Below are 576,716 nucleotides of genomic sequence, written 5' to 3'. Positions count from 1 at the left end.
GAAAACTTTTTTTGGGTGAACTATTCGTGAAAGTGGAGAATTACAGGATTTTTCTCACTAACATAAAATTGCAGGCTTCGGCAAGATGTCATTATAGCTGATCCTGGCAATAAAAACTGGTTAAAGTAAATGAGATGGTTGCTTTGGAAGGAAAAGCCTAGGTTTGAGGGCTGTTTGTTTGTTTGTTTTGTATAATTTTTCATAGGGATGAAGCAGCAAAAGAATAAAAATATTTATTAAGGTTGTGAAAGTAACGGGCAAAGAATCCAGTGAAACCAGCCTCCCTTCAGCTCTCAAATTATTCAGTTTTGTATAGAACAAGATTCTATTAAGGGACTAGGTATACTTTTAACATAACAGACCTCTTTCCCTTTTATATCTCCCATAGCATCTCTACCAGCACCTGGGCACCAAGTAAGTCCTCAACAAATGTTGCCAAATAGGTAAACGGAATCATCATATTTGCTGTCTGTGCCCCAACTAAAACTAAAGATCAAAGTATATGCAATGCTTACTATGCAATGGAAGGTTCTGGATCAACCACTAAAGAGAAACCTTTATCCAGAGCAGTGGACTCTGATTGAGATGGCGGCCCCACCCACAGTGACTCCTTGTTCTCTGGGATCATTGGGAAGACACCAGGGTGGATATCCTGTGACCATTTTATCCTCTTGGACCCTGCTGCCATCTCTTTACCAGCCACACTTGGCTGCGTAGATCCTTGTCTGAAAATGGGCCATTCAGATTCTCTTTCCTGATTTTTGAGATGTGGAATAGAAAGTCAGAGAAATTGACAGCTCCATAGAGAAAAGGCCCATAAAAGCCTATTGCTGAAGTTCTTGGAGCTGCCCTTATTTCTTTCAACTGTCCTTCTGATCCTGTGGGATATTTTATATCTCCCAGTAAGTCCCACCACCACCTTCCTATTCCTTTATTTTTTTAAAACTTGTTCTACCTAGAGTGGGTTTATGTTGCTTACAATTGACAGAACCTTAACAAATACAGCCAGTTTGGGCCTTTAAGGGAGGGTTAAGCTCTCTTCTATACCATCATTGTCCAAGAGAACTTCTGTGATGATGGATGTGTCATATCTAGGTGCTGTCCAATAAGGCAGTCACGAGTCACATGTGGGATTGAGCACTTGACATGTGGCTACTGCAACAGAGAAACTGAATTTTTAACTTTATTTAATTTTAATTAAGTTTAAATAACCACAGGTGACTAGTGGCTAAGTATTGGATGGGGCAGTATGATGAAGATGATCAGAATTCTTTTTCTGTGCTAAAGGATAGAACAAGAGCAATGAACTCAAATTGAAGAAATGAGCCTATCCGTTGGCTGTGAGCAAAACCTGAGAAAAAGACGATCAAGGAAGGTTCCTGGAACTCCCTGGCATGCTCAGAAGTGGCCATCAGAATAGAATGGTGTATTATTTTGCTAGGCTGCCGTAACAAAGTACCCCCCCAGTACAGACTGGGGGGGCTTAAACAACAGAAATTTGTTTTCTCACAGTTCTGGAGGTTAGAAGCCCAAGATCAAGGCGTCGGCAAGGTTGGTTCCTTGGGAGACCTCTTTTTTTGGCTTGTAGGTCACTGTCCTTTCCCTGTGTCTTCACATGGTCTTCCCTCTGTGTGTGTCTGTGTCCTAAACTCCTCTTCTTATAAGGGCACCAGTCACACTGGATTAGGATCCACCCACATGGCTTCATTTTATCTTAATTATCTCTTTAAAGGCCTTGTCTTCAAATACAGTCACTTTCTGAGGTACTGGGGATTAGGACTTCAACACATGAATTTTGGGGGGACAAATTCAGCCAATAACTAATGGTCTAGGTGTGGATATGCCTAAGAGAAAAAGGAATGATGAGAATTCCAACTGCCAGTAGGGACAGGGACTTGCCATCCCTTGAGCCTGGAGACCTGTTCAGCATTTCCAATCCAAGTTTGGCTGCATTTTCTGCATTTTAATTGCAGCAACAGATGAGCTATGGATATAGGCAATGCTCCCCTCTAGGTTACCATTTCCAGGGAGTTTAATGAGTATGACTTATTCCATGTTACTAAGAGATCTGTATGCCGACTTTGACTCAGTCGATTCTTCCTTTGAAATTATCTCTAATTTTGAATTTTTCTTCCTCCAATTGCTGTCTAAAGCAGGTCTTTAGGACCACATGCTGGGCCCCTCACAATAGCTTCCTGCGTGATCTCCTGGCCTCCAGCCTCTCGCAGTTCTCATTCATTCTACATTCTGAGTTTAGATTCTTCTTCCCAAGAGACTGTGTTCATTGTTCCTCCCATCTCCTGGAATCTTCAAAAGACTGTCAGCCTAGTTGTCTCAAGATAAATCCTCACTTCCTAACTTCATGCTAAGGGCACTTTTATCACCTCGCTATACCCTGCATATGACTTTAATTTCTATTGCTACCTAAAAAAACCTCCCCTGAGTCCCCCTAGATCTATTTCCTCACTTACTGCTGACGTATCTCATACACATTTCCAGCCCGAGTCCTTGTTTATGTTACCTCATCTGGAATATCTTCAAAGGCCCCAGCTCTTAAGGGACTTACTATTCATTAAAAGAAAACTTCTCCCTGACCGTTCTGTCTAAATAGTGTTTCATCCATCGAAATCCAATAACCCTGCTTTGTTTTTCTTTATGGTTCTTTATGGGCTGAATTGTCTCCTTTTTGGAGATGGGGTCTTTAGAGATGTGATTAAGTTGAAATGAGGGCATTAGGGTAGGCCCTAATCCAATGTGACTGGTGTCCTGTATTAAGAGGAGATTAAGACACAGACACACACAGAGGGAAGACCAAGTGAAGACAGAGAGAGAAGACGGCCACCTACAGGCCAAGGAGAGAGGCCTGGAACAGATCCTTTCCTCGTGGCACTCAGAAGAAACCAACTCTGCTGACACCTTGAGCTCAGACTTCCAGCTTCCAGAACTGTAAGAAAACTAATTTCTGTTTTTGAAGCCCCTCAGTCTGTGGACTTTATAATGGTAGCCCTAACAGACCAATACATGTGTATATATCACTACCTAACTTTTAAAATTTTTTTGTCTATTTCCTCCAACTAGAACATCAAGTTCATAAGGGCAGAAACTTAACTTTGTTCACTGCTGTATCTCCATATCTGGAGCAGTGCTTGGCATATGGTAGGTGTTCAATAAATAGAGTTTGAAATGCCATTCTATATGCCTGGCTCCAGCCATCTCTGCCTAATTTTGGGGTTTAGCAAAGGAAGCCCATCTGACTATAGATAAAAACTGCATCCCAACCCCAGCTGTATCAGTAACAAAGGTAGCACTTTGGTCTCCATTTGCTTTATATTATTTCTCAATTAATTTAGAACTGGGGCAAGCAGGAGGAGTGCTGGTTATGACCCTCACTCCCTAATAACCTGCAGTATCTTGCAAATGGCAGAGGCTCAATGAATATTTTATCCAGAAATGTCCTATTTATGTTTCCTGACAATTTCCATATATGTATATTTTGATTCCCAGCTTCTAAAGGGCAGGGATGGTCTTCAGTGCCTTCAAGTCTGCCCTCTTGTAGCAGTGGCTCAATAAATCTATGAACCAGTGACCCAAATCCACACTCTGTGGAGCCCTGGGGAGTATTAGTACCGTTCTCAATGACCCCCCTTCTCCGAGAGTTTTCTCACTTCCCTACCCCCGTCTCTCCTCCACAGTGTACAGAGCATGGAGGTGGAAATAGGCGAGTTTGTACCCTGAGTCTCTCTCCTCTTCCCCTGGGCCACAGATACTGGACCAGAGATGGACACTCTGCCACTTGGGTTACTTCTCCCAGACACTTGGATGGAGACTGAGACTCATGACGGCCTCTTCTGGCTGCCAGACTTCTTTTTTGTATACTTAGGCAATGGAAGGAGGGCAGTCGAGGCCCACCTTGTGGCACAGGGAAGGAAAGGCAGGTCACAGAGACAGCGAAGGAGTATGCGGTCAGGCAGAGAGGAGCAGCAACGGGGGCCCCAAGGGCTTTCCAGGAGCTTCCAGAAGCCAACTTCCCCTTCTGCCCATCATTTCCATTTCCACCCAACACTCCTGTGTCCCTGTCATCAATTCCCCTTCCTTTGCTTAAACTAGTTTGTGTTTCTGTTGTTTGCAAAACAAAACGCAAACATAAAACAAAACAAACAAAAAACAAAACCATTAACTCACTCACTCCTGTGATAGTTTTTTTGAGAAACAGGGGTCATTCCCTTCAGAAAACAAGGCATAAAAAGCCCTGTCCCCCTCCCCGATCTCTCCAATCACCCATTAAAGCCATTTGCTCTGAGGGAACTGGGGAGCTGTTGCTCTGCATCAGCTAACATACAGCGTTGGACCGCGTTTCTTCACAATTCTTTCCAAATAGAAGAAAGTACACCTGTGCTCCAAAATCTACCAGGAACACTCAGTGTTTTTAAATCTCTTTTTCTAAATTGCCTCATAAATCCTCGCTGTTCTCAGGATCACCCTTCTCAACCATCCCAGCTGAGATGAACTCAGGTGGCTATCCCAACAGTTCCAAGATGTTCAATCTGAAATGCTAAACAAAGATCTTTATGGGAAGAAGGCGTTCATTTTTTTTTTCTCCTGTTTACAGCTACATTGTTCAAGAGAAAAAGGCGGGGGAGAAAGCCTTGTGTATGAAATGCAATTCAGATTGGACTGAAAGGACAAAATTGTTGGACTCATCTTCAAGGACTCCCACCCATCTTCATTTGTTTCTTATTGATAACCAGTTAGGAGGCTGCTGCAATAGATCAGGTCAGATGGCAGCTTAACCAGAGGTCTCAGAGGAAATGGTGAGCAGTGGTCGGTGAGAGCCCAGTGAGAACAAGAACCCGGAGGCAGAAAAAGAAGAAATAGATCATAGGCACAGAAATGAAACGTACCAAGCAAGGATTAATTGTGTGAAGAAAATAAAAGCAGGGGGATGGGACACTGCTCTGTGGACTACCTTAGGACAGGTAGTCAAGGAGGACTTCTCCGAGGAAGTGATATATAAGCTGAGACTTGGAAAATCTGGAGGGATAAAGAGTCCAGGCTGAGGAAGTAACTAGCAAAGGACCCTCCATTGTGAGCAAGACTGACGTGCTAGAGAACCAGAAGGAAGGTCAGTGTGGCTGGAACGGAGTCAGGAAAGGGAGAGAAGAGGTCAGGGAGTGGGAAGGGGACAGCTCCTCAAGGTCTCTGATAATATGCAGCCATTCAAGGGGTCTTTTTTTTTTTTTAACGTTTATATAGGATTTGTCCTTTTTAAAAAAAATCAAAGTTTATTTTCTAGAGCAGTTTTAGGGGTACAGAAAAACAGAGCGGGAAGTACAGAGTTCCTATATACCCCTCCGCCCTCCACACACAGCTGCCCCTGTTATGAACCTCTCTGCATTAGTGTGGTGCATTTGTTACAACTGAGGAACCAGTATTGATACATTATTATTAACTAAAGTCCATAGTTTACATTCGGGTTCACTCTTTCATTAAAGGGGCCTTAGCGCAGGCAGGGGGATGGAACTGATATGGTCTCGTCTACAATTTTGGAAGACTCAGGTTCACAAGGCTGTTGTTACTCGTTGAATTGTTTCTCCTCCCAAAATTCATATGTTGAAATCCTAACCCCCAGTACCTCAGAACGCGACTGCATTTGGAGACAGGGTTTTAAAGAGGTGAGTCGGGTAAAATGAGGTCATTGGGGTGTGCTCTAATGCAGTATAGCTAGTGTCCTTATAAGAAGAGGAGATTAAGACACAGACAGACACAGAGGGAAGACCATGTGAAGACACAGGAAGAAGACGGCCACCTACAGGCCAACGAGAGAGGCCTCAGAAGAAACAATCCCGCTGACACCTTGATCTTGGACTTCCAGCCTCCAGAACTGTGAGACAATAAATTTCTGTTGCTTGAGCCCCCCAGTCTATGGTACTTGGTTATGGCAGCCCCAGCAAACCCATACAGCTGTGAAGACCTGCCATAAGAAAACCTACCTGATTTCAGGCAACCAAGTATTTTCCAACAATTAAAATCAGAGGACCCTCTTTTTTCTATTGACTACCGACCCTCTACAGGCTAGCATTTTGTAGGTCACATGTTGGGACACCCTGAACTAGAATATAAGCTCCATGAGGGAAGGGACTTAGTTTTCATCATTGCTGTATCCCCAGCATCTGAAATTGTGTCTGGAATTCAGTCAATATTTGTTGAATAATGAACTAAGCACGTGACTTTATGCCTTTCCACGTACATCCATCTCCTGTCTATGTTCTACTCCAGGTTTCCTTTACAAATCTTGGTACCACCTGTCCTCAGGTGAAAGGTGAGAATTACCTCATAGCTTTCCTTTATTTTCCATGAACATGTCACAGGGAATGGGGGTCAACACCATCCAAAACCAGCCCTATATTGATGCCCATAGCTTCCACAAGATTGAAAAATGCCACGTGCTCCCTGGTGTTTCCTTTTCATCTAAACCTTATAATTTTTCTATTTACATATTTTCTACAATGCTAAAAAAAAAACTAAATAAAAGGAACAGCCATAAGCAAACAGATACCAATTTTTTCTCATCATTCTGACCAGGGAAGTCTCCAGAGGTACCTGGTTCTCTGGCCGGTGTGTACCAGGTAACTGTACTCTCTGGAGAACTGCTGAATCATCTGTAGAGTGCTGGTGTGGCAGGAAGACTCTATTCCTAGAAATCAAGTCTACACAGTACCACATGAAAACGAAAAGTGGTCATCTTTATTCCATATGGGTGTAAGAGTAATTTATGAGATATCTAAGAATAACGATAATACCTGTTCTAGGGATTACCTGAGGCTATTTATAGTAGTCTATCACAGTAGTATCTATGGTCGTATGTGTGGCACTAGGATTATTCTGAAAGAAGGAACAGAGGCTCACTTCAGCAACTGAAGCAAAAGAGTGTGTGTCAGAAACACGCACATGGCGCCGGGCCGGTGGCTTAGCAGTTAAGTCCGTGCACTCTGCTACTGGTGGCCCGGGTTCGGATCCTGGGCGTGCACCAACGCACCACTTTTCCGGCCATGCTGAGGCCGCGTCCCACATACAGCAACTAGAAGGATGTGCAACTATGACATACAACTATCTACTGGGGCTTTGGGGAAAAAAAAAAAGAGGAGGATTGGCAATAGATGTTAGCTCAGAGCCGGTCTTCCTCAGCAAAAAGAGGAGGATTAGCATGGATGTTAGCTCAGGGCTGATCTCCCTTACAAAAAAAAAGAAAGAAAGAAAAAAGAAACACGCACATGGGCTAGAGCAGAAATCATCAAAAAGTAAGATGTCTCCAGGGGCCGGCCCGTGGCTTAGCGGTTAAGTGCGTGCACTCTGCTGCTGGCGGCCCGGGTTCAGATCCCGGGCGTGCACCAACGCACCGGTTTTCCGGCCATGCTGAGGCCGCGTCCCACATACAGCAACTAGAAGGATGTGCAGCTATGACATACAACTATCTACTGGGGCTTTGGGGAGAAAAGGAAAAAAAAAAAAAAAGGAGGAGGATTGGCAATAGATGTTAGCCCAGGGCCAGTCTTCCTCAGCAAAAAGAGGAGGATTGGCATGGATGTTAGCTCAGGGCTGATCTTCCTCACAAAAGAAGAAAGAAAAAAAGAAAGATGTCTCCAAAGACTGGCTTGATTTTTCTAGTGTCCACCTTCTCTCTTAAGTATCCCTTCTTGCTTTCCTAATTCTGTGTGAGGCCTAGATTCTCCTCTAGGTCCTAATTGCTCATTCCTTGACCTGTTCTCAGATTCTGGAGGGAACTAGTTTTCTTTGCTTAGTTAGTGTAGCGACTTTGGGCAGAGTCCTTAGGACGAGGTTATCTCAGGTCATTGGACAGACTTATGCCCAGGCTGCCCAGGACCACCTCATAAGCTCTACAGGTTGTGAATAGTGACTCTGGGGTTGCCCATGGGCCATGTGCACACCACTGGTCCAGTCAGAGACCATTCTTTCAGAAGGAGTAATTGGAGTGTCCGTGACCATGGTAGGCATGCCCGAGCTGCCTTCTTTTGCATCCCATTCACTTGAATCTCAATTGCCACTTAAGTTCTTCCTTGAGACTCATGGTCTGAAATGGTACACAGGGGTTGACACAAGCTTAAGATATCAAGGATGATCTCTTTATTGGTTATTCTCATATCCATTAACTTTGTTTAATTTACTTTGCCAATTATATTTCATTTGTACATACGATAGTATATGCAAATCCCAATCTTGTTTAAAAACTTGAAATATATCTTAACTTGAATGCAACATCTTGATAGTAATTTCTAAATATATATCTTAACTTGTAAACAAAAGCCTGATAGCAAATATAAAATGTGACAGTAAGTACGTGGTTAAAACATTGTCAAGTAGCTGGGACTGACACGGTGACGTAGTGGTTAAATGCGCGCACTGTGCTTCAGCAACCCGGGGTTCGCAGGTTTGGATTCCGGGCGTGGACCTATGCGCCGCTGATCAAGCCATGCTGTGGCAGGCATCCCACATATAAAATAGAGGAAGATAGGCATGGATGTTAGCCCAGGGCCAATCTTCCTCAGCAAAAACAGGAGGATGGGCAACAGATGTTAGCTCAGGGCTGATCTTCTTCACCAAAAAAAAAAAAAATTGACAGGTTAAACGATGTTTTAAGAAGCTGACAACGAAAACTGACATCTCTATTTCCCTTGCCACCTGAGTGAGAGCACGGCGTTGGCTCACACGATTTGAGGAAAATTGAAAGTTTCCAGCAACAGGAAGCATAACTCTCTGCCCCTCCACAGCCCTTTTGACTGAAGGACACACTGTCATTACAGCTCAGACAAATGCCCTCGTCCCAGTCCCTTGCCTTCATCTGAAGGTAGCAAGGAGAAAAGAGTCTGTCTCCTGAAAAACAAATTCTGCAAGTTCCAAAGATCATCTCAAAGAACCTAATTTATTTTCCAGCAACCTCTCATAAACGCAAGGGCCACTGGATCTCAGCAAAAAAGATAGTTCTTGTACAAACCAAAGAATTGGGATAAAAAAAATTATAAAAGCATTTAGTCATTAAAAAAACATATCAATAGTACTTTTTAGATGTATAAACATTTCATAAAAAATCTTCTTAGTTATTGGAAAGAAAAGAGGTGCCAAACCTGAGAAATGGCAGCTTCCACTGAATGTGTGAACGGGGAGAGAAACTGGTTTGTTTCTCACTGTCTTTGTGAATCCTGTTTTCACTGGAAAAAGGCTGTCCTGTTTCTCTTTTCACTATACACTTAGCAACTCTGCAGCCAGATTTCTTTCAGAGGAGCGAGGGAGATTGGTGAGAAGCAAAGTATGAGTTTTCCAGCATTTGGTTGGCACCATGCTTGTTAAATTGGTTTATATCACTTCCTATTCCCCAAGAACCCCAAATAAACTCTTTAAAAAGAAAGAAAGATATAGACAGAAATCAAATGTCTTTTTTTCCCAAAAGGATAATAACAACAAGTAGTTGCTTTACATTTTAACACAATCTGCCATAGTTGAACTTTAATCTTAGACGTCCATTTTGTTTTGTTTTGTTTTGTTTTGTATTTGCTTTCTGTTTATTTGTTTTTGCTGAGGAAGATTAGCCCTGAGCTAACATCTATGCCAATATTCCTCTATTTTGTATGTGGGACACTGCCACAGTATAGCTGCCAACAAGTGGTGTAGGTCTGCACCCGGGATCTGAACCTGGGTCGCCAAAGTGGAGCACCCCAAACTTAACCACTAAGCCATGGGGCTGGCCCTTAGATACCCATTTTTAATTTTTTTCAAAAACACCTGATATAAACTAGGAGTCATGTTTCTGCCTCTTCCTTTCTTTCTTGCTCAGCCTGGATCCCTTTGGCAAGCATCCTTCTATTTCCCTTGGCTTGGGCAACAACATATGCCAACTACGGTGTTTCCTCCATATTTCCTGCTTGTCAAAAGTGATGCTGGTAGACTGCATCTTCAAGCATCAGTGTTGTGTTAAGGGAAAGGGCTGCTGATGGCAAAAAGTAGGCTCCCTCTGCCGGTTGTGGGCTCCCTCTGCAGAAACAAACGTCTGAATATCCATTTAGAGGCTGGATTCTTTCATCCTCCTGCCCAGCCACGAATGCCTTTCTCACAATGGAGGTGAAGAGGGTCAATGAACCAGAGACCATGGAGACCCCACGGAAAACGCTAGAGTGGATCCTTCTGAGGAGGCTCTCTGAGATTTTCCATGCAAAACCTGGGGTTCTGGACTGAGTTAAATTATAAGGTTTATCGCTCTGAAAGGGACAGATGGCAGACCCACCCTGAAATAGCTTTTCTGGAAGAGTAACACATGGTAAATTGCATTAATTGTAATAATTGCTTTTTATGCCTTGATAAAAACTGGCAAAGCCCTTCAAAGATCTTCTAATCATGGCAAATTAGCACAGCTCCCCTTAGCAGTGACAGAGCTAGGGAGCTATGGCTTTGGCTTCTGCTCAGAAGCTGCAGGATTGAAAAGCATAAGAGCCACTGGCTCAGGAAAGAGATGGGTCGTTGAGGCCCAAGATATACACAAGCCAGAGAAGTATCTAGTCCCATTCGAGGCCAGGTTGCAGGTATTTCTCGTAGGTACATATTTGGTTAATTTAATAGTCATGGACAGAAGGATTTAGAGAAGCTCCTTCCTTAGCATATACTGCAGGTGAAGGTTATGTCGATGTCACAACTTCCTTCCTTTTAAACTCGATGGAACAAGGGAGGGTGGTGGATGGCAAACTTTCCTGCAACGTCTATATTTTTCTTCTGTAATTTAACTGACCACATAACTCAAGGAGAATTTCTATTATTGAACAAAAGCTTTCCAGTTTTTCCTTTTCGCTTTCTTCTACGAAGACTTTTATGTCTCTGCTTTATTGCTCCTCCTTTAAGTATGTTGAGTCAAACTTCTGCTTTGTGCATGGAATTAGTCTACAACTTTGGGGATTTTCCATTATTTTAATCTTCCAGGAATATTTCTCTTTCTCTCTTCCCTCACTCCTTCAACAAATGCAAGAAACCTTTACGGAGAATGCACTAATTTCGGGCATTCTAACAGTGTGGGGCATTTTAATGGCGTGTGGGATTCAAAGGTTATTTATAGCTAACATTTTTTGTTTCAGATGCCATTCGAAGTGCTTTTGCAATATCTCATTTAATCCTCACAGCAACCCTGTGAGGTTATTATCATACCTGTTTTGCCAGTGAGAAATCTGAGGCCCAGACAGATGAAGTAATTTTCTCAAGGTCACACAGCTCATAAGTGGCAGAGCTAAAACTTGAAACCAGGCAGTCCACTTCCAGAGCCCCTGTTCTTCATGGTCTCAAGGACTAAGACTATGAGGATGTGGCTGGGCAAACTGGTAAATAAGCAAACAATTTCAGCCCAAGATGTCAAGGGCCCTATTACACATAAGCAAATGTTTTAGAGCAAGGATCAGCAAACTTTTCCTGTCAAGGGCCAGATGATGAATATTTAGGCTTTGTGGGCTATAGGGTCCCTGTTGCAACTACTCAACTCTACCACAGTAGCAAGAAAGCAGCAATAGACGATACAAAAACAAGTGAAGTGGCTGCGTTCCAATAAAACTTTTTTTAATAAAAACAGGTGACAGGTTGGATTTGACCCACAGGACTGTAGTTTGCCAACCTCTGTGCTCTGTGTTAGGGAATTATAAGGAATTGAGCACCAACCTTGCCTACAGGTAAGACAGAGATGTTTGGGGGCCGGCCAGATGGCGCAAGCGGTTAAGTGTGTGCACTCCACTGTGGTGGCCCGGGGTTAGCCGGTTCGGATCCCGGGCGTGCACCAACGCACCGCTTGGCAGGCCATGCTGTGGCGGCATCCCATATAAAGTAGAGGAAGATGGGCACAGATGTTAGCCCAGGGCCAGTCTTCCTCAGCGAAAAAAAAAAGAGGAGGATTCGCAGATGTTAGCACAGGGCTGATCTTTCTCACAAAAAAAAAAACCAAAAGACAGAGATGTTTGAATGAAGCCTTGGCTATCAGGCAACAAAGGAGAAAGGTTTTCCAAGTAGAAAGAAACATGTTTGAGAATTGGGGACATCTGATAGAAAATGGATATTTGGGAAAGATGTGAAATTGTGAGTGATGAGAGATGTATAAGACAATGGCAGAAAACAAGTTTGGAAAGGAGGATTTGTGCCTATGTGAACAAATAGTTTATCGTGAAATAACTGCTTTCTAAGTGTGGTTGTTTTATATTTTTTGTGGGCTTTTGGTTTTCCCGTGTGAACAACTTGTTCCTCTTCCTTGATACAACTTTGATATTTTCCTCTTAATGTGTCGCATGGAAAATGTCTTCATACGCAATTTTATCAGCAAAACAGGAAGAAGAAAAATCATAGAGGGTCTACCACCTACACATAGATAAACATGGTCAGACAAACATGATATTCCAGAGATGCTGGACTGAAACATTCTAGGAGATACGCAGATAGAAGATGAGGACCAATTTTTATCTTTTGTAAAACCCTGTGGGTGTAATTTTGCCATTAGTCAAGATGGATGTTTCTATGTTGCGACATGAGAAATCTGTGGGAACATCAAGGGCATAACAAGAATGCTGCAGGGAAACGAAGTTGATTCCATTCTTTTTCTTGGGCTGTAAGTCAACCAAAGTTGCTTATGACAGCTTGCTGATGAAACATGATTTATAATGTTCATAGACACTTGTCCAAGTTATTAAGTTTATTAGAATTATGGCATAGGTCTGAAAGCCGTTGAGTACAGTGTTGGATTGGAGTCTCTAAAATCAAATGATCTTCCCAGGGGTCTATCCGGGACAGCTTCTCACAACAGTTGAGTCTCTCTATGATAGAAAAAAGTGGGGGCTGGAAGATAGATCAGTTTCCCTCAAAACTTGGGTATGTCCTCTCTACACAATCAAGAGAGTGCCTTGATTTTAAGATTCCCCATCTGGAAAAAATAAATTAAAGTTTCAACTGAAGCACTGAGTTAATTAGATGATATTTCTAAGTCAGGTGCCAGGCTAAGAGGCAAGTTTTCTCAAAAGAGAAAACCAAAGAGGATTACATGATTCATAAGCCCCTACCCACATCCAGGGGAAAAAAGGGTATAAAAGAGAGCTATTAGGGTGCTTTGAGCCCCACTTCACCACAGTCATTCAAGGGAGCAAGGTGGAGAGACTGCCCTGCACTTCAAGCCTAGTGGGGCTTCATCTGGACTCCCACAGTTAGAATGACATGGTGGGGCTCCTACTTCTAAAGAGCAGAAGGCAGGCTGGCTAGGTGAAGGAAAGATGGTTGAGTTGGGGACCACCCTGCCTGCAAGAGTTTGAGCAAAGGATCCACCAGTGTCTCTTGTAGAGTGGAAATGGGTCATGTGGGAGAGAGTAGACAAGCAATATTCTTAATCCACTCTAAGATGGCTGCATAGCAGGTGAAGGGTCTTCAGTGGAAAGAGGCTGGAGGTGAATCCAGATTCACAGAGGTTGAGGAAAGAGCACTTAGAGACCAATGGGAAGAGAGACTCATTCTCCCTCATAAGGGAACTGTAGGTGGAACAGCCCTGAGGATGTCTCCAAAGAATCCAGAGAAGCATCCACAAGGGAGAGAAAGTGTTCAACATCTGCCAGCCTCAGAAAGCAGGAAGCCAACTTGGATAGTCCCAGTCAAATAAGAACTTTCCTGCCCACCTTCCACCCTCTCTTTGTGGCCCCTCCCTTCCTTCTGCTGCAATGGTGGGGGTGTGAGAACTTAGCAACATGGCGGCAGAGGAGGAGGGCAAGGTAAGGAAACAGAGCAGAAACTAACCACATCATCTTCCCCAATGGCAACTTCCAGACTCCACTAGGCCCGAGTTGGGAGAAGGAGGAGAAGCATCAACTTTGACCAACTTTAAAGTATTGACTCTTGCAACTGGACATTCTCATCGCTAAATTGAATCGGTCTGCTATGACCTAAGAATGATCAGAGAAGTCACAAGGTCTGCTAACATTTTTTCATCCAAGGTAACCAATGAAGGAGCCTCACAAGGAAATTTAAGCAAAGGGGAAATAAAGTTGCTTTCATTTTGCATTTGTGCTGGTCCTGGGCCTGGTTGCCCCCAGATCCATTTTTTTTTTTGTCCCTCTCCACTCTGGTCAGTATCTCAGGGCTGTGGTAGCAGAATTCTAAGATGGCCCACATATCTTCACTCTGCACAATCTCCTTCCCTAGAATGCGGGCAGGATTTGTGAAAATAATGGAATACTCAGCCCCTTGATTAGGCCGTGTTGTAACTCTGCCTTAGCAGACTGGAGAGGGAGGATCTCCTGTTGGCATGGAAGAAGGAAGCTGCCATCTCGTGAGAGGGCCAGGTGGCTAGGACCTGAGTGTGACCTATTGGGCCTATCTAGACTCCACACCCAGCAAGAAAACTCAGTCCTACTCAGGGAGATTAATTCTGTGACCAACCTGAATGAGCGTGGAAGAGGACCAGAGCTTCATATAAGACCACAGCCCTGGTCAACACCTTGATTTCAACACATGAGACCCTGAGTAGCAGACCCACCTAATCCAAGCCTGGACTCCCACCCAGGCAAAATATGAAATAATCAATATCTGTTGTTTTAAGCCTCTAAAATTGTGGTACCCTGTTATACAGGTATAGAAAATTAATACAAGAGAGTTGATTCTGGGAGGCTGCTTTCCCAGGCTCCCATGTCAGCTGGGCTCCAGCTGGGTTTGGTCAGTGAGAAGTGCTGCAGAGAGATGGAGGTGCTGGGGGGAAGAAACCAGGGTATTTTCCCTGCCTCTCTGCTGTGGATGGCCTCTGGGATGGTCACTATGTTTCCTTGGTGGTTCCAGCTGCCACCAGGGTCAGGTAAGAACTGTCTTCCCCGACCCACCCCATACCCTTCCTTCTTTTCCCTTTTAATGGTTCGACATATCGGAAACTGTGATCGGCCAGATAGAAAAGAGAAGTAGAAAAAACAAGGGGCAAGAGGCATAGAGAAAAAGCTCATCACACTTTTCCCTGACTGCAGGTGCCAGTAATCCCACCTCTTCTCACCCTCCCTCTTGCTCCCTGATGTTGCCAATTTCTGGCTCATCTCACTGCCCCCCGTTTAGCTTCTCATCCGTTCCACACTTGGGTAACCCACTATCTGCATTATAGTCCTTATTTTTAAAAACTCAAATGGTTTCTGATTCCTGGTTAGACCCTAACTGATAGGGCACCCCATGGGTCATGCATGTGTGTGTGTGTCTGTCTGTCTATCTCCCTCCCTCCCTATCTATTCATCTATGTATTTAAGTATGTATATGTACATATGTATGTGTATGTACACATGAATTTTTTTTAAGTAAAAGAATGAGCTAAAGCAGGTTCAATGGTCTACTAACACTTGCAGAATGTTTTCAGGTTGATAACAAACTTCTAAAAGAATACATTGCTTGCATTTAGGAAAATAAGATGCTGAAGATTTCCATAGACCGATCTTTGATTTGATTGGGAATCCCAAGTTTATTGTCTTGCCATCTAACCTATGACCTCACAAATCTTTGGGTGTCCTTAGTCTTCTGGACTAGAAGCTGAGCCAGTTCCAGGGACTCTGGGGAAAAATTCTACTTCCTCCTCCTCCCACACCATCCTCTCATGCCTTCCACATGCACTTGCATCGCTGGCCTAAATCCACAAAGCCCAGAATTAGCAAGCACTAGAAGCAGGGATACCCAGGGTATCCTGGTCATACGAGAACATGTTTCATCGACAGTAAAATAAGACATTTCAGAAACCTACTCATTTGGTCATGCTGGCATATTTTGCTGTAAAATGGAGACACTTCCTCAAAGGGGTGAATTCCTAGACCATTATAAAACTTCAACTTTCTTGCCCTTTTTATGGCATGCCATTTATGGATTAAATTTACAAAGAAAAAAAAAAACGCGTTAAGAGGAAGGAACACTCAGACACAAATGCTCAACAATCCAACAAAAGTGCAGCTGCTGCACCATCCCTTTATTTAACATTTGTGTATGTATTAAACAGCCCATCAGTGACCTGGACTGTGGATGAGGGCTCCATATGGGCTCTCAGTTTCTCACGGAGGTAAACTGTTTTATGAATGCTGACTCAATCACGAGACCTAGCCAGATGCCTCACTCATCAATAGCCCAACGGTAGCATTAAGCAGACAGAGAAGGAGAGAATGATTCAGTGTGATCTAACTCATAATGGAGGATCAGTATAGCCACCTCCTGATATGAAAGTTTTATTTTCTACTGGCTGGTCTACCCCGTGTTGCTAGGGAGAATCATTAATACGGCGTGGAAATCAGCTTCTGCCATTACCCACCTTGGGCCATGATAGACATGCCCACATGAGAAGAAGATTGGTTACAAATCAACAGGCAACGCAGAGCACTTACCTTTCTGACCTTTGATTTTGAACTCACAATGATGCCGTGCACAGAAAACCCAACAACAATGGATTCAAACGTGAGCCAATTGTTTCTACAGAATGCTTTTGTTGACTTTTGACGAATTCTTGTATCTGTAGGCAAGCTCTGGCTGCAAATGACAAAGGAGCATAGTTCTGACATGACTGTTGGTTGATATTTTCGTTTACGTTAATGAGTAAGAGGAAAGTGGAACAAGAAGGAAGATGCATGTTGGAATTTCACTCATTCATCAATGACATGAGTGACTTCCTTGCTGAATCAGGTAATAATTTTTGAATTCTAGAATACTGCCTCCATTTTTTGTGCTATTCACAATGAAGTAGCTACAACTACAACAAACTTTTAAGTTTAATCCACATGGTTAACATTTTCTCCATCACCTAATCTTAAGTCTAGAAAATCAACAAAACAATAAATCAAGCGCAGATCTATAGTGCTTGCCAATTTCCGTGGTGCAAATTTTAGTATGCAACCCTCAAATGTTAATTACTGAGCCGGAAGCTTGATGAGGGCAAGTCAGACTCTACCTGCTATGCTTAATGCTGCATCCCCAGGATTTTGTACATCTCATGGCACATGGAAGATGCTCAAAAGATGCTCATTGAAAGAATGAATAAGTCCTCTCTATCTTCTCTATGCAGAAATAAAGAGAAAATAGAAGCTCCTCACCTTTTGGGAGTTATTTTATTAAAATTTCCTGTTTTAGAGTTTCTTGTTGCTTTTGGTTCCCAAATTATGACTGAGATCTGGCCACCCCAAAGAGGCCTAAGGGCGCCTTGCAACACTTTCCCTTTCCTTGGTCAAGAACAGAGATGGTTGAAGGCAAGAAGCGAATCAGAAAATCCAAACGACATTTCTGCTAATTAGTTCAGTACAACTTCCTGGTTGAACAAGGACTTGCGTAATGAGGAAGAGATAAAAATCCATTCTAAACTTGCCTTCTTCCTCCTCCTATTTGTCCTTCTTCCTTCTCATATTTGTATCAGTGATAGTTTTTCTTTCCCCCTTACCATCTTCATTCTGGTCCTAAGTGAACACTGCCTGCTTTGAGTCTTTTCTTAAATATCACTTTGCTAGTAAGGCTTTCCTTGGCCACCGTGTTTAAACAGTCCTTATCTCACATCACCATAATCTCTACCCCTTTCTTTATTTTTCTCTAAAACACTCTACATACTATATATTTTTATATATAAATTATCTATAAAAATGTATATATTTTTTCTCTAAAATATTCTATATACTATATATATGTTTACTTGTTCGTTTTCTGTCCCCCCCCCCAGTCCTCTTGCTAGAATGTAAGTTCCATGAGGGTAGGGATTTTTTTGTGTGTGTCTATTTCACTTACTGCTATATGTCCAGCTCCTCAAACAATAAATGTTTCTTAAGGAAATGAACAAATGTATTCATCACCTCTTTTGAGCCATAAACTGTGCTAGAGGATATGTCACCACTATCATAAGACAGATGTGATTCTTACCCTTAAAATTTATACTCTCTGGGAAGACCATTAAACAAAAATCACACAACTAATTAATTAATTATAATTTTATGTAATTTTAAGGAAAAGTACAGGGATATTAACCTAATCTTAAAGTTATGGAAAACTTTAAAGATACAGATTTTTAGGCTGAGAGCTAAGGGAAGGTAGGCAGACACAACCAATAATCAGGAAGAACGGCCACAGAAAGGATGATCAAGCACACAAGAACTTAGGGAGCACAGAGCCACAAGTCCGTCTTGAACAAAGCTGTTTGCTAACAAGATCCAGCCAGTCAAGAATAAATAAAAATGAAACCTTTAGGAATGAACAAACTATGGTGGAACAACTAGCCATAAGCGTTGAATCTATTGAGACAAAGGATTAAGAATAAATATAGTGGGAATTATGATTATGGGCCACAGTGGAAATGTTATAAACCTTGACAACATAAAAATACTAACATAATCACAAAAATAGGAAGAGGAAGGGGAAATCGTAGAAGGAAGTGTGTTAATTTCCTCATCTTTTGTAGCAAGGAGTTAGCAGATTCTGTTAAAATCAAAATATGTAGTTAAAAAAATTATCATATCATTGCTTGTTTTCTTGAGTTTTGAGTTGTCTTTCTATATCCTGGACGCAAGTCCTTTATCAGATATGTGCTCTGCAAATATCTTCTCCTAGTCTGCGGCTTGTCTTTTCATTCTCTTAACAATGTCTTTTGAATAGCAGTTTTACATTTTTGATGAAGTCCAATTTATCACTGTAATAGCCCCAACTTGGAAACAACCCAAATGCCCATCTACAGGTAGTGATAATCAAATCGTAGTATAGACATACAATGGAATACTATGCAGCAATCAAAAGGAATAAACCACTGATGTACACAGTGATGCACACAGATGAACCTCAAAATAATTATGCTGAGTGAAAGAAGCCAGACAAAAAAATAGTACATACTGTATGATTCCATTTATACAAAACTCTAGAAAATTCAAACTAATCTATGTGATAGAAAGCCCCTCCCTTTGACTGGGGAGGGGAGGCAGGGAGAGGGAAAAGGAAGGGATTTGCAAAGGGGCATGAAGAAAGTCTTGGGGGTGAGGGGTATGTCCACTATCTTGAGGGTCGTTATGGTTTCAGGGGTGTGTACACACGCAAAACTTACCAAATTGTACGTTTTAAGTATGTGCCACTTATTGTAAGTCAATTACACCTCAATAAAGCTGTTATAAAACAGAATGATTCTACTAATATTTTGTGTTTTTATTAACTTTAGAGAGGTTTTCTAGGAAATAATATTACTTACGGTGAAGAAACCTGTATCTAAAGTTTAATCCTTTCAGTTTCCCTTAGGTTTTAAATTTTTTTATAAATTCATAAATGTAAAACTTTTAACTTAAAGTACTATGTATAATATCCCATTTCGATCAAGTTTTAAGACTCTATCATGCCACTCATGTAGAAATATACACCAAGTACATTTTATTTGTATATATGTGTATGTGTATATGTATTATATTATATATAATATATATATGCATGTGTATATATAAACCGTTTGAAATAATGTTACATGTGAATGATAGTTATTTTTTAGTGGTGGGTTAATATTTTAAAAATTATATTTTGAACTTCTCTGTATTGTTTGAGTTTTTTTCAAGCATGTATTTTTTTTGTAAACAAACATAGTTATTATGTTATGAAGAAGAAGGAAGGTGAGGGGAGCGGTAGGAGGAGGCGCCGCTGGCAGGAGGAAGGGCATTGACGCAATGGGAGGATGTGCGAGAACAGCCTGGAGGAGGTGGAGCTTGGCATGGAAACACACAGACAGACAGACACAGTGCAACACGAGGGAGTGGCCAGAGATGAGGTGAGGACAGAAAGGGATCCTAATTCTGTAGGACCTTGCAGGCTGCTTCAAGGATTGAGGACTTTATCCAAATTTGAAGCAGGGAAATATGATGAGGTTTGTATAATAAAACAATCAATCCTTTAAAAATCTACCGAAGTGGCTGCTGTCTTACAGAGGCAAATAATTTTCCTCTTAAGAGGAAAATAATCATTGCTAGTAAACTTAATTTAAAAGGAAACAAAGGGCCAGCCTGGCAGTGTAGTGGTTAAGTTCGAGGCACTCCGTGTCAGTGGCCTGGGGTTCACGGTTTGGGGTCAAGCCATGCTGTGGCAGCGACCCACGTACAAATTAGAGGGAGATGAGCACAAATGTTAGCTGAGGGCCAATATTCCTCAAGCAAAAAGAGAAGGATGGGCAACAGATGTTAGCTCAGGGCCAATCTTCCTCACCAAAAAAAAAAGAGAGAGAGAAAAAAAAATAGAACATAGGGTTTTCACCTGAAATGAGGTGCATTTTTTCAGTCCTACTGGACTCATCTATGCAGTCAGTATGTTTGCCCTAGCTGGCATCTGTGGCACTGAAGTGGATTCTGGTTTTTGCATTTGGTTCTACCACCATCAGGAGATTACATAGGCATTATCAAATATGTGTTTTCCTGCACAACATGAAAATCAGGCTTTGATTAGTTATAAAAGATAAGTAAGCAGAGAGAGATGCAGAGGGAGGAGGGAGAGAAGGGGGAGGATAAGGAGGGAGGGATGGGGAGAAGGGAGAAGGAGGGAGGTAGGGGGAGAGGGGAGGAGGATGAGGAAGGGGGAAAGGGAGAAAGAAAGATAGAAAGAATTGGAAAACTAAGCATAGCTGAGTGAAGCACATAATGGAGCTCAAGGCAGAAAAAGAGACAGAGAAAAAGGAAAAAAAGAAAAAGAAAGAAGGAAGCGAGGGAGGGTGGAGAAAAGAAACAACATAAAACGAAAAGCATCAATGGCAGCAGACGGGAGCTGATCCCTTCCAGCCCCGGCCTTGCTGTAATTATTTAGTTCAACGGGTTTGGGCACCAGGCGATGGACCCCAAAGGGCTTGGATCAGGCCCATTGCTGTGACCAATTAGTTTCCCTGCGTTCCCTGCTCTGCCTCAGCCACTTTTCATCACCTCGGGTCATGTACTTCAGTTTGTCACACCCCAGATTATTTTTCTATAAAATGGGAGCAGTGATATTTTTATCTACCTCGTGGGACTGCTTTTAAAAACCTGTATAATTTCCTTGAAGGAAGCCAGAATGTCAATATTTAAAATAGAATTCTCACTTCAGAGCTAATGTTTTTGGTTTTCCCAGGTTGTCAATAAACAAAGATTCACTAAGGGTCTATGTTTGTGTTCAAAAAGCTCTAGCCAAAGTTCAAAGCTGTGGAGCAGACAAGAGTAGGTATGAAAAAGAGCCCCTTTTCATCAAAATTCACAACTTCTGGTCTTCAAATGACAATGTTAAGAAAATGAAAAGGCAAGCCACAGACTGGAGAAAATATCTGCTATATCTATCTATCTATCTATCTATCTGATGATGCTTAACATCATTAGTCATTACCCACAATTAGATATCACTATACACCCATCAGAACAACCAAAATTAAAAAGACTTGACACCACCAAGTGTTGGCAAATATACGGGACAACTGGTGGCGGAGATATAAAATTGTTCAACCCCTTTTGAAAACAGTTGGACAGATTCTTATAAAGTTAAATATACACTTACCACATGTCCTACCACACTACTACTACATATTTACCGAAGAGAAATAAAAACATAGGCTCACACAAAGACTTCTTCATGAATGTATAAAGCAGCTTCATTTATGATAACCAAAAAGTGAAAACAGACTAAATGTCCATCATTAAGTGAATGGAGAATGGACACACACATGGGCTATCTTCATATAATGGAATACTAAGAAGCCAAAAAAAAGAAGGAATGAACGACTGATACTTGCAACAATATAGCGGGAATTTCAAAAGCATTACACTGAGTGAAAAAAAGTCAGACACAAAATACTACAGTCTGTAAGATTCGATTTATATAAAACCTAGGAAAGACAAATCCAATCTATATTGACAAAATAGTTTAGCAGTTGCCTAGGGCTGAGGAGGAGGGGAAGTTGACTGGGAAGAGACAAGAGAATTTTGGGGTGAAGAAAATGTCCTATATGTTGATTGTGGTGGTGGTTACATGGGTGTATAAATTTACCAAAACTTATTGAAATGTATTCTTAAAATGGGTGTATTTTATTGTATAAAGGATACCTCAAAAAATTGATTTAACTTTCTAAAAAAAAAAAAGAATCCTTACATCAAAGGGTGTGCAGTCTAAGAGGCATTATATCCTTAGGGAATTTTATTCCAAATTATATCAGTTTGAGGAGGGGGAGAACTTTCTAGTAGGTGATCTTAAAGCCTGTTCTAATATTAACATACTTTCTATATTAATGTTACCATCAATCATAGCTCAATCTATAAAGCGACAAAGATGCTAAGTAAATCAAATAGCATACCAACTCCCTCTACTGACATCTTGACTATCCTTTATAATGTCATTTGCCTTCAAACAAATCAAATTTTGTCCTAAGAGGTACTATTCATAATATTTGTACCATCAGTTTTTCGTTTACTGTGCATATTGGCTAATAGCAAGGCTTTTTAAGCTTAAGAGACTTAAGTGACACTTGAAAAATATCTGAGATGAAAAATATAGGAGATGAATAATTTCCTTAATCAGTATAATCTCCAAGAAATTGATTACCACAGTTTATAACTGGTTCATGGGAATATTTTTAAAGTCTTGGACGACTGTCAAAATAAATGTGTTACAAATGATCATTTATATTATAAAAAGAGAATTAATAATTTTAAAAAAGCTACTTTTTCATATCCCTTCCACTCAAATTATTTCCAATTACTGTCACTCAATTCCTTTGTGGAATTTCTTGCCATTACCTTTTCGTGAAAAGTTTGGGCTCTGGTGTATCCACAGGGAGCAAAAATCGTCACTCTACTGCAGGGAGCGCTGCTCACAGCAAAATAACAGACCTCAGTTACCCAAGAATGATGATATTTCCTTGCTGTCTTAATCCTTGCGGAATGTTCCTTGTCTGGTTCATGCTAAAGGTGCTGATTATAACCCTGTCAACCAATGTGTGGCAAAAAAGGTCCCTTTTGGTCCCAAGATACAACAGACTGCAGTGTTAGGGGATGCAGAGATCTCACGCCCACCTTTTGTTTTAAATGTAGCTATTAGGGAAACTGAATGATAAGAATGAATTGAAAGTCTGCTGGAGTTAACCAACACCAAGACCCTGCTTGACGTGGAAAATAAGATTTTTGGTTTAGCATCTACCTCTGGCATCTCTTTTGGGATCATATTGAGCAATAGGTTTCATTCTTGCTTGAACCACATCCATCACTCCCTTAAAATGAACCAACAAGTGCCTATTGTTTGCCAGGCACTGAGGAAAGAGTTTTAATTTAATCCTCCGAACTTCTCTACAAAGTAGTCTTGACTACTATTTTTTCCATTTTGCAGAAAAGAAAACTGAGACTCAGAGTGGTTATATAATTTCCCCAAGGACACACAGCAAATAATTAGAAGAGGTAGGAGTCGAATGTAATCTGTCTGACTCCAAAGTCACCAAGGCATGCTACTTTTCTTATTGGGAAACTTGGTGGCTACTTATTCAGGCATGAAGGACAGTCAGACCATGTGCAACAGGAGAGAGATTCTGCACAGAGAATATGCAATAGACTCATACTAAATCTAAAAGTCCATTTGGGATATAATTTTGACCTTGCAATCTACTGCAAGGATATTAAGATAAGAATAGTTGTTATATATGTTAATCCTCTACTAGAACTGTACTAATTTTCAACAAGTTTGATCCAAATAAATTCATTTTTTAAGAGCTAATTAGCAAATATTTTGGAGGGCAGCTTGGCAGTATCTAACCAAGTTTAGATTGTACATTTTTTTGACTCAGTATATCCACTTCTAGGATCCATTTTACAGCAAAACTTGTACACATATCGAAATACATATATGTACAAAAACATTCTTTGCAAAGGTGATCATTCTTTGCAAAGGAGCAAAAATTGAAACAATCCAAGGAGGCGTCATTGGGCATTGGTTAAAAAAGTTTTGCTACATTTATTCAATGGCATTACCTTGTAGGTTTAAAAGAAAGAGGTAGGTTTACATGACTAGGAAGTTATCCAAAATATATTAGGTGGAAGCATATGTTGCATAACAATATGTATACTATTTTTGTAAAAATAAAAAGATATACATTTGTATATGAATAGAAAAATCTAAAAGGATACATGCTAACTGTTAACAGTAGTTATCTCTGTGGGAAAAGATTGATGAGATGAGGGAGAGGAATCTTTTGTCATCTTAGGTACTCCTACATGTTTGTGATGAGAATGTGTGTGTGTTTTTAAATAAAAGCAAAGTATTTGAATTTATATTGCTCTTTACTTTTTATAATATATTCATATATATACATTAAAAAACTGAATACATCTGGATAGTGGGGCTCAGATTTATTTTTAATTTTGTGTATACATATTTTTATACTTGAAAATTTTCCTTAATGAGTATGCATTAATTTAATAATCATCATAAATTATGTGAGTCCCTGGAGAAACATCCCCCTGTCTGGAATTTGGCTCTATCAGCCATCCCAAATAGGTTAGACTGAAGGAGTGGGATTTTCCTTTATCTCATTAGGCAAAACAACACATTCTCAACCTAAAACATTTGGCTTGACCAAACAAAACGGAGTGTGGGTTTTCTGAGCATACATAGGCATCTTCTTATGTCTCAGATGGCTTGGGAATATTTGTTTGGGAACATTCTCATCCAATCAATCAACACAGACTTCTTAGACATTCATTTTGCTTGGTAGGTAAGGTGCTAGGGTGAAATACAAGAATGAGACAGGGTATTCACCTTCAGGGAGAAGGCCAGGATCTATCTGAACACAGAAATACACATACAAGGAACAGGAGACAATATCCTACACAACTGCTGAAGGTTTAAGGTGTGTGATACAGACTGACAAGCATTATAGGCATTAAGGAGCGTCAGAGGAGATGTAAGGAGTGGACAGAGCTCATGGCATTGCAGCCCACTTGCCTCATTTGACACATGAGCTCCTTAGGGAGCTAAACTGAAGTTACTCAGTGGAGCTCTGATTGAGTCCTGTCTCTTGTACTCGTTCTGCTAGGCTAGGTTTGCTTAATCTCGGCACTGTTGACATTTTGGGCCAGATAATTCTTTATTGTGAGAGGCTATCCCGTGCACTGCAGAATGTTTAGCAGGATCCCTGGCCTTTACCCTCTACATGCTACTAACACTCCCTTACCCAGTTGTAACAATCACAAACGTCATTGCCAAATGTCCCCGGGAGGACAAAAATCATTGTCAGTTGAGAACACCGTACTAGACCAGGCTGATTTTGGATCGATTAAGAGGAAAGTGGGAGCAATTAAGATAGGGGATGAGAAGGTAAAATACACTATCCATTTTGGGGAGATGGGCAGGAAATCAGCCAGTCTGATGGAACCAATGCATATTAGTGAACAGCGGAAAATATGGTTACATAGGCAAAGTAGGATAAGGCTCTGGAAATACAGATGTACTTACGTATGAAAGGAAATACGAGGCCACTGTAAGTTTGAATAGGAAAATATCATGATGACATAGCATTTAAGGGAGACTGGCTCATCTGCATTATAAAGATAGATTTTCTCGGGGACAGACTGAATTCAGGGAAATAACAGTACCCTTGGCAGCTAAGGGAGTAAAATAGGGTGGTGCAAATGGGAACAGAAAGGAGTGGCAATTAGATATATTTTATAGGGAACATGGACAGGACTCGGCTTGATATGGAAGGTGAAGGAGAGCAATGGATCAAAAGTGACAAAGTTTTTGATCCTATGTGACCACAAGGAGGGGGGTAAAAGTGACAGGAGTGGGAACGTCAAAAAGGAAGCCAATTTTCATTCATCGGTGATCATGAGTTTCTCCATAAACATGTTGAATTTGAGGTCACAATGACACATCCAAATGGAAAAGACGAGACAATTGGAGATGAAGACCAGAGTATTACGATAATTATTCTACATTTACCAGTCCCAAATGTGGAGACATGACCTCAAAATGGTGAGATCAATTTTGTGGATGGTTTGTGGGTTTGTGAATCTTTTTTTTGCAAACACAACTTATACAAAGCACAAAGAACTTAAACTCACAAACTTAAAAAACACCACCACCACCACTGATGTGGCCCAGACCACAGGTACAAAACATTTTCAATCCTATTAATTTCTCATTTAGCCATTCCCTCGTGAAGAGCATATAGCATACAGGCTGAGAAGAGAAGATTATTTCTCTGAGGAATTCATTTTATGTTTTCAGATATCATCATCATCCAGAGGGATTTATTTATTGCCAAATTAAACTCGAGCTATATCAGGTACTGCACAAAGATAACAGCACAGATGTGGTCCCTGGCTTCTAGACTCTTACTTATACAAATAGGTAAGGTATTTACAGATAGAATAAAAAATTCCAAACAACACAGAAATAGGAAGTATGCATATTGTGTACAAGTTGAAAGCATTGGGGAGGAGAGTAGTATTGGGGAGAGAATTGCATAATCATACAGAAGGACACCAAAAGCAATGCAACATGAAAATGAGGCAGTCAGGGGACCCCGCCACCCCACTGAATCACAGAATCACTCCATGATCTTCAGCAAATCAATTCAATTTATGGAGTTTTTATCTCTCCATCTGTTAAATGCCACTGATATTATCTGTTTGAGGACACATTCATCTATTTGCTTATTCAACAAACACTGACTGAATTTTACCTCCATATGCTGGTCCCTTGTGAGTGGATCTAGAAATGTAAAAATGAAAGTGACATAACCCTTACCTTCAGAGGGAGGAAGTTGGTAAAATAACATAATAGGAGGGAAATGTATCAATAAGCATGCTCTTGACTACAAGCAACAAAAGATACAACAAAACATGCCTTAAATAATAAAGATATTATCTCACATCAAAAATGGTCTCAAGGTAGAAGGTTCTAGGGTTGGTTCATTCAGTGGCCCTGTGTCATCAGGAAGGACCCAAGTATTTCCTGTCTTTCTACTCTGACATCCTCAGCATGTTGGCTTCAGTCTTTAGGCTTGTCCCTCTTCATGGACAGAGATGGCTGCCACAGCTCCAGGCATCACGTTCCGAGCAATTTAGATCAAAACTCTGAGACCTAAGAGAAGTAATGTGATTATAAAGGTGCTGGCACATAGACATTACTCAATGGATGTTAGCTTTTCTTCTTTTCGATATTATGTCATACTATTTTGCTCCAGAGAAACTGCTTGTGTTAGTTTGCCAGGGTTGCCATAACAAAGTATCACAAATTGGGTGGCTTACACAACAGAAATTTATTGTCTCAGTTCTGGAGGCCAGAAGCTTGAAACCAAGGTGTCAGCAGGATTGGTTCCCTGTGAAAGAAGGATCTGTTCTAGCCTCTCTCCTTGGCTTGTGGATGTCTACCTTTTCCTGGAGTTTCTTAACATTATTGTCTCTCTTTGTGTGTGTTTCTCTTCGTTGGCATTTTTTTTTATAAGGACACCAGTCATACTGGATTAGGGGCTCATCCTATTCCAGTATGACCTCATCTTAACTCATTACATTTGCAATGACTCTATTTCCAAATAAGTTCACATTCAGAGGTAGTGGAGGTTAGGACTTCAACATATGAATTTGTGGGGGACACAATTCAACCCATTACACTGCTTATCAATGTGCTTTAGCTCAGGCGTCTTTATTTACTTTTCCTTTTAAAAAAGAAGAAATATTTCCTCTTTAAGAGAGAGGAAATAAGAACTTGGCCAAGTGTTCCATGTACTAGATCTCTCTTCTAGTTAGCAAATTCCCTTTCTCTGACTACGGGTGGATTTATGATCCACTTGGAGGAGAAAGCCATTGAGGGAAATTTTGCATATACTGAGCTCTTTTCACAAAGAACTATGTTGTCTTCCCCTGGTTTTATTTCCTTTACTCTTTTCCCCTCCAACTTCATCTCACTTATTTTCTTGTTCTTTTTAAGAAAAGAAAAAACAAATCCTATTGTGTTCATTTGCATTTCTTCCCAACCCGGGGGAGAAAACCAATGGCCTCAAGTCTACGAATGTGCTCCTGTTTGTTGCCATCCTTTTCTTCTGTTAGAGACTGTGCCTGGAATTCGGCCATGGTTTATGTCTATCACAGAGTAAAACAAAGCATAATACTTTTTACCAACTCACACATTCTCCCGGGTGCAGGAAGAGTTTGTAAGCTATTAAAAGTTGTGTGAGAGCTCTCAGCTGCTTGAGGGAAACACCAAGACCATCTGCCCGGCCTGTCCTTCCTTTACCTAGGGCCATAGTTGCTCTGTCCTTGGCCTAGAGGAAAGCTGGATGGAAGAGAGCCCTGGGTTTCATTTCTGGAAAGGGACTGAAGCTGAGAGGGGACCTAATAGGGACTCTCCCTCCTGCTTCCCAGCAGGATGCAGACTTCTTCATTATGCCAAGCTGAGAATCAGTCTGGTCTCAGCTCCCTCACTTAGCCCAGCCTCTGTCTACCTCCCTCTTCTTTTTCCACCAGACCTACTAGTGTTTAGGAATCGGAGCTTTTTAATTTTGCAAATCTGAACCATCCAATCTGGAGCTGCTTCCACTCGTGCAACCTGGCACATTCTCCGCACCCACCCGGTGGGATGGAGAACTCGGCATTTGCCCTGCCATTCAAGTAAAACAATCAGGTTTATTCATTGTGATTACTCACAGATGCCTTATTCATTTATACGTACAATTTTTAATTTCAAACTAAGCTTTCTGAAAACCAAATTAAATACTTTTCCTTTCTTTTTTAATGCTTACCATTAATATTTTTTAAAGAGAAATGAAGAAAGTTTTAGCATATCCAACAGTGTGTTCCATGAGTTTCCTGGTGGGAGGTGATAAAGGCATTTTTTTTTAACGGACTAAAAATGGTTAGCCACAACACCATGAACATATCTCAGAATGTTTTAAAGTGAAAAAACTCTGTGACATGGAAATAGCAATTTAGAGGGGGGTCCAGGGGTTGTCGGCAGCTTTGAATGGCTGATTTTAGTCTTCTCTGGGCCTCCCTCATGATTTCCAAACCAATTTCCATCTACTTCAAAAAAGCAAGCCTCCTGAGGTACAGAGGAGAAAAAGTATGGGATCATTTGTTATTTTGGACACTGATGATTCCAACTGAGGGAGAACATTAAAATGTTTCAAGAAACACAGCCTTTGAAATACAGCAATAGATTCACATCTATCATAGACTCTTCCGTAATATAAACCCCCTCAATGGAGGGCAGAACCCTTTTATGACTCTGCATGCGTCAGATCCCACCCCCTAGGCACCTTTTTAAGTAGTGGAATTTAGCTAGAGCCTTTACTGATGCTTATCAACTACTTGCGCCACACACAGATCTAAGCATAAAATTATGGTAGACAACATCATTCTAAAAACGTCTACCATTTGAAACTTTTCTATCAAAAAGAGGGTGGAAGTACTCTGCTTTGCTATATATCCCTGGAGGCAGATTAACACCACACTTGTAAAGTGCTTTGTGTCTCTTAACAGGAAGATTTCCATTGATATGGCTGGAAACCAAAAATAATTTAACCTAATTTGCATGTCCAAAATGGAAGTGTGATGAAGGAGACTTAATTATTATTTACTGTCACTTCAAATAATATGGAATACAATGTGAATCCCATCATTCCAGTTGTTAATGACCCGAATAATTTTGTTGATATGCAGATTTTTCATGACCATCTTTCTGCTACCCTCCTCTTTCTCCTCAATTTTATTCTAGTAGTTTGAGGAGTTGGATGCCCACGAACCAGCCTACTCAAGGGCTTTCACTCAAACATCTTTCTAGATGCTTATTTATTCTGGTCACTCCTTATTTTTCATTTACTCAAGCTCCCACTTACTTAGCGAGAGCTGCTTAGGGCTTGTAACCTTTTCTTGGAAGAGGTGGAGGGTGCCAAGGGCTGGAAGAGAGAGCAGGAGAGACAAAACTACAGTAAGATGCTTCTGTGCATTTCAACCAGATTTAATGTTTAAGCCATCCTAGAACAATGATAAAAGAGCAATGAACTGAGATATACAAACCTATCATTTAGCACCACCGTATTATGTTGGGATTCTTTAAGTTTAAGTGAAACAACACACAAAGACCCAGGTACATATTAGGGGCCAGGAGAAACGAGAGAGAGTCTCCTTTCTTGGTCTTCTATCTCTTTGTTACTTTGTTACTTTGGGAGGGAAATCCAGTTCCGACACGAACAGATTGGCCTAGAGAGACCTGCTGACAGTATATGTCTCTGTTAAGTCGGGTTAGATGGCTTTTTACTCAAATATAGTGCTCTGCTTCAGGCAATCTTCAAAATGTGTACGAAACCACCAGTTCCATTTCACTAGCCCTTGATTGTCCTTGATCTTTCTCCAGGTTTTTCCAACAAACAATGCTCATCTTTGGAAGCGTTTACGCTCAATTTCCTCAGATAGCTAATGAAGGGGGTTTGTTTTTGCTTTTTGGGGTTGTGTTTTCCCCCACCTCAAATAAATCTCTGAGATTATCCAAATAAACATCCTGTTATATCACATTCCAGATATGAGGGCTTTGCCATGTGGCCATCGAGCCAGCTGTGATTTGATCTGAGGGGTTTGGCTCCACATGTACAGGTGGGGCTGAGGGGTTTGCACCACAGCAAAATAACTGGTACGCCATGTTCTTAGGCTCTGATGCTTTGCCTTTGGTGACTCCAAGCCCTCCCAGACATCAGATCTCCTACATCACACAACTCCTCAGAGAACAGACAGAAGAGACAGGTGTTGTCATTCTCACCTTTCGGATGAGGGAAGCGAGGTGCACTTACGTATGGTGATTATGCACGCTCCGAGGACAGACCACATTAGCATACCTTTCCTTGGTTTGTTTCTGTTCTTCCCCTTTAGTATTTTATCAAATGATCCCTGAATTATGTCTGGATAGCCTGATTCTTGTCCTGACTTGGCCGCTAAGTAGCTGTCAGTTTTGAATTTCTGGGATCACTTGATTCTGGGCTTCAGTTTTCTCTTCTGCCAAATGCAGGGGCATGAGATTTGGATGAGATGGTCTCCAAAAACCTTATCTGAATGAATCCTCCCAGGTTCTTTGACATCCTGTTTTTATACTATGATCTTTTTTTAAGAGGAGGGGTAATGTGAATAAGATGGCAATATTTTACTTCCCAAAGCTTTGATTAAACAAAATTGGCTGAGTAGGGAACTTATATCTACCCTTGTCTTCACATATAACGGCATAAGTTGCTAACTATATGCAAGGAAGCATTTCTTGGGAAAATGTGAAAAATGTAAATGTGGTAAGAACTCTTATTGTGCATATATATGATCTCTACTTTATAAAGTTGGTGATCTCTGTTCTCTTACAGTCAGAAATCACAGAGAAAAAGAATCAATGAGCTGCTAGGAGGGCTGTGTTACTGCCCTTGAAGAGTAAAACAGCAAAATAAAAGTTTTAACAGAAATATTAATTGATTCAGTGGGATGATTTGGTGCCTGGTCTTATTCTGGTGTTGTTATATAGCCCTGCATTTATAACAGTTTGCTAAATGATGGTGCAATGGGGAACTTAATTTGTGTTAACTGCTCTTCATGGTAAAATGAAATTGATTATCTTTTTAAAAAGTTAGTGGCCAAAACAAATAACCAGATTAAATACTGCTTCTCAGTTTTTGGTTTCCTACAAAAACTTTTTCAGAATGGACACACCATTGCTGTGAAATAGAATGGCCGCCATTTTGCTATCTGAGGCCAGTAAAATAAACATTGGTATTGTTAACCTTGGTATCCAGGCAGCAAAGTAGCCTGACAGAGCTCATCACCCAGGTGTTACTATGCCAAGGCAGTCTGATACATCTATTCTCTGCTTCTTCAAAGTGGTCTTCTAAATATCTATATCAGATCATACGAATTCTCTGCTTCAAATCCTTCAATGGATTCCCTTTGGGCTCCTGATGACATCCAAACTCCATAAGACGGCTGAGGAAGCCCTGTGTTCATCTACTGCTGTGTTTCTAGTGCTGGAACAGTACCAGCCACGTAGTAGGTACTCCATGAACACTTGTTCAATGAATGAAAATCCTGTGTGATCTGGTGCCTGCTCACCTCTCCTCCCTCTTCAGTCTTCTCCAGCTACTCCGGCCTTTTTCCAGTTCGAGAAACGTACCGAGCTCCTCTTCTGCTCAAGGTTGCAGCTTGACCTCTTTTTCCCTCTTCTTGTCTGGTTAACTTCTACCTTCTTTCAGAGAAAACATCATTCCCTCAGGTTTTCAGCGACACCCCAACCTTATTTGGTCCCTTGTATTATTCTTTCTTTTGTACCAAATTCTTCTCTTTCAGAGGATTATCAAATTTGTGATTTTATAATTATCTGTGTGAATATTAGTTTATAGATGGTTTCTCTCGTTAGGCTAGACTATTAAATTCCATGGGGGCGGGGATGGTGTCTGCTCTGTTTAAAACTATATACTCCACAGTTAGCACACTGTCTGTACATAATGCATGCTCAATAAATATTTAAAAATTATTTTAGAGCAACCATTGGCATGCTAAAGTTAAAATTTTATTTATTTATTCTAAATATTTGATACATGTAGATAATTTTAAAAAAAGAGTAGACAGTGAAAAGTAAATCCCCAGTTTCTATCCCGAGAGGCAACCTCTGCTGTTACCTATATATGCTTCCAGAGGTAATCTGTGAGAATAAGCACATATTCCACATATATCCAATAAATGTTCTTTGATGAATGAATGAAAGAATCACTTCTATTATCACAAACCTATTGTGAAAGATTCTTAGGGAGCAACTGGATGTGAGCTTTTCATTCTGTTCATAAAACTGTACCTAGGCAAAAAAGAAAAAAATAAGATAATTTAGCCAGCTCGGAAAAAAGTCTGTTTATGTTGAGTCTTTTTTGTCTTTGTTTATAGCTCTGGATCAGAAAATAAGCGTGAATACAGAATGTCACCCCATACCTATAAAAAAATGAGATTTCTTTAATGAGGTAACCAAAAGTTATTCTTTCCTCAAAAGAGATCATTCTATTTTTAGCCTTTTCTGCAGGAAGAGAAGCTACTTGATGACATAGGAATCATCCAGGTTCTTAATTGGGGAACTGGATGCACAGCCAGGAACAGGGTAAGGCATCTCTCTTAGCACTTCAGGGGCTCACAGTCCAGGCCGATACGCTGGATCCTAGGATGGTGGCCAGACACAGTCGAGGTCCTCCAACAATGGAACGAAAACCGCAGACAGCCGTAGTCTGGCTCTGGCTTCTCCGTTCTGATCAGAGGGGCAATCGCTGCTGGCCATGCATTATGTTCTGTGGTCCTCGCTCGCCTCTTCCAGGAAGGCAGCCCAGTTCTGCTCTGAGCTGGTTCTAGATGCCTGCGTTCATTTCCTAGGGCTGCTGTAACAAGGTACCACCAACTTGGTGGCTTAAACTAACAGCAACGTATTCTCGCAGAGTTCTGGAGGTGAGAAGTCCAAGATCAAGGTGTCAGCAGGGCCATGTTCCCTCTGAAGCCTCTAGGGAAGGATCCTTCCTTGCTTTTTCCAGCTTTTGATGTTGCCAGCAATCCTTGGTATCCCTTGGCTTGTAGCTGCATGGCTCCAATCCTGTCTCCATGGTCACTTGGTCGTCTTCTCTGTGTGCATCCCTCTGTTCTCATATGGTGTTCTTACAAGGACACCAGTCATTGGATTTAGGGCACAGCTAATCCAGTATGACTTCATTTTAACTTATTATGTCTGCAAAGACTGTATTTCCAAACAAGGTTATATCCTGAAGTTCGATGGACATGAAACTTTGCAGGGACACTATTCAACCTAGCCTAATACCCAAGGCAGATGACTTGTGACCAAGAAAAGCCAAAGGCTAAGCTCATCTGAACACCTCCATTAATGTGGATGGCTCCCTCCCATAGCAACTTCTTCCCGGCCCATGGGAACCCCGGTATCTTCAAGTGTGTCCTCCACGCTCCTGCAATTTAAGCCACCACTCTCTCACACTCTTTGTTCAGGATCAGGTGTGATTTTTATTGCCTTTCACCCAAGTCCCTTCCATCACTGATCCCAACAAAATAGCAACAACAAAGCTGCATACTGGAGCTGCTAAATGGTTAGACAATCCGGGAGCTCAGACCCCGTCTCCAGGGCCTTCCCTAATGGAAATATCGGTCTCGCAGCCGCGTTGTGTGATTTAAGAAGTGGCTCTTTGTTAAAATCGTGGTTGCATAGTGACAAATACAGCGCCCACACAAGCAGCGAGACTGTCCGCCTGGTGTGGCAGGGCTATTTTGGGTGGCACTCCGGGGGAGTTGTGAATGGATTGGGCTGCTGTCCCTACTTTCAGCTGTTAGCCGTGGAAGCTGCTTTCCTCCTGGGGCAGAGATGAGCCAGTTTTGCTGACAACACCTGTACATGGAGAATGCCAATTTCAGAGCACGCTGGGCAGTAGAAGCACCAAGAAGATGGTGCCTCCAGAGACAGATACAGTTGGTCCTGTGAATGTGGAAACTGAGAGGCTTTCTGGAGTGGGAGAGCAGAATTCTTGACCTCAGGGAGCTGTCTGTACTGTCAGCTGCATAACCAATGTTATGGTTCTTAAGTAGTTGGTGATGAGCAAATTTCCTAACTAAACGCCTTTTCTGATAACCCTACCTTCTCACCTGACCCTGTTTACTTAGTTTACTCCCATTTCCTCGTCCTGAAAACTTATTGAGGATACCAGGGTGAATAACATGGGATCTCCCCTTGGTCTTTGAGCCCCTAAAAACAAAGTCACAAGGGGTCTGATAATGCCAGGCCAAAATTGCTTGAAATTGAAACCCAGACACATTGCCACCTATTTCAGGAGCGCTCCTCTTTGGGTGGGTCATGTGAGAGAATCCCCTTGGGAGTGAAATCTTTCCTTGATGGGACAGTGTGTAAAGCGTGAAATGCATTTCTGGATGAGACAGGAAAAGGCAGAGCTATTCTCAGGAGTCAGGCTTATCTGCTTTGGTCAATACATCACTGGGCCATCAGAGAGATGCTGTCACCTTACCAAGCATGGGGGACAGAGGCAGTGGAAACCAAAGGTCCAGCCTGTAAGCAAATGGGACAATGCTTCACTAACCTGGCTGTCATCATGCACTGACTTACCGTGTTAATAAAACGAACATTTCAGGAGATCAAAAGCAGAAACTCCAATTTAAGAGACGATGGGAAGGGAAACTGCTGCCTTTTGGAGAGACTAAGGAAGTCTTACTTGACAGCAGAGTGGCAATGCGGGGTTGAGGCAAGAATATTTGCTTTAGAATCAAAAGAACCTTCTTTTACATCCTTACTCTGCCACTATCTTTGGTCCCTTACGAATGTTTCTTAACCTCTCTGAGTCAAATTTCCTATAAAATGAGGATGACCACTGAGTGAGAATGAAAGAAAACATAAATAAAGTGCCTGAGGGGCTGGCCCTGTGGCTTAGCGGTTAAGTGCGCGCACTCCGCTACTGGCGGCCCGGGTTCAGATCCCGGGCGCGCACCGACGCACCGCTCCTCCGGCCATGCTGAGGCCGCGTCCCACATACAGCAACTAGAAGGATGTGCAACTATGACATGCAACTATCTACTGGGGCTTTGGGGAGAAAAAGGGGGAAAAAAAAGGAGGCAGATTGGCAATAGATGTTAGCTCAGGGCTGGTCTTCCTCAGCAAAAAGAGGATTGGCATGGACGTTAGCTCAGGGCTGATCTTCCTCACACACACAAAAAATGCCTGAGACATGCAAGTTCCTCAATCAATAAGTGCTATGAGTAATATAAAACATATTCAGGAAAAAAATTAAGCAATGGCAAATTACCAAATTCTGTTATGTATGAAATAAGCATGAGGTAAGAGGTAATGTCACAAAATATTTATATGCAGTATTAATAGAAACATGACATTTTTAAAGAGCACAGGGGTCTCCTATTATTATTGATGGAAAGATCAATGACATACACATGCACACATATATATTTATATCTATACACACATATATACACTATATATACACACACATATATACACTATATTTGAAGGTCAATGACACACATATATACACTATATATACATATACATAGTATACTATATAGCACGATCTTTTGATCATATTCTAGGTGGATAAATATACACATATTAATGCCTAATTTGAGGTCACAAAGTGTCCAGAACAGAACAGACACCAGTAGTACTTTGGCTGCTGGTCCTGCTGTGTTTAAACATCACTTTCCAGAGAAGTGGATGTTGGTGAAAATCCACAGGTTCTTTGAAATTGACTCACACTGACCAGAGCACTTTGGAGTTTGCTTTTGGACCCTTCCTGTGGACTCACAACAGGTAAATTGGGGTGCAGCACCCCTCAAGTTCAAGCTGCAACAGAAGAGATTAATGGTTATTTGAGGAAGGTTTTAAATAATCAAGTATGAAACAATTGGATCCTTACACAAGAACCCGAAAATTCAGGTAAAAGTTTGTTTGAACTTTTACAGGGTTGAATAAAGTCTCACCTATAATATTCAGAGACTATTTTTCCCTTATGGACATTTGGCCTTGATAAAGTGGACTCAAAGTACAAAACAGAAAACTCGAAAGGAATGTCTAAGATTTTCCCCTTCCTTCTTCCTTAATGATAGCTTTATATTATTCAAATGACAATAGTATTGAATTTAATTAAATAAACATTTATTGAGCTCCTAGTGTATATCAGGCACCATTCTGGAGATACAACAGTTAATGGAATAATCAGCAGATTTTTTCTATAAAGGGCCAGATAGTAAACATTTTTGGCTTTGTGGACCATACGGTCTCTGTCACAACTAGCCAGCTCTGCTGTGGTTTCACAAAAGCAGCCAGAGACAAGAGGTAAATGAATGAGAATGGCTGTGTTCCAGTAAGACTTTATTTACAAAAATAGGCATGGGCTGGATTTGGCTCGTGGGCCATAGTTTGCTAATTCTTTTCTTCATGGAACCTACATTGTAGGGATGATAGAGCCTATATTCTAGGGATGATGGAGCCTACATTCTGGGGGTGGAAGACAAGTAATAAAAAAAATAAACTACAATTTAACACAGGGTGGGCAGGGTAGACCTTACTGAGAAAGTGACTTTTTAACAAAGATTTGAAGCTGGTGAGGGAGATATATTTGGGAGAACAACATTCTAGGAAAAAGGATCAAAAGCACAAAAGGTCTGAAGTGGGAAAAATCTGGAGGCCAGGGTGGCTGGAGTAGAGCAAGTGAGAAAAGTAGGAGACGGAAGGCCGATCATGTATGACCTTGCAGACCACAGTCACTGTGGCTTTTACTCTGAGTGAAAGGAGACAAGGAGACACCAGTGGGAGATTCTGAGCAGAAGTGTGTTGTGATGTCTGTGTTAAAAGGATCACTATTGAACAGAGAGGGTAAGAGGACAAGAGTGAAAGTAGGCAGCCCAAGCGGAGGATGGTGCAGTAATCCAGGTGAGGAGTGAGGGTGGCTGGACCAGGATGGAAGAAGGTGAGAAGACTGCAGTTTGGTTATATTTTGAAGGTAGAGCCCAGAGGACTTCCGAACAGGGTGCACGTGCGATATTATTATGAAGCTCTGTTAGAAACTTAACTGTCAGAAACTTAACTTTGCAATTCAGTGCAACAAGTATTGAGTGTAAGTAAAACAAGAAACATAGTATGTGACTGTAAGTAAGTAAAACATAGAAAGTTAGGGTCAATTTCTGTTCTATATTTCCAGCAATTAACATCGAAACAGTGACCAAGAGAGCCCAGTTCCCTCCGGATTCATAAGATTTTCATTCTATATCTATTCCAATTTATCAAAGTGAGGATTCACCTATGCTGAGTGGTTTCCAAGCAGCTTCGATTCCACAGAGGGAATCTGATGTGACTCCAGGTCAGTTGCTTGATCCCATAGGGAACGTTTCCCAACATGGGTTCCACGGATTAAAACTGCATTGTAATGTTTAGCGAAAAAAGCGGTTCTGTGGTCAAATTGCCCAGCATACCATAGCTCCTTCTCAGAGATAAAAAATGCCCAGTAAGATGGCAAAGTCTCTGCAACAAAAAAACCCAAAAATCTCTTTAACAACCAACTTCTCTCCCCAACCCCAATCTCTTCCAGTTGCTTCCACTTTCTCTATTTGCTCCTATCTTAATGGAAAAAAAAATCAATAGACTCATAATAAACTGAACATTTAACTTTCAGTAGAGAAAGAGAAACACTTCTCTTCTAGACCTAAGAACCATTATACAATTTATTCCTAAATAATCCTGCCCTGCCTATCTCACAGGGTAGTTGCAAGGACCGAATGCAATTATGTACATGAAAGTATTTTGCACACCATCTCTAAGGTATCCAGCACATGGGAAAGGCCAGTGTTTTATATAAAGAGGTGAAGAATGAGGAAAGATGTTTCAAACAAGGAATACAAAAATATCCATGGGCTCCCACACAGGCTCAGAGCACTGGAGCAGAGGCTACTTTGAGAAACTACAGGGCATCGCCAGCAACAACCAATCTCATCGTTGTCCTGAAAAGGTCAGGTTATCTTTGTTAGAAGGCTACCTTTTGGAGAGAGTGACATCACCAAGATGGCGACATATGTTGTTGCTGACTTTGCTCCCCACTCACAAGAAGAACTAACAACTATTCATGGACAAGACACCACTGAGAAAATCCTAGAACACGGCGGTGAGGCTTAAGTACCCCCTGCACCACAGAGACTGCATTAGAAGGGTACAAGGAGCAGCTACACATTGACCAAGTTGCCCCTCCTCCAGACCAGCACACCACCACACAGAGAGATCTCCCCTGAGCCTACAGTTCCTCCAGTGGGAAAAAGAGAGCCTAGGGTAGACATCCAGCTCCCCCCGTAGGTTGCTTCTTGGGAGTCTCCACTCTGGGGGATTCTCATGGGGAATACAGGGGAATCTGCAGGGCTTGACCACTGGGAATCTGATTGTGCTGGAGAAGCGGGGAGAGGCTTGCAACAACCAGTGCTTGAATTTTGGCAGAATGAGTTCCTACCTGTAGAGCCCAAGTAGTAGTCACAACCAGTGACTTTGCTCATCTGCAGAGCTAAAACTGAGGTGCAGTCTGACCAGGGAGCTCAGTGGGGGACAGGTCTGCCTGATTAGGATCTTCAAACAAAGAGCCTTGTTGGCCCTGGAGCCTGGTCTGCCCTGGGCCCAGGCAGGGGAGCTGAGTCATAGCCTGGCCAAATGCTGAGTGTAGCTCCTGACCCCTCCCAACCAGAAAGCCTTGTCAGAACAACTGGAAGCTACTTGGCCCAGCAACACTCAAGTGGAGAGTTGGGCAGGCAGAGCTAATCATCCACAGAGCAGAGCCAGTGGCACCATTCAGCTAGGGAACTTGGGGTGAGGTCACTAGAGTCAAGACCACAAAAAAAGAGCCTTTCTAGGCTTGGAGCTGGCTCTCCCATTCTACCCAGCCAGGAGAGCTAATCATAGCCCCACTGAATGCTGAGTGTAGCTCTGGGCCCCACCTGACCAGAAAGCCTTGTTGGGAAACCTGGGAGGCAACTGGGAGCTGACTTTGCTGCTTCACCCAAAAAGGGGAGCTAATTCAGAGCCCCACCCACTGCTGAGTGTAGCTCCCAGCTCGCGTGACCAAAACACCTGGAAAGCTGTGTAGTCCAGCAACACTGGCATGTAGGGTCCAGCAGGCAGAGCTGATCTACAGAGCAAAGCCAGTGGCACCATTCAGCCAGGGAACTTGGGGTACAGGCTGCCAGAGTCAAAACCAAAAAGAGCCTTGCCAAGCTTGGAGCTGGTTCCCCCCTCTACCTGGGCAGGGAAACTAATTCATAGCCCCATCCATTGCTGAATACAGCCTTCAGCCTGGCCGACCAGGGAACCCACGCAGAGTACACAGGAATTGCACAGCCCATCCCAAAAGCCCTGTTCAGTGTCAGTGTCACTTGAACAGAGAGCACAGACCATGGCCTGCCCCATCTACACAGCAAAACTGGTGGTCTCCTCTGGCAAGGGAATTCAGTGCACTGTCTTGCAGGATTTGGGTACCTAATCAACAGGTCTTGGGGCTCATTCTGCTTCTCCACCAGGGCAGGGAAATTAATTCATAGCCCCACCTACCTCTGAGTATAGTACCCAGTACCAACTATCTAGAACACCTGACCAGAGAGCCCAGGCAACCACAGAACCCATTCTACAGCTTCACTTGGGCAGGGAACCAAGCCAGTAGTCCTAACCAACTGTTCTCAGCCAGTGGCAACCATCCGCCCCCACCTCAAAGCTCAAGCAGTGGCCTTGCCCAAAAATTGATCCTGAAAGCAAGCCCTCCTGGCCCAAGGACATTACCACTGGACACATGCAGAGACCTAAACTGAGATGATGGGTAAAGAACTATCTCTGCCAAAGCAAACCTACAAAGTCTGGAAGAAGAGACCACTTACTCAAACACACAGATACCAACACAAGGAATCAAGGATCATAAAAAATCAGGTAAATATGACGCTACCAAAGGAAACTAATAAAACTCCAATGACCCTAAAGAAATGGAGATCTATGAACTGTCAGACAAAGAATTCAGAATAGTTGTCTTAAAGAACTTAAGAGAACTACAAAAACACACGTACAGGTAACTAAATTAGGAAAACGATACATGAACAAAATGAGTAGTTCAACAAAGAAATAGAAACTATAAAAAAACAACAGACATGCTAGAGATGAAAAGTACAATGACTGAAGTAAAGAATTTAATAGAGAGCTCCATAAGCAGAAGTGGCCATGCAGAAGAAAGAATCAATGATTTAGAACACAGGACGTTCGAAATTATCCAGTCAGAGGGGCAAAAGGAAAACAGAACAAAAAAGGGTGAAGAAAGCCTATGGGATTTACATGACACAATCAAAAGAAACAATATCCACATTACGGGAATTCCAGAGAGACACGAGAAAAAGAAAGGGACAGAAAGTATATTTAAAGCAATAATGGCTGAAAACTTCCTAAACCTGGGGAGAGAAATAGACATCAAGATCCATGAAGCCAAAAGGATTCCAGATAGGCTGAACTCGAATAGCACCACACTAGGACACATTATAAATTGTCAAGTCAAAGATAAAGAATTTTGACAGCAGCAAGAAAAAAGAGACAAGATATATACACGGGAACCCCCAGGAAACTAGTGGCCGATGTCTCAATAGAAACTTTTCAGGCCAGGATAGAATGGGATGATATACTCAAAATATTGAAAGAAAAATACTGTCAACCAAGAATTCTATAGACAGGAAAGCTGCCCTTTAGAAATGAAGGAAAGAGAAAAACTTTGCCCAACAAACAACAGCTGAGAAGTTCATCACCACTAGACTTGCCTTACAAGAAATGCTAAAGGGAGTTCTTTGAATGAAAGTAACAGGATGCTAATTAATATCATAAAAACGTAAGAAAGTAATGTAAAACTCATCGGTAATGGTAAATATATAGTGAAAATTATATTCTGTAATATGATAATGGTGGTGCGTAATTCACTTACAACTGTTGTTTAAAAATTAAAAAACACATAGCAAAAATAATCATAACTATAATAATCTGTTATTGGATACACAATACAAAAAATGTAAACCGTAGAATCAATAACCTAAAATGTGAGGGAGAGGAGAAGTACAAGTGTAAAGTTTAGGAATGCTATCGAAGTTAAATTGTTATTAGTTTAAAATAGGGTGTTATAATTTTAAATATTTTATGTAAGCCTCACAGTAATCATAAAGGAAAAACCTGTAGTAATTATACAAAAGAACATGATAAAGAAGTCAAAACATACTGATACCAAAAGACATCAAAACACAAAAAATAGCAGGATAAGAAGCAAAAAAACAATGGATCTAGAAAACAGCCAGAAAACAATTTACAAAATGGCAATAGTAAGTCCTTACCTATCACTAATTACTTTAAATGTATATGGATTAAATTCTGCAACCAGAAGACATAGGATGGCTGAATGAACTCCTGAAAACAACAATCAATGATATGCTGCCTACAAGAGACTCACTTTAGCCTTAAAGACAGACATAGACTGAGAGTGAAGGAATGGAAAAGATATTTCAAGCAAACGGTAATAACAACAACATGCAGGGGTAGCTATACTTATATTAGATAAAATGGAGTTTAAACTAAAAGTGGTAAACAGAGACAAAGAAAGTCACTAAATAATGAAAAAGGGGTCAATCAATCAAGAAGATATAACAATTGTAAATATTTATGCACCCAATGTCAGAGCTCCTAAATATATAAAGCAAAACCTAACAGAGATTAAAGGAGAAATAAACAAAAATACAATAATAGTTGGGGGCTTTAATACCCCACTCTCAACAATGGATAGATCATCCAGACGGAGAATCAATAAGGAAACAGCAAATTTGAACAACACTATCGACCAAATGGACCTCACAGACATCTACAGAACATTCTATCTGACAACAGTAGAATACATGGTCTTCTCAAGCACACATGGAACATTTTCTAGGATAGATCACAGTAGGCCACAAAACAAGTCTTAGCAAATTCAAGAAGATGGAAATCATACCAAGTATCTTCTCTGACTATAATGGTATGAAACTAGAAATTAATAAGAGAAAAACTGGAAAACTCATGAATATATGGAAATTAAACACTCTCCTGAACAATCAATGGATCAAAAAAGAAATGAAACTAAAAAGTATCTTGAGACAAACAAAAATGGTAACATAACATACCAAAACTTAGGAGACGCAGCAAAAGCAGTTCTAAGAGGGACGTTCACAGTGATAAAAACCTACCTCAAGAAACAAGAGGAGCTGGCCCAGTGGCGCAGTGGTTAAGTTCACGTGCTCCGCTTAGGTGGCCCAGGTTCACGTGTTCGGTTCCCAGGTGATGACCTACACCACTCATCAAGACATGCTGTGGCAGTGACCCACATACAAAATAGAGGAAGACTGGCACAGATGTTAGCTCAGGGCCAATCTTCCTCACCAAAAAAAAAAGAAGAAGAAGAAGAAACAAGACAGATTTCAAATAAGCAACTTGACTCTTACACCTCAAGGAACTGGAAAATGAACAAAGCAGAAGAAAGAAAGTAATAAAAATCAAAGCAGAAATAAATAGAGAACAGGAAAACAACAGAAAAGAATAACAAAACTAAGAGTTGGTTCATTGAAAAGATAAACAAAATTGACAAACCTTCAGCTAGACTAACCAATGGAAAAAGAGAACCCAACTCGACCAAATTATAAATGAAAGAGGAGATATTACAACTGATACCACAGATATACAAAGGATCCTAAGTTGCTACTAGGAACAAGTATATACCAGCAAACTAGACAACCTAGAAAAAATGAAAACATTCTTAGAAACATACCTCCTACCAAGACTGAATCAGGAAGAAATAGACACTCTGAACACACCAATTAGGAGTAAGGAGATTGACGCAGTAATCAAAAATCTCCAAATAAAGAAAAACCCAGGACCAGATGGCTTCACTGGTGAATTTTACCAAACATCTAACCAAGAATTAAGGCCAATCCTTCTCAAACTCTTCCAAAAATTTGAAGAGAAGGAAACACTCCCAAACTCATTTTACAAGGCCAGTATTACCCTGATACCAAAGCCAGAAAAGGACACTACAAGACAAGAAAACTACAGGCCAATATTCTTGATGAATACAGATGCAAATATTCTCAATAAGGCTTGCCTTGCTAGTATAGTGGTCAAGATTTGGCGCTTTCACCGCCACAAGCCAGGTTCATTTCCCATTTGGGGAACCATGCCACCTGTCTGATGATTGTCATACTGTGGTGGCTTCATGTTGCTGTGCTGCTGAAAGCCATGCCACCAGTCTTTTAAATATCAGCAGGGTCACCCGTGGTGAACATGTTTCAGTGGAGCTTCCAGACTAAGACAGACTAGGAAGAAGGACCTGGCCACCCACTTCTGAAAAACTTTGCCACGAACACCCTGTGAATTGTCTGATACAGTGCCAGAAGGTGAGAGGATGGTGCAAAAAGACTGGGCAAGGTTCCACCCTGCTGCACACAGGGTCAGTGATGAGCCAGAGTCAACTCAACAGCACTAACAACAATAAATTCTCAATAATTCAAAGAGAATTCAGCAGCACATTAAAAAGATCATTCACCATGATTAAGTGGGATTTATCCCTGGGATGCAAGGATGGTTCAACATACACAAATCAATAAATGGGATATTTAATAGAATGAAAGAAAAAAATTATATGATCATCTCAATAGACACAGAAAAAGCATTTGACAAAATTCAACACCCATTCGTGGTAAAAAACTCTTAACAAATTAGGTATGGAAGGAACGAATAAAGGCCATATATGACAAGCGCATAGCTAATATCATACTCAATGGTGAAAGGTTGAAAGCTTTTTCTCTAAGACCAGGATCAAGAAAAGGGTGCCCACTCTCACCACTCCCACTCAACGTAGTCCTCGAAGACCTAGCTTGAGGAGTCAGAAATAAAGAAACAAAAGGCATCAGAATTCGAAAAGAAAAAGTAAAATTGGCTCTATTTGCAGATGACATCATTTTATATACAGAAAATCCTAAAGACTCCACCAAAAAAAGGTTACATCTAATCAATGAATTTAGTAAAGTTACAGGATACAAAATTAACACACAAAGATCAGTAGCATTTCTACACACTAACAACCAATTATCTGAAAAAGAAAGAATATGATCCCATTTACAATAGCATTGAAAACAATAAAATACTTAGGAATATATTTAACCAAGTTGCTGAAGATCTCCACACTGAAAACTCTAAGGCATGGATGAAAGAAACTGAAGATAAACAAAAGGTGTCCTGTGCTCATGGTTTGGAAGAATTGATATTGCTAGAACGTCCATACTACTCAAAGCCATCTACAGATTCAATGCAATCCCTATCAGGATTCCAATGGTGTTTTTTACAGAAGTAGAAAAAAACAATCCTAAAATTTATACAGAACCACAGAAGACCCCGAACTGCCAAAGCAATCCTGAGAAAGAACAAAGCAGGAGGCATCACACTTCTGATTTCAATCTATATTACAAAGCTAAAACAATCAAAACAGTATGGTACTGGTATAAAAACAGACATTAACGAATGGAACAGAATCAAGAGCCCCCAAACAAATCCATGCACATATAGTTAACCAATGTTTGACAAGGGAACCAAGAATATTCAAAAGAGAAAATATAATCTCTTCAATAAATGGTGTTGGGAAAACTGAATACTCACACAATGAAATATTATTCAGCCATAAAAAAGGAAATCCTGCCATTTGTGACAACATGGAGGGACCCTGAGGCATTATGCTAAGTGACATAAGTCAGAGAAAGACAAATACTGTATCATCTCACTTATATGTGGAATCTAAAAAAAAGAAGAAAAAAACAAAATTAAAACAAAACAAAAAACCAAAGTCATAGAAAAAGAGATCAGATTTGTGGTTACCAGAGGCAATGGGTGGGGATGAGGGAATTGGATGGCAGTGGTCAAAAGGTACAAACTTCCAATTATAAGATAAATTAGTACTAGGGATGTAATGTACAACATGATTACTATAGTTAACACGGCTGTATGGTATATTTGAAAGTTGTTAAGAGAGTAGACCCTAGGAATTCTCAACACAAGGAAAAAATTTTTTTTTCTTTTTTCTTGTGTATCTGTATGAGATGACGGATGTTAACTAAACTCATCGTGGTAATCATTTCACGATATATGTAAGTCATTATACTGTACACCTTAAACTTATACAGTGCTGTATGTCATAATTGACAATCTCAAGAAAACTAGGGGAAAAAAGCTACCTTTTCAACTGTGGATATTTTGTTAATTCAGATATCAAGTAACAGAGTGCATGAAAAGGTTTGAAAATCCACTTTAGTGACAAAAGAAAAAAAAAAAAGACCACCACCCTGAGATTTTATATTACAATTTGAATTTAAATATGTGATATTTTCTGGGTTGCATAAAATACCAATTTCATTTTGAAAAAATATGCATTTAATATTTTCTGATTACAAAAGTATACAGGCTTATTATAGAAAATTTCAAGTACAGAATAAGTATAAAAAGGAAAATTAAGAAAAAAACCTTAACCTACCATACGGAGATAATTTATCAGCCACAGTTCATTTCATTTTACCGTGCATACACATTATAAACACAATTTCCTTTTTACACAACTGGGTTCATCCTTATATACCATTCTTAAATTTTGCTTTTTTACTTAACTGGATGATATGGTTAGCTTCCTTTGCCCTTAGGTATTGTTCAACTATTTTTAGTGTCTTCATAAAAGTTTATCATGTGGATACCACAATTAACCATTCTTCCATTGGTAGGCATTTGGCTTTTTCCCATGTTTCCATTGTGTATACAATGCTATAACGGCCCTTTCTAAACACTGTTCTTTTTGTGCATCTCTGCTAATTTCCTCAGGATAAATTCCTAGAAATAAAAATCCTGGGTGAGAGTATACAACTTTAAGGTTTTGCTACAGATTGTCAAACTACCACCACCTTTCTGGAGAGAAATTTATATTCCCAATAGTAGTATATAAGAAGGTGTAGCTCACGTTACTCCTTTACCACTTAATACTGCCTTAAAAAAATATCTGCACATTTCCCATTGTTACACATATCTTATTTTTGCTTTGTATTTTTTTGATGACTAGTGAGTCTCGACTTCTTTTTTTCATGTTTCTTGGAGATCTTCCTCCTTGTGAATTTGTGTATTGCTTACATTTCTATCTAGACTGTTCATCTTTTTAAAAAATTATTCCTAAGTGTATATTGTTATATTTTTACTAATGCTTTGTTGCTAGTTTTAGATGAAGTCTTTCCAATCAACAGCAGTAGAGGCATCGATCTTCCTCCCGCAATTTCATACGCTCAAAAATGAATTTAAAAACTCAGGCTGAGGCAAAGATTGCACCTAGAAAACTCACATCAACCATATACCCCCAAACAGGTGATGGCATCTGGAATCCTTCTTCCCACAGCGAATTCTATCAGGAAGTCATCCAGAAACTAGAAGTGTAGACCTTGATTGGCGCCCTCTTATTTAAATGCTAAGTCCAATTACTAAGTAACTCAGGATTTTTGGTTTTGATTCTGGCTTTTTACATGTTCCAGTCGTCCGGGTCCTGGGGGTTCAACTGTAAAACTGAAAGGAGATGACGCAGAGTAACCACGATCCATCTGAGAGTAGGTGACATCTTCACACATCTTTTGTTTCAAGACATTCTGGTGTTGGCAGCCCTCTTGTTAGTACAAAACTGCTTGGATTTATTTTCATTTACATACTTATTACTGCTGATTAGAACAAAGCTGCCTATCACAGATGTTAAACAACTGGGTGTTTAATGACTCTGCAACTGCAGTTTCTACACTGGGTGTGGTAAAGAGTGTGCACATTAACACGACTTCTTTGGCATCATCAAAGTCACTTAGAAGAACGCTTTGATGTGAGCAGATTTTCTGCAGTGACAAGAAACATACTTGAGTTTTTTTCTCTCTCCGTTTCACAGCTCTTGTCTACCAGCCACTGGCAGAAGTCACCATTTCTTCAGCTAAGAAATGCTGCATTCCAAAATCCTTTGGCAGAATCCCCTAGAGATTTGTTTTTCTGCTCCTACCTAATTTAGAAACAGTCTTCAAAGAAAAAAAAAAAAAACCTGACAAATCGATGTCAGAAGAAACTAACTCTGATTTAATTTTGCATTTTTTTCATGGAAAGTTTCAGAGTTTCTTATCTACAACCAATAAAATTGGGCAAGATAATTTTGGGGAAAAAAGTAAACAAAAATGTGTATACCCCAAGATCAGATTGTTCTTTATTCAAGAGGCAACGTGTGATACAAATGCAAGATTTTATTAAAATCATTTGTAAGTTAGCATATCTTGGTGGTGAAGGAAAACTTTTAATAAAGCAAAATAATGAGTTATGTGAATAAACAGAATGAACAGTGTTAACTGTGACATTTAAATGATTACATGATTTTAATTATTCTTTTGATAACAAGCAACTTTGTGAACATCTATTCAAGGAACTGAAACCTGTGCCTACTATGAAATTTGCAGTTGAATTACAGCTTTGTTTCCAGCCTTTGATAATTTTAAGGAAATGAATGGAAATCGTTTTAAGAACTTATAAAAATCTAGCACCTACCAAAAGGATTTAAAAGGTAAGGTAGAAAGCACGAGAAAGAGAAAGTGAAAAGGAGAAAACACACACACACACACACACACACACATTGTATTTATTTGTGGGACAGAGCAGAAGAGAACGGAAGTCACAATGAGAAAAGCGACCAGAAGCCCAGCTCATGCCAACCCCTTATTTGTTCTTGGCTGTCAGTGGTTTCCGGCTGATCTTTTTCGATTTGTCATTATTTTTCTTCGGCGGTTCTGGGTTTGCCTGCATGTGTCTGCCGTAGAGGCTGAAAAGAGAGAGGGAGGGAAACAGTGAGATCCACCTTACTAACACAAGATAAGCTTCTACTGGTAGAGCTTTAAACAACAGATTAATCTCCAGGAATATTCAGTAAGCCAAAAAAAAAAAACTAAATGATCACTTCTGTTTTCTCTGGATCATACATTGCATTTAAGAATTTAAAATTCTTTTATACAAACACACACACAGAGCACATCATGAAGTCCAATTCTGGACAAGTCTCTTGGCATTTTACACTAACTCAGCAGAGTGTGAAACACTGAAGGAAGAGAGATCCAGGACTGTGAGAACCAATAATGCTCAGCCCAGTGTTCCAGACTGAACCTCAAAAGGCTCGGAGTGTTTAAGTCGACAGTGACACAAATTGGGTCGAAGTGAAGAGATCGAGTGTCCATTTAGTGAAAAGTGAGCGTCATGTCTGGCCCAAAAGCCCACGGGCTGGATAATGTGACAGAGAGCAATGGCGTCCGAGCCTGCTCTGGCTGCTCACGCATGATTGATGGTGCTGGGATGGCGACCACACATCAATGCCACGTTAATAAGTACTGCTGATTAAATGTTGACAAAGTGCCCTACAATTACGGCAGACGGCACTCATCGCAGAGCGAAGCTAGCTCTGTGGCTGAGAGGATTGAACCGAACAGCAGATAGTAATTAATCGATAATTTATGAGTAATTCTGATTAAACTAAATTAAAAGCCATCCTAAAATAAATACAGCTCAACCATAACTCCCTTTTATTGATATAACTGTGTCCCTGAGAAAGCCTTGTGGGGGGGTCTCAGTTCCTCCAGAGGAAAGGCATTGCCTGACTCTGCTTGTTACAATTGCCTTGTGCCAACTGAACGAGGGTTGACACAAAGACTGACCTCCCTACGCGAGGCGTCCCTTCTTCTAAGGTCCACTCAAGGAATCGACACCCTCTCCTGAGGCTCGCATTTTGCCAGGCAAACTGGTGGCCATGCACAGTGTGGCACTACTTGGCATATACTGATGCTCTCGATGACACCAACACCATGGGTGATGGCCAAGGGATGGAGCTGGCATAGAGAGTTGTCCCACTGATTGAGTGGTTAGGGAAAGTTGGATACTAGGGTTTTGATAGGTTATACTGTATTCTATCTTCACCAGAAGAGTCCAAGCATCTCCTTAGAACAGGTTCCACCGACAGTGTCATGACCATAGGTCTCTGCTCCCAAGGAGTTTAGAATGCAGATCTGGAGCTGGCAGCAGACAGACCTACAAGCTGGAGAATGTATGTCCAGCCAGGTTCTGGGGATGTTTTCCAGGTCAAGGAGAAGGCCATCTCTTGTGTCAAGGAGGTACCATATGTCCTAGATAGATAATGTTAGAGCCTGCAAGTTAGCTTTCAACTTCTGTAGAAGTTTGCTTAAAAGGCTTTTTGCTAATCTAACGGAGAGGGAGGCCCAGTCCTGCCCAGCCTGGCAGTGGGCCACCCTGTGTGCCCACAGGAGAAACACTTCCTTCCCCAAGAGAACTTGCTACCCAGGAAAACAGATCTTTAAACCTACACAGGTCCCCGTCCCCCACACTTTGAAAAGGGCCACTGATCCCCTGAAGTCTATGTCATGGACACCGGGGGGGGGGCCTGGGTCCCAGGTAAAGAAGCATTAGTTCAGGCAGAGAAGAAAGTTGAGCCACCCCAGCTTTACTGCTGTTGCTGCCCCAACCCCTAGTGGTGTCCTTGTCCCAGTTCCTGGAAGCTGTGATTGTCACCTTACATGGCAAAAGGGACTCTGCAGAGGTGATTAAGTTAAGGCTCTTGAGATAGGGAGATCATCCTGCATTATCTGGGGAGAGGGGCCCAAGGTGTGCACCCGCTTCCCTCACCATTCCTCCAGCATCTCTCCCAGATGCATCAAATAGGTAGAAGAAACCCTGAGCCCAAGGAGACTCATCCTTTATATTCTTTACCTTTATCAACACACTGAAACATACCTATCCTCTACTAGTCCCTGCCCTTCCCCTCCTCCTAGGATGTTGATTTCCTCAAGCTCAGAGCTTAGCGCTGCAGTGTGACATGTCCTGGAGGCCTCTGGTCTCCAAGCTCCTCTCACCTGGCACAAAGCGCAGGTCTGAGTGTGCTCTGTGCATGCACGCGGTCTCAGTACCTTCAGTTACACAGCCTTCTTACAATAGCCTCAGGATCTTCCTCCATTTTCCAAACCCTTATCCCCATAAGGGAAAAAATACACGTGTTCTTACTCAATGACAACATCAAACTTTAAGGGTTACAAAAATCTGCAGAAATACAACTCCACGGTTCACGCACCTGGAAACCTGGCGATACTTAAGTGTCAGGAAAGTGGTATCAACAAAAATAAGAGGTGAGGGGAGGGAGAGGAGAAGATTTGGAAGGGCCTGCCACGTGCCATGACCTGAATGAGTAAGAGCCGAAGTGGGCATGGAAGGCTTCCAGAAGGAGTGGCTGTTTTGCTGGGCCCCGACAGTGGTAATCTGGCAATGTCATTTCAGAAAGGGCTGCAAAAGCTGCTCAGGACTCAGCAAGGCTCCTCTCCTTTTCAGGAAGGAACTGGAATGTTCCAGTATTTAATGCCTGCCTTTTTTGTTTGTTTGTTTGTGAGGAAGATCTGCCAATCCTCCTCTTTTTGCTGAGGAAGACTGGCCCTGGGCTAACGTCCATGCCCACCTTCCTCCACTTTATATGGGACGCCGCCACAGCGTGGCGCACCTGACAAGCGGTGCGTCGGTGCGCGCCCGGGATCCGAACCAGCGAACCCTGGGCAGCCGCAGCAGAGCGCGTGCAGTTAACCGCTTGCGCCACCTGGCCGGCCCCAACGCCTGCCTTTTAATATTCTGACCTCAGTGTGTGTCTGGACCTCTTGGGGCTACACTATAAAGGGCCACATGGGAGACAGCAGTCCCGGGCAAATGATTAGCAACCCTAACCCCCACTGTGTCTCAGTTTCTTCATCTATAAAATAACGATGTCGTTTTCCTCGCCTGGTGGCCATGGTGCTTAAATAAGCCCTGCACCATGGCAAGCCTACTGGAAGTGGCCAGTGAATGCTTGTTGAAAAAGAGGATTGATGTGGGGTTATAGTCAGAGTGACTAAATAAAGATAATTCTATGATCACTTTACTTCTTTAGGGCTTTTTCCTCTGAAAAATAACATGGAATTTTCTATCCACGCCAAATCCCCAAGCATCTCTGGGAGAAAGGTTTTAATCCTCTTTGAAGAACCCAACTAAGGCAGAGCTAAAAGCATCGCCCCACTTCCTGGGTGAGTCACCACAGAGCTGGGATGACTCTGCCCTAGTCTGCGTGATCCCTTCACTCCTCCAGCGGAGTGGGCAGACGGGAGTCAGCACTTGACTGAGTGGCTGTTCTCACGTGGAGACGTCGCTGTGGCAGAGCAGTAACGACAAGCATCTTAGGGTCCGAAATTGGGCTCCTTTCCTGGCTCTACCAGTGACAGCCATGGGGGTTCCATCTGGTAAGTGTGGTAAGCAGAATAATGGCCCCCCAAGATGTCCACATCCTAATCCCTAAAACTTGTGAATATATTACATCGCAAAAGGGACTCTGCAGGGGTGATTAAGTTAAGGATCTTGAGCTGGGAAGATTACCCTGGATTATCCCAGGCCCAGGGTAATCACAAGGGTCCTTAGAAGAGGGAGGCCAGAGGGTCAGAGTCAGAGAGAGATCTGAACATACTACATTGCTGGCTTTCAAGATGAAGGAGGGGGCTACCAGCCAAGGAATGCAGGCGGCCTCTAGAAGCTAGAAAGGCAAGGAAGTACATTCTCCCCTAGAGCCTCCAAGAGGACGCAACCCTGCGGACACCTTGATTTCAGACTTCTGACCACCAAAACAAAAGATAACACATTTGTTTTATTTTCAGCCACCAAGTTCATGGTAATTTGTTACAGCAACAACAGGGAACTAATACACTAAGTAAACCTCTCTGGGCCAGACAGGGCAGCCTATCAGTGAGAATTCTGCTCCATTTCAGCAGGAAAAAATGGCAAATTTCTGAGGTAGCAGCTCACTGAAAAGAAGGACAAGTTAAAAATTAAGTTTCAGAAAGGGCACAAAGTGTGCCCAAAGGAAAGATGCGTGCTGTTTCGACCAGAAGAATGGGAACAGGCAGGCAAACTGTCCCCTCTCCACTACAGTCAGATTGGATGGTCCCTGCCCCCTTCATTCTCTGAAGCTAACATCCATGGTGCATGTTTTGAATATACCTAGAATTTAATTTACAAAAGTGACTGAGTGATGACATGGAGAGGTCAATGCCACTGAAAGAAGTTTTATTTATATTTATATGCAGTTCCCAAAAGGAGGAGGCAGGCCATGGCACAAAGGGCCATGTGGGGAAGCACCAGGGTTCGTCAGGAAGCAGAAGGAGTGAAGGAGGGAGGACGGCCCAGAGCCTTTACTGTGGTTTCATGGGAAGAATGGGTGAGGCAGGGTAGGCAAGTTTGAGCAAGTTTAGGATTGGATAGTTCGAATAATTTCCATGGGCTCTGGACTATAGGGGTGGTCTCCAGCTGTCTGGCACCTGGGCCTGGGATGACTTAGGGCAGGGGAAATATTGGTTTGTGAGTTAGATAAAGGAGGTGGTTGTAGGTACAGGCTTTGTATTGGTTGTTTTCCATATCAAAGGCATGCTAGCAGAGAAGCTGTTTGCTGTCTCTAGGAGTTAAGCTAGGCCAGGGAAGGACAGTCTCTCCACAGCCAGCAAGACCCCGAAGATGTCAAAGCATCATAAAATATAGGAAGCAAAAAACATGATTAATTAATACAGCCCACAGCCTTCAGCAAGGATTTTTGTCCTCCTGACTGCCCCATATCCTCCTCTCAGGATGTACTTTTTCCCTTAGGGCCTTGGTGAGTACAGCTTCCCTTGCTCAGCCTGTTCCTTCCACCTCCTCCACCTGGGTGAACCCCAACCAACCCTCAGACCCTGACAAGCACACCTCCCAAACCAGCATGTCCCCTCAGTGCTCGGCTCAGGTCCACCTGTCCTGCCCCAGAGAAGCCCACGACACCCTGCCCTGGGGATACCGGGGTACAGTCCCAGGGCTTCAGTCACCTCTGCACCCTAGCACCCTGCTTCATCCTGAATAACATGTCACTTTGGGAAAGCGACTAACTTGCCAGAGTCTGATGTCCTCATTGGCAAAATGAGGATGAAAATTCCCAGCTACCTTGCAGGGCTTGGGGGAAGATTAAACCAGACATGGAAAAAGTCTTGTCCGTGCAGGCACACAGCACGCGTTCAGAATGGCAGCTGCCGCCTTTAACCTCTCGCGAAGGTCCAAGACTCAGGCTAAGCTGGCCAGTTGCTTCCACTTCTCAGACGCTGCCTCCACGCACAGAGCACAGCCAGGAATCCTGCTTTGCCGTCATGTGCCTTTGGAGCAGATCCCTTCTCAGGGAGGCTGTTGGTGGGTACTGAAATCTGGCCAGGCCAGCTTGAGTGTTGACAAAGGGAGCCTGGCTCAAGGTCACCAAGGGGGCAGTAGCTGCCAGTGGGCAAAATGCTCAACCCAGAAAATGGAGGGACCCTATGGCACAGAATCTTAGAAAATCTTCTCTCCCCGGAAATCTGAGGTTTATAGAGGGTAACTGGGAGATGATTAACGAGGGGAAAAATCAAAAAAGATCAATCTAAAGTGACAGGAAAGGACCAACTAATGCTCAAGACTCTGATGAGCAGTCTTCTGTCACTGGAGAGAGTCTCAAAGGCAGGATGCCCGTGGATGCTCTCCGCTGCGGGAGATGAGCAAGCAGCAGTGCTCGGCTCACAAGGGCTCTCCATCCTCGTCTGCGTGGGAGTGGGCCCTGCCCTGAGCAGCCCCCTGAAGAATCCCTGAGGACTATCTCTGGGGGAAACATTCTGAAATGATTCCGCAGACTGCCGGGGTCACCAGACTGATCACTTCAGAGGCATCTTGTTAAAGCAGCAGGCGCACAGGCCACTTTAAGCTCCATGCCACTGAACACCAGAGCTCACTGACATCTAAGATTACACAGCAAAAACTCCAGTCCGCCAGAATCAGACTAAACCTTGCGATAAACGTTATATTCAGCAGGATGATATCCATGCTTTTCTATTACTGATATGTAAATTTTATCTAATATGGGCATCTTCATTTTGAGGGAAAAAAATCTATATGAGTCTTATCGTTTCTGTTGGATCCAAGGATCTCTTGTAGACCCTCAACCCCTTCATGGCTGCAGCAATGAAGTCACGGTGGACACCCACTTTCTTCTTGAATATTTCCCCACTTGGCTGCAGTGCATTATCCTGGTTCTTATCCTCTCTCCCAAGACTTCTTCTGCCCTTGTGTTTCTGCTTCTCTCTCTTTGTCTTCTCTTCCCTAGAAAGATCATCGAATTTTGTAGCTTCAACAACTATCTCTGAGCAGCAGCCCTCCAAGGCACTGCCATCTTCAACCCCTGCTCTGCCTTATTCCCACTGGAACGCTTAGTTATTAAACCCAACCAAAGCACATAATAGTTTCCCACCCCAACTTCCACAGGTCTGTCCTCTACATCCCCAGACCTTCAGGATCAGAACGTTCAAGTCATTTTGACTTTGCCTCTTTTTTCGGTCATCATATGAACAAGTTTGATTGAAGCTTCCTCTACCTTAGAAATTCTTAGCCTGGGACCAGCGAAGCATCTGAAATTCCAAGCAAAGCTGTATGTGTATCTTTCAGCAGAAAGGGAACACAGCTTTCACCAGCTTCCCAAAACATTCATAACTCAATGGATCAGTTAGCCGATTTATGCTTATTCTTATTTCCATCATCCTATGATTTTATCCATTCTGTTTTTCTTCTACCCTAATACAGACCCATATCACATGGCCATTTGATTATTATAACGGGTTCCTTCTTGGTCTCCTTGGTGTTGATCCCTTCCCTCCTCCAATGCGTCCTACACACAACTGACAAAATAATCCCCCCTTAGTTAATACATAGAAAACAGCATCCACTGCCCACTGGATCAAATACCCTGCCTGGTACGTGGCATAGAGCAGCCACAGAATATGCCACATAATGTCTAACTTACCCAATTTCACCTCTCTCTCTCTCCTAACTGACACGAGTACAGTCATGCTGGTCTAGAGGAGGCCGTGTGGAGTACAGGAAAGATCGATCAAGTGTGAGTTCTTCCACCTGTTAGCTGAGTAAACTTATTGAGTCCTATATCCTTCCAGAACCTGTTACCTTACCCGGAAAATGGGAATATCTGCGCACTGTCTACCTCACAGGTGCTTTAGCAATCAGACTGGCTTAGGCTCACTGAAGTGCTTTGAAAAATAAAAAAGGGCTAAATTAGTGGGAGGCCTGGGAATCGCCTTCCCTGCCAGCCAACATTCTTTTGGGTGTCTCTGATTTTTGCCGATCTGTGTTACCACTGCCTGGAATGCCAGCCTGGGTCCTGTCTGCAATTCAGATCTCATCCATATTTTTAGGTCTTTCACCGTTTCCTCCTCCAACCCCACCCCAATTTCTGCCTTCACAAAATACTCTCAGATTTATCAGGATTTCACCATTGAGTCTTTGATGATACATAAAGTGATTCCTGCTCTTGGCTCATTATTTCGAAGCATCAGTAGAATGCCTTGATATCATACAATCTGCCTTCACGTCACAACAATCCAATGAGGCAGGGGCTTTTATTATTATTTTTCAAATGAGGAAACTGAGGCTTAGGAAGTTTAGACTTGGATCAAACCCAGGAATTACTCCAAAGTTCAAACTCTTAATGCACTAAGTTATCTCGTCTCCCATCCTTTTGGATTTCTCAGTTTTGTCTTCTTAATAAGTCTACCATTTTCTTGAGGGCAGGGACTGCAGACTTCACTTCTTTTGTGCAAGAATGTTGGAAGCACATTGTGTGCTATGTAAATATTGTGTTTCAGAATGCCAGGTACATGAGAGGTACAATATGCTGTTCTTAAGTCATTTGCTCATGTCATATGCATCCCTCCTGTTGTTTTGGGTGTTTCCATGGAAAGTCCTTATACAGACCAAGAAAAGAACCAATTTTAAAATCTAAGTATATGGCCAGTGACAATAATGGAGAGAAATAATTTTGTTTATAATCTGTAATTTTATGGTAGGATGCTAAATTTAAAATCTCCCCAAATAAATCTGTGGACAAAGTGTGAAGCCTGGATTATTAATAAGCATTTGCAATATCTTTATTTATCCCATCTAGCAGCTATGAGGGGCTGGTGACAGAACCTTAACACATAAATTGCTGAGTCTTAAAGGAAAAAAAATTAACAGTTACCATATTCCCATGAGAAGTCTCATTAATTCAAAAGGCAATGATTTTTTGAGATCAAACTTCCAAGAGATGGTTCCGTGCAACTCACTAATGGCCATACATGTCTTCCACATTCTTCTCCATTATAACCCTCACTGTTCTCCGTCCCCAACACACAACGTAAAAAGAAAGTATAAACATACACGTACAAATGGCATCCATATAGCCAAAAGGAATTTGTACCTGGCTTAGGACAGATATTAGGCTATACAAAAACAAAAAAATATAAAGCAGGTTTAAAAATACCCCATATATTCTAGACTCACTATCTGCCCTACTGGAGGGGAGAAATGAGGATGCTGGCAGAGCAAAACTAACAATCTCATGCACAAAAGATGCTCATTAAACTTCATCATCCTGTCTACTCTAATGATGCTCTCACTTAATAAAAATTCCCCGAGCAGTTGCAAGGATATTAGGCAAGGTCTTCGGTTATGTATCAGAGGCCTGAGCTGTCACCAGCAAGCATGCAGTTCAGGGGGTGTGCTCCCTGGGGAAGGAGCAAATACAGCTTTCACGGAATACATGCAGAGAAAAATCGATAACTGCAACTTGCTTCCCTGCTTAAGCATTTAAGAAAATAGGTAATCCTTTTAAATTAAACTGCAAAGTGCTAAATGTTGCAATTTCCAGAATAAACTAAAAGCCAAAGGGAAACAAGTCTAAGGGTATTTGTAAGTTTTCTAAACAAGCTACTTCCTTAATACACTTCATTCCTGGAGCACTGGAGAATATTTTTTATGAAAAGAATTATTTTGTGATCTAATCCTTGGCATTCATAGAGATTAAAAAAGAGATGCCCCTACCATATATGTTTGTATGTGTTTGTAATAAACACATAGATATACAAGCTATTCATAAATATGATGAAGGAAGGAATTACTTTTATATGTGCATTTATCCCCTTCAAAAATTAATCCTAAAAAAATATTACTATTAAAATTCACTAACTTGAATCTGGCTCTTAAAAGCGAAACAGTAATTATCTAAAAGATCTCTTAACGTGGACATATGTTAACACTGTATAAGCACAAATTATTGTTTTTGTCCATATCATATAATCCACTTTAAATTTCACATCCTGCCAGACTTGGCTGGAGAGATTATGACAGTTGGGGTTAGAGTGAGGCATTACCCAAAAACCTGAATTTAAAGGCAATAAGAATGTTCTCTCAGTGTTAAATGATAACATCAACACAAAGTGGATTAAAGCAGAAACATGAAAAGTCCCCCCAAATTACACAGCACAACTCTTAGTCAGCAAGACTAGACCAGATCCAGACCAGGGGTATTAACAAAGGTGGAGAGAGAATCTGTCCATCAGGAGAGTGCTGGTGTTGGTCATGGGGAAATGCTGGCAGTGGGCATCTAAGCATCCTCCAGAGAGGCAGCGAGGACCTGGGCTGGGAGTTCTATGCACGCCCGGACAGGGCTCTGTCTCTTAGAGGAAGCAGAGAAAACAAACATGGCACCACCCCTGTGTGGTCCAGCCTCCTGCCACTACCCTCCACGTTCCCAATCCCCAGCCCATGCGGTAAACAAGTCAGGCCCCTACCCACTTCTGAGGTTTGTACTTGCCATCCACTCTGCCTGGAATGTTCTTCCCCAGGTTTCCCTGAGATAGGCACTATTACCATCCCCATTTTACAGTGAGGATATGGATGCACAGAGAGCTTAAATACCTTTGATGTGAATGGCTATGCTGACCCAGTTTTAGTGTCAAAACAAGACTCAGTCTCAACCCCTTCCCTTTACCCTGGGCACAGTAACTGGTTCACACATGAGCCTGTGGCCGATTTGAGCCAACTAGAGAAAGACCTAGGACCTTAGCACAAACCGTTGGGAAGAAAAGTCCTTTCTTTCCTGTTTTACTTGAATAGGAGCTACCAGCCATGTTGACATCCTGTAAAGAGAGCCTGCCTGGGAGAGAAACCAGCCCAGACAAAGCAGAACTGAAAGGTGGAGAGAGATGGGGTCCAATGACAGTGAGCCCTGACATTACGTCATGCCTGAAGTCTATCGTATTGTTGGATTATTTTTAGTATAAAATAACCAAATAATCCCCACTCCTCTTAGGCTTTGTGTTTCCTGCAATCAAAGGAATGCTGAGTGCTGACTGACACATCAGTCTGGTCTACTTCCAATGTGAATTCCTAAGAGAGATCTTTTTGCCCACGTTATCTATCTTTGACTACATTCATTTCCATCACACCAACAGTCACAACATTATTTTGTCTATTTGATTACTTGTTATTTCCTGCCTCCCTTAATAGAACGTTAACTTCAAGAGAGCAGGAACCTTGTCTGTCTTATTAAGTATCTTCTGTGACTGGTATGCCATGGGCATGCCATGAACGTTTGCTGACTGACTGAAGGAAAGCATACATTGTTGCATTTACTAGGATGTAATAGAAATATCCAACTACGAGAATGTCTTCCCAACTGGATGAGGGACAGTCTTAATCATTTTGTTCCTCCAGTGCTGGCCACACACTAGTCACCCAATAAATATTCACTGGTGAATTGAAAGAATATCTTAGCCAAGGAACATTTCCCAAAGTCCTCAATTCCATGTGCTCCGAGTAATTATACATCAGCTTCCCATTTAGAGCTGTCTACCCAAAGAATACGTGCTATGCAGGCCAAGGCAAGAGTTCTACTCTTTGGGGGCAGTTATCCTCTGTTATGGAATTCTGGGTCCTCTATCAGTTTCTTCTGTGTTCTCTTCAGTTTCTGCAGGACTTCTGAGGCTGAAAGGCTAAGGGTGAGACTGGGCAGTAAATGCTCCAGGGTGCCATTCTGAGGCCATTGGGAGCCCATTCCTTCATCTTCATGTGGAGATCCTCTTTCACAGTGCTGTAACCAGGGGTTCCCATTAAATTCCTTTAAGGTACAACAGGCTTTTACTGCACATTAATCACATTTGATACTGGTAAAGCTGAAGATAGTAATTGTTTATAAAAGAGAATTAAGTTAAAATGAAAATTATAAAAACAGTGGGTTTTTTTTTTTAATCCTTTCCTTTAGACAAACAACTTAAAAATCAGAATGAATATTTATTATCATGGAAGGATAAGAGTCTTTCTGGCCACATGTGGTTCCTTCACGAACAGCTCAGCATTGTTCATGACCTCTGAAGTTATCAAGCTAATGATCACAATAGCAAAACTCACGTAACACTTATTACACATTAGCATTTACACATGAAGTTTCTATGGCATTTTCTATACAGTCACTCATTTAAGCCTTACACAATACCACACGAACAAAACCATGCACATTTGTCCTGTGGCTCTAGATATAAATGATATTACAAATACAGAGCTAGTGTCACAGAACTAGGAATACTTGTGTCTAAACACAGAGGCCTTTGCTTTTCCTTTGTTTTGCTTTTACTATAAGGACAAATAGTAAAAGCACATATAGAGGTATTACTATTATTATTTCTCCTCCTCTTTGGGGCTAACAATTTGGACTCTCTGTTCCTGAGACTATTCCTCCCTCTCTGTTTCTCTGAGCCCAGGTGACTTGATGATTTGACCATCGCAGGTGACTCACGGCCAGGTCAACAGAAAGCTAGACATCTCTTTTGATTTAAGCATAAGCCGGTAAGTTCCAGAGTGCAGGGCAAGCAACACTGAATTGGGACTTGGAAGCCTTTGGAATAAATCCACTAACCAGGTGATTTGTTTCCCTAGACAGAAAGTGGGGTGTTTGGACTTAAACAGCAGTGGTAACGATCTAGCACGCACGCCCTCATACAGCGATAGGGCACTTAGACCGCACCCAGAACCCACTTGGAGCACTCCAGGCAACAGCTTCAAGCTGCTCAGACTTGGCCATTTTAGTGAACTTACGCACATTATATATGAAACCTTGTATAGTGCTTTCCTTTTATCAACTCATTTAACCCTTAAGCAAAATCATGTTAAATGAAACCTAAGGTGCCCCCTGTGCTCTGGTCACATTACGTCACGATGCCTGAGATTTTAGCCAGCATTGTATCATCTGCCCCTCTTCCCTGTCCATGGATTTTCCATAAGGTGAGTCATGTTCCACTTACACACAGAGCAAAGAGAGAGAGAAAAAAAAATAATAACCTTAGGAATCAAAACCAGAAAGCATCCATCTACCTAGGGGTGGACTTACTCCCACAGTGTTTTAGCCACGAGGCTCTCACCAGGTGGACTTTAGGAAGAAGCCGATGCAGGCAGCTAAACTCTATTCATTCTCTTAGGCCATTTCCCTGGCAAAGCCGAATTCCCTCACCTAAGCCAGGCTCTCTCTAAAGTGGCAAACTCCATCCCTGGAACGTGGCATGGCAAGCTGATTTGTGTTTTTCCTCCATTCCTGACCCCAATCTTAGAAGTATTGACCAATGGTAAGGAGAGGCTAGCAGAAGTGGGGGAGATCAGCTTTGGGTGTGCAAAGAAACAGTGGTATTGGGAACAAGCCAACAACTGTCAAAAGAATCACAGAGAAGACATCCATGATGAGTCTATGGATTCCACCTTTCTTTTAGTTTCATGTTCATGTTTCTGAGTTTTGTGGCAAAAACATACTCCAAAAAGGAATGGAGGATTAAAAAATACTCTTAGCCCTGATATATTCAGCACATTTAGTATATGTCATCCACTTCCTCCTAGTTTTTTTCAATCAGATTTTTAAGACTCTCAGAGAAATTTATGGTCTTCAAGTGCAAGAATGTCAAGAACCAAGATGTTTGTGGTTTATGCTTGATGTTAAAAACGATCTAGTACAGGATTCCACGCATCGGCAATATGTCTAGGTGGGCACCCTAGGAATACGTCAAGAGGAGGACTGGACTCTCCCTCGGGGCTCAGTCTTTAGTGTTTTGCTGCCCCAAGAGGCCTTGTAGACTCACAAAACTGTGGCTGTGGAAGAGGAGAGAAGAGCTAAAGCTTGTCACAACAGACCTTTTCATCCAAGAATCTCAAGTGTTTTATCCAGGAATCCCACCCACAAAACACTCCTGGAAGGTGTCAGAGCATCCTAAACACAGATGGTGAACGTGAAGTGAAAGGAGAAACATGCGGTAGAGATGCCAGAAGACCAGGCCTCTGTGGATCACCACCTGGGGCTGCTCTGTGGTTGTGACACATTGAATGGTTGTGACCATGATGCGGCCCACGTGATGACACTTGGGTGAAAAATCACAAAGGCTATGAGTGCCCGACAGTTATTCAAATATTAACAAACCACGTTCTGTAACAATTGACTTAAACTGACCTAAGTTCTCATGAAAAAATATTCTCCCCTAAATAGCTATTAATCAAGAATGCTGATCAACTTATTTTCCGCGGAATTGTAAAATAAGCCCCTTTTAGTCAGTAGTACCTACTATATTGAATACCTACAATGAGTTCCTTTTTTCCCCTCATAAATATTTCAGAAAGTTATTTTTAAAATCTCATTTTAAACCATATTGGTACTTCCAATTTGTAGAGACATATTCTATACTCTCACATACGTATAGAATAGCTCTGTCAGAAATATGAGATCCACAAATGTAACCTTAAATTTTCTAGTAGCCACATTAAAAAAGTAAAAAGAAACAGACAAAATCAATTTTAATATCTTATTTAACCCAATATATCCAAAATATAATCATTTTAATATGTAATCAATATACAAATGGGTGATCTATTTTATCATTAATTTAATGATAAATGACTTAGTATATTTATCATATACATTTAAAATTTTTTGTACTATGTGTCTCTGGAATCCGGTGAATATTTCACTCTTATAGCACATCCCGATCAGATGAGCTATAATCAAGAGCTCAATAGCCCCATGTGGTTGGCGGTTACCACATCGCACAGCACAGATAGAGACCACGTGAATATGGTGCAATGAGCCATCTTCTTGGACTTAGATGAAAAGCATTTTGAAAGTTGATGGACCACTGCCATTTGGTTACTTTCACTGCTTTAGAAAAAGGAAGAATATACACACACACATACACACAAACACACACATGCACACGCACATTCTCTCTCCATATTTTTTTTTCTAAGTAACCCCATTTATCTAGAGGTTCTCCCAATATCTTTAGTCATTTGTAGTAGTTCTGAGAATGAGCCTGGAAAGGTCCTCTGGCCAATACAAATAACTCCTAAGTCCATGAAGACTGCTTGGGTGGAGGGAAGTATAGTTAGTCCCTCTCTTCCCCTAAAGCAAGAAAACATCAAACAACTGTAAGAGCCACAGGCCCTTGGCCCGCACTGGCCGGAGCGCACCATCCGTGGGGCCTACACTAGACGGGGCTCAGGCAACAGGAGCTACAGGCCATGGAATTCACGAGTTCTGCCATTTCCCAGGCAAGTCGGACTTCCTCCCCGAGCTGTGCTCTTCTGGAGTGGCAAACACTAAATCTAGCCTCTGGCACCTCCTGATGCTCCCCCTCCCTGCCCGTCTCTGATCTCTGGGCCAGGGGGCCCAGGGGTGGGCTGCAGGGACATGACAGAAGCCCACTGCAGGTGGCCCCGAGGTGGGACATCACAATCAGGCTTTTATAAAGGAGAGAATAAGGTGCCTAGAAGAGAGAGAGGACAAATATGAAATCTGCTGCCTGCATCAGGGACAAAGTATTTTTAAATTTCCCATTCCTTGTTGAGGTACTTTTTCCATAAAACTCAGAAATACAAAACCGAAAACTAAAGGAAGAGTGAGATCCATAGACTCGTCCACTACTGAGCTCCCACACACGTCCTCATTGTTCGCCTGACAATGTTGACTTGTTCCCACATACCACTGCTTCTTTCCCTGTAATGACACAGCCCCTCACCCGCGAGCCTCTTTGGGTTCCCTGCTCTGCTTGTATCGACCATGTCACTGAGGGCTGTCACATCACCCTTGCCTCTGGGGATATCGATGGTGAGCCTCTCTTGTAGGGGACACTTCACAGAGTGGACTTTGAAACTGCCCACAGTGAGAAAGGCTGGTCCGACTCATGAATAAGGGCTGAACATAAGGGTCCTGGACACACTTAGCGGCTGTGCAGCCTGGCCTACTCTGAGCCTCAGTTTTCTTATCTTAATACAGGAATTACACCTGGATGCACCGTTTACGATTGTGAGGGCTGAATGAGGAAATCACGTAAAGAGCCTATCACTGTGTCTGGCCACACGTGAGACATGAGACATTTCTTCATCATAACCACTGTAAGAGAGGTTAAGTCACTTTTGTAGGATCTTATATCAAATGGAAAAGAAAGGGCCAAGCCCTGGTGTATCTGATTTCAAAATCCAGACTGCTTTTCCTATGTGTGTGTGTATGTGTGTATGTGTGTGTGTGTGTGTGTGTGTGTGAGTGAGAGTGAGAGAGAGAGAGAGGGAAGGAGGGGGAGGGAGGGGTAGGGGAGCGGGGAGGGAGGGGGAGGGAGGGAGGGAGAGCACACACACCTGTGTGGAAGTAAAAATGTCTGGCAGATTGCTAGAGAGACCTGGTTTTGAAGTTTATCTCTAATAACTGGCAGCTGGGTAACCCTGGAGAAGTTACCAATCTCTCTGAGCATACTTTCTTATCTGGAAAATGGGACCGATCATAACAGTATACACGTCACAGGGTTGTTGGGAGGACGAAATAACAAAAAGTGCTTAGCAGGTACCAAACGGATGCCCAGTAAACCCAGGCTATTATGCACTGTGCTCAGAACTGGGTTGTCCATTCTAAACTTGGTTGAAACCAGAGTTGCAAAATGCCTTATGGTTGTGTGCCCAACATTTTCTACAAAACACAGTTTCTTCCCGAAGAGATACATGTTTTTAAATGTTGTAACATGTATGCTTGAGGAAAATATCAAATGGCAGAGAATGTAAGGAGGGAGTCTTGGATATAAAACTACCAACAAGTTTAGTCACTTTCTGAGCCTGGTCTTTGTTGAATACGACATAAAACCATGCTAGTCTATGCCAAAGATATCATGGAGGGTCTTCCTGGAAGAAGGTTCGCTCTCTTTTGCTCTGTCCAGGGTTCTGAACGGGCAGCTCACAATTGAAATTTCACTAATTGAAAAAATGAATAAGGGTACTGAGTACATCTTCAGTCCTCCTCTTGCTTCAGCTCCTCCGTTCACAGGCTAAGCTGTTCTCAGGTCTATTCAGATGGGAACCACATTACGTAAGAGTCAATAATCTTTATGGTAACTCTGCAGGGAAAGTGTCATTTGTTGTAATGAACACTGATCAGAAGTTAAGCCCCTAGCTACTCTCTCTGTTATTTTTCATTATACTGTTCCTTGCTCTGTTATATTTCAGGAGTACTGAGGGAATTCATCCAACTATGTTCACTAGTCAGCTCTCCGTTACTCAGATGAGATTCCTTTAAGATGCAACGGAACAATTTGCAAACACACTGATTCTTAAGGAAATGCATCAGATGCTGGTTATATGTTCTCTGCTGAGGCCAGCGGGTGCCCCTTCTTCCCCCTGGTTGTTTGTCCCCTTAATCTGCTATTTTTCTCTCTATTTATCTTCCATTCAATTCACAGTATGGTTCTCCAGGCCCAAATCCGAGAAAGTACTAACAATGTGTTTCTGGATGTTTTTTCCTTCAGTAATGATGTTTCATTCAATTCGACACCCAGAATAATGTTTCCAAAATCATCATCCCCTCTCATATAGCTCTCACTTGCAAACACCACTGTGCTTACATGATAGTCATTCCCCCCTCTGGCTGCTTTAAAGGGCACTAATTCCAAAAGGCACACCAGCGAGGGAAAGCTGGAATGTTGCCATTTTTTAAAACCCAATATGAAAAATTCATTTTGCATGTTGTATACTAAGCTTGAGAGTAGAATTTCCATATGCCTTCTGTGCTTTGTGCTCTTGCAATTGCTTGTAAGTAGGTTGTGGGTCCTCAGAGAGACCACGTCACTGCCACGCCTCAGAGGTCACCAGCGCAAAGGCTTATGAACTTTCGGCCACGAACAATTGTAGGCTTTCCCACTCTTACTGGGTATGCAGCTTCAGCCCATCTGATACTGGGCGTCGCTACTGTTCATCAGGCCATTAGCCTCCATCCTGTTTGCCACGGTGCCAGAGAATAATTTAAAATATTAAGGATAAGAAAATAGCACCTGCAGGCACCAAAGATCTGGGCTCACCACTCTGGGTATCTTTTTAGACCAGACTTGGCTGAGAATACTCCCTTTTCAGGGAAATCTAGCTCAATGAACTGAAATGTATTCAGACAGGCGTGCTGCAGTAATGCCGTATTCTCTGTTACTGTACTTTCCTCCTGATACACATCAGAGAAAAGCTGAGAAGAAACTTTTATTAAAATGTCTACAGCTTTTTAAAAATAACATTAAAAACTTTCTTCCAGACATGACACAGTGCTTCTGGTGAGTGCAGAAGACTATCTACTGACGGATGTGAAGATCACACATACCATAAACACATGTGAAACGATTCCACACCAGGTCATATTCTTCGGGAATTTTGTAGTTGTGGGAAACGTGGGCACAGAATCAAGGCCAGAAGAAAAGAGTTCAGAACACAGGGAAGGAGAGTGGTTCCTTTAATGCTGAGATGAGCTGTGCGCACCTAACATTACGAACAAGGAGGACAAAACTGGCAAACCAAGTTCCCCTGTACTTAAGGGAAATAATCATGCTGGGTAGGTAATCAACCAAAATCACCATTTCAAATTAAGCGTAACACATGAAAACAGTAAAAAAGCAAAAAGCATCAGAAAATTTTAGCAGATATTAAATCGAGAAACAGCTAGCATTTGACGAGAACAATTACACACACCAGAAGCTAAAAAGAAGCTCTTTCAGAATGGAACCATAGATTTATCCCCCTATCAAGAGGAATCACTCAGGAATGTAACATCATACAGAACCGCAGAGGTTAATTTAAACCGCACTTTAATAAGAAATTAAAGTGAACGGATAGACATAGATTGAAGGATGTTTAAATAAAAATATCATTTGAGGGGGCTGGCCCAATGGTGTAGTGGTTAAGTTTGCACACTCTGCTTTAGAGGACCAGGGTTCGCAGGTTCGGATCCCGGATGCAGACCTATGCACTGCTCATCAGGCCATGCTGTGGCGGCGTCCCACATACAAAATAGAGGAAGATGGGCACAGATGTTAGCTTAGGGCCAATCTTCCTCACCAAAAAAAATCATTTGAGATAGCACTTATGTAGTTTAAAAATGTTCTATACATTCTGCCAGCAAACAAGTATCTACTTTTCTTTTGTAACAAAGTACGCCACGTTTCCACTTCACAGTCTTGTCAATTTGGTTATAGTTATGAGTCTTCACTAGTGGAAAGGCTGATGGTGACTTAGTTCACTATCAATTACCCCTTTGTGATGGCGACATGAGTACAGTCATGAATAATGACATTTCAGTCAACGACGGACCGCATATACGACAGTGGTCCCATAAGATTAGGACACCATATAGCCGAGCTGTGTAGTAGCTATAGCATCTAGGTTCGTGTAAGTACACTCTGTGATGCTTGCGCAACAACAAAATCGCCTAATGACACATTTCTCAGAACGTGTCCGTGTCGTTAAGTGATGCATGACTGTAACTCTGTCACTAAGAGTGAACCAATCTAGGCACACAGCAAGTTCCTTGACCTTTTTTTTCGGTTGGTAAGGCTCAATCTCATCCCAGAGGCATTTGTATTAAAAAACAACAACAACAAAGAGAAGGAGCAGACCTACTGCCTGTTTCCATCACTACATATTATTTTGGCGGGGTACCCCAAGGACGTATCCTGTACGTTTCTTTCTTTCAACCAGAGGTGGCAGGCCAGCCCTCTGCCCCAGGGTACAGCAAATCGACTCTGAAAGACTGCTGACCCCAGAGACACTGACACATGAACACTTGTACGTGTGCAGAACATGGACATTTCTTAGCTAGAATTATAGAGAAAAAGGAACTTGGGCACTAATGCAAACTCTATCTTTCTTCATTTGTAAATTATAAATTCCATTTTTTCAAAGAAATAGAAATATATTGCAACCCATTTAGAAATTCAGAAGAGGGTTAAAAAGAAAACTGCCAGAAGTCTCCAACTAAAACATAATTTCTATTAGTATTTTGGTAAATTTCTTTCACGTTTACATTCAAAGTATTTTTTTAAACAGTTATTAATCATAGTTTACAATTTTATAACTAGGTTTATAATTTTGAACAAAAGTTATAGCATCAGTATTTGCCACATAATCATAAACACAATTATTGACAGGCTAGTTATGAATTCATACTGCGTTTCATAATTAATGTAAATATTTCTTTGCTTGGGGACAGACTGCTTCCGACATTCTTCTTTAACAGAAAAGCCATTTTAGCAGTGTGGCTTGGGGCAAGTCATTTAACCTAAGCTTCAGTTTTTCTCAATGAAAAAAACAAGGGTAAATGATATTAACCAGCATCATTAGACTTTTGTGGAAGCTAAAAGAGATAATACATTTAAATTAATACCTTGCAAAAATGTAGTCCTGTTGATATAAATAAGGGATAACACATGAAATCATTTTCCATTGGGTTTTCTGAAAATGAAGCATATCTGTATATAAGCTAGAAACATAGGAGGAGGGGAGGGAAGATCCTGTCTTTCATTTACGAAGGAGAGGCCTTTGGGAACTGACATCCAGGGCGGAGACTTAACTAGCCTCTACAGTGAAGGGACTAGGTGTGCCCCAGCAGGTCTTAGGAGGGGCCAGGGCCACTTTCATTTTTGGGATAGGAGAGTGATAGGGATAGTCACAAAAACGCCACAACATCATCTCAAAAAGTACAGCATCTTTTAAATATGCATACTTAACAAAGTAACAATTTAAGACAACAAGGATAACAAAAGCAACACAACGACTCATGTATAACACAGTGGTTCCCAACCAGTCACCATTTTCCCCTCCACCAGGGGCCATTGGGCAATGTCTAGAAACATCTTCAACTGTCACACCTGGGGGTGTGCTACTGGCATCTAATAGTTAGAGGCCAAGGATGCTGCTAAACATTCTACAGTGCAAAAGACGGTATCCAACAACGAGTTACCCAGCCCAAAAGGTCAATGGTGTTGAGGCTGAAAAATCCTGTTGTCAACAAAACTTACCAGTAAAATTAAACCTGAAGCCCTTACTGAATGTTAAAGCCAGGGAGAAATAGGTCTGTTTCCCTTATCCTGTCTCAGCCCCCGCTAACACAACATCTCCGCCAAGCCATGTTTCCCGGAGGTGTTCCCTGAGATGACTGTACATGTACACAGATGTAAGCTTTCAATTTTAATTACTATGCATATATTTTTATTAACTGCAAGTGATGTCAATCTATCATCTAGAATGCTGCTATACAGTTTCTTTTAAATCAATTCACATCCTTAAATTTATTTTTAAGGGAAAATATTAAACCTTATAATAACATAAGTGCTATTGGATATAGCAAAATCATTCTCCTAAGTTTCCGTACTTATTTTTTATAAAGATACCATTCACACGTAGCCATTTAAATTCAATAAAAGGCTGATGATGCCACGAGGTTAGTAAAACTCTCCAAGTTACGAAATGAAAAGAAAAGCACAGATCTGCTATTTCCAAGGTTTCCTTTTCTCTGAAGGGAACTGTGCTTGGGGTAATAGGGATTTCAGGACCATGGCATTAGGACAGCATTCCGAAGATGGCAACTGATACAGGACTTTATCTTAAGCAACAGGTAGGATTCCGAAACACTCAGTGAAAAACTTTCTTAGTTGGGAAGAAGATTGCTCTGGATGTCTGGATTTATTAAAAAAAGGTTATTTTTACAAACTAGGGCTAGAGAAGGTTGACACACACACAAAAGTGCAACCTGAACGGAACCCAGCACTCAATTAGAATAGATGTGAAAAGAAAGAGTTCATTGGCAGAGTTTGAGGAGAGAAAAGCTCATCAAACTCAGCTCCCTCAGATGAGTCTAAATCTGAGGATGTCGACCCAGAATGTGGATGACTTGTGAACGACCACGTCTCAGGCTCGAGGTTAAGGATTCTTGACTTAGAGCTCTCCTTGGATCATCTGGAAGAAATACAAACTAGCCAAGAAAGTCTGTAAAGGAGCATGGAGAATTGTAGCTTTCTGGACCCAAGGCCCCTGCATGAGAAGACCCACGGCACTCCGCCAGGCGATTTAACACAACTGTCCATCTATAGACATGACTCAGCGATCTCAGTTTCCAGGTATGAAATTAAGAGAGAACTGCAAATTGAACTACAATTTGAGCTTGGAAAAAAACCTATGAAAATTAACATTCTATGTAAGGCAAAGTTGAAAGAAAGTACATTACAACTGAATCTTCATATAATCCTTCTTCAATTGCTAGTGATTCAAGGAACTAGAATTCAGTGGATATTAATACATCAATGTCAAAGGAGACTTAGAAAGTCGGAACATGGACGAGGATTTTGAGGTGCTTCATGTTAAGCCCCTCATTCCAGGTATAATTTTATTAAGGAGCTGAGTGATCATGTCAGGAATACATAGTGGACGGAGTTTCTGCTTCAACCACTCCCCCCATCTCTAGCTCAGGGTACTAAGTCTCTGCAGAAGGCCATGTTTCAGCTTTTTTTTTTTTTTACATTTTAAGTAGGTACAGGTTATTTTGAGTCAATTTTCTTATCATTACACATGTTATTATTTTCTATGTTCTTGAGGTTATTAGCAGCTACTGTATCACTATGCCAGAAACAGAATATAATGGTGTACCACTGGCCACTATTCCCAACTCCATGTTCAATGACATCCTGCTGGCAGTTTTACCTTGGCCACGGTAGGAGTGTTTACACCAGGGAAACTGGAAAACACTACAAATCATGGGTTGATACATGGTATTGCTGAATATCTAGACTTAAGAAAGTGATGGAGAACATGTTAACAATGCAGATTAAACTTGCAAGTACATGCTGTATGTGGCCACTGCATGGTGTACAGCACAAAAAACATTTAGGAAATATTCCCCTATACAATAATGTGTTTGTGTAGGCACGAGCAGCACTAACAGAATCACTGATGCAACAGCTGGTGAAGAGATTCGGCACTGAAGAGCTGAAGTGGACGTACTGGCACGATGCCCCTTACTTCAGGGTGGCCTCCTCTCTTTCCTTCCACCTCTGTGGGCTGCCCATGGCTCCTCACTCATTGGAAATCTTGTCCTTCCACTTTAGAGCACAGCTGTAGTCATCTCAACTATTTCTGCCCATGATCATTGTTCCTTCCTCTGAACTCCAACTTTCCAGTCTGCTGGGTGGTCCTCAACCTTCTTCTGTCCACCCCACCATACCCGGGGATATAATACCCCCCATCACCTACACTGGCAGGCTCCTGCGACCCTGGCAGAGGGAGGGCCCCTGTGTAGTTTGGAAAAGCTCCCTCCCACCGCACTGCTCTACTCCCCCTTATGCCACTGATACCATCCAGAGGATGTTTCTACTTCACTGTCCTGAAATACTGGCTCTCTCTGTTGATACACACTCCTCAGTTAGATGGAGATCCTCAAGGCAAAGACAGCATCTTATAAATCTCTGTCCGCATAGCCTGGTGCTGTACACACAAAGTATACTTAATAGATAATTGCTCATGGGCTGATTGATTACAAGAGGCTCCAACTTACTCCCTTCACAAGTTTCTAAGACGAAATATACCACAAAACTGAAGGATACAGCTGGCTTCCTAATTAATATTAGTCACTTGGCAGTTCTTAATTAAGAACTCTAAAATCAAGACCCACCTTTCTACCATGCCAAGCGGGTACCACCTTCATTAGTATTTGAGAGATGCAACCACAACTTCATCTTTATGCTCTTTTCTCTGCCCTGCCAGATGGGAACATTAGTTGCATAGTATTTATTAATATAATAAACAAAGACAAGTGCACGAGCTTGGGGAAATTCAGGCAGTATCAGTCACTTGTACTCCTTTAGTACAAGCTTTACATGTAAGTTGAAGGAACGGTCCTGCTTCTGAGAGGAAGAAGATAAGGCTCAATGCAGAAAGCAGGTTCTCTCCCCCTGTCACCACCTACGAAGAACTTCTGCCCCCAGGGGGCCAGTGTGTCCCCACCAGGCCTGCCCCCGCCTACTCTCATGACGCCCTGATATGCAATAATCAAGGCTTCCCTGTCCAGGCCTCATGCCCTCTTGGTATGGGTGGGGTGTGGAATTTTTAAACTGGAAAAGATCTCAAATGAGAAAAGTCACTGTCCCCCTCAAGATGGTCACACAGCCATTGGGGGTAGCAAGGCAGTGTTCCGTGAGAGCAGAGTCCCCAGTGTGTTCTGATTGGGAAGCACGTGGTCCTTTTCTTGCTCTGCATGTGAGCACCAATGATGAAGTGGTGAGTGTTCCCTTCTTCAAGGCCCTGGAATGGGGATCACCGCATGACCCACATCCATGGGCCACTTTCACTCTCAAGAGTGGCTAACTAATTATTGTGTCACCTTACTCATCAGGTAACAAGAAAGTAAGAGGAAATCAAGAAGAGGTGGGTGAATGGTATCGACAGGTTAGACACAATCCCGCCTCCTGAGGGCCCATTCCAGCTCTAAGGAGTGGGAGCAGGAGCTTGCCTTCGAAGTCAAAATGAATGTGAAACCCAGTTCTGCTCCTCAGAGGCGGGGTGACCCTGGGGCAGGGGCTCAGACTCAAGCTTCCTGATTTGCAAAAAGGGAATAAAAACTACACTGGAGAGTTGTTGTGAACATTAGATAATGTGTGCAAAGCACCTGGACACAGTAGATGGCAAGCAATGGTCTTTCAATAAACACTTTTCCTCCTAACATCACAATTCTAAGAAATGACCCACAAAGCCCACAGGTGCTCTCATCTGGTGATGCTGGCCTGTCTTGATGCACCGGGGAAGATGGAGCAGTGGGTTAAACACAAGGATTCTGGAGTCAGGAGGAACAGTCCGCTACTTCCTGGCTATGTGCCTTTGGGAAAATTACTGATGCTTTAGTTGCCACATGCGGAAAATAGGGATGAAAACCACAGTACCCTTGCCTCTGGGGGTAGCAATGCTCTCCTGCAGAATTTCTGGAAATCTGTGGGGGGGTGTGTGGTTGTCCTAATGATTTAGGGCGCTCCATCAGCATTTACTGGGTGAAGGTTTGGGACGCTGTGTCTTTGGATAAACAGGCCAGGCCTGCAACGTTAAGAGTGGTCTTCCCGGGTACAGGACTTCTCAGTGTCCACTGGACATGCGTGTAGACGGAAACCCTAGAACTTAAATCTGTTTTATGTATGAACACAAAGTATTTTCTGTCTAGTATCAATGCAATTTTTGTGCAAATAGAGGTGGGACTGTATTTTGTTTTGTTTCTGAAGCTTTACTAAGAATTGGTCCCCATTTCGGAAAATCACATCACTGACACCGAGACTACTTATGACATTTCAGTAGCTCGTACATCTCACCTCTATCAGTCTGCAGGGAGCGCTGTCAAATTCCCACAGAGGATGTCTATGCACAGATGCAAACATCTCACTACTGCTTCCCATCCTCTAGTGTAGCCAGGAGCAAGCATTTATATATTGAATGGATTCAATAATAAACTGTATTCCTCTTACTTCTCCTTTATGTTATAGTTGGGGAATTACAATGACTTTTTTAAAAAAATCACATGTGGAGAAGGTTATGTTATCTACGAAATCTATTTCAGGATTGTAGTGGCATGACAAAAATACTGGTTACATAAAGGATCTGAGAGGTTTGAGAAACAGTGCCCTTTCTCACAGGGTTGCTGAAAAGATTAAATGAGGTAACTGAAATCAGAGTACTGAGCACAGAGCCTGGCACGTAGTAGCTGCTCAAGAAACACTAGTTACTATTAATACCATTAATATTACCAGTAACCACCTTTTCCACCTCACATTGCCTGACTAACCATGAGTATAAAATGAAATTCACTTTCTGGTTTTCCAGATACTCCATCCAAAGGTGAGATCGGTGACGGTGAAGGGCATTCTTCTCTGCATCAGAGGGAGACTAATAACGTATGGCACGACGCCCAGAAGGGAGAGAGATTTCTCCCAATAGCTCTGACACTCACAGAGGGCACTTCATTAGCTTGTCTATTACAAACCACTTAAGACACATATTTATTGACAGTAATCTGCCAATTGATTAAACATCTCAATATATGAAGCTGACTCTACATTAATTAGCAGTTTGGAGAACATGAACCCAGAAGTTAGGATGGATAGTTCTGGAAATCCTTGCAACACTTCCATTTGCTTTAACCTTCTGTAAAATATCAACACACTATAAAATCAAGGAGTAATAATCTTCCTCCATATCAGAACACGTTATGTATACACACGTACTAACACACTTACATGCACACATTTCACAGTAGATTCGATTTACCTTATAATCAATTTATGTTTTGCACATAATACCTAATTTTTTTCAATATAAACCTTAAAGACTTCACTGAACACATAATTTAACTTGCTCTAAATGAGCTAAGCTTCAATTTTCACTTACGAGTTAGAATCAACTGATTGCAAGAAATTTTCTATTTTTTACTCTATACTGTATAAAATTTTGTGCATTTTAGAAACAGCCATGAGACAAGGACAAAAGGCATTTGTTGCTGCACACTGTGTATTTGTTCTTAACGACAAATATGAGTAATCATTTTATACAACATGTATGATTTTTTCACTTTGGAGCTGTTTTATAAAAAATGTGAACCTTTAGAGGAAAAAACAAAGGGGCAGGGCATCCTGCAGTTAGCTACAAAGGAGAGCCCTGAGAAGTTTTTGCCTTCTCTCTTTTGATTAATTCTTATTTTTTATTACTTTGACTTTATTGTTTGACTTCCAAACAATCTAAAATGATTTTTTTTTCCCAAAGAAAAACAACCATTTCTTCCTCAACTACATAAAAAGTAAGGTCCACGGAAAAAGATTTTTATTTTACATTTTCTGTGTTCAGGTCACGTTCTTTCCTCCTGAGTGTCACGTTCTTCAGTACCTTATATATATTCCTCAAATGCTTCACCCTTGGCCACAACACTATTAATATTGCTATCAGGAAACGATATTCAAGTGTGTTCCTCTGCCCGGAGTTCACTTGCGGACCTGGAGACGTGCAGAGCTCCCCAAACTTCAGTGTGCGTAGGAATCACCGGGGAACCTGTGCACGGCATATTCTGCTTCAGGGTGTCTGGGGTGGGGCCCGAGATCCTGCACGGCTGACCAGTTACCAGGTGATGTGAACGCTGCTGGTCAGGAGACTATACTGGAATATCAGGGGCTAGAGGATTATGTCACATTTTAATGAGTGAAGGTTTATAACTAGAGCCACTGGCAGGAAAATGATCTGGCAGCACTGCCTCCTCTGCGCAGTGACACAAAATATTCAATAACAAGACATAAAAAGGGCTACCTGAGTACACGTCTTCAAAGTGATAGCATTAATAGTTTCAATCTTATTCTACCCACTATGCACCCAGTGATGACTGGACTGATCCTTTGTGCCAAGTGTTGTGGCCAGAGAGCTGATTAGAACATTGGTCAAGTGGTTCTTCATACAGAAGATCTGGATTCAAATCCCATCTTAACATTCATGCTGTGTGAACTTATAGAGTTACTTCATCTGAGTCTCCATCTCCTCATCTGTACAATGGGGACATATAATGTACACACATGATAAGGGTACCAAATAATAACAGAACCTCCCTTCGAAGGTTGTGGTAAGGATTAAATGAGATCACGTCTGTTAGGCTGGACATGTTGTAATTACTCAATAGATGACAGTTGTTATTACCGAAACCCCAGCTCTGACCTCAGGCAACTCAGATGATGGTATTTTTGAAATTCATCTTGTTCTAAATGGAAAAAAACATTTTTTTGTTGGGTTTTCTTCCCCATTTTGGTAACAAAGTCATTGGATTAAACTTTAAAATCACTGGTTTTTACCCATTAAAATAAAAAAGCATATATTTTTAAAAATTTAGGATGATCTAAACTCACTTTGTTTAAACGTCTTGTTTTACAGATGAGAAATTGGGGCTTGGCTGGGGCAAGTGAGTTGGCCAAGGTGACAGAAGTGGTCAGTGCCACAGAGGGGCTCAGAACCTACTGGAGGCGCCAGTCCAGGCTCTTTTCAGATTGACAGCATCACTCTGCCCAAAGTCACTCAGAAGGTCTCAAACAGAGTTGATGGAATCCAGAGACATCCACCTATTAAACTGCTGATGTATGTGGTATTCTAATATTTGAAAATTAGGAAGTGTGAAATTATGATTCTTGTCTCCATTCAAAAGACACGTGCCCAGCTGGTAACACAGCTCCTGGGCTGTAGTATTTATCTGGCTCCTCTGTGGAATGCCAGAGATTTGCCATAAAGCACAGTTGGGAACTGAACCCCTGGGGTGGGGGGCCCATGTTTTCTTTCCCAAGATGGGTATAGTTCCTGGCATTCTTTAACTCTCAGCAAGTTTTTGTGAACCAGTTAGTGAGCGAAGGAGTGTGTGAATAAACGAACGTGGAAACTCATGAATACATCCAGGCATTCATGCTGTTGGCTTGGTCACCACCCTCCCCAGCCCTCCCAACAGCCACAATGCCAACCTCCACCTGTGCCAGGTGGATCTCTGCCCCGGCACAGCCTCCCTTGAGCAAACTAGGATAGACTGGAGGTTCTGAGTCTCTTTAAACACAGAAGGCTTTCCTCTCCAGCTCATGAGAGGGAGAATTGAGGTCACTGAATTGCTGCACGGCAAGAATTAAAATTATCAAGAAAAAGTTGGAAAAGGCAAAGAGAAATCAGATTTAATAAATACAACTCCCTTAAACTTCCCTTTCATCTTATCTTGCATTTGTACCTTGGAAGCAAGAAAAAAACATCAGGAAATTCAACCCAAAGTGTAATTGGAGAAAAATTTCAAGGACTTTAAAATAGCCCCTGATAACAGAACTGTGTCCTCAACCACACCTTGTTCTGCCATGGAACAATGCGATTTATTTTTATGCACCCGTCTTTGTGTGTTAATTTTCCCCGAGAAATGACGCTGTGCTAAAAGTAGTTCATGAACAGCGACTCGTCGTACTGCTGCATTTCCAAGTAAAAACCTAAAGGGAAGTTTATGTTTCTGCTAGACAGTCTGTCTGATGATTATCTGAGATGCAACATTAATCAAACCTTATTTTATATTATTTTATATTAGCCACCTAATTTAATAAGAAATTATGAATCCCTTAACTTTCCTTGAGAAAAAAGCCTAATTATAAAATCCATGGAATCTCAAAAAAAAGTAGGTGCCTTTTTTTTTTTTTTACTTATTCTTTAAAGATTATTCTAGAATGTATGCTGGAACATTGCCTGTGTCATATCATAAGCCCTGCTAAAGAAAGCCAGCTTATTCACATACCTGTATGAAATAGCAGGAAGTTTCCTGTTCTTATTTTCTCTACTTTTCTGCTTTCCCCACTAATACTTGATCCCCTTCCTACTTTCTGACAATCTCCCAGTGGATTATTATCCTTTCCAATGATCAAGGGTCTGATGGCCTCCTTCTTGTTTGCCCCCAATGAGGGCCAGTGACAGTATCCATGTTCTTGCGTCACATGGCCTCCATGAAGTAGCCACCTGCCTTCACGTCTACACCTCATTAATGTAACTGTTGATGGGAAAGATTTAAATGATACCCAAAGCCAGTATTAGCACCGGTTGACTTCCAAACCATCCCTTTGTGACCTGGGCAGCTTTGTTCCCAACATGACCCCACACTAGAGGTGCTCTTCATGATTCTTTCTCCAGTGGTCATGATCCACTTAATTGAAAATAATTCCTCCCAGGTGGAACCTGCTAGAAAGATTTCACAAACCTGGGACACAGCGTGACGTCAAATTGGATAACCAAACTTAGACATTCTGAGAACACCTCCCCAAATGTCACTTCGAGTTTAATCAATGCCAGTTTTCTGCCTTGCACAGAAATACCAAACTCAAACCTCTCTTCACCAGAAAGTAAAAATTAATTAACCACTTCTTCAATCCCTTTCTTCACAACCATGGGTTGAGTAGTTTTAACTCAGACCACAGTTAACTCAATCCAAGTTTCCTGGCCTAATCTGCATTGCTTTCAGTTGTTACCAGAAAAATATTCCTTTCATATTTTATGGTTTTTCATTTTTCCCACCAACAACAAACATCAACAGATTTGGGTTCAAGGGCCCCAAAGGTTCCAACCATAATTAGCATCCAACTGTGTGCCAGCAAACCATTTCTGATAATTAATTCGGCCATCACAGAGAAAACTGTCATGTTCCATGGGAGAGGATCAGAAGACAAGCTTTTGCATGAGAGCTGCAATCCCATCGTCAGCAGGGGACGGTTCAGAGCATGTCTCCAGGGGGCAGCCTTCAGAGCACTGAGATGATTTAAGCCACAAACAAGCCCAGAGTGCACCGGCGCTGGGTCCCGCTAGCACGGCAGGGAGCACAGTCACTCTTTAGAGATTGCCCTTGCCCAGTGGCGTCCACCATCAGGACCACTGCCATGTGTTTCCATGAGCCTCATAATAAGAGGAAACAGGGGGGTGATTTTTTTTTTACCATGAATAAATAGCACTACCAGAGGAGGATTTCTAGAACACCTTCAAACTCCAATGGGTCCACCATCACTTAACAACCGTTCACTAATTTTAGGTTTGCCATTTTCATTTAAAGTGAAAATAGGCATTCAATAATTAGGCTTACAAGCCAGAAAAGAAAAAGAGAAACTCACCTGGTGGGGCAATGCAGAATCCCATAGCCCTTTGTCTGTACTGCTGGTGTACTACCACTGTGTTATTTCACTGAGTTACATTCATGGTGGGCCTGGGACTCCTCCTTGACCCTACTTTTGTACCCCTGGAGACTGTGTGCTTCCTGTTTCTCTTCTAATACCACACACCTAGTACAGATAGTCCAGCACAGAGTGGGCACGCTGGAAAGGTTTATTCCATCCATTTTCAAGCTTAGATTGGTCTGAGCCAAAAGAATGGGGGAGAAGGGAGCCCGGACTGACACCCATGGAAATGTGACAGGGTGTGTGCTTCTAGAAGCCGTCCAGAGAGGCACTGGAGCTAATCTAATTAGCTGTTGCCTTGACTGACAAGCTCTTCTGCGTCCTCTCTCAGCATGGGTCCTACCCCAAAAAGAGTGGGTGGGAAATTATTCAATGCTTATGTCTGTCACACTACTATTACATATCAAAACTTGCATCGATATTACTCTTGCCTTCTCAAGATGATCTAAGAAAGAAAAAAAAACTCAGGATTTTCTTTCAAAAATTTTTCCTTTTGTCTCCCCTACTACACAACAAAACCAAAGAAACAAAACCCCTACCAACAGTAAACAACAAACCAGATTTAGAATTCTAGGTAAACTATGGAAAACCAATTGCTTTCTGAAACTGTATGAATCAACTACTGAAAAAGCAAAGCCCTTTAAAACACTTTGATACCGACTGTTCACTCTTCTCTTCTAAGTGGAGGGAACATATACCTCCTTGGTTTATTAGTAGTAAGTTGGACATATCTTAAAAAACCTGGAAGGCCTTTTAAAAGTAAGTACCTATTTAGGATTCGAAGGTATCTACCACGGATTAAAGCAGGCGAACAGCACCATCACCAGCATCATATTACAACCAGGCCCAACAAATGATGCTCAATGAATTCTTTCCACAGCAAACTGCTCGGTTCTACTAACTCTTCTGTAAGAACCCTGAAGACAAATATAAATGCAGAAGCTCTTCTGCTTTTGAAATTAAAACTCTTGAATCTTCCTAGATACAAATAAAGCCATGTGCCAGAGCAATAAATTGTCATCTGTGCTGGCCACCATCGGATGGTACTACTGGTTGGTTGGAACTACTGGTTCCTGTAGACCAGAGTTTCTCAATCCCAGTGCAAAGGCATTGTGGGCCAGAGAATTCTTTATTGTGGGGACTGTCCTGTGCACTGTAGGAGGTTTACCAGCCTCTATCACTGGCCTCTACCCATTAGACACCAATAGTAGCCCCCCACACCAGACATGGCCGCCAAAATGTCCTTTGGGGAACAAAATTCTACTGGTTGAGAATCTCTGCTTTAGAATTACAAATAAATGGACTTTTGAACAGCCATGAAGAATACTAGATGAATGTGAGAAAGGATTCATCTTCCCAGCTCAATGTAAAGATAAATCAGGGCCACATAGGATATGATGGTCCCTGACTGAGGAGGCAAAGGCTTATCATCTATGCTTCTTCAGACCACCAAGAAAGAACAGAAATAAAATGCCTATGGTGCCCACAATCCATCCCCAGCTGGGGGGAGAAAGAAAACCAAACAGAGCTGCCACCCCATGCTAGCTGGGGGTATGCTTTTGTTTCTAGATTCTTTCTTCATTTCATGGAAGAAAGGTTACACAGCACTGGCTTGGTGAGGCTGCACCCTGAGGGAATGTTCTGGAAAGCACGCGTGTCCTAGTGAATGTGCTGAGGTAGTGCGTTCCACGTCACTCTAGGTATTCAAGCAGAGGCCAGATGACAATTAGGCCAGGGATGCTGCGGAAGGAACTCTACGTGCCTCAAGAGTCTGGTCTAACTGACCTCTAATGTTCAAACCCAATATTCCATGTGCCTACGAATGCCTTTCAATGCTCAGACTCTTCAGGGTCCCTTTTGAGAAAGCTGTGACACCCAATATTCCATGCGCCTATGAATGCCTTTCAATGCTCAGACTCTTCAGGGTCCCTTTTGAGAAAGCTGTGACACCCAATATTCCATGCGCCTATGAATGCCTTTCAATGCTCAGACTCTTCAGAGTCCCTTTTGAGAAAGCTGTGACACCCAATATTCCATGTGCCTATGAATGCCTTTCAATGCTCAGACTCTTCAGGGTCCCTTTTGAGAAAGCTGTGACACCCAATATTCCATGCGCCTATGAATGCCTTTCAATGCTCCGACTCTTCAGGGTCCCTTTTGAGAAAGCTGTGACACCCAATATTCCATGCGCCTATGAATGCCTTTCAATGCTCAGACTCTTCAGGGTCCCTTTTGAGAAAGCTGTGACAAGCAGAGGGCACTCGCCCTGCCCTGTTAGGGTCAGGATCTCACAACCCCAGAACTCTAAGGGGTGAAGGACACCAATCGGACATCTACCTTCGCCACCGCCCACAGTTTAGTCAAGGCTCCCCACCTGGTTCAGAGCTATCTCCAAATGGTTCTCCTCTCCCCGGTCCTAATCATCATTAACTGAAAGACAAATTACAGCAGAAAGTGATCTCTCACTGATGTTCAATCTGTCTTTTCTACCATCCTCTACTTATCAGACAGCTTCAACCAAGGGAATCATGACTCCTCAGTCTTTGCCGAAGTGCAACCTTTACCATGCAGTGCTAAAGTACAAAAACAGGCAGCCAGGAAGACGCAGGTGGAGATTTGCACCAACGTCCATTTACGTTTACAGACAAGGTCTAGTGCAAGATGGCTATCGCTGCTGTCGCGGGAAGGAAACTGAGAAATTTTCTCTGCTCTTCGCTGGAGAGAGCCCAGGTAAACAGAACACTTGCCCAGTAGTTCTGCAAAAGTAACAGAGGCCAGTGTTTTGTTATTTTAGTTTCAAAGCAAGCCACAGCCATCCAACAGTGGATGTGTAAACATTTTTTCTTAAACCATCCAATTGCATCTCTCAATGTTTGTTCTAACTAGAACAGAATGGGAGCTATTCATAGGTATACAACTTTTTATCTTAAATTTTGAGTGGAATCCTGTATCACCTTACAACGATTTCTTTTAAAGAATATGTGATTTTCACACACAAATATGTGCATCATATAAGCCTAATCATTTTGCCTCTGCACCATATGTTCTGGATTTTCTTCCTGTGTCCAGTATATTAAATGCCGCTCAACTCCCACAGATTAAAAATGTGGCTTTCTGTCTGTTTATTATGATGTCATTGAATTTCACCAAAATTCATAGAATGTGGGATCTGGAAGGTACGTTATAGATTACCTAGTTTATTTCCTCCATGTGGCTTTTGGGGAAATTGAGTCCATAGTAGTTCAGTGACTTTCTTGATTCACTAATGACTAAATTGAGACTCTGAATTTCAACTCCCTTGCACGTTCCATTTACTATAGCTTATTCTCTACCCAAAAGGGTGAAACATTTGCCTGATTACTTTTGCAGAACCACTTTAGAAAACTGGCAGCTTCTTACAAAGTTAAATATATATCTATTCTATGACCCAGTGATTCTGCTTCTAGGAATTGACCCAAGGGGAATGAAAATATATGCCCGTAAAAAGACTTGTACAAGAACGTTCACAGAAGCTGTACTAATAGCAGCCCCAAATTGGAAACAACATTAATGTCCAATAATAGGTAAATGGATAAACAAATTGTGGTATACTTCTACAATGGAATAGTGGTTACTTTTGCAGATATCCTGGGCAAGTTCTCCCGATACACTAAGAAGAAAAAGGATAATCCAAGTCTCTCGAATTATCACCAGAAGCCCTTTCTATTCCTGGCCATCCTATCTCATTTCTTCATTCCACTCTCTTTCTCCTAGCCAACTATTATATACTCTCTTCTTTCTCTCAAACTTCTAATCCTTGATACTTCCTCATCCATCCTCCCTCTGAGCTGATAACCTTGCTCCCTATTTCAATAAGGAAATGGAAACACTCTACAGAAGTTCCATCCATTCCCAAGACCAGTTTATCAACCTATCCGTGTTTGCTCCATACACTCTGCCTTCTCTCCTGTCACTCTGGACGAATTGCCTGGACCCCTAGCCAAGGCCGACTCTCCACTTGCATTCTAGATCCCAATCCCTTTTACCCAAGTGATGACACTCCTCCAGCAACTGCCCCTCCTACATCATCTATTTCCCCCACTCTGCTAGCCATTCATATTAACCTAAAACACTTTGTATTACTGCCCATCTTGAAAACATCATCCCTTACTTAACCCAGCATCCTCTTCCAGGGACTGCCCATCTCCTCGCCTCCACTTGGAGCAAACTCTCAAAAGATTCATCTGTGTTGAACCCATTCCAGCTAAGCTTCCAACCTCATTTCGTCACCAAAACAAGCTCTGAGCTTGGATGAGACCTCTACAATGTTAACTCCACGGCCAACCTCAATCTTGTCTTACTCCAATTATCAACGGCAATCGGCAAAGCCTTTCAGCTTTTGAGACCTCCTCGAGGCCATTCATTCATGTGGTTTCTGGGACACTGCGTTCTCTTGGTTCCCTTCGTGACTGGCATCTCCTTCTCAGTTCGCTGTGCTGGATTTTCCTCCTCTCACTGACTCCTGGGGTGCTTCGGCTCAGTCTCTGACTTCTCTTCTCTTTACACACACTTCCTCGATGATCTTCTCCAAACTCCTGACTATCAGTCATTCTGGACACCACTGACACTCATGTTTCTATCTCCAGCCTAGATCCCAATCCTGCCTCCAAACCAGTAGGGCCACCTGCCAACTGAACACCTCTCCCCTTGGCTGTCTGAGAGGCAGCTCCCCCTTAACTGTTCCCAAACTCCCACTCTCTCAAATCCACTCCACTCCCACGACGGACTCCCCATTTTAATAATGCCAACGTCATTCTTCTAGTTACTCTGCTATAATGTAAAATCATCTTTGACTCCTTTCTTTCTTTCCTATCCCACATCCAATTCATCAGCAAATTCGTCAGCCTCCTCCCCTCCAAATAAATAACCAGTGTTGTACTACTTCATCATTTCCACTGCTTGTCATTTCCATCTGGGCCAAGCCACCATCATCTCCTGCTTGGTTATTGCAATTGCCTCTGAATTGTTTTCTCTGCTCCACTTTTCACTTCCTGGTAGCAGCGATCCTTCTGAAAAAGTGACCAGCTCTTCACACTCTTCTGCTCAGAACATACCAGTGGCTTCCTGTCTCATTGAAAACAAAACCAAACTCTTGTCCCTGTCACCCTTTTTCTTCTTTTTGGTGCGGAAGATTGGCCACGAGCTAACATCTGTTGCCTATGTTCCTCTTTTTTTGCTTGAGGAAGACTGGCCCTGAGCTAACACCTGTGCCCATCTTCCCCTATTTTGTATGTGGGGCGCTGCCACAGCATGGCTTAACGAGCCGTGTGTGGGTCCATGCCTGGGATCCAAACCCATGAAACCTGGGCTGCTGAAGCAGAGAATGCAAACTTAACCACTCTGCCACTGGGCCAGCCCCCTCTGTCACCTCTTTGACCTCTCAATGGCCTCGCTGCTGTGCCACAAGTCTGATTCTCCCCAGTGGGTGCCCCTGCCAACCCCACTTTCTGGAGCAGTCTTTCCCTAAGTTTCTGCACATCCTTCAGGTCCCTAAGGCCTCCTTGACTCTCCCCACCCGCTCCCTCTTATCAGCATCTAACATAACACCCACCCATTGTTCACTGATCGCCTCCCCCGCTAGAACACCAACTTCACAAGGACAGGGATCGTGTTTTATTCCCTGTTGGCTCCAGGGCCAGTAATAGGTACTATAAATACTGGTTGAGAGAATAAATGAATACAAAAGAATACTAGGCTTTGTATTGAGTGGAATCTGTTCCTTCTACTTCTTGCAAGAGAAGCATTATAAACAAATTCCATTAACACCTCAGCTCACTGAGGCCTCCGCTGAAAGCTCTCTGTTCTCCCAATGACCCTAAGAGAATCAGTGGCATCAAAGCAAACCATGAAGAAATTCAATCTTGCCTCCATACGAAATCAAAATAGTATCTATGATATGCAAAGTTACGTATTGATTCAATCAACATTTATGAATATGTGCCTATGAACGTGAAGTAAAGAGGAAAAGGCAGGCAGCTAGAGCCAGAGGAGGTTTCTTATAGGGCTCACTGTCTCCCTGTCTGTGTGGCGGAAATTTGTTGTCAAGTCCATCCTCCGCCTCCCCCTACCTTCTCAAAAGCTTAGACCAATCTAGAAAAGTTAGTGCAGAAAACAGAGGGAACATACAGATAACCACAGGGCTGCAGTAATATAAAGAAAAGCCACTCTAGGCATTATTAATAAATGACAGTGAACACTTAGAAGGCAGCATAAACACAACTAGCAAAACCACTGAAAATGAACACTGCAATCAACCACAGACTAATGATAATTTTCTGCAATTAGCAATATGGACCCTCCAACAAAGAGGAGATTTTCCCAGCATTGAGGAAAGTGACAGGAAGAACAGACACAAAGAGCAGTATCCACATCACCAAAACCTGAACAATTAACGAATCTGGCACATTGTTTCTCTGACACTCTATTTCCAGACAGATCAAAGCAGAAAAATAACCATAATCTGTTACAGCTTTATGGTACTTTATAGCCTGAAAACCACATGAACATACATTACTTCTTTGACAAAATTTGTGCTGTGGACAGAATGGTGGAACTATATACTTTTTACGTGTTTTATATATTTTTATTTATATTTATATACTTTATAGAATAAGAAACTGAGAGTAAGATACTCTTCCAAAAACCGTTCAATGGTCAAGAAAGTTTGGGAATGCTGCCCCCTGTATGCCCTCCCCCGACACCAAAGATGAACGCCTGCAAATCAAAAAAGTTCCCCCAAGGTTTCTCAAGCTTATTTGAACATAATACCTTTTTGGCTTAGAACCTATTAATATCTTTGCATCTTACGCAGAGCATCCTACCCCAAAGATTCTCCAATATCACTTCACGGTTTCGAAAGACCTTCCAGAACTGAAGCCCCCAGGGATTTATGATTTAAAATGAAATCTTTATGAAAATGACAAGTATAAACTAGCCCCACACCTGTCTGCTGTAAAGCAGTCAATCAGGAGTCTGCGTTTCCTTGCTCCCATGTGGGGTCAGAGGCCCAAGGTGTTCTCACAGTGGCTCTTGAAGAGGTTAGTTTTAGATGAGATGAAGACTGTGCTTTCCTTGAGATGGCAACGGACGCCCAGAGGCGAGGATGCACGGAGGCTTTGCAAAACCTTAGTTAAAGCATGACACACATGCCATTAAAATAACAGCTTCTGACACGCACAGAAGCCTGGCGGGACTGGGGGGAGGGGCAGTGGTAGAGAAGAAATTCTACAAGAGAGCACGAATTCAAACCCCCTATAGTTTTCCCAACTGAAAGAATGGATGTGGACCTCACTGGATAATTTATACTTATTAAATACGTGTGAAATTATTGTGATTCATCTTGCTTCCAGTTTCTTAAACGACTTTGTGAAACTCAGGCTTGGAATCTACAGGAATAACATAATGCAGTGTCAAATGATCTCATTATTAACAGTACCCTTTTTATGCCAAATGATCTCGGACAGTTATTTGGCAGTGATCCTGAAGGACTCTGTTCCTTTTGATGAGTGGTAATATATGGGGCAAATTATTTATTCGATGTTATGCAAATGAAACTTCTGAACTTGTTATGTATAAATTATTAAGTTACAAAACACCACTGCTAATAAAACTGTGGCTACAATAAGTGTGATTAAAATCACACGTGACGGAGACCTATTAGTCAAAAATGTGTCAATTCATAGAGCTATATGCAGCTTATCCAGTTACTGTAATTAAAATATGCTTCATCACTAATTGCCCTATAAACCCTCAAATTTCCCTGAAACCGTTTGCAAATGATGGCAAAACAGCAGCTCTTGCTATCATACATCTTCTAGTACTGGTAACTAACAAAACCCCGTAATAAAAAACTTTCTATCTGTTCTAATGCAATCCTATGGATCAGTAATAGATTTATAGCTGGCAAATATTTTGGTAAAATTAATGTGTGTTTAAAGGTAGAAAAAAATCCATGCACAGAAACTGAGGGGAATAACAATGTTTCACATATTTCTGCCAACATATTAACTAATACAGCAAAAAAGATCCTTGATATGTCATTTGCTGACTGATGAGAGCACAGCTCTGAGACTCAAGCACGGAATTTTATTGCTGAAGACATTTTCATCTGCAGCCAAATCACCAGGGAAACACTTTGTCAAACAACTTCATTCTGCATGGAGACTTTGTGACAATATTGGCATCCTAAGAATTTGTTCGGGTTTTTCCTATTGCATCTACCTGTCTGCGCCCGGAAATATTTACAGCAACATTGCAATTCATGCAGACATTCGGTTTAGCACCTAGAAACAACCCAGCCAGCTCATGTTTTATCTCGCCAGCGGGTTTAAAATGAGTGCTCAGAAGTTGTATGCTTTTAATATAAATGAGACAATATATTTTAGAAAGGTTTCATACCAAACCCCCATTTCAGATTAACAGGAACTGATCTAGCACTGGACCTCTGCAAAGTTATGGACCGAAGTTTCTTTATAAGCACCCAATCTTTCTGCCGGAGTTGAACCAGAAAGTTAGGAAAATTAAGAAAGGAGGAAAGAGGGAGATAGAGGGGGAGAAAGGAGGGGGAGAGAGAGACACAAAGGCGGGGGGAGAAAGGGGGAAGGGAAGAGAGGAAGGGGAGGGAGGGAGGGAAAGGGAAGGACGGGGGAAGAGGGGGAAAAGGGGGGAACAGGGCACAAGGCTTGCTGGCTTCTAGTTATTTTGAACTGAACTTTTAATTTTAGACTCCATATTTATTTTGCCTGCGGTGAGAACACAAGCCCTCAAAACAATCTTTGACACTTCAACCTCCTCCTACCCAATCATCACATAAGTCCTGCCAAATTCTCAACCCTAAATAACTTTCTCAACCTCTTCCTCGCCCCCTGGTCCAAGCTACCCTGTCTCTTATCTAGGCCCTTGAGATGGCCCAGCAAGGAGTCTCTCCACTTCTACTGGCCCCTTCACTCAGTTATATACCCTAGTCTAAAGTGATCTTTTCAAAAGCAAATCTGGTCACACCCCCACCCTTCACACTTGCCATTTCCCTTTGCTCTGGGATAAAAATTCTCAACTTGGGCCACCAGGTACATGAGGTGATCCCCACCAGGCATTCTGACTTCATCTGGGACCACTCTCCTTGCTTCAAGCATAGTCAGTTCCTTACATGGGCCTTGCCTTCTGCGGCCACAGGGCCTTTGCATGTGTGGTTTTCTCTGCCAGGAACATCCTTCTAGGCTCACCCCTGGACTCCTTCGCCTGGTTCACTCCTGTCACTATTCAGAGCTTTGTTTGGTTGTCAAGTCCCCTAGTTCAAGCTCTTATAGTATGGTGTATGTTTCCTTTTCCACGTTTACTACAGGTTATACTATACATCTATTTATGAGACTATTTTATTCGAGTGTGTCTCCCCTACTGCACTGTACAGTTCCCATGGGCAGGGGACATATCAGTCTTCACCTATGAATCTCGTGAATTTAAAACTGGTGCTAAGTCAATGCAGTTGAAGATTCGAATGGAGCTCAACAAGGGGTCCTCTCACTGAATTAATACTGGGCAAGAAGATGTCCAATATCCTTCCCACCATCACCACCACTAAAATCAGGGCTCTGTAGAGCCACACAGGGAACCATCCAACAGGACAACCTCCCACCAACTAGCTGTTTATGTTATCAGGTTCTTTTCCTCAGAGAGAAGAATTAAAGAAGGTTATTTATACATAGACACAGACACAAACACACACACACACACACTCCCATATATGGTACTGGTTCTTGTAAATACATCTTAGGACACTCAGAGAGCGAGGACATGGTCCTTGTTAACAGACCTGGCTCTCGAGGCGGGGATCAGAAACCCGCCCCACATGGCCGAGGAGCAGGGGTCCACGGCCTGGCACAGGGCTTCCTGTACGCTGGCTGCTGTAAGATTAAAAAGGGTCCTAGGTGATTCCCTTCAGCTCTAACAGTCTAAGATACAGCTCACTGTTGTAAACTTGGCATTATATGTTTACAAAAACATAACCTGCTCTTGATTTTTCATGTATATGGAAACAGGGATGGAACCGATCACCGCTGGCAGTCTGATTTTAGTCTAACTCTGACCTCCTCTGTCACCTAAGATATGACCTGGTGATAGAGAATACTGATACTCAGTTTCTCTTTAATTAAGTTACAAGTTACTAAAAAGCAATCAGATGTGCAAAGGCAGGCAGGTAGGGGAGGAGGGAAAGAAGGCACGGACGTGGTCATAGATGATCTGGAAAACCAAACCCTGAATGATCCAGAAGAGCTGTAGAACAATAAAGAGCTCTCTGTGTGGATCCACAGAGGGCGTCTTAATGGTGGAAACTGCACCAATGCCAGCCTTTGACTTGGGACTCCGGGTAGCAATCGAAATCTACCACCAGCTACAGAATCTGGGTCTCTAACTTTATCCAGCAGTGATTTTTCACAGACTGTCTGCTGCGTGCTGAGGAAGAGCCACTTTCTTTTGTCTTAAATTTTCTGGCCATTAATTATATCTAGGATGGCATGTTTTCATATGGTAAGTAAACAAGAAACATCATTCGTGGCTTTGGAGGAATATCACTATTGTGTACAATTAGACCATTATTCTTGAAACCCAATCTATAACATTCTTTTCTATTCATACAGATAGATATTCTTAAAAAGACCCCCAAATAAAAGTACTAATCTTAACCCTATTTCCAAGACTAGCCACTATATAGAACAAAATCCTTGTGAATTCTCTATTTTGAATTTATATATGATTCTTTGCTCATCTTGAGATTTCAAACATTTATGTTCTCCCTTACTTTTTAAAAGTCAGGTTTACTAGGATATAATTCATGCACAGTAAAATCTCAGGCTGATTCTTTAAATAACAAGCCAGAACAAAAATTTATCAATGCTCTAAAATTAAAATGGTAATTCTAAGAGACGAAAAGGTAGAAAGTCCTTTTTGATCAGTGCATATGTTTATTATTTAATTTACTCACAAGACAAAAAAAGGGATCAGTATTTTCATAACGAAGGGATTTATAAAACAGGATGGCTATTCAGCGACACTACCACGAAGGGTAGCTAAGTATCTGTACAGAACTGCTTCATTTAAGAATCAGCGTGCAGGGGCTGGCCCCATGGCATAGTGATTAAGTCTGGTGCGCTCCACTTTGGCAGCCTGGGTTCATGAGTTTGGATCCCGGGCGTGGACCTACACCACTAGTCAGCCACGCTGAGGAGGTGACTGACATACAAAATAGGGGAAGACTGGCACAGATGTTAGCTCAGGGTGAATCTTCCTCACCAAAAAAAAAAAAAAGAATCACAGTGCAGCATGAGAAGTCAGTCCAATAACACCCGGCCACATGGATCACACAGATTTGTCTGGACGACGTCGAACATATAACGATGGTTTACAGAAAAGGATAACAGACGTGATCTGTTACTGAGAAGAGAAATACCATGATGGCCACCCTTTACTTCAGAGGGGATTTTTAGTGGACACTTTTAGATATAAAAATTATTTTCAGTATGTGAATAATGCCCATATATTAAAGAATTCATTAAATTACTTAGCTCTGCACTTTATGAACCAAAGTTCCATTTATGATAATGAATGAACTGCTTAAAGTACATTATTGTATGAATTATATATTATATAAAAAATTAGTCTAGGAACAATTCAATGGTGAATTCGTTACCTTACTCTGTCTCCTTCCAAGACTTAAAGTGACAAACAACTTCTGTATCATAATTCACTCCCACTCAAATAACATAAAGTGATCAATATGTACAGTGATCCATCGATCCTGGTGCCACCTGTATTAACTATGTCACTTTGGGAAAGTTACCCAACTTCTCTGTGCCTCAGTTTCCAAATCTACAAAATGGAGTTAATAAGAACACCTGCCTGGTAAGGTTGTTTTTAAGCTAGATTAGAAAATACAAGAACAGTCCCCCCACCCCACCCCACTCCAATAAATGCCCACATGCCCAGCCCTCAATGAATATAAGCTATGGTGATCATCACCAACAACTGATCCACTACACTCCCAGATGGAGATGACCTACAAATTATATAGGAAGTTCATGTTTCCAAAGAGAGTTATCACCACCATAAAAATGTTTCTTGATAGTTTAAGGGATCTGAATTTAAACACTCTCCTTTCCCACTAAATAGATTTAACCACAAAGACCGCAATCGTAGGTTACATGATTGGTGTGGTACACGGATGTCCCATGTGCCAGGCACTCTACCCCATGCTCTCCATGTGCTGTCTTCTTTATTCCTCACAGCAGCCCTAGGATGTGTGTACTATCACTGATTTTACCCGTTACAAAAGAGGAAACCGAGATGTAAGAGAAGTGCAAGGACTTGCTCAAAGTCACAGAGCTGAAAGTTGGTGATGCTAGGATCTCAACCAGACTATGGGTCTCCAAGGCCTGTGGCATTAACCGCCACACAGAGAGCAAAGTTCTGATTTGTGCACACTAAATCGGTCTGAAAAAAGAAGAAAAGGAAAAGGAATATTTATGGTGACATGTAGAGTAATACTCATAGCAGAAGGGACTAGGAATAAAAGTTTTCTCGGTGCTACTAATAAAAGTGATTTTTTAAGCAAAAACATGTATTATGATATGTTAAATTACATTTAAGAAAACACTAGTACTAATAACTGAGCTATAATTATTTTATGGCATTTCTGCAATAGCCTACTTTTTCCTAAAAGCAAAGCAGAAAACCCTTTGTTCCTGATCTAATTTTATCTATAGGAAAATAAAATCAAAGAAATTGTGTGACAATATTTAATAGCTCTGATTTCTCAACAACTTCTTCTTAAGGGGGGAAAAAAAAGCAGTGATGTTGGAAAGATTCCAGAAGTTTCAAGACACATTTATTTTTCCTCAAGCCATCTCATGTCACAACCAATGGGCAAAATCATTTTATAGGGCTTTCTAAAATATCGTGTCAGAGTTGCAATTTTAGTAAACATAAATAAGGATTTGAGCAAGTCAAGGATGCTGCAAGTCACTTTTCCTGTGTATCTTTTAAGGACGATCTGGGAGAGTCTTGAAGAGACAGAAGTGTTCTAGGTGAAATTTAGTACAAAAAGTGGGTTTTTTTTTCACGCTTCCCAGAAACTGATCTTTTTTCTCCAAAAACCATCATAAAAGCTATCAGAAAGAGAAATAATAATAAAAAAAACTCTGAAAATCAAACCATTTAATCATAAGCAAACAGTAATACATTTTTCAAAACAAAAAAATTTCTTTCACATACGCAAAGGACCTAGGGAGGTCATTTCATATTTCATAAATTGAAGATTACAAGTCACGTTTTTTTCTAAAAGGAATTTTTTTTTTCAGCTATCAACCTGGCAATAAAACGGATTCTCACATGCATTCAGAAGCAGAAACAACCACAAAAGCAGTTTCTGGACCAAATGGACCCAGCTCTTCTTTAGCTGCTTTGTGATCTCTTGCCCGGTCTTACCTGATACGAGAAAGCACTTTCCCCAATCAAGAAGGTTAGAGTAAAGAAGGAAAACACCAGGTTGGAAGTGCTACGTTAAACTGTAGCCTAAAATATCTGAACTGTCAAGAATCAAGACCCACAAGAGCCACTGATCACTCTTAATATAGTCAGGAGCCATGTCTCCTCATCCTTGTATCCCCCTTCTTGGTTCAATGCCAGAGACATAACTGTTCACAGATAAACCAATACTGCCTCTGTGACTCTTCTTCCTGATCAATCCCCTTCTCTCCAGCAGAACTGAACCCTTAGGTACCCAATGTTCTCTGCCCACAATTCCATCATAGCTCCCCAAAGACTTTATTTCATGTATTTGTTAACATGTTTTTTCCTTCCTCCTACCGTGTATGTCACTGAGGCAGGGCCCAAAGCTCTTTCCAGCTTCAGGGGTTAGGACAGCCATGGCACATGTTTGCAGATCCTTCTGAGTACTAGTTTCATCAGGTACTACGGGAGTGAGCATCAGTTTGTAAGATACTGTAACTAACAAAATTAAAATATGTCAACAAGCACATGAAAAGATGCTCAACTTCATAGCTATTAGGGAAATGCAAATTAAAACCACAATGAGATATCATTTCACACCCACTAGGATGGTTATAATAAAAAAGACAGAAAACAACATGTGTTGGCAGGGATGTGCAGACATTGGAACCTTCATACACTGCTGGTGGGAATGAAAAAAGGTGCAGGCGCTTTGAAGAACGGTCTGGCAGTTCCACAAATGGTTAAAAGCAGAGAGAGATACTGTGAGACCCAGCAATTCTCCTCCTAAGTATAAAACCAAGAGAAATGAAAATATATATGTCCACATAAAAACTTGTACACAAATGTTCACAGCAACATTACTTATAGCCAAAAAAGTGGAAATAACCTAAATACCTAGCAACTGATGAATGGATAAATAAAATGTGGTACAACCACACAATGGGATGTTATTTGGCCATAAAAAGGAATGAACTACTAATACATGGTATACAACATGGATGAAATCTTGAAAACATTATGCTGAAGTCAAAGAAGCCAGTCACAAAGGACCACATATTGTATGATTCCATTTATATAAAATGTCCAGAATAGGGAAATACAGAGATAGAAAGTGGTTGCCAGGGGCTGGGGAAAGAGTTGGGGATGAAGCTAAGGGGTGTGGGTTTTCTTTTGGAGGTAATGAAAAAATATTCTCTAATTGACTGCGGTGATAGATGCGAACTCTATAAATATACTAAAAGTCACTGCATTGTACACTCTGAATGGATGAATTGTATGCTTTGTGAATTATATCTCAACAAAGCTATTATAAAAACCAACAATACATGAGCTCTTTGGCACATGTGCAGAAACTAGCAGCTAAACTACATGCTTACTTCAGAATGAAGTCTCTCTGAATCACTTTTTTCTTTAGTCTCTCAAGAACTGATCATCTGGGGGAAACTAAGGCAGATCAAAGACAGTTACAACTATCAAAATCAGCTAATCTGATTTCTCAGATGCTCACTAATTTGCTGACTCTCTGGATATACTGCTTATTGCTTTTCTGCCCCATATTGCCTGTGAAGATACGCCAAAGCTTGTTATGAGCCTCTGAATTGGCGACACTTACAGGAGTAGAAGCTGAAATCTCCAGTCAGTCAAGTTTATAACTTGTTTGAGGAAGCAGGAAGGAGACAATAGGGAGGGAGGAAGGTATATGGATGACTAAAGCAAAGTGAAATGCATTTTTTCTGAAATTAAATAGGAAATTCAATGATTCGCTCTCATACTTAAAAGCAACAGCTTACAGAGAATTAAATGTACCTGGAATATATACAGAAGATTTAGAACAAGAGTTTCTGTAATTCACACTTTGCATTGAAAAGCAAGATACTGTTTTTCAATTACTAGCTTTGCTTAATCTAACTATTAAAAACAGGAGACAGTGGGGTGAAAAATGTTAAATTTGCCCATGTCACAAAGTAGAAAAGCATTAGTTATGGCAGATGAATTTTAGATTTCAGTTATTTACAAAGACAGACTTTTCTGTAGTATATTCATTTTCTTCTTTCCAATAGATGCCCTATAAAATGAGATTCTGTTTTGAGACTTTTAAATAGTTAAGGGAAATCCATTTAAATGTTTCTTTAAAAAAATACCATGAGAACCTTATGAACTTGCTTAATCAGAGATTTAAACAATCTCATCTTTATTTTTAATTTATTTTTTGAACCATCAATGCAGCTTTAACTTAAAAAGGTTCTCACTGAAATTTATTCATAAGACAAATACTCTAACAAAACGCAGATTAGAAGTGGCCCTTGTGAATCACCAATATGCAGCATGTGTGAACACTGAGAATTAAATTACTCTCCTTCTCTGAGATAGGCATCTTATTTCTTCAGTATTCAAACAACTGGGATAACTTATTTATCCAAATCAATTAACAAAATTAAAAAGAAAAAGCACATTCAAAGCAGAGAATCTTATCAGTATTTAAAAAGAAATATTGTACCTGAAAGAATCCAAGACACAGCTTTGTAAACCCTAAGAGATACTGAAAATCAGAGCTACTAAAAAAAGACAAAACAAAAATGAAAATTTTAACTTCCCTGTATGGGAGAGGCACAAAAAGAGAGAAAACTAAATCAAAAGCTTTGTTACCACTATCTTGCAAATCAGGATGGGGAAAACGCCAAAGAATAGAACAATCATCTCCTGTCTTCTCTATTAAGTTCTTTACAGGCAAGTGATTTTTCTAGGGCAGTAGAGAGAACACAACTGAATTCTTCACTGGACTCAGTAAGAAAATCCTCTGCAGAAAAAAATACAACCATCTTCACAAATTATAAATGTTTGACGAACATCCCGGTTTTACTGGAAATCACTCCTTAATCTTGTTTGAAGTGAAATTTTATAAGAGACAAGGATATTTATCGGAAAAAACAAACTCTATGCACACACGGTGATAAAGCAAATCCCCACCTTGCCACTATCAAAAACTTTTATGGTATTTAAGCCTATTTCAGGACTTTTGTTTAAAAAACAAAACAAAACACATCTTGCCATTTAAACTCGTTTCAAACTCCACTCCCTCCAAAGGATGAATTAGGACCGGGCAATTCTCATCACGGAGAAATGCACTTGTAGAGTGCTTTGTAAAATTACACATATGCAATTATCTCATTAATTTTGACAATAATTAATTCGCTCTTTCCCTCAGCTCAATCCATAATAATGGAATAAGGCTAATACAAAACTAAATTAAAACATGCAGGCATCTCCATTCTGTAAAAGCAGAGACCATCTCTTTGGCTTCATTGTGGTTATTTTTTAAATTCCCTCTATTTGCAGGCACGCTACAGGGTTGACAGGGGCATAAGCAGGTTCATATAGCCTCATTAATCACCTTTCTGTTACAATAGAGGTTGAAATGAAGACTGTACAGTAGCACAGCTAAGCATCATTTTAACAACAATTTGCTTCCTACTCAAAATACTATTGACCTATGGTCAATGTTTACCAAACATGGCACACAGTAGGTGCTTCACAGATGTTCACTTTTATTGAGAAAGATAATGATAAAGGTATCTTTTGAGAAGAGACTCTTACAAGTAGACAGATACAGAAAAGAAGGGGCAAGAACTGAGTTTAACCTAACACACTGAAAATCAGCAACAGCAAGGGGTCCTGAAAAACTTTTTATGTTTTTATCTAAAAAGAGAAAGCAGTGAATTTTTCATAATATATATTTCATTCATGTTTTTAATATTTATAACTGACACACAATTTATGAACAAAAACGTGGACGAAGGAATTTATTTAGATTTGATTTACTTGCATCATCTTTATTAGATAAATTTTTTATTGTCACGTATCCAAGATGATCTTCTGCACATGAATTTTTACTACGAAATAGTTTAAAAATTTAAATGCTATATGCGTCAAAGTTTTTACTACTGAGCTATCATGTTTCTTTTTATGTTTTTATAAAACTTATTTTTCAAGCTTATGTCAAACACAGCAAATATGACTGAATCAACGATCCTAAATAATCTATTTTTTTCTTTCTAGGTTAAAAGTTGTTCTGTTCTTTCTAGGTTAAAAGGTGTTCTGTGTTTAATGATGAAACTTCCTCATTCATTTATTTTGCCAACTTTTCATCTAAACTTTATTCAAGGAAAAGCCAGTTCAAATTTACATTATTTGAAGGAAAAATGCTAAATGCTCATCCTTCAAGATTATATTTTTTACCTTCCGTTAACATAAGCAGATAAATTCTCAGTGTCACTGCTGCTGAGTCTCCCTGCTATTTTTATTTTCTACTGACAGAATATTCAAAGGTGACAAATGCTGCAGAATAGACATAGTTATTAAAAGCTTCAATTTACAGCAAATAGTGACAGTTTGCTTTTGCTGCTCATAAAGCAAAATCGAAGAGGTGTAAATACACAGGGAAGGTGGAATAAACACACTTTAGATACTTTTCAAAACAGTTCCAATAAGCAATGCTCATTTGAAATATTACTCCAAAGGTATCAGATTAGGTATTGATTCAAAGAATGAAAACAGAATGATGGCTGGCAACTTTCAATAGTACTATGAAAACTTGACTTATGGATATCTTTTATATCTAAGGAAGGCTTTTTTAAAAAAGCACAAATAATTGACTTAGAAGATGAAGAGTTTTGAACTAACCAAGAATCATCTATTTGCAAGAAGAAAAAAAAAATGAAGCAAATAAACAAAATCTATTTCCAATGCACAAGAATGGCTGGTCTGGGGCCAAACCCAGTGGCCTAGTGGTTCGGTTCAGCGTGCTCTGCTTTGGCAGCCCGGGTTTGGTTCTCGGACGTGGACCTACACCACTCGTCTGTCAGTGGCCATGCTGTGGTGGCAGCTCACATGAAAAAAAAAGAGGAAGATTGGCAACAGATGTTAGCTCAGGGTGAATCTTCCTCAGCAAAAAAAAAAAAGAATGGTTGGTTTGCCGTTGAGTTGAATTTCCTACAACTGACAATAACCCAGACTTTTACTACATTTCACTCAATTTTTTCAGGGGAAAAAAGCATTTATGTACACAAAAACTATATAAATTCTGAGTGATGGCAGGGGTCAGATAATTTAAGACAAATTTCAGAGACAACACTAAAACGTTTCTGATATAGAACTCTTCATAACCCTTAAATGACCTCTCTGGAGGCTGATTCACAGTGGTGCTAAACCATAAAATATATTGCCAGTAGCAGTTAGAAATGGGAAGAGAGACATTAGGAAAAAAAGACAGGAAAATTTGTATAGAAAAAGCAAGCAAACTTTCTCCCATTCGAAAACCATGTCATCAGAAAAAGGAGCTAATTCAGAAAGTCTGTTCTGAGGCTACAGAAAGAGCCCTGACAACATGAAGAGGTGATTCACCTGCCCCAAGGCAAGAAAATCAAGTAAGAGTCTGGAGTAATGAACCATACCCAAACACAGACAATCTTTTGCCAAACTTTCCAAAGTGATGGGAATGTTCTATATCTTACTGGAGTGCTGGTTACATGGATATATTCATTTGTCAAAACTCAAGGTACTATATACACTTATGGCCTGTGCATTATATGTATGTAAATTATAAATTACACTTCAATCAAAAAAAGAAAACTTATAAATGTATGAGCAACATATGCTTATTTTAATGTATTAGACGGAAAATTAAGTCTTCTGTTAATAATTTTTTTGTGTGTGTGAGGAAGACTAGCCCTGAGCTAACATCTGATGCCAATCCTCCTCTTTTTTTTGCTGAGGAAGACTGGCCCTGGGCTAACATCCATGCCCATCTTCCTCTACCTTATATGGTACGCCGCCACAGCACGGCTTAACAAGCAATGCGTCGGTGCGCACCCGGGATCCGAATCGGTGAACCCTGGGCCGCCGCAGCAGAGCGCGTGCCCTTAACCGCTTGCGCCACCAGGCCGGCCCCATTCTGTTAATAATTTTTAAAAAATCGTTCTTAAGTAACAGGAAAACATAAAAGGGAGAGCTAAGGAAATCTAGAGGAAAAAATAGGAGTGGAACAGAGAGATAAATCATTAAACTTTGAGTCACCACTGAAAAAAAGTATCTTTCCAAAGGCTCAAATAGTACTCGTGGAAGCAAGAGAAAAAAAGAGAAGGAATAATGCCTGATATTCGTATAACTCTGACATATATTATCTACATTTTAAACAAGCTTTTGTGTTATAGTAGGCTATTAACAATATCCCCATTTTAAAGTTGATGCAATATACAGAGTAGCTCAGTGATGTGCCTAAGGATACACAGGAAAGGATATACAATTAGGAAAGAGCCAGGATACAAATAGATCTGTAAGACTCCCACACACAATTTCATCTCACAAAACAATACTGTGTGTGCACGTTGTGTGTGTGGTGTGTAAAACATAAAAATAAAACCACTGTTAGCTTTATATAGTAATGATGAGGCTTCCTGCCTCGCCTCTACAAAGGATGGGCGAGTATGAAAATGTGTTAAAACCTAAGCACATGAACTAAAACAATCAAGAATTTTTTTTTCTTAAATATTCATTCATTCATTGGTTTAAAAATCTGCAAAGTTACACTTGGGTAGGCAAATAGGTATCAGCTAAATACTTACAGTCTAAAGGGCTCTTTGACTAGAAATGTTGAGAATAATTGTATTATTTTAGTAAAACTTTTATTACGATTTGATTTGTTAGTTCTACTTGGTTTCAGAAGAGAAGGAAGAAGGTAATGCCAGACAAGATTGCATCTTCTCTGGATTGTGCTTTTTGAAAATCTTATAAAAAGTAGCATAGAGTGGTACTCTTAAAGGGATTTCATACAAGTTCACCGAAGCCCGAATGTGACCCAGAGCTAATGGATGCTGGTCCTGGAAGCCGTGTTCTCACTTAGACCCCTCGGATTCCTAAACACACAAATAAGATTCTGCATTAATAATGCCCTTCTTTCCATACGCCCTGCAGTAACTCCAACTGCCTAGCCTAAGAGGGTCAGCGTGACCTCGAAGCACAAATGATGTGCTGTATTTGGCTCACTGTGCCTCTCTCAACTTAAAACATACACACGCACACACACACACACACACTCTCTCCAAAATGAAGGAAATCTGTTAGTGTGGATTTCAAAGTCACAATCCTCGATACAACTCGTGGGCACGTTTTCCTTCCTAAATAGAAAAATCTATTTGGTGTTTTTCAATAAAATGTGCAAAATGCAACCTAATGCTTAGTCAATGGATATTTGAGGATATAATATAGGTGTGAACCATCTGTTTCAATTCAAGTGTGACAATCCTTAAAATTTTCTCTCAAATGAAATTTTATCTTCTTCCACAATGAGAAACGGGAGACCAGAAATGGGATGATGAAGGCAAAACCACTGCTAATATACAACAATCACCAAAATAATACAAGACAGAAAAGTGTGGTGCTTAACAGCATGGGCTTGGGCTTCAGACAGACTCTGGTTGAAAGCTGGGCTCTGTCACCCAGTAGCTGCATTACTGAGGGCAAAGAACTTAATCCGCTGACGCTTCAGTATGCTGATCTATAAAGCAGAGCTTTATATTCTGTCAACTTCATAGATTATTCTGAGGAATCAATAAGAAAACCTGCATGAAGAGCTTAGCAGAGTATGTGGCATACATGTTCAACAGCTATATAATTATATATAATTTTGTGTATATGTACACATAATAATGCATATGTAATTAACAACTCAATTATTTTGAATACTGCTGTGATAAAAATACAAGAAGTATGAGGTTCCTTTTTTCCTTCAGACTTTTTTAATTATGAAATTTTATTAGAATATTTGCATGTTGGTGAAAATGATAAATAATTAAGTTACAGGTAACAGAGAAAAATTAGAAAGTAATAAAAAGTGTAAAGAAACAACAAAACTATACACAATCCCACCACCTCAGAAAACTATTATATTCAAGGTATATCCTTTAAAACTTTTTTTTTTTTTTTGAGGACGATTGGCCCTGAGCTAACATCTACTGCCCATCTTCTTCTTTTTTGTTTTTATTCCCCAAAGCCCTACTATATAGTTGAATATCCTAGTTGTAGGTCCTTGTTCTTCTATGTGGGACGCTGCCTCAGCATGGCTTGACAAGAGGTGAGTAGGTCCGCGCCCAGGATCCGAACCAGTGAACCACGGGCCACTGAAGCGGAACAGCGAACTTAAACCTCTATGCCACCAGGCCGGCCCTTAAAGCTTATTTTTAATACAAATTTGCATACAGGTATATGGTCTGCTTTTTAAATTGGTAATATGTTATAAAAATTCTCCCAAGTCATTAGTCTTACGCAACACAACTTTAAATGGTTGCATAACATTCAATCATATTGTTGCATCATTGTTTATTTACTCATCATATATTGAGGGACTTTGTTATTTCCAACTGTTGCTATTATAAATGAGGTTAAATTTTTGTTTGCTTGTTTATTTGTTAAGAGTACTTCATGTACAAAATAAAGTGAACACCAGCTAAAGAATTCCATTTCTCTTAAGGTTTTAGCCGGTGGTTGTAGGGTGGGGTTGTTAGGAAGTCAATGTGTTTAAACAAGTGATTTCTTGGTAACTTCAGAATTCCTTTCCATCACACAGCCTTGACCAACCAAGTGTACACAGCATATGCCAAATCGCATACTTGAATTAACAGAGGTAAAACTGGAATGACTTACCTAATAGAATTGGCTTTCAGTGTACTTTCATAGACACATTATGTAATACAAAAAGAAAAGTGGGTTTAACAACAGGCAGAAATTTTACCCAGCATTTTAAAGAAAATTTTTTGGAAATATGTTGTTTAGTAAAAAAAAATTTCCTTATTTCTTGTACTATTTAATCAACAAAATTAGCAATCAACAGAAACAAAATGAGAGACATTTTAGTAGCTGTCAATATTTTTCAGTACCATACAAATAGAAGAACCAAACAGATAAATAATGTTTCAAGGAAGAACACCCTTCACTTTAAATCCCGGAAATATGCAAACACAATATAGCTTCATATGCTCAGAAAACTGGTTCTTTATTCCTCAGAGATTTTTCTGTCAATCTAACAAGCTAAAACAAAATATGAATGACAAGTGCACATATTTAGCTGATGGAGAACACAGGGTCCACCAGGAACCACATTAATCTCTCATAGAGGTTATGTGACTTCCAGGCAGAAATATTGATTCAGACCCAGCCTACCGCCACAAAGTTTGACAAGTATTCAAATCTGAACTGGAAAATTTCTCCCCAAGATGGTAACTTCTAGTACTTCCATTAGCTTATCTGGCTAATCAGGTAACCAACCTGATTATCTTGTTTAATTCAAGCATTAAGAACTTTTAATAAACAGTCTGTTGGGTAATAAGAGTATGTACACATATACCTCACTAGATAATGGAAGTTATCCAAAAACTAAGAATCGAAAGAACTAGGCAATATCATCCATGAAGTTATTCTAGGTTAGATTTTTAGCTTTGTGGGTTTTTTTTTTTAATTTTTTAATATTAATACCATTTAATACCATAAATCTTTATCATACTTAACAAAAAGAACAATTCTAGGTTAGATTTTCTTCTTCTAGATCAGACTTTGGTGTTTGTTTGCATAAACTGAATTCCCTTTATTTCCCCTCTTCCACAACCTTCTTGAGCTGCTCCGGAGGCCATCCCTACAGACAGCTCTTGTACTCGTGGTCATCAAGGTTCATAATCTTTCCCTATTGGTCCACGAAACGGCACAACTTAATCCGCTACTGGATTCTTCTAGTGGATAATTAGGTTTTGTGGCATGATTTCTCTTCATCTCAAACACAAGGATTTTTAGTGGTTTATGCCTTTTCATCACTGTATATCTTATGTTTTAATTTTTTCATTTTGTATGCCAATGTGTCAAGTTCAATTACAACAGAAATAAAAGCCCAATATATGGTCCTATATATGATCCTAGAGCAAATAACCCTGAACTATTGCTGGAGGCAAAAATGATAAAACTGAGGCTGATCTATTGGGCACATCATGAGAAGGCAGGATTCTTTGGAAAAGACAATAATGCTGGGAAAAGTAGAAGGCAGCAGGAAAAGAGGAAGACCAAATATGAGATGGATTGACTCTATGAAGGAAGCCATAAGCATGAGTCTACAGGAGCTGAGTGGGGCTGTTGAGGACAGGACATTGTGGACATCACTCATTCATAGGTTCGCCAGCAATGGGAGCCAACTTGATGGTATTCTGATATTTCTAAATATCTAAAATCTACATTTATATAGATATTTTATATTTTCTTAGAAATTAGAAATATTTCTATATTTTTAAAATATTGATATTTTAGAAGACTATTCCTTGAAGTTCTCTTTTGAATTATCCAACCTTGGGGGTTAAGATGAAAAAAAATGATGGGTGTCATCTGGTATGTTGTGGATCTTTCACTGCAGATATTTCTTTCCCCTTGAAAATATAAAACACTTCTGTCCTAATGTTCAAGGTTTGACCAGAGAGTATTTTGGCTTCAAAGATAACTCGGCGCTTATTAAGAAAAGCAGAGTAACATTTTTGTTAAACTACTTTTCTCCTTATGTTTGATACAACGCAGGACAAGTTAGACTCTACTTGCCTGCCTGGGTCTCTGAGGGACGAGATTATGAGAATACAAGAATTCCTGTGGCCCCACGTCCTTGCCCACAAATAGTATGGTTCTAAATTTTAATTTTGCCAACCAGGTAGATACAAAATGGTATCACTGTGGTTTTAATTTGCACTTCTCTGATTACTAATGTGGTTGATCGTTTTTCATGTTTATTAACCATTCATGTTTTCTTTCAAATGTTGATTCACACCTTTTACCTATTTTTACTTTATTCATATAATTTATCTGTTTTAGATACAAATCTAGGGGCCGGCCCTGTGGCTTGGTGGTTAAGTGCGCGCGCTGCGATGCTGGTGGCCCGGGTTCGGATCCCGGGTGCGCATCGAGGCACCACTTCTCCGTTCATCCTGAGGCCGAGTCCCGCATACAGCAACTAGAAGGATGTGCAGCTACGACATACAACTATCCACTGGGGCTTTGGGGGGAAAAATAAAATAAATAAAATCTTTAGATACAAATCTATTGTCAGTGATACGCGTTGCAGACTACTTCTATTTGTGGCTGGTAATTTCAACTTGTTCACGGTACCTTTCTGATAAAGCGAAAATTTACTTTAATGTAGTTGAACTTATCGATTTTTTCCTTTACAATTTGTTTTTTGTGTTAAGAAATCCTTTCCCACTTTTTTTTCCCCATTCTGTATTGCTTTTATTTTATGAAAAAGCTAATTTCAAATCTACATTAAACAGCTGAATACAAAGTCTTAATGAAGGAGGCCTGGGGATCTCATTTGCAAAAACATACGACCATCGTCCTTTGATTTTAAAATTGCAGGAGGGACCCCTCAAATGGCTTTGTGTTTGCATGTTTCCATGCCACAGTATAGGAATAGACTCTTGTATCCACCACAAGATGTTCTTCAGGTACCAGAGCATCAAGTCTCTTCAGCAAGTCATTCTTTGGTAAAGAAATTACTCCTACGAATTCTCCAGCCCCTGGCTTTCGCTTAGGTCTTACACTTTCAGCCTCATCTCCATTAATAGTTTCTGTCACGATGTGTGTGATAGTTTGACAAACCTAGATCCACACATAACAGCTGGAGAATGTTCAGTAATCACTTTTATAGCCAGTTTCTTCCTCAAGCTCTCAAAGAGCTTGGGGTCATAAAGATATTCTTTTCTTTTTTTTTTGGTTCATTGCAAGTTCTATAGTTTTCCTTTCCTTTTAAAATGTTCTGTTTGTGATTCACGGATTCAAATATTTAATCTACCTGGAACTGATGTTCTGTATGTCACAATCTGGTTTCATTTTTCTTTCTCCACATGTATAATCTTGTAACTGTATCATTTATTGAATAGTTTATCCTCTTCCCATTGATCTGCAACACTCATCCTGTCATAAATCAGGTTTTCACATATGCATGGGATTATGTATGGGCTTTCTATCCCGTTCCATTGGTCTCTTTGTTCATACCTACACTAATACCCTAATATTACATTGTCTTAATTACTACAGCCTTATAACAGACCGCGGTCTCTATAAGGCAAGACATTCCCATGTCTCCTACTCTGGTTCTTCCTCTGGAAGGTCTTGGTTGTTTCTGACCCTGCGCTCTCCCAAACAACTGTAGGAGTAGCTTGTCAATTTCAACTCTCTTTTCTCTCTGGCTGCTTTTAATGTCTCCTCTTTTGTCTTTGGTATCCTACAGTTCTACCATATGTCTAAATATGATTTATTTATGCTGCTTGGTAGACAATGTGTTCCTTCTATAGAGGATCCCAATCTTTCAACATTTCTGGAAAATTCTGTCCTTATACCTTAAACGAATTGCTTCTCCACCACTGAGAAATAATTCTCCACAGGACTCTCATGCTTCTGCACATTTTGTGAGCAGAGGCACTGACAGCTTTAGTTCTAGGATAATTTTTCAAGGATGTTTGTACAGCAAACAACCTTAGAAGACAGAGACAGAGTCTCCCGGTGGAGCAGAGGACAGATTTGTTTACTGCCCTGGAGAGTAAAGATGATGTCTCCTGCCAGGGCAAAGAGCAGATCTGCTTACAGTCCATTTTAAAAGACTGGGGTGGGCCGGCCCTGTGGCTTGGTGGTTAAGTGCGCGCGCTGCGATGCTGGTGGCCCAGGTTCGGATCCCGGGTGTGCATCGAGGCACCACTTCTCCGTCCGTCCTGAGGCCGAGTCCCACATACAGCAACTAGAAGGATGTGCAGCTATGACATACAACTATCTACTGGGGCTTTGGGGGGAAAAAAATAAAAATAAATAAAATCTTTAAAAGACTGGGGTTTCCTAAGCTGAAGTGTCTTTGGGTGTGACTCAGACTTACTGTATGCCCAGTGTCCACTCGGACAACTACGCATCACCCCCACGGGATCTGGGGAGCAGGAGGAACTGGCTTGAACATAAAGCTCATGCTGCTCATTGTGCTGTAACAAAGTCCTTTGTCTCTGACCCAGGAGTGTCGTGTCTTAAAACAGCATCCACGAAATTATAGCAAGCTAATTTATTAAAACAAAAATAAAATTGTTTATAAAATTTATTTATAAAGTTTTATTATGATAAAATTTCAGACCCTTCACAGTTCTTGACATCCCCCTTTTTCAATATTTTAACACTCTGGATTTCAAAATAGACAAATGTTACATTCTGTCTATGTTTAAATGTTACATTCTTTTCATTCTGTCACCCCTATGTCTTACTCTCTCTCTACTATTTTTCACCTCCTTTGTCTCTCTGTTTTATGTTGGGTAATTTTTTCATGATCCTCTAGGCCATTAATTCTCTCTTCAGCTGTGCACAATCCTCCATGTAACTTATCTACTGTTGAGTTGAGAGGATTATATTTTTTATTTCTTGCAATTCTATCACTTCTTTTTCAAATCTTTCTGACCATTTTTTGTCATTCAATTTACTTAAACTAAAAAAAAACAAAGATCACTCATTTCTCGCAACCTCCTACCCCCTGTGTTTGGCAACCACCAATCTGTTCTCTGTATCTGTTGAGCTTGGATTTATTTTTACTATATACATTTATAGATTTCACACATAAGTGAGATCATACAGTATCTTTCTTTCTCTGTCTGACTTCCACTTAGCATAATGCCCTTGAGGCCCATCCGTGTTGTCACAAATGGCAAGATTTCATTTTTTATGGCTGAATAATATTCCATTGTACATATATATACCACAATTTCTTTATCCACTCATCTATCAATGGACACTTAGGTTGTTTCCATGTCTCGGCTACTGTAAATAATGCTGCAATGAACACGGAGGTAGTACATGTATCTTTTTGAGTTAGTCTTTTCATTTTCTTTGGATAAATACTCAGAAGTGGATTTGCTGGATCATACGGTAGTTCTATTTTTAATTTGTCGGGGAACCTCTGTACTGTTTTCCATAGTGGCTGCACCAATTTACATTGCCACCAATAGTGCACAAGTGTTCCCTTTTCTCTGCATCTTAGCCGACACTTGATATTTGTCTTTTTGATAATAGTCATTCTAACAGGTATGAGGTGGTATCTGATCGTGGGTTTGATTTGCATTTTCCTGATGATTACTGATGTAGAGCATCTTTTTATGTACCTCTTGGTCATTTGAATGTCTTCTTTGGAAAAACGTCTATTCAGATCTTCTGCCCAATTTTTAATCAAATTGTTTGGTATTTTGCTGTTGCACTGTATGAGTTCTTTATATATTTTGGATATTAGCCCCTTATCAGATATATGATTTGCAAATATCACGTATCTGCAAATAGTGACAGTTTTACTTCTTCCTCCCTAATTTGGATGCCTTTATTTCTTTTTTCTTGTGTAATTGCTCTGGTTAGGACTTCCACTATTATGTTGAATAAAACTGGCAAGAGTGGGCATCCTTGTCTTGGTCTTTATTATGTTGAGATATGTTCCCTCAATACCCGCTCTGTTGCGAGTTTTTATCACAAATGCATGTTGAATTTTGTCAAATGCTTTTTCTGCATCTATTGAGATGATATGATTTTTACCCTTCTTTTTGTCAATGTGGTGTATCACATTGACCGATTTGTGGATGTCGAACCATCCTTGCATCCCTGGGATAAATCCTACTTGATCATGATTTATGATCCTTTTAATGTATCATTGAATTCAGTTTGCTGATATTTTATTGAGGATTTTTGCACCTACATTCATCAGGGATATTGGCCTGCAATTTTTTTTCTTGTCGCATCCTTGCCTGGTTTTCTTAACAGGGTAACTGATCATGTTTGATGGCCTCTTATTCCTTGCTCAATTTTTTGATATATTTCACATGCATTTGTTTTATATTCAGTATTCAGCATCCCAGTGTCATAAAGCATAGGGGATCTAAATCTGTTTATTGTTTCTGTTGACTCGTGTGAATTTTGGTTTATGTCATTCCCTGTTTGGTAATTGCTTTGTTGAGTGTTTGATATTTTTTATGGTAACTCCATATAAGATGAATCTGTAAAAATTCTGAGGGTACTGGTTATTAATGCTTTCCTCCAGAGAGGATTTATGCTTATCTCTACCAGCTGCCAGAGGGATCCACCAATCTGGAATCATTTTATTTAAGTTTTTTAGGTTAAGGTTTCCACGACCCTGCAAGAATTATAAGTCTATACCCCAGATTCATCCAAAAATAAGCTTACAGTAGCAAATCCTCAGCGGAGATGATGATTATGATAATTACTGTTTTTCCTCCCCTTCGAGCAGAAACAAAAACAGATTTCCTCATCTGTTCCCTTTTTTGGTAGGCTAATTTTTTCCAGCTCTGACTCTGACTGAGTGTGTAGCCTCTGTGAATGTTTTAGCTTTGTGAGAGTTTTCATGTTTGGCCCTCCAACTTTACCCAGACACCACGTCTGGCCATCTTTTTCACCCATGGCATTTGAGCTGTGAATTCCTTATGTAGGCATTGCTAACGGGGCAGTCCTGGTCTCTTTACCACACTCCTCCTGTTTCAAATTCCTATGCAGACTTTTTGCCCCTTGGGGATTGCCCTTACTCTCCTATAAGTTCAACAGTACATCTAAAAAGTATGTTCTCTGATTTATTCTGGATCTAGTCTTTCATGATGGGAAGGATTTCAGAATGTCTGGTTCCCATAAACTATCATTTCTATATTTTCTTTTTTGTCCACACACCCAAAAAATGGGCATCTTTTCCTTTTTTTGCAAGTGCCTTTTAGAGATGGTTAAAATTAGCTGACCATATGAGTAGCAAGAGAGCCTCTGAAATAACGCTTTTCTGTAAACTACAAAATTTAGACCAAAAGCATTCACCCATAAAGCAACACCCATACAGTTAATCTGGATGGTTATATGTTAATCGTATAATCTAATACATTTATCAGACTGAGATTCCCACGTTCAATAAGTTTATGACAAAGCATTTTCACTGACCTCTTCACCCCATATGCCCATAGTGTCTATAGGTAGCATTTCCCTTTGAGAAACAGTGAACTTTTTGGATGAATTTCTGATGTAACAAAAGACTAGAAAATCCTCATGAACCAATATTTATTTGTTTAAGAGACATCATAAACTATTTCATACTTGAAAGAGAAGTTAACCTTATATTTTTGTTAAATATATACCAGAGCTTCTTACTGATTCCACAAAGACTTCTCTACATTCACTTTCCTAATAAAATTACACTGCCACTTTTTGACTGTCCTTTATGTATACATTCTAACCTATCTTAACTCTTAACAGACTCTTGGGTGTCTTAATTTTGGCAAATTTTAGTTACAGCTTTAGAAGTATATTTTTGGTGACTTAAAGTACATTTTTTAAAAATCTCAGAATATAGGAAAGAAGAGTCAATAACTGAAAATGCTATCTTCCTCACACACAAAAAAATCAAAAATAAAAAAATGAAAATGCTGTTGAAAGTCTGTGTGCATGTAAATTAAAGAAGCTTCCAGACCTCAACTAGTTAGACATTCTCTGTTAGTTCATAGGCTAATTCATAAAGACTTATTTTAATTAAAGAAAAAGCTGGAAACAATTTTTTCCTGCCATTTTAAAATTAAAAGACAAAATAATCAAAGAAATCCAGCAAAAGATGACTAACTATTCTGTGAAGTTAAAGATAAGATTAAATTCGACTATAATCCATGACTGAGTGAGAAGTCAGCAGTGGTAATAAGAATAATTTTGGGGGCATCTCTCAGGAATCCTTCAAAAAACCCCTCTAAGTTTAAAGGATGAGAGCATATTTGCTCAGTATAAAAACTGAAAGGAACCAGAAATAGTGATGTAAGGAAAAGCCCATTCATGTTCCTTGGACTGTTGCTTTTTACTTCATGTGGCCTGTACACCTTTAAATATCTCCCAGCCACATCTGTATGTGCCAGGGCCAGCCTGGCAGACATGCTCACTATCATTCTGAAAAATTTATCCAGGATGCTCCATTCAAAGTCATCCTGTTCTTAACAGGCACACTATGTGTTCACGTACACCAGGAGGAAGGATTGTTTGTAATCCTCTAGCTTCTGCCCCTTTTCATGCCCTCAAAGAGAAGAGTCTTTATCCTGGAGAGATGAAGGGGTTGAAAATAAAGATGGATTACTATTTAAGGTTACAATTTGCTTATTTGGGTATCCACTTTCTTCAATGGAAAGAGCTGCATCAAGACTCTTTGAACATTTCCTCCTAATGCTCTTAGGTAATGGGTTAAAAATATTCTCCAATTAAGCCTCAACACTGCCCTGTGGAACAAGCCCAGGACCATTAGCTCTCCCATTATGCAGTACAGGAGGCTGGGGGGCTGGGAGGCTACGCTGACAACCAAAAAAGTCACGAATATCGCCATTCGTCGAGTGTAACAGCTACGTGTGTCATTAGTTATGCAAAGATCACCCACTGGTCTTTCTTAGTTTCACACACATGGTCTCCATGAAAACACAGAAGGACTCCCCTCGCCATACACACAAATCGGTATGATGACAATCTTTTCACTTTAACCACAAATACAAAACTGCAGCTGAGCCTGAAGGGAAGCTCCTAAGCCCATGCTGTTAACGAGGTGAAACCACTTCTTTTCATTTTCCCCTTTGGTGAAAGGCTGGCACCAGACCTGGGGTGGTTAGCACCTCTAAGAAAGAGAGTGCCCAGGCAACAGTGGGGTCATTTTGGGAGGTGACGAGTAACGGGGCACTTTCAAAGAATAGGAGTTTAATTATGATACGCTCCGGGAATCACAAAAAGGACTGGGGTTAAATATGTCTCCATGAACACTGTTTATGGTACAAACACTGACCTTTCCTTTATTGAGAATTTTATAGAACCTACTAAAATATATGGCTCAGAAGCATCTAATCCATCTCCTTAACACATGACTCTGTTTTATAAGGAAGAAAGGCTTCATTTTAATTTTAGAAGTTTATGAGATCTCCAGGGAAATTCTAGACAACTCCACGGCCATTCCCTTTTCTGTACCCGCCCCAGAGCTATAGCTATCGTCCCATTGAGGCGTTCAGATAGAGCTGCTCACACTCATGGAGGATGGTGCTAGCTCTGGGACAGTCAATCATTTTCTGCATGACTCCTGGGTGTATGGAAAGATATTTCTAGAGGATTAATAGTCACTAGGACACCAAACTAAGAGGAGCAAAGAAGTGTTATATACTAGGGTAAAATGTCTAATACTTCTTAGTTCCTAAAACAACGACCACATCTAGGAGGGGTTCAATGAATGCTTCCTGTCGATAAGCCAGTGCTTTAAAACAGACGGAGCACTAAACCTTGAGCCAGGAGACCTGGGTGAGAGTCTGCTCTCCTGGGGGGTAATCCTAGGGAGGCTGCTTAACCTTTTGGAGCTGCACGTCCCACCCATGCAAAGAGAGGGGGCATTAAACTAGATTATCTGAGGCGTCTTTGAACTCTAGTATATTGCTATTAATATTCTAGTTAAAAAAGTTGTATTTATTCTTCATTCCTAGCATCATCTTCGAAGTTTTTACCAGTTTAGAGACATGTTACTGGAGATAAAATCTCTTTACCGTATATTCTTGCTGAAACCCTCGCCCCTAATTTCTGTGGCATTCCATGATTTGCCATTATTTTTATGAACACTTATAGCACCTGATATTTATAAAGTGCTTACTATGTACCTGATCCAGTTCTAAGTACTTTATATGCATTATCTCATAGAATTTTCCCTACCAACCCTGTAAGGCAGTCATTCTTACGATTCAATTTTACACAGATAACTAATGCTCAAAAAGTTAAATAAAATCAATACTAAGTGGTGGACTTAGGATATGAACCGAAGGCAGTCTGACTCCAGAACTCACCATCCCAACCACACTGTTACATTGACTGACCACAGCCACACGTTAAACACTCAACAAATAATACCTAAAGCAAACACAGTTCTCCATAAAATCCACACGAAGATCATAAACTTCTACTATCCTTCCACTATGCCGAAGAATTCACATCTTGTCCAAGTTTTTAGGTAACAGGAATATTTTGATAGCTAAATATTAACAATTTATAATAACCTTTTGTACTGAATAGAGATTTTTGTCTAAAATTTATTCCATAAAAAACTGTAATTTTTCTATAAGCTGGATGATTTCTCCTCAACCTAGGTAAAAGATCACATTAGGCAAAATGGAAAAGATAAAATATTTATTTAGGAGATGCTGATACTGAAAATATTCCATGGATCACTCTAAAATTTAGACAAATTTCTATTACAGTGTCATGAAAATATAGACAAGATAATATATTGGATCAAGGAACAAGAACTCAACAGTTCATCTAGGCAGCCACACAGTTATGAATAATTTTAATAAATATGCAAAGTTGGTATTCTGCCACATAAAATAGTCAATTGTGAACCTGAAATATATTTTTAGACTATAATGTGTCTGTCCTTGGAATTAAATAATTAATTGTCACTTTCATGAATACCACTATTTTTGATTCTAGGATATCTGCATTTTGTCTTGTGCTTTTTTTAAGATTAATTTTGATCTCTTTGCCATTTTATCTGTGACTATTTTATAGATTAATTTTATAACTCAATTTTTATTCTACAGCTAGGTTCTGCATACTAGAGTACATTGCTGATCACTTGGCAAATGCATCTCTATACCCTAGAGATAACACTGCTGAACTAACTTCATGGATATGATCTGAAATAATAAATCCTATCCACATCACACAAAATATACACAGGAAGATGTGGAATATGTGTAGAAACAAATGCATCCAAAAGACCAAAGAAAGGCTAAGAAGCAAGTACCCATTTGCTGTAATAGAATGAGGACAGAACAACTACACCCTCAAAGAATATGTTGATTTGACTTACTTTAGCCTTTCCTAATTGTCCATGCTCGGGAGACTGGTTCAGAAAGTTATCTAACTACCTCCAGATTTGTCTTGGTCTCAAGGATGAAACTGACAACTTACCAAGGATCAAACTTATACTTTAGCTGCCTGTCTAGTTAAGAAATCAGCTCTGCAAAGCAATATATTTTCTAAGACTCACTTTTCTAACTACGTTCATTATAGGTACAAAAAGGAGTAGAGAATAAAAGTTAAGAGCACTGAACACTTGGGTTCAGATTCTGTCTTGTGGTCTTAAGCTAAGTTACCTCTAAGCCTGTTTATTATAGCCCCACAGTTACTGTGTATTTACCAAGTGATGTGAACTAGTGAGCACTGTGTGTGCATTTTCTTACTTAGTTCTCCTAACAGTGCAGTTGTACTCTAGTACCATATGCAATTGTACTGCGTACGATGCAATTAGAATAACACTACAAAATGTACTATTATTAACTCCATTTTACATATGAAAAATATATGTAGTGAGCCTGGTAGATAGACATTAGGCACTCAGGAGCTAAGCAAAAATGATGAATCAACAGATACACGATCTGAGCCCTCCTGAAGGTTACAATCCAGTAGGACAAAACGTATTACCTAATCACACAAATAAATACAACAGTAAGAGCAGTAAGTCCTAAGAGAGTTACAAGCTGTCCTAATAGTAGATAACTGATAGAAAAGTGTGGTACGTGGAGCTCAGATCTTGCAGTGAGGCTGCCTGGGTTTGAATTCTGGTTCCACTACTTAGTAATTGTAACCCTAGGCAAGTTATTTAACCCCCTTGTATCTCAGTTTCTCCTACTGTAAAATGGGGATAAACAGTACCTACCCTCATAGAGTTGTCATGATGATTAAATTATGTGTTTACTAAACAGCTGTGGCTGTTTTCTGCTATTATAATTATTTGACTTTGACAAAGGGTGGAGGCAGTGGTCAGGGCAGATTCCTCAGAGAAAGGGACATATGATCTAAAATCTGCACAACAGTGGGAATTAACCAGGCAATGGCAGAGGACGGGCGCTGGGTACAAGTGTTTTTAGGCAGAGGTAGAAGCATTTGAAACGTTCTATGAGTGCAATATGATATGAACTAGCTAGGTTATCTGAGATAGATCACAACCATTTTGGGATTCGATTTCGTCATGTGAAAAATAAGGATGGAAATCAGATTATCCCTATGGTTTCATGATCTTTATAATTCCATAAAATTTGAACACAATAAAACAAAACATTTGAAATGGACTTTAATTGGACATGTTTTACTCCTTTGCCTGGTTCTAAATGCAGCCAATAGACCCTTAGACGTAAATTTTAAGAACATTCCCATTTTATCTCCTTTCTACTCCCCTTGCTCTGATCTCCCTCATTATGAACTTTCCTACATCTGTAAATAAAAAGAATCACACTGCAGCGACCTGTTTTTCTATCTTTGAAGGTAGCTGACATTTCTCCAACTGTAATGTCAATTTTCTGTTTCAGGAGAATTATCCATCGACATGATTCCAGGCAGCCATGTCCTATCAAAGGGTCTGCTGTATACAAACATGGCTGGAAACATGTTTAAACTTACCAAACTCATATAAGATTATATACATTTATGGCCATAAGATACGTCAATTCACTGAGAAGCAGTGGGCTTTTCCTTCAACACTGCTGTGCAGTGCTTTGTGCAGGAGGTCAAGCCTCACTATTTCAACTCACCTTCTATTAGCGTATTTGAAAATTCTAATGTTTAAGACGAATATTTGTACAATGTTCAGAACTGTGTGTTGCTGGTGCTATCAGAGTTTATTTTCAATAACCAAATGTCAGACTAGGGTTAGCCATAATCCTGTAGCCCTTAATACATTACAGAAGAGATTCAGAGCATGTAAATAGTGTACTCACGAAAATGTGGCCACCCAGACTGCGGAGCTGTGATTCAAATCAAAGCATACCTCACTCTAAAAAAGCCCACACATGTTCTCTTGTAGTGTCTTCCTGAAGTTAACATTTTCTTTCATTTTTTTTTTCCAAAGCACTACACTGCTTTTTAACCATTTTTCATTAACTTTCATTTTGGAATTTCCACCAGCTGCTGATCTTTCGGTCTTTCCCCATCCTAGGGAAAGCCAATGTCGTCTTCTAAGCTCATCAAAGAGAAGACTCTCTCTGCCTAACAGTGACACTATATTCACAAAAGCAGCCACTTCTTCATCTTCTCTTCTGCTTTCTTGTTTATACACCAGCAGTTAGAGCAAGGCAAAAGTGCTGGTATTTAACAGAACCCAGTCCGCAATAGCTCATAGCCTGATTGAGAGAGGTCCCTAAAAAGTACAGCCTGATCACAAATGGTTTCCAGGGCAAAATTTTATACGATAAAACTAACATCTAGATAAAGCAGGTTCTATTCAGGCCCGTGTAATACAAATCAATTCAATAAATTGTTTTCTAAAGCTGACCAGGTTGAGTTTGCTTCCCATTCCTTATGCCAGAGACCAACTAAGGAGAAACACTTTGATATATTTTAAGTTATTGAGGCGAGCACAGGGGCTCTGGTTTGGTACCTAAAAGCAGAAGAAATAGAACTCATCCCATGTTCCCCATGCTTGCTACATAATTGTACATGCTAAGGACTCCTTTTCATTCCATGATTAGATCCAAAATATAGGCCCTCAATCTCTGACAAATTCCTCAAATCAGCTCGCAACATAAACACAGAGACATGAATTGATAAGCTGAAAACCTACCTCTTCAGAGCAAATAACCCAGCAGTTAGAATAGTCTGTTGCTGCAGTGTCTTGGGCTACCCTCCAATGAGGGGTTGGCAGGCTGCTGACTAGTAAAAACAGGGGCCCTGGAAGGACTTAGCCAAAAGGAAGATGAACTCTACCTGCAGCCTAAATTGGTTTCCTGAATTCTACGCCCATAAAACCTCTCCCTTATTACATATCTCTCCACTTAGGAGTATCCAAAAACCTCACATTCGGTGTATATAAGACCAAATCCATCTTTCATGCCCCCTGCCTTGCCTCCTCCCCTTTCTTCTAGTGTGCCCTGGATCAGCACTGGTCAGCACCATGGATAGCTCTGCAGGGAACTTTTTTGGCTCCAAATTGGACTGAAAAGAAAGAATATTTTATAGCTGGGGGGGTTGGTGGGGATTGGGGTGGAGAGCATGGGATCTGAGCTATTTTTATTTTCTTTTTAAGGTCAAGTAATGTGATAACGAGTTTATAGGCACTGTCCTTATAATTCTATGATACGGGCAGTATTAATATTTTTATTATATTTAAAATATTTTTAACTTCATTTGGGAAAAGTTTACCCATACACAAAAGTCAAGAGAACAATGTAAGTCCCCATGTACCCATCATCAGCTTCAAAAATGATCCATTCAGGGCATGTCTTGTTTCATTCATTTTCACTTCTACCCACCCCCGCCACTGCCACCAGATTATTCTGAAGCAAATCCCAAAAATTATATTAGTTCATCCATAAACATTTACGTATATAACCATAAACCATTATCACACATAAAAAATTAATAATTCCTTAACATCAAATATCCAGTATTCAAATTTCCTGATTATCTCCAAACAATTTTTTTTAAATTTTTTGTTTATTGCAGTAACATTGGTTTATAACATTGTAAAAATTTCAGGTGTACATCATTGTACTTCTATTTCTGCATAGATTACCTCATGTTCACCACCAAAATACTAATTACAACCCATCACCACACACATGTGCCGAATTATCCCTTTCACCCTCCTCCCTCCCCCCTTCCCCTCTGGTAACCACCAATCCACTCTCTGTCCCTATGTGTTTGTTTATTGTTGTTATTATCTACTACTTAATGAAGGAAATCATAAGGTATTTGACCTTCTCCCTCTGACTTATTTCACTTTGCATTATACCCTCAATGTCCATCCATGTTGTCACAAATGGCTGGATTTCATCGTTTCTTATGGCTGAGTAGTATTCCATTGTGTATATATACCACCGCTTCTTTATCCATTCGTCCCTTGATGGGCACTTAGGTTGCTTCCAAGTCTTGGCTATTGTGAATAACGCTGCAATGAACACAGGGGTGCATGTACCTTTGCAAATTGGTGTTTTCAAGTTCTTTGGATAAATACCCAACAGTGGAATAGCTGGATCATATGGTAGTTCTATCCTTGATTTTTTGAGGAATCTCCATACTGTTTTCCATAGTGGCTGCACCAGTTTGCACTCCTACCAGCAGTGTATGAGAGTTCCCTTCTCTCCACATCCTCTCCAACACATATTGTTTCCTGTCTTGTTAATTATAGCCATTCGGACGGGCGTGAGGTGATATCTCATTGTAGTTTTGATTTGCATTTCCCTGATAGTTAGTGATTTTGAACAGCTTTTCATGTGTCTGTTGGCCATCTGTATATCTTCTTTGGAGAAATGTCTGTTCAGGTCTTTTGCCCATTTTTTAATTGGGTTGGTAGTTTTTTGGTTGTTGAGATGCATCAGTTCTTTATATATTTTGGAGATTAAGCCCTTATCAGATGTATGGTTTGCAAATATCTTCTCCCAATTGTTAGGTTGTCTTTTCGTTTTGTTGATGGTTTCCTTTGCTGTGCAGAAGCTTTTTAGTTTGATGTAGTCCCATTTGTTTATTTTTTCTATTGTTTCTCTTGCCCAGTCAGACACGGTGTTTGAAAAGATGTTGCTAAGACCGATGTCGAAGAGCGAACTGCCTATGTTTTCTTCTAGAAGTTTCATAGTTTCAGGTCTTACATTCAAGTCTTTAATCCATTTGGAGTTAATTTTTGTGTATGGTGTAAGGTAAGGGTCTACTTTCATTTTTTTGCATGTGGCTATCCAGTTTTCCCAACACCATTTGTTGAAGAGACTTTCTTTTCCCCATTGTATGTTCTTGGCTCCTTTGTCAAAGATTAGCTGTCCATAGATGTGTGGGTTTACTTCTGGGCTTTCAATTCTATTCCATTGATCTGTGTGTCTGTTTTTGTGCCAGTACCATGCTGTTTTGGTTACTATAGCTTTGTAGTATATTTTGAAATCAGGGAGTGTGATACCTCCAGCTTTGTTCTTTTTTCTCAGGATTCCTTTAGCTATTCGGGGTCTTTTGTTGTTCCATATAAATTTTAGGATTCTTTGTTCTATTTCTGTGAAAAATGTTGTTGGAACTTTGATAGGGATTGCATTGAATCTATAGATGGCTTTAGGAAGTATGGACATCTTAACTATGTTAATTCTTCCAATCCAAGAGCACGGAATATCTTTCCATTTCTTTGTGTCTTCTTCAATTTCTTTCAGAAATGTTTTATAGTTTTCGGTGTACAGATCTTTCACCTCTTTGGTTAAGTTTATTCCTAGGTATTTTATTCTTTTTGTTGCAATTGTAAATGGGGTTGTATTCTTAATTTCTCTTTCTGCTACTTCATTGTTAGTGTATAGAAATGCAACTGATTTTTGTATGTTGATTTTGTACCCTGCAACATTACCATATTCGTTTATTACTTCTAAAAGTTTTCTGGTGGATTCTTTAGGGTTTTCTATATATAAAATCATGTCATCTGCAAATAGTGACAGTTTCACTTCTTCCTTTCCAATTTGGATCCCTTTTATTTCTTTCTCTTGCCTGATTGCTCTGGCTAGGACTTCCAATACTATGTTATTTTTTTATACGCTGTTTGCTTGAATGAGCTTTTCAAAAGCCATGTTGGAAGTGGCTTTCTTTTATTTGTTTCTTTTTTTTTTTGGTTAGGAAGATTAGCCCTGAGCTAACATCTGTTGTCAATCCTCCTCTTTTTGCTAAGGAAGATTGGCCCTGGGCTAACATCTGTGCCCATTTTCCTCTACTTTACATGTGGGATGCCACCACAGCATGGCTTGACAAGCGATGCATAGATCCGTGCCAGGGATCCGAACCTGTGAACCCTGGGCTGCTGAAGCAGAGCATGTGAACTTAACCACTACGCTACCAGGTCAGCCCCAGAAGTGTTTTAATACATTGTAGTTATCATTCTTAAGGATATCCAAACTATCTATTTTTGGCCAATAGGAGCCTCTTCAAGTTGGCACCTTGGGTTCCTTTGACAAGTCTTTGATAGCTTCTTTGCTTTCTGGATTGACAAGATATTTCAGGCTCCTGATGGAGACTTGGAATTAGGCATTCTTCTAAAGATCCCAGAGTTCTTTTAGTGGAAAATGATATTTAAATAAAATGATCCAGGAACTAGGGGAGCTAGGTGTGCTCACTGCTACTGTGTTCATCATTTTTTTCTAGGCCTCTTTGGTGGACAGAACAACAAAAAAAATTTTAAAGGAAAAAGGTATATCATGAGTGCTTCCTATCTTTCCAATTAAAATTTAAGACTGTAGGATTTAATTAATTTTTCTCATTTTTCTATTTATATCTCCTTTCTCTTTTGCTGAAAATTTTAGTCTCTAATGATATTATTATTTTCTTTATTCTATAATACGCAATCATCTCAAAAGCAATAAAAATGTTATTACTAATAATATACCTGAAAACAGTTATTTTTTGCAGTGCTTTTTGTCATTGGGGTTTAATCCAACAAAATGCACAACCAAATCACTGTATTTTCAAGTCATTTAAAACATTTTTTAAACTGTGAAAATATAACTATTACCAAAAAGTGCATAAAACATGTATGTTCATTGAACTAACAGGATTTTAAAAATGAAGGATCATATAACCATCACCTAGGACAAGAAGAATGAGGTGGAGCCCCTCTCCCTGAAATCTCTTCCCTTTCCTCTAGAGTTAATCTGTATCCTGACTTTTGAATGACATAAAAGAGGCAAAAAAAATCACAATAGACGAAAACTCTAATGTATGAGATAAAGAAAAGAACAGCAAATTTTAAGACAAACAGAAATGATCTAAAACGAAACTCAGGAGGAAAAAATAGGATTAAACAAATTAACAGAACACAACTGAGCTGTGGAACAACCACAAGAGGCTAGAACGTATAAATGGAGTCCCAAAAAGAGAGGCGGGGAGAGACGGTGGTGGTTAGAAAAACATTTGGAGAAAAGTAGGCTGAAAAGTTTCAGATTTGATGAAAACTATGAACCCACAGACCCAAGCAGTTTAGCAAACCCCAAGCACCAAAAAAAAAAAAGAAAAGAAAAAAGAAGAGGAAAACCACACTAAGGCACACTAAAATCAAATTACTGAAAATCTGAAATAAAGAGAAAATCTTAAAAGCAGCCAAGGTGGGGAAAGGGTTACATAAAAAGGAACAAAGATAAAGACACAGCAGATTTCTTGTCAGAAACAATACACATGTGTAGACAGTGGAACAAAATCTTTAAAGTATTGAAAAATAAAAAACTGTCTATCCATGATTCTATATCCAGTGAAAATATCTTTCAAAAATTAAGGTGAAATAAAGATTTTTGTAGACACATGAAATCTAAAAGAATGCATACATGGCAGAGCCACATGACAAGAAAAGTTAAAGGAAGTTGTACTAGACAGAAACAGATTTAAACAAAGAAATGAAGAGCATTAAAAATGGTAAATACATAACTAAATAGATCAGATGCTTTATTTTTATTTATATATCTGTAAAAGATATATCACTGTTAAAACAAAAAGAATAATATAAAAATGTAACATGGAGTCTATAACATTACTAAAAGTAAAATATATGAAAGTACATTATTTTAAGATGTCTACACTATATGTGAAGCGCTATAACATCATTGTGAAATGTCAAAGATGTAAACTATAAACACTAAATAAAGCATACAGTAAAATTAAGAATGAAAGATCATGGCTCATAAATCAACAAAGGAGATAAAATGATATCCTAAAAAATATATACCCCAAAAGACACAAAAGCTTCAAGAGGGAAAAGAACAGATGGAACAATAGGGGAAAAAAAATTGTAAAGGGATATATTCAAACCTACCCATATGACTAATCGCATTAAATGTAAATGATCAAAATACCCCAATTAAAAGACAGAGATTGTCAGATGAGATAAAAAAGCAAGATCAAACTATATGCTGCCTATAACAGATCCACTTTAATATAAAGATACAAATAGGTTAAAAGCCAAAGAATGGAAAATTATATACCATGCTAACATTAATCAAAACAAAGATGAGGTAGCTATATGAATATTTGACTAAGTAGATTTCTGGCCAAAGAATATTACTAGGGTTAAAGAATTTCACTTCATAATGAAAAAAGGGTCAATTCATCAAGAGGACATACACAAGTTTAAACATTTATGAATCTAACTACAGAGCTTCAAAATATATGAAGCAAAACCTGACAAAATTGAAAAAAGAAATAGCAAATCCATAATTATAGTCTAAGATTTCAATCCCGCTCTTTCTCAATAACTGATACAAGAATTAGAAAAATCAGTAAGGGTACAGAAGACTCATAAAAACACATTCAACAAACCTGACCCAAATGATGCAAAAATAATTGGATATCCACACATCCAAACAATTAGACCTCCATTAGAAGTCCACGTGGAACTTTGATCCATACCTCACACCATATACAAAGATTAACTCAAAATGCAACATAGACCTAAATGCAAAACCTAAAATTATAAAGCTTCTGGACTAAAACAAAGGAGAAAATCTTGTGAACTTGGATTAGAGAAAGAACACTTAGATATGACACCAAAAGCACAATCCATAAAAGAATAAATTGATAAAATGAACTTCAACAACATTAAAAATTTTATTCTTCAAAAGACACTGCTAGGAGAATAAAGAGAGAAACCACAGAAAGAGAGAAAAGTTTTGCAAAGCATACATCTGATAAAGGATTTATATGTAGAACATATAAAGAATCTCGAAACAATAGGAAAATAAACTATTAAAAAAATGGATAGATTTGAACAAAAATTTCACTAAATAAGATACAAGGATGGAAAAAGTTCAACATCATTATTCATCAGATAAATGCAACTTAAAACCCTAATGAGAAAGTACTAGAACAAATAAAATTGAAAAGCTGACCATACCAGGTATGGACAAGGATGTGGAGGAACAGGACATCTCAGGCACTGCTGGTTGGTATATAAAATGATACCACCACTTGGAAAACAGTTTGGCAGTTACTTGAGAAGGTAAATCTATACCTACTACATGATCTACCCATTCCACTCCTAAGTATTTACAGTGACAGTGCATATGAATCAAAGACAACACGCAAAAGCTCATAGAAACTTTATGTGTAACAGCCCCTAACAGGAAACAACTCAAGTGTCCAGCAACAGTCAACCTGATAAATGAACTGTGGTATATCCACTCAATGGACTACTACTGAACAAGAAAAAGAAATGAACTACTGATACACGCAACAATAACTCTTAAAGTAATTATGCTGAATGAAAGTAGCCTGATTTTTTTAAAAAAAGAGTACATGCTATATGTCTATATTTATATAACACTCTACAAAATGCAAACTAACATATAGTTAGAAAGTAGGTCAGTGGTTGCCTGGGATGGGGGAATGAAGGGATGGGTAGAAGGGAGGGATACAGGCACAAGAACGGGTTCGCTATCTTGATTCTGGTGACTATTTTACAAGTATATATATGTCAAAATGTAACAAACTGTATGCCTTAGATATATACTTTACTGTGCATAATTGCTCTTCAATAAAGGTCTTAAACTTTTTAAAAAATCTAATCGACCCAATGTCATAAAACTAGCACAAAAGGTAAGAGTGGGATTTAAACTCTGGCATCCTGCTTCCAGAGCCAGTGCTCACCCCCACTGGTCTATACTGCAGAGGGGAATTCTGTGTGCCTCCTGAAGCTAGCTTCTTCTCCATGGGACATTTCACAATTTATTTACAGTTCCTTTGAGGGTATTCAGAAGCCCTCTGGCCCCACAGAAATGCTTCTCCAGAGTCCCCAAGTTCCGCTGGCAGAAGTGTGCACCTCCAGGACCTGACAGGGCTTTGAGCCCAGAAGCCAGGTGACACTGGCTGCGGTTCTGACAGCTGCTGTGCAGCCTCTGGTTCTCTTTTGTAAAGGAGGCAACTCTAGTTACTTTCAAAAGCAGGAATTTTGGCATCATGTAAACAGAGCAGCTACATTTCTTTCTTCCTTTCTCCCCCCACCACTTTTCTTTTTTTGTAGTGCACAAAATTAAAACTAATCCACACTTTCCACCATCTTAGGAAAAATACTTAAAATGCCATCTTTTTCTCCTCAACATTTAGTTAACAACGAAAATGCGACTAGGAGAATTTTGTTTGAAATATACAAAATTAATGCCAACTGTGAGAAAATTTAGTATCAAGTTTGGAAGTGGGGTATTGACAGTGGGATCCTTCTGTGTATAGACAAGCCACATATTTTTTTAAGTACACCATCACTCCTCACCTTTGTTGGGCATCTCTTGAGTTCAACAGGTCACACTGCACTTCAGTGACACAGGTGAGGGAGATAAGTAACGACACACAACCTACAGCAGGTTAGGGCCCCTTCTCAATGCAGCGATCAGGAGACCTCTGGCTCTCCAAGAACGAGTGACCACCGAGGGATTCCTTACGCCCTTTCACATCTAGGTTCTGAGCTTCAGAAACTGTGTTCAAAATGGTTTTTCTGACTTATCAACAAAACACATTTTGAGGGCCGGGAGGAAAAGCTGCCTCTCCTCCTCTCTCCTCTCCTCTGCTGTTTATTTCCAAGCAATTACTATAGTTCAAAGCCTGCCAAGTCACCTTTTATAGACTCTCACACTATCATGATGAAGGACAAAAGCCACACCTGCATCCTGAGGTGCTCAGCAGCCAATACCAGGTCCGACACACGAGGTATCTGTTAGAGGATGGAGCCTGGCTGATTCAAAAATGAAAACGGGCTAACGGGCTGAGTCCAGGTCAAATACCCTCTTACAGTTCTGTTATTTTTTCCCACATCACCCTCTAAAATTTCATGTGCAGAGTTTCTTTCAAAGCCTAGCTAAAAAGAGCTACTAGATTTGATGGGAAATAGCTGGCTAGGGAAGGCTGCAGCCTTGGAAACATCATAGAAACATTTATGGTGATGGAAGCAGCTCTAATAATATCATGAAATCTTAGCAACTCACACACGAGAAGAAAAAGGGAAACACTAAAAATGTGTAATGGATGTGTGATGGAAGGTTTTTAAAAATTTTCCTCTAGCAGAAATGTCTCAACTGTGGGCTACAATGTATAGTTGAAAGAATAACAAGTCTCATTCATCAAGTATTTTGAGAGCTGAGCAGTGCCAGGCACTCTCTGAGGCTCCTGGGACACAGCAGTGCATACAACAAAGTCTCCACTCTTGGAGGGACCTGCATTCTAGCAGGGCCGATCAGTGCAAGAGGGATGATAAAGTTAGGAGCAGGGGTGGGCGGTGGGCTGTGGGGTCCATTGTAGATAGAGCGATATGGAAAGAGTTTTGCTGAGATGACATCTGAGCAGAAAATCGAATGAGATGGAGGAACAAGCCAAGGCCCTTTAGAACTTGAGTATCAGAGTAAAGCTGTTTATGTTAAAAGACAAATATGAGGGCCCAGCCCCATGGCATACTGGTTCAAGTTCAGCACTCTCTGCTTCAGCAGCCCAGGTTCACAGGTTCGGATCCTGGGCGTGGACCTACACCACTCATCAGCCATGCTGTGGTGGTGACCCACATACAAAAATAGAGGAAGATTGGCATTGATGTTAGCTCAGGGCTAATCTTCCTCAAGCAAAAAAAAGAGGAAGACTGGCAATAGATGTTAGCTCAGGGCCAATCTTCCTCAGCAAAAAAAAAAAAAAAAAAAGCCAAATATGAGTGCAAGAAAATGAAGAGGTAATAGACAAAACCTCAAAAGGTTGTACTGGTACATTTTCCCTGTTTCACTGTTATTGTCTCTTAACTGAATGAAATTCTATCTAGACACCAGGTGATCCACATCTTTATATTACTGAGTGGCCCACACTTTTGGTTTCTTTAGTATAAAACCTGGAAGGAAGTTACTATTTCTTTTTCTTTTCAGGTATTCTGGGGATAGTGACAAGATTCTCTGAACTTACATGTTTAGCAACTGATTCCAGAACACTTGAGGCTGGAGACAAGAAGAGAAGAAAACGAAGACATGCAAATGTGGGATTACTAGTCATGTAAACACATGAATGATTTAGTAGGTATAGCAAAGGGGGGACTGGATTAATAAATTCCAACGTAAAGCCAAAACAAACTTAAAGATGCAGGTAAATGGGAACCATCGACATGAATGCATGCTCCTTTGAATACAGGTAATTTTTCTGCTTTGTCACTTAAGTGGATGGCAGATCTCATGTCACTCTACTCTACCCTCGATGCTTATTTGGAAAACACGCACTCTTGGACCTCAGATTTTGGATTCTAATGCTATTTTCCACTTAAAGGAACCAGGACTCCTTAGACAAGAGTCAGTTCTTTGTTGGGATAAACGAATAAAAACCTGGGTCTGGAGCTAATAAGAAAACAAAGACATGAAGAAGAGATGAGCTGAGAGAGTCCAGGAGGCCATAATGATGCCCAAAAAGATAAATAATACAGTATGGTAGAGAAAGGCCACACCCTCAAATATGCATTAACTCACTAAAGTCCAGCTATAAAACAATATAAACACATAGCCCACAGCGGATGAATACACGCCCATTGAACCAGAGGGGTAGCCGGCAGGAAAACGGATTTGTATTTGTCAGACCAGAACCACTCACATAAGAGGATGTTAAACCAGAATCAGGGTAAATGCAGGAAGATAGGCTTTCAGGGACTGAAAAGCTACTGCAGGGATATGTTTAGGGACCCCGAATGCTATCTGTGTCTCTTACTCTAGGGTGAGGATGTGGCCTTGCAGAAGGCTGTGTCTGATTCAAGGACCAGAAAAGTCGAATGATTATGAACGTACCCTAAAGAGGCATACATTAACTTCTCTTTGATAATGTCTGCATAAACTCAGCATTTCCTCCTTTTCTTCCCAGATAATATTACCCCAGAGCAACAAGGAGAATACGAGATAGTGTTCTTTTATCAGAGAGAGTTTAATTTCTGGCTCTACCACTCGGGTTAACCACTGGTCATTCTACTTAACCTGCGATTGTCCATTTTCTCATCTGAAAGCTGGGTGAACACCTACATCTCACGGAGTCATGAGACTACGGGAGATGAAGCCCATGTGGAGCCCAACAGGGCCTGGACCACAGCAGGAAGTCGATGAATGTCAATTCTCTCTCCTTAGTGTAACTGAGACAACCTCTGTCACACACTAATCCACCTAGATGTGAGTCCAAGAAGAGAAGAAAAATGGGGGAAGGTGGGGATATTGGGAGTAGCTGACTTTATCGTGCAAGTTCTGAATTTCTCCAGTAAAAGATGCTCAAGATTCTTCGTGTTTCAACCACAGTAAAAACAAAGCCACCTTGTTTAATGCATTCACACGGTGGTCTTGAAGGAGCATTTTCCCTATATGCCATTGTTTCTTTTTCTAACCATGTTACAGCATAAAATTAATAGTATTTTTACTCCATCAGCTTGAGGTGGTATTTTTCTTGTTGCCCTGTCTTGTCAATTAAACTTATAAAAATCAAGCAGAAGCTGGCTTCAGAAAACTTAAAAACATACAGTTCCAATATTTTAAGTATTTCAAAACAAAAACTTTTATTGACAAAATTCAAATTCCTTAGGAATTCTCTAGAATGTAGTACCAAAATAAATTTGCTAGTTGCAAGACACATCTATTAAAAGATCACCACTCACGCAGTTTCTATTGAGAATGCCACAAGAGCAGATTAAAAATGCTAATCTCACCATAAACAGTCTGAAACACACACGTCATCTTAGCTTACAGCCAAAAAAGTGAAACGAGAGAGAAGAATTAAAACAAAAAAAAATCCACGTCTCATATATGGGAACCTGGAGCCCAATCACATCCTCCACTATGCAATCAATTCTTCCAAGATCCATTCTTTCTTATTTCAAACCCTCATGACGTTTCAAATATAGAAAAGCTTATTTTTCCACTACGCAAAATCTTAGATGAGAAAATGCCCCTATATAGAGAAGCTCAATGCAGAAGTACGTTTTCTTGTTTTTTTCCTTATTCGTTTTTGTTAGGTGTTTGTGAATGGCCACCTTTTCCCATTTCACATCGAATTCTGAAGGAAAAACAGATTGCTCTAGATTCTTCCAAGGATACAGGAAAGCCTGATGTTATCTGAGAGGTGTTATAAACTACGTAAAATTTCACAATGCTTAATCCAAGAACAAGAATGATTGAGGCGTTAAGTGAAAAACCCCTTCTTAAGCTCTCATTCAGATAGTCCCTTTCCAAGATTCAGGACACAGTTTAAGAGGTGACATCACTTGGAGGATTTTGGGTGTACCTGGTTAAAGAGAGACTGGTAAAAAAGGATTCCACTCAATCTAGGCAAACGGATAGAAAGAGGCCATCACAGCAGATGAAACCCATCCTATAGCTACATTCTTTGTGGTTTCTTCCTTTTTAACTTCATGGGCCCTACAGGTAATAATCCAGTAAATAGAGAATACATATACAAAATTTATTAGGTCCAAAGGGTAAAAAGTGAAGAGAATATGCCCTCCCCCCCGCCTCTAGTCATCCAGTTTCCCTCCCTAAAGATAACCACACATCCTAGTTTACTGTCTCCCTCAGAAATATTCCAAACCTTTACAAACACAATCACACACTCCGTACACCCCATGAAACACTCTCTTGAGGACAAGGAGAAGGCACACAAAACGACCACAGAGCCTGCAGATTCATACAGAGGAAGGTCTCACTTTCAAACATCATTCATTTATTTGTGAAGTTAAGGAACCGTTTCATTTCTAATATGAGAGTAGAGGGGTAAAAAGAAGAGATCTATATAAATAATGAAAGACTATTGTGAAGACATAATCTGATCTTCACTTAATATTATATATTCAGAATGCGTTTTAATGTTTCGAGTATTGTTTATCATGTACCAGCAAAAACAAAGAACTATAACTTGGTCCATTCTGGATGCCAGAATGGTTCTTCCCTTCAGAAATCAGGGCAACCTGTCAGAAGCTCCTCTACATGAGACAGGTCATTTATGTAAGACACTGAGGGCAGGCCACATGCAAGCCCAGTCACAAAGGAATCATGAGTCTTGCTTTCAAGAAGATTTTAGTCTCTCAAAAGACAGAAAACATAGAAAACATACCATAACTGCACCACCCCATACAAGTAGTATTTACAGAAATAAATACTGAGTTATAAACTAATAAACAGCACATATGAATTTAGCACGATGTCTGTTATATGGTAAATATTCAATAACTGACAGACATTACGATTATTATTAAAATTGCTACTAAGGGAAAGTAAAGGCTCTGACGAAAGCTGACAAAAGGGACCCAGAGTAGATGAAAACTCAGAAAAAAGGTCTCTGAGAATGCAATATTTAACTGGATACTTGAAGAATAAATGGGCATTCAATAGGTAAATATGGGAGGAAGGAACATTCCAGACAGAGAAAACAGCACTTATGGAGATCTGAGGTGGAAAGCAGGTTGTATCTTTGATGGGAAGTAACCCACTGTCTTTCTGGGTCGATTCCCAGCGGGTTTGCACCAAGGCTCTCCAGTGCCAGCTCAGCTCTTCCTGGGCACACTGCCATGGTCCTTCCGCCCTAGAGGATCGTGAGACTCCAGTACACTCAAGACAGGGCTAGAGTGATGGAAAAACTCCCCTCCAAGTAGCTCATCTCACATGATGAAAATCCAAGTCTTTTACTATACCTTCAGGATGGTGTCAAAAACAGTGCCAAGAATACAGTAGACAGAAGCCCATGGCTCCCATTTGTCAGAAGGTACACATGAATTTTGTCCACAAGAAGGATAATTTGTCTGCTGCTATTTCCCCATGCCATTTCAAAGAGTTCAAGTTTAGCAACCTTGTCCCCAAGGGAAGGACTAAGCTTGATAACTCTTAACTTTGGTTCATGACCGTAATGAAACTCTCAAGAAAATGTAGATATTGTTTCAAAATAAACGGTACAAGCTTAAAATTAGAACATGATGCTTCCTACCTTCTGTATATTTAGCTTCCTCAGTCTTACAGGGTGACCAAACACAATATTCTACTGGAAAAAAATAAAGAGAAAAGGTTGTACCAAAGAAGAGAACTATCACCCTGCTGAGTCTTTGCATGAAATTATGAGTAAGTTCTCTGATGCTGGCTGTAAACATAACACACAACCGACAAAAAGCACAGTGTTAAACGATCCTTTACATGCCACTTTCTCTACCCTATTAAGATGCTCGTTGTTTCTTTGATTTATCTGATAATAAATTTTTGATGACTGGTAAGTCTCATAAAATTGCTCTGGTGCTGACTACACTGATTAATAAGTCTGAAGAATCGAAAGTGTCAGGAATTCATGTGTACGAATAAGTTACTGCCAAACATATATTAGGTATTCCATAAAATATAGAATAAAAAGGTTGATCTGGTAATTTTATCTTGTAACCATTTTCCTGTAACAATTTATATCTGGGGTCATCATCGTCTTCTGTTGCCTTTAAAAAAAAAAAAAATCAATAAAGTAAATTCAGATGGGGGGTAAATTCAAGAATTAAAGTAAACTTAAAAAATAATGAATTGATATGGACACTAAAACATGCTTCCCAGAAAAATAAAGAAATCAGAATTAGGAATCATTGCTGGGGGGACTCGCAGGGATGATCTAGCTTGACCCTCTGGCTTTGAAGATGGGGAAGCTGTGAGTGGGTGAGATAAGGTCATCTGCCACTGACAGACTTAGACTAGAAGCCACCTCTAATTCCAGTCCTCTAAGAACAGACTTTGTTTCCTGTTCTTTTCCCTCACCGTGTCACAGCAAAGTACGTCACCGTGTCTTCATGCCACGGTGCATCATATGAAAATACGCACTCCATCTCTGATGTCTCTCTCCACGCTGGGGAAGCAAATCAGCTTTAATAACATGAGAAGAGAATTCTGTGACCCATTATTATTAGTCTTAATCTTGCCCATTAAGACTCAAGAAATTTCCTGAGACAAGGCAGGAAAAATGGAAAGTTATCAGGGCTCCAGATGTGGTTACTGGAACTCCAAGATGAGACAAGAAATCCCTGACTCCATACCTTATAGGGCAAATTCCAGTAGCTGCCACTCAAGACCACAAAGTCCCAGGGAGAAGATTCCATGCCTACTAGTGGGGGTCCCATCGAACAAACAGCCAGGAGGCACAGAAGTCCTCCACACTGCATCCTCCCTCCCTAAGATTTTGGTGAAAGAAATAACATGGGGTCTGTGGTTGGTACTCTCTTTGTCCCTCCCTTCTTGAATTCTCTAGCCAGATATGACCAAGCAGGAGATTTTGTCAGGTGCCTTTCATTGCCAAGGGATCTTCACTTCAAATTCTAACCAGCTTCTGTTTTAACACAGTCTATTCTTAAAGATTAGAAATACAAACACTGACCCCTGTGCCAGGAACAAGAGCCCATCCTCTGTGTCCCTAAAATGAAACAGTGGTAAATCTCCATGTCCTGGTGGAACATACAACTCTGAAAGCCAAGCATGGAAGAGAGGCATGGGGGCGGGGAGTGGATCAAGCCTTACGGAGTCATTTAAACACATTCATCAATAAACGGAATTTGCCTACCCATGAAGTTGTGGGGGCTACAGAAGAAGAGAGCAAAGAGAAGGTGGTGGAACAAACTGATAAGAAACTGAATGCTATTTCTGGGCATTTGAGTAACAACAGCATTATGGGTTGAATTGCGTCCTTCTCGCAAAAATTCATGTTGAAGTCCTAAGCCCTTGTACCTCAGAATGTGACCTTATTCAGAGACAGAGTCTTTACAGGGGTAATCAAGTTAAAAAGAGGTCATCAGCGTGGGCCCTAATCCAGTATGACTGGTGTCCTTATAAAAGGGGTAAATTTGGACACAGAGACAGACACACACAAAGAGAAGACGATGTGAAAACACAGGGAGAAGACGGCCATCTGCAAGTCAAGGAGAGAGGCCTGGAACAGATCCCTCCCTCACAGCCCTCAGAAACAACCAACCCTGCTGACACCTTGGCCCAGACTTCCAGCCTCTAGAACTGTGAGGCAATAAATTTCTGCTGGGGGAGCTTAACAAGCCAAAATTCAAATATCAGCAGGAAAAAAAAAAAAAGCCACAGTGCTTATTCAGGAGACTTGCCACGTAAAATAACTAAAACCTCAACAATAATTTATTTACTCTCTAAACAAACACTATCTAATTGGGTAGAGAATTAAAAGTCTGTACATTTGAAATGTGATGGAAGTGCATATGTTCCAAGTGAGACTATTTAAAAATTAACTATTAGAGTGGAAAATGAGATTTTCTTGACCACAAACCTTTTATACCATGAGTCTTAAAAAAAATATGAAATAATGTACAAACACAGTAGAATAAAATATGGGAAGTTATTTCCTTAAGGCTTGATGAATAAATTGGGGCATCAACAAACTCCTGTGAACACAATTCACTTTGAAGCTTTTTATCTGATAAAGTTGATTACAACTCCTTTCATAATATTATGCATTCTAAACCAAAATATCTGACAATACTCTTAACTGCCCAAAATTACCAAAAAAAAACCAAAAAACTCTCCAACAATGCCCAACCAGAATAAGAGACCGGAGCTCAATAAAAAACCAGCATGTAATAAAACAAGATATTACTGTGTAGAGAATAGAAATCAGACAGTTTTGTCTGATTATAAAAGTGCCACTTAATTTATCTCTCAAATAAACACAGCGAATGCAGGCAATAACTCATCTCGGCTGGATAGAAAGCATCAAGCATTGAACTTTAAGAGCACTGGGAGTTAATAAGGGTTACCAATATGTAGGGCTGACCAATTTCATTTCATTGAGTAGGTCAATATTCAATAGTTCAATATGATTATAACAAGGGAATGTCATCTAAAAATGGAACTCAAAATAGCTCTTCCTGAGGAGGAAGGAACCTGACACATTTTCTTTTTGGAGCATAGACTGAGTCTAGCCTGTGTTTATTTTCTTTCTGTCAAGTGAGACAAATTATCTATATTCTGTTTACCTTAAATTGATACTGTAATGTATCACGCTGTACATTACAGCCGTACAAGACAGGCTGAACGTAAGCTTGACAGTCGACATACAAGTGAGGAGGAGATAAGGGGTGGGAGAGGAGAGACACGATTGTTCTGCTCTTTAAAATCATATGTAAAAGCCTTTCGTAGTTGAGGTTCAGAGTAAACATCACTTGTCTCCCTTTGGTGTAGCAGCTGTGTTTTCTCCCCATTCACCCCTCTAAATTTATTCACAACTCTTTAATGATGTGTGTGCTAGTCATTGAGTAAAATGCGGAAAGATTGACAGAGCTCCTGCTCTTTGGTCCAGCCGGATCCCACCAGGTCCCTGCAGAGCTGGCAGGCCAGCACAGCGTGCCGGAGGCGTGACCACATTAGAGGGCCAGACAATGAATGAGGATATGGAGAGAACCTTTGCCAAGACTGCATCTGTATCTAAGGCACGTCAGAGTGAAAAACATTCCAGAATATGCATAGGATGGGGTTTCCTAGATGCCTTCAGGAATACCAGTGAGCCTCTTGAAGCTGGTGTTTAAACCCTTACAAGGTTCACCTTTGACCTTCACAGGTTTAGTGGGGTGGAGGGTCCCTTCTGTAACTCTCCCAGAATCCAGGTGCACTGGAAAGGTCAAATGGGAAGCACCTTCCATTGAAACAACTGAACTGTTTTGCATGAGCTATGAAATTATAGAAAAGTAAAGCCTTATAAAAGCTTGTAAAAACGATGTATCAAAGAAATTGTGAAAATGCACAAAGAAAAAGAAAACATATTAACTACCTGTGAAGTATATCTGAATAATAGTCCTAAACAAGTTCAAAAGCAGAAAAGCCAAAATCCTTTTAAATGTAAAATACATTAAGCAATCTACCAGAAAACTTGGAAGAGGGGCCAGCCTTGTGGCCTAGTAGTTAATTAAGTTCAGTGCGCTCCACTTCGGCAGCCTGGGTTCAGTTCGCGGGCATGGACCTACACCACTCATTGGCAGCTATGCTATGGCGGCGACCCACGTACAAAATAGAGGAAGACTGGCAACAGATATTAGCTCAGAGCAAATATTCCTCAGCAAATAAACAAACAAAGAAACAAACAAAAAAACTTGGCAGAGAGAAAACCGTTATGTACTCTTCCTCAAATAGTATGTTTTCCTCCTGTTACCTTAAGAGGGGAGGTATTAATTTACCAGAGCAATTAATAGCTCATGGCCACTATGGGAAACAGTTGAGCGACTAAGTCAAAGATCAACAGTTGATATGATGCCCTGACTTAACATTCATTCAGTGGAATAAACATTCTTTAACTGTTCACACTTGCAACATACTACTCGGACAAAAAGGAATACTATGTAATTTTACCACACAAAGTAAACACGAGATAAGAGATGTAACATCATACTACCCAAAATATAACATATTTTATGGGTTTCCCCTTTCTCTTTGATATTTCTTAGCAATATTCGTTAAATGCAACATATTTGCATGCAAATAGGTCCAGAGATGTCAAAAGTTTGAATCATATTTTGTATTATGGAGGAAATGTGATAACACATTTATTAACTTAACAGGAACCCAAATATACATATGTACCATCTATAAAGGAAATATAAATTATCAGGAACCCAATACATTGTCAACTTTTTAAAATAAAAACAAGCTTTATGTTAAAAGCTTTAGGAAAAAAATAGTTCTTCATTTTCATGTCTACTATAAATATTGTTTTTCTCTGGCTTAATTTGAGCTATTTTCAGATACAGTAATGAAAAAGAAAAGTCTACATTGTTCTGCATATCAACTGTCACTATGTAAAATTCACTAACCGCTGGAAAGTAACCCTCTCCTCCATCCTTCTGCAATATTTATAAAACCATCTCCTAGTTCTGTGCACCCATTTATACTTCATCAGAAAATAATAACATTTACACAGTTTTGTTAGAGATGATTTCCTTTTGCAAAGAGCTGTCTTAATATGAATGGGATCACCTACTAAATTTGAAATGCTTTAGCCTTTTGGGAGACCAGATATATCTGTTATTTAAGGATCTTCTAGGCCACTGACTCAGCAGCCACTTGAGGATATAGTAGTTGTTTAATAAATCCCATTTATGTCCATTACAGCCTTAACAGGTTTTCACACAGTACAGGAAGAAAAAAAACATTCCTTAGTTCTAATTCTACGAGTAAAACAACTAGAGAAACAATAACCAGCAGGTAAAGTATTCTTCCTTATAAATCAAACAGGACAATTTATTTTGCTAGGTTTCTAGTAAAGAGAAATTGCCAGCATTTTCCTCATCATTGTCCACCATTCACCAAGCATTGCTTTGTTAAAATGTTTCCATTAACTAACACGAATAACAGTATGGCCATCTTCATTTAAGATTAAAAAACAAAATAAAAAGCAAGTGAGTGTGGCACCTCTCCCTAGAGAGAAAAGATAGTCACAAGACAGGAAGAATGATGGAGAAGCCTTCTCCAAGTTATGCCACTCTGGAAATGAGGCTTTAGGACTGCCATGCTTTGCAAATTGCAGCCTTCATGAGGATGCCTGTTTTCCAAATGCCTCTTTCAGCCACATATTTTCAGCCTAACATTTGTCAAACCTCTTCTTTTGTTAAGAGTTAACTTGTCAGCTTCTAAAATGGCTTGCGGTTTCTATCCACCTTCCTTGATGGAAATGTGAAAAGTGTGAGTTACTCCCTTTCACAAAGAATCTTGTCAAGAATCTTGACTCCAATCTGACTTCTCCTCCTGGGGAAAAAAATCTACCTTCTAGAAAGTTAACAAGCGGTGACTCTTCTATCATAATTCTGCTCCACGGAAATAAAACAAGTCAAACATGGAGAAAACCACCACCAGATACTGAGGTAAAAGGGGATTGTGTAACTCAACAACAGCCCGAAAATGCTAATATGCTTTTAGGATTTGATCCTCAACCAGACTGAGCAAATCCTTTTACTTTGACAGAGGAAGATTAACTGATAATGAACGGGCAATGTAGTAACACCAGCCAACACGTTCCCTTTGCTGAAAGAATGATAAATAAACAAAGAGCAATCTCTACTTGGGAAATGATGATGAAGACATGATGAATGCCCAAAATGTACTCAAAAGAACAAAGTTCTGCAGAACTATACCTCAACACTCTCCCAGCCACACCTACCCACATCTCCTCCTGCTTAACTGCACAAGTTTCTATTGCCATCAAGTTAAATCAGGGCAAAGTATTTTAATTCTTCCTAAACAGTGACTTCACTGTTTTGTTTCAAATGTCCATGTCTCCTCCTGGAGTCCATTAGAGCCTGGAAATCAGATAATCCATCTTCTCTGCCTGTCACTGCTCTAGACTCGGAAGGCCTCTGAGGATGTGCTTAGAACATGAAGGTCGCTGTGAAAGTCGACCACAGACGTGAATGGAAATGAAACTGGAATGCCAGTAAGTTCTGTACTGCTCTCATTGAGGTAACGGGTCAATTGGTTAGAAAAAAGAAAAAAAAAAAAGGAAGGAGAGCCACTGGTATTCTAAGTGCCAAAACAAAATTAAAATATGCTTTCATGGCAGTCTAAAGATCTATACATAAACAAAGGATTTTTTATTGCGGGGCTGTATGTGGCTTATATAAAAACAGACAAAGAAGCAAAGATTAGAAACTACAGGTTTTAGAATACAGGATCTAAGACTAAGGTACTGAATGTAAAATTTCCTTTCTTTAAACAACACAAGTGTAATGAATAAATTGCCTCCTTGAACGTCATCACGTGTACAGATTTTACAAAGTAGCCAAGTACCTACTAATTAGAATAATATATTTTTTCAGATACTAAAACTCCTCTAACTATGAAGTGGCTGCTTAAAAAAATTAAAGAAGTTGGATTCTAGTTACATGAGGATATATTGATATATATCTATTCATATAAAAGAGGACTTCAAATTTTAAAAATCAGTAAAACATACAGTGGCGTTTTTGTACAAGTACTTTTTAAAAAAAGACTAACAGAGCCAGCCCTGATGGCCTAGTGGTTAAAGATTGGCACGCTCTGCTTCGACAGCCCAGGTTCCCTTCCTAGTCGCGGAACCACACCACCCACCTGTCAGTTGCCATGCTGTGGCGCTGGCTCACACAGAAGAACTACAGGGACTTACAACTAGGATATACAACCATGCTTGTGGCTTTGGGGAGAAGAAAAAAAAAAAAAAGACTAAGAGTTTGACTTAGTGTCTTATTTAGTTAATAGCCCATGTTTTGGGCTGGTATGTTTGATAAAGGAGTGAAATAACTCCTATGGGAAAATGCGAGAAGGACAGAAAAGCTGAAATACAGAAGTGGTCGCCATTCTTCTTCCCAAGGAAGAGAGAAGAGAAGAACTCAAGGGGAATTAACCAAGTGCCACTGCCCTCCAGGAGCTCATGGCAAGTGTATTCTCCCAGTAGATGCTCATGGAGACACCTCTAACAGCAGTGATCATGGTACTGATTGGTCCCCTTTCTAGGGGGAAATGGTTCTCCTATGCTTACTCAAGTTTTTTAATGGTGGTCTAACTGTATAAAAGATAATATAATTCTCCATGAGGAAATCAAGCACAGAAAAAATGAGCTGGTAGGCAAATTGCTTAGATGACTCCAATCCTCAAATATAGGATGCTAACAATAGAGATAAGAATATATACATCAACTATGTTACTGATTAAAATGTTGTCATATATGCCCTTTCAGATAACCGACCCATTAACTCATTCAAAGCAACGCACCTCTCATTCATCCAGAATCCTAACCATGTTCAAATAAATAGAGGTAGTTTGCAATAGCGTATAATGGTAATTCATTGCCTAATGATGACTCTGAGGTAATACAAAATGCATAAATTCACAACTTAATCTTTTAAAATGAAATTAAAATTAGATGCACTTTCTTATGCAATGTATTCTAATTTTCTGTAAATTACAAACTCATGTATGGTAAAATAAAAAATGGTTAACCAGAATTATAAACAGCGTATTTCCCCCAATTCTGGATTAATTGGAGCTTGTCTGTGTATTTTTATGTATGTTAAAATATAGACAATGATTCTAAAAAGATACCCTACAAACCAAGCTCTATGTAGCCTCCCATTTACTAACAAAAAAATTAGACCTTTATCTAAAACCGATGATAGCAATGATTAACAATTTAAGAGGAACAAAATGAACAATAATCTGCTAATTTGCAATTATATTTTCACACATTTTCATAAGTAACTAATTTCCAAGGCTGAGCTATATTTTTATTTTTTAAAAACTACATATTTATAATAATAGCACATAACTATGGGTCTTATGAAACAATAACATACATCCAATATTTGTCTCATTCTACTCTTAACGTAAGTCTTTAAGATATATTGTAAATGTCATGATATTATCTTAGAAGAAATCTAAACCATGCTTTAAGCTGCCTTCATATATGAGAATATGCTCTCATTTCAGTCATTTTAACCTATTTAGTTTTAAGGCAACTGTTCTTCACAGCTCATCTTCTCTGTGATGCTGTCACATGGAAATATGAGCATGCTAAGCCCTAGATGTGTAACCAGAAGCATGGCGTCCGGGGAGGAGGGCTATAGAGCCACAGCTGGCCCTTCAAAGACAGGGATCCTGTCCCTTCAGTCAGTACTGACCCACTTCCCCAGCAGAGATTCCGTGAGGGCTGTCTTGAGTTGGGGGCATTTTCTGATACCAAAAAAAAGAGACTCCTAACCAAATGTGATCTCTAACAATCCTCCAGCTCTCCTCTAACAGTTGGATGTTAAATTCTCAAAAGTTGGTAAAGGATACAAAAACAGATTAAACCTGACTCTGGATGTTTTCAAGTCTTTTGAATTTGCTTAAAACTAGAGGTAACTAGATTTCAGCATTAGGGGTCATTGAAGCATTGAGATGAATGATCATTTCAATGTCAGGGGGTGAGATGAAGGGAAAATAATGACAGAAGATGTAACAACAAGAGAGCAGGTGGGGATGGTGGAATTCCTTCCAACCCCGACACAGTGAGGAAGAAAGACGTGGGAATAGTTACGTTTTAGGGCTGGCTCTCTTCAGCCACCCCTGTCCCATGGCGAAGACTTGAGAGACTCTGATGCTGTGACTTTAAGCTAGCTGATTCCTCCTCCTCGGTTTCTGCCTTTCTTTTTTCTCTCAGAGAGATTAACATCTCACAAGAGCAAAAGCTTCTAAAGAATAGAATGATGCTTTCCTCGTATTCTCTATTGATTTTATAAATAAACCGCTTCACAATTTTGTTCATAACATTTGTTATTCTTCGCCTTCAAAGGAGAAAAAAGTATGTTTTGATCTTAACGTGTCTGGCGAATTTCCTTAGTGCCATGAATATTCAACTAATAAAATACCTTAAAAATTTTCGAAACAAAATTGCTACAAATTCCCTTTGAAATTGTCACTTAAAAATAATCTATAAATAACAGAGACAATTACTACAGGTGGTTATTAATAAAACATCTGAAAATGCTATGAGCTAACTGCCACCAATACAACAATGTCACACGATAGTTTTTAAAATGGCGTAATTACAAATACTATAAAACCACAGTCTATTACTTTAAAAAATCATAGTCTACTTACTATTTGTATGTCTCAGAACGGATATATTCAAACACATGGGACACGCCAAGCTGGAATTGGTCAGCAATTGGGGTAACCCAGGGATTGTTCTCTGCTTTGAAAACCTGCTTCTGACCAGTTAAATCCAAGTTTCCTAAAAAGATGGAGGAAAAAAAAGGTGACGGTCATTTCATCCAACACAGATCAGGAAAGAAGTCCTACCAGTAACCACAGCACAATTCTAAGTACCTTTTGGGTCATTTGATTTGATTGTTTTGAATTTCTTATCCCAAGTCATTACTGGTACAGAAGCAATGTTGGTGATAGTCCCCTAGTCCAAGCAATTAAGAACGGAAGAAGGAAGGAAGGAGAGAGAGAGAAGTAGTGGAGGGAAGAAGGTAGGAAGAAATTAACTTGGAAGGAATTCTTACAAATGTAACATATGCTTTATTTTTCTAGGTATTTGGTACAGACACTAAAATGACCCCATCCAAGATTGAGAGAAGTGATAATACGAAAACCTTCTGAAACTCTATCAATGTACATCACCGCTTGTCCAATCTGATCTACACCCAATCAGATCAACACCACTTTTTTCACCAGCCAAAGTAGAATATGAGTAAAGGAAGATAAGAATATTGACCAAGTAAAATTATTATTGCATTACTCAGGTACCATAAGCACATCTCAGAATGAGCACTAAATGAACCTCATTAACATGGTAGTGATGGAAACTCACATTTGTAGAGTCCTTATCACTTTACAAATTACCTTTTTAAAGCATTTCCTCATTTGATTCTCCGGCAATCCCTAAAATCAGGTATTAACATCACTTTATAGGTGAAGAAATGGAAACTGCGGGAAATTAACTAATACGTCCAAGATGAGAAAACGTCAGAGTGGGGATCTGAACCTGAGGCTTCTGACTCCAAATCTCGTATTTTTTCTATGTCTGATGAAACCTTCAAGGTTACATGTCAATCTAGGTCAACCAAGGATGAGTTAATGAAGGTAGCAGAAAAAAGCCAGCAAGTGCGCTGCATCTGTTGATGATTGGTCAACTCTATTTTTTTTTTCCTTTTTGGTATATTCAAATATGGAAAAGGCAGTGTGTAAAAGAATTCCCTATAACATGCTCACCTATGAAAGACACGGGGCAGAGAAGTTTAGCAGCAGAGATGTATGTGGTTTTACTTGGCAGCAGACTTACTAAAGGCCTTTCTCCAGAAGTCCTACGGAGGAAGTCCATTTTCAGACTCCTAGTCTACAATCCAAGGCTATTTGAACACAGATATCCAGGAATTATTCTTCCCAATATACAACCAAAGTAACACGTTTGTCCTGTTCTCAGGCTCTACTGCCAATTTTGTTGTAACTGGTAACTCAAGATAATGAAAACACATTCTGGGATGCAAGTATACCATGAGGCACATAATTTCCTAGCTGATCTGAGCTTTAGAAATGAAAAGATAAATAAAAATTTTTTCTAGGAAGATGATGTAATATTTCTTCTTAAAACAAAAGAAGTGATCCTTTGAATCTGTCTTCTTCTTTTTATATGAACTTATAGCTATTCAGAGAAATGGTGAAAGGACCAATATAACAGTGTTTACAATTTCATAAAATGCTTGCAAAGAAAACAGATATTACTAAATATTAAGAGTGGGTAATTCATCATGATCTTTCCAAAGCTACTTAGAATCTGTTGGTGTTGAGTCGAAAAATAAGCAGATACATTTCTCTCCAAGATTATCAATATTGTCAGTTTCTTCATCTTAATGGTTAAACATCATTAGGCAGATATTAAATCATTTGGGAAATTAATGGGCTTTATCCTCTAAACCATGAGTCAGAAAACTGCCTAGGGCAAATGAAAATCCAAGAATTGCACATATTCTGCTTAGCTGGGTATCTTACTGGGTGTGACCTTGTTGGCAATGGATTGCCATTTACCTTTTTTTGGTTTTATCTTTACTGGGAGAGGGGGTTTTTAGCTTCCCAGGAATGAAATCGATTGCTTGTTTAAATTTCTCTATAATTCTTATTTCCTCTTAGGATCTCATTGGCTATACTCTATGTCCTGTCTTCCATATTATTCTCTCATTACTTCTTTTTCTCCAATTTCCACTCTTCCTAAAAATGAATATCATAGAAATTTCTGGAAAAAGTCTTCCATTGAAAAACAAGTCTGTATTTCTGGATTGTCATGTTTTAAATGCACAGTGTATACGTTGCCCACTGTTCTTAGGAAGCACACTCACTGGGAGAAGGGCCTACATACCGGGCAATAGTACCATGGTGTAGCAATTCACCAGTAAGTTGGGGGTGGAGGCACTAGAGGTGAACACATCTCTCTTAAAACATCCACCTAATAAGCCCCCTATGCTTACATAAAACTATCTTCCTGCTTCTAAGCTCTGCCCATTGACATCAGCATAGAATCCACTATGAAAAAAAAAACAACTGAGACCTTTGGAAAAATATATGTATTCCAAAGTGGATAAGAAAAAAAAAAAGCCACGAAAAGCATAAATTGCACAAGGAAGTGAATGTATTCCTGAGCAAAGGGGATCTCTCTATTAGTGGCTACTCTGCCCTAAATATCTTTCCTCCTAGTCCCCCCAAATTGGTTATCCTAATGAGAAATACAGTCTGAATTTCTAATAGGTAGGATTTTATCTGTTGAACAACCATCCTGGACTCCCCATCATTCATACATTACCATGATTAACTCAAATGGATTGCTTTCCCCCTTGATATCTGGTTTAGATGGGAATCATGGGAATATGATTTATTTATTTCTTTATTTTTCCTTTGTAGAGGATGAGTGGGAAGAGCTATATTTGGAGCACAGAGCATTTCTCAGCATGCTGTTATTTTCAGGGCCCTGGGTCAATGTGAGAGCAACATGGACCTGGGAGAGGACCTAGGAAGGATCCCACAGAGAAGCCCCAGCTATTCCAAATTTTCCCAGGGATGACGTCCATGAGACAGTGAGAGAAAGAAGATTCTCTTTTTTCCAGGCTGCATCATAAGCTCCCTTCCACCCATGTCCAAGGCTTGCTCCAATAATCCACAAGTACAGGTATGTTACGAGCAAAGCAGGCTTTAATGGATTATCCTTGAACTTAACATACAGGTGCACATTGCTCTGGGAAAGAAGAGCCTGCACTCTACTACCAACAACCTACGAACCCACTCTGGAAGGTAAACAGCCTCTTGTTAACTTACTAACAGCCTCTTATTAACCCTGCAGTCCTTTTAGTGGTAATCCTCTGAAAGTAATGTACTCAAGTTCTATGCTCCCTGATTGCCACACGTGGAAGACAGACCTAGGGGAAGAACACCAAGAAAGGTCAGCCATGTTCTCTGGGCCCTTTTGTCTGCAGACTTGAACCCCCTGGAGATCTGTCAATCCTTAGCAATGTCTCTATCTAAGTGCTGTCAGTGGAGAGAGAAGAGGCATAGGGGATTGCTAATGACATCTGCTAACTGGAGCAGGCAGGAAACGCAGGATGAGAGCTAGACACACTCCCTTCGGGGAAAAGGAGTCTCATGCTGATGTCTGAAAGTAGGGATACACGGAGAGGACCATGGGCTATTCATGAGCGTCTTCATTTACATCACTTCAAAGTCCCCTGCACATTCTAGCTGGAGTGGGGGCGGGGAGGGGCTGGGTTACCTCCCCCACCCCCATTTGTTTATTGTAGCATCTAACAAAGCTACTGAGTCAAACTCACAGGTGCTTCGTAGAGCTACCAGAACTGGGGAGCCTAAGAGAAAAAAAACAATTCAGGCTCACTGCGGGAAAAAAAACAAAACAAAACAATAGCTTTATGGTTGATGTTGGGCTTTCTTTTTAACAAAGAACCATGAAAACCATGTTTAACGTCCACAGCAAACCTTAAAGCAGGTAGATGACAGAGATGGAAACTGCACGAGCCACACCGAGCACTGACTCTTCAAAGTTATAACCGGGCTTGGCGTAACAGGGCGTGCTTATTTTGTTTTTCAACGTAATGTCACCGGTGGATAACATAATACCCGCTTCTGTGCAGTTGTAATCCTCCCAGCCGGCTATTTGTCTCGGGCTTTCTTACCTCACTCTGTGCCAGCCCGGGCTGCAGCAATTTCAGAAGAGGGTTAATACAATTAGAGTAAAGCTGGGTCATTATACGGTGTGAAAAGATGACACCCGTCTCATATTGGCCTAGCAACAAGTTACCCTTGCCTCAGCAAGGCTCATCTGTCAGCTGTCTGAGGTGGGTTCCCTTTTAAGTAATCACATGCAGGAAGCATCTCAGCCCACTGTCAGTCAGGCAGCAATCGCCGTAACCGCCGCACGCTTCAGCGCCTCTAGTTAGGAGCCCTCACCCATCTCCTTTATTAGAAGCCTGAGCGGCGCTCCGGTGGTGTTCTAACAAGGATCAGGCAGCAGGATTAAGCACTGTGACAAAGAGGATCTAATAAGCTAGAAAGTGGTGCATCTACAGACACGCTGGCTGGCTCCCAGACAGAGATTCACTGTGCTCACTCTTCAGTGGGAAGGCCCAGGCCACAGGGGAAGCCAGCCCGCGCCGTGATTAGCAGTGACCCTCTGACCGACGCCGCTATGAAGATCATATATCACTCAGAGGCTTATTCTGCAATTGCAAATTGGATTTTCCATTTTATTACCTGCAAAAGGACCACATATGCTTCTTCCCAAAGCCTCTAGTAGAGTGAGCGTTGCCGTGCAACTATAATTTTGTAAACACTAAATCATGCAAAACCATCATTCTCCTTGCTAGTTATGGATGTGATTGAATGCAATCGGCAATTGCGGCCCCATTAACAAGCATGCTCGTTTTCACTCATGGAAATCTGTTGTTTTCATAATCACACTGTTAAGAATTCTTCCCGAGTACTCAAAATCCTGAAACATGTGGCCCGGTAACACTATTTACCACATATTAAGCAAGCGAGGGGATCTGGGCAAATTTCTCACGTCATCAAAGCAGCGTTCCCTCCCTTCCTAATTCCAAAATACCACAGGGTGCTTTTTAAATTAATGCACTCTAAAAGCCAGACTGTCTCACTCATAAAAATCTAAGACCATGGACTAACAAGGTAAAATGAGCAAACCATGGCTGATTGGGCAGTCTATCATTAGTTCACTAGATTTGCCCAAACCCAGGTAATTGATTCACTCTTGAAGGAGCCTAGTTGGGACACCATGACACTTGAAAGATCACTTCTGCTCTGCAGTGAATCCGCACGCAGAAGCGAACCACAAATGACTTCAAAACAAAAGTGATGTTTAGGGCTGCTCCATATATGGAGATTCTACACATAAAACTTTATAATTCTCATTGCCACGTACTAGACTACTAATTATAGAAGTGCATGTTAATAGATAATAGCTAAAGATGGACGGGTCCTACTTTGTCATCACTTTACTGAGTGGAAAGTGATCAGAAGGCTTATAAAATGACGCTTATATGGTAATAGTAAATGTCTGCAGTGATGAAACACTGGAAACAACCAGAAGGTTCATCAACAGGTGGTAAGCAGAATAACATATGCTATGGCCACACAATGAAATGTTATTCAGTTATTAAAATGAATAAGCTAGATTTATTTGCATCTATTGACCTAGAAAGTGGTCAACACTATAATAAAAAAAATTTAAGGGTATACTAAGTTTGTTATGATTTAATTTTTGAAAAAAGTACAGAAGAAATAAACCCCATATACATGTATAAGGAAATGTTCGTGTGAAAAAGAAAAAGAAGAGAAGGATACATATTACGTTGTTAACGCTGGTTTCCTCAAAGAGTTGGTTTCCTCAAGTTGGTTTCCCAACTAAGGTGGGCCAGGGATTTGAACCAGCAGAACAAAAGGTAAACTATTAATTTTCTCTTTCGAGAATTCCACGTTATTACATGTATGGTTTATTTTTATAACTAAAAACGAATCAAGTGCATTAAAAGGAAATCGTCAAAAACAAATCCAAAAGACATGAGATGCACTAATTAGTACAAAGAAGTGCATCTTGTTTGAAACGGCATCATCCAACCGCAGTGAACACCTTTCTTCATAGATGATGGTCTATGACGCCCTCACTGGAGTGAGAATCTAGGTCTGATGCTGTCTTTCTTTCTGTGCATCATCAATGCAATCAAAGCAAGCTGGGATGCCTCATGACGGCTCTCAAATTTATTCTGTAGGGAATTCGAGACCACATTGTCATTCTGGCAATTGTCTGCTTAGCCTTTCTGGTAACACATTTTCATTTTTTGTTCAGTTAATACATACAATGCATTGTTCCTTTATGATACACACTTAATAAACGGTTACTCTTCTGATCTGGTCAGGGGAAGAGTATAATTTAAATAAAAAAGATTTAAAAAAAACACCCTGCCAAATGGGTCCAACAAAAGCGGCATCTGATTTATGCGTATGCCCGTATGAATATGCCCAGACGCCCTTTTACCAATGAAGACAAATAGCATTTTACATGGTTTCCCTCTGGTGCTCTTCTTGGCCCTTTGATATGTGTGTCTCAGGGTCAGATGGAATAGAAGGGTCTCCCAGTCACCTATAAATATGACTACCCAGCAACAGAGCAGTGGGCACTCCCAACGCACACTACTACCATCGCTTTATCTTGCAAGTCCCCCTCTACAGATGTTAAATAAATAATTCATGTTTTAAACCTGGTATTCATGTCATATTTCCCAATCATTCTTCTCAATGTGAGAGGTAATCTTTTTTTTGCTTGCCAGATTTCCCTTTTATTGTTTATGTATACTATCAAGCACAGACAAGAGCCCAGTGGATGTGACCAGAAGACCTGGCTCCTAATCCCAAGTACCATTCATCAACTTGGTGACCAAGAGACTCGGGGTAAATTCTTACGCTTTGCTGAGCTTCAGTTTCTGTCTGCCAAGTGGGGATAACAGTACCAATTGATAGGATTGTGGACAGGAGCCAAAAAGTACATAAAATGACTCTATAAACTGGAAAATACTATACAAATATAAAATATTCTTTTCATTATTCATTATTATAAGTGAAATCTGCAAAGGAGAGAGAATGTATATTTGAAAACAATTTGCCTAAAACAGGGGTTCGCTGAAGGAATTTATAACCTCTTGAAACTGAAAACACAGTAAGTTTTCATTTGCATGGTGGCGCTCTTCTGGGGAAAGGGCCCCTGTTCATAAGCTTCTCAAAGGTCTGTGATCAAAAGTAGGATTAAGATGAAATTTAGGAACACTGATTTCACTTCCTAGAAGATTGAATGATTTCTAAACAGCAGAAGTCTGAGTTAGATCCCAGTGGGCACTCCCTCACCCTGATCCTCACTCAAGTCCCCCAGTCCACGGGGGCTGAGTTCAGGACACCCTCCTGACCACCTGGGAAGCCAGAAATGTCAGCACCAAGGGAGCGCCAGTTACCCTGGAGACCCCAGGGAGAAGCCACTGATTAATGCAACACAAACTAAAATAAATGTATGCTCAAAGAATAAGTTTCAGTATCACAACTGTTCACAGGATCGATTAAGTTATCACAAACCAGGCTTCATCATAGCTGTTTAAGTTAAACATATAAAGGATTGATGCCTTAATGATGACAGATTTTTTCAGCTAGTTGAGCATTTAGTTAACAGTCTATTTCAGATCCCTTCAACCATTCCCTCACTAGCAAGATTTAATATTTAATTGACTTGTGATGCTATAGACAGAAACAATGTGTTTTTCTCTTCCTGGGAGGCCCTCTTGTCCTTAGTGACTCCCTAAAGCCCGAGGTACCTGGGCTCACCATCACATCCAAGCTGCCCAGTTATTTTTGTTCCACAGCACATCTTTAGAAGAGTCACAGTCCCCTTTCAACAACACTTGCAGAGTCCTTGGGAGGCGAGGGGCAGGCAGGATGGAAGAAAAACTTTAGAAATTAACAAGCTTAACGACCAAGAGACAAGATCCAAGACAGTGTCTACCATTTACGTTTGTGAATACAAAGCTGTCAGCCAATACAAAGACCAGAAAATGTCATTATATGCTGTTCACTTACAGTTCATAAACATCCTCCTATCAAACCAGCTCATATTCAAAAGGACTGTAATTCCCAAGTGGGCCAGGGTTCGAGGACTGGACACTTGCCTACACTGCTGGTCAGAGTACAAATTGGCACCTCTTTTCTGAAAGGCAATTCGGCAATATATATTAAGAGCTATAAAAATGTTCCTACTGTTTGACCTAGTAATTCCACCCTGGTAATAAATTCATGCTAAGGAAATAATCATAGATATTCACAATGATTTATGAATACAAATTTTCAATGCAGTGTTGCTTATGTTCCTCTTGAACATCTGGAAACAACTCAAAAGTCTAAGGAGTTGGTTAATAAATTATGAGACACTGATACGATGGCATAATATGCAGCCATATGATTAAAAATGTTTTCAAATAAAATTTAATGACATGGGGTAACAGTCAGGACATAATGTTGAGTTGAAGAGTAAGCTATAAAACTTATATAGTATGATCATATGTTTTTTAAAAAAACATGCGTATATACATACACACATACGAAGACTAGAAGAAACTATACACCTAAGTGTATACACCCATGAATAGAGAAAAGACTAGAAGGAAATATACTGAGAATCTTAACAGTGATTATTTCTGGAGGGTAGGATCATGAAAGTTACCCTTTTCTGTGTTTCTCAGATTTTCTAAAGCAGTGGTTCTCAAACTTGGCTGCGCATGAAAATTTCCTGGAGGCCTTGTTAAAACCTCCAGAGTTTTTTATTTGAAGGACTTGGGTGAGGCCCAAGAATTTGCATTTCTAATAAGTTCTTAGGGGATGATGATGTTTCTCACCCAGGGACCACACTTAGAAACTCACTGCTTATTTGTAATAATAATCTTGGTAATCATTCTACAATGTATATCAAATCATCATGTTGTATGCTTTAAATATATACAATTATATTTGTTAATTATTCCTTACTAAAGTTAAAAAATATTTGAACAACCAAAGCTATTAAAATTTTAAATAAAGCAAAAGAAGATTAAATCTACTTAGAGTACTGAAAAAGAAATCTGAATTTTTAGATACTATTACCAGTTCCACTAAAGGTGTCAAAAGAAAACCCCAACTCACAAACCAACGAATGCTTACCATTATCATCATCATAATGATGACAGCTATTATTGGTTGAACACACACTATGTACCAGATGTTTTTTTAGGAGCTTTGCATACATTATTCCAAGTGGTCACAACCATCTTGCATGGAAAGTATTACCTCATTTTAAAAATAAGCATTTTAGGGAAATCACTACATGACTACGGAAATTTAAACTACCCAGGGAAAGTTTTTGTTTTTTTTTTTTTTTTTAGTGAGGAAGGTTGGCCATGAGCTAACAGTCGTTGCCAATCTTCTTCTTTTTGCTGAGGAAGATTGGCCCTGAGCTAACATCTGTGCCCATCTTCCTCCATTTAGTATGTGGGATGCCTCCACAGCATCGCCTGATGAGCGACGCATAGGTCTGTGCCCAGGATCTGAACCCGCGAACCCCAGGCCGCCGAAGCGCAGCGTGTGAACTTAACCACTACACCAGCAGGCTGGCCCCCTACCCCGGGAAATTTTGATGAGAGGAAAAGGCGGAATAGGTTTGAGTCTGGGTAGGACCATCACAGACAAGCCACTGGGGACAGGTTAGGAGCGGTGGGTGCCAGGGTCGGGGTGTGGATGTTGGAGTGGTCTCCAACATCCTTTTAACATCTGTTTAAAAACAGATATATTAATCTGTTTATAAAAATGGACATTCCTACACTATTGCAGAGAAATAGCCATGACTCATGTTTCACAATGTCCATGGCTCATTATAAGCACTTCTGAGAGATCTCACATGTTTCTGATAGTTTTAGGGAAAGTTAGGGGTGGAAGGCAATGGGATTGTGCCCCTGACTCCCATCTCCCACCACTCTCCTGCCACATTATGACATCAGCACCAAATGAAGACACTGCTTAGACGTGGCCAGCAGATCTGAGACTCTTCCCTTTTCACCCAACATCTGTAACTGTACTTTGAGAGTCCATGAGTACAAACATACGACCCGGAACATTACTTAGATGGAATCTGCTCAAGATCTGGATGCAGTAAACTCGAGAACCCATTAAGGAAAGTCTGGAGGGTGTGAGAGGTTTGTGAGGATGGAGTCATAAACATAACCCGATTTTCATCGACTTTTAATTTTCAAATGATCTAAAAAGCGGAAATGACTTCTCAGATAACTTCATAGGAGAAAAAAGGTCAAACAAATATAGGCTGATTCAATCAGTGTGAAGATGATCGCATAATCTTAATAATAATTATCTTAATAACCTTCCCAAATGGCAACAACTTATCTTTCTAATGTCTAACCTCAAAAACAGTTGCTAAAAAAGTATAGCAATTTTCCAGCCAATAGGACTAACGGTGAAGTTTAAATGTCGTCGTAATATATTACTAGGCACTTGCTCATATGGAAGTACGAAATGAAATTAACTTTATTTTTTTATTTATATATAAATACCCTTGAATCCAATTTTATTAAAGGTTAAGTAAGGGATCATCCTACTACACAGAACCTAAACTTAAGTTATATGTAAAAATGGCTTGTTTCGGCTTTGCTCCTCGCTCGAGAGCTTATATTTTTATTACTTCGGTGCCATGTGCTATACTCTCTGCAGAGGCTGTAGATGGTAAGAGTGCAGATATTATGTCATATAAAATATGTACTGAGATAATTAAGAACTGTGAGTGACACAAATGCTAAGTCTACATGGAAAACTGCAATAATTGTAACTTAATTTCCAGTGAATTCAAAATTATTCACACTAAAAAATATGCCAAATGTTTTTTAGGTTATGTACTAACAATCCATTTTAATGCATTTTGATGAAAGCTACTTTCACTTATTTTCAAGTTTAGCAATAATAGTTCAGAAGCAAGATGCAATGAGAAGAAAACCACAACTATCTGAAAGGAATATTTCCGTGTGTGTAAATACACACAGACACGTACACACCCACATACACAGTCACCCTACTTGAGGACTTAAGAAATATGATAAAAGAAAAACTACAGACCACTGCAGAAAAATCATGTAGTGGAAGAAAAAAATTGATAAGTTTCTATTTTTTTAGATAACTATATACTTTTTATCAGTACAAATGATATAAGGCAAATAAACATCTCAAACTAATATAAACAAGAGTGTCTTATTGTCTGGTGCTAATTCAGAGTCAAGCATAAGCCAAAGATATAAACTAGTATGTTTAAAAAATTTAACAGTGAGGCTTAAGAAAAATGAAAGCAAAATAACTATATATATAACTCAAGGAAAAAAAAAAAGTTCTACTACACTTCCCAAGGATCTACTCAGACAATTAACCAGTCCTAACATATGAAAAAGCACTAACTATAAATAACAGAGAGAAAGGGAGATTTACCACAATCGGGGATTCGGGTGAGGATGATTACATCAGGAAATTTCTTTCCAGTATTTTTGGAAAGCCAACTGTCTTGGGTTAAAAATATGAAATACCGTCACAGTTAACAAACAATAAAAAAGGAAATTACTATGATACTCTACTCAGGGGAAAAAATAATCAACAAATTGCAAAATCATTTTCAATGTGTGAAGGTGTTTCAGAGGCTCAATTTATTCACTAAAAAATAAAGCTCAAATTCGCCAAGCCCTGGCTTGGCTCCAGGCACTGGCATACTTCTAAACAACATTACTGGTTGCTACTGGTTTACACAGTCTTGTCAACCCCCAAATTCCAGCTTTCTATTGTCAATTCCCAAATTTCTGACTATCCTGGTATTCCTTATCATTATCATCATGAAAACTGGTTTCAGAAAAAAGAGAAATAGAATTAATGTATTTTCAATGGCAAGAACTATTTTAACAAAAAAATAACCTTAAGTAGTAAATAAATTATTTATATGTGACATTTTATACATTATTCACATTTATCATTTTATTTAATCTTTACGATCTGAAGACCTAAAAAGATGTTCGCCAGCGAAAAATTTCTTTTTGGTACTAATTTGACTTCAGCAAATATGAACAAATGGTGTCCTGTGGCTTAATCAAGAGCCAGGTCCCCTTAGTCGATGATGTAAATTTAAAACAGTAAATGGTGAAGTCCAGGATAAACGAACTAGGCCCAAACAGCGGTCAGAATCATGCTTCAATTTTCAAACTGTGGTTTAAAAACAATGGCATGCAAAAATCATTCACAAGAGTCCAGACTCACTTTCCATCAGACAGTGTGTGACTTACTTGCGATGACTCAGATGTACCGTAGCCTTTCTTGCTTCTAGAAGCACCTACCCAAATGCCCTCTCCCCTGCCATTCCTGACAAACCGTAATTTCATTCAGTGTCACCTCTCCCGAGAAGTCTGCCTGGACTTCCCCACAAAGTTGATCTCTGTGATTTTTTCTATCACAGCACCTGTTTGTTTCACAGTATTTATTACATTTTATAACTATTTTGTTGGCTTTTTTTTTCTTGGTCTGTTTCTCCAACTCCACTGTAAACTCCACAGACACAGAGGCCATGATGGTCTTGCTCTGCATGGTGCCTGGCACCAGTGCAAACGGCCCTTCTCAGAGTCTCCTCCTAGCTCCTCTTATAGCACTGACTGCTGTGGCCATCCTCCCATTACATAATCAAACTGGAATTATAATCAAATTGTTTCCATTCCAGTGTCCCTCATTAAAGAGGATGGGAATTTTGTCTTACTCATTTTTCTTTCCCTGGTGTTTTGCACACGATAGGGATGCACTTTTCAAATGGGATAAGATTTGATCCCTCTAAGGGTGTCTCTCACAGGATCTAAAGGGAAAGGTTTTTAAAAACAACCATACACTTGTTTATCTACACCTCACCCAGCCCCCACCACAGATTCTGCTATGTCCCCCTTGCCGCCCATTGGACAGTAATGACACCTCAGAGATGTGAGTGAGCTGGGCATGGAACAGACTGGCTGTGAAGGGCAGAGAAAAGAGATGGAAAGCACTCAAAGGTGTGTCAAATTGGCAGAATGTTAGCACTTGTTTACGATATATGCGATTCAACTTCAGGCAAACATAAAAAGAAAACAAAAATGTTTGGCTTATGTGATAATCTAATAATTCAAAAATGAGGAAAATGCTTTTGTGCATTTAAATACCAGAGACTACCTTCGATGTTATATGTATATGATCTCAGGCCTCAACGGAACCTGCAAACTGTGGAGATGCCTCCCAGTTAAGGAAAATGAGGTTCAGGGAGGATTCCGTGATTTATAGAAGGCCACAGACCAGTAAACTGGAGGGCTGGGATTCAAATCAAGGTCTGCTCCTTCCTACATGACAAGGGCAACTGTCAGAAAGGACCGGTTTGTCTGTTTGCTCGTTCTCTTTGCTTCTCGTGAGTCTTGCCTATTTTTCCTCCTTCCTCTCTAAAGAAAAAATGACAGTGACAGTACCTTGATGTGCATTAGGCTCAGGGCAACTAGCTGATTATGCCTAAAACAGCACATAACCATGGTTATGACATAAAACGTATAGCTTATCATATGAAATATCTTGGGTAGCAAATAAACATATATATTATATATATATTCCAGAAATGTATCTACAAATATAAACACCAAATAAAAATCAAATATCAAATAGAACTGCAAAGAAAGACTAAATCACTACAGATAGTGGCCAAATTACATAGATGCTCTTTGACTATTTCACAAGACAAAACAACACGTATTATTACCACCAAGAATGTTTAGGGAATGAAAAAGTTTTATTAATTTTACATGGTTAACTTAGGTGGAGCAGAAAATTCGCGGTACTTTCATTCTTGCTAAACATTTTCTCATATGCTGGAGTTTCTCAAATTCATAAGTCTACTATATAGAAAATGAATTGATCCAAGGACTGTGTGTCTCACTTTCACATGTGTCTCACTTTCGCATGTGCCCATGCACGTGAACATACACACACAACTCCAGATATCACATTGGTTTTTAGAAGCTATTTTATATGCCACTGTATTAGTTTGCTAGGGCTACCATAATAAAATACCACAGACTGAGTGGCTTATACAACAGAAATTTATTTTTTCATATTTCTAGAAGCTGGAAGACTAAGATCAAAGTGTCAGCAGATCTGGTTCTTCCTGAGGCCTCTCCCCTTGGCTTGCAGATGGCCACCTTCCCACTGTGTCCTCCGTGGTCTTTCCCCTGTGGGAACACAACCCTGGTGTCTGTCTGTCCCAATTTCCTCTTCTCGTAAGGACACCAGGCAGACTGGAGTAGGGCCCACCCTAAGGGCCTCGTCTTAACTTAATTGCCTCTTTAAAGGTCTTAGCTCCAAATATTGTGACATTCTAAGGTGCTGGGGCTTCGGGTTTCAACATATGGATTTTAGGGGGGACCCAATTCAGCCCATAAGAGCCACTATCTTCATTTTCTAAATAGTCAAGTACCTGGAGAAGCCGAAAGTCTGCTCTAGATATCTGCTTCTGATTAATCAAGGTAGTTTATCCATTCACAAACATTAGTTTAGTAATTTGTGTGATAAGGATAAAGAAGAGACTGTCCCTAAGGAGCTTATGGTCCAGTGGTTCAAATGGATACACACAAGACAGATAATCCGAAGACAAGAGCACTTGATCCAGAGCAGAGAGGGTGGCAGAGGTTAGGAATGACTCTCCAGGGGTGATACTTAACCAGTCTCTAGGAGTCTCTAGGAAGAGGGGAAACTCACCAGAGTCAAAAAGCAAAAACCAGCATGAGAACAGGGAAGAATGGGAGCTGAGTCTAGAGGGGTGGGCAGGGGCTGGATCATCAGGAGCCTTATCGACCATGCTAAGGAGCTTGGGCTTTCTCTGCACATGCTCTGAAACACTGACAGGTTTAACGCAGGAAAGCCATGAGCCCAGAGCTCCATTTTTTTGTGTTTTGTTTTTTGGTGAGGAAGATTGGCCCTGAGCTAACATCTGTGCCCATCTTCCTCTATTTTGTATGTGGGACACCACCACAGCATGGCTTGATGAGTGGTGTGTAGGTCCGCGCTCAGCATCCGAGGCCGCAAACCCCGGGCCACCGAAGAGAAGCATATGAATTTAACCACTACACCACTGCGCCCGCCCTGGGACCCCCGTTTTTTGATAGAGCACTTTAGTCATTCTGTACAGAAGAGCAGTCTTTGCCAAAGACACAGTGGAATGCGGCAGTGAGTTCTGAGCTGTTTCCCAAGCAATTTGTCACTCATGATAGTTGAACGATTTATAAAATGTTCTTTATAAATTAGGCTAGATCCAAGACTAACTCTTTAATATCAATATGCTCATATACTTGGGTGAGAAATGGGTGGAAAACAGCTAGCATACCAACAATTGCAATGCGAAAACAACGCTCTGGTAATCCTTATCCATTTCCATTCAAATCCCAGATGCAACATTTACTAACACTAAGACCTTGGACAAGTCACCTATCCTCTGTGAGTCTCAGCTGCCTTGTCTGCAAGATGAGGATTTTAACTGTTTACCTCACGGGGTTCCTAAGGGATTAACAGTTATTTAACGTAAAGATTTTAGAACAGTGCCTGACACACAGCACATACAACAGAAATGTATACTATTACTGCCACAGCAATTGCTATCACTACTTGAGTATTATCACAAAAAAGACAAAAGATGAGCACTTCTGATCTAGAAAACTGATTTGAAAAAGCATAGGAACTGATACCCAAGCTTTCAGTTGGCAAATGAATGAATGGTGGTGTCACCAACTTCAACACAGAATTCAGGAAGAGGAAAAGAGCACAACTCCAGGTTAAACGTGGCACACCTGGGGAGCATCAACGTGGAAAGAGCCACTAGTAGGTACTAGGTAGTAAGGTATCTAGTCTGGAATATCAGCCAGAGAATTAGCTAGGTTGAGAATATGGAACTAGGACTCATGAATAAAAATACTCACAAAGTTAAGCATCTTCAAGATACAGGTCCATATAACACTTACAGAAGAATCAAACAGCCAATATTCTGGATAATATAGGTTAGAGGAAATCAAGCATTCCAAAGGGCACACTATCTGTATATAACTCAAACTACTACATTTTATATATAATATGATTTATTATATGAAGTGACATAATTTGAGCTGGGGGAGTACAGTGCATGGCAGTCTGACTTCAATTATTCTTACTGGCATTTTCAACTATGGGTACCATTTTGGTGGATCAGAAAGGGAAGGATACAATCAGATATAAAGGTTAAATTTCTCTTTAATTCTATAATATCCAGGTTTTTTTCATCCTTTGGATAAAATATTTCCTCAAACATGTCGCTGTCACTTTAAATCGTTGTCAACTGTGTATATTCTTTAAAGAAATACTGCTCCTTTGTCAAAGTTACGGCTCTGTCTTCAGGGGGCTGCCATGTTGGCACCAAATTACGCACAAGAGAACAAAAAGCACCTCACTCCAGTCCAATGAAGCACAGAAGCAGGAACTCTGATGGCAGTTTTCAGATGCTTTTTGATGATGAATGATACTATTAAGCTCCTACGCGAAGGCAGCATACAATAATTCTCCATTCCCTGATATTAAAATCCTATAAAGGAACAGACAGCTAGCCTCATACCATAATTTACCCCCTCTGGTTAAAGCACTCTTCTGAGATCGCCCACTTCAAAGAAGAATGGGAAGTTTCAGATAGGGTGGCAGGTGTCAGGGCTACAGCAGGACAGAAGAGAGGTGGGTCTGCAGAAAGATGGACCCGGAAGGGTGGAGGCACAATGCCGGGTGAGTAAGAAAGAAGAAGGCTGACGGAGGTGACACCAAAAGAAATCAAAGTCGACCCACGCTTCTCCCATAGTGGTGAATCTGCACGACCAGCCTCAGTAAAAGTACGTACTCCCAAGATAACTTATGAGACATCCAGTTAAACAGGACGGAATAAAAGCATTTTTCTATATTCTCCTTCCTTAAAAATCTGTTGGGAGAAGGAAGAGAATGATTTCTTAAATGAAACAAGTAAAAAGTCACCACCTCACATCACAAACTATGACAAACAGAGGCTGAATTCAGGGAAATTTAGACCGAAAAGAGGGAGAACATTGATAGCTGACATACAGCATCTCAGAATTCAAAAACGATACAGATTTTTGTAACAGTCCTAGAAGCAGCATCCAATGAGCCTTTGGTTGAAGTGCTAACATCTAAGGGTGAGGGTTTGCTAGAAGAGAAGACAGAGCAATGAGTACCCCCAGAGAAACCCTGGTCCACAGCAAACAACAGAAGAGGAGCTGAGGATGAGCCACTAAGAGCACCGGCCCTGTGTGAGAAGGAAGTGACCGGAACGAGGGACAGGATGCAGTGGTGACACTGACGTGAGCCTGAGAGCCTCTTATTCCTCTGCTAGCCCCAAATGGGGAAGGTCTGAACAGTGAGAGGGACGTTGCTTCAGAAAATACATAGCTCAAAGGAGAACTGGGGCTGAGGCATAGATAATTCACATCACGGGAACAATGAAAATGATAAAATACAGCTATACACAACAATATAGATAAATCTCAAACATAACGTTGAGTGAAAGCAACCAGAATACATACTCAATGGTTCCATTTATAAAAATTCAAAAACAGAAAAACTAAATAATAGCATTAGAAGTCAAGAGAGTGGTTCCTTTCGGGTAGAAAGGAAGGCCTAATGATTGACTGGAAGGAGGCCCGAGGGGGACGCTGAGACTCTGGTGGTGTTCTATTCTTGAGCTGTGTAGTTGCTGCTTGAGTTTTTGCAGGTTGATCATTCATCGAGCTAGAAGCGTATGATATATGAACTTTTTGGTACGTGTGTTATGCTTTAATAAATAGAGGGGAGAGAGAGAGAGGGCAGAGAGATGGGAAAGGGCAGACAGGGGATGGAGAGAGATAATCAGTGAATAATACTATAGCCATCTTTGTAGAAAAAGCAAGTCTCCCAGTAAATGGAAAAAATCAGGTTGGTCCCTGATGTCTCTCCAGCAACCTTCAATGTCAAAAGACAATGTCCACAAAGTTCTAGGAAAAAGCTGATTTGAGATTTTTATACCCAGACAAATTATCTATCAAATAAGAAAGGATACACATTCTCACGTATGCAAAAACTCAGGACACAAAATAACCTCTTTGAAAAAAAGCAACTTGACAATTAAATCCAGCCAATTAAACAAATCAAAAAGCTATCAACCTATCTTGAAAAATATAGTTTAAAAATGTACTTACATATATTTATGTATAAAAGTTGTGTGTATGTATATATATGTGTGTGTATATATAGATTCACATACACACATATATAAATATAAAACACCTAAATATTGTCCATAATTTTTATTTTCACTTTTAGAGTGATCTTTTAGGAATTAATATCTTCATATTATTGGGCTCAAGTAGTAAACCTTCAGTAATTTCTGCCTTTGACTTCCTTTTCTTAAATTCAAAAAGAAATTAGCATTTTAAAAATATTATGTTTTTCTATTTATCAATATAGTTACCTTTCTACCTCTTAACCCACCCTTCTGTGCGTAGCTGAGACATATATTGAATGATGGTCACCAAAACATAATAATTGCTATTTCAAGTTGGTGAGATTTTAAGTGAATCTTTTAAGCTTTCTGAATAACTTATGTTCATTATTTTAAAGAACTAAAACATTTCATAATAGCAATATTATTTTTTGCCAGATTGAGTTAGTTAGAACAAAAAAATGGTGTCCCTTCCTTTTGCCTACCACCAAAAAAAAAAAAGACTCAAAATTAAATGTACCTAAAAAATGGACCTCATGCTCTATGATCTACATGTACCCACTGGATGAAGCGAGCCACTAGGTTCAAGAAAGATCAAGCGCCTTAATGACAAAATAGGATCCCCCACAAGAAAAGGAACTGTATATGATTTGACTATTTTACCAACAAGATGACATATTCCGATTAAACTTGTTTTCCTGTTATCAAAACCAACACTCTGAACTCCAGAACATTTTTTCTAACAACTTACCTGAGTTAATGAGGGAAGAGTTACAAGTAAATAATTAATGCACATCCCTCCCAACCCAGGCTGCCAGCTGGCAGTTTCCGCCGAGACGCCCACCAGCAAAAGAGCAGATCGCTACACTCTCACCTGCAGGGACAGCCACCGGCGACTTCAGAGTCGACTCACCTGGGTGCAAAGAGCGACAGTGTTCCACTTGGACACATCTTTAGTAATAATTACATAGAGGAGATAACCGGGATGGTGACAAATGGACGCAAATTCCCCCAAAGCACCCAATTCAACTTTTATATTCAACTTAAAAACAAACTCTCACTTTTCTGACATAAATATGTGTTTCTGGCAAATTCACAAACACAATGAGGGCCAATTAAAGTTCACACTGAAGCTAGCGAGAATTTTAGTATTCATTTTCCTTAGACACGGCAGAAGGCTGCTCAATTGTGGATTACAGCCACACACATCTCAGTATTACTGATCATGCAGGGTAACAATGGAGCTGGAATTTCAAAGTTCACAGCTCTCAAAATACACACAATGTTTAACTCAGGCCACTGTTTTTTGGCACAAGTTTCAGGAGATTCTTAAGGAGAACTTTTTGCATTTTTCACTGTGCGAGTCATACTGTGGACTGGGCCCTGAAATTTCCAGTGGTGAAATGAGTAAACATTAACAGTAAAGTGATAAAATGAGAAAAATTTTAAAACAGTATTCAAGACACCACTAGCCAAGCAGCGTCGTGCTAATGACTTCTACTTTTAGATGACAAGTCGTGCTATTTAAACAACCAAATTTCACTGCAGACATCCTTCAGAAATAGGTACCAAGGCAACCATGCTGATGCCAGGCTGTGGGGAGCTGTGGGGGACTGGAGGAGGCTCAGTATATGCACTCCATATACTGATAATGATCCAAAACTCCACCACAAACTTAAAAAAATTATCTGAAGAAAAACTAAAAACTGGACCTAATTCAACATCCATCTGGCATCTCTGAAAAAGAAATAACTTAGGGCTCCCTGTCTTTAAAAAGTTTGATATTTCAAAACTGCAAGGAAGGAAGATTCCAGTCCTCTGAATGAGATTATTCTAAAGAGATCTTGTGGTTGACATTTTGGTGTTATTTCTGGACACGTCACTTTTGGCTGATTACTCAGGTACGAAATATTAAGCTAGTATTCCCTGTAACTTACTTCTGTTACAGCAGCTAAAACTATGACATTGCTGCTGTCAAAATACATCATCAAAGACTCCTATTTCAAAATAGTTTTTGTCAAAAACTATTAATCATAATATCAATATATAGAATGAGGGAGGCAAGCAGTATAAACTTCATATCTCCCCGATATGAATAATGAAAATCAAGTCATACATACACCTACACACTTTATCAAGCCCAGACCTAAATTCCAATGGAATCAGGATCCTGAAGTCAAGAGGTACCATGAAACCAGCCAGCTTACACGATTCTGAGGCTGAGAGTGGGCCCACCAAGAGGTGGGGGAAAGAAATGATATTCACGAATGTGACTGCATTCTGAAGCTCATGTGTACATTACTATATGCGATAGGCTGACTAAGAGCCTCCCAAATATAGTCATGTCCCAATTCCCGGAATGTGTGAGTGTCAGCTTATATGGCAAAAAGGACTCTGAGGATGTGATTAAGTTAAGGATCCTGAGACGGGAAGATGATCTGGGTGGGCCTGATGTCATCGCAGTGGTCCCTCTATGAGGGATGGGGAGGAATCAGTGCGAGAGAAGGCATTGTGATGAGGGAAGCAGAGACTGACGTGATGCACTTTCAGATGGAGGACCACAGACCAAGGATGGCAGGCAATCGCTAGAAGCTGAAAAAAGTAAGGAACTGGATTCTCCCCCACATCCGCCTGAAGGAACCAACTTCACAGACACCTTCATTTTAACTCAGTGAAACTGATTTCAGACAAGTGACCTCCAGAACAGTAAGAGAATAAATTGATATTGTTTTAAGCCACTAAGTTTGTAGCAATCTACTACAGCACCAATAGGAAACTAACACACTCTGCAAAAATATTCTGGGTAACTACATTAGCTCTGTCAGCTGTTCACAATGTCCTCTTCCTCAGCTTAGGAAACTTTTCAAGGCCTCCATACACTATTCATAAAATGTCTATGAAAGCTGTTGCCTCTTGTTACACAAAGTGAGCATAACATAACACATTTTTATCTTGGCACAGAAAATCTGCAAATTAAATGTTTTGATGCTTACAGAAGCTATAAAACATTATTAGCAATATCACAAAACAAATATATACTATTTCCATATCAGAGCCATAAAATAGGCATTGTTCTGTTAAACTTCTATTAACTTCCGTGTCGTTCTCCTTCTATTGGTTTTCTTCTGTGTATAGTAGAAAGTTTCAGAGAGAGAAAAATTAATAGATAAGCTCCTGGCTACGGAAGCTGGGGAAGGGTGTGGTGGGGGAGATGAAGCTAGAAAGCTAGAGGAAAACGACTCTCTTCCCTGCTCATTATAGCCACAAAGGAATGAAAGATAAGGAGACAGCTGATGTCATCAAAACATAAAGACGCTATGACTCTCAGAGGCTGTAATTCAGGACTTCAGGATAGTTAGGCATTTCTTTTTATTTTTTTAAAGGCATTTATCTCATTGTTTAGGTCAAAGACTGCCTGCAAAAATGGCTGCAACAATCCCCTCCCCGCTCCCATCCTTAGTTCCTTTGCACACTGACTCTGGGCTCAGTCAGGTGACTTCCTTTGGCCAATGGGACAGTAGCAAATGTGAACCAAGCACAGACTTGGAAAGCGCCTCCTGCACCTGGGCACTGCGGAGCCCTTGGTCAACAGCCTGCCAGCCCCTAGACATGTGAGTGAGACCATCCAGGATCACCAGCCATCAGCCAACCCCCAGCTGACCCCAGAGCCATGAGGAGCCGAGTAAGCACCAGCTGAGACAGTTCTGACCAACACAAGTGTGAGCAAATAAAACGGCTTTGTTTCAATACACTAGGTTGTGGGGTAGTTTGTTATGCAGTAAAAGCTAACTTGATATAGTTTATGAAGCTAATACAAACACATTGTAGAAATTTTGAAAATTTTTTTTAAAAAGTAGAAAAATAAAAATCACCTAGAATCCCAACATACAAAGACACTAATTACTAGCTTTCTTTTTATATTCTCTATAATTAGAATCACACTATAAATTCAACCTAATAATGGACTGTTATAAGTATTTCCCATGTCATTTTATATTCCATAATATACTAGAGTTTATTTAACCATTCTTAGATCATCAGACTTGAAGGTAGCTTCAAAATTTTCACTCTTATAAACACTGCTGCAAAAAACATATGTGTATAAACTTGTCTGAGTTCGTGATTACTTCTTGAGGACCGAGTCCCAGAAAAGAACATACTGCCACAAAAGGTGGGAAGCTTTTATAGTGCCTGATATATATGGTTAAAATACAGTCTACGACATCACACTAATCTGCAATCCACCAGCAATGTACGAAAATGTTCATTTCCCAAACCCTCACCATTGCTTTATATGATTACTTTCTAAAGTCTTGGTTAACTGATACACTAAAAAAGGGCAACTGGTTTTTTTGTTTGTTTGTTTTGTTTTGTTTTGTGAGGAAGATCAGCCCTGAGCTAACATCCATGCTAATCCTCCTCTTTTTGCTGAGGAAGACCGGCTCTGAGCTAACATCTATTGCCAATCCTCCTCCTTTTTTTCCCCAAAGCACCAGTAGATAGCTGTATGTCATAGTTACACATCCTTCTAGTTGCTGTATGTGGGATGCGGCCTCAGCATGGCCGGAGAAGCGGTGCGTCGGTGCGCGCCCGGGATCCGAACCCCGGGCCGCCAGTAGCAGAGCGCGCGCACTTCACCGCTAAGCCACGGGGCCGGCCCGAGCAACTGGTTTTAACTCGCATTTCTTTGAATGCTGGTGAGGTTGACCAGTTTTCATATGCTTGGCCATCCATCGTCTCTTGTGAACATCTGTTCTTGCTAATTTTTCCCTACTGACGTATGTGAAGGAGCTCTGCCATTTATCTCCAACACCTCCAAGAATGGTTAAGATAAGCTGATACTGTGGGGTGGGGCCAGGACAGAGTTTTTTAAACCCAGTTCCAACGCTCATATATACAAGTTTTTTCCCCCAGGGAGAGTCCATAGCTTTCATCAGCTTCCTTCAGTAGTCCATGATCTCATAAACTCTGAGAACCAACTGGGCTAAATGGGGAAGAACAGCATGAGCAGGTTTCACTATGGGGATGCTCAAAATTGTCCAACCAGCAACAGAACACCTAGCCAAATGAAAGGCAGAACTTTCGATGAGTGCTGAAGGAAGACAGACTAGGAGATGATTAAATTTGTATTTAAGTCATGGAATTTAACATTAACACTGCTTTCCTTTTTTCTTTTATTGTTGCTTCTTCTGCTAAGGGCCAGCTGACGTCTCATCTCTGCTTGCTGTGGACCGTTTGTCCCATTACTACTGAAGCACTAACCTCCAAAAGTGATGAAATTTGGAAGTGGGGCCTTTGGGAGGTAACTAGTTCATAAAGGTGGAGCCTTCATGAATGAGATTAGTGCCCTTATCAGAAGAGACATAGGAGAGACAATTCTCTCTCTGCCATGTGAGCACACAGCAAGGTCTCCTCCTGCAAACCAGGAAGAGGGCCCTCACCAGGAACCAATCAGCTGGCACCCTGATCTTGGACTTCCTGCCTCCAGAACTGTGAGAAATAAATTTCCATTGTTTAAGCCTCCGGGTCTACGATATTTTTGTTATGGCAGCCCAAGCTGACGCCTTTTTAAACTATCTGAAGCCATGCTGATCTTTGCCCAGACTGCAACCCTATTGCAATTACATTTGTTGTTCTAATAGTTCCTTAACTGTTCTTTAGGTTTCATTAGGCTATTAGCTCTGTGGGAGAGAGACCTGTATCATACCTTTTGCGTCTTTCACAAGGCCTGAAAAGATATGAGAGAATAAACATTTAATACACGTTTAATAGATTCTAGAAAACATAAGTAATGGTTAAAAGCATGGATTCTGACAGATAAGGGATTTTTCTACCTGCATGACTTTGGCACGTCACCCTAAGGTTCAGTTCCCTCATGTGTAAAATGGATAAAACAGTCACTCCACCTCATGGGAATATCTTATTTAGAATTAAATATCTTATTTAGGAGATGCAAGCACTCATAAATCGTAGCTATTAGTATCATTATCATCATCATCACTGACACATTTTCAACTTTATTCATTTATGAAAACTGATCAGTTTAAGACAACAAAATGCAGTTATAAAAATCTTATTAACACAGATAATTCAGTGCTATTCAAAGTGGCGTTTGCTACAGTTAAGGCAGTTATCCTGAGGTTATGATTTGATAGTGCAAAATCTAGCAATCTGAAAAATGAGGAAGTTGTGATAAATTGAGATTCAAACATAAAGAACTGTTATGATGGATTCAAACACAGACCAGAAGATTTTGTTAAAGAAGTAGGTGAACAGCTAAGTAAAAAAAGTTGACCTGAGTCAGCAAAAGTTCTGTAATATCAATTAAAAGCATGAATGAATGGAACAAGCTTGATCTTTTGGTCACTGTCCCAGGAACACAGTAAGCTGAGAAATAACATCCTCCAAGAGGTTGTAAAGTGGGGCAATTCACTTTTCTGCATTCTTTTACAGCAAATTACAGCTAGCAAAGTCTTTTGGATAGCAATTGCTTGGGTCAACTGATACAACCAAACAATGAACCTTTAACACCAACCATTGATCTTGCTAATTGCATCTGCCACTATATTTGCTTCTTTTGTTTCCAGGCAGCCCTCTTTCCTAACCCTATTCCAATTGTTAAACGGTCAGAACACACAAAGTGACAGATTTAGTGCTTCACTGGCAATTTATACAACTGACTGCAACGCTGTTGTTGTAGTGAATCATGATTTATTTGTCTCACATTGCAGCACATAACCTTTTAAATGCAAGGGGAAAAAAGCCAACACCTCTTTAAAGTTTATATACGACCATCTACCACTGTATCCTATGAACTAGATTTGAAAGAGAACCGATCAAATGAGTGATGGATGTCTTTTCTCTTTCTGCAGCTATAACTTCATGCACAGTCCATTCATGTATCCTGGGCTCAGTCATTGTTCTTTGTCTGCATGTGATTCAGAGGAAAATCTGGGAGGTATACATAAATGACGTCCATAACCGTCAGCTAATAGAACCTAGAACAAAGGGTTAAAACTAGGAATATTTGGGGTGTAGAAATTTGAAGAGTCCATAGACAGATTTGGGAGCATCTTAAAATTCTCCAAATTATATGTAAAATTTCATATGTGAAAATACATATTTTGAGGAGAGCAGCTCTACAGGTTTCACTGGTTTCTCAAAGGGGTCAGTGATTCTTGAAAAGATCAAAAATGATGGCTTAAGGGAACTTGACCTACTGTTGCAAAATAAAAGGGACTGGAGGCATAAACAGGCATGTGAACAATGAACCAATCTCAAAGGACATCAAGTTTTACACCAAGGTTTATAAATAAATAGATGAGAGAAACAATTGGTGCTATGGGCTGAATTGTCTTCCCTTCAAAAATCCATGTTGAAGTCCTAACTCCCAGTACCTCAGAATGAGACTGTATTGGAAATCGGGTCTTTACAGAGGTGATTTAGTTAAAATAAGGTTATTAGGGTGGGCCCTCATCCAATATGACTAGGGTCCTTATAGAAAGAGGAAACTTGTGTGCACAAAAGTAGGACAACCATGAAGACACAGAGAGAAGGCAGCCATCTACAAACCAAGGAGAGAGGTCTGGAACAGATCCTTCCCTTAACGGCCCTCAGAAGGAACCAACTCTACTGATAGCACAATCTGGAACTTCTAGGCTCCACAACTATGAGAAAATTAATTTCCACTGTTTAAGCCACCCACTCTGTGGTACTTTACGGCAGCCCTTACAAACTTATATAGTTGGTCTTAGCTATAACAGTGGATTAAGAGACAATTCAAAAAGTAATAAAGACTGAGAGATTATTCTGGGGGTTAAAAATGTGGTAATATCAAGAATGAAAGTGGAAATGGTCTTAATGAACAATTTGGAAGTAATAGGGAAGATGATACGCATGACAATGCTTCCATGTCTGTTACGGCACCCAGCCAGTGAGTGCAAGGTTGAGGGGATAAACTGAGTAAAAATAACTTCCTGAGGCTACGTAAATGAGCAAGAAAGAGGCAGAAAAATTACACCCGCCTACACCATATTACACCTGCCCACACCAAAGATTACCAAAAATTAATCTGGACTTCTGCTTCGAGCCATGATGAAGTAACTGGACAAAATGGATAACTGCTTTCAGATACTGGGCAAGGCAGCCCCAGACTATGATCCCTGAGAGAAAGGAAATGAGAAGAACCCCATGATTACCCTAATTTTCTCCTGGAAGCACTTCCAGATAGTCACGCAGGAAGTGGGAGATCAAACCAGGGTGGTTTTGTAGAGAGATCAGAGTTTGAGACTACCGATGTAGTGGGAATCTGTGGGGCAGGGTAGTAGAAAGAAAGGAACTATAAAGGAAAAGAGCCTAAGAAATCAGCAGAGGGTTCCCTTGAGTCTTTGGCTGAATAATAACTGCAGTGTCCAGGGCAAGACTCCTCAAGGCTAGGAAAGAAAAATAAAACAAAAACGAACAGGGAAAGAACCACAGAGGAGATGTAAGCCAAACAATTACTGGAGTTTGCACAGGGCTAGGAAACATTCACTTTCTGATCAGTCAGAGAGTAGAGACCTCACTGAACACCCTGCTCATTAGATAGAGATCCCAGAAGTCTTAGGACCAGGGCTGATCTAGCCCAGGCATAAAAGCTAGTCCAGACCAACCCTGGTCAAGGTTAAAAACAAGCCTTGAAAGAATCAAGCTGGTGACAAACAAATTAATTGCTTCCCAACAGCCTACAAAGAGAGATGATAACACCCATACATTCAAAAATATACTATTCAGAATGTCTACTATATAGTAAAAAAAACAATAGTAGACATGTAGAGAAATAGAAAAAAGGAATCTATCAACAACAGAAAAATCAGCCAACAGAAACAGATTCAGAAATTGCATTAGCAGACAAAAATGTTAAACAGCTATTTAAAATGTGTGCAAAAATTTAAAGGAAAACATGAACATAATAAGGGAATAAACAGGAACTATTAATAGAGCAATGGAATTATAAAGAGAACTATATGGATATACTTGAACTGAAAAATACATGATTGGAGATGAAAATTTCACTCAAGAGGCTTATCAGATTAGACACTGCAGAAAAAAAATCAGTTAACTTGAAGACAAAGCAAAAGAAACTATCCAACTGAAGCACAAAGCAGGAGGTAAAGGTTGAAAAGAAACAAAACAAGATAAAACAAAAAGTCCTGTGCAGATGACTTGTGGAAGACACCGAGCAATCTAACATAAGTGTAATCTGACTTCCAGGAGAGGAGGGAGATGAGGGCTAGCTAGCAAAATAAGTAAATAACTAAATATAGAAATAATGGCTGAAAACATCAAATTTGATGAATATTATAAACCCATATATCAAAGAAGTTCCATAAAACCCTCAAGGAGAAGAAACAAAGGAAACCACAGAAAGGCACATATGAAACTGCTGAAAACCAATGACGAAGAGAAAATTTTAAAAGCAGTCATAGAAAAATAGACACATTACATACAAAGAACAGTAGTAAGAATGACACCAGAACAACGCAAACCAGAAGACAATAGAACACTACTTTTGAAGTGTTGAAAGGAAAGAAACCACAACTGTTAACCTAAAATTTGAAATCTAGGAAAAAAAAAAATCCTTCAAAATGAAGACAAAATAAAGATATTTCAGATGAAGAAAAGCTGACAGAATTTGTGGCCACAAAGAACTATACTACCAGAAATTTAAAAGGAAATTCTTCAGGATGAAGGTAAATGATACCAGATGGAAGCTCGTATCTACTTCAAGGAATGAAGAGCACCAGAAAAGGGAAATATGTCAGTAAACATTAAATATTTTTTTCTCCTTTATTAATTTAAAAGATAGCCAATTTAAGAAAAAACTATAACAATATTACTGGAAATTACATCATATCAACCAATTTGACCTGACATTTACAGAACACTGTACATAATCTCAGAGGTACATAATCTTTCCCAGTGCACATGGAAAATTCATCAACATAGACAGCGCACATGGAGAATTCAACAGCCTGGGCCAGAAAACAAGTCAATTAATTTCAAAAAGCTGAGAATCATATAGATTATGATTTATGATAATGTAATTAAATTAGAAATCAATAACAAAACGATTATAAAATATTCAGATATTTGAAAACAAAACATTTCTAAACAACCCACATGCCAAAGAAGAAATTACAAGGGAAACAGGAAAATATTTTGAACTGAATGATAGTGAAAACAAAAAATTGTGGGATGTAGCTAAAACAATGATTAGAAAGAAATTTATTTCGCTAAATGCTATATTAGAAAAGAAGAAAGACTGAAAATCAATGATCTGCACTTTCCCCTAAAGAAGCTAGAAAAAGCCAAGCAAATTGAACTCAAAATCAGGAGAAGAAAAAGAAATCAATGAAATACAAAACAAAGAATAAAGGAACTCAATGAAACAACACTGGTTTTTCAAAAAGAATAATAAAAATTGATAAAATCTAGCTAGACCAATCAAAGTGGAAAAAAGAGGAGAAACATAAATTACTAGTTATCACAAATAAAAATGGGGACATCATTATAGATGCTACAGACCAACTTCGAAGAAATATACAAAATCTCTGAGATATGCAAATTACCAACTAACACTAAAAAATAGAAAATCTGAGGGCCGGCCCGGTGGTGCAAGTGGTTAAGTGCGTGCTCCGCTGTGGTGGCCCAGGGTTCGCGGGTTCGGATCCCGGGCGTGCACTGACACACCGCTTGGCAAGCCACGCTGTGGCGGTGTCCCATATAAAGTAGAGGAAGATGGGCACGGATGTTAGCCCAGGGCCAGTCTTCCTCAGCAAAACAAGAGGAGGATTGGCAGATGTTAGCACAGGGCTGATCTCCTCACACACACAAAAAATAATAAAAAACATAAATAAATTTAAAAAAATAGAAAAGCTGAAGAGACTTATATCCATGAAAAAACTGAATCCACAACTTAAAACTCTTCCACAAAGGAAACTCAAGACCCAGATGGCTTCACTAATGAATTCTTTCAAAAGATAATAAGTATCAATTTTACACATTTTATGAGACCAGGATATGCCTGATACAAAAACCATACAAAGATGCTGTAAGACAAGAAAAAAACTACAGACCAATATCCTTCATGAACTGAACAAAGTGGAAAAATTTTAAACAAAATATTAGCAAATCAAATCCAGAAATATATAAAAAGGAAAAAAACAAAACCACATGACCATCTCAATAGATGCAGAAAAAGCATTTAACAAAATCCTACACTCTTTCATGATAAAATCACTCTCCAAACAAGGAATAGAAGGGTACTTCCTCAACTTGGCAAAGGTCATCTACAAATAACTCACAGAAAACAAACTTAATGGGGAAAGACGGGATGCTTTCCCCCTAAGATCAGGAATGAGATAAGGATGTCTGCTCTTGCCACTCGTATTCAACATCTGGGGTCTTATAGCTCAACAGCGTACATTAGAGATTCCAATCACAGAAGTGATATAATCCAATTTGTGATTTTATAAAACCACCTTGACCGTGTGAAGACTGGACTGGAACGATCCAGGCAGGAAGCAAGGAAAACAGTTGAGGAGGTTCTTACAGCAGCCAGGCGAGAGAGGAGGGCGGCGTCCTCTCCTGTCTCAAGGATGGAGGCTCAAGTTTAACACTGGAGCTGACATTCTAGCAGGTATGAGTCGTAATTTCCATTTTGCCATTTTCATCTCTCTGTTTAGCTGTTTCTTTCAAAGATTCCCCACATGAGGGAAGAGATTATGTCTATTTCCTTTACCACTATTCCCCAAACCCAACAGATTACAGGAAAACACGACACACAGGGCCAGAGGTCAGAATCTGACATGATAAGGTAGATAGGGGCTGTCCAAGAGAAGGGCCGTTCTTTTTAAAACAGCAAATGTAAAAGGCAACAGAGAGAGCACTGACGCCTATGAACATCAGCAAACGTGTGTTGAGAATGAGCAGGGGCTTGTCCACTAATATTAGAAGGCAGGCTACTGCCTAAAACTTTATGGAAGCACAAATGGCACCAACAGATGCTTTCGTGCAGTAGGTAGTCAACTTAAGGAATTAATACTCAGTTGAAAACATAAACAACTCTGGAAAGATCTAAATAAACATAGATATGAAAGGTTGATCCATGATGAGTTATGATAAGGCATGTTTTTGGGTCTATCACTAAATTTCTGGTGTGGACAACATGAAGGACATCATCCTTCACCCCGTCCCAGCCCCAGCCCCCCAAAGAACCCCATACTCACACATGCAGCACCATTCGGGTCTGATTCAGTAGAACATGGTTTGTTTTTTTATATAAGAATAATATGTGTAAGGGGTTCTTTGAGGGGGTGCTACATAAACGTAAGATATTATATATGTATTCAGGTAATAGGAACTATATTTACAGATATGCCTCTGCAATAAAAAAAAAATTAAATCCGGAATCTCACTACTGCTGGTATTTCTCCCAGGGCAAGAATACATTTAGTGTCCTATTAAATCAAAGGATGGTCCACTGCAAACAGCAGCATGCTTTCCCAGCCGGCGTTAACACAGATTGATGCACATGTTCAATCACAGTGAACCCGACATTGGGCTTCCTGAAATTTATAATACAGAATGGAAACATTTTATGTGTTGCAACTTCCTACCCCCTTTAAAGCAATAACTCACCAGGCAGAAATATAATTCACTTAGCATTTTTAAAATCCACACTTAAAGCATTTTCCGGGGCTCAAGATTCACTGAAATGGAATATATAAAATGGAACTTGTTAAAAAATATCATGTAGGAGACCTGACGGGAGTCGTTTTTGATTATCAACTAAGACCAGGGGAATCAAAGAATAGGATACATTATTTTTTGTCAAGTATGGCAAAAGGAATATTAACACAGAAATAAAATGTAAGAGCATGTGATATAATTCACGTTAAAATTCAAAGTTTGGTAAAGATTTTCTATCCCTCGCATTTTCTTTATTTTTCAAGAACAGAATAAGGCATATGTTTAGAATCACTGCAATATGTCATCTAATGATAAATGATGCCTTTTTATTGGCTCAGTGTTGATACATTTATGGATATACTATTGGGAAGAATACTTATTTTTGAAGTCAAAAGATATGAACTAAAAATTTGACTCTGTCAATAACAAGCCACGTCAATAATGTAGCTTTGGGTGAGTCACCATCTCCCTACGTACCTTGGTTTTGCCATCTTTAAACAGTGGCCAAAGAGCTCTCCCTGCCTACATTATAGAACTGAGATAAAGCCTATGAAATTATTTTGTGTAAAAACTGAGGTATTTATGTAATTCTATCTAGCTTAAACGTAACTTCAAAAATGTTCACGATCAATTGATAAATTCAATTTTGCACAAGCGGCACAGTTTATAATTCCATGCAGAAAGTACCTGCCACTTACTGCTCTATTAAGCTAACATATCATGGCATTTGGCAACCATTTCACAGACTAACAATTGTGTCTTCTGGGGTATGTATCTTCATTGGTATCTAATCCACAGAGCCTTTTTTTCATAAAAAATGCTATTTCTTATATTGACTAACATATTTTACTTTGTCCTAGAAAAGGCATAAAACAGAAGCAGCGAACGGTCCTACCCTTGGTTAACCTGGTGTAGTCAGCACAGATTGTGGCCTGAGTTCTACGTGCCAGCTCCTAGTCTAACTGGCCGTGTGATCTCAGCAGGTTACTCAACCTCTCAGAGGCTTATGTTCCCCACCCACAAAATGGGGACAAAGCTCCATCGTCCCACGGCTATCCTAAGATTTAAATGAGAAGATATGTATAAAATGCCTAATGGGACAGTTTATGCGGTCAAGAAATATTAGCCCTCTCCTCTTGCATCCTTTTGGCTTCTTTGGATCAACACAGAAAAACTAAAATAATAAAAACAAAATAGTAACATATTTAACCCATAAAGGATGTTAAACACAACAAGCAGGGGCTCCAGAACCTCCTGCCTCTCTTCTCCTCCTTCTCCCTGGCTCCTCTCAGGACACCTGCACCCACTTCTCCCGGCTGATCAAGACTCCTCAATCACACCCAGGCCTTGATGGCAACTTTCTCTGAGGGCTTCCAGCAGGAGCGTCTCAGAGCCAGAATCAGTTCCTTTGTCTAAAGGGTAGAGACAGAGATAAGAGTATGACTGAAAATAATGATAAGAGGAGTGACAGCAGGAACAGTTGTTATGGAGCCAAAATGCACCGAATGCTTCCTGTGCCTGGTCACTGGACTCCCGCACGCGGCCCGTGTTTCCCACATCGGGGGACTCGGTCCAGAAGCAAAATCAGGGTTTGCAAACTCAAGTATATACAGGGGCCAGTGAAAGGAATGTAGTAAGAGGAAGAAAAGAAACAATAATGCAAGTGAGGGAACTGGACCAATAGCACTTCCAAAAAGTCTCAAATTCTGGGCATTTTCTACAAGTGAGTTTGAAACGAGACTATCTTTCTTGTATAATTTTAATTTTGTACACCACTATCCAGACCACATCGCCGGCAGCATTCCAAACTAAATTTTATAAATCTTACAACTGCCCAGTGAGTAACAGGATAATTACATTGTGCTATATTTTTGTATATTAAAAATTCATTTTAAAAGGAAAACAAAATATACAAAACATCGTATAATTCTGTTACGTAATTTCTTCATTTTTGTTTTATCAGGAATCTAAGTAGCTCAGGTGAGGATCCTGGTGATCTAGAAATTGTACCCCAGTTGGAAAAAGGCCAACTGCGACTTAGTTACAGCCAGTGATTAACACGTGGGTAAGTGATTCACTCAAGGTCACTCATCCTGTGATGCTTGGAGATGGGACTGCGCCCCAGGCAAGCTGACACCACATACCACTCTCTCAGCTATGCTGTCCCATGTCTCCACTTCATTCACAAGTCTAAGATGGGCAAATCAACAAAACCAAGGAGAAGACAAGTAGAAAAGATGGCAAATTCAGTAGTACCACTTCTCAGCCTAGACAGATCATGACCCATCTCCACCTTTCACAAGTAAAGGATTTTGGCAGAGAAAACCAATTCTGATAACAATAGACAGTGGCCTGGGGTTAGGGCAGGTAGAATTCTCTCCATTCTCCAGAATGGAGAATCTAGACTAAAAAAAATTTTTTTAACTTCTTCTTATGCCCTTGGTGTCTGATTATTCTGGAGATGGTTAACAATTGCCATTACACCTTTTCTTAAGAAAAGAGTTAAAAGACTGCACAGGATAGCTAAACTAGTTTGCCCAACTCCAGAAGAGTCAGATTTCACACTCTGGATCTTTAGTGGTTCTAATTTATAACAAAATAAGAAAGATTTAGAAAGATGGACTTATATATTGTGCTGTACACATGAAACAAATTACTAATATGTAGAAAAGTGACAAAAGGATTACAGTGTATGCACACATCAGTAATATTAAAAAATGTGAACAATTAGTTTAGAACAGTGATTATCATGAGTTCTGCGAGGAGAAAAAATCATCAGTGAAATGAGCACTGTCACAAAAGGTAACAAGACTGACAAATTAAACAATTGGAAAACAAAGTTGCCTCTTGCAGAGAGGCAGTTTAATGTCAACATGGGATGAAAAAGTGAGCCTAATTTGGGACAAGTTCATAGTCATACAAAGGATGTCAAAAAGTAAACAAGTGAATGAATGAAGGAATAAATTAAGGAAGGAATGAATGAATGAAGCAACCAATGGTCCAAGAAAAAAGCTAACCACAGAGCTTTCTAGGTAGAAGAACCAGGTGACCTGCTCTCAGCCTCAATTATAAAACTCACAAAAGGGCACAGACATGGAAAAATCATTAGTGAAATTAAAAGTGTATTATTAAAATTACGATGTGATTGAAAGTGAAACCCTTCTTGCCAGCGTCTCGTCCATCCTGTTTGCCATGAGAGCCCCTCCATCTGACCCTCACTCTCTCCTCCCCCTTTTCTTCTCGTGCATATCTCTGACACCTCCCATGCTTCTTCTCAGCTTTCACACAGGAGAGTAATTCACAGTCTTTCTTTTAGCCACTTGATAAACTGAGCAATCACAGCAGGTAACAGAGACTTTAGCTTTTGGACCTTCTTGGTCATTCTTGCTCACCAGGTGCTCAGCGACTAACTGCTTCTCCCCTGTCAAAAGGTGGGACGTGGGGCAACCACTATGCTTAGACTGTTTTGGAAGAGCCCAATTCTCAGAAAACCAGTCTCTAAACAGTCAGAGTTTAATAGTATAACAGTCCACAGGGGTGTGTGTACATGTATACACACACCTGTGTACCTGTGTTCATTTACCTAATATTTACTGAGCAGTTGTACTTACTCCTGGCACGGGGCTAAATTCTTTAAATGGATTACTTTAATTCTCACAACAACACTCTGAGGTGGGGGCTATCATTACCCTCATTCCACATGAGGCACAGAAGGTAAAATAACATCCACAGTCAGAGAGCAAGGAATTGGGATAGTGAGACTGGAACCCAAGCCTAGCGATGAAGAGACAAACCTTTACAATCTACTGCACACATTACAACATGTTTTAAACCTCTGGATAAGATCATTGGGAATCAATTGACAGAGTGACAATAACACACGAGATGATAAACAAGACACTTACAATCTGGGACTTGATTGACCAAAGTGAGAATGCTGCATTGCCTTCTTGCCTGCCTCAGTAGAAAAAGGATTTTCTGTAGCTGCTCAACGCCCATAAAGAAAAGGATTAAGAGGTATAATGAAGGATTTTAGGCTGGTATATCCACTCTTTCTGAATTCCGTTCATTCTGGAGAATACAATTGGACAGAAATTCTCAATTCATGACATCACTTACTCTCTGAATGGGATTAATATTTGTTTCCACCCTTCACAAGCATGCTAGAAAGAATACATAATGAAAATTGCTATTGATTACTGGCACATACAGTAGGACACGAGACCAGCTAGCTCCCTCCCATAGGCTGCTCAAATTGGTGTAGATAAGACTCTGACATCTAAAACACTTTGCTTTGTTGCATGCCTAGCTGACCAACGCAATTTCCTTCTCCAAAGGCAATTATCTGGCCGACAAATGTAGGAGAAGAGGTCCCACGACTGTCTCGAAGCCAAGAAACCAGAAATAATTCCATCAAGGGCAACTAACTGAACCCTGGAAAACTTAGGAAAGAGACCATACAAAAACACACATCTCACATCTCCAGCTCACAAGACTACAGCTGTCTCACGTGTGAACGAGAAAATGCAAAAGTGGAAGAGAAGACGGCTCACAGAGCCACCAGCTCTGAAATCACCATGAGGGTGTTTACTCTGAGGCTTTATCTGTGCCGAGGATTGGTCAGGATATCTGCCTTTCCTTCCTCCCCTACCAGTGCAGACCCTTTCTCCACTCCGCTGATTAATTCTCCCACTAATTAAAAGTGGGTGAAACGTCAGTTAGTCACGTTGCTGCTTTCTGAAGTAGAACTGGCTGGCTGAAGACACTGGTCCAAAAGAGACTTTTGGATTCAGGTAGACTCAGGAGTACATTTCAATTGTGTCTATTTCACTCCTTCGCTGGCAGAGTTAGCAGCTGCCAGGAAAAAACGGTAGCCTCAATCCGCCTCGTAAGGGAACCCCTTTTTCCTATGAAGCAAAAGCACACCCATTGCCTAGCACTGGGGAGCTGTCGTGGGGCCAACCAGGGGCGCCACAGTCCCTGAGCTGGCCACAGATGCTTGCCTGGGAGGCAGCCCGACCCATAAAGGTCCTGGATCCTTATGGTTTCAGTCTTTAGGAACCAGTGCTTCGTGCCTTTACCTTCTACCCTCTACAGTCACATCCAAGGGATCTCATCCAATCTGTGGCTTAAATTACATTTGAGCTGATAATGCCCAAAGTTATACACACAGCCCAGACCTTTCTTCTGAACTCCAGATTCTAATAGCCAGTTGCCTTCTTGAATAGACATCCAAAAGCCATCTGAAACTGAGGACACCCCAACTCAGCTCATGACTAGCTCCTCTCCTCCCACATCTCCCTAACCTACCCTTCCCACTATCTTCCCCATCCTTCTAGTTCCCCAGCTCCAAAACCTTGCAGTCAATCTTCACTCTCTGCCCCCTCATCTAAATCATCACCAGTTCCCATTAGTTCTGCCTTTGAAACAGACCCAGAATCTGACCATTAATATGATCTGGATGAACGCAGAAGGGCTGCATTCCTTCTAGAGGCTTCAGGAGAAATTCTACTCCCTTGCCTTTTTCAGCTGCTGGAGGCTGCCCATGTTCCTTGGCTCCTGGCCCCTTCCACACAGGACTCCAACCTATTGCTTCTGTCATCACATCTTCTACTACTGTCTCTCCTTTTCCTGCCTTCCTCCTCTAAGGCCTCTTATGATTACATTGGGCTCACTCTGGTAGTTCAGGATAATCTCCCCATCTCAAGATTCTAAATCACATCCGAAGAGTCCTTTTACCAGGCAAGGTAACATCTTCCTACGTTCCGGTGATAAGGATGTGGGTATCTCAAGGGGACCATTATTCAGCCTACTACACCATCTCACTCAGAGTAAAAGCTAATGTCCTTACGATGCCCCACAAGGTCCCATGTGACCTAGTCCCACTTCCTATCTCAGCTCATCTCTTCCGACTCTCCCCCTCGCTCACTCTGTTCCAGCTACACCCGTCTTGCTGTTCCTCAACACACAAGCCCATCTCTGCACTTGCTGTTCCCTCTGCCAGGAAAGCTCCCTCCCTTCTTTACGTATCTGCTTACATGACACCAGCTTAAGAGTGAGGCTTTCTCTGATCACTCTGTATAATAGAGCAGTAACATCCCCCCATGTGGATACTCTCCATGCTTAATTTTTTCCCAGAGCACTTAGCATCATCTTATATGCTTGCTATTTACCTATCCATCTGTCCATCTATCCATCCATCCACCCACCCTCCCACCCATCCTCCCCCTCTAGAATGTCATAAGGGGTGTTTTGTCTCTTGGTTTATCCCCAGGAAATAAAACATGAAGCAGGGACCCAATAAACAGTTGCTGAATAAGTGAATTTTACTTTATTTCCTGGACACAAGACCTGGTGTAAAATAAGAACTTAATAAATGTCTGAATGAATGAATAAATGAATGGGTGAATAACAGACCCAACTCATATCTCATTTCCTATAGGTATATGGACTAACATCAAATCAAGTGCTTTCCTGTTTAGGAACCAGACATAATGGTTGAAGTAACTTATTCAGGGATGCACAACAAAAGGAAAGTAAGACAATTACATATTAAAACTCCCACCAAGGCCCTGACTTTATTTTGTGTCATCCTTGCACGTTCTCAGATCTGACAAGTCAGAACTCATCTGGAGTCTCTTGCTTGGTTCAAATACTCTTACCAACAAGGTTTCAGGTTAACTCCGGATTTATTTTTAAAGGAAATTTCACAGAAATCTCAAAAGCATTTTACCTTGCGTATTCAGATTATGTAAAAAAATGAAAACATGGGGGAGAGATCGTTATCCGCACTTGAAAGTAATCCGCACCGGAAGCAGATCTGCAGCCAGCGGATGCAGTAGGGACAGGCGTAACAAGCTTCAAGTCCACCAGTCCCCGGCAGTGCTCATCGACCAGCCAGGCAGCTCCAATGATCCCCTTAAGTATCGAGTACACAGACAAACAAAAGACATTCCTCCTGTGGCTGGATGTTTATCAGGGGGAAAGAACCACAGGGACAATACAACTGGCCTGGAATGGAAAAGCAGAACAGCAATTGCTTTCAAAGAGGCCATCTCATCTGATTTTTGCACAGTGTTATTCCAGCCCTGATGCTCCCACACCAGCACAGCCAGCCACGCAACTGGCCACATTGTATCCTCTTCCCCTGCCACCATTGTGGGGAGAGGAAGGATGGGTAGGTGTTGTGTTTTGTTCAAACATGGAAACCACTTTCTAGGAATCCTTTTAGTGGCACACAGATGGGAAGGAATACACTACGGTGGTTAGGAATATATTGGGCCTGGAAGACAGGCTGTCAGGGTTCAAATCTCGCCTCCATGGCTCACTGTGTCCCTACGGACAGGTCACCAACCCTCTCCTAGCCTCAGTTTTCTCTCCTTTAAAAAGTCGGCTTACTAGTCTTATGACAATTACAGAAGACAAAGCAGAAAAAGCACTTTAGCGTAGTGCCGTGGCACATGAGGCCTTAACACACACTGGCTGTTATCATAATAGCTATTTATTACGTTACTAAGTATTATTCTTGACTTTAAAAAAAAAAATCACTGTTCAAAAATAAATAATACATCTGTCTTCATCTTGAGTTTAGATTTGTAACAGCAACTCCTGGGGGTTTTTCATTTATTTCCAGCTAAGTGTTTGCCTGCAATTAGGGAAAATTCCCACCAGACAGATGTTGAAATTAAGCTTTTCTAGGTGTGGCTCACAAAAATAAAGCATTCCTTCTCAATTCTACTCGAATAAAAAAATATATAATTTGTTATTGGAGAGCTTAACAGGAATGTCAGACAAATACGACTACACGCAGTATTTAAATAGCATAAGCAATATGAGTAAGATTTCAAAACATTTACGTATGTATGGGTTTAACTAAGCATTTTTCTAACAAATTATCATGTGATAGAAATCACTGATTAATCTAATGCCCTGCAGTGCCTGATTGCTCGAAAAATGAAATGAAATAACACAGCAACAAAATACACATTTTTTCTCATTTCTCCTAATCACACTAACCAAGTATGCACGCCAGAAGCACTGAGGGAGCTTGACCAACTACACTAGAATTAGTCTCACGCATGGAGATTTTGATCCAGCAGATTGGGAGGGAGCAGGTATTTGTATTCTGCAAAAGACCCAGGTACTAGTCATGCTAACACCAATGGTTCACGATCACTATACACATCTTTCCTTTGACAACAAGTTTGCCTTAAAATTTTTTGCAGGGGCCAGCCCGGTGGCGTAGTGGTTAAATTCACGTGCTCTGCTTGGGTGGCCCGGGGTGCGCGGGTTTGGATCCCAGGCGCGGACCTACATCACTCATCAAGCCATGCTGTGGTGGTGACCCACATACAAAATAGAGGAAGATGGGCACAGACATCAGCTCTGGGGGAATCTTCCTCAGCAAAAAGAGGAAGATTGGCAACAAGATGTTAGCTCAGGGCCAATCTTCCTCACCAAAAATACTAAAATAACTTTTGCAAAGATCTTTTCTTGACCCTGTAGCCTGCCTCTAAGGTGAGACTTGGTTACTTGTAACTCAGTGAAGAGAATGCAGAGACTTGCCCCAGCCCTTAAAATCAACACAAATTCCTCTAGATTTTTTACACCAACAAAGGAGCTAAAGGAGATGGGAAAAGTGGGGGTGAAACTTTACATCTGTTCCATAAAATCAGGTGCATGCTTTTCCTTTAGACCAGCGCTGCCCAACAGAACTTCTTGTGCTGATGGAAATGTTCTCTATCTGCGTTCTCTCACAGGGCAGCCATGAGCCACATGTGGCTAGTGAGGACTTGGAATGTGGCTCATGGCTTCCATACCAGACAGCACAGCTCTGGACAAAAGTCAAACTCTGCCTGCTCATAGCCTTCCCAGCACCTTGCTAACACCTCCTTTCATTAACCCACTCAGCATATGTTCCTTGAGCGCCTCCTTCACGCCTACCACATGGTAGGCACTGGAGAGAGAGCAGGGACAAATGTAAACCCCTGCTCTCATGGACCTTACATCCTAATTGATAATAACTGGCCTCTTGAAAACCACCAGACACATTTGAGGTACTTTCTCAAAGAACTTCGGGTTAAATGTGTGTTTTAAAATTATGGTATTTTGGAGCAGAAACGCAAATAGTCAGAGTTTGGGAAACAATGCAGTTCAATGTATTGAAGAAATGAGAGGATTCTGAGAGTCTGCACGAGAAAAGAAAAGTGAACTCATGGAGCTCTTCCAGAAGGGCAGCATAACCTCGGTCACAGAATAACTAGTTTGGATGTTATTTCTGAGGGAGGTCATTAGCCCACCCTGGGCCAGCTGAATGACCAGGCAAAGTGGTAATATTCAGCCACTATGAGAGTAGGACTGAGAAATTCCCAGCTAGAACATATTTAACAGTTCCCACTGGAGATGGAATCAGGAGACAACCAACTTCACGGCTAGAAAAGGTATTTTTAAGCAGCTATAATGAATACTTTATTTGGTAAAAGTTTTCAAGGGATTAAAATAAAAAATTGAGAGATTAAAAAAAATAAGTGTGATGGTTTGATCAAAAAAAAAAACAAAAACCGGGGGCCTGCCCCGTGGCGTAGTGGTTAAGTTTGGTGTGTTCCGCTCCAGCAGCCTGGGTTCGTGAGTTCGGATCCCAGGCATGGACATACACTACTCATCAGTCACGCTGTGTCGGCAACCCACGTATAGAGTAGAGGAAGACTGGTACAGATGTTAGCTCAGGGCTAATCTTTCACAGCAAAAAAGAAAAAAGAAAAAAAATCACCAGCTAGTAAAGGAGGGGCCTTAAATAAGACCATTACCACTAACCTCAGGCTCTTTTCACTACACCAGGGGGACAGCTGAGCTGGGTCATCTTTCATCAGCAGTTTCTGAGACACTGGGCGCTGTAGCTGCTGAACACAGCACCAGGACAGGTCTAACCCATAACAGTGACCTCTGGCCAATGACAAATGTTACTTGAAATGATCAGAATTGGGTGCCTCAGTGGAGGGGACATGCCAAGAAGAGAAGAGACGGTTGTTCAGCATTGCTGCATTTGGATCATCGTTATCAATTAAACCCAGAACTCAGATCATTCATCACCAACCTTACCTAGCTCTGGGGGCAGAACGGTCAGGCGGTTCCCCTGAATGTGGAGCTCCTTAAGCTGAGTAAGCTCCCCGATTTCCTTAGGCAGCGAGATCAGGTCGTTATCTCTAAGGCTGAGCTAAATATAAGAAAACAAGGAGTTGTCAAAACCATTTTCACACCAAGAGGCGCTCAACAGAATCTCTTGTCCTCTTTCATGCCCTCTTCTTACAAGGCTCAATCCTTCCAATTTATTTACAAGTGTCTGTGGATGGACAAGAAGCCATTTCAGGAGTAGTGGTTTATTCCTGCAAAACAAACCACACTCCTGCTCAAATTGACTTGATTCTACTCCTACAAGGGCTGCAGAAGTGAATTGATTTTCTCAGAATTTAGATAAATTACTTACTATCTGCAACTTTGTGAGCTTCCCAGTATCTGGCGGCAGGATTTCAAAATCGTTGTCACTTAGATAGAGTGCACGCAGGGTGGCTGCAAATTAAACAGCAATATATAAACAGGGTGGCACGGAACTCAACCATTGGAGGTCTGATCAATACAAGCGAGTCAGCTTTGATTAATAACCCTGGCTCGGTGAAAAGCCGGTGACATACCTAGGGCTCCCGATAATAAGAAGCGGGTCAAACTTAGATGTACTGGCTTATTGTGGGGCTGGTGTATTCAGGAAAACATCTATATCCAAGAGGACTGACACAATGAACAAGTGTGGGCACCAGCAGTCTCTGGCACGGAGTTGCCAGGTGCTTTCGGAAAAGATAGCTACTTTTCTTCTATTACTTCGGGTTCACATTTATTGCTTGATTTGCATCCAAAGTAAAACAAAGAAAACCACTGTGTCATTTTATATCAATACTTGCTGTAAAAGGGCTCTTTCGTGTAAATGCGACCAGTTTAAAGATAAATAAATAACTAAAAGACTTTCCGGTGATGGAGGCCACAATCGTAGTTCATTGTTTCCATAATCAGACTAATTATTATTACTTGTTTCCATAGCCTTAATGACAAAAATAAATGAAAACAGAGGGGCTAAAATGACGACATGGAGCTTAAAAAATAAACAAAACCCGAACTTAGGCAGAATATCAGTCATCAGAAATTTGTTAACAATATTGCACAACGATACCATGATCCCAAGCTACCGAAGGCTAACACCCTAAAGCATCTTTTTACCTGCATTCAAAACGCAGGAGTATAATCAGATGCATGTTTTGTTTGCTTACAGATATTTAACTGCATTCCAATGTTTGAAAACTCGACAGAAGTGTACATTAACATACATAACAAAAACAATTGCTTCCACGGCCCAAGAAAATATTTTAGAGTTGGTTTCACATGCTTGAGAAACTTTGAGAGAGAGAGTATACATATGGTAAAAAATGAAATGTTAGAGATTAGCTCAGAAAATTCAGAATTTCTTGATGCCATGTATGTTACTATTTGGAAAAGCAGAACTCTCATGGAAGGAAAGCAACTCTTTCCTAAATATTTCCTGAGTTCTAGGAAAATTCAGTTTTCCTTAATCGTTACAAGCATCTGCAGCAAGAAATTCACTTGCATATAAAAGGATAAAGTGTGTTCATCTGTGCCTAACAATTTCTTAATGTTTTTTTGTATATTAGACAAGAGAGACTATTATCAATAAGAGCACTTTTTAAAAGGCTTAAAACAAGAATCCTGGCTGGAAATACTTAAAATTCTGTGAGAGGTTTATTAAAGGCTATTTTTATAAACAATTGCTTGGAATATCCTTGGGTAAACAGCCTACAAAGAGTTAAAAACACAGCCAGCCCTGATGGCCTAGTAGTTAAAGTTTGGTGCTCTCCGCTTCGACAACCCGGGTTCGGTTCCCAGGCACAGAACCACACCATTCATGCGTCAGTTGCCATGCTGTGGTGGCAGCTCACACAGAAGAACTAAAAGGACCTACAACTAGAGTATACAACTAGGTACTAGGGCTTTGGGGAGGGAAAAAAAAAAAAGAGAGAGGAAGACTGGCAACAGATGTTAGCTCAGGGAGAATCTTTCCCAGCAAAAAAAAAAAAAAGTTAAATGCAACATGAGAGGACACATTTTTGTTGTTTATTTTTTTTGCACATTCTTTAAAAAGGAAGTCAAGTTCCTTAGCTAAATATGAGACTTGATCTCATTTAGGTACATAATCTCTACCAGAAAGGTAATATGACATTACCAAGTCCACTTCAGCACAACGGTGTCAGATAACTATACATCACATATACATACTGCTGAGCTATGAAGGAATATTCAAAAGGAATCTGTAAAGAAAAAAATATATATTCCAATAATTTCTCTTGGAGTTTGGGCCCTGGCAAATAAATTTTACTTTTAGAACGCCAAGTACCGTTTTAAGGAGATTTATAGAATTAAAAGTTTCTTACTCAGGTAGAAGAAGTTTCCAGGAAGAGAATTTTCATTCAAGTTGTTGTAAGTCAAATCAAGGACCTCCAGAGCTGGGAGGGAGCCAAATCCTCGAGGCAAAGTGTTTAGTCTGTTCATGCTGCGGTTGGGGAAAAAAAAATCCAAGACGTCACACACAGAACGTATGTTTAGACAGAATATTCAGATCACCTCTATGTCACAGGCCTAAGAGCCATGTGTGAGAGGCTGAAACCTTAACAGAGGCCATAATTCTATAATCACTTTATGTTATTTTAACCAACCTAGTAATTTTGGTCAGAGAATCTATATGTTCACGAAACGTTTGAAAATGTCTTAGTTGTCATTTTCTCCAATGGTGTTGCTCAATTATTGTTTTCCGTAGAAACTTAAATCATCACAAAATACCTGTCCTTCTAGAGAAAAATTTCCTTCTGAATGTAGAAATAATAAGAGCTCAAAAGATACATATTAAGCCTTATAGTTTTCAGACTTTTGCTTTATTTTGTTTCACTTATTCCTCCCAAGAGGAGAAAAACAATCACTTTTTCGTGCAACTACTAACATTCAAAATTATCTCTAAATAGAATGGTGGTTGCCAGGGGCTGAGGGAGGGGGAATGGGGAGTTGTTGTTTAATGGGTATAGAGTTTCAATTCTGTGTGATGAGAAACTTCTGGACATCTGGCTGCACAACAATGTGAATATACTTAACACGACTGAATCATACACTTAAAATGGTTAAGATGGTAAATTTTATGTTATGTGTATTTTACCACAATTGAAAATAAAAAACATATCTATCTCAAATGAAATCTAAGGGAAATTTTTTTCCATTACTATCTTTTATTATTTTCTTCAAGACCCTTATTTTTCGTAATGCAGTTCCCTTTGAGCATACTTAAAAGCCGGCTTAGACATAATTTTTTAAAAAATCTAATATAGGCTGACAGATATTGAAAGGTGGGAGGGACTGCGACACTAAAAATAATTCTAGAATCAATCCTTCTCATATTAGATACAGTCCTGTCCACACCCACCAACCAGGCCTCAGAAGAAATAGCTGCTAGCAGAGGGAGAAGCCAGAAGAGTGATTTCCACCTCTCGAAGGGGATGAAGTCCTGGGTTCACTCTACACTCAGCAAAACAACTTCCATGACAATTTATTGTAATGACAACAACCGGTGTTTTCTGCGAATTCACAATCTTTGAAGCACACTTATATCAAGTATTTCACCTGGATCACCAAACCCATCATCTAATACAGGCAGGACAGCGCTTATAATTCTCTCTCTAATGCTGAGATGAAAAAACAGGCCAAGAGAAGTTAAGTACCAAGGACTTCTGACTCATCTGATGAGGGTGACAGGCGTCTGAGAGCACCTAGCACGCATGGCGGCCAAGGCAGCCCTAATCCCTGGACTCCAGTGCAAGGAATCTGAGTAGACCGAATGAAAACCAGATAGAAAGGCACAGAAGTATAAAGTAGGTGCTTCTTTCTTTAAATATTGCTCTAAGATACTCATTTTTGAAAATCAACAATAACCTTTTCCTCTCCAAACACAGTAGTGCACTTCTGACATGTCAGGCGCAGGAAATGCATGGTTAGACTTTCTTAGGGGGAAGAGGCATCTCACCAAAGGGAAAGCTCCCATCTAATCTCCATCCGAGAGCAAGGCCGAGCCTGTCCACCTCCTGGTGGCAAGAATCTACTAAACTGCAGGTTCTCTTTCTCCCTGAGCAATAAACCAATGCCCCCAACCAATACCCCCAACAGCAGAGCCCCCACGCAGCTGAAGCAGTAAGTGACGGCAGTGGGCCCACTAACCCGGCGGGCAGAGAGGAAGCCCTAAATTAAATGCTTCTGAAGGTCCAGAAGGAGTGCTGACAATAGTCCCAGCTACAAACAATGCAAGGAGCTGCAGGGACTACCGGCTGTTTTTCTGGACACCAGCGCTTGCACAGCAACCAGAAAGCACATCTCTCTACAGAAGGACAGGCGACAGGTGCTGGCTTCCCCTACGATGGGTGCTAACATCCATCAACATCTACACATGTGAAACGTGTTTCCAGGGCCCTCTCGCAGAGCACTGGCACTCAAGGTTTCCATGAGAGGTTATAGGAGGGGCAGTGAAGAACAAGCCAGGCTGGAAGTCCAGCTAGCTGGGTGACCTTGGGGAAGTTAGTCAGCTTCTCTGAGACCCAATGTCTTCAACTGTAAAATGAGGATAGCAATACCTTCCTGGCAGGATCACCAGGAGCATGAGAGAGAAAATACATGAGGCACCTAGCAGAATTTGTGGCTATAAATGGGTTCTCAAGAAATGTTAGCTCTAACTCCAATTATTTTTCAGGACGTTGGATAGAAATTTTGACTCAGCCTCAAAAAGACAAACTCACATTAGGAGAAGACCACTGTGGAGAGTCTGAACCATCAAGGATGGTTTTCCAGTTTGCACCACACCAGCTTACTCTCCAATCACTCCAGGTATTTAAAGATAAAGTTGCTCATGGCTCAACCATGCCAAACGGTATATATTCTTCTCTGAACATTTTTCAAATGTGATTGGAAATGGGAAAATACCTGCATATGATGGAGAAATTTATAAAACCAGATAGTCGAAGGGTGTTCAGTATCTTTTTTCTCTCTCTTTTTCTAAAGCTAGGAAGGCCCCCACTAATGCTTCCCTTTTGGAATATTTTGATCTCTGGAGGTCCTCTTGGGCTCCTCTTGCTTCAACAAAACCTCCTTGGCCAAAGGCAAAAACGTCTCTCACCTCCATAGTGACATGCTCACACACTTAGCAAAAAAAAAAAAGCCAAAAACCCACCCAAAAAATCCCAAATCCACCAACACTCAACACTGTGCTTGGTGAAAACTTCTAAGTGCTCACGAGATGAACTCTAGCATCCCATTAGGTCAGTTATTCCAGAAGAGTTGGTCATGGTTTATTGTCCCACACAGAAATACTTACCAACACGTAGGCCTGAATATGACTTTACATTTTTGCAAAGTAAACCCTCTAAAATGAACCACGTTTAAAGAATTAATAACATAACTAAACTATCCTTTATTTATTCAGATGGCCTATAAGTTTTTTCAGGCCTTGGCAATCATCAGAATAAACAGCAAATACTATACAAAATTTCAAAAGCAACTTCTAGTGGGATATGCTGTTTGGATCACGCATACACGTGGCTAACTGCTCTGCTGCCGGGTCTCCTGTGTGTATGTTTGATTCTGGCTGCTTGTTCTAAGGAGTCCTCCCTCCGTGACTTGCCTTCAACAGGGCTGTGCGGGTTTAATTTTTTATGCCATCTGAGGACAGAAGTATCCTTTATTGAAACCCACGTCAATTCCTTTCCCAGAGGAGTAAGAATTTTGTTCCAACTTTGACCACTCTTATCTATGTAGCTATGTAATTAAAGACAGAAAACTTTACACAATCAATTAAGCACTGAGAACCAAAGATGGAAACAGCTCCAAAGGTGACAAAGAGGTAACTAAGACGCATTTGATGGAAAGGAAAGTTTAAAACTCTGTCCTAAGCCGCCTCGAACCCAGCCAAACAAACTTGAGCTGATTATCTTTTCCTGAAGCTGAGTCCACATCTACATTCCGATTTCAGCTGCCCACGACAGACATCCAGGGATCGTCCCATCCCATCCGTTACTGTCTTCTCAGTTTTACCTCCTATCAAGTTTTCACATAAAACCCTCCTGTGCCTCCACTGTCACTGCCCTAGTTCATCAGGAATGCTAATCTAGCATCTCATGGGTCTCCTGACCTCCTGGTCCTACCTCCTTCCAACCTCTCCTCCACATGATCTTTCATATGAAAATCTGACCTTATCTCACACTGCTACTCCGCTGTGCAAACTCCTCTATGGTCACTAGGATAAATCGGAGCTCCTTTATGTGACATACAAGGCCCTTCACTAGCACGTTGACTCCCTGTCTTTACCGACATTTATTAGTTTATAGTCTGCGTCCCCAAGTGTGATATATGCTCCACAAGGGCAGGATGGCCGGTACCGAGGACAGGGCCAGGAACATAGCTGGGAGCTCAAGAAATACTCATTAAATGAATAGCGTCATTCATGCTTCTCATCTTCTACCTCACCTTTCTACCTTACCGCTCTCTGCCTCACACTTTACACTCAGCAACACCACACAACTCGCAATTCCTGGAACACGCAGTGCTCTGAGCTTTTAAATATGTCATTCTCACAATCTGATTTGTCTTCCGTCTGCTTGTGAGCCTGAGAAACTCGTTCTCATGCATCAAGTCTCAGCTCAAATTTCAGCTGCCCACGACGGACATCCAGGGATCGTCCCATCTCATCCGTTACTGTCTTCTCAGTTCCCCCCAGAGGAATCCCTCTGAGAATCTCACCTGTGGACTAACGTGCTCCTTGTCCCCCTCTCCCACTGCCCTTTGACAACCTCCAACACGTCAGTGACCCAACTGTATACTGTCACTGCTCACACACAGCCGGCTCTGCCCCTACACTGAAGGCCAGGGAATGTGACTTTCACCTTTGATCCCTAACACGAGCAAGGTTCCTGATGCAGAATAGGCACTTACAGGGTCATAAAATAAATGAATTAATAAATAAAACGAATATGATGATAATAACAGCTAACACGCACTGCTTACTATGTGCCAGGTACCGTTCCTAGCACCTTAAATACAAATAATAATGCATTTAATACACGATGAAGAAATTAACAGTAATAATATATCTAGTTTTATCTATCTAGTATATAGATCTAGTTTTAGCTTCTTTCTTACATGCACATTAAACTTGAGGACTTAATAATTTTCAAAACAAAGATATAAATGGAGCATCTTTTCTTTGCTGCTTTGCCAGATGGGTATACAGTCTCCATTATTTGCAGGAGAAAAAGCCATCTGATCTAAAGTGATATTTCCCCTTCTTTAGACTCTACTTCTCCTCAGATGTTAGGAAAAAGAATGCTGATAGATCTTACAAAGATTGTCTCTCAACCAGAGTGAACATCAAAATAAGAGTGACTAACCAAACTCCCTGTACAAAGAAGGAACTAAAAATCATTCCATGAATGAGACTTTTTTTTCCATGATGGCTTCCTATTAAGTTGATAAATATCTGGCCAGCTTCTATTGCCACTCCATGTAACTCACTAGCCTAACTAGAGCATCTCATGGCTATAATTTAATGCATATACTACTTCACGAAGAGGATGAAGCATGAGCAGGCCGTTTCATCTAATAGCTACAACAAGGAAGCTGGAATTCAGAGGCCCAAGTTCTGGTGGCATCTGTGGTGTCTGATGGAGAGGGCATGGATCCATGACAATGGAGGTTTTCTGTCCAGCTCGGTCACCAGCCTCAGGGGCAATCAGAGCAAGTCACTTAACCTCCCAGAAGGAGCTTGGCTTCCATTCCACGAAATGAAAGCAATAATGCCCGCCCTCCCTCATCATTGTTGAAAGGGTCAAATACCAGCATGAAGACTTTGAAAACTGTAAAGCAATATATGGTATTATTATTATTCACTGCTACCTGGTTCTCCAACCTCAGCTGAATCAAAACTCCTCTCTTCACCTTTGTATCAAGAAAGACACAGGATTGTAACGTCTCGACTAAATTAAAAAATTGCAAGAATCAATGAAGAAGTGTTAGGAAATGTACCCTCCCCTCCGTAGAAGGAAGGTGCTTTGTAAACTATTTCTACTTAATACAGAGAGAAGAATCAACCATATTACAACTGGTCTGAGCTGTTAATGCTATGCCAGGAAGTCCCTTCCCGGTCAACATAACTGAAATAAAATTTTATTGGAAACAAAATACAGTAAAAAAAAACCTCCCTTATTGCGCCAACAATTAGCTTCTCGATTAGCTCTCAAATAGATATGTGCTAATGTAGGCCACGGAAAGGATGTATTAAAACAATAAAACTTTTTTAAAAACCTAAAACATGAAAAGAAATTAGAAACCAGCTCCTCCTAGGCAATAATACAAATAGCACCCCCACTCTCGCCCACAGCCCCTACTCCCCTTCCACTTTCTTCTTCTTTTCCCTTCTCTTCCTCCCCAGATACTCACCCGAGGTTCAGGTGTTTGAGTTTTTGAAGGCTGCTGATCTGTGTGGGCAGTTCCTCGATCTGGTTATTAAAAAAGTTAAGCACTTCCAAATTCTTCAGTTCTGCTATGTTTGGCGGCACGGCTACGGAAACAAAAATGCTGAGTGTGAATGCAGGGACCTCGCTCCTCGCGAGGAATGCCAGCAGCACATATTGTTTTTCCTTCACATGCAAGAGAGCTGAGACTCCAACACGACCATCTAATTCACATATACATCTTACTTATGTTTTGTAGGGTTCTCTTAGGTAGTAACTCACCACCAAGTAGAAATGGAAATGTTTCTTCAAAGGGCAGAAGAGAATTTCTGTGCCATCAACAGCCTATAAGTGAATATTACAAAGCATATACATTTTTATAATTGTCCTATAATGTCTAGTAGGTGCAATTGTTTTTCTTCCTTTTGGTTTCCTCCTAGCTCCACCAGAAGAAAGCAAATTCCATATTCCTTCCTGAGTCATGATACATTCACCAAGCTGTTTCAATAATCTGATATCTGAAGAGCTGTTCTCTTCACACTGCACTAAATCACAAGAATTTAAGTTTAACTTTAAATGATGAAATATTCAACCTACCTAGCTTCTGATTTTGGCCTCTGGCCTTTGCACCTTGATCAACACACACACACACACACACACACACAGACACATACAAACACACACACACTTTACATCAGATTAGCAAGAGATCAATGCACCGTTATTATATAAAAATATGAAAAAACAACTCAGTAGCATGATAGGAATACTGGTATGTGGATCAAAATTGAAAATAAACCACTGGAGGCCTGAAAGGTTCCTCCTTCCCTGGAGTATATACTTGCAAATACCAACTTAAAAGCCAAAGGCAACTTTACCTCGAAGTACTAACTCTCAATTGGTAGCAGAAAGACTTTCAATAGATTGCACTTCATCTATCCCAATCGTTGATTCAGTCCTTCTACAAAGATTTGCTATCGGCCATGAGCTCGTCCACAGTTCATGTATACTCTAAGACCAAGACTATCCAGGCAACCGAAACCACTGACATGTGCCTTGAGTAGAGCCTAGGAAAGTGTCATGTCTTATGTTAGGACATTTACCTCCCATCCCCCAGCTCCCTCCAGGGGGTGCTCCAGAAGACTGGGAACACCTGGGGGCAGCTTTGCTTAGAACCACTACAAAGGTGGGTGTAAAATTCCAAACAGACATCTAAAATATTTAAGGAGATAGCCATTCCAAGAAGTCCAGTGTGTAACTCGCAGGGGGACATAAGTAAAGAGGATGGCACACTGTTCATCAGAGTTTTGAGTTGCTGTTCTCAGCTTTACAAAACGTCTAAGGTAGCAATGACCTGAAGAAGCGAGAAGAAGGCTTGGCAAAAGGGAAGGGAAACGCTCTCATTGGAGGAAGGGATTGTGAAGAATACGAATCAGTCTGAACTAAGGTGCTTGGGAAGACGCAGTGGTCCAGAAGGAAAATGAGCAAGGTGTGGAGTAGTTACTAAAGTGGCTGGTTGTGGGGATGGAGAAAAAAGGACAGATTTTAAAGGGATAATTGAGGCAGCTGCAAATTACCTAGAGAAACCGGACTCTTGGATACCAACGTGAATGCATATGAGCCTTACCTGTACAATTTGGCTGCAAAAGCACATTTTTAGGTGCGTAGTCAATAACATACTTTTGTGCAAATGAACAGTATTCACTTTGTGCAAATGATCGTGAAGACCTTCATCAGGCTATGCCTGTTGGATTGTTGGGTGTCAGCTTACCTGTCCCGTCCCTGGACCATGAAGTGTGTGGAGCGCAGCCCTACAGATGACTACAACCCTGCTCGGAGACCTCACCCCTTGCCCCATTCACCCTCCAGCTACCATTAAGCTTCTCCCACTGCATTCATCTGATAAGTTTGAGGAGCAATAAAGAAAGTTAGTGCAAGCTGGAGAAAACGATGATCTCAATTTAGCCACAAACCAAGAATAATGCAGCCAGAATTACTGCTGCCTTCCCAAAGTTACTTTGCCAATGCAATTAAATGCTGGTCTGAAGGTATCGCCCTTTTGACAGGATGAGAGATTATTTCACTCTCCTTGCTAAATCAGTCCAATTTAAAACTGCAAATTATGCTAAATGTGATTTAGGGCTTCGTTTTGTGGACAGAAACAATAACCCCACATTCAATTTACTAAGCTCTCGCAGCCTTTTCGTATGCGTGCGAATTTTTTTAAGACTCCACTCAAGCTGGAGGGGGAGAAAATTACACAGCTAATATTCTCCCTAAACTATAGAATTTTTCCCCCTGGCCACAGTAAAAATCAAAAGAAATTCACATTCAGACCTGTCTGGATGGGATAACATATATTCAGCCTTCCAAGCAATATTTAGAGCATACTTATTATGTGCACAGTGCCATACTTTCAGCACCTGGCATTTCAATACTTCTGGGATAAAGTAAGAGAGGCATGCTATTTAAAGAAAGTAACTTACAAAAGAAGGTGTATCAGAGTCGAGAAATGGAAACAGCTTTAGTGCTTGGAAAATAAACTAATCCCAACAAAACTGTCCAGAAAAAAAATCACCAGTTAATGATATAGGTTGTGCAATATCTAAAGCATATATATACAAAGCATGAACAAATTTAGCTAACATGAAAAGGTAGCAGCAATATATCACCAGTCACAATATTCTCATGGAATTTTTCAAGACACGTGTGTGACATGTTAACAAGAAGTATTTTATAATATAACTAAACAGTGAGCATTATATTTCTTATTATGCCTTTGAAACGTTCCTTTTCATCAGTCTGTCCAGATTCTGACTGTGACCCCAGCTGTACACACGTGGTCTCCAGACAACAAGGAGCTGAGCACACAAAGAAACAGCAGAGCAGTGAGATGCGTGAACACAGGAGTCCTGGTCTGGTCTTCTCGGGCTGGCTCCGGCGTCCTCTGACTCAGCCCTAACTCGCTGTGTGTCCTTATTCAACTCACAACCTCTCTGGGCCTCAAGTGTAGAACGGGAAGGCTGGATTACAACCATTTCTAAATTCTCTTCCACCTGGCTTTAACATTCTATGATTCTAAGAAGGGCTGGATTACAAAAATCAATGACATGAATTTAAATAATGCAACAAATGGGGCCCTCAATTAGGGAGCTCGGTCATGTAGAACTTTGCTTGTGACAGAGAACTGAGCATCATCTTCCGTCAATGACGGCTGCTTTAATTTTGAGATTTCAGTTGCTAGATTTGCGAGCAAGGTCCCTAACCACTCTCCGGTGTTCCCTGGCTCCTAAATGCCACATTCTGCTCTAGTTACGAGATCGGATGACTGCTGGGGCTGCTCTTGGCTCAGAGCTTCGACTGTGTTTTGGAAAAGGTGAAAAAATGTGGTCATGCCAGGAACTGTGTTCAGAGACTGGTCTCAAAGCATATCTTCCGGCATTTATAACAATTCAAACTAACAAGCCCAGCAAGACTCTCTTTTCCTCTAAGTTCTCCTAAATCTAAGAATCTGAATGTTATTCTAGAGTTTCGTCTATCTGAGAACTGTGTGCCGGCCCCACTCAGCAATCAGCCCCTGCATAGTCTCTGGACAGTTTCACAACAAGAAGCCCAAAGCCCATGGGAGGCTCAGAAGTGGGGGCCAGGAAGGGGACTCGCCTAATCTCCTGCATTAACGTCTCCTTATAAAGATCTCTCAGGCAGGAAGCCTCAGAAAAACTGGACATAGTGGACAGACCAGAGCCCCAACTCTAAGACACAGCTGCCCCAGCTCTATTCCTGAGTAACAGCTGACTCCTTCTAAAGGGACATGTATCTGTCCTCATCAGTTACATTTACAACAGGCATAGCTACGAGGCACCGCACAGCTGAAGCATAGTCACAAAATCAACATTACACTCAAGAATATGCTTCCCTCGGGGCTGGCCCAGTGGCGTAGTGGTTAAGTTCGTGCACTCTGCTTTGGCGGCCCGGGTTTGCAGGTTCAGATCCTGCGCGCAGACCTACGCACCACCGCTCATCAAGCCATGCTGTGGCGGCATCCCACTTACAAAACAGAGAAAGATGGGCACAGATGTTAGCTCAGGGACAATCTTCCTCAACCAAAAAGAGGAGGACTGGCAACAGATGTTAGCTGAGGCTAATCTTCCTCACCAAAAAAAAAAAAGAAGAAGAACATGCTTCCCTCACTAGCTAGCAACAGCTCACCACCTCCCCCCAAGGGAAAAGCCTAAATCAACTATTGTTAGAGCAACTGGAGGTCCACTCCAGGAGCATTTTGTTCTGGGATAAAAAGTTAATAATTCTACAACCAAGAAGTTATTTTTAAAGCATTTTAGGAGTTTATCTACACAATAATAAATAGCAGGGCATGCTCTGGGGCTGGGCTATCCAATATGCGGTCACTAGTTACATGTAACTATCTACAGTTAAATCTAGACTGGGAATAGATAATAGTATGGAGCCATTCCTCAAAAAATTAAAAGTAGAACTACTACACGATCCAGCAATCCCACTTCTGGGTATTTATCTAACGGAAATGAAATCATTATTTCCAAGAGATATCTGTACCCCCATGTTCACTGCAGCATTACTTACAATAGCCAAGATATGGAAACAACCTAGGTGTCCATTGACAGATGAATGAATAAAGAAAATGTGACACGTGTGTGTGTGTGTGTGTATTCACACACACATACATACAATGGAACATTATTCAGTTATAAAAAAGAAGGAAACCCTGCCATTTGTGACAACATGGATGGACCTTGAGGGCATTATGCTAAGTGACACAAGTCAGAAAGGGAAAGACAAATAGTGGATAATCTCACTTATATGTGGAATCTAAAAAAAAAAACCAAACTCATAGAAAGATATCAGATTTGTGGTTACCAGAGGTGGAGGGTGGGGGAGTGGGGGAACTGGATGAAGGTATTAAAAAGGAAAAGATAAATTTAAATCTAGACTAGTTGAAATTAAGTAAAATTAATAATTCAGTCACTTAGTCACACTAGCCACATTTCAAGGGCTTGATAGCCACATGTGGCTAGTGGCTGCCCTACTGGACAGCATGGATAGAGAACATTCTCACCACTGTGGAAAGTTCTGGGTAGGCTGCTCTAGAGCAAAGGGTCTGAAACCTTCAAGTACGTCAGAATTACTGGAGGGCCTGTTAAAACACAAATCGAGGGGGAGGGAGTGCCTCAGAGTTTCTGATTCAGTAGGTTTGCGATGGGGCCTGGGAATCTGCCCCAGGTTCCAAGGGGACACTGATGCCGCTGGTCTGGGGAATCATATTTTGGTTCAGAAAATTTTTAATTCATTGGTGACATTAAAATCATTACTCCAATACATATGTCCCTTACCCCACACAATAATGCTGAGTAAGATGATAATAATCAATCTTATCCAGATCAAGACTCCTCTGTCACCTCAGTGAGCCACTAAGCCTGGGGGGTTGATAAAAAGTGAAAAAAAAAAAAAAAAAAAAGACACTCTGGATGGTAATTCACTCAACCCTGCGGCTACAATCAAATCATTTCCCATCAACTTCTGCTTCCCTACACAGATCTTTTCGGTGAAATCAGTATGAAGTAGCACGGACAACATTCAAGAGGAAAAAATACTGAACTCCCCAGTTCATCAAATTAAGTCACTTGGCAGCAACTTCTTCACGCCCAAGTGTGGCCACGTGAAGAGATGTCACTTGCTATACGTCTGGCCTTGGAAACACTGGGGCCTAACTGGAGGGTGCTGGGTGGCAGCGACAGTACAGACCAGCTGGGCGGCAGCCGATTGGGGGCTTTTTGAGCAAAAGCCTTTTGCGGCCCCTGAGGCAAAGAAACGCAACTGTGAATAGTGACAGGCTCTGGGAGCAGCAGGCACCACGCGAAACATAAGGACAGGGGCTCTCCTGCATGCTGCCCACGGAAGGGCCGGTGGGTCACACGCTGGTCTTCAGAGCCATATGGTTAGCCCCGACAGCCGGGTCCCTTTCAGCTACAAAAGGGTAGTCAGAGACCCTGCACCACGTTCCCACCCACGGCTGCCGGGAAGCCAGCAGCTGCTCAGAACACATGTAGGTTTTCATCATGAGCTCGGGCATGAAATCCGGAGGTGAACTCTACCCACCACCTCCACCAAACTTCCGAGCAGTTAGAACCAGGCTCTGCCCAACCCCTTTCGCAGAAGCACCCAGACCATTTTTAGCTCTGGAGAGTCCTGCAAAGGAGAGGCACCAGGCTAGGGCAGGAAAGCCAGGGGACCCTGCCTGCACGCCTCTTGGAAAACCGAATTCACGGTTCAGCCATTGCCTCCTTTATGGGAAACCTGGGATTTCCACCCCAAGTGCAAGAAGAGGGAGACTCAGAGTGGGAACCAGCTGCCCACAGCGAGGACACATATTGGTACATGGCCCGGGGTGGGCACGTCCCTGCCATGCAACAGGTGAAACGCTACTGTCTCGTGCCCATTTGCAGTGACTCCAAAGTGCCAATGACTCTCGGACCAAACAACGCCCAAAGATACCATACGGGATAAGGTAAAGCAAAATAAATCAAATAGCACTGCTTCCCAAAACCTGACACATTTATATAAAAACAGGAGATTTCTGTGTGTCGCCATAACAAATGAAAATGCCCAGTCAGATTTTTACATGCTTCTGCTGCTTTAAAAAACGTCTTTAAGAGAGAAGGATAAAAGGATAGTAGAAGATATTAAAATGAGCCCAGTTATTTAGATTCCTAAGTTATACTACTACAACATAGCTATTAGAAAAACTGCAAACAACATGAGACTAGGTGAGATTATTCATTATACACAGTGTGGAGGGTGGGGTGACCATTTAGGAAGAAATAGTGAAAGCAAACATTTTTTTTCCCCAATATTTGAACACTGTGATACTGGATAACAACCCTCCCCCTTTGCCCTGAATGAGACAAGGTGGGAAGAAGCCAAATTAACAGAAACTACAGTCATGCACCACATAACGACGTTTTGGTCAACGATGGACCTCACACATGACAGTGGTCCCATAAGATTAGTACCATATAGCCAAGCTGTGTAGTAGGCTATACCATCTAGTTTGTACAAGCACACTCTACGATGTTCACACAACAAAATCGCTTAATGATGCATTCCTCAGAACACGTCCCCGTCATTAAGTGATGCACGACTGTATCCGAAATATGACTTGGAGCATTCTTGGCCAGAATAAAAGGACAGCTCTTTTAATCCTTAGCTACAATGGCTGCAAAATGTTAGTCTATTCACACCACAGAGGCGATGTCTAGACTAATTATAGAGATGCCAATTCTTTCAGCAAATTAGGAATCCTAGTCTTGAATGCTATTTTACTGATTATGTGTACAGAAGAATCTCTTCACCCTTGCATACAAATAATTATGTTCTTCAGAATTTTATATGCAAAAAAAGGTCATTTGTACCTATAGTGATTAAGGACTTTTGTTTTCTGGCCAAAAACACAAGGTGGATAATGAACTAATTATATCTTAGCATAAGTATTTGAAGTTCAAAAGTAGACTAATGATAACTAGCTTTACAGATTTTATGGGATTTCCCCCAAAGCAGCTATTAAAACAGTGAATTACACTAGTTATGGGTTATTTAAAAACATAAAGCTTATGAAACAGTAAAGCAAATTCTCATTTAAAAGGATCTACATGTTCCTCAAGGCAAAAATAAAACAGCAAAATATCTAAAAACTCACGCAATAAAGGCCAACATCCCCCCAATATTATTAGCTTTATAAATGACAATACTTTCAGTTAGTCAACAGTATTTACTGAACACCCACACCTAGAAGTGTATACTTATTGTATTCTGTCATGGGCCTCCTTAAGATTCTGCAGCTTAAGTATTTTACTAACCAAAAATATCCCTGACTCAATTTACTGCAAAAAAAAAAAAAAAAAAAAAAAGGTCCTACTCTTTCAGCAGCAACGAAAATAATCAATTATACAAAAATTAAAGGAAAAAAGTTACAAGCAAGCAGTAAGGTAGATTTTATAGTATCAAGTCAAATAGGCAAAAATATATGTCCCTGGGCTATAAAAAGTGTGCATGCACAGCCACACAAATCTAAAAAGCTGACGAGCATGGATTTCTTCTCCTCTGAGGATGTAAAACTTAACGTCTGAATCTTGCATTAACTTCCCAGAGAGAACCAAGGAAGGGTCTACGCAATCTTCTGGAAGACTCTCAAACCCTGACCTCTTTCAGGAACACACTTTCTAAACTACACCCCAGCGCTGAGGGGCTACACCACTAGCCAGCCAATACCTCAATAAATAGCTTTAACTTGGGTGCTTGGTCAGAGAAGCAGGACTAATAGGAAAAGCAATGGCATTCGATGGCCTGGAGAAGCAGTGGCATATGGTGAAGGGCCAAGAGAAGGACAGAGGCTCCTTGAGGAAAAATGCCTAAGAAGTTCTGAAACCCGCAAAGGGCACTAAGGAAAAGGAGAAACTTGAAAAACCTTCAATCAATCAATGGAGAATGCAAGCTCAGAGACATAAAAAGAGTTCTCTAGGCTCTTAAATAAACAAATAAATAACATTATAATATATCTTATACGCACACACTCTTGATCCTCCATTATTAACACTAAGAGGGAGACAGTAGACAAGTCACATTCTCACACACACACAAAACATGCTTGCCAAGAGTTCACGCCTTCTTTTACAATGAAGAATGACCTCAGCAGGAGGCCACACTGGGTTGCTTCTCTTCATTCTTCGCCTCGTGTTTCCATTACGCGAGGGAGGGAGGAAGGAAGGAAGAGTGGGAGAGATGCCCAGTCTAGAAAAATCCACAAAAGCCACACAGTAGCTTTGATACTCCGCCCTCAACAATAACAACGGTGCTGTTTAACCTTAGGAATTCTCCCTGCTTTCCCACGTGAACAAGTCAAGACCCAGAGCCATGGAAATGCTTCAACCACAGAGCTCTTACCTACCTGAGTGGGACATCGGAACTGCGCACATGCATCGCTGGCAGAGGCAGCAGAGGAATGGGAGCACAGAGGCCCAGGAGCCATAACAAACCCTACCACCTCCAGCTCTAGTTACCTGACCACTTTCAGCCTGTTGCTTCCACCAGGGACAAAGCACAGCGTCAATTAACCCTAATTCTTTTCTCCCCTTCCCTCCACCCCGAAGTCATGGTATATGTGGGGTGTGGTCCTTCAGACTCTAAGAAGCTGGGGGGGGGGGGGCGCCTGATACTTTATTTTCCACGCAGCGCTGCTTCAGTTGACAGGAAAGGAGGGCTTCATGGAGAGAGGTGAGAATTCATCTCAACTTTCTAAAGGATGAGCAAGATTTGGAGAGAGGGGCAGGCACTTCAGAGAAGAATCAGGTGATCAGAACAGAGAATATACAGGCAGGAGAAAAAAGCTAAAGGAACAACAAAAATTTAGACGAGAGGGTTCAGAATGAAAATAGCTAACAAGGAAGACGATGAGTTTGTTAATTAGTGGTCAATTGTATCAGAGTGGTGTTTTGTCCTATTAAACTGATTGACAAAGAGAAAGAAAAATTGAAATGGAAAGGCATCCTCAAGGTTTTATTGGAGTTGAAAAAAATATATATATGCATTCCACTCAAGATCACAAATTCTTATTTAACAAAATTTAAATTTAAGCAGATAAATTGAGTAAAGCTTATGAATATTTTTAAAAAGCTATCAAGAAGGAGTTGCACATTGCATTAAAAATAATCTTTTTAAAGTTTTGTACAAATTTCCAGGAAACATGTCCTTTAAGTAACAGCATCAGCATCTACACTGCAAATATTCTTTTTTTTTTTTTTCGTGAGGAAGATCAGCCCTGAGCTAACATCCATGCTAATCCTCCTCTTTTTGCTGAGGAAGACCGGCTCTGAGCTAACATCTATTGCCAATCCTCCTCCTTTTTTTCCCCAAAGCCCCAGTAGATAGTTGTATGTCATAGTTGCACACCCTTCTAGTTGCTGCATGTGGGACGCGGCCTCAGCATGGCCGGAGAAGTGGTGAGTCGGTGCGCGCCCGGGATCTGAACCCGGGCTGCCAGTAGCGGAGCGCACGCACTTAACCGCTAAGCCACGGGGCCGGCCCTACACTGCAAATATTCTAATGTTATCTTTCCACTACGGTAGGATTTCTAAATCTGAGATACATGCACCTTGAAAGGATTCATGGATGGTTTTAACAGGATCCACAGACCTGTCGAAATTCTAACCATTATGTGCATTTTTCTAGGGATCATGGACACAGCCTTCACCCTATTCTTAAAAAAAGTCAGTGACTTATGAAATGTTAAGAACTGCTCTAAAAGAATGTATATACCCAAGTATTGCACCTCTTAGAATATCCTCCCCTACCCTCCTCTACACTGCACACATACACACACACACGTTATCCAGGAGAGACAGTCAACAGGTGATTTATACATACAATGTTGCTGTTAAATCAATTCTGTTTGAGAATTTTATGGTAAATAGTAAAAGAAACCCTTTCCAAGATCAGCTTCCCTAAAAGGGCTAGTTTTGATTTGGAAAATGACAGGTTCAACCTGCCATCACATTATTTTCTCCACAGGCTGCCACCATGCTGTAATTCTCATAATTGAAACTGTTCCATTTACAAATATAATGTGAAGAATCGATACACTACACTTAAACTAGTTTTCTCTTGGTACAGAGCAGGACTCCAAGAAAAGGGATTTTAGAATAGGTACATTTTGGTGGATGGGGCTGGCAAGAAAGAGATCAAAGGACCACTGTCTCTGAGCCGAGGGCATACCATTGAGAACCAAGAATCTCCAACTTCACCCATCGGTCTTACACTGTGCTGGTTTTAGACTGTGGACCAGTCGATTATTACACATGATCATCTTGCATACTTACTTACTAAAACCAAAAATAACAACAAACTCCCAACTGCAGGCAAATTTTTTATGGTAACCTAACCACTGGTACCATCCAATAGATAGTGTTTAATTAATAGCTGTCAGACTCAAAAATACTATGTATATATTTTTTCAAATCCAATCTTTCAAATGATGGCACGGTAACAAAATGATAAATGTGCACTAATTAAAAAAATAAGCTATTGATCAAAGCCTCTGTATTATAAATACATTTATACTCTGTTAAAATGCAAACAGCAAGTTGTTTTGATATCGTCACAAGATAAATTCGTGACACAGAGACAATTTATTTTACATATCCCCCCTCATAGTTTAATTTCATACAAGCCATGCCTAGAACTTTTGCATAAGGTATGACAAATAAACTATGAACGGGGAAATAACTAGACACTTTGGAACAGGAAGGTGCTGGAAGACTGGTGAAGGTCATTCTTAAGAGTTGGGACAGTTAATTTTTCTCATTCATCTCAACAATCTATCATGTCTGTAGAAAAAGGTTTCAAATTATTATGCTTTTTAGAAACTGCTTAATTTTCTTCATTATAATTGGATCTTCATATTTTGAGAATGTAATATTTTCATGCGGAGCATGCTGCTTAATTCATTTATAATAACACTTATGGTAGATACGCTATCAATATACACATCTGCATAAAACTTTAAAACATTATATTAACTTCAATGTATTGTAGAACATTATCGTTGATAATGAAATGATTGAAATCACTAAAAAAAATATCCTAGCATTTGTTCACTATAATTTCAAATTCATACACAAGCTATAACTAATAGGAAATAGTCTGTTAAAAAAAAACGCACACACACATTTTGCCATAAAACTTAGGCTTACTGCCTGCCTAGCTGTTTCCGATACATTAAATGACAAGATATGGTCACATTAAGACCTGAAATTGCAGGCCAAATGGCTAATACCTCAAGATAAGGTTTTACATGACAGTTAAAAGTTCAAAGTATAAAACTAAACAACCACATTATAGAGACCCACACTTAGGAAAGGCTGACACACAGCTGGCTGCTCAATGTTTGCACAGAGCAAAAAGATATCCTCTGTATTTCTTGCACCTCTGTATTTCTTGTACTTAACCCTCCACATGCATGGGTCACAAAATGAAAAATACCATTGTCATATTTTTTTTTTTTTTTTTTTTTTTAAAGATTTTATTTTTATTTATTTTTTCCCCCCAACGCCCCAGTAGATAGTTGTGTGTCATAGCTGCACATCCTTCTAGTTGCTGTATGTGGGACGCGGCCTCAGCATGGCCGGAGAAGCAGGGCGTCGGTGAGCGCCCGGGATCCGAACCCGGGTCGCCAGCAGTGGAGCGCGCTCACTTAACCACTAAGCCACGGGGCCGGCCCACCATTGTCATATTTAAGGGGCTAACAATATCTGTATATGGACTAGACTGTAAGAATAAAATTATTTTTAAAATTAAGAAAAGCTTCACATTAAAAAATTAATGCTCAGAGATTATTTTATCACTGATACAGAATGTAATTCATTTCGTAATGCATAGCATTCTTCCCTACACAATGGCATTTAGTAGTAGAATCAGATAAATATGTACAAAATGCACATTTTCCTGAATTTTACATGGTTATTTTTTACTTAAAATCTGGTTACGTACACACATATTTTAAACTTTCTTTCACAGGGAAAACAAAAATCTCACATATCCTCAATACAAAATACTACAGAAGGCAGTAAAATTCTTCCAATTTAAAGATAATAGAAGAAATTAAAAGTTTCTAACTTGAGCAAGTAGCCATAAGAAACACTAAAAAATTATATGTGAAACTGAATGTATAATTTTAGGAGCAAAACAGAAAAATAACATACCTCCTTATAGAAGGATCTACCTTAATTTTGGTAGACATCACTATGCAAATGGGAATAGCAACATGCCCTGTTGGACAGAGCCGAATAGCTTGCAAAACATTCATCTGATAACACAAATTTGGTTTTTAATCTTTAGGCGCAAGATCCGGGAAAAAATACATATCTCAACAGTGACCCCTAGTGGACAAGTCTTAAAATGGCTGTCTCAAAAAGAAATTCCTCTTTAAGAACTAAAACAAGTAGACAGACATGTACAAAACTAATGCTCCCAAACACCATAACAACCAAGGACCACATTAAGGAGACAACTGAAGAATACTCAGCTAACACCATCTTACAAGAGAGGGTAATCACAGAGGCAGGGGATGGAGGAGGAGGGCAGAGACACAGGAAGACAGCCTTTGGAATAATTGCTCCGTTTCCATCTTTGGAAACACTGAGAGCAAGCAAGACCTCGGGTGGATCATCTCAGTTGGCTCAGACTTAGCACAACTCATCACCCACCAATCCATTAACCAACTGGTATCAAGTGAGTGCCCACTTCATATTCAACATGCTTTTGGCACTTTTGTGGGTTGGGATACAAACTAGCATAACACAGGGTTCCTGACCTCGAGAAACTTATACAGTCATGCACTGCTTAATGACATTTCAGTCAATGACGGACCCCGTATACAATGGTGGTCCCATTAGATTAGGACCATAAACAGCCCAAGTGTGCAGTAGGCTATATACCATTTAAGTTTGTGTAAATATACACTCTGATGTTCGCACAATGATGAAATCGCGTAACGACACGTTCCTCAAACAGCGTGGCATGTCTGTAATATAACTAATTACATGAAGAAATTAGTAAATAATTTGGGACATTTAATATATAAAACTAACTTTAAGCAAAAGAGTACGAGACTCAGAAGCCGTGACACCTAGAACAGTAAACAGAGGCTTGATGAGAATCGGAACTCAGCTGAGCCCAGGAGGGCTGCGAGGTGGAGGAAGTATCCATGGTCGGTCATGATACCACCTTTTCCTACCTGCCTGAGGAGTGTCATCCCGGCACATCATTCCTTAACTGTCAAAGGCCCCGATGACTATAAAGATGATAGGGACATCAGTTTCCAGAACATCAGGTAATGTTTCTTTAGAGCACCCACAGTCCAGCACGTTTGAAACAAGCCCATAATGAGTAAGAAAGAGAAGTTTGTGATGGCCACACCTAGTCAGTCCTCTACCAGTTAATCCTGAAGAGACCGTCCAGTTTCTCCATTGACCTCTCTCGGGCCTTCCCCGCCATCTGCTGCTTCCTCCCCTCCACCATTACTGCCTTTTATAGGTAATTCCTGGGAAGCCACTACGTGCTCAGGAACAGGCATTAAAAAAGAATAAGAAATGGTCCCAGCTTTCCAGAAAGCTAAAGATCTATTTGGAGAGAGAGAAGAAACATGAAGCAATAGGACAAGGAAGTGCTTCAACGGTGTTAAGAGTCCATGTACAAGAGGAAGAAAGGGGAAGAAAGATTTCCAGCTGGCCAGGGCAGTCAGGGGAGCCTCGAGGAGAGGACGGGGGATGAGGGCGAGGAGGCCACTGCAGAGCAGAAGGGAGGAGACAAGGTAGCACAGGTGCTGAGGCAGGGCTAGGCATGGAGATAGAAGGCTGATCAGTCTTCCTGAAGCAGCACGTGAGGAGGAGAGGCTGTAGGATGGGGGCCAGATTAGGGCAGGTTCTGAAGGTCAGTCAAACTGAGCGCCTTCCACCAGATGTGTGGTATCTCAGAAAAGGGGTGTTTCCAAAAAGAGAGTCTGGTAGTAGAACCTCATCTTTACTCTGAAACCATTCCCACTGGGCCAGAAAGGACCTCTGTTGGGTTCCCAGATAGTGCCTGTGCGGTCACACAGAAAGGTGGAAGGAAAAGATTCACCTGCTCCTCTGCCTCTCGTCTCCTTAAATACGTCATGGTCACACATACACAGGAAAGTTGTTGCAGGCACGGTGATTCCCCACAGACTCCACCAAAACCCATCAGCACTGCCCCAATCCCTCAGGTTTAAATTTAAATAGTGTCATTGTAGTAATGAGGTAGCCAGCCCTGGTGGTCTAGCGGTTAAGATTCGGGCTCTCACCACCGTGGCCTGGGTTCCTTTCCAGGGCAGGGAACCACACCACCCGTCTGTCGGGTGTCATACTGTGGCGGCTGCACGTTGCTGGGATGCTGAAAGCTATGCCAGTGGTATGCGAAGTATCAGCAGGGTCACCCACGGTGGACAGGTCTCAGCAGAGCTTCCAGACTAAGACAGAGTAGAAAGAAGGAACTGGCCACCCACCACTTCCAAAAAAATTGGCCATGAAAACTCTGTGAATAGCAGCAGAGCACTGTCTGGTATCAGGCCAGAAGGGGAGAGGCTGGGGCAGAAAGACTGGGCAGGGTTCGGCTCTGCTGCAGACAGGGGCACTGGGAGTCCGAATCCACTCGATGGCGTCCCCAACAACAACAATGAACCCCCAACAGCGAGTACCTTGACAATTTTGAAATATCTTTTAAGAACTCTATTATAGAAAACTTGAAGAATTTCTGCTCACAAAATCTTGGGGAATTTAATTTAAGGATCACTTTCAGCTTCCTCATGGCCTCATTCGCACGGTGTTCAGTGGACCTGTCGATGTCAAAACCACCAGCAAGGAAAGGAAGTCACCTCAGGGCCACACTGTCTCGATGGCCCCACAGACACTGATTCGAGTGCATGGAGCCAGATGGTGTCCCCAAATCAAGGTCCCAGTTTGAGTTAAGCCAGTCATTCCTTCCTTTAGTACACAAGTGGAAATGTCAGAGGGCAGTGTAATTGGCATACTAAGAGAAAAACACAAATACTCTGCAAGATGGAAGCAGTGCTGAGGGGTTTATCTTTTGAGTCCCAGTGGTTTTAATGTAGCTTTGTCAGCCAGTCCCTATTAAAAACCACGGCAAGTGAAAGACACTGATTACAATAAAAAGTGACAGGAGGGTGTACTCAGCCAGTTACATTTAATGCATATTTATATTTCCATCAAATGGACATATTTACTATAAATACTTGAAAAACCATAGCAAAGTCATTCATTTAAATGCCAGAAAAATAGTAAAAGATGCTAATTTGACCTTAGTGGAACAGATCGGGTGTCACCGACACCACTCACAATGGCTTGAAACAGAATTTACCAAGACGATTAATTAGAGTTTACTGGATTAGGTCAAGACTGTCTCAAACGGAAAGAAGAAAAACAGGGAAGGAAGAAATATGAAGTTTGGATCCATTCACAGTCAATTCAGTAGCAGACACAATTTAACTCCCTATTTATGCCTCTCTAAGTTGATCTCATATTATATGCCCGGAGAAAGAAAGTGATCCATCGATTCCTGAGATTTCTATCTTTGTGGACATGTAAAAAGGAATAAACTACAGCTATCTGAAAGATTTTTTAAAGAACAGAGCAATTAACGATATAAAAGGAATAAAACATGGTTTGCTTTTTTGTACAAATGTAAACTGTTTTCACTCTAATAATGATGTAGAATAAACAATGGTAAGCTTGGCGATTAAGAAGTATTTTTATGAACCATGTGATGGAGAGCTTCACGAATTTCTGCTCACAAAATCTTGGGGAATTTAGGGATCACATAGTTCACCCTTCAGAACAATCTGCAAATCCCCTCTGAACTGGGATCAGGGTCCAATGGACAGCAGGACCATTTGCTACAAAAGCCATGAAGTGGTAGCATATTACCTGTTATAAAAATGATCACACGTGAGCGGCAGCCCCCGCTTTCAGCTTCTGTGGCCACTGCGCCTCAAACACAAGCGTGCCACTCTGCCTTTGCCTTACAAACAGGCGCTCTTTGCTAAAAATGAACTAATTTGCCTGTCTCCTGCACACGAGGGGCCCTGACTGCCACTCTTAATTCTCAATAATCAACAGCTCGGTGACATGGCTTCGAGCTGTATATAATGCACATACACACATAAATTCACGACACAAATCCCTCAACATGACATTCTGCTCAATGTCATTGGACCCGGAAAGCTCCCTAACAAATTCTTGCCACATGATTAGAAAATCATTCAAGTCTGCAGGAAATATGGCGAGCACAAGGAAGTGACAGTCAATTAGGAACAAGAAAGGAGAGTGGGTCCTCGTCATTAAAATCTTTAAAGCCACAGCCCCAAGAATAAAATGGCCCAGAATCATCCACATGAGATATTCTTACAAAAACAGACATTAATTCTACTATATGGTAACCATACCATGGTACTACCAATGCCCCAGAGAATTTTTCTTGGAAACCAGACTCAAAAATTTGAAAAGTACAGATGCAAATGTATATAATTTATACAACTTTGTCGGTTTTTTCCCCCTATAAATCAGGGAAGGAAAGTATAAAACAGTTAAATATCCCAAAGGAGGAAGAAGATGAAAGCCAAGAACTCTTATTCCTATATATATATATATATATATACATATTTTTTTTTTTTTTTTTTTGCTGAGGAAGATGCACCCTGAGCTAACAACTGTGCCCATCTTCCTCTATGTTGTGTGTGGACCACTGCCACAGCATGGCCACTGACGAGTGATGTAGGTCTGTACCTGGGAACCGAACCTGGGCCGCCAAAGCTGAGCGCGCCGAACTTAACCACTAGGCCACCAGGGCTGGCCCTCTAATATTTTTTGATAAGTTTTTTTTCATGAAATACTACCAAATAGCCCAGCAGTTCAGGTCACCGCAGCCTCTAGCATCCCTGAATGGGACCATTTCCAGAGAAACAGTGTCATCTTCTCTCTTCAGTTTACACACGATAGGAAAACGATCCTCAAAATAGAGCAAAGTACAAAATACGGAAGACAGTATGCTCCTGTATCTTAGCGTCACAAAAATAAATTTTAGGTTTCCCGAAATAATCATTTGTCATTAGTGTCTTTAAAGGAAACAAGAAAATCAGCAGTATCACCATATTACCTAAAAGGCAGCAACTGTAACAAATGATGAAGTGAACTCACTTGTTAGCTTGTTGTGGCTGAGGACCAGCTGTGTGATGTGGGACAAGGAGACTGTAAAAGAAAAAAAAAAAAAAATCACACAGTCAGTAAATGCACCCAAATTATACCTACACTCCCACAAGGTGACGTGCTAAATTATTCTCGCAGGTTGAAGTGTTACCGCTCACAAAAATAGAAGCAAGGCTTCATATAACACTGTCTGTTAAATGTTAAACCAAATTAAGAAAAGTCACGCAATTAGCGGTGCATTAGCACAGCAAGTTAGAGCTAATGAGATTAATGTCACAGATCAAACATTACAAGGGCCAGTTAGCTGTGCGGGGAGACCTGGTCTGCTGGCCTAGCCTCAGTGACCCATGTCAATATCGAGTGCTGGTCAGAAGAACCGGCCAGGAGTGTGGAGAGGCACACGCCCTCACCTGTGCTAAAACCCATCACATCAAGACGGAAAGACCATGTGACAGAAGTCTGGCAGCACCTGACTGCATCTATGTCCACTGTCAACCCAGAAACTCTTCTGCACACTATCAGATGATCAGAATTAAAAAACCCCAAATTTTCTCTAAAACTATCTTGGTTGACGTTTCACAGCACCTGCAGATTGCTCACCAGTTTCAAACATTATCACAGAGGTTTACTCTGCTGAACAAGATCAGATTTGCTTAAAAGATGGTTTTTCTAACTATAAAGAAGGAAAACAGACACAGATCCACACACACACAAAAATGCCCGAGAAAACAGTAACCTGCCTTCCATTTTGGGTTCTAAAACTTCACCGTATGATCAGCATGACATATATACATAAATAATATGCTTTATATATATAATTTATGTTAGTTAAGAAACATATTTAGACATTTTTCCAGTATTCTTTCTATAAGATTATATAAATATAGTAGAGCTTTTTCCTAAGGGGATAGGATGGCAAAAATTCTTCTCAAGAAAAATTGACGTCTCAATGTTGGAGCCCAGCATGCTTAAAAGAAAATGAGTGTGGATCACTCTTGACCAAAACTTGAGTGTTTTTGTTTTTTTAACCATCAGAAAGTTATAGAAAAGCTAAAAATTCAGTACAAAGACCTGTTTTCCCGCCCTGAACCATCTGAGATGACGCTGCTGGCCCGATGCCCCATAAACTTTGGGTATTCCTACAAATAAAGACATTCTCCTACATAACCACAGTGCAGCGCTCACAGTCAAACACGTAACACGACACCTCATTACCATCTGAACCTCAGCCCTCATCCAAGTTTCGCCAAATGTTCCGATCATTTCTTTCACAAAAAAAGGTGCAGCTCAGAATCCACGCTGCATGTAGCTCTTTAAGTCATCTTTAGTCTGAGTTTCTCTTTCCTTGACTTTCATGACCTTGGCAACTGTGAAGCTTGCAGACCAAATTATCTTGTATTATATTCTCCAGGTGGATTGTTATTTGTTTATTCTTGATGAGATTTAGATTAAGCATCTTGGGCAGGAATATCAAAGAAATACTATTTCTTCTCACTGCATCCTATCGGGCAGCACCCGATTTCAATTTGTCCCATCACTGATGATCTTCCCTGATCACTTCTGTCTGCCAGGCTTCTCCACTATAAATTTATTCTTTTCCTCTCTGTAACTAGTATTTTGTGAGGGGGTAGTGGGGATGAAGAGGGAGGGCACTTTGAAACTATATAAATGTCCTGTCCCTTACCACACTTCCAACTTATTTGTGTGTTTCGTGGTCCCAACCAGGGCAATTCTGACCCTCATGGGACATCCGGCAACATCGGGAGACATTTTTGGTTATAACAACTGTGGCCACTAGAAAATCTAAACTTGCACATGTGGCTTGCATTATACTTCTGTTGGACAGCACTGGTCTAAAGCAGTGGCATCTAGCAGGCGAGACCAGAGACGCTGAGAATTCTACAATGCTCAAGGCAGCTGACCCACAACATCCAGTCCAAAACATCAGTCGAGTTGCTGCTGAGAAATCACGATGTATTTATTTATACTTGCGTGGCCTTGTGGATTCCTATTTTAGTGAATGGGTAATAAATGATCATTATTATTTATGTTGATGTTCACTCTGCCCCTGATTTGGCCAGTGGGAGCCCATCCAAGCTGGCTGCTAAGTCCCTTTGACATGTCCCCATGGTTCTTGGAGCAATTCCTCACTTTCTGGCACAAGATTCGAGCTCATCCTGTACTTCTTCCGCCACAGCCTGGCATCAGCCATTTCTCCAATGAGCTCTGATTCTCTTTTGTGGACAATGGTATTTATAAGCCAAAATCTGGGCACCAGATATGCTCATGGCTATTTGCGGGGTCAATATTCTCAGCCCGTCTCAGTGGACAGAGCTAGAGAATAAACACACACACACACCCTTATTGATTTCACTATTTACATCAGTGAAAACCATCCAATCCCAATACATTACACAGTTCATGCTAATCCTTTCACTTCCACACCTGTAACTCCCTTGTCTAACAGCGAGAACTCCGGCTTCTTTTACCTTTAACCTACTTATGTAATCAATACTTCTATATATAACTGCATCAAGTACAGCTCTCTTACAGCTAGACTGGGGCAGCACTATGCATATCTGCAGGGACACTCAGAGGTCTGGTACTGATTCTTGATCAAGATCAGAACGAGCTGGGCCGGCCCTGCGGCTTGGCGGTTAAGTGCGTGTGCTCCACTGCTGGTGGCCCGGGTTCGGATCCCGGGCACACACCGACGCACCGCTTCTCTGGCCATGCTGGGGCCGCGTCCCACATGCAGCGACTGGAGGGATGTGCAGCTATGACATACGGCTATCTACTGGGGCTTTGGGGGGAAAAAATAAAAATAAATAAAGATCAGGACGAGCAGCCTAGCTAGAGACGTGTAACGTTCCGCTGAACGCTGAGAACACGCTGGAGCGCCCAGGGCCAGCCTGTTTACATGGTTAGGGCTGTGCAGATTGACGGCTCACATCTGACTATAGGGTGCATGACCAGTTGGGCATAAGACACGCTGCTGGGCATTTTTGCCCAGGCTCTCCTGAACCCCACATTCCTCGCACGTGTCTTAATGGCTCGTAGCTGGAAATGAAGTATGTCATGAGCAACTGAGAAACAACCCTGGGGTGTCACCAGTGAGCCCCTCAGGCCCCTGATGCTCACCTGTGCTTTCTCACTCCTGCTAAACCATATCTTGGGCCTATTAAATCCTAATGTGAGGAGGCTCTGGGGAATCTTCTGAGTCCTTTCAACTGTGGTGAACCACACAGGAACCAACCTCCCCTACATGCCTTCACCCGACCTGGACACCTTCCCAATCTGCTCAGAGTCGCCCTCCTCACCTGTCCCCTCCACAGCGATGCCCTCCTCACCCTTTCCAGTCTTGAATCTCCTAAGCCAGGCTCCTCTACCCTGCTCTGCTGCCCTCCTCACCCCGCTCATGTTCCCACACCCAACTCGAGGCCACCATGCCCCCCAAACCCTAAGCACCTCTCTCTTTCTGTCCTACTTACTGGCTTTGGACTGAACCATTAGGGAAGGGGGAAGAGAAAGGCAAAGTGGAAGGAGAAGAGCATTTTTGTGGTTTTTAGAACAATCACAATGGTATCTTCTCACAGGACGTTTAAGATTTTAGTCACTGCAGAACATCTCACACACCTTTATTTGTAAGAGTTAAGACGCCTTGTCCACCAAATAAAGCATTCCTCTATCTCTCAGGTATACAGTCTGATATGAAAAAAATAACTCAAAGAGCTGCCCTCGTACCAAAGCAGATGAAACAGATTCATAGATGTATGAGTTAAGACTACGGTCAGCTTCTTGTGAGAGCAAACCACAAATAACAAGGGTTACACAAAACAGGAGACTCTCTCTCACTTACACACATGCAGTCCAGAGGTTCCTGGTATCTTGTTGCCCAGCCATCCCCTCTGCGTGGATCCCACCTCACGGTCCAAGATGGCTGCCTGAGCTTAGCCATCATGTCAGCATTCCCTTCAGGAAGATGGAAAGGAAAAAGAAGTCTTCCTCTTTTAGGATACTTCCAAGAAGTTGCACACGGCACTTGCATTTGCAAGCAATTAATCAAAATTTTGTAACACAGAGACGTCTAGCTGCAAAGGAGGCAGGGACCTCCCTTCCAGGTGACCGTGTGCCAGCTAAAAATTAGGAGTTTTATTATCAAGAAAAATGAGGTAGACTGAAACTGGCAGACAACTAGCAGCCTCTCACACCAGCAGACCACCCCACTGGAGTGTCACAGAAATCAATTCTGATTACACAAGAAAACTGATAATCCTCCCATCTCCTCCTCCCTTAATTTCTCCTAAAACATCACAACTAACTAATTAGAAAGAAAAAAATTTTGCTCTTCTCCCAGTTAATGTTCACAATGAAAGATTTAATTAGGGAAAGCTGGTTCTTTTCAACCATTTCATTGTGCCCTTTCGACAAGCATTTAGCAGGAGAGAAAGTGAAAAAATTTGCAAGTCCTTTTTTTTTCTTTTTTTAATAGTGAAGAGAAATTCAGCATTGCTTCACCCGATCACACCACTAGAACGTATTTTTCTTTCTCACTATTGTTACAGGACTGCAGGGTAACGTAGTAAGAGGAGAAAAATTAAAGTAAAAAAGAAAAAGTTAAAAGGTCTTTGAGGAAATATTTAGGGGAATAAAGGACTCGGGGCTGGATCTGCACGGAGGGCAATTAGGTTGGACAGAATCAAAATCACAGAATCACTCAAAGCCTGGTGCAGGCAAAGAATGAGTAGCAACAGCTATACTTATACAACCCACCACTCCCTTCCACTTGGCGAAGGTGAGTTCATTCTGAGTCTAGTATGGAAACCACGCTGCTAAAAAAAGAGGGGAGAAAAGGTCTACCAAAATAGAATGGATTATTTAATAATACAAAAGCCACCCTAGTCAAACACATTGGGAAAATGGAAGCAGGCTGTACCTTCTGACCTGCCCTGCACTCTTAATCACACACGGGGAGACCCTCCACTGTGTCAATACCGTGCTCTGATGGTCCCGCCCGCCAGAACTGTCAACAATGAGCAGTGCCAGAACAGTGAGAGCAAGCTTCTATTAAAATTCCTACAGCAATATTAAACTATGCTTTGCCCAGGCATCTTCAAAGTACAGTATATTCCAAAAGTCAGCTAAACAACTAAGAACTGTGTTGATGCACACAGTCAAATGTCACAGGGCCTTGGCTATCATTCAGCATTTAGAAATGGTGTTTGGGTGAACACTGTATCAGGCCAACATGAATAGTGGGGAAGCAAAATCATAGGGAGGGAGGTGTTTGTGGGGAAAAGTGGGTGGGGTGAGGTTGCTGGCAGTGTACCTATGATTTATGATGGTTCATTCTCTAGCCAAGAAGGGAGTCGGTAGGGAAACACTCAAAAAGGAACTGGTTGGTTCAATAAATTCACAAGAAAGACAATCAAGGACTCATCCGGGCATTCATTGACTGGATATTCACTGAGCATGCTCAGAGTGCCGACAGTCTCTACCTTGGAGACTCTCTTAGAAGTAATGTCGACTGTACATCCTGGTTAGCCCTTGGATTATGCCTAGTTTGGATGACAAACTACACAGTTACTCAATTTAGAGAGCAAAAAACATGCACCAAAATCCTAAAATGTAAGATATAAAAGGATCATGGACACCAGGCAAGTCTATTGGAAAGGATAATGGCAGTTCAGAAGGAGACACTACTTATTGTGGGATGACACATCCAAAACCACTTTAGGGCACAGGACACCATGCACTGAAGCTGGACTTGGAGGACATACGGAAGCTGGAGGGAATGGAAGCAATTCCAGACTTATCTGAGCAAACAGATGGAAAATAGGGAGGCTACAGGACCGGAGGGGGCAGCTAGTGTTTTAATGGAATAAATCCAGAAAAATCAAAGGACTAACTAAAACACTCTTAGATAAAGAATCGTCATTTCTAGATAACACAGGGAAGCAGATATCGTTATTTAAAATAGGTTCAGGTTTTTTTTCTTCTTCAGCATAAAGTAGGCAGCATGAGAGAAAAATCAGCATGATGAAATTCTCAGCACCATGACATTATAGACTTGTTTTCAAAATAACCCAACATATCACAATGATGGGCACACTGGAAATTGTCTCTCGAGTTTTCAATTTGGCAAATTAGAAAGCAAATTATTCCTTTGGTAGCACTTCCGAGAAGGTAAAAAGCTTTAGCTTCACAGTATGACATTTATATCCTGAGAAGAAAACACGGCCGGGATGAGACGAGGGGACTCATGGGACTTGAAAGTTTCTGCCATTTCGTCACAGGTCAGAATGGGCCATCTTTGGGTTCCAAATGAAAGGTTCTGTAACACTGGTCACAAAAACTGGATTGCAACCACCCATTTATTTTACAGACTGTGTTCCAAATGGAAGCAATCAGAAAAATGTTGCTTGCTTAGAAGGCAAGTGGTTTACCCCTTTTTGACAGTTCTTGTGTTATCAAATCTCACCATGGTGGAAGAACCACCATACCTCCCAGGATATTCGAAGAGGGCCACCTTGTTTGACAACTCTAGAGGTCACCATTCAAATTCTGGGCCACTCTACAGATTACATTGACAACAGTACCCTCTGTTAATTCATTCCAACTGAAGTTGCAGACCAAAAAGAAGAATTAATTTGAACTTAAAATACAGGACGGTCTAAATGGCTTTTCCATTTTGGCTCCCCAGGAGGCTAGAAACAGCAACAGCCCTAAATAACCCTGATTCAGAAACTCCACAGGGATGTGGGGGCCGGCCAGATATCAGCTCCAGGAAGCCAGGCTGACCCACTTGGGTTTGCGTCTCCAGGATGCGTGATTAAAATGCCCGCCCATGTCGCACGACTGGAGTTATTTCACCTTTGGTGGTAGGCTACAGATTCAGATCCTCTTAAATATGCAGCTTCGGACAATACATTAAAGTGAAGACAGACAATAAAATGTTTGATACCAAGATATAATACAAATATCATATTCATCGACACACCCAGAATCATAAAAAGATTTCTTTCAAATTTCGTTCATAATTTAAAACTTCGAAAAAAATCACCATGGTATGAAACTTTCCTTTATTTCACAACTAATTATCATGGAGAGTTGGAAACTCAGTAGCAAGTTTTCAAAATTATTTGACTGAATTCTATTATTTGCAGATAAAGGGGCTATCAACCATAATTAACTGCTCATTCATCCAACAGAAAGCAAATTATCATATGTGCCCACTGAAAAAAATGTGATGCCCCTTTCTATACATAAATAACAGCAGAAAATTCACGTGTTGAGAACCCCCCATGAACTGCTCACTGACTGGGCGTTTCGCATCCACCAGGACATTAAGTCGAAAGATCCTAGACCCAAGGGACTGTGTTATTAAAAATGTGGAGCCCAGGGGCTGGCCCGGTGGCATAGTGGTTAAGTTCATGCACTCCACTTTGGCAGCCTGTGGTTTGCGGGTTCGGATCCAGGCGCGGACCTACGCCCTGCTCATTAAGCCATGCCGTTGCAGCGTCCCATATACAAAATAGAGGAAAACTAGCACAGATGTTAGCTCAGGGACAATCTTCCTCAAGCAAAAAGCAGAAGAGTGGCAACAGATGTTAGATTAAGGCCAATCTTCCTCACCAAAAAAAAAAATGTGAAGCCCACATCATTCCTGTCCAAACACATCACTTTACAGTCTCTCCCTCTGGAAAAAAGACAAAGAAAAATTCTATTTCTGGGGGCTGACCCGGTGGTGCAAGCGGTTAAGTGCGCGCACTCCGCTGCAGCGGCCTGGGGTTCACCAGTTTGGATCCCGGGCGCACACCAACACCCCACTTATTAAGCCATGCTGTGGCAGCGTCCCATATAAAGTAGAGGAAGATGGGCATGCATGTTAGCCCAGGGCCAGTCTTCCTCAGCAAAAAAGAGGAGGATGGGCATTAGATGTTACCTAAGGGCTGGTCTTCCCCACAAAAAAAAAAAAAAAAAATTATATTTCTGAAGATGTCTGGAAAAATTAAAGAGAAAAATATAGTAAGCCACCTACAGTATACAGTCATTAACTGCTCCTGATTTCTAAGTAGGATGGAATTAACAAATGCTCAGTGAATTACGACTGTTTTGCAAGGTACTGTACTTGCTGGGGTGACAGGGGTAGAATGAGTAAGACAGTTACTGCCCTCAAGGAGCTTACTCTGTAATAATAAGGGGATGCAATTCATAAGGAAATGGTGGCCCAGAGAGGTAAAGTGATTTTTCTAAGGTTCCACAGACGACCAGCATGAGAATCGAGTCCAACCCAGGTGTCCAGATTCCAGATCTTGAGCTGCTTCTTTCCAAACTGGGAAAATAATATTCACACCTGGACCGAGTGCTCTTTTCAAGAGGCTGGAAATTCCTATCATAACAAAAAGCGTATAAACCTGAATGGAAAAATTCCTTTGTATCTTGAATAAAATATGACAGCGACATAAAGTGACTCAAAGCAAAGAATATGCAGCTTCAAGCAGTGTGAGACCCAGACTGTAATCCCACGAGATCCTGATAAAAATCACTGGATTTTTCTGGAACACAAATTCCTCATCTTGAAAATGAAAGGCTGAATTAAATTATTTGATTCTATAAAACAAAAGAGAAAAGATAAAAAGGACCTAGTATTTATGGAATGCCTACTGCATCAATATGCTAGGCTGGGCACTGTATAGCCACTCCCCAGAATCAAAAATGTTAAAATAATTAAGGTAATAACAATAGCTGACGCCTACCAAATGCTTAAAATGTGGCTGGCACAGATCTAAGAACTGTATTACCTCATCTATTCCTCACAATAACCGCATAGGGTACCACCATTATTAACCACCTCCCTCCCAGTTTTAGATGAGAAAAAGGAAGCACAGAGAGGTTAAGTAACTGCTCATGGCTGCAGAGCTAGTAAGCAGAGAGAACCCTTTCAAAGCTGTTTCCAAACAAGAAGCTGACTAATTCTGACCCTATTTTTTTTACTGGCCCCCAAAATATAGCAAATATCCACAAATTGTCAGTTATATGTCATTTTAAGATGTCCAAAAGATAAAAAGAAGTCTTAGTTCATAGGTTCATTTTTTTCCCCAAAATGAAGACACAGGTAGTACCAAATGTGCATGCTTTCCATTTCAGACAATACAGTGTATTCTCAATTCCTGGATTCCAGCAGACAAACAAGAGAGCCAGGTGGGGCACAGGTACTCTCTTGTCTTCCCAGGGTCTGATGGTCGACATTTCTGATTCCTCATTTCTCCTCTCGAGCAGAGGTTCTCTGCCTCCACCTCGACCTTGCTCCACACTTCCTACCCTCAACCCAAGAGCCCCCGTTCCCCCGTAAAGGCAAGCCCCCCTTACAAGCAGGCAGAGTCAGAATCATAGACCTGCTGCCTATACCGAATCAGGCAGTTCTCGGGGCTCAGGGTCACAAGTCCTTCAAGAGTCGCTAAATATTTGAAGACACGTGCCACCTGCTCTCACCTGCACAGAAGACAAGATTTGGTCTCGTGAGCAGCTCATCGTTGCTCTCCCCTGGGCTTCCAGCTTCTCTCCCCATGTCATCCCTTATCCTGACCTGCACCTGCCGCCTCCTCCAGTCTCCCGACCGACACTCGTCGTCAGCTGCCCTGAGCTCAAACCTGGGTGTGTTTTTTCTGACCGGCTACAGGTCTCCCTAGATCCCTCCCAGGCCTGACGTCTCCTCCATCATGCCCCAGCCTTTTCCATCCACATCTCTACTCTCAACACACACAGATCCAGCAAACAGATGTGCCCCGGACAGCGTCCACAGACCCTCGCCTCCACTCCTCACCCCAAAGGCCATTAGACTCTTCACCTCCAAACCTCCTGCCCCACCAGAGCCCCCACCATGAGATCTTCAAAACAGCCTGTGTCTCAGCTTCACAAATGCAAAATGTCCTCATTACTGGTCATAACGATCATTTTTTGGGGTACCTACTCTGCACCAGCTACGACACAGACATCATCCTTTATTTGAGGAGCAGCGTATTTTTCCCATTTTACCAATGAAGAAATTGACACACACAGATGCCAAGTGATCTTTCTAAGGACACGTTATTAATAAATAGCAAAGTTGGGATAATAAAAACCATGACGCCAAAGTCCGTGCTTTGAGCCACAACATAATCCTCTCTCCTTAGGTCAACCCTAGAGGTATCCAAAACCCCTAAATAAGAAGCATTATGACAATGTCTCTCTCCTTCTATGGAAGGTCTAAGACTCTAAGTGAAAAAGAAAAGATGGCAGACAGGGAGAGGACAGAAGATTCCACCACACGTCCCCTGGTCCACTGGAAGAGGGTGGAGTGGGTGTCGGGCCCCTGGCTAACATGACCTCGTCCAGCCGCCCTCTAGAGACAAGGAACAGATTGTCCCCAGAGTGACTGTGGCCTTGCCGACACCTTGATTTTGGACCTCTGGCCTCCAGAACTGAGAGAGAATAAATTCCTATTGTCTGAAGCCACCCAGGTTGTGGTAATTTGTTGCAACAGGCACAGAAAACGAATACACCTGGACTGAAAGAAAAAGTAAAAAATCTTTTCAGCATCTAGGAAAAAAGACTAAATGTTTACAGAGAAAATAAAATTAGATTATCTTCAGACTTTTGGACAGCAATGCTTTATGCAGAAGAAAACAGAATAACACAGGTACAATACTCCAGGAAATAAATTGTGAGTCTTTATATCCAGTAAGGCTGACTTGCGAGGAAAAGGGCACAGACCTTTATCTATCATCAGAGCGCAAGGACTCCGGTAATATTATCCTCTTGACCTTCCCTGAGGAATCTACCAAAGTACAAGCTTCAGACAATCAAAATAATGAGAGAGATACTGACCCAAGGACTGGTGATGAACATAAAGTATACAGGTACCTGTATGGTGGGTTCTCCCCAAGGGAACCTGAGTGAAAGAGACGTGTGTCACCTCCAGACCGAGACCCTCAGGGCAGTGGGTTAGCGCCTCCACTCTCGGCTCCCTTAACAAGCTAAGATCTCCAAGTGCTGGCCATCCAGCTCTGAGCAAGCAGATGAGGACGATGCCCGAGGTGGTACAGAGAAAGGAATGGAAAGGAATCAAGCTCCCTGAATGCTACAAGGAACAGAGATGCCCACCGATCTAGAACACTCATCTTGGACTGTGCTGGGAAAGGGAAACAACTTTTTTATTCTTTAAGCCACCATTTTGACGGATCTCTTGCTCATGTAGCTTCACCACTGACTTGAATCATCACCATTTCATTGCTAACAGTGAAAATTTTAGAAAACCTCACAACAGCCACATCTGTGTCACAGAACAAGACGTCGGAGGTGGACAAGCCGTGAGACTCCATACCTCAGGCTCCCAACACACAGGCCAGAAGACACGGGAGCCTGTAGTAGAACAGGAAGCCTAGTGATCGACTCCTGCGTCTGTCAGATTAAAAACCAAGTCTGAATGCTGGGAAGACGGGCGAAGCATGGCAGCACATCTTAGAAATCTTGACCCCACAAAAAACAGAGTAACCAGAGAGCGATCAAAAATCCAAGGACACAATTTACAACACAACTAGGGGACAAAGTGTCCCCACAAACTCCCAAATATGAGTGGGTGGAGACAACCAACCAATACCCACAGGCCCGACATGACATCAGTATCTGTGAGGTGAAAGCACAGAGAAACAAAATGGCGCCTCACCAGCCTCAGAACAGAGAACCCCACAAGAGCCAATCAAGCCACTAGAAACCCCCAGTATCTCAGAATGTGATGGTCTTTGCGGACAGGACCTTTAAAAGGTGAAGGTAAAATAAAGTGGCCCTAATCCAAGCCGACTGTGTCCTTATGACAGAGGAAAGTGGACACATAGAGGAAAGACCATGTGAGGACACAGCGAGGTGGCAGCATCTACAAGCCAAGGAAAGAGGCCTCAGGAGGAACCAACCCTGCTGACACTTTGATCTTGGACTTCCAGCCTCCAAAATGGTGAGAAACACGTGTGTTGTTTAAGCCCCCAGGCTGGGGTATTTTGTTTGGCAGCCTGAGCAAACTAGAAAATAAATAATGTTATACTACATTTGTCTCTTTGGCTTTACCAACACCTCAAATCTAAAATACTATTTTACATTATTAAGCATCACACACTGGTGAAATCTGCCTGAAGGGGACACTGCAAATTCCATTTTGCTCCCATCTTTCGTGGGGAAACACGCTGACTGATCAGCATCCCTTCATTCAGAAGCCCTTGAGTCTCCAGTAGAGGCTTCAGGCCTGCAAGGCAGTTATGAAACACGCTAATATTAAAGATGCCTTGGGTCAGACAGAACATAACAGAGGTGAGGTTTCTTTGACTGTGAGCTTCATAGATAAAGTACCATGAAAGAGAATATCTCTTCACCCAAGAAGGAGGCGGGAGGAAGGCAGGAGGAAACAACCGCCAAGCAGCAGTGGCCCATGGGGTATGCCAGGATGCGTGGTCTCCTGAGGAACCCCTGAGCAAACACAGAGGCTCAACACTGACCCCTGCTGCCCAAGCCCTTGATCTACATGGTCTGTTCCTTAGTCACATTTTTATGCCGTCTTTTGCTTTAAAAAACAAAAAATAAACCAACCTCACAAACTTCCTATACAAAGAAGTAACAGGCCTTTATGTGAGCTAAAGAAATCATCTCCAGTTTTTTGCTTTGGAAGAGTGGATCTCATATATCTAGATCAGATTTCCTTTCAGGTTTATGTGAATTTATGAGAGGAGGATACTGGGTCTGGTTTTCAATTATTATCCATATCACTTCTAGCACTGATTATCGCAAATAAGAGCTGGCTACAACGGCAAAGCAGTGGGGGTTATGGTTTCTAATGGTGAAAATCTACTTCAGATCCATTAGTTTTCTTAACACATCAAATATTAATTTATCACTGGATAATTGAGAGATTCAATATGGTGGAAACTCCCAGAAAGATTCTGCTTAGATAGTGCCCATGATGAAAAAAACACATTCGGGGCAGGCCCTGTGGCATAGCGGTTAAGTGCACACACTCCGCTGCTGGCGGCCCGGGTTCGGATCCCAGGCGCGCACCGACGCACTGCTTGTCAGGCCATGCTGTGGTGGCGTCCCACATAAAGTGGAGGAAGATGGGCACAGATGTTAGTTCAGGGCCAGTCTTCCTCGGCAAAAAGAGGCGGATTGGCATGGATGTTAGCTCAGGGCTGATCTTCCTCACAAAAAAAAGAAAAAAACACATTCAATAAATAGCTATTGAATGACATACGGTATTTTAATTATCAGTTGAAAAACTGCCAAGTTTTTAATTCCTGTCATTCTCGACACAAGCACGTCACAACTAAAATTCTGTGAAATGCCCTGCTGTCCCCCAGCCACTGCCCACACTGTTGATGGCTCTGAACTCACCATTTGAGGCCACTGTCTTTCCTCCTGACCCTGTCACACTGGGCATGCCCAGCCAACTTTGCCTGGGAATTCTGAGTGGGGTGACGAATGAGGCACTCACTCCTGTGCAGAGACAGCAGGCAAAGGCTACTGGGGAAGTGCCATCACCAAGAATTCCAACAACTAAAGAGACATTGTTTTGCATGTTTCACACAATCAGACACAAAAAAGATTTTAAAATACTAATAATAGTGAATACTAAGACTATGTGCTATGCTAGAGACTGAATGTTTGTGTCCCCCCAAAATTCATATGTTGAAATCTAATCTCCATTGTGATGGTATGACGAAGTGGGGCCTTTGGGGGGGGTGACTAGATCATGAGGGTAGAGCCCTCATGAATGGGATTAGTGCCCTTATTAAAGAGACCCCACAGAGCTCCGGCACTCCGTGTAAGGACACAGCAAAAAGATGGCTGTCTACGAACCAGGAAGCATGTCCTCACCAGACACCGAATCTGCCAGCACCTTGATCTTGCACTACCAGCTTCTAGAACCGTGAGAAATAAATGTCTGTTGTTTATAAGCCACCCAGTTAATGGTATTCTGTTACAGCAGCCCAAACAGACTAAGACATGCCAGATGGTGTACTAGATACTTTACAATTCACAGCAATTCTATGAGGTAACTACCCATATTATCTCCATCTTATAGACAAGAGACCTGAGGCACAGAGAGGTTAAGTGACTTGCCCAAGGTTATGCAGCTAGTAACAAAAACGCTGCTTACAAGAAAGAGGCCATGGCTGACTGGAGCCCATATGTCAAATGACTAAAAAACAGTAGAAGGTCATTATTAGGTAAGTTACTCCAAAGGGGTCATAAGTTTTCTTTATTTTTATTTTCTATCTGGATGAAACATTTTCAGTTTTTACCCTGTCTTAAATCAAAAATTGAACACTCAACAGTTCTATCACGTTCCTGATGGCTGCAGACTTCTCTCCCTCTGGAAAGCTGGGGAGGAGTCTGTGGAAGGGGGACAGCGGATGTTCCCTCTCCCGGCCACACCTTCTACCCCGGCTCACCTGAATTCTTAACCAAAAGCAACAGCATCCTTCGATAACACAGGTGTGCACACTGGCCCAGAAGAGACACTTGAACCAGGCTGGATGGGATGGCCGGGTTAACACTGAGAACTGGGAGGGCTTCTCAGAGGAGGCGGCACAAGAATGGAGTCATGTGGATAGATAAGTCATTCCTTCTTTCAACAAGCATTAACGGACAAGGCGAGAGAGGAGATGAGCTGGAGAGAGAAAAGGGAAAAGGCTTCCCAGGCCAAGATACCGCATGCTTAGAATCACAAAGGTGGACATACACATGCAACTTAGAGGAGTAAAAAAATAGAAGGTCTTAATGAAGATTATTGCTAAAACGACATGGTCTTCGCAGCTGTTTTATCTTTTCCCCAAAGACATCCCACACTGATAAGAACAGGATGATCTAACAGGGTGACCACTTCCAGGCTTTAGAGGGCTTCTGAAACAGCCCTCCCAGACAACCCACAATGACGTTTGTCGATTACTTTGCCTGGTCCTTTAGAAAGATCGCTCCCTCAGAGGCAGGTTATTTGCCTTTATGATTTATTTGAAAGATATTTTAGTCTAACCAACAAGAAAACTGATCAAGGCTTCACCACCCAGAGGGCGATAAACTCAAAGAGATTAAAAAGTCACAAAAGACTTAAAGAAAAGAAATTAAAAAAAGTCTCCCAGGCTACTGATAGGACTCTCTGCTCACCTGGAAGCTGACTGCAGGACCTTCAAAAGCAACTTCATCACCCAGTGAAGACAGTGCTGCTTGGGAGAGAGCTTCTGTAGTGAAATCTCTTTAATAATAGGAACAAAATCACTACAGTATTCTTAGAAGCTTTAAGGAGAATGTGTGTGCAGATCAAATGCCGTGTAGGAAAGAAATGAATGAAAAGAAAGAAACTGAGGAGTAATTTCAAAGAAATAGCAATCTCAATCAACAACAACAAACAAACAGAGACAGAGATTGGATTAGTGGTTACCAGCGGGGAAGGGGAGAGGGAGGAGGGCGAAAGGCGTGTCAGGGTATGTATGTGGTGATGGATGGTAATTAGTCTTTGGGTGGTGAATATGATGTAGTCTACACAGAAATCGAAATATAATGATGTACACCTGAAAATCATATAATGTTATAAACCAGTGTTACCTCAATATAAATAAATAGAACTTAAAAAAAAGAACCCTAGGCAAAAATGCCAGACACTTCAGGTTCTAACAAGCCACAAAGAAAATATTAACATACAACACAAATGCCTCAGCCAGTCTAATGAACCACGCTATTCCTGGTTCAGGCCACAGACTAGGTTGGACCTGGTTATACTGGAGGCTCAGCGGGCTTTATGCGGATATTCGTATTAATAGTTAACTTTTACTGTGTGCTCATCATCAGTTCCAGGCTGGTGCTGAGTGGCTGACATGTATCAGTGCACCTGGCACGAAACTAGTCCTACAAAGATGGTACTTATGCTTCCTCTTGACGATGCGGAGCTTGAGGCTCAGAAAGGTTAAGTAGCTTCTCTCAAGTTACACAGTGGTAAGGAGAGGATGGAGACTTTGAAGCCAGTCTATTCAACTCCCAGGCCCCCTGCTCATGAGCAGTGTACTCTTCTGCCTCACTGGGTAGGATCTGACCATATCCAGAATCTGGCTGGACTGGTGGAAAACTATAGAACCTGTCTGCCGTCTGTCTCCAGCCTAGGAAGTTCTCCCCATCAGAAAGATTTTGGTACCTAAACTGAAAAAAAAAAAAAAAGTTTTTTTTTTCTTTTTGGTGCAGGAGATTGGCCATGAGCTAACATCTGTTGCCAATCTTCCTCAACAAAGAGGAAGATTGGCTCTGACCTAACATCTGTGCCCATCTTCCTCTATTTTATATATGGGACGCCGCCACAGCATGGCTTGATGAGCATTGTGTAGGTCCACGCCCAGGATCCGAACCTGCAAACCCTGGGCCACCGAAGCGGAGCACATGAACCTCACCACCATGCCACCAGGCCAGCCCCTGAAAAAATTTTTAAAAGGCAATTTATTGTCTCAGAGAAAGTAAAGTGCTGCGTTTATAAGACATGACTCTCCCAAGCAGAAAGACGGACAATTCATATGCCTAGAATAAGAACAAAACTACCATTCTTATCTTCCAAACCTAGTTCTTGCTTATCTTTTGAGAAATTAAACAGTCAGGATCATGAGGGGAAAGCTTGAGATGCAATAACCATTCTCTGTCCATGCAAATGAATTGTCCTGTGTTTAACCCTGACACTAATACATAAAATCACAGTTAAAAATCATGTTCACAGTTAAAATTTTATAAGCAACGGAATATGGGAATTCTTACATTACAGTTAATATAACCATGTCAAATAGTTTAATATACACAATATTAAAATACAGGCCGGGCCCGTGGCCTAGTGGTTAAGTTTGGCACGCTCCACTTTGGCGGCCTAGGCTTGGTTCCTGGGTGTGGACCTACACCACTCGTTGGCAGCCATGCTGAGGCAGCGACCCACATACAAAGTAGAGGAAGACTAACACATATGTTGGCTCAGAGTGAATCTTCCTCAGCAAAAAAAAAAAAAAAAAAAGTAAGCATTATGTACTGTACTGATAAATGAGCCCCAGTTGAGGAATGGGCTTCGGAAGGCACCCTGGAACCCTCCAGGCTCCAAGAGTCCAGAAGTCAGGGAGTTATGGGAGAAAGTAGCCACTCCTTGGGTCTACACACACTACAGAGGAGGCAGAATCTCCAAATTCACTTCCACGAACTCCCCAGAAGCACTGTGGTTCTTCCTTAAGCCACTTCTTTCGGAAAACTTAAGAAGGATCTTGCTTTTCAGCAAATAATATTACACCGGAAACATCTTTTTCAGGAAGCAAGTGGCTATCTTTTCTTCTTCAATAAAAGCCAAGGCTTCAAAGAGATAACGCAAGTGAACCGAAATAGCTACACCACCCTCCCACTACTTCTAAATATTACATAAATAGTCCTCTTCAAAGCTGAGGAGGACAAAGTTCCTCTGCTGAAAGCAACCTCTTTCTTCAACCCCATGAGAAAAACAGAGTTGAGAGCAGAAAGCCATGAGGCCAAGAACACAGCTGAGCCAGGCCTCCTGCCTGCCGCTCGCCATCCTCTTCCTCTACTGCAGGATGCTCTTGATGACGATCACGACCACAGCAGAGCCAGCCAGGCCAGCGCGGGACACATCCAGATTCGTAACTGCCAATTCAGAACCAGACATCCGCTCTGTTGCTGCCACTGAGAAGCAACCACCACTGAGACAGGCCAACACATCCCAAGGGCTGAGATGCTAATTAGTACAAAAGCTAAGTTTAATGGCAGGTGTCTTCCGAAGGGTTACCAAACACAAATCGTCTAAGCTTTTCATCCCTTTTCCTTCTGCTGAGATGTATCGATAGCACCAACCCCAATCTCTGTCCCAGGCACAAACCAGGGATTCACAGTAAATTTGACTCTGTGCTCTCCATGCCTCATAAGCAATCCATCATCTTTCAGGGTCTCCTGGACACCTCCCCTTCTCCTCCAGTGTCACATCCCAGTCTGGATCTCATAAACTTGCAGGCCTAATCCATCCTTCTTTCCTTCATTCATCACACATTTTTGAGCTCCTACTGTGTTCCAGGCACTATGGTAAAGGCAGCAAACGTGAATATTGCACAGCTTTAGTCACCCCAATCTCCCAAAGGGAAAGAGACGTTTAGATTAGGAATGCATTACAATCCTCTGTAACAAGAGTCATGAAGCAAAGCACATCCAACTTCACAGAGGAAGGAGTGACTGTGTCTGCTTGATACAGACAGAGAAGGCTTCACATAGGCTGTGACATCTGAGCTGACCCTTCACAGATAAAGTAAAAGCATTTCAGGTGAAGAAGAGTGGAGTGCAAAGCAATAATACTTATAAAGGCATGAAGACCCCAAAGAGTGCACCCTGGTTCAGGAAAGGCAATGGGTTCAGTACGGCTGGGACACCAAATGCATGGTAGGGACAGGAGCTAAGGTAGAGTGTGGTCAGATTCAGACAGGCCTTGCATGTCACGTCAAGGAACCTTGGGCATGACTGTTGGTACTGAAAACCAGGAGGAGTGTTTAAGGGAGAAGGTCCAAACAGAAGCCACATTCAGCCTGAAGAAGTGTTTTGTTTCACGTCTAAAGTATTTTTCAAATATTGGAATTAGTTGCCAACTTGTAAAAATCAGGAAATTTGATGTGGATTCTTGGCTTCTTAAAAAAAAAATCTGGCAACACTGGGCCAACGTCCCCAGGTGGTGACAAGTGTTTGGATCTGAGTAGCAGGTGTAGCAGCTACCCCTTCAGATGGGATACTATTATGGAGTTCGTGACCATCCTCACCTGGCCCCCGCAGGCATTTGAGTTTGCAATCCCTGGTTTAAAAGAGAGTAACACAATAATATGTGTTACAGGAAAATAACACTGAAAGCAATACAGCGACTAAACTACAGGGGCAGTAAAACTGGAGGTGAGAGGGAAAGTTAGGAAGACATCACAATAGCACAAGTAGGAGATAACAAAGCAGGAGATTACAAAAGCCTGAACTAAGTTAGGAGAATAAAGATCCAGAAAAAGGTAACGAGTCAAGAAACGTTTAACAGACTCCAGGCACAAGAATACCTATCATGTAACTTTTGTGTGGTATTTGTTCAAGGGCCAAAGACTATATTAGGCGAAAAGAAGAATGATTCAAAAATGATTTAATTAAAACATAAAGTGGGTATTAAGTAAACTGTGGGGAAAAGCCACCCAAATGCCACAAATCAGCACAGACATCTGAGGAGGTTCAGCAGGAACAGTCTGTGTGGTTCTTATCCCGGCTCTCATGTTCGTTTTCCAGTCGGAACAGAACAGATTCTGACTGCAAACTTTCTGAGCTGAGCTCTTGACAAGGGGTGTTTACAAACAGGGGTGGGTTGTAACCCATTACAACCTCTCATACCACGACTGGCAGTTACTCGGAAAACTTACAAACCCTTCCAGCTCCTCCCAGGGGAAGGTCCTGCCCGAGAACTTACACAAGCCGTTGACGTCCAGCATGTTGGAGATGCCCCGGTCGCTCATGTCCACTTCCGGCTGGTTCTTCTCCCGGCTCTCCTCCACCAACTTTTTCAGAGACTTGGACATGATCTGTACCAAATGACAACAACAAAGCACGTGAGCGACGGCCAGGAGGGTGCAGGGATAGAAAGGAGAGAGCCTGGCTGGCACTTTCTGTTGTTGCCCTGGCCCTGGAAAGTGGGCATCAGCGGGCAGAGTCCGGGCGCAGGGAGGGGGATGGGACAGGGCGGGGCAGGGGAGTGGGGAGGGTCCAGCACCACTCCGGCCGCGCGGAGAGAAGCAACCCCGAGGGCAATGGCACGCACACTCACCGCGGACGGCAGCACCTAACAGGGTGGGCGCGGGAGCGGCCGGCTACCGCAGGGCGCACTTCAGCGGCAGGAGATGCACAGTAACTGAGCAAAACGCGCACCCCAGCGAGGAACACGCCCTGGCCCGGCGCTCGGCGCAGGCGCACACCGCGCCGCTCTCCGCTCCACGCCCCGCCCGCCCCCGACCCTTCCCAAATTAGGAGAACAGTTTACTAGACGTGGCTCAGGGGCGAGGCTCCGCCCATTAAAAAGAATGCGTACCCTGCGGCCGGCCAATCACATCCGTTACTCGGCCTTGAGACTCCGCCCCACCTCGAGGTTGGTCCAGCCCCCTGGAATCCCCGGGGCTCGGGATTCCGATTGGACCGGAGTGAACACGTGCGCACTAGGTTGACGCATGCTCAGTTCCTAGGTCGAAGCGCACAGTGCTGTGGGCGGAAGCGGGGAAGTTGGGGGAGCGACTGCGGAGGGACGTTTGTAGCTGAGGTTAGGTCTTGGGGAAGTTTGGAGTCCATTTCTGTCGGTGTCCTGCTTCTGTGAGTGTGGCTCCACTTACCAGAAGTTGCTACCCTGAATCCTTTCTCCACAGTTGTGCCTCCCGCTGTCTTATGAGCTCCTCTACGACGAAAACTCGGTGGTGGTCTGTGTGTCCCCTGCGCCCAGCTCGCAATCATGGACCTCTGTGTCACAGGAAGGGGAGCATGGTCGGATAAATAAATGACCTCTTTTCCTACACTGCACTCAAAATTATACCATATTTTAGTTTGCTTTCTATTGAATGATAATGTCCTTATACGATTTTCATTGTTTTTTCACTAGAGTGTCTAACTGCTTTTCTTTTTCTTTTTGTAACCTTCTTTACCCTATCTCTAAGATCTTGCCGCTTTTCATTCCTCTCCCCAATCAGTTCTTCCTGAGGACTTGAGGAACCCACTAACTTACTGCTGTAACTGATTCTTTCTGTCCTCGCAGCTGAGTGGCTATCTGTGATTTCTTTTCACTTGGTTTCTGGGTTGAAACTGGCATTTCCTGTCTACATCTTGCTAGAGTACCTCTCAAGTAGCTTTGTCTAACAGGGTGCGTAGGAGGCACAAATTTTGAGTAGTTACATGTTTTTAAATGTCCTTATTTTGCCAATACCTTTATTCATTTGTCTAGCACAGAATTCTAGGTTCAAAATCAGTTTCTCTAAAATCCTGAAGGCACAGTTCCACTGACTTCAGCTTCCAATGTTAATGCCTAGAAATGTGTCGGTCTCCTCACAAGTCTTTGCGGGGAACTGTTGTTTTCTCTTGGGAAACATTTGTAATTTTTCTTTTTATTATTCATCATGTTCTGAAATTTCACCATAATATCTCTGGTTGGTGGTCTTTTTCCACTTAATCTGTTTAGCACTCATGGGGTCCTTTTCAGCTGAAGATTCATTTCTCTCTTCCTCCCTGGAAATTGTTTTCTGCTGTTGCTTTGCAATTTCTTTCCTGCCATTTTCTCTGATTTATCACTCTTTCTGGAAATCTTGTTAGTCAGATGGCAGCCTCCTGGGCTGATTTGCTACAGTTATCTTTTTTCTCATATTTTTTCATTTTTAAAAGTCTTTTTAGCTTAATGTCCTGGAAGATTATCTCAACTTTATCTTCCAAATCTTTTATTAAATTTTTGAAAATTATTTTGGCTATTAACAAAAAATACTAAGTCCTCTTTCTTGTTCAATAGCAGCCTGCTTTTGTCTCATGAATGCACTCTCTTCTCAAATATCTCTGAGGATAACAATTTGTAGACCTCTCTCTGTTTACTAAATTATGTTTCCTCAAGTGTCCCTTTTTATATGTGTTTATCTAGATTTTTTTCCCATTCATGCTGCTGTAATTCTTCCTCTGCTGATTCTGGGTTGTCCTTTCATATTCAAGCATGAAGTCTAAGCTGACTTTTCTAGATAGCTGGTGTGGTTTCTTTCCTCATCTGTTGTTGATCTGTATTTGTTTCCCTCCTGGGTCAGCATTAATTTTCCCTGAGCTGTTGGTTAAATTTCTTGAGAGCTGAGAGCCCAGTTTTACAGCTGCCTGTAATCACAAGGCTGCCTTTGCTGGTGGAGGGAAATTGTGAATTCTGAGCCACTTATACAATTCTGTTACTTCCTAGCTCACCCTTTCACCCTGCACCTGCCAGCCCCGTCAGATAACACCTGGAAAGTAGATTCCCAATTCTGCTGCGTTTCTCTCTCGAAATTATTTTGGGCTGCAGTTTCTTTCTGTTTCGTTTGTCAGCATGCTTCCATTCACTTCCTGTTTTCCAGAAATTTGCTTTCACTCCCTGATAATTTTCCTCTCAGACTCTTCACTTATACCCGTGCTATTCTGAAGGAAATGTGTCCCTAAATTCCCGATTTTTATAACATGGAAATAGGCCCAGCTTCCTCAGTATGTGACCTAGGCAGTTATACAAAGCTCCAGGCTTAGATGGGCCCCATGCTTGGTTTAATGCCCTGCTGTCACCAGCTTGAAACATTTAATAATTATTTTAACAAGAGGCCCTGCATTTTCCTTTTGCACTGGCCCCTGCAAATTATGTAGCCAATCCTGCAAGAAGTCAATATTTATCAGAACATAAAACCCTGCCACAGCATCACTGCCAAATGCTCTATGCTGAGATAGAATCTATGCTTCAATACTTCAAAATTAGAAGGAATGTACTACCACTGCCTCCCCTCCACAGAGTGAGCCAATCAAAGATAAGGTATGGAAGATGCCTGGTTCACCTGAGGCACGCTAGACTATGACTACTGGTAAATTCACATAAATTATTTCGTAAATCATTAATTCTAAAAATGCCGTTTTTGAGCCAGCCCTGATGCCCTAGTGGTTAAAGTTTGGCACTCTAACCGCTTCAGCAGCCTGGGTTTGGGTTCCTGGTCATGGAACCATACCACTTCATCTGTCAGTTGCCATGCTGTGGCGGTGGCTCACATAGAAGAACTAGAAGGACTTACAACTATGATATACAACCATGCACTGGGGCTTTGGGGAGGGAAAAAAGAAGAAGGAGAGAAAAGAGGAAGATTGGCAACAGATGTTAGCCCAGAGCAAATCTTTCCAAAGATCTGCACCAAAAAAAAAAAAAAGCCTTTTTTATTCCCTAAACCGTATTTATAATAAACGACTTACTAAGTGACATATAAATAAAATTATCAAATTAAAATTTGAAAAGCAAATTCTTCGTCAAATATACAAGAATTATCATATCATTTTTCTTCCAATAACTTCCCCATTAAATTGACAGCCATGGGGTGATGTGTGATCTCAACAACTAAAAAATTTTCTTTCACTAACATTATTTTTGATGCTGTATAATCTTTAAGTTTTTACTCAACTAACAGCAATTACATTAAAATTTTTTCTAGGTCATATAACAGTGTCAGTTTTTTTTAATAATTTCAATAGATCTGTGAGGATAGTTTGACTGTCATTCACACCTAATCCTTCAGGCCGGGTGGGAGGCACTCTCTGGGGTGGTTGCCAAGGTTAGAATCTCAGCTCTGTCACTCAAGTTTTATATAATTTTTTCATACCTCATTTTTCTCAACTATAAGATGGGGCTGATGGTTCTTAATATTCTATTTCAATGAGTAATACATAAGAATGATGCCTGGTGTAGAGCAAATGTTATATAGATATTAGCTCTCATTTTTCTTAATAAAATTAATGATGTTAGTATTCCTTTGGTGAGTGTGTGGCAGATTTTTAACAAATTCTTCCCATTAAATGGAGTTGAAATTTAATAGGAAATTATTTCAAGTAGAACCCATATCCCAGGCATCTCCTAGCCCCAAACTGTCATTGGCCCCCTCCATTCCCTGGGGCATTCTTCACAAGAATGCCTGAAGTGCCAGGAGATTCCACTGGGTCCAGAGAGAGCCTGTGGCGGCCTCGCCCTGAGCTATCCCAGCCAGTTCCCTGAAGACCAGATGAGGGCGACTCTGACCAGCAATGGCTCAAATTAACCCTGAAGACCAGAAGGCATGAGCACCATCTTCCTACTAAGGTCCAGTTGTTTATGGAGACAGGAAACGGGAGGGGAGAGAGATCAGATGGTGGATGGAAGCCTGGTTCCCCCCAATCTGGGTCCCAGACTATGAGGAGATAGAGATGGGTATTGCCAGAAGAATTGAATCCAGAATGGCCACCAGCTGGTGCTGAAACAGGGTCCTACAGCCCCCCTCTAGGCCAAGCATTAGCTCTTGGGTTGCTGGATCAGGAGAAGGCTGGAGGGAGGAGGTGAGGTTGGGGTTTGGCTCTTGTCCCTGCCCTGCTCCTTCTCAAATAGGGTGTCTAAAGTTCCCATTCTCGTGGGGAGTGGGATGGAGTTAGAACGTGACCTTGAGACTTTCTCAGTTCAGTGTTTGATCAGTTGTGGACAGCAGACATTTCCTTTCCTTTACATTTGTGCTCTTTTAGGTTCCTTCAGACCTATGTGGACTAACGTTTTCCATTAATTTCTAAGACTTCCCCTTACCCCCTCCTCAAATCCATTCATTTTACACTATGGCTTTTTGGATTCCACTTACGCACCTGAAAGCAGCATTTTGGTGTTTCTCAATATTTTAACAACCAGAACGCCTGTACCACTATGAACTAGTTGATTGTTAGCTCTGTTCAGAGGTCCGATTACTAACAATGGAGCTTCGTGGTGATGCAGTCTGGGAGCAGGAAAGTTATCACTTAGCCACCAGATCTGGGAAGTTGGCTTAATGTAAGTTTCACAGAAAAGGAAATTGAGGATTTTGCCTCAGGACTGGCTCAGGAAATCAGGTAAGATGGAGCTGGGAAGTAGGCTTTTTGAAATAGGGAGACATCAGTTGATGGAGTGTATGGTTGTCTTGTTTACTGGTTTATCCTCAGTGTGCTTAGTACCTGTCGCATAATAGATAAACATTTATAAATGAGTGAAGTAAATGTAAAGCAGAACCAGAGGACATGCGATGGGTCTTACTAATGAGAGATGACGTGATTTTATATATAGAAAACCCTAAAGACTCCACTAAAAAACTTAGAACTAATAAATGAATTCAGTAAAGTAGCAAGATACAAAATCAACACACAAAAATCAGTTTCATTTCTATACACTAGCAATGAACTATCTGAAAGACAAATTAAGAAAGCAATCCCATTTACAATTGCATCAAAAACAATAAAATACTTAGGAATAAACTTAACCAAGGAGGTGAAAGACCCGCACACTGAAAACTATAAGACATTGATGCAAGAGATTGAAGAAGACAAATAAATAGAAAGATATCCCATGTTCTGGGAGTGGAAGAATTAACATTGTGAAAATGTCCTTACTACCCAAAACAATCTACAGATTCAGTGCAATTCTTATCAGCATTCCAATGGCATTTTTCACAGAAATAGAAAAAACAATGCCCCAATTTGTTTGGAACCACAAAAGACCCCGCACAGCCAAAGCAATCCTAGAAAGAAGAACAAAGCTGAAGGCATCACACTTCCTGATTTCAAGCTATATTACAAAGCCATAGCAATCAAAACAGTATGGTACTGGCATAAAAACAGGCATATAGGTCAGTGGAACAGAATAGAGAGCCCAGACATAAACCCCCATATATATGGTCAACTAATTTTTGACAAGGGAGCCAAGAATACACAATGGGGGAAGGACAGTATCTTCAATAAATGGTGTTGGGAAAACTGGATATTCACAAACAAAAGAATGAAACTGGACCTCTATCTTATACCACTCACAAAAATTAGCTCAAAATAGATCAAAGACTTCAATGTAAGTCCTGAAACCATAAAGCTCCTAGAAGAAAACATAGAGACAAACATCCTTGATATTGGTCTTGGCGATGATTTCTTGGACAAGTCACCAAAAGCACAGGCAACAAAAACTAAAAGAAACAATTGGGACTACATTAAACTAAAGAGTTTCTGCACAGCAAAGGAAACCATCAATAAATTGAAAAAGCAACGTACAGAATGGGAGAAAATATTCTTTTTTCCTTGTTTAAGTATTCAATGTAAAAACTGCACAGTGATATTGACTATGCTTTCTTCAGCCTGGTGTAGACACCTCCTCGATATTCTAATGAAAAGAGATTCTCACAGTTTTGATTTGGGATCAAAACTGATTCTCTTGAACTAAAAAGCCTGACTTACGGCCTATCAAACATACATTGTACATCTGCTTAATCATTAAAGTAAAGAATACACTCTCTTAAGAGAGTGTATACTTACCCTCCTATGCCCTGTTGGTAATGCCCTATTGGTAACGCCCTATTGGTAACGCCCAGATTAGTCCCTTCCCTGACATCACGGTCACATTGACCTGCTAATTTGCAACTAAATACCTTTGAAATTTTGATGAAAATGTATCCTGGGTGTCTTTAATATATGTTCTTTGTTCTAAAAAGATAAGACTGTACTGAAAACCATGCTTCCCTGGACCGCTTTCTAAGGCCTTCCGGGGTTATAATCCTCACTTTGGCTCAAGTCAACTCACCTTATTTCTCTTATCTATAGAATGGTTATTGTTTATTTTGCGTCGACATTTTAATATGCCTCCTAGGAAAGCATGTCTCTCCAACTGAAAATGACTCTTGCAGATACCATTACTTTCATGATGCCATCTAAGATTAAATCCTCTTTTATTGTTTGACAGCTGCATATGTTAATCTTGCTTTCAGATAAAATTCTTATGTCATTTCATATGTTATTGTTAAACTTTTTCCATGTTCTGTATCTTCGTGATTCATTTTTAGATAAAAGAGCAAGATCTTCTATCTACCCCTAGCAAATTTCATCTTGAGAGTTTCAGTCCATTCTTCCAGCCTGTCAAGACCCTTTGGATTTTATGGTGTTATTCATCGCGTTCACCATTCTTTCTAATAGCATGTCGTCCATAACGTTGACATATCTCTCCATAATACAGAGTTAAAGGAAGCAGGAATTTTTAAGGTGAGAATGTCTTATTTATGTGGCTCTGTAGTGTGTGCAGAAATAATTTCTCTGGCATTTGAGTATTAGAGTAAGATGAAATCATACATTCCACAGCTTCTTTCGTTCACGTGGTCCCATGTTCTTAATAAGACTTAACTTTGCATATTTAACATAAAGTCTCTTGCTTTGTTAAAGGCAGCAGAACACTTTATAAAAGTGTTGCTCAACTATTTATAACTTCACATTTTGCATTGTTAACCTAGGAACAGACAACGGTGGTACTTGTGGAAACTGAGGCACAGAGACATTAGGTAAGCATTTAACTAGCAGAACTAAATTCAACTGCAGCTTAGCTCTGGAATTCCTATCCTGAAAGATTCGTGTACTTCATCAAAATGTAAAAATTCAGCTTGAAAATTTCTATATACTCCATAATAAAAGGCAAAATTTTAATGAGTTAAAATTAATGCAGCGTCGCTGTGTACAATTCAATAATGTTTATTACCCATAATCTGACATTCACAGTGAAAATCAGACTTCCGTCTTATCATTAACGGTTGAAAATTTACATCACATGTGCCATAATCATTTCCAACTCTTTAAGGAATTTTTGAAAGTCTTCAGCTCAAAATATTAGAAGTAAGGATGATGTGTACAGCCAAGAGGCTGCATTCTACATTCAAAGAACTATATACAAATATTGATTCCACATATACTTTGGTGAAAAACATAAAAGTTCGAATTATTCACAGTGGCATAGGGAGGGCGTCGTGTTTCAGGATGGCAGAATTTTGTCCAGCGTGATGATGTCCAGTGGCCTCTGCAGGAGAGCCAAAGTGCTGTGTAAGGACAGGGCATTCTGAATTTAGCTGTCCCAAGTTAACTGGACTGCTGATGGGCGTGCTGCGTACTCAGCATGAAATTTTATGAAGACACGATTCGAGGAGGCCACAAAGGGAGCTATGTTAGTGTCCTAAAATTGAAAAAAAAAAAAGAAGTAACGAATTATATTTTTCACAAATTTGAACATTTTTCTAGAAATGTTAGCATAGTAAAAAAGTACTAATGAAGCTTCATAGAATTTACAGTAAACCTGCATATATTTCTGGAAGTAATCTTGCTAAGAATTAATGTAGACACTTTACAAAAGAATATTGCTGGGGATGGGGGTGTCAAGAGGATATGGGGAGTGACTGCTAATGGATACAGTGCTTCTTTTTAGGGTAATAAAAATGTCCTAAAATTTATGTGGTGATGATAGCTACACAACTTTGAATCTACTAAAAACTATTGAATTGTACACTTTAAGAAGATGAATTATATGGTCTATGAATTATATCTCAATAAAACTGTCATTAAAAATGGAATTTCCAATGCAAGTTCTTACTGAAATTTTAATTTTTCTGATGGAAATACATACTTATATTTGCAACTAAAATGATCATATGAGTAAAGTATACTACTTTTCCCCCTTAACATCTATAGTTTCCTTTTGGGATTTATTTTCATATCCTTTCTGTGGAACAATGTGTGTTTTATGTATGTGTAGTCGGGGGGCAGGTAGAAGGGTCTCAGTTTTCTCTCATTTCCTAATCATTCATTTAACAAATATTTATTGAGAGACTTCCATGTTGCAGGTATTATTTTTAGCACTGGGGATATAAAAAATGAGCCAAACAGACAAAAAGCCCTGCTCTCATAAAGCTAATATTCTAATGGGAGGAGGCAAACTAGGAACCAAACAAGTCAGTAAAATTCACAGCAAGGCGAGACTGTCCTGGAGGTGGGCACATCCACACCAAGTCAAGGGGGCATTTGGGGGCCCTGCTCCTCTATTCTGCTGGGTCCACTGCCATGGTCCTACCCAAGAGTCATCACAACACAGACTTATTTCCAAGACAGTAAATTACTCAAGTGAATGCAACACAGAGGGTTTTTTTCCTTAGATATATCAAGGTATATACAACATTGTATATGCCCATGAGCATGCACTTTTTCCTTCCATTTTAATCTGCTCCCAAATTTCCACTTGTTATTCTATGTTGACAAACTACTGTGGACAGTTCACTGAAGTTTTAAACTCTGCATTGAGCCTCCGTATTTTTCCTGTTATTCGTTCGTGTTTCTAGACATTCAGATTCTATAACTGAGAGTGATACAGGATTTCCCCATGAACAATGATATTTATTTTATCATAAAAGTAAACATCTTCAAATCGTTGTTTGATTAGCAATCTAAGGAGCGACTTCCACCATCACTCTGTAAGTAAACAGACTTTATTGGACTTGAAATCCTAAAGAAATTGGTAGTATCTTTAACTTAAAAAAGAAACAATTACACTTGAAACTATGTCCATATTTATAAAAGAAAATGTAGAACTGGGAAAATATCGTAAACAGAACAGTTTAGAAAAACTGATATCTCTAGTTATAGACTTCGATTTAATGTCATATTGGCTTATATGGCAGTAAGTTCTCCTCTCAGTGCCTCGATTTTTTTTTTATCTGCGAAGTCCAGGTTATCCTTGTTTTTTCCACCTCAGGATTGTCACTGTGGGGATCAAATGGGATTGGATGTTTGAAAGTCACTGAAAACCAAAGGAAAAAAAAAAGCCATACAAATATAGACTAATGGTATTGTTAAAGTGGTCTCTTTTCCTCCCTTTTGAAATATTTACAAATATCAACTAAATGTCTAAGACCTAGTCAGCTTCTAAATCTGATGCTTGACACACTTCCTGGGGTCTCTTTTCTGTGGGGCCCTGTGAATAATAGTGATATAGTATTTACTGGTCAGGTGACCAAAACATCTCCCTAAGTAGTTTAACTCTGTATGTAAGGATATGGCTACTGGACAGTTTATCCAAGTGTTATCTATAAACCAGAAGGACTTCATTAAATTAGGCTGTATCTATGTAACACAATGATTAAATATGATACACCAGTGTTTTTATTGATATGGTAAAACGTTAGTGATACATCAGTCAGTGGAAAAACCACAGCACAAAACAGTATAAAATATGTGTGTATATGCAAACATTCCAAGAAAGGTGTTCTGAAGAATATATGGGAGAATTCCCAGGGTTTTGGAAAAATGTATCTATTTTCCAATATTTCTGAAAATAACATTTTTCAATTTTACAAATAGTGTTCTATTTTTTAAAAAACTCTTGATTTCCAACTGGTGTCATTCTCTGTCCAGTTTGATTAGAAAGCCTGAGTGAGTGAAGAGCAGAACAGTAAGAAACAGATACCTCTCATCACTCCCATTTCCCTTACTTGAAAGCTCTGTATCTACTCGCAGGTAGAATGAGAGGGCAGATGCGAGCAATACTGAGTCAATGTCAGAATTCTAACTTGATGTTTAGGGACGATCGGGCCCATCAGAACTTTACGAAAACAATCAAACTACTAGTCACCAGACCAATCTTTAATATCTCTGTGTATTTCTTCAAAGAATTCCTGCAATTTTCAGCAAGAAGTAGATGAAATGGAGCCAGGCATCCGAATTTTCTATAGTACTAATCATGCAGAAAGAAACATGAGTATTCAACCATTGAAATCACATATGGAGCTGTTAAAAAACAATGTGCCAAGGCTCCTCCCCCGAAATTCTGATTCAGTAGGTGTGAGCGGGTACCGGAAGTCTGTAATGCCAAGTACTGCTTAGGTGATTCTGATGTACCCTACAGTTTGTAACTATTACTATTAATTTAACATAATGCCCATTAGGTGGCACTAGAGCTCCCAAAATAGAAAGGAAAGGCAGAAAACTGTACCAAGTTTCTAAAAGTACATTGTGCTTTGTACTTTGCATGTGTCTGCCTTTAAAAGTGTATACTAAGTTACTTACATTATTTAAACATATAATGGTAATTTTAAATGTTTGTTTTACTCACTGCACCACAATATGGTCCAGAGGATGGAAAATTAGCATCCGGTCCATCATAGAGTATGAGATAGTTCTGGACACAGTCTCCAGAGTCATCAATGCTGATAAAGTAAAAGCTGACGGTGACAGGTCTTCTCGCAGGAGCAATGATGGCCCATTCGCAGTGAGTGTTGTTTGGGTAAGTGCCCGGATAGCCAGGGCTGGTGAGCAAGCCGCTGTCTCCGTAGAGAGTTCCACCACAGCCTGCAAGGAAACAAAATCAGGAAGTTTGATTCAATAAAGTAGAAACTATCCCATGTGCTTTAGTGCATTTGTAAGGCAATAAGATGGTTGTTATTTTGTTAAGGTGCTGAGACCCTCTGCAAGAATAGTGGAGGCAGGAACCCTTTTCCAGTTCCTTCTTTGGGCTACATCCCCCCCTCACCACTTCGACCCCCCCATTCTTCGCTCTCCTCTTCCCTCCACCATAGATTCCTTTCCTTGCACATCATGACTTAGGGACAACTTCCTCCAGGTCTGCTCTTTGAAAATAGTGGGTGGAGAACACAATGGGAAAACCAAGAACTTGATAAAGTTACTGTAGGAAAGAGTAATTAAAGTTGTTTTCGTGTACTTTTGATGGTGTAGAGCTCTCTATATGCAGTGAATCGATGATAATGACATGGGTGAAGTAAAATTAAAAGTGAAATTCCAGGGCTGACCTGAAAAAGAGTGTGTTATTGCAGGTTTTTGGCAGTGATTACTTTATTATAAAAGTGACTGTACCAGGCTTATAACTGACAGTTCCAAGACTGACATACTCAAAGCCAAAGCTCTTTAAGTATCAGTGCTAATTTGTTCCATTTGTTATTTGTATACTAAAGCTATCATTATTTGGACCAGATAGCCCTGGGGATCCAGATCTGGTCCACACAGGAAGAAACTGCATGGCATCATTAAAAAGCACGGGGCTGGGAGTCTGACCACTGGGGGTCCAGTCCTGCCTCTGCCACAATCTCGCTGTGCATTTTGGGAAACTCATTAATCCTGGTGTTTTATTTCCTCACCTGTAAAATTAGGGCATTGGAAATCATCATCTTTAAGCATCTTTAGGTGCCAAGATTTCATTATCTATATTTGTCTTGATAGAACAATTTTCTTGTCCCTCAGTATATTTAAAATGAGTCATTTTTATCGTTCTTATTTTGAAAGTTTTTAGATAGTTTGGGGATGTTTAATAACAGTATTTCTCCTCTCTTGAATTAAATATATTGACATTAAATTTCCTGCAGTTATTTGATAAACAACCAAGCAAAAATGCAGAAAGATACTTACTGCCCTGAAAAAGCAATTAATTTCCAGGACTGCCAAGAAATGACAGGGACTCAAAGAGCCTAGCTGCTTATGTTTTCACAAGTATGTGTTGGGAATTTGGCTTTTTGGTAAACTTATTTTTTTTAATTCTCGGAGAACAACGTTCGTGAACAAACCACAAGTTAAAAATATGACAAAATCAGGGCCGGCCCTGTGGCTTAGCGGTTAAGTGCGCGCGCTCCACTACTGGCAGCCTGGGTTCGGATCCCGGGCGCGCACCGACGCACCGCTTCTCCGGCCATGCTGAGGCCGCGTCCCACATACAGCAACTAGGAGGATGTGCAACTACGACATACAACTATCTACTGGGGCTTTGGGGAAAAAAAAGGAGGAGGATGGACAACAGATGTTAGCTCAGAGCCGGTCTTCCTCAGCAAAAAGAGGAGGATTAGCATGGATGTTAGCTCAGGGCTGATCTTCCTCACAAAAAAAAAAAATATATGACAAAATCAGAATTTATAAAGGAATGTTTAAATCTTTATACCTTATCTATGCTTTATATATAAATATATATTCTTTAATACAAAGTAATATATAGAAACAATAAGTAAAAGTAGAATTACAACGAATCTCTGTACTTTGTTAAAAAATCTGTTTTTATCAGAAAATAATCAAGTATACAGATGGCTAAAAATATAAAATCACTTTTAATTGTCTTTTTCTATTAGACACCTTATGTTTTTCTCACCTACGTTACTTTCCCTCACACGATGCACATGTCTTACCTGAGGGTGATGAGGTCCAAATGATTTCATATCCACGACTGGAAACTGCGCTGTCAGTCTTAAATCGTAGGTATAGTTCATTATTCTGAGAGAAGATCGGATTTGGCAACAGAGTTCCACAGTATATGCCGAGCAATGGTGAACTGCTACCACTCCCATTTCTTACCTTTAAAATGAGTCATTTATTATTATACTTAAGCATATTATACTTTCTTCTCTGATTTATCATCGCTATACATTAAGACATGAGACCATGTCTTGATGTCTTTGAATGACAACTTTTCTGGGAAAAGCTCTGTCTTCTTATGTACTTAAGAATGAAGGATTTTCTGAAAATTTACCCGGAAGTCACTTTTACTTGCAGAGGAGACAAAGGTTCAATTTGTAGATCAAAAACCACTTACATTTGGATTCAGAGACATCTGTGAATTTTAAAAAGATGAAGGGGGAATATTGCCTGCTCCATTTCCAGTCAGCTCTTTAATACTTTGTTCATTGTACCGTGTGTGTGTGTGCACACGCGCGCACGTGCGCGCGTGCTTTCCCCTTGAAAATTAGTTGGCTGTGAAAAAAAAAATCAATGTACAAAGGTGAATAAAGTTCAAAACAAAAGGAATTTCTGTATGGGAAAAGGACTCAACTCAATAAATCTATAAAATTTCTGATTGGTATATTTTAAAAACACATTCTGAAGCTGAACGGATTTCTTTTTAATTCACTGCCGGGAGTAGACACATATAAAAACAGGAAATGAGTCAGTGTGTGAGTGTGGGTAACCACACTGTGAACTCAACCACATTCCCTCCTCACTGCTTCTACTGCACATTCACAACCAGCCCTACTCCGAGGAGGACTCTTAGGGAGTATTAGAGAAATGTCATCTAGGCAGTGTGGAGTTGGAACCAGCTCAACAGGTATGAATGATTTTATTGATATATGCATTCAAAATCTTGGAAGTTCCTCCATTCCCTTTATAATTTCATAGTTTCACATTTGTTAATTGCTGGTTGTCTTAAGTCACAGAGTTTCTTCAGAGGCGCAATGGCTAGTCTTGTTGGGTGGTGTTGATCTGGAGAGATTCCTCTTAGGGCTATGTAGTAGCCCATGGGAGAGAATAATGCCTTTCAGGTGCTTTTTGGATTATTCTGCTAAGTGTTTAAACAAAGTGGCCTTGCCATGGATGGAGTAGCCAGTTAACTCCCAGCAGACAGAGAGGGCTGCCAGATTCAAGGATGCTGGAGGGCTAACCCGCCACCACTATATTCTTGACTCTGGGTCTTTTTCCTCTGGGTCCTCTTTTAGAAAGCTGATGCTCTGAGACGAGGAGTGAGATATCAATTCCATGCTAATGAGTCGTCCTCTTCATTTCTCTCTTCACAGGAGGAAGGGGACAATGAGAGCAGTAGACATCTCTGGGACTTCAGAGAACCCTAAAGGGGGAGGTGAAGTCACTGAACTCAAAGGGAGATTCCAGATGTGATCCAGAGCGTGGCCTTTACGTGGCAGTAACACAGTCAGAATCCTCAGTAAGAAATTTCCGTTTCCGCCTGAACGGAGTGCTGAGGCTTGCTGGGACGGCTGCCAAGAAACCATCACCACAACCTTCCTGCCGAAAACCAGACGCAGCTGCACTTTACGGGCCTAAGTTGCAGTTTCCTTTGCTTATTGGACAGGAAGTTTCAGATCCATTTCTATGGAAGAAGGAAGGGCAGTTGGGGAGCTAGCCTTTACTTCCCAGATGCAGAGGGAGACAGCAAATGTTAACTGCAGTCAATAATGGTCAACTCAGGCTTGAGGTGAACCGAGAGCAGCTGCACTGTGACTCTGAGCTGACTTGATTATTCTGTCCTTTCTCCGTATCCCACTCTCCCCGCGTTTCTGCTTTACGCTTCACACGAATGTCTAGACTCCATGGTGGGTGAGGTACAGAGGTCTGAGTTTACTACCCTGGTTGACACCAACAATATTGTATTTCTCTCCTTTCCTCCCTGCTACATCCACCTCCTCCCAGTTTCCTGCCATGGTGAGTATTCCCCATGAAAAAGGCATGTGCTTCCTGCCAGTACTTACTACGCTGTAGGCTGAGAATATTCATTAACAAAGGTCTTAGATTAATTCTATAGGGGAAGGCCTTCCAGGATAATAAAACTCCATATCTGGTGTTGAGGAGCAAACAAACTTTCTGGAAAGCCTACTGAAGACTCTCATGTACATGAAACAAAGCCCATTTAGAGAGCTTCAGGCAAGGTTTAGATTCAAATTCAATTCACAGAGGAATTCAGCATCTTTGTAGATACAAGTCTTATACCTCAGTTAATTTCCTAAAAATGAATACATTTCCAACAGAGTTTGCAAAGGACAGCCAGCGGAGCTTTTGGGGTTTTATGGCAAAATATAGGCACGGAGCTCCATACACCATCTGTGTCAGTTATGGGCTCATTCAAATAGTGTTGTTCACTGTTATGTGACCAAAACATAACAGTCCTTCTCACTTAAACAATGGAGGTGATGTTGAGCAGAAAGGACGAGAGGGAGCTTCTTCAAGTCAGTGCAATCGTCCACCTTCAAAATAAGCACCTTGCACTTGGACATCCCTCTGGTCCTTCTGGTGTGAACTCACACAGCACCTCCCTCAAGAAGCCTTCTCTGTCCCCAGACTGAATTAGGTGCCCCTAACCGTGCTGACTCTGTTAGTCCTTTCCACATTGCATGAGAATTGACCATTTCCTGTCTGTCTTTCCCATTGGACTATGAGCCTCCTGGAGACCCGGAATATGTCTTGTTCCCTGTTGGATTTCTGGTGCCTGGACCTAGAAGATACTTGGCAAATATTTATGGGATGAAACAATAATGAATAAATTAATGAAATGAGTAAGGGATAGATGATTAGCAATAGTAGAAAAAAAGGTGAGAAATCTTGTGATCCATCATCTTTTAAACAATTCATTTACATGATCGTCAAAAGCATGTTACCTCCAAGAAATCATGTCTGCATTCACTTGAGTACTCGATGCCAAACGAATGAAAGAAGAGGGAGATTGTGTGGTTCTGTGGGGCTGTGAGAATAATAGTGCAATCCATGTTATTGTTATAATTATCCGGCCATCCGGGACTCTTCAGATTGCCAAATGCCTTGTTATATTCTCTGTTGCAATCTTAGAGAAAAAAATATTCATAATTAATGTATGCATCCCAATATTTAGTGCTCTTGCAACTTGACAGGAATAATTTTAAAAGATCATTAAATTTGAACAAACTTTAGAAAAAAAGCTAATCCACCCTCTTCATTTACCTTTGACGTAATTGAGATCCCCAGAGGTGCAATAAATGGCACATACAGCAAATGGAGGCCAGTGTCTGGTTAACATAAAACACCCCCATTTGAAATAGGAAATATGAGCACTCTCCTTTAAAGATGAATATTCTAGCATTCTCTGCACTTTTCTGATCACACTGAGGTGCAGTTGGCTGACATTTAGACTCTTTTTCAGGCATTAAGTCTCTACCTCCAAGACAGAGTTTTGCATGAGGATTTCCCTTTAAATCTCTTGGTGAATTATTTATTCTGATAGAACTAGCAAATTGTTGTTTTTTTACCATTTTTGATAAAAATACCCAAAGTATTTTTGTTTGTTTTCATCAAAGGCAGCTTTAGTGTTAATCAAGTTTAAAATGTACGTTAAATAAAGTGTTCTCTGGAAATAAACATCTCAGTTATAGGAATCAAATACCCTTTCAAGGCTTCTTGGTTTTTACAAAATAATTTCTTAAGATAGAGTGATTTCTATATGTGGTCAAGTGGATAATTAATAAAATAACTGGTGTATTTTTAAATTAAATACATGAACTTTGAAGAATATGCTGGCATTCTAAACATTGTAATTAATATTATATTCACTTTACCTCTTCATAAACCAGCTTTAGTAATTTGCTAAATTGGGCCTGGTTTCTAGTGAAGAGTCTTACCTCACATGGGTGTGGTTTATGTTAACAAACCCTAATTCACTCACAAGAGTCAATTCTACTGGTGATTACAAAGACGGCAGTTTTTCTGAATAAAAGATAAAGTCCCAGAGCTCACCTGCAATCTGATAGGTAAAACCCACTCTCGAGCTTCTGTTAAACACTGCGGCTTTGAAAATGACAATTGCAGTTCTCATAGAAGAATAAAACGTGGGTGCCGCGGAAGCATTTCTGCCACAGAACTGAATTCCTGGATTTTCGTTACTCTGAAATGAAATGGAAGCCAAGTCACATGAGATTTAGTTTCAGAAGAGAATAGGCCAGGGGCCGGCCCCGTGGCTTAGTGGTTAAGTGGGCGCGCTCCGCTGCTGGCGGCCCAGGTTCGGATCCCGGGCGCGCACCGACGCACCACTTCTCTGGCCATGCTGAGGCCGCATCCCACATACAGCAACTAGAAGGATGTGCAACTATGACATACAACTATCTACTGGGGCTTTGGGGGAAAAATAAATAAATAAAATTGTTAAAAAAAAAAAAAAGAAGAGAATAGGCCATAGCAGAAATTAAAATGCATGTAAAAGTATGGCTTAAACGTTCAGCCATGGAAACTAATCATAGCGTTTGAAGTGCTCTGCAACAAGACTCACATTGGTCTTGGAATCCACAAAACTTGCCTACTGAAGACAAGACCCTTCCCCTCTCAATGCCGCTTCGTAGCCAAGGCCTGGGCCATTGCTCTGAGCACATCTGGGCTTCTCCATAGTCCTGAACTAACCCAACAGTGCTCCTCGCCCTCGCTACCCCTTGGCAAATCTACTTTGGCACTATTGTGAATCCCACAAGGCAGTCGGTGCCTGTAATGAGGGCCCTATTTCCCTTTGCAAAACCTGGGCAGCCCTCATCACCTCCCAAGAGACTAGGATAAACGCAGTCTAATGCCTACCAACCGTTGCATAAAAACAACTCGCACCCAAATCAGGACACTTGCTGCCTCTCCCTCACAGGAATGCCTCTAACACCTGTAGTTCTTGGGCACCCACTGAAAGGCCCACTTCCCACCCCTGCTTGCAAATTCCTGTTACTGATGTGTGCTTCTGCCCCGCACTGGCTCCTGGGGTTGGTCCTTTCCTAACCTTGCCTGCTGTATCCTCTGAACTTGACTGCATTGTTAATCACCCCCTGTATATATCCTAGCTTTTTCACTTTGTGGCCTTGAGTGAAACCTGGATCTCCAGCAGCCCCCTGGTAGAGGCCATTCTTTTCCCAGACTCCACAATCCATTGAGTAGGAATGGTGGTGGTGGGGTGGAGTGGATTCTCTAGGTTGCTCACTGCAGCGTCTATCCTTGCATCAAAGCTAGTTCTCCTGTGAGGGTCTCTACATCTGGCCAAAGATACTCTGACCCTTCTCATCCTTCTCAATTACTTTCCTTCTGGTTACTTCCCTTCATTAATTAAAGACTGTGGTGTCTTAGCTCTTAGTCATTTTCTGCACCCCAGTTCCTTTCTTAACCCTTGGAGGTTTCAGTGTTCTTACAGATGAGCCATTACACATCCTAATTTGCATTCCTTACTACCAATGTCTTTCATCTCTACTCTCTGTGGTTGCCCTCTCCAATGCCAGCTATCTAGATAGATGTTTTCATCATCTATAATGCCTCCACCACATGATTCTTTCATAATCTCCCGACTATATCTGCTCTTTCTATTCTTGGACACCTTAAGAGTTCTAGTCTCTCCCAGTTATCAATTTCTTATTTTTCTTCCCTACCTAGCCAGGCTGAAACCCTTTGTTCTTTCCTTTATGCATTCAGTCAAAGGACATTATTCATTCATGACAAATGTTGGGTCTTATTTGAGGCCAATGTAGCTGCTATGATTGAGCTGCCTTGTGCTCTCTAAGTAGCATATCTGCACCCAGATGGTAGTCGGCCCTGATGCCCATTGTCTCAGCTTCGTGAAGCAATGGGAAATTGAAAGAGCTTTCACCCAAGGACCTTGTTCCACTTGGCTCTAAGTCCTTCCAGGAAGGATGATAACCTAGCACCTTGACCCCTGTGGGAGCCTAGGATGGATCTCAGTGTCTATGCTATTCAGTAAATCTGGTGTCTACTCAGCACCCAGCACTTCTCAGACCTCTCCACGTTGAAGTCAGCAAAACTGGATTTTTATACCCCCACCAAGATACATGTGCAAACCGGGGGACCCTGGATTTATAATGAGAAGGATCATCAAAACTCAGAAAATGATAGACTAGATTCTCTATTACTGCCAGCACATGGAGGTTCAAATATGACACTCTTGGAATAAACTGGGGTAGACTGGTTGCTCCTCAAACTGCAGAGAGACAATCCATGTCCTCCCAGGTGTTCCCCCAGGTATCCATCCTCAGTTCATGACTCCTCACTTTACATACGGTCCCTGCATAATCTCATTACTCTCATTATTTCAGCTACTGACTCCTGGGATGATGACACCCAAATCTTCAGGCCTTCTGTCAATACCACAATTTCATGTCCAACTATCTTCTTAACATCTTATCCCACAGGCAATTCAGACTTATCATTTTTTTTAACCAAAATGGCTTTTTCTCTCTTACATCACCATGAATATAGTCCCACTGAACTGGTGCCAAATGGACTCAACTGATTTCCTTGTGTTCTGCATTGTCCCGTTCAATTCATCCTGTACATAGATCCCACTAACTAGAGAAGTGTTTCTCCAACTGTGGTCCATGGAGTACCAGTATCAGAACACCAGGGATGCTCATCAAAAATTCAGATTAATGGGCGCTATGTGAGAAACCCATCTCTGAGGGTGAGGCCCATAGATATGCACTTTTATCAAGACACTCAGATGTTTCTGATGCACATGAAAATTTGAGAGCTCCTGACCTCTAGGACCAAGTTCAAGTTTCTTAATGCCTAAATAGACAGTTTTGTATATGGCTGAAAAACACATTAAGCTGAGAGTAACTTTGAGAATTTATTTAATTATGCCTTCCTTACATCAAGTGTTTTGCAAATACTGGTGAAAAGGTCACTAGACATGACGGTCATTCATCCTACAATTATTACCTCCGGTGAGTCCTGGAACTCTAAGTAATTCTGGTCGCAGTCTTGCGAGAGCAGCTGTAAAGCCCACACAGTTATTGTGACCTGCTGATGTGGAGGAGCTTCAATGACCCAAGTACACGTGGAAAATGGGACATCTGGGTTTGATGAATTGGGCGATGAAACACTTTGTGGGGTCCAAGTTGCGTTATATGTTCCACCACAAGGCACTGAGATGGGAAAAAAGAACAACTTACAAGATAAATTGTACTCATGTCTCATCACACACACAATATTTAAAATTCTGCCTTTCCTACCCTTCCAGCCCAAAGGAGCTATAGTTACATCATTCTATGAAGGATTTAGGGTGTATATTCTTGACTAAGAATTGTATCAAATTTGTATCATGCATTAAACAGAGTAATTAACACAGTGTTTAGTAATTGACATTGAGTTTAGATAGTAATTAACATTGAGTTTAGTAATTAACATTGAGTTTAGTAAATAACATTGAGTTTAGTAATTAACATTGAGTTTAGATGTAAGCATGGCATTATTTTTAGTGCGTAAAGACACATGTATTTCATAATATATAAAAACATCTCAATTTACTCACTGTCCACAATGGTATAGGTAGCATTAAATCCTTCCCTTTCCAAACTTATGTCACTGACAAATTGAACGGTAAGGAAGTTACCAGAAGAGACAAAGGGAGCAGGTAGGATGGAACCACAGTATGTTCCAGCCAACTTGGCATTTTCACTATCCCCATCATACAACTGAAAAGAAAAATAGTTCATTAGTTCTCCATTATTCACAAATAAGTAGCATATTTTACACTAAAATGGACATGAGGCCACAATAGGTCATGATTCAGACTCTTACATTGATGTTCCTAGAGCTACTCTTAATTTAGGAACAGAATTGCTATTGAATCAATGACATTATAATGATTTTCAGTAAAAATCTGGTATGATGCCTAAAATTTTTTTCTCACTGCGAAAGTAATATATGATTTAAAAAATAATGTGTATTAGAGTCAGCAAACCCATCACTGGCTTCACCTCCCCTCTCACCAGGGCACTGGTCCGAGCCTGGAATCTCTTGCCTGGATTCTCACGGTCGCCTCCCCGTGGAGGCCCCTGATTCCGCTCCTCTCCCTCTTTGCCTGCTCATCATGTCAGCCAGAGGATAGAGTTAAAATGTAAGTCAGACCAGGTCACCGCTCTGCTAAGTCACCTAACTGATTCCCACCCCCTCAATTTAAAAGCCAAAGTCATTACCACTGCCTTCGAGGCCTGATGGTATCTGCTCTCCTCTCCCACCCCTGACCTTTCCCCTCTGATATCATACTGTCTCTGCTTTTGTTTTCTCTGTTCTTTGAGCAAACCAGGCCCTCTCCTGCTTCATGGCTGTTGGATTTGTTGTCCCCTTGGCCTGAACATTCTTCTCCTATATATCCATACAGTTTGTTCCCCTTCATTCCTTCAGGCCTTTACTCAAATATCATCGACTCAGTAAAGCCTTCCCTAACCAGGCTATTTAAAATGTAAACTCTCCATCACTCTCTTTCTCTTTTCCTGCTTTATTTTGTCTTCAGAGCATGCATGACCTTTACATACTAAATATATTACTTATGTTATCGTCTTCCGCTCTAAAGAGAATGCAAGTTCCACGAGAGCATAGCTTGCTGTCTCTTCTGGTCACTGCTGTGTCCCCAGTTTTTACAAGAGTGTCTGCACATAAAAGGCACTCAATAAATATCTAATAAAAGAATAAGTGCTTTGATTCATTTTCTCACTATCCGCTCCTCCCAAACCTGCTCTCCTGAAGTCTTCTTTACATCAGTACATGGCTCAAGTCTAAACTTAGTCATCCTTGATTCCTCTCTGTCTCTGCCCCGACCCCGCATCTATTCCACTCTACCCTCAAAATCTACCCCAGAGGGCTCCATCTCCATTGCGACAGCCATCGTCCTTCACCTTTATTATCGTAACGTCTTCCTAATAGATCTGTTTCCACAGAGTAGCCACAGTCTTCTCCACCCAGCTGCCCGAGCGTTTGCAAACTAAAATCAGATTATGCTTGTGCTCGACCTAAAATGCTCCAGTGGACCCCCAGTGCACCTAAAGGAAAGCCCGGACTCTTTACGGTGGGGTCTTCAAGCGCCTACCTGGGCTGGCCTGCGGCTCCCACCCCTCTGCATCCTGTAATCCCTCCGTCCCAGGACAGTTCCAGCTCAGGCCTCTGCAGCCCCTGCTCCTCCTGCGGGGAGCACCCCCTCCTCAGCTCTTGGACAGACCACGCCTCCATGTCTCAGCTCAAATGTCACCTCCTCAGAGAGCCCAACCCTATCTCATGTTGCCCTCCCCCAACGTCTTCCTTCTAGTTTCTTATTATAATCAAAATGTATCCTATTTGTTGCTTATTTACTTTTTATGGTCTCTCTCCCAACAAGAATGTAAGTCTCAAGGGTGGGAAGCCTGATTATTCACTGTGGTGTCCCCAGCACACCGAACCTTCGACAAAATCTGTTGAAATAGTGGGTGCCTAGATTTCTCTCAGACACATCACTAGAAAACAAAGTTTTTTCCAGCTGAGTAATCTTCATGGTATTTCTGAAACAAGTATGTATGTGTAGATCCAAATATTAAATTTATAACAGAACTATGATGTGTTATAAACCTCAGGATAGCCATGACCATTGACATTTTAAACTGTTAGGAATACATAAAATAGAAATGGTTGAAAATCATTTCAAAATAAACAGAAAAATAAATTTACCACTAGATGGCACTGTCTCTCCTGCTTAAATGTGATTTTAGTTCATTTAGAGCCAGAAGAGCCTCAAGAGGTGGGTTATATAATCCCCTCATTTTGTAGAAGAGTAGATTTACCAAGTTTTAGGTAATGTACTTTTTCTGGTAAACAAGTTAAAATTTTATTCTAATCATGGCTGCTTTTATCATCACATTCATATTAGCAAACATTTTTACTCTATGTACTGTGTGCCTGGTCTCTGTGCTGGGTCCTCTGTATACAAGGATGTGTATACACATCCCCCACTTAACTGCAGTTTCACTTTCCGCAGTTTGTTACCCGCGGGCAACCACGGTCTGAAAATATTAAATGGAAAATTTCAGAAATAAATAATTTGTAAGTTTTAAGTTGCACGGTGTTCTGAGCAGCATGATGAAATCTCACGCTGGCCAGCTCCGTCCCGCCCTGGACGTGGTTCATCCATTTGTTGGATCCCTAACCATCTACACTGTCTGCTCCTGACATCCAGCCATTGACGTCACTGTGGCTCGGTGATCCTTTTTTCTGATGTATCATCAGAAAGTTAATAGTAGCCTAACGCTACTCACAATGCCTACGCCATTCACCTCACTTCATCTCATCACATAGACACCGTATCACCCCACATCATCACAAGAAGAAGGATGAGTACAGTACAATAAGATATTTTGAGAGTGAGCACATTTGCATAACTTTTATTACAATTTATTGTTATTATTGTTCTATTTTATTATTAGTTATTGTTGTTCATCTCTTACTGTGACTAATTTATAAACTAAACTTTATTATAGGTAAGTATGAATAGGAAAAAACATAGCATACATAGGGTTTGGTACTATCCGTGGTTTCAGGCATCCTGTGGGGGTCTTGGAATGTATCCTCTGCAGATAAGGAGGGACTATTGTATAAGGTACTTTCCATACATTCAAGACACAATGGGACACTCACAAACTAGTGAGAGAGAAAGTCCCATAAATTAAATATACATATATACATATTTGTGTGTGTATGTGTCAATTATATATAAAATAAAGAAAAATAAGTACTACAATAAAAGAAGTTAATGTAACAGAGGAACAGATAATGGAGTCAAGAAAGACCTTACACAGACGTTTGAATTGGTATTTAAAAGTAAGTAGAGACCTTCCAGACCTACAAAAGAGGAACATGACTTGGAAGGCCACGGAAGCATAAAAGGCACGGCATTCTCAACAACTCCCAACCCTTTGATGTGCCTGGGGGTTAGAGGAGAGAATAGAAGGCGGACTGGGAAAGCACATTAGGACAAGTCTGTGAAGTTCCATACGTTTTATGTGAAGGAATCTGCATCTTCTCCTGTAGGAGTTACAAGATCTGATCTGGGTTTTGAATAGCCAACTGGTAAATGTGACGGAAGAGAATTACACAATACCTAGCCTTGAGCTGGTGTTTGCATGAGATCATTCACTGCCACAATGAGATTTCTCCTAATTGAGCTGCAATAGACAGGTGTGGCCTCTGGACAACTGGCATGGGCTCCTGGACTCCTGTGTAGCTAAAGCCAAGATCTTCTCCATCTGCTCTCCCATTCCCTGATAACTCGGAACCTCCACTACGGACTTTCACAGGGTAGCTCAAGACTGAGTTGCAGGAGGTGCAGGTACAACGCTGGAGACGGGGAATCATACACACTGGGCATAAATGGTGCCTGCAGGACTGTGCCCTTAGGACGTACACAATCGCATGCTGCAACTTGCATCCTGGGGGCATAGGTTGCCTGGTGTAACTGCTTTAGACCCGGAGCATGGATTATGTTCTAAGTCTTGTGGATGTAGACAAGCACTGAGAAGAATTTTGTGTTTTCTCAGCTTTTAAAACTCTTTGATAGTGGAGCATATTAGAATATATTTAAGATCCTGAAGGAATTGCACTAATAATTTCAGTGGAAGACAGCCTCTGACTGCCACTACTGCAAGATCCTGCACTTTATCCAGCCATTAATTTGAGCAGTAGAAGAAAGTGGGGAAGGAAATTTGGGGATTTTAATTTCTATGAACTTTTAATGCAAAAGGGCAATAGACTTTGACTTTGGACATCAATTCTATTCAAATTTAACTTAACAATTTTATTTATTTGTTTATTTTTTGTGAGGAAGATCAGCCCTGAGCTAACATCCATGCCAATCCTCCTCTTTTTGCTGAGGAAGACTGGCCCTGAGCTAACATCGTGCCCATCTTCCTCCACTTTAGGTGGGATGCCGCCACAGCATGGCCTGACAAGCCGTGCATTGGTGCGCGCCCGGGATCCGAACCCGGGCCGCTAGCAGCGGAGCACGTGCACTTAACGGCTATGCCACGGGGCCGGCCCCTTAACTTAACAATTTTAGACATTAAATTCCTTAGGACTTTATCTTTTAATATTTCCCAGGGAATTTGATAACAGGAGGATTTTTATACTCTTATTTGGAGCATATATCTACATTGCATCTTACAGGATCTTCATGAATTCTTTGATTTTATTGAGGAGTCTCTGTTAGAGTCTGCTAGACAACATGCCTGGGCATAATTTGGGATGGGAAAGAGAATAGAGAGTGATTTTTCAGGTTTGGGGTTGAACTCTGATCCATTTTAGAACCATCTGGGAAAAAAGTTATACTGGTCCCAGTGGTTTCAGGAAGAGCCACAAGAAACAATGATTAGAATCAGCTCTGTAAATGTAGGAATTTTATATTATTATTATTGTATCTCACTGTTCTTTTCCAGTGCTTGGAACAGTGTTTGGAAAGTAGTAGGTGCTCAAATGAACATTCATTGACTGACTGACTGACTGCATGAATGAATAGTAGGAACCACCTCATAAAGATACAGACCTGAAGCCTTGACAGATTGCTGATCTCCTCCCCAAGACGGACAGCCCCTCCTCCCAGTGGCTGACCACAGACTGAATGGTTAGCCCAGTGGGTTAAGATAGATGTTCTCACTGGGGACAGTACCATCCCCTAGGGAGTGTTTTGCAAAAGTGTGGTGTCTTTGGGTCATCGCAGTAATTTGAGACCATAACTGGCATTCGGTATTTAGAAGCTGCATTGCAGAATCCCATCCTGCAATTCACAGGACAGTTGTACGAAGTGAAGATTTATTCTATGTCCCACATAACTTCTGAATGTTTGTATAATAAAGCTGTTTATAATTACATGACCCCAGAACCTAAATCTATTCCATATATAAACAAAAAAATATTTTTGCAGAGTTGTAATATGCACCAAATCTCCAAGAATGCAATTACTGTGTAAGTTGAGGGAAGACTGTACTTTGTTTTGTTTAGAACTAGTTTTTTTTTAGTTTTTCCACCATTTTGGAAATTCATATTGCAGATCGTGATGCTGCTATTGGCATTTAAGTTGCAAGTACAGCCCACCTGTATTAGTTTAGATTTATACTTTTACATTCGCTATGATTCCACATAGAAGAAGAATCTGACTACTCTATCACGTGACTGAGCATAGTTGTGTCAGAGCATTTACATATTGAAATCTGCGCTATTTTATATACTTTCCTTTTATGTCTCCTTTTCATGGCATTTAGTACCTTATATTGATTTTTTGAAATTATGTATATCGGGTAGGCTATAGCATAAAACGACTTCGCTTCAGATGGTCAAGGAAGCATTACAAAATATTGGCTATAAAACAGGCATTGAACAGGGTGAGGAGATGCTGGGAAATGTTAGGAAGGAGCCATCTTCTTTCCACTATTTTCATATTTCCCGGCAGAGGAACGTGAGTTAGGGTCACAGTCCTGAGCCCTCTCCGCTGTTTCACTCGCTGCTCACCACAAGTGGAGTGACTTCACTGATGGGCAAATTGATGTCATGAACCAGGGCAGACACTATGTAGCTCACAGCTCGTCCTTACCTCCTTCTCTTTGGTAGCCAGCCTCATATAGGAAGGACGCTCTTGTGACGTTCCTCCAAAACCCAGCTCAGCCACCCCATCTAGGAAGCCTTTCCTGAACCCCAAATGAAGTCGATCATACCCTCTTCCGCTCTACTTTTCTACGTGGTTCCTATTTATCATCTTTGTCACGTCGTATAATAATTTATAGGCTTACGTGTTGGTCTCCTCCACTTTACAGCTCCTTGAGGAACCACATCTTTAACTCTCCACAACTCTAGGGCGGGGCACAATGCCCGGCACATAATCATGCCACACGACTCTTTATGGAATGGATCTGACGTTAATTTCAACCACTCCGTGAAACACACAATTCACTATGTACTGCAGTCATCTTAATAACTTTCCAAATCAACCCTTTCAAAAACAACAGTGATATAATTACAAATGAATAATGGAATTGGCATGTTTTCACTTGTATATCTACCTTCAGAATTGAATTAAATTAGCTTTTCTAAAAAGTGATTTGATTACAACAACTAAGATACAATCTAAAAGGAATCGAATGTCCTATTTATCACAGAATCTCTTTAGTAAAGATACTTCTAGGCTTCACATTCCAAGGACTATTCTTTGATCTGCCAGTTTAGTATAAGCTGGAAAAGTTGCCAACTGAGAGAAACTGCTTTCCCAAGAAGGAAAACAAGAGTAGATCTGAACAGAATTTCTTTAAAAAAAAAGACATTTTATTTTGAAGCTAGAAAATAACTCCTTGTTTTTGATATTGCTATTTCTGTCCTAAATGACTTGAGGAAATTCAGAAAATTACTTGTTGTTTTAATGACATTATCAAATCACATTCATAGAAATGGATCTTGAGAATAAATCCAGTCAACCCTCCTCTTAGCAGGATCACACCCAAAACATTGCATGTGAATTTATATTTATAATAATGTATATGTGAATCAATTATTTTTAATTTTTTAAGAAAAGGAGATTTCCACTGCCTTCATGCCCATCTGGAATTACACAAAGGGGGGAAAAAAGAAATAGGTTTGCTTACAAATTATATGTCAGGCACAGTGCTGAACACTCTAGCATACATTATCCTCAAAACAGCCTTGCAAGAGAGATATGATTATGTGTTGTTGTTTTTTCATAGAGGAAGTGATGAGGAATCAGGGAGATATGGAAATTTGTTGGGTGGCAAAATTGAGTTTGAGTCCATATTATCTGTCTCTAAAGCTTATTACCTTCCTGTAAAATCTGGGAATCTCTTGAACAGTCTTGAACATCAGCTTTACTGTTGCTCTGGCCATTTTGGTCTCATTTTAGAAAAGAGGAATTCAACTTGAACTGACATTCCTTATTATCTCTAGTCTTTTATGAACTCCCTCTGACCCGGCTTCTGTGCCAAGACTTTATTTAAATGGCTGTCATCCAATCTAATGAATTTTTTCTTCATCTTAACCTTTCTTGGCTTCCAATTTACAATTTAATAGTATTGACCACCCATCCTTGGTAAAAGAGTCTTCTCTCTTGACTTCAGTGATATTACACTATTCCTGGTTTTTACATTTTTTTCATAACTCGTCTGTTTCTTGTCCTGCCACTTTTGTCCTCGCCAACTGCCTCACTGTGGACATTTCCTGGAGTTGAGTGGGAGCGTGGCTTTCCAGCCCTATGCTGTCTCCCTCAAAGAAAGTCTCATTTCTCCTGATTTCAGAAGTGCTCTGTTGTTGTCTCCTCTCTATCAGTGCTGCTGTCTTCTTGCTGGAGCTCCCTTCCACTCCCTGCCCATGGGCAATCCCACCTGTCTACCCTGCTGTCACCCAAACTGAACCAACACCTTACAAACCACGGTCTACTCCTAATAATACAGACATTCTTCTGGTCTTCCTGGCTTGGCACTTTTCATAATGAAAATAGAAGACAGTATATCATTAAGTGCTCAAATGTGTGTTCCATGCATGAGTTTTCCTTCTCTTCTCTTAAAAGAAATAATTTCTTTAAAATTTAAGACAATTTTTGAACTTAAAAGTTTCTCTTGCATCAGGCTTATCATCTCCGCCATCTCTGCACCCTCCTTTCCTAATGGCAGCCTCTCCCTGGGGTCCTAACTCCAGACCCGCCCCTTGACAATGCACTCTGAACACTGATTCTAGGTTAGTCTTCCTTAAATACTGCTTTCATCATACCATCCATTAGAAAACCTGCAATCAGTCCTATTTCCAACTGCATAAAATCTAATTCATTAGTTTGACTTTCAAGATCCTTTGTAATCTGGATATTTCTTCACTTAGGCAATCTTATTTCTTGCTACTCTTTAGTAATATTCTGCTCTAATAAAGACAGCCTCTTCACTCTTTCAAGAACATGCACATTCCAACTTCTATGCCTTTTTTTTTTAATGTTCATCTTGCCTAGAAGCCTTTCTCTCCTGACTTGAATAAGCTTTCTCTCATGCTGTGAAGCCTTCTTGTTCACACCAGATTATCGTGAACCTTCTTCTCTTTTAAACTTACACATTGTTTCAAGTCTGTATCCAATACATTAGTTACCACTTACATATCGACTATCCTGAACTGCTTATTTTTGATTTGCGTGTGTCATCCATTAATTTTGCAATCAGATTTAAGGTCCTCATGAGCAGAAATCGTGTCATGCTTGTTTCTCCCCTAAGAGTATAGTAGTAAATATTGATTGATGCTACTTAGCCCTTTTAATCTGAATTTACATAGCCTGACAGATACAAAAATTTAATATTCAAGTCATTAAAAATTGAATATAAAAGTTTCTTGATTTACTTTTAATGGGAGTTCAGAACTAAAATATTTTTCACATCTAAAGGTAATATGAGAAGTAAATATATAAACTTTAAAATTAGATAAATTAAGGGGTGATTATTTGCATATAGACATTGTCAGTTATTTTAGAACTTGCCAAAGGTCCTTTGAGTATCTCTTTCCACACAAATCATCTTCCCATAGATCATCTCTTGACAAGGCATGGATGAACAGTGAATCTTAAGGCTAATGTTAGAAGCCACACAAAATCTTTGAGTCATCCATATTAAAGATTAATTTGATCTGAAGACAGAGCATCTGTAATATTATATATCACATCACTGAAGAATAGGTCATTTAAAAAATTAGTAGTACTCACGATTTTCAGGACTTTCTGTGTGGTATAAACTGGAGTACACTATATAAATGTCTGGGATTAGAAAACTCTGTTACGGAATATAATAGCCTTACCTTTACATAGTCATAAATGCATCTTTGCAAAGTAGTTGCTGCCTCCAGAGCAAATGTATTGAAGGTGAGCTTAATTACTTTGTTTACAGGTGCCGTTATGAACCATATGCAGTTTAAACTCTTGTCGTATCTTCCATTCTTATCAGAATCAGGAGAGGCAAAGGTATAATTTGAACCTGTCAGATAACCACCACATCCCTGCCGAGGCCCTGCGTTAAAGCAAAGACACATCACTATGTAGACCAAGGAGACTAGATCTTAAATTTTATGTGGGGTGTTTTAAAAATCATATAGTTTCTATCTTCTTTCACACTTTTATAAACATTATCAGATTGTTCACTGGGCTTCAGTGGGCTTATACACCTGCCTTAGCTTGTTCATTACTTACCAACCCTTCAAGCCCCTCCTTCTACTCACGCATAGTTGCCTAGAAAACTGGGTAATCAGATTTGGTTCTACATGCATTTTTAGAACTGTTGATGTGATTGAATGAAGCTTGTTATATCCTTGAAAAATCCAATTTTATACAAAGTTAGGTATTTTGCATACCCAAACTGGTGGAAACTGTGAACACGTTTTGCTTTTCTGTTCTGCTTTGAGGAACACTATCAGCTTATAAACTGAATTTATGAAGAATTGACCCAACACTACAAGAAAATGGGCTCCCAGCAACCTTTTTATTTAACTAGTCTGTTAGAAAGAGACTGAGAGGCATTTAACACTACAGTCTAGTTTATATCGAATCACACTCTATATTCGACTTTTTCTTTTTCAAAAAGAAAGGGAAGCTGAAGAAAAAGAACTTTATTGGAGGAAAAAAGTCTACTTTGAAATAAAAAATTGAAATTCAGAATAAAGATACAAAAGAGAGATAAAGAATATTCTCAAGATGACTAAATGGTCAAGTATTGGAACAAAATCCTCAGAACATAGGACTCAGTTTTGTCCATTCCACAGCCTTAGCTGATGCCTCAAAAATGATGTAAGAGAGCATAGAAGAAAGCAAAACTTATTGACAATTTTAAGAGAAACAGTGAGGATGGGTTAAGCTCAAAATAACCCTAGCAAGAATAAGGATTAAATAGGTGCTCAAAGTAGTGTTCATAAAGCTTGCACTCTACACAAATATAGATCATAACTAGTTCTAAAGTTAAATTTCACTGACATTGGCCTTTCATCTATTCATCTCATTCCATGTATCTGTTAACAGCGAAAGGATTGCTTTCAACATTAGGGGATGCTATAATGTTGGACTTGGAGCTTGGCAGGAAATGTAAACAATGGCAGCCCTGCTCAAATGCAAAGGATATCAGATGCACAGAGTGTTTTTCAGTATAGGTGCATTATTCAGTAGGTCAGGCTGCCCTGTCCATAGCTTCTAAGTCAGGTGAAACTAGAGATTATTTACACAGTCAGATGTTTCCTGGAGTTGAAATGCTTCCAAAGGCCTAGTCCCTGATGTAGCCACAGACGGTATCTAGGACAAAGTTATTCCGAACCCAAGGCAATGCACAGTGCTGTACTACATATTGCTAATAATTCTGCTCATATGAAACAGGCCTGCACACTAAAGAAAGAACTGGAGTTTGCACAGCTTTTATTTCAGTGGGGACTAACTGTCACTTAAGCTTATTGACATGCATAGCAGAGAAGAACAATTACTTAGGGTATTCATGAATTGATAAATTTATTTATCTATAAAATATTGTTTTAATATTCAAGGAAATATATTTAGTACTGACGTGGGAAAAGATGAACAATAGTTCAATAGCAGTAATAAGACATAGGTAAATAATGATGATACAATTTAGAAAACGATAAGTGCTATGAAAGTTGTGTTTTGCAAAAAGAGGGAGATTACTTCAGGCTATTAGGATCTAGAATGTTCAAGGAAGAAGTGACATTTGATTTGGGTCTTGAAAGACAAAGAGGACAAGATCATGTAGAAATAGGATCAGTCTTGGCAATTCCAGGCTGAAAGAACCTCATAACCAAAGTTAAGTGGACAAGAATTTATATTATATGCACGGGAAAGCATCACTCTGTTTGTGAAAACAATAGAGCACAGGAAGAAGAAGATTGAAAAGTATTAGGAAACAGGATGGGCTGTTCCATAGAAGGCCTCTAATGTCAGATTATAGAATTTGACGTTTAGACTTTCTTCTGTGGATAATGGAGATCCACTTGAAAGGTTCTTGACCAGAGGAGTGGTAGGGTCAGAACGCACTTTCTAGTTGTCTGATCTAAAAATGTATCTGGTAGTAGCATTTGCCTGTAAGGGAATGGGACTAGAGTAGATGAGACCGGGTAAAAGGACATTGCCATGGTCTGGGCTGGAGGCAGCAAGGGGCGATGAGGAGTTGGAGGTTTGTATACAGGCTTTGTTCTATTAATACCTCAGCTTCAAAAACTAAATGTTATTTTTAAAAGTTCAAGCTATATACTTTGTCACTATTTGTTTATTAACTGATACTAATAAATTAACAAGGGCAAAATGACAATTGTACTTGGGCACAGCGAGTGCCATTATACACACTTATTATACAATACTTACTACTACTGCTAATAATAATAATAATAATAATGTCATAAGTCAGAGACTCCCTCACTCCAGGGAACCCCAGAGCAAGAATCCTAAGTCGTTGGCAAGTCCTGCCATAGATTGAGTGGTAGATTGGATGATTCTTAATTCTTCAGTCCCTCTCTTTGCAGGGCACTAGAATGGACAGAATGTATTTCTCTGTCCACTTGATGTTAGTCTTGGCCATATGACTGGCTTTAGACAATGGAATATTAGCAGTCATGAAGTAGGAAGAGGCCTTAAATGGGCTTGTGTTTTTGGCTTGGCCTTTTGTGTTCCCATGATTCACCAAGAGCCCTGAGTCAATGCTGGAGAAAGAGAAAGTGGATCCATATAGAGCAGACCTGCACCCAGCCTGACCTCTAGAGCCGAGTACGGTAACCTGCAGCCTGGAGCGGAGGCAGGTGAACCAGTCTGCAGACCCATAAGTGATAAAAATAAATGCTCTAGCTGATAAGCCACTGAATTTTGGACGGTTTGTTATGTAGCAGTATTGTGGCAATAGCTGACTAATACACAAATAGCTTGTTTGAGTTATCAAACTGTAATAGAACACCTTGCTTAATTCATAAAATATACGCACAGAATAAAGAAAATGGAGAACTAACATTATCATCAGATAATCCTGGCCAAAATTATCAAATAATTGAAGTAAATATAACATTATATGAGGGCACTTATATGAGTAAATATACTACTGTATGAGTTAGTATTTGACTATAATTGAAGTAAATGTAATATTATTTTATTTAACACCTTCTGGTGTTTGTATGGTACAGAAAGTGGGGTAATTGCTCTAATTCCCCCACTTTAATATTTGAACATAGTACAAGTGCTCTGTGTTTCTGCTCCTCCAATGGCAAAATGGAAATGTAAACATATGTCTTTAGGGAAACATAAAGATGAATATTAACAAAAGGAGTGTTCTTTACCAAAAAGTGCTATTGCCACATTACTATTTCTGTATTTCAACAATAGTAGGATATATGGGAAGAATACGGGAAAACTCTGTGACTCTGAAATAGTTTCATACCTAAGAAAATAATATTTGCTTTACTATATTGATACTTTGAAATTCCTTTTTTTAACTAGTGTAAGATCTTAACCTTTACACGTTGCTTAGCATCATAAATCCGTCATCTTCCCCGTTACTGCACATTCTTCTACCAGCCAGCGAACTCCCATCCATCAACACCTGCTCCATCAGTCAGGTCGCGTCAGAAGCACTCCGTAATGACACTCCCTGCGCCCGAGAACAAATGCCACTCTAACCTTCTTCCCCAGATTGGAAACACTTCCCATAAAAGAGCCATTTCTTTAGAGAAAGAAAACGTTTGCCTCAAGAAATATGGGAAATATAAACCCATCAGCAGCAGTGAGACCTGGGTAGAGATCAACTTAATTAAAAATCAGTAACCGAATCCTACATTATGTCCCTCCAATAATTAAACCTCAGAGTGAGGCTGAAGCCAGAATAAATCTGATAAAGTCAGAGATAGCTATATTATCACAGAGGAAACATCTTGAAGGCTTCAGTGGAGTCAGATACATTTCTAAATCGTTATCTTGAGAATTGACATTTTGTGGCTGACATTTCAGCGAGGTCTTCTGGATAGGATCTCTATCCGTCTCTGGACAGTGACTCCTGGGACAGGTGGTGGAGGGCTGGCCATACTCGCAGATAAAGATCAGCCTGACTTGAGGCATTTTCCTGTCCCCAGTGAGCCAGCTGGAACTTTAGGCTCTTGTGGAAGGAAGCACAGGGAAGCAGAACGTAACTGCGTTTGAAGCCGGTGCCTTGGGGAAATGGGAGCACACCACGACAGCTTCCTTTCAACCACACAGGGACCCCCGCTAGAGCTCATAATCCTTTCTTGGAATCAATCTTACTGTGATTTTCAAAGCTGCGGTATACAACTGCCCTAAAGCAGTGAACCATTTTAAAAATTCAACTAAGTTTCAGATGAACATGTTTTGTCTTTTTCTTTAAAAGTAAATTGGATATTATTCTACTCCCTAACCTCAAACATGTACAATCTTTTAGGGATTATATTTATGCCATGCAAGAAAAAAAAAAAGTCTTTTTTTTTTTGTGTGAGGAAGATCAGCCCTGAGCTAACATCCATGCTAATCCTCCTCGTTTTGCTGAGGAAGACCGGCCCTGGGCTAACATCCATGCCCATCTTCCTCCACTTTATATGGGACGCCGCCACAGCATGGCCTGACAAGCAGTGCATCGGTGCGCGCCCGGGATCCGAACCAGGGACGCCAGCAGTGGAAGGCGCACACTTAACCGCTACGCCACGGGGCCGGCCCCAAGGAAAAAAAAAATCTTAATGGCTTTTGCAACATGAGTTGTGTGGGGTTTTTTCACTTGTCTGTTTTTAGTAACTTCACTCAATTTGACTCATTTTAAATATCCTAATTGGAGACCCAGCCTAACTTAACTTAGAATGTGCTATTTAGTCTGGTTAATATTAGGGAAGCATAAAACTAAAATACTAAAAGAAAGTTAACTTACTAAAAGAAAGGTAATTTAAGCAGCTAATCAGTAGCTATAGTGACCAGAAAAAGAGCAATTCAATGCATAAAGAACTTAGGATAAGGAAAATTTTATTTTTTTTAATTTATTTTATATTATTTAAGTATTACTGAAAACATCTTATGTATGCATCACTAGTCCCAGTGCATTTCATGAGAATCATTCTCGCTAACTTTGAAATTTTAAAAATGATTTATTAAGCAAAATGATATGTTCATATCAGTTGATGCAGGAAAAGGATTTGACAAGATCCAATACACATTCATGATAAAAACTCTCAGCAAACCAGGAATAGAAGGGAATTTTCTCAACTTGATAAAGAGCATCTATAAAAATTCTACAGCTAACATGATACTTACTGGTGAAAAACTAAATGCTTTCCTCACGAGATTAGGCACAAGGCAAGAATATTTTTTCCTTACCACTCTTATTCAGCAGAGTATTGGAAATTCTCACTACTAGTAGGCAAGAGAAAAAATATACATACTGAAAAGGAAGAAATGAAATTGACACTATTTGCAGATGTAAAGAATATGGGTGTAAGAACAATACATAAAAATCAATCATATTTCTATATACTATCAATGAACAAGTGGAAAGTGAAATTAAAAACAAAATTGCTCCAAAGAAAATGTAATACTTAGGTATACACAATGAAACACGTATAGGATCTGTGTGCTCAAAATTACAAAATGATGAAGGAAATCAAAGAAGATCCAAATAAATGAAGAGACATATGAGCCATAGAAAGACTCAACATAGTAAAGATGTCAGTTATTCCCAAACTGATGCATAGGTATAAGGCAACTCCTATCAAAACCCCAACAAGATTTTTCTGTTGACATAAAGAAAGTTTATTTTAAAATTTATATGGAAAGGCACAGGCTCTCAAATAGCTAAACAATTGTGACAAAGATTAAAATGGGAGGGATCAGTCCACCTGATATTAAGGCTGACTATAAAGCTATACTAGTCAAGACGGTGTGTTATTGGTGGAGGGACAGACACAGAAAACTGGAACAGAATAGAGAACCCAGAAATAGACCCACACAAATAGGCCCAACCAATTTTCTACAAAGGTGCAGAAGCAATTCAATGGAGGAAGGATAGTCTTTTCAACAAATGGTGCTTGAGCAACTGGACATCCATAGGCAAAAAAATTAACTTCAACCTAAACCTCAGATCTTAAACAAAAATTAGTTCAAAATGGATCCTAGACATAAATGAAAAATGTAAATCATAAAACCTTTTAAGGAATCATAGCAGAAAATCTTTGATGCCTCAGGATAGGCAAAGAGTTCTTAGCCTTGACACCAAAAGCATGATATATAAAAGGAAAAATTGATAAACTGGACTTTATCAAAATTGAAAGCTTTTGTTCTAAGAAAAGCCCTGTTAAGAGGATGTAAAGATGAGCTACGGACGGGGAGAAAATATTTGCAGACCACATACCTGAAAAAGTAGTACTATTGAGAATATACAAAGACTTCTTAAAACCCAATAGTACAAAAACAAATAATCCAATTAGAAAATAGGGAAAAGATAGGAACAGATATTTTACCAAAGAAGAGTTACACGTGACAAAAAAGCACACGAAAATTGTTCACCATTAGAAAAATGCAAATTAAAACCACAATGAGATATTAATACATGCCTATCGGAATGGCCTAAATTAAAACATATACACACAGAGTGACAGCTCACATTCCAACTTCTATGCCTTTTTTTTTTAATGTTCATCTTGCCTAGAAGCCTTTCTCTCCTGACTTGAATAAGCTTTCTCTCATGCTGTGAAGCCTTCTTGTTCACACCAGATTATCGTGAACCTTCTTCTCTTTTAAACTTACACATTGTTTCAAGCCTGTATCCAGTACATTAGTTACCACTTAAATATCGACTATCCTGAACCGCTTATTTTTGATTTGCGTGTGTCATCCATTAATTTCGCAATCAGATTTAAGCTCCTCATGAGCAGAAATCGTGTCATGCTTGTTTCAACCACACAGGGACCCCCGCTAGAGCTCATAATCCTTTCTTGGAATCAATCTTACTGTGATAGCTCAGAAAGTACTCTACAGTGACTTGCTAAGCAAAATGATAGAATCCAGAGGACAATGGAGTAGCATCTTGAAGTGCTGAATGAAAACAAACGCCCAACTAGAATTCAAACTAGAGAAAATATCCCACAAAATTTAAGGCAAAATAAAGCCTTTTATGGAAAAACAAAAACCAAGAAAGGTTTTTACCAGATTTGCAATAATTAAAAAAACACTAAAGGGAGTTCTTCAAAAGAAAGAAATTGATCCCATGGGAAGCATAGAAATTCAGGAAGAAAAAAACAACAATGTTAAATATACACAATTACTAATTGCACAAAACAATAGAAATGTTTTATGTGCTTAAAATATATGTAGAATTAAAATAACTGATATTAATAGCACAAAAGACAGGAAATGGCTAAATGGATTTACAAGGTTCGAAGGTCCTTGCACTTATCATGAAGTGGTAAAAAGACTAATTTAAAATTAGATTCTAATGGTTCAAGGATGAATACTGTAATCTCTAAGGTAATCGCTAAAAGAAGAGTAACAGAATGTATAAGTAATGATTTTAAAAAGAGAGTAATAAAAACTGATCAATTCAAAAAAGGCAAGAAAGGATAGTTAAAGAAACATAAGAACATGTGGGACAAACAGGATCCAAGATGGTCTATTAAGATTCAATAATGTTAGTAATTTTATGCAAGATAAACACATGAAATTCTCCAACTGAAAGACAAAGCAAAACAAAACCCAAATATATTCTTTGGAATAGAGAAAGGTTGAAAGTGGAGAGGTTGAAAAATATACTACGCAAACATGAGCTGAAAGAAAGCTAGGGAAGCTGTTCTAAATCAGAGCAAGTTGACATTAAGGCAAGAAGCATTTTAAAAGGATACTGAAGAATGACACAAGTCGATTCCCTAGGAAGATATAATAATTTTAAATGTATATGTGCCACATTACATTTCCTCAAAGTAAAAAAGAACGAAACGCTAGCCCAGACCTTTCTACTGAGCTTCTGATTCTCATATCTGATTACCTACTGAACATTAGCTGATATTTTAAAGGCATCCAATTCTCCATACCAAAACCAAAAATTGTTATTTTCTCCTCTAAAACCTGGTCCTCTCTTGGCAATTTTATTTTTGGATAGTGGTATCACAAGATATTGTCCAGGAACCCCTAGGGTCATCTTTTCTCCTGTTCCCTCACTACCTTGTTCAAAGACCACTGTGTCCTATTGATTCTACGTCTTAAGGATTTCTCCTTTTAACTCCCTTCTCGACTTTCCCATTGCCACTGCTCTCATCATCCCTTATTAAACTATTGCAATACTTCCCTAATTTTTCCCTGCCAGAAGTGCTGCCTCTATTTCAAAACATCATCCTCACAGGTGCCAGAATGTGCTCTCTAAATTCTAAAACGAATCTAATTAGGTCATAGTACTCTCCAGCTCAAAACAATTACACACAACACACAACACAAGGCCCTCCATGTCTAGCCCCTACTTCTCTCTCCTGTCCCAGCTTCTATTGTTCTCCACGTTATCGCCCAATCTGCAGGTCAGTCTGGAGCCTCTGAAATGGGATGCATCTGTAGCTTTATCTTTTCCATAGAATATCTGTTTTCCTAATGAATGACTTGACCTCCCAAGTTAATATATTTACAGCCAAAATTTATTGTGCTAGATGACTGCCAGGGAATGTTTTAGTTTAATCTTCACCACAGCGCTATGGGGTAGTTACTATTAGTGTGCCCATTTTACAGATGAGAAAATGAAGACATAGAGAGGATAAGTAACTGTTCAAGATCAGACTGGTTGGGATGTACAAGAACTGGGTTTGAACCTAGGGAGTCTAGCTCCACAGCTTACCCTCTTAACCATCACACTATAATTCAGAGTTCACATTCTCTCTGATGCTTTCTCTAACAATCCTGTGGTCTCTTACTCAATACCAAAGTGCCACAGATCCCTTCTTTTCTGCCTCCACTGTCCTTTGCACATACTTCTGTCAAAAAGCATTTATCATACCAAATTTACAATTATTTGCTGACTCTTCTACTTCAGTGAACTTCTCAAGAATAAGGACTTTGTTGAATTCATCTTTGTATCCTCAAAGAAAAGCTCATTGCCTGCATAGTAAGTAGCTGGTGAATATTGTTGAATAAACAATGAGGGAATGAATAGAAAGTATAAATAGTTCTTATTACATGGATCTTTGCTTTCTAGTCTAAGTTGATAAGGGGCTTTCTTGAAATTAAGGAGATTTCTTGATTTATAAAGTTGTTACTATATTATAAACACATTACATATGTGTGCATGTGTGTGTATGTATATATGTATGTATATATATAAATTTTTTTTGTAACAAAATGACTTTTTGGTCCTATGTATTAAACTGTTTTTAAAGCTAATTTAGTTGACTTTTCGTGGTATATTTGATTTTGAAGAAAAAGTTAGCAGAACGACAATAAAAATATCACCAAAAGATTTAAAACACTGCCTAAGGGGTAGTTTTTGAGTAGGAAAATGCTTCTTTAGCTAAACATGTGCAATGATAAATGACGTAAGGTCTGTTACCTAAGAAAATTTAATCTCCAAGTGTTAGATTTCAGTAGGCAGAGAAAATTTAATCACTTGTAAAATTCAGGATACATTAATGTGCAACAACACTATTTAAAAGAAGTATAATTTTATTTACTCAACATTGACAATTACAAAATTGAATGTTATCAAAAATTTGAAAATGTTCTCTTTAGAGAGAGCGGGATTAACAGCAATGTGCTATTTAGTGGTCAGAAAATAGGTTGCAGTATGACAGATGTGGAATTCATAAAACCAGACCAGTATCCAATAGCTTTTTAATAATAATTTAAACAAGCACATGGAATTGTTTTGTTGTTCTTGTGTCTATTTTAGGTTGTGCTATTGCTATTTCAACTTCTCTTACTCTGGTGGCTATACTATGTTGTGGAGACGGGCATTACTTTCCCAGCTCTGCTCAAGGCTTAAGTGACCTTGGCAAGTCACTTAGTTTCTTTGTGACTTAGTTCCCCAATTTGTAAACTAAACTATATCGTAAGAATACCAATCAGGGTTATATCATAAAAATAAATGTCCAAATTCCCTCATTTTGTTAGAATCTTGTGGTAAGGAGTTTTACTAAATTGGAGGCCATAATTTGGGGATAGAGTTTTTTTTGTTATATATTTATTACCTATATACTCCAATGCAATTATACTCCACGTAGCGATGCTAATTCTTTACCATTATGTCATGAGAGCTGATAAGAGAGATGTGACATTTGTCTTATGGGCTTTTACTGTATATATACACATTATATATAACATATTATGTTAATATATATTATATCATAATGTTTAATTATAATATACATATATTATATGTATATAATATATGCATATATATTACATATACATGTATAATACTATTTATAAATATAAATATTATTTATAATATAAATACTATAAATATATAAATATTTTACAAATCATAAATATACTATATATTTGTATAAATATGTACATATATGTTTATATTATAAATAATAAAGCATATTATAAGAAATATAACTATTTTATAATACAAAATTATAATATAAATATACATTACAAATATAATATAAATATATAATTATATCATATTATACTATTCATAAATAGTATATTTTATTAAAATATATTTTTCCTTTCCTTATGGACAGGAGGAAACAGTGACTGCTCTAGTTATGTGCAATATTTATGCAGTAATAGAATATTACCAAATACACTATTCGGGACAAGGTACAATTTGGAATGCTGCTATTAGAAACAGGCAGTGTCAAACAAGAGGATGAAAGTGGAGAAAAAGAGCTCTGTCTACCCCAGAGAGAAAGAAAAAGAAAGTCAGTCATTTCTTGTAATGACTTGCCTCTCAGAAAGCTCACCGCCAGCACCTCTCTTCTTCCCTGGATATGTTGACTGATGGCCACAGGGGCGATGTGGGCTGATTAGGAAAACAGTGAATTTGGGAGACCATCCTATCTGGTTCAAAGCTCGGCTTTACCTCTTACAAACTCTCTGACGGCAGACAAATTACTCAATCTCTTAACTTTTTACTTCCTCCTTTGTAAGGTGGGATGATCCCTGTCTCCTGGGTAGTCGTGAGGATGAGATGAGATAATCCAGGTAAAGCCCCTGGTGTAGATGCTCCTTGACAGGTGGCCATTGTCATTACGCACTGGGACTTTATGACAAGCCTCCACTTGGGAGTGAGCAGAACGTAAAGCTACCACATCAAGCTAACAGATTTTTTCATACACCAGAACAAAGAGAAGAATACAGTCCCACAGCCCTAATAATGTTTTGTTTCTAAACAACTGATTTAAAACCAAATAATTTTTTAAATGTTTATTGTTAACCAGATATGGTTTGCTTTTATGCTCCCGAGAACACTAAATCAAAGCCGGGCCAATCTGAGTAAGGATACCGATTATAATAGAGATTCTATGGTTACAAATAATTTAACCCAAAATGTCCAGTTATCTGAGACAAAATTTTGGTTGCATTTTGAAGAGGGCTGGTGTAGCTTAAAGTTATGAAGAATAATTGCTTCCCAGCTCTTGTTCACTTGGATGTTTTTCAAAGTGTTATCTTCTAATTGACCATTAACTCACTTTATCACTTAGCCTGGTCTCAACAATACCATCTGGTTTTATTTTCCAGTGACAGCCCTCCTCTTCAAGACCAGGAGCAACAATCTGGTCATTCCGCGGGGCACACACTCTGATGTTGGAATATATTTTAATAAAAACCTTTCCTTTCTTTTTGCTGATCTGGAATTTTACTCCTATCTACTTGCTTTTGTAAGATTTTAGCAAACTAAGCATTTGTTGGTTTCTTTATGATATTCCCACATTCTCAGCTCAGCAAAAATAAACCCTTTTCAACAAAACCCACAAAGAATAAACTGCAGATAACCTTGTCTTTGGCATCATCTCCCAAGGGAAGTCCAATCACCAGTGAAAGTTACAAGGCTTAACAAGGACATAAACAAGCTTAGTCTACTTTTCTGCAAATGGGTTTACAATTTCAGCTCATCTCATTTTCAGACTCCATCAGAGGGAGTAAATGACATTAAGAGAACAGACAAACAACACTGCTTTCGAGTAATACCCCCATTATTGCCAAACGGAAAGTTATCTGAGCCGTGATTTATAAAATTATTCAAGTGATAATTCAACTACCTTATTGCACGTGTACTTTTAAAAGTAATGTGGTTTGGCAGCTTATACAGGCTGCTAAGAAGCATAGAGACATAAACACATCTATATTTAGTGTCATTAAATGTTTTTAAGTTCGTTCATTTACTGTTTAGCTACAGAATTTTAGAATGCTTCTCAAAGTCCAAACTTAGCACCCAAACTGTGCAACTGAAAAATAACTAGAAGTCAAAGTCTGAATTTGACATGTTATTATATTTTTCTCTATTTCTTGTGACCATATTTTCCATCTTTGGGGGCCCAGAGTCTCATCAGCTTTCTCTGTCTCCCTTCCCTTCCTTCTCTATCCCCTCTTAGAAGTAAACCCTGTTCAACTTCCTCAACTCTTTCCCACCTCTGCCACCTGTCTTCCTTTAGCATGTTTGAGAGAGATTTCCCAGAAGCTAAGGTAGCCGGTAAAAATCCAGAGACCAGACACACATGACCCAAATGTTGAGTCTGATCCTGTATTCCGAATTCTCTAAGGATGAAAATGATCCAATTTACTACCCTAAGTAATAGATGAACTATGTAAACCATGATTGCATTTTGAGAATGAGGTGAATCTAGATATAATATAACGTATACTATATCATATGTATTATATATAATATCATGTAATTATGAAGTAGGCATAAATTATCCACTTATTTTTTAATGCATTCATACAGCCAATTTAATGGAGTAACAGTTACATGCTAGGCCTCTGCAAAGCCTTAGAATTTAATTAGAATTTAGCTTTTGATTTCAGATTTAAGTTATAAAACGTACTTGAGCATTTGCTGGTTAGATTTCAGCGCAAAGGGAGTAGGAAAGTACAAGAAATCATTGCACCATGGAGTGGTCCTGCTGATAACAATGACCCCTGCCACCCCCTCCCCTACTTTAGAGATAGGGCTACGGAGCCCTGCAGAAATCCAGGACTTCAATACTACTCACCTTTCTCTTTGACATCTAAGGTACTTTACAGGAATTATCTGCTTAATCCCCATCACATTCTTAAAAGGCAGAAAGTAGTAATATTTCAAATGGATCTTTTTTAGTGGATAAAAATTGAACTCGGAAATATTATAGGACTTTCTAAAGCATCTCACCAGGCAAGGACGTAATGAAGCAATTGGGTCTCGGCCACCTCCTTCCTGGTCTACACCTCTTCCCATTTGGGCGTGATTCCACCTTTAGGGACCATGATACACTTTGTCCTTGTTAAACATGAGCTTTGGTATTTTTGCCTTTGTGTCATAGCAAATTCTGTGAGTCTCACCTCAATGCCACCTGACTCTCTCCCATATGGCAAATACCCAGCATGAAGGAAGTGGCCCTCATTTTCAGCACATGGGCCGTGGGCAACAGGAGGCTGAGAGCTTTAGTCATGTGTCCAGGGTCTAACAGCCTTAGGTGAAGTGAACCTCTGGTCACTGACTTCTCCTTGTCCCTGATATTGCCATCTTCTCCAAGGTGACGGCCTTGTCCTTCTAAGACATGTCATCCTCAAGGGGTCACTCTTCACTCTCTCCTTGGCAACTCACTGATCCCAATGCCTACAAACCTCATGCCCAATTGGGCCAAGTTCAGTTTTTGACCCTGACACTTTGCTCAAGTGTTATAGAACACATTACTTAAGAAAACAAATGAAATGACTATGGTACTACACAGTAAATAAATGTACTTTAAATCCCCAATCTAATCCTGTATCTAGAAGTTTGGTGTCTAATGCGATGAGCATGTCAAATGGAGGCTTTGGTGGTTTAAAAACACGTTTGCAAGTCCAAAATGCTTCCTCAGTGACACAGTCATAGCTGAAGTATACCCTGGCGGTAAAGGAGGGGCAGAAACTCCACCAGCAGAAGTTAATAGAATAAAGCGTCCTTATAAGTATCTATTTTGCACTATGGAGCATGCCCATTTCAGCCAAATCCACAGGATGGATGGCTTTTTAAACTTGATGGGATCACAGACACCATCGACAATCAGATGAAAGCTATGCACTCTCTCGAGAAAAATGCTCAGATCTGCAGATGATTCCAGGGCTTCACAGATCCCCAAGGCCCAGTCTGATCACTTTGCTGGTTATCACTCATTTGGGATCAATTATTCATGTAGTGCTGGAGAGCGTGGGGAAACCGGGGAGGCAGATTTACTTTGCAGATAGAGATCAGCTCCTGGGAAGTGCCCGCATTGCTTTCCCTTACGTTATATCCCACGCAGGTGAGCCTTTGACAGCAGAAGTTCTCACTACACATTTAGTAATTAGCAACAAACTAGAGGATATTTCCCCCAAATCTGTTCTGACCCATTAGCAATACAAACATAACAAATGCACAAGAAGTTTACCTAATAATCCCATAATTATATGAACCAGCTCTTTACTGACTTCTGAAAAATTAAAGCAGACGTATATAAAATATCACCAAGTGTGTAATCTAAACAGCAAATTTGCAAAACTCTGGTGTTTTAATCAAGATAACTAAACTGTGCTGTCGCAGATTAAATGGTCTCGTCTTCACAGCGATTATTTACTCTGAAGATACTGTCTTCCAGGTTGAACCGACAGCCTTGGAAACGAAAGTCCACACAGCTGCTCTTCACAGCAAACGCAGGGTAGTTTGAAGTGGATGAGATGGTGGTGCAAGTTGCACCCTGTGGGCCAAATCTAGGCTTTTTATCCAGATCTGTAACTAAAAGATTCTATAAACCCTAGAATTCAATCTATTCTTATTGTTCCTCCGCTTCCTCTCACCACAAACAACAGAAGACAAACAAAACTAAACTAAAACATTACGCAGAATGATCAGTAAACTTACATGGGTGGTCTCGAAAGCTTTATCACAGCATACAATACAAAATTACAACACAGGTTTTCAGTAAACAATTACCATTAAACATTACTCAAAATTACTTCTAACTATTTCCAAGTGGCCGATGGTGTTTATGCAGATGAAAAAAGAGGGGAAAGTCATCATCACGAAATGCAGCAGTAGAGTGATGCTGGCAAGTACTGCAATTCTATTTCTGCTCTCTGCACTTAAGCCTTCTGTCTAACTGTGACCAGACGAAAACAAGAATCGACTGAAAGTGTCCAATGCTTGTGGATGAACAGGCCCTCTGACAGTGTAAGACTTCCTTCTGTGCTGCGTTAGTTCAGTAAAATCACAATAAGTCCAAAAATGTCTTCTATGTGGCTCAGAAACACATAGTGATTTAATGAGGCGAAGGAACACGGGCTAACTTTGGAACTCATGCAGATAACAACTGTGTGAAGTGTTTTAAGACTATTTCAACGGTCATGAGAGAATACATTAAGGCAAAGAAAAACAACCTGAAAGCAGGTAGCAAGAGCAAATGCAAATATATGCCATTCGATTCTAAATTCTGTGCTACAGGCAAGAATACATGAGTTCTTTTGCGCAAAAAATCTCCAAAGGAAAATTAATTTTTCTTTCAAAATACCCTTCTGTGTTTTGTATGCCACTTCACTCAGGCAGTTCTATTAAGGCAATACTCTGTGTCTGCCCGTGAGATTGCTTCAAGTTATTGTTGATACAGCTAAGTAGGGTGGGTGGCAAAGTGATTTTCTGACACAATTTTTGTTATGATACCTGAGGTTTATTGTGAAGCCCTCAAAACACAAATGGCTAATTGCTTCCCTCAAGAAATGCACAAAAAAACAACATGCCAAATGCAAAGATGTTTAAGGGAAGTTCTGCTTTGTATCAGAGGGATGAAGGTTATCCACAGGGGTGAAGAGAAAGGAAGAGTTTGGACTGGGAGTCAGGATTCTTTTTTTTTTAAGAGCACTTTTTTTTTTTGCTGAGAAAGATTCTCCCTGAGCTAACATCTGTTGCCAATCTCCTCCTCACTTTTTTTTCCCTCCCCAAAGCCCCAGTACCTAGTTGTATATTCTAGTTATAAATCCTTCTGGTTCCTCTATGTGATCTGCCGCCACAGCAAGGCTACTAACAGACGAGTGGTGTGGCTCTGTGCCCGGCAACTGAACCCAGGGCTGCTGAAGCAGAGCATGCCAAACTTTAACCACTAGGTCATCAGGGCTGGCACTCAGGATTCCTTTGTGTGTGTGTGTGTGAGGAAGATCAGCACTGAGCTAACATCCGATGCCAATCCTCCTCTTTTTGCTGAGGAAGATTGGCCCTGGGCTAACATCCGTGCCCATCTTCCTCCACTTTATATGGGACGCCGCCACAGCATGGCTTGACAAGCGATGCATCAGTGTGCACCCGGGATCCGAACTGGCGAACCCCGGGCCGCCACAGTGGAGTGCGCACACTTAACCGCTTGCACCACTGGGCCGGCCCCGGAAGCCTTCTTTCTTGATCTGGCCCTTGCCTGCCTTTAGGCTCAACTTCCACCACCACTCCCATGGGTGAAAAAATGAAGCTCAGGTCTCATCTGAGATGGCTATGTAGACAGACTCTACCTTTGTATACTAGAGAGGTACATTTGTTGAGTGTTCTTTTAGAAAAGAAATAAAAATATATCATATGTAATTTTTAAAACCAAAACTTTATGTGACATATTCCTCTAAACTTAAATGAAAAGCAACTTCAGTCAGGTGAAAAAAATTAAACAAAACAGAAAATTAACAGTCATGAAAAACAGATTTACATTTCTAAAATTCTTACCCAGTGTCTGCTGGAAAGATACCTTCCAACCTCTTGCTGTTTGAAATGAGTTTGTCTTGAACACCAGGAGCATACTATTGTTGCTGCTCTTAACATTTGGTGGAAGTTTGGAACCACAGAATTTGCCAAGAAGAGAATCGCTGACGTTAGAACCATCATAAATTGCCAGGTAATCTTGGGAGCAGAAGGTGGAGGGAACCACATCAAAATCACTGAACCTGTGAAATGAACCTTGTTAATACTGATGTTCTCCATTTGGATTTCCATTAAATTGTACCTTTAGCTCTTGCAAAAAAAAATATAAGACAAAGACAAAAAGCAGAACATCCAAGCTTTACTTGACAGGAAATATTAGAAACAATATACTATTTTACTGATCAGTTTAAAAGTTTAGTCAAAATTTTTTGAGTGACTACAATATGTCAAAAAGTGTGATACGCACTGGGGATGTAAAGATGAGTAAGATACAGTCCTTAACTTCCAAAGTTTACAGTCAAGGATCTATTAAGTCTATTTGAGATTAAGTTTTGGCAAGTTGAACTGATATTTATTTATCATTTCAGCAACACTTAGTTTTCCAGTCTCATTAAATATATGGTGTTTACTCTGGTCTCTTGTTATTTTGTGCCTTGGGGTTGTTTGTTACCACTTATAAGCTATCCTAACAGGTACAACCCTAACTTTTCCTTCATGGCCTAACACAATATTTTAATCTAGGTCTTACACTTTATCATTTCAAGTAACTATTCTCTGAGTTCCCAAACAAGCAAGGCTTCCTACGTGGCTTATCTTGAGGATTTTATGATGAGTTTATTAAAGTTTATGTTTTTTAATGTTTAAATTATTTGATATCCTGTCCTCATTTTTGTAGGTTCTTCTCTCTCAGTATTTTTTTGCTAGCAGCTGTAATAAACAACATACAATACAGAATAATTTGAAAATAGATATCTAACATTAAAATACTTCCTTTTAAGAGCCTTAAGAAAAAAAGGATCGGCATGACATGAATCCACAAAAAAATGATAAAGATATGAGTTTCCAAGACTACTCAAAGCTGTTTTGGTTTTTTATTTTACATCATTTTCCCAGGAGAGCACAGAACATATCTGGAAAGTCCCATTGACAGAAAACCTTATGAGGCTCATCTCAAAATGAGCACAACTTGAGAGCCTCGGTAGAAGGATTTATGTTTTACTAATGTCTACAATTTCTGCAGCACCTAGAATAGTATCTGTTTCATAGAATGTACGTTCTCAGAAAGAGTATAATAAATAATTTTCCAAACAAGCTGATGCCAACTTTGACTATGGTGAACCCTGGGGCCCAGGCAAGAAACAGAAAGAAAAAAAATAAACACACAGACACACACACACACACAGAGACACACATATATATCAAGTATAATCCCACACATGTAAGCAAATATTATGCTACAATGGTAAATTACAGGAACCACCTCTTATGCTTCTATTCTGGGCAGGTGATCCCTTCACAGGCCTCGTGCTCCTGGCTATCTGGCAGTCGTTGTTTATTCTTTTGTTCTTAGGATTTAAGGGACTTTTTGGCTCTGGGGCACCTGTTTCCTTACAAATAGTCCCAGGTAGGATACGCAGTTTTCCTCAAGGTCCAGTCTACAGACCACTTACTATCTGATACAGCAATCAAATCAGGCTTGATGAGACCTGACTCAGAGTGTGAGGACCCATTTGATATATGAGGCCCCTGAAGGTAAACTGCAGAGAGTTTATGATTTTTAGGGCAGAAAGTGATCACAGACATATTGGAGGGAGGAAGGGAGGAGTGCTCCTAGCCTATCAAGCATCTATAAAAAATTCCGTATTGCCATGAACTCTGCCAACTTTCAGAGTTTTCCAGACATGCTGCATATCACTGAAACACAAGAGCTAGAAATTTGTCATCTTAGATGAAAGCAATTTTGAACTTTATCCCCCTGGAAAACTGGAGGTAGCATTCTCTCAATCAGTCTTGTTGGGAGTAAGTAGGCTTAGGGGAGAATTTAACTGATGAGGTAAAATATCTCATATAGTACCACTTTAGAGGTATTTTGATATACAAATAAAAATGAATTTCTTAAGTAGTTAGAAAATCTACCCTTTGAGAGATAGCATAGGGAAATATTAAGAACATAGTTTTGGGAGGAAATCTGATATAGATTCAGATTATGACTCTTCATTTAATAGTGCATCATTTTGGGAAAATTATTTGACCGTTTTGAGCCTCAGTTTTCTCGTCAGTAAAATGAGATTAATAATATATACCTCATGTGACTGTTTTAAGAATTAACTAAGAGAATTATGGAAAGTGTTCATTAAAGTTCCTTGTGTATAATAAGTGCCCAGCAAATGGAAATTGTTTTCTCATGCCCTCCCCACATCCTTTGATTTCAAGATAGGCTTATAACTTTACACCCCTTTATATGATGCTCCTTTGAAACTGCTGGAAAATTCTAACAATGGCTTTAATTGGTGGAGTTCCTCTGTTTCCCCCTTAATCACTACTGGCTTGCGTGGAGGGTAGAAGGCCCATTTCCCAGGTTTATTCTACCATACAAGAACCTCACTCTCCCTTCCTCTAGATTTCCTTATATACTTCTGATGAGAACCAATGCTCTCCACCATTAAAGGAATATCTTCGCTGCAAATAGAGTTGAAGGGATTTTCTTAGGAAGGTAAATACATCTCACGTACTTGAGCTGAACCACTCTGTCATCTCTAACGGTGATGGTATACAGACAGTACATATTGTCAGGGTAGTCTGAGTATGAGTAGGCAGGGCTCCTGATGATCCCCGTGGAGACGTTGAACACACCACCACAGGCTGCAACAGAGGACAGGGGAACATGCAGAGAACAGTGATTACTCAGAGATGAGGAAAAATAACGTTGAGATATTCTTTAGTCTTGTCCCTTTTTCCCTAAGAGAGATGATAACTATTTGTCTTAAAGCAACTTAAACCTCCCTTCATGGTGTTTACAAATAATTCTGAGTTTTCCATTGAGGTAGGGGGAAGAGACACTAAGAGAGTAGAAGCAGGGAGGAATATTTTAAGGCATAGCTTGGAATGGAATAAGTCTGAGTGAAATTAATGGCCAGAGAGAAAATAACGAGAAAGAACATTTCATGTGTTGGGTGTAACTGTCTTTTCTCTATATTTAATGGACAGATTCAGAGGGATTACAGTGATAACCGGAGGTTTAGAAAAGGCATGCAGAATCCAAGGTACGTCGTGGAATATGAACCCAGGAAGGACTGCAATCTAGAAATCTTAATATAGATTCGAGTCTCCTCTATCAAAGAAACACTATTATAGGGTGAAGTACTAGAAACTGTGTTTGGAACATTCAAGTTCAGTTCCCTCTGTGGACTCAAATGCATAACTCTTGGGTCCTATGTATTTCTATTTAGTTATGAGACTGGTAAGGACTATACTTGCCTGAATTTGTATTCTTTGTCCTCAACAAGCATGAGGAGGGAGGCCCACTCTCTACCCTGACTCCAGCAATCCATAGTCCAGAGCCCTTAGTTACACCCATTAGTCAATAAAACAACAGCCAAAAAAAGACAATAAAATCCATTATAAAAAATATAAAATTATTGTTGTTTGCTTGGCCTTACATATAAGGAGGATCAGATTCTGCCACCTAATGATGGAAAATGCCCTACTCTCATGGCAGTGAGAAAGGTTTGTATTTATTTTACTTTGCAATTCTAAAATGATATTGGGGTTAGTATATTTTGATGATATTTCTATGGTTTATATACTATTTATGGACATATTCCATTTAGATCTCTTAGAAATGATAAACAAATTGTGGCTGCCATTTAAGATTATTAAGTTATTTATTTATCTGTTTGTTTGTTTGTCTATTTTGCCTCCGCTGAGCCCACATTGCAGGGAAAGCTGTTCTCTGTAAGCCCATAAATATTCACGTGCTCAGACCCCTGGGTACATCTGTACTGAATTCAGTGTTAGATTTGTGTAGCCTTATTCTATTTCATCTTGTACACAATTATGTGGTCTCTGAAAGCGTATCAGTGCCTAAATAACTCTCAAATTTGTACATTGTCAGGATTTGAAATCTTAATGTCAACAACACTCTTTAAATGAGACTCTCGTAGTATATATATTGAACTTTGCACACAGTGTTTTAGGAAAATGAGGGATTAAAGAGCAAAAGAATATCAGGCAGGGATGTAACTCTCCAAAACACCAGTTGTACTAAAAGAATAAAACACACTAATCCTTCCCTTTATTCAGCAGGACAACTAGGGGAAGGAATGTTCATTGCTCAGTTCTATTCTGTTTGTGCCAACAGGTCGTGTGCGAAGCCACACACAACCATACTCCACAAATGGGGGGTCAGGACTCAGGTAGCAGTGAACGCATCATGAATGTGAACGAATGTGAAGGCCTTTTTCATGAGTAAATAAACATTTTCAGTCTTCTCTGAGGATGGGAACAGTAATTTATTTGAAAGATGATTATTCAACTTTCTACATTTAGCAACGGGTTTGGTCAAATAAAGACAAAACAAAACAAAGATTTTGCAAGGTTTGTGTGTCCATTTCACTGAAGCTGGGATGGACGATGTGGGAAAAATGCTGTCAGCAAACTAACCAACCAAGTCCATTGCAGGAGAGGAAAAGACTATTCAAAATAGGAAAACATAGTCTTATGACTTTCAAATGAAATAGATCAAATTGTCTACAAAGAATGAAAAGATCCCGGTAGCTAGAAAGGTTTTTGCCCAGCCTGTGTGACTTGTCTTCTTGCTTTGCCTTCGATATGGAGAAATTGCAAATTATAACATAGTTGAATACATCAATCTTTGCTTTTCCTTTAAGCCTGGTGCTTTTTGCATATTCTTAAAAAAAATCCTTTCCTACCAGAAGATCATAAAGATACTCTCTTACATTTTTTTCTAAATTGATAAAATATGGCTTTTCACATTAGCAAAGTGACTTGGGGAAATGACAGAGGCACCTGGATAGTGCAGGCCAAAAAGGCACCTTTGTGTAATGTACAAACAAACCAAAGATAGCAGAAATGTTCGTTTTAACTTTAATCATCAAAATAAATCTTAATCCTCCACTTGACTGTCAAAGAGTAGTTCTAGCCATAGTTCACGAAAAAGAGCCTTCCCACTTTTTTCAAAAGAAAAATGTCTATGTAGTTTTGGACCATGTACCTAATTGATAATTTTTTCCCTTGAAGTCTCTGAATCTTCGAGTTGGTGATGTATGAATCACAATTAAAACTCCTTATGGAAACTGCTCAAGAAAAGAAAGAAAATTCCAAACTACGTCATTATGGCGACTCACGGGTTATCCTGTAGGAAAACTTGAATCCAAAGTCCGTGGTGTGCGCGTTAGAGTAGAAGTTAAGCAGCAGTGGACCAGAGACGGAGACAGGAGACAGGATCTCATCGCCACACACGGTGGCGAAAGGGGTAGAAGCCACGCTGGAACCCCTGATAACGTGCACGCCGTCACTGACACAGCTTCCCGCGGCGGCTGAGCGAGCTGGACGAAGCAGGGAACAACCAGCATTACAATCAGAAGCAACACAAACAATCGATGCTGTAAACATTCAAACAAAATGTGATGCAGATTCACGCAATTTACATAGAAACTAAAATGAGAATCCAGAGCTATTTTGGTACGTTGCTATTAACTTGGTTTCCTGATGAGATGATGTTTACCCTGGTTACAAAGCAAGCACAGTACGAGAAAACAGACAGAACTTCACAATAGATAAATCCCATTTTGAAACAATCTAGAATTTTCTTCCTTTATAAAATGGCTTCTTTCATTCAGTGATTATAAACTGGGGACAATTTTGCCTCCCGGGGACATTTGGCAATATCTAAAGACATTTTTTGCTGTCATGCTGCGGTGTGCTACTGGCACAGAGTGGGTAGAGGCCAGGGATGCTGCTAAACATGTTGCAAAGCTCAAGGCAGCCGCGCACCCCCTGCCTTCTCGTCACAACAAAAATTACCCGGCCCAAAATGTCAACATTGGTGCTACTGAGAAACCCTGCTTTAACTTGAAGCTTATATTCAAATAAAGGACTCCTATCATGGAGAGAGAATTAGAAATCCCTTAATGTTCGTTGGACAACCATTACAAATGTTCACACAAACAATATTAGCTTAAGAGTTTAGTGATATATATACTCCAACCCATTACAAAGAGAAATACAAGGTAGAATAAACAAAAAATTAAAAAGACTTTCATTACTACAACTTATCCTGTCATTTTTTTTTTGTGAGGAAGATTAGCCCTGAGCTAACATCCATGCTAATCCTCCTCTTTTTGCTGAGGAAGACCGGCTCTGAGCTAACATCTATTGCCAATCCTCCTCCTTTTTTTTCCCCAAAGTCCCATTTGATAGTTGTATGTCATAGTTGCACATCCTTCTAGTTGCTGTATGTGGGACGTGGCCTCAGCATGGCCTGAGATTGGTGCGTCGGTGCGCGCCAGGGATCCGAACCCGGGCCGCCGGTAGCGGAGCGCACGCACTTAACCGCTAAGCCAGGGGGCTGGCCCCTTATCCTGTCATTTTTACAGGTGAATTATACCGTTAGAACATTAATTGGGATCATACTGAGCACGATCTTTCATAACCTAATTTTTATTAACATAAAATAACATCACGCATTTTTATGTGATTAAGTATTCTTTTAAAACATTGAATTTAATGCACATATCAAATTCTAACATATGGATGCACCATATGTTCAACTAATCCTCTATTGCTTGAAAATTCTCTCTTTTCCACCTTTTTGTGATTAAAAACACTGTCGAAACAAACATTCTTGTAGATGAATATTTGCAGAAGTTTCTCATTATTTCATCAGAATAAATTTTTAGAAGTTGAGTTACTAGTACTAAGGTAAGATTCTTTTCTAGGTTTATCAAATGGCCCTTTGGAAAGGTGCGGCCAGTTCACAGTCCCACAGCACTTTAGGTATCTGCCATTTTCTGCAATTCTACATTTTCATCCCCCCGTAGAGAAACCTTGTACCCATTAACCACCACTCCCCATTTCCCCTCCCACCCTACTGCTCCTCCAGCCCTAGGCAACCACTAACCTCCTTTCAGTCCCTATGGATTTGTCTATTCTGGACGTTGCACATAAACAGAATCATATAATATGTGGCCTTTTGCAACTGGCTCCTTTTCCTTAACATAATGTTTTTGAGGTTCATCCATGTTGTAGCATGCATCAGTACTTCATTCCTTCCAAGGCTGGATAGTATTCCATTGTATGGATAGACCACTTTGTTTATTCATTCAGCAGTAGATGGACATTCAGTTTGTTTCTACCTTTTGCGTACTATGAATAATGCTGCTCTGAACATTCATGTGCATGGTTTTGTGTGGACATGGGTTTTCAGTTCTCTTGGGTACACAAGTAGAGTGGAATTGCTGATTCATAGGGTAACTCTACATTTAACATTCTGAGGACCTATCAGACAGTTTTTCAAAGAGGCTGCACCATTTTACCACCCCACCAGCAATGCAGGAGGGTTCTAATTTCCCACACCCTCACCAACTCTTGTCAATTTTTTTTTTTTTTGGTGAGAAAGATTAGACCTGAGCTAACATCTGTTGCCAATTCTCCTCTTTTTGCTGGGGAATATTGGTCCTGTGCTAACATCTGCGCCCATCTTCCTCCACTTTATATATGGGACACCTTCCACAGCATGGCGTGATAAGTGGTGCGTAGGTCTGCGCCTGTGTCTGAACCTGTGAACCCTGGGTCACAAAGCAGAGCATGTGAACTTAACGTCTACGCCTCTGGGCCGGTCCCTGTCTGTCTTTTTTATTTAGCCATCCTCACGGGTATGAAGCAGTAGCTCACTGTAGGGTTAATTTGCATTTCCCCATAACTAATGACGCTGAGCATATTTTTATGTGCTTATTGCCCATTTGTGTATCTGTTTTGAAGAAAGTTCTCTTCGGTTCATTTGCGATTTTAAAATTGGGTTATATGTCTTTTATTGTTGAGTTGTAAGAGTTCTTTTACATTCTGGATACTAGCATGGTCATAAGTTTTATTTCTCTTGGGTAAATACCTAGAAGTAGAATTGCTGGGTCACAAATTAGGTGTGTATTTAATTCTATAAGAAACTGCCAATCGATTCTCCCAAGTGGTTATATCAGTATACTTTCTCATCAGGAATGTATGAAACTTCCAGCTGCTCTGCGCTTGCCAACATTTGGTATTGTCGGTCTTTTTAATTTTAGCCATTCTGGTGTATGTGAAATAGTACCTCATCGTGATATTTAATTTACATTGCTCTGATGAGTAATGAGGAATACTTTTCATTTTCTCATTGACAAAAATAACAAAAAACATTTTTATTTCATATGGATGCTAAGTTGAACATATATCTAACACATATATCCTGCACACACACACACACACGCACGCACACACACACATGAACTTTACCCACTTACAAATGCCCCCTTGGAACTGACCAAAACTACATTACAATACTTGATATGAGTACATACTATGAGACAGTGGACTCTGAAATCAGACTGCCTGTTTGTTGATAGAAAACTCTTGTAAATTAAAGAAATTATAATAATATTTACTTTATAATTTCAAGTCTCCTGGCCATAGATCTTGGTTCAAGGGTAGGCATGTGACCTAAGCCAATCCAATCAGGGTAAATTTCAAGACCCTTGTTTGGAATCTGGAATAGATAATTGCCTGCTGGTAAATATAACCAACTCTCTGAGGGTAAGACAGAAGCCTGGATTTGTAGAATTTGCCAATTTCCATGGTATAAATACTCCCGCTATAGCCTATTCCAAGCTACCAACGTGAGGTCATTAAATGCAGAATTTGAAACATAGGTGCACGATTGACTCTTGCAAGATGGTACCAGCCAACGACACCATACCACCGGATAGACGCCCTCTCTCTCCCCGGATGTGCAAGAGGGGCACACGGCCCCCACGGTGAGGGCAGAGACCCCACAGCCAGGAGAAGAGCCAGCCTTAGGGTGAGGCTCACACTGGAGTAGCACAGACTGAGAACAGAAAAAGTAAAATATTTGATGACATAATTAAAATGCTAGATTCAGTAGATTTGAGACATATCCAACTTTGAGGTCTTCCAAAAGTAAAGCCAATAAATTGTCCTTTTATATTTAAATCAGGTTGAATTAGGTTTTCTGTTAATTGTGCCATAAAAATTCCTAATTGATATAGTATGGATTATCCTAATCATAATCATTGTTATTATTTTTTATAGAACCCCACCATCTTGAGCCCTGTTGATAGACTGATTGAAGGATGTCAGACCCCACAATCTAGGCCAATCAGATGTGTTCGAAGTGTAACTGAGTGAGAGGCAGCCAATAGTAGGAGCCAATGATGTTCAACTCAGAAAACAGCAGCAGTCGTCTCCTGACGCGTGAAGGAAGCCAGGCTGTAGTCAGGGAAGATGAAGTCGTCATGCAGAAGCAGCAAAGAGAGGGGAAAAGAGACAGCCTTCTGAAGGATTCTTGTTCCTGCTTCCACTTGTTCTGGAAGCCCATTACTCCCCTTACTTTTAAACCTTCCTTTGATGAGATGAGATAACCCAGTGTCCTTCCTACAAACTCTACTTTATATCTAAGCTAACTTGAAGATAATCTACCACTTTTAAATGAAAGAATCTTGATGAATGCATTTTTTTACATATCTGTACATTTAAAATTCCTCTCCATTTTTGGATGTATTATCTTAGAGAAAATTGACATTTTTATCAGAAAATATCTATGCAATTTAAAACTCATTTAAGGAATGTATTTGGCTCCTTAGCTAAGTTTCTATCCAACTTGAAGAAATTTTGAGGTATCAATCCAAGATACATTTGTTAAATTAACCTCAAAGAATTCCATCATTTTGAAAATCCTAGAATAGAATGCTTCTAATTGAGCATAAATCTACAAGTTAAAAATGTGAACAACTTAACTTCAATGACCTTACTATGTAATTAGCAGCAATATGATGTTGGAAAAATAGGACAAAAAAGAAATACATTACACTTAGATTCATGGTTTGAATACTGCCAAATTATGTACCTTAATTATAACCTCAGAATTTGTCTTCTAGACATCAAAACCTCCACTGGAATTCTAAAAATTCACAGTAGGTGAGTTTGAGAATCAAAAAACATTACACATTAGCTAAAAAAATATCTTTAGCCAGCAACAATACATAAAGTTGTAAAGGCAAAATCACAGAATGACAGGAAATATTGCTTATGCTAGATTAAAATCTCAGTTCTACATTGGTGAAATGACCTGCTATGCAGGTATCCTTTAAGTACTAAAGAGTTCATTTTTAGGTTGTTGGCCCAATAATATAGACTATCACAGTGGTGGATGTCTTAGAAAATTATGGAAAGGCTGTGAAACATAAGGTAAAGTATGTCATATGCTTGATTATGTTTCCAAAAAATTAAAGGAACTAATTCAATTATAGAAAGTTCATTCATGAAATAGCAATGGTATATCTATATCAAGACATAATCAAAACTCATTAACTGTTTATAAGAGGTCTGTATTCAATAATAAGGAAGTTGGGCAGGGGAGAGGCAGAGGAAGCTGAGAGGGGATTTTAATTTTTTTGTAGATGGCAATAGAATATAAAATAACTAAACAAACCATTCAAGACAATCTGCTCATTCTCAAAGCGTGACTCAATAAATTATGAAAGTAATGATATTTGGCAAGTTGCTTAATGGATTAAAACATTCTTGTATCCTTTCTAGCAATCATTTCCTTAAGGTAAGATGTCCTTCCAAATTTTATCCATAAGAAATAGAACATTACATAATATCATATTGGTAAAGTTATCTAAAGTCTAAGGACATATCAAGGATTAGCATAAATAAGGTAATATACAAGAAAATGAGATAAAAATGATGTCAGTAGGCATCAAGTAATTCACACATATATATCTTTTTCTCAAGCTCTACACATCACATCACTGCATTAAATCAAAGACATCAGCCTGATTCTTCAATGAGAAGACACTTGGTGACAAAGACCACCGGCATCAGAAAATGATGTTAAACACTTTTCCATAATCCTAGGGGGAACCAATTGAATACATAATCAAAATATACACAAAACTCTCAAGTAGAATATAGTTAAACGCAACTAGGATGATTACCTTCTTGGAAGAGAAAGGAAGTTAGTCAAGGTTTGGAAAAAGTTTTTCAAGTAGCAAGATGGATATCAAAGTTGAGTTTATGGCCAACAGGTAGCATTCAATGAGACATATGAGATTGTCAGGAGAGAAGGACCCTGAAATTGAATGATACTTTCTCCTTGGACTAGAGCCTGTGTCATGGGACAAGGAGCTACAGTCATTCTTAATCCTGCCTTTAGTAAATGTTTTGATGTATATTTATTACTAATCTCTGAGGTGTAAAACAATCCTTCATGATTTGTTTTTATGACTATTTTTCATCCTTCTGAAAAACTTCAAAACGTTTATTGTTTGAAATGGGTAAGGCTTATCCAATGTATTGAAATATAATTTTTATCGTATTCTTCTGGGCTTTATTACAGAGCAATGTTCAATTCTGGATTCTATCATGATTCCAAGAACTTGGAGAGAACTGAAAGGAAGCCAAGGATGAGTAATTCAGCAAATAGTATAAACTGGTGGAATTTAGATTCAGACTGCAGTTTTTCTTCAGAGTCATAGATAGAGAGGCAGAGACACCAAAGAGCGCTGGAGATAAATCCTTTTGGTTGGAATATTTTAACACTGTAGATAAGATAAAGTCTTTACAGTAAAGTTGTAGAGGTTCTAGGGAGAGACACGTGAATTAGGGGGCAGCAATGTCTAATTAGCTTTGCTCCAAGTAGCTTGGAGACTGAACTCCTCAATAGAGGAACGATTCAGCAGGAGAGAGAAGCATGTGCTAGTATAGAACTAAACTCCACAGAGTGTGAAGGCCAAAGTCTTATAATACAGACAAAACAAGCAAGGAATCTCACATAACTAAACTGTCTCCTCTAGTGCATGCCAATTTGAATAAAATATCAGTAAGAACTATTCCAAAAGAGCCATTGCCCAAAGCTTTCTAAAACAATGGATTGCGAAATGTGCCTACATTCTGATTTCTTTAGAAACAATCGAGAAAGCAAAGAGAAGAAATGGTAACTAATTGAGTAATGCTACTTTTTTTTTTTTTTTAACTTAAATTAAACGGGGGGGGGGGGGAATGTGAACTAAAACAACTGAGAAAACTCAATTATTGTGCTTCTTGGTAGAAAAAAGGGGCAAAAGGAAAAATAGTAAAACTAAACTTTCTTTCCTTCTTCCTTTTAGCTTTCTATTAGGTGTAGCTTGTAACCCAGGACTTCTAAGTTAATAAAAGAATTCAGGCAGATATTACATAGGACTTCCCATCTGGCTGCTCTGGAAATCTAGCCCTATTCTTGGGGCTTCTGAGGCCATCCCTAGAGGATGGTGAGCAAAGCATTTGTCCTTCTGGTTCTCTCCAATCTCTGTGCTAAGGTGCTATTCTACTGTCTGATTCTTATCAAGAGATACTCTGGATCTGAGAAAAACTGAGTTTAGAATTTGCCCAGATGTAGGATTTTTTAGTTAAGAATTTCTAAACCCCTCATTATCACAAAGATGCATCAATGTCATTATCCAGTTTCAATGATAGAAAAATCAAGGTACAGAAAGCCTTCACCTGCCTTAGGTTACCTCATCTGCTAAGTACTTTATCTATGAAGTAAAGATAATAATAATAATTATAATAATGGCCTATAATATTCCCAGCAATCTGGAGGCATCTACTTGGCCACACAAATAATGAAAACACAAAAATATACTTTTAGACTGTTCAGTATTTGGGAAAATAAAGTAAGTATTTATTTAATAACATCTGATTCCAAAATAAGTACAAACATTGGTAGTTTCTCTCTCACATTTTGTTAGCTTTTGTCTGTTTCTGGTGTTTCATTTTTGACCAGAAGAAACATTTTGAATTTGTCAATTCTCTATTTTATTTGACAACTTTGGAAGACACTGTTAAGAATACCGAGAGCTATTTTAGTCTTGAGATTACACTCAGAAAGAAAAAAAAATTGTCTTGTAAATGCTCAAATGGAAATTTCTTCCATGACTTTTAATTGATTTCACTGGAATTTTTATACTTTGGTAGTGATTATGCAGAAAAGATGAGAAGTTTGTAGTTCATAGAATGATAGTATTGGAAATGTAAAAATAATGAGAAAGTTTAGAGAGACTTAGGCCAACATAAAACGTCATAACATACTTTTAGAGAAACTTGCAGTAGTGGAAAGTAGGTCACAAGCTTTGTAGCCTCCCTGTGTGGAAAGCACCAGTGTGTAGCTCAATAATCAGTATACTGGCCTGAATAGTAAAACCTTTCCTAACCAGTTGTCCGTGTTTAGTAGACACAATGTATGAACCAGTGTGTGTCCCCTTAGCATTTTGTAGCCTGACATAGCCCATCTTTTTCTTGCCAGATCCACCTTTTGTTCTAATCTAGATCTAAAGAGCAGATCTAGAACCCTGATTGCTGCCTAGGTCAATGCTGGCTCTGCTGGCCTGTTGGACTCAGAAATGCTTAGTCATTTGGACAGAGTGTCTCAGAAACAATTTCTATGGCCTATAGTAGCTGCAAAGGTCAATGCTCCTACAAAAAAGCTGTGATTTTTCTTGAGAGCATTTCTAAGTTTTATCATAATATACTCCACATGAATTCTTCAGGCTCACTTTAGAAGGAGTGGAAGGTTCTTTTTACTGTCACTAATGAATCTCTAGCTTGTTGATGGTATTCAACGAACATCAGCACTGATATGATTAGTAACAAGAATCTAATTATAAAGTAATTTTGATTAATGTTGCCCTTTTTGGGAATCATCATAGTTCAATTAATCCATAGCCAGAAATCACTAACTTAGCAGTTTGAAAATGCTGAGTACTTTTAACACTGGAAATGCACAAGACATTATCATAAGGATATAACTTAATAAAAAAATCAGTCTCTTCAACTGGTTGAGGATTAGCAAATTCATTAGTAGGAACAGAAATTTAATCTGGCAAAAACAAATATCTTACTTGTCTAAGGGCATGTCTGGAGATCCTGACTGGTGGTAGCAAAAATAACAAAACAACAGCCATTCTGATGAATTATAGTTCACAAAATACGTTCCTACAGGTATTATCCGATTTTCCTAACCACTATTTTATATTTTTAAAAAATTAAAGTGATTATCAGAAAGAAAGGATACGTAATTTGCACAAAGTCATGTGATGAGCAAGGGGCCAACCTGGCATTGAGATCCATCCTAAAATACTGTGCTCTCTTCCCTACACACCCCCATCAGATATCCACAGGACACGGCCCTTTATCCTACTCATCAGCTAAACTCAGGGAGCTACTGTTTGGGGTCAGTGTAGGTTCCCTTGTAATAATCCATACATCATTGGTATTGGCAGTGCTTTCTACGGCTATAGTATATTTACCAGTGTCTCCTTCTTTAGTCTAAACAACGTTGGCATTTGACATTCTTGTGCTTACGTAATTTAATGAGAGCAAATGCACAAACAAATGCAGAATCCAAGTCCTGTTATTAAAACAACTTTCCCCCGATTATAAAATTAATAGAAAAGGTAGAAAGAAGAAAATAAATATCATCTATAGGCAAAAGGGATAATTAGGCACATGTGCGTGGTGATGGACTGTAGTTAGTATTTGGGTGGTCAACATGAGAACATGATGTAATCCATGCAAGAATAGAAGTATAAGGATGTACACCTGAAATTTATACAATGTTATAAACCAATGTTACCGCAATAAACAAAAAATTAAAAAAATATATGTCATCTATAAATCTATGGCACAGTGGTAACAACTCTTAAAGCATTGCCTAAGAGCCTTACAGATTTTATTCACACACCTAAATGTGTTATTTTACATATAAAATTGGATCATGTTATATAAACCGTGCTACTCTCCCCTAATACTTTATATATCATGAACATCTTTTCATATTACTGGGATTTTGCGTTAGCAAAAATGCTGAAAAGATTACATTTTACTTCATATTCCATTTTTACAGTGACAGACATCAATTTATACTTGGCATTTTCTAGCAAACTCACGTGCCAAAAACTACAACTTGTAGAGATGTAAGAAAAGGAGCTCATAGAAAAAGGATAAAGTGAGAGGCTTTGTATAATTTATCAACGTATCAACACTGACACGTCATTTTTATTTTTAGGAAACATAAATTTCCCAGATGCTGACTACTGTAGAACTTTTTGCTGAGTGTAACTTTTCACTGCCATGGGAGACTAACCCAAAGAGAAAGAAATTTTGATTAGGCCAATGTAGCTTAACAAATTTACAGATTAACTGTAATTTGGAAATGGAAAGTTAATTTGTAAAAAATATTAATATGACCGAGTAGCTGAAAATACCCATCTACTTGAAGGGATCTTTTCTCTGTGGTATCACAGCATCCATTAAACATCTAATTGTGTCTATTGTCACAGCCCGGCCCAAACCAGCAGCTCCAGGTTCCTATTGCTAAAACCTATTTCCTAGAACCAGGGAATGAACCCAAAGGGGCACTTGTGGTGAGGGATTTCACAATTCTCATGGGATTGATGAAGATGAAAAAGAAAAAAGAGATGAAATGGTGTCCCATGGTAATATTTTTAAAAAGTAGAGCACAGGCGCCAGCCTGGTGGCGTAGCAGTTAAGTGCTCGCACTCCGCTTCGCTGGCCCGGGGTTTGCAGGTTTGGATCCCGGGTGCACACCGACGTACCACTTGTCAAGCCATGCTGTAGTGGCGTCCCATATAAAGTAGAGGAAGGTGGGCATGGATGTTAGCCCAGGGCCAATCTTCCTCAGCAAAAAAAAAAAAAAAAGAAATAGTAGAGCACAGATATTTATGAAATTTATTAATTCATTCACTCATTCAATATTTATTGAGCACCTACTTTGCTTTAGCAAAATAGTTTCCCTTGCTTGTTAGTTTATACTGTGTGCGTGCACGTGGGTGTGTGTATGCACAGGTATGTGTGTAGAATAAATGCAAATGAATAAATTAAAGACTATTATTAACATGTAATACATTTCAGACCTATTCTCTTTAAGCAATTTATGTGATGCTTGTGTTCTTAAAGCTCTTGCATTATTTTTTCACTTCTGGATGAAACATATAGAATGGTACACGTGTTCTTAAAATATTGGATAGAATTTGAATCGACTTTACATCAAATACACCCTACAACATTTTTAATATTTTCTTCAAATGGTGATTTCAGACTATCTCTGCCTCTACTTATCATTCCTTCATTTATTAAGAATCGATTGTAATTTACGTAAGAATAAACTTGCCTTCCAAATGGAACGACACAAAAGTCAAGAGGACCACGGACAGGGGATCAGCCTCTATGATGTAGGTGCAGTTCATGTTGTTGTCATATTGCTTTGGGTAGTTTGGAGAAACGATGTAACCTGAAGGGTTAGTGAAATTACGTCCACATCCTATGGGGGAAGAAAAGCACACTATCACATTATCAGAATATTGTTCTCACATTTAGTATCTTTTTATCGGTGAGGGAAAGACTCAAATTTCCTAAATTCTCTAGAGACGTATTCCCTGAGATACTTCATACAGAAGAAACAATAACTAAGAGAATGGAGCTCTGATTTAAAAATAAATATACATGCAAAATTAGAAGATTATACATTTTTTAGAAAATGATGCAGACTTTTGGGCTAGTAGTAGAAATTTTACCACAAATCCATTGCAAATCACTCAATTTTAAGATATTGAAAGAAAGGATAACTTAGCAAAGATTTAATATGATTCATGTAGACAGAGAAATAAAAGTGATGAAAAGTGATTTGTACCTGATCAGTACACCTAATGGTGTGAAAATATCTCATTATGAGAAAACTATGTTATTTCCATTACCATTGTCATGTGGTCACAAAAACAATATCTGCTTTAAAAAAAAACAATTGAGTTTACTACTCCCAACTCCTATCAATTTCTCACATGAATCCCTGGTGTCAGAAATAGAGAGAACTATCATTTTTTACCACTAAAATGACATTTGTTTTCATGTCATTAACTAGTTAATCCACATCACTTCCTATCACATATGAAAATACTGGTATCCTTTTAAACCGATATTAAAACACATAATAGAGTTACACACACATACGCATACACAAGGAACCAACTGAAAACCCGAGATTAGGCCTGGGGTTGACTTTCATTAATTCCTTTGCACCAGCCTCATTCATTTATTCATGTTTGAAATACCCGTTCACTGCATTGCTTCCTCTATTTCCTTTCATCAAGCTTTTTCCTAAACAGCGGTTTGCAATTAGTGGCTACTCCATTTAATTCAGCCAACTGGCACTCACCAAGGCTTCTCAGGCTTAAAAACAGCTACACTGCCCACTAACCTACCTAATTTGTGAATAGTAGTCAGAGAAGGAAGGGAAAATTCTGAAGAAAGTGGCTCCCGAGATTTACTGAGCATGAGAATCATCCGGATGAGAGCTAAAATATGCAAGTCCCCACCCATGGAAACGCTGCACTCAACAAGTCTGGGGTGAGGCCCAGGAATCAGTGGGTTTTTAAAGCCCTGGGTGATTTCGATGCAGTAGGCAATGAGCTGCAAGCCAGGCACACTGGTTGTCAACTAACACCGGCCTTCTGGGGTTTTGCTGAATTACTGCCCCACTTAGGATTTTAGGGTTATTTTTAGACGTCGGCTAGTGGAACTCAGGCGTTTTACAACATTTCTCAGTTGACTACCGTTGAATTCGGTTCCATTCTCAGTGATTTTGAAGAAAGGGTGTGCTCTCAAGATCAGGTGACCCACCCATATTCTTCCCCTTGGACCCCAGTTCCAGCCAACCCTGATACAGCCCCCAACTCTTCCCCAAGCCTGCCTGCGGCAGCCATACCCTGCCAAGGACCTCTGGGTTTGGCTTTTAGGGCTACTTACGGCTTACAAAGGATGCAGAGAAGCCCTGAGCTGGAGCCTCCTGAGACTGGAACACGGCAGTGAACACATTTCCGGGTGTGATGATGGAGCCGGGAGACACGTTCCCACAGCTCGTGACTAACAGGGCTTTGCTGGCCTCCTCTGTTCCTGCCCACACCTAGCAGAGCCATAAACGGGACTTAATGCTCAAGGTTTTCCCCTTCAATATTTTAACGTGCTTAGGCTGGAAATTAACGGTACTCAGGTGTATATAGACCTAAACATCATAGTACGTAAAACACATGCAAATCTGCAATATTTTCTTTTAAGAATATTTTAAGCTACTTTTTAATAGCATATCCCATTCTTGACTCTTCCAAAGAGATTGTGTCGGTTTTCGTATCACTAGGCAGTGATTCTTAAAAAAAATCAATCACTACACAGTTTCCTCTAGCTTTCTCCTAGTTGACCCGATCTAGCTGAGCTAGCTGGGTGCGGAGAGAGACAGAACAGCAATGTGTGCTACTGTGGTGCTTACCATTCGTCCTGGCTGGATGGCAAATTGGGGGTTGCAAGTAGAAAACATGTACCAAGCAAGAAGCCCATGGAAATTAATATATTTGCGGAGCACGAAGAAAGTGGACATGAATTCCAAGTACTGTATACATGTAATTAACATAAATTGAAATAAATCATAGAAGCTGTTGGGGGAGGAAGAGTATCCTCTACCCATGGTGGGTCCTTCCTGGCTGGGCTATAAAATCAAACTGACATGAGACCGAATAGCAAGAGAAAATCAAAGTTTAATAACGTGTATACATGGGAGAAACCAGGGAAACTGAGTTTCTCAACAAATAGTGGAGGTTTTTCACCTTAAATAGCATATTCAGGTAGACTAAGGAGGATGTTGGGGGTGGGGGAGGAGACAGCTATGGGAGATGACCAGGAAGCACAGTAATCAAGAGTATGCAGATTTAAGTCCTCTCCTTCCACACTGATAACGGTTTCCAGAGATAAGGTCTTTCTCCACTCTTCCCAGTACAGAGAGGGAAATACCTTTACAAATGTAAATGTTTGGTAAACAGAACTTGGATTAGAATGGGTTTAGCAAGGACCCTGCCAGTCTAGCCATACCCAGAGTTAAATTCCTTTAGGCAGTTAGTGAGGGAGGTCAAATGTCCATCAGAGAAAATAATCAAGGTAAAGAGATATATTTTGGGGTGGCCAGTTTTGATCTCCTACAAAGACTTCCTGGGAGTGTTCAATTTTAAGGTTCATTTTGAAGAAAGGATGAGATTCAGTCACTATGTGCTATTATCTACTAAAGACTGGGTTGGCAACTCCCAGGTAGATCCGGGGTGTCATTTAATTGGTTTGGCCACTTTAAAAGAAGTAATTGATAGACTCATGTGAAAAATAGTTGCTGAGGAATAAATTGTGAGCGTCAAAATTCCAAAGCAAGCCAATCCTAACCTAGGGGAAGACATTAATCATGGAATCACAAATTTAAATGCAAAATTTCCACTATGAAAGGAGCCTTGATGGAGCTGTTGAGAGTACATAATAAGTTGCTTTACCTGATGTGGGAAGTGGTGAGGTTGCGTGAAGATGCCCTGATGGTATGGAAGAGGCATGGCTACTCAAAGAACAGAGAAGAAACTGAGTAAGGTGGGAGGTGAGGCTGCAGAGTCCATGTAGGCCCTGTGGCATGTGAAAGAACTGAGCCACTGTCCTGAAAATGGCATGGAGCCACCGGAAAGCTTAAGGCTCAATGATGCTTGGTTTTGGGAAAACATTACAAGATGGAGACCAGGAAAAAAAGAGGATGCTGGGAGATCAGCCAGGAGGATTTTGCAGTAGTTCAGGCAAGAGATCACGGTATCTAAATCTAAAATGTTGAGTCTCTCAAGGGAAATATTAATATTAGGTAATGAAAACATATTAATGGGAAAAAAGACCATTAAACATGTTTAACCAGGGGAGATCCCCGGAGTTGAGTGAGTCTCAACCGGGAGCAATGCTGCCCTCCCCAGGGGACATTTGGCATTTTTGATTGTCACATTTGCTGTAGGAGGTGGCATGTATTGAGTAGGGGCCAGGGATGCTGCTACACATCCAATAATGCACAGGACAACACCCCCACCCCCCAATTAAGAATTATCTAGCCCAAGGAGGCAAGAAGGTAATTGGGTTTGGATTAGTCTTGATGATTCAACATTTTCTTCACATCAAATTATACAAAATTACTCATTTGAACATATCACTTTCTGGAATATTCCTCAAACGAAGCAATAAAATATCAAGCCATTAAAAACATTTCTATTGGCAAATCAGTCCCTAGGAAGAGGTGTGAAATAGCACTGATTCATAGCACTGATTCAATATTTCTCAGTTCTTTAGACTATATCATTTCAATTGATTTTCAAACACTGGGTATCCAGCTGTTAGTCATCTTATTGAACTCAAATTATATTTGCCATTTATTAGATATTGGAGGTGCATGACACTGGAGATACTGAGAAGGAAAGCACAGATATTCTACCAAATACCTAAGATCAAAAAAAATTCTCAGGAAAGAAATGCACACTCCCAATTTTCCCTAATACTCCTTTAATCCTTTTTCCCCTCTTAACTATCCAGGGAAACAGTGTACAGAAGTTTGCTATCCACATTTTGTAAAATTATAAACATGCTTACTGGGAGATAAATATCTGTGCATACTATTTTTGCAAATATTATTAAAAAGGGAAAGTGATAAGAGCTAGAACTTTTAATAAAGAACCTCAAGTTCTTTAATAAAGAACTTCAAGAATGCTCAAGTGCTTATACTTTTCTGAAGTCATTAATCATGGATATGACATCGCTACCTTTTGGCCCAAGAACATAAGGGTTGTAATGACAATAATGGCAAAGAGATATTAAATATTCATTGCTGCCTTGTCAGTCAAGAACTCATTTCATGGGCTGTATGACCCAGGAATCATTGAAACTATATTAGATCTACAAAATACCATGAAATTGTCATCAGGTCAAAAATTTTCTAACTTTTCTTAAGGTTTTGTACAATTCTGCCTGGCTGCATGTGATATTTTATCATTCAAGTAATTTTTTAAAAAAATAAATGTTTATTGAGATAACTGCAGATTCATGTGCAGTTGTAAGACATAATGTAGAGAAATACCTTGTACACATTTCCCAGTTTCCCCCAACACTGATATCTTGAAAAACTATAGTATAATACTACAACCAGGATATTGACTTGATACAGTCCACCAATCTTACTCAATTTCCCAGTCTTACTTGTACTTGCACTTGTGTGTATTCAGTTATATACAAGTTATATACCAGCACATTCAAGACACTGGACAGTTCCAACACCACAAGGATCTCCAAAGTTGCCTTTTTACAACCACACACAATTGACTTCTGCACCCCCATCTTTCTAACCTCTGGCTGTCTGTCCTCCATTTCTAAAATATCGTCATTTCAAAAACATCTTATAGATGGAACAATAGAGTATGTAACCTTTTGGGATTGGCTCTTTTCAGTTGGTAAAACTCCCCGGTGATTTGTCCAAATTGTTAGTCTGTCAATAGTTTGTTTTTATTGAGGAGTTGTAACGCATGGTATGTATATACCAGAGTTTGTTTGACTATTTACCTGTGGAAGGACATTTGCACTGATTCCAGTTTCTGGCTATTACAAATAAAGCTGCTATGAACATCTGTATACAGGTTTTTGTGTAGACATAGTTTGCATTACTCTGGGATAAATGACCAAGAGTGCAATTGCTGGGTCTTATGGTAAGTGCATGTTTAGTTTGATAAGAAATTGCCAAACTATTTTTCAGAGTGGCTGTACCACTTTACATTCCCACTAGCAGTGGATAAGTGATACAGCTTCTCTACGTCCTTGCCAGGATTTTGTGTTGTCACTATTTTTAATGTTAGCCATTCTGATAGGTATATAGCAATACCTACCTATTGTGGTTTTAACTCGCATTTCCCCCAACTGGCTAGTAATGTTGAACATCTTTTCATATGTTTATTTACCATCTGTATATCCTCTTTGGTGAAATATCTGTTCATATTTTTTGCCGATATTCTAATTGGATCCTTTGTATTTTCACTGCTGGGTTTAAAAGTTCTGTATATATTCTAGATAGTAGTCTGTTGTCAGATACGTAGTTTGTAAATCTTTTCTCCCAGTCTGTAGCTTATCTTTTCATCCTCTTCACAGAGGCTTTCACAGAACAAAAGATTTTTAATTTTGATGAGATGAAATTTATTAATTTTCCCTTGGATAGATCATTCTTTTGATGTCTAGTCTAAGAACTTTTCACCTATCTCTAAGTCCCAAAGATTTTCTGCTATTTTTTCACTTAAAAGTTTATAGCTGGGCCGGCTCCGTGGCTTAGCGGTTAAGTGCGCGCGCTCTGATGCTGGCGGCCCAGGTTCGGATCCCGGGAGCGCCCCGAGGCACCACTTCTCCGTCCAACGCGAGGCCGAGTCCCACGTACAGCAACTAGAAGGATGTGAACCTATGACATACAACTATCTACTGGGGCTTTGGGGGGAAAAAACTGAATAAATAAAATCTTTAAAAAAAAAAAAAAAGTTTATAGCTGTATATTTTACATTTCAGTCTATGGTCTATTTTGAGTTAATTTTTGTATAAAGTGTGAGGTTTAAGACTGCTTGCTGTAGCTGGGTCCCTCTTTCTGGGTCTGCCCACAATTTCAGTCTCTCTTGGCAGAAACAGGAGTCTCAGGCCCAGCAGAAAACAGGGCACTTCCCCAGTCCACTTAGTTTTGGCAGGGCTCCGAATGACCCCACCTGCTAGTGGTGTTGGCTTTGCCTGATGTCAGAGGGACTCCCATTCGATCCAGAGGAGAAATGGGCCTAAGTCATTTTTCAGACCCCATTTTTACAGTTGAAGAACTTGCAAGGCTTTATTTACATCTACACATTTGAGGTTGACTCAGTCCATGGAGAGAAAGTTCATTTGTTTCATGAAAATAGCAATTAGAAAAAGTGTATATTAAATGCGCTTTATTTTACACATTTTATATACACACAGGATTTTTATGTAAACTGTAAGCATGGATCAATTAGATATAAAACATAATTTGAGACGTGATGTAAAATAATAATAACATCAACAATAAAAGCCTCTTCTATTCATTAGATGGTTTTATATTCCAAGTACTGAGCACTACTTATGTTATTATATCATATTACCTCTAATGCTTTAAACAGTCCTGCTAAAGTAGGAATTGTTCTCTTTATTTTATGGTTGAGTAATTTGAAGTCCAAATGTTTAATTAGCTCATAGGGGAACATGCAGGTGCTAAATGCAAAAGACATGAATGGAGTCCAGGCTAACGTGAACTCAAGGCTGATGTTCTTTCCACTACAAGGCATAGCCTCTTAGAGATAGAACATATAAGATGTAAAATAGCACAGATGGAATGAATTTATAATACAGTCATCATGGTCATAAGTCAACGAAAAGCGAGGTCAGTACCACATATGTGAGCAGAATTCACACCTTTAGAGAAAGAGCCTCACTGGCTGCCCCAGTGCCATCATTTTACAGGGGTCTCTCATGGTCTTTTCAGCTTGTGGCTCTTAAGACCAAGGTGAAGGCTAGCACTAGAGACATCTCCAGCCTTCTGCAATTTTTATAGCATACTTTAAATGTTGCCTGTAATGCTGCCTTATATTCATTTTGTCCCTGATGATCTATTAGAAAAAAAAAGAGAGAAAAGAAAAAACAAACAAAAAAAATTCTGGCCTTCTCTCTTTAGTTTCTACAGAAGGGAAGAACCATAAATGCTCATGAGAATTTAATAAGGCCAGAAAACAATCTCCTTAATTATTTTGCCTATGTACTAGCAAAGGAAAAGTCACAGGGCAATATATCTGTGTGGTTCAAATTTTAACTCCCAAGAGTTGAGGTTTCTCACTTTTTCATTCAAGAAATCCAAGCAACAAAATTACCCTTTTCCTACTTCGAGAGGCAATGAGTCATTTCTAGTCTAAACGTTTATACGTTCACGAAACCAGTTCGGCTCCAATTCAATAAACAAGCGCACTAACCTTCACAAAGCTGTTCTGACACCGTCCATCACCGCTGGGGATTAGGAAGTTGTTGTCAAAGCTGATCTCCAAGTGTTGACTTTCGTGAGTCACGACCGTCCAGGAACACCTGCTGTTCTCAGGAAAATTCTGAGGCCAGTGAGGGGATCTGAGTGTACCGTTATCTGAATGAAATATTCCACCACAACCTTAAAAATTGTCATGGAAAAAGTCATTAATTTGTGAGGAAAATAACAATTTTGGTAATCCAAGACTTCTAGAGAACACACATTTCTAAATGTGAGATTTCAGTTCATCTTTCCTTGAGTTAGTGAGTTACTTACAACGAGAAACATTACTGTTCTGTTACACCTATGTGAACTCAACTGAGCACACTAATCTTTGTCATAAAGAGGGGAGACTTCTTTAGTGTCTTCAAACAATAGCAATATTTTTTATTCCCCTTGAGACTATATAGTATTTGTGGCCTGGCAATCCCAAATTCTGTAATTTATTACCACTAACACTTGAGAATACAGGTCTAGACCCATTTGTAGTTTTACCCTAACAAACGGGACTAGAGAGAATGATTGTGAGGAGGGGAAAATTCTTCCACTAAGCAACTTGGTTCATTCATATTGAAACATTGATTGATGAAAATAAATTACGTGGAGTGGCAGAAAGAAAAATCTAGAATTATTTTACACTATTGAAATATGTACTTAAGACATGACAAAAGAAACAAGTACAAACTCAAAAACAAAATTAAGTTAAATTAAAGAGTATTCTCTGTATCTTTTGCTTTTAAACCCTTGGAAAACCAGTGGTTCTTCTAAAACTTCACTTTGACTTCAACAGCAATCAGTGGTTTAATGAGGAAAAGTTTGACTCATTCCATAAAGACCTTCATAATAACCCTGACTGTCCTAGAAAGAATTGCTCCATGTATGTGATATTGCAAGGCTTTAAAGAAATCCCGACTAAAGTATCTGATACAAGTTCTCATATTTTCTGGAAATTTCCATGTAGTTCATACTTTATACACACAAAAGCTACTTTTGAAATCAAATCTATGATATCTGGCCATGTACTACAGGCAGAGCATTCACTCTAAATCACAAATCTTATCTCATCACTTTGCTGCTCTGAACTCTTCAGTGGCTCCCATTGCTTAAGGGATAATATGGAAGCCAAGGCTCTTCATGATGTGGACTACTCATCTTCCTACCACACAGCATTCTGCCTCCAAGCTCACAGTATGTTAAATTACTCATGATTCCAACACATCTTTTCTAATACTTGTGATTCCCTGGTGGCGCCATGCCCTTTTGCCTATGGAGGCAGCATGGTGAAGTGTTAAGATCGAAGTTTCTGGGCTCTACTGTCTTTATTCAAATCATGACTCTACCAATTACCAGCTACATGACCGGGCAAATTATCAACCCATTTATCCTAAGTTTCCACCCATGCAAAATGAAGAAAATATGAATTGATATTGTGTCTTCCTTACAGGGCTGCTACGTGAGATGATACATGTAGAATTGAGTCTGACAGAGAGTGGGTCCAAGTGTACACTTGCTGAATTAGTTAATAAATTTTAAAAATATCTTAGTGAGAAAAGACAATGAGTGCTGAGAACGTTTCTTTTACCTAATGTTTGTGTGCTCCACGTAGCATAAAATCCACCATTTTGCACCGAGTGGTCGGAGTTAAAAATCACCACCAGCTGGTTGGAACCAGACTGGATTGTCCTGGGATTTGAACTTCCACAGTATTGTCCTATAATGGGCGATCCAGGAGAACCACCATTCCTGACAGTCACAGAGTCCCAAGCACAGGTTGCGTGGGTTTCAATATCAAAGTCAGTAAATGTAAGCTGCAGGAGAAAGAAGAAATAATGAGGCGCTCCGAGTTATAAGTGAGCTTATCTACCTAGAGTTAGATAAGGTCCTCACAAACCCTTTGATTTTGTTTTAATTTACATAATTTTGTATTTGTGTCTCTTATTTAATTCTCCCCTTCCCTCCTCCCTTTTTCCTTATTGAAATTTCTCTTGGAAATTTTGAGAGGGAATATTTCTTAGAAACTGGAGACATTAGGGGGACCTCCTCAGTCCCCTGGGCTGGGATGGCAACTCATATCAAGAACATGAACACAGCTCTCTCGGATGAAGAACTGTCTTCTATACATAGCTTCCCCTATGCTTGAAAAAGAGAGTTCATTCTTCATTAATGGTAAACTTGCAGATGCCAATGTATGTACTCTAATGAGAGAATTTTGGGGAGAAAATGACCTGATTGCAGGATCAAAGCCTATTCTAATCACTTGCTTATTAAAAATACTCTGCTCAACACAGGACACAATATTGTAGCTCTGTAGTCTTAGAAGTACTGTACCCAGTCATCAGAACTCACAGTGATGGTGTGGGCTGGTGGGGCTTCCAACAACCAGGAACAGTGGGTCAGGCTGTCATAAGAGGCTGGATAGTTGGGGCTGGTGATCACTCCACTCTCACCTGTCTGTATCCCACCACAGTCTGAAAGCAGATTTACAACCCTCTAAATAAGACAGAAGGAAGAAAACACCCCTGCAAAGCCAAAGTAAGTAGTACTTACAGCCGTCAAGTTTTATGATTAAAATATATATATAATAAATGAATAAACAGATGAAATTGGATAAAAGCGAAGTAAAACCGGGTGGAAGATTAGAAGTAAACAGAATCCCACTATACAGAATCACAGTGAAAACAGGCTCAAGTTTAATACAAAGGAGAGGGAAGATAATCTGTACCATAAATGGGGAATAATTAGATTGTGTACATAATTGATAGTAAATGCACTAGGGACAAAGTAAATAACATTGCCTTTCTGGAAAAAGCTAGGCCAATGAAAATAAATACAAGCTTGAAGAATATGATCGGTACCATAACTAAAGACTTCGCCTTTCGATAATAAGCACATATGTCTGTGGTCAGCTATCAAAGTAGACATTAGCACAGCAAGTTGAAAAACGGATATATTTCTAAAGCACAGTATGATCAGATGCTCCGCAGAAATAATACTGCTTACTGAAGCCTGACTCTTTTCTTTCAAGCTGATAAACAAAAAACAACAGGCAAGACGGTTGATTGAGTAGATAATCAATCTCACTCCTTCCCCCAGTCAACCATTTGATTATAACACAAAGAAATGTTATATAAAACTATAAGCAAAACATATTTTGAGTGATAGCCAAACTTAATGGAAAGAAAGGAGATCTCTAAAGTCTATAAACAATGAATGTATTCAAATTCCGAGGGGTAAACAGAAACTTAAAGTGTGTCGGTCTGAGAGGATATAGAACCAAGATGTGGGCCCAGAGGTTTTGATGACCAGGCAGAGAGAGAACAGATGGCCTTAGACTCCCACAGAAGCAAGTGCTGGAACTGAGACTTTTACATAAAGTTGGGAATCTAGAAGGACTGCCCTGTTAGTGAAAACAGTCTAGAAAAACTTCAACGGCCCGGAGAAGCAGCAAGGATAGTGCTGCCTGTCTTGGGCTAAATTTTCAGGCACAAACTAAATGTTACTAAATGTTACAGATGCAAATTCAACACAAAACATTAGCAAATAATATCCAGTAATACGTTCAAAACACGCATCGAGACCAAGTAGAGTTTATCCTGGAAATGAAAGGATGGTTTAACAAGAGCAAAATCTTTCAATATAATTTATCACTTTAACATATTAAAGGAGGAAAAAATAGGATCATCTCAATAGATGCAGGAGAATCATTTGATAATACCCATTATACCCCTTATACCCATGACACCCTCTCACCCATTCACAGTAAAAAAAAAAAAATTTGTACACCAAGAATTGAAGGGACTTGATTTAATCTGATAAGGAATATTTCTTGAAAACCTAAGAGCAACCAATATATTTAACAATGAAATGTCAAGGCATTCACATTAAGGTCAAAAACAAAATGCTATCATCCCTTCCATTCAACTTTATGGTTGTGGCCTTAGCTAGTGAAAAAGACAAGAAAAAGAAATACAGTTTTGGGGCCGAAAGAAGAAAAGTACTATCGTGTGCAGAAGATATGATTGTTTACATAGAAAAACCAAAGATAATCCAGACAAAATACTAAAACTAATAAGAATATAGCAAGATCTCTGGGCTAAAGGTCAATGTATAAAAATTTTAAAATTCCTAGAAATTGGCAACAACCAATTAGAAAATGTAATGTAGAACATCTCATTGATGTTAGCGACAAGACCAATAGCTACCTACAAACAAACCTAACAAAATATATGTGAAATCTTTATGGAAAAAATTATCTGTTATCTATTATTTTATTGCCAGAGTTTGAGAGTTTAATCATGTCTTACTTGTAAAGGAATACTCTGCATGGAATCCAACATGTTCTTCACGTTCATTGGTGACAAAGTGTATCCACACCTGAGGATAAGGTATAACCAACGGCATTGTAGGTTTTGAAGGTCCACAAAATCTCCATATCAGAGGCCCACCAGCATTACCTGGACAAAATAACATGCGAAGTGCCATTGTTTATATAACTTTTGAGAAATAGTCAATGAATTCGGTAGGAATGAATAATAAAAATCATTTCAACATACTCATTGACATACATTTAAATTCTGCTTTAGTAGCAGATATTTCATGAATTTCCTTTCTATCTTTGTCAACTGCAAAAGAAATATATGTGCAAAAAATATTTACCTCCAACAGGGTAAAAAAAATAAAACCCAGGCTTTTATGATGTGGGCCTCTTTCTCTATTGTAGGTGCCATTTTGTTCCAATTTGTGTTTGCATAATTATTTTAGCATAAAATTTTGTAATATTATGGAACTCAGTGAACCTCGGACAGCATAGATGTTATTATATTCCTCCTCTAAGGAATGTCAATGTAACAATAGGAGCAATTTGATGTTTAACCTATGCCTTGACTACAGGAAAAAACTAAAATGGATTCATCTTCCATGAATGCAGATTTTTAAAAATTCTTAAGAAAATTTTGGTTTACCAAGTACAGCTCAATCCATTTCTATCAAGAAAACAAAGACAAACTTGACTGCTTTGGGGATAATTCCTCAAGTAGCTTCCATGTGCTTCTCCATCTGGTATACTACAAAACTTCTTTTGACTTCTAAGACCTAAGTAGAATTTCACACCCTCTTTTGTGAATCCTGTAAGTTCAGGAAACCACCAATACATTCTGACCATTTTATGTTCTGGTCTCTGAGGAAAGGAGCCTTGAGCAGTTGATGATAGTTGAAGGGACCACATGAGCTTATTAAGAGAGCAAAGACAAATCGGAATCTCCCCTGGGTAAATCTCACATAAATTGAAACATAGGGTCTAGTTGTAAACACTGGTCCATCTCACTCACTGTTCACAGGGCATGTTCTCCTTAGCTGGGCACACACAGAATTACAGCTTTGTTTAACAACGTTCTTTTGCATCTTATGTACATAAATGATAGCCATTTGACTCCTTCAATGTTGGTGGTCTCCAGGCATTAAGAAGGGTACTGTAGATAAGTGGGAGGATGTGTTCCTTGATTGAACTCACCCACTCGGAACTCTAGGACATCAAATTGACAGTCTTGATGACTTTCTAGGTAAAAATTCTCAAAATGAATGTAGATGGACGAATTTCCCTGATTTGGATTGCTGAGGGTCCATTCACAGTTTAGGTTTCTTGAGTAATTGCTGACCCCATTATAGCCAGGAGAAGTCAAGTTTCCTCCACGGGAATTTGTAAGAGACCCGCCACACACTAAGGAAACAAAATGCAACAGAGAAAGTAGCAGTAAGATTCCCGTCATCATAGAAGATACAAATAACTAAAATAGCAAGAGCAACATTTTTATTGCTTTGACTTTTTTTTCTAGGTGAAGTCAAGGTTGTGGGTGAAGGGCTGGCACGTGCATTCAAACAATGGAAGAAGTTTCTGTGGGTTTAGAAAGAAATATGTGCAAAAATAAGCAACTTCTCTCTTTCCCGGTAGGTTAGGTGGGTGGGGGTAGGCTATGCATCAATATCTTCTAATTTAGGCCTTTTGCCCCTTTTAACAGGGAACGAATGTTCCTTGTATCAATGAAATAACTTAAAGGTTTTTTTTTTAATAGTCAGTTCCACTCTTCCTAAATTTTAAAATTCTTAGATAACAACACCAATCCAGAAAGTAGGAGGATATTTAGAATAGAAAGGCCATCTCTTGCTTAATTTTTAAATACTCTATATCAAATGCGAACACTTCATTCATTTACACTGGAAATATGTACAGGGATGGATGACAAAGAAACAATAAAATCCGTCTGTCTTCAACTAAATTAGTTACTCTCTGGGAGTAAGTCACCTTTCAAGAAGTAGATGGTGTCTTTTGACACAAAAGAATTGACTAAGGACTGCAGAATCGGCAACCGACTGTAATGGTGACATTGCACGGAGTTGAGCTGGAAGCTCTTCTAACAGCGTTTTTAAAAGTTTCTAATTCACAATGGCAGTTTTCTTTCCAAACTTAGGTTTTTTTCTTTTATAATTATAATTATTATTTTGCCTAGCATGGGTTTTCTATCTGGTTACGTATGTTTGTGTTATGTAGAGATCCTAGGTGGAACTTCGATCACTAAAGGGAAACCAGATGGCTCCGCTGCTGTTGGCACAGCTGTGGGGCGTCTGCAATGCATACGATTAAAACAGGTGCATTTATAACATCCTATATTACCTGCATCTTCAGCGGATGTGTAGGAAGCAGTGAAGCCTCCATATGGCCTGGATCCATCAGTGAAATAAATGACTTTCATAGTATTTCCTGAAGACTTGATCTGGTCGCTTCCATTCACACTACTACACAGTTTCTCTAGCTGGGGCGAATTACTTCTAATACCATTGAATACCTGTTGGAAAACAGTTTAACCTTTAGACACGCAGTCCATCTTACTGAATATTTCCTGAGAGGTTATACTCGCAGTCCAGACACACTTCTTTCTAAGGAAACCCTGTGCTAAAATGAATTATTTAACAACACAGGCTTCTAGCCCAGTGCCGTAAGCCACTATGTTACCTGGAGCACATTTTGTGGCCTCGGGGTCATTTCACTAAAATGAAAGTATTTCCATAATGCCCTCCTGCCACGTGGTGACAAACGAAACACTGCCGTACTCCTCGCAAATGGAAACCATGCCTTAAATGTAAAGGAGATCTGCCAGCAGGCTTACATCTTAGTTCACAGAAGTCACTGATGGGCAATTTTTCTTAACAATGCATCAGGGCCTTTGGTATTTGGAAGGACAGCTTAAATGTTAGTCTCTGATGATCTGAAGTATACAATAACTCAAATATTTTTAAATGCCTTGAAAAGTAATTTAAAAAAAATCAATCTCAAAATCAATATAATAGTTCTTTCCTAATTACTTATGGATTTAAAGCTTCGATTTTCTTACTAATTTGAATTTTTAAAAATGGATTAGAGTATTGTTGACTCCAAAATATCAAACATTAACTCTGGTTATGCACACAGTTATAATAATTGGCAAAGTATTATTCTACCTCTGTACAAAACCAAGGGAATGTTTTAGTATGCCTAGTTTTCACAGTTTGAGAAAGATCCAGCAGTAACTAAATAATAATTGATTGATTGAGTGATTGATATGCCTGTTTTTAAAAAGGATTTGAATGGCTCACAATCAGAAATAATGATTCAGAGTATGACACTAAGAGCTGATGGAGAAAGAGAAGGCACTCCATAACATATTTTGTTTTTTTTTTACTATAATTGATCATTAAATTGAGCTCTGGGGGGTGGCTTCTGGTTTCAAGTGTCTTCCGGCTCACAGGATCAGACATAGCATTTCCTATCATTTACTGAGCGCAGACAAAATGCCAGACTGCTAATGACCCACTTGGACCACCTTATCCAATTACCAGGACACCCTATCAGATACACAGTATTATCCCTGTTTCCCAGTAGACAGTAGAATTCAGCAAGATTGTGCAATTTGCAGAAGTTCAAAGAGCTAGTAACAATAGAATTGGGATTCACACCATCCCTCTAATTCCAAACCACAAAGTAATGTATAAGGAAACAGAAGATGACAACTATGTCAATAATACTGAAAACAGAAATGGGCAACACACTGCAGGAATTGAAAGGGATTATTAGCAACTACAGGCTAATGGAACATGTTGGAAACCATGATCAATGGCCTTTATCCTTGCCCCAATGTCTGCCCTGAGCTTAGAATTGCAATGACTCAAAATTGTGTAGTCATCAATTTATCACGTGAACTCCTGCTTTTAGAGGCAACCAGAGCACTGTTTCCACTTTCCTCCTCCACTCCTGTTTGTACTCAGAAACTACACTCCCGGAAAACCATGGGGGTAGGTAGTAAGCATATGAGATTCAGGACGAGCTCTAAAATTTGCTATAAGCAGAAATAAAATCGAGCACACGTCTCATTGTAGTGCATTGTAGTCCTGGATGGTGTAGCTTTTTCTCTTCTCCATCTGGACAGAGAGTCAGATAGACAGCTGGGTTTAAAGGAACTGTATGCTCAGGCCAGCTGGATAAGGTATTGTTCTAGATGCAGTGCACTTAAAGCTGCCCTCGCTCAACCTGTAGATCTTAGGAAGTCTTCCTCCCTCCTTCTTTTCCTCCCTCCCTCTCTCCTTGTTTTCTTTCTCTCTTTTTTGGACAAGTTCTCAAGTAAATAAAGAGTGGGCAAAGGAGAAGCCATATCCCCTTGTTTGGAGCAGAGTGAAGAGGAAACAAAACAAACATCGAACCTATAAAAATAGATTTCAAAGAAAAGGCATGTAGACATCATATTAAAGATTCAGAGAAAAAATTAATTCTGAAAGTGATTCTTTGCTGGAGTTTTAACCTCCCCAGGAGAAAAGACCTATAGGTACAACATTTGTAGTTTTTCCTAATTAAATGGTAAAGTCCCTCCTCTGTCACAAGTTGACAGCCCCAGTCATGCACACAGGGCTTCCAATCAGCCTTTTAATCCTTCAGTCTTAAATATGAACAAACAGCCAGAGGTCATCAGACATTTAGGGAAACATCTAATGTAAAAAGCAGAGGCCAATAAATGTCAATAGGAAACAAGAACTTGAAGGAAACTGACCCCAAAAGAACCAAGGTAAAACTTCAAAATTATATTTAATATATTCATATATATTAATATATTGAATATATATGACATTTTAATATATAATATATTCAAAGAATGAGGGTAAAATAAGGATAATTTCAGGTATACACATTCTCAAAAGCGTTACACCCATGCCCACTTCCTTAGCGAGATATAAGAGCATATTCTCCACCAAAAGGAGGAAATTAATCACAAAAGGAAAATGCACACATAAAGCCAGGTATCCAACCCAGGAAAGGAATGAAGGGACTTGCAAGTTTGATGGTGGAGGGAAATCCTGACATGACAGCTGGCATCAGGCTTGCAGCTGATGGACAAAGGCTCAAGGAAGGATATTGCTAAGGAAAATGCATGGCACTGACAGCAGTGCTTTATCATATAAGATGGAGACATACATCTGGAGTGGAAAGTGTGTGGAAGAATTAGTGATAGAGGCATAGAAAACCAAGGGGATGTACAAAGGACACAATTAATATTATTACTTGGAGAAATAAAAGCAAATGCTACCATAGTACACTACTTGGCTTAGTTGGGAATGACATTTACAAAATCGTAGTAATGTAAACATTGAATACCAATTTAAACAAAATCTGTGACATAAATATTTTGGGAGGAAGTTGGTGGGGGCAGTATGTGAACTTGCATAACCCCTGTGTGCATTTTTGGTGGTAGTGGAGGGTGATTTGTAAAGAGAGCTAAATTCTCGTCTTCCATAGTTGGATGTAGATAGATAATGTCTAAGTCCAAAAATAACCAAGTAGCAGAACAGGAATATTATTTTGAAATAATGACATAAATACCACAAGAAGCTAAAGGAGTTGAAAGTGGCTGCCTTTGGCATCTATAATCCAGAGATGAGGAAATGACACATAAGATGTGATTCAGAATGTGTGGGTGTTGCTGTAAACTTTATCTTATTATTTGAGTTCTGAAACTATGACTCTTCACATTATCTTTCCTGTAGGGCATGTGAATATTCTGCTGGTAAGATTCCTAATAATCATTGTATTTCAATATGATCTCAAAGGAAAAAAAACTGTTCGCATATACTTCAAAATTTTGGCAATGGGTGTGTAAAATTCCAAGTATTTTTATATTTTTTATTTTCTGAACTCTCCAAATATTGTTCAACAAGCATCCATTATATTTATAATCAGAAAAATAGATTAACATGAATATACAAATGAATTTATGACACATGATTACAACTACGTAATATCATTCATTGCAAAGAAAAGATAAGAAAATTCATCAAAATACAGTATAATGAGAGTGGTTAATTTTTTTTCTACTTCATCTTTGTCTCTATATATTCATTCAATAATAGGAAAAAATGTTCCTTTAAAACAAGCAAGCTTAGTCCAAAATTTCCTGACTTTCAAATAAAAGAAAACGCACTGGGTTCCATAATTTTCCATATCTGATAAAAGACAACATTTCAGTCCTTCAGATATTAGAACTTGAGAGCAAAATTTGAAGGTTGAATGAGATCAGTTTAGGACCATATAAAGTGGTAGTAACATACAAAGATGTTTCATAGTTTTGAAATTCACTACCCAACAGGAAACAAACAGAAAACAAAAGTGGCTTGTTTTTAAAAAGGATAATATATGATAGTATTTCTACTATTCATTCATTCAACAATTACTGTCTCTATCATGTGCCAGGCACTGAGGATTCAGCAGCAAAGGAAACTATGTGCACGTCCTAATGGAGCATACCTTCTAGTGGGGGAGCAGACAGTAAACAGACAAACAAATAAATACATGGAGTGTCAGCTGGTGAGACGTGGGAGCATCTTAGCTTTTGTTCTCATTCAAGGAACAAAAGGAAGCCAGTGAGACTGGATCCTAGCGAGCAAAAGAGGAGGGGAGTTTGAGATAAGAAGCATAGGTAGGAGAAGGAGGGGGCAGCAGATAATGTAGGGCCAGCTGGCCCGTTGTAAAGATTTGGGATTTTCCTCTGAGTGAGATGAGAGGCCATTAGAGGATTTTCAAGGAGAGTAACATGATCTGACTTACTTTTAAACCCATCACACTGGCTGCTGTGTGAACGCAGGGAGACATGGTGGGAGTAAGGAGACCACTTGGAAGTTATTAAAACAAATCTGAGTGCTGAGAGTGGTAGTAGTGGATATGATGAGAAGTAGTTGGATTCTGGATCTTTTTTAAAGAGACTGCCAATGGATGGGACTTGCTTATGGATGCAGTATAAGGTTTGAGAGGAAGGACTCCAAAACAGACATCAAGGTTTTTGACCTGAGCAACCAGAAGTTTGGAATTGTTATTTACTGAGGTAACAAAGACTGAAGAAAGGGCCAGTTGGGTGTGGAAATATACTAATATTCATCTACAATTGATATAGTATATATGCATATATATCTGTCATTTCACAGTTAACAATCTTCTTTCACACTCATGGATCTCATTTGCTTTCTTTTGCTAAGGGAAGCTAAGAATGCTGAAGGTGTGTCTCAAAGCGTTTGAGCTTGGCATCATGGAGGGCAGGCAGCCACGTCCTCCAGAGGAGTCCCCCAGTACCTCTGGCAGAGAACAGTAATTATGCAAGACCACTCTGCTTCAACTTTTGGTGGTGGCTTGCTCTGTAAATGGTCCCACGCAGCCATGTGATACCCAGAGGCTTAGCTTTTCTCTGTTCACCCAGTTTTGCCATGTGTAACGATCATTGGCTCTTAAAATTTATCCTACCCATAACCCTGATGTATGTTGTGACAACTAACAGTCTCTTAAAACAGCTTTTACAAATATTATGGCAGTTTATTGTGATTTTGTTCTATCTGAAATACTCAGAATTTGTCTGAGATACAGTTGCACGTATGGGAATATTCTTGACCTAGTTTTCTGACTATAATTTACGGGTCAATAAACTCCATAAACAATGGAATATAACATCCCTGACTGCACGAGACACTTACTGTCACACTCTCACTGCTGCAGGATGGATGAGCTTCCAGCCTCAGGTTGTTAAGAGTTAGGGTGATCTGCCTGCCTTCCTGTCCAATGATTCTCCACTCGCAGATCCGGCCATGAAGATTTGGGTTCGGGTAGTTGGGAGAAGTAAATGTTCCAGTAGGGCCCTGTAGATTCCCACCACACTCTGAAGGGGAAAGAAAAAAAAACAAGAAAACTTCCAATCAAATCAAAATGAGCCCTTCTATAAGGAATGTTCTTGAAATTAAAGTATTTTTTTTTATTATCCCACTAGACAAAATCATTGCTCTTATTTATCAAGATATATATATGAGCACTTATAGAAAACATTTCTATTCACTTCCTATCTCCAATATTTAATATTTAATATTTTTTTGCATGATAGTTCACTGGCAGCATTTTATCATCATGGCCCAAGAAATATGAGAGACCAATAAATGTGGTATCTTAAGAGGCAGGAAAATCGGAAGGCTAAAGTAATTATCCAATTTTTTCAGACAAGATCTTTATTTCACCTGAGTTTGTCAGGGAATTTGGAATGCAAATTGTAAGTAACTGTAGGACTAACAGACCAGCTTTCTTAAGATGAGTAACGCAGTGCAACTCTTATCCCCTTACATCCCTCATTTTCCTTTTGTAGCATTGATCACAGTCGTGATTTTTCATTTATTGGTGACTATTTGATCAGTGTCTGCCTCTCCACTAGACTGTAAGGCCCAAGAAGACAGTGGTCATGTTTTGTTTTGGTTTTTGTTTTGTCACACCAGTGCCTAGCATAGTGTCTATCCAGTGTAGGTGCTCAATGATATACATTTTTTAATGAATCAATGAACTTACCTTCCAGACTGGATTGAAAATGTAGTCTGAATCCTGAGGCAGTAAGAGAGCCATCTGTGACAAACCTGACCAAAGCGACATTGCTAGAAGTGTCTATGTTGTTGGGAATGGTATTTCCACAGTATCTGCCCAGTAAATTTCCTGTGAGAGTCAAATAATTACATATGTATATGACCAGGTGATTGATTTCATTTAACCTCTACTGGAGGTGTTCTGCAAGTTGAACAAGAAAATAATAAAAGACAAGACTCTGCCCACGAGGACATGGTAATTTTTGTCAAGAGAAGCAGGACAAACATGAATAAAAATCAACATATTCAAATATATGAAGAAGTATAACAAAAACTGCAACCAATTAGGGCAAGGACATCTCAGCACTCTGAAGAAGGCTAGCTTGTTTGGTTAAAGTAATGAATGGTTCCAGGCAACAGAGTGACAAGTGTCCATCTCATATTATTTCCAGGATACATTACGCTTTCCTCTCCTTACCCTACAGGATGCCCCTCAAATAATTGCCTATGGCCCTGGAAGGTCTCAGCAGGAAGACGATGCCTTCTCAGTGCAGTGCTCTCTCAATGTGGTCTCCAGGAGAAGCTATCTAATGACACCTGGGGCTTTGGACACCCATGGTTTAGGGTAGGAATCGAGGGAGGGAAAAGCTAGCACTGCCCAGAGCTGATAGAGCTGCATTTCTCTGCAAAGAATACACATAACTTTGACTTTGTTAGAAGTAAGGAAACTTCAGAGACTGAATGAGCACATGCGAAAATAAACACCCCCAAAAAACAGCAGATATATTTCACTGACCTGAGGTATGGCTTTCCCAGATCTCCACAAAGTCATTTTCACAGCCAGAGGAATTCTGAAGGTTAAAGTCTTCAAAATGGATGGTGAGATAGTGTCCTGAGGGACCCTGGAAATGCCACTGGCAGAATAAATTGTCTCTATACGGAAGGGTTGGATATCCGATGCTTTCAATGACACCACTTTGCCCTGTAACTCTTCCCCCACACTGGGCTGCAAAAAAAAGAGCAATATTCTATTAATATATATATATATTTAATTTAATCAGCACATTTAAAAACTATTGGGTCCCAAGTGAATATGAGTTGAAGTTTTAAAAATTCTGAAAATGTTTAGTTAGTGCTTCCCTGATATCTTGAAATCCACTATTGAAGTAAAGAGAAATGATACCACAACTGCAATCCAATAATGGGAAATGGAAGACAAAGACTGTTGAATGGCATATTCTGTAACATCTCATTAATTCTCTTGGGACACCATGTAAGAGCTATTAGTTGCAAGTGGGTTTCATTTCAAGAACCAACTGATAGATTGATAGGGTCTGCCTAGTGCCCTGTGTTGGTGATACTGAAGATGAGTCCAAGCTCACCTGGAAGGGGTGCTGTGATTGATTAGTGATGCCTGCCATTTGTAGTTTATCAAACTGCAGTAACTGGTATCTCAGGGCCATGAAAATTACTATTCAATTATTTCTTATCAGCTGGATGTGATACTTAGATTCAATTATATACAACTTGCCTCAGGCTATAAAATGACCTATGATGTAGCTTAAATATTGTTATGACTAGGCTTTCTGAGTTTGGGCTATATTAAATATGTTTGTTGGTGGTCAGACCCACGACATACTAAATTCTATGTAATTATGACCTTATTATAGTGAATCTTTAATATGCATATTTATTGCTCATTTTTTAAGTAGAAAAACCAAAACATTGAGGAGACATATTTGCTTTTTGTCAAGTGACTGATTTGGCACTTATTTTAGGGGAAAAACATCTCAATTATCTATTACTGATGAGTTCAAAGTCAGTGTTCTAAATATAAGTATTTGACTACTAAAGAGTTTTACTATTTAAATTAATATTATACATATTTCATGATAAGAGGAAGAAACAAGAATTTAATAGAATATGTCTTTCACAAACAAGTTAGGAAAAAATACAAAATATTCAAGTTTACTAAACAGAGTGTTTTAAAATGGAAATCAAAGTAAAAATTAAAATTGATCAATGACTTGTGGTTTTAAACATTTACATTTCTTATTTCTATCATTAAAATAATTATTGAAATTTGGCAGATAGAAAGACTTCTTTAAATATGGTGTAATGTTTTAAAGTTTTATTTATTCTATCACTACTTTCTCGTTGAATATAAAAAATATTGTTACCTATAGAATATTTGGCCTTGAATCCCACATGAGTTGGGCTGTTGTCAGTCCGGAATCTCAAATACATCACCTCTCCTGAGGACGACTGACTGCTGGGCAAAGATGTCCCACAAAACTTGGAAAGTACTGGTGCATTTGAATCAGTTCCATCTCGCAACTCAAGGTAATTGGATGTACAGCTAAAATGGAAAGAAAATTTTGCTTACTATATAAAGTCAATTGCTTTGACATATTTTGATAATGAAGACTTCACTTTCTCCAAAAACATTATGAAATCATCATTTCTGTAGCAGAAGGAAATTCAAACAATCAAGTATTTTGTTTCACATGATGATATGACACATTTCACATGACAAAGATGAACTCTCTCTTCACAGCTCTGCGACCGGGGCTAATGGAGAGTCTCAGCTGGAACTTTCTGTGTCCATAAAAGTGGGCAAGTATTTACCCAATATTTCTTGAGAAAGTCAATCAGCCAATTACTGCTCACTGAGTGGGAGAGGAGCGTTATATCAGGCACCCATAAATGGTAAACTCTTGTTCCTGAGTTTTGTACCATAAATATATTCAAGGAAATGTATACACACTTTTGTTAAATGAGAAAATGCAGATTTTTTTTTTCAGTTTGTGTAGTTATTCCCTTTGTGTTCAACATACTAGAACTTACTCTCTGGCTTGCAATCCTTTAAGAAGTCTTATTAAATAGAGATTGGGAAATTGTGCTGTACTTACTTTAGTCCTGTCTCTGACACTGGTGACCCCTGGTGTCACATAACACACATTTCCATTTGTTAAACAGATATTTTATCATTTATGACACTGAGTATGAGGCTGGGCAAATAAATACTTGTCTACCAGAGACACTATATTTTTCCTGTGGGAGGAAGAACGGATAACATAAATCTCCAATGGCCATCCTCAGTGTCTCTAGGAGGATGTGCATGGGGTCACAGGGGACAACATCTGTGTACATAATCTGCTCAGCTGACGGGAGAGTGGCTGGCAGGCAGTGTTTTCAAGCTCGAGGTGTTAAGCATTTCCCTTCTGCAGCCTTAGATTTCCTAAGTTGTATATGCTGCTGAGAAAAGAAGAAAGAAATTGTTCTGAGACATGACAACTGACTCTGAGTAGAAGAAAAATTAAATGGAGGTGACTTACTTGGGTGTTACTTCTATATTGAATTGATCTTCAAACTGCAGCCTTATGAGCTTCCCGGGAGGAGCAGCTATGAGCCAAATGCAGTCAGCGTGCTGGGGATAATTGTCGGGGTGGTTCGGAGAGGTCACATATCCAGCAGAATCTGCATCATGGATGTAGATATTGCCCCCACAGGCTGTCAGGAAACACAGTTAAATCAATCTACAGTCTAGACAAAGAGGATGCAGCCAACTGCCAGTATCATTTCTAAAAGTCTCTTTATCTGTATTTCCATTCGCAATTTCCTTTCATCTGGAATTATCCTCATTTTCTTTTTAAGCAAATAAATCTTGAATTTGCTGTCAAGGGAGCTACCAAGTGTATCACTTTCTAATTTGCCAAACCATATACTCTCATTGGAAATTTCACTCTTCCTCGAAGCCAACAAAATGACTATGGTGCACAGTGCATGCCGCAGAACATCATGGAAGCATTCATTCATACCCGCCACATAGATAAGCATGTAAATGTACTAGCACTTAGAGCTGCCCTCTGACTGTACGGTTCAATAGAATGATGCAGAGTCGTGATCTTGATATATTTAAAAGACTAAGCAGATAGATATTTGCACAACTCTATGGGCATTTGTTCATTATGTTTCTTCAGGATTTAGATGCATTTGAATGGCAAGAGAAGAATGGCATGAGAGAATTTATCAGCCAGTTTTTACAAGAAGATAAATGAGCTTTTTATATTTTCAAGAGACCAAAGTATTGTGTAAAAATACTTTTCTTTTATCAAGAAACATTTTTTGGCCATCTCAGCAAACAGACAAGGCAAGAGTAAACTGGTTACTTACAATGCCAATGAAATTAGCCTGTCCAATAACTAAGCCTCGCAGATACCAGATCTGCTGAATTCCATTGACATTTATTTCTACTGTCATTCAGCCACTTATGGTCATATCCTGAATTTTGTCATTACCCAGAACTCTTTTATCTCTGAAATCCTAAACTGCAAATTCCTTTGTCTGCCTTTAACTCCTTTCCTCCCGGTCTTTCCTTCAGATTCTCCTTGCAAATTTAATTCAAACCATTCATGGAAATTGACGCCACTGCAAATGCATGTTCTCCACTGGCAACACTGCCAAGCAATCCTCCCGTTTTTTCATATAAACTACAACAGCTATTTGAAACTTGACCATATTCTCTAAACCCTTCATTCTCCCAATTCTATTTGAGTTCTCCTTTAGAAAGAAAGTAGAAGAAATCAGTCGAGAACTCCCTCAATTTGTTATTCCTTATTTGTTACCATCCCTGATAAATTCACCTGCATCTCTACCCCCCTTTATTTTTCCGCCATACACTATCTTCCTGTATCTCTGGGTGCGGCTCCCATTCCATTCTGTCTCCTCAGGAACCTTGCTCTATTTCATCTCTCCACTTATCCTGTGCTTTTAATCTCAATCAAGCTCTGTCTGTCTGTCTGTCTGTCTCTCCTTGCCTCCCCCTTTCTCCTCTTTGCTCCTTTGATCTTTCCACGTATCACAAACTCAAGTAATTTACAGCCCCTTTCTCTGCTTCCTCACCACCCTCTCTCCTCCTTCCCCCTTCACTTATCAGCCCTATCAAAGCCTTCTTGTCCAGATTCCCAGTCGCCTCAGAGTTGCATACCCCAAGATCTTTTTAAATCTTTTTTCTACATCCATAGCATTTAACACGGTCGACCACATCTTCCTTCTTTACATCTTTGTCCCTTAGCTTCTTGGACACTAAGCTCTCCTCCTCCTTCTTTTATCACTCTCACCATTCCTACTGTGGTCCTTGGGTGTCTCTTTCCAGGCTTTCCCTGGCATTGCTGGAGATCCCTAGGAATCCCTCTGTAGGCCTTCATCTTCTCAATCTAAGTAACTCTCTGATTAATGTCATCCCTCTTCATGACTTAAACTACAACCAGTCTGATAATGATTCTCATACTTCTACGTTCAGTCGAGATCCCTCTTCTGACCTCCAGACTCCTGTTCCAACAGCCTACTGGACATCTCCAATGGATGTAATTTAGAGATTTCATACTGTACATGTCCACAACTGACCTGATTATCTTCTCACCATCTAGAGTTCCATATATAGTGAATGATAGTATCATCTCCCCTTCTTGCTGACTCCCTGCCCATCTTTACCACCTTGTTTTTCTCTTTAATACATTTTACTATGTGACATATTATGTATCTTACTTATTTATTATTTGTGTTTTAACGCTAAAATTGAGCTCCATGAGGACATGGATTTTATTTGTTTACTGCCAGATCCTCAAGACATAGCACAGTGTTTGCCATGTGGCACGTTCTTAATAAATGTTTGTGGGATGAATGAATCCACCCAGCCAGAAGCCTAGGGGTCATCCATGGCTCCTCCAATCCCTTCCCTCCACTCCCACATCCAACTGACCTCCGAATCCACTCAACTCCATATTTATAGTATCTCTCAATAGGCCCGATCTTCTACATTCTTACTGCCATTGCCTCAGTTCAGGACCTAATAATTTTCTCCTGAATTACTCTTCCCTTTGATCTCTCTACTTGAGTCTTTCCCCCTCCAATGTGCAGTGCTGCAGCCACACTGATGTCTCTGGTCTGATCATGCCATTCATGCTTTGGATTAAAATCTTTCAATGGTTCCCCATTATCTTTCAGTTAACATTTTAAATTTCAGTCCTCATGGTGGCATCCACAGCCCTTAGCATGATGATTCCTGCCTGCTTCATCACCATTGTGTTTACCTCCTTTTGACGCCATTCTCCAGCAGTAGTGAGTTCTTTCAATTCTTTAGATATGCCTTATTATCTCATAACCATTGAGATTTTATAGGTCGTCACATCTTTTCTTCACTGATTGGCAAATCTCTATTCAGCTACTTCCTCTGGGCGCCTTCTCTGATCCTTTAGGCTAGGCTAGGTGTTTCTCTCACGTGTTCACATAGCTCCTGATGCATTCCTCTGCCTAGCACTTACCACACCAGTTCTAATTGTGCCTTTGCTTGTCTGTCTCCTCCTCTGCACTGTGAAACCCTTGACAGAACATAGTAGTTTGCACGGTGTGAAGCTCTTTGTAAATGTTTGATTAATTAATTAATAAGCCAATTAATCAGATGAGAATAAAAAGCATTGAGCACAGAGACATAGAAATCTCAATCAACCATACTGAGGGGGTATCTCTGGAGAAAGGTGGTATAGAAGTAAGTGACTTGTTGTCAAAAGTTGTTCATGGTGTAACATACGTTAAAGGATGAGAAATGGGCATAGCTTAGAAGTATATATGGTGGAAAGATTGATGGTAGAAGTAGAAGGCTGACTGTAAGGGAAAATGGTTGAATTAGAAAGTTGGGAGAAACTAGAGTGATCATGTTGTTTGGGGCTGACCAGCAATAGGTTTTGAAATCAAAAGACCCTGTAAGTCTAATATTAAGGTCAGAAAGATGGAGAGAAGGTAATGGCTATACCATTCTTGCATGAATAGAGAGTCCACAAAGGAATAAAAGAGTCATAGTGTTTGCAAATAGACCCTTAGTGTATCTGAATGACCACTACATGTTGACTTCAAAACCGTAAATCAAGACTGAGTCCTCTATCCTGGGTAAAGATGGAGAAGCAGACTTCCGTGGGTGGGCTGATGTCTATTCACTAGGCACAAGGCACTGTTACTCTATAAAGCCTCAGCACCAGGGGAAATCCTGCCCATTCACGACCTAGCTGCAAAGCTCAGCATGGAGATGGGGAGGGATCAGAAACTCCCAAGCTGTAGAGTAATGGGGCTGGTGTTCACAGAGCTGTTTTCAAAGGCTCCTTTCAAATGCCAGAGCTGCGTGTACTGGGAAGTAACAGAAGTACATTCCCCTTAATCATAGAACCTACTCAAGCTATTAGATGATTTTCTGTATCAGTTGGTGGAGACTTATTTCTTCTCCTTTTCCAAAATGAAGAAATTGTGCTGACATTTTCAATTCTCATATTTCGGAGAATGTGCAATGAAACACATGGCTTTATTTAATTTAATATGTTTTTTGAAATATATTCAAGAATCTGGGACTGAGGTCATAGGATTATCCCGAAATCCATATTATCTAATTTTGGGGGCACAAGCAAAGATTTACTCTTTGCTGACATTACTCTCTTTTCTGAAGCTATGCTTATGTACTTATTTATTCAATTAAACATTATACAAAAATAAATGTCACAAAAATTAGATCATTACAGTAGAATTAAATATAATTATAATCAAATGTAACTTAGGTAATTAAGTAAAGAGTACTGCTGTAATATATAATTAAATGGGTTATAATAGAATCAGAGGATTGTGTGTTCATTTAAAACGAAGGATACAAATGATTAGAAAAAAATGTAATTATCATTCTTACAATGTTTCCATAACTGAATTTAACTTGCAATTAGACATTTTATACTGGAAAGGACTAAGGAATTTCAGGGGATCATTAAAATCATTTCAATTTGTAGTCACGGAAAATTTACTTTGTTTACTCTCTTGATATGTAACCTTGGAAAACTCTAGGCATCATTTTACCTATCTTTAGAATGGGAATAATGATACCTCCCTTGAAAGCAGTCATGATGAGGTCCTGAATGTATCAAGCACATAGTAAGTGCTTGATAATAGGCAGTTGTTCTTAGTAACATTGTTACTCTTAGTTCAGACAAGAAAACTTAATGTATTTTTTTCTCTAACCTAGTTAAACAAGGAAGACCAAGCAATCGCAGGAAAGATACAGACATCATCCTCAGTGAAAATACTTACCCAAACTCTTTGCCTCGTATCTGATCTTAAATCCTTGCCCTCCGTTACTGTTATCAGAAATAAACTGAACAAACATTTGATTATCTGAGGTGAAGAGAGTGGATGAAGGACGGCTGCCACAAAAATGACCATTTCCTCCATGGGGTCCCAAAGGTGGAGAATAGATATCTGGTCCATTTTTTAGCTAGAAAGATAAATTAAAATTGCATAAATTCTTTCACATTGAGAAAGATGGAGTGCAAAAGTCCTATTGATTTATGTCCCAGAAGAGAAAAATCATTTTGTTTTCTGAATGATGTCTGCAGAGAAAGTAAACAGAAAAGGTAGCGAGCACGACCTACCACCAAGTAATCTCCTTGGTTGCAAGAAGAATCTCCATTTGGGATCTGGAAGGGCTGTTCAAAATGGACGGCGATCGTCAGACCACTCTGGACCAGGACCCGCCAAGAGCAGTTGAGGTTGGGAGCGTAGGTCTCCGGATAACTAGGTGATGTGATAATTCCCCTGTCTGCATGCAAATATCCACCACAACCTTCCCAAGAAGAAACAAAGGCAGCTTGTTTAAATAACATTTACAACAGGATTTTCACACTTTCCTGATTTTCTTAAGGGTTTGCAAAGTGTAGGCAATAAAATGTGGTTTGAAACTAACTGGGACCAAAGTATAGGAAATGATTAGCACGATAAGCATTTATTGAGCCTACACTATTGGGTACTCATTTTGTTGCTGTTCCTAAGATGGTGATATAGAAGTAAGCAATAGAGACAAATTACTTACTTTCATGAAACTTACTTTGAAGGTGAGTAAGACATATAATAAACACATATATAATACACGAGATGGTGACAAATTCTGCAAAGAAAAATCAGTGAGGGGAGGGAATGGTGCTATACTGTCTGGGGAAGTTAAAGAATCCATGTTGTTGGGGTAACATCTGACCAGAGACGTGAAAGAAATGAGGGATCAAGCTGTATGTCTTTGTGAGAGAAGAGCATTCCAGTCTAGAAAACAGTTGGTGTAAAGGCTTGATGTGTTAGTGATACATCATGGAAGTCAGAATAGGTGAGACAGAATGAGAGATCCAAAAGGCAGCAGGGCTGGGTCATGCAGGAAACTGAAAGGACTTAATTTTGAATAAGAAGACATTGAAGGGTTCTAATCATCAGAATGCCATGATCTGACTTAAATTTTAAAAGAATCACTCCATCTGCCATACTAAGACTGCAAGAGCGGGGTAAGAAAAAACAGAAACAAGGGGTCCAATAAGGAGATGATTGCCTGAGTCCAAGGAGAGATAACAGATGCCTGGCCTAGGATGGTACCAGTAGAAATGGCAAGAAGTAGTTGGAATTTAGATGTATTGTGAAGGTAGAACCATTGTGATTTGTTGATGATTAGGACTTATGGTGTGAAAAAAGAATCAAGGATGATGCCAAACATTCTGGCTTCAATAACTAGAAGAGAGTATTTTCCATTTACCAAGATTGTAAAGAGTGTGGAACGAGCATGTTTGGAGGGTAGAAGAGGGTGGGAATCAAGAATGTGTGTGTGTGTGTGTGTGTGTGTGTGTGTCATACACACATACATGAGAGAGAGTGAGAGGTCGGGAGTTGAGGAAAGAGAGAGGACAGAGCAGGCATTAATTTGCCAATTGTTGGGGACTGAACAGCTCGTCAGCGAGTGAGTGTAGAGTTCACAGTACTAGTTAAATGGCAGAGGTGGAAATTGATCTTAGGTCTAATTCCAAAGTCCATTCTCTTAAATCACTATACAGCCTGCCTCCCTTGAGTGTAAGGAAGATCATCCATCTTTAATTGCTCCCTACTCTATAAAAAGTGTATATAACAGTGCAGGAAATATTGATTTTTAACGTCTATATTGAGAATCTACTTTAAAATTATGTTTTCCAGTTAAAAACATGAGAGTCTTTTGCTATCCCATATTCCATGGACTATTTCTTTAACTTTAATCTAGTTTGGATTTAAAGTTATTATTGGACTTCATATTTTGTCATGTTTTGAAAGTCTCAATCATACTACACATTAGCCTCTCATATATTGTGTACATTCTCTGACTCATCAAATTCATATTTCAAGAGGAACAAACTCTTCCTGCCAACCTTCAAACGAGTGATTTCAACCAAAGGATTTATGAAAATATCTTCTATATTACTTTGACTGGTTATTTCTTAAATTGAAGATAACGTGACTTATTGCTCCTTTGATGTACTATGGATATGTGCTGTCTTCTAGTTCTACTCCTCAGCTAGGCTGAAAAATTGTTTTAAGAATCTTACTCTTGTGCCTACCAGGAACACACTCCCTTTGGGGGGAATATGCCCCAACCAGAGACCTAAGGCCAGGGGGCTCTTTTGTACAACTTGGCCACTGTTTTTTAGATCAGAACTCCATACCTGACATAAGGATGGCCATCCAGAGGCTGGGCAAAGACTTGTGTGCACTGACTTATAACCTGTGTCCTGGCATGGAAAAATGAGCAGAGTATATTAGGAAGAAAGAAAGAGATGACATGAGACGAGACAAGATGAGATGAGATGAGATGAGACAAGATGAGACGAGATGAGGTGAGATAAACAAAACTATAAGAACATCTTACTCTTATGAAAGGATGCATTAAAGCCCGCTCCGGTTACACTGAAGTCGGAGGTGAACCGGATTAGCATGTACTCTCCAGTAGACCGAATGGGTCCAGGGATCTCTCTGCCACAGAGAACTGCTAGCTGCTGGGCCAAGTTATTGTCTCCTATGACCAAAGAAAGGAAACGTCAGCGTGAAAATACCACGTTTTAAGAATCTCCTCTGTCACCATTTGCAACCCATCCAACGCGGCTCACACATTTTTCTCAGAACATCTCCATTCCTAGGAGATAAGGAGATTCTCAAATACAAGGACACTCCTTGTCCTTGTAACAAAGGGTTACACCATTCTGGCTCCAGCTTGTAATGGTGTTGCCTGCCTTTTTCTTTACCCTTTTTGATAAAGACTCCTTTGACAGTTCCCACTGTCATTCTAAAAACTGGCACTAAAACTCAAAATCAGGGCACACGGGATTGCGAAGTGATCAAAGACCACTGTTGATGGGTGTGTTAAAGATGGATCCAAATTACTCTGACTGCTGAAGATCAAGTACCTAAAAGAGAAAAAAGCTTGGTTCTTCAGCCTCAGATCCAATACTAATGTAAGGTCAATTGCCAAGAGATGCGAAACTTTTATATGACACTTTCTTTAGCTCCAGGGTTTTTTTTAATTGCGCGTGGGTTTTTTGTTTTGTTTTGTTTTTTACTTTTATTTTGTCGGTTGTTGTTGTTTATTCATTTTTCTGTTAAAAGAACACACTGATGTCCATGTGTGGAGGATGAGAAAAGGTAGTTTCAGCAAGTATGCTCCTTCCTCCACACTGGGAGGAGAGCTGGGTCACCTCCCGGCCCTTTTTCCTTTTGCTGCTCTTGGATGTAAGTCTCTATCAAAGCAACCGTCCCAGTCAGAGCCGGAATGGAGCAAAGGGGATTATAACAGACTTGGACTCTTTGGCTGGAAAAATATGCTGTTTTTCCCTAAGGCAGAGAATTAACGCATTTCAAGCTTATAAAAAACAAAAATAGAATATGAGACATGAGGAAATTTGCCCTTTTACACAACCAGCAAAATAAGTCCTTTTGACATAGACCACCACCTGAAACTCACTCGTTATTAACTGCTTTAGAAAACAAGCTATTTTCTGTGATCACAAATGTAATGGCATAGTTATAAAAACAAGATGCTTGAAAAGGCATTCTTGGGAGGGTTTCTGACCTCTGGAAACTTTAATATTTTTTACAATTCAAAGGTTTATCTCTTTGCACTTATTATCTTCATTGTGCTATTTTGCTACACATTTCACCCCAAATTGTTTTTGTCGACTTATTCTCTAATTATCAGTGTTAAAAAATTTTGAAGTTTATTATACATTGTTATTTATTTCATATGTGTATATTTTATCTCTCAATGAGACTGAGTGTGTCTATTGATTTTTACCTTTTTTTTTTCAAACTCCCTTCAGACTGATGAAAGAATGCTTATCTCTAACAACTTATTGATTAACTAACTGATTAGTTGGTGGAAAACCCAATAACCACAAGATAGTTTGTTCCTCCTTCCAGTGTCTATAATAAATACTGGGGTATTTCTAGTGCCTTCTGCAACTTTAACGTATGGATTCCGGCAGGATGAACCTGATCTCTAAAGACAGAGACAAGTCAAAGACTAGTGAAGGGCTAGGTCTAGAAGTAGTTTGGTGATTCTCTCTCTGGTCCCACCTTCCCATTCTAGAGATGTGGAAACTGAGGCCCCAAGGTGACTGGTAGCTGACATATGTTGAGCAATTACTATCACTACTTTGAGTGCCTTACAAGTAATATCTGATTTTATCTTCACAATAACACTGTTAGGTGGGTATCATCAGCATCTCCACTTGGTAGATAGTAAACAGTCTTAGAGGGGATATGTGACTTGCCCAAGGGCATAGAACATAGAAGTCAACAACAGTTTGAAACCTTGGCCAATTAACTCCAGATGCCCAAACTATGCTAGTAAATGATTTCTTTAAGATCATGAAGAAAGTATACCTCATATCTAGGAATAGATAAAAGGATTACTGATTTTTGACACAATTTTTTTTTCCTTTTTTCTCTTTCTTTCTTTTTTTTAAACAACTTTTTCTAGGCCCAATGTCCCAGTTTGGGGGAATCTTTGGTATGCAAAATTTGTTGGTGCATGGTCTGGAAAAGACTGATTCAATTTTGAACCATGACAACTCTACAAAATGAATAAGCAGGTGGGAGAGTGACTCAGCTCTCCCAGAAGGCTGCAGGGCCCTCTCTGAGGTGGCTCAGGAATGTCCACAGCCACCCTAGGACCAAAGGCCAAGGACTAAGGGGCTGTGATGACTGGCCAACTGCACAAGTGGCCTACAAGTATTGTTGCTTGTTGTCAATTGGCCTTAGATATTTGTTGCAGAATGTTATATGCCTCTGCTCCTCAGAAGCAGAAAACTGGTTGGACAAAGAATGAATAATTGAAGTGGGACTTAAAATTTAATTCTAAAAATAGATTAACACTGTGGAAATGAACAAAATACCCACCAACTGACAGAGAGTAGGGACTTAACTATTTCTTGAGTGATTAAATAAGCAAATGAGGAAAGAATGAACCTGTTGGTTGAGTACTCATGCTGTTGTGAATAAAAAGGAATCTATATGGATAGGTCACACAACCAATCTAAAATATTGTCTTTGTTTTGGCATATCCCTCAATTTGCTGTGGTCTCTCAAGTAGCTCTATGTCTCAGGAAGAACACTTTATTCTATAAAGAGGCTATGATAAAACCTCTCGTAGAAATATCTCTAACAAAATTAATTGAAATTTAAGTTAAACTACTTCAAATTCTGCATCTACAAAATGCTAAAACTTTTGCTAGAGAATTTTGAATTCATTTTGTGACTCCTCACAAAAACCCCATGAGGTAAATATTTTTCTCTCTTTCACAGACAATAAAACAGACTAGGAGCCATTTAGTGACTTGTACAACATCACACAGAAGAAGAAAAGGACAGCTCTTAGGTTTCAGGTCCAAGAAAAGTTATTGGTGGAACAAAAGGCAGCTCAATAGAAAGTGATTTTTTTAAAGAACAACCATAATTTACTTCATTGATGCAGTTACCTACCAAAGCTATTTTTCAAAAGTTCCTATCAGGTTTTGAACACTCATAACATGTGTGTACAGACACACTTATTTCATTACATGAAAAGTTTTATATTTTAACATCCACAGGAATGCCTTGGTATGAGGAAAAATGATAGTTTCTCTGGGCAATGTGCTGATAGCTGACTGTTGATAGGAAAAAGGGGAAAAGTTAGGGTTTATCATCTTATCATGTTTGTATGACTAATTTGAGTCTTTACTCAGTGTCCAGCCTCTGCAAGGAAAATAACGCACCTCCACCATTTGATGTTTCTTACTGTACTTGAGGGGCTCAGGAAGACAAGAGCTTGCACACTACTAACCTCTGGGCCAAAAGCAAACACATGTTTGTTTGGTCCACAAAATGCTCTGAAGAATCTTTAATAATTTCCAAAATTTCACAATTGGGAAATTCATAGAAAATTCTGTATCTCTCATATCTCTTGGGAAATAGGACGATCCATAACACTGAGCCTGCATTCCTAGTAGCTGTCCCTTCAACCCTGTTCTCCAGTGTAACACTTCACTGGTTATGTCACCTGTTGTCTAGGTAGGCATTCGAGGTTGCTTTTATCATGTAGAGTAGTGGTTCTCAGACCTTAGAGACCATCATTATCACCCAGAGGCAGGGACTCGCCTAAGGGCAGGCAAGCGAAGCACTAGCATCATGGGCAAAATTTAAGGAGATGCCAAAAACTTTAGAAATCAAGATAAATAATATTTTAGTGCAATAGTTAAAAAATTAAAATTTAATGTAAAATGATCAAAATATCAAACTTTTAAACAAAAACAGAATCTGACACTACACTTGGCACGATCCTGTCTTTCTTTCCTCACCCTAAACTTGGCCCTGCCTGGAGGGTTTTTAAATCACAGATCTGGGACCCATCCTGAGAGTTTCTGGTTCAGTAGCTCTGGGGTGTGGCTGAAAATTCTGCATTTCTAACAAGTTCCCAGGAGACATTGATGCTGCTGCTCTGGGGACCACATTGTGAGAAACACTGATCAGAGGATATGGCCTCCCTCCTCTCCTCCAGGCCATGCAAATTGTGGAGCACAACATATGCATGTTGCATATCAGCAGGATTCATATCCCTCACTCATTGCATAGCAACATCTCACCTGTGTATAGAGGAAACGATGAAAAAATATTAGCCCTTAATTCTACCTAGTCTACCCAGAAATTCAGCAGACAAAGAAAATTGAATATGTTGCAATTATAAATACTTTTTCACACTTGGATCTTAAAGCCATAGGTATAAAATCTCAAGATTTATCTCCAATGCCTTTCAACAAGAAAGAGGCACAGCCTGGAAACTCAGACTATTATTTCCTACTTAAGCCAAAAGCAGTGTTTTCTTTTAGGAACGTAACGTTGTCACTGATGTAGTGTGTGGATTATTTTATTACAGGCAATTTCATACTTTCCTTACACTCTTCAGAAATTGTAGCCAATTCTGGTATTTGATGCCCTCATTGATCATAATACCTGTGAAATTCCGTGCAAAATGGACAGAATTTTGCATGGAGTTTCACAGAGGTAGTCAACAAGTATGATTATAATTGAATATAACTAAATTTGTGTCAGGGTTGAAACTTGGTAGATTTTTGCTTTTTGTTGTGTTTTTTTTAAAGGTTTCTCACCATCTCTTATCACAAGTTTATCATAGTTGCACGTTCTATGAGCTTCAATGTCCAGGGAAAGGATGTTGAGTTCCACAGTAGAATCTGGAGCCTGAATAAGCCACGTGCAGTCAGCTCTATCACTGTAGCTTCCGGGCCAGCCCGGGGAGAAAAGAAAGACGGGCGCTTCTCCTGTCCTCAGGAACCCACCACAAGCACCTGGAGAATGAAAAGCAACATGTGTGTAGCACTTCTGATGGAAAAGAAGCCGGCAGGTTCATTTTAGAGTGGCAGTCCTATACTGAAATGAAACAGCCAGTTAAAAAAACTTCTCAAAGAAATCCACAAATATTTTATTAAACCCACTGATTCGGACAGCTGGGATTTCCACAATTTATTTGGTGTGTCAGAAAAACACGTTGTATTCTAATTCTTTCACCGTAATTTTGCCACACAACCCATTTATTAATGAGAGCCTATTGTTTGTTGAGCATGAAGTAAGTTCACGTAGAAGATCCAGAGTTCTCAAAAGTTGATTTTGACAATTTTTGCCAATGTTGTCACTGTTTTTACGCAGGAATGGATTTTCAGAGGTCCTTACTCCACCATTCCAGAAATTTACGATTCTTATAACAGTACACGATTGAATCTTATTAGGACCACCTTATTAGTACACTTTTAGAGGACTAGATCCTAACTCCTTTATCCCATTACTACATAGGATATAGAAATAAAGAAAAAAAATAAGTAAAAGCAATTTTCAAGTCAAAGATCTTACTACTATTCAGCATCTTTAAACATTAAGATTTTCCTCTATATGAAATATTTCTTTTTCTTTCTTTTTTTTTTTTTTTGGTGAGGAAGATTAGTCCTGGGCTAACATCCGTGCCCATCTTCCTCTACTTTATATGGGATGCTGCCACAGCATGGCTTAATGAGCAGTGCACAGGTCCAAACCTGGGATCCGAACCTGTGAACCCCGGGCCGCCAAAGCGGAGCACGTGAATTTAACCACCACGCCAACGTGCCGGCCCCTGAAATGTTTCTTATCTTGAATTTATAAAAGGCAGTGGTCATACTAACTGACTGTGGGTCAACAGTGCTGTTTGTCAAATATTCCATTTCTCCTCACTTCCAAACATATGGCGAAATTGCACTTTTGTGGTGAGTGAGGCCATTTGACCAGTTTTGGCCAATGACTTATGAGTGAAATGACCTGTGTCACTTTTATACCGAGACATGCCAGGGCTTTCTTTCCTCCTGCCATGGTCACAGACAATGTCCCAGACAGTGTTGGCTCCAACAGCCCAGGTTACGGAGTGATGATAACAACAAGGCACCTAATTAGTCTAAGAGGGATATGTAGCACAAACTGGAAAAGAATCTTTTTCTTTGCAGCCACTCAGAGTTTGGAATTGTTTGTTACTGCAGCATAACTGAGCGTGTCCTGACTGATATGCTGACTAACGTTTCCTACTTGACATGTTTAATTTCCTTCAGACGACCCGAGTCCACATTAAGCTCAGTTTCCTTCACTTGCTTTTTTTTTTTTCCTGTACCACCTGCTTTCTCATTTAATAATTTAATTACTATATTGTTTTTTTTTTGGTTTGCTGAGGAAGATTAGCCCTGAGCTAATATCTGTTGCCAATCTTCCTTGTTTTTTGCTTGAGGAAGATTAGCCCTGAGCTAACATCTGTGCCCATCTTCCTCTACTTTGTATGTGGGTCGCCATCACAGCATGGCTGATGAGTGATGTAGGTCTGTGCCTGGAGTCTGAACCCGCAAACCCAGGTCGCTGAAGCCGAATGCACCGAACTTAGCCACTACACCACGGGGCCAGCCCCACTATACTGTTACTTAACTGACATACGAATGCTTTATCTTTCCCAATTACTTTTAAGTTCCTGGAGAGTAGAGATTATATCTTTGTTTGTTTTCTTAGTCACTTCAGTTTATCTATAACAAATCATCAATAAATATTTGTTGAGGAATTGAAATAAATATATGTATGCATAGGAAACGCTGATGGTACAATTCTTAATATACTAACACATTTTAAAACGTTAAGCTTTTTTTTTGTTTTAATGAAGCTTTCAGAGTATGATGTCATCATACCATCTAGATAACTATAAATTATAAAATTATAATTTTCTCTTACCCTCTTACTTTCTCCTTTCCTTGTTTGATTAAGAAAAATGAGATTTATGATATTCTATTCACTCACACACTTAAATCACGTAATTATAGAACATAAGTATGAGAAGAGAATTTGTTATTTTTTTGACTTCTAAATTATATTTGTTGATATCATGTTTTGCATGAGTAAGTGATTCCATCTCTAACTTAAGATTTGCAGATATAAAAAAAGCTTAACTCAAGTTTACTTATGAGAGCCATCCAGAATTAAATGGATAGCTCTAAATTACATTTGGCAATCTTGCCAATGGTTCTCTGCTCTTACATAAATATATTAATATTTAGAGGAAGAATTTCAAGCACTTTATAAGGGAAGTGAAAATAACATTTCAGAACAGAATACTAAGGAGCATTAAATAAAGATAAGCATGAATTATACCTTTATCAGTGGTCTCTGCTGATATTTCCCAAGAAGTTAGAAGCAAATAGACTCTAACCTTTTGGGTCTGCTTAGCTCTAGGACAAGTCTAAAGTTTGAATATTCTTATGAGATCCTATGATAATGTGTCCCACTCAGGTATTCCAAGGACTGAATATATCCTCTGAAAAAGGTCTGCTGAATTTCTTCTATGTCAACCCTCAAATCCACAAAAGCCATTCAAAATTGTTTAAACAACTTTTCAAGGAAAAAGCACAGTCTCCCCAAAAACTGCTTACTGAGGGAATTAAAGATGTCTTAAAAATAGTAAAATAAAAGTTTAAAAATTAGGCCAATTTATCTTGAAATATGAAAGTTTACAACCAGCTAAGGAGAAAGTGAAGCATTTCTAAAGGCACATTGAAAATGAAATATAGAGGGAAAAAAGTTACTTCCGTCTACTAGTTGATTGTTAACTATTGTGTGTGTGTGTGTGTGTGTGATGGTATTTGCAAATCAAATTTTCAGAGATCTCTAAAGTGGTCTCTAGAAATTGGCAGTAGACTATCTCATGGATATCAAATCCCTAATTAATATAAAAAATATAATGGGAGGGGCCTGCCTGGTGGCACAAGTGGTTAAGTGTGCGCACTCCACTGTGGCGGCCCAGGGTTCACCGATTCGGATCCCGGGAGCGCACCGATGCACCACTTGTCAATGCATGCTGTGGCGGCATCCCATATAAAGTAGAGGAAGATTGGCATGGATGTTAGCCCAGGGCCAGTCTTCTTCAGCAAAAAAAAAAAAAAAAAAGAAGAGGATTGGCAGACGTTAGCTCAGGGCCGATCTTCCTCAAAAAAAAATATATATATATATATAATGGGAAACCAGTATTTTTTAGAAAGAAATGTACAATTTTTACAGAATGTAGTATTTATGAAATTAAAAGAACACATAAACATATGGAGGAAGGATATGAGGCTAGACTTACTCTTTTTACTCATTTGTATATTTGGTCCCTATTATGGTAGGAGTCTTAGAAATATTGGCCTACCCATATCAACCCCGAAAAGAATTTCATTCATTACCAAACACACCTGTAGCGATAGTAGGTAAAGGTCCAGCAGAGACATTCATTGCAAACCACTCCAGAAGGAATCCTCTCCCTGAGACTGAAAAGTCAGAAGAAAACTGAAATGTCAAAGAATTTCTACTGGAGCTAAAAGATTGAGTCTGGGTACCACAGTAAGTTCCAACTAGGCGGGAATGAACGCCAAGCCCATCATAAATCTGCATGTAAAAAACAGAACATAGAGCATCCAATTTAGGCAATTACCTCTGTTTTTCTTCACAGAAAAGAAAACTAAAAGTATGCCTTATGTTATTAAAATTTTATCATAATTAAAAAAAATAAATGAGTGAATATTAGATATCAGTTTAAAATAGAAAGTGCCATTAAATACAAAATATGATTGGAAATAATTTAAGGTGTTTTAAAATTATTTGTATCTTTGCTGCAGAATTATATTAATAAACATGTTCTGTGTGATATAGCTCATTATATGATTTACAGTAAAATTTCGGTAGGAATTTTAGTAGGAGCGAGGATAGTTGCACAACAACAGCACTTATTGAATGAATTTGGGGTCTTAAAGTGAGGAATTAGGAAGAAAGGGGACAAAACAACAAGCAAGAGGGAAGGTTTAATGAACAAAAGTGGACAGGTATCCTAAAGGTGTTTTATCTCCACAGAAGTAAAGAAGCAGAATTAATGACAACAGAAGAATCACAGCTTGCAAGGGCTCAGAACTCACTTAAAACACTCAATAAATCTTTTACATTTGGTTGAAAATATTAAATTACATAGTCTGTGATAGTTTCTAAACACATAGCATGGAGCACATTTTTTTCCTGCACATGTGGGTGGATGCTATTCAACCACATTCCCTATCCTTCTCTCCATCTTCTTCTAAATAATTTGGAACAAATTCATTGAAATTGTTATTATAAATGTCTATACTGAAGCTACTATATAAGCTCAGATTTTCAAATTATGTAATAATTATTTCCACACATACTGAGCACCTATCAGGTACTGGGTTCTATGTGAGGCATTGTGGACTCAAGATGAATAAGACAGAATCTTGGCCTTCAAGAGTCTGACAGTAAAATAGTCAAACTCATAGAAGCAGAGAGTAGAATGATGGCTGCTGAGGGATGAGGGAAGAGGGAAATAGGGAGATGCTGGTCAAAGGGTACAAAGTTTCAGTTAGGCAAGATGAATAATTCTGGAGATCTAATGCACAGAAATGTGACTATAGTAAATAATACAGCATTGTATACTTGAAATTTGCTAAGAAGGTATATCTTAAGTATTCTCACTATACCAAAAAAAAAAAAAAAACCCAAATGATAACCATGTGAGGTGACAGATATGTTAATTAGCTTGATTGTGGTGATTATTTCACAATGTATACATATATCAAAACATCAAATTGTACATCTTAAATGTACACAATATTTATTTGTCAAAGATACCTCAATAAAGCTGGGGGAAAAATAGAATCTGATAGTGTTTCTGGAATTGATACAGTAACCAACATCTAGATGGCAATGGTCACCACAATTTTAATATTCATTTATTTTAAAATGATCCTTCAAATTTTTAACACTCTAACATAAGAATAAACAGGAAAATGGGATATAAGACAGAATAGTTAATTAAGCTATACATACATGCTTAGACAAAGCCCAATAGGTAAATTACAATAATGCTGAAAATAAACTTAGATACAGAATCGGAGATAATAAATATAATACCAGAATTACCTTTTTACAGGGGTAGAAGTGATAATCACGATTTAGAGCAGACCATCCCATATTATTTCAAATGTTTGAATAGACATTAACTTGGATTTATTTTTGCAAATAGTAATTTACCAAAATTTATAAATATCTATTGCACTTGGAAACTCACCCTTAATTTGTCATAATAGCAGTAACTTGCTGCTTCAATGTCCATCTCTAAGATGCTACCATGGATAACTTGAGACTCGTTCACATTTACTATCCATTGGTAATTGGAGTTGTGGGGGTAATTTCCAGGCCATAAGGGAGAGGCAACTTTCCCATGAGTTCCCACAATATTATCATTGCCAAATACTAGGAGGGAAAACAGAGCAGTAAATCAGACCTACTGAAAACAGCTCTTTAATCAAATGAAAGAAACAAAAGACAAGGGATGTTGAAAAGCATGGACTTTTAATTGACTGGGATTTCTTTTCTGAACACTGAAAGAAACACTGCTTCCCTTTTGGTTTCTGTGCTATGTATTAATTCCTTGGAGAAGGGTGATTTTGTGAATGGAATTCTACCTCCTTAGAAGGTTGCGTGGTGAAAAAAGAGACGATAACTTCTGATGTGACCAGGGGTTCCCAGACCCCAGGGGACATGGGGACATGGGAAGGCGTATTACCAGGCCCATTTTCTAATTTTGGTTTACCTATTTTACTTTGTTTTATAAAAGAATGGAACATGTTTTTAAAAATCCAATAAGGTAAGACAAGCTGGCATTTTGGAACCACATATAGAATAGTTCATTATGGAAAAGTTGAGTTGGAAAACAAAAATATTTAACATTTTATCCTATTAGAAGACTACCCTGTCGTTATAATATCTGAGCACTTAAGTCAATCCTAAAGTAATACTAAATGTTTTGAATTTGAAGAATATAGAGTTTATGGGATCAAACGAAACACATTTGATATAAATATGCCAAACCTGAACTATAATACATGAGAAGACTCTTTAACAAAATATAATGAAAAAAGTTTAACAGTAGCTAGAAACTAGAGATTAAAAAGAATATTAGAGCCATTGAGAATGCTCTCCCTGGCTCTTAATGAGTCATTCATATATAATTTAGTTTTTCTAATATATTTTATATATTATAAGTAATTCTACAAAGACAATAAATATAGGAGAATAGGGTAGAGTTCAAGACTGTTCTTATTTAGTGTATTCCTGAAAAATGTTATCCTTTCTAGTTTGTAGGACGCATTCTGGAGCCATCACTAAAACAGAAGCAACTTACTGTTAGTAAACGTGGCCTGGAAGCCTATGCCACTGCCTGAGCCGTCAGAGACAAATCTGATCCACAGGATATGCCCAACAATGGACGAATAATTGAGGGGGAGGACGTGTCCACAGTATCGTCCCACCAAGTGACCAGTGATGTTTCCTTCCCGGATCTCCACAAAATCTCTGCTACAGTCCTGAGAATCCTCCAACTGGAAAGTTCTGATTTGAAAAAGAAAAAAAAGTTGTGAGGGATTAAATTGATAGAATAAGCTTTGGGATTATCCTGACTCACATGCTAGGTTAACCTGTTCACTTTTTAAAACTTTCTTTAATCACAGTATCTTTTAGCGAACTCAAAACATTTCTTTCACTCAAATTTGTTGAAATGTCTACTTAGGAGATAAAAAGATAATTAATACACTGCCTTCAAGGAGTTTTCTTTACAGGGAGTAAAATTGGTTAAGAATACAGAAAAAATTACATTATAAGGCAGACTGTAATAAGTGCCATCACAGGTATAAAGTGGTATAAGAATTTTAAGGCAGAGGTATCACATTTGACCATTAGGCTCAGTAATAGCTTGATGGAAAGATTTTTTGAGATGGAAATGCTGGATTTAAGGTGCAAAAATAATGGGCAGAGAATGCATGCCAACAAAAACACATATGCATAAAAGGGTGGGACATATTCAGAAATCCTTGAAAGGTCTGGTTTGGTTAGAACATTGAGTACCTTTAAGAAAACATTAGGAGACTTAGCTGGAGCAGTACGATGGGCTAATTTTGGCAGAGCTTAAATGCCAATCAAAAGCATCTGTACTTAATTTCTGCAAAGGTAGAAAAAATATGGAATTTGTAATAATACAGGCTAGTGCTCAGAAATGTAGCCTATTCAACTTGTATTATATTCTACAATTATGATGACATGGGGGAATGAAAGACAGGAAATAATATCTTCCTCATATGATTGTCATTAGTAACATATATAAAGAGTCTGGAACACGTAGGCACTAAGTGGATGCTTTTAAAACTTGGCCTTAATGCTTACAAAACTTGGATATAACCAAGACAGTGTGGTATTGGTGCAAGGGTAGACAAATAGATGAATAGAATAGAAGAGAAAGTCCAGAGAAGGACCCACAAATATACAGCCAATACAATCCAATACACAGTACCAAGATAATTCAATGGGGAAAAGAAAGTTGTGTTAACAAGTGGTGCTGTAATAACTGGATACCCTTATAGAGGAGGAAAAAAACACCTCAACCTCTCCCTCTCTCCATACACAGCAACTAACTGAATATTTCTCATAGATGTAGACATAAAAGCTAGAATCATAAAACTCCTAGAAGAAAACAGGGAAGACTATCTTTACAACATTGGGGTAGGCAAACATTTCTTAGATAGGATGCAAATGTCATTAGCTATAAGATTTAAAAAATTAATAAATTTGACTTCATCAAAAGTAAAGATTTCTCCTGATTAAAGACATGAATAAGAAAATGAATAGGCAAGTCGTAGACTGTGGAGCCAGGGAAGGAGAGATAATCGCAAAACATTTATCTAACGAGGAATTCATATCTGGAATAGAAAAGGAATTCCTGCAGATAAACAATGAAAAAACAAATGACCAAATTAAAAGTAGACAAAAGACTTGAACAGACACTTCATATAAGAAGATGATCGAGTGGCTAATGTGAAAAGTACTCTATGTCGTTAGTCATCAGAGCAATGTAAATTAAATATCACAATAAGATACCATTTCATACCCATCAGGATGGCTAAAATAAAAAAGACTGACAAGATCAAATGTTGGCAAGCACTCAGAGCAACTGGAAGTCTCATATGTTCCTGGTGGGAATGTATACTGACGGAATCACTTTGAATAATTATTTGGCAGTTTCTTATAAAATTAAATACACATCCAATTAATGCCCCAGAAATTCCACTCCTAGATATTTACCCAAGAGAAATAAAGACACATGATTATGCTAGTATCCTGAATATAAAATAACTCTTACAACTCAAAAATAAAAAAACAAACAACAGAAAATGGCAGAGGAATTGAACAGACATTTCTCCAAAGAAGATACATTATGAATGGCCAATAAGAACATGAAAAGATGCTCAATATCATTAGTTATTAGGGAAATACAAATCAAAACTACAATAAGATAACACTTCACATCCACCAGGATGGCTATTATAAAAAAATGAAAAATAACAAGTGTTGATGGGGATGTGGAGAAATTGGAACCCTTGTGCACTTCTGATAGGAATGTAAAATGGTGCAGCCACTGTGGAAAGCAGTTTGGTGGTTTCCCAAAAAGTTAAACATAGAATTACCATATGATCCAGTAATTCTACTTCTAGATATAGACCCAAAGGAATTAAAAGCAGGGACTCAAACAAATACATGTATATCAATGTTCATAGAAGCATTATTCACAATAGCCAAAAGGTAGAAACAACTCAAATGTCCATCAATAGATGAATGGATAAACAAAATGGATAAACAAAAATGGAGAAACAAAGCTATATATACAATTTGAGATATTTAATTTGTTTGATAAACAAAGCAAAAATATATAACTATATGTTTATATATATAACCACATTTTATACACACACACTTATACAGAAGAATATTATTCAGCCTTAAAAAAGAAAGATGTTCTGATACATGCTACAACACAGATGAACCTTAAAAACATTATGCTAAGTGAAATAACCTAGCCACAAAAGGACACATATTATATGAGTCTACTTATATGAGACAACTGGAATAGGGAACAGAAAGAGACAGAAAGTAGAATAGAGGTTACCAGGGGCTGGAGACAGGGAGAATGGGGAGTTATTGTTTAAGGGGTACAGAGTTTCTGTTTAGTATTATGGAAAAGTACTGGAAATGGATAAATAGTGATAGTTGCACAAAATTGTGAATGCATGTAATGCCACTGAATTGTATACATAAAAATGGATAAAATGCTAATTTTTATGTTATATATATTTTACCACATTAAAAATAACTTGAGGAATTTTGAGTGGTAAAATTAGATGATCACAGATCTACTTGAGAAAATTATCTTGCAGTAACATATAATGGCAATATAATACAACAACATAATGGCTGCGGGCAGGAGAAAAATGTAATTTTGCTTTTTGATATATTGAATCTAATATAATGGGGTATCACCCAAGTAGAACTATCTCTTGGAGCCAATATGCAGATTTGGACTTCAGAAGAGACCCTGGGGCTGTGCTTGGAAATCCCATGTATGTGTATGATAATAGCTGAAAGCATGGCTAGATTGGGGGTTTAGAAAGGAAAAAGTGGGAAATAACTGCTAAAGAGAGAGAACAGAGATGAGAGCAGAAGCTTAGGGAACACCTATGTTTTGAGTACAATAAAAAGAAGAGGAAACAATAAACACAAGAGTAATCTGAAAAGTGGGACAAAAACAAGGTCAATGTCACATCACAAAAGCCAAGAGAAAACTAAGGAGAGAGTGCTAAAGAGTGATGAAGAGTGTCAAATGAGGCAAAGATCCAGGACTAAGAATGGGCCATAGGATTTGTTTACCAAAAATAAATTAGTAACTTTTAAAGGAATAGTTTCAGACAGTCCACTATAAAATTCTTTTTCAAACATACTAAGGAGTAAATTAGATGATTTTTGTTATTTCCACAAGCTGGTGAATTACAATAACAACAACAACAAAACAGTTAACAAGCTTTCTATAACATCCAACAATTAGAATTCACAAATTCTCTATAGTTATTCTTTTCATGTGCCTATTAATATGTATAAAAATGTATCAATATAGTTGACCACAAATCAAGTCTCACAAAGCATTAAAACTATTAAAAACCATGTTCTCTGACCACCACAAAATGAAATTAGAACATAGTAACAAAGAGATAACAAAAAGGTCCCACAATTTGGAAACATAAGACATCTCTCTATAAAAATCATGTGTTAAACAAGAAATCATAATGGAAATTAGAATATATTTAGGACTGAATGAAAGTGAAAACATTATATATTAAAACTTATGAGATGTAGTTAAAGCAATAAGTAGAGAGAAATTTATAGCCTTAAGTCTTTATAGTAGAAAAGAACAAATATTAAGAAAAATGAACTAGGTGTTTAATCCCAGACGTTAGAAAAACAAAACAGAAAAAAAATAAAGTAGAAGAAACAACAAGACAATATCTGAAATTAATGAAACAGAAATGTAGAAAATACTAGAAAAGGTTAAAAAAATCAAAAGCTATTTCTTTGACAGGACTAATAAGTTATAAACCTCTAATAAGACTGATCAACAATAAAAAAGCTTAAATAAGCAATATAGCTAATAAGAAAAGAACATAATTATAGATACATTACAAGTTTTCTAAATTATAATGAAATCTATTAACATTATGCCAACAAATTTGAACTCAGTTTTCTATGAAAATAAAATAATATAACTAGTTTAAGAAAAAATGGAAAATCTAAAAAGACCAATAAATCGATAAAAATTGGCAGTAAAAATTGCCCACAGACAAAGCAAAACAAAAGTCTGAGCCCAGATGATTTTATAGGGGAACTCGTCCAACACTTCAATTAATCAATACCCCAACCCCAAGCTTCTGAAAAATGTAACAAAGAATAGAAAAGAAGGGACAGTCTTCAATTTATTGAATGAGGTTAGTATAAATTTGAGAGCAAAATCAGTCAAAGATGGTCAAAGAAAGAAAAAGTTTAGGTCAATCTCAGTTAATCAATATAGATGAAAAATTCTACTTAAAATATTAACAAAACAAACCCATCAATTTGTAAACTATATGTTAGACTAACAATGGTTTAAGATTAGAAGGTCTATTAGAAAATTCACCACACACAGACACACAAAAAAAGATTAAAAGAGAAAAACAGAGGCAAAATATATTAAGGGAGAATCAATGACAACTGCAGAAAAGCATTTGATAAAACTCAACACCCACTCATCATAAAAAGTCTTAGAAAATTAGGAAGAGAAGAAAATGTTCTTAATCGGATGAGAAATGCCTACCAAATACCTACAACAAATATACTTACTTACTTAGAGGTAAAAATTTTAAAGCATTTCCTTTAAATCAGAAACAACACAAGGAAGCCTGCTCTCCTCACTTTTTTCCACATCATACTGAAGGGTTTTCCAGTGCAATAAGACAAGAAAACAGGAAAAAATGTAAGGATTGGAAAAGAAGAGCTATAAATCAATATTCAAGAGAGCTCATTCATTCATAAATATTTACTGAGCACTTTAATGTGTCAGGTCTTCTTCCAGGCACTGAAGATATAGTGGTAGACAAGAAAGACAAAAATTTTGTCATTTTAGAGAATAGAATGGTTGTTAGCTAAGATATTACACAAAAATTAATAGAGTTCCCTTATACCAGCAAACAAAAATTTAGAAACATAACTTAGTCAACATTCATTCAACAAATATTTGACTCGACTCTATTGCCAGACCCTGTCATGGGGATTAGGGATAGAACAATGAAGAAAATAGCTCCCTATGAGGAGCTTATATTCTAGAAAAAGAGAGAGATAATAAACAAATAAATAAATATATAGTGAGGCAGTCATAAGTTCTAGGAAGAAAAAATAAATTAATTTAGAGGGGACTATTTTAGGTAAGGTGAACAGGTTACATCTATAATTTTTAAATGGATGCCATGTTCAACAGCAACAAAAAATAAGGTGCCTAAGAATAAATATAACAAAATATCTACAAGACCTCTATGGGAAAAATATGAAATTTTAGTGAAGGACATAAAAGAAGACCAAAATAAATGGAGAGATATTCCAAGGTCAAGAATATGAAGAGTCAAGAAAGATTCTCCCAAAATTAATTATAACTTCAATGTAATTCCAGTAAAATCAATTAGTATGATTCCATTTATGTAAAATGTAAAACAGAAATCAATACAATGTAGTGTGTATGGAGATACATATATACTACACATATATATGTATGTATATATATTTATAATATACATATATGTATGTATATACAGTCATGTGTCACTTCACGATGGGGATAAATTCTGAGAAATGCTTCATTAGGCACTTTACCTCCATTGTCTTCCCTGACAATTTGATTCCTTATAATGCAAAATTTATATCTACAATCATTGTTAGCAAGGAATTGTTCTGGATCCATTTTTAAGATGGCTGCTAAGTTTGGTGCTTAAATTTAAGCTAGTTTTATTACCCATAATATTACCAACAACATGAAATACGCTGCAATTGTTTTCTTCTGCTTCTCAGAAAGCAGGAAGGGAAGAAAGGGAGATCGTTCTCTTCACCAGGTAATTTACATAAAATTGCCTCTAAAATCTTTCTACTCAAAGCGCAGTGCACCATCCAGCAGTGTCAATATCACTCAAGACCTTGTTTGAAATGAAGAATCCAGCCCCACCAGCCAACTAAACCACAATGTGAATTTTAGCAAGATCCCAGGCGATCAATATGTACTTTAAAGTTTGGTCCAATGGTCCAGAAGATTACGAAGTGCAAGCCTTTTCTGTTTTAGCATCGGACAGGTATAATCCAATGCGAAATGTCAGAAAAGACAATTCATTAGAAATGATGGTAAGACGATACCTATAAGAATCAAATTAAACTTTTTAAAAAGCTTTATTGTTCTTGGAAGTCTGTTTTAGGCCGCTACATTTTTTAAGTAAATCTACCTTCTCTCCAAACACTTTGGCTAAGATCCGCTGGTGAAAATATGGTGTGGAACAAAAATAGTACAATCACTGTTTCTCATTAGCTCATTTTGATTCTTGAACCAAGATTAATCACTTTCTAAAAGCGCACTGTAAGCATAAAATATACTTTCTGTTAATTCCTTTAAATAGTTCTTTTACAAAAAACTCCTCTTTAGGTTTTATTTTTCCCCCTCCTTTTTGTTGCAGATTCAACCATAATTTCTCCAGTTTTTCTCCCTACTCAATTTCACCGCAGTGTCCACAATCCAAACCCCATGTTTGAGAACTTGACGTATTCCATATGCTTCTCATATGCTTCTCATACACACCAGGGGAAAGTTTCCAAGTATCCATCTGCATATAATTTAGACCAGGGCAGAAATAACCCACCAGCCTTGCCAGAAAGCCCTTCTCATTACCATTTACATAAAGAGGAACATCTTGCATACTACAAAATTTATTTTAAAAATAAAACTCAAGCAAGTAACACAGAATGATCAAAATTAACTTCTTATGCATAAGAAAGGAAAAAGCTGAGTCATCAAGATTTGTCTATACAATAACTAGGATTTAGTGTCCATTAAACAGTAAAATGTTAAAAAAAAAAAAAAACAGTAAAATGGATGAAACTTGCTTTTTGTGTTTATCTCCTGTCTTCTAAAAGGAGAGCCCAGTGTTGTCCATTTGGATTTAACTCTGAACTGCCACACGAGGTACTTTAGAAATGGCAGAGTGAGAGAACATTCATTGAAATCTGGTATGCATCAGCCTTGCACTATCCATTTTAAATTTGACATCTTTCATCCCAACAATGGCCCTATATATATATGATTATCCCTATAGATGAAATGAATCTCTTTAGGTTTTAAATAAATAGCTTCTTGACATTAATTTATCAGTAACTCATCAAGAAATGGGATCCTGTCTGTCTTAAATATTCCTAGTACTTGGCCCAGTTCCTGGCAACCACTGAACGTCAGATTGGTCAACGATGTGAATGTGGCGGAGACCAAGAAGGAAAAGACTAAAAAGAAGCCCTTTTATTTGGCAATTCTGAGGCCTAGCAAGCCATGTGAAGGACTTTGGACTTTATTATAAGGACAATGATCATGTTTTATTCATCACAATATATATAGCATCTAGCATGGGCGTTAACATGTGCTGGCTATGAGCCCAGCCCACAGCAGGGGCTTAATAAATATTTGGTGAGTAATGGAATATGTATATATCAGGTACAAATTATACAGAGAGATTTCTTTCCATACAGAACTTTGAGCATTTAGTAAAGACAAAAGCAAACAAAATCTCTTTTCCATGTGGCAGTTTAAACTTACATTGCCCTTCAGGCTCTCAGAGGGTGCCTTTGTTTTAACACAATGTGACTTGTACCCTGAAGAGGCACTGTCTGATTGATGGACTGAAAGAAAGCGACTTGAGACGTTTGAAAGTGGTCCACAAGGAGGACTGTTCTCTTCCTTTTTCAACACATTCTTGATGCACAGAACGGCATGTCCAGGAGGACGAGCAAGACTTTTTTGAATAAACAGGCCAGAATCCACAAAACAATGCTCTTCTCTCAAAAGTAAGTTACTCATTGTGTTCTCTTCAAAAACTGAATTGGTGATCCCTACCATAGCCCAATAATATGTAATACAATATAATAAAGGACTTAATTTAAAATGGCAATTTAAATACCAAAGTCTTATCACTCATTATTGGTTAAGCATCCATTTCCAGTGTGGCATGTCATAGGGACCTCTCTATTGATTGATTAAAAAGTCCCATTTTACTTACCATGTGCTTTTCACTATCTACTTCTAGAAAATGCATTCTTGTTGAATTTAATCTAAGACCACTGAGAATGTGGAGGGGTCCTACTGTTAATTCCATATCCATAGTCCCTATTCAAAAAGTCTTACAGTTCAATGAGGAACATGAGAGTGATTTTACAAATTAACCACTAAGTTCCAAAAACCTTACAAAATCATTCTTCTGGTACAAATAAAAGGAAAGCTGGATTGAGATGGGGAAAAGGTATACGGGTAAAGAAGACTTAATTGAGGCAGAGATTTCTGCCAGAAGAAAGAATGTTAGTGATTCTCTGGACGAATCTAAATGGTCCTAATTCAAAAAAAGATAAAATTACTATTCTCTGCAAACGAACATTCCACAGATTGATGCACCAAGAGCTCAGGCATCTACTTCTGGTAATATTAGGCTGGACTCTAGAACTATTCTTGAGAGAATTTTAATGCAACTTATAACCCAAACTATGACTAAAACAGAGGAAATTTGGAAACAGACTTCCTAAAGTTCCCACCATATTTTCTAACAGTTGCTTGGACACATATGCTGTTAGTTGTCCATCCTATTAGTAACAGTGCTTCCTTCCTGCAGATTCATTCGCACTGAAACAATACACCATAAAAAAAGGATTTACATAAAAGACAGTTGGAGCCGGTTGCCAGGGGAACTGACAATGTTCCAGACACATTCCACATTAGAGGGATAAACCTCCGGGTAGCCAGGGCTGTTGACCGTGCCTTCAGCCATGTAGAAGGTTCCACCACAAGCTGGAAGAAAAGAGAAACAGAATGAGTGCCAGGGCAAAGATCGAATACAAGACACCATAAGATAAAGGAGAAAGAACACTAGAAGGGAACTGTCAGCAGCATCAAAGGAGAACCTATTCCCATTTCCCATTAAAAACTCCCTGTCGTGTATAAAAAGGAAAAGATTCTGAAAATAGAAAACCAAAAGCCACAGCTATGATGGATCAGAAAAAATCTCTGTAGTTTCTTTTCTAAAAGCCTTTTCTCCTGTAACTATAACTTTATGTAATAAAAGACTTGTTTTAATACTATGACCACTCTGTATTTCTGACCAGGATGGTGTTTTTAACCCCGGCCTAGAACAGAAGGCAGTATCCCAGCTTTTCCCTCTCAGGAGAACACTGAAACACACACACAAATCTTCTCGGTGTTCTATGGCTTTGAACTGCTAATAACAAGGAAGCTGGCAGTTGACAAACAGCATCCTCCTGGCTGAGACCCAGTACTGGGTGGCTCCTCTCTCCCCTCCTGCCCACACGCCACCATCCATCCTGCGTCAGTGACAACATCCAGACCCTGCCTGAGCCCAAGTGCAAGGCCAGGGAGACTGTCCACCCATAAGAGATGCCATCGTGCATTGTCAGCCAGGGGCTGCCTTAACAAACATGTCATGAAGGAGAAACAACAAGAAGCTGATAAGCAAGTCATCTAAGATCATTCCAACCAATTCTCTCCGCTTCTAGAGTCCACTTTTGGCAGTGTTAGTCACAGTAGCCAAGACATGGAAACAACGGACGAATGCATAAAGAATGTGCGGCACAGAGTTCACTACTGTTAGAATTCACAAGTATGTTAACCTACTTTGGAAGAAGGTAAGGTTAGTTACAGAGGTGATCTCAGGAAACTAGTTCCCAACTCTGTAGGTAAAAGAGTCCCAAATAACAACCAAAGATTTCTACCACACTTCTGTTAACCTAGTAGCACCATTTGCTAATGTTTCTTACCTGATGATGATGCAGTGTATGTAGCACGGAAACCGTCAAAATTCACTCTAGAATCAGAGACGAACCTCAGCGTCAGGGCATTGCTGAAGGAAGTGATGGGATGGGGCATGGAGGTACCACAATAGCGGCCTAAATAATGAAGATAACAGCGAAGAGAATGAACGGCATAGGCCATGATTTCTAGTAAACGTATCTTTACTAGAATCACAAGAGACCAAAGCAAACAGAAGAAATCACTACTAGGAGAACCATTTAAATCAGAGTCCGTGTTTAAGACAATGCCTGAGAATTAAAAATAAACTGTAGGGCCGGCCCTGTGGCTTGGTGGTTAAGTGCGCGCGCTGCGATGCTGGTGGCCCGGGTTCGGATCCCGGGTGCGCATCGAGGCACCACTTCTCCGTTCATCCTGAGGCCGAGTCCCGCATACAGCAACTAGAAGGATGTGCAGCTACGACATACAACTATCCACTGGGGCTTTGGGGGGAAAAAAAATAAAATAAATAAAATCTTTAAAAAATAAATAAATAAATAAACTGTAAATACAAGCATGGGAGAGATGATTTCTAAATATGATAAAGAACATTAGGGGGAGATAAGAACAACATAGATGACCTGGCTCCAAATGTCCTTCATGCTAAAATCTCCAGCACAGTAGGGACCTGCACAGACAAATGTGCTAATACCTAAAAGCAATATATTATGGCCGAGGAAAGTGTGGATGTTGGAGCCAGAATACCTGGATTCAACTCCTGGCCCTGCCATTTAGCTACATGACCTGAATCAAGTTCTTTGTGCCTCAGTTTCCCCCCTTGAGAAAAGGAAATATTGATAATAATGAAACCTATATCATAAGGGTCTGAGGATTAATTGAGTATTATTTATAAAGTTCTGAGAATAGTACTTAGCACAAGATAAGAGCTATATAAGTATGTGTTAAATAATGTACCCTCATCCTTGGTCAAATGCTTATAGACAAAATCACAAGCAATACGATCAGAAGTGTGCACGGAGCAGGCGTTTTCATCAATGGCTCACTACTGTCTCAGGCACTGTTCTGGGCACTGGGAATAAAGCAATGAGCAAAACGAAGCCCCTTCTCTGATGGAGCTTGTCTTCTGTGCAGGCTGAGAAGCAGGACGACAGAGCTCAAACATGAGTAAACTCATGGAGAAAGTTTAAATAATCTGCGATTATTTTGCTTAAGGACATTTCAGAAACTAGATAGCAGCAATCTTTAATTTTACTAGGATGTCTTACAAACAGAAATGCAGATTATTTATTTATTATCATTATTTTTTTTTGCTTCCACTGAGGACAAAACCCGAAGAAACATGCTCAATTTGAGTATAAGAACTGTGGTCAGACATTAGTGAGAAATTTCTCACACAATGCTACCTAATGGTGGAATGGACTACATTTCACTACTATCTAAAGTAGTTGCAACTTTTAAATATATTTTTTTTAATATATAAACTATTCATGTCCTTGAATATGAACAAGCTGAGTTTCTTGAACCTCATATTAAGTCCTGCTTTCTTACCCTATAATCATCTTTACTTGGCTTATGCTGTACTTCATATTTATGGGAAACATTCTAACCTGGAATGGCAGCACAGACATGCGTAAACATATAGATAAAACACAGCCAAGGCCACAGACATAAATGAGTGAGCGCTGCAGTACCTCGGAGGGGCGCGTCATCGTAACCGCCATCCAAAATTTCTAAAAAGTCTTTTGTACACGATGTGCTGCTTTCAAGGCCAAAGTGACTGAAGGAGAGGGTAATATGATTGACTGTAAGAAAAAGAGAAGGCTATTTAATAAAGTGCTGGCAAACAAAACATACACGGAGAGAAACTGTACCTCTGATCATTTTACCTGTGGGTTCTCCAGCACGGAAGCAAGGAATTCTGAAGATTTGCACAGGGGTTGACTGGGGCTAGAGGGAAAGTACCAACAGCTCTGCTAAAAGGTTTCCTTTGAAGAGCAACAAAATGAATGTTTTCGAAAATGCCTGTAGAATCTGCAATGATGGTCGTGGTAAATAAGAGGACCCTTGGGTAGGGCATTCCATGAACTACGGGGACTGTCTTCTTGGAACATATTGTCTTTACACGCTTTAATATCAGTCATTGCTGTGTTCCTCTCAGAAGCATTTTTCTCAATAGAATAGTTTCCTTAAATTCTGATTCTTTACCTGTACTCATAAATAAGACTCTGTTCTCCCTGGCACACATAGGCTAGCACTTTAAGGTTTTACTTTAATGCTAGAACCAGGGCTCTGGAGCTTCAGAGTCATTTATAAAGAAAGCTTTGAGTTACTTGCAGATCAGCAAATGCCTGGGTACATTTTCCCTTTGTTCTTCCGCCAGCATCCCTAAACTTCAGCATAAGATCTTTTCCTATTGTTGTCCTTGGACCAGTGAGATCTTTCATCTAAACACTTTATAAGTCGCTAGAAATTGTCTTGAGGTGCAAAACTGCTGGGCCCAAGGCAGGAGGCTTCTTTATCTAAGGTTCAGTTTCTGGCTGGCTGGCAACTTTCTCTGAATAAGGATTACATCACCAACCCCCAAACCATATGCTTGTCCAGAAAGATATCTTTCTGTTAACTCTTAACATCCTTAGGAAAAGTGTTAGAGAAGATTTAAGCCAAACTCTTCATTTTTTAGATTAGCTAATGGGGCCTCATTAGCTTAAGTGACTTGCCTATTATCCCACAGGTCGTTAATTATAGAGTGGAGTTGAGAACTTAATGCCTTTCCCACATTATGTCTGAAATCATAAATTTTTCCTGAAAACCTCAAGGAAGGGCAGGGCTCATCTGAAATGGGATTCATAAGGGCCCCAGGGCCACTCTCTTTGTAATCATTTTGCTTGAGTCCTTAGGGGTCTCCTCATTTTCTCTGTCTGTAAAATGTAGACAGTAATCCTTACCACCAGATTGCTACCAGGTCAGAAAATAAGATTCTAGGATTCTACAAAGAAAATAAGGTAAGCACTTATTAAGTGTTTCTTCCAGGCTTATACTGGGATTTTTTTAAAACATGCATTGCAGGAGAGACCAGGTTCTATAATTTAGCTTCCACTTCGATTGAAGATCAATACGCTCATGGCACTGCATTCCCAAACTGTGGGTTATTAATTTTCCAGTCTATAGTTCTTATTATTCATTTATTCATTTAGTAACTGTCTTGAACATCTATCACACTCAAGGCACACGTGTCAAAAACTATTTATTTATCAATTATTTTTGCTTACCCCCAAAATAACCTTGCTGCCTGTCCATACAGCAAGGTTATAGGGTTTTTTTTTTCTGCTAGGCCTTGAAACTTAAAAAAAATTTTTAAATTAAGAACAAACAGTAAAAATTACTTCCTATCAGATTAGGAAATGCCTGTTCTCGTGCACATCAGGCATTGGGACTTCCAAAAAAAGAAAAGGAAGGCCATCAATTGTTACCACCAAGGAGATAAGAACATTAGTCATAGATGGACTTTCCCACAGAGACCATCCATCCTGGCTTCCTTTTCTTTTTTGTTTTTGTTACTTACATGGAGGCTGAGCTTGAATTATCCAGCTGCAGTTCTGATTGTTTGGGTACTTGGCAGGGAACAATGGAGAGGATATAGTATCAAATGAGTCGGTGAGGATGTAGCCTCCACAGGCTGAGGAACACACAAACACACACAGATGTCATATACTTTTGATTTCCACTGACTGTACACAACAATTATTTGATGAATGAAAACATAACTGATTTTTCCTTATTTCTGAAAGGCGTGCCAAGGAAGTACTCTGCCAAGGAAGCTGCACGTAAACTACGAGAAAGTGGAACACACTGTACGTTTATAACAATATTCTTCAATGACAGGAAGCGGGGAGTGGCATAGAACAGCAGATTAAATGGCTGTGAATTGCCTGAATCATTCAAACAAAACTCTGGCATTGATTCACTTACATTGCCCACTCATAAATTATAGGTATAAGGATAATCTCTTTATGGACAATGACTTTTTTTAGGAAAACAAATAGTCAATTGAACAAGACTTCATAAGGACGGCTGTGTATTACCAGAGAAGTGAACAGCTCTATGGGAGCTCCTAAGAGGGATAGTCTGTTGGCAGGTGGAGAGTATAAGACACATCTCACAAAGGGGACAGTGGCTGAAGGAGGAACTGGGGGTGAGGAAGAGGAGCCCAGGGAGAAGGCAGCCTGAGCAAGGATACAGAGGGGGTAAGGGCTGCATCTACACAGACTTGGCTGAAGCATCAGGCACTTGAAGGGCGTCAGAGGTGATGCTGGAAAGAGATCAGGGCAGGTTCCAGGGCCCTTGGGTAACATCCAGAGAAGCTCAGGCTCCATTCTCTAGGCAGTGCAGAGCCAGGACAGACATTGGAACACTCAACAGCATGATCAGAGCAGGGCTTTTGTGAGTTGACTTTGGAGGAAGAAGGGGAAAAGGTGGGAGAGATTCAGGAGGCTGTTAACAATAGTCCAGATAAGACCTACTGGGGACCTTTTATTACCATGAAGCAAAACATAAGTGAATAATTACATGAAAAAAGAATATTAAGAAACTGCTCTTTCTTTGAAAGCATGGAGAGTGATTGATTTATGCAGACCTTCTTGCTCCAAAGTCTACAGTGTGTCTTGGGGAGACCTGGATCTGGAAACTATCCCTAGCCAAGGCTCTTTACAATAGAATACAATCAAATCCCCAAAACAGACTAAATGACTAAATAGACTCAACTTATTTGGAAGGATGACAAGCATCTGAATAAAAATCAGAGGCATATTGAAGACAACCTACAACCCCTTCAGCTCTGGGTTCCATCTCTGACCGTGGGATGAAGGGTTAATCTCTAAGAGTGCCAGATGAAAGGCATTGGGGGGAAGAGCTAGGAGGAAGAACAGAGACATGGTGATTTTAGAATAGAAACAATGGGAAACAGCACTGATTCTTCAGGTGGACAATGGCAGGATTCAGAAATGAGGGAATCCACTACCTCGAGGGTTAAAATCTTACTCCACAGTACAAGCAAGTCTTGTAATTGATAGCTGTATATCTCCTCCTAGGGTAAAACCTTGGATAAATGCTAGATAATTTACCTATGAATGAATAGGAGATGGATAAAATAGAATGAATGAATTTGGATAAACACTTTTTTATAGTGTCTCTAGTAGTAAAGGTATTTTTAAGTATTATTCTGAAAACTTGTTGGAGAGATACACAGATCCAAAGGAAGTTAGCATCATCTAACAGTTCAACAGTGGTAAATTTAAAGGATCAACAGTTGGAACAGTTGCAAATCATAGTTCCTTTTTTCTATTTAAGTTGTTGCATGTTAAGTAGAATGCTGGGACCAATTTCTGAGGACTGGTCTCATTTTATTGTAGCACCAAGAGGGGCACTTAAGAACAGGTGGCCTGTGCCTTGGGGAGACCCACAGGTACTTGCTTTGCCTGAAGCGAGCTCGGAAGCCCCTGCTCTGTCTGGAAGAGCCAGACTGAAATCGCACAATGAGGCTGTTTCCTGTGGAGGTGATGGGGTTAGTGAGTTGCTGTCTTCCACACACACTGGCAAGGCGGGCAGCTGTGTAGCTTAAACCATCATATGCCTACAAAGAAAGACAACAGGGAGAATAATGGTTCAGAACTTATGATTCACATCTAAAAGGCCCATGTTCCATGGGCTATCTGCACATCGGCGAGCTAGTGGAAAACAACACGTTTGCTGGATCTAGAGCTTTATTTCATGGTCTCATCACACAGTTTCATGGGCGGGCCTGAGTCTGGTCATTTCTAGGGAACTTACATGGATTTCAGTAGGAGTTTCTCTGGATAGTTTTATAAATGCCATCTTTTTCACAGCCTTCCTTCTTCCCCTGACCCCAGTGCAGTCACATCATGGGCCATACCCACAACATGTGCTGAAATGTTTGATGCAAGAATGAAAACAAGAGCAAATGGATTAGAAATAATGACGAGTAACCATTCATTTTCAGAAACCCAACATTTGCTAGAGCATCTTGCTCTTCATAGGGTCATGGTCAAGAAAAAAAAGAAATGGCAGAATTCTTTCAAATGATATAGCGATGTGAGCTTAATTTAGAAAATTATCTCATTAACTGAAAAAACATATTGGGCTCTGTGTCCCCCCAGTGCTATGCTAGGATTTAGCTGACCCTCTATTAGTGCCAATGAAATAGAGTTTATGTTATATGTACCCCACATCACCGTGTTGGTTTGTGAAATTGAAGCTTGCTCATTTTCTTGGAACTCAGTGCGTCTGGTGTGAATTTTTTTAATGCTCTTATGTATAAACCGGGAGAAATGAGCTCCTTTTCTTTGGATGATAACAATAGCAACCACTCATTAAAGTGTTTGCTTACTATATGCCAGGAACTGGATTTAGCCCTTCACATATACTATCCCATTTTCTCCTCTAAAATTCCCTCCATTGTTAAGAAAAAGACAACTGCTATACAGAGAACCTAAGTTATGTGGCCAAGTCACACAATTGCTAAAAGGGAGCAGGTCGTGTTGAACCAGAGAGCTAGATTCTAGGGTCCACACTTGAAACTCTCATTTTGTCTAATGCAAGATATCAATTAAGCAGGATAGATGAATCAATTGCCAACCACCAGAGTGGGATTCAAATATGAAGTTAAAATATGGCTGCTTCATTTAAAAATAAATTGTCATTTATGCTTCATAAGAAAGTCTTGGGAAAAATAAAAAGTTCAGGGATTTAATACAAAGGAGGTACACACAAATGACTTTAAATATCTAGTGATGATTATAATCAGTGTTCTTTTAAGCACAGAAGTATGATTGGGAAGGTATTCTCAGTTTAATTGATAAAAGCACATGAATCAAACATGAATAGGATTTTTAATTCCCAATGAGAGGGCTAAAGCTTTTACAATAATGAATTTTAAATAAGTGTGGTTCTGGAGCATTACTTCTTTTCTTTTTCTTTATTTCATTTAATGTTCAAATTTTAAACCTACATATCCAGTAAATAAAACTTTAAAACTGATTTTTATTCAACATTTAAAGATTGATTAAAAACTAAATTACATTTTCTTAACCAATTCAAAATATAGTTTCCAGTCCACTATGACTGCTTTTTTTGAACACTTTGAAACCTTAAAAAGTAGCCAAAACAATGTACAAACCATCATTACAAAACCTCTTATGACATTTATATTTTAACCTACTCTCAAATATTGCCACCACTGGTTTAATCCAAGCCGTTTTTATCTCTGTACTTGGTTCGTACTTTCCTAAGGTTATAGCTATAACATCCTAAGATTTCAGTCATGTTATATTAATATTATTTTGCTTTAAAGAATACCTTCTAGAATGCCTGGAGTTAGGGTCTGGGGAATATAACAAGTGAGTCTTGGTCATGACTACTTGCTTCTCTCAAAGTGATTTGTTCGTTTGTTTAGAACAGCATTTCTTAAATGCTGGAGTTCCATGAGGTTTATAGACTCCCCCACCAAAACAACAACAGTAACAACAACAACAACACACACATTCAGAGGATTTTTACTAGTCGATGAACTCACAAAGGCAAGACTCTTCCAGTCTTCTTCATTTCTCCCCAAATTCAGAGGTCTAGTGAGTAAGTAGATATGGTTCCTTCCCTTTCTAAGTTGTGTTTTTCTGTCTTAATGGTTGGAATTCTCTTAAGGCAAAACAAGTAAGGTAGGAAGTTAAGGTTAGAAAGTTTGGAAAGTCACATAAATGAGCCATTTCCCTGGGGGTCCTTTGAAAGGGCACATCTTCCAGGGAGTCTACATTTCCCAGCCATCCCTCTCCTCCAGAGACCCTGGAATTCCAGGACCGTGGCTGAAATTCATATGGCTGGGGCATTGCTTCACAAGGAATGGATCCAAAGTAGAAGGTTTCCAAACTTCCTTGAATCAAAATTATATCCCAATGGCACCCTAAATTTGATTAGCATGTTGTAATTTTACAAGCAACATCACAAACATCTTAACAGCACTTAATCCTCAACACCATGTGATTTTTTTTTTTAATGAAGAAAGTGAGACTTAACAAGTGTGCTAGCTATTAAAGTATCATTTCATCCAGTATAAGCTGGTGACTCTTCCAAGATCATATAGCTGGTGAGTAGCAGGCTCAGGAACTTAATTCTTCTCTCTCCAAATTCTATGTTATATCATGTTACTTCTCTTTAAAATGCTTGTGATAGTTATTAAAGTACATTACATGAACCTAATTGTCATTTTATGAAAGCACAAGACCTCAGGTTATCACCGAGACAGTTGTTTTTTTCAATAGTTTAGAATAGCAATTCTTTTATTTGAGAGTGTTCTTAACACTTGTAAAATATCAATTTAAGTTTTAATTTATAAAATTATAAGAAAAAACTGCAAGGAAGAAAATATGAGAAACCTTGTTCCCATTTATTTAAAATTCCAAAGTCATGAAAATTATCAATATGCATCTTCCCTTACTTCCATTTAGTTCCCAAGGCAGAACTAGCAAATTATATTACCATTGGCTACACATGTAACAGATTTACACAACTTTTATAGTTCTTATTTAAGTCTACTGCTAAGAGTATTCTAGGCCTGGGAATTGATTATTCGATCTGTTGCTTAAGTGGTAAAAGTCAGAGAAATATATAAAGACAAAAAAACTGTACACCTCAACTAACTCATTTCTAGATGATACTAGTAAGATAAAATTTTGAAGTTGAATCCACAAAAGAAAACGTGGCCACCATTCCTGGGAGTTTCAACTATGGGGGCTCTAGAAACAGAGGCAGATCTGGTTTATTGGTAATCTAACTTCTACAAGAAAGTTAGTCAGTCTCTTTACAAAGTATCCAGAGTTTTGTCAAATTTCAAGATTTCAACACACTTTCAAAATACCTAAACTTATGTTTATCATATAAAAATAGGCGATTTTTAAAAAGAATAGAACTTGGAACATAACAAAAAATAAATGTTTGATGCACAGATGAGTAAATGAATAACATATACAAGAGTACATGGCCTCTAAAAACAGAAGACTAAGGTTAAGGAAAACCCAGAGTTAACAAAAAGCTGTCCTCTCCCTCATGGGTTGGAATGTATAAATGCATAGCAGGCATGATAGTGGGTACAAGAAGCTATTTACAGTGGGAAAGAGGTCAATTGGGGCTGCTTTCTGGGCAGGCTTTCTACATTCTGGGCCCAAAGGGTACGGGGAGGGTCTCATCAGAGGGCACAGGCACACCATGCACACAGCTCCCAGGTGCCTTCTCACTGGCTGTCCCAGCCTTTCGCCAGCTCTGTGAGAGAACACGGAAGACAGAAGGTGGGCAGAGGACATCCAAGGCCGAGTAGTCAGAACACATGACATATTATTAAGAACCCTCCTTACCCTAAGCTCTAGCCAGAAATTAGAACTGAGTCAAACATTTATGAATTTTAATACTTGATGTTTTAATATCTCAAGGAGATTTGGGTAAATGTCAACCCTTTTTCAAAGTTAACATGTGTCAACTCCAGCATAAAGTGACATAGGGAGGAAAACCATTTGTAACAGCTAGATCTTAAGTTAGCATGAAGGAAGCCATCTTAGGGAAAGAAAGAAATATCGTAACTGTGATCCTGACTCACTAGTCTCTGAGAATGCACTCCAGCCTACACGTAGCCTAGATGATTAAGCACCTCTCTTTTGCAAAATACATAACCTGTCAGTTCTATGACTCTTGCTTACGCATATCTCCAGCTGTGAAAAGACAATAACTTTGTTCTCTCAGTTCTCGAGAAACATGATGACCTCCAGAAAGAAAAACTCTGTGTTGGTACCCATCACAGAAGTCAGAAGAAAGAGATAATGTGGTGTCTTGAAGTTCGTCACACTGGATGATCAACATCCCTAAACCCCCTCCTTCCCTGCCCATTTCCCCTATATGACTGGCTCAAGATTCTGTATGATTTTAAGATGGTTCTTTAGGACCCTAGTCCACTATCTTCTGATTATGCTAGCTAATCGTATAAACTTTCCTTTCTCAACCACTGACACATTTGCAATTGACACTGGATTACAGCGAGCAGAATGAGCCCCTTTCTCTTGGTTACACATTGAGGTGAGAGACTAGCATCCCTTTCTGTGATATTTATAGAGGCCTATGGTCAGAGTCCTCAGGACCGATAATTTGAGTAAAGGAGCCAGGCCAAGGGAACTTGTACCTTCCCATACACTTACTGATGATAGAAATATGTATTATTCAACAGTATGCATTATTTAAAAGGTGGTGGCAGAATTCCTTTTAGAGAGAAAAACAGTCTTTAGCAAAGCACCTTCATAGACTCCCGGAGAATGACTGCAATAGGATAAATGTTATTTTACATTACGGTGGACAAATTTCTCTCCTCTCTATCTTTCACCTTCCTAATCTGTAAAATGGGATTGACATGAGTACGTAGCACATATTGTTCCTCAGAATTAAATGAGTTACAAGATATAAAGTACTTAGGATAATTCCTGGCACATAGTAAGTACTTAATAGATATTAGCCTCTACGATTAAGGTGAAATAGAGAGATAGCTAAACTGCTGTCTAAAAAAGGAATAAAACTTTGGAGGGAGGGAACTAGACACCTATGGAGGCAAAAACAAAAAGAGGTCAAAGGTTAGGGGTTTGTCCAGCGATGCGGATGAGGTGGGAGCCTGAGAAGGAGACACAACCCAGGAAAATTACCCAACTGGGACTGTGAGAATGGGGAGTGGCAGCATTTCTGATCTGGCTCCCAGTGATTCATGCCCTTGTGTAATCTCTTCCTCTAGAGTGTGGGATGGACCTAATGACTTGCTTCTAATAAACAGAATATGGCCAAAGAGATGGGACATCACTTCCATGATTAGGTTAGGAAAGATGGACTCTTCCATCTTGCCAGCACTCTCTCTCTTGTTGGCACTCTCTCCTGCCCTCTATATTTCTTGCTCTGATGAAGCAATATCCTGTGTTGTGAGATACTCTGTTGAGAGCCTGCATGGCAAGGAGCTGAGGGTGGCCTCTAGCCAATAGTCTGCAAGGAACTGAATCCTGCCAACAACTATGTGAGTGAGCTAGGAAAGACGTAGGTAAGCTGCACCTGGATTCCTGACCCACAGAAGCTATCACTGCTGTTGTTTTAAGCCTTTAAGTTCTGGGATAATTTGTTATGCGGCAATAGATAACTGATACCCGGGAAGGAACGAACAATGGATTTTTAAGGACGAGGAGGTCTAATATCACATTTTAACTCAACTGTTATGCTGCCCTTTGCAGTAATCTCCTGCCAGTGCCTGGAATATTTAATCAAAGTCTACTATGCAAAAGAGTCTCAAGTGTGTGGCATTTTGGAGAAATAAAGAAAAGAGGTCTAAATTCCAACTTTCTCTTAACAAGGGGCAGAGAGAAAGGGAATAGCCATAAGAAGCAGGAGAGAGAGGATTTGAAATTTTAATAGTGGCAAGAAATGGACACCAGGGTGACCACCTCCCCTCCCTCCTCACAAGAATTCCTGAAAATATTATGGGGGATAATGGTTCTAAGACCCATCTAGAGTCTAGGACCTCTGAGTCTCCTTTTCCTCACCTGGAGTGATCAACTGTGTCAAACTCTACTGAAGACACCAACAATTATTCATGCAACTTAGTGACTTGGAGGTCACTGGAGGTCCAAGGGGTTGTTTGGGTGTAAGGATGGGGACAGGCACTAACTGAATGGGCTGAGCTGTGTGTGCAAAGGGGGGAAATGGAGACAATGTGACATCTTCACTTTCCTCTTAATTGGCTCTCCTAGGGTTGGAGTGAGGAGTCACTGAGGTCATATGTGGTGCCTGGCATGCGGTAAGCACTCAGTGAATGCCAGTACCCTTTAGGGAATTCCCAAAGGGAACTGGGAATACCCAATGGGGAATTCCATTGTTTTCTTTCCTTATTTCTTCCTTAGTTCTTTGGAAAGTAAGACCATCACAAATTGTTCAAGAATTTATAAGATTCACTAATGTACCAGGCTGAGTTGGGGGTGACTAAGTATCCAGCCCAATTCAGGAAGGGCAGTGATTTTTTTTAAAAATCTGTGTTCCTCCCCAAACACCTTCCCTACAACACCTGACCCGCTCCACAACGCAGCTTCATAAATACCCAAAAAGTGAAGCCTAAATGGATGTCAACATCCACGTTCAGCTCAAACCGCATAGTTCATCTCCTGTCAGCCTTTGCTGACAGCCTACGTGCAGGGGTGGGTCCATCTGATGTTTTTCGTCTGACCAGCTAAGGCCCAGGGGAGAACACTCTGATCTTAGATCTGGAACACCTGGAAAGCACAGGGATCTTATGGTCAGAACAGCTGGAAGCACTCTGTTCTTAGAGTCAGGACACCTAGACTTGAGTCCTGGATCCATCTGGGGTATTTATTTGTTCTTGCCAAGGCACTTCAGAAGCTTCTGATTATCAGTTTCATCATCTTAAAAATGGGGGTAGATAATTCCTCCTCCCTGCCTCATCATTGTAAAGATCAAATAAGACAATACATTGAATGTTTTGTCTAAATTATATATTATGAATATGAAGGTAAGTTTCTCCTATTTCATTATAGGAATTCTCATACATACATTTTTTAGTGGAATTTGGAAACACATAGTAAATGTAAAAGCTAGCACTTTCACTTCTAGGCATCTACCCTAGGGAAACTCTTGCACAACTGCATTCAGAAATATGTACCAGAATGTTCATTGCTATTAGGGTTACAATAGAAAATTATTGGAAGTAACGTAAATGGGCATTAACAGTAGAATGGGTATATGATTCATGGTATAGTCATGAAAGGAATATTGTGTGGTGGCAAAAAGAATGCATTAGATCTGAACGTATCACAACATTTTTGTTGTTAATGCCGTCCAGGGGATTCCGACTCCTAGCAACCCTGTGTACAGCAGAACAGAACCCTGAGCGGTCCTTTTGCGCCATCCTCCCACCTTCCAGCACTATATCAGACAATGCTCTGCTGCCATTCACAGGGTTTTCATGGCTAATTTTTTTGGAAGTGCGCGATCGAGTACTTCTTCCTAGTCTGTCTTAGCCTGGAAGCTCCACTGAAACCTGTCCACCATGAGTGACCCTGCTGGTATTTGAAATACTGGTGGCAGAGCTTTCAGCATCCCAGCAACATGCAGCCACCACAGTATGACACCCGACAGATGGGTGGTGCAGTTCCCCGACTGGAAAAGGAAGCTGGATTGTGGCGGTGAGAGCACTGAATCTCAACCATTAGATCACTGCACTACAATGTAGAAAAATGTTAAAAACAGATTGTTGACTGAAAAGAGCAAATGGAAGGATGTGTATTGTGTGGTATTATTTACATAAAGTTTTAAAACATGCAAAGTAATATTGTATACTGCATATGGATACACACATATAATTAAAAAATATAAACATAGCCGTGGGAATCAAAAACCCAAATTCTCATAAGTGGTGTCCTCTGGGACGGGGTGGGGAATGGTATCACCCATGGGACTTCACTGTCTCTTTTGCAATTCATTTCTTTTGGGGAAGAAAAAGAACTTGAAGCAAATATGGCAAAATATTAAGATTTGGCAAGTCCGGACAGTGAGATGTTTTTGTTCATTACATACTTTATATGTATTATGTGGTCCATACTTTTCCATATACTTAAAATATTTCATAATAGAGTTTTCAATAAAGAAAAGAGAATCTATATAAAAGAAATAATAGGAAATGTAGACTAGGATTCACATGTAAATATGGTCTTCATAGCATTATTATAATAAGAAAAGAAACCCAGAAGTAATCTAAGTGGTCAATAGTAAGCTAGTGGTTAACTGAATTCTAGTATGTCCATATAATTGATTATATAGCCAAAGAAACTATTTTTAAGAAGAAATGTGTTAAATGACGCTAAGTGAAGAGGGCAGGATACAAAATGATGTGTGGTGTTAACTATGTTTATGTGTGTATAAGTGTGTGTGTGTGTTTGTAAACGTTTGTGTAGGAAATAAGCCAAAATTTTAATAGTTTTCTCTATATTACAATATTGTGGATGGCATTAATTTCTTATTTCTTCTTTTCTGTATTTTAGAAATTTAATATGAGGAGCATGTAAAATTATTAAATAACATCTATACTTTAAATGTTTAAGTTCTTAGCCAGTCAGCCATGTAAATGATCACATACAGAGACCTGAAAATGCACTATTCATATAACAGTACCGCAGTGTCTAAGCCAGATGGCTATTAATGCCACTTAATCTAGCCTTTTGCTCCCTGACAGGAATGTGTCAAGTTAAATGGATATGGCTTCTGTTTTAAGGTCTCCAAGACATTTGATAGTTGGCCAATATCTACAACTGTACCCCAGACCTCTCTCCAAGCTCCAGGCTCATATATCCAACAGCATTCCAGACATCGTCGCTTGGATGGTCCCATAAACCTTGAAAGTCAATGTCTCAAACTGAAGTCATTTCTTGCCTCAGTAAATGCCAGAAGCATGTACCCAATTGCCAATCCTTTTTTAGATCTCTCCCTTATCCCCCTAATCCAACAGATCTTTATGTTCTGTCAATTCTCTCTCGGATGTATCTCTGAGACCTCTTCCTGCAGGGCTTCTTCTTGGTCTTGGTCTTGGTCTTGGTCTTGGTGTGGGACCTCCTCACATCTTGCCTGGGTCACCACAGCAGCCTGAAATTTTCCCTGCCTAAATTTATGCCCCCTTCAATTCAGTCTCCAAACAACTGCCACTGTGCAAGGTGCTCTTTCTAAAACGCAAAATCTACTCCAAAAGGAAATCTAAGGATCCCAATACTTTTTAAAATTGCACTAAATAAAGACAAGCAATCCCTGATGCTTTGCTTATGAAGTAAAGAACAAGAGCCTGATTCAGATGCACAGCACTTCAGAGGCAGCCCCTCCCCTGTGATCAAAACTCTGGCTGATTGAGTGACTTCTGGTCATCTTACTGAAATAGTCATCACTCACAGCCCAGAGCCCATGACTGAGGGGGAAAATGAACATTAGCTTCCTCAGTAATGTGTGTACTTTCATTTCTAGAAACTGGAATATATTCGCTCAGACTATTAGAGAGTAGCAGGTGGGAAAATATTTCTACGGCATCCCCTATCTTCTTGTTTTACTAAGTTTCATTTGCTCAGGGAGAAAATAAACCAACTAAATGTGTGGGTTAAAATTATTACAAACTGGAGTAAGAAGAAACTATTCTAATTCAAAAGCAAAACACACAGCATGTTTTACAATCTCCAGAGTTATGGCAGTGTGGCACCTAAGCTTTCAGAGTTGAGCTTCCTGTGCAAAGAAATGATGGATGTATATGAATATGCTTTTATTCTCATTTTCTGCACTATTCCTTTTCTCCTTCTTAACTCATTTGTGAATCTTCTGAAAGGTACCAAATACCACATTTATGAAGTGATAAAATTCACTGAGATGATATATTGAAGAATGTGTGAAAAATTTATAATATATATTTTAAGATTTTAAGAAATATTTTAAGATAAAATAAAATGAATCTGTTCATGAACTAATGATGCCAGTTAGCAATGAACTGAGGATTATGGATCCAGTTCTGTGTACCTAAGATTCACAATTTTTAAAAAGATAACAAGACCTTTGACATAGTATTAGTAGTAACAGAAGCAGTAGTGGTAGTAATAGAAAAATGAGGAGTAGCAGCTAACACTTATCTATACTAGACACTGTGATAAATGCTTTAAATACTACATTTTTAAAAGTGAATCCTTCTTACAATTCCATTTTGCAGTTGGCAAAATTGAGGATCGGAAAATATAAGTAACTTGCCCACAGTCACACACTGAGTAGTGAAGAGCCAACATGCAAATTTCATCTGTCTAACATCTGATCAATTATCATTAACCCAAGCAGAAAGATAAAATCAAGTTTTATTCACTGAGAATATAATATCAAGAGACCATGATTCTATGAAGCCAAGTGAGATGTCCATGGTCTCTTAAAAAGACAACCATGGGAGCTCTGGAAATAGAGTGGAAGTTTCCGCTCACATATCCAGACCTTAGGGGCATTTTAGAAAGTCTTATTTTGGGCCCCTGTGGATTTCGGAGTGGTTGGCACCTGTCATGCATTCCATCCCATGGAACATGCATGGGATTCCCAGCGTGGCTAATCTCGCAGACTGTGTAACAAAGGGCACAGTGTCCAAGACCAATAAATAAGCCTAAAATTTATATCCCTGATTCCTGAACTTGGTTCTATTCTTGGATTCAGATATAAATCCACTCCTAGTCCTTTTCCGGTCTAACCACAACCCAACCATCTGGTCTGGCATGGTGTCTTTCCTCACCTTGCCCCTGGCCTAATTTGGCTCTCAACCTGGTCTTTACCATTTACTTCATTTTTAACTCCTTCTCCCAAGGGAGTTGGGAGAAGGGATTGCTGCTTGGGATTGCCTTAAAACTTATCAGGGTAAAAAAATGTGGTGCGGGATAAAAGATTTAGGGTACAGAAGAGATCCTTTACATCGAGGTGCAAAGTCAATCTTGAGCATGAGAAGTACTTTCACGCGTTACATATGGTAGTATAGCCGCTAATGCAATTCCCATTTCGGATGCAAACTGCTCCAAGATAGAGGAAATATTAAGTGATAAAGAGGGGAATCCCTCAGGAAATTATCCAAGCTGTTAAAGTCATAAATGTAAGTGAGGAAGGAAATGAAAATATTACTCATGTTAGCAGCTTTTCTTGGGGGTGGGGAGGGAGGAAGCATCGGTTTCCTCAGTGAGTGATCTTTTCCAGCTCTGCTCCTCTGAAATCAAATACCAAGTTAAATTCCTAGGCACACATCTCAAGTTAGGACATTGTCACTTCTATTTCTTTGTTCTACATTATCACACTCAGTCTTCAAATTTTACGGGAGACTAGAAGCTCTGATAATTTGCAGTTGTTGCAAGCAGTGCCTCCAGGATTACTGGAAATGTTGATGAGAAAAAAAGTCCAAGAAGCTCATTTTATTTTCACAAATAAACAAGCATTTAAGGAGATTCTGAGCTGAAATGTAAACAAAACAAAAAGCCTGGGTCCACGGAGAGAGAATGGGGGCTTCAAATTATTCTTTGCTTTGGGGATGTAAAGTATTGGCACAACTTTTGGTGACTAATTTGGCACTAGAATGCAAAATAGTAGGTTATCAAAAGCAAGTCACAAATTAAACACTTTAAGGAGATCATCCTCGAGTATCAAATGGAAACTAAACTTTCTGTGGTGAGGAGTGAAGGAGAGAGGGAGAGAGGAAGGGAGAAAGAGATTGATTTCCATCATGGATTTATCTGTAAAACAATAAATATTTAAAGAAGACTTGTTTCCACTGTCTCTTTGAAGCACTGAGTTCTATTATTCTTGTGTCTATCTGCACTGTTTTAGCAATGACCAATGTTTTAAAAGGAAACATATCATGGGCAGTCTCTTAAAAAAATAAAACAAGATATGGATACGGCCTTCGGGATTTGCCCTGTTCCATCCTGTGTCTGATAGTCAATGTGAAGAACAGACACTGCAGCTTTGGGGTGGGAGTGGGGGGATCTGGTTTTCTTCAGTTCAAATCAGACACTTTGCTTTCTTTCTCCTAGATCAACACAAAAAGCTTCAGAAAGAAAACAGTCACTCATCATGTGCCCTTTTTTTTTTGTACTGGGCTCTGTTAGTCCTGGTGTATATTTTCTCCAAATGAGAGGCTGGATCTGGACTGCGGTCTGCCTGCTTTTATCTGTTTCTTACTGATTCTCACAAGGCGGACATTCCAGCGTGCTGAGCAAAGAGGATGCTGAAATCAGAGGCCAGGAGTCTCCAGGGGCTGGGGGTACCGCTAAACTGACTTCTCTTCCAGCTCTCACACTGAGTTACAACCAGTATTTCTCAGAGATCAATAGGAGCTCACAGAGCTACATGGATTTTAGGCTCAGAAGAGAGACTCGAATTAAGCAATTAAAGTGTCAGTCGGAGGTCACTTTAATACTCAGCCTTCGTGAAAGGAAATATAATGGAGCCATTTTCGTGCTGACCATACAAGAGTCATGCCCAGCCAGTGGGTCCCACTGCTGCCTTAGCAAGAAATCCTCACAAAGTGTCATTCAGGAGAGCCTGAGGTTAATTACATTAGCCACTCAACAGGGACTCAGCAGAAAGTGCAAACATATTACCAAATTAGTGGAAACCAGAGTGTAAGTTGAGCTCTCTGATTAGCTCACCATGACGCCATTGCCATCTCAATAGAAGTAAAAAAATGCAGTTTCTCTCTTCTTACATTATAGCAGCATGCAATTCTAGAAAATGTGTTTCTGCGATATTATCTGTCTCATGCAGCTCGAAATAGTGAGATTGTATATCAATAACCGTGCCAAGCAGTGAACTCAGCACAACACATTCCCAAATGTGTCGTCTGCAATTTTCCACCGAAGCACCAATCATCACAGGAGTAGAGACTACAAAAATTCATTTATTCATTTATTCAGCCATGCATCTACTAGTAATTTGTGCATCAGACAGATTGATGCCTTTGGGATACAGACTTCTGCTGTGGGTTATATGAAAGGGGATGGAGGCTGCATATTACTGTTCCATTTTTAAATTTTCATTCGTCTCTTCTACTTGCTGAATTTTGCCTTTAGTTCCATGAAGCCAAGAGTGATGGCAGGAGGTTAGCTGTGGGCTTACCCTGCCTCCAGTTGGGCCCACTGGGGAGTAAGCCTACTACAATAAGAGCTCTCTTCTGTATAGCAAGTGGTGTGCAGAGATGATCTCCTGCCCAATGCCCATGGACTTGTGCCCTAATGGTGAACAGAAGCTCAGTGCTGTGCGGGTCTGACTGCAACCTCATGCAATGAATCCACCGCTAACATGGCCCTTAGTGTCCTTTTCTTCAACTTCCACTTTGTTCTCTTCTTTCTACCCACAAACACAGCTCCTAACTGGATCCTTTCCCCTGATTTCCTTCCTTCTGGTTGGGTTCACCAGGCACTCGATTCTGTAAATGAGAAAACTAAGCTCCCCAGGCAATGAAGCGAGTGAGAGATGGTGCCATGCCTAGAAACCGGTGCCCAGCAGTGTCTGTCCCATAGTTGACACCAAAGATTGAATGGATGAATGGAACTCAGACCACCCCTACTTCAAAGCAAAGACCCTTTCCACTTCATAGTTGAAATCCTAACACTTTTTCCTTATATTGATAAATGAAGTCTGGGTTCATCTGAAAGAGAATTCAAAACGGTTCCAGGGGCGGGTCCCATGGCATAGCGGTTAAGTGCGTGCGCTCCACTGTGGCAGCCCGGGGTTCGCCGGGTTAGGATCCCAGGCGCGCACCGAGGCACCGCTTGTCAGATCATGCTGTGGCAGGATCCCATATAAAGTGGAGGAAAATGGGCACGGATGTTAGCCCAGGGCCAGTCTTCCTCAGCAAAAATGAGGAAGATTGGCATGGATGTTAGCTCAGGGCTGATCTTCCTCACCAAAAAAAAAAAAAAGGTTCCAAAGTAACCCGGATTTTATTTTCTCCTTCTATTTTTTCATTTGTCCTTTATTCTCTGATTCAGTTCCCTGCATATAGGCTGTAATTTTTATACTTTACCAAAATACTTAATCTTACTTTAGGCTTACTTGTGTTTTAGTGCTGGTCCTGCTATTAATTTCTACCTCGTCTTGATCCTGACCTGTCTGGACCTCAATTTTCTTATTTTTAAAATAAGGAGATGACAGTAAATTATCTCTAATCACTCCTCTTCAAAACTTAACATTCTATATATCTATATGTTTATGACTATTAATCACAATGACTGTTAAAATTAATATTTCCACTTCTGACAATCCAAACTGTTATAGGAATTTTAAAAAACATGATGGCTGGTCCCATCCAAGCATAATTTACCTTGGTATTGAATAGTACACTTGAGCTCTATTAAAAATCTCATGAACACAAACATTATCTTTGACAGCTGATTATTTTTCTCTTTGCTAATGACTCTGTCTAAGCAACAGGACCAAGAAATTAACTTGAATGCCTCCAGGATGAATGATTGGCTTTGTGTGGACTTAAACTGCAGAGATATTATGTAAGATATTGGACTTTGGGGTATGTTTCACATCCAGTGTCCCTCTAGCTATAAAGGATAGATGGTTGGTGCCTCAACGCTTGCCTTCACAAACCCCTGGACAACTAACTATAACTTGGAGCCAAGCTTCCTGCCTCGCTAGGACATGGACCATCTGGTTTCACACCTCTGCAGATCTCCCATCCCCATAATTGGGTACACTTGGCACCATACATGGCATATCTCTACCGCAATTTATCTCAACAGTCCTTTTTCACATTGCTTTATCTTTCTGTAAAGGTGATTTATAAATTGTACAGACAAAAATGACTTAGCTTGTATATGATTTATGCAATTTTCAATATAAACAAATTTTCTAACCAGAAAAAAATATCTGATGGTCCGCCATGTGTTCCAATTTCTCATTCTGAAAATACAAAATTTATAGAACCAATCTGTCTCTTCTTCAGGTCTCTGCTCTGATAACACAACTTCATCAGTTATTCCATTTATCTCTTGCATCCAGCTGCTCTTTTTCCACCAGTACCTTGTCCTCTTGACATGCTTAAGCTTTTCCATCATTAAAAAAACAACAACCTTCCGTTGATCTTGCCCTACCCATAGATTATGATCTTTTATCCCCCTATGACATTTACTTCCATAATTCTGGGGAAAAGCTAAGAATCTCCTGCACCTCCTAACCCATTGTGATCCGGAGTCTTCCACTACTACCCACAACAATCCTGTTCTTTACAAGGTCATCAAAGACCCAATTCAGTGGTTTTGTTTCAATTCTCATCCTAGTTGACCTCTGCTGGATTTGATACCTTTGATCATCTACTCTTTTAAAATTGGCTTCACTCTCGGTTTCTATGCTCTCACTCTCTTCTGGTTCTCCACCTACCTCTCTGAGTACATTTCTCAGTCTCCTTTTCCTCTGTTCCTCCATTTGCCCCTTAAATGGTGATGTTTCCCAAAGAGTCTACGTGGCCCTTTTCTCTTTACAAAATACTCCTATAAATGACACACCCACTTCTGTGGCTTTAACACCACCAAATATACAGAAATTATCCTCAAATGTATATATCCAGCTCAGACCCCATCCTGAGCACTGAACTCATACGTTGCACTCTATAAGGGACATAGTGTTTGTAAACTTTTGACTTTTAAACTCAAAAGTTTCCAAATCAAACTCATTGTAGTCTACCCCTTTACTCACTTACTTAATGGCATCGTCATTCACCCACTCTTCAAATGAATAGTCTTAACCCCCCCCTCTACCACCCACCTCATCCTCTACCATATAATTAGCCTCTAAATTTTGGTAACTATATGACCATAAGAGTTCTCCAATATGTCTCTTTCTCTGCACTCCCAAGACCAGTGTGCAAGGTTTTTCCGTAGCTTTTCAAACAGCCATTATGCCATCTTGCTCTTTCTCTGCCAACCCGGCCCCTACATGACTGCTTCTTGTCCTTGTAAAATACAGTTTTGAATCTATTATTCCTCTGTTTTACAGAAAACTTTCAACAACCTCATTCTATCTGTACGATAATTTCAAATTCTTCACCAGAGCATAAAAGAGTCTGTCCAATTTGGATGTCTTCTGTAGACCCTTGGTCTCCACACGCTCCCCAACACAGAGCTGCAGTCCAGGCACAACACTCTCCTTTCTTATTCCCGAATGTCCGTGCATGTTCATACCTCTGTGCACAATTTCCCGCATTCTTTCCCCAAAGCCTCCTGTCCTGCCTCACTGCCACATTTCCACTAGTGAAATTCTGCCACTTAAATGTCATCTCCAGTGCGACACTTTCACTGGCTTCTGGACCCAGATGAATCACTCCTTCTGTTTTCTCATGATTACTATTACAGTTGTTGAGTCCTAGGTACACTAAATGCTAGGTGCTGTGCTATAAGAGAGGCTCAGAAGTCAGTTCTTCTTTTCCTGAAGACCTTGAGGCCCAGGATCACAGACGGGAAGCCCTGGCTCCTAAGCCCACTGCTCCTCCTGGTATTCCATGCCACCTCCCTCTTCCGGTGGCTCTTTGAACCTGCCTCTCAGGGCACTCACCATCGGCATCATTATCATCATGGCCAGCACAAATCGAGAACTTTCTATCTGACAAGCAGGTCACTTAGAGAATCTTAAATATCCCAACAACAAATCTGACACAGGTATTCTTATTATCCCCATTTCACAGTTAAGGAAGCTGACGCTGAAAGATTCACTTTCTCCCAGGCAACACAGCTAGAAAATGGCAAAATCTGGGCTCAGTTCCAGGTCCACCCCACCACAGAGCTAGATTTCTTAACCATGGAACCATGCTGACTCACGCTGTGGGTACAGTTGACTTTTTATATCAATATCTTGCTCAGGTGCTTAGTGGCATCTCCTTCTGAATGCCCCATCAGCCCACTGGCGGGAGTACCCCACCTACTTCCTACAGAATTCTCTGATTCTGACAACTTGTTTGGACTATTACATTTTGTATTTACCTTATCTGCCAGACTGGACTCCTCCCAGCACCTGGCTTTGGGTTTATTTTCCTGTCTCCATGCCTATGACCAGATTATAATTGAGGTTTCACATCCTCCTATCTGTTGCCCCCTGCTACAGTTTGTTAAGTCCAGCCCAGCTGCATGCTGAGATATGGCAGCAGTTAATAAAAAACCCTGTCTCTATATTTATGTCTCATGTAGGTGGAAAACCCTACTCATGATCACAGGAAGGAAAAAATGTAGCCATGCTGGGCAAGCCTTTGACCTAGGCTTTGTTTTGTTCACACACCTTTGTATGTTGAATTCTATGGATTATGGACTTTACAGAAGGGAAGAAACCATACCTGGCACCATACAGACTGGGAGAGAGAGAAAATAGTGGAGACATGCCCACTGCAGACAAAACCATGAGGTAGACAATTTGTCTTTAGCCCATTCAAACTTTTCTTGAAGGCACCTCTTCTGCTTCAACCCTTTATTTCACCTTTATTCTTAAAGGCTATTTTAAGAGAGCATAGAGTTCCTGATGGGTAGTTATTTTCTTTCTTCAAACTAAAGATACTATTCCATTGTCTTTTCTGCTTCCAATTATCACTGTTGAAAAGTCGACATTAAGTCTGCCACTTCTTAAAAGGCGACCTGTTCTCCCACCCACCCACTCTCCTGGCTGATTGTAATATTTTTCCTTTATCTTTAAGTTTTTTAGATAAGTATGTCTTTCTATTTATTTCTATTTATTTGGCTGTTTGAGTTCCTTGGGATTCTTGTTTTTGTAAATTTTCTTTCAACAGTTTGGAAAAGTCTTAGTCATTAGCTCCTCAAATACTGCTTCTGCTCCATTTATCTCTCCCTTTTCCTTATCGGATTACAATTAAATGTATGCAAATGTATTTTAAATGATTACAATTAAATTTATAAGTGCCCCTATGTGTCTTAACCTCTCCTTCTGTTTATCCGTGCTTTTTCCTCAATAGATTCTTCTGACTTGTCTTCCAGTTCACTATTTCTCTCTTCATCTCTGTCTAATCTGTCTAATATGCCAAAAACACTTCCACTGAGATCTTAATGTCAGCTGTTATATTTATCTAATACAATATAAAAAAAAATTTATCTAAAATTTTTAGTTGGCTCTTTTTCATATTTGCAGTGTCATTTTTTTATAGTTTGCAGTTTCTTGCTGAGAGTTTTACCTATGACTTTTATCTCCATGAGTTTAGTAATTATAGTTGTTTACCAATCTCACATATTAGTTTGTTTCCATTGTCTGTTATTCATGTTATATTTCATAGATGTTATATTATCTCCTTACATACACGAATATCTTCAATAGTGTGCTGGCTATTGCATATGAAAAATTATTGTAGAAATGAGGTCTAGGATGATCTTACCTCCTTGAAGATTTTAAATTGCTTTGGCTAGATGTCCAATGCCTAGATACATTAGCAATATGGAGTTCCCTCTCATTATTCCATGGCTTGATATTTTGGGGGCCAGTCAGGTGACTTGAAGCTGGGATACTGTCTCTGTGAAGGCTGTTTTACTTTCATTTTACCTAGGATATGGGATGCTTTACCAGGACTTCCATTCTATTCAGGGCCTAGACTCAAACTTTGTTCCTCTTTGTCCTGAAAGGCTCTGAGAAGTGTGGCTAATCCCTTCTGGATCATCAAACACCCTACAGGCAAAAGCAGTCCCAAAGACTAGGCATATATCTTTCTCAGTTATTAACTCGGCAATTTCATACTGCCTTGTGAGTTCTTTGCTGCATTTAGGAAGATGTTTTAAAATATCATCCAAAATTGTTAAATAGTCTCTGTCAGGAGAGTTGGTCCAAGCTACCATCATGGAAAGTGAATGTCCTATACCTTAAGTTTGTATAATGTTTTTCCAACTTAGACCCTGAAGACTCGTTTAGAAGGTTAATACATAGTCATAAATCAACCGATCTTTTAAGTAGATTAATGATCTAATCTTGTAAAATAATACTTGAAATCATACCATTAGACTGGATTACTCCGAAAAATGTGAAACAACTTTTGGGTTTTCTTAAGTTAAATTTGAAAGCTAGCCAGTTGGAGGTTGTGTAACAAACTGCCAGGAAACTGAAATAAAAAGATCCATTTTCCAAGAGAATCTGGTTTATATTTGAATGAAATGTTTCTAAATACAAATGAAAGATGGAAAATCTTTTGTTAAAAAAATCAGGTAACCCAAAAAATTAAGCTAAAAGAGAAAAAGAAAGCCTCAAAATAAAACCTCACTCACTTCTACATTAAGCATAAAGCATTAGTTTCAGATGAGAATGTATTCAAGTAATTGGTAGTAACAGAAACTTTGTCATCTAATCAACTAATAGCCATATCCCTTCTCCTCCACCCTCAACTCCAAACTAATCTGTCTTATCAGACACTGATTTGTTCAGGTAGCAGATCGAGATATCCTGATCTCAAGAAGAGTAGAACCCTGTGAGAACCCCCAGAGGCTTAATAATAATTGATTTAAAGTAGTTATGATAAATCCATTCCACTATACTTTCCAAATCTCTCTTGCAGCCAATTCTGGCCAATGACATCTAAGGGAACTTCTGTGAAACTTTGCTTTCTTGATTAAAAAAAAAAACAAAATGGAAACACCTAACACTATTCCCTCTCCCTCTCTCCAGCTTTGAACTCCTGACAGGATGTTCAGAGCTGCTGCAGCCATTTTCTGACCATGAGGTAACAAACACAAAATGAAATGAAAAGGCAACACACTAAGAATGGTAGAGCAGAAACTTAATTGCTAAACAAACTCCGAGATTATCTACCTCCCTATTTGTATTTAGATAAAAAATAAATGTCCTTATATTTTACGTTGCCATAGTTTGGTTTCCTATGATTTGACACTGAAAACAGCCATAACTAATACATTCACTAAATACGTTCATAGGGCAATGTTTTGACTCAGGTTTGACTAGAGCCGATGCTTGAAATTTATGTCACTTACCATAATACAAGAGTCCTGAGGTTCAAGGTCAAAGTCAGTGAAGTTCAAAAGAACACGGTGATTTCTTTCCACCTGAATGACCCAGGAACACTCAGTGTTACTTCTAGAAGCACTGGGGTAATTTGGAGAATGAATCTCTCCACTGGGAGCCTGGAAAATCCCACCACAACCTGTAGGTGGGAAACCCAATGCAATAATGAGAGGAATCCCTGAGGCATAAAACTTGACACCATTACCTGGTAGCACAGAACAATATGCTACTTTTTTTGACTACCAGTTTTACGTAGTTTATGCTAAACATTCTGAAGAACTGAATATCCACCATTAATTCACTCATCTCGACAAACGAAGAAAGATGACTAAGAAAATACTTCAAATCCTTTAAATACTGACGCCGAAGTTATTTTAAAAATACTGAAAAATAAGTGCAAATGAAATCATATTTTCATAAAGCCATGAAGTGCCCCTTCATTGTTCTCTAATAATATAGCATACTGTAAGAATAACACATCTCCTTCCAAGAATTTTGATAATTCAGGATTGTATGCTTTTATAAATAATTTAATATCTGCCTTTTAAAATTTAATATTCTGGACCTGGTACAGTTTTTTTATTCCTATGACATTATCAAATACCTATCAATGTCTACCTCTATGACCCGTCATTTCTTGGGTTTACGATGATATAAACCAGTATATCCATGGAAAAATTTAGTATTATTTTCTAATAAATGAGAATCATTTTGGGGTTATCTGAACACTATGTATGTATAATTATATAATTCTCATTAAATTCATGCATGGTTAACTTTAGGAGAGACCTAACATACTTACTACATTACCTTAGAGTTCTAGAAGTAGGGCCTTAAGGTAGCCTGGGGTCACATCTCTGCTTTGGCATTTTCTAGTGTGTGACTTTGGACAAGTCACTAACTTCTCTAAGCTTCAATCTCCTCATTAGTGAGATGAAGACATGAAATAAACTCCCCTCATAGGGTGGTTGTGAGGATTCCATGAGATAGCCCTTGGAGAATAGTTGGAAAAGTAACTGGCACATAGTAAACATTCAATAAACTTGGCTGTTATTAGTATTGTATAGGTTAACACCTGCTAAAATATTTTGTGCATTAATTTTTTATTTAAAAAATCTGCAGCAGGTAATTTATTTAGACTGCCTAAGATCTTGGGCAGACAGGCACATGTGTTATAACACATGGCAATTCCATGGCATAACACAAATTTAACGTGTACAGTTTTGGCGTTTGCCAAGCATCCAAAGGTCCATACTATAGCATGAAGTAATTTACCACTTTGCTGATGCCCAAATTTGAGGCTGGTGAACAGGCACAAGATCCCTGGAGAATAAGTAATGTTTAACCAATCACCCTGCTTTCACCATGGACTTGCATACTTGCACGGACTAGTTTTCACATACAAGGTGACACTTCAGAAGTTAAATTCTACCACATTTTTTAGGGAAGAGTATATGCCAAAGCAGCATTCGCCATTTGAGAAGTCACAAAGTTGTCAGGATATAGCCTTCATACTTCTCTCCAATCATTTCATGAAATTTAACAACGGCTCAGCTTAAGTATTTTGAGATACCTCCTTGGTTCACTCACCTCCAGGGACTGCTTGCCATGAGACGTTGAAGCCTCTCCCATTTACGGAGCTGTCGGTCTTAAATCGAATTGCCAGCTCATTTCCAGTGCTGGAGACCTGCATGGGATTCTCCCATGATCTTTGGGCACACAACTGGGCTATTCTGGGAGAGTGGAAATCAGGGCCTCCATAGACCTACGATGAGAGATACAAAAAGGGCTTAAATCAAGAGACATATTTAAGCTATTACAGCCCTTCTCCTGACTCCTTTTTACCACCAGCTCTTGGATTTTATTATCATTGGAGGTTGAAATCTCAGCCTCCCTGGGTGGGGATGAACTGTAAACTTGACCTGGATTTTCAGAGGCACTCCCTCTGCCCTAAGAACAGACAAGCTCAACCATCCACGAAATGCCTGCTCGTTCCGTCAGCCAGAATTGTAGAACTGAACTGAAGAGATTATTCCAGAATCTTCTCTATCTCCCCTCTTCCTCTTTTTCATGTCTTCACAGGACTCCCTGCTTTCTTTGTCAGAGGACTGCAGATAACAAAGCATCAGGTCTGATTTTCTAACTCTTCTAGGCACATAGGAACAGTCTTAGCACAAAGCCATTTTGTTTGTGAAAACTAAGTTTATTGAGGGCTACTGATCTCCTCATTACATTTTTAGGATTTTCCACTTTGCAAGCTGAGTATTTTATAAGATTAGGCATTTAATATAATATTTTTGCATTTATATATGAAAATATAACCTCTATCAGTGTGTTCTGTGGTGTCCTCAGGAAGGGAATCCTATAGATTCTCTCTGAACCTACTCCCAGCATGCCTACTCACAGGAACATGACCAAGAGCATCCATCTTCCACTCAGGAATTGCCTGGACTCTGCTTCAGTATCTGGATGGTTCCCTCTAGATCCATCTCACTTGTCCTCAGGTCTCCTGGGCTCCTCCAGTTTGCAACTATCTATCTGACTGGGATCCAATACCGCTGTGACACATTCCTCCAAGCCAGTGTCCCCTTGGTCTCACATCCAGCACCTTGCAGGCAAGTCTAGCCCAGCCCAGGCAGAGCCTCCAGGACACCTCATACACAGGTTTCTCAATCACTCTTGGGACCTGCTTATCCAGTGTGTGTGCGGGTGGTGGGGAGGGGCAGTGAAGGGAAGATAAGAATCAAACAGAAGATACTGACCCCCTACCTTCAGGTCTTGCCAAACTTGAATTTGTAGAAGAAAGACCATTTGGGGTGACAGTGCTCAGGCATATTGGTATCTGGGCCCCTCCCCCTCCCATAGATGTACGGGCACATAAGTCTATACCCAGGGTCAGAACCAGAATGGGAAAGCAGCGCTCTGAGAGATTTGTGTGCCGCATCCTCCCTCCTCTACCATCCCCGTGGCTCTCCCACCTCCGTGCACTCTCCCCCCATTCCTCAGACCCCAGGCGGGCCCCTGCCCACCCTCGGGGCTGTTGACTGATAGGGGAATCACTCCAGTGTTCTCTGGGGAGAGAGTGAGAACAAGAAGCCTGCTCTTGGTGCGCAGTATGTGATTTGAATCTATAATGACTTCTTTGTCTGATGAACTCCCCCCAGCCACGCGGGAAAGGCCAAAGAGAATGAAGCCGCTGTTCCGCAGAGGGCTGAGCACAAGGACGGTAATTGCAGAGGAATGAAGCAGGCTGGCTGCTTCATGCTTATTTTCATTAGGAGGAGCTATGTTTGTGCGGCCCCCAAAGTCCCATCCAAAGCAGGACGTTAGGAGGAGCCCTGTGTGGCCCTTTACACGTACACATACGCAAATAGAAGAAACGAGATCCTTCTGGTTTAAAGCATCCTTTCTCATTTTCAAGATCCCCGACCCCCTCTCGCCCAGGGCACAGTCCTCAGAGCATGAAAGCGACAGCATGTGCTCCTAATCATCCGAGGCCAGCAAGCAGCACGTATTTGGAGAGAACATTGAGCACCAGGGTTTAGTTTTAACAAAGAAAACTTGCGCGTCGGCAAAATAGTCTTTGTTTTCCCTGCTCAGGGTCCCCTTGAGATCACAAACATAACGGGTATGAGTTGGCTGGGCCTAGAAGCCTCCAGAAGAATAAACACTGCCGCTTCTGACCTTCTTTGCTTCCCCTCTTACTGGGCTGGGCTCACAAAAGACCATCGCAGAGAGACCAGAGGGAGCTAGCTGCCCACACCAGGCAATTGTCTTGCATTATTGCACCAAGGGGTGGATTTCCTTTTCTGCTATATGCCAGTTCAGGCTCCTTTCTCAGAGACTCGAGTCAAATCAGCCAGTGTTTCCACGACCAAAACAATAAAATGGTACTTTTGGCTTCCACGAATAAAACCAATAGTTAGGGCATGACTCTTCAAAAGAGGAAAAAGATGGAAAGAATTTCAGGGTGTGGTTCATTCGACTACAGCATATGACTAAACTTTGGGGGGAAAAGAACTGGTCTGATGATCAGAGATTAAAGAAACCTGTTTTTAGCAAATGCTCAGGATATAGAACTTTTCAAAGCCTATGGTTTTAATCTGTTTTGAACATTTCTTTCTGCTCTGTTAGCTCCATTTACTGTTATAATCAAGTCAGCATTCCAGGGTTATGAGTAACGAAACGGCTGTTGCTTAATGCAACTGGCTGCTCTCAGGACACTGATTTTTGAAGGAAAAAAATATTGGCTCCTGGTTAAATTTGGTGCAATGGAGGTAAGCCTACTGGTGACAGTGCGGTCCTACTTGGCTGTGCCTAGCAGAACAGGAAAGGATAATGTGCAGGCCGAGAACAGATCAGTCAAGAAAGCAATGTTTCTGGGCCACTCGCCCAAATTTTGAAACCTGTTGCTAACATGTTATCAGCATCTATGGTATGAGGGATGGAAAAAATCGTTTATAATCATTAGCCCAAATTTATTACAGCACTTTCCATCTAACTTGAGCATTTGCAGAAATGTCAGACAGTTTTTTAACAAAAAGGAGGTTACTCATTTCAGCCTTAAGAAAAAAGACTTTCCCAAGTTATTTAAGGGGCTCAAAATATTCCCCCAAACCCTGATGTTGACGGAACACAGGAGGCCACCTTGTTCTAATAAAAACAAGCCCCAAGCAGACTGCAGCCTCTTCTTACGGCCCTTCCTGTGCAGGCACAGGACTCTGCTTGAATGCTGCTGCCTGGAGACTCTGCTTTGTCCCTCTCTCCCCGAGGCTGCTTGCGGGGAACAGCCCCAATCTCTGCTTTCTCACGTAACGGGTGTGACAAGACCCAAAGCACAATGAACCCATTTACATTTTGCCAAGTGGGCAAACAATCACATGCGCTTTGGAATATGAAAATGAAGGGTTAGGATCATTTCACATTACAGCGGAAAAGTCTGCTGCCAGCCCTTTGTAAGTGTCAGGGGGTTTTATGCAACTGAGAAATATCCTTGCTAGCAAGGGAGACCGCTGGAACATTCCACGTGTGAGTGCTGTTCTACTTCGTACTGTGAGTGTGAATTTCAGGAGCCACCTTGTTCTTTCCTCCTGAAAAGCTGTTCCTCTCTGAGATGGAGTCCTGATTCAGCAATGTACTTACAGGAAGACAAGGGTATGGGTTTTAGCTCAAGGACTCACCAGCCCTGTCTCTGGTTTCACTTACTGCAGCATTATCTTGTTTTAGGGTGACGAGCTGCTAAATGCAATTCCTGGTGACTCTGCACCCACACAGGGAGGGCGTGATTTGAGAACCCCATTTCTCTTCAAGGAAAGAACTTGTTTGGTAATGAAATAAAGTTTTTGCTTTTGTTGGTTTTTTTGTTTTTTGGGTTTTTTTTTGGTGAGGAAGATTGTCCCTGAGCTAACATCTATGCCAATCTTCCTCTATTTTGCACGTGGGATGCCGCCACAGCATGGCTGGATGAGCCCTGTGTAGGTCTGCACCTGGGATCCGAACCCGCGAACCCCGTGCTGCCAAAGCGGAGTGCACAAAATTAACTATGTCACTGGGCGGCCCAAAATAAAGCTTTTAAGCGTTAAAATCCCTATAAAGTATATACCACTCATTTCCACGTCTTGCACACTGCTCACCTCTGTCTTTTCACACTGGCTTACACGGAGTGTTGAGGAGTGGATAAATTCAGTGCTTAGCTCTTCCCCGCACCATCCTTGTGGTCATGGGAAAACCCACCAATCTTTTTGAGCCTCGGTTTCGACAACGGTAAAAAGGAGAAAGGGTAAAAATTCCCCCCTAACCTCACAGGATTTTTTAACATTCAAATGGGAAAATGGATGTAAAAATCCCTTTGACACCTCCACAAATTGCATGATTATGGTGCGTCAGTCAGAGATTTGGATGCTTTCATTCATTCCACAAACATATGTTAAACGTCAACTATTTGCCAAGTATTCTGTGGCACTAGGGGTATAACAGTAAAATAAAACAAAGCCAAAGCAGACGAATACCCAGCCCTCCTGGAGCTTAAGTTCTACTAGATGTAGAACACTTTTCATGATGTGTAATGGCAGTCCCTATAGCTGAAGTGACAGGAGCTTTGTGTGTACTTGGAAGCCATTAAATTTTGCAGACAAGTCAAAGTTCAAAAGATGCACATATACATCTCCTAAGGACTAGATTCCTGCAAAAGAAAGCTGATCATGGGGCCAGCCTGGTGGCACAGTGGTTAAGTTCACATGCTCCACTTTGGCGGCCCAGGGTTCACGAGTTCAGATCCCGGGCGTGGACCTACACACCACTTTTGAAGCCATGCTGCGGCGGTGACCCACGTACAAAAAAAAAACAATAGAGCAAGATTGGCACAGATGTTAGCTCAGGGACCATTTTCCTCAAGCAAAAAGAGGAAGATTGGCAACAGATGTAAGCTCAGGGCCAATCTTCCTCACCAAAAAAAAAATAGAAAGAATAGATTCTAAAAGGCCGTCTGAATTATCTGAGATAAACCCTTTGCAGTAGGATTGGAAAAGTTCTTATCTTCAAATGCCTCACACTTTCTAAGTGACCATTTTTTCAAAAACCTTCTGCAGCAGATGTGTTTTGTGCCCTGTACCATGTCGACCCCCCTCAGATGGCAGCTGCGGGGGGCAATTCCTCTGTTGACTGCCATGTCCCACCCCAAGCACCCACCTCTTCTCTACACTCTGCCTCCCCACTGCCTTTCCTGAGGGAGCTTTCTCATACTGAAAGGGTGGGGTGTTGACAATCCCAAGTCCCCATCAATGGGGACGGGAATTGGGGGACTGATGCCTCAGCCTCGTGTCCTGAGAGTGATGATTCTGAGGAGCACTCCTCATAGGTCCTCAGAGGGTCCCAGCGGGATTAAGCCCAAGCTGCCCACAGGAACTCCCTTCATTGGCTCTTCCTCCTCCACCTTCCCTCACCCCTGCTTCCTGGCCTCATCTCCTGGTTAACCTGCCTGCCACCAAGTCCTTCAAGGACTGCTCTTAGGGAAACCTAAACTGAGCTATTGATCCCATTTGTCTGTAAATGTAATTCACGGAGGGCTGACATTCATCAAAATGTCTAAGAAGAGAACACTGCCGGCCACTGGAAAGAATTTAGGGATTTTTGCAGAGCGATTTCCAGTGTTACCCCCAATTCTGGAATGCGCTGAGAAGCAATCTAAATTCCTACCTCCAGGACGTCGAAGTTGCAGCTTGCATGATACTCCACATCGAAGTCGTAGATGGTGAGCTGAATGCTGTTCCCCGCGGCGGTGCTAATGTACCAGATGCACTCCCTGTTGGGCGGATAGGTATTGGGGTACCCGGGGCTGCTGAAGGAGCCTGTGTCCCCGGACAACTCCCCACCACAACCTGTGAAAACAGCAGGGCTCAGTTCAAAGTGGGCATCGGCCACTGGGAAAAATTCAAAAACCCGACTCACCAAAAGACAATTGAAAATGCACAATGCCTACTTTAGGAGAAAAATCATAGTTATAATTAAGCAATTATAAAACAATGAGAAAAAATCATGGCTACAACTTATTAAATTTATTCTTTTTGAAAAACCATTGATTATATCATTTGGTGCAATAATTCTCTGTCCTTATTCTCAACACATCAAATCTTTGGTAATATGTTCAAAATGTCATTCTAATTTTTAGATTATCTTCATTGCATTTAGGTGAGAGTTTCATAGTAGGAAGTACAATGGACTATGTGAGCAGTGTTAGAGAGTGAACACCATGTCCTTTTGTCTTCAGTTTCTTTATATCTAATACATTATTTCTAAGTCCCTTTCAGACCTAAGATCTAGAATTCTAAGTGCTAAAAATCCTTATCTTTGTACAAGAGACTATAGGAAATAAAAAATACATGTTATGTCCACAAAAAAACCTGCACACCGATTTTTACAGCACCTTTATTCATAATTGCCAGAACTTGGAAGCAACCAAGATGTCCTTCAGTAGCTGAATGGATAAATAAACTGTGGTACATCCAGACAATGGAATATTATTCAACACTAACAACAAATGGGCTATCAATACATGAAGAGACATGCAGGAAATGTATATGCATATTAATAAGTGAAAGAAGCCAATCTGAAAAGGCTCCATATTGTATGATTCCAATTATATGACATTCTGGAGAAGGCAAAACTGTGGAGACAGTAAGATCAGTGGTTGCCAGGGGCTGGAGTGGAAGGAGAGATGAATAGGCAGAGCACAGAGGATGTTTAGGGCTGTGAAAATACTCTGCATGATACTAAAATGATGGCTACAGGTCATCATAAATTTGTCAAAACCCATAGAATGTACAACACCAAGAGTGAACCCAATGTAAACTATGGACTTTGGGTGATAATGATGTGTCAGTGGAGGTTTATCAATTGTAACAAATGTCCCACTCTGGCGGGGGATGTAGACAATGGGAGAGGCTGTGCGTGTGTGGGGACAAGGGTATGTGGGAACTCTACCTTCCACTCAATTTTGCTGTGAAACTTCTAAAACTCTTCTAAAAAATAAAGCCTATTAAAGACAAAAAAGATAAATGATATAGGTCCTGACCCAGGCAACTTATATCTAAAAACCAACCAAACAGGGGCCGGCCCAGTGGCATAGTGGTTAAGTTCCCACATTCCGCTTCAGCAGCCCGGGGTTCACGGGTTCAGACACCGCTCATCAAGCCCTGCTGTAGCGGCGTCCCACATACAAAATAGAGGACCTAACACCGCTCATCAAGCCCTGCTGTAGCAATGTCCCATATACAAAGTAGAGGACCTACACACCACTCATCAAGCCATGCTGTAGCAGTGTCCCATATACAAAGTAGAGGAAGACTGGTACAGATGTTAGCTCAGGGACCATCTTCCTCAAGCAAAAAGAGGAAGATGGGAGACAGATGTTAGCTCAGGGCCAATCTTCCTCACAGAAACAAACAAACAAACAAAACCCGGATATATGAAACCCAAGCCTGGAAAAAGACTGCAGTGCACGTTGTATGAATGTTTATGTATCATGCCTTAGAAAGTAGTTAAGGCAAATCATTACAACAGATAATCAAATGCTGCACAGGTGGCACACGGTGACAAACTGCCACCGCTTACTGAGTGCTTACATGTGCTTTACACGTATCTCCTATTTTAATACTCATAATAACCTCGTGAAGCAGGTACTACTATTGTCTGCATTTCTCAGATGAGCAAATCAATGTGAACAGAGGTCAAGAGGCTTGCCCAAGGTTAGCTGGCTTGTTCGTGGTGGAACCAGGGCACCAGTCCGGGCAATCCGGTAGTGCTGGCGTACTTAATTCCTATAGTCCACACACTCACATGGTGTGTAGGAATTCAGACAGAGATTTCAGAATAGAGTGGGAGAGAAAACTTCACCAAAGAAGTAGAATTTGAGGAAGGCTCAAATTTTAAAGACAAAATTAAAGATAAAGCTAGAAAAAATAGATTATCTTGTTTTCTTTTTTTTTTTTTTTTAAAGATTTTATTTATTTTATTTTTTCCCCCCAAAGCCCCAGTGGATAGTTGTGTGTCGTAGCTGCACATCCTTCTAGTTGCTGCATGTGGGACTCGGCCTCAGGATGAACGGAGAAGTGGTGCCTCGATGCGCACCCGGGATCCAAACCCGGGCCGCCAGCATCGCAGCGCGCGCACTTAACCACCAAGCCACAGGGCCAGCCCTATCTTGTTTTCTAATAGCAATTTTTGGTGATTAAAAAAAACTCTGCTCTGTTAACGTATCTGGGCCTCCTTTTCTATTGTTTCAGAATATTCTTTATCGGTTGGTAAATTCTCCCAAGTACCTTGTTATTCCCCATCAAGGCTTTTCACGTTTAAAAGCATAGTGCCTCCTCACTCCTTTATGAACATATGTGCATTTTCACATGAACGAAATTAAACTGCTGTGATTTAAAACATAAATCACACCAAAGCTGAGGTCATGTCTACTATCCACCCTATGCAAATCCATCCTGTACGGTGAGTTAGAAAAAAGTTTTTAAAAAGTTCCAAAGAAATATTCTTTATACAGAATCTCCACCTAACTGAGAATAGCTGAGGAGAATTCTAAGAAGAATCTTGATTTAGTAAAGAAACCTGATTTCAGTTCATCATGCTGCCATCTTATTGAGTTGCCAGTTTCCTGCTTCCATTGAAAACCTCTGTGTTTTCCGACTTTTAATTTGTTGCACAGGGCAGTATCTTTCCTATGGCCTATAAAGTTCCTACTTTTATTTCTGACTAAAGCTCTGCAAAAAAGCTGTTTAAAATTAAGACGTGCTGACGTTGTTTATAGACCGTGATGAATGTTAAAAAAACATAAGTGCCATGAAAGATTAGAAAATATTTTTCCTACTACAACAACACATGGAAAATGTTCCTGAAGCCAAAATCAGCACCGATTGTATATATCCTCAGCACCCCTGCATAACTCCAGGGGGCACCAGCCACAGTATATTCCATCAAATGATGTTCCCTGGAGTTATGCAACACAGTGGCTCATATAAATTATCTTAAGATGTAGCACCTTTTGCTAAATACGTTATAGGTAAGCAAAGCCATTCTGTTACTCCGATTTTTTTTTCAACCTACATTTTCAGCTCCAATGGTTCTTGGTATCAGTTGTATAAAATAAATAATCCAATGAAAAAATCTTTGGAGGAAAATAACTTTGTGCCCACATTATATAAAAGAAAACAAGGAAATGGAAGCTTGGATTTCTCATCTCTGCATTTTTTTTCTAGCTTCAGTTCATCAGACAATCTAATTCAATTGTTTTTTATCATAGTTGATTCATCCGAGAATCTGTATAACGTTTTTCCATTGTCTTTTCCAATTGTTTTAGGTTTCCTTGCAAATTCCTTTGCAAATAACAGGATACTAATACCCTTAAACTAGGCACTGTAAGCTGGAATGATAATATCAGATTCTTGGCATTCACTGATGCTTTGAAAAATTGCAGTACTTATTTTATTTACCCACTTACAGTTCTGGAGACTCACAGTGTACTTTTTCCTAAGATTTAAAACAAACATAAACAAAGTTTATAAAAAACAAAGCAATATTTTATTTTTAGGTATGTCGTGTTCTCATCAACAGCACTTATGTGTGTGTCTTCTAAAGAGAAATTCGAGTATTATTAAAAGTAATACCCTATTGGGGAAAAACACTGTGTGGTTGTGAGAAGGAGACAAAAACTGTTGGAGCCTGAAAACTCTTTGAAGCTTTCTTTTTTTCCTTCATGCTCTCACTACCTCTGAGGTTTAACATATCGAAAAGTAACAACTTTGATTTAAAAGTCCATATGAAATGCAAAAACAGAATAAATTAATTTAGTGGTATTTTATTGTAAAAACTATAAAGTACTGGAAAATAAAGTTAATTCTGATAATTATGGTAGAAATTTAACTCCACTCTTGTATTTCAAAGTTTTGGAAGAGATAAAAATAACTTTTCAATTCCTGTTCATACATTTTTTCATTCAATAAGAATTTATTAAACATATGCCATAGTACAAGCAGTACTGTAGAAGCCACGTGTATTCAACGCCTCTTGAAAAAAGTCCATTTATAGACATAAAAAGTGCCATTATCACATGCCCTCCTGCAAGTCATTAAACTCTTTTTTGCTTTTCCTTCAGTTTGCAAAGAGTAATTGCAATAAGTTTTGATTTGAAAAATACAATCAGTGAATTCTATTTTATCCTTTACATGTTAAATGGTTATAAGTTACAAATAAGAAGAAATAAATCTTCAGGTTGAGTTGCTAAAAGATATTTTATTTTTAATTTTTATTGTATTTTATTTATTTATTTATTTTTGTGAGGAAGATCAGCCCTGAGCTAACATCCATGCCAGTCCTCCTCTTTTTGCTGAGGAAGACTGGCCCTGAGCTAACATCTGTGGCCATCTTCCTCCATTTTATTTGGGATGCCACCACAGCACGGCCTGACAAGCGGTGCGTCAGTGTACACCCGGGATCCGAACTTGGGGAAGCCAGCCGCGAGCGTGTGCACTTAACAGCTACACCACAGGGCCGGCCCCCCAAAATTTGTTAGTTTCGGTAGTCCAATGTCATATCCAGTCCACAGATGAGAGATTTTGATCAGCATTGAGCCAGTTATGCCTCACTCTCTGAGTAGCATCACTTTTTCCTAGATTTTGGGACTCTTTGAGAAATGCATACTTGGTATTAGGCAAGAGAAAATATGTCAAGATACATATTTTAAAAACTGAAAAAATGAATGATGTCTGTTTTTTCTATGCTCTATTTTAGTGACAAGTAAAAACATATTCACAACAAAATTAAGAAGATTTATATTAACCAAAAAAATTAAATATGTAATAAATTTATTTGATACTTTGTTTCATAAATTCAAGCTATCATTAGGCCAACAGTGAAACACTGAAATATGAACTTGGAATTCTATGATTATGGATAAAAATGAAAAGTTATAAATTCATATCAAGAGTTGAACTTACTAAATTATAGATGAAAGCAAATAATAATTAAAATTCATAATAAATAGAGTTTTGGAAAGAATGTATAATGTGAGTCTTTTGAATTGTATTCATGCATCATTTTCCACTTACTTAGCTGTGAAAAAGGGAATCAGTTACAATATAGGAAGTGTGATTTAGAATCTTTATCAACACGTACTATCCCACTGTCAGTCAAAAGAAATACCAAGACAGTCCAAAAATCCTACTGTGTGTAATTCTAAAGGAAAGAATATGTGTTTCAAATGCTGAAACGAATCAAAAGCTAAATGATTCAATTCTGCTTCATTAACCGTCTCTTGTTCATAATAGGTAGCAAAGCTGTTCATTTTATTTGATTTACTATTTCTGCACCTTCTGTGGTAGAGACAAGTTTTGTTTTTGTTTGTTTGTTTGTTTGTTTGTTTGTTTTGCCGAGGAAGATTCACCCTGAGCTAACACCTGTGCCAATCTTCCTCTATATTGTATGTGAGCTGCTGTCACAGCACGGCTACTGACAAATGAGTGGTGTAGGTCTGCCCCCAGGAACCAAACCTGGGCTGCTGAAGCGGAGTGTGCTGAATTTAACCAGTAGGCCACTGGGGCTGGCCTGCGACAAGGTTTGTTTTTGTTTTATTTTTAATAAAGATTGTGGAATTCAAAAATAGACATGTGGTAAGCTGTTTTAGCTACGTAGTGTTATCAGTGCTACTGATATCTAATACTAAACATTTTCTACATAAACAAATATCCTAATATTAGTTTCTTATTAAATTTCAATTTATTTGGGGCCAGGAAGGGGAAAAAGTGTTCTGTTCACTGCACTATTTCCCTTTGTGTGGGCTTCAGGACATGACAATCTCTTGTTAAAATACAATTTTTCCTGAATGAGTCACAGAAGAAAATCTGTTTCTAAATCCATCCGCCCATTTTAGAGATGGAAATAACCAGGCTTCTGGAAAATCTCAGGTGTCTACATTTCATTTAGAGTAGAAATAATGGTACAGACACAACTGCAAATGTTAAAACAAATGAAACTGCTGAGAAAACACGCAGTTTAGCAGGCTATGCAATAATTTTACACGATCATGTCATTGTCAGTCATGTCTGTGACTTTGGGTGGGTGATCAGGGAGTCACAGGAAGGGGTAGGAGAGAGTCATGGAGGATAGACAAGGCTGCAGATGAAAGAAGTTATATCAACCAATAACCATCAGGAAATAACCTTGGATGTGATGTTTAGACTCCCAATATCATCTTCATCATCATGTTACCTGTCAGGTTGAATGAATAATAGAATGTAAAAGAAACAGAGAAGTTTTCTATAACTGGGCTTCAGTAATCTAAAATAGAGGACAATAATTTAGGAAAGCATTTCAGGAATCTACACAAAGAAAATGATTAAGTGATGAAAACACTAACCAAGTAGTAGACAATGGAGTAACAAATAAAGAGTTTTGAGAGATATCCCTTTAAAAGAAATAGAGAGAGTGGCTCTTTACACCCAACTGGTAAGAGAAGATTTTCATGGAGGAGACAACATGATTTCAGAGTTGCATGTTACGTTGCAAAACTTTTGGAAATATAATAACAAACAAGTAAAGCAAAGGCTGTGACATAAGACAAAATGGGTCCCCATCCTGGCTGTGTTACTCCTTGGATAACTAATTTAACCTCTCTAATCCACAATTTCTTTATCTATAACAGTCCAAGAATTAGTACTTAACCTCATAGGGTTGTTATATAGAGTAAATGAAATAACCAAAGTAAAGTTTTTAGCTAAGTGTCTTGCACATGATAATCATTCCACACGTGCTGTGTATTATAATTTCACAAGAGTTTATCCAGATATGGGATGAGATTAGAGAAACACTTGGAGCTAGAGGAGGAATTACCACAGCAGCTAAAGAGCCATCATGAATAGCTGATGAGAAGTAAGAAATCAATTGTTCATTAAGCTACAATAAAGACAGTTTATAATTGTTTGGTAGCTCACAGTTTTTCCAAGTGCTTTTAATAAGCACATTATCTTATTTGAAATTCATAACCACTCTGTGAGGTAGGCAAGAATGATCATATTGGGCCCAATTTAGAGATGAGCAATAAGGCTCAAGAAGGCTGCTGGACTTGCAGCTCACATAGTGAATGGCAGATCTGGGGCCACCCCTCCCATCCCCTCTCACCTCCAAACCCCCCTACCCCATCCCGCGTTCTGTGTTCTCTCTCTATGCCTTGTTGGGCACTTCAGCCCTAATGTGCTGGAATGGCAGCGTTAAACACTGCCCTCATTACTGTCCTGTCCATCTACTGAGAAAAAAATCACCATAGCAACCTAAAAAATAAACAAATAAAGCAAAAATCTTTTTCATTTAACTTGAGGCAAATCTGACAAAATCTAATATATTGACATCATTAGACACCAGCTGAACTGGAATAAAATAATGTCCTGAAGAGACTCATATGTTTTTCAGTTTTAATTAGTTAATCTTTATGAAACTTTTAGTCCTGGTGACTGATAATCTATTTGATTCTATTTTCCTCCCAACTCCCAGCCATCAGCTGAAAGGAAGCTCCGACCTTATCAGCAGGAAGCACCTTGATCTACTGAACTCCGAACAAGGAAGAGTTTAAAGCTGTTGCTAAACCTGCTTGTAAAGATCATTTAAATCTTTTTCATAAAAGGACTTTGCTAACACTGGTCTTTTTTTTTTTTTTTTTGGTCTAAAACAAGCAATGAGTTATAAATTCCAGAACAACAAAAAAGTTAAACACAATCTATGTATGTTCTATCTTCAAGATTGTGGGTTGTTGTTTTTAAATAAAAGAGCTTTAATAAAAACAAACCAGCAATGAAACAGCTAAATGGAATCAGAGACACAAAGTTTAAAAGGATGTTCCGTATTTCCCTACGATTGATCAAATGCAGCCACCTCTTTACACTTGACATTTTCCTGGAACTGTGTTCCATAAACCAGTGGCATGGGTAGGGCTGCCGGCATGGAAGTGACATGGCCAAAGCCCACCAAGGCTGGAGGAAAAGGAATAGAGAACCAACCCAAAGAGGACACACCCTTATCCTCTCATTTCTGAGGGAAACATCCGAGAAACCAGTGGTCAATGTTAAAAAGAAGTTGAAAAGCCAAAGGATAGTAAAAGAATCAATTTAAACACAATCAATGATGATGCTCACATATTTCATTAAAATCAATGATTTACATTTTAATAGTTTTCCTTTAATTTAAAAATAAAACCTTTCTCTTCTGCAATACCTTGAGAGCACCTCACTGGTTAGCCCAGTTTCCCTCTGATACACACAAGGGCAGCATGTGGAGGGAGTGGGGTCGCAGGCAGAAGTTACCAGTAAGGACTCTTTTTGTTGGGCAGGTATGATGTGAAAGGGTAACTAAGAGCTCAGAAGTTGGGGAAGGCCCAACCCAAGGCAAGGTTGAACTATTTCCTGGAATACACAGTCCTCACTTCTGATACATCTGCAAGATATGCAAATAATATAATTGAACAGAAATTTTCAGGTTGGGGGTGGGAAGTGGAACTGGAAAGGAATGTGAGCTCCTGAAAATGGCCAAAGTTGTCCAAAGGTGACTGTGGCATGTATAAGAACCACAAAAAGCCAGCAATTCCTGCTTTGTTTTTCCCGGTTAATTCCCCAATAGTCTAACAGTGTATGCCACTCTCCTGGAATACAGGAGAAAGGCAAATGATAGGCACCTGTCCTACTAGAGAAAAGACTAAAGTCAGATCACTATTCCTGTCTGAAGAAAGGCGAAGGGTGAAGCCCCCAGAATTCATCTAATCTTAAGGATCTGATCTGATCTTATGGATTAGCAGATTAATTTTCAGGGGGATTTTGTGGGTTAGCACTTATTCTGTGAGGGCAAATACACAAACTGAAGCAATTACAAGATGAAATCAGAGAAATCAGTCAGGTAATATAAAGACCAAGGAATGCAAAATTCTCCTGAGGAAAAAGGAAGAAAAAAGACAAGAAGAAGAACAAAGACAAAGCATGGCGACGCCAGGCGAGGAGAAAGTTGTTGAAAGCTGCAGAATCTCCTGAATTGGGATGAACAGTGTCCCCCAGAATTCATGTCCACCTGGAAGCTGTAAATGTGACTTTATTTGGAAATAGGGTCTTTGCGATGTTATCAAGTTAAGATGAGTTCATACTGGAGTAAAGTGGGACTGAAATCTAATCTAACTGGTGTCCTTATAAGAAGAGGGAAATTTGGACACAGACGCACAGAAGGAAGAAGGCCATGTAAAGATGGAGGCAGAGATCAGAGTCGTGCATCTACAAGGCAAGGAAAGCCAAGGATTGCCAGCAACCAACAGAAGCTAGAAGAGATAAGGAAGGATTCTTCCCTAGAGACTTTGCAGGCTCTGCTGACACCTTGATTTTGGACTTCTAGCCTGCAGAACTGTGAAAGAATAAATTTCTGTTGTTTTAAGCCACCTCGTTTGTGTTACAGCAGCCCTAGGGAGCTAATATATCCCCGTTCTTTTCCTGATAAACGAGTGGCCACACTTAAAGGCAGGCACAAAATGGTAGAACTATGAGTGTAGCACCTGGAGGAGCGTGGGTTTGCAAGCTCTCCCTACTCCCTCTTGTATTAATTCCTTCCTATTTATCACATTGAGATTTAGATGACGATTGGTCAAGAATAAAATTAGAAGATAGAGAACTTCTGTTGGGGCCGCTATAACAAAATTCCACAGACTGGGTGGCTTATCAACAACAGAAGTTTATTCTGACAGCTCTGGAGGCTGGTAGTCTGGGATCAGGATGCCAGGATGGTCGGATGAGAGCCCTCTTGTGGGTCGCAGACTTCTCATGGTATCCTCACACGGCAGAAGGGGGTGTGGGATCTCTCTGGGGTCTCTTTTACAGTGACATCAATCTCATTCTGAGGGCTGTGCCCTAGTGACCTACTCACATCCCAAAGGCCCCACCTCCTAACAACATCACCTTAGGAGTTAGGTTTCCACAGATAAATTTTGAGGGGATACAAATGTTCAGACTCAGCAAAGTCTATTGTTGATAAAACTAGAGACAAATGTAGGGCTAAGTGTCACATTAGGAGGGAACAAGCAAACCCAAGAACTAAGGATCGTGATTTTTAGCACTGAGGACTCAGTAAGGGTTTAGAAAGTTTCATCGTCCATAAGGACTTCATCCCAGCCCTAGACTTTGTGATAACTATTTTATCTAACTGATTTCCACAGCAATGGATATGTTTCAATGTAGAGACAAAAAAAAAAAAAGTGTAGAAGAATAAGGCCATAACATGAAGTTAATGACTTGGAAAATAGATACAAGGAACTAAAAAATCAATATTGTCCATAGTTATAAAATGCCTTTTAAATTATTATATGTCATATGAATATTCAAAATTAAGATTACCATAGCCATCTGACTCCCTGAGATGTCCTGAATCTGTATATTGAAGTGTTTCAATATTGAATTCAATTGAAGTTTAGTACACCATTAAAGAGAAATGAATCCAAGGTAGCCATATTTTAGGACTTTCCACATAATATGAATTTTTATTTCCTGTGTATGAAAGGATAAAAATCTTTCATTTTGACCCAGAGAACTATAGCCAATCTCATCATCTTTTCATTCTGATTAACTATATCATTTTCCTTCTAATCTACTCATTCCAACCAAATTAAAAAATGGTTTCCCAGTAGAAATTCTACGCTTACAATTCAGGAGAAATCAATCAATCAACAAATCTTTCTCTCCCTTAGACAGTTTTGAAATTATTGAGGGGTTTTGAACAAATATACTAAAATAGTATAAAAATATCTTCCCAGGAAATGAAAAGAGACCAAGGCAACTGGACTAATTTCCCTGACTAAGTAGTCATGCCTAAGGGTACTAATAACTACTTTATGAAATCCTCCAAACAGGCAAAGACAGAGGAAACGTGTTCACTTTATGCGATTTCCAAGGTCAACACTCATATTTCTATTTAAAAGTATTCATTCTAATCCTGCTTTCTTTCCATTTAATTATTTTGGTACACAGCGCTCTTGCAGGGGAAATCTCACCAGCCTCCCTCTCAGGGCTCCGCATCACTCGCCACCCCCAACCCCAATTCCTTCTCTCACCTTTCCCCAACCCCCAACCTCGCTCCACATTGACAAAGGGACGAATGTGGGCAGCACCACGCCAATGGTCCTGGCATCCTCTGACCCTCCAAACTCTGACAAGCCCAAGCGACAAGATTGTTTTCTGTGATGATAATACCAGGGGTGCAGATCTCTCACAGGGCAAATGCTGCAGGCACCCAGCGAGCTAGCCAGCATCCTTAACTTAGGGGAGGCAAAACTCCCTCTGGCTGGGCTCCAAAGTTAACCAAATCCTCCAGTGCTCCATTCCATCCCCCATGGTTTACCTCCAGTCAAACCAATCTATTTGGGGGCAGCTATCCTTTCTCTCTTCACTTTAATATAACTCCTCTTATAAGCTCGTTGGTGTAACTAACCCATGATAACAGATCAGATGATCTCTGTGGTCTCTCCCAGATTGGAAGCACATGATTCCATCAACCATATGTAGCAACTCCAAAAGAAGGGCACTTTATAAATGAGTAATAAAGCAGACATTGTGTTGAAGGACAGACAAATATTAGCTATTCTGAACTATTCGTTTGCTAAGTAATACACTTAGCCCCCATTATTGCTACTTGAACCTGAAGAAAGAATGAATTGTGTAATTTAGTGGGGAGCCCAAGGAACTGGAACATTCTTTACTTGGGAAAGACTGCATACATTGATATAAAAACATTTATTATCCTCAGTGGGAATTTAGTTACAAAATTACCTACTCTAAGCTCTGACCTTCTTTGCACTGCAATATGGTTCAATCTTTTTTGCATTGAAAAGTTGTGGGGGAAAATTATTTGCTTTTAGGCGGAGGGCAACTATTTAGAACAGAGGTTTTGGAGTTCCACACCACACACAGTTTTGTGTCCTGATTCCATCATTTGCTGGATTTTGAGTTTGGAGAAATTACTTCTCTAAGTCTCTTTCCTCAGTTTTCTTATCCACCATATGGGGATGATGATGTTTATTTCAGAGAATTTGGGAGGAGACATGAAATAATATTTTTAAAATACTAACCAAAGCACCAAGCACATAATAAATGTCATTTTTTTAATGACGTCAACAATGGTAATAATAAATGTCAATTAAATCAATGCACTAAGCATTTAATCACATTTTCATTCACTCTTTATATGGGAATGTAGTTTATTTTTACCATAATTAATGTCTTAAAGTAAATTTGCAATGACATTTAGGTGGTAAAATCTATATTATTTTCTGTGAGTAGAAAGAGAAAAAATCTATATTATTATCTGTGAGTAGAAAGAGAAAAAAGTTAGGGACAAGGTACATTAATGTCATTACTTATGTAGAGAACATAAAAATCTATTAAATCTTGTAGAATGTAGTTACTGTCCTACACCAGAGATTCATCCTTTGTTTTGTGAGTCAATGCCACTGAAGGCTGGCATTTGTCTCTCTGAGTGCACAGTGGCAAATACATAAAACAAGTCCTTGCATACCTAATGTCAGAGACAAATATGACAATATTTAAGTAAAGGCTCAAAAAGAGAAAACTTGGGGACGAAAATTAAGGTTCTACTGAACATCTTGTTTGCTCTGTGTTGGTTTATTCATTTCTGCCTGCTACAAAATTCGAAACTGTGAAAAAAAATGTGTGGTTTCTTTTTTTCGTGTTGTATGAAAAAGTGTGGAATCCCCTGGAAAGTGTGTGCAATATCTATCAGGGATGTTGCTGCTAGGGAACCAAAACACAAACAGAAGTTTCAAGAAAGTCCTTCCTTTCGCTCAAATCTCCCTGACTGTTACAAATTATGCAATATATGACTTGGGAGGGTCATGGTTGTTTGAGGGCCATTTTCTTCTTTTTATAACTGTTTCAAAGAACAGCAATGAAAATAGAAGCCAAACTTTTTCAAACAGTAGCGACATGGGAATTGGGATGGGAGACGCCTACAAGGCCCTCACTGGTTACAAGACTCAGGGCCAATATGAAACAAAGGTCAACTGTGTGTATGTGTATTTTCTGTTGTCGTCAAGGCGGCAAATAATGCCGGGATTTCGCTTTTCCACTCATTCTGAAACGTCTGTCTCTGTTTAACGCTGCCTCTGATTACTAGAACCTTGCTGGAAAAGTTCTGAAGTGAAAGCCAAAAGAGCTGCTTGATTTTCTTAGTAAATTATTATCCCAGCTTTACAAATTTGAGTTCATTTACAAACAGATTTTTAAAAATATGCATCATTCATTAAGAACTTCTTTGCAAAAAAGACACAAGTGAGAATTTGAAATAAACAAAATCCAGACACAGTATCACGATGCAGAAATCTGTGCTTTGATTCTACCCTAAGACCGCCTACATTTTCAGGCTCCATACTTGAAAACTGTCTAGGAGTATCGCAAGGACAAAAGTTCAAATATCAAAGAGACTGAAGTGGCCAGAGTAAGCAGAACAGGATATAGCATGAATAAATGTGAAAGAAAGCCTAGTCAGCATTTAGGGAAATAACTTTTAACTTAAGCAGAACTAATGTTTCTTAAAAGCTTCTCTTTTACTTAAATTTCTACCCAAACTGAACAGGATTTCTTTATGTCATATCACACTATATAATAAAACAATCACAGGCGTCTATATTTTTACCCATTTGTCTTTACAAGAGATTGCTCACAGACTTTCTGAATAAAGGACGCTTTCTTGATGGTAAATGAGGTTACTTCAGAGGCAGACTGGGACAGGTGTTTTACCACTTCTCTCTGTGACATTCTATCGCCGCCTAGCAGGAGGTGACACTCTGAAAGCAACTCGTCACCAGCAGAGAGAAAGGTCTCTGTCTGAGATTAGGACCAGATGGTGTGATTCACATCCAGGCCTTGTGAGCGGGCCCTGGAACCTTTGCTGACCACAATTCACAAAACACTTTCGTTTCAAACACCATACCTCCAGATTGTGAATTTTTGCATCGTGCAAGGCTCAGAACAGACGGGAAGAAATAAAATCCAGTTCTTGCATTGGCTCTTATCAGTTGGTCTCTGACAACCTGTCCTGCCTCAACATCTATCATTCCCTTTGGCCCAGTATGTCTCTACTCTTCATTCATTACTGCCCTTCTAAGGAGCCTTTTTAGATATTTTCTTCCCAAGTTCTCCCCCACGAAATTTTAATATCACAGATATACTATATATCTAAGTACTAGATATATCTGTGCTTTATACATAAGCATAAGATTTTTTTTACCCTCCCAAGAACCAATTTCTAGCCCCTTAGGGTTGACATTGAGAACACGTGCTCTAGCTGAAATCCTTGCCCTTTGCAAAACTTTGGCACTATTCCAAGCCTTCCTGCTTCTACTTATAAACATCTTCCACTCCCAGATATTTGTCAGACTGATCAATTCTTGATTATTCTTTAAAATTCAGCTCAAGCATCAAAGCTGCCTGGAGAGCCTCTCCTAGATCTCCTCCGTGCCCTACAGCATCATAGATTATGGACTTATTTCTACACTTGGTTTATTTGTCTGTCTCCCCTACTCTCTAGTAATTAACTCCTTGAAGTCAAGGATGCTCTCTCCTTCCTCTCTGTTACGGGCTGAACTGTGCCTCCCCCAAAATTCACAGATTGAAGCCCTAATCCCCAGCACCTCAGAATGTGACGGCATTTGGACACACGGCTATTACAGACGTGATTAAGTCAAAATGAGGCGCCTTAGGGTGGGCCCTACTCTAATGTGAGTGGTGTTCTTATATGAAGTGGAAATCTGGATATAGGAAGAGACACCAGGATGCATGCTCCCAGAGAAAAGGCCACGTGAGGACACAGCGAGAAGGCCACCGTCTGCAAGCCAACCAGAGAAGCCTCAGGAGAAACCAAACCTTCTGACACCTTGATCTTGGACTTCTAGCCTCCAGAACTGTGAGAAATAAATTTCTGCTGTTTAAGCCATCCAGTCTGTGGTATATTGTTATGGCTGCCTAGCAGACTAATACACTCTCTATATTCTAAACACTAAGACCAGAACCTGGTAGTGAATAAATACATGCTGGTTGGTTGGTTAAATGAATGACTGAATGAAAAAACATGTTCTCCATAAATCCCCTCCTACAGAGGCTCTGTCTCATCACTATACCATGAGGCACAATTACAGATTCTCTGTTCTTCAGAGGGTAGGCCCAGCACATCTCCTCACACAGCCCGGTTTATTCATCCTCACACCCAGCTGGGTGATTACCCAGCATTCCCGTACAAAGCAAATAGATAACGGAATTACAAAGATAAAACTTTTGTCTTCAAAGGGCAAACCTCCCAGAAACCCCAGCACATATACTCTAAGTCACAAAAGAAATAAAAATTACAAATTAGAAGGAATTCCCCGGAAAGACCAACAATAAACACAGACTTTGAAAAGACCACGTGAGGGAAGGAGACCTGGATGGAAGGTTTAAGAGAAACATTGCTGACCTCACAGAGGTTCTTTGCCGGGGCTCTAAAAATATATTTTCTAAAAGCCCTTTGACACAGCACTGCATGTCCACAGGTGGTCAAGAAAGTGCTGGTTCGTGTTCAAACCAAGCCAGCCAAGGAGGATCTAATAAGATTTTTTAAATGTTCTCCCCAAGCTGATTTCTGAAAGCCCTCAAGGCTTGAGAAATCTCGTTAATAGCTAAAAAGAGATAAAATGGAACCAGCCCCCATTCAAGAGGCTGATGTCATCTATCTCCCCAAAGAAAAGGCCACACTTTCCTTTGTGAAAATCCAGAGTGACATCACCTCCTGATCACATGTCCCTTCGCCCCCTCCCCTGCTGTTCCCAGCTGACGGTTCTCTCCCTTTGCAAATGTCACTCTTTTACTCACAAAGCTCCTTGACCTCGTTTGTGTGCTGGATTCCATTGCCTAGTGAAAGAGGGCCTCTGGGAGGGCCGACCACAAGAGGCGGGCGGTGTGCACAGCTGGCCGGGAGGCCCCCACTCACACAGCTTGCGGAAAGTTCCATATTCCCTTCAGCAACGCAGACGGAGGGCCCCGAGGCAGAATTCAGCCCCTGGACAATGCAGTCAATGCTGGATACCGTGAACCGTTTAGCCAGGCAGGGTAACTGTGGCCGTTTCTTTCTTTCCAGAGTGGGATTCTCTTTGATGGTTTGCATAAAGGCAAGGCAGTGTGGTTTCATCTCACATCTACAAAAAATGGGCCTGTAAAGAAAGCCCGATTGTAGATCCATTTTCTCAAGGCAAATAGAAGATTGTGCGGTTGACAAAGAAGCACATTTTGTAAATGGGTTTATTTATTAACTGGCAAAATGAATAAAGCGTGTGGGGATTCTTCCTCAGCAGCAATGCTCCGGAAATGATGCCACTGTAGATTCTGAACTCTCAGTGAAGAGTTTTTTGGAGTTCTTATTGCATAGTTTGGAAAAGAGTGGGAAGGTTCGGAAAGAGGGCTTGAAATGAGTTTTGATTCTAATAAAAAGAGGCTAGGAGTTTAAGGGCGCTTCCTTTTCCAGGTAAGGAAGGGCAGCTTGAGGGCCCGTGTCAGGCTGGGGGTCCCGGGCCCTGGCACTTGATCCCGACTCTGAGATGGAGATCTAAGGAGGCTGTGGAGAGACGATCTTTTTGAATGAATACATACACACGTGCATGAGCACACACAAAGACACATTCAAGAACATTTCATCACACTTTAAAATTGTGACTAATTTTTAAATGTATTTTGGATTTTGTGTTTGTTTGTTTCATATTTGTTTGTATTTGGGATTTTATTTCGTGTTTTGAACCCACAACACAGCAGGTTGCTTCAGTGCTTCCAGATCCCACTCAAAACTCATTTCTCTGAAAAATTACATGCAAGAAAGGGTGTGTCCCCTCTTTTCCGCTATCCCTGCCCAAGCCCCTCGCCGTGAGTGACTCTAACGCTCTGGCCACTGCTCAGCTCTCAGCTCCTGCAGCTCTGCTCCCTTTGGCTCTGGACTCCAGCCACCCTGGAATTTGGGTCCCTCATCCTCACCCTACTCCCTCCCACCACAAAGTCTTTCTTCTATTGGGAATCCTTTTCCTTCTCCTATTCGTCTACTTCACTCCTTGTTTTTAGGTTTTAGTCCAAAAGTCCCATCCTCATACAGGACCTCTCTGATCTCCTGTCTAGGTCACATCCCCTTTTGCGCGCTCACTGGTGCTTATTGCACTTATGATTTTCTATTCATTTGTGGCTTATTTACTTGATGGCTACTTCTCCCAATCGACTATAAGCTTTATAAGACTGGGAACTAGGCCTGTAAGGAGTAACACCCTGTCTCTAGCCCTAGCACAGTACTTGGCCCCAAACAGTTCCTTAATATCCGTGAAATGAACACATAGATGACTGAGAAACCAGATTTATGCCTTCAGTTTAGCTCCACTGGGTGAGAAGCAGAGGGACATCTTCCCTGACCCTCGTCTTTTCTGTTGGCCCATCTTCTCAGGCTATCTCAAGTTAAAGACCTAGTTAAGATGCAGAGTATAAACTCTGCATACTTGAGGCATTGCATAACTATAGTATATGACAGTTAATTTTGCACAGATCTAGACTATTAACAATCCCCTTCCAGAAGGCTCTTCCCAAGTGTAATTTATATATTGTGGGTAACACAGGGTTTTAAAAAAATTGTTCAATTCTGGTCCCAGCTGGCAAAATTTTGTACAACTCTGGTTCCAAGCTTAGCAAGTTTTCAGCAACTGGGAGAAAGTTTTGAAATAGTAAACAGGAAAAAAAGAATAGACAGAGAGTGTCTTTGACTCTCCCAAATGAAGACGGATTCCAAATAGAACTAGTAGAAAAAAAATTTTCCCAACCAAAACTCTGCTTTCAGCAGAGGATTCAGCCGTGTCTAGCGTACTGGCTGGAAAAACCCAATGATACAGTAATCCAGTGTAGCCAATAAAGACCATTAAATCATATTCTTTAGTGTGTCCTTGGGCTAGTATGGCTAGAACAGCCTGGAACGGGGAGGAAGCAGCCCACTGAGGAGAAAGATAAAACTAGCAAAATCACTGCTCTTAAAACCCTCCATCCTAGCTGCATGGCAGAATTACTCAGAGAGCTTTTTAAAATTATCAGTAGTCGAGGTCCCACTGCAGACCAATTGAATCCTATCCCTGGAGGCTGGAACCCAGGCACGGGTCCTCTTTAAAACTCCCAGGCAATTCCAATGTGTATCTAGGGCTAAGGACCACTCCCCTAGGCCTTAAGCCTCGGTCTCCTGGTTAGCATTTCTTACTTTCTACCCTCTGTGTCACGTGAGAGCTTTCTCCCCTTTGGATCTCTGAAGCAGTAAGGTTCTCTTTTACAGGGGCCTCAGCTCTTAACCTACTGACATTGAAAGATTCAAGATATTATTCTGCCCTTAGTACAATGAGTTCTTGAAGCACTGCAGAAGCTTTCTCTAGTCTCTAGGGATACTCTCTTTCCACCATTTTATTACTCCCGCCTTAACATCTGCTGTCGTCTTGCTCCTAAGTGTGGTCTAAAGAGTCGCATCATGGTCATCACCTGGGAGCTTTTATAAATGCAGATTCATAGGCCTTAACTCAGCCCCCCGCATCAGAATCTGCATTTGTAACAAGATCTCTAGTGATTCGTATGCACATGAAAGTCTGAGACACATGCTCTGAAGAATAATCCTGGCCCTTGAAAATCTGGGTCATTTCCCAAGATGTTCCTGTTTCTTCTAGGTCTCTTCACATCGTCTCTAGCTTCCTTAGAATCATGCCATTTCTGAATCACAGAATGCTAAAGAAGGATTGTGTTACAGAGATGAATCAGTGCAGTCCCTTCATTTAACAGATCAACAAATGGACATTCCAAGATTAAATCTCCCTACTTGATGAAAAGGACAGTCCAGGACCTCCACATGCTCAATTATTACAACTTATTTACTTTGGGAATTCATAATCTGTATTTCAAGCTATAAGTAGCTCTGTGGATTACCACCAAATATATTTTTTTTTTTTGTGAGGAAGATCAGCCTTGAGCTAACATCCATGCTAATCCTCCTCTTTTTGCTGAGGAAGACCGGCTCTGAGCTAACATCCATTGCCAATCCACCTCCTTTTTTTTCCCCAAAGCCCCCCAGTAGATAGTTGTATGTCACAGTTGCACATCCTTCTAGTTGCTGTATGTGGGACACGGCGTCAGCATGGCCGGAGAAGCAGTGCGTCGGTGCGCGCCCAGGATCCGAACCCCAGGCCGCCAGCAGCAGAGCACGCACACTCAACCGCTAAGCCACGGGGCCGGCCCCACCAAATATTTTTAAATACTGGAAACCCTGTACTTATATTTTAACAGAAGTACACTCAGTATCCAGTTCATAATAACAGAACATCTAACACTCTTCAGTATATAATAGGGCTGTTCAGTTATGTATCATGCTGAGATTCATACAATAAATGCACTATGACGTTAACCCTCAAGAGCCAACCACAACACACATCCATGTGCACTCGCCTTGGGCTCACCCCTGATTTTGACAGTAGGGGCACAGCTTAGATGTCTGTGTGTGATGCCTGCTATAATATTGCAACTTGGCTTCTCTTTCAAATTGATTGAAACATACCAGTGAGCCCTAAGACCTTGGTTGAGAACGGCTACTAAAATACTCACAACGATTATTTTTTTCAGGTCTGGATCACTCTAGGAGAGTGGTTCTCAAACTTTACTCAGCAGGGAGGCTAGCTAAGGCATGGATTATTGGGCCTCTTCACAGAGTTTGTGATTCTGTAGGTCTTGGATGGGGCCCGAGAATTTGCATGTCTAGCAAGTTCCTGGTGATGCTGATGTTGCTTTTTTGAGAACCACTGCTGTGTGGCCCTCTCCCTTTAGTCTTGCCCTCATGAGGTCAGTCTAGATGTCTTAGAATTCTTGTTAGAAATGAATTCTCATCTCCAGAGGAATGATTATCCCTACTTGCTTCCTCAACCACTGATCAGTAGGTGGGTTCTGACGTGCCCCTACCCTCTTTGGCAAGTACAACACATGCATGCCCCCAGCTTAGGGCATCGTTAGCTTAAGTTCTCTGCTCCCGCTCCCCTCTCAGCCCAATCCTCGCCCTTCCCCTTCTCACTCTGACTGACTCTCATTCTTTCCCTTCTATCCCTGTCACTCTTCCTCTGCTTAATGTCAGGTGAGCCTTAAATCTCATTCTATTCCACTCCTTCTGAGAGACTTCCCCCCACACCTTGCAATTTGCCTGCCACACCCGAGTACAGGTCTTCACCCCTAGAAACTTCATTCTGCTCCCTCCTTTTTATCTCTGAGGCAATTTATCTCTGCACTTTCTTCTTCTTCTTCTTCTTTTTTTTTTTTTTTGTAAGGAAGATCAGCCCTGTGCACTTAACCGCCTGCGCCACCAGCCGGCCTCTTGCTGCACCTTCTTAAGCAGTTATCCAAAGCCTGTCCACTTTGACTTCACTTCCTCTCTTAACCCTAACAGGATGATTTAACTCTCCAAGAGCCACCAGGTCTGAGCAAACTTTCTAAGGCCTAGCACCAGATTACTACCCAGGTTCCATTATTTGTTGATGGTATTGTTTCCAGTATAGAATTGGAAAGGGAACCATTCTTGGTCAAATAGCAGCTACCAAAAACGACTGAGATGGGCGCAGGGCTTACCGTGAACGAACCACTGCATCTGAAATCCTTTCTCGTGGTGGCCAACCCCATCAGTATGGAACAGCACTTGGAGCTTGGAGCCTGTGGTGCTCCCCGGAGGCGGAATATCTGCTCCACAGTAGCGCCCTATCCGCTGTGTGCCATCATAGAGCTGAAATCAAAGAGAAACTTCCCAGTGTAAAAAAACCTCACATCGCTTGTCAGATGGAAAAGGCCACGTCTGCTCACTTAGCGACAGCTGTTCCTTGGTTCCAAAGTTAAGAGTAAATCGGCTGAGGTGGGTTGAGGACAAGAGGCTTAACATACGAATTAAAAATAGATAATTATATAGAGAGTTTTAGGGATGATTCTAAGCCCAATAAGTTTGGAAATCCAAATATTAATTGTTAGGTTTTATGTCAGCCTAGCAAGTCCCCTCCAAAGTATAATCCAGGCACAGAATAAGGAAATGGTGGGAGAATGAGATACGTTCACATATTAACATAAGAGATGCTTGATGAATAGCAGCATTATAATTGCAAGATAGAAATTTTAAATAAATACCAACTATAAAAAATTAGATATTTTAGAAAGCTATGAAGAAGGAAAATACAAAAATTAAACCCACTGAAGATAACTACTAATAATATTTTGTGAATACCAGAAGTTTCTCTTGCCAACATTTTCTTCATTTATTTATATATGTACATATATATATGTGTGTGCAGGTGTATATGTGTGTGTATAAATTTGGGCTACACATTTAATTGTGTTCCTTGTTTTTCACTAAGCATGTCACTAAACAGTTTATGTAAACATTTTTAATGGTGGCATAAAATGCTACTAACATTGACCTTACAATTCTGTTGTTGTTCCTTTAGGATATGTCCAACTTTCTTGCCAATATAAATATTTGTTTGATATTGTAAATTTCCCTCAGGGAAGATTTCTATGAGGAACAAACCAAAGAGTATAATCTTTTATGGTTCTTGATATATATTATTAAATTTCTTACCAGAAAGTTTATAGCAATTTATCCTACTGCCAGCAGTTTACAGAGATGTTTCTTGCAATGGAACTTTGGCAATTATGACTGCGATTATTTTTAAAGCTGGTGCTGATAGTGAAAAGTTGGGTTTTTTTTTAAATATTTGAATTACTTTCTGTTACTTTGAAGTTGAAGTTTTCTTCGTATTTATTGGGCATTTATATTTCTTCTCTTGGAATTTTCCTGCTGAGGTCTTTGCCCATTTTCCCACTGAGGTATTTATACACTCTGTTGTGCACTCTTTATCTGCCTCATTTAATAATTCCATCAGATACATATCTACAAACTAAAACAATAAACCTCTCTGCCATATCTCTTCAGTCAGAAAAGATAACGATAATCCAAAAAGATTTGCTTCCTGATGACTCAGGCCATTGTACTTTTTCTTAGTCCCCTAATGTCCATATTAAACCCTTTGTTCCAGTTACCTTTCGGATGAGCTGCCCATGAGGATAAAATGGAAAATGTTTGATCATAGACTCATGGACTTCCTTGATCATTCTCCTGGGGAGCTCACATGTGTAAGAGTATGTGTGAGTATATGTGTTTGCAAGTGTCTGTAGGTGAACATATAATCTGAATCCAATAAACTCCAAACGGACTACATTATTTTTATTTACTGAAATGTTATGATATAAAATACTGTTGGAAACATACCAATTTGAGCATGGAAAACTTTATAAACAAATTCTACAAAGCACCTCCATGGAGCCTTCCCTAATCCCTATAGCCTGTCATCAATTAGTTTTCCTTTCAAAACTCTCAGCTTTTTTTGTGCTGCTTTGTGGAAATGGTCATATTCCCTTGCATTGTGGTTATAGGCATGTGTGTTTTACCTCCCCTACCGATTGTGAGTTTCCTTAGAGCCCAGACCAGCTCTCACACTCCCCTCACTGCCTGGTGCAGGCTTTGTCGAGAGTAGATTCCCAATACATCTTCAATGAACGAACACAATGATTTCCCCACAACTGCATTTATTTCAATGGGACTTAGTCTGCACTGTTACTTGAACCCTGCATGGTTAGATACATAGTAGGGTCTTGCAGTCCTAAGTTTCAGTGTGCTCCTTTTAGGCAGCAAAGGGTCTGGATCCTTTGTGGCCACGCTGTAGAAGGGGGGACCAGGCAGAGTCATAATAAATCTCAGAGTTCTAAATCTTGGCCTGTCTCATTGAGTTCTCAAAACTGGCTGCTCGTCAGACACACGTGCTTATGAGATTTGGGTGAAGGTCAGCTGAGATTTAAAGAGAGGAACTCAGGGCCGGCCCCGTGGCTTAGCGGTTGACGCGCTGGCGGCCCAGGTTCGGATCCCGGGCACACACTGACGCACCGCTTCTCTGGCCATGCTGGGGCCGCGTCCCACATATGGCGGCTGGAGGGATGTGCAGCTATGACATACAGCTATCTGGTGGGGCTTTGGGGGGAAACAATAAACAAATAAAATCTTTAAAAAATAATAATAATAAAGAGAGGAACTCAGAAGTCCGTAATGTCACTCACCCTTAAACACGAAACCTAAGCATTTTAAGCAAATGAATAAAGATGAGGTTTCTTTTTCAGGTTTAATACTCTAGATTCCTTTTAATTTTTTGAATATTGCTGCTTCGTTTCTTTTTTTTTTTTTTTTGGTGTCACTTTTCCACATTAATTTTTTTTTTTTTTTTTTTTTTTTTTGTGAGGAGATCAGCCCTGTGCTAACATCTGCCAATCCTCCTCTTTTTTTTGCTGAGGAAGACGGCCCTGGGCTAACATCTGTGCCCATCTTCCTCCACTTTATATGGGACGCCGCCACAGCATGGCTTGCCAAGCAGTGCGTCGGTGCGCGCCCGGGATCCGAACCAGCGAACCCCGGGCCGCCGCAGCGGAGCGCGCGCACTTAACCGCTTGCGCCACCGGGCCGGCCCCTGAATATTGCTGCTTCGAATGTGTATATTTATTATCAAGTTTCTAGTAGTCTAGATATTTGACAGAAGCCATAATCAGGGATTGAAGATGAGAGAAAGAACAAAGCAACATAAAAAGAAGAGAGAAAACAACAAAAGCCCTTCACCTCAGATCTCAGGTCCCACCACCCAGCGCAGGAGGGGGAGGTGGGCGAGGAGGTCCGTGGTGCAATCTGTTTACTCCTAAGGTACTGCTTCACTGTGGGGCATTTATCTCAGCTTTAGAGTTTTTATTAAATCTAGTGTATGAATTCCAATTCAAAACTAATTAATACAAAAATAAACATCCTGTTCCCAAGCAGAGGCTTAATAAACAAGAAAACACTCTACTGTTTTCCACTCCAAAAGGCTCATTCTTAACTTTGGATTGTAGTTCAGTGACCAAACTTTATCTCATCTTTATCCAACAAAACACAAGGTAAGATTTCTCTAGAACTATAATTGCTCTAAGCTTGATGGATCTTCTGAAATACTAGGTAGCAACATTTTGAGAAACCATATTTTAGATTCTACACAAGGTCATAAGCAGTGTAGGATTTTTGCCTCCCAGCTTAGCAAGGTCAAAAAATCATGACATTTTCACATGCCTTGAAGAGATTTTTTTTTCTTCCTTCCAGATGGGATTACTTCATTGAAGAAGAGCCCCCAAATCCCAGTCCTTCTTAAATAACACATTGTGAATGGGGGCGGGGGAGGGGGGGTGGTAAGAGCAAAGGGAGTGGGTTTGGGGGGAACACTGATGAATGACAATTAGTTTCTTTTTGCCTTTGGAGAGGTGGGAATGATGCATTGAAATGAACATCAAATAGACATTGATGAAAATGCTTAAATATAATGTCAAATAAATTAAGAAATTAATTAGTGTAGAACAATGCTTCTATACAAAAAAAAAAAAAATCCCATACCCTCAATTTTATATCCTTCTAAAGTTTACACTTAATTAATTCAGGGGGTTTTGTTGATATTCACACAGATGGTTAATGTCACCTCTACAGCTCATTCCCGCGTAAATTTACCACACAGAAAGGAACAGTCATTTTTCAAAGTACACAAATACTGGTTACCATGGAAACCAGTTGGTGCCTGCTGCTCCTGATTCTGTTTTCAGAGCAGAATGTTAACCACAGGACATTCCAGCTGTGACTCATTGCCACACTACTGGCAAGCATGCTGCCTTGGTCCTGCTAAGGGTATGATTTCCCCTATTTTTGAAAGCCTAACGATCTACTCGGTCTGAGCAATATTTGAAGTAGGAATTAAGTCTATATAAAGGAAACTAGTAGAAATTAGGAAGAGAAAGATTGAGATTTTCACGTTGAATATGCAGATCTAATTTGTATAACTGTGTTTAGAGGTTGTTGTTGTTTTTTTTAAATACCTGAAATGCTGCTTACCTTTTCAAGTCAGCCATTAAATGTATCTTCCAATGTGGGAGTACATACAAAATCTCCTGTGTAGAATCTTTGCAGTTATTCTCTTAAGAAGACTATTCATTTAGGATTTTTATAGTTTAGGTCCACCCACCCCCACCCCACCCCGAAATATCTCAACCACTCTTAGGACACTCAAAGAGGAAGGAAATCTCTTGCCTAAGCCACATTTACCAATTTCTATCTACTTCCTTTGTGTGTGTTTGATAACTTGGTACAGGCATAGTTTATTACACCATTAGTGACTTCAGACTCCAGTTGCAATATGAAATGATCCATGGACTCCTTCTAAATATTAAGGACCCCTTCATGTAAGGTGGAAGACATAAAACCAAAGACACGTCACTGACAGAGATAGTCCAATTTTTGTAAGATTAAGGGTTTTGTAGATACTTTAGGAATCACTGGAACTCAAGTCTGGAGGAACCAAGAGTCAGGTAACGTGTACCCCAACCTGTTCCCTCAGTGGGAATCAACTTTATGAACTGCAAGAACTCTCAGAACAGAAACGCACTTTTCAGGTACCTCTTTGTTGCTAAATTATTTTATGATTTTGAAATTTGTTATTGTAATGAATGAAATTGTAATTAACTGTCTCCTATATCTGAGCATGGGATGTATAGACTTGACTGCTTTTCTAAACCCATTTTAGAATCACCATGAGTAACAACTAAGACTCCGCCCTTTCTATTTTAGATTGGCATCTAATTCATACTTTTTCCAGTATTGTTTTTCTTACTTACTTGAAATTTTTCTGCAAGAAAATTCTTTTTTATAGTAGAGGATTAATTTTCAGAATTAATTAAATATAGTCCCTAAAGAGAAATTAAATCAAGAGTTTCTTTGGGATGATATCATTAAACTATAGAGAAATTTCTGGAAGAAAAAATTGGTCCATTTCCTATTACAAATCTTTAAAAACTCCAAAAAACTTTATCCTTTAGAGTTTAATATATAATTGAAATAATTCATCTGCTGTGAGGGAGAATTTTAGGTGTAGCAGAGAATCCCCTAATATTTGTAGAGAACAAAAATTCTAGTCAATGTAAAGAAGATAGTTAAATTTCTGAGGACTATGCTCAATGAGTTCATAGCATGGCTTTTTGAAGTCAGTGTCACTAATAGAAGATTACATTTCCATTGGAAGCAGGAAAGTAATTTTATTATAGGAACACACTAGAGTATACTCAATGCGGTCAGTGTCAGGCGCTAGGTTCATAGTCCAGTCCAGCTCTAAAATCTGCTGAGAATATAATCTTGTGAAAATTACTTAACCTCTCTAAGCCATAATCTCTTTATAATTTGGCATCATAATGGTACTTATCTCATAAGGTTGTTGTAAATGAGACAAACCATGTAATAGGTTGAGTGTGAGGCCTTGCGTGTGGAATGTGCTCAAAATGCTATTCTAACTCTTGGTCAGAGGCAAAGGGAACTAACATTTTTCCAAAGAAACCACTCCAGAAATAGCTTTGAGAGAAAAAATATGATGGGTAGAGTGAACTTGAGCTGACTCATGTAAAACATTTCACAGAAATCATCGCTGACTGACTAGACAGGGAAGCAACGAGTCAATGAATCACTTGTGAGGAGATAGACGGCCATTACTTGCAGTGTGTTGCTATGACAACCTGGTTCTGTGGGGAGACTGAGGCCGTGGGTGGGGTGCATAGCCCAGCACAAATCATGCTGCCGAAAGAATGTAAGCATGATGTGTGTCCAGCTGCAGGGAGATGGTGGATCATAAAAGGGGATGGTGGCGAAGACAGCATTAGGAAATCTGTCAAGGCTGCCCTGGTGAGGTGGATAGGGAGAGACAACTGCTAAGAAAAGTGGCTCTATGTGTGTTTTCTCCTGTTGCAGCCTCCTCTCCTCTTTCTGTCGGCCCAGCCTGCCGCTCTAACTAGCCACCGGAGCTCCAAAAGGGTGGGAATTGGTGAATTCTTGGAGCACCTCTTCAGATTTTCCCCACCCCAAAAACAACTGTAACAGGATCTCTGGGGACTGCCTCATTAGAGTAGTTATTAAGAATGTTGTTGCCCGAGTTTACACACAAATCTCCTGAATAAACTAGGTAGTTTCAGAGTTTACTTTAAATTTGAAGGGCTTTGAAATGTTCCTGTAAATTGTCAAATGAGATTCATAGAGTAGGGTAAAAGGTTCCCATTGTGGATAAGAAAAACCTAGGGGGGTAAAAACATAATCCCGTTGTGGAGGGTAAATGAGGCAGATGTTGAAGATGAAGGCTAATATGCAGAGCATGGTAGATCTAGATGGCGCCATGAGGGCCCCGGGAGACGATGTCTCCTCCATTAGACTCATGGCCACGCACAGTGCACCCCGGTACATAGGCGCACATCTTCCCCACGGCGCAGGCAAAGCCACGCTGCCCCGTGCTCACAAGGTGGGGCAGGAAATACGACATACCTATCTAAAATTAAAGAATTACTCGTAATGCTGGGCTTTTGCATGAGAGCAAGAAACCCATCGAAAGACCACATTCTGAGTTCTTTTCCGTCACTCTGAATGAGAGGTCTGTCTCAAATACAGACCGTGTAATCTCTTTTCCATGTGTGGTTGCTTGCTGTCCACTCTTAACAGCGCGATGAGATTTTTGCTGCTTTCTATATCTTACTCATTTTAGAAGCCAAAAAGGCTGATTTGGGTTTGTTCATTTTTCTTTGTTTTATTTTTAAATCATTGTCTAATAATGGACGTGTGCAAAGAGTTAACTACAGAGATGTTTATCTCAGCACTGTTGATGATGGTGAAAATTTGAAAAGGTTCTAAATGTTGTTCAACAAGAATTGGCGGCAGTACTGTGAGGATGAAATATGCAATGTAAATGACGCGACGTAAAAAAATAACATGGAGAAACATTCACAAGCTATTGTTACATAGAAAAAGTCATAGGATAGTATGTACAGAATTATCCCCTTTGAATATAAAATAAAATAAATGTATAGGAAGAGACTATAGGAAATAAATACCACCAAATATTATTAGTAGTGATGTAATTCAGGTTATTTTTACTTTTTTCTAGGTTTTTCTATATTTTCCAAATTTCCTGCCATGACTACGGATTCCTGTGTGTGATCAGATAAGTTTATTTTTAAAGCATTATCTTTGGGGACCTATTGACATAGCAATGTAGATATGCATTGGTAATGTTTTTCCGATCTCAGAATTCCACACCCTTTCAGGTTCTCAGATACTCAGTTGGTCTGCTGAAAATATTATACTATCTCCATAGTCTTTTATATGTACCTCAAGATTATACATGAAAATGAGTCCATTAAAATGTTATTACGTAAGGCAATCTCTTTCTGCGTTAATTTAAAACCATATTTTGTCCCTAATGCTTCCTTTTTTATCGTAACTTGGTTTTTATCATTAATTAGACTAATTCTTTATTAAAAAGAATTCCTTCAGATGTTCAGGGACTAAAGACTTCTTACAAACATAAGTGTTGATAGTCACTGATGGAGCTATAAGTGCCTAATTCCCTCCCTGGTGGTAAGTGAAATGCTTTGAAAGCCAAGTGTGCAGGAACATTGAATTTCACCACCCGCAGCCTTCCCTCTGCCAAGTGTAGTGCTAAAAGGAAACACTAAACATTTTTTTTTAATTATTCTGCCTCCTAAACGCCTCACCATGTGCTACAGATGGACTCAGAATGTGGTTCATGGAGCAACGGGAAATCATAGAACCTTGAGCTGGAAGGACCTGGAGGCTGCCATGGAGACTCTTCCCCAATTCAGGGAGAGCGGGAAAAGAAAGTCCATTAAATAAACAGTAAATGTAAGAACTGAAGAGTAAAGATGTCATTTTTTTTAAGTTATGAAATGTTGCAATTGGAAATCTTTCTTATTTTAACAAATAGACAATCAATATAATTAACCAAAATCCACAACAAGGATTCCTAATTTTGAAATTTAGCATTCTGATCTTTGCATTCTTATTCCTGCGTGTGCCTGTTAGGTGGCGGGAGAGATCTCCATGCACTTGCTGCCTGTGGCCTATCTGAGGGGCAGAGCCAGGTGAAGACCACCAGGAAAGGAAGTGTAGATAGAGCAATCTCAAGTTTTGAGCATCTAAGGGAATTTTAACTGGCTTCAGGGTAGTGTGGAAATTATCGGTAGGTCTGATTATCATTCATCCTGATTCTGTCCTTCATGTTGGAGAGAACATTGAGAGGGGAAACACAGAGTTTCTTTTGAATCTGAGAGGGCTTCGTTTGAAGGCTGTTGTGTTTGCTTCATTAACTGCAGCAAATTAATGCATTCGCATGAAAATTCTTCATTGTGAGCGATGGTCAGAAAAGATCAACGTTTCCTTTTGAGGAAAGGGATTTTGATCACATTGAGATAAACATCTCTCCTTTGAATTTTTTATAATAAAAACATCACATTTTGCTTGGGCAACTTTGGAGTCTTAAATTTCTTATAAAATGCATCTTGTAACACTTAATGACACTACCAAGCATTTGGCTTAGTTAACCAACAGATACATTTCATTCTAAACTCCTTTGGAATCCAGATCATACTTAGTACGATGCTAGACTCATGTCTGGTGTGGAGACATAAACTAAATGGTTTGGTATACTACTGTCACTTTTTATGCACGTTTTTGAATAGCAGTTGTCCTCTGAATTGAAATAGTTTATCTCTGAATTCAAGCAAAATGCCAGCTGCCCTAGAAGCAGATTTCCTCCGACAGGAAGTTCCAGGAAGCATGACTCATCTGCCCAGAAAGTGCTTAAGGAGGCGCCATGATGATAGAAGTCAGCTCAGACCCATTGCTGCTAAGACATAAAATCTCATGTGCTTCTTTGTGTTTCTCCAACTGGCACATGGGACTTGAACTACCACACTCTTAGATTCAGATATAGAATCCTTGGGGCTTTTGTAGGAAAACTGAGAGGCTAGCAGATGGAAGCCCTGCTTTCAACACATGGGGCCAATCTTTGTTCATCACCATTGGGAAGGCTGTTTTGGAAACCACAGCTTTTCATTTACAGCAAAATGTTTTTGAGAGCAAAAATTAATCCATAAAATTATGTTTATGTTGAAATAATAATAAATAATGTTTATTAGCTGAGTATTATTCTAAGCCCTTCATATGTATAACCTAATGTAAAATTCCTAGCTGCTTTATAATGCAGGTAGCATTGTTATCCCTGTTTTAAAGTTTTGGAAACCGAGGTATGTAGAAGTTTAGTAATTCAACAATTTGAAAGGCATCAACTATTCAAGAAGAATTTTTCTTGTTTCCTTCATTAGTAATTATTTTTTTAAAATAAGAATTGTTAAATTCAAGAATATAGCAAAGTCTTTATTCTCTGTAATAATAGAGAATAATGAAAACAATTTTTTAAGTTGCAGTGATAATACCCAAAAGTTCCATTAGTTAATGGAACTAACATTTTTTTCATTATATTTCTTAAAAGAGCTTAAAGTAAAATAGGTGGACCAAAATATTGGCTTTATCATTTTTTGGTTAAAATGCATTAATGAAGCAGGCTGCAGATGGAAAGCAAGAGGAAAATTAATTGTCTTGAGAAATGAACCATTAATTATAGCTCAGCCTAAAGAATTGAATGCTCTCTATGTATGAATTTCTCTATACCTAACTGAGGTGTTTCTCTTACATCAGGATCGGTGCAAATAATGACAGTGAATGTTTATGTAAGTGTTTACTATGTGCCAGGCTTTGTTCTGGCTCTTTATATATATATAAACTCATTTACGTGACGGGGAAAGTGCAGCACTTAGAAGCTAAGTAACTTGCTCAATGTTACCTAGCTAGTCAGTGGTGGAGTCTGGGTTTAAACCCATGTTATCTGGCTCCATAGTCTTCATTCTTAAGCACTATGTTAGACTGAACAGGTACTGAGACTACTGAGCAAGACTGTACATTCTATTATGTAGCCTGGGCACCTGTAAGACATTCCCTTGTGAACAAGAGATGAGTTACTAAATCTTTGCTCATTATTAGCATCCCACAGAAGAGAGCTGGCTTAAGCAGTTCTAATTCCAGTGAATCCCCCAAAAACAACAAAAAGAACAGTATCTGGAGTTGTGGGGTTTATCTTTAAACCCAAAAATTGAGAAATTTAGGCTATTTCTGAGAACTGTACAGAATCTGTTATGTTTTCATGTGACCAGCAGTGATGTGTGTTGCAAACACAAACATCTGTTTACACTTTGCTTATTAGAGACGATGCAAAGTCTTTAAAAGTATAAAAAAGATACAAGTCCTATCAAGAGCTGTATGCATGGAGTAGGGAACTTGGAAGAGCAAGAGAACAGACTGTGAACTGTCAGAGCTGCCAACAGACCAAGGCTCTGCCTGGGAGAGGGAGTCAGACCTCACGAGGGAGGAGCCGCCATCATAACTGACAGGTCACGAGGAATGGAGATGGTATTTCCAAGAGATGGAGGCTGTGACAAGGGTGAGAAACAATGTCCTTAAAAGGTTGGAGGCAGAATCTGAATGGCCGCATGGGAGTTATGCTCTCTCCAGAAGGAGCGTGGGGGAATAATAACAAGCATTTTTTGAGCGCTCAATATTTGCCAGGTGTGTGGACTATCTCATTTAATCTTATAACAACTTTATGAGAAGGTGTAATTATTCCCTCCATTTTACACATGAGGAAACCAAGGTAGCAAGAGGTTAAATCCCATGCCCAAAGTCACAGCTAGTTAGGAGTCAAGCTTTGAACCCAGGTGGGCTCCAGAGCCCACAGTCCAAGTAGACAGAGCTGAGCATGAACCTGGGCCCCATCACTTCTTGGCAGTGTGATCTGGAGTACTGTTACTTAGCTGAGTCTCAGTTCTCCTGTCTGTTAAATGAGCATAAGAATACCCAATTACTGGACTACTGTGAGGATAAGCAATAATATCTGTCAAAGTGTCTATAATAGTGCCTAGCACGTAGTAGACATTTATTATTGTAATTCTCAAAATAAATATCTGAGATATAGAGGAGAACCTTCTAATATCTCATGAACTTAAAAGTTTTGCTTATTTGTATGAGACTAAAAGTGGAATAAACTTGGAAAACATCTCTCGAATAATGTTTCCCTAAGAATGTTCTGTGGAATACAAATGTCCAATAGATGTTAATCAGTTAGAATTTAGGGCAAAGACTACTCTATCTGGAATGTTGCCTTTGGTGTCCCCCTCAGTGTTTCCTCCATGAGGGGAGGCCCTGCTACCTCTCCTGCTTGTTGCCCTTGTATGCAGCTCTATTAGGGGGTATCCTGATGTCTTTCTTTCCTTCACTGTATTACCACCCCACCCCACCCCCATGCAATGGTTCATCCAGTTCTGTCGATTTTACCTCCTAAGCGTTCTCAGATCCTTCTTTTACATTCCCCCTCCACAGCAATGTGAAGAACTGGTGCCCTCTCTCTCACCTGGATTGCAGCAACCGTCCTACCGGATCTCCACAATTACTCTTAGCTCCCCTCAATTTACCCTTGAAGCCAGAGTTTCTAAAAGTGCCAATCTGGGCAATTTCCCTGCTCACACTCTTGAAAGATCTCTTGCTGCTCTTAGGGAGGTCACTGAAGCTCTCCCCGTGCCCACAGTGCTCTACACTTGTAGGTCCCTGCTCACCTGGAAGCCTCATGCTTGGCCTCAGCCACACTGGTCTTCTTTCAGCTCTGACAAAGATTCTCTCCTTGACCCAACTCTAGCCAGGCTCCTCTGAGCCTTCTCCTTGACTAGGCCTCAGACTCCGCCTATAAAGACTACGGACTCTCAGCACAAATGATTCCATCCACTCATCTCCCGCACATTAAGAGACTCAAACACTAACAGAGTTTCTAACAGCCAAAGCCAATCCTTAGTATGACCTTAGCCCCCTTACAGTATCTGCCTGAGAAGGTTCAAAGCTGCCAAAAGGATTTACTGTTTGTTTCAGCCAACACCTGAGGATGGGCCCCTGACCACCCTTTCTTAGATCACATACTAAAAACGGCTTACAATTGTGACTCCTTCCTCCATGTCCCTTTGAGACGTATATGTATCTCCTACAACTCAAGAGTGTCTGTCTCAGGGATCTGAAATCCCTTCCTTTGAAACATAATCATCAGGAAGGCTAGGGCCCCTGTCTCCCAGTCTCTGTGGGAGGAAGAAGCCTAACTTCCATCACGGTCAGCTAAAAGACACAGCACAGCTGGCCTAATCACATCAATGCTGACCTACCCTATGTAATTGCTCACGTCCTGACTCTGCTGAGCCCCTGTGGGTCTCCCTCCCTGCTTCCTCATTCTCCCTTTAAAACACCCAGTTATCGCTGTACAGTCTGAAGTGGATCCTCTTCCCTCCTGCAGTTGTACATTACCGATTAAGATCTGTCCTGACCACTTTCACTAGTGGCAGGCTTTGTTGATCTTTGACAGTTCTTCAAACACAACTTCCCCTAGTGAAACCTCCCGCCTCCTTTACATCTTGTTCAGTTATTCTTCCTCAAGGACGCCTTTCCTGACCCACAGATGAGCTTGTTCCTCCCGTTTCATGTCTTTAGAGCACCCAATAATATTCCCTGATGGCATTTAACACAGCTTGTAATTAAATTTGTATTGTGTGATAAATTGATTAATGTCTGTCTCTGCAATGAAGACAAGGAAAACTGATGCTAAAACAGTTATATTTCCACAGCCTATGTGTCTAAAATATATTTGAATGACTGAATGAATGGATAAATGAATGAACAAGCCGTATTTAGGATACTAACAACTTGAGGAAATACCACAGCAAGAACAGAACAAAATGACAAATCCTGTTTAATGTGGCATTTCCTAAATTTATTGGAACTTAGGTCTCTTTATTTATGAAAATCTGTCAACCTTTGTGTCAGAAACAGCTATGTGGTTTCCCCAAATCGACTTCCCCTTTGTCTGGGTTCCTGAATCACCACGTGAAAGGCAAGACACACCTGCAGTGGACTTTGATGTGACTGAGAAATAAACTTGTATTGCATTAAGCATCTGAGAATTTAGGACTTCCTTATAACAACAGCCAGTATTACCTTAACTAATTACAATATCACATGGGCCTGATGTTTCATAGTCACAGTAGGGAAATGTTGCTCAGGTTACAGACTGAGAAAACATGGGTGTAGGACTGAAAGATTCTGGGACATTGGTGACGTTTTCATCCACTATTTCATTTGAAATGCGTTATTTTGCAACTGAAAGGAGGACAAGGGAGTGTAATAAACAATGACATAAACATCTGGTGAACAGGATGACATCAGAAAGAGGATTTGGCAAGAGATGAAATGAATCTTATAAAAAAGACTAGAGGGAAATGCATTTGACAGAAGTTAATGACATAATCAAGAGGGCTTGAAACTGACATAGTGGAAAAGGGGAAGGCAGAGAAAGGTATGAAAGGATGTAATGGAAGATGACAGTGGCAAACGTGCCAAGTTCGGAAAGGAGGGAGAAAGTTTAGAATCAGAACACAAAAATTGCAAAGTAAATCTGACATTTTTAAATAATGAGACAAAAATATTAACAGTATGGCCAAGCCTTTATGAGACAATGCATATAATTCAGCCAGAGCAATGGAAAAGTAAGACCCACTGAGAAAAAACATTTAACTGCATGCAAAGGTACATGTTAAGTAGACACCTATTAAAGCATTTATAACTTCCCAGGAGAGCACTGTGAAGAGAGGATAAAACGTGCTCTTACGGTGGGAGTGGGCTACAGACAACGGTCTCAAGTGCTGGACTAAGGGCGTGTGGGGGGCTCGCTCTATTGGGAATCCCCAGGGATTTTGATTGAGTAGGTCTAGGGTGGCGTCTAGGAATATGTTTTTCTAACGAAATCCCTAGATGATTCTGGAATGCCACCAGACTTAATAGCCAGTTACAGCGGCTTTATCCTCCACCATCAGCTTCTTCCTCAGTAGAGACTGCAATTTTTTACAAAAGAAATATATCATCACTAGTGCAGCAAAAAGAAATGCACAGAGGTGGCAGTGGGGAGATAATTTCAACCACCTGGACATCTCTTAGATGTCTTGTTCTGAAAAAAGTGTGACGTGATGAATTCTTCATATACTCTACTCTCTCAAAAAGTAAAGAAAATAGTGAAGACAAGGGCTACTCTGGACTAACTCTGGCCAGCAAAGAAGTGGTTGTTAATGTAGAAGTAACCAAAACATTAGGAGAGAGTGATCAATTTCCCTAGAGCCTGCCATGACTGGACACACCAGTCATGGACCTAAGGTTATAGGGAATCAGACTTCAAAAAAGATGTGAGGCCATGGACCAAAAAAATTAAAAATGAAACAAAAAAGAGAAGCGAAAGAAAAGAAAAATGACAAATTCTAAAAAATTAAATTCTGTCCATGAAGTCAGGAATAAATTTGCGGGCAAAAGAGGAAACCTCTGGAGAAATCGATTAAGAAGAAACACATGGAGCTACATAGGGGCTTTCTGAGCATTTTATGAGCACACATGCAAATGAGCTAAACTTTGGGAAACAGCACAGTGAGAAAAAATGTCTATTTTTTTAAAGCCGTGATTAGGGCAAAAGAAAGATAAAAATATGAATTGGACCAACACTTGCAGAAGACAGCATAACGTGACGAAGGCAAAGTCCAAAATGCTTAGTATGATTTTGAAACTGGAAGAAGAGACACTGAAATTCAATTTAGAAGATAAGACAGGCAATTCTTTAAATGAATGCTGTAGTATTGAAAGTTGCGGTCACTACAGAACTAATTTTGTAATCTTTCTGAATTCATGGGTGTTTACAAAGTGCTCTAGCACTTCTAGAGCTAGAAGGGAGCTTTCACTTAAATTTCATTTAAATTTTTACCTAATTTAACCTCCTTTTCTAAGAGAAGAAATCATGGAACCCCAGAGAAGAAAAGTGACCTTCTCAGGGGTTGGGGCCAGCACAAATCCCTGGGTTCCTTAATTTTTTGTTCAATACTCCTTTATTTCCACTGTGTTGTTGCCTCATGGGAAGGCAGATTTTAAAATGGCTTCTCTACAATGACCAGAAGCCCTGCTGCTGCTCAGAGATTCTGCCCCTGCCCACACACATGATCTGTGAGCAACACCGGCCAGAGGGCTGGACCTCACCGCTCCTGGCCAGAGCTGGTTGTACTGCCTAAAGGGGCGCCCATCCATAAGCAGCCTAGATCCATGCCTGGCTGTCAGGCTCAAGAAGATGAGCCATCTGTGCTGGTAATTTGGCGCCAAGGGAAAGTCCGGTTGGTGGTAAGCACTTGAGGATAACAGCCATGTAAAGTCATGGCTGGGGTGGCCATATTGTAGCTAAAATTGTGAGGTTGCAGAAACTCCGAGGAAGCATTTGAGGGGAGAGATGGGAACAGAGTATACATACGCAGGGAGAAGTGACAAAGCCTAAGAAAGGGAGAATCCACTGAGCTGCCTTTGTTCCTGTCCTCTCCCGGCTTTTTAGTTTATCCCATTTGTCATGAGGCTTCTCGCTTGCCGCAGAGTAAGAGTCCTTTCACCAATGCTCATCTTTTCTACATGGCTTAGTTTGAACATGTACTCGTGACCAAGAGTGTAAGGCAGAACAATGAAAATAGGAGGACTGCCAGAGGTCTCAGGGGAAGATGTTTCAACTTCCAAAAGGTGGAAATGATTAATTCTGGAATCTCACAGATGAGTAAGATTGACAGTAATTTTTGGAGAAATTCTAAATCAAACATCAAAAATAATTTGTCAGCAGATTATAACAAATGACCACTGGTTATCTATGAAAAAGTATGCTAAAACAACATAAATTTTTCTTTGTGACAGTGTGCTTAGAGAGGTAGATCTGAGGGCTCCATGGACACTCCCTCATGTCACCTCTGAGTGTGACAGAAAACTGTGAAAGAGTATGTAGATAGAGAGTGTGTGGTCTCATGGCTAAGAGCATCGGCCCAGAGTCCAGTGCCTAGTAGAAAGCCTGGCTTTGCCACCTATATAACCTTTGTGACTGTGGTCAACCTGTATTTGCCTCAGTCATCTCAACTGTCAAATGAGGATAATAATATTTCCTACATTACAGAGTTACTGTGAGAATTACCCAGCAAATAATAAGTGCTTGATAAAGATCAGATATTATTATTACCAAGTTGTTTGAATAGTGTTATCCCAAAAGTGTTCAATAATAGATCATTTTAACCAAAGAAACCTATCATTTTGGAGGATTTGGAACAGGTGCCATCTTATTTGACATTTTTATCAATCTTTGAAGAAGTAATAGGCCGATAGCCAATGGGTCTATATGCAAATGAATAATGCTCTACAGACCAGAGAATCAGGATACAGAGGAATCATGGTGTGAGAAAATTCTCAGGCAAAACAGTCAAATATAACTTACTAGGAAAAATATCCTATGTATGGCTATGAAGCCATTATAATTCATGTAAAAGTGACCTGAAGATTATAGGTCTTAATATAGTCCAACATTATGACTTGGCTAACAATAAACCCATTTAACCTCAGCTACAATACCAGAAATAACATGACTCAGATAATACAGTCCCAGCATCCTTGGCCCTGGCCACGTTAGTTGGAGTGTTGCATTGGATAATCATGGGCCACATTTGAAAAGAAACTGACATACGAGAGAACATGCAGAGGAGGGTGTCCCATGAGAGCTGCCACATGAGGACCAGTTAGGGAAATGAAGGATGAAGATTGGAGAAAATAGGCCATGACTTATGCTGACTTCCTCGTGAGAACTAGAACAGTGAATGTAGGGACTTTAGACTTCAGTCTACACTCACTCTCTCCCCTTTGTGCCTCTTCACACTAAGGTCTCGTTCCTGCTCCCGTCCCTCAAACACCGCTCTGCCCAGCGTCACACTGATCTCCAAGGAACACTTCTCAACCCTAACCTTTCTTGACCCCTTGGGAGCATCTCACCTTGTTGATCACTGTCACCTTCTCTTATACTCTCTTCCCTTACCTTCCATGACACAGTAGCCTCATAGTTTTCTTCTGTCCTCTTCTCACCACACACACGTTCCCTGTTGACCTAATACACGCTCTGGCTTTCTGTACATCTCGTGCTGATTCCACCCGGATCTATCACTTCTGTCTGCATATTCGATCACCTATTGGAAATCTCCTCTTTCATGTAGAGACTCAGACTCAAAATAAAAATGAAAAGGTGAAATCAAGTTGTAAAATACAGAAAGAATCCTTAAGGTCAACTTTCCATAATTGCCTGGGCAAATGGTCTTACTCCTTTAAGCAAATGACCTTTCCTCCCATTGAATATTTTATTTCCAAATCTGAACCATTTTGTTTTGCCCAGAGGACAAAATAATAAAGGATGGATTAGCTTCCCAATGGGATCTTTACCAACCTCCACCTCTCAGCAAGGTTGGGCACAATGTCCGACCAGGACCTAATCAAGTCCTTTTATAGTTTCAGTTTTAATAATTCAAAATAACTCGATTCTGGCTGCAGTAACAGTCACTCAATTGGGACTTGGCTAAGTCACTTGAAAAAGCCCTTTAACTAGAAGTTATTAAAATAATGAAAACTAGATTTTGCTTTTGTGGCTTTTTTCTTCTTAAATGGTTATTTGTGCTTTTAAAATTTCTACCATAGACCAGCCATTGTAGCAATTGCTCTGGTCTTGCCCCTTGGCTTACAGAGATGGAAAAAATGTCCTCCTCCTGGCAACAGTGTCATTCTTTGGAAGGCTTTGCCAAACTTCTGGTTCTCATTCTGTATTTTTACTGCTTTCACCATCAATGTTGCAAAAGATAAATGGCATGGCTGTAACATCATCTATGAAGGGCCTCTAATTAGCTGCTCTGCAGTTGTTGGAACAAGTATCTTTTGAAACGTTTCGAACGCCTCCAAAAACGATCTGATGGGCCTTCTTGTTACCATTCCACCTTCAAGTAAATCCAAAGAGGTGGGGTCCAGCCTTTCATCTCATTTCCTCCCCACTCTTTCTGCCAAAGCCTCCTTTAGAGTCCAGTTCAAAAGCTTCCTCCTCTCTGCAGCTTTCTCCATTGCGCTTTATCAAACCACTATTGCGGCGCCTGGCCTATGGTTATACATGCAACGCTCTGTAAGGCCATGAGTTCTATTTTGGTTTGTGCTCCAAGTGGTAGAATTGCACTGAATGTGTAGGACTTATACAAAAAGGCTAGTTTGGAATTCAGTTCTTTCTCATTAATTAATAGCTATCATTAGGCTGATGCTAAAATATGGCTGTGATATTCAATTTAACTTGAACTTATGGAACTCCTATAAGGTCCCAACTCTATAATTAGTGCCTGGGTTACAAACTTAGTAGGAAACAGCGCACACCTTCAAAAAGCTCATAGTTCAGTAGGGCATCTGGACACAATTGGTAAAAATAGGATATGACAAACTGCTGTGTTTGTGGTATGAACAAGGGGCTTTGAAAGCAACTTTTCCATTTTTTCTAAAGAATGAACACTATCTCACCATGTGAAGAAAAGGATATCTACTCCAGGTAAATGGAATGAGACAAGCGCACCTTTATTCAGCTTGTGAAGACCATCTGAACACGACATCAAGGAAAGTGGACTTGAAAACCACTGTCAAGTTCATGCTTGTAAGTTTGTTTTATGTTATGTCATATTTTCTTCGTATACTAGCAAAAAAACCTTTCTAATGGGTAAGTACTATGGCTTCTACTTTATAATATTGAACTTTTCTAAATATAAAGCAAGATTTTTTTTTTAACCCAAAAATTATCCCTCAAAAAAAAGGGAATTCATATATTCAGCCCTCACAAAGTCTCTCAAAGCACAGGAAGCTTTCTTTTCTTTATTTTGAAAAACAAAGGTGCTATTTGGAAAAGATATGTTAACCCCAAACAATTTCAACTGATGCTAGTTTTTTTTTAAAGAATTGGTAAAAAGAGGGTTAAGAAAATTTTACAAGGATAAAGTATTTTTTCCTGGGAATATGTCCTCAAAGGTTACAAGTGCTGGATGTTGAAAGTCTTTGTAAGCAAGACTTCTAAAAGTCACTGATCACCTTAGAAAGAAACACACTAAGTCATTGTGTTGAGGACAGGTAGGATGGAGGGAAAATGTCCTAATGTTATCAGAGCAGGTACTTGTCACTTCAGAAAAGATTTCTAGTGAAAATATCATATGTGGATTCAAAAGTATTATATATTAACAATGTAGGTGGATATAAAGATAATGTGTTAGATGACTCAAAAAGTGATTTTATTAATGATGAAAACTAGATGTCAAAATATATGTAAATAGTTTGAGTGAAATTGTTTTATGAAGTGTGAAAGTAGAAACCAATATTTCTAAATTAATATAATAGTTTATAGAATATATAATTTTATATATGAATGTATAATTACATTAATAAAGTAAGTAAACTAAGTAGCTTCCTAACTTTTCAATCTATGGCCCTAAAAAGTTGTATATGCAAGTTAACAACAAAGCTTTTGTAAGTAAAATATCTTCTTGTAAAAATAGCCGATTACCTTACATTTTGCGTTGCCTTATTTTTAGGCAACTTTTATTGCATAACACTGTGTGTGGAGAATTGAATAAATGTTACTTATTGTATTCATTATTGAATACAATTGGTGTTCATTATCGTAAGAAATAGAAACTTCCTACTACAAAAAGAAAAATTGACTGAAATGAACTTAAATTTAAAAATAAAGACAAGAATCAAAATCAGGATTCCTACTATCAGGCAAATTAAGTATTTAAATGAAGCTATGTTACTCAGACATTTTATGATCTCTTATTTATGGAGAACAAACCTAAAAATAACCAACAAAACAATCGAAGTTATTCCTCTACTTCAGCATTATTTAAATAATGTGAGGTCAATCAGTCTAGAAGTTACACTGAAACCAAAAAACATAGATAGCTCTTTGTGTATATAATTTAGTAGATGAAATATCCTTAAATATTAAGATTATGCAGCAAAAGAGACATGAAATATACCTGTTCAAATACCATGGGTAGTTGACGTATTATAGATGTGTAGGGCAGGGTTAGGGACTCGGTTCCACAAAGCATAATGACTTCTAGCTTAGCTTGCCTAACTTGATTTGAAAATGCAGTGATTTATTTAGCTTCAGAATACATACCTCTAAATAGTCTGTGGAGCAGTCTGTGTGACTTTCCAATTCAAACGCCAAAAATGTGTACTTTACAGTGTTGCCAGTTGTTGCTTGGATCGTCCAGTTGCAACGTTGATTTTCAGAATAGGGATTTGGATAATGTATACTCTCTAAGATGCCATAGGTTTGATTCACAATTACCACGTTTGTACATACTGGAAAAAATAACCATGATTGTTAAGAACCACTATTTTATATATATATTAATTGCTCCAAGATGTGTGTGAGATTTTCCTTTAAGAAAACATCTAGATTGAAAATACATATATATATACATATACATGCATACATACACATGTATTATATATACCTATTTGGTACAGCATTTTTATAGTGAGAGGGTCTGCATTTAGAATAAATGTGACATAATACTTAAGTGAATTCATAAACTTTAAAGTGTCATGAAAATTGCCTATGTTAAAATAGGCATCAAATTCCTGTGAATTGGAGGAGAGCAGAATAGCTTAGCACTACTCAGAGATCAGTCTAACTTGTTTGTTTAGAGAAGTATATTAAACATTCTATGCTTCTGTTTTTCTAACGTTAACATTTGGAAAGGACAGAAATTCTGACCTTTACATTCAAGTTTAAAAACACAAAGTCCTATGTGAATGCTAGAAATGAGTAACAACGTGGCTTTGTTGAACATTCAAAAGTCAGCATGAAATTCACAATAAAGGCTCCGTTATTCCTCTAGTTAGTCATCAGGATGTACGGAACAAACAAAGGGAATGTAAAAGATTTGAAGAAGAAATTAAAATCTTAAATTTTGAAAAAAGTCTTGAATCCAATGGCAGCATTTTTTTCAGCTGAGTTTTCAATAAAACTATATGAGGTACCTCTAGGTACGGCTAGTCCTGGGAGCCAGTGCCAAATTCAGCCAAATCTAATGACTTGAACAAGGCATACGTATGGCTTTCTCAAATGTCTTTCATATTGTCTGTATGATGTTCAGTAAAAGAGAATGGGAAAATAAACATTATATTAAAAAGTTGTCTCTGAAAAATATGGTTCATAGGTACATTCCTACTACAACACTGCCTCTGGACAGGAGGCTGGAACACCATTTATAAACTTTGGAATAGAAAATTATACATTTGCGGCTCTTCAAAAATCTTTCTTTGCTGGAGCAGGGGAACACTCAAATTATTCCTCTTTGAAAATCTTTAGGTTCCATTTTTGTCCAGAAAGGATTTCCAAAGAATAATTTTGTTGTTTTAAATGCCTACTAGAGGTTATACCTACAGGACTAGACAGACAGCTATGGTGTGCCTCAGTGACTACAAAACAAGGTGTAGGAAAACACATCCCATTAAACCATACGGGCCACACTCAGTGCTCAGAAATTATACTGTCTGCAAACCTCCTATTTCAAATGGCAAATTTTACAGAAAACCTCAGTGGTTCGCTCTGATTTTACCTTTAAGGACCTATATCCTCTGTACACTAAATTACTCCTTCAGTATTCTGAAATTATGAGAGATAAATAAAATATCACAGGAATAAAAAGAAAAGGAAGGACTTTTAATAAGCAATCTGACTGTACCCAAGAAACAAATTAGCACAGCAATAATAAAATTAGAGAAATGATTATATGCTCAACCAAAAAGATGTATCTCTGATCGAATTTGGGAGAACTTTTCCTATACTAATGATGAATTTCTGAAGAACAAAGATATATATCATTAAAACTCACTGTTCAAAACTATCTGGAATTGAACCTAACCGCCAGATGTGAGCGTGAATCTTCAAATTCACCCATAATCAAGGTTAAACATTAATACTCTTTCAACTAATCCAAAGGGATATTGTATACTCAGATTATGATCTTGTGACTTCCCATTCCATTTTTAGGTAATTGTGTCAAAATTTTGGATAAATGTAGATTTAGTGGGGCAAGCAACTGTACTTTCAAAAACATAGTAAAGCGTTTATTAAATAATACAAATTCAAGGAAACTTTGTTTTCTCGAATGTCCATTTTGAAACTAACTTTAGAAAGTATTTAATTCTAGAGCTAGAAGGGAGCTTTCACTTAAATTTTTACCTAATTTAACCTCCTTTTCTAAGAGAAGAAATCATGGAACCCCAGAGAAGAAAAGTGACCTTCTCAGGGGTTGGGGCCAGCACAAACCCCTGGGTTCCTTAATTTTTTGTTCAATACTCCTTTATTTCCACTGTGTTGCCTCATGGGAAGGCAGATTTTAAAATGGCTTCTCTACAATGACCAGAGTTTTCCACAGTAAAGAATGTGCCTATGGGCCGGCCCTGTGGCTTGGTGGTTAAGTGCGCGCGCTGCGATGCTGGTGGCCCGGGTTTGGATCCCGGGTGCGCATCGAGGCACCACTTCTCCGTTCATCCTGAGGCCGAGTCCCACATACAGCAACTAGAAGGATGTGCAGCTACGACATACAACTACCCACTGGGGCTTTGGGGGGAAAAAATAAAATAAATAAAATCTTTAAAAAAAAAAAAAAAAAAAAAAAAGAATGTGCCTACTCACATACGATTCACAAGGACCACAGTTTCCCTTAATAAAATTGTTACCTTTTGAGGTATAAGATAAAAAAAATTAGTGTGGAAGATACTACATACAGTGGAATAATGTCTAATGAGAAGATTGTAATGTTTGATACAAACGAAAACCCATCAGCTGTTAATCTGATACACTAATCTTGAGCTGCATTGCAACTATCTCAGCACATTAAACGCTCTTCTAAGTTTCTATAACTTACCACATTATATGCATCAAATTTATTTTAGTTACATGCATTAGTTATATGTATTAGTTATATGCATTAAATTTAATGCATAAGCATTTCCCCCTCAACTAGAGTTCAACTTTTCTCATAAGGAGCTAAGATTAATTTCAACTGCTCAAACCAATGGGTTATACTTATTTCAGTTTGTTTCATTCATCGAGAGATTGAAGACCCACTATAGGCACCAAGCAGCCAGTACACATACTTACTCTGCTTGTATGTGGCCAGAAAGCCACCTCCTTGTTGACCTTCATCTGTCCTCAGTTTTAAAGACATGCTGTCTCCACTAGAACGGATGGGAGACGGGATCTCGTCCCCACACAGCTGAGCTAGCAGATGAGAGCTGGTACTTGAGCCATCATATACCTTTAATAAAACATTTCAAATGTCAGATGACTGTGGCTACAAACATTATCTAAAGGACTCTGTAATCCGTAAGAAGTGGAATCACACTGAATCAAAATATCTTTAAAATTTGTACTTCAATGTCTATAACTTGGGCCATGAACTCAGACCGTTCAGCCACGTCTGTGTATAGCAGTAAGGGTGTGAACCCAGGTTGAAACATGAAGATTGAAAATGAAAGACTAATATATATTTTGGAGACCATAGCTGTTATCAGTAGTCCTCCTTACTTTTTGATTTCATAGTTTATAATTTATGACACTTTAAAACATTTTTGGGGGCTGGACCCATGGTGCAGTGGTTAAGTGCACGCACTCTGCTGCTGGCGGCCTGGGTTCGGATCCCGGGCGCGCACCAACACACCACTTCTCAGGCCATGCTGTGGCAGCGTCCCATATAGAGTGGAGGAAGATCTGCACGGATGTTAGCTCAGGACCAGTCTTCCCTCAGCAAAAAGAGAAGGATTGGCATGGATGTTAGCTCAGGGCTGATCTTCCTTGCACGCACACACACACAATAAATAAATAAATATTTAAAAAAAACAAAACATTTTTTATTTAGATTGTTTTTTAATGGACAAGGATAAGTTGCTGGTATTGTAAAAAGTTCTACTTGGATGACTTCAATTATCTTCTCTAATTCACCAATATAATCCTCTAAATTATTTTTCAGTGCATATATAGAAATTACATAGATAATAATTATGATAAATCTCCAAACCCCTTTCAGGAGATTTTAACCACCTCTGAATAGTCCATATTCAATATCTTTTAAATGCTTAGTGTACCAAGCCCTTCAGTAATACATGCTGTAGTAATATATGCTTAGAAGGCTGTCATTTTCATCAAACTTTTTTTTTTTTTTTTTGTGAGGAAGATCAACCCTGAGCTAACAACCACACCAATCCTCCTCTTTTTGCTGAGGAAGACTGGCCCTGGGCTAACATCTGTACCCATCTTCCTCCACTTTATGTGGGATGCCGCCACAGCATGGCCTGACAAGTGGTGCATCAGTGCGAACCCGGGATCGGAACCCTGGGCCGCCAGCAGTGGAACACACGCACTTAACCACTGCACCACAGGGCCGGCCCTCATCAAACTTTTAAAAAAGTGTTATTTTGTTTAAATTTTTTATGTGGATGTTTTGTTTAACTGTTCCCCTTTCCTGAATCTCAAAAATAAAAATAAATGCATTTATGCATGTTGGGCGAGATGGGAGCCGCGAATGACACAACTGAAACTTGATACATACAGCCAGATAATCTAAAGTGCAGTTGGGATGGGGCTCCAGGTGGAAGTCTTCAAATTCCAGTTCAAATGGGCTGCCGTGGCTAGCTTTCAGCCACCAGTAGCATTCGGAGCTGTGGTAGTAGGGCATGGGGTAGTTGGGAGATGTGAACGTACCAGTGGGAGTGGTGAGATTGCCCCCACAACCTACAGAAGAAAGAGATGGAATGAGGCATTGCCTTTTCTTTCTGGTGAAATTGAATCTTCTTGTCTATATCAAATATAGTGCAACTGTTACTTCCCTGTAAACCAAGCTGCAAAACAAAACTGTATCACCAAAGAGTAGCTAGCCTACAATCCTAATTCACATCCACGTCCTTTCGTTTTCCTAACCAAGATGACCACTTTGATGAAATATACCAGGGCACTAGAACATTTTCCCTTACTTTGTCCTTCAAAAACAAAATCAAAATGGCTGCTGTTCACTCAAAAATATTTGCAATGTTGAAGTTCATTACAAATAGTAATAACAAAATACAGCTGAAAAAAATTGGACAAGAGCATGGCAATCCAGGAATCAAGAAACAAATCAGACTGGACTCTCCAATAAAAGGCAGCTTTTAGCTATTTACCTGTTAATGATCCATCCCAGTAAGCTGAAAATCCAGGCCCTGTGTCAAAGAAGTCACTCTGAAATTTTAACCACAGTTTGTTACTGTGAGAGATGATTCTTGGAGGTAGCTCTGAGCCACAGTATTTTCCCACGGATGGTGAATTTTCATAGCCTCCATCTCTGTGATAAAATATACATGTGATCATTTATTAGGTTATTGATAATATTACTGTATAAACATTTAACATTATTGGAACTTCGAGATTGCAAACAGATCAGTTTATGTCAGTCAACCTCTCTCAAAAATACTCTAAAAAAACCACAATTGCAAGTTTTCAATTTTTCACTTTATTAAATAGTATTTGAATAACTTAATAAAGAAAAACATCAGTTCTGGTTGGCATGACATTTTATATAACCAATTGCAAACTGAGAGAAAGTGTTTAATCTCCCGTGAAATAAAGCATCTGGCGTCAGACAACACAGGATAAAGAAAACAATAATTATTAACAGTATAAACAAATTTTGCTTAATTTTACAGAGAAAACTTAAATGTTTTCCTTCTAATTTGAAAATTTTCAAAATTTAATATATCATATTTGACATATTAATAAAATTTTTAAAATAATTCATTCCCTAAGAACTTTTGGGGTCGTAAGTCTAGTTTTAATCTGTAGCTTTTTCAAGCCTAAAAAAAAAAAGGATTCATTCAACATTAAAGTCCAATGATTAATTACTGTAAATTAAGAAAATTAAGTTATTTTAGCATGATATGGTACAATTATGACTTATTATTTTAGTACCTTACTTTAGATCATAGAATAAAATTTATTATAAAATAGTATAAGATTCCAGGCTTTTGAAATACTGAATAAAAAACCTGACACAGATGCACACCAAATTGATTAGCCTAGTTTAACTCAATGTAGTAATCTGGGGAGAGGGCAATATATAATATATATCAATATGTTTACTTAGCTTTACTGCAAATATAACTTTTTCAACTCATTCTTTCAAAGTACCAAAGAATTAAAGAAAAAATGTCTTGTACTGAAATTCACAAGCCTAAACTTTTATTATATGAACACAAAAAACTTTAAGACAAGGTTGGTAGCTTACCATCATTTTTGTGACATAATTAGACTAAATGGACAGTGAAAAGCACAAAATTTAAATTGATTTACATAAAGAAAGTAGGTATTCAACAATTGCAAGTATCTACTTTCAGAGTAGTAATACATCTGTTTATTCAGCCCAATTAAATCTGGAGTTTATTTTCAAATATTCCCAATAAAATAATCACTTAAAAATAACCACTGAATCTCATGCAATTTTCTGTTTTTCTTCTGTTGTCAGGCTCCAAACAACAAACTTTGTATCTTGTAAGAAAAAGGACAACAGGGAGCTTTACAGAGAATTTCCATATTTTTTCCTTAGCCTTTCCAGGAATGATTATGAATAAAAATAAATAATGAAAAAGATTATGATGAAATACAGTCTTGCACTGCATAACAACATTTCAGTCAATGACGGAACACACATACGACAGGAGTCTCATGAGATTAGAACCATAGGGCCTAGGTGTGTACTAGGCTATACCATCTAGGTTTGTGTAAGTGCTGTAGGGGAGGAAGAAATTTTCCTCTACCTTCCTAGGTTCCTCTGACTGGCCTAAGAATTAAACTAACATGAGTCAGATTAATGGGAGAAAAACAAACAAAAGTTTAATAACACGTATACATGACAGAAACACAGGAAAACTGAGTAACTTGCCAAAATGACTGAAGCCCTCACCTTAAATACTGGCATCAGCTAGAGACAAAAGAAGATGTGAGGGGTGGGGAGAGTCAGGACTTCAAAGGGAAGGAAGGCAATTCACAGGTAGGTGAAAAGAAGCAAACGTTTGGAAAACAAGTGTTTGCCCACATAGAAACAGAAGAACAAAACGAGGAGCCCAATAAACAGGCTGTTCTAGGTTCCTCCCTGTCTACCACCTAGTTCATGTGATGCTAAGGTGACAGCTCACTTCCTGAGGCAGGTTTTTCAATCTGAATTCTTTTAGGCAGTTAAGGGGGAGGTAACATGAAAAACTTCCTGAGTCTTGTTTCTTAACAAGTAATCAGCTGGCCCCGTGGCCTAGTGGTTAAGTTTTGTGCACTCCACTTCAGCAGCCCAAGTTCGGTTCCTAGGTGTGGACCTACAGCACTCGTCAGCCATGCTGTGGTGGCAACCCACATACAGACTAAAGGAAGATTGGCTACAGATGTTAGCTCAGGGCAAATCTTCTTCAGCAAAAAAAAAATCAGCCTAAAATAATCCTCAAGTTAAAGAGACACATTTTGGGGTGGCAAATTTTGTTCCCTTCAGTACACTTTGTGATGTTCACACAAACAACGAAATCATCTAATAACACATTTCTCAGAACTTATCCCCGTCATTAAGCTACACACGTAAAGGTGCTTACCTGATTTCCACAAAATCTGCTATACATTCTCCACCAATGGCTTCCTCCAAGGAGAAGTTTGTGAAATGCAAGGCAATCTGTTGGCTGGTTGCCACCGTGATCCTATAAATGCATTTCCTATTGTTGGGGTAATTACTGGGGAAGTTTGGAGAAGTCAATGTCCCAGATTCATTTGTATAGTCTTCCAAGCATGCTATGAAAAGAAATGGAACACAAGAGAGAAAATAGAAAATATTATGTTACGTTTATAAGACATTCAGGAATATAAACTTCATTCATTTGTGCCAATGTGCTTGATTTTCAACAGGCCAATCTGGAATGTTCAAACACTGATTTCCTTTTGAAACAAAGTTTTCGAAATCTCAAATGCTAAAACAATTATTAATAGTAAACCTAAGCTAGTAGTAGAAATTGTTACGTATATTACAACCTTTTAGTACTTGGAAGGGTTATAATTTTCCTAATCCATTCAAATTATCATGAACATTAAAAATTAGGCTCAAATACAGAAATCGTAGAGGGGGCCTAGAAATAATTCAGTCTGTCCTCCTTTTTATAAACCTCCTTTAAAATGGTTTTCCCCAAGTCATGCATTTATGAGAAATGACAAAGCAGGTACCTCAGCCATGTGGTAAAGAATAGGAAATGAGACTAAGGGATCAGAGTGACCTTGAACCAACGCCCAGCTCAAAAACTGACAAGCTATGCAACCTTGGGCAGGTTACTTCACCTCTCTGAGCCTCATCTCTAAAATGGAGATGGTAACTATCTTTGAGTATACATGTAAGGGCTGGAAATATAATTTATATTATATTATATTATATTATAATGAATATTTCTAATGCAACTTGCAATTAGTCTGCAGGAGAATGCAGACTTTTAGGTTCCCATGTAAAGGAACCTAATTCAATGAAATTTTTGAGAAGTAATGATGAGTAATTTCCCTGTACCTGGTCCATATGCAAGTGATTATTGTGGCACAATTAATCTCTACTGAAATTGTGATTTACACATGCAATTAGAGGGCTTGGCACACGGTGCATGCTCCATAAATGGTAGTAATTATCATTTGGTGTCAAAATAGAATAGAAAAGTGTAAGAAAAGCAGAGCATAAAATATGAGGAATAAATTAGATCACTCATATAAAACATTTAGATAGTACTTAGACAATTTTATGTCTTAAATAAATATTAACTGTTTTCCTTTAGGACCTATTCAGTCCTTCAGACTCTATATTTACTAACCGACCCACTCAATCTCATGCCCTCCAAATCTGGGATATTTTCCAAAGACTATCTGGTTTCAATGCATTTTTAATGTATCTTCAATCGTATCCAGTAATAACATAAATCTAGAGTCTAGGAGTACACATAAGTCTCTGACCAAAAGGTTTTGGGGAAGAATGAACTATTATACTTTATCGTGAGTAAAAAAAAGAAAAGGAGGATGTTTAGGCGTGCTATTTCCCTAGTTGCTGCTGTATAATTATAGTCAGAAAAGAAAAGAGGAAGCACTGGTACCGAGAGTACAGAGATGCACAGAAAATATCACAGGTTCTACTACCTATGCATAGCCCTGAGTAACAGGTGTTCACCAAATATCTGGCTTACTCTACTTCAAACAGCAAGCAATCAAGGCTTCACTTCATTGAAGGCATCGACAATGATATTTAATTTCAAAGACGAATACTGTATACTTTTCTATACTTTTCTATAGTCTGCTAAGATATTTCTTCAAAGTCAAGGAAAGAAGGAAGGGAAAAGGCAGGGAAAGGCAGAGGAGGGAGGAAGATGGGTACAGAGAGAGAAGGGGGAGTAGAGGTAGAATATTAAGTATTTCAGACCCAGTAATGAGTACTAACATTAAAATTCATGGATCAAATGGACATTAAATGAAGGCTATGACCCAGGCTCCCTGAGCTGACAGAACCGATAGACTCATTGACCACCCCCACATTCAGAAGCTTTGCCAGTAAATCAAATATCTAGAGCAAATTATCTATTCATGTCACTTGTTCTTAAAGAGATAATGTTCCTTGATTATCTACTCTACTCCTGGCGGGGAAATATAATTGTATTGGATATTTCTAATGCAACTTGCAATTAGTCTGCAGGAGAATGCAGACTTTTAGGTTCCCATGCAAAGGAACCTAATTCAATGAAACTTTTGAGAAATAATGATGAGTAATTTCCCTGTACCCAGTCCCTATGCAACTGATTATTGTGGCACAATTAATGTCTACTGAAATTTTGATTTACACATCAAGCTTCTTTTCTGTTGCTGGCATAAAGGTAAACACAGTCCCTGATGCATTCAAATGACCTTCACACTGTTGACTTTGTCTGAAATGCTTTATCTACCAGCCTCTCCTCCTCCCCCAGTACACGCTCTAATAAATAAACTCTTACGCATCATTTAAGGTCAAATTCAAATATCACTTCCTGTGTGAAACCTTTCCCAATCAAGCAGAATCAATTTCCTTGTGCTCAATAAAACTTTATGCAAATATCTATTTGAGCCCCAAACATATTTTATTGTGATTGTTTTTATGTGAGCATATTTCCTTTATTAGGCCTTGAAATATGAAGAGGACCTTATTAACCATTATAAACTTAACTTATGTCACTTACCACAGTACCTGGCCCAGGTCACATCTAATAAATACTTGTTAAAATCACATTACACAATATATTGAAAACTGAGACGAGTGGGACAAGTATCTAATTTCTTTCCACTTTCTCTATTCCATCCTATTACTCTCTACATTTTTCTCACTTCATTTTCCCTCTATCTTCCTATCCTCTCTCCTGGGCAGGTTGAGATTCTTTAATAATTTATATTGTTTATTAAATTTAAATTATAGGAATCTCTGCCTTCAGTCATGACAAGTACCTGGTACTAGACTAGCCCCTCTCCATAACAACTATAAAACTGAAAAAAATATATGAAGCAATAGACAACAGGCAGACCAAGATTGTGATCCTTGACAGAAAGAAAAGGTATGAGGTGGGACTCTTGATTTCCTTACTTCTTTACCTGGGCAGAATTTTCTGACCATAGCAGTTTGCTGAAGCCCAAGCAATGAATGATAGTCCTGTTGAGCTGAGGAAGCAGGGATCAGAGTTTAGGGATGCCAAAAGAGCTGGAACTCCAAGGAAATGCTCCAGCAAGGAAGTATACAGAGAGGAGAACCAGACATCTGCGTTCGTTATGAATTCTTGCGTGAGCCTGGGCTGGGCATACATGAGGCGAGACTCCAAAGGAATGCCAGAGAGTAGCTGCTACTAGGTTGGAAGCAGATACACGATACTAGAGATCAGGGCAATTCTGGGAGACTTTGGAGTTCTCTCCCAATCAGAATAAGGACACCTCTTAACACTCCAGGCATCCAGCTGAGACACCAGAAAGGCCACACTGTAGCAGTGAAGACCCTGGCCAAGAGTAGGCCTTTTCTACAGCTTCCCTACCGCAGTATAACTCTGTGTCTTGACAAGACCTGCAGGAGTGAAAAAACATAGAGATTGAGACCTACCAAGTTAGAAGGGCTTAGGAAACACCTAGGGATTTTCACAAAAGTGACTTAACAAATTAAAAAAAAAATGTACACAAGTACAAGGTAGTCAGCTAGATACTGAATTGCCAACAAGCTTCAGATGAAGATAAGAGAATCCAGTCTCTGCAACATATCATTCACCATATTCAGTGTAAAACCGAAAAATTGCTACTAATGTAAGTAAATGGAGAAATATGAATCATAGTCAAGAAAAAAATGTGGTCAATAGTGAAGAAAAATGTTGTCATAGTCGAGAAAAAATTGTAATCTTGTGACTTGAAGATACCAGATGTTGGATTAGCAAAGACTTTAAAGCAAGTATTAGACATATATTCAAAGACTTAAAGAAAAACATAGTCTCAATGAGTAAAAAAAAAAAAGGAAACTATTAAAAAGAACCACATGGAAATTCTATAACTTAAAATGTATACTAATTGAGACAAAAAATTCATGGATGGGCTTAATAGAAAATTAGAGGTAGAAGAAAGAAGGTCAGTGAACTTGAAGATATACCAATACCAATTATTTAATCTGAAGAAAAAAGAGAAAAAATCTGCAGAAAAATAAAGAGATTCTCAAAAACATAGGAAAAAAATAACAAATAGTCTAGCACACATATAATCAGAGACCCAGAAGGAGAAGAGAATGAGAATAGGTCAAAAAAAAAAAGAAAAAAAAAAGAAAGAAAAAAAGTAATAGTGGCTAAAATTCTCCCAAATTTAACAAAAAACATCAAATTAGCTACAAGGAATTTAGACTATCCTAAGCAGGATAAATAAAAGAAAGTCATACTTGGGCACATCAAACTATTGTAAAACAAATACAAGGAAAATAAAGAAGTTAGAGAAAAAGGACACATTACACACCAGGAAACCATTATATGAATGACGGCTGGATTCTAATTAGAAACAATGGAGGCAAGAAGAAAACAGAATACGTCTATAAACTACTGACAAGAAAAAAAGATTTAAATATCCAGCAAAAATATTTTCAAAATGAGTGTGCAAAAAGGACATTTTTAGACAAACAGAAGCTGAGAGAATTCATCACTAGAAGATCTATACTACATGTAATTCTAACAATGTCCATCATGCCAAAGGGAAACGATACCAAAGGAAAATATGTATCTATAGGAAGGAATGAAGAACACGGGAAACGGTAAATAATTGCCTAAATAGAAAGATTGCTTTTTCTTCTCATTTTTTCCTTAAAAGACAATTAATTACAACTAAAGACAACTAGTATTTAAAGCAAAAATACTAGCAAGGTGCAGTTAATAGTATAAATAGAATTTAAAAATATAACTAAAAAAGCATAAAGAAGAGGTCAGACAGAATTATAGTATTGTGAGGTTATTACATTTGTGAAGTGGGAAGAGGAGTGTGTGAAATATGAAGTGTTAGGTATGAAGTAGAAGGGCATGAAGTGTGAAGGAGTGGCATATTACCTCGAAGCAGACTTACTGATAAGAATGCATATGGTCAGCCCTTGAGCACGCACACCAAAAAAGAGGTATCATGAAAATGCCAATGAAGGAAACAGAATGGAATACTGAAAATATTCTGCAAACCAAAAAAAAGACGAGAAAGTAGCAAGAGAAGAAAAAGGGCATCTATGAAAAATCCAAAGTTAACATCACATTCAAGTAGTAAAGGACTAAATTCTGTCTGTCAAGATTAAGAACAAGACAAATATGTCTAATCACATCCTTCCTATTCAGCATTGCACAGAAAGTCCTAGCCATTGCCATAAGGCAAAGAGAGACAGACAGACAGAGAGACAGAGAGATATTGAAAAGGAAAAAACAAAACTCTCCTTATTCACAGATATGATCATCTATGTAGAATATACTAAGGAATCTACTAAGAAATTACTAGAAGTAATAACTGAGTTTAACAAGATTACAAGATACAAGATAAGGATACAAAAATCTATTTAATTTGCAAATATTGGCCAAACAACAGGAAAATAAAATTTAAAATACCATAAAGCACATAAAATAACATAAAACACTTGATAAGTTTTATGGAAATATGCAAAAACTCTACAGTGAAAACTTTAAAACATTGCTGGAAGAAATTAAAGAAGACTTGAATAAATGGAGAAGTAAAATTTGTTTATGGATTTGAAGACTTAATTTAAGATGCCCTTTGTCCCTAAAATGATCTGTAAATTCAATACAACCTCAAATCAAATTCCCAATAGGTTTTGTTTGCTTGTTTTTTAGTGAAAATTGAAAAGCTGACTCTAAATGTATTTGGAGGGCTGGCCCGTGGCTTAGCGGTTAAGTGCTTGCGCTCCGCTACTGGCGGCCCGGGTTCGGATCCCGGGCGCGCACCGACGCACCGCTTCTCTGGCCATGCTGAGGCCGCGTCCCACATACAGCGACTAGAAGGATGTGCTGCTATGACATACAACTACCTACTGGGGCTTTGGCGGAAAAATAAATAAATAAATAAAATTATAAAAAAAAATAAAATAAAATAAATGTATTTGGAAATGTAAAGGATCTAGGATAGCCAAAATAATTTTGAAAAATCTGGAGGATTTATACTTCTTGATTTTAAGACACACTATAAAAATTACATAATGTCAAGTAATATAGTGTCCTATTGTTATAGAGATAGATATATGGATCAATGAGATAGATAGAGATTCCAGAAGCAGACCCAAACATACACGGGCAATTAATTTTCAATGATATTACAAAGGCAATTCAGTGAAAAAAGGAGAATCTTTTCAACAAATAATGCTTGAACAATTAAATATCATTTGCTAAGCAACAAATAAACTTGGACACATAACTTACATGAAATAGAAAAATTAACTCAAAATGGATCTTAAACATAAATGTAAAACCTCAAATTATAAAACTTGCAGAAGAATGCACAGGGGAAAATATTCACAAATTTAGTTGGCACAGATTTCTTAGACAAAATACAAAAAACACTAACCATAAAAGGAAAAAAAGGACATATTAGACTTCTGCTCTTCAAACCATACTATTAATAAAAAGAAAAGGCTAGCCATACACACTGGGAGAAAATATTTGAAACACATTTATCTGACAAAGGACATATTTGTATCCAGAATATGTAACACACAACAATAATAAGACAAGTAACACAAACAAATATGAACAAAACCTCACACAAGAAGATATATAAATCATCAATAAGCATGTGAAAATGTACTCAATACTATTGTCACCAGGGATGTGCAAATTAAAACAAGAATGAGGCACTACCACACAACTATTAGAGGCTAAAAACGAAAAGACTGACAATACAAGGGTTGGCAAAGATGTGCAGAAAGGGGAATTCTCATTCATTGCAGGTAGGAATACAAAATGGTATAACCACTTTGGGAAAAAAGTCTGGCAGTTTCTCACAAAATTAAACATAGCATTACCATATGACCCAGAAATTCTACTCTTAGGTATTTACTCAAGAGAACTGATAACATAAGTCCACAGAAACACTTGTACACCAATGTTCATAGCTGCTTTTCTCATCAAAGCTAAAAACTGGAAACAAGCCAACTACCCAAAAACAGATGAATGGATAATCAAATTAGGATCTATCCATACAATGGAAGGTTATTCAGCAATAAAAAGAACTACTTATAAATAGAACAACGTGAATAAATTTCAGAAGCATTATGCTAAATGACAGAAGCCAGACATAAAAGTGTGCAAATTGTGTTCCCACTCCTATTTGCCTTTGAACAGGTAAAACTAATCTATAGTCGTAAGAATCAGATCTGCGGTTGTTGAGATGGAGGATGTGGAGGGATCAGTCAAAGGGACACTAGGATACTTTCTGGGATGAGAAAAGCATTTTCTATCCGGAACGGAGTGGTGATTACATGGATACACACATTTGTTAAAACTACGGATGAATTTTACTTTATGAAATTACAAAATAAAAATCTATATTGTTTTAAAAGTTTCAAAGTTCTGTGCAAAGACAGGTTGAGTTCTCTAAAAGAAATCCAATAAGTAATTCAGATATTCTATAAATAATAAATAAAATTAAAATAGAGAAGTAAAAAAATATTTTTGAAGGTACACTTGCTATAAATATTACATAATAGATTATTTAATATTAAAATTTGATTGTAGTTTTATGAGATTCACATGTCTAATTTTATAGAGAGAAAAACAATGGTTCTTTGAACTTGATGTATGTATTTCTTGAAAGGTTAGTAACTCCTCTTATCTAACATTGAAGTCTGCACAATGTTTATCTTTTACTCTCTTGACAGTACAAATGGCTCTTTCTAGAATAATATTAATACTGAGAAATGTTAATGCTAGGCTTTGGTTTCCTCTTATGCTTTGCAATAAAGCACAAATAATTAATATTGAATATCTTCCCATAAAAGGATATTCATGTGTTGCCACGATGCTTATTACATCAATACGAAATGCAAACATAAAAAGGCCTTTTGTTTATATCTTCTGTTGCCAAAGGAAAACTCATATCCAATGGTAGTTTGCCTTTTGTTATGGTCTAACGACATTTACAAAGAGATGAAGAAGAAAAGAACATTCCTTCTATTCACTATATTCAACTGAGCTAGCAACGGAAAAGCACATTTCTGAAGATCAGAGACAACTACTAGCAGGCCTCACATATCTTTCTGACCAATCTCAGGGAAAATAATGTAAAGAAAGAAAAGAGAAAATATACAAACGTCCTTTGTGAACCATGACAAAATCACAACACTGTATTTTTCTGAAAATCACAATGCATCTCTGCCTCCACCAAGCACTCTCGAATACGTTTTAGTAACATAGCATTCAGCTCGTTTTCAAAGGGAAAAATCCAAAACATGGATAATCCTCCAATCCACAAAGGAATGATGATGTCAGTCCCATCTGACTTGGGTGACAGGAATAGGATCAACTGACCCTGCGGAGAGCAGAGTGTATCTCCTAGGGAGGCTCTAGTTAGGGGTAACTGCTCCACGGCCTGCTTTGCCTTACGCAATAACTTACGGGATTATCCAGTTACAACAGGGCTCAATCTATAGGCAATGCTCTCTGAAACCATTTATGAGACTTTTTGTGTCTGCACGAATCCATATGACCTCAGATTTTCTAGATTTGCACTAAATAGTCAACCCAGAAGCCATCATCTGCTTCTATTGGCATATCTGGTTTAATATTCTTCCAAGTGAAGATAAAAATGACAGGTTCAACTTCTCCTTTAGAAAGAAGCCTCCCTAACCAAAATCTAACATTTTGCTACAATTCTCTGCTAAATGGTCACAGTCATGGCTTTCTCTTTTCTCTCGCAGGTGACCAATTCAAATGACTATGAATATAAGCTAACTCACTAAAGCAGTAATTGTAAAATTGTACTTGGACATCTGTATTTATATTTTAAACCTGGCACAGTCATGGTGCTTTAAAGCTTTCATGTAATTTTCACGTAGAATATCTCATTTTATTGTCCCCAACTATGTGAAACAGCCAGGTATTATAACTTCCACATTTTAGAGAGGTGCAGATGAGGGATTTGAGGTTCCTGGAGGTTAAGTTCTGAAAATTGCTGAGTTCAGACACAGCAAAGATAAAATTCGAACCCAAGTCCTCCCTTTCCAAATCCCATGGCCTTTAATAATCCCGGGTTTCTCTATGTAGGAATTGTCGACTTAGAAATGAAGGTGAGTAGAAGACTAGGAACATCACAATTAAATGTTTTGTTTAGCATTTTCATTCTAAGGACTAAGAAATATAATAAATTAAATAAGACAAATCTACTGAGCTGGGAAGTGCTGGGATACCCGTATATACAAAAATATGAGAAAATACTGACGTATAGGAAAGTAAATCTTCAAGAGATCAACAGACTTACCAAAAATCTTTTCCAGGGGGAAAATATCTGAATATCTCACAGCAGAACATATAGAATTCAAGGTGGATAGAAAGAATCAGAGAGGTCTGTGACTTGCCCAAAGGTTTTCAAGTTAGTGCCAAGGTTGGGACTAGAACCAAGACTTCTGACTTCGCCTTCAGCCTTTTATTCATCGTATCATGGAAAGTACTTTCCACTCTGAGCAGTTACAGTCCAATCCCCCTACATCTCAGTTGTAATTCTACAGCAACTTATGCGCTAAGACTTGACTCTCAAAGTCTCTGATGAACTGCAAAGTTTCATTAGAACCACTCGAATTGTTTGGTGAAACCGCCCCCAGACCTATTTGAATAAGAATTTCTGGATGCGGCCCTAATACCTGAATTGTAACAAGAAAATCCCACCCCAAGTTTCTTATGAACACCAGAGTTTGAGAACACTGCTCTACCAGATTGAAGCTTTAAAATAGAAACAAAACTCTCGGTATTCATTTCTTCTAAAGAAACCCTCTTTCGCCCTTCTGGTAATCATTTCTTGACTTCTCACTCTTAGATGCCTCTTCCCGGCTCATGCCAGGAGAAATGGTGAAAAACAGCACTAAATACCCACTGAGGGGTAGGTGAGAACTCTGAGCTGGGAATGAGGAGGTTGGGAAAGCCCACTAGGGCCTAGTTTTAACCCTGCATTAATGTGGTTCTGATACTTCCTGGCTATTTCCCCTGAATAACTGTAAAGCTCATAGCTTTGCAGAAAGTATGAAGAGTCCACGACACTTCTACCATAGCTCTGACCTGAAAATTACCAGCCACACTATGCGCAGTTGATCTAGAGCATTTCCAAGAGCTAATCTAGACATGGTAAAACAAAGGGATTAGATGTTAGGACTGGATTGTTTTGGTTCAGCTTCTAAACCAACTAGCTGTGTTTTCTTCGGAGGATAAATTCAATTCTGGATTTCAATTTCCCTCATTCAAGAAATAAGGTAATTGGACTAGATTAGTGTTTCCAACTTTCTGACACACCATAAAAATACATTTACATCAATCACGCACACACACAGATACGCAAACAGATTTCATGAGGTAACACCAAACTTTGATAAATTCTCATACTTTCTATCCTTTTCTTTTCATTCCAATCCATATTTTTAAAAAATGCAGGTAGCAACCTAATAAGTTAATTTCACGACTCATTATTGAATCATGAATATTTCAACGTTTGGAAAACACTGGACTACATGTTTTATAGGTTTTCTTCTAATGTCAAAGTAGAAAATGCATCAAATACATTTTGCTATTCTTTCTTATGCTTTCAAAAACCCCTCTTGGTAAGATTATATTAATATATATGCAGTAGATGTTAATAGAATATAAAATGACAATTTAAATTAGTAAAGTTAACTAATCAATTATATTCTCTCAGAATTCAAATGTTTTGTATTTTAAATTAGCAAACATGTAAAACCTAGTTTCATAATCAGTTACTAAGAAATTCTTAAGAGGGGCCGGCCCTGTGGCTTGGTGGTTAAGTGCGCGCGCTGCGATGCTGGTGGCCCGGGTTCGGATCCCGGGTGCGCATCGAGGTACCACTTCTCCGTTCATCCTGAGGCCGAGTCCCACATACAGCAACTAGAAGGATGTGCAGCTACGACATACAACTATCCACTGGGGCTTTGGGGGGAAAAATAAAATAAATAAAATCTTTAAAAAAAAAAAAAAAAAGAAATTCTTAAGAGCTTCTACCCACAAACATTTAGCTAGTTCTTTGTTTCTGTTTCCCCAGGCATATCTGGATGAAGGCAGAAAAAGCGAGGAGGGAGGGAGGCAAAGAAATGACCAGAAGCGGATCTCTTTCCTCCCAAACACATATTTAGGGGCTGACATCATAGTTCGAGGGCATGAACTACAGATGGGACAGTAACTGGACTCAAGTCAGGAAATTTAACCTTTATCAGATGAAGACAGGAAAGACTTCAGCCAAGAAACTCGCACCTGCTGAGCCAGGAACTAGAAATCGACAACCAAATACCGTCATTTTTGCTCTGAAAGTAATGTCTGCTAGAGCAGTAAAGTAGGATGAGGGCCAATGACTGAACTCCCATTGATCCTTTTCCCTGACACTGTTTTATTCTGCGGAAAATATCGAAAATAAGATGACAACTGAAAGGAAAGCATCCTAACGCCTCCCCACTTCCAGGAGGGCAGCTCACCAGGACTCAGCCTGCCTGGAGGGCTAGCCCACTGCCTGGCTGTCACCAGCCCAACCCCCACATCAGTCTCCTGAGCCTCGCCCCTCTCTGAGCAAGTCCTGCAGGGGCCACCGGCAACCATTCCTGAGAACCAGTCACTCCCATCTTGATCTATGGGAAATTGAGGCAGGCTCCAAAATGCTAAGTCGAGGGTGCCGTGTGCTTCCTGGATCCAATCATCTATAAAGGCTCTTTAGAATATCTGACTGTGTTAGTCAGACTGATGAGTTCATCCAGCAAAAGGCAGGCACACAGTGACCAGCCAGGCTTGCCAAGGGACGAAAAGAAACCACTCTCTCATCTGTGATTTCAGCCCTGTCTGGACCCAACAGAGGCCAAAGTAACGATTATCACTCAGGGGGGAAGACTGGAGAGTCTCTGCGTTTGCCACCTTGGGATGCCTTTCTCTCTCTCTTTTTTTTTTTGGTTAGGAAGATTAGCCCTGAGCTAACATCTGCTGCCAATCCTCCTCTTTCTTTGCTGAGGAAGATTGGCCCTGGGCTAACACCGGTGCCCATCTTCCTCTACTTTGTATGTGGGATACCTGCCACAGCATGGCTTGGCAAGCAGTGCATAGGTCTGTGCCCGGGATCTGAACCCCAGGCCGCTGAAGCGGAGTGAAGAGTAGTGGCCAGCCGCTCTGAGAGGAAATAGATGAGAAATTGGGTAGGGATTCTGAGTGGGAGATTTTTTTTTAACTTTATTTATTTATTTATTTGGGGGACGAACACCTAGGGATCTCTGGATGCAAGACTGTGTCTGAGGGAGCACATCCTGGCACAGGAAAAGCTCCCAGTACTTTCTGAAGGGAGCACTAGTGGATCGCACCATACTTCTGGGGCAATCCGGAGGCTGTGAAATGCTTGGGTAGCTCAGTCACTGTATGTCTACTGTAGGTTTACGCTGGATAGTATTTCCATCCATTAAATATCTTTCTAAATATGATGCAAAAGGAAAATTCAGATTCTCTAGAAAGGTACACATCCCAGGTGGGAACATGAGCCTAACGAAACATGATGCCCTCATAAATTCCGTGGGCTTTGGGGGCTGAGGGCATCTCGGGTTTACATGTGACATCAAAGACCCTGCTCGCAAAGGATATTTGTTTCCTACGCTGCATTTGCAAAGAGCAAAGTAATGATGAGAACTAAATAATAGGAAAAATACGATAAAAGCAATAAATGCCGAAAAGGTTCAATCTCATTAAATCAAACTTAGAAATGTATATTTTGCCAAGAAATCTTCCATTTTCTGCTATAGAATTCCATGTAGTAGTCTCATTCTTATCTACGATTGCCCTTTTTCTAATTTCTTTTTTTTTTTTTTCCAGTGAGAAAGAATAGCACTGAGCTAACATCTGTTGCCAATCTTCCTCTTTTTGCTGAGGAAGATTAGCCCTGAGCTAACACCTGTGCCCATCTTCCTTTACTTTATATGTGGGACACCTGCCACAGCATGACTTGATAAGCAATGTATAGGTCCACACCCAGTATCCAAACCTGCGAACCCCGGGCCGACGAAGCAGGTTTAACCACTATGCCACCGAGCCAGCCCCTCTAATTTCTTAAAATAGTATTTGGTTTCTTTGGTAACTTTATATTATGATAGAATTTTAAACTTACAGAAGAGTTGTAAGAACTAACACCCAAATTCCCTTTACCAAGATTTACTACACATTTGTATTTTGCCCCCATTGCTTTCTCTCTCTCTTTCTCTCTCTAACTTGCTCACTCACTTAGTATCTGAATCACTTCAGAGTGATTTGTAGACTGTGTGTGTCTTTATCTCTAAAAATATCAGTCTATACTTCCTAAGAACAAAAACATTCTCTTATAAAACCACTGTACAATTATCAAAATTCGAAAATTTAACACTGATACAATACTCCTGTCTAATCAACACTCTTTTTATTTATTTTATTTTTTTTTTTTGCCCCCAAAGCCCCAGTAGATAGTTGTATGTCATAGCTGCACATCCTTCTAGTTGCTGTATGTGGGACTCGGCCTCAGGATGGACAGAGAGGTGGTGCCTCGATACGCACCCGGGATCCGAACCCGGGCCGCCAGCATCGCAGTGTGCGCACTTAACCACCAAGCCACAGGGCCGGCCCTCAACACTCTTTTTAATAAGGAAGGCACTGAAATCACTACACTTTTTTCTCAATATATATAGCTTTCATTGCGTGCCACTGGTTTGGGGAGGAAGCATTCTCATAGTACTGTCTTGTAATGGAGTAAATGAAACCCAGTATACAACGCTGTTTTGTCACCTGCTGATTCATCGATTGCTTCATAGCTTATTGAAAAGCCTTCATAAGCGAGGTCAGAGTCAGCCACAAATATGAGCATCAATGAGCTGGTGCTGCTGATCAGAGAGGGCGGGATCGATTTTCCACAATATCTATTTGAAACCGAGAAAGAACACAGGGTTAAAAACTTTTAGTACACTTGAAATGATGTACCAAAAATTAGGACATGTCAAAACAATAATAATAATGTCCCCTATTAACCTTGAAAAACAAATATATGTCAGGCACAAAACATTTACAAAGTTGCTGGAGATCATCCTATTCATGATCACTTCCCTGAACTGGTTTTATGTGTGTGCCTAGCTGTGTGACTTGTCATGTATAAAAAGTTTAATGAAATTAGAAGTTACAAGCTAGACTAGGTTGCCGCATAGCCTATTAATGAACTTATTAATAGAAATGTAATAAACTTACACAACAAAGGGAAACCATATATCACAAACTCACTGAGCACAGACTCTAGAGTCAGCTCTATCACTTAGAGGCAATAGGACTTTAGGCAGATCATTCAACCTCTATGCCTCAGTTTTCCCATCTCTAAAACAGGGATGATAATAGTACCTATTTCATGGAGTTGTTTTGAGAATTTTATGAGTTAATATACTGTGTATAAAGGACTTAGAACAGTGCCTGGTATAGTAAGCCCTATATAAGTGGAATCTATTATCTTTAAACAGCTGGCCTATGCAGAGGTAAGAGTTTGAGTATCAAGCCATGTCAACTTTTTCCTGAATAAAAGCAATTTTACTCAGAAAAAATATTCTAGTAATGCTAAAAGTAGAGTTGTAATAAAATACATTACGCCAAGAGCTTTTTTCTAGAGAAACACTTGTAAGAAGAAGTTGACTAGAAAATAGAAATCTCAAATCAAAGCACATTTGGTAAAATTAGCCAAATGGAATGACAAGCAAAAAACTACAGAGAAACCAAAATAAGAGGAAGTGTTGAATATGGAAAATGGATGAGTTAATTTCTGACAGAGAAAAAGAAAAAAAAATTGGTATATAATACCACTTCAGTGTTAAAAAAAAAGATTTAATATCTTGATCAAAATAAAGGTAGGTGAATTAATTAATATTTTAAATGTATATGTCCATGTCAGCCAAATTTGGGCAAGATCATTATAGTTTATGCCATTCAGCAAAAACTATGTATTTTGTGGTGATTAGGGGTCAAGTACCATAAAAAGGAAAAGAGAAAGAAGAAAGTTTTAAAAATGAAAGATTAAGATAAGTACGAGTAAAAAATGAAGAGGGAGAATAAAACTAGGAGAAAAAATAAGTTTAAGAAAATAATGGATAAAGAAAAAATATTTTAAAAATAGATGAGAAAAAAATGAAAAGCAAGAAGAAGTAAAAAAGAAATCAGGAGATTTCTGTTTCCAACAAAGATGTAATAACAGGGGCTAAATGTAACCTTGCACCTGGAACAAGTAAAAGTCTGGACAAAATATATAAAACAATGTCTCTCAAGACCCTGGATATCAAGTAATGAAAGACAATGACTCTTTAGAGACAAGAAACAAGTGAGTTTAAAAGCGAAACTGGAAATGATCAAACTGTTTCCAAGTAACTTAACTGCATCCCCAAACAAAGCTCAAAAATACTTACAGAATACAATAATGTCCAGTGCACAAAAACACAAAATTTAAAACATCTGGCATCCTATCAATTATTACCAGGCATGAAAAGGAGGAAGAAAGTATAACCCATGATAACAAGAAAAACTGATCAATCAGAACATAGCAAGAAACAACACTGAAGGCTGAATTAGCAGGCAATGACATTAAAATAGTTATAACTGTGTCGCACAAATTTAAGAAGCTAGAGGAAAACAATCATGTGTAAAGTAGAGACATGGAAGATATATAAGATGGCCCAAATTGAACTTCTAGAAATGAAAACCAAAATGTCTAAGATGAAAAATATACTTGATAGGATTAATATCAGAATAAGCATTGCAGTAGAAAATATTAGTGAACTTGAATACATAGCAATAAAAACTTCCCAAAAGTAACACACAGAGAACAAAGACTCAAAATCAAATGAATAGAGTATCAATGAGCTTTGCGGGACAATATCAAATGGCCTAAGATACATGTAAGCAGAGTCCCCAAAGGTGAGTAAAGACAGAAAAGGTATTTCAAGAACTAATGGTCAAAAGTGTTTCAAATTTGATAAAACTATAAACCCTCAGATCCAAGAAGCTCAACAAAAAAAATTACGCTGAATGAGAAAAGCCAGACAAAAAAAGAGTACATACAGTATGATTCCATTTTTATATAATTCCAGAACATACGAACTAATTTACAGTGATAGAAAGCAGGTTAGTGGTCTCCCAGGATGGGGATAAAGGCAGAAGTGAGGAATTATAATGGGCAGGAAGAAAGTTTGGGGGATAATTGATACGTGCATTATCTTGATTTTGGTGATGCCTTCAACAGTATTTACATACGTCAAACTTAATTACTAAAGGCCAAGGCTACAGAGTTGTGAGTAGAGATGTAGATATGGTCATTGAGAAGCATGTTGATCTCATCTGGTTTTTATAACACAACATGGTGGGTTTTAACATCCTTCACTGAAGCAGGAAAGCAAGAAAGCAGAAAGTTTTTGTGTTAAACAAACAAAAACAAAATAATCTCACCTTCCGAGAAATGTCCCAGATCCAGGATCATAAATTTCCAGATAGTCATTTGTGCAGTTGTAATGAAACTCCAGATGAAAGCTCTCGAATGTCAAATGAATCAGGTAGCCAGGTTGGACTAATATATACCAGGTACAGTTGACACCATGGGGGTAGATATTTGGATGGCCGGGACTTTGAATGATTCCTGTTGACTCTGTAAGAATTTGTCCACATGCTGTTGAAATAGAAATAATAATAATCATCAGAACATGTAACCAACAAGTTACCTGGAATTCAAAATAAAATATTCTGATCATAACCTCTTAAAAACTCAAAAAGAAAAATCTTCCTTATATGCCACTTAACCTAGTTTTTCTTCTATTAATTGACATCAATTAAATATTGATATGTACTAATTAGGAAATATATATTTTCCTTGCCTTTGAGTGTACTTTAAAATTTTTACACTGTAGATGACTATCTATAGTGTAGATGAATTTTATATAATAATTTATTTCCATTGTTCACTTATTCTGATACAAGCCCAAGAGGTAAAGCAGGAGAAAGAGACAATCTCTTACCCAAATCTTCAGTACTGAATTTAGCCATGAAACCGTGATTTTCAGTAGAAGAACTTTTCACAAACATGACATAAAGAAAATTGTACACGGATGATATAAGTGAAGGTATGTCTGTGCCACAATATTTTTTATTTTCAGGAGAACCCAAAATGGAACTGCTACCAATCTAAGTAAAAAAGACATATTCAAAATTATTTTGTTGGCTATTTTATTTTGAAAAACTGCTTCAAGAATAATTATTTCTGAAATTTTTCTATTAACATAGTAAAAATCAATTTTAGAACATTTAATCAGTCCAAAAGAAATTCCATGTCCATTAGCAGTCACTCCCCATTCTTCTCAAACCCCAACCCCAGGCAGCCATTAACCTGCTTTCTATCTCTATAGATTGCCTATTCTGGACATTTCAAATAAATGGAATCATATGATATGTGGTCTTTGTGATTAGTTTCTTTTAGCATGTTTTTGAAGTTCATCCATGCTGTAGCATGTGTCATTACTTCATCCTTTTTTAACATCACATAATATACCATTGTGTGGACATACCATATTTTATTAATCCATTCATCAGTTGATGGCCATTAAGGTTGTTTCTACATTTTGGTTACTAGGAATAAGGATTGTACAAATTTTTGTGGGGACGTATATTTTCATTTCCCTTTGGTATATACCTAGGAGTGGAGTTGCTGGATCAAATGCTAACCTTGTGTTTAACTTTTTGAGGAACAGCCAACCATTTTCCAAAGTGGCTGTACCATTTATGTGCTCACCAGCAGTATATAAGTGTAAAAGGGATCCAATTTCTCCATATCTTTGTCAACACTTGTTACTATCTGATTTCTTGATTATAGGCATCCTAGTGGGTATGAAGCAGTATCTCATTGTAGTTGAATTTGTATTTCCCTGATGATTAGTGATGTTGAGCATCTTTTCATGTGCTCGTTGGCTATTTGCATATCTCGTTTGAAGAAATATATTTTCATATTCTTTGCCCATTTTAAAAATTAGGTTATTTGTTTTTAATTTTGATGAAGTCCAATTTTTCTATTTTTTCTTTTTTATTTGTGCTTTTTGTGCCGTATCTAAGAAGGCGTTGCCTAACCCGAGGTCACAAATACTTACTCTTACGTTTTCTCCTAAGAGTTTCACGGTTTTAGCTCTCACATTCAGGTCTATGATCCATTTTGAGTTAATTTTTGTGTACAGTGTAAGAAAGGGGTCCACTTTCATAATTTTGCATATGGATATTCAGCAATATTTGTTAAATAAACTATATTTTCCCATTGAAATGTCTTGGCGGCCTTTTCAAAAATCATAAAGCTATGGATTTATTTCTGGATTTTCAATTCTGTTCCATTGTTCCATATCTTTATCCTTACTCGAATAACATGCTGTCTTGATTACTGTAGCTTTGTTCTAAGTTTTGAAATTGATAAGTGTGAGTCCTCCAATTTTGCTGTTCTTTTTCAAGAATGCTGTGGTTATTCAGGTTTCCTTGTACTTCCATATAAATTTTACAACCAGCTTGTGAATTTCTGCAAAAGTACCAGCTGGGATTTTGATAGAGATTGAATTGAATCTTTAGATAAAATTTGGGGAGTGCTGCCATCCTAACAACATTAAGTCTTCTAATCCAAGAGCATGAGATATCTGTCCACTTATTTAGGTCTTTAATTTCCTTCAATGATGTTATGTAGTTTTCAGAGTACAAGTTTTACAGGTCTTTTTAAAGATGTATTCCTCAATGTTTATTCTTTTTTATGCTATTATAAATGGAATTGTTTCCTTGATTTGATTTTCAAATTGTTCACTGCTAGCGTATAAGAAAAGAAATGACTTTCATATTTTGATCTTGTATCCTGCAACTTACTGAATTTTTTTATTAGTTCTAATAGTTTCTGTGTGTATGTGTGTTTATTCCTTATGATTTTCTATATATAAGATTATGTTATCTGTGAATAGAGATAGTTTTACTCCTTCTTTTTCATTCTGGATGTATTTTATTTCATTTCCTTACTTAATTGCCCTAGCTAGAATTTCCAGTATAATGTTGAATAGAAGTGGTGAGAACAGACATCTTTATCTTTTCACTGACCACAGGGGCAAAGCATTTAGTGTTTCATCATTAAATATGATGTTAGCTGTGGGTTTTTTATAAATGTCATTTATCAGATTCAGGAAATTCCCTTCTATTCCTAGTTTGTTAATTGTTTTTATCACGAAAAGGTGTTGAATTTTGTTAAATGGTTTTTCTGCATCTGTTGAGGTAATCAGGCAGTTTTTTTCCTTTATTTTATTTTACATTAACTTATTTTTGGATGTATACCAATCTTGTATTCCTAGGATAAATCCCACTTGGTCATGGTGTATAATCCTCTTTATATGCTGCTGGATTCAGCTGGCAGTATTTTGTTGAGGATTTTTTTCATCTATATTCATAAGAGATACTGGTCTGTACAAACTAGTTTTGTTTCATGTAACTGATTTGATGATAACATCAGACAATATTTTTAATAATACCCAACTAAATACAAATATTCAAAGGTGTTTTACTCTTACCTCAATATAATCTGTATCACAGTGGGCAGAATTTCCAATTTCAAAGCTAGTGAAGTTGAGAAGAACTACTTGGCTTTGAGGTTGGTGGATGGTCCACCTGCAGATCTTTTCTCCTGGATACACGTTAGGATAAAAGGGTGAGCGAATGACCCCTTCTCCAGTTAATTCTCCTCCACAAGCTGTAAATATGAAAATGATAGCAGTGTTTGTCCAGAAATAAAGGATTCCTGTCCTCAATTTATTGCAAAGTCTGATTCTGCATAAGGATATAATAGAATGTGACATTACTATTCAAATTATTTTCTTGCCACTGGAGGACATAAAATGACTAAATTATTTCAAGAAATTAAAATGTTACGGGCCGGCTCCGTGGCTTAGCGGTTAAGTGCGCGCGCTCTGATGCTGGCGGCCCGGGTTCGGATCCCGGGCGCGCCCCAAGGCACCACTTCTCCCTCCAACCCGAGGCCGAGTCCCACGTACAGCAACTAGAAGGATGTGAACCTATGACATACAACTATCTACTGGGGCTTTGGGGGGAAAAAAATGAATAAATAAAATCTTTAAAATGTTACAATCAGGCAAATTAGACATTTAAAAATTAAGGTAAAGTTTTCTTACCAACTTGATAAAGAGCTCTGAAACCAACTCTTACAACAGAAGCATCTATTTTAAGCCTGATCCAGATACTATTAGTAATGGATTTAATGTGAGACAAGGTTTCATTGCCACAGACTTTTCCAAGTAATGTTTCATCATCTCGAACCTAAACAGAAAAATAAAATAGATCTGTAATCCTAACCAGCAAAACTGCCTCGGCAATGGTAGCATTATTTGGAGATGGGGAAATGGCAGATTCAAAATGAGTTATAATCTAATTTGGGTTACATATTTACATTATATTTGAAAGTAGTCAGTGGGTAATTTTTTAGCACAATGCAATAACACTAAATGATAACACTAAATAAATAAATACTGACAAAATCTTTAGCCAAAAAAAATCCAAAAGCATAAGAATTTTTAAAATTTTCTCCTAATAATTTCCACAATGTCAGAGGAAATAAATTTATGATTTTAGACTATTTAGAAAACAACAAAATATGAGAACACAACATATCAAAATATGCAAGTTTCTGCCAAATCTGTAATCAAAGGAAGTCATAAACTAAACTGCTTTTATTATTTAAAAAAAGACAGAAAAGTAGATGAAAGAAAGAGAGAAAATCTAAGGAGTCAACTTAGAAAATTGGAAAAAAGTATTAAAATGAGGAATAATAAAATAAAAATAAAAGCAAACAATGAATAAAATACAAAAGAAAGTAGAATTCATGAACACATTCAAGAACTATTTTTTGAGGGAATATGGGGGACGAGGATATAAAAGACACAACTTGGGCAATAAAGATAACAGAAAATATAAAGAAAAAAGAAAATAAGCACAAATACACAAAATTAAAAACGACAAAGGTGAAACAAATACACAGATACTGAGGAATTTGTTTAATATGATAATCCTATGTACAACTCTATGCTAACATAGTTGAATGTTTGAAATGGTTATTTCCAGAAAAAATATAAATTACTGAAACTATTTGAAGGAGAAGAAAAATAAAATCTGAATAGACAATAAGCCATGGATAAAATTGAAAACATTATCAATCACTTCCCCCCCAAAAAACTCCCAGAAGATGCTCTACCTGGTAAGTTATTTTAAACTTTTAAGGAACAGATAATTCTCATATAGAATTTGTTCTAAGGCACCCTCAAACATGGAACAATTCCCAACTAATTTTTCTCAGAACCATTTTACCAAATCCCAACATAGGTAATACAAATGAAAACTATAAATTAATCTCATCTATTAATATAGATACAAAAATCCCAAACACAGTTCTAGAAAAAGGAATTCTCTCCCATGTCAGGCTTATATACCAAATCAAATATGAGAATAAAAGTAATGTAAGAATTGTTTGAAATTAAAATTTATCAATTAAGCTCATCAATAAATCCAATAAGGTAAACCATATACTTCCATAGATGTCAAAAATTTTGTTAGCATTCCTATTTATTAGAAACAAAACTCTTAGAAAGTTAGGAGCAAAAGAAAATTTCCTTCATATAATAAAGACCACCTATTTTAAGTCAGTAGTCAATATCTTACAGTGTAGCTAGTGGCCATGAGCACGGTCTATGGAGTCATATAGAACTGGGTTCAATTCCCACCTCTGTCACTTACAAACCTCCTCCCTTAACAACCTTGAACAAGTTACTAAGTCTAAGCCTACCTCAAGGGGTTGTGGAAGCAAATAGATAAAACAATAGTGTGAAGTCCTTAGCAAAATGCCTAGTAATAGAAAATGGGGGCTAAAGAATAGCTATTGTTATTCTTAACATTTTTTAAAGGTGAAACACTAGAGGTTTCTTACCAAAATCAGGAATTCCATGAATATATATACATACTACCCCTGTTATATAGAATTATCTTGGAAGATCTAGCCATCCAAATATTAATTCCTTCCCTCAAGTAACATTATCAAGGCACCAATAAATGCCAGGGCCTGTGCTGGTGATAACACTGTGTAAGACAGTCTGCTCACAAGGAACTTACAACAAGCAAGCACGTTTCTTTAAAAGCATGAGTGTCATGTTTGGGAAGCTGCAGGATGCTGTATTATTACTTAAGAAAACGATTCTCAATAGGTACCACAATTAGGCATTTTGGAAATCTGTGAAGGCACTTTTTGTTTTTATTTTAATTATTAACCCAATCGTGGTGGGGCACTCTCGGCATTTAGTGGCTGGAGACCAAAGATACTAAACACCCTGAAATGTGAGAGACAGTCACCCGCAACAAGAATTCTCCTACGTCCTGTGTGGCCTTCATAAAAGTGACAGTTCTGTGACTAAATGTAAAATCTAGCTCTATTCTGCATACTAAACACAAAACAATTTTGCCCAATTTTAATACCCACTGGATTTTCCAGAATTACAAACAGAGTGTAAATAGAAAGGAGTTCTTTTTTTCTTTTTTGCCTGGAAATCTGCCAAGAGTTGGTCACCATTTCAGAAAATTTGTCACCAACCCACACAACCATGTCAGCCTGTGTTTGTGCTGTGGCATTCAGAGTGATTCAGGGAGCAAATAACTTACTACTTCATTCTGTCTTCAAGTACAGCTTGCCCAGGCTTTTAACATCCTGAAATAAATATATATATTTTTTTTTCTTTACTTTATTTCTCCTAAATCTTATACTTACAACTTTATATTTTTTTACATAATGTGTGGTGAGGTTATATCATGTATGAGTTTCACTTCAGGATACTCAAAGGGTGATACAAAAGGTCTTAAAGTGTAGAGAAACTTTGAGTTAACCAAAAAGTCCAAACTCTTACAGGGGATTATGGAATATTTCTCAACGGAAATAAACTTCAAGCTGAATTTGAAAGATTATCCAGGCCAAAGGGAATGGGCTATAAAAAGGAAAATTTTATAAGTATGATACTCAAAGCTAGTGGGGATATGGTAACACAGTTACTTCCATCCGTATCTGGCAGATGTATAAATTTCTGGAAAATAATTTGACAATATCTATCAGGAGTCTTAAATATGTTCATAGTTTTGGACCCAGTAACTCCACTTTGAACGTTGTAACACAAGGAAATCATCTGAGAGACAGGCAAAGACACACAAGGATCCATATCGAAGTATGTTCTATAATAGCAAGAACTGAATATATTCCAAATGTCTAAAAATAGGAGGGTGACTAAACTATGGTACAGCCATATGACAGAGTCTTACACACACATTAAAAATCACATGCCTCTCCCCTGATTCATACCCAACCAGTTCTTTTCCATGAGCCGTTAACACAAATTTCACACACCGTCGTAAAGTTATGCTAACCAAACAGCAAATTTCTCAGGGAAGAGAAAATTTCTGTATCATCTTCAGCATCTAACACAGAACTTTGCCAACATGCATTTGAAAAATGCTTGTTGATTTGTTACTTTTAAGGCATGGTATGACGGTTCCATTTTTATTAGAAATGCAGACATATACTACAATTCTTGGAAACCATAAAGAATGAAACACGGAGTAAAATATCTTCCTGCTCTCTAATTCTCCAGGGTTCCATTCTCTTCTGCTAAGATTGGAGTCTCTTTTTTCTATTTTGCCCATTAGAAGATGACAAGAAGAAAGAAAAATAGCATCAGAGCAAGCTAACTGGGCCGTTCCCCTGGGCCTCACTAACAAAATTCAAGGACCTGAGCAAGGAGAAAGGCAGCTGCAATCCAAATGTTTTAAAAGGAACTTATAGGGCTCAAGGGCCCTAACCCGAGAAGTACAATTGATTTTGGCTGCGTTTCTCTCTCTGTGGAAATGAAACCTTAATAATTCTGAAAGCCTATATTCTCCCTGATCTCAGACATGGCGATACCTTAACCACAACGTATTTGAAAGAGATATTCAACTAGAATTCATCAAATGCTCTAAAGTGACCCCAAATACTGTTGCAGCACATCCTGCATTCAATATTCTAGGACTTGTGAATTCGCACCCTTCTCCCGCCACCCCAAGAAAAATCTCCTTCCTTTGTGCTTGTGCACTGAGATAGACTGTATTATTTTTCCTAATTATTCACATCCCTCCTTGTAAGAGGACTGAACATCTCTGCTCATTGCCATGTGACTTGTGATGCCTCCCCATGCAGAATTAATACTAATCCCTCCCATTGACTGTGGGCTTGGCCATAGGTCTTGCTTTGCCCAGCAGAATCTGAGCAGAAGTGAGGTACCAATTTCCAAGTAGAAGCTTTGGGAGTCACTGCATGATTCAACCATCTTTTACTTTCCCCCCTCCCAAGACCAAGAGCCTGGGTCCCAGAGACAGATGGGACAGGGAACAGATCAGCAGAGCTGCCACTGACCCAAAACCAACATGTTAACATGAGCAAAGCATAAATGTACTTGTTGTAAGCCACAAAAATTTTTTGTTACTGGTTTTGATTTGTTTTATTGTTGTTGCAGCATAACCTAGAGAAAGATGACTTGTATTTGAACCTGGTTTGTATTAACAAAGAGTTTTTCTTAAAAAGTCAGGTGAAGCCATGCCGTGGTCACTTGCGGAGGTGTCACATCAAATTCATTCTTTATAGAGGATCACATTTGCAAAGAAATGACAACTAATTTAAAATTCTAGTATTCTGAGGACCAGGCCCAGAGTTTTCATCACTTGCCTTATTCATCCAACAAACATTGATTGTTTCAGGCCCAGAGACCCAATACATAACTTGTGACCCACAATTTTTGGCCAATGGAATAGCACAAATGGCTTCTGATTTTTACATTCATCAGATTGAACTAGTTCCTGAAGAGAAACTAGTCACAAAAAACAAAAAATAAAAGAACAGAGTTCTTATAAAGAAACTATTTCCTGTAGAAAGAGCTAAAATTAACTGGGCTGAAAAACACAGTTTATATGAAATTTTAAGTGTGAGATCTAGAGCCCAGTCAGTAGTAAGCTTTAACATCTGGAACGGATCAAGTCCTAAAGCCACATCTTAATGCGTGTGCTCACTTGTTTGTATCTGCTATGTATCCAGATTTGTTTTTATATAACAATTTCAAAACTCTATTTTAAGTATTAAATTTTTTTTTAATAATTTTATTTTTTTTTTCCGCCCAAAGCCCCAGTAGATAGTTGTATGTCATAGCTGCACATCCTTCTAGTTGCTGTATGTGGGACGCCACCTCAGCATGGCCAGAGAAGCGGTGCGTCAGTGCGCACCCGGGATCCGAACCTGGGCCGCCAGTATCGGAGCACGCGCACTTAACCGCTAAGCCACGGGGCCGGCCCTAAGTATTAAATTTTAATTCAAAGCAAACCAAATATGCCAGCACTTAGGCTTGGTCCGTACAGTATGGACCCAACCATACAGTAGTGTTTCACATGTGGCTTTTTGTGATGTAAGCTTCAGGTTGAAATGCCCCTTAGCTAAATAAAGACTTGATCCTGGAGACCAGCCTGGGTTAATCTGGGGGCACAGGAGGGGGATGTGGCCCCACCAAATGAGACAAAATAAAGGGTGAGGGATAAGAGACGAGAGAAGTCAAACGGGAACTAAAAATTATTTTCTTAGGTTATCATCCTTCGTTATTCATTATTACATTTCATGATTTCATAGTTGAAATTTTAAAGCTTTTTATGCCCCACGAAACAGTGCCACTTCTAATATCTCTATCAATAGAGTAAACTTAGCCTTCGCCTGATTTTTTTTAAATCTGCATTTCTAAAATCAGGCATATTTGTCTAGTTTTACCTAGAAGTAAGTTCCTACATGATTGCAAACTCCAATATGTCTCTTCTCCTCCGATCTTTTCTCTGCCCCATCATCATCGTCAGAGCCATCATTATGTTAACTTGTAGTATTCATTCACTGGCGTGCTAGGCACTGAGCTAAGAACAGTCTGATTGTTTTCCTTTTTGTTTAGCAAAGCTAAGTTCTTTACTTCCATCTACAAAGCTCTACAAGATCTAGCTCCTGCCCAAATCTTGTTTCTCTCTTTTTCTTCTTTGTGATTCCAACCATACTAGTCTATTTTCATATTTTCAAGTTTTTTCTCAAATCGGTCTCTCTGGCTATGTTGGCCCCTCTACCTGGAATCCTCCTTCTCTTGGCTCTTTGCGTTGCTTCTTCCTTCTCATCTTCAGACCCAAAATGTGACATCCTTAGGGAAGCTACCTCTGACCATTCAACTAAAGCCATTAGCTCTGTTATTTTCTCTCAGAGGACTGTTTCTTTCTTTCCCAATACTTTTTCCAACTTGAAATTATGTAGTTCTGTTTTGTAGTTAGTTCTTTAATATCTATTTTACACACCCATCCCCTAGCACAGTGCCTGGCATCTAAGTTGTTTGATAAATATTTAGAGAATGAATAGATAAACGAATGAATGACCTCTTTTAGTCCTTGTGAGAAGAGTAATATTACTATTCCTATTACAGATGAGGAAACTGAGGTTTACTGATGTTAAATATCTTGCCGTTAGTAAAACAGAGAGTTGAAGTCCTTTATCATGTTTCCTTGCAATATTGGTTTCATTTCTATCAGAGAGTACTGGCCTCCTCTCCATTTGCCCTAATAGTCTGTAGCGTTCTTCATTGCTTCCCTTTCCATAACCTGTTCTTCTCACTTACTGCTCTCCATCTCACTTGTTCCATTAGGTTTTTGGTCTCCATGGGAGCACGCAACTCCTTCACATACAGGAAGGATCTATTCTATACAACCTCTTGCAACTCCAAAACTAGGTGATTCTACCATCTCAGTCTTTTTCCTGGCTCCCACTACACCCACCTGTAGAATAATTTCACCTGAGCAATGGCATATTTTATCACTTCATTAAAAAGCACCAGGATGGCCAAGTAATTGTGGAAAAACTGTGTTGACCACGACAGAGCTAAGAAACTAACCAAGTGTTTCTAGTCTCTGCCAAAACCCCGAATCCAATATGCTGAAGAATGCAAACTATTGAACATCTCCCCATTTCCTTTTTTTCCTGCCACCTCTGGAAAGTTATTTCTCTGAACTAAAATTAATTTCTTTTTTTTTAAAGATTTTATTTATTTATTTTTTCCCCCAAAGCCCCAGTAGATAGTTGCATGTCATAGCTGCACATCCTTCTAGTTGCTGCATGTGGGACGCGGCCTCAGCATGGCCGGAGAAGCAGTGCCTCGGTGCGCGCCCAGGATCCGAACCCGGGCCGCCAGCAGCGGAGCGCGTGCACCTAACCGCTAAGCCACGGGGCCGGCCCTGAACTAAAATTAATTTCAACATGTACTTAACTGGAAAACAATACTCCTCAGTCCTCACCATACTCTGGTGTGTTTGCTTGTGCTGTTACATTCCGGCTTCAGTGGTCAGAGGTCTTATTCCTTCTCCGCCATTTGGGTTTATACCCTTAAGAATTTTTGTGTGACTCACAGCCATGAGACTGGCCAGTACGTCCCCTTGAGGGTAACAAGTATGTTCAGGCAGATCAAAAGTCATAGCCCTCCCTCAACCAACCCCAAGGCTGGAGCTGAATAGCTTCAATGTCTAACAGAGCGAAAGGAAGTCCTTTGTGAATTTGAATTCATCTAAAGACGTGGAGATGTGGGAATGCTGTGCAGGGCCAGCTGGGAGCGGTGGGGGTGGGAATAGAGGGAAGGAGAGAGGGAAGAAGTGATAAAAGGTTCAGAGGGAAGATAGATCTTCAGGGTTGCGGCTTATTGTACTCTCCCACTCTCCCAATTTTTTTGGTTCTTTCTTTAAAATCTTAAAGATTTTATCTGGAAGTTGAGTTTCATCATGTCTCCCAGGTGTTGATACAGCATTTTCTCTTTGTTATTTTCTATACTGTCTTTCATTTCATTTTCTATTTCCTTCCTTAATCCAGTAATTAGGTAGGAGAGAGTTTATAGATTTCCAAGTAGTTGGGCATTTTAAAAATTTTCATCGATAATTTCTAGTTGCACTGCATAGTAAAGAGATATGTGTACAATTTCTGCTTTGTGAATTTTCTGGGGTTGGCAAGAGGTCTAAAATACGATTAATTTGTCTTTCAATGACACTTGTAGAATAGGCATACATTCCCTAGATTTCAGAAACCAAATTTAACGTAACTTACTTCTCCCTATCGTATTAATTATAGTTTTCGGCTTTTCTATGCCATTGATTTTTGTTTGCTTTCCACTTTTGAGAAGGAACAACTTCCCCAGAAACCCTCCTGTTTCCCCAGAAGATAGTTTCTCCTTTCCCTTTGCTTGTCTATCGTGCAGTGTTCCCTTCCCACTTACCCAGAGTCTGAGGGACGCGAGGGGACAGATGATTCGGGATTGTTCAAGGAGATTTTGTGGGGTGAACAATCTTATTCATTTCCTTCCACATCCCATTTTGAGCTCTGGCCTTAGCATCATAAAGGCTTCTGAAATTATTATTCAGCCTACTACTTGCATTCTCTGTGATTAAAAATTAAACTTTCATTACTACCTTGTGTGCCCATCACTCAGAGTACTGATGGCTTAAATCACTTATGAAATATTAATGAGAGGTGATGCTTTATATTCTGAAAAGAAGCTTCTGTCACATTCATTCAAGAGTTCTGTACAATGTAAAAGCTCTCTCAGACAAAAACAGAGGAACTAACAGTTGATCTTTCTTGCTATACTCATTCTTTTGTTACCAGCCACATCACATCACCCAGGGGCAATGTGTGTTTTTAGAAATAGAAAACTTAGTTGAGAGAGATATAAATCCAAGAATTAATACATAAATGTATGCTTCTTGTTAAAAAAGGAAAAGAAAGATATGGTACACTGGGTCTGGGTGATACCACATTTATTATCTGTTGTAGTCAAATTTTATTCTCAAATAAATGTTTATGGAGCTCTCTTACCAAGCAAAAAGTAAGTCTTTCAAAACCATACTATACATGAAAGAGATACACTAGGCAATGGTATCTTAATCTTCATATAAAGGATATATTCACATGGCAACAAGGCATCTAGAACCACATAATGAAGAGATTTGGGATTCTTAGGAGTGCATCTATTCACACTCAAAAGAAAATTCCCTATTATCATTCTCCCACATCTCTCTAGAATTCTCTATCTGTTCTTCATTCTTTCTAAAATTTTGGGTGGTCTTCTCTCTCTCATAAACAGAGTTAGTAAATGGCAAAGTCAACTCCCCTCCAAACTCTAATGTATCTGAAATATCATTACTCTTTTTTTTTCATTCCTTTGCTTAAACGTTTCACTTTTTTGGTATACCTTTTAAAAATGAAACCACCATTTTGGGGAGCAATATATTGAGTCATAATAATGTCATTTGAATTTGGTCCCAGTATCACTTTCTTTCATGCCCACTGTCTAAAGGACGTAAAAAGAAGTGGATGTACTTTTAAAAAAATGTGCTTAGTTCATAAATTTTCCAAATAGATAGATATGATTTAATGGCAAGAACTTTGATCTGAGTCAATATACATCTATTTAGAATCTTGTGTAGGTATATTTAAATCCTAATCTGACAGTAACTAGAGTTTGACCTTTACGACCCCAATTTCCTCATTTGTAGAATTAAGTATTTAGATTAGATGACCTCTGAGGCCCTTGCTGGTGCTAAAATTCTACAAATCAATTGGTTATATTCCTTTAGGATGGTCAAGAATATAATAGAAAAGTCTCTTCAATTATTCAAATCACTATACATGATCTGTCCTTCTAATAATAGAGCTCTTTTATTTTTTCCATCAACCACCCTTGAGGGAAATTTGATAAAGACTTTGTGGGTATGTGTGCACATCAGAATGATGGTACTTCAATGGCCAACTATGAAAGGGTCTTATCGGCTCTCTCGGAACTAAGTTCAAGACAGGAGTTGGAAACTTAGCCTGGGAAAACCTTGCATTTGTATGTTTTTAATTCTTCAAGCTTCTTTTATTATTCATTTCCTTGATTTATCCTCACAAAGCTTGGAAGAATAGGTAGGGCATGTTTTGGAAGTAGGAACTGAAGCATCAGATAAAGAATTGTCCAAGATTATATAGTCATCAAATGACTGAACTAAAATAAGAACTTAGATGAATTAACTCCAACCCCATTCTGGCTGCAAAATATTCCGCCATTCTGTTTTTCAAAGCTGAATCTTTTAATGCTAGTTTTATGATTTTTTTTTTCTGATAACTTTTCAGAACAATTCAGCAGAGTTCATGTAACTCATTATTGAAATTCAACTACAGTGTACTGCAAAGCCAGAGAGGACAGGTCATTCCAGATGCTCTGATGATGCCTTAGGGGCTTTAGAACCACCATAAAGAGTCTAATAGAAAGGTACTCAGGTTTCCCTGAAAATTAGAGTTACATTTTTGCCTATCTGAGAAAAGTACTGTGCGTGGTTGCACGTTATAGTCCTGTGACCAGGGAGCCAGGTATGGAATTGGGAAATTCATGAGAGCTTCCTCCTTAGGGAAGGTGAGCCAGCTTTTATAGTCATAGCTACACTATTGCATTTCTGTTCTTATCAGAGAATAGTATAACCGGAACTACTAAATTCAATTTGCAGCTCCAGCACTCCCCAGACAAGTAACCATGGGCAAGTAACAACTTCTCTGGGCCTGTTTCCTAATATCAAAATAGGAATAACAATGGTTATAGTGAAGGTTCAATGAATTAACTCATGTAAAGCACATACCATATCTCGAAAGACAATAAGACGACAGTAATAATTCTCTACTTAATTTATTATAGTATTTTAAAGTCTTAGACTAGCATCTGGGACATAGCAAGTACTCTAAGTGTGAGCTATTTTTACTGTTCTCAAAGTAAAAAAACAGATGTTGGAAATTTAATTTTTATATACATAAAAATACCTAAGATTGCTCCATAGTGTAAAACTTTAACGTACTTTATAATAGACTTTAGAAAACATACATTGAATGAATAAACACATTTACCTCAACATCTGAGATAAAAATCTCTAGATTAAAAAAGATATTGCTGTGGTGCCATGGTCAATGCATTCCTTCATTCTTCAGCTAAATCCAGACCTTACGCTAAAACTCTATGCTTACTGTCTCCTCATGTGAAGGAGGTAAGAGGGCAAGAGGTTACATAGGTTTTTCCTGGAAAAATGAATGTTCTCATTTACATGAGCAAACAAAATTGACGATGCGTCTCTGAGTTTATATAAAATGATTGTGCCCAACAAAAAGTGTTTTGTTTCTCTTGCTCAACACTTTAATTTGTGGTTTGACCAATAACTAAGCAAAAGAAATACCAGGCCAGGCAAACAAAAACTGCTTTTTTGTTTTGGATATTCTTATGATTATAACCATTACACACACTTAAATCAGAGTTGAAGTTTTCTGAAAGAGAGCAAGCAGAACTAATGAAGGAAAAAAACCTAAACTCTAAAACAAGAATTATTCAATGCTTTAACTTAACTTGCCACTGACTAGCTAGCTCACCGGGGCAAATCCTTTCACTTCTCTGGGTTGGGTTTCTTCACATATAAAATTGTCCTGGACAATCTCTGAAATCTGTATCCTATTATAAATCCCATTAGTCTTACTTACTTCCATTTGCCTTTGTTATTAAGGCTCAGTTTAATAGCTTGTAATTTAGCATTACCATGTATTTCTAGTCTTAGCTTTCATTGTTGACCTTTGCTGTTCCATTAACAATCTCCTGCTTGCCATCTATAGATCTATTTTTGGCAAATTCTTTCATACTCTCTAGAACAGTTGTTCTCAGACTCTAGCTTGCATCAGAATCACCGGGGGCGGGAGGGGGTCTGTTAAAACACAGATTGTTGAGCCTACTCCTAGAAGTTCTGATTCAGTAGGTCTGGGATAGGGTACAGAATTGCATTTCTAACAACCGAGTCATCGAGGTGCTCTGGATGCTGCTGGCCCAACAACCATTTGAAGACCACTGCTCTACAGAGTATAAAAATGTTGATAATCATCTAAGCGCCACTGAGTAGTAAAAGTTACCTCAATGTAACTCTGAGAACAGCCACTCTGGCCTTCCAGTGCCACGGAAGTGAAGTTGACCTCTATTTGTTCTCCCAAGGGTTGCTCTATAATATAGACACATTGTCCATTGTGAGTGAAAGGTCCAGACAAGTCAGCAGAGAGAAGACCCTCTGGGTCTGTGTAGTTCCCTCCACAATGCAGATCCGCTAAAGAGAACGGAGAAGAGAAGGGAAAGGTCATGTGGATGGCCATTCCTCTACCTCCAAGGTGTATGATACAATTTTTAAAAATGTACACACACACACGCAATCATATACCCACTTTTTTCACCCTGTATAGGCTTGTGCCTCTAATTATAAGATGTTCAGTTTGGTGTGTCTTTGTGGGATGTTCATATAGTGACTAAAGAAACAGATATAGAGATGTACAATCTAACTTCCAATCTGCCATCTTTCCCTACAAATTGCTTTTAAAATACATTTATGCTCTCCTTCATTACAAAAAGATTTGAGGCAGTTTATAAAATATACATAACAAAATAAAATATATAACTAGAAAAATGAATCAGATTAAAGGGATAATGACTGCAGAATAGCAAGGTTGCTCAGGGGACAGTTGATATGCTCAGAAAACATGTATGGACTACACAAATTACAGAAGGTCGGCTGCAGATTCAGCCGGAAGCCAAAGTAAATAGAGAAAGGGGACCAGTAAAAAGATGTTCATGGTTATTTTTCCTGATATTAAGACTTAAAAGGTGTTTTTCTGGGAATTCCCATCAGGGCACAATGATGTAATAGTAAGAACAAAATCCTCTACAGGCCTAAAATAAAAATCATAGAACATTTCATCCTTGTCTGTTGGTTTGTTTTAAGGTATCAATGCCAATTAAAGACATAATAGCTATAAAATCTGATATATCTTAAGATAGACTGCATTTCTCTCATGAACAACATCTCTCACAACAAAATGTTGAATAAGATCTAGGGAACTGATATCTGAATTATTTAATTTTAGGTGCCTTGCACATATCTATCATAGTGTGGATCTCATAATTTAGGGATAGAGGGCTATTGTACCATTAATAATAGAACATTGGGAAGGTAGAGAAAAAATCTGGAGCTGTAAGAGAAATCCTTATAAAGATATTATTAGTCTAAGTAAGTAAGTCATCTGCAGCCTCACATTAAAATATAAAACAGCTATAAGCATAGCACTGTCTTTCACATTTATATTAAGCTCCCACTTATCAGGTTACTTACAAGGTATTGTTAAGTAGGTGATATGGAAGCCTTGGTCATTAGTCTGGTTGTCAGAATGGAAATGAATTCTGGCAAAGGGACCTGTAGTCCGCAGTGGTGGGACAGAGAGAGAGGTGCAGAATTTCCCAAGAACAGGGTCCTGATACAAAGGACCATCTCGAATCTAAAACAAAAGAATGAATCATTAAGCTCCAAGTGGTCAGATTTTAATAAACCCAGTCGTTTTGAACATTAATTTTAGAAAACCCGTCATTTAAAAGTGTGGCTCTGGGAGGTTTTCCTATCACATCTATATCTAACACACATTTGGGCTTCAGTAAAGGGGGGGTCTCCTCCCATCATTCCTGATGCCTTACCTTCTGTCTGAATTTTAATTCTGAGGCTATTGCATTTTTCTCATGAATTTTTCTCAGTGTTTTCTTTCCTAAGTCCCCCCACCCCCCCGCAAGATTTTTGTTTTGAAATGATAAATTTCTAGTGATCTAGGAGAAGAAAATGAATATATGCAAAGAAAACAGAAGAAGGAATGCCAGCAACGTCAATTGATTCACAATTTGGTCTAGAGATTCAGGAGGATCAGAAGGGGAAAAGGAGGTGAAGTCAGATTAGATGCAACATAAGGAGTTAAACGAATTTAAAAAGTGCAACTTTAATATTAATTAAGTACTGCAAAAATGAAGATCTGACCTTAGAAAGCTTTTCTAATTGTTGGTTTTTAATCTCTTAAAAAATCATATCGGGCCGGCCCGGTGGCGCAAGCGGTTAAGTGCGCGCGCTCCGCTGCGGCGGCCCGGGGTTCGCTGGTTCGGATCCCGGGCGTGCACCGATGCACTGCTTGTCAAGCCATGCTGTGGCAGGTCAAATATAAAGTGGAGGAAGATGGGCACAGATGTTAGCCCAGGGCCAGTCTTCCTCAGCAAAAAGAGGAGGACTGGCAGATGTTAGCTCAGGGCTGATTTTCCTCATAAAAAAAAAAAAAATCATATCAACCTCTCTATAATTCTGTTGTAACTGAAAATTTTGTACTATATAGAACGCCAAGGTATCAATGAACTAAACGATATTTTAATATGACCAATTTTGTCTACTCAAATTATTTTTTCTATTGGCAGCAAAGTTATAAGGCAGCATTACTTTATTCCTATATTTAGCTAGTTCTTTGAAATATTGCTGAGAAATGAGAGGCATTTCAGTATTATCAGAATGAATGACACTTTCTATTATACATGTATCCAGGAATTAATACACAGAAATGAAAAAAATGGCTCCAATTTTAATTTGATGGAATTTATTGAAATTGATTTCAAGAAAATTTACTTTAATGTCAACATTTAAAAGATTATCTTGCTGAAATATTTCAGGGAGAGGTAGATCTTCCAGTCATTCCCAAAGGTTTCAGATCCATTACAACTGCTAAATTACTTATGACTTTTAATTTGTGAAGATCCCTGTTTGACAGCCACACCCTCCTATCCTTTATGAATAATTCCATAGCATTCCATTCTTTCCTAATGGACTTGGAGAAGCATATTGCATTTTATCACTACTGCAAGGGGTACAGAAATTTACAGTGATAAACAAGACAGGAAGAACATAATAACTTCTGAATGATCTTTCCCGTCTACAATAGAGAGCAACATTTTTAATATACTTATATGCTTATGGCATTTGAATATACAGCCTTTTTCCTTTTCCACACTTTAATCTTTTACTAATGGTAAGTAGGAGGGGCACAGGTTGACTCCTCTCTTTCCAATGACAGTTATCAATATATTCCAGCAAGGCTCACCCTTTAGCAATCCATTTCAACGCATTCGCTATTATGTTATTTTTCTTCATGGAACACTATAGTCAACTTGTGAAACACCTTGTTAGTTTACCATAGACAACTGAAGATTTGAATCTGCATTGGACAAGATAGCCATTATTGAGTGTTTATTTCATTCATTCTGCTATTCCCATGTTGGCGGACTGGGCTTCCAGGAAATGACAGAGGAAGGCAAGGTAGTCTGTTTCCCAGATTCAAATAGAACCCAGAAGAAAAAGCAACAGCTGGCACGAGTAAGAACAGGAAGATAGAAAGCTTAGACATTGGCTGCCTATTGAAGAATACATGTAACTATTGTTAAAAAATTATGGTCATCCTCATGTATCACCAAACCATAGTTCCCTGAGTTCTAATCATATCGTGGTAAGTTCTATCTAAATACAATTGTTTACCTCAAGATAATCTTTGCTGCAATCTTCATGGTGCTCCAGACTCAAGGTCCCAAAAGTAAATATAATCAGGAGGTCAGGACTGGTTATAACTTTCCAGATACAATCTCTTCCCGGGGGATAATTTCCAGGATATCCCGGAGACTTAATAGAACCATAAGTACCAGTCAATACACCTCCACACTCTAAAATAAGAGGAAAAAATACCTTTACCTTCATATACAAGTGCAGTTTTGGACACCCTAGTAAATTAAGCAGACTTTAGGTTTTCCAGTTTGATAAAATCATAAATCTAGGAGTACCAATTGATACAAATAAATGAATCACCCATGTGTTGAGCTCTGTACTTATCAGTCATCGTATGGTGATATGGTTTAAAATATAGTGCTGAACTGTCTGAGGGATGAATAATGGGATGATAGATTCATTTTTTTCACTTTGAGAGAGATTAATTTCTGTACTTTAACTCTTAAAAAATTCTGGAACTTCTGTCAGCCCCTATGTCTTTGAACAAACCAGATCATTTTATACATTAGATGTATAAAATGTTAAGCGCTACATAATTTTCATTTGAGAAGGTTTCTTAACACTATAATGTAGTTAAACCATTTATTTTATAAATGAGGAAATTCAAATGTTTATGGAGGTTGAGCCACCTACTCAGGAATAGAGCAAGTGAGGCACTGGGCCAGGTTTTCTGACACCTAGTCCACTACCACCCCCATTACACCCCATCAGCACCCTAAAGTGGCATGTCTGTGACTGGAAGAATCTTCTCTTTATTAATACCCACATTTATTTAATAAAGAATCTGTGGTGGCTTATAAGATCGAAAAATAGAAATACTAAAGAAAGATCTAGGCTGCAGTAAATATAAATTAGAAAAAAGTTAAATAAGGTGGCATTTCAGATATGCAAGATATGAGATTTACATAGCTATGCAGGTTATTCAAACAAAAGCTTTGCTGCCAAGGCAAAAAGTGAAACAAATTAGTTACCTTATTCTCACTGTCCCTAATGAGAAAACATCTCTATTGCTCAGAGGAAGAGAAATTTTCTAAAACTTAGTATTTAAAAAATTATCACACTGGTAAAAAAATTAAAACACCAAAAAAAAAATTATAACACCATAAGCAAAGTAAAATGTTAATGATAAACTGGGAACAATGCAATGTATAATACAGACAAAGCGTTAATATCCCTAATATCTGAAAACCTTCTAAAAAGAATAGAGATATAAAGAGAGAGTTCACTGAAAAAAATCAAATGTCCTTCATACATATGAAAAGATGTTCAACCTCACTCATAATAGGGGAGACACAAATAAAAACTTCACTGAGACACTGTTTCTTATTCTCAGAATGATAAAAATCCAGAATTTTGAAAACAAATTACTGGTGAGGCTGTGTGGAATTAGGCGCTTTCCTACATAGCTGATGAGAATGCAAAATGGTGCAACTCCTACCGAAGAGACTATGGCAGTATCTAGTCAAAACGCAGGCCTTTATTTTTTGACCAAGCAATCCTACCTTTAGAAATCTATTCCAAAGATACATTTGCAAAAATGCAATAAGACAAATTCACAAGGCACTTTGTTCAGCACAATTTGGAATTCCAAAAGACTGGAAACAAGCCAAATATCCATAGCGTACTGACTAAATAGACAATGAGATAGCCACATAATGGCCAGCTATGCTCCAGTTATGAGTAATCTCCAGGATATGTGAGGTGAAAAAGCAAACGACAAACCAGCGTCCATTGTTTGCTACCTTTTATCTAAGAAAGGGAAAAATACGATTATATGTGATTATTTGTTTATATTTTTTAAATGGAAGGATAAATCTAAAACTAATAAGAATTGTTACCTCTGGAAGAGGAAAGGAACAGGGTGGAAGTGACAGGATGGCAGCTGGACTTCTCTAAACCTACCATGCATTTTGATTTGGTTTTGGAAGCATGAATACGTTTTACATGATTATAAAGTAAAATTCAATAAAAATGAAAAAAAATCTTTAAAATCACAAGCAAAATAAAACAAATGAAATAACTATGTTGAGCTAATAGTTTAACCACGAGTAGAAATATTCTGAGACTTTAAGACACTTTAATTTGGGCCGGCCCCGTGGCGTAGCGGTTAAGTGCGCGCGCTCTGCTGCTGGCGGCCCAGGTTCGGATCCCAGGCGAGCACGATGCACCGCTTGTCAGGCCATGCTGTGGCGGCCTCCCATATAAAGTGGAGGAAGATGGCACCGATGTTAGCCCAGGGCCAGTCTTCCTCAGCAAAAAGAGGAGGATTGCCATGGATGTTAGCTCAGAGCAGATCTTCCTTACAAAAATAAAATAAAACACTTTAATTTGACTATCCAGCCCAAATGAAATGTATCTTAAGTACGAAAAGAATATCCAAGAAATATTAAATGGTTTTTAGTTATCTTATTATTAGTAACAACAAAATATTATTATTTTGAAAATGTGTATAGTAAGATTAAGTACATAAGAAATATATTAATGTCATTGGGAACCAAGATTTTTAGTGTATAAGAAAAGAGGTATAAATATAAAGTAAAAAAGCCTGTAATTCAGTATGCCAATGGAAGATCACAAGGATATACGGTAAATTTTTTCTTTAAAAATAATAAAAGTATTTTCTAGTTCTTTCCATTGAAAGATTTAGATTCTTTGACCCATCTAGTAGCAATAGTCACTTCTAGCACCCAGAGTGTGGGATCTAAATACCATTTCCCATTAAAGGAGTCAGAACTCTTTAGAGAAATAATTGGTTCCAGTCCTGAGACAGTGAATGTATAAGATCCTGAAACAACTTTCAGAGCAGAAAGCAAGGAAGCTTTCAAAGGTAGCTGGAGTTGGGTCAAAGAGGCTCAGAAACTAATTTGAGAGTTTTCCCACTAGGTAAATAAGGAATAATTTAATATAAAAAATTTCTAGAACAGGTTAAAATATATTGAATATGATAAAATATGAGTTCATAGATATCAAAAACAAAACAAAATCAAAAGGAATAATAGCTAATTGATCATTTGGGAGAAAGCTAGGGAACCAAGTCATTAGTCTGAAAACTGGGAAAAAAGGGAAAGAACCAAGCATTTATCCTACCTTTCCTATACGATCTATATGTGAGAGTAACCAAAAAGTTGATATGGGAAAGTTCTACTCCACTGAAGAACTCCAGATAACAAATAAAGAAGTGATAAAATAAACTATCATCATTTTGTAAGCCCCAATGAAAAACTAATCTAAACAATGAACCTAAGGCTTACTAAAACCATTAGAGAAAGTACAAAAGAGAAGTTTTTTCACGGGAAGATCAAGCTGAGAAGATCAAAACTCTGATCAATGTTACAGTCATAATAAAGAGACATGCAGACATCACGTACCTCCTGATGTGATTATTTTTGCTAAAAAACCCAAAAGCTTGAATTTAATCAAACCTCTTGATCTATCAGTTTAAGACATGATAAATGGCACATGGGATACAAATAGCAAAATCCAGAATGTGAGATACTCCCAGTTTCTTTAACAAAAAAATTTGAACAAGGATTAAGATATGGTAATAGTAAGGAATTATTGTTTGTTTTAGTCTTTATTGTTTTCGGGCATTGAGCAGTAAATAGCAAAAGACTGCGATCTTTGAGAGAAGGGAAGCACGTGTGGTAAGTCCCATGTTCACCTCGGAATTCTCCCCACGTGCATTTCCCAAATTAGGGGTCAGGGCAGTTGAGCCCAAGCAGCAGCAATGTTCTTGCTGGGTGAAAGAAACAAAACTCAGAATTTGGGATGACTAGAGTGGCTGGGATTTTGGAGCAGGGTACTATAGAGAAGGCAGCTCCATGAAAATAGCACCCCCAAACTTTACAGGCGTTTCCTTGTGTCTTTATGGGAATCCGAAGCTGCACGTACACAGGGGAAAACTGTAGAAGGCCTAATAGAGAATATGAGAGCCATGAGACATAGTCAAAACTCTAGTATATGTGTCACTTGAGTCCCAGATGGAGAGGGGAGAGAAAAAATGACAGAAGCAAAGGATAAAAACAATATGATCATCTCAGTAGATTCAGAAAAACTATTTAGTATATTTCAACATCAATTCATGATAAAAAAATTCTTGGCAAGCTAGAAATAAAAGGTGTGATGACTTAATGTTCCTAAGTTCTTTGACACTGTTCCCATTGAGAGGTGGAGTCTACGTCTCCTCCTCTTGAATCTGGATGGGCTTATGACTGCTTCAACCAATTAAAAACACGGCAGAAATAACACAACGTGTTATTTAAGTCAAAAAAAAAAAAAAGCCATGCAGCACCTGCCTGGCTGTAATGCTTGCTCTGAGAAAAGTCAGTTGCCGTGAAAGAAGTTCCACTATTCTAAGACCGCCATAGGAGAAAGACAACATGTAGGCATTCAAGTCAACAGCCTGGTTGAACTCTCTTCCAAAAGCCAGCATCCATTGTTAGCCATATGAGTGAGTCATCTCGGATTTCGAGCCCCGTTAAGCCTTTAGATGACTACAGTCCCAGCCAACATCTGATTGTACTGCTTAACAGATCAAGTGATACTTGTCATGTCCAGCCCTTTCCAAGTCCCTGGTCCACAAAATCAGAAACAAAATAAGATGATTAATGTTCCACAACACTAAACTTGCAGGTAATTTGTTATACTGCAATAGTAATGAGAATAGGAGAGGACTTCCTTAATCTGATAAAAGTTATCTATAAAAACTTATAGCTAAAACATCATATTCGATGGTGAAATATTGAATATTTCTCCATGAGGTTGGGAACAAGACAAAGATGCCCATTACATTTTTATTTAGCATTGTATCGAGTGCCCTAGCCAAGACAATAAATAAGGGGAAAAAAATAAAAGAAAGATTGGAAAGGAAAAAGAAAAATAGCCTCTATTCAAAGATACCATAATTGTGTATGTAGATAAATCCAAAAGAATCTACCAAAAAAAATAAACCTATTAAAATTGATGAATGAATTTAGCAATGTGGCTGGATTCACAATCAAATATTTTTAAAAATACATCACGTTTCTATATACTAATAACAAATGGAAAATGAAGTTTTAGAAAAATAATATCACTTGAGATAGCATAAATATCAAATATCTAGAAAAAAACTAACAATAGATGTGAAATAATTAAACACTGAAATCTATAAACGATTGCTAAGACGAATTAAAGGAGAGCTAAATATAGAGATGTTCATGGATTGACAGGGTCAATATTTTTAAGAAGTCATCTCTTCCCAAGTTGATTATAGATTCAATGTAATGCCAACAAAATCCCAGCAGATTGTTGGGGGAAATTAACAAGTTTATTCTAAAATTTACATGGGAATGTAAAGGATCTAGCATATTTTAAAGAACAAAGTTGGAGGATTTACGCTACCAGATTTCCAGCTTCAGTAGTTAAGCCAATGCGGCACAAGGATAGAAAAACAGACCAATAGAAAAGATGAGAAATTCCAGAAATAGATCCACAGATTTATTGATGGGTGAATTGGAGGTTTGGTATACTGTTCTCTCAGCTTTTTTACATGTTTAAAATTTTCATAGTAAAAAATTTGAAAAATAGAATACTAAAACCAACATAACAGTAAAAAAAAAACAAATTATGTAATAGTCATTAAGATAAAGAATATTAAGTGAAGGAGGGGACAATGTCCTCAACAACATCCCTGCAGTAATCTACTAGTAGAGCTTATATTTTATTATTATTATTTATTATTTTATCTCTGAAAATGAAATTCCAATTCATTTTAGATTTATTTGATTTTAAAATATTTATAAAAATATTATATATCACTGGATTTCAAAACAGCTAATGCATCCAAAGGTCTAATATTGATCAAGAAAATTTAATAACCTCAAGATTTTGCTTTATTTTTCTCCATGTTTACACTTACCTGGTTGCTGTGTTTCCCATCTTATTGTAAAGCCTCTCTCATTTCTTAAATGTTCAGAATAGAAATGAAAATAGAGAGCATTGTCACTACTGAGAAGTTCATTAGGGGGTCTGGAGCCACAGAATCTTCCAAGTTGAAATGCTGCCGAGGAATCTCCATCATGAATCTGAAGAAACTCATATGGACAATTATCCACTGATTCTAACTGGAAATAAGTGAAAGTGATACGAAGCACCTGAAAATATAAAGGCCACAATTTTTCATTTCCATGTTAATTCTAAAGCATTTCTCCCACTAATTAGAAAGCACTCATATTGAGTCGCTTTCAAGAGATAAAGCTATAATTTCCTAATTATCCACAAATACATATGACAATTCCACATATTAAATGACTTTTGTTAAAAATTGCTTAGACCTAACTTCAACTAATATCAAAATATATAAAAACTCTTAATGTTAATGAAATAGATTTTTAACAGCTTTATTGAGGTATAATTGATATGCAAAGAACTGCACATATTTAATGCATACAATTTGATGAGTTTGAACATATGCAAACTGCTGTGACACTACCACCACAAACAATGTAATAGACATATCCAACACTCCCCAGAGTTTCTTTGTGTCTCTCCTTTTCGTGTGTGTGGTAATAACACAACATGATGTCTACCCTCTTAACAAATTTTGAAGCGCACAATATCATATTGTTAACTATAGGTACTGTGTTGTACAGAAGATCTCTAGAACTTACTCATCTAGCATAACTGAAACTGTATACCCATTGAGTTGTTATCCAATGGGTTAATGAAATAGATTTACCTAGATTTCATTGAATTGTCAAGCCCATTAAACAAAGACACTTCAAATGTATAGCTGATAATGCTTCCAAATCAGTAAAACACATCGGAGATTTGAAAAATCTACCTTGAATTAAATTTAACTAACTAATATTACCATTCACAAGAATTTATACTCTGATCACCTGAATAACCTGTAGCGTGTAGCATACACACAGGTGTTTATCAGTGACCCCCAGAGATGCTGATTCCTTAGAGGTCTCTGAACCTCTCAACAAGATACTGATGCCCAGCCCAGATTGACGACCTCAGGTATAGACTGAGTAGGCATGGTGTAGCAATGTGCAGTCTGCAAGTCTTCAGTGGTTGGATATCACTAATAACAAGAGTAGAGAATGATGGAAGGTAATATGAAGAGTTCTGAGCATACAAGTAGAGAAAATAAACACAAAAATGTGTTTCCAAGTTAAAATGTTAGAATGTGCAGACTTAATATAGTATTGTCATTAATGAAATATAAAAGATTTTGTACTGACAACATCATTTAAAATAGCGAAGCTACCAAAAGGAGGCTGTTGAATTTAGTTTCCATTATGATCTAAAACCACAACGGCACTCAGCTAATGAAAAAGGATATCAGGATATTTTTGAAATTCTGTGCTATGGTATTTTTAAGATCTGTTACCCAACATTACATCATTTTCGCCCTTGAAGCAATTTCAATGAAAATCAAATAAATGTTCATGAATGGAACGATCCTGATTTCTATATAACTTCCACTATATTATGTAAATTGTGATGGGGATAAGAAGATATAAAATTACAATAATCAAGAAAAACAGCATGATTTTTTTACAAGTTGATAATAAAAATATTAAAATTTTTTCCCAAAATGATTTTTTCTTGAAAGAAAAATGTTTTCAATGTCAGGAAATAGAATTCATGAGAACTAAATGGAAGGAAGGAAATTCACATACCATGCCCACTGGGAAATTGATTTTGGAGTTTATTCTATTGTAGAGTTTCTCCCTTCTCAAGAGAAAAAATATTTTCTGGCCTGGTACAATGACCTCTGTAACACCAGTTTGCCAGAAAAAGTTAACAGGATGTCAAGGGAAAACCTTATCTATTCAGACGTACAAATTTATTTTAATGAGTCCAGGAATTGGTTGAGAAATAAATATTTGGAAAAGTCTGAGTAATTAATGTTGGGGAGGAAAGCACTAAAACCTTGGGCTTGGATCTTAATTTGAAGTGTTTATGCAGCAGTTCAGCATCTTTGGACTTGAATGGCCTGGGTTCAGGTCACCGCATGCCACTTACAAATCAAGCGCCCTTGGATAAATTCCTCAGCTGCTCTACGCCCCATTTCATCATATGTAAGATGAGGATAATAATTCTTATCTTTCAGGGTTATGAGAGTCAAAATACAATGATCTCATATATGTGAAGCAATTAGCATAGCACGTTGGCACATGCAATGGCAGAGAGAAGACATCGATAAGAAAATCATTTTAATTGCAGTCCTCATTTTTGCATAATAATCAACATTATTGAGTGATCATCTTCAAACACTGCTGTCTCAGTAACAACATGACTTTACAAAGTACTGCCTGCAGTCAGCCAACCCATGTAGAGAATCATCCATGGACTTTAGAAGCAGATGAACTTGACTTTGAAATCCAACTAGTCCAATTACAAGCTAAGGAGTGTTAAAAAAAATTACTCCGCTTCTCTAAGTTTCTATTATCTCATCTATAAAATGACGATTCTATTACTTATTTCAAAGAGTTAGTGTAAATTTAGAGAAAAGTATGCAAAATGTCTAGCCCAAAGCCTGACATTTAGTAAGTCCTCAGCATATGAGAGTTGAGTTATGATTACATTATTTTATGTAATATATACACAGATTACATATTCATATTTGTAAATGAAATGTACATTTAGACAGGAGATACTACATTTACCTTTCCCTCTTCAGTTTGGATAACCCAGAAGCAATTAATGTCATGAACATAACCAACATCAGGGCTCATATAGCCGAAGCTTCCATTCATCCCTGACAGGGACCCTCCACAAACTGCAAAGGAAAAGAAGATGGACTGTGCTTTCCAGAGACTCCAAAAAGGAAGAGGCTAGGTAACTCTGACCCTGCTGATGAAATATTTAGAGAAACCTGAGTTGCAGACAAAAGCCCTGCCATTCTTTCTTCTCCCCTGACCCCTTTTTTCTTTGACAACCACCCAAATCCCACCTCTTGTTCAAAGTCCAGTTGATGTCTCTTCGTCTCCGCCATGAAACCCTCCTGCCTCTTTGTGTTTTCTCTGGCTCCCGTTCTCTCTGCCTCTATGATACTTGACTTGACCCCACACAATTTAGTTCTTTTTTTTTATATATTTATTTTTGTGAGGAAGATCAGCCCTAAGCTAACATCCATGCTAATCCTCCTCTTTTTGCTGAGGAAGACGGGCTCTGAGCTAACATCTATTGCCAATCCTCCTCCTTTTTTTCCCCAAAGCCCCAGTAGATAGTTGTATGTCATAGCTGCACATCCTTCTAGTTGCTGTATGTGGGACGCGGCCTCAGCATGGCCGGAGAAGTGGTGCATCAGTGCGTGCCCAGGATCCGAACCCGGGCCGCCAGCAGCGGAGCTCACGCACTTAACCGCTAAGCCATGGGGCCAGCCCCAAAATTTAGTTCTTATCTTTCGTTCTTGTCTCTCATTTTGTATGTCTTGTCTCCTCAACTGCAAGATAAGCGGATAATATGTGGAGACAATATTTTATGCTTCCTTATTTCTCCACAGGGTCTACCATAGTCATAAATACATCACAAAGTCTCCACAAATGTATTGATTCAGAATCAGGAGTAATAAGCGAGGAGTGGAGTAGTCAGTAGAGGCTTTATGGAGGAGGTTGAATGTGAAGTCCTCCTGAGGGACAGATACATTTGGATGGGAAGCAAAGAAGGAATTTGGAGAGGTTTGGGGAAGAAATATCCCGAATAAAGGAACATGGCAGAAATATTCATGGTGGCACATGGGGTCGGGTGGTAAGGAAAGAAGTCTGGCTTGAATGGGAGTATTCTTAGGGAATTAGTGAACAATAAGATTAGATGGATAGGGTGAGGCCTGGTTGTAGAGTATAACTGAAAAACAGTCTCAATCTTTATTTAACAAGCAATGGGGAGTCACCATATATTCTAGAGTAGGAGAGCAACATGATTATGTTTAATATTCTACGGAAATTAAACGGCTGCTATAGAGAAAACTTTCCCTTAGAAAACTATAAAACCTTAGCATATTTTTTCAGAACAGACATAACGAAAATGGCAAATACTCATTTAATTTTTCTTTTGAGGAAAAGGTTCTTCTGGCTTAAACTGAGATATATTCAGCTGGTAAATTCTGTACTATTTTCTGCAAGGAAAGGTTCAGTTCTAAGCACTTGAGCAATTGGACAAGAAAGTAGGTTCAGTGGAAGAATCTGCAGCAGGACTCCTTAAAGGATGATACTTCTAAGCTGTGAGCATCTGTGGTATAAGAAACGCTGAGCGTACCTTGCTGGGGAATCTCACAGAGAAGTCCAGTCCAGAAACTTGTGCATTCACAACTGAAAGCATTAATACCGTCGACGCAAGCTCCCCCATTCAGGCACGGGTTGCTCAGACACTCGTTGATGTTTTCCGTGCAGTTGATACCAGCCCAACCTGAGTCACACTCACAAAGATAACCAGAGACTGTTTCCTAAGGAAAGAAAAAATATAACACCCTAAAACAAATGGATAGGAAATCGACTTGAATCATCACAAATAATAAAGAAAAGTGGTGCTATGTGATGTATGTAGCAGGTACGTAGATGCTTGAGCCGCAAGCATCTTCCAGTAGCCTAACTTGTATTAAATCATTTAAACCGTGATTGCTAAGTATAAGAAGTCAGATTTGTCTGGATCAAACTGTAGGCTTTGTTTAACTACTTGCTAAATCATTGAGAAAAAAAATTAATCCATTGGTTTTTCCTGGGAACTAAAGTTACTACCTATCTTTTATCTGAGAGTTATTGACAGCCCCTCATCTTAAGCTTGAATCATTACCTTAAAATTCTCGAATCATAGAAAATGTATTTCACAAAAGTGAAACTAAAATTATTCTCAAGTACTCTATCTCCTCAAGAAGAAGAAAGGACTCACAATGCATTGGCCATTTAGACAGGGGTGACTCAGGCAAATATTACTGAGTTGCACACATCCATTTGGCCCGTAACCATTTCCAGTATATCCCTGGAGACAAGTGCAGAGAGGTAAGGAACCTGTTCAGAAATAAAAATGGAAGTGTAAATACGATTCTGCTTGATTCAGATCCAGCAACAAAACTCAGGCTCTGTTGTATAGACAAGAAATCGCCAAGGTCAAGTCTGCATATCCCTAGGGGCAGACAAAACAAGATACGAGGAGAAAATATTAGAATCTTTATTTTTCTATTTTTTGTCTTAGAACAAGAAAGGCATTACACATTTCTAATACTTTAAATACTGATTGACTCTGCTGCTGTCAGTCCATGTCATGGTCCTGAGTTGTGTACACATGTGAGGTTCACCAGGGGAAAGGGGAGTTTCTCATCATGGAGGGGTTGGCAGCAGAAAAGAGTATTCTTGTGATGATGCCATCTGTTGCAAGCCCTGTGCGTATACTGACTGACTTAATCCTCTCAAGAGCCCTATAAATAGGTACTATTATAATCCCCATTTACAGATGAAGACAAAGCAAAGAAAGATTAAGTGCCTTGACCAAGGACATTCAGTTAGAATGTCAAGGGAAAAATCAAAATCTAAGCAGCCTTCTTCTAGAATCCTTGCTCCTAACCTAACAGTATGCTGTTAATCATTTAATAAACATTTAAATAGTCGCAAGTCTATATATATGTATATACATAAAAGTCTTATATGTTATTTTATTTATGAGAAGTTAATAGAAACAAAAGTGGTATTTTGAAATAGCAAGAGATATGATACATTATTCAGTAAATGGAGTTGGGCCACCCATTTGGACAAAAATATCAAGGTAGATCTCTATTTGATGCTATAGATGAAAATAAATCCTAAAAAGATAAAAGATCTTAATGTTAAAAATAAATGAAAGTATAAAAGAACACATACTTGGCTATTTTTAAAGAGGTCAGTAGAGAAGGCCTAATTCTAAGGGGAGTAATCCTAAAAGAAAAGATTTACCTTTTTGAATATATAGAAAATTTAAACTTCTAAATAGAAAATACCACCACATAATTAAAATAAAAACAACATGCCAGAAAAAATACATGTAAAACATAAGACAGATAATGAGATGATGTCCTTAGTACAGAATGAAATTTTACAAATCAATGAGAAAGCAGGTGAACAAAGAGAAAAACAAAAATGGTCAGTAAATATGTGAAAAGTATTAATTATTAATTATTACTAATCAAAAAAGTTAATTTTGACATAGTCAAAATTAAAATAATAGGAAGGCAATTTTTGCCTATAAAATTGACCAAAATGAAAAATTACAACAGTATCCATTATTGTCAAGGGTGGGGTAAAGGTATATTTTCATATACTGTTAATGGGTATATAAACCGATACAATATTTCTGGGAGAAAATTTAGCAATATATATTTTAAAAATCATAGGAGGTGAAGCTACTTTTATGCAGCATTGCAGACTCTGTTGGTTATCACCCTAGACCCATTTTTCCCTGACTTAGTAGTGAACCCCTTATTTTAACTGGTGGCATGGGCACCTGAAATAAAGACTACATTTCCCAGCCTCCCTTGCAGCCTGGGTTAGCCACCAGGCTCAGTCCTGGTCAATGGCATCAAAATGGAAGAGTCCTTGGAGGAAGTTGACATGTCCTCCTTCCACTTTTCCTCTTTCCTGCTTGCTGGAATACAGTCATGAATTAATTAGCTGGCTTAATTATCTTGGGAAATAATTGCTAAATTCAAGCAGATCATAAAAGAGCATAGCTTATTGCATTAAAAAATCCAAATGTATAGTTTCATAACATGGATTAATTTTTGAAGATCAAAATAAGAATTTTGAAGATAGAGGACTTTGTTTTTTAAATGTTGATTTGTTTACAAGGTCATATTAAAATACTCCAAACCAGAGGGAGAGATGAGTCATTACCTAGAACTGAGGAGCATGACGCGTCTGTGTGGCAGCCTCCATTATCGACCAAGCAGATGTCTATGAGTGTGCACACTCTTCCATTGCCCTCGTACCCTGATCACAGCAAGAGCAGAGACATGACAAACAACGTTAAGAATATTCGAGAAGATGAATCCCAATCTGGGAATCAAATATCATGAAACAGACCAACCAGAGATCCTCTATCATCAAAGCAGAAAACATGAATATGAGGTGTCATAAACAAAATTCCATAATTAAGAAAAGGGACAACAAGAATTAGGAAGCAGATTTCAGAAACAATGTTCTGGGCTGTTTCTAATGACAAAAATAAAAAATGAAAATAAGAAGACTATGAAACTACTGGTAGACTCAGAGAGTGCTGACACTAAGGAAGTTGACATTTTTTAATTACAGTCACTTTGATGATCTTAGAGCTAAATTATTGTAGAAGTCCAAAGTACTGTTGTTTCATGTTAATAAAACATATTGGGTTTCAGTTCTCCCTGAACTTCTTGGATAGTAACTCAATTTAGATTAAAGAATAGCAGTAATGACTTCTTTCCAGAAGGAAAGAAACTAATGTGTATTATATGCCTACTATTACGCCTGTTATTTAGTAAACTTTATATGTAAAACATCTCATGAGTGCTTTATATTAATAAATTATTTGTGGGGACAATGGAGCTATAGGTCTGTGATTCACAGAGAAAATTTTTCGAATTCTGCATTGTCTCAGCATGCTATTTCACAGTTTGTAAAGCCTTGTTGTTTTCAGCGATATTCAAAATATTTTTTCTTTCTTTCTTATAATATAGCTGTAGTAATGTGCCCTGAATGCATAAGTTAAATGAAACTTTCTGCACTATTCAGTATATCTCCTTAGACAGAAGTCATATTTAAAATGCAGCACAAGATCTGCTTTGAAATGTATGTTTTGCCTGTAATGGTATCAAGAAATTTGCTGTAGCACCTGGCGGACAGGCCTCACAGTGGTAAGATCCAAGTGTATTCACACACTCAACATGGGGAACCAGAGAACAAGCGCCATTGTTTATCTCACATTCATCAATATCTTCGCAATAGTATCCATTTCCTTGCCAGCCTAGAAAAATAAGAAGATTTGAAAAGTTAGCTCTATAGATAAATCAACAAAGAAGAAATGTAAATAGCCAAAAACATATAAAGACTTGCTTAACTGTAAGGAACTAAAGATTAAAATGAGATAGACGCTACCTATCAGATTGGCAAAAATTGCCTTAAATTCTGAGAATTAAATTTCGGCAAAGAGGTGGGCAAACAGGGTACTTTATATGCTGATAGTCAGAATTTAAATAAATAAAACCTATTTGGAAAGAGATCTAGCAGTATTCATTAAAATTTTAAAAATACATCCCTTTTGACTAACAATTCCTCTTCTTAAAACTTATCCTGCAGTGATAAAATTGCCAGTATATAAAGATGTAGGTAAGTAGATGTCTATTGCAGCATTGTTTAAAATGGGGGGAAAACTCTCACTGGTCAATAGGGGCATAGCTGAACGTATTATGACTCACCTACATCATCAAATACTAAAAATTATTTTTAATAACATGCATACACACATATCGAAAGAATTTTCCCAAATACATTTTAATCAAAAATACCAAATTTTAGGGCCGGCCCCGTGGCTTAGCAGTTAAGTGCGCACACTCCACTGCTGGCGGCCCGGGTTCAGATCCCGGGCGCACACCGACGCACCGCTTCTCCGGCCATGCTGAGGCCACGTCCCACATAGAGCAACTAGAAGGATGTGCAGCTATGACATACAACTATCTACTGGGGCTTTGGGGGAAAAATAAATAAATAAAATTATTAAAAAAATACCAAATTTTAGAATAATATGCAGACTATGTTCTCAATGGGGAAGAATTCTTTAAAAACCTGCATATGTGTCTATGTGATTGTATGAGGGAGGGAAAAGGTAGAAGAGGCAGAACAAATCGTTAACAGTGGTCTCATTAGGAGGATGATATTGAAAGTAAAGAAAAAATATCATTTTACTTAAGACATTTCTGTTGTTGAATTGTTATAAGTTTCATTACTCCCTATAATTCAAATGATCACAATTATAAGAACGTGTAAAACCTTTTAAATCCTTTAAAATATTTATTTTCTTTGATCTAAGTAGAGTCCCCTTCTAAAAATCTACCTAAGAAAATTATCATCTTCGTGGGTGAAGAAATGAGTGCGCAAAAAAAAGCTGGAAGGAAATATGCCCAAATGTTAACGGTGGTCCTCTGAGCGAGAAGACTACAAGAGTCCTCCCTTATCCATAGTTTCACTTTACACTTTCAGTTATCTGTGGTCAACCTGGATCCAAAAATATTAGATGGAAAATTCCAGAAATAAACAATTCATAAGTTTTAAATTGCACACCATTCTGAGTAACAGGATGAAATCTCCGCCACCCTGCTCTGTCCCATCTGGGACACAAATCATCCCTTTGTCCAGCATATCTACACTGTATGCTACCTGTCCATTAGTCACTTAGTAACCCTCTTGGTTATCAGACTGACTCTTGAAGTATCCCAGGGCTTGTGTTCAAGTAACTCTCATTTTACTTAATAATGGCCCCAAAGCCAACTTCCTTGTTAGTTATTGTTGTTAATCTTTTACTGTGCCTAATTTATAAATTAAACTTTATCACAGGTATGTATGTATAGGAAAAAACATAGTATATATAGAGTTTGATACTATCCGTGGTTTTGGGCATCCCCTGGGGGTCTGGGAACATAGCCCCCATGGATAAGGGAAGACTAGTGTATGCATATTTTTTTCTGTGGGTTTTTTTTGCATATTTTTGTAGTTCCTTTATATTTTATAAGCAGCATATATTACTTTGATATTCAGGAAAAACAAGGTGATTAACAGGAAAACAAAAAGCTTTTGTTTTTCTCTTCAACAATAAAAAGAATGTAAGAACACATTGCCCATCCTATAATTTAAATAATTTCCTTTTTTGATTTCTAGTCTTTAAAGATTGACACTGGCAAATTACCTTCAAGAATATGATTATTTGCAAATTTTGCTTGCCCCTGAGAACTAAGAGAGAAAAAGTCTTTACGTGTTTTTTCGAATGTCTTTCCAGTTGTACAAGATCCTAACATACAACATGAAGAAAGTCACTAAACCAAAAGTCACTAAATGAACAATAGGTGTGTGGGATTCCTTGGCAAGACAGAATAACAGAGTATTCAGCAGCTCAGCTCAGAGCCAGAGTCAGGCAGACCTGGGTTTGAATCCGGCTGCTTATAAGCTATGTGATCTTAAGCCTCTCTAAGCCTGCTCTAAGCCTCAAATTTCTGTATTTTAAAATGGGAATAATACTAATTCCTACCATTTCTTGTTTGTGTTATAGTTGCAAGAACTAAACATTGCCTAGCACAGTCCTTAATAATGTTTTCATAAAAAAACAGTTGCTATTATTATATTCTTTTAGTGCTCCACTTTCTGAGAACACCCACGGAGTGCAGATGGGTCTTGTAAACTCTCTGAGGTCTGGTTAATTGCCCTCCAGTGCACCCAGCACAGTGATCTGCTCTACAAATCTGCGTTGAATGGATGACAATGATCTCATATAGTAAGAGATGAAGCTTGGACTCAAACCCAGGTAGTCTCTGAGTCCACAGTCCATGTTTTCAGCAACTCAACATGACCACCCCGGGAGATCCGGTCTCTGTAGGTCTGTGATGGAGCTAGACATCCCTATTTACAGCAAGGCCACAGGGTCTTCTAATAAGACACACAGGTGAGAACTATTGGACTCTGGTGGAGATACTAAGAGGTCAAATAATTTGCCCAAGTTTACCAACCTTTGTCTAGTATGAAAGATGGGACCAGAGCACATGTCTTTTGATCTCAAGTCTAGTCAGTTAATGGCCATCGCAATAAAGTGTTTGACCTCACAAACTCTGTGGCTAACCCTGCCCCCAACGTTTGACTTCAGCACAGTTTGGGACAAACCTCCCATTTCTATTGTTGAATTGTTACAACAGTAAGATGGTCTGGGGCGGGAGTTAGTGAAATAGGACATGAAACTAGACTGGAACACCTCCTGAGAACGGTCTTCTTATCCTTCGACAGTGGAAGTAAATTGATTATGGCACATTGTCTGGCCGGCTTGCAGAGCCCAGCATGGCGCCTCTGGCTGGGCGTGGACCTGCCCACATACCTATTGGACAGGCCCCACAATAGAAAGAGCCTGGAGTGTTGAAACACTGGACAAGGGATGAACAAGGCTCAGGCTGGAGGCTGCACTCGTCTCTGTCCAGCGTGCAGGCCGAGCTGTTCTCCAGCGACGTCCACCCAGCATCGCAGCTGCAGCTGTACTTGGGCTGGCGGGATGACAAGAGTGTGAATAAAGACCATCCAGAAAAGCCTTTGAAAATCGCACCAAGCCCCCAACTGTTTATCCTCTAACATTCATTTCCTTAAGGCCAATTGAGTGGCTTCTCTTTTTCTTCCCATATGATTAAGCATTTAGACCAGACCATGCAAAAAGAGAAACATCTGTATTTCAGAGTAAGGGAAACCTATAATTTGCCCCAAAGATGCCAGGGAAAGAGCAACAACAATCAAGAACTGTAAGTCAATATAATTAAAGTCAATCAACTCAGCCTGCTATGTTTTTAGAAAGAAAAACACCCATGGAGGCACAGACCTTGGAAAATCAATTCTGTTTGTTTCCTTTTTGAAAGCCTCTCCTCACCCTCCCACCTACACTCCCCCTCCCACTATCATTGGAAGGGAACCATTTTCCATCACATGGGGACAAAAAAACAGAACTAAAAATAAAGACCCGAAGGTCTCACGCAAGGCCAAGTGGGCTGGGGTTGGGCCACCTTGAGGGTCAGGAGTTAAGGTCATCTGGACCCAGAGCACAGGGTCACTCAGGGACATGGGTTCACAGTCTGCAGCACTCACGGGGGCTCAGGGCCAGAAAAATCCAGACTCCTTAAAACTGAATGTTGTCGACAAGAGTGGGCCTTTTGTGTTTCCATGTATTGTCACAGTTAAAACTCACAAGGTCACGAGAAGGTCAGGTCTCACAGAGAGATTTATGCAGGAATAATAAAAATGGTAGTAATTTATGTAATGAAATCAACCTCTGGGTCCACCTTTCTGCTTATTTACCGACAACTCTCATCTCGTCCTTGCCTGTGCCTGGCTTAAGGGCAGGAAGTGACCTCCTCTCTGCAGCCCCACAGGGCCGTGCTTGTACACAGTCACGCAGGATGAAGAACTAATAACCGTGACTCCCTCCAAGGAGCCACATTCCAGAAGAGACCCACCTGTCCAGCCTGCACGCGGACTAGATCCTCACAGATGCCGTGGATGCAGAGCACCGTGGAGCCCTCCTCACAGTCATTGTATTTGGATGCACACTGGGGGCCATAAGTCTCAGGTGAGCAGTGACAACTGTTGATCATACAAGAGGACAACATCAGGGCTTATGCTTCAGGGTGAGTGCCTGTTTCTTAGCATCAATTAAAAATAAATAATTCCAACTGCAGTTCAGTGATGTTCACATGGAATCATGGAATGGAATTCCATGGAATCATAAATCAGCAAACCAGATTCACTGGCTGGAGTCTTAGAAGAAAATCACCGCTCTGCTTCAAGTGGTGGATTGAGTAAATGTATTATCGTCTCAAACACAGTGTTAGAGGGGCATGACTTACTATCTGGGCTAAGACTACCCCTATAAATTTTTCTGGTATCATGTCACCAAATATCACTTTCACAGGTCAGACATCTATAAACTGAGGGTGATGGAGTTTATTCAAGACAGTAAAGGGAGAGACCAATAAGTCCATTCACCGTCCGTCCAACCAGACCCACCAGTAAGCGTAGGTGACCTTCACTGAACTGACAAAGTCCTAGAATTTATACAATTCTAGGATTGTATAAGCCCACAGGCAATGGTATATCCACATCTCAGAGTCTACGATAATTATGATTATATTACAAAGGGCAATACTTCCTCGATCCATAAGAGATGTAGTTAACATAGCAACATTTCTTTCATAGTCACATTTTAACTCATAACAAAATGTAATTATTACACAATACCTAAGCTAGCAGTGAGTGTTTATTGTTAAGAGAAGATTTCAGTTCAATAATAATCAAATAAGCAAAGTTGTTTTAAACTAATGTAATTCTTAAAATTGCTGAGTTAGCTTTATATCTGTACTGTAGCTTCAAAGGGAACGTGGAAGGTGTGAGAATGCAGTTGGGGAATGGGAAGGGGTAGAGGAGTCACAGAGCCTAAGCTTACTTCCACATGTCTGAGCACATCCCATGGATAGAAAAGCCAGGCCCAGAGGTCATGTTGGCCTGACTTGAGCAGCACTGGCCCACTTGGAAGAAACGAACCATCAGGGCTGAGTGTCAGAGACCAGGAATGGGGAGGACCTGCATGGCCATGAACTGTGAACTAGTTTCTGAATGTTCTGGAAAAGGGGCCATTCCACAAGGCGAAGAAGCTCTTTTAACAATACATGTTGAGGCACAAGATGCTTAGCTGATGTCCACGGATGAAAACAAACGTGTGATTGACAGTGTGGGAAATGAGAGTTTGGCTATTTGAGAAGCAAAAAAGCCACACTCTGGTCACAAACTTGGTGTACCCAAAGAGGGTCTCAGAAACAACTGCTGGGGTGGCTTGTTTGAACGGGTTCTAAGGAAGAAGAGATCAATGAATGTGGTGAGAAACGGAGAGTAAGAATATGATGAGTACCATTCAGGCACTCTCACATGTAGGGTTGTCAGATCTAGCAAATAAAGATACAGGGTGTCCAGCTAAATTTGAATTTCAGACAAATGAATAGTTTTTTTGTCTAAGAATGTCCCATGCAATTCGCAACATCAATATATAATTGTGTAAAAGTTGTTCCACTAATAAATTACATTTCTGAGCAGTCCAAGGTTGCCTTTCTCATTAAGACGAGGTCATAGATTAATAGCAATAGATGATTAACCTCAAAAAGAAATTCAATTATTCATTCCCTACCCATAGCTATTTATCTTCCTCTCATCTCTCTCTTTCTATACTCTCCCTGTCATATTCTCTTCCCTTTCCTCTTTACTCTCCCAGCCTTACCCAGACTATTCTTCCAGAGAATTTAATTAGACTCTTGGAGATTATAGAACTTTAGACCATTTTATATACATATTCGAGCATTTGATCCAAGTGACTTCTCTGCTAAAGTTTATTTTACCACCACTTTCACGCCCCCCCAAATTTTTTTAAATCTTTAAACCAATTATTACTAGCTTTCCAAGTCTTTCATGTATGAGAGGTCTAAGTATTCAGGACCCCAGGGGAAAAAACTACCCAGGTTTAAATCCTGACCTCTCTCCTACCTATTGTTCACCTTTGTTTCTTATAAAATGCTAGTGCCAACCTCTGAACTGGACTTTCACCTTGGGGTCTAAAGGCATTTTCCTGTAGGAAGTGCCCAGGAAACTGTGTTTATCTTATCACTAAGTGCTTTGCTGTTGGAAAATGGCTTAAGGTTGGAGAGGAGATTCTGGTTCCTAGACCTGCAGTTAAATCCTCTCTCTTGTTGTCTCTCTTCCTTCTCCCTTGATATTGTCACTTGGAGATGCGTAAATTTTAATCCCACACTCTTCTCTAAACAGCTACGAAGTGTACTTCTTTCCCTTAAGTTTAGGTAATGTGAGAAGAAGAAAGCAGGAGGGAGGGAGAGAGGAAGCCAAGTACACTGTCAGCTTCCTTGCTAGGATCCTCAAAGACAAGTATTATTAATCCCATTTTACTGGCAAGGCTCACATTGCCCTAGGCCACAGAATTAGTAATTGGCAGAAGATGAATTAAAACCTAAGTCTGTGTTACTTCTGCACCATTGTTTTTCCATGTCACATTCCCTGGTTCGGAAAGGTAGAGTTAATTGAAGACTTTCCATTTTTATGTGTCTTTTCAACATAACAGTGTTTGCATGCAAAATGTATTCTCAAGGTGTCTGGATATGCCCTTTAAAGAAAAAAAGTAATGAATTATATACCTCCCGGCAGAAGTCACTTTTGTAATGACCTTCTATTGCTGCTGGTTTGGTTCCAGCAGAACAAAACTGGGCTTTTCAGTCTTCAAAAACACTGCAAGTGCGTTTGGCAAGTGAAAAGAGGTCAAATACACTTTTATAGTCGTAGCTTAACTTGCGTTAGAGTCCATGGTGCAATATTAATGTAACTGACTCACTGAAAGAGTTAATAAGTTTAATACCTAACTGTCGTCTGAGCTAAAACCAGATTATCCTCATCTGCTCTGCATGTTTTAAAATCCAGCAGTGATAAGAATAGAAATAAATAATACAAAATATGCTAATCATCATTGTGTTCCTGGAGGATAAAAACAAACAAACTCAACTTATTTTTTCTAGAAAGCCTTCTAGATCGGAGCCTCATGTATATAACACACACCATCCACGCATGGCAAATTTGGATCCCAAGGGCTGTCTTAAATCTAAAGTAAGCAGAGGAACGATAAGAATCGATTCCTCAGAACAAAGAAGCAATAACAAAATTGAGAAGTAGCAAAATATTATGTTAGCTGTCTGAAGCAGTTGGGGGCAAGACTCAAACCACAAGAATGGGTAGAGACAGACAATGGTTTTCCTTGCTCTGCTTTCATTAACTTAAAAAAAGAATTTTTTACCAGAAATTTTCCTATGAAATAGGGCTTCCAATTAATTAGTATTTGCATAATGTTTATCTTTCAAAAGTCTTTATAATTAGGAATTATTAATCCCTTTAAATAAAGACTCCTTTGTCTCCCCAAGTAAATGGGCTCCAAGAGTTAGAGCCCATTTACTCTAAGGGGGGGACCCAAATCCAAAGCAAACCACTCATCATGACTACATTTCTGCAGGTCTAGATTATTCAACAGCAGCTCAAGGTTTCCTTTAGTAAATGTCTGTTGAAGAGGTTTCTAGCCTCAGGGAAGCTACTGATTAACAGGATTTAATCTCACATAATTAACAGAACTCAAGAAAGTATCTTAGTGTTCACTGTTTCATTACACACAGATTCTACAAAGTAAGCATTTAATCTTATGCCTGGGCACATTTTTCTATTTTCTTTTATTCCTTCCAAAAGTCTCTATCATATGCCTAATTTAGAGTATTTAGGTCACAGATAATCAACTAGAATTCATGAGGCTTCACAAACTATCCCCATATAGAGGGGAAGAACCCAGATTTAAATGTTCTGCTCTCTAATGTCCTCCAGCAAATCTGTGAAGGGCAGAGACCAGAAACTAAAACCAGAGTCAGCACAATGAGTCCTTGGGCTTTCTTTTACAGGAAGATGCAAGAGAGAACTCAGCATTGCTCTTAGAATGTTAAATCCACCATTTAGGCAGCTCTCAACAAATAAAATGGTTCTCTCTCTCTTTCATGTTTGTATCTGAACAAGAACTCTAACCCCTGACATGCAACAAATAGTTGTCTTAAAAAATAAGTTTGTCATTTCCATTTCGCAGGGGTAAAAATAATGTGCTAAGGAGAAAAAAAAACAATTTTGACTTGGTCTATGGGTCTAATCCCACCTGCTGCCCACCTTTGTTATCTGTTGGCTTGCAAGCCCCCAGAAGACAATGATGATAAAGGAAGACCAGGAGTGAGATCTAATCTCCAGGACACTTCTTGACATCAGCAAGGCAGGAAAGTATCAGTGCTGAGAGTCATTTGTCACCAATATCTCCAAGCAGCAATTCTCACTGATAGAAGCCCATAAATAGAAATCAGGAGATAATGCTTTCAAGGGAATGAAAGATTAGACCTGCATTTTGGATCTAGCCCAAGTTTGAATGTTTACAAAGGCAGGGATCAGGGGATTCATTTAAATAGAAACAACATCCTGAAAGCAAAAGGCTCTTTAATAACATAATACTTAATTTAAACCAGAGGTGGTTAATTTTGGTTGTGCACAATGATTAAATCCATAGATGTATCTACCAGAAGTTTGAATAAGTTAAGGTGGAATGAGCAAAAATTTTAAGATAAGAACAAAAGGATCAATTAAATGAAAAAGAGAAGGATTGTGACTGCTTTTTGAGAAAACAGTGTGCTAACAGATGACAAGGGAAAAAACAAAATTACTGCACTCATTTTTGCTGCAAAGAATAGAATGGATATCCTTACAAGGGAAATGGAGAACCAGATAGCAGAGACACTAGTAAAAGAGCAAATAATTGCTCTTTACTCCAGTGAGATTATACCCCAGAGTATTGAAAGAATTTGTTCACGCCATAACAGAACCAATTTCTTCATCTTTTAATAATCACAGAATACAGGAGACCAACCAAAATATGGGCAAAAACAATGTCTAGAGATGTTTTTAAAAGTGATTTTAAGGAACTATACAAAAGTAAGTTTGACCTGTCATAAATTTTTGGACTTGATTATTTAAAAAAATAGCATGTCAGCCAATATACCTTTAGTGACCAATATTCCTAGAGTTTGATGGGAACATGGAGGTGTTGTGAAGCTTGTCTTAGCTTAGTAATGGAAGGGAAGTTTTCCCAGAGAGGGAAATTCCTGAGCTGAGCAGAATGCTGTAGACAAGCCATTCAACAGGGTAAATCAGAAGAGAAGATAGGAGCCACATGGTGATTGGGGTAAGGGGCCTTATGGCTAATTGAAGAAAGGAAATGAGAGTTAACTATTTGAAGAAAACCTGAGTTCACTCTCTGATCTTGTTGTGATCAACATTTTAATAAGCGCTTCAGTGAAGATATCCTTATTAATCTATTAGCTCACTGATCTATTGAATGAGTACAGCAGTGGCCTGCTGGTATGATGGGGTATCCCTCTTCTACTTAAAGCTGTTCAATAGCTGCCTCTTCAATGCTTGACTCTTACTAACTTTTCAGCCTCATCTTGCACCATGTCGTCCCTACTCTCTATGCCAGCCTCGGTGGCCTTCTTCCAGTTCCTCAGGGAATCTAGAGAAAGCATTTCTTCATGGGGTGACAGTTGAGGACACAAAAGCTTTTCCTCATCTAAATAAATGGTTATATGTATGTTAAATAAGAGCCACACATTTCCCCATGGAGTATCTAATTTTGCTGGTAATGCAGATAGTTAATCTTGGATGTTCTTAACTAGGGGATATTCAAGTCTTTCAAAAACCCACTCTCTTTATATTCTTTTTAAATAGGCAAAAGTGACACATAGTTTTGAGCCAAAGCTTTAAGACACTCCATGTTTCTGCTCAACCCTCAACCATGGTTTTTGACCAAAATCGTAAGAAGGACATTCCTCAGGCAGCCCTTGTTCCTCCAGCCGAGGCCTAAGAATGAGACGTGCAGACCAAACCTAAACCGAAGCAGAGCCGCCGTGGCCAATCTGCTGACCCATGAGTATGAAAAATAAATCCTTGTTGTTTAAAAAATAAAGAAAAATGTTACCTGTAATTCCCTGCTGTATTTATACATGTGGCTCCATTCTGGCAGCCGAAGGGTGTTCCCGAGTAAATCTCACATTCGTTAACATCATCTAAGCACAGAGGACCCTGTGTTCATGTAAAGAACAGAGTCAGGTGTCACAGGTCACCGGGGCATCTGGGGCTAACATGATAAGTTTAAGGATTTACACATGGACAATAAAGAAGTCTTTGGTCAAGACAAATACAATAATACTAATACTAATCTCTGGTTACCCTTCCTCTGGAACTCAGATTTGGCCAAAAGAGCCAAAGAGCTCTTCTTACCATCACACCAGTCACTCAAGAAGAGTCCTTATACAAGCTAATCCTCATTTCACTGCGGCGCTAAGACTGGGAATACTCAATTTTTTTTTTAATCTGTGTGTCAGAAACATTTTCACCATTAATAGAAAAGGGCAAGAAAATTTACCTGGCTATGTCAAGATTCCTTTAGTAGTCTCAATACTTAACAATTTAAATGAATGCTAGCCGAAATATCATACCCTTCCATGTAGTTATGCAATCAAGTGTACCCCTCCTTAAGATAGCTTAGGATTCTGTGGGTTGTATAATCATGCCCACCATTGTTTGCAGTTTGGCATACTCCAAACATTCTGATTCGGGAGACCACAGAATCCTAGAAACTTTGGGTGGAGAATTAAATATGTCTGAATGATTCCAAGGAAACCACAGAGGCTGACTCACCATCATTTTTAACCAAAGACCAAGTGACTCACCTTCCACTGTGAGGGACAGATACAATAAAAGGAATCATGAAGATTGAGGCAGGTTCCACCATTTTGGCAGGGATTGCTGCTGCAAACCTTTTTGTCAACTGTCTGAAACAAAGACAGGACAGTCAGCGAGACAATCATCCTTTTAGGTGGCAGCAGTGAAAGACATGATTCAGTGCAGGTGTTCATGGAGGATTACATTTCACTCCTAGTCAACCGGGGTCTTCCTCTAGACTTTAAACCAATGACTTAAGTTCTTCAAATCAAGTCTCTCGTGAGAAAACAAAAAGTGTTTCTTATTAACAGTCTTATTCATATTCCTTTACTGTACATGCATTTAACCGGGGATGGGATGAGGCAGGAGGGAGAAGAGTCTCACTTTATTCTTTGGAAAGGCATTGTTCGCCGGAAAAATATTCGTTGGTGGACAAGAATAAAGATTTCAAGTGTAGGAATAATAATGGACATTCCTATTGTACTAAGAAAATAAAATGGAAATTCCAGTTCTTTTGCTGTTATTCTTATCTTTGGTACCTCCAGACAAGCATTTGAAATCTGATCATCTTTTGCTGCCACCCCTCCTCCCATGGGTTAAGATGACTGAACTCTTTCCACTGCAAGTCCCTTTGTTTGAAATGTGGCCAGCTTAGGTACACCCTGCACTCTCGCGCCCACGTGACCACTTTCAGACCACAGTCACAAACAGACCTGCCTTTGTCTACCCAACCTGGGGAATCTTACCATATGTCAGCTATCAGTTCCAATCTTATAAGATTCGTAATGTCTTTGAGGGCAGAGAAAAATTCTTTAGAGAGGACAAGAGATTATGCAAGGAAAGCTACTCTATTAATTTCACCTAATCATAGTCTAATTCACTGTTTTAAAAATTAAAATAGGGACAAAGTATTCACTACATGTTTTTATATTCAGTGACTCAGAAAGAAGTGTTCCCTTCATTTTACAGATGAAACTGAGAGCCGGAGGGGAGCCAACTGACTTAGCACCATGGATTGCAGAGCCCATTCTGTCTCCACCTTTGTCATAAGTCAGGAGACTGCACATGTGAGGGTCTCTTCCTGGACTCTGTTTTCTTCCATTATTCTGTCTATCTTTGTGCCTGTACCACAATGAGCCCTGTTCATCAAAGGACACTGTTAAGAAAGTTGACCACAAACTCATTACAAGTTTTTCTGGCAAACAAAAGCAATGCTGTCTGGGGATTAAAAACTCAAAAGCCTAGTGGGGAGGGAGGTGGGCAGCAGGAAATGGAATCAGAAAGGAGTCCAGGGGACAACAATAGGGAGTGACGGGGCCTGTAGTGCCCCGAGAGCACTTCCCCTATCCAAAGGCATAAAGGCACTTACATTCAAAATCATTAAAAACGCTTCCCGGGGGGATGAGGAGAGGGAAGACAGTCTGAGCTAATCTTGACCATGGCCTCCAGCCCTTGACATGTGGTGGGAACAATGAAGCCCTCTAGGAAACTGAACATTCTAGTGCTCTGTCTTGCTCCACAGGTATGATTCCTCGCTCATTTTCTCACCTACTCGCTTAAACGATCAAGGCTAAGAGGGCAATTTATCATTCCTTTTCCTTGGGAAAAAGAATACATGAATTTGTTCATAAAATTTAAAACACCAAAGTAGAGGACAATGCTTGAAGCATAATCAAAACAGATCAAGAATATTAGGGCAGGGAGTCTTAACCCAGAATCCCCTGACTTGCATTTAAATTTTTAAATATGGGGACATTCTGTGCATTTTTCTGGGTAGAAGTTTATGGCTTCCATGAAAATCTTAAAAACGTCACCTACCTACAAAAGGGGTAAGAAGTCTAATATTACAAGGACTGGTTTAAAAGCATGTAGTAAACTTATGGAAGATTTGCTTTAAGAAATTGTGCAAATTTAATCACCAGCAAATGTACTTTAATGAAATTTGGAATATTTTGTGATGCACCCCAGACTTCTGAGTTTAATGTTAGAGAGGATGCATGGCCTTTCAAAACTCAGCCCTTGATGCCAGAATCAGCAAGTTGGGTGGTCACCAGCTGACCAGGTATAGCACACTTAAGCCTGCCATAACATGGTTCAAGAGGGACAGCGTAGGAGGAGGAGCACGTGGACTGCTGAACTCAGAGTCAGAAGGCCTCACATGCCTAGCCACCCTGGGCTCGTCACTTGATCTCCCTGGGACTCAGGTTCCTCACCTGTATCCTGGGAAGCATAAACTGTGATGAGAATTAAATTATGGGAAAAATCAAAGTCCTTGATGCTGATCATCCGTCCATCTTAAGATAAGAATACCAGCTCCATCAATGATTCTAATGTATTTTCAGTGAAAGATATTAGATATCTAGTAGTTATGGGACTCACCTGCTGTAAGCTTTGAAATTTTCTCTCAAGATCCATAAGCTAGTAGAGAGGAGGAAAAAGCATCAGTTAATAAGAAGGTCGCTATCAGAACATGTGCGAGGCCTACTTAGGCAACAAGCCCTCGTCACAGCATTTCCAACCTTCTGCCCATCACCACCTCTACATCCTCTATTAGAGCTGTGTCATTTAGCCAGAAATTCCGTAATTACCATGCTAAATTTCTAAAGAGGACACAAGTTGGTATACCTTCTGTGAAATGGTTACTTACAAAGTTGAATTAAGGCGAACGAACCCATTTGGTCTAACGATGTGGAGGTCAGACTTACCGTGGAATTAAGCTGATAGATTTGACTAGAAATATTTTGAGGCAGATCAATTGCACTCCTTTTTAAATCTGTAATATCATCTTTGTTTTTCTGGATCTAATTTTAAAAGGAAGAAGAAGAAAAAAAGAGGAGGAGGAGGAAGAAAATGTTAGTGAAAAAATCATGTATATGTGATAGGAATAAAATTTAAAATTTTGAGTAGTATTCTATTCTAAGCACTAAAATCTTGCCCATTATTATAAAAACAAAAACAATGCCATGTATAATAATCATCAGACTAAAATAGCCACGGCATAATTCCATCTACCCTTTTCCGTAACAATGTATCAAAGTATTTTCCATTCGCCTTTTTGGCCATAATAGCAGTTTAGAGTCCTCGTTAAGAGACCTGGCTTGGAATCAGACTCTTCAGGTTTTAAATCTTGGCTCAGCCACTTATTGTATGTCGTTAGGCAAGTTACTGAACTGCTACAGGTTTCCTTTCCTCTCTTAGAAATGGGGTAATAATAAAGCCAACCTCATAGGGTAGCTGTGAGGGTTAGATGAGGCAATGCATGTAAAGGGCTGAGCACAGTGATGGCCCATAGTAAGCTCTAAATAATGCCAGTTTCTAACACTATGACTGATATACCAGTGTGATGTAGTAAATAACAAGCACTGAAAACACTCAGTAAGGCAGGAGAATAATTGGGCAATTGTGTTCCGCGGCAAAAGGAAACTTCTCTGGTCCCCCTCCTTCCTGCTTCCCTTGTGGAGCCATCCCAGTACCCTCTGTACATTCTCTGGACTAGAGTACATGAGCCTCCACAATGAGCCACTTCCCGCTAGCATTACACCCTCTACCCATCATTAATGCTAGGGCATTGTTCTTTACAAGGACTTGTCTCACCTCCAATTATGTTCCCTGTGCTCAAGATTCAAGGTACAGATTAATAAAGACCTGTTCAATTAAGTGATCTTATATGGATATACAAAATTGCTTCAACATATTTCCACTGCATTACCTGATGCAAACATTCATCAAGGTCTTCATCATTTAATTTAATTTTTCCCAGGGATCCACTTCTAAATTCAATGTTTTGAGTAGACCCAGTAAGAAACACTAAATTTCCCCTTTCTGTAGTCATTCGAGGCCTGTATAATTCAAAGCAGAGAACACATCAGTATTTAGCACACATAATTTTTAAACCTAAAGAATAAAGTTTCTCACTGAATAACTATAGATTGCATATACCTTTGCTTTGTGGTCGACTCCACCAAATTCTCCCTGCTCATCTGCCATTTCTTTCTCTGCAAATTTCTTGGAGATATCTCCTAGTAATTGCATACTTTGCTTAATTGCAAAATGATAAATGAAAAATTTGTGTATAAGGAGATAATTCCATACAATAGTCCAAATGTTTTTCCCTATTTGTTTTAAAGATCATTGTTTTCTTCAAGAAAAATTTCACCTTTGCTTATCTAGCTATTTGTGAAAACTGATGAGGAACTACCTTAGTCTATCAGAAATAATCCATGTGTCTACTTACTGTTGGAGATCAGAACTTCTTTTTTGTCTCTGCAGCTCAAGTCCTCCAGCTTCACCATCTAATTCAGCAAATGTCAATAAAATAATCAAACTCCAAAGAAAAGGTGAGGACATGTTCCTCACCAACCCTCCTGCCTGTCGGGTAAGAGGGAGGACGCTCCAACCAACTCAGTGTGGGACTTGGAAGAAGGCAAACCAGGCAAATGTACTTTGACCTGTAGAACATCCTGCAACTTTTCAGTTTTTTCTTCTTTGCCCTAGAAGGCGATGTTCTTTTTTTCTTCCTAAGGGATGTAAATGATCTTAGATCTTCAGTACTCTTCAACTTCTGAGAGGTCAAAATCTACCCTTAAGTGATGCACAACTTAATCATTATCTGTTTGACCTTTGAAATGGTAACAAACTGCTTTGAAAACAGCCACCAAAACAATCCTGCTTAAGAAAGTAGCCACCTTGCAACAAATGGTGCTGGGAAAACTGGATATCCACATGCAAAAGAATGAAGTCGGACCCTTACTTTACACCCTATACAAAAATGAACTCAAAATGAATCAAATACCTAAATATAGGAGCTAAAACTGTAACACTCTTAGAAGAAAACACAGGGAGAAAGCTTCATGTCATTGGATTTGGTGATGATTTCCTGGATATGACACCAAAAGCAGAGGTAACACAAGGAAAAAAACAGATAAATTGGACTACTTCAAAATGAAAAACTTTTGTGTATCAAAGAACACTGTCAACAGGGTGAAAAGGCAACTCATAGAATGGGAAAAAATATTTGCAAATCATATATACGATAAGAGATTGATATCCAGAATTTTTTATAAAGAACCACAACTCAACAACAAAAAAACAACCCAATTTAAAAATGGGCAAAGGAAATAGCAAAGAAGATACAAAAATGGTCAAAAAGCATATGAAAAGATGTTCAACATCACTAATCATTAGGGAAATGCAAATCAAAAGCACAATGAGCTGACACTTTATGCCCACGAAGCTAGCTGCTATTAAAAAACAAACAAAAAACCAGAAAACAAGCAGTGTTGGTGAGGATGTGGAGAAATTGGAACCCTTGTGCACTGTCGGAGAGAATGTAAAATGGTGCTGTCACTATAAAACAGTATGCTCAAAAAATTAAGCATAGAATTACCACGTGATCCAGCAATTCTACTTCTGGGTATATAGCCAAAAGAATTGAAAACAGGGACTCAAAAAGATGTTTGTACAACCATGCACACAGCAGCATTATTCACAATAGCCAAAAGGTGGAAGCAACCCAAGTGTCCATCAACAGATACAAATGGATAAACAGAACGTGTTACATACATACAATGGAGTATTATTCAGCCTTAAAGGAAAGAAATTTTGACACATTCTACAACATAGATGAACCTTAAAGATATTATGCTAAGTGAAATAAACCAAACACAAAAGGACAAATACTGTATGATTCCACTTATATGAAGAAATAAAGTGGGCCGGCCCTGTGGCTTGGCGGTTAAGTGCGGGCGCTCTGATGCTGGCGGCCCGGGTTCGGATCCCGGGGGCGACCCGAGGCACCACTTCTCCGTTCAATGCGAGGCCGAGTCCCGCGTACAGCAACTGGAAGGATGTGAACCTATGACGTACAACTATCTACTGGGGCTTTGGGGGGAAAAAACTGAATAAATAAAATCTTTAAAAAAAAAAAAAAAAAAAAGAAATAAAGTAGTCAAATTCACAGAGACAGAAAGTAGAATGGTCTGGGGGAAGGGAGAATGGAAAGGTATTGTTTAATGGGTACAGAGTTTCACTTTGGAAAGACAAAAACAAGTCCTGGAAATGGATAGTGGTGATAGTTGCACAACAATGTGAATTTATGCCACTAAACTTTAAAGGTGATTAAAATGATGAATTTTATATTATGTATATTTTACAATTTAAAAATAAAATAGAAACCAGAGTTAGAAACATGAGATGGAGATTGGTTGCTATAGAAACCATCTTAAGAAATAAAAGGATCCTTTTGCATGTATACTCATTGGTTTCAAAAATTTAGAAAAATAGGAGCCAGCCTGGGGGCATGGTGGTTAAGTTTACACACTCCACTTCTATGGCCCGAAGTTCACAGATTTGGATCTCGGGCCCAGACCTATGCACTGCTCATCAAGCCATGCTGCAGTGGTGCCCCACATACAAAATAGAGGAAGATGGGCACAGATGTTAGCTCAGGCCTAATTTTCCTCAGCAAAAAGAGGAAGATTGGATGTTAGCTTAGGGCCAATCTTCCTCACCAAAAAAAAAAAAAAAATTAGAAAAATAGTCTGTGAAAAACTTTGAAGTTGCATTTAAAATTTTAGATAATATCTATATAAAAAATCTTAAATAAGATGGTACAGTTTGATATTATGGAGAAATGTAACACTGTTTTATACCTATTAAACCACAACAACAAAAACAGCAAAAATAGCTGCAAGATGCCATTTACTTAAGGTGATACTGAGGTCAAGTGATGAATTTTTTGTTATTTTGTTGTTCGTTTGTCTTAAGAAATGGATGTAATACAATAAATGGCATTTTGAGTTGAATACATTTCTTTAAAGTTACATTAGTCCAAGGTCTATTTAAAAGCTTAACAACTTGGGGTAGGAGTAGGGGAAAAGCTTGACATTGAAATATTTATCAACTTTAGAATAGGATAAAATAGGCTGGGCTAGAATCTTCCAACACAAAGGACAATTCTAAATCTCTGAGCGCTGAACATAAATTTTTCATGGTTATAGTCTCCTAAAGATGACTGCACTCAACAAATCTTTTAGTGCAATAGAAAAGGTCTCCAGCATGATCTCAGTAAGAACTTCCTCCTTTACAGGATTTTCCTGTTTTAGTAAGGTGATTTTTATTTATTTATTTATTTATTTATTTATTTATTTATTTTTGCTGAGGAAGAGTCACCCTGAGCTAACATATGTTGTCAATCTTCCTCTTTTTTTGCTTGAGAAAGATTAGCCCTGAGCTCACATCTGTGCCAGTCTTCCTCTACTTTATATGTGGGACACGGCCACAGCATGGCTAGTGAGTGGAGTAAGTCCATGCCCAGGATCCGAACCTGTGAATCCAGGCAGAGGAAGCATAGCACACAGAACTTGAACCACTCGGTCACAGAGCCAGGCCCCTAATGTCTTTATTATTAAACAAAGTAAAGATAATTTCTCTGCTCTCAATCTAGGCATACAATTCCTAATTGTCCCTCTTGTTAGAAAGGAAAGAAATATTCTTTCAAGGTCTGACTGACTTTTGGTGACAAGTTAGGGAATTTTATATACCCAGCTCACCCACTCAACTCTAGCTGAGATCAATGGGTAAGTCAGACCGTCTGGGTATGATGACTTGGTGGGAGCAACATAAAAATCAATTGCTGTTTCCACAGCATTATCAGTCATTCTGTTTATCTGCCTTATTTAGAATTTCTTCAGCAAAGACAAATTAAAATAGGTTTAGAATCCGTGGCTTTCAAACGTAGAAGGTGAATAATCTCCTCTCAGCCCTCCCCCAAGGTGACCGTTCTATAGACCTGAAATTCTGTCTTTCATTGACTAGCAAAGCTCCTGTTTCGTCCCTAATCCAGAATGCGTTCCACAAACATTCTGTGTGTGCCCTTTATGTATTAGACATGCTACAAAATGACACGAATACAAAGTGGAATACATTGCAGATTTTTCCCTCGAGAGTCACCTCTAAGGGAGACCATGTGGTTGAAGGGTTAAGAACATGGGCTCTGAAGCTCCCTCATCTGGGTTTGAAATCCAGCTCCATCACTTCCTGACCATGTTATTCTGTTTCTTCATCAGCAGAAAGATAAAAATAACAGTACTGAAGGTGTATAAAAGGTTTAGCACATTTGTCTCCGGCACATAAGAAATGTCCACTAAATAAACTGTTATTATCACATAAATATACATAATAATACCTCTCCTTCCTCTTCCACCATTTGGGTATGGGTTCCTTAAAGCAAGAAATGATAGAAGAATTCACAGTTGACTTGAAAATCTTGCGTACAAGGAAAATCAATGTTGTCTAATCCCCCCTCTCATAGAAGAGGATTCCAGAACAGAGATATGCACTGGGGACTTTGAGTGAGGAAGACGGATAGCTGACCTGAAGCTAGGGATGTGAGGCACAGGTAAACTGATGTCTGAGAACCAGGCAAGGTGGCTCCAGGAAGCAAGGCAGAACCCCAGATGGGTGTGTGGACAGCAAGATTAGATTTAAATCCAGGAATCTTCAAGAGCAGGCCACCCAAGGGGAACAATCTCTTCCTTGAGGTGGAGCTGAGGAAACAGGGACAGGGTTTGCCCTGCGAGCTGCTTGGTATTGGGAGAGGGGACCGAGTATAAGAGTACACCTAAGAAAGCCTTTATACACTTTTTTTTGTCTTCATTAAAATAAAATTATTAATTCCGAACACTGATAATATCAATGCCATTTACACATCTTGAGTTTGGAATGGGGTCTGTTGTACTCTTGATTTCTACTTACCAGACTTCACTCTCTTTCTCGTCTTCAACAAGGTGCCTGCAAATGTGTTTTGCTTTGCGACAGATATTACACATGGTATATGGAATTAGGGTGATATATCTGTTTCTCCATCTGTATGTTCAGTGTATTGCTAATCAATAATTCATGACCCATTGACTTCTACTCCCAATCCTGCCTCATGGTCTCACCTTCCTACCTCTTCTTCTTCCTGGCTCCACAGCTCCTCTTTTTTTATCCTCTCCAGAGCCCCAGTGCATGGTTGAATATCCTAGTTGTAAGTCCTTCTAGTTCTTCTATATGAGCCACGGCCACAGCAGGGCAACTGACAGATGGGTGGTGTGGTTCTGCAACCCGGAGTGAACCCGAGCTGCCGAAGCTGTGCAAGAGCCGAACTTGAACCACTACACCATCAGGGCTGGCTCTCCACAGCTCTTCTTACCGAAGTCGCAGCTCCTTTCTCTCCCTTCTTCCCTCCTTACAAAACCACCCAAACGCAATTATAAGAATCAGAATTACCTTCTCCTCTCCTCTTCCTTTAACTTTCCCAAGACATCCTTGTGCAACCTTTGCCCCTTCTGCATCCACTTCACCTCGCTTTTCTATTTTGAATCCTCAGTCCTCTCACTTTCAATAATACCCAACGCAACGTACAAATGAAATTCACAAAGGACTCACAATTTACAAATGAAAGTTCTATGGTTATCAAAAAGATACATGAAAGTAAATTCCGTGTACTAGGATTTCACATGAGGGGAATTGCTGGTGAAGAAGGGATCACTGTAATCAGAACACTGATAAGGACCAAAAATAAAAACAACAATAAAGAAGAGAATGAACTCTGACTGGGAAGGGCCATGCAGGCTTCTCAGGAGACCAGTTGAGTCTTACAGGATGAATAGGAGTTCTCCAGGCAAAGTGGAGGGATTGGGAATTTCAGACAGAGAAAATGGCACATCCAAAGCTTTCCAGTTCTAGAAAGAAGCTCAGCATGGGTAGAACAGTGTGCATTTGTAGGAGATGAAATTTTTTTTTTTTTTTTTTTTTTTGCAGCATGATCTTTTTTTTTTTTTTTTTGTGAGGAAGGTCAGCCCTGAGCTAAGATCCACGTCAATCCTCCTCTTTTTGCTGAGGAAGACCAGTTCTGAGCTAACAGCTATTGCTGATCCTCCTCCTTTTTTCCCCCAAAGCCCCAGTAGATAGTTGTATGTCACAGTTGTACATCCTTCTAGTTGCTGTATGTGGGACAGGCCTCAGCATGGCCGGAGAAGTGGTGCGTCGGTGTGCGCTCAGGATCCCAACCCGGGCAGCCAGTAGTGGAGCGCGCACACTTAACCACTTGCTAAGCCACAGGGCCGGCCCCAAGATGAAATTTTTTAAATGGATGGGAAGTCAGATCAAGAAAGACCTTGAAATGCCATTTTAATCAGCTTAGATTTTATTTTATTTTTATATAATGGAGAATTATGAGAGTATTTAAGGCAGAGGAGTAACATGGTCATGTTTGCATTGTACAAGCATCCCTGTGGAGCCAAGTCTCAGACCCAGTTAGTGAGGAGTTTGGAGTACAATTAAAGAGATGTGACCTGAGGAGGCCCTAGTTAAACCAGTGGGCAGGGAGAGCAGGAGATAGTGAGAGAGATATTCAGGAAACAGGATCTAGCAAAAAAAATATTGGGGCCATTAAGAGGGCTGGGAGTTGATGCTCAGGTTTCTTGCCTGAGAAATTGGGAAGATAGAGGTGTCAATAATTAAATAAAAGACAATAATCAGGGGAAGGATGTTTTGGAGAAAAGACAGTGAGTTCCAATTTGGATACACAGAGATCTGAGGAACATCCACCATCCCCTGCTGCCTCACAGCCTCACTCTGCAAGTGCTTTAATCATCAATGATGGGTGTATGGAAGATCCAGAGAAGGCCTAGACTATAGCCTTGCTACTCAAAAGTGTGGTCCATGGACCCAGCACAGGCCTCATGTAGGAGCTTGTCAGAAATGCAAAATCTCAGGTTCAACCTTGGACCTACTGAATTTGAATGTGCATTTTACAAAGATCCTCCCTCCCTGACCCGGAGGGTGAAGGCATCTTTGCTCAAGAAGAGAGGCGCATGGTCTCCACCACTGTATCTGTATTTCTATTTTTCTGTTTTTCATAGATTGATCTCATTTCCTTTCTATTTTCTACCTCTTTATCTTCTTCTGTTCTACTTTCTGAGAAATTCTTTGCACTTATCTTTTAAAATTTATATTGATTTTTTTAAAATTTTGCTATGTTATTTTTAATTTCAAAAACTTTTTCTTGTTCTTGTTTCATGGTTGTAACATCTTCTCCTATTACTCTAAAAATATTATAGTTGTGGGGCTGGCCCCGTGGCATAGTGGTTGGGTTCCGCACGCTCCATTTCAGCTGCCTGGGATCACGGGTTCGGATCCCAGGTGGGAATCTCCACCACTCGTCAGCCATGCTGAGGTGGCAACCCACATACAAAATAGAGGAAGACTGGCACAGACATTAGCTCAGGGCTAATCTTCCTCAAGCAAAAAAGGAGGAAGATTGGCAACAGATGTTAGCTTAGGACGAATCTTCCTTACCAAAAAAAAAAATTATGGTTGCTTTCTGAAGTTTTCTGTTTACTGCATAGTCTCTGATTTCTCTAAATTCTTTTTCTCTTCTTTGCTTGAGTTTTTCTGTTCCGTGTTGGAGGCTTTCTTCAAATATCTATTAATGCTTACATATTCCTTTAAATTTAAGAATAAGACACTGAAGAGTGGATGATAAGCTCTGTGTGCATGGATAGTGTTTGTAACTAGTAGGCTTTATCACAGGGTGATTGAATGGCAAGCTGGCAATTTCACTGGGGAACAATAAATGCCAATTTTTGAAGGTATTGTTACCCTGGGGACATTCACTTTCTTCAGAAAAAAATCCTCCGGTTTTCAACCTGGATGAGGAAAGTTGACTGGAAATTTTACTGCTAAGTGTGTAGACCTTATGTAGCCCCTTGTTTTCCATCTGTTCTCCAAATTCTTGGAGAGCACCTCAATGCTACATTAATAAAATTCCTATAACTGTTATTTTATAAGGTTCATTTTTCATTCCTACTAGATTCATCCAAATTCCATTGTGCTATAGTCTTAATAAGCATTTATTGCAAACATATGACATCCTCAACAATGAGGGAGCAAAGGTCATGACCTTCTCTGGTTTGCAATAAAGACATGTGTACAGATCTAGAGAACTGTAATAAAGCAACATTAGAAAGATGGGTGTGACAACATGGGACAAAATATATACCGATATTCTGTTAGGAAAACAGTATGTACCAGACTGAAAAGAGGTTCTAAACCCAGTCTGGGAAGACTATAGACAGAGTGGCTCTGTAAGTCCGGGAGAGTCATTTTGGAGAAAGGTGGTTGGGTAAATGCAGGGGCATGATTAAAGGCCTTAAGTGGCAGGTTGAAGAATTTTGATTTAATCTTTTTGATTAAATCAGGAGCTGCTCTTGTATCTTGAGTGAAATAATCTTTATGTGATATTTCAGGCACCCAGCTGAACCCATCTGGAGGGCTGGGTCAGTGTGGGAGTCACGAGAATGAGGAGAGAAGGTTGAAATGGAGAAGTGCTTTGTGCCAAGAAGGGCAAGATTCTCATACCCTATATTCTAGCTCCCGTCTCGTTTTATAGCTTCAGTCTGGCATTAGTGCTTTCTTGAGTACTTTTTCATTTTCATATCAGTTTAAAACAGAACACAGTGGAATTAACCTGTGTTTTTAATGTTAATGGAAACATTGGTGAATATAATGATCTCTTTTAACCTTTATGACACTTAACTCATTCTCCAGGGACAGAACATTGCTTAAAAAGTACATTTACATATGACGATTTTTTAATTTTCTAAAAAATTTCCGAGGAATACGATATTGCTCCAATTGTCTATTCATTCTCCATGAAAGATTACACAGAATAATTATGTAAATTGACGTAAGTTTAAAACTCTTCGTGTGCTCCTTTAATGGGAAATGCATTACCTCCCAGGAAATTACCAAATCCACTACAGCCATGAACTGATCTTTTTGAATGCAGTGTGGTCTTGACTCAGGGAGCATAATCCAGGCATTTGTTCTCCATGCTCATTACTACAATGACTGCAATTATCCTTGAGTAGAATGAAAAAGAATTATAAGTTAATCATTACCATTTGAATAATTCAGGTTTGGCAGAGATTTTCCTGGGAAGGTAGATTGTTCATTATTGAGAGTTTGGAGGACTTGTCTGCTTTCTTCAGACTTTTTTTAAAAAAGTACAACAATCCTTATATAAACAAAGAGAATATAAACAGAAATTTCATATCCAGAGTGAGAAATGTGATAGAGGAATAGGGCTTCAGATAAGGAGCATGGGGTGCTAATGGCACATACACACACACACACACACACACACTCACACACATACACAATTCTACATATTAACTCAAGCTCATGTCACATGTTCTAGAAAACATAAAATATGTCCTGGGAGGTCTTGCGTCATTGTGAGACAGGGACTGGGTAAGGATAGGGCACATTGCAGAGGAAACATAAATTCCTGGGATTAATGGCTCCAAAAGCCAGTGTGGAAATACAACACAGTTTTCTCTACCTCCAACAGCTCTGGACACCAGGATTTCAGCACTTCCGCTGGATTAATCCGAGCTTGATTTCCGTGAGGGTGTGAAGCAGTGAAGTGAAGGGTATCTTTGGCGAGGACCACTGGTTAACCCTCCTGCATCCCTTTCCAAGGTAACCTAAAAAGAACAAAATAAGAGGCCAGTCTGGTGGAGTAGTGGTTACGTTCGTGCACTCTACTTCAGTGGCCCAGGGCTCACAGGTTTGGATCCCCGGTGCAGACACATGCACCACTTATCAAGCTATGCTGTGGCAGTGTCCCACATATAAAGTACACGAAGATGGGCATGGATATAGCCCAGGGCCAATCTCCCTCAGCAAAAAGAGGAGGATTGGCAACAGATGTTAGCTCAGGGTTAATCTTCCTCACACACACAAAAGAACAAAATAAATTTTCTACTTGGTGACTCCTCAAGTTCTCTGAACAAAGCAATGAAGTAAAAGATTTAGACACCATTTAGACTATAATCAAAGGAAAATGCCAGATTACACCAACACTTCACTCTGAGTGACTGCAGAAGTGTAGGTGGTAAACAATTGCAACTTCTATTGGCTCTCATCTCTGGAAAGGGGGAAATGCATTTTGGTAACAATATTCTGTGTTTGATGAGAGGAAGAGAGCAAGTGAGATGAGCATGTTGCCACTGAGAGGGGAAAGAAAGAAGAGTTTAGGGGTACTTGGCATGGTGCAGAATTCTGCCTCTTGTACTTTTAATTGGAAAGATACAAATAGAAGCAGTACACAGAGGCACCTTTATCTGGAGAGTGGAGGCTTTGCTTCGTTGATGTGATTTACGATGGGAGGAGGGTTTTAACAAGGCTGAAGCCTTACAAAGGGCAATCACTCCCAGGAGATTCGTTAATTGAAGTGCCACAGAGATCTGTGGGAAGATAGAAGGTGTTGTCATCAAGGGCAGGAAGAAGGATGAGATGACCTCACCTCTCAGTCTTTTTCAGTGCCTGTTGTTCTAAGATCTATAAAAACCAAAGCCTTTGTCCCTTTGTATGTTTTTTTTTATAGGCTTGGGCTATATTTATTACAGAAGTACTGCTAAATCAGGCTTTGTCAACAATTCCTAGACTATGTTATAGGAGGCATAAACAATCCCCCAAGAGTTATACACAATTCTGGTATTAAATACTTTTCCTATAACATCTAATGTGCTTTACTTGTTTAGGTTGACTGATAGAATTATTCCAACAATTCCTCAAGTCACGAAAGACCATAATGATTCTGCTATAATACCCAGCATACTCATATTCAAGTCAGGTTAATTGGACAATTATTTATTGGGTACTCACTATTTGTCAACATCTGAGAGAGATGCTGAGGAGACAGAACTGGGTAAGATAGAGCCTCTGTCCTAGAGGGAAAAAGTCTGGGGAGGAGACTGTATGACATGTCATCGGAATGCAAATGAAGTAGTGACTTGAAAGCCAGTTTACAATGATCAGACTCTATGGCAGAGATTTGGAATAGAGTATTGGTTTTGAATGAAAGAATTTTTTTGTGTGTGAGGAAGATTAGCCCTGAGCTAACATCTGATGCCCATCCTCCTCTTTTTGCTGAGGAAGATTGGCTTTGTGCTAACCTCCGTGCCCATCTTCCTCTACTTTATATGGGATGCCGCCACAGCATGGCTTGACAAGCGGTGTGTTGGTGTGCGCCCGGGATCTGAACCTGTGAACCCTGGGCTGCCAAAGGAGAGCGTGCACACTTAACCGCTACGCCACCAGGCCAGCCCCTGAAAGAATATTTTTAATCATAAAAGTAATACAACTATGTTACATTCAGTTTGCAAAGTATAAACAAGAAAAATTAGGATTTAATTACTCTAACATGTCCTATCTATTATTTTAATCCAGTCTATTTTCAGATGAATAATTTCACATAGTTATAATCATAGAATATACATGCATAAAATTGTGTCTCTTCCTCTGCTCTTTGTTTTATTTCACATGAGCCTAATTCAGTGTTACTACCTGGCCTCCCTAACAAGGACTGTAAAAAGCTACACAAAGGGCCAGCCCGGGTCTAGTGGTTAAGTTTGGCACACTCTGATTCGGCAGCCTGGGGTTTGGATCCAGGGCTCAGATCTATGCCACTCGTCTATCAGTGGCCATGCTGTGGCAGCGGCTCACACACAAAATAGAGGAAGATTGGCAACAGATGTTAGCTCAGGACGAATCTTCCTCAGCAAAAAAATTTAAAAAGCTACATAAAGTTTTATAAACATATGCAGAGAGAGACACACAGAGACACAGAGAACGAGAGACGGAGACAGAGAGATACAATTCATATACCATAAAGTTCATCCTATTTAAGTGTACATTTAAATGTCTTTTAGTATATTCACAGAGTTATACCATAATCATCACTGTCTAATTCCAGAACATTTTCATCACCCCAAAAAGAAATCCTGTACTTCTCAATTCCCTTCTTTCCTCTTCCCCTGGAAACCATTAATCTACCTTGCCTATTCTGGACATTTAATATGAAATGAAATTATATAACATATGCTGTTTTGTGTCTGGTTTCTTTCACTTAGCATAACGTTTTCAAGGTTCAGCCACGTTGTGGCATGTATCAGTACTGCATTCCTTCTTATGGTTGAATCCATTATATGGATGTATATTTTTTTTTCCTCATTCACCAATTGAGGAACATAATAGTTGTTTCCACTTTTTGGCTATTATGAATAATGCTGCTATGAACATCTGTGTACAAGTTTGTGTGTGGACATATGTTTTCAATTCTCTTGGGTATATACCTAGGAGTAGAATTGTTGGGTCATATAGTAACTCAACTTTTTGAAGAACTGCCAAACTATTTTTCAAAGTGGCTGTATCATTACATAATGTTTTATTCATTGGTTGCACAATCACTTATTTCACTATTGTCTTACTGTAAGACATTTAATCTGCATCCAATTTTGCTATGTTTAATATCTTCATTCCTATAATCTTTTGTCCTTTTGCGTTATATCATTAAGGTAGATTCCCATTGTGAGTCTTTTTTTTTTTTAACCATTTTATTGATTTATTTTTTCCCCCAAAGCCCCAGTAGATAGTTGTATGTCATAGCTGCACATCCTTCCAGTTGCTGTATGTGGGATGCGGCCTCAGCATGGCCGGAGAAGTGGCACATTGGTGTGCGCCCGGGATCCCAACCCGGGCCGCCAGCAGCAGAGTGCGCGCACTTAACCGCTAAGCCATGGGGCCTGCCCAAGTGAGTCTTTTTTTTTTTTTTTTTTACCATCCTTTTATTTTCAACTTACCTACATCATTTAATTTGAAGTGAGTTTCTTGTAAATAGCATATAATTAAATCATGTGTTTTTATCCACTCTGTCAATCTCTGTATTTTAATTAGTGTATTTTGACCAATTATATTTAAGATAATTATTGATATGGTAGGGCTTGTGTGTCATTTAATCATTTGTTATCTATTTGTCTCTTCTGCTTCTCATCCCTGTGTTTCCCTTTTCTTGCCTTCCTGTAGGTTACTCGAACATTTTTTAGAATTCCATCTTGATTTATTGATAGTGGTTTTGAGAGCATTTCTTTGCATAGTTTTTGCAGTGGTTGCTCTGGGTATTACAATATACATACATAACTTATCACAGTCTACTGGTATCAGCATTTCACCATTTTAAGTGAAATGAAATCTCATTTCCATTTAGGTCTCTTTACCTTCCCCACATTTAAATATTATCCTGAGTATCAGTTGGTATTATAATATTTGTTTCAATCATCAAATGTGATTTGTAAAATTCATGAGGAGAAGCGTAGTTTACAGCATGTATACATATTTCTGCTTTTTCCTTCTTCCTTCTTCCTTCCTGATGCTCCATGATGCCTTCTTTTATCATTTCATTTCTGTTTGAAGAACTTCCATTAGCCATTCTTTCTGGGTAGATTTGCTAGCAACAAATACTTCGAGTTTTGCTTCATTTGAGAAGATCATTATTTGCCCTTCATTCCTGAAGGCTAGTTTGGGTGAATATAGAATTTGCAGTTAATAGTGCTTTTCTTTCAACACTCGAAAAATGTGCCACCTGCTTCTGGGCCTCATAGTTTCTGATGAGAAATCTGCTGTCATTCAAATTGTGTTCCTCTATAGTAATATGTCGCTTCTCTCTGGCTGCTTTTGATCTTTTCGTTTGTTTGTTTTTAGTTTTCACAGGTTTAATTATAATGTGTCTTGGCATGGATTTCCTTCAGTTTATACTGTTTGGGGTCCACTCACCTTCTTGAACCTGCACACTTATATCTTTTGCTAAATTTGAGATGTTTTCATTCATTGTTTCTTTGCATATTCTTTCTGCTTCATTCTTTTTTCTCCTCTACTTATGGGACTCCAAATACATGAATGTTGGCTCTTTTGTTATCGTCCCACAGGTCACTGAGGTTCATATTTTCCCCAGTCTTTCTTCTCTTTGTTATTCAGATTGGGTAAATTCTATTGATTAATTTTCAAGTTCACTGATTTTATCTTCTGTCATTTCCACTCTACTACTGGACCCCTCCAATGAGTTTTTTATTTTGGTTACTGTATTTTTCGGTTATATAATTGCCATTATTTCTTTTTTTAAAAAATGGGATATAATGCACATCCAATAGTGGTTCTTTTGTTAACTTTTTAAAAAAACTCTTTTTGTTAACTATTTCTTTGCTGATCCTCTATACTTTTTGTTTCAAGAGAATTTGTAATTACTTCTTGAGGCATTTTTATGATGGCTGCTTTAAAATCCTTGTCAGATAATTCCAACATCTGATTCATCTTGGTGCTGTCATCAGTTGACCGTCTTTTCTTATTCAAGTTGTGATTTTCTTGGTTCTTGGTATGGCAGGTGATTTTAGATTGTATCCTGGATATTTTGTCTATTATGTTAGGAGATGCTGGGTCTTATTTTAATCTTTTATTTTAGCAGGCAGTCACTCTGCTTATGTTTAGCATGTAAGTCCTGGCTTACTTTTTGGTCTATGATTCCAGTGGCAGTTTAATTTTCAGAGCCTCCTCACTGTTCTTTTGGTTGGCTTGGTTTATCTGGTGCTGCTGGGGCTCCCAATGGTCTTTGATGGTACTACTTTAGGGGGAAAATGTTTTCCCTAGGCCAGGTCATATGGTGCTTTGAGATTGAGGGAAGGGAACCTCTTGCCCATGGTGATGAAAAGGCTTCCTAGGTCAGGCACTTTAGTGGTGGCTTCCCCCTTGTCAGTGTCCTCTGGCTGCCCAGTGTCTCTCAGCAAGTGAGAGGAGCCTCAGGCCTGGCAGGGAAGTAGGGTGTTTCCCCTGGATGCTCGTCAGTGGGGATCCCTATACATTGCCCTTGTTTGTGGTATCAAACTCACCTGGTGTTATCAGCAGGACTCTAGTTCCCTCTAGGGTAGGAATAAGCCATCCTGGGCTCCCCTAGGTTGCTATTTTGGGGGTTGGGAAACACCAAGCCTGGGTCACCTTCTTCTTTTGGGTGGGAGGTTGTCAAACATCCTGCAACTATACTCCCCCTCCAGTCTTAGGTATACCTAGCTGATTTGATTTCCTCTTCCCACCTTTGAGTTCTCTTTCTGATTGATGCCTCATGCATTATTTATAATCTGACTTATCTAGAATTGATAATTGTACTTATCAGGGAGCAACATGGAGAAATAAGTCTGCCCTCAAGCCCAGATAAGAAGACAGACTACAACATTTAAAAAAAATTTCTATCTGTACAACTTCCCCAAAAGCCAAAAGCTCAAGCCCTATCCTAGAATTATTTTTTAAATCATGTGTTCCAACCTTGAGTCAATTTGGCTAGTCCTCTGTGTATGGAGGAAGCAGCAGTAACGCAAATTAAACGGTTCTCAGGAGAGTGACTTAAAGTCACTGTTCAAACTCCACAGTGTGATGGCCTTTATGTAGCTTCTATATCAATCCAGTATAGTGACTATATTCACTCGTTTAACAAATATTTATTGAGTGCTTACTACGTGCCAAGTACTATTCTAGTCACTGGCCAGGTAGTAGTGAAAAAAAATTAAAACCCCTGCCCGGGGGCCAGCCCCATGGCTTAGAGGTTAAGTGGCGGCCTGGGTTCTGAACCCTGGGCACGCACCAACACACCATTTGTCCGCCCATGCTGAGGCGGCGTCACATACAGCAACTAAGAAGGATGTGCAACTATGACATCCAACTATCTACTGGGGCTTTGGGGAGCAAAGGGGGAAAAAAAGGAGGAGGATTGGCAATAGATGTTAGCTCAGGGCCGGTCTTCCTCAGCAAAAAGGGGAGGACTGGCATGGGTGTTAGCTCAGGGCTGATCTTCCTCACAATAAATAAATAAATAAATAAATAGATAGATAAATAAATAAAAAATAAAAACCGCTGCCCTCCCAGAAGTTTACATTCTCTGACATATGGAATATTTTTAATTTAAAACCAATTCAAATCATAGCAACTATGCAGCTTACTGTTTCTTCATCCACAGGATGAGCTCTCAAATAGCAAACTCAACTTACACCAACTACACAAAGTGTATCACATTCCATTAGGTATTTTCATTCATTTTTGTGTGTGTGAAGTTTAACTACTTGTGTAAGAAACTAGCTAAATGAGCAAAATAACAACTATTTTAGCAAAAATGATATTCATGTTAGATTAAATTTAGAAGGCTGAAATCTGTTAAATGTCTACATATTTAGCCAGGCATACAAATCTGGTTGAAAATATGCATGGATGTTTTGAGATTTTAAAGTGACTTTTCTCCGTTTTCCTAAAATGACTCATAGCTCAGGGAAGGTCTTCTTGGGAAGGCCACTTTCTTAACAGAAATGGAAATAGAGTGAGAAAAAGGTGATGATGATCTTGGGTGATGGGGTTTGAACTTGGGAAACTGGGAGAGAAGCAGTACCATAAAGAGAAATATTAAAGTTAGTCATGAGTGGAATTGATTTTAATTTTTTTTTAAATTTTTTATTTATTTATTTTTCCCCCCAAAGCCCCAGTAGATAGCTGTACACCATAGCTGCACATCCTTCCAGTTGCTGTACGTGGGACACGACCTCAGCATGGCCGGAGAAGCCGTGTGTCGGTGTGTGCCCGGGATCCGAACCCGGGCCGCCAGCAGCGGAGCGCGTGCACCCAACCGCCAAGCCACGGGGCCGGCTCTGGAATTGATTTTAGAATGGAAGATGATTAATTTGTTTTCAAATATGCTAAATTTCATGTGACAGGAAGATATTCAAGTTAAAAATGTTCCAGTGTGAAAATTCCAGAATAAAGCTTAGGAAACATATCAGATCTGGAGTCATCTGGGTGTCACAGGCTAAAAGGTAGAAGTTGGAAGAGAGGGTGAGATCTCTGAGAAAAATGTCTTGGGCAGTGAAGGGTGGAGACTTGAGGACTGAATCTTCAGAACAGATAAGAGTTCGGCTCTAAACTTCTGCTCTCCTCTCTCTCTCCCTCTAGACTCTTTAGGTGATCTCATCTGATTACAGAGCCAACTTGGCTAAATAAACATGTTCCCTACTTACCCTCTTACAATTTAAATCTGCCCTGATAGGAACAGACACAAAGATATACACAAAATAAAATATAGAGCAAATACTTGAAGTAAACAATGAAACTATAGTTTGTACAAGCAAAGAAATGAGACCATCCTAGGTCTATAAAGAAGAGTTTTATGGGAAAATTAACTTCCTATCTTCTAGTTTTTGTGAAAATTTCTATCTATATTCATATTTGTAGGAAAAATAAGATTTTGGAAGCTTTAGGAATCAAGTATGGTGTACTTGAGGTAGAGTTATAAGTGTTGGATGTAGTTGAAAATAAAGACTCAGAACTCATGGTAAATATAAAACAAATTTATTTGAGAACTTGGAGAGTAAGAAACTAAAAAAGTTCCTTGCACATGCTCATATTTATTGAACAGATACGTTTAAAAAGAAATAAACTGACAAATCAAGACAAAAATAGTAACGTAGTTTGGGTCATGGTTGCGTAAGGTTTTGAAGACCATGAATATCTTAGTGTAAAATGTCCTTACAAGTCCTAAAGAGAGAAACAGAGAGGCTAGGAAAATGGATTTTTAAAAAACTGAAGTTCTAAAATTTTAGTAGCAAAGTGAAGGAATGACAGGAGAGGAAAAATGGTGCAGACAGGCTGACTGGTGTAAACTGAAGTTGAAGAACACTTCAACTGGTGTAGGATTCTTATTTCCTTTTAATAAAATATGCAAAGGGACATTCCCAAATGAAATATTATGGGCATAACTAGGCATCTTGGTGAGTATGATGAATGGAGAAAGAAGAGGCTGGGTTGGAGGTGGATCAAAAAAGATGCATGTTAAAAAGTTGATATCATAGTTGTATGCAACACACTTTGACATAGAAGTTAAGAGGAAGAGAATTCTAGCACAGCGATGTTCAAAGGCTGTCTTGAAAAATTATGTAATGAGTTCAACACAAGCTAGGAGAAAACTGCTGAGACCATATAATCCTCACTCAATTTCAAAGTTCAAGGCTATGAGTCAGTCAGTTTACAACTGGTGGTCTAAAACAGCCATAGTTCCAAGCCAAAGACCAAATTATGACACGTTAACCTTCTTTGCAAGAACATAACCAACTCAGGAAAACACACTTTAACTACTTTGTCTATATGGGCTTAAAATTAGATCCTTATTGTGTTATCTTGGCTTATTCGGGACACTCTTGATTCTAAATTTTGATTTTAAAGTTGTCAAGACAAAAAGAGCAACAGAGCCACTTGAGTTTGGATGCAGACACAACAGCTGGCCCACGGAAGCATCCTTCAGTATGTGCTCGAGTTGCTTCTTTATTCTGTACTGCTACAGTTAGAATTAAACCAGTTTTATTTGTCCTTAGCTTCATTACTCTATACTCAGTAGCCTCTAATTTAGTAACTTCTGACCCAAACTAGGTTACGATTGGAGCAAAAGACAGATGGTGATTTTTGTTAAGGAGTCCTACCCACTACCCTCAAATTTTTTTAAAAAAGTGCTGGGTAGTCCCTCAGCTTTCACACTGTCAATTACTGGTTTTGTCTCTTTAAAGGCTCTGTCTTGTAAAGGGGAGTAAGTTGGCTGGTGGTCAGAGGTATTTTCTCACTTCTTAAGGCACAGGGTGGTGCCCACTGTGCAGGTCTGATTTAACAGCCAGAACACAATGTACAGGGTCCTTGGAAGAGGGCCAGCTGATCCCTCAGTAACAGGTGACTCATGCCCTCCCCTCTGTCACCTGGCTCTAACGCCTGCCACTGAGGATTAAAATTATTAGGCTCTGGCTCTTTCTTCTATCATGACTACCCAACTCCTCCTCAAAATCACTTTCGAATATGATTCATTTTGTTTGTATTATTTGATTATTTCTTATTCATTATTTTTGGGTCTGAAAAACTAGAAATATGAGGCAGGGTAATAACTTAAAATTATTTGGCAAGCCACTTAAAGAACACAAGTGATGCAAAAAAGAGAATGAAAAATAAGTTAACTATTAGAAATAGCAAAGATTTAATTACATATAGTTCTTTTTTCAAAGAAGCCATATTTTCCAAAATATTGAATAAATTTATCAGTTCAAATATCAGAAAACAGAATTTCCAGGGCAAATTTTATGCATATTTGTTACCCAATAATATATGGTGGGCAGTCAATAAAATGACATTTTCTAAATTAATTATGGATGTGTATATATGCTAATTAAATGACATTCTGGTAAATATGTCTTCATTAAGGTATGAGTTTTATGCTTGCTACTGTATATTTTCAACTATGAATTAAGGGCAAGAATTACCATCTGCCCGTGAATATACTTCAATAACTTAAAAAATTTCATGAAGCTATATTCTGTCTTCCAGTTTGTAAACAAATACCTCCACAGAGCTTCCATGTGTTTATAGTTGGTGCACTGTAACTCAACACTTATTTTGTGTAACATTGCTCCATGGGGCAGAGGACACTAAGTATAGCATAATCACAGTACAACTCTGAACCTTTTTATCGGTGAGAATCTTTCAGCAGTGCAGAGAACCTGATGACAGTCTGCCAAAGTAATTTCAGACTGTTGTATACTCAAATTTATGAGACTTGTAATAAGGTTTGTCTTTAAACACATACACAAAATGTAGATAGCGATAGTTGATACATATATGCATTGGCCTACAGCTTCCTTATTCCATATTTATCTATGAGATCTTCTGAAAAAATGGAGGTGGGGAATGATTTTTTTTTTTTATAATTGTGGTAAAATGTACATAACATAAAATTCGCCAGTTTAACAATTTTTAAGTATACATTCAGTGGCATTAGGCACATTCACATTGTTGTGCGACCATCACCAGAACTTTTTCACCACCCTAAACAGAAACTCCATACCTATTAAACACTAACTCCCATTCCCCTGGTCCCCCTAGCCCTGGTAACCACTAGACTACTTTCTGTATCTATGAACTTGATTCTTTTACATACCACATATTAAGTGGAATTATACAAAATTTGTCCTTTTGTGTTTGCCTTATTTCACTGAGCATAATGTCTTCAAGGTTCATCCATCTTGTAGCGTGTGTCAGAATTCCCTTCCTTTTTATTTTGCTGAGGAATATCCCCCCTGAGCTAACATCTGTTGCCCATCTTCCCCTTTTTGTACGTAAGCTGTCACCATAGCATGGTCACTGACAGACAAGTGATGTAGGTCTGCGCCCAGGAACTGAACCTGGGGCACCAAAGCAGAGCACGCCAAACTTAACCACTAGGCCACTGGGGCTGGCCCAGAATTTCCTTCCTTTTTATGGCCGAATAATATTCCACTGTACTATACACCATATTTTGTTTAACCATTCATCCACTGATGGACACTTTGGTTGTTTCCAGTTTTTGGCTATTGTAAATAATTTTTATATGAACATGTACAAATGTTCATATGTACAAACAGCTGTTTGAGTCCCTACTTTTAACTCTTTTGGGTATATACCCAGAAGTGGAATTGCTGGATCATATGGTAATTCTATGTTTAATTCTTTTTTTAAGGAATCATCATCCATTTTCTACAGTGGCTGCACCATTTTACATTCCCACCAGTAACGCACAGCGTTCCAATTTCTCCACATTGGAATGATTGTTTTTTAAGACTAAAAATATGAATTAAAATTTTATGATACAATTTCTGGTCTTGTTTCTTTTCATTGCTCTCTAGTTGTCATTTGCTTTTATCACTGAAATCAAAACCACAGGATATGATGCAAGCCTTAGTCTGATTAGAAACTCTAATTCTAAGAAGTCTACTGAGAGGGAGAGACAGAGAAAGTTAAAAGCTATAAAAGTTAATTCACAGAACAGTCATATGGAGTGGGGTCAGAGGGCAGAGTTTTCTCCTTAAAATCTTAATGCCATGCTACATTCCTTAGAATGTGATGGCGAATTCAACTTAGAAGAAGCTTAGAAGGAAGACAGAAGCAAGCTCTGATGACTGCAAACTACAGGGAAGTATGTACAAACGAAAGACAATGAGCTCTGCCTTCAGATGGAGGCAGAATCAAAGACAACTAGATAGTGGGCACCTATATTCTCTGTGGCTTCCTGACGAAGACATAATCAAGAATTTAGGATTATGTTTTCTGACACTTTCTTCAGACTGTTATATAAAGTTAATGACAACAATAATTTGGTTTAAAATATATGCATTTGTTTAGATAAAATAAAGGAACGTTTAAAGGACTGGAAGTAAAACATTCAATATTTGAAACAGGCTAGAAATAGAATCATCATTTTAGAAATAGAAATAATCATCTAACAAAAAAGTAAAACGATAGGATTCATAAAGCAACTTCTTTAATTAACATATAAAAATGTACAATTTCTCAGGTTCATTAAGTCATGCCTGTAATGATACTTTATAAAATCTTCATGTAGACATTAAAATTCTAATGTTTCTAAATTTGTCTATACCATAATATTAGAAAGAGAATATTTTACATATATATTTAATAATTTCATATGAAAATATATTCTCCTAAAGCATAACAATAATTTTCACTTTACACAACACAGTAATACACATTTAAGGAAACAAATTGGCATTTTTGTGATAAATCCAAATTGCTTATTAAAGAGAGTACAAGACAATTTAGTTGAATTTCATCAAAATTAATTCAAGATAGAGTTTCAGAAGTACTATATGGATAAGAAGGAATACTGTGACCATTTTTCAGAGTTATCTTTAAATTATTCACAGAGGATTTTGATTAGGTTAGCTACTACTTGCACGTTGAGACTATTTCCCAGTAGACGATAACGCTGTTTCACTGTTATCTTCTCAGGAAATCCTAGAAAAGAGAGAAAACAATTTATAATATAATAATTTGTAATAATAACTTCCAGAGATAAAAGGATATGTCTTTTAGAGAGAGCACAGTGGTCATTTACATAAATAAGTCTCTAAGGTCTCCATGAAGTTCAATTAACAAATGAGAATTTGGAGTCAAAAATACTATATAACATTACATTGCCTACACAATATCATATTATCATATCACGTTACATATCATATTATGCTCAGTGCACACACATGTACACACACAACATCCAGAGAACTCATAGAAATCTGTGTATTACCGCACTTGAGGAAAAGCAGTGGCTACCATTATTTCACAGTTGTTTTATTTAATAATAGCTTTATGGAGATATAATTACATATTATAAAATTCACTCTTTTAAAGTGAACAATTCAGTGTTTTTTAGTATAGTCACAGAGTTTTGCATATATTTCCACTATTTAATTCCAGAACATTTTCATCACCTCAAAAAGAAAGCCAGCTAACATTATTCACCATCCAACGGTGAAAAGCTGAAAGCTCCTCCTCTAAGAACAGGAACAAGACAACAACGCCCACTCTCGCCACTTTTATTCAACGTAGTATTGAAAGTCCCAGCCAGAGCAATTAGGCAAGAAAAAGAAATAAAAGGCATCCAAATTGGAAAGGAAGAAGTAAAACTATTACTATTTGCAGGTGATATGATATTATATATAGAAAACCCTAAAGATTCTACCAAAAAACTGTTAGAACTAACAGACGAATTCAGTAAAGTTGCAGGATACAAAATCAATATGCAAAAATCTGTTGTGTTTCTATACACTAACAATGAACTATCAGAAAGAGAAATTAAGAAAACAGTCACATTTACAATTGCCTCAAAAAGAATAAAATACCTAGGAATAAATTTAACCAACGAGGTAAAAGATCTGTACACTGAAAACTATAAGAAACTGATGAAAGAAACTGAAGAAGATAAAAACAAGTGGAAAGATAGTCCATGCTCATGGATTGCAAGAATCAATACTATTAAAATGTCCATACTATCCAAAGTAATCTACAGAATCAATGCAATACCTATCAAAATTACAATGACATTTTTCACAAAAATAGAACACATGACCCTAAAATTTATATAGAACCACAAAAGACCCTGAATAGTGAAGCAATCTTGACAAAGAATAACAAAGCTGGAGGCATCATGCTCCTGGATTTCAAACTATATTACAAAACTACAGTAATCAAAACAGTATAGTATTGGCATAAAAACAGAATCATAGATCAATGGAACAGAATACAGCCCAGAAATAAATCCACGCATATATAGTCAATTAATCTATGACAAAGTGGAACAGAATACAGCCCAGAAATAAATCCACGCATATATAGTCAATTAATCTATGACAAAGGAGCCAAGAATATACAGTGGGAAAAAGACAGTCTCTTCAATAAATGCTGCTGGGAAAACTGGACAGCCACATGCAAAAGAATGAAAATGGACACAAAAACTAACTCACAATGGATTAAAGACTTGAACTTAAGACCTGAAACCATAAAACTCCTTGAAGAAAATATAGGTGGTAAGCTCCTTGACATCAGTCTTGGCAATGATTTTTTGGATCTAACACTAAAAGCAAACACAACGAAAGCAAAAGTAAACAAGTAGAACTACATCAAAGTAAAAGGCTTCTGCACAGCAAAGGAAATCATCAACAAAATGAAAAGACTACCTACTGAATGGGAGAAAATATCTGCAAATCATATACCTGATAAAGGGTTAATATACAAAATACATAAAGAACTCACACAACTCAACAGTAAAAAAAGCAAACCACTTGATTAAAAAATGGGCAAAGAGGGGCCGGCCCGGTGGCGCAAGCGGTTAAGTGTGCACGCTCCGCTGAGGCGGCCCAGGGTTTGCCGGTTCGGATCCTGGGCGCGCACCAACGCACCGCTTGTCAAGTCATGCTGTGGCGGCGTCCCTTATAAAGTAGAGGAAGATGGGCATGGATGTTGGCCCGCGGCCAGTCTTCCTCAGCAAAAAAAGAGGAGGATTGGCCAATGTTGGCTCAGGGCCGATCTTCTTCACACACACACACAAAAGAGGCGGATTGGCATGGATGTTAGCTCAGGGCTGATCTTCTTCACAAAACAAAAAGAAAGGGCAAAGAATCTAAATAGCCATTTTTCCAAAGAAGACATAGAGATGGCCAACAGGTACATGGAAAGATGCTCAACATCACTAATTATTAGGGAAATGAAAGCAAAACCACAACAGATATCACCCCACACCTGTTAGAATGGCTGTTATCAAAAAGACAGGAAATAACAACTGCTGGCAAGGATGTGGAGAAAAGGGGACACTGTGCACTGTTGGTGAGAATATAAGTTGATTCAGTCACTTACAGAAAATAGTACACAGGTACCTCAAAAAATTAAAAACAGAACTAACATATAATCCAGCAATTCCACTTCTATTTATCTAATGAAAACAAAAACATTAATTTTAAAAGATATATGTACTCCCATGTTCATTGAAGTATTATTTACAATAGCCAAGATATGGAAACAACCTAAGTGCCCATCAATGGATGAATAAAGAAAATACAGTGTATATATATATATATATATATATATACACACACACACAATGGAATACTATTCGGCCATCAGAAAGAATGACATCTTGCCATTTGTGACAACGTGGATGAATCTTGAGGGCATTATGCTAAGTGAAGTCAGACAGAGAAAGACAAATACCATATGAACTCACTTATATGTGGAATCTAAAAAACAAAGCAAGCAAGCAAACAAACAAAAAAAACCAAGCTCATAGACACAGAGAACAGATTGGTGGTTGCCAGAGGACAGGTAGGGGTGGACGAAATGGGTGAAAGGGGGTCAAAAGGCACAAACTTCAAGCTATAAAATAAATAAGTCATGGGCTGTAATGTACAGCATGGTGACTATAGTTAATAATATTGCATTGCATACTTGAAAGTAGCTAAGAGAATAGATCTTAAAAGTCCTTGTCACAAGAAAAAAAATTGTTAACTAGTGACAGATGTTAACCAGACTTACTGTGGTGATCATTTCACAATGTATACAAACATGGAATCATTATGTTGTACACCTAAAACTAATACAATATTATATGTCAATTATGCCTCTATAAAACAAAACAAGCAAGCAAGGGTGCTGGTACCCATTAGTAGTCACTCCTCATTTCCCCTCCCTATGCCTCAACCGCTAATCTACTTTTTGTTTCTATACATTGGCCTATTCTGAACATTTCATTTGGATGGAACCATACAGTACACTGTCTTTTTTTCTGGCTTCTTTCACTTAGCATAATGTTTTCAAAGTTCACTCATGTTATAGTATGTACCAACACTTCATTCCTCTTCATGGCTGAATAAATACTCTATTGTATAGATATACCACATTTTATTTATCCATTTATTCATTGATAGATGTTTGGGTTGTTTCTACTTTTTGGTTATTATGAATAATGCTGTTATAAACATTATGTATAAGTTTTTGTCTGGATGTATGTTTTCGATTCTCTTGCATATATACCTAGGGGTGAAATTGCTGGGTCCTACAGTAACTCCATGTCTAACATTTGAGGAACTGCCAGACTATTTTCCAAAGCAGCTGTACCATTTTATATTCCCATCAGCAGTGTACAAGGAATCTGATTTCTCCATATCTTTGTCAATCCTGTTATTCATTGTGTTTTTGTGAAGTGGTATCTTATTGTGGTTTTGATTTACATGTAACTAATAACTAGTGATACTGAACATCTTTTCATGTGCTCTTGGGCCATTTGTCTGTATTCTTCAGAGAAATGTCTATTCAAATCCTTTGCCCATTTTTACATTGGATTCTTCTTTTTATTGTTGAGTTGTAAGAGCTCTTTATATATTATGGATACAAGTCCCTCACAGTTGTTTTTTATATTCTGCTTCCACAAATTGACTTTCTGCTGTTGAATTTCTATTCATTACATTCTGTTTCACAACAAAATGGCCCACAGATACTACATTTGCTGGAACAAAGCCTTGCAAATATCAACATAAAAGATTGTCCATACATAAGAGTGTACACTTTAATGTTAGTTACAATGTCAGAATTTCACATTCAGTATCTTTTGGCATAGCAATTAAATAAACAAAAAGCAAATTAGATAATAAAATGAAGGAAATAATTAAAGAGCATTAAAAATAGCAAGATTTCATATACTTGTGATGATCAGAAGGTAGAGTTGATAAAGCTGCTTCACCACACGTGACATCATACTTACTGCAATAAAACAACAGTGATTACCCTAATAAAACTCTATTTGCAATAGAGCATAATCATAAAATTGCTATTATAAATACAATAGGTCTCAGGCAAGCACATTAGTCATCTCAAAAATGATTTAGTTCAAAGTAGCCAGAGGTACAACTATATGTATAAACAGACTTTTAGAATATCCCAGGGATGATCTTTTGTAGATTACATCAGAGGGGAAGAAAGGTCTGAAAACAAACAAGTCAGATTTGTAAAAATTTTATATGTGTGTGCGTGTGTGTGTGTGTGTGAGTGCGCATGTGCGTGCATGTGTATTTTATACATAGGTATAGATATTAAAATCTAAACTAGCTTATGGAAAAAAAATCACATAATTTTTTAAGTTAAAAAGTGACTTTTTGGGGCTGGCCCGGTGGCGTAGCAGTTAAGTTTGCGTGTTCTGTGTCGGTGGCCTGGGGTTCACTGGTTTGGATCCTGGGCATGGACCTACTCACCGCTCATCAAGCCATGCTAAGGCGGCGTCCCACATAGAATACCTAGAAGGACCTACAACTAGGATATACAACTATGTACTGGGCCTTTGGGGAGGGAAAAAAAAGAAAAAGAGGAAGATTGTCAGCAGATGTTAGCTTCGGGCCAATCTTCCTCAAAAAAAAAAAGGGACTTTTTAAAAACTTAGGTACACTAAAAATAATAATCCTCAAAAACAAAGAAACATAGAATTAACAAGATCAAGATAGCAGCTTTCATTCAGTAAGTGTAGCTTAGTATCCTTCTCTTCCAAAGCCCGCTTTCTCACGAATGCATGCCACTAGTCACAAAGAGAACAGGACAAAATGCACAGAGGGATCAATGTAAATCCATCATCGCCAGTGGACCAGCAGCTCAAGCAAAGCCCATTTGGGACCCAGAGTCAATAATGCCGGAAGCACACATGAAGGGCAGTTGTCACCGTGCTGCTCAGTGGTGCCATCAGGGCACTATGCAAATATGCCACACATTCCAAAAGAAAGGCAAGCAACTAAAAGAGCCTTTCTTGCATGTATTATACAGACATTTTCAGAGCGCTTTGAAAAATACTATTTTACCCATCTAAAACTTTAAAATAATGAGAAAAAATATTCATGAAGTAAAGGCTATAAAAGCAAATAATGTCTAGCATTTAAAAAATAAAAGCTAACGCAATTGTATATGATGTGTCAGAGAGTGTGCAAACATTTCACATATGGTCACTCACTTAACTGTCACAACCACCCTATGAAGTTGTAATTGTCCCCATTTCGCATATGCGTAAACTAAGGCAGAGAGTGGTTGAGGTAGAGAGAGGATTCAAACTCAGCCAGTCCGACTTTGGGGTCCGTGCTGCGTTCCAGTATTACTAAAGGGACTACTACTCCTAGAAAAAATAAGCGCTCAAATAAAACTTAGGAATTAGTTGTTGTTAGAACCTCTTTTCTCTCTTTAGTACTATGGAAAGTACCTTTGATTGCTCATCCTAAAAAAGAAAAAAAAATAGTGATCAGGAAGGCAGACTGGGAATTAAATTGAGTCCAATTCTCAGCTCTATTTGTTTTATGATGTTCTCACTTACTTTGTGACATAAAGTAAGACATGGAAAGTCTGTGTTTTTCTTAAATAACACACCCCAGGATATTTGTGACTGAATGAGATCACTGAGAAAAAGGCCGAGAGTACAAAATAAACCTGGTTGCCATGACTACACTCGGAGAATCAACTACCAAGAGGGTAGTCAAATTATATTGACAGTTTGTTCCCAACATACAAAAGGATGTGTTCCAAAACTTCATCTGTAAATTTATTATTTAGAATTTAAAACATGATCTATTTAACCCATTATGTACTTCAAGAACAGTATTGCGTTAATATTACAACAACACTGGATTAGCAACGTTTGGCTTTTCTGCATTCAAACTCCCAGAGTTATCAAAAACACATTTCCTCCTTGTGCAGCCCTGGAAGCGTGTTAGGGAGGTCTGTGTTCCCCGCTTCCCACGAGCCAGGTACTGGGAACACACTCACGCCAGCCTAAGAAGCTGATGGCTCCCTTACACGGAGAGGATTTGTGCTAAGGAAGAGGGATCAGGGAGGGGCCCGGGCTGCTCTGTGAAGCAAAGGCAATGTGTCCAACCTCTTAACAGCAACGGTCCCTGGATTTCCTGGACTGCAAAGGAGTGAGGATTTTGTCTTTCTCACTCTACAACTGTATCTTCATTTTGTTCTTCAGGTCCCTAATCTTTGGTCAAGTCTGGCATCTGTGCTCCTGAGTCCCCTTTTCTTTCCGTGAGGAAAGCTCCTTCCTCCACCACCTCTCCACCTTCTCTTTTCCCCACTCACACCTCGTAGGGAAGGACAAAGGCACATAATTGGCAAGAATGTATCTTTGAGGAGAATACATACAAACACAACTGCCCACACCAAAAAATAAATCAATTCCTCAACCACCTTTTAATTTCTTGATAACACAAGACAATCCTAGGCATTCTCTCATAAGGTCTATCGTGGGGTTATTAGAACAGGCCCTCTGGAAGCAAGAAAAGAAGGTGGAGATGGAAACGCGGTTAACAAGCATCTGTGGGGAGAGGTGAGGAATTGCTGATTTGGCCCTTCTGCCCCCGAAAACCACTCAGGACCATTACTGGAGTAAAGGGAGATTGTGTCTGAAGGGGAGGGACTGAGGCAGGTCATGAAGGAAAGCAGAAAGAGGAGGGAAGGAAAATGTCAAAAATGGCACAGTCAAGAAAGGAAGACAGTTTCTTACATCCGTCTGTCTGGGCGAGGGTTGATTCATAAAGTACACACATGAGTCCCTGATGAATTCTGAGACCTTTAATAAATGAAAGCTGGGCTCTGCATGTATCCTACATACCGAACTCTGGAGGAAATCCTAGGAGATTTGCTATTTCTTTAGGAGTGAAATATCGAAGTTTAAGCATTAACAATTTTGTTAACTTTTCTTCTTGTGACAAATTGGTAAGGGATTTGTAGATATTCTCAATCTGTAAGAAAACATCCAAGATAACTGATAAAGTAGAGTGCAATTAGATGCGGTAAGATAAGATCATCCATTGTTATTAAATTACCTATTGCTATTGTTACCTATTGTTATTAAAAAACTATTAAATTGGGACAATTTAAAAATGATGGACATACAGTCTGCTGTAACACATGGTAGGTAGGAAAATGCACAGGGCAAAATGTTTCTGTGCAATGAACTATGTAATTGGCTCATCAGTGGCAATGTAGACTTTGAAAACAAACAAAAGCTTAATGTTGACCAGATCAGGATATTTTCAGTGTATTTGTCATTTTTGATCCCTCAAAATCACAAGGATATAAACAACAAATGACAATATAAAAGAAATATAGTGAAAGACACAAAAAAGAAACATAATTCTACAATGCTAACAAGTAGATCATTAGAAGTTTTACTGCTTATGAATAATTTCATCAAATGAAGATATTTTCTTAAAATGATAAAATATATTTAGTAAATATAATTTCTCAAATCCAGACATTCATTTGGCCCTGATGGGATTTTTATCATGGGTAAATTTTATTAATAGTAAGAGGTTAAATCAGTATAAAAGAAGATAACGTGATTTCACTTCAAAATTATTCAAAAGTATAAAACTTGCAATATATCAAACTTGTATTCAACCATGATACCATGAAGAGTTTGCAGTTGAAGTATCAATAAAGGGCCTTGCCAAAATGCAGATTTATTTCCCTAAAAGGCAGTTTTATAGTATGTGCTCCAAAGGAAGTCTCCAATATTAAGATATTTGTGCATAATTTTAGAGAACATTAACTATTGTACGTTGCATTTCAATTTACTCTTTATGGAATGAAAAGAAATACAAAGGTAAGAATGAGAAAAAAGAAAGTAAAAACATAAAACATACTTTGTACATAAACTCATATCCAGCAACAAGAAAAGATTTATTCTATAGTAAAGAATTATTATATATATGAATATATATATGAATGGATAATATATACACTCATTCCCAGTTGAACATGTAAAATTATTTTAACATTCTCAAATTTTAAGTATTAAACATAATTTTATTTAAAGTAATTTTCAAATATTTTATTTCTGAAGCATGCACAGTACCTGCACATCCTCTGCAGTCTGTAACACAGATCCTGTCCCTTCTACGTAGCTTCCGTAACTGAAAAATTAACACGAATATTATGCAGCATTTAATGTATTTGTTAATACTAAATTTCTTAAATATTTCTTGAATGATTAATCAGTCTACACCATTACATCCTTCTGAAATATTCTGAATAATATCAAATAAATATGTTTTGTAATTGAAAAACTACTGGGTCAAAGACATAAGATCATTCTATTTAAACTTCTCAGACACTAAGCCTGGCATAGTTTTTCGAGTTGTGTAAATATCATTTTGAATTATGTATTATCAATTGTCATTTCTATGCAATGTCATTTTTTTAATGTTCATCACTAGAAAGTATGCAGTTGTTATGACTTTATATCCAAATGCTGTTCAATATTAGCATCTCTGCCACATTCAACCAAATGCGATGTAGGTGAAAATAAATTGCTGCTATTTTTTTATAATGCCTGAACCATCACTTCTTCTCATGAACCCAAAACCCTACTCTCCAGTACCATGACAAACAGGGGTCCACTGAACATGCGTCTGCCTCTTACTGTAATGCAGTATGTTTTATTCTTGATACAATGAGACCATTGTATAAAAATTGTATTAAAAGTATAAAACACTACAGAAATGCAAAGTATTAGTAATATTTCTTCCTCTCAGATCATTGCCAAGCTGGCTGTTCAACATATTATCATTATTTTTCCCTAAAAGATCGATTTAAACCTAAATTAGAGAAAGAAAGTCATACCAGGGAAAATTCTTTTCAAATTGTTTTCTCATATATCATATACGTGTGTGTGTGTGTCTGTGTATGTTTATATTATCTACACTAAAATAGACTTGTACAGTAAGGCTTCTTTTATACCATCTTTGTAATTACAAAAGAATTTCAAGGTTGTTTTTTATTACAAAATTGATAAGTCTTTTTTTTATGAGAGTCCTAAACAGAACCTATCGGACTTGGAAATAGACAACAGCCAAGTGAAGTCTTTCAAGGTAATGGAAAGCAATAAACCCATTCCCTTGGAAGTACAGGGCAGAGTATGAAAAAATCAGCATGAGTCTGCTATGGTTGTATCAGCGACATAGTGTCCTGTGCAAGACAGCTACCTAGTAGGTAAAAACAGAAGGCCTGAAGTTTCAAATCATACAACTACTTATCAAATGAGGTTCAGTGGTATTAACAAAGCAGAGATAGGGATCTTTTACAAAATTTTCTGGAAAGGCCTAATTTTTCCCTTCTTTCCAGGTTTTAAAAAATTAATGAAAACCATATTAATATTCAAGAAATAACCCAAAGGTAGCCAGTAAGAGAAATTATGATATACCTATACAACGAGAATAGAAAAATTCTTCATGTACTCATATGCAGTAATATCCAATTTGTATTGTGCAATGAAATAAAGGGCACATAATAATGGATATAGTATGCTGCCATTTACTTAAAGGGGGGGGGTAACAATATATGTATACATTTAAATACACCCTCACATATAATACCTCTGTGTGATTAGACAGTAAACTGAAATCATGGGTTGCATGTAGGGAGGGAAACTGGATGTCCAGAGACAGAAGTGGAAGGGAGTCTTATAATCTTAGTACCTTTTGAATTCTGAACCATGATAATATTTAACTTAATTAAAAAACTGAATAAATTTAAATATGCTCTAACATGTACCAGATGATTCAATTTTATTTCTTGATTTTAATATTTAATTTCTTCTTATACATTGATCATGAGAGTGCACATAAATTTTTGAGGTTTGATGTGCCACAATAAGAAAGGTGCTAAAAAATTAGCAATGCACCATCTATAGAAGCCATGTTTCCATCATGGGTAATGAAGCTCCTATGAAGGTCACCAAACAAATGGCATTGTCTTTTATGAGCAATTGTGTGGGTTGTGCCCATAATGTTCTGCCAGAAGGAATTTTCACTCGTGCATTCTTTTGGAACACGAAAGCAGGCAATTAAGGGCGAAAAAAATCATTCTGGCACAAACATTTTACAAAATGCTTCTTGTTTTGAGAAGAACTAAGAGAAACAACAGCTATAAACACCTGGTTATTTTGGATATACTATGAATAGAGTCTCTTTAAAACCTACCCCTTCGTAAAGCACGTGGACCTTCGGCAAGTGGGCTTAACAATGTCTAACAAAAGAGCATATCGCAGCAATGACTTTGGCGGTAAAAAGTACTGATTCACGTCAATGTCATCTTCAAGAAAACCTTTTAGCATTTGCACAGAGAGATCACTGTCCTGTTGATGTTTCCGGTCAATTTCTTCTGCAGTTTCAAGCTTAAAAAGAATGGCTTCTTTTCCAGAACCTGGTCTGCTGCTATCAGAGCAAATATTTGCTTCAATTCTCTTTCCTTCAATTTTATTTTCTGCATCTATTGCATGTTTTTGTGGAAGTTCAGATTCAGTTTTGGGGAACTCCATCAGTACCTGGCATTAAGTAAAAATACACAAATTCTCAAAAGCTTTATTAAAAATAAAAGACAAATTAATAATGTCCATACAACGTTATGCAAAAAAATCTCTTTAGCCTTTACAGAGCTGTCGTTAAAAAGATAGAAATTGTGGTTTACTTGTATTTATACAAGTTATGCATCACACAGCTATAGTGTCATCAAGCTACAGATGATTTATTTCATGGAGTTAGTCTTCTGTATTTATTACTACAAACATTCAACAATAGGAAGTATGTTGAATATAGATACAGCATCATATTTGGAAAAAAAGTTTAGAAAGCAACATTAACACTTCTAGAAAATGTGTTTGGGATCAAAGTTTGCCATACCCCTTCATTAACAAAGAAAAACTGGAACACACCCATGGTCTAAAGAAAACTAGTAGTTAAAAAAAGAAAAGCACTTTTCACCCTGAAAGGTTATTTCTACTCCTCAGCCCCATTGGAAAAACTTGTTCCTGCAAAACATGTAACCATGTCTAAAGCCCTATTCTGTAAAAGAAAAACAGTTCCAGGAATTTTTAATGATGAAGTGTTTGTTTATACAATTGATAGGTTGCTTTTGGAATTGCCCACTACGGAAAGGGAGATGTATTAGTATTGCACTGTACGGGTTTTCAAACGACACTACCGACCCCCTGTTAGTGGGACATGACTTTTGAGTTCTTACCTGTGATGGTTATGGAGAGCTTCACTAAACCACTGAAACCCTCTGTTATCCACACCAATTTCTGACAGAAGCATATACAACTGCTTGCATAATTAGAGATCCTATCTATAGCAATTGAGCATTTTATCCTAGCTTGTACTAATCATTACTATATTTTAATCAATTAAGGCTAAATAGCATTGGCTTCAAAGAAAATGCAACCAGTGTGTTAAAATACTCTTAAGCCATTTTTACGATAGTATAATTGAATTTTATCAAAAGTAGTCAATAGCTTCTATTGGGGGGAAAAATGATAGGTGCAAAATAGTCAATGGTCAGAAGGGAAATTATAGGGCCGGCCTGTGGCTTAGTGGTTAAGTGCGTGCGCTCCGCTGCTGGCGGCCTGGGTTCGGATCCCGGGCGCGCACCAATGCACCGCTTGTCCGGCCATGCTGAGGCCGCGTCCCACATACAGCAACTAGAAGGATGTGCAGCTATGACATACAACTATCTACTGGGGCTTTGGGGGAAAAAAATAAATAAATAAAAATTATAAAAAAAAAAAAAAAGAAGGGAAATTATAGGGGGAAAAGAAGGATAACAGCACTAATGGTAATTTTTTTTTACTATTAACTTATTTTTTTTCTAATGATGAAAGAAAAGTTTTTGTTTTATTTAAAGCAATAAAAGTGGCATCAGGAGAGGAAAAAGGCGTAGGAGATAGAGCTGGGGCATGGTCTGTATTATGGGCTCTCTAGGACACATATAAACCTCCACAAGGTAGTTCTTGAAACAAATTAGCAGACTGAGATATATTTACAATAGATAAATAATAATAATAATAATAATAATGAAAACAATAACAATAATAACAATACCTGACCAGGGGCTTGAAAGGGTAATGGTTCTGACTGAAGCTTTGCAATAAGGAAATACCGTAGCCTGGAATTTGGAATGCCAAGCTGCAAGTAAAGCAAAGCAGTGAGTTACTACAGGAAATTAAAAAGATCTCTATCAACTGTCAGCACCTCGTAAAAAGACTCATATAGGTATACATTTCGCTTCTGCTAGAAAAAATTCTGTTATTGATTTGTGGAAGATTTCTTTGCAGCAAATTCTTAAACCTTTTAAACTGCCGCTTCTATCTTTATTTGAATGAAATAAAGACTGAATCTGATGAATTATATGTCTATGAGTCACTTTCATTTTATATTTTTCAAGAAGTTATATGGACATTTTTACATTCATTATTGATAATAAAGTAATCATAAAAAAATAAAATTCAAATATCACTATTCTTGGTTATTATTACCTCATTTTATTAAAAAAAGAGGATTCAAAACAAAAATGTACAACCCAAAATTTCACAACGTCATAAACTATTAAAACATCAATAAAAAAAAAATCCCAATGACATTCTTCATGGAAATAGAAAAAAGAATACTAAAATTCACATGGGGTAAAAAAAGACCCCGAATAGCTAAAGCAATCCTAAGAAAAAAGAACAAAGCTGGAGGCATCACAATCCTTGACTTCAAAACATACTACAAAGCAATAGTAATCAAAACAGCGTGGTACTGGTACAAAAACAGACACATAGATCAAGGGAACAGAATTGAAAGCCCAGAAATAAAACCACACATATATGGACAGCTAATTTTTGACAAAGGAGCTAAGAACATACAATGGAGAAAGGAAAGTCTCTTCAATAAATGGTGTTGGGAAAACTGGACAGCCACATGCAAAAGAATGAAAGTGGACCATCGGCTATCACCATTTACAGAAATTAACTCAAAATGGATCAAAGACCTGAAGGTGAGACCTGAAACTATAAAACTCATAGAAGAAAATATAGGCAACACACTATATGACATTGGTCATAAAGGAATCTTTTCAGATGACACGCCTACCCAGACTAGGGAAACTAAAGAAAAAATAAGCAAGTGGGACTTCATCAGATTAAAGAGCTTCTATAAGACAAATGAAACCAGAATCAAGATGAACAGACAACCCACCAGCTGGGAGAGAATATTTGCAAAACACATATCTGACAAGGGGTTGATCTCCATAATATATAAAGAACTCACACAACTGAACAACAACAAAAAAAACAACTCGATCAAAAAATGGGCAGAGGAAATGAACAGACACTTCTCCAGAGAAGATATACAGATGGCCAATAGGCACATGAAAAGATGTTCAACATCATTAATCATCAGGGAAATGCAAATCAAAACAACACTAAGATATCACCTCATGCCCGTTAGAATGGCTATAATCACCAAGACAAAAAACAACAAATGTTGGAGAGGCTGTGGAGAAACAGGAACCCTCATACACAGCTGGTGGGAATGCAAACTGGTGCAGCCTCTATGGAAAACGGTATGGAGACTCCTCAAAGAATTAAAAACAGAGATGCCCTATGATCCAGCTATCCCACTACTGGGAATCTATCCAACGAACCTGAAATCAACAATCCAAAGAGGCTTATGCACCCCTATGTTCACTGCAGCATTATTCACTATAGCCAAGAAGTGGAAGCAACCTAAGTGTCCCTCAACCGATGACTGGATCAAGAAGATGTGGTCTATATATACAATGGAATACTACTCAGCCATAAAAAAAGACAAAATCATCCCATTTGCAACAACATGGATGGGCCTGGAGGGTATTATGTTAAGTGAAATAAACCAGAAAGAGAAAGACAAACACTGTATAATCCCACTCATATGTGGAATATAAACCAACACATGGACAGAGAAAACTGTATTGTGGTTACCAGGGGCAATGGGGGTGGAGGGTGAGGGGTGGGTACAAGGGGTGAAGGGAGACATATATATGGTGATGGACAAACAAAAATGTACAGCCCAAAATTTCACAATGTTATAAACTATTAAAACATCAATAAAGAAAAAAAAAAAGGAGGATTCACTAAATTTTAAGAGTTAAAAGGCAATAAATATGAAATAAACTTACAGAGATCAATATATTGCCAATGCCCACAGTTGTACATCTAACTTTTGAAATGGGTTTTCCTTTAATTTCAGGGCAAAGAACTGTATAATGGGCTAAAGATGATAAGAGACTAACAAACACAATGACAAAAGAAAAAATAGACAGTGATACTCGTAATATCAAAGATCTACCAAGTATCTTATCATAACCAATTACTCCAATTTCTTACCCATAAAAGAGAAACAATGTTTGCATTTTTTTTTTTTTTGGTGAGGAAGACCGGCCCTGAGCTAACATCTGTTGCCAATCTTCCTCTTTTTGCTTGAGGAAGATTGGTCCTGAGCTAACATCTGTGCCCATCTTCCTCTATTTTGTACATGGGTCGCTGCCACAGCATGACTTGATGAGTGCTATAGGTCTGTGCCCGGGATCTGAACCTGCGAACCCAGGCTGCCAAAGCGGAGCATGCTGAACTTAACCACTACACCACCAGGCCAACCCCCAATGTTTGCGTTCTAATAGTATGTACCAAAAAAAGTAATTAGAAAATTATTATATGTTCATTTATTTTCTATTTTGGATTATTTTGAAGCATTTCTAAACTATAGCACGCCTAGTTTGGAAATACCAGATGTCACATAGTTTCAAAAAACAGTATCCTTTATTTTCTGTGTGGAAAGGAAAATCAATTCTCTATAAGCTTCAAGCTATATAATAAATATTTTTCATAAAATATGTATAAATGAATTTATATGCCTATACTACATTCTTTAGAAAGTAAGACCCATGTCTGAACTAATTTCAAGATTTACCTATAATATTATCCAAAATAGATCCATTCTTTTTATTGAAACAAATTCCCTTTGGGAAAATTTATATAAGAGTTTATAATCGTGGTACCTACAGAGGTTGGAGATAATAGAAATTCTTGGTACTGAAAGCCGCAATTTTCTATTGTTTGTATTAACAGGTCTCTGAAAAGACAAAAATAAAAGGCAAGAAAAAAGAAAAGCTTTCACCCTGTGGTTGGAAATGGGCTTCTTATATAAATATTATACATAAAACTTCATTTAAAGTGAAATATGTAACTCCACTCAAGTTGCTTAGAAAGAGAATGATAATAGGTCTTCATTAAGTCCAGTACTTGAGAAATTACATTTCTCAAAAAAAGACAGATAATTTCTACTATAAAATAAATAAAGCTGCTGGATAATTTATACAAACTGGTGAGAGTTAGAATCGCTAATCTACTGATGATAAATTTGCTATGGGAATGGAACTATATCCGGAGCAAATCAGATTAGGGAACACTGTTATAGACAGCAGCTGAATCAAGGACTTGGATGTTTTCTCTGAGCTAGGCTATCACCTAAAACGGCCCTGACACAGCTCCTGCTTCTTCCATCTAACTGTTGGACAGAAAATGCTTGTCAACAGGGCCAGTTCTTACTGAAAACATTCCTACTTCTAAAGAAAGAGGCACCAGTATAAGCAGCTACAATTGAGAAATACCATTCTCATTAACATGAGTGCTCATTCTGGAAAAATTCAAACATATCAAAATGGGAGACAATCAGTTGAACCTAACTTTGTGATACTTTACATTATGAACTAGTCAAAGTCAATATTAATAAAATATATAACATGTATAAAATGTCAGAATGTACATGTTTATTTTAAAGATCTTTATTTCTCAACAGCTCCTACTATAAAATATACTAAGTCTAAGACGGACACAAGACAAATACATATTTTTTACCTTGTAGAAGACACTTCAAAACCTTTAACATTTTCTAAAAGAATATACTTCGGTAATTTTTGTAATCTAAAAAAAAAAAAAAACAAATGGAATTCCAAACATCTCATTACTAAGAAGGGAGAAGTAAAGAAAATCCTTATTTGTGGGAAATATGAGTTAAGTCATTTTCCAAACTCATTTTATAAGGGATGGAGACAATTCATATTTTATTCATTTTTCCCCATAAACATGGCACTCCTGATAAAGTTAATATTTGAAATGTTAATTTCTATTGAACTTTATTTCAAAACATGGGTTGAAACACAGAGCCTCTGAACCACAACTCAAAGGACTACCATTTACAGAGAATGGCAGCTTCTAGGGTTGGCACAAGTTTCCAGACCATGGGCGACAGCATTCACTAACATTAGCATCATTTGCATTAATATGTGAGCAGAAGCAACAGAATTTAGCTATGAGGCTGTAATTCCCTGTCACTCACTATAGTAGCAACCAGTGAAGCTTCCAACATTTGCAGTTACTCTACTAGTCATGACAGAAGAAGATGAAGGACATGCACAGTATCTGATGGCAGCATGCGTAAGCTGCTAATCTCATAAAATGATAAACATCCCACTTTTCCAGATCCAAAGTTTTAAATTTTAGGTAAGCTTGTATAGGAATCTAAGTTTTTACCTTGGGAGAATATCTAGAATATATAAGAAGCTATTCGTCCTTGAATCAGTTACATCACCTTGCAGGCCAATTCTAAATGGATAAAGAAGGCACAGATAAGTTTATTAAGAACCTTACATAAAGATATCAAATCACTTTTAAGAAGTCAAAACCGAGAGAATTAAAATTAGTTGGTCCTTAAAAAAATATGATCATCTTTGTTGCTATAGAGAACAAAATGCATTTATTCATTTAATTAAAAAGAAAAAAGCCCTGCCTATCTCATAAATACACTTAACATCTATTTTTACAACACAATATTCCAAATGACTTATATGAGGCGAAGAACAAGAAGTCAATGAAGAACAAAATCAATTACCCTCTTAAAATCCCTTGGTTAACAAAAGAGCTACACACACACACACACACACACACACACACACACACACACAATTGGCTGATAACATCTTTTGCTCTGACCCAGGTGAAACAACAAAAGTTCTGATGAATGAGCTGGTTGGGTAGGGTGGCAACGGAGAGCTGATGGCATTGAAGACTAATCACCATCTAAGCAGATCAAAGCAGTAGGTAATACTAAGACAATCTTGTCCAGTGTAAATAGGAGAGACTTACGCTGAACGCTGGATTCTACAAGCAGGAGTTGCAACTTGGTCAGACTAACTAGGTCAAAACAGGTCATATAAACATGCAGTATTTGGACTAGCAATTAGATCTTACAAGTAAGATTCCATATAATCAAGAATCAAGCAGAAAGGAAGACTTGGATTGGGCCTGCATAGTAGAAAGAGAGGACCAAGGTTTAAGACCTTACTACTTATTAGCTTCATAGCCTTAAATAAGTTGCTTGACATCACTTGTCAGTTTCCTCATAGCTGACAGCAGGGTCAAAATCATTGGTGGATCTGAGGCTCAGATGTGAGATTAGAGATTGGATTGGATTAGAAAAGGAGAGAATGAGAGGAACCCAAGATTTCTGAGGAATCTCTTCAGCAGCTGGAGTTGGGCTCACACAGAGTGGGAATAGTGGTAGGGAAGATACAGGGGCCCATTGCAGTAAAACATGAGACTTGACAGACAGTGCTGGGGCTGCATTCTGTTCTGTACCTCCTGCTAACTGCAGTTAAATAGGCCACATGCTTTCGCATGCTTGGAGCTATCTTTCCGTGGAGTGTCCTCTGCCTTCTCTGATCAATCCCCAGTCTGCCTTTTCAGACACAGTTCAGATATTACCTCTAAAGGAATTGCTCTCTCCTGGCATGTGGCAAGCCATTTTCTCCTCTGTGCTCTCAGGGCACTTTCAGCGTTCATTTATTACATAGCTCAAATCACACTACAAGAGAATCATTTGTCAGTCATTCCCCTTAGACGACAAGCTCCTTAAGGATGGGAACTACAGCATGAAATGGAATGCCTGGCATATAGGTGCACAATAAACCCCTGGGCAATCAATTTCCTAGAGAGCTGTTTAAGTAAATTAAAACTTAGATGGAAATTAAGCTTGAGAATATCTATTTAAAGTAGAATATTTATTACACGTGATACCCACTTAAAATCACATTATATCTTTAAATAGGAACATATGAAATAATTGATAAACCCTGGCCCTGACATTTTCTAACTGTATGGCGCTGGGAAAGTTACTTAACCTTTCTACGCCTCAGTTTCTCACCTGTAAAATGATAATAGTAATGCCTATGCCCGAAGCTTGTTAAATTAAATGGCATATCCCATGTAAGACGCCTAGAGGATTGTTACTATTATTTAAAATAATCAAAAATACTATCATTAAAAATATCTACATGAAGATGGATTAGTCAAGATTTTCATCTAAGATATAATTCGCTGTAACACATAATGAAATAAATACTATATATAATAAAATGAATTGCAACATAGCTACAGTCAGAATTATTAAATGTACATATGAATTTTGAGAAATATATTCATTCTTCACTAGCTTTTAATTTTACAGTTAAGTAATTTAAAACTTGAATATTTAATATTATTATGAAAATTTACTTTGATTACTCAGTGTTAGAAAGATATTCCTGAATGCTCATTAGTTTAAATAATTTAAGGTAATTTGGGTCAGAAATAAATATCGTATCTTAGGTAGGTATAAAAGAGGTCCCATATAGTCTCTGTATATCTACTATTGACCAAATCACTTTGCTCATTTGGCAGTAATTGCTATTTCCTTTAGATTAATGCTGAATTATAAATATAAGTAGATAAAAAGAATTATAAAATTTCAAAACTATGAAAATGCAGCTGATGGACTTCAAAGTGTTTATGCTTGAAACTATGGTATGATTTGATTTATTGAGTCCTTCAAAAGTACTCTTCCTCAACAGAGCAATATTTATTATACATACCTTGTGAATGGCTGACAGGGAGGGCTCATTAAAATCATATTGAAAGATAATCTGTCAAACTCTTCTAGTGTAATGCCCTAAGGAATGAACATTTGGGGAAAAAAAAGAATATAAAAACATGCATAGAATCGGGAAGAAGGAAAAATGCTACCTAATTATAACTAAATATATCAGAAATTATAACAGTTTATATAACACAATATTTTTCAAATCAACTTCAGTTACACTAACTTTCCAAAGTAATCTTGTGAAGACAGTGGAGCAGTAAACGGAAGCTATGAAAAATTAAGTGACTTCCTGCAAGCCCCAGGGCCAGCCAAAGCAGAGCTGGAACACTAGTTTCCTGGATCTTAAGCACTTCGTGCCTCTATGACGCCTCAAGTCTAACACTGCTCTGTTTTCTGGAGTCAAACTTTATTTTATAATTAATGATTTTCAGCACAGGGTCCTAACAAAATTTTAACCCCCTATCCACAATATATTTTATTTAGAAAATTTGATTTACTGACCAGTCATGATCCCTTTCCTGTATGTCTCTGTTAATATATCACCAAATGGAAAAAGGTTCAGTTTTCATATATCCACAATTATTAGATTGTTTTACAGCTGTGTGTAGTGAAACAACTTCACTACACAGTTGGTAGTGAAGATAATATTAATCAAAATAATCCCTATTTGGCTAAGTAGTTGAAAAATGTGCTATTTTGATCCTGCTTAATATATCAGAAGATAAATATGTATAGAGAAACACAAGTCGCGGGTTTGCCAATTCTCGTTAAGCACTCTTAGTGTACATTCTTAGCTGGATATTTAAAGTGACAAGCCCAGAATCACAACCTTCCTAATTAATGTACATTTCTAAGAAGTTTAAGTACATGAATAAAGCAGGAAAAGCTTTATTTTGAGTTATGTAAAGAGTGAGTTAACCTGGGGAACACAGCAGTTGTCTCTATTATACCACAAGTTTGAACGTGCATGTCTATCATTTTTACATCACAGGCTTTTACGTAGTTTAAGATACATACATAAAATTAAATAGAAATTCAATATTTTGAATAATTCCTCAAGCACCTCTGGAACTGTGGGTTCTAAAGAAAACAATCTGAAAATCCTACACTGAACAGTCTGCCAAAAATCTAGGGCAGGGAGTACAATTAGACAGAACATCATATTCAAGTTAAATAGCCTGTCAGCACAGGGCTAACATGAGAAGCAACTTATTGGTTTCACAACTGAATGTGGATTGATTACAGCTAAATTCCTAAAACTAAATTCCTAGAACTAAAGTAAAAATAAAACAGCAATCTTTTACATCAGGAGGAGCCTATAAAGGAAGTAAACAGAGTTAATGCCTCCAATACAGCTAGACATAAAAAATTACAATTTTAAATGATTCTTGAAAATAGTGATTTTTTTTTTAATAGTACAATCCAAATGATAGAGCAGTTATGCAAAAAAAAGAATCACTCAAACTATTCACAATTTATTTAACCTGGCATTCTAGGTCAGTGAATGAATTGGAATTCAAGAAAGTAGTTATGGAGAGACACAAATTGTCTTTAATAATTTGATATTTTAAAGTAAATGTAAATCCATTATTTTTCCATAACACAAGTTAATAAAAACATCTTTGCTTTCAGCGAACATTAGATCAACTCAGTGTGGTAACACTGCTTATCATATGCTGATTAGCAATTTTATTTGTCCCTCCACTTGCTTTATTTTTCTTTTCTCAGAAACTTTCCTGGCTATTCTTATACTTAATTGTCATGTAAACTTTAGAAAGAACTTGGTAGATTAGAAAACAATAACAACTTTTGACTATTTTAGTGAATTTACAGTTAATCTAAAGAGAACTAAAGTTTTTATAGTATTCAGTCTCCTATCCCATACCACAATACACTTCCATTTTTCAAGTCTCTTTTATTCTCATGTGGGTCATGCAGATTTCTTGTTAGGTTTATTTCTCAGTGTTTATAAGTTTCATGTTGCTACTATAAATAGCAACTTTTTTCTATTTTCTAACAAGTTTTTGTTTATATATAATAAGCTACTGGTATTATATTTTTGTAACAAGCCTCCTTGTTAGATGCACTAATTGTTCCTTATACTATTTTTAGTTAACTCTTCTGTTTTTTCCAGGTATATTCAACTATTTTGAATCTTCCTTAATATTTATATACTGTTTCTCTTGTGTGAAGGCATTAGCTAATATCCACAACAATATTAAATAATAGTGGACATCTTTGTCTTATTCATTATTTTAATTATAGAAAGCTTTAAAAATTTTGCCGTTTAGCACTCTACTGAATTTGGAGATATGTATATATGTGTGTTTAAACACAAATATAAACACACATACACACACCTGCACATATAAAGCCAGTAAGTGACATATATATCTAATGGTAGTATTCATTTGTTCTCATTTTATTGAGAGATTAAAAACAGTCAGAAAGACATTGTATTTTGTTAAATGTTTTCTGATATATAGTTTTGTCCTTTCCTATTATTAACAGGTTGGATAATATTAATAGAATTCCTAATACTAAACTACATTTGTATTGCAAAAACAAAATTCATTTTGGTCATGCTATATTATTCTTTTAATATGTTTGTGATCTATCTGTTCGTATTTTACAGTTATGCATCGAGTAACGACAGGGATACATTACAAGAAATGAGTCGCCAGATGATTTCTTCCTTATGCAAACATCATAGAGTGTACTTACACAAACTGAGATGGTATGGACTACTACACACCTAGGCTATATGAGACTAATCTCATGGGACCACTGTTGCATATGTGGTCTGTCATTGACTGAAATGTCATTATGCGGCACATGACTGTATTTAGAATTCCTGAGTTTATATTCATGGGACAATGGTTTTCCTATTTTGTGGCATATAGTGGGTATTCAATAAAAATTTATTGAGTGGATATTTTCTACCATTTCCTGCCCTATGAACCCTGATGTTATTTTGTGCATGAATGTTCGTGACAATTACATCTTTCTTGAGGATGTACCAATCATCTTTATAAGTAACTTTCTATGACTCTCAAATAGTTTTTGCTTTGAAATCTATCTTATCCTATGCCTACCTTATCTAATAGCAATTCTGAAACCCCTGTTGCTGTTGTTACCATTTGCCTGGTATCTGTCCGTTTTTTAGGCACACTATGTTGCTCATTATACAATGTTCATAAATTAATCCACCAATATTTCAGAGTATTTACTATATGCCAGGCATTGTGCTAGGTCTGGGAATACAACAATGAACAATGAACAAACAGCTCACATGAAGTTTACATTACTAATTTCCCATTTTCTACTTAGACTAATTACAGATTTTAGTTTTATTACTAGTTATCTTTATAACTGAGGAATCCTGCTCCTGGTTAAAAAAACCTATATGTGACTTTTCAGGCTTGAATATAGGCAATTACAAAGGTTTTGCCTGGCAGGCCTCACCAGGGAAGCTGCACCCCCAACTCTAGACTCCGTGCATGGCCAATGCATTGCAGCCTCTGAGGAGAGCTGCAGTCAAGGTCTCAGGCTCCCTGGTGGGGTCATGTTCTTCACATTTTCACATATTTGCATTCCTAGCCTCAAAGCCTTCATTCCTAGGTCTCTTTATGTGAGGCCTTGGCAGAAGGCCTCTTCAGGAGTCTCTGCCAAGGCCTCCTTGGGGATAAGGGGAGACCTTGAAGATACTTCTGCCCACTCTGACTAGCACCCAGCACTTTCCACTCCTAACCTTCCCCCCTCGCCCTTCCCCCAATGCCAAGGGTTTCCTCAACAGTAAGTCAACCCCTACAACTGTGTTGACCCATGTTGACTCTGCACCAGTGTGCCCTTCCATAGCGAAATGGAACAGGGGACATGGGCATTTTCTCTGCTTTTTAAACACTTGCATAGATCACCACAGTAAGTGATTAAAGGCTTCCCTCTTTCATTTTTGCCTTGTTGCTTTAATCAGCTACTCTGACCCTTGACAGCTCAGCTCCCTTTCCCAGCTCAACTGAGCTACTGACAATAACATTAAATAATGTCCTAAAAATCTATAGCTTCCTTCATCTTTCAAAGAATAGACATATTTTTTGTCTCACTTTCTCTTCCTACTCCAATTACATTATTTCTACACTGTGAAGATTTACACTCTCACCTTGTTTTCTAATCATAATTTCTTTCCTAACATGGCAGCCTCATTCCTGGGTTCTCTACCTCGATTCATCTCTTGCTTTGTTAGACTAATTGATTGAGTTATTTTTTCAATAAGGACTCATGGGTGCTAAAGTTCATGAGTTACTGCAGGTTTTATTTTAGGAAAATTTTTATTGATTTCTGATAATATTTTTGTTCCACTTGTTTTATTCTCTTCTTCAGAGGCACTAATTATGTTTATTATGGATCACATTCATCTTCAACAGTTATTTTTTCTGCAACATTTTGATCTGTATTCTTTTTTATTTTATTTTGTTTTATTTTTCTCAAGCTCCATCCTTCATGACTCTGCAGTGCTATCCATTTTACTTTTTGCTACTCTGATATTTCTTTCATTTCTATAATGGTTTTATTTTTCTCCTGTTTTTCTTTTTAAGGCCCCTGATATTCTTCAAGTCCTATTATTGTCTTATCATTGCTTTTTGAGCTGTTGTATATACTTATTTGAGTTCTTGTTTTGAAGATAGCGTGTTTTATTTAATGCTTCAAGCTCATGGAGATGTGTTTGTTTGAAATTTTCTTCTGCTTCCTAACATAATTTTTCTGTTGTAGATTCTGTTTTTTTTTTATTTATGTTTCTTACCTCCTTTTAAAAATACTATATTAGTATAGCGTCAAACTGGTTCCTTTCTAATTATGTCATTTTTTAACCAAGGCTACTTGAACCTAGGAGTTTGCTGAAAGATAAAGTGGAACAGTGGCAGTTCTACTCAGGTACTTTGCTGCCATACTGTCTCTGAGAAGAACTCGCAGTGTCCTAAGAGCACGCCTCTGTCCCTAATCCATGTGCTAGCACTCAGGACAAGCAGCAAGTCTGCAGAGGTTGCAATGACACTTTCAGCCTAGTAATTTGGACTCGTTAAACGTTTCTTCTCCTGACTTTGAACAAACAATTGCTGGGTATATTTTGTCTTCTCGCTGCCCTTCCTTCCTTCTTGATTCTGCACAAGATACGTAGAGGTTTGCATGCAGTTTTGCCATTCTCATTCAATTCTGTCCCATTTCCACTGCATTTCACACTGTTCTTCATAGTTTTCTTTTTTGTTTTGGCTTATGGCTAAATCTTATTTTCATTAATAATGGTTTTCCAGCCCCTCTTTTCCCTTCTTTCCTTATTTCTATTAGGAAAAGAAATGGAGTTTTGGAATAGAAATATCATTTTTAGGCCATATTCAATCCGAAGTCCCAAAGAAAATTGTTTACAAGTCCAACTTCTGCATTAAATGGAAAGTTTTTGAAGGCAAAGACTATATCTTGGTCATATTTGTGTTTCCTCTAAGGGTTCAATACCTTGCATGAAGAAAACATTCAAAAGATCAATACATGTTGTTTCATAAAATTTAAAATCCCTAAAGCCTCTCATTACTCCTAAGTTCTCCATTAACCTTCTATTCCATTTTTAAATGTGACCCTCAGTGTACTTTCTCTATATTTGACCTAGACATAATACACTCTTCCCACATCAGAAAAGGGCTGAAGAGAATATCAAAGGAGAGATTAAAACCTGTAGGGAATGGGCCGGCCCCGTGGCTTGGTGGTTAAGTGAGCGCGCTCCACTGCTGGCGACCCGGGTTCGGATCCCGGGCTCGCACCGACGCGCTGCTTCTCCGGCCATGCTGAGGCCGCGTCCCACATACAGCAACTAGAAGGATGTGCAACTATGACACACAACTATCTACTGGGCCTTTGGGGGGAAAAAATAAATAAATAAAATCTTTAAAAAAAAAAAAAAAAACCTGTAGGGAAGGAGACTGCCTTTTTTCTTATAGACACCACTTTAATGAAGATTCTCCATTCCAGCGAGCTAGAGGTACCAACCTCTGTTCTTCCCTCTCCCTAGTTTTCTTATATTATATGCAGATAATATGATTTATTATCTTCTAATAAAATTGGCACTGAAATATAATTACCACCAGAAAAAATGGATACAGATACATTATTCTAAATCCCCCAAATTTCTGTTGGCATCTACTTGGGGACTCTAATCAGTTCCCAAGTACATAGAGTATCTGACAGTTTCTCTCAGAAAGTAAAACAGAAAGGGAAGTTAAATTGCTGAAAGTAGACATTCAATGGGTGCTTTACTGAGAGTTTATTGTTATTTTATGTTTTGTTTGGTGAGGGGATCGCTTCTCGGCCTTTTGGCTAAGATCAAGTGTTTGGTGAGGGGAAGCTCTGGCTGAATTGGGCATTTGGCTGTATATACTTTTAAATATTTTCATTTAATTTAAATTTAAGTTAAATTTTTTAAAATAAAATAATTATTGCAGCCACACTCTATACTACAGAAATTTTGGAACTTAAATGCATATAAGTCTGCATTTTAGAGTCAATTCAAAATTACTTATTAATAGGTATCTTTCTTCTGACCATGTATTTCCTTTTGCCCTACCTTCATGATGAAATGGGTAGACTGTGGTTTGCAATAATGTTTATGAAATGCATTGCTATTAGTTACTGTAAAGATGATACTGTTCCCATATTACTTCTGTGATGCCCATGGGAAAAAAATTCTGTTCTCAATACCAGGGATAGATGTTCTTCAACAGGTAAATAAATTACTTCTAACTTTTGGATACCCAATCTTATAGCTAGGAAATGTTATCTTTTTATACTGGCTTAAAGAAACCTTAAAACAAATCTGTTACATAAACAAAATGTGATATATCCACACAATGGAATGTAATTCAGCCATAAAAAGAAATGAAGTGCTGATACATGCTACAATGAATGAACCTTGAAAACATTATGCTAAGTGCAAGAATCCAGTCAAAAAGGCCACATATTACATGATTCCATATAATTATATGAAATGTCCAGAATAGTCCATGAGACAGAAAGTAGATTAGTGGTTGCCAGGGGTTGGGAGTAAGGAGAAATGGGGAGTGAATGCTAATGGGTACAGGATTACTGTTTAGGGTGATGAAAATGTTATGGAATTAGAAAGTGGTAATGGTTGCACAACTTAGTAAATATGTGAAAAACCACTGAATTGTACACTGTACACTTTAAAATGGCCAACTTCACAGTATATGAAGTATATCTCAATTTAAAAAAAAACAAGTTTGTGAGATGTTTTCTTCTGTCTGTGAGGGAGTATATTCTAAAGGACTTACCTTCCTTCTGTAAAAAAAAAAAACCAGAAAATTGTATGAAATGTAATAACTATTTTCAGATATGGGACCATAGGCAATGCAAAAAAGGAAACCCAAACAGTACCCGGTAATGTAGATGAGTTAAAGAGAGAGAGACTGGAGTTTGACCAGAATTTGTAGGGCAGAGTACCATCAGAAGGAAACTACACAGAGAAAGAAATGCAGAAATCTGCATAGCATTCCCTTTGAGTGCCTTGTTGAATATCAATCTGTGCACACATCAGGTAAAATGCCATGAGGTAGGGCAAAGAATAACTGCTGGGAAAAGAACAATTACTGGGAATCTGTAAGTTAAAAAATCCCAGATCTTAGGGCTAGCAATCATTTGAATTACCACTCAGAGTAGCAAGACCAGAGTAGCAAGTAGTTGAGTACATGGGGCATTTAACAGACATCTAAGAAAGGTCATATCATAGTAGAGGGATTAGACTAGCTTACAGCAAAGGCTACTCAAGACTCACTTGTAAAATGCTTAAAATCAAACCTTGAGGGGCCGGCCTGGTGGTGCAAGGGGTTAAGTGCGCGCACTTGTGGCAGCACGGGGTTCACTGGTTTGGATCCCGGGCGCGCACCAATGTACCGCTTTTTAAGCCATGCTGTGGCGGCGTCCCATATAAAGTAGAGGAAGATGGGCACGGATGTTAGCCCAGGGCCAGTCTTCATCAGCAAAAAGAGGAGGATTGGCATCGGATGTTAGCTCAGGGCTGGTCTTCCTCACAAAAAAAAAAACCTCGAAAGAATCAAGCTGATCTGTAATTAACTGTCTATGAGAACAAAATCCAACATTCTTTAAAAGATTACAACAAACTCTGGCACTCAAAAACAAAACCTACAACGTCAAGCTCCTAAGGAAAAAGTACTAGAATGCTAAGAAACAGGATAACGTGACCCATAACTGGGGGTGAGGGTGGTGGTGGAAATCCATCAAGAGAAACAAACCCAGGGATGAGAGAGATGATGGAATTAGCAAAGATTTTAAAACAGTCATCAGAAAAATCAATGTGTTCAAAGACCTAAAGGAAAATAAAAACATTGATGACATAAAGTGAAGAAATAAGAAAGAATTAATTGAAAATTCTAGAAATAAAAAACAAAATATCTGAAATAAAATATTTACACACTGAAAAAAAACCCCTGAAAATACAACAATATAGTGTGCTTCTGAAGTGAAACACATAGAGAAAACAAACTAAAAATGAATACTCTCAGTGACCAGTAGGATAACATGAAAGGATCTAACATATACATAATTGGAGGTGAAGTTAAGCTAGAGAACAGAGAAAATATTTGAAGTAATAATGGCCAAAACTTTCACAAATTTGACAAAAACAATAAACAAGAAAAGCAAAAGAAGGCCCAAGCATTATGAATAAAGAAAAATATACAAAAGCACATCAAAATAAAATTCTTGAAAACAACTAACAAAGACAAAATTTAACTGTAGCCAGAGAAAGACAAAAATACATTGAGTAATCAAAAATAAGAATTATTATAGACTTATAGACAGAAATTAAGCAAATCAGATAACAATGAAGAATGCTGAAAGAAAAAAAATTTTTTTCAATTCATAGAATGCTATGACAATATCTTTCAAAAATGAATGTAACCAAGGACTCAGTGAAAATTATATTTCACAATGAAGACAAAATAAAATACTTTCTCACTCCAAAAGAGCTGAGATAATTTGTCACCTGCCAAATGTACATGACAAGAGATGCTAAAGGAGGTTTTTCAGGAAAAAAGAAAATCATATCATGTGCAAATTTTTATTTTAAAAAAAGGAATGAAGAGTGCTGAATATAGTAGATACGTAGGTAAATATAAAATACTTCTTTGCTCTTTTTTAATAGATATTTGACTACTTAATCTAAAAACAACATATTTTAGGATTTATAACACATGTAGCAGTAAAATGCATGACGATAATAGCAAAATAGGCAGAGGGTAAAATGGAAGTATACTGTTGTAATTATACGTGAAGTGCTATAATGTTATTTGAAAGTGGGCTCCCATAAGTTAAAGATGCATATTGTAAACTCCACAGCAGCCACTAAGAAAATAAAATAGATATACATAAGAAGATACACCTAATAAGCCATTAGTGGAGATTAATAAGATATTTAAAAATCAAAAAGAAGGCAGGAAAAGAGAGGAAAATGAACAAAAACAGATTGGAAAAATAGAAAATAACAAGGTAGTAGAAATAAGCCTAAGATTATTGATAAGAAGTTAAATGTAAATGGCACAAACACTCCAATTAAAAGGCAGAGATTGTCAGACTAAATAAAAAAGCAAGACCCAACTATATACTATCTACAATGAATCCAACTTAAATATAAAGACACAGGATAAAATTAAAGGATGGACAATAAATACATACAAACACTAATCATAAGAAAGCAGAAGTGGCTATAATAATATTGGGAAAAATAGACTTCAGAACAAGAAATATTTCCTGGGGATAAAGAGGGACATTTCATAATGACAAAGGGGTCAATCAACCAAAAAAAAAACAATCATAAAGTGTATACACTTAATAACAGAGCTTCAGGATAAAATGAAGCAAAAATTGACAACACTGAAAGGAGAAACAGACACATTCACAATTGTAGTTGGAGATCACAACACCCCTCTCTCAGCGACTGACAGGAAGAAATCATTGAGGATACAAAAAAACTGAACAACACTATCAACCAACTTGACCTAATTGACATTTATAGAACATTCCACCCAACAAAAACAGAATATACATTCTTTTCAACAGCATAGAGCATTCACTAGACAGCCTGAATGCTGAGCCATAACACATCTCAACAAATTTAAAATAACTGAAATCATACACTGTATGACCACGATAAAACAGAAATAAGAAATCAATAAGAAAGATATCTGGAAAATTTATAAATATTTGGAAATTTAAAAACCATTCTTAAAAAAACACATGGAGAAAAGAAGAAATCAGAATGGAAATTAGAAAATATTTTGAACTGAATGAAAATGAACAAACAACATATGAAAATCTGTGGAATGTAGCCAAAATGCAGACGAAAATTTATAGTATTAAATGTTTATATTTAAAAAGAAAAACAATCTCAAGTCAATCATCTGAAGTCCCACTGTAAGAAGTATAAAAAGAGTAAGTTAAAAACAAAGTAGAAAGAAATAATAAATACGAGCAGAAATTAGTGAAACAGTAAGCAAATGAACAGGAGATAAATTTAATTACATCCAAAACTGTTTACTTGAAAAGGTCAATAAAATTGGTAAACCTCCAACTTCACTAATAGAAGAAAAAACAGAAAAGATATAAATTACTAACATCAGGAATGACATAAAGTATATCACTACAGATCATACAGATAGAAAAAGGATATAAGGAAATATGAAAACCAGTATGCCAATACATTTGACAAATTAGATAAAATGGATAAATTTCCTCAAGGACACTAATTTGCAAACCCAAATCAAAAATAAATAGAAAGCCTAAATAGTCTTACAACAAGTAAAGACATTAAACTCATAGTTAAAAATCTTCCCAAAAAGAAAACTCCAGGCCTAGATGGCTTCATTGATGAAATTCCAGCGAACATTTACAGAGGAACCAGTACTTGTTCTTCACAAATTCTTCCAGAAAATATAAGGCAAGGATTACCCTAATACCAAAACCATACAAAAACATTGTGAGAAAACTACAAAACCACCTATGAAGACAAATGTAAAAATACTTAACAAAATATTAGCAAGTTGAATCCAGCATTACATAAAATAGATGATACATCATGACCAAGTAGGATTTATGAAATCAAATGGAATGAAAAATTGATATAACATTCAAAAAAGTAATTGATATAATCACCATATTATCAAAATAAAAGGGAAAACAATACAATCATGTTAAAAGATGCAAAAAGAAAAGCATTTGACAAAACTCAAAACCCATTCATAATAAAAATTCTCAGAAAATGGAATAAAAGGAAACTTCCTTAACTTGATAAAAGGCATCTGTGAAAAATCTACAACTATTTATCATACTAAATGGTAAATGACTGAATGTTCTGCCCCTAAGATCTAGAAGAAGGCAAGGATGTCCACTGTAAGACTTTAAAAAAAATTTTTTTTTTTGCTGAGGAAGATTCGCCCTGAGTTAACATCCATTGCCAATCTTCCTCTTTTTTCACTTGAGGAAGATTAGCCCTGAGCTAACATCTGTGCCAATCTTCCTCTATTTTGTATATGGGTCACCACCACAGCATGGCTGACAAGTGGAGTAGGTCTGTGCCTGGAATCTGAACCTGCGAACCTGGGCCGCTGAAGCGAAGCACACGGAACTTTAACCACTCGGTCACGGGGCCGGCCCCTCCACTGTAACCCTTTTTATCCAACATTGTACAGAAAGTCCTAGACAATGCAATAATGCAAGAAAAAAAAATCACATTGATTGGAAGGGAAAAGTAAAACTCTTTATTTTCAGACAACATGACTGTATATGTAAAAAGTCAATATTAAAGCTACCAGAACTAATAAGTCAATATAGCAGAGGCATAGGATACAAGGTCAATAGATAAAAATAAGTGCATTTCTATATGCTACCAAGAAACAATTGGAAAATGAATTTAAAAAAAATACCACTTACAAAAGCATCAAAACCCACAAATATTTAGGGATAAATGAATCAACATATGTGCAAGACTTGTACATTAAATATTACAAAATATTGCTGATAGAAATTAAAGGAGACCTAAATAAATGGAGAGAGATACTAGGTTCATGGATTGGAAGACTCAATTTTAGTAAAATATTGGTTCTTCCAAAACCAATCAGTGCAATTCCAATCAAAATATCTTTTTTTTTTTGTAGAAATTGGTAGGCTGATTCTGAAGCTTACACAGAAATGTAAAGGACAAGCATAGCCAAAATAATCTTGAAAAAGAAAGAAATTTAAGAACTTACACTGTTTGAGTTCAATATATATTATAAAGCTACAGTAATTAAGAGTATGTTATTGGTGTAAGGATAAACATATAGACGCTACTGAAGACAGAGTCCAGAAATAAACCCACATGTATATGATCTATTTTTTTGATAGAGGTGTCAGGGAAATTGGGAAAAAGATAATCTTTTCAGAAAATGGTGCTAGAACAACTTTATATGCACTTGGAAAAAAATAAATGACCTCTACCTCACACTATAAGCAAAAAGTAATCTTAAATGGGTCATAAACCTAAATGTAAAAGCCAAAACTATAAAACTTCTAGGAGAAAATGGGGTAAACAAAGATTTCTTAGGACACAAAAAATGTGTCCCATAAAAGAAAAAAAAAGACAAATAATTTCTGCATTTTGATAAACACAGTTAAGGAAATGAAAAGACAAGCTACAGAACTGGAGAAAATATTTGTTATACATATTTCTGACAAACAACCTGAATCCAGAAAACACAAACTCTTACAACTAAATAACAATACAAACACCCCAAATAATAAAAAGTGGGCAAGAAACTTCATCATATGGTCAATAAGCATATGAAAAGATTCTCAACATTATTGGTCATCAGAGAAACACAAATTAAACTCATAATACCACACACAAAAAATTACTACACCGCTATATGCTCACTAGAGTGGCTAAAATTTAAAAGACTGACAATAGCAAGTGCTGACAAGGATGTGAAACAACTGAAACACTTCAACACTGATTGTGGGAATGTAAATGATACAAACACTATGGAAAACAACTGGCATTTTCTCATTATGTTAAAGAAACTTGCCATACGACCCAGCAATTCCACTCCTAGGTATTGATCCACAAGAAATGAAAATAAAGGTCCATACAAAACTTTGTACATAAATGTTCATAGCAACTGTTTTGTAATAGTCAAAAACTGGAAACCACCTAAATGTCTAACATCATGTGAATGGATATACAAATTGTAATACATAACATTCCAATGTAGGGAATACTACTCAGCAATAATAAAAAAGAGCAGACTACTGATATATATAACAACAGGGATAAATTCCAAAAACATAACACTAAACAAAAGAAGTTACACTAAAAGAAATTACACTCATGATTTTATTTATGATATACTAAAAATCGAAAATGCAATCTATCATGACAGAAAGCGGATCAGGAGTTGCCTGGGGTTGGGGTCAGAGACTGACTAAAATGGGGCACTAGAGAACATTTTAGGGGGATGGAAGTTCTAAGTCTTGACCGTGGTGGTAGTGGTTACCCAGTTGTATATATTGTTCAAAACTCAAACTGTACACTTAAAATGGCTGCAGTTTATTGTATATAAATTACGGCTTCATGAGAAATTTGTGCGTAAAATTTTTCATGACAAGAAATTGGGAGGAAACAACACAATTGCACATTATTTTTAAAATAACTCAATGTACCTCAATGTTAAATACCTCTACTGAGGTAATTAAGGATGAAATATTACCTTTAACTTGACAGGCTCGCTAAAATAAGAAGCACTCAATAAGTAATAGCCAATGAGTGCCTCTCTTGTCTTCACCTGCTAAACCTATTGTACATGAGTATTGCTTAAAAGTAGAGAATTAAAGCTTAATACCATTATAGAACCAAGCATTTAGAGAAGTCAAGCATATTCTTATATTCAATCCTTTCTCTCAGACACCAAAATATCGATCTCTCTCTCTCTCAAGCTGAAAAAAAAAAAAAAAATACCATGCTATCTTCTGATAGAATATAAAATGTTAATTTCCTTTTCCTAAACTTTTTCATTTACATATGATTTATTTTCCAATTAAGACACCAAAAACCAGTATCTTACAGTGCTTTTCGATCACATTTTCTTTGCTCTACACTTATTAAAACAATAATAATCGTTACTCACTTCAATGGTCTTGGCCAGTAACCGCGTGTGAGGGAAATTGTACCTGTAGACTTCATTAGCGACGGTGTTGACATCAACGGCAGCCACCACCTCTGCAGGTACGCAGCTTTCTGTAATGATAAGTGGAACACCTCAAAAAGAAAAGTCCTCAATGTCAGTTTGTTCATTATAGAGAGGATGAAAAACAACAGAATTTCCGAGTACATTCCCTCACTTCCTCAGTTATCTGGCCAGATCTCAGACTGTCAGCGATGACCAGGCCGGGAGGAGACAGGCGTGAAGTGGAGCACTTATGTACTTCTGGTTCATCTCTCTAACAGCATTCCAATGCTAAAAATAAGATTCCAATGTTTTAGCCATTATCTTATATATTTGCTTTCCTCTCTCCGTTAAGATATATGCTTACGAGTTAAACAGCAAGTTTTCCTAAGTTAAAACAAATCAAAAATAGCAAAGTGAAGTATATTCTTAAAAGCCATATCACTTGCAACTCTTTATAAATAAATAAGTACCCTTGGTTCCTCTTTCTGTTGTTATTACAAAGCTGTTTCCCAACACCACTTGAAATGCTTTTTGGTTAAGTACTTTTTTTTTATTAGCCGCTTTAGTCATATATAATTCACACACCACAAAATTCACCCATTCAAAGTTTAGGAAAGTTTTTAAATGAGGGAAACAATGAATCGGTATCCAAATATAAAAAGTTCGCAAACCAAAAGTTAACAATTTTGACAAAGCAGGAGAGAACGTGAGAAGAGTGAGGGAAATAATTACCAGGGCGTGTCTTCACTGCCCTCTGTCTTGCTGCTAAGAAAAGCATTTTCAACCTGCTTTCAGATTCAGAGAATTTTGCCATAGTCTTTAAATGGCAGTCAAAGTTTGAACTATGTCAGTGTAGCTGCTGTTATATTTTGCAATTACCACCCTCCTTGTACTTCTTCCCCAAAACACATACAAGTATACGCCCTGTCCCCAAATCAGGAGAAAATGTGTCGAGTTTTAAAAATAAAAGTATTTGAGACTGCTTAGGAAAATCATCAGAGAAAATACTACCAAATCACATAGTAGCTCCAAATAATTATTTTTTTAATAACCATTCACTGTTAATAGTTAGCTTAGCTTAGCCCAAATATCAAAAAATGACACACACACAAAAAAATTAGGACGTGAGAAGCTAGGGCTCACGTTGCAGGCACCTTAGCAGATCAGAGAAGATGGGGCAAGGAGGAAGGCTCACACACACTCAGAAAACAATCACAACCATGCACGGAGGCCTGGAAGAGATGATGCCGCAGAGAAAACAAGGGCATAGACGTCTCTAAGTAAATATATACCAAGTGCCTACTAGGCTCAAGACACTCGGCTAAGACCAGTCATCTCCTAGGTATCCTGCTGCCTTCTACATAGGTCACTAGAAACTTTGAGGTCCAATTAGTAATATTATAGGTAGCTGCCTCCAATTCAGTTTAAATTCAATAACTAGTTACTTGCATTAGCATAAAATAAATTTGTTATAAATTATCTTTGTCAAAGGCATCAAAGAGATCTAAACATAAATCAAGAAGGCTTTTAAACAACAACAACAAAAAATTAGAATATAAGGGTCACTTCGCAAAATCACAAACCTGTTGTAATCCAGGTCAGGAACTAAGCAACTACTAATCATTGTAAGAGAGCTCAGAAGTAAATAAACGTCATTGAACTATTTTGTTGTTTTGCTAAGTAAGACATGTTATAATAGCATGATGTAGCCTGCTTGCATTTCTATTATGTATGCAGCAAACTGGGATTGCCTGGCATGGGTTAATATGACTTTTCTCTTTTTTCAGGCTAATTGAAAATCCAGTAATGTGCCAAATCTGTACCATAATCAATAACTAATTTTATGTTCTTGTATTATGTGCCTGGAAGACATACAAACCGACAAAGATCAACTGCCAAATGAGCGTTTTATGTGGCAATCCAAGAACTGATGAACCGAAAATTCTTTCTCAGGAAACAACAGATTTTTAAAGTCAATAAACAAACGCACTATTTGCACATATTTTAGATTATTACTCAGGATCTACTGCATGATCTAAAAAGTTATTTCTATGATGAGAAATGGACGTCCTAAGATATTACTGACACTAATTCAACTTGCCTTTTCAAAACAGAATTGTTTTGGGGTATGGGTATGTTTCCAAAGAAAAAGTTAAACTTATAAATAACAATTTTAAAAAGCAAGCCTATCAGTTCCATCAAAATCTTACACCGAACTCCAAAGACAGGTTGTCCTGATATTTCCTACTGTACACTTTAAATCTGTAGCCTCCAAAAGTCTTTGTTAAGCTGCATACACAGATTTTGAAAATGTTTAACTAAAAATATCAAAGTGAATACAACTCAACAGAATTTTGCCTGAGTTCCATCACTTAAGTATCCAGGAGTAATTCTCAAAGGGGAGAGAGAACTGGGGAGAGGGGACCCATTAGGATCTTTTGGGGGAGGTGGAGGGGATGTGTTTCCAGTACTTTGATCTATTGCTTTACCTGGGTTTTATTCATGACATTTCAGTTATTATTCTGGATTGCATATTTATCAACAGGAAGCATAGGAATAAAAGGTAAGACACTCTAGTTAGAGAAATGCAATATAAATAATGTTAAACGGTTGTCAGATTGGATCTACAAGGGAAGGATAAAGGGTATTACGCTCCCATTTATATGAGGACTGAACTAAAAAAGGAGATTTAGTTATATCAAGAGACTTCTAGGTGAGATGTTAGGAACGTCACTGACAATACATGCATAATTCATGCTCTCAAATATGTTTCTCATTAAAGCAAGCAAGAAACACACATATGCACATACAAACCACATTTGAATAGCAATAATTTTCCTTCTTTTTCTGATCACTCTTTCTGGAAAGGTTGTAGAGAAGAACTTCTGGTAGTAGTGAAAAGGTACAAGTTCACACTCTATCTGCCTTTTCTAACCAAATAAATCAAAAAGTTTAATTTTTCATGCATAGTTATTAAGGTGGGGAAAAAATTAATATTTAAAAACCATAAATACAGAATTAACCAGCCCACTTTGAAATAAGAAAAGTAGCCTATTTTTTCTTCTTTTCCTTCTTTATCATTTATTTTCTGATCTGTATGTCATATAGGTGAGTAATTATTTGAATTACCTCATTATAATCACACCTGAGACATCTAATCAGGTATGTTAACACTGACATCTAGTTGTGAAATGAAAGATCAGTTGAATACATCCAGTGTCTATTTCCTTTCATTCAAAGTGAGAACTTAATCAGGAATAAAAGTACTCAGGAAAAACAGACCTGCAAGGATTCTGAATTTAAAATCATTGCCAAATGTTTTATCACTATTAGCAAAGTACATTTCTTGTTTCATTTTAAAGATTCCTGCATTTAAAAAATTGCAGATATTTTCTGTGAATTAAATAAAATAAAAAATAAGTTTAAAAAAATTTTAAGTCCATTCAATTTCCTTAGAAAATCTCCTTAGAAGTTTAGCTAATAGTCAACTAAAAATTTTACTTTGGGTCAAGACATACTTTAGATCCTTGTCACTAAAGACAAGAGCCCATCAACCAGAAAGTGGATAGGAACTCTTTGAGATCCGTGTACAGACCAGAGCTGGGGAAGTGCAACAGAAGAGAAAGATGCCAAATTAATGTTAACAAAAAATGCACACTGAGGGAGTTTACAAGGAAAGGAAAATAAAGATGATATGCCAGATAATATAGCGTAATTTGAAGAAGAGGAGGCAACAAATTTTGAGGAGAAAAGAAATTAAGAAATTTCCTTGAGTAAAGAAATTAAGGTGTAAGAGATCTTTCCAGTAAGTCTCTAGGAAAGTCCATTTAAAACAGTGTTGGCATGATGAGATAGCTAATACAGCTAATGCTTCTGTCTCTTCCGCACCCCCTCCTGCAATTTTGACAGAAGCCACAGAACCCTGCATAGCCCCACATTACCCTTAGCCCTGGGGATGCAGGGAGCCTCAGTTTCCAGGGAGATAGGCTGGTCTCTAAAAAGAAAGTTTATTTCTGAATGGAGCTAGTTGAAATTAGAGGTAACTTGAAACTCTATAATAGCATACTCCAATAGAACTTTCCGTGATGATAGAAATGTTCTGTATCTGTGCTGCCCAGTCTGGTAGTAGTCACTAGCCACATGTGGTTACTGAGCACTTAAAATGTGGGCTAGTGCAACTGAGGAACTGAATTTTAATTTCATTAATGTAAATTTAAATACTGCACACGGCTAGTGGCTACCACATTGGGCAGCACAGTTCTATAATCATTGGGATCGCCATCAGCAAAAGTCCTGGATGGGAGGCAGCAGGTGTAAGTGTGGAAAGCACAGCCGAAGGAGTCAGAGAAATCCGTGTTCAAATTCTGGATCTGACACTTACCAGTTATATAGCCTTGGAAAATCTACTTATCTCTCTAAGCCTCAATTTCCTAATCAATGAAGTGGACATAGCAGTTCCCATAAAGGGCTGCTGTAAAAAGTAAATGAAATAAAGTATACAGAACACCTAGTATAAAGTAGATGCTCAAGAATTATTAAAATTCCTATTCACTGCCTGACATCTATCTGGAATAGTAGAAAATAAATAGATTATTATTTTAATTGTTGTTGTTATTATTATTAAAGCTAGGAAATTATACCAGTTAGAAAAGTTTAAGTGTTATAACTGTTCATCTGAGAGACAAATTTCAGGATACATATTTTTGAAAGATTTTAGATTGACCTAAGAAGCGATCTTCACAAATGATAATAACTACACAGTTTCAATTTCTACTATAAAAACTAAGAGACTAACATGGATAAAAGGAAAAACTTTCTTGATCTTGTTATCAAATCCTAGCATTAAAGATGGAAACAGGTACGGGGGAAATATTTTTCAAAACAGGGCAGAATCTTTTCTTTCCACAATATTTATTACTTGTCAAATATAGAGGAAGACAGTCCAACTAAATAAACTTCTAAAGATACTTTCCATCCCTAAAACTCTGTCATGTGAGTGTTTAGGAAAGGAGGGTAGATCTTCAGATCATCTTTCACTAACTACCATTATTTGGCACAAGTCTTGGTCTTTTCTCCCTGATTCACTGGCTAGAAACTAGAGAACAGACACAAGAGAAATGCTCTTCTGTGGTTAAGTTTGTCTATCGATTTGCCTTTTCTAGCTACTACAAAAATAATAAGTGTATAATTACATTATGACAAACAAAATAAAGTTTCTGTTTCCATATTCAGTGATGATGCAGAGCTAAATCAATTTGTAGGTATCAAACTGCAAGAATACTGCATAAATGCTTGCTTGTTTCCTTCTAATTATAATTATCTATTAGGAGAGAAACTAACCCCACTTCACAGACAAAGCTAGATCTTAGATGAAATACTGCCACGTCTTTTTTGATATTAATCTTCAATTCCCTTGTCCCTCTTCCTGTCTCAAACTACCTAAGCAATACTCACCTATTAGCCAAACTCAACACTAAACACATGAGTATTTAAAAATCAGTATGGAAAGTGGGTGGCAAACATCATCGTCCTCGTATTGCAGAATTCAAAGAACTTCTAAATTTGTCATTAATGCCCAGTCTCTCTGAAGTAAATTTTACTCCATTCCAATAATTCCAAAATGCGATTTCTAGTTATACTATCTCTGTAGAAATTATTTGCCTATCCCAACATTTATATCCCCCTTCTTTTCAATAACCAAACATCAAATCTATTCACTGTGGCAATGAGTCCAGGTAAAAGGACTATATCCCACCTCCTGTGCACCTAGATGAGGCCATGCGGCTAAGCTCTGACCAATGAGATATAAGTAGCAGTGTATCGCACTCTCAGGAAGTCTCTGAAAAAGGAAGGGAGTGATAGTTGTTTGTGCCTTCCAGACTTTCTACTGTTGATTTGGAAAATAAAGGTCATGGCTGGAGCTCTAATTACTATACTGGACCATGAAGAGGAGGCCACTCCATAGCGCTGGCAAAGCAAAGAACTGGAGGGAGCTAGGTCCTGAAGGATTTCAGGGAGTCACCACAGCAGCCCTGGATTACCACGTCTAGGCTTATTATATGTGAGAAAGAGAGATAATTCTACCTTCTTTTAGTCACTATTATTTTGGATGTTTCTATTATTGACAGTCAAAGCTAATCCTAATGGATGCATAAACCTAATCCTAACAGATACCTCAGCTATTTAGATGGGGGTGTGTGTGTGTGCATGTGTGCGTGCGTGCGTGTGTGTGTGTAATGCGAAGAGAATTTCAGGTTCATTTCCTATTTAGATCAGATCAACTTAATTCAATAAACATTTATTGACTATCATATGCAAAGCAACTTACTAGACCCTACAGGGGTGGATATACAAAGTTTATATTTATGGAGGTCAGGGGAGTTTTAAAAGTAAAAGAACACGGTTTATCCTGAAGTACAAGAATCCCTCCCTTAATATAAAAGGTGATTTCCCCCTCAAATTTTCCTTATAGAGTGAATTTCTGCCAAGCAACTGCTATTTTCATTATATTTTTTAAGTCACATCTGTATTCTCCTGAGGAGAAAAACTCTCGACACTTGATTTAAGAAAATAAAAAGAATTTAGGAAACTTACCAAAATCTCATATTAAAGAAACAACTGAAAGATCTCATATGAACAATATTAATAGCAATACTAATATTAATGACAATACCATGTTATACTCAAAATCTCAAACGCCAACACTGCTGAAACTCCAGCACAATGATAATCAACCTCACATATTTTCTATCCTCAGTAATCTCTTGCTCAATATTTTTGCATGGCTAGACTTCCTGAGATGATTTTTATCATAATAGGATTATTAGAAAGAGACATAGCTATCCCTAAGGAAGCTGTTTTCCCTTTGGAATGGTGGCTTCTTTGTCACCTAACAATCAAAGGATAAAAACAAGCAGCACACCTGAGTGGTTCCTGACACAAAACAAAGGTCAAACTGTAACTGTTGACAACGATTGCTAAAGCGAGAATATAAACCTCAATTTCTTTAATTTCTCAGACTTTCGTTCAACAGATCTTTGAAGGATTACTAGTGGATAAGCCCTTTTTACAAGAGGTGTTTGGTCTTTTAAAGTAGTTTCCTATCCTAAAATTAACAAATGCCTCCTTCCATCAAGTTTTGATAACATTTAAGATAAAATCACTTGCAAAGTGATATGAGATTGTGTATTTTAAAATTATATTTTGTTTAAGGGAAAAATAAACTTTCAAAGTCTGTATTTTAGAACCTTATAAAGGGAGGTGGTCACTGTTCAATGGATATGTTTATTTATAAACTATACATATCAATATACATAACACAATGTCAATTAAGAAAAAAACGTGATAGTATCAAATGTTCTGTTTTCTGAAATCACATCAGTAAATTTGCACTTATGGGGTTCTCCAGGGCTCTTTCTATAGGTTCTAATGAAATCATTCTATTGCTTAAAGGTAGTTCACGCTTGTCTTTCTAATACAACCCAAACTTCTTCTCATAATCTGGACCCTACATGCCTCCAGCTTCCTCTCTTGACATTGTCCCTTGACCAATCCCATTTGCTTCCAATTCACCCGCGCCACACGCACACACTCACACACACACACAAACGCTGTTCCCTCAGGTAACACTAAACTACTTACCGCGCCCCAAATGGGCCATAATGTCTCAATCCTAGTGCCTCTGCACAGGGTTAAAAGACCTATCCTCCCCTGCCCAACCTCTGACACCACCTCTCTAGTCCTAGATCACTCTGATTGGGCCTTCAGGACTCACTCAGCTCAGGCATGACTCCTCCAGGAGGCCTTCAGGGAGCTCGAGGGTGGTCTGAAAGAGGCTGTTCTTCCTGCTTTTACCACACTCTATGGTTGACACTATCACCACATTCTCCTAGGACGCTGCCTCTCTCACTAGACCACACAACCTGACAGAGCCTGGGCCATGTCTTGTCTATCTGGGTACTCGCAGCACCTAGACACTGCTGTACCTGGCAGCAAACGGGCCCTCAATAAACGTCTCTTGACTGAATAGATGCATGGGAATGAGTGAGTCTGATTTCTAAAATCAACTCTTGAGTATTGCTAATTACCCTCTTCACTGTCCCATTCCTGAGAACACAGCTTGAAAAGTGTTTGATAAGCCTGTACTTATGTGTTTATCTATGGCTATCTCAAAGTTCATTCTTAAGAAGATTGACATGTAGGTCAAATTTTTACCCTGGAAACACCTACAGTGAAGTTCCCAGAAATACAAAATTCTATTAATCTTACAAATATTTTAAATATAGCACCAATAGTGCTACTGTCAGGCAGCTAATAAGTATTTTTTAGAGTACCTATCATGTACTGGGCTAGATCCTGAGAATACGAGATGAGCGGCCATTTGTTTCCTCTTTGCCAGCATCTAGTCCCCTTTTTCTGGCAATAGCCCGAGATTTTCTTTTGGGGATCTTACCTCACTCACTCCGTGTCAATGGTTCGGATGGCCTCAAACCCCCAACCCTAGTTTCTATGAAACCATGTGTCAAGTGCCTGAGTCAATAAGACTTGCCAATGTGGTTTCAGGATGGGCACACAACTCAAAATAACCCAATTAGGCACAATAAGAGGGGACCCCTGTCTTTTCCTTGGGCAACTAGGAATAGATGGCTGATCTTTCCTACTGACTTTAACCAAAGAAGCATATTAAGTTCAGAGGCTGCTACAGCCATCTTGATGCAATAGGGGAGAGTGTGTATAAAAATGTACTCAATCCAGAAGAAACAAAGCTGAGATACACAGAGAAAGAAACTGGTTCCTAGAGACATGATTTGGGCCCCTTCTTCAAGCCTACCTCTGGGCTTGGTCATTACATGAGTCAGCGTGTACAACTTTTATGTAAACCAGTTTGAGTTTTCTGTAACTTGAAAATAATAGTTCTAATAGGTATTCAAGAGAACACCCACTTAAATATCATTTGTCACTAAGAGCAAATGCATTTCAAACTCCAACTTGGCAAGCAGAGCAACATGAATGCCAAAAGTCTTGTCAATGAGTGATTAATTAACTATATTTCTACAAAATAGAAGCACTTCTCTTGACCAAATACTCCCCAAGTGTCCTAAATTGAGGCAATAATGGCAGGAGTCCCAATTTTGGGAGCCAGGACTTCATTATGGGCCTACCCAATTACATAATCCTACATATGTATTCTAAATACAACAAATATGTAGAGAGCCATTTGTAACTGTATCTCCAATGTCTTTTAAGAAGTACATAATATTTTCCGCTGTACAATCTAATCAATTAATTATAAAATTCCAGTTCTGAAAGTAAAAACAGTTAAAATAGAAATTTCAATTATAGGCAATTCAAAAATAAAGAATTTTCAATGATCAATTAACATATAAAAGGATGCTGAACCTCACCAATAGTGACAGAAATCCACATTAATTTGTTTTCCCTATCAGATTAGCAAAGATTTTATAAGATAAACACTATCTAGTGCTAGCAAGTGTTTGAGAAAATGTGTCCTTCCTCATGTTGGCTGTAGTATAAATTGATCCCACTCTTCCATTGTTAGACCTAGCTATTCCACTTCAGGCAATTTATGCTGAGGAAATATTTGGACAAGTAAGTAAAGACATGTTTAAGACTACATACATATATGAGAATAGATCTGTTAAAAATGATACCCATATACACTGACATGAAGTGATATACATATTTTTAAGTACAAAAAGCAAGTGATTAAATATCCTGTTGAATAATGACCCAAGTTTTGTAAAGTGTGTCTGTGTGTACGCACATTAAGAAAAAAACCCAGCAAATGTCAACAGGGGCTATTGCTTGGTGGTAGAGGTGGAATCTGATGGTAATTCTTACTTCTTCCTTTAAATATTCTTGGATAGTTTGGTGTTTTTTTTTTTAACAATAAGAATGTACTACTTTCATAATCAGTAAAGAGCAAACAAACAAAAAACTATTTTCATATTAGAACAAAAGAATTCAATTCTTCTCTTGGTTACGACCCTGAGAAATCACAAAAGGAAAGTAAGTATCAAGGACAGACAAGAAAGATTTGGATAGTCTCAAAACATGCCCACGGGACTGTGACCACACACACACACCAGCAAACAATTGTAACTCAATTCATTATTTTATCCCACCAACTCAACAACAGTCAAAAGAATAAAAAACAATAAGAATTAAACTACATTGACGTAGTTTTTTAGAGACCTACAAATAACTAGCATATGGCCCAAAATAAAACACTTGAATGTCATTATTTTCACCATAGCTCATTATTAACATACAATTAAAATTCTACATTGAGTTAAAACCAACCTATTCTCAATAGACTTGATTATTTTGAGAAAATTTCAAATGTTTTATTATGTGCATACAAAAACTCTTTATGATTCTGATTTGACCACCTTCAACACACACACACACGCACATTTGTTTTTTCTCCTATATAACACCTATTAATATTCTTCAAAACACCATCCATGGTCCATATGTATTTGAGCAAAGAACACGGGGAGGGGAGGATGGGAGAGGACTGTATCTGCTGACTCCTTCCTCAGCCCTTCTCTTCCTGGTCAAAAGTCACCCCATGAGGCACATACAGGAAAATTACTCCTGTGCTCCTCCTTCACTCAAACACTACTACTACACTCACAAAACTTCTGACACCAGACGTGTGGATGTTTTCCCCATACTAAGCAATCCTCTGAGACACCAGCTGAATATCTACAGTTCAATTCAATTCTGACACTAACTGGGGTTAGCACAGACCCCACAGGTTAAGGGCTCAACAAGACTGCCCCCACTTCAGATGCCAATCTCAAGTCATAAATCCCTGGGTTACCCAAAACTTCTGTCCAACTTGGTTACAAATTGGAGATTCCCATGATACCCTCCTTGGATTTGATCATTTGCTAGAACATCTCACAGAACTCAGGGAAACGCTTACTTACATTTACCAGTTTATTACATAATAAATGATATTATAAAGGATACAGAGGATAAACAGCCAGAGGAAGAGAAACATAGGACAAGGTCTGGAAGGGTCCTGAGCGCAGGAGCTCCTGTCCCTGTGGAGTTGGGGTGCTCCACTCTCCCAGCACGTGGATATGTTCACCAACCCAGAAGCTCTACAAATCCCATACTTTTAGGATTTTTATGCAAGCTTCATCATATAGGCATGATCAATCATTAACTTAATCTCCAGCCCCTCTCTCCTTCCCAAAGGATGGGAGTAGGGCTGCAAGTTTCAAGTTTCTAAACATGCCTTAATCTTTCTGCTGACCAGCTCCCATCCTCAAGCTGTCCAGGAGCCCAAGAGTCGCCTCATTAAAACAAAAGATACTTCTATCACCCAGGAAATTCCAATGGATTTAGGAGGCCTGTGTCAGGAACCAGGGTCAAAGACCAAATACTAGAACAAAAGATGCTCCTAGTGCTTTTATCACGTAGGAAATTACAAGGGTTTTAGGAGCTCCGTGCCAGGAACTAGAGGCAGAGACCAACATATATTTGCTATTATTTCACAGGCATGACTCTCCCCCTCCTCTCCACTTAGGGTTATGTTATCCAACCCCTCCAGAGAGCTGCTGGAGCAGCTAGATCCCACGTTGACATCCTGATGCTACATCTAAAGCCAGACACTGAGGGTAGACACCACCAAGCCCCCCCCACTGGCAGTGCTGTGGGATGAGGCAACAGCAGCAGAGTCAGGGGCTGCACTGAACAAGCAGCTCAGGGCCCAGGAGGCAGGTGGTGCCAAGTGAATGTGGGGCGGCACATAAAATAAATCTGATAAAACGGGAGAGAGATTGTGGACAAAGTGCTAAAGGTGAAGATGGAGAGAAATACTAGAATTATAAACATTCAAAAGTAGAGCCCATGGAATTAGCTGATGTGAGTGAGAGAGAGGAAACAAAGATGACTCCAAGACTTGGGTCTGGGCCCCTGGAAGAATGGAGGCACCCATTACCGGGGTGAGGAAGGCTGCAAGAGCAGCAAGTCTTGGAGGGGTAAGGAGAACCAGGAGTTCAGCTTTGTACATCTTTAGGAAAAAAAGAGATTATGGGAACATTAACAAATCCTGCCTTACAGACAAATTACCGAGAAGTTTACTTTAGAGGTAGTCAAAGCTGTCAACATAATCAGACATAATGCATATACAGCCCTGACACTTCTCACTCACCAACCCACTGCTTTCCAGCATCTCCTCCCACAGGTGCATCACTGCCCTCTTGTTGCCAGTCAGGCATTTCCCAAGACAGGCGCTAAGGAACATTATTTTACAGGATGCTAATAAGTGTGCTCCCCTCTCCCACTAAAACAAAGTGTCCCTTGCTCAAACACATTTGGGAGGGCCTATTTTAAACCAAATAGCATCTTTTTTGCAGGGCTTCTCAACACTTAATACATTAATGTGTCCTGAGAATGTCTCAAGGGACAATTTCGTGTGAAGAGTCTCCTAAACTTATTTGACCATCAAGGCACACTGATGAATCCCTCTCAAAAGACTGCTACATAGGATACCAGCCAGGAAATGGCAACTAATGCAATAATTCATTTTAATCCTTATTTAACTTGGTTTATATTATCTAATCACTCCTTGAAATCCTCTCCTCCCTTTATTTTCAAGGCACAATGTTCTTTTGGTTCTCCTTGCTATCTAAATTTTTCCTGCTAGTTGCCCTCCTTGAATACTATTTCTCTGTCTAGCAACAAAATATCATTGCCCTCAGTTCCACCTTGTTGGTCCCCTTTCTATACCTCAACATACATATAGAAACAAATCTCTATCTCTAGTCCTGTCTCTCCCCCAGTCCAAAATGCACAAGCAGTTGCCTCTTTGACATTTCCATGGGCCCCGTGGACAACATAAATTCCGTAACTGTAAAATGGAACCTATTATTTCTCCCCCACTTTGACTAATGACTATAACATCTGATAAATCACCCAAGTCAGAAATCTAGGTACCTAAGACTCAAATAAACACCAGATTTTGCTGATTTTTAGATCCTCTTTATCCCCTGAGTAAGTCCTCCTCTCCATTTACTGGCTCTGCCTAACTTCATCATCTCTCAACATAAATCTCCTACTAGCCACCTTGCCTCTAATCCACATTCCCCCTTTATGGTCATAGGGTAAAACTTCTAGAACATGACTCCAATAGGTTCCTTAATTTTCATTTGTTAACTAGACCTAGGAGATAAAAATCTAAGCACCTTATCAGGTTATACATGGCATTTCATGATTTGGTACTTTGTAAACATCTTCTTCTTTCTTGTAGCACTTATATTGCAATAATATCTTTTTTGTGTGTGTGAGGAAGATCAGCCCTGAGCTAACATCCATGCCAATCTTCCTCTTTTTGCTGAGGAAGACTGGCTCTGAGCTAACACCTATTGCCAATCCTCCTCCTTTTTTTTTTTTTTTCCCTTTTTCTCCCCAAAGCCCCAGCAGGTAGTTGTATGTCATAGTTGCACATACTTCTAGTTGCTGTATGTGGGAGGCCGCCTCAGCATGGCCGGACAAGCGGTGCATCAGTGCACGCCCGGATCTGAACCCGGGCCGCCAGTAGCGGAGCGCGCGCACTTAGCCGCTAAGCCATGGGGCAGGCCCCTGCAATAATATCTTAAGACTTACACATATCCACATAGACCATGCTATTTCACATCTGTGTGTCTATACAGGATATTCCTTCTGTCTGATATACCCTTTCCCTTCTTGACTATCTGAAAAACTCCTAATGATCCTTCAAAATCCTGCTTGGAAAAAATATCATAAAATTGAACAGCAAACGCGAATTATAAAAAAGAATATACCACTGGCAACATCAACAAGCCACAAAATAAATACAAATAACAAGCATATGAAAATGTTCAAGGTCCTAAGTAACATCAAAAGTATTACTTATATACCATGTACCAGGAACTATACTAACTCTATGTATACATTGTTTCATTAATTCCTAACAAGCCTATAAGCTTAGTAGTATTACTATTCCGATTTTATCAATGAGGAAATCCAACACAATTAAGAGAGGAAAGCTGGTTACAAAACAATGTGGGGAAAAAAAAGGAACTAAGATTTACTGAGTATTTACATTCTTTTTCGTACATCGACTGTTGCATTTAACATTCACAATACCCTGTGAGCAAGTATTATTATGTTCACCTCACAGACAGGGTACCTGGGCTCAGAAACTTAAATAACTTTCCAGTATTCATACAGCTAGTATATGGCAGATCAGTCTTATTTTTTTTTTATTTTTATATGAGTGTATTCTTTTTGTTTATTGCAGTAACATTGGTTTATGACATTGTAAAAATTTCAGGTGTACATCATTGTACTTCTATTTCTGCATAGATTACATCATGTTCACCACCAAAATACTAATTACAACCCATCACCACACACATGTAAAAATATGGAACGCTTCACGAATTTGCGTGTCATCCTTGCGCAGGGGCCATGCTAATCTTCTCTGTATCGTTCCAATTTTAGTATATGTGCTGCCGAAGCAAGCACTGGCAGATCAGTCTTACTCCTAAATAATGGCATTAATTTTATCACTCAAAGGAACATATGGAGTAGTTCAGAAAACACTGGGAAGGAGGCCAGGGAAATGAACACAAAGTGGATCCAGATTAGGAAATCTATTCCCTAGTGGAGACGGTAAGTAAGCTTTCCAGGAAATCTAGAGGGCAAAATAGAATACCCCACTCTCTTCATTGCCCTTCTCTTTTACCCCTTCATTTCCATTCTGTATCATCTTTTGTGGCTATAAATAATTTTTTCCCTCACCAATTTATCCCTGTGTGGTTCAAATCTAGTCTGAAAGCTCTTTGACTACTTGAAATATTTAATAATCAATTTCTTCTAAAGGCCATTTTCAACATGTAATAATTTTCTATAACTTTAACATTTTTGAGAACAGTTGCCCATATTTACTGAGCACTTCCCACATCCAAGCACTATTTACATGCTTTATTTTTATTAATTCATAATCTCCACGATTCCCCTTTGGGGTAGGTACTATTATTGTCCACATTTTATAGAAGAGGAAACTGAGGCACAGAAGAGGAAACTGAGGCACAGTTTCTCCCCAAGGTCACACATAGGAAGTACCAAGGCCTTCCGACAATAGAACTGTGCTCTTAACTAGGAGACGAAATGGGTTCTCCCTGAAACTGTCCTATATACACTGTCTACTGTTACTATCTCATAGCACCAAATAACATAATGAGTTAAGACCAAGCTGCTAAAAAAACAAGCCATCATATTTCAAATGATTGTTAGAGACAGTTTAAGTATAAAATATTAAAAGAATGATAGAATTTGCAGAATAGACAAAGTATAACACCTGAAGGATTCCTAAAAGCATTTGGCAAAGGTGATGTAAAAGGTAAGGTATGTATGTTCCCACTACTGATGTTTCTTCCAAGTGAGTGGCTTCTATTCATTTTAAACTCCTCCCCTATCCTCTCTCTTTACATCCCTTCCCTAGAAGGAAGAGTAACCTCTCTAATTGGCTAATTAGGGAAGACTAAACTGGGCATGCCTGCTCAGCTCCACCAGTCCTCCTCTTGGGAATAAGCTACCCACAGGGAACATGTGTTCTGCCTGCTTCTCCAGCTGTGCCCAGAAGGTATGCTGCCTAATTCTCCGGCTGAATATTAGCTGACCCACTGGCCCTCTCACTAAGCCAAATCCTCCAACTCAGCCTTTATTAGTAATAAAAATCATACAGATTTTGATTTCCTATTGCCTTACTCTTCTGTTTTCTCATTTTGTTCAGAGTTAGGAAGAGGGGTACTATTTATTGAGCTCCCTGAAAAACCCCAATAGATAGGGCCCAACACAAATTAAATTGGTCATCTATTCATTAACATGGGAGAAGGAATTTGATCTGTGAAATATAGTAATAAATACTCTGCAGTGAAGTAAGCATTCATTTTTCATCACTTAAAAGATAGGTAATTCTAGGGGCCAGCCCGGTGGCATAGTGGTTAAGTTCACACGCTCTGCTTCGGCAGCCCAGAGTTCGCAGGTTCAGATCCCAGGTGCGGATAGATGCACCGCTTATCGAGCCATGCTGTGGTGGCATCCCATGTAAAGTAGAGGAAGATGGGCACGGATGTTAGCCCAGGGCCAGTCTTCCTCAGCAAAAAGAGGAGGACTGGCAACAGATGTTAGCTCAGGGCTAATCTTACTCACAAAAAAGAAAGAAAAAAGATAGGTAATTAATTCTCTCATCCAACGGAAAGTTAGGATTCTCCTTTATTGAATACACTAAATTCATCCTACGTACTTCTTTGTATTTCAAGTTAGGAAAAAACAATCTAATAACTTCCATAGATAACAGAGAACAAATGATACAAATTTTTAAACGGGAGAAATTTTTGCCTGCCTTCACTTTAAATCTGGCAACAAGTCACATAAGAATAACTATGAGAAAATAGGCATAAAGAGGACATTTTTACAATCCCAAAGACAAATATAAAAGAAAAAAAAAAATCAAGCAGTTCAAATTCTAGCCCCTTACAACTGATGTTCCAAAAATATCCCTGGGTGACATTCAGATCTACATTTCATCATAATGTACTTGCCTCATTCAGTCATAAGCACATCTAATTACGAAGTGGGTTGGTAGAGTCCCAAGTTGGCACATAAGTCATTGAGAAATAAAGACAAAGCGATTCGGAAAATAAAAACCAATGAGTGACAAAGGAGAGGCTTAACATTTTAACAGAAAATATGAAGGCTGAGCAATTCTTGCTAAATATGATTAAGTATTAGGTGGCTAAAACTCAAAACCAACACCTTGAAAGACTTTTAGAAATGATTTGGTAGGGCAGGCCTTTCTGCTTTTAAGGCTGTCTCTGCAGCTGGCTGTTTATACAAGTCGCCAGCTAGAGCTTTCCTGTATTCCCACCTTCAAGCACACTTTACTCTCTCCCTGATATTCTGTTTTACGAGAAAAACAGAATCTTATTTGCTAACCACTTATATTTGCAGGTGTCCTGGCAGACTGCACCAAAACATACTGAGGAAACTACTTCTTCCACTGCTTTCTGCAAGGAGGTATTTTCACTTGGAAAATTCTCATTAGCCAAAACTTTATAGGCTATGCAGGCACAAATAATATCGAAGAGGTCATAAGTGGTCCCTGTACAGGGGCAACAGGTATTAAAGAATGTAACAGACATTTGTTATGCTGGTGGCCATCTAGAATCTTTGCCTATGTTTCCTGTTTGAAAATTTTGCCACATTGTGATTCCTTTCTTCCCAAAACAGAAGCCAAAACTCGCTCTCCCAGCTTCCTTTGTTCAGCAATGGGATCTAACATCCACCAACCAACTGCATCCACATACGACACCAATTCAGAAGTAGCAATTTGAGGAAGCAGATTAGAAAATCCGTCTTTTTGGTGAGAGAGGTGGTGGAAGCCTGCATCTTTCAGGGGGAAAACCATGGGGGCACTTCTCACATCTGGTTCCCAGCTTTATTGGTGAAAGTTGTGATGTCAGTTTGAAGCTCTGCAGGGGCCATGCCCAGAGTGTGGTTTGAGTAGCGTGCCTGTTCACATGACCTGTTTTTGTTGGGTGTCCTGTAGATTCTGTGAGCTTCCAAATGCCCTTTAATGTATTTTTTTCTGCTTATGATAGCTAGAGAGTAGATTCTATGGTTTGCAACTACGAATTTTGTATCATACAAAAATTTGGGCTAAGCAAACTATGGTTTTATCAACGTGCTGGTAGAATGACAACTCAATGATAAATGCAACAGTTATCTACAGACAACCGGTCACAAGTGTGGCACTGTGCTAGAGGCTGTACAGGAACAAAAAGGAACACCACAACATATAGATTATGTAAATACATGGACACACAGGTATAAAATAAAGTTAAATGACACTTAGAAGATATAGAAGCATCTATGTAGTGACTACAACAATACAACAGCATATTGCACATACTGCTGTGGATGAAAAATTTTTATTCAGGTATTAAAGTGTCATTGGGTTTGGGGCAAATCTATCACGCTGCCTAAGAAATTAAATTTACCTTTTATAACTATTAAAATTCAGTTGTGTGGGAGAAAATATTTGCAAATCATATAACTCATAAGGGATTAACATCCAGAATATATAAAGAACTCCTACAACAGAATAAAAATAAACCCAATTCCAAAATGGGCAGAGGACTTAAATAGACATTTCTCCAAAGAAGATACATAATGGCCAATAAACACATGGAAAGATGCTCAACTTCTTTAGTTTACAGGGAAATGCAAATTTTTTTTTTTTAATAATTATTTTTTATTTCTTTATTTTCCCCCCAAAGCCCCAGTAGATAGTTGTATGTCATAGCTGCACATCCTTCTAGTTGCTGTATGTGGGACGCAGCCTCAGCATGGCCAGAGAAGCAGTGCGTCGGTGCGCGCCCGGGATCTGAACCCGGGCTGCCAGTAGCGGAGCGCGCGCACTTAACCACTAAGCCACGGGGCCGGCACAGGAAATGCAAATTAAAACCACAAAAGAAATCATTTCACACCCATTGGGATAACTATTATCGGAAGAATGGAATAGCAAGTCGAGGATGTAAAGAAGAAAAAACTGGAACCCTCATACATTGCTGCAAAATTGTGCAGCCAGCGTGGACCAGTATGGCAGTTCCTCAAAATGTTAAACATAGAATTACCATATGATCCAGCAATTCCACTCCGAGGTATTTACTCAAACGAACTGAAAGCAGGCACTCAAACAGATATGTATATACCAATATTCATAGCAGTATTATTCATAATAGCCAACAGGTAGAAACAACTGAAGTCTACCAACAGATGAATGGATAAACAAAATGTCATATATGCATATAATGGAATACAATTCAGCCATAAAAACGAATGAAATACTGATACTACAACATGGATGAACTTTGAAAAACATTATACTAAATGAAATAAGCCAGACACAAAAGGACAAATATTGTATAATTCCACTTATATGAGGTACCTAGAATAGACAAATTAGCAGAGACAAAGTAGAATAGTGGTTACCAGGGGCTGGGGGGAGGGGAGATGGGGAGTTTTTGTTCAGTGGGTACAGAGTTTCTGTTTGGGATGATGAAAACTTCTGGAAACAGATAGTGGTGATGGTTGCACAACATTGTGAAGGTACTTAATGCCAATGAATTGTAGATTTAAAAGTGGCTAAAATGGCACATTTTATGTTGTGTGTATTTTACCACAATAAAAAATTTCAATCATAAACCTTATCTAGAAATCTGTCCAAATTTAAGTTCAATATTATTTCTGTTGTACTGCTTGTTATTATTATTTAAGGTATAGATTCAAGTAGTGGATCTAACCAGAAAAATGGTGGCATAGCATGGTTAAGAAGTCAGGTGGAGACCTGGGTTACAATACTGGGTCTACAACTAGCTAGCTTACTACATACTTAAAACAAGGCCTGACAGGTAAAAGGTCATAATAAATGTTGCAGTTAGCTGCCATTGTTATTAGTTTTTATTCTCATATAAAAACCATATGGAAAAGAGCAATGCATTTTATTACAGAAAAAATTTAAAACCTTGGTACATCAAATAAATGAACATTGGAAAACAAATATGTAGGGAAATTACTTGCATCAGTTATGATTAAGAGTCAATATCTCTAATATGTAGACCTAAAACCAAAAGATGAGAGAGCATGGAGGTAGAGAGGCAGCAGGAAGGCTGCTCTCAAGAGGCCACATCTGAACCAAGAATGAAAGATGAATTGCAGCTGCAGTGAGTGCTCTGGGTGGAGACGACAGCAAACGCAAAGGCCAGAACACAGCAGGAACTGGGCAGTTTGAGGAACACAGGAGAGCAGACCTGTGAGCCTGGGAAAGAGAACCAGGGCAGAGTGACAGATAAGGTTGAAGAGGCAGACAAAAGCCAGATCTCACAGGCCTAGTAAGAAGATGCGACTGTGATTCTAACCTCAAAGGGAAGCCATGTAAGCAGGAAAACGACATGATCCAGTTTACTGTGCAAAAGACCATTCTGCTTGCTACGTGGAGAAAGGATGGAGTAGGAAAGCAGAGTGGAAGCAGGGAGCAGCTGGAAAACTATTTGTATAATTTCAGTAAGCGCCAATGTAGCTTAGATTCAAGATAGAAGCAGTGGCAATAGAAAAATGTGTACAAATTCAGGTTGCACGGGCTAAAAGGAGAGAAAATATTTAACTGCTTCATTAACCAAAAAAAAAGCAAATTAAAATTACAAAATTTCCCCTATCAGATTAGCAAACGTTAATAATGGATAATATCAATCTGATGAATATGTAGCTGCAGAAGGCACTCATAAACATCTAAAAAGCAATTGCTGGGCCGGCCACGTGGCATAGTGGTTAAGCTCGGCATGCTCTGCTTCAGCTGCCCAGGTTCACAGGTTCAGATCCCAGGCGCGGACCTACACCACTTGTCAGCCACACTGTGGCCGCAACCTACACACAATATAGAGGCAGACTGGCACAGATGTTAGCTCAGGGCTAATCTTCCTCAAGCAAAAAAAGAAAAAAAACAGAGGAAGATTGGCAACAGATGTTAGCTAACAGCATATCTTCCTCAGCAAAAAAAAAAAAGCAATTTGCTATATTATCTACCAAAAGCCTTAAAAAATTCTCATGATTTTTTACTTAGTAACTAGCACATAGTAAGTCTTTTATTGTTGAATGAATTAATTCAACTTTTAGAAAACATGCTTAAAGAGACACTCAAGGATGTAATTATAGCACATTTATCCTTGCAAAAAACTGAAGAACAATCTAATGTTCAACATTTAAGGAGTGGTTGAATTACAGCTTATGATAAAGTACTAAGCAACCTTTAAAATCATGTTCTTTAAGGGGTTTCAAGATATGGGGAAAAAAACGCTCACATTATACCTTACAAAATTAACTAAGAGAGTAATAGTACTAGAGTCTTCTTTTCATGCCAGTAGGTTTTGACATGAGAACTGAACATAGAAAGCCAGCAAATAATTGGTAAGCAGTAAAAATTTAGGGGCCAGCCCAGTGGCATAATGGTTAAGCATTCTCTGCTTTGGCAGCCGGGTTCACAGGTTTGGATTCCAGGTGCAGATCTATGCACTGCTTATCAAGCCATGCTTTGGTGGCATCCCACATATAAAAGTAGAGGAAGATGGGCACAGATGTTAGCCCAGGGCCAATCTTCCTCAGCAAAAAGAGGAGGATTGGCAACAGATGTTAGCTCAGGGCTAATCTTTCTCACCAAAAAAAAAAAAAAAAAATTAATAATCAATAACCTAGTTTAGAATCAAGACTTCATATGCTCAGAAAAATGATATGCTCAACTCATTATGTATTGTCTGCATCTTACAGTATTAGTCTCATTACCCTTGGTACTAAAAAGGAAGCAAGGAAGTTTCGGTTTTGTGGTTGCCTTAGTAATTTAAGAATAAACATGCACGTTCAAATTCTATTTGTCACTCTATCTCTCCAGTGCCTGGCACAGAACAGGAGCTCAATAAATATTTTTGAGTGAACATCACCGAAAAAAAAGCTTTCGGTTCCAACTTATCACCAAAGAAATTTAAAACCTCAAAGTGGAAGAGGCGCCTAAAAGGAACAGAGATAATAATTTATAATATTTTGAGTGGCTACAATGTACCGGGCATTATTAAACACTTTACATGCCTCATCTTTAATCCTCATAATAATCCTTCTCTGAAAGAGTTTCTTTGCACATTTTAAAATCAGGAAATAGGTTCAAAAATGTTAAGGAACTAGCCCAGGGTCACACTGCAACTAAGTTTGAAGTCACTTCTAGCGCCTAAATGTATCAAGACATGATGTTTCTTTTCAAGGATCAGAATTGACCAAGTTTTTTCTCTCTGCTTCCCCTACGGTTCCACTTAGCGTTCACTAACTTCTACCCTGAGTGGTGTGATCCCTCTGAAGGGCCATCCCTCGCTGGCCGAGCCCGCCCAGCCACCTCCCCCGCCCGCCGTGACGTCACCGGGGGTCAAGGACCAGTCCCCAGGCCTCTAGGGGGCCGCCCCACTTGGAGAGGGGCATTAGCGCTAGGCCGGGGCTCGCCCCTCCCCTGGTCCCCCACTTTAGTTTGACCTCACAGCCCCAGTCCTCGGAGGGGGCCTGCCCGCCCTTCGGCCACCGCGCGGGCGGGAGCGGGGAGTCCCCGCCCGGAGAGGAGGGGGGCCGCCCCGCGGGCGCGGTTTCCATGACAACCGAGCGCCCCCCCCCCTCCGTCTCCGCCCCCAGCGTCTCACCGCCCCGCCCCGGCGCCGGCGCCCCGACCAGCGCCCACGCGCGGATGCGGAGAGCGGCCGTCCGTGCAGTGTCACCTCGTAGCGCCTGGTGCATGCCCCCAATGCCGCTGTACAGCTCCAGGACCCGCAGGGGCTCCATCCCCGCGCCGCCGCCGCCGCCTCTGGTTCCGGAGCTAGGCCTGCCGGTCCGCCGCCCCTCCTCCCTCCGCCCGCGCCGCTCCCTGGCCTCAGGTTCCGCGGCTTTTCAGTTCCCCCCTCTCCTGCCGCTCAGGCCCGGGCCTGGGCACTGGAGGGGCAGAAGGGGCACAGAGGGCAGAAAACAGTCAGGCCTCCCAAGTGAATAGCAGCACTCCAGTGTCCTGATTCACGCTCCAGCTTCCTTCTAAAGTATGTTCAGGGGCCTTGGGAGGAAAAAAAAGTCTGGAGCTCAGTGGAGGGGTGAAATCTGCCTTTGCCTGGAAATGAATTAGCACAGGTTAGAATCCAGAAAAACTCATTTTTCAGGCATGCCGCTTTTCCGTGCCCTGGATGCCTGCGGTGTCCATTAGGCCGCAGCACGTACCACGTGCCTGGTGTGCCTGCGCTGCGGTTATGGAAATAAATCAGCTTTATCCCCAGAGAAAGTTCCAGAGTTACAAGTACAGAAACCAGCACACGTGCAGCAGAGCCCCAGTGCGTGCAAATACGGAGAGCGCTTGCTGTCACTGTTAGTGGAGTTAATTATAGCTTGGCTTGGAAGATACCCCCAGCGTAGGATCTGCTGTTAATATCATGTTGGACTACTTAGGGGCCTCCAAGTACTAGGACCTTGCCTCCATATGCAGGAGAGGAAATGTTCTCGTTGTGAAGTGTTCTATTGTTCCCGTTACTGCCACATGTTAACTTTTGTTAGAAAAATTGGAGAGTACCACTTGTAATAACGAGTTAATAACGGATTTGTTAGAAACTTGGCACGTGTGCTAATATAACAAATAAAAGGATGACTACTGTATCAGAAATACGAAACTGACCCATCCCTTTTGATGTGTCCTGTGAAAATTTTAAATTGTAAATGTGTATCGGCCTTTAAATGTTTTGTTTTTGTTGGTCACTTACTTCAGATGAGAAGGGTTGTGTGGTAGAAAGATACCAGAGAACTCGGTCTCAGCCCTGGCATTGCCAATACCTGGTTGTGTGACTGAGCTGTGCCTGGTTTCCTCATCTGTAAAATAAAGGGGAAGAAAGAGAGAGAGATGATTGCTGAGGGCCCTGCAGTTCCAGAATTTTGTGGCTGACTTAGTATTTGAAAAAGTGAGCCCTGGTTTGGCCTCATGTTAATTATCCGCTCAAACTGAACCATCTAGAAAGGAGACATTTTAAAAATCTGCTTTAAGCAAATGTACTCTTTTTAAGGCAACTCAACTTATAGAAATCATACACACTAATAGATATATAATGCATAAAGCAAACTTTTCTAATATTTATTGCAAATATTATACCATAAATATATATCAGTTGGCATATAAAGAGAGCTATATAGTCACAGTGGTTTATATGCAGTCAACAACCAATATATTAAATAAATCTAGAATCTGTTTAGCATTAGTGCTATATATCAAAATAAATATGACCAAGGGTCTTACTGTGTAGGGAGAGACAGGACAGAAATATGTGTAAGAGTTGGTGAAAAATACTATCCTCTTGAGAGGAAGGGAGGCCATCCCCACACAGGCTGATTACAAAGGGTTCACTCTGATACTTAAGGGTTTTCACAGCCCTGTTAACTTTGTTTTCTCCCCATCTTGAACTCTTGCAAACCAGACTGCTCAGCATTCCCCAAGCACCCTTCGTTTCTCCAATTCCCTGCTTACGGCCCTTGCTTATGTTCTGTACCCTGCGCAGAATCCTGGCCTTCTCCAAGACCTCCAAGTGGAAACTTCCTTCTAGACTTCCACGCTAGAAAGCCAACTTGTTTGGATTCCTCAGTCCACCCCCCATCCCAGTCTTCTGAAATACAGATTTCACCAGTTCTGTCACTAAGTCCTTTCTGTTCTTTCGAGCCCAATTTTTACTTTGTATATGCCACATCATCTCTTTATGTAGTATTTCTTCTCTAAAGCTTATCACGTGTGATAATCATTTCCAGAATGAAAACTTTCTCTGTAACTCTAATTTACATCTCCGTGGAGGCCTCAGTTAGGCCCCCTCGGATTATGCATTCTCCTCCAATCACTGGCACAAGTGGAGTGAGCTGGGGGGGGGGGGGGTGCTGCTACAATTGGGAGTAGTTAGGGAGGAATATAGGATGGGCAGATAAAGAAAAAAAGAAGATATATATATTGATTACTTCTTCCCAAAGCAATTCCCAGATGTTCTTACAGGAGAAAAAAAGCTTTCTAATCCTCTGGTATCCTCAGTGATATGTCCAATAGAGTTTATGTCTAATCAGAGAAAAGTATAAAAACTTAGACTTCAGGATATTCAGTGCATTTATCCCTCAAAACAGAGAAAATACCCTTGTAACAAAAACGGGGGCCAGCTCGGTGGCATAGTGGTTAAGTTCATGCACTCTGCTTCGGCGGCCCTGGGATCGCGGGTTCAAATCCTGGGCGCAGGCTGATGCACCGCTTGTCAAACCATGCTGTGGCGGCGTCCCATATACAAAACAGAGGAAGACGGGCACGGATGTTAGCCCAGGGCCAATCTTCGTCAGCAAAAAGAGGAGGATGGGCAACAGATGTTAGCTCAGGGCCAGTCTTCCTCACCAAAGAAAAAAAAAGAAAAACCAAAATGCTTGTTAGTACCTGGCACATATGAAGCATATAAGAAATAATTACGGGGCATAATACAATACTAAGGAGTATATTAAAATAATAATAGCATACTCTCAATTATTTATGGCCTTATAACTTGAAATCTAGTATTTTATTCTTCCTCTCCTGCCTGTCATTTCATTGAACATTAATATCTAACAAAATTAAACAAAGTCTGCCAAATGCTTAAACTACTTTTGCCATCATTTTTGAGTTTCCATGATCCAGGCCACTCTTTATTCCCCAGTCAAACGTGCCGTGGATTCCTACACAGGCTTGCCCTCGGGGAGAGAATATCCTGTTCATGTCAATTTGCACAATGAATAAATTACATTCTGGTTTTGCACAGAAAAAGAATGGTCTAGATGAATTGCATGGAAAATTAAAAAGTAGTCATATGGGAGTAAATTGCCAATATATATCCTCAAGAAAGGAAATTATATTCAGAAGAAATCTGAATCGGAAAGGACCAGAGAGTTCACCTACCGACCTCCTGGTCCACCAGCATTAGGCCTCGGCTTGTGGGCTGCTTGTGAGTGGGGTGTTCAGTGGTGAAGAGTTTGAATGAGTAGAAAACTCTTCATTAGAGTCCCCTCAAATCCAGTTCCTTTTAGGTTTGCCCTCTGCACTCATTTTGAAGAACTCTCCCTCTTCCGTAATGAATTGCATCGTGGAAAAAACGGCAAGCTCGAGAGCTGATGAGTGTAAATAGGAATCATTGATCTGCCGCTTCGGAGCTATGTGACTTTGAGAAAGTGAACTTAACATCTCTGAGCCTAAGCACACATCTAAAATGTGTGAAAATAGGACATGCAGTGGCTATGAGGGTTGGATGAGAATTAAAAGCACTTAACCTAGTGCCTAGCACAACATAAATGTATGTTTTTTGTTTTTTGGTGAGGAAGTTTGGCCCTGAGCTAACATCTGTTGCCAAGCTTCCTCTTTTTGCTGAGGAAGATTGTCCCTGAGCTAACATCTGTGACCATCTTCCTCTGTTTTGTATATGGAATGCTGCCACAGCATGGCTTGATGAGTGGTGTGTAGGTCCGCGCCCAGGATTTGAACCTGGGAACCCTGGGACGCCAAAGCCAAGCACGCAAACTTAACCACTATACCACCCGGCCAGCCCCTAAATGTATGTTTTATAAATAGGATTTATATAATAATATTTTGTAAGTGATGTCTTCTCAGTTCCTTCAACTGTGTGCCATACGGCCTGACTCTGACCCCTGGGGTCGATCACACTTCATTTAGGAACGCACATTTTAGAAATCGTAACTGAACATCGGTCCCCAACCAAGGTCAGATCAGCATATTGTAGAGTGGTCCAGATGGCCACGGCAGCTGAGGGCTCTAGGGGGGCTTGTGGGAGAAGTCCAGGAGTAGCCTGGGCTTGGAGCAGTGTGAAGGGAAGGCTGGAAGGCTGGAAGCCACAGGCACGGCTGAGGGGCTGCTGAGCCCAGGAGCACAGGAAGTCAGAAGACAGACAGCAGCACACACAGGAAAAGAAACACCCCCTCACTCTTAACTCCCAGAAAGACCAGACAGCTGTGAAAGGTGGGTGGACAGGTCTGACAGTCTTAGGAGAAAATTGTCAAGGTGACCTTACCAGGATGTGTGAGTTGGTGAGACTCGAGGTGGAGGTGAGGCGGAACCTATTAATACCATCCAATCATTTATTGACTCTTATGTGCCAGGCACTGAAAAAATTTTTAATTAAAAAAACCTTTAAAAGTGTAAAAATCTGTAATCTATTTCTAACCATAAAAGTGCCAATAATAAAAAAAACCAATTTAATACCTTCTACTCCCGGAGCATAGAATTATTTTACTAATTTCATTGATTCTCTAGAGCTACACTGTCCAATAGGGCAGCCACTAGCCACACCTGGTGATTTCAGTTTAAATTAACTTAATTAACATGAAAAATTTAGTATATCAGTCATACTAGGCATGTTTCAAGTGCTCGAGAGCCACATGTAGCATACAGTACTGCTCAGCTAAGATAGACAATATTTCCATCATTACAGAAAACTCTACCGGACAGAGCTGCTCGAGAGTAAGGGTCTCTTGAAGTTATGACCTTTATGAGTGGTCCGCCAATAAATGAACAGTGTTGAAGTGTGTAGCAACTGCTTAATTATTGCATATTGATCACTGATTTAAAGTAAGTGCCCCAAAAATATGGAGTAAAAGGAACTCAAATAAAAGCAAACGTTGAAGACAAATATTCCTCTTCTTTCTCTGGTGTCCAGTCACCTTATTCATAGACTGTCACAAAGGAAAAAAAACAGGAAACAGCAGATGTGTTCTATCAATGACATGATAAACTTCCAGGAGAAAAAGAACAGATGGAAAATGATGGACTTCGCAGCGTCTTGAAGGAACAGTACCTTTCTGTTGTGAAATATATTCTAGCAATTCCTGATTGTGAATGCTATCTTACACTTACCTTGGAAGAAGGAAAAGAAGAAATGCTTTTAAAGTTGGAATCAAGAGGAAATTTAATTACACGTTTTCTGCTGAAAAGCATAGAAACCATGCAGTTTGCCTCACAGCTTTGCCATTTCAAAGTACTCAGTCATAGATTTTGACACTGATTTTTCTCTTTGAGGCTATTTCTAAAACTTGTAATTTAAAAATGTTTTGCAGCAAATTTTAAAGATTATATTTTAGTTAAAGATAGTGAGATTGTCTATCTTTAAAGCTGCTTTCATACACTCATAGAAAGTTAGAGCTGGAAGGAACCTTAAGGACTATTTGGTCCAGTGTTTTTCCAACTATTTTTAGATGTAGAACCTTTTGTTCAAACAAAATCTAGAATCAAGACAGAGAGGGAGAGGTGGGGTGAGCGCGCGCGCGCGCGCGCACACACACACACACACACACACACACAGCTGTTCTGTTGTTGAAGCATGGATAATAGGCGGCCCAGAAAAATGCTGGATCACTTCCCCCACCCGCATCGACCCCCGGAGCTGCCTCTAAGTGACCCTGTGGGACATGGATTGTAAACCACTGATGTCATCCAACCTCAGTTTGAGAGAGGCAGACACAGAGATCCAGAAGGTGTAGGTAACTTGCCTGGGCCCAGGGCTAGGTGGAAAGGAGGGAATTCCAACTCAGCTTTCCTCCAGAGGTCTTTCCAGGGCTTTCCAGATAGTTAAAAGTCTCCACTGCTCCATGCGTGCTAGGCCCCTGTACCCAGGGTCCAAACTAAAGCAGCCCTAGTTGCCAGAATACATCACTTCCTGAGAACAGGTTGGCTTGAGGAAAGAGAGCAGCTTTTGGAATCAATGAAGCTAACCTGAACCCATATGGCAATGCATGTTATAAAGGTCAGACAAAAAGGTTAATTTTGCCTCACAAAAGAGGAACAATCTCAAAGACTAATTAGCAACATTTAGAACAGTTTCTCTGCCAAGTCACTCCTGCAAAGACAGCTTGATACAGTACAAGGAACATGGTCCTTAGAATAAATGGATTAATATGAATTCTGCCTCTAATACTCATTTTCTTCATCTGTGAAACAAGGGTAATATTTGCTAACAAGGCAGTTGTCTGTATTCAATTACTAATTGAGATTTTATGTATATATGTAACTCTGTAATAGGCCTAGAACAAAAAGTACCGGTTTCCTTCCACTTTCTAAACAACTTTGTCATAAGATAAGATATAACCCATTTTTTTCTAAAAGTTACATAGAATTATTTTCCTAGTATGTTTTCAAAAAGGGTATACTACCAAGAGACTAATTTGCATAATATCTAACAAGATGTCTTTCCTTATTGTCTTCTGTTATAGCCTTCATTCATTTCAGGTGGGAAAGCAAGACCAATGATGGGAATAGAGGAGATAAAAATTAAATGCCTTTGAGGGCTGTTATTACTTTGCTCCTTTTCTCTATCAATTCACCTGAACATCCAGAACTGTTGGAGGTAACCAAATCACACGAACCAGATCCAGCAAGACCAGGAAAAGGAAAACATACGCACAAATACGCACACACCACACACATACATACATATATACCACACATACGCGCACACACACCTGCACACATACTCCATGTATACACCTAGAACAAACACACACTACACACGTGCACACATACACACACCCTCCATAAAAGCCCCTATTCTTCTTTGCAGTCCTGTTTTAAATTGCTACAGCTGTCAGTACTGATAAACTAAAATCCAGAGAAAAACCATATATAAGGATTTTTCCTTTTACCCTTGCTAGTTAGGGACTAGTTTAGATACACAACAGTATCAGGTAGGATTGTTCTCATATGATCCAACAGTGATAAAAATAACTGAAATGTAATCACAGTTCCATAGTACTGCCCTTACTGTATCTATTCACTATATTAGAAGAAAAAATCAACTTTGTATTTACTTAAAATTATTAAAATTTACCTTATCAGCTTTCAAAGTCACTTACATAAACATGATACAACACAAGCACTACTTATCCCCCAAACTTTCTGCTCACACTTGGAATGTACTGGAGGCCATTGACCCTTATGTTATATACAGTTAAACTTATTTCTGCACGAGAAGACTCTGTTTCATTTCCATCTAAGGTAATTATTGCTAAGTTAAAATATAGTACAAGTCCCATAGGGATTTGTTCTATGTTTAGTCATTCAGAGAAGATGGAATGACTAAAATTGACTATATTTCAGTAGATAGCAAAAGTATATTTTAATAATAGAATAATATCAATAATGAATGATAATACAGGCCTGTAAGTTTCAATGAAGTTTATGAATGTTTAAAATGCTTATTAATCCATTTTCCACCTATCAGCTTTTCTTTTTTAATAATTCAGTTTTTTACAAAGAATAAAAAGGAGAAAATTCATGTGTTTTGCTCAATGTCACATAAATCAGTGTTTTACAGGTTAAGATTTATTTACAAATCACAGAATCACATTTTTAAAAGAAGAGAAATTAGAAGCTAGCATTAGTTTAAAAAAAAAGTCTGGAAGGCATCAAATAATAAACAAAAGAAGAGAGTTGGTATATATTTTGAGGAAAATATTCATATTAGGAGTTAAAAATCATTCTGGTTAGGAAAGAATGTCAGGAATCTGCATGTCCTATCTTTTTTTACTCCTTTCATTTTAGGACTAAATCCTAGAATAGGGTGGGAAAAGAATGCAACAAAGCAGTATTTATATACCCTTGTAGAGTTCACAGTTTTAAAATCCAAAGCTTATGACTACAGTTTCATCATATTACTTGTTCCCTATAGAGATGAGACACTATTATTTGGAAAAGAAATTTTTGATGATCACCAAAGGTGAAAGAGACCTAACAAACATCCTTCAGAAATGCCCAGAGTATTGACAGCCAAATCCAACTCTAAGAGCTTCTCTTCTGACCATTCTTTCTCTTTTTTATTACTAATAAAATATTTACACCCATTACATATAATTTGGAAAATAGGGAAATATATAAAAAAGAAAGTTAAAAAACCACAAGAGAGAACTATGGCTAACATTTTGAGGTTTCTCCCTCTAGTCTTTGCACTTATTGTATTTTACCAAAATCATAATCTTATTGCATTTATATTTTATACTGTTTTTTTTTCACCTAACAGTTTAGCACTACCAGTTCTGCATTTCATCAAATATATCAGAGATATACAATTTTTAAATGTTATCTTTATTTTTTCTGAATTTTAGAAATAATACATGCTAATTTTGAGAGGTAAAAAAAATTACAAAAGCATAAAAAAGAAAAAGATACATCCTTCTATAAAACCTTGATTCCGTCCTACCCCTAAAAACAACTGCTTTTAACAGTTTACTGAATATCCTTCCTGTCTTGTTTCTGTAGTACATAAACAACAATAATTCATTTTTCTATTCTCTCGGTATTGAACATTTAAGACGTTTCAGTTTTGCATTATATGAACAGTATAATGAACATTCTTGCATATTAATATTCAAATGCGCTCTCATATTTTCATCAAATGGAGTCTAAAGGTGGGGTTACTGGGTGAAAGACATAATTATTACCCAAGTTCTTGACGCACATGATCAAACTCACTTCCAAAAAGACTACAAGGCTCAATCTCATCAACAGCCGCTGAGAACGGTCGTCTGCTGCATCGTCATGAACATGCTGCCATTTTTAACCTTCGTCAATCTTATAGGCCAAAAATAAGTACATCATTTTTATTTTTCCTTTTGTTTTTCTTTTTTTGCTGAGAAAGATTCGCCCTGACCTAACATCTGTTGACAACCGTCCTCTTTTTGCTTGAGAAAGATTTGCCCTGAGCTAACATCTGTGCCAGTCTTCCTTTATTTTGTATGTGGGTCACCGCTGCAGCATGGCTGCTGACGAGTGGTGTAGGTCCGTGCCCGGGAACCAAACCTGGGCCACTGAAGCAGAGTCCGCCAAACCTAACCACAAGGCCATGGGGCCGGCCCCATATTTTTCCTTTTTTCGATTAACATTGAGAATGAATTATTTATATGTTTATTGATCATCTGTAATTTTCTCTTTTGTCAATTATTTGTGATATTAGTCCTTTTTCTACTGGGATAATATGTGTTTCTTATTGAATTATCACAGATCAATTTTTGTTTTTTGTTTTAAAGCTATCAGCCACATTTGTTATAAAAACACGTCCCAGTTCCTCATTTCCCATTTAATTTGATTTCTAATATTTTATGACACAAAAGTATTTAATTTTCTGAAGTCAATTATACATATTTCTCCTTTGTGGTTTATCCTGTGTCTTTTTAAACTTAGGAAGTCCTTTACTTAGAAAAAATTAGCTAAATTCACCTATATGTTCTTCTCCTCCTTAAGTTTCATTTTTTAAATTTATTTTGATATAGTGTGCAAGGTGAGGTTTTAAACCCAACTTTTCTCTAAATACCTAGTTTTCTCTTCCTCGGTGGTTTCTAATACTTCCTTTTTCACACACTATTTTCTAACTTAGAATGATCTGTATGGGGGCTATTCCCTTCTTTTGATATGTCTGCTTTTCCTCTAGGTGAACCACACTTTTAATTACTGAAACCACAATACATTTTCACGCCCAGTAGGAAGCTCTCCAGTTCCTCTTCTTTTGCACACATTTCTTAGCTATTCCTTCCTGTTCTAAGCTCATTTTGACATTTTCCCAAGATCTGGTACCCGTTACCCCTCAGATTCCTTTTAGTGGAGAAGAGGGGAAGAGATCAAAACCCATCTGGGTGCCAGGGGAACACAGGAGATTTTTCCACACACCTTCTAGCTTTAGGCTGTGTGATATCAGGGGCGGTTTAGACTCTCAGTGTTAGAGGGGAGATTTTTAAAGTCATAAGTTCATTTTGATGCTTCCAGTTTAAACCTTGCTTTTTCTAATGTCGTGCTTACTGCTCATCTCCCTCATTTTTAGACCTATCAGTATGCCATCTTTTCAGCAACTTGGCGACACCACACTATTTGTCACCACACTGAATCCTGTCGCACAAAGTTTAGAAGAGTCCATTTGTGACTTTTTTTTTTTTTCCTTTTTGACTCTTGCCCCAGTATCCTCAAACTGGCACAAAGTTGACAGGTCCAGATAATCTTTCCAAGTATCATCATCTCTTCTGAGCGCATCACCAGCTATCTGGAAAGAAAAGGCAAGAAGAAGAGAAGAGGGGAGAGAAGACAAAACAAGAGGAGAGGAAAGAAAAGAACACTAAGGTGTAAGGCACCTGGCCTCCCTAATATCGTCCCCATATACTTATTAAAAAAGTGATGAAACAGAAAGAATTTCAAGATTTAAAAATAAAATCTCCAGGCTGGCCCTGTGGCCTGGTGGTTAAGTTCAGTTCACTCCGTTTCCACGGCCCAGGTTCAGTTCCTAGGCACGGAACCTACACCACCCATTGGCAGCTATGCTGTGGCAGCGACCCACATACAAAATAGAGGAATACTGGCAACAGATGTTAGCTCAGAGTGAATCTTCCTCAGCAATAAATA

The 576,716-nt window shown here is 39.1% G+C and overlaps 3 protein-coding genes and 1 non-coding gene across 9 annotated transcripts; all 4 read right to left on the bottom strand.

The window, feature by feature from the left end:
- Positions 1-47,871: 47,871 nt before the first annotated feature.
- Positions 47,872-225,317, bottom strand: RSU1 (Ras suppressor protein 1). 2 transcript variants are annotated; one of them, XM_004425333.3, is made up of 9 exons: positions 225,167-225,317; positions 224,813-224,924; positions 205,279-205,329; positions 187,452-187,572; positions 181,364-181,482; positions 179,356-179,438; positions 178,971-179,085; positions 137,840-137,972; positions 47,872-48,460 (listed from the first exon to the last, which is right to left on the bottom strand). In XM_004425333.3, the coding sequence occupies exons 2-9, from the start codon at positions 224,919-224,921 to the stop codon at positions 48,358-48,360; spliced, it is 834 nt and encodes a 277-aa protein (XP_004425390.1). In that variant the 5' UTR covers positions 224,922-224,924; positions 225,167-225,317; the 3' UTR covers positions 47,872-48,357. The 2 variants fall into 2 exon arrangements, with proteins under 2 accessions (XP_004425390.1, XP_087276913.1); XM_087420787.1 differs by lacking the exon at positions 205,279-205,329.
- Positions 225,318-232,598: 7,281 nt separating this feature from the next.
- Positions 232,599-488,668, bottom strand: CUBN (cubilin). Its single transcript, XM_087420786.1, has 67 exons — positions 488,537-488,668; positions 488,012-488,141; positions 487,008-487,103; positions 486,682-486,720; positions 484,311-484,412; positions 483,557-483,660; positions 477,417-477,543; positions 476,297-476,459; positions 473,057-473,188; positions 472,084-472,179; positions 470,111-470,229; positions 469,481-469,667; positions 467,890-468,002; positions 465,126-465,360; positions 459,203-459,384; positions 456,983-457,145; positions 455,739-455,926; positions 443,827-443,971; positions 443,209-443,387; positions 440,650-440,815; positions 440,087-440,303; positions 437,402-437,532; positions 423,467-423,659; positions 421,022-421,182; positions 420,415-420,596; positions 418,968-419,124; positions 415,965-416,152; positions 395,452-395,602; positions 374,432-374,613; positions 368,828-369,002; positions 367,207-367,376; positions 347,072-347,231; positions 345,165-345,278; positions 343,294-343,404; positions 341,611-341,739; positions 340,495-340,627; positions 331,325-331,530; positions 330,209-330,393; positions 328,329-328,521; positions 324,696-324,893; positions 319,928-320,074; positions 317,652-317,842; positions 317,311-317,494; positions 312,525-312,699; positions 311,367-311,545; positions 309,983-310,192; positions 309,176-309,316; positions 308,323-308,504; positions 302,957-303,128; positions 301,799-302,005; positions 300,594-300,743; positions 298,636-298,757; positions 297,872-298,097; positions 296,243-296,430; positions 290,163-290,319; positions 288,532-288,681; positions 277,436-277,636; positions 274,802-274,931; positions 272,094-272,311; positions 255,028-255,236; positions 245,717-245,879; positions 245,125-245,330; positions 242,167-242,314; positions 241,059-241,240; positions 238,086-238,251; positions 236,015-236,250; positions 232,599-233,089 (listed from the first exon to the last, which is right to left on the bottom strand). The coding sequence occupies exons 1-67, from the start codon at positions 488,647-488,649 to the stop codon at positions 232,982-232,984; spliced, it is 10,863 nt and encodes a 3,620-aa protein (XP_087276912.1). The 5' UTR covers positions 488,650-488,668; the 3' UTR covers positions 232,599-232,981.
- A 16,876-nt stretch (positions 488,669-505,544) lies between these two features.
- Positions 505,545-566,140, bottom strand: TRDMT1 (tRNA aspartic acid methyltransferase 1). Of its 5 annotated transcripts, none has more exons than XM_004425332.3 (11): positions 566,029-566,130; positions 543,614-543,723; positions 529,369-529,445; positions 526,994-527,065; positions 526,319-526,384; positions 525,464-525,533; positions 522,483-522,566; positions 520,587-520,930; positions 518,462-518,519; positions 517,214-517,343; positions 505,545-510,039 (listed from the first exon to the last, which is right to left on the bottom strand). In XM_004425332.3, the coding sequence occupies exons 1-11, from the start codon at positions 566,090-566,092 to the stop codon at positions 509,939-509,941; spliced, it is 1,176 nt and encodes a 391-aa protein (XP_004425389.1). In that variant the 5' UTR covers positions 566,093-566,130; the 3' UTR covers positions 505,545-509,938. The 5 variants fall into 5 exon arrangements, with proteins under 5 accessions (XP_004425389.1, XP_087276910.1, XP_087276909.1 ...); XM_087420784.1 differs by lacking the exon at positions 566,029-566,130 and adding an exon at positions 543,828-543,943; XM_087420783.1 differs by lacking the exon at positions 522,483-522,566 and having other exon boundaries at positions 566,029-566,140.
- Positions 558,078-558,184, bottom strand: LOC147912974 (U6 spliceosomal RNA). The gene has a single exon (XR_015549394.1). It is a non-coding gene; the product is annotated as a U6 spliceosomal RNA (small nuclear RNA).
- Positions 566,141-576,716: the final 10,576 nt, after the last annotated feature.

This window comes from Ceratotherium simum, chromosome 32 (assembly GCF_057802395.1).
Source record: "Ceratotherium simum simum isolate JZ-2026a chromosome 32, ASM5780239v1, whole genome shotgun sequence".
Lineage (NCBI taxonomy): Eukaryota > Metazoa > Chordata > Mammalia > Perissodactyla > Rhinocerotidae > Ceratotherium > Ceratotherium simum.
Note: the sequence above shows the minus strand (reverse complement) of the source record. Positions and strands in the feature narration are given on the sequence as shown.

What these genes read in the sequence shown, in the direction of transcription:
- RSU1 (XM_004425333.3), bottom strand. Translation starts at nt 224,921, where the DNA reads ATGTCCAAGTCTCTGAAAAAGTTGGTGGAGGAGAGCCGGGAGAAGAAC. An exon ending in AGCTCACAAAGTTGCAGATA is followed by an intron (nt 179,086 to 179,355) that starts GTAAGTAATTTA and finishes TCTTATATTTAG; the next exon opens with CTCAGCCTTAGAGATAACGA. An exon ending in CGTTCTGCCCCCAGAGCTAG is followed by an intron (nt 137,973 to 178,970) that starts GTAAGGTTGGTG and finishes CCATCTTTTTAG; the next exon opens with GAAACTTGGATTTAACTGGT.
- CUBN (XM_087420786.1), bottom strand. Translation starts at nt 488,649, where the DNA reads ATGTCCTCACCTTTTCTTTGGAGTTTGATTATTTTATTGACATTTGCT. An exon ending in GTGATACAGATTATATTGAG is followed by an intron (nt 440,816 to 443,208) that starts GTAAGAGTAAAA and finishes TTTTTTACTTAG; the next exon opens with ATTGGTAGCAGTTCCATTTT. An exon ending in TGCAGAGTATTCCTTTACAA is followed by an intron (nt 298,758 to 300,593) that starts GTAAGACATGAT and finishes ATCTGCTTTCAG; the next exon opens with ACTGTGGTGGGATACAGACA.
- TRDMT1 (XM_004425332.3), bottom strand. Translation starts at nt 566,092, where the DNA reads ATGGAGCCCCTGCGGGTCCTGGAGCTGTACAGCGGCATTGGGGGCATG. An exon ending in CCCTGTCAGCCATTCACAAG is followed by an intron (nt 527,066 to 529,368) that starts GTATGTATAATA and finishes TTATCCATTTAG; the next exon opens with AATTGGCCTGCAAGGTGATG. An exon ending in AGGATTTCCTCCAGAGTTCG is followed by an intron (nt 510,040 to 517,213) that starts GTATGTAGGATA and finishes TCTCTTTTCTAG; the next exon opens with GATTTCCTGAGAAGATAACA.